Raw genomic sequence first — 576,716 nt, 5'->3', positions numbered from 1 at the left:
GGTTTGGGTAGTAAGTTTTTTACAACTCTCTTCCCATTTTTTAAGGGATACTGTATGTCTAGTTTTGCCTCAGAGTAAATGATTATGAGTGAATGATGAAATCCTTGAAAATCTAACTTTTTAATGGAAACTGTGAGACAGTATGAGCAATCATAGCATCTCCATATACGTAACATTTTGTGATGTGTGTGTATGTGGGTATTTCCTTAGTGTCCAGAATGACTAGCTATTATGCCCAAAATAGCCTTTGTACTTTACTCATTTTTTTTTCTCGACAATCACACTGAGTCTTTGCAGTCAAAATTTCCTAGCCAGTCATGCAGTCAAGAACAGACCAACTGTGTTCAAACTGCCAAAGACATCTGTACCACAAAGGCTCTTCAGCTTAGCTACGTCTCACAACTTCCTAAGAAGAACTTTGTAAAGGAGGCTTTAGGTAGATGTTTTGGCCATTATCAAGCCCACACTTTTTCAGTAATCAGACCTGACCTTCCCTGGAATGCTGACCAAGGAGGGGTTATCCTTTTGCCTTTAAGGGTGAAGGGGAAGATTTCCAGAAGCTGAGATTTCTCATCACCCATCATTACTTTCCCAGGTGGGCTGCACAAACCCCTCTCTCCATCCAAAACAAGCAACCTACCAAACACCAACGCGACAACTCCTTCTTCTCCATGATGCTCTGGCCAAAAGTGATGCTTTGCCCCTGCTTTTTTTCCACTGCTGGGGCTTGCTTCCCCCATCTGCAAGCCTGGGAAGGCAGCTAGTGAGGCTTTGGCAGAGACGCGGGGCATGGCTTCAGCTCTTGAAAGCTGTTGATTTCCTTTGGGGAGCCAGGGAGGAAACCAGCATGTGCCCTGTGAGCGCCCGGGGGGGTAGCCGGGAGCCAGGCAGGCAGCGCTGTGCCCACCCGCATCGAGGAGGTGCCTCCGGGCAGAGTGAAGGGGGACCAGAGCTGCTGACAAAACCAACTTTGTTTCTCTATGCCTTTCTTTTGGTGATAGTAGATGCATAGGAATTCGCCAGCCGGCCAGCGAAAGGCCAGCTCTGCTTGGCTTTACTGGAGGGAGCTTGCACCCCAATCAATACAGCCCCCTGAACAAGAAAAGAGCGGTTTGCTAATTATTAGACTTTCCACAAACATTATTTATTTGCCTTGAAACAAAACACATTCCATTCAAAATCCCAAATGGCTTAGATGTTTTTGTAAAGAAAATAATAATAATAAACCCTCAAATGAATATTATACCTATTTGGAAATGACTGGTTCTAGAAGTCACCTTTCAAACAAAGGAAACACTGACTTGTTATACAGAATTAACTGGAAAAAGTTACTGATAGTCCAGGCGGCCATTCAGGGGTGTGGGTGAGTGAGGGGGATGTTTAAATATAGAAATATCATGACTTCTAAAATTAAAAAGAAAAATGAGCACAAACAAAAATTTACAGTGTCAGAGAAATTAATTCACTGGAAAGTGAGGATAATCCATGCTCATAAAAAGCAGAAAATAACTTCATGCAGTTGACAGTTTTATTATAGGAACATAGGAAAATGGTGACAGAAAATGATATTTTGATGCCGATTGTTTTATTTGTGCCTCTTTCTCCATGTTTTCTTTTCACAGGTCTGAGCTTTTAATACACCCTGACTGTCAAGTAATAAGCAAATGGAATGGTGTGAATTAATTATCTCTTTCATTTAAATGTACATTTTAATTAAGTTTATTGGTGGGAGAATTGACATCTTGAAAAGTTCTTTACATTTAAGAGATGTTAAAATAACAAAATCACTGAAGCTTAAAGAACATCAAGTAGGAATGGCATTTGTTTTCCTTAACTGACTGGGAGACATAAAAGACATATCCCGTTAGCTTTTAAAAGACCTAAAAAATAAAAGAAATTAAAATAATTAGAGAACTCAACTAATTTAAATTATAATTTTGTTAAGCACTGAATCTATAATTAAAAACAAAAAACAAAGTGGTAGCTATAATTAAAAGTATATTCCCCAGGGGAAAATGCAGTTTTCTATACCTAAGAGAAGAGAACTTTTAAAGAAGAGTTAAATGAAGGCCTGCTTTGTTATTTTTGAGGGTGGAAGGAGACTTGGTCACTGATTTTTATTTTATTTTTATTTAGTTTTAAATAGAACCCTGTAAATATTTTTCACACCTATAGCTAAACTGGTAACATGGAGGTATTTGTTGGCTTTACAAAAGATCAAAAAAATTGACTTTTCCTCTGGCAGAGCTTCGTTGTTAGTAAAAACAAAACAAAACCAGAAAAAAAAAGCTGTTATTTCACCAGCTTGGGTTTGGTAAGTGCCTGTTGTGTATCACAGCAGAGAGAGGGAAAAGGTCAAAGTTTAAATTGAGCTGGCTGTTTTGTGGGGTCTCTGAGTTCTGCACACAGGGCTTGATCTGTCCTTTCCTTGTGTGCCCCTTGTCCCCGCTGCCTTGCTTCCTGCTCCCGTTCTCCTCAGCCCTGCAGGGAGAGGGAGGGGGAGAGGGGGAGGGAGAGGAGAGGAGAGGAGAGGAGAGGAGAGGAGAGGAGAGGAGAGGAGAGGAGAGGAGAGGAGAGGAGAGGAGAGGAGAGGAGAGGAGAGGAGAGGAGAGGAGAGGAGAGGAGAGGAGAGGAGAGGAGAGGAGAGGAGAGGAGAGGAGAGGAGAGGAGAGGAGAGGAGAGGAGAGGAGAGGAGAGGGGAGGGGAGGGGAGGGGAGGGGAGGGGAGGAGAGGAGAGGGGAGGGGAGGGGAGGGGAGGGGAGGGGAGGGGAGGAGAACTGAGCCAGTTTGGGCCCAGGATAAGCAGCACTCCTTGCCTCAGTGGGAATTTGCCAGAGGAGAAAATGTGATGCTGGGGGATGGCGTGGGTGAAGGCAGTTTAGAAGGGAAACAAAATTGAAGGGAAATGAGTTCTTGCAAATTGAAAGTTGAGTTTCTTAAGCTATAATAAATAAAATACATGTTCTCTAGTGATAGAGAAAAAACACACCAACTCAGTGGATAGCAGAGAAGTGATGGAAACAAGGATGAAACCTTTAAAAGAAGAGAAGAAAGAAAGAAGGGAATATAACAAAGCCTCCAAAGATTTGCTCTTTTCAAAAGGAGAGCAAAAGACAGTGGTAGACACGAGCACAACATCTTTCCTCCATGTGCTTTGTATTCCACTCCCAGGATCTGGCTTTCCTGAGTTTCTCATTTTCAGCCATTGAGGTCCGAAGAGGGGGCAGGGGGAAGGGAAGGCAGCAGGGCTGCTGCTGGAGGCTACCCAGCCAGTGCCTGGTCCAGGCTGTGGTGACATCCCTCTGTGCTGACATCTGTGGAGGCATGCAGGGTCCCAACCACACAGCCAAAAGGTAAAATAAAGCAGCTGTTCCTCAGGATCGGTCTGCCTGGTCAGCACACACCTACTGTGTGACTGCTGGACCAGGCTTCTCGCAAAAGCCATTTGCAGCCACAGCAGAGGAAGGGGAAGGTATAAAAGTCTCATGGGCTTGAGACAGAAGAGCACCATATTCTGGTCCCCATCTCTAGAAGCATTTACTTATTTTCAATTGACTGGTGAGTGGATAACATATAGACAGAGCTGGTCGCATTTGGTAACCAGGACTGTGCCCACCCTGCAGGGAGGAAGACAAAGTCTTTCCCTGGTGGCTCCTGATCTTGACTAGACTGGAGATGAGGGGCAGCAGGTGGGCGTAAGCCCCATCACGGTAAGGAAGGGAATAAACCTAACTCTCCCAGCCTGGGTAAATGATCTAACCTCCACTATGTTAACCATAACAGGGCAGCATATTGGCACTGCAGCTTTCTAACCAGCCTCCTGGAGAGAAGCTGAGGCCTCCAGGTGAAGGGAAGCTCTCCTTGTGTTTCTGGAGAATGCATGAAGGGAAAGCAGCCTCCCCACGGTTATGGAGCTCTGTGCTGGCCTCAGGCAGCTCCCTGGTGACCAGGGCTGATGGCCTGCGTTGATCCCTGGGGAGGCACCTGCATCCTTTGGAGTAGAGACAGCAGCAAGCATCATAGTTGAGATGTGTATGGCATTGCACTCTGAAGTCAGGGACTTAAAAATGAAATACTGCATCACGCAACTCTCAGGTGACTTTTTTTCTTTGACCTGGACCCACCTATGCAATTTTGAAAAGGCTTTTGAAGTGGGTTCACTCCTGTTTTAATCAGCATGTTTTTAAACAAACCTTTGTACTTTGTAACCATGGTGAAAAATGATTAAAATCATGCTAGTTAGATGTGGTTATGCATAGGACTGACCACAACTACTGAAACTGAACATGACCTAAGGCTGCTAGAAGTTGCCCCTGCAACTAAAACTTTAGCTTCTCATTTAATCACTTGCTGTTTATTTTGCTGATAGTGATGTCTTGGTATCAGCAGAAAGAGTGCAACTCTTGTTTCTATTTTTGTAAGACAAATACCTGCTTCAGCTGAGCAACAGAGCAGCAAAATAGCTGGTTTGTAACCCCCTTGATGGCAGAGACAATGTCTTCTGTGTCCAGCATTCTTTAAGCACAAAAATTAAACTGGTTAACTTAGTAAATAGGGTGTGTGGGAGGGTTTTAGTCATTTCTCTTTGTGGTAAGGTGCAGTTAGAGACTCGGTGCCTTAGATGTAGGGTGGAGTCAAGCAGAGACTAAGGCCCAGGTTCTTCCCTCCTCTCCTGAGCTTTGTGGTCTTGAACCGCTGCCTAACTAGGCTTGGGACCTCAGGCCTGTTTTTTTGTCCCTGAAACCAATTCCGCCAGTGTAGACATCTTTAGATCGCATTGGAAGTTAGGTTTTCATTACTTGTCATGTAGCTGTTGTGTACATACAGATAAGCAGCGGACTTACACTTGTCACCTTTAACAGTGTCATGGATTCAGAATTGTAATAGCTCAAATTGCTCCTCTTTTAGTAAAAGCAGTGGCAGCTGTAACATTTTTAGCTTGAGGGGACCCCCAAATAAAATTCTGTTGCAGATTAGCTTGTGCATATGCACATGCACAAGTATGAAGCAATGTAGAGCAATGTCTAGTCACTCGCATCAGCAGGACCTGCTCTTCACAGGGGAAACTGAACAGCCACTTTTGAATTGCAGTCATTCCGTTTGCTAGAGATAGAAAGAGAGAAGGAGATGTGGGCTCTTGTAGGGCTCCATTAGAAACCTGAAAAAATTTTATGTTGGACATCTGTGAACTGGAGTCTCATACATCTTTCTTTTATGATTTTTAAATCCAATTCAGTGAGCTTAATCTAGACATGAAATTAAATCAAATGAATCCATAAAGTTTCAGTACTGTGTCTAAGGAGTTAAGAGCTCTTGCTTTTCCTTATTTTCAAATGCTTTATATAGATCTGTGTCATAGTCCCCCCTTTGGATAGGTAACTAGCTGATGTGCAGGGAGAGGCTGTGTTGAACATGAAGACACTCTGCAAAGCAGTGGCAGCACCTGAGAGCGGGATCTGAGACCTCCTGAAGCCTGATCTGGAGCATGTGTGTATAGCTAATGAACCATCCAGTCCTCAGCTTCTGGCACCCAGTGCTGCACTGAAGCATTTTTACCCCTCAGGTTTGACAGTACAGCCGTACAACAGCCCCAGGTTGTCTGTCTTTATTGAGACTATCTTTTATTTTTAACTCTTTTGCAGTCTTCTTGCATGACATATGGCAAATTGTTTAACCTTTTCCTGCTCCATTTTCCTTATCTACCAAGCGAGGATAACACTCACTTCCAAGGACTCTAGGAGACTAAATTCATTAGCAATGGCAGGGTGCTCTGAGATGTGTGTGTGGCAAGTCCTGTGTAAGTCCAAAGCATATTTAAAATTGAAGAAATGTTTGATTCCATCTCCAGCTGTTTGCCGTGGCTTCTCTGACTAATAAAAAATGTTGCCACGGAGGCTTTAAAAGCTGCTGCCTGTGGCCCTTCCTTTTTTTCACTGCTCTCCTTTCTTCATTGCATAGCTCACAGTTATGCCTCTTCCTTAAGCAGCTTTCCTCTAGCAAAACACAGCTTTCTCTTCCACTTCTCTACACAGCAAGAAAGAGTGCCTTTCATTTTCTGGTATGAGTTTTCTGCGTTTTGTTTTTAGCTTTAATGTAACACTTTTAAATTGAATAGATGCCTTTTGTTAAGCCATTGTTCAATTTTTGTATCTTCCCACAAACCTGAAGTGGTTACAAAAGACATTTCGAGTATAACAAAAATCCATAAGGATTCAACAGTCTCATTCACCTTCCTAAAAAATTCTGACGTATGACATTCATGTTATTTTCCACAATGTTTGTTAATTAAAAAAAAAAAATTAAGAAGATAAAGTAAAAAAATCACATTTATAGGGCATGAGCTTTCCTTTTATTTTTGTAAACACACTTTCCAACAGAGCTCAATCTATTTGTAATTACTCAACACTACAGAATCTCTCCTTGGGCAGAAGATTAGATAATAAAATGTCTACGAGAAGCACCAATCTTTAAAAGGGCGAGAAAACAGCACCTGAGATATCAGTAAGAGAAAAATTCTGCTTGAAAGATACACTGGTGTTTCTATTTACTAACTTATCAGCTTTGCTTAAATTAACTATGACTGAAGTATGCTCTACCCTTTTCCTCAATTAACTTTTCATTCATTCACAAATTCGTTGGGCCTCACCCTGGAACCAGACCCTTCATTCTTCAAAGAGCCAGAGTGACCTGCTACAGTTTCCAACTAATCAGAGAAACAAAAAAAGGCTGAGATTAAACCCCAAGGAAGCCAGGCTATCTTGGAATTCACTGGCAAGAATAAACATTGTCACTTACAACAAGAAGATCTGCAGATATTTAACAAACCCCAGGGTACTCTATACAGTGAAGATTTCCACATTTGATTGCCATCTTCTCCACCAGATTTTCCTTAGGCCTTTATCTAATCAAGAAGTTAGCTGGTCTGTTAGACAAAAGAAACTTTCAGAACACTTAAAGGGTTTAGACAACCCTCTACATCCCTATCCATTGCAGTCAGCTCTGATATTGTGATCCATAAAAATCACTGTAAAATCATAATTCAAACAAAATTGAGAATCATAATCTATATGTGCGATGGGTCAACTTTTGTGTGACCTTTATTTTTTGTAAAAAAAAAGAAACGCACTTAAAATGTAGTGTGGTTAATGCTACCATTTCTGAACAAGTCTTGTAATAACTTAGCATTAATTATCTTTTTACAGAAAATGTTGTTTCAGATGTCTTTTCCCTAGCCAGAGTGGGGTTTGTGCGCTGACTGAGTGCTTGGAGCTAAATTGATACCAGCGTTACTGATATTCTTAGAAAATAAAAATCTGACTCTGGAGTCAGAAAGTTAGTAAGAGTTAAGAAAAAAATTCTTTGATCTGCTGGGCTGCTGGGATGTCCCAGTGCTGTTGATTGTGGTTTTCATTTTATGCAGCAGAATGTTCAGTTCAGTTTAGATGCTGTAGAGCTGTCTGGAAGGTGCCTGTCAAAAACAGTCTGTCAAAGAAAGATCCCAAAAGAGTAAAACTATCAACAAACAATTTTGAGTAAAGTAAACTTTCTAATATAGTGTTTCATGTTGTATGCCTTTGAAAGCTGTTCCTGATGTATTCTCCTTGGAGGTGCAAGGTATGGATGATAAGTATCTTCTCATAACTACGGTATTCATACAAGGAAGGAGATAAAACAAGGGAGCAGGAAACTTGAAACAAGATGTGCTAACCATGCACAACATATGCCATGAAGAATAAAAACAGGACAAAAGGAGTGATCAGATCAATGAGTTTCACGCCAGAATCATCACAACACACCTAAACTGTGTGCATTTCCAGTGATTACTTTCACCCTTTTTAATGGTAAGACATTTCTTCCTATTGCCTTTGTTGTATTCTGGAGAAGCAATGGAAGATGAATTCTTCAATAAATTGAACAACAGAGATGGAAAAAATGGACAAGCTTCCTTACACAGAAAGGTTTGTGTGCCCCAGTCTGTTCTGGGATGTTTGGATACAAATTAAGAGAAAAATCCACAGAGTGAGGAAATGTGACGGCTTGTGTAAGTGCGCAGTAGCTTTTGTTTTAAGACTGTGCCTTTACAGGACAAAAACCCCCTCTATCTATCTATCTATCTATCTATCTATCTATCTATCTATCTACCTACCTACCTACGTACCTATCTTTCTGCCTACCTGCCCACTTACCCACCTACCTGTGTATAATATTGTTGTAGCAGTGGATAAGAATGTAAGCAACGTTTTTCAAGTTCGGTAGGGTGAGGTGGTGCCTTTTTTTTTAAAGACCAACAAATATGGCTAAAAAAAAAGAGATAAGCCGTGGTATACAAAGAGTTCCCTTCAAGTCAGATGGCTGCTGGAAGTGGATTGAGCCCTCCCAGCAGCCCTTGTCTGCAGTGGGTTGCCTAAACTCTCCTGCAAGTCCTTCCGCTGGCAGAACTGGGGAGTGCTAAACAGATGGTGGGAAGTGTGAAGCAGCCAGAGATGGTGGATTCTCTGGTCAGCACAATTGGATCTGAAAGCGGATGTCTGCCTACCACCTTCGCTGCGCTGAGAAAAAGAAAAATACAGCAACACTGGGACAGAGACAGATTACTTACTTTCCATTTTAGCACAGCTTGGGTAGATACAATATAATTTTAAATGGTGGTTTGACAGTGAGCTTTGCTCCTTAGACACAACACAAACAGCCTATGAAGGGAAAGTAAAAGAGCTTCTTGTACCCTCTTGCTCCCCAGAACAACAGCGTAGGGCCTGATCTTGTGTACAAGTCTAACACTGCTCCTGCTAATCTAATAGTACAGACTGTAGTAGCAGTAAAAAGCCCCAGGGGAATAAATAAGGACTACTGTGCTGAGTAAGAGTTTGCACAGGCTCCACGCTTTTTACAGTATATGTCTACATTTGGGATGAAGATTAGCAGGCTGGTTGCCTCAGTGCAAGCAGAAAACATGTTTCAGACTGCACATTTTCACGGCTGACTTGCAAACTGGTTTCAAGAGTGCAGTAGCACAGACATATTAAAACCACTATTGTTTGAGCCCTTTATCCTTTCTCGCTTAAAATTTTATGAAAGACTTAAAATTGCTTTCTTCATTTCAGTTAACCTAGTTACTCTATTTCTCCATACAGGTTGCAGAAAACAGGATTTTATGAGCAATTCAAACTACGCATGAAGAGTCTGTTAACAAATACGTAGTGCCAAATTCTTAGATACACAGGACCACTGCAGTAAAAACAAGGGGACTGTATGGGAGGGAATAGGAATAGATTTTGCAAGGAATGTGGATTCCCAAAGGAAGTGGTAACTTTCATAAACTCTTGCAAACCCATTTTCCATACCCGCCACTCTCACCACCTTCTTCTTATAAACTGGGCCGCTCAGTAAAACTTGTAGTTTTCCGGCCCACTGTGCCGTGCTATTATGGCTGAACAAGTGGGGTGAAAAACAGGCCTGTGAAATTTTCACAGCGCAGCACACACCAACACAAAGCCTTGCCTTGGTTTCAAATTTCTTTACCAATCCAAAACCCAGACAAGTTTCATTGAAAGGTTTGTTAAGGTTCATGAACCGCAGGATGAGTTTGGGGGTGTGCCAAAAAAAAGAAAGGTCTGGAAGAGTAAGCAGGAACTGGGAGCAGATCTACTTTGGGCTCTGCCATGGACTGGCTGTGGGTCTTGAGCAGATCATCCTCCTTGTCCCCTGTTTCTCAAATGGCATTGCACGAGTAATGCTGCTGAACTCCGTGTGTCTCAGGAGTGTTGGGAGAATGAATGGCTGAGAAGCACTTTGAATAAGTGGAGTGTTATACTAGGACTAGAGTGGGCTATAGGGACTTCCCAGTAGAGCCATAGTAGCAAAGCCTCAGAAGAGACCCAGATGGAGAATCCTTTTCCTGGTTTGCAGAAGTCATCCTGAGGACAATACATGATTATTTTCCTGAAGATAACTGCTTTTACTTCTAATGTACACCTTCTCATGGATTTTGCCAGGATAGCTGTGGGTGCTATTCTACTTCCTCTAAGGCAAAGGAAATAATTGTAAAATTCAGTTTACTGGGTGGGGCACTGGAAGGACAGAGCTTTGGGCTCGCCAGGAAGAAGTAAGCAGAGGCGGCAGCTCTGCTCCCATGTTCACGGGCAGACTGGTGTGTGTATATGTACATGGAGTGAGGTTCTTACCAGTTGTGCTACAGCTCCTTACAAATTACCATGAAGTCACAAACTGGAATTAGTCTATTAGGAAATTTCTGAATCTGGGTTTAGTTTTATTAGGGTCATTTAATGTTTTAGCAATTGCTTTACCAAGGATGTAAGAAAAGATGCTGAGAAAGAAAGAAAAACAAAAGGGCAAACATGAAAACCACAGTTAATACTTTCTGAAAAAAATGGTCAAAATACTGATGTTTTCTTTCAGGTAAAATTATGCTGCTCTGGATCACAGCTCTACAATTTCATGAAAAACAGGGTGGCTAGAAAGCACAGTCACCACTCCACTGATTTCAGAGAACAGCTTTGTTTTAAAGCTGAGTAAACACGCTAATCTGTTTGCTAATCTATGCTGTTGTTTGGAGAAATGCAACTGTTTAAAGTAATGAGATTCCGTGTTAAAAATATTCAGGTGTGCTACAAGTAATTATATATAATAAGGTATCCCCCTATCCATATTTAATCCAGCACCTTATTTTGCTATTTAAATTCCATGATTGCCTTTAAGAGGAGCCATGTGGTTTTTGACCATGTTATTAGAAGTGCTTAACATATCTTGTTGTTTTGTCTATAAGCTTCATTTAAATATTGCAGGTCTGCAAAGCCCTACCCACAAATTCCTCAATACCAGGGGGAAGAGAGCTTTTTCATGTCTGTAAAATAATTTTATTGGGTATTAAGATTACTTGCTGCAACCACATTCATTGTGGGGTGATGAAATCAGAGGCTTTGTGACAATCCCATAACACACAGTGGAGTGTCAAGATATTGATTACACTGAGCAATCTGGGGCAAATTTCATTTTGTAGCAGCCACACCAAGTGGTGTCCAATACATTCAAAAAGGGGTTTTCTGCTGTGTATGTCTAGACATATTGTCTAGAGAGGGTAGAGAAATACTGGATACAGTATTTGCAGCCACGCAGTAGGAAACAGGGAGGTCTCTGTTTACTTTATACGGGATGAAGTGAGTCTGTTGCAAATTACGATTGTTCAGTTACAGTAGATATTGTTCTGATATAGGGCTACATAACATAAAAAATTATATTTTAAAAAAAGGGTGCCAAAATCAAGACCATCAGCTGCATATAGGGCCACAAAAATTATTGTAGGGCTGGAACACCTCTCCTGTGAATAAACACTGAGAGAATTGGAGTTGTTCAGCCTGGAGAAGAGAAGGCTCCAAGGAGACCTTATAGCGGCCTTTCAAAACTTAAAGGGTAGTTATAAGAAAGATGGGGACAAACTTTTTAGTAGGGCCTGTTGCGGTACGACAAGGGGTAATGGTTTTAAACTAAAAGAGGGTAGATTTAGACTAGATAGAAGGAAGACATTTTTTACAATGAGGGTGGTGAGACACTGGAACAGGTTGCCCACAGAGGTGGTAGATGCCCCTTCCCTGGAAACATTCAAGGTCAGGTTGGACATGGCTCTAAGCAATCTGATTGAGTGGAAGATGTCCCTGCTCATTGCAGGGGGGTTGGACTAGATGACCTTTAAAGGTCCCTTCCAACCCTAACTATTCTGTGATTCAATATTGTTCCAAATGAGGGGTACCTCCAGCTTTTTGTTACAGTTGTGTGATTCTCAGCATTTCGTAGGGGAAGAATTCATTCTAAAATGTGTGAGCGGAAGCCAGAAGGTGTACATGAAAGGACTAATTTTCAAGGGAACTAGACATGGCCTAGGCCAATGAATTCCTTCTGCCTAAGATAAGAAAGATCAGAGGCCATGTGACAATCATAGCAAAATGTAAAGCTCCTCTATTTAACTTGTCCTCCTCACTAGAAGCTTCAGACACCACCTCGATGTTACTGGCTCACATACATGTGCACATGTGCGCGCCTGCACACACACATTCAAACGTACCCCCATTTATCCTGCAGAAAAAAAAAGAACATAAGACACTGTTACTGTAATTTTCAGGTTTAAATACCTGGACACAAATAATCATTAAGGCTATAATGTATACACAGGATACTTTCCAAAAATGAAAGGTTTGCTATGAATAGCTCCATCAGACACTTTATAGCTTTACCCTGCAACTTTATAATTTTTGTTCTTATCACCACTAAATGCTTTGTAAAGCCAATGAAATCTAAATGTATTATTACTTCCAATATCTGTATGATACCAGTTAGGAATAAGTTGCTGTTTATGCCACTTTACATTTCAGAATAGTTGATATACGCTGATTAAATATGACAACCTATGCAAAACTTGTCAGCTCAAATTAGGTACATCAAGTATATTGTTTTACAGAAGATTTTTTGGAATACATTGCATCATACTTCTTTATCACTTTCTGAAAATACAAATGCATTTTCCAAATTCATACATTTTGTCTTGCAATACATCTGTTAGGAAGATGAGTATTGCAGATTTATTCCCTATGTATCAATAAGGGAAATGAGACACAGGCCTAGATCTTTGCTGTTGTAATTCCTCTTGCAGTCTAAGCAAGTCCTATGTGTAGAACAATAAATGCCATCCCTTTATTTGCTTCACTGTTTTAAACAATGTATTTAATTAATTAACTGATCTATCATTATGACAAATAGTCACCATATGTTACTGGAAGGATGGGGCATGAGATTCCTATCTTGTATCCAATGTCCTAAATGTTGTAGTGTCATCTAGGAATGTACTGGTTCTGGAGGGTGCTTGAAGTGTCTCCTAAGGTTCCCATGAAAAAGATATACATGAAAGAATGGTATTAATAGCTGATTAGTTATAAACTTAATACTTATGAACCGAGTGTGGCTTCTTGAGAGCTGTAGAAATCTGTGAACCCTTGAAGCCATAAAACCCCATCCTCTGTCTTGTGTCATGGGTTCTGGGGGTGTGATAATCACATGTTAAATACGCACTTAACCTCCTAACAGTGTACATGGCAAAGCCACCAGCGTGTGCCTGCCTCCCTAGCATTGCTCCTAGGGAAGAGAGGAGCAGAGAGGCAGGATTGCCTGACTGCCACTGCTAGTGATTGCTCTCCAAATAAGCCTGTGGTCATTGACTGGGCAAGGCTGGAAAACTTCCAGCACAGTTGTTTAGACTACTTGACTGGGTGATATATAGGGACTTCTTTTTACAGTGCTGTTAGTGTCCTCATACTAACGTGGAAGAGGATTCAATAAAAATACTTTTCCTGGGGGAGGGGGGCTGAGGGGGAGCTAGTATTTTATTTTAGCTGGGAGAAACATTAAAGCGTTTCAATCTGACTTGGTGGTGACTGAAACTCGCCATCGGCGGGGGGCTGAGCTCGGCTCGACCCCCGGGGGCGGAGGGAGGCTCCGGCGGGCGGTGCCCCCCCTCGCCGGCCGACGCGGGGGGGGGGGGGCGGGGGGGGCTGCTGCGGTCAGCGCTCACCTTCCCAGGCTCCTGTTTATGTCTCCAGCAGCCTCCCCACCATTAGCCGGGACCTCCCACCGCAGCCCCCCGCGGCCTGGAGGCGGAGTTCACGCAGCGGCAGCGGGGGGTCACTGCGGGCACAAGGTGCGAGCGCGGCGCTGGTGGGGCCGGCGCAGCGCCCCGGGGCCAGCCCCGCCGGGAGGGCGGGCAGCTCCCCAGCGGCAGCAAAGCCGGGAGCCGACGGGGCCGGGGCGCCGGGGAGGGCTCTGCCTGGCACGGCAGGGTTTGGCGGGCGTGCCCCCCGCGGCCTGCCTCCCCCCTCGGCCCCCTCCGCCCTGCCTCCCCCCGGCCCCCCCGCGCCCCCCGCCCCACCTCCGCGCCGAAGCCGGGGCCCGGTCCCCCCCTAGCGGCCCGCCGCGGGGCAGCGGCGCTGCCGGGGCCGGGGCTGCCCGGGGCTGCCAGGGGGCCTCCCAGCGGGCAGGGGCTGGGGCATGTGCAAGGACAGAGGGTGAGCTGGGCGTCTGGAGCCGCCGGCCTCGCTTGGTAGGACCCCACCGGACCGAAACAGCTGAAAGCGCGCTTGCCCGCTCCGCCATCTCTGTGAACTGAGCGGGGCTCAGCCCGGCTCTCGGTGGAGACAGACCGACCCCGTGGAAATAGCAGGACGTGTTAGTGGAAACCGAAGAACCTAATTTAAAAACCGCGTTTCAGATTCACCCTCCATCACAGCTTTGAACCTGCAGGTCCTACCCACTTAGGTTCAGGTTTTGTTTAAGGAAGGCTGCAATGAGGCAGAAACGGCTTGAGAGAAAACGTCTGCTTTGGAGTGTGGGAGTACATACGTACCGGGAGAAGGAGACGTTACATTTGATCCTACATATGTTTATATGTGCACAAATAAGGCGTGCTCCTGACATAGGGGTTTCCTATATTTTCCCCATATAAACATAAATGCACACAAATACACAAAAAAGGATGTATGAAGAGAACCCGCTATGCTGGGCAGCTGAGGTTCTTGTCTTTTAACTACGCCACAAATATTAAAAAGCAACCATAACCTTCTCTTTGCTTTACTAAACACAACAGAGTTAAACAAATACATGAACTGAGCAGCCTGTCAACTACAAGATAAAATTCTGGGGAAAAAACATTTGTGAAAGCTGTCAAATTCCCTGCACATACTGAAAGGTTTGCAAGACCTTGAACATAGTAAAGTTGCCCCATTTCCTAATTTGCTTGGTTTTATTTTCGTCACAAAAATGCCGTCTTAAAGCTGTTCTCCAAAGACTGTCATAACTTGTGTCGACAATTTTTTTTTTTTACTTGTAGACACCAAACATGATTTCTGGAGAAGCCCACCATGCTTTGCAAACAAGCAAATATAGTAACAGCAAACTTATATATGTTCCACTAGAAAGAATGCTTCCTCTCCATCAAATCTTTGCTGGAGGAGTTGAGTTCACTGTATCAAGAGACTTGTAGAATTTGTAAAATTCTGGATTAATCTTATCTGGAGAGTACACCCGGTCTCCCCCTTCTTTCTTTGTGCTCACAACTGTCTTCTCAACTCCTTTGCCTCACAGCTGCAGTGCTAATAATTTATTGACCCAGTCACCTCCCTTATACTAGTTGAGCTGAGTCTTCTTCAAAGCCAAAGGAGTGAGCTGTTGGACAGCATGCAGTACAGGCGGCATGCTAAAAAGGGGGGGGTTGCAAGTGAGCTTCAACTTCTCTTTGGTCATGACTTCCCGAGCCTTATAAAGCTGCTGGGCAGGGTAGCCAGATAAAGCGGAGATTAAAAAAAATAATCTTTGAGATGAGGCCAGATCGTCTTTGATCTCAGGCAAATTCGCACTGCTCTGTTACTCTAAGCTTGCACTAAAACAGACCTAGCTGGCAGCAGGAGAATGGAGGAGTTGCCTGAGCGGTGTTGGGAGGCAGAGCGATGTTGCTTGCTGCCATCTCAGTGCAAGTGTCGTGATAAAAGGGATGACGCTGAAGGTATTTTGGCTTCTCCGTGATCCAGGTGCGGTAGCAGCCCCTTGGAAATACCAAGCCTTGGCACAAATGACAGCAGCCTCTAAGCTGCTCCAACGTGTACCAGAAGACTGTTCAGCAGTGCGTGGGTCAGCAGTTGGGGCAACAGAAAGGTGGTTGGGTTGTAGTCTGGGCTGGTAAGTGAGAGCAAAGATTGGGGCCAAACTGTGTTATCAGACAAATATACAAACTGGATTCACTCACATCTGGAAGTAGCAGTCAGCCAAATATATTCAGTATCAAACATTTGGAATGGGATAGTTTCCTCTGAGTCTCCATGACCCAGGCTACTAGTGATAAAAGGAAATTCAGTCTATGTGAGCTAAAAGTTATTTCAGTGCCAAATTCCACCATCACCCCCCACCCCCCTCCATTATCCCTCCCCTCCTGTGTTCTTGCCTGGCTTCACCAAAGGGCATTCAGTGCTTAGCCAAGCTACCTTGTTTCCATTTGTTTTGCTGTTCACCTTACCATTTTCCTTTCTCTTTGGGTGACTCTCAAAGGCTGAACAATGTCATGTATGCAAATGCACTCAATCTCCCAGCCACTGGTGAGAAGACCTCCACACATTTCCACCTTGCTCTTTAGCCAGGCAAGACTCCAAGACAGCAAACTCACCATAGGGGAGCAAGTGGCTGTTGGCATACACATGATGTCTGGTGCCCTCTTAGACCCACATGGTATCCACACATCAGCACTGGCCTGGCAGCTATGGCAGAGGATTTAAAACAGACCTGAGTCTTTCCAGAATCACAGCTAGAGAGCAGACACCTTACATATCTAAAGCAGCACCAGATGCTGTAGGTAGGCGAGCTCTCAGCTCCTCTGTTTACCCCTGTGCTGGTGTAAATTGGAGTAACTGTACTGCCTTCACAGAAGATTTGGGCCTCTCTTAGTTTTGCTCTTTTTAAAAAATGATTTTCCCAAGTTAAACAAGACCCAAGCTCAGTTCCACATCAGCTGAGCCCATCATACATCTTCAGCTGAAGCTGACCAGTTATGTAAAGGTTGCATTACAATCACAGCTGCCAATTAGACGATAGCCATTCTTGAGAGCATTTTCACATTTTTCAATAGAAATTTAGAAATATCAGCAATATAAAAAAACATGGCCATCTCAAACCCAGGGCTTCTCTTTGAATAGAAATCTTAAAACATGGGGTTTCAATTTGATCTGAAGAGTTGCCTTTTCTCTTTTGCTATTTCCAAACCAAAACATTGGTTGAAATTCACCCTGTGTGTAAAAATCTCCCATATTATGAGGTTTTGTTTGCTTTTTAAGAAAAAAAAAAAGTTCTGTAGCAGTGTGCCCACTCAAATGCAGTGGCTTACCAGGGACGTCCTTGCATCATGGTTCCCTGGTGATGTGCAAGCCGCTTTGGACCAAGGTCTGCAGACAGCTTCCAGCCGTGTAGGTGGAGTTAATTTTATAAGTTCTGGCATGAGTGTATTCACACTCTGATTGTCATGAATCCAGCAGCAGATCAGCCATACCTTATTGCCTTAGTGGCTTCTGTAAAAACCCCACCAGTGCCAGCACCTGCACCTTCTGGTGGTAGGACATAAAAGCAGGGCAGGGCAATAAGAGATGAAGTGCAAGGTGGAAGGCAATGGAAAGATGCAGAATGAGATGTCTGTCTGGGTGAACAGCAAGGGTACAAGATTGTTGTTCCCATAAGTTGGAGGGAGAACAGAGGATATGAGGACCTAGGTACATTTCCAGTCATGGTTTGATGAGGCAGCGAAGAACAGTGTTGGATCCTAGACTGAGTCTAGTGATGGAGTAGAGAAGAAGCCCTGCCTCCTTGACCCCGTATGGATGAGCTGCCACAGGACCAAGAGCTGCTACTGCCATGAATGCCCTGTAGCTGCTTGTTTGTTGACAAACTACATTTGAAAACATGGATTTGACAATCCCTAAGTCTTTTTAACTCATCCTCTTAATAGAAGAGAAACAAACTACACTTCATTTCTCAGGGAGCAAAGGAGATTATTTATTTGTTTATCTGCTTGTATCTACCAAATAGCATGTGTTGGTAAAGACTACATATTTATGCCATGATTATAATTTCCTTAATAAGCAATTTCTGCCAGAGGACCTCAAGATCTTTATAAACCTTGTCCCTGTATTAATGTGGGCAAACTGAGATGCAGAACGGTTGGGACATGAGGTTTTCTAAGAGATGTAAAGGAGTCAGGCACCCATCTCTGCCTGGCTTTCTCTGGGAGCTGTGCATCTCAGCCCCCTTGGAAATTCCAGCCTAAGCGATTTGCCCCAGGGTCACACAGTGAGTCAGTGTGTGAAGTGGGAACAGAGCCAGGCTATCCTGACTCTCTGTTTCCTCTCCTAACCACTGGACTACTCACAGGATATTTGGTCATGCAAATCTCATTGCACAATATCTTGTCAGCAATGTTTTGCCATGAAAAAATTGTCATCCCTAACAGCACATGGGATCCCTTGAAGACAGAAATAGTAAACCCAAGCCATTCTATATATTCAGTACTACAGATGACACATCCCACAGTCAGATCTTATTACAATCAAATATTTGTGATGAAAGGAACAAGATGAAGAGATCCAGTCCTGATAAAATGGCCATTAAAGACCAGATGTATGCACCTGGAAAATGAGACATACTGCTTTAAGTATCAGGCCACAAATATTCCATTTCCTATTTGGGGTCAGATCTAAAGTCAAATGAGACCACTTCTCATGCTGAGAAGACACTTCTCAGTCTTAAAAAGTCATGTAAAAAAATGAAATATTGCAAGTCAGTTATTCATATAGGTTCACCTAACCCAAAGAAAAATATGTTCCTTTTGTATATATAAACTCAGTTAGCCAGTGAAATAAATACAAATATATTAGTGCAGCCAGAAGGAGAATTTGGCACTATAGACGAAACTGTTCCTAGTACACTGAAATGAGTGAGTTAGAGTCAGCTATCTGTTCAGCTATATATATATATATGTAAAGTTCAACAAGGCCAAGTGCAAGATCCTGCACATGGGTTGGGGCAATCCCAAGCACAAATACAGGCTGGACGATGAGTGGATTGAGAGCAGCCCTGCTGTGAGAAGGACCTGGGGGTATTAGTGAATGGAAGACTGACTATGAGCCAGCAATGTGCGCTCACAGCCCAGAAAGCCAACTGTGTCCTGGGCTGCATCAAAGAAGTGTGGCCAGCAGGTCGAAGGAGGTGATTCTCCCTCTTTAGTCCACTCTCATGAGACCCCACCTGCAGTGCTGTGTCCAGCTCTGGGCCCCCAACGCAAGAAGGACATGGACCTGCTTGAGCGGGTCCAGAGGAGGCCATGAAGATGATCAGGGGGCTGGAGCACCTCCCTTATGAGGACAGGCTGAGAGAGTTGGGGTTGTTCAGCCCAGAGAAGAGAAGGCTCCAGGGAGACCTTATAGCAGCCTTCCAGTACTTAAAGAGGGCCGCCAGGAAAGATGGGGAGGGACTCCATATCAGGGAGTGTAGTGATAGGACAAGGGGTAACAGTTTTAAACTGAAAGAGGGTAGATTTAGATTAGATATAAGGAAGAAATTCTTTACTGTGGGAGTGGTGAGACACTGGCACAGGTTGCCCAGAGAAGCTGTGGATGCCCCCTCCCTGGAAGTGTTCAAGGCCAGGTTGGATGGGCCTTTGAGCAACCTGATCTAGTGGAAGGTGTCCCTGCCCATGGCAGGGAGGTTGGGACTAGATGATCTTTAAGGTCCCTTCCAACTCAAACATTCGATGATTCTCTGATATAAAAAGTATTCTTTTAGAGCTTGCCCACTCAAATATTGCACTGAAACGAGGAACTGTTATGGGTACCCTAAAAGGGCAGGTTCAGCTTCATAAATTATTTTAAATTTAAAATAAGCATAAAATAAATATAAATTAAACATGTCATTTTCATTCCGTGGGAAAATAAGAATCCAGAGAACTAGTTAACAATACAATACAGTTCTCTTCTTGATCCAGCAGTAAATAAATACAACTGGAGTTTAGAAAACATTTCCCTTGGTATTCTACACAAAGACTGAACTTGAGGGAAGCTTTGCAGAGGGATGTCCATTAACTGAGTATATAATCTATCACCTTTCCATTACAGTGTCTTTAGCTGGAACACAAGACCAAGAAAAACACCATTTTGTCCTAAAAATAGCCACAGTCTCCCTTGGAAGCAGATTACACTGAGCTACAACAGGCTGTCTGGATGAGGAAAACGTTTCTCATTTCCACGTGTGCATAGCCTGTTAGCATTATTTACACTATGGGACTTCCTAGATACATGGATGAGTGGACCTCATTCTGCTAAGTGCTATGGAAACACGTAATGAAAAAGTAGTACCTGCCTGCAGACACAAGCTTTACGCTTACACTGCACTCCTCTGTACTGCTTTGACAGTGCAAATCTGTTGCAGCTGCCATTTTCCAATACATATGCAATGCCATAGTTTGCTCCAGGATACATGAAAAGCTATAACATGCCTTTTAATCATCATGTACCACCAAAGATGGGAAAGTGGAGCAGCCAGCCAGCCTTGTCTTTGCATCCAAGTGGGTAGAGGACACTGCTAGATCATAGCCTTGCATGCATTTGTGTCTACTGGAGTGTTTAACAGCTTCATTACTGGGTGAGTTGAACTGCAAGAGCCATCTTTCCATTCAGCAAATTCTGTTCACAATGAAAGATAAACCCCTGCTAGTGTAGCTGAAGCCCCATCATAGAGAAGGACAAGGAGCCACTGAACATGCTGGGAAAATAAGCAGCCAGCTCTCAGGAAACAGGTTTAAGGTAAGCACTGATGTCTCAGTGTTGATTTCTTTGTTACTAAAATTAAAACTCAGGAAATGAGCATATTTGGACACTAATGTGGATGAAAAATGCTTCTAGGCAATTCACCATTTCTCGTTGAGCTTGCCCCTTTACCAGGCTGTCAGGTCCATTTTGAACACATACTGCTTCTTGTCTCCTGCCTTCTCACCTCCCTGGGAGTAAAGTTCCAGCCAGCAGCGGCACAAACCTAAGCAAAAGCAGGCTGTTAGAAGAAAACAGTCAGGCATTCAGGTGCAAATACCCTTGAGCAGTACCACAGAGCATGTCCATACCCTCTTTCTGTGGCATCAGTGAGCTTTATATTCAGCCACTCCCCAGAACTTCCTTCTCATTCCCATTGCATTTGGATTTGAATTGTCAAAACCATTTGAAAACCTCTCTACCGAGGCAATAACCTAGCTCTTACTGAGGAGGCAGGCTAAGCTGGCAATGAGATCGCATGTTAGACATCTGTGGTCACTGGACAGGACAGACCAGAGAGTCTGCTGAGGGTTATGCAGTGAAAAGAACTGACCATCAACCATCTCCAGAGTTGAGGATGTGAAGGCTGTAACTGCTTTTCCTTCCACAAGCACCCTGAACAGGGGACCTGCACTGCAATTGCACCTCCCTGTCTTCTGGCTTTGACAGAAGACCTGAAGGTCAGAGATGCTCACAGGATCTGCCAACTGCTATCCAGAGTAAATGCTGGTCCAGACCTATGGCAGGGGAACCTCACTTGGGAGACCTCAGTTCCTCTTAAATGGGAGCTGACAAAAACTCATAAGCAAGACCAAAACCTTAAGCTGGGTGAGACTGTGGGTACTTGGATGTTTATGTCCATCCTGTCCAGGCTGGGTTATTGTAGTTACTATCTGTGTTTGGATCCAGATGCAAATAAATCTGTTCTCAGTGGAACAGGTTAGCATGAACCCTCATTTTTCTGCTTTCTACTCCTGCATTGGTTTTTTGTGCCTTTCATTCTCTGCTTCCAGCTTTTACTTCTGATTTTCAAAAGACTCTAAGGTTGACTTAGGACCCACTTGAGTCATATCACACCATGATATCACCACCCTGACTCACTCAGTTCAGCTGTATTCTATGAAGATAACACAGCTTACAAAGCCTCAGATGAATCAAGTAAACAGAAAGCATTTTATGAAAGGGGATTCAAATGAGATTTTAAAGATAGATTTAACGCTGTATGACTAGTGCTTGGGCATGTGACAACATCTTCCTCTTTACAAAGCATTTTTTTCTCAGAAATAGCATGATGATGATACAGGTGATTAAAATGTTTCCCACTGCCTTGACCAGAGACGGAAAATATCTCCTGGTAGTTCTCATGAAATATATAGATCTCATTTACCTCAGTAGAATTTCAACACCCTAGAAAGAAATTCTATAAAACCCCTAAGAAAGCCTTTGTCTACAGTAGGAAATAGAATAATTTCATTTAAACTCAGCCAGTACTGGCTCTGGGTTTGCTGAAGGTGTGGACAAAAATAAATACACCAAACACTTCCAATACACATGGCTAAAACCCAGTTGAAGGCAAGTAGGTAAAAAAAAAGTTGGCCTGCTTTCATCTGACAGGTTGGGGCAAATCTCACCTCTGTATGCACATTTGGTCTGTAATCCAGTCCTTAGTTTGGCTCCTTCATTGAGAATGACCTGTTTTGTCTTACTTTTATCCCTCCCTGAAACCAGGGGTTTGTGTAACATCTACACAGAACAGCTGCTTGGACTATGCATAGGCCAGTTTACATTAGCCTGGTTTTTCTTGAGAAAGTCATAGTTTAAACAAATGGTTATGTCTATTTTAATCATTTTTGTCTTCTTTTGAAGTGTTTTTTCAAACATTAGCTTTTTTTTCCTTTAAAATCAAGTTTAGCTTTACAAATTAGTCTGCTCTGTCATGTCCCCTTTAAACACAGCTGTTACTACAATGTAAACATACATTTAAAAATGTAGATAAACAGTTACAAGAAAGAGGGCTTCAAGTGTTTTTAACACATGGCCAGTTCTTACTTACTTGATTTCCTTGATTTAAAATTAGATTTCAAAATACATGCTGTATTTCACAGATGTCAGCCCTTCACTAATAACACTTACATAGTGCTTTACATTTGCAAAGTGATGAACAGAGATACACCAACTAATAATCCTCCAAATGCCTCCGTGAAAGAAGAGAGCATTATTTTATAGGTGGCGAAATGGAGTTATGTTGGTTAGAGTAGGAAACATTTGCAACATTTTCCTACCCTTGCAAACAGCTCCAGTCCTGTCAGCGATAAGAGCTGTTGGAATCCCGCTAGTGGTGCAATTACTATATAGTATGTCTTTATGTAGCAGCAGCCTATTGGAACACAAAGTAGGGACCAGGGCTTACTCAGTAGAACTAAACAGTTGGTGCCCGTTCCAAAAACCACGGAAATTCAAAATTAGTGGTGAAAATACTCAATGTCATTATATTGGCAGACCCTGTGCTACCACAAGAGACTGGTCAAAAATAACCAACAACATTTCAGAAATGAAATTACAGGGCCAAGGTCATCACCAAGGGACACAGTGGCTGGAGTTCAGACTGAGATTTATAACCTTCTCCACTGAGACCATAGGCACTCGTCCTTTCTCGGCAACATCACCTCTCTTTAACAGAGCTATTCTCCTGCCTTTTCTGAAATTTTTGCCATTATGTTCAGCAGCTGGCCTCGCTAGGACATTACCACCCTGTTAAAAGAATGTCAGTCATGTAACGACAGAGTGCGCATGATTTTACTGTGAATACTTCTGTGAATGAGAGAAAGGCCATGGGGATCATAAATCTGAAGCGAATGTTTTCTTTTTAATGAATTGAGAATGACTTCAAACTTAGGAAGTACTAAAATAAAGTGAAATTATGAATGAGCTCTGCCTTCATGGTTATCTCTAACAACCAAAGGTAAAGTGTATGGTATTTGTGCTGCATTTATATCAGACAAGTGGGAATGCCTACAGAGCCATTAAAAGTCTGGCATAAAATATTATACCGTTTGTTTTTTCTACAAGACTGCATACTGGTTCCCCCAGATGAAGTTACACATGTGCTTTCATCCCAAAAGCTCATTTTCAGATACTTAGAACTATGTTAAAACATCACCTTTTTGGAATGCATGTTTCCAGTGTTGGACTGAAGTGCTTCAAGCAAAATTGGATAGGCCTTTTGAGAAAATGGAGAGTAAAATAGTATGGTTGGGGCACTATAAGAACTACTTGTTTTGATTTTTTAAAAATTGAGAACAGTTGCTTCTTAGGAAACAGAACTTCTAATTTGGCCTGAATGGTGGGACTCAGTGTCAGATGTCCTCCTCTGTTGGAATTAGGTACCCAAATTCCTTTTGAGGCTGTGGTCCTCAAGTTGCAGCATAGGCCTTCTGAGAAGATCAGTTTTGGGCTGGCAGAGTTCAGTCCAATATGTTTGTGGGTGCACAGTGTATGTTGTCACATAGTGGACTATTGATGTAGGAAGAAGGATTTTTTTATGGTTTAGGCACTGAAACTGGGAAAGAAACAGAGGATTAAGACTCATTTCAGTTTAGCCATCAAAAAAAATTAGGTACCCAAGTTCAGATCATCTGCAGTCAATGGCAAGAGACAAGGCACCACTAAAGAAAGGTCTATCACAAAACAGTGTCTCTAAGGTAGAGGAGATGAATCTTAGAGGTACCCAGATGAAATACAGAGCTGAAATAGTTAAAAAATAAACCTGATTTCTTTACATACCCTGCAGTCCCTGCTGCACATCTTTTGTTATGAGTATCTACAGTAGGTAATATGAAAGGAGGGAAAAGGAGGTCACTCTTTTACATAATACAAAGCATAAATAATACCAGTTTTCTGGTATTCCATGCCAGCATGTGAACTGAAGGGAAATTTCAATCCAGTAGTTGCTCTGCTGTTAGTTTGTTTATAGTCAAATGCCAGAGTAAGCAGAAGAAAATGGACTTTCAGTTTTAATTAGTGAATGTTTTTAAAATAACCCTGCACCTCCCCCCCTTCTGTATGATATGCAAAGAACATGGCTTCGTGAAAGACTGTATCAAAGGAGAGAGTGCAAAAAGCAGACTTTCTTCTGCCTGGTACATTGTTTCCAGTAATTTTTTAGAGCAGTCTTGTCTTACTGAGCATGAAAATTGTGCAGACTGGATCATTGAACTGTTATCTAGCAAAGGAATCGCTTGCTTGAATTATTTTCTTATATACATCTAAGAAAATCTATACCATCCGCGAGAGAAAGAGAAAGAGAGAAAGAGAGAAAGGTAGGAAGGGGGGAGAGGGGTGAGAGGGGTGAGAGGGGAGAGGGAGAGAGGAGAGAAGGGGAAGGGGGAGGGGAAGGGGGAGGGGAAGGGGGAGGGGAAGGGGGAGGGGGAGGGGAAGGGGAAGGGGAAGGGGAAGGGGAAGGGGAAGGGGAAGGGAAGGGAAGGGAAGGGAAGGGAAGGGAAGGGAAGGGAAGGGAAGGGAAGGGAAGGGAAGGGAAGGGAAGGGAAGGGAAGGGAAGGGAAGGGAAGGGAAGGGAAGGGAAGGGAAGGGAAGGGAAGGGAAGGGAAGGGAAGGGAAGGGAAGGGAAGGGAAGGGAAGGGAAGGGAAGGGAAGGGAAAAAGAAAAGGAGAAAAGAAAAGAGAAAAGAAAATAATAAAAGAGAATGAACAACTGGATATTGAGCCACCTGCCTATCAGGAAATATCAAAAGCAAGCTGTCCATCCATCCATCCATCCATCCATCCATCCATCCATCCATCCATCCATCCATCCATCCATATCTTTCCCCTAGCACAACAAAGGCTTTTATTGCAAGGCCATGTGTTTTCCAACCCTCAACCACAACATACTTGCCTTTTCTTTCCATGTGATATATGGTTCATGGTTGGGGATGAACAAGATTGAGATTTTTATGGTGTTTTCCCTTTTTCCTAGGAAACTGAATATGAGATGGAGAGAGGGAAGAACTTTGTGAAGAAAAGATGATGAGTTGCCAGTTAATTTCTCAATACCCTGGTTTTAAGGCTAAATTTTGTTAGCTCTTTCAGAGAAGGGTCCTGTTTAAAGGAGACTAGGGAAACTTGGCACCTTTGTTAGTGGGGCCACAGAGCCAACCAACCCTGAAGACACTCTTGCCGCTTTGGACTAATGGACACACGTCATACAGATGTTTTGCTGGTTCACAGCGCTACTATGGCCGTGATCTGACCCAGGGTCATTCTTTCCATTTGTAATAGAAACACATGTCACACATCTTCTGCACTGTCATGAAAACATCTACTCCATGCATCAGACTACACAGAATAAGGCAAGAAATTTCATGTGTTAAGTTATACACCAGAGGGAGTTCCATGAATGTAGTACAAACATCCTGATATTACCAAAGAAAAGTCAATTTAAAAATGACAGAACCTAAATACTGTGGTCCATAGTTCACACTGTAGCTCCTCCTGCCTGCAAAACTTTACAGCCATCCAGCTTCATTTACACTTCACTTTCCATAAGCAGCCAAATTCAGGGGGCTGTTGAAAGTGAAATTGCTCCTTACATTTTTTTCCACGATGGATCCTCATCTATTGCTCACTGAGAAAACCATGTTAAACTGATTTCATGTAGGTAATATTAGATAGTAGGATCCATCTAGGCTTAACATCAGTCTGTTTGCTGAAAGGATTTAATTTAATAATTAATATCCTGTTTTCATCCATTATAATTCCTTCCCGTCTGCCCCTGAAATGTTACAAATTTCATTACAGAAGATCAGCCAGTCCCTGCCTTTTCACCTGTACTTGAGTCAGCAGTGTTCAACTTCTCCCTACAGACATGACATCCAGAAACTGCCATATACTTGCTTAATGACTTCAAGAGTTTACTTCAAATCTAGGTGTTGAACCATGGAGGAGATGCAACAGGTCAAACGCAGTTCCTGATGTCTTGGCAGGTCTTCTTTCCTACTTTGGTATTGGGTTTTTTTGGGTTTAGTTTTGGTTTTTAAGCAACTAAATGAATTTTGTTTTGTCTTTTGCATTTCATCAGGCTATTTATAGATTAGGTCCCATCATGCAGCTGAGTGTTTTTTCTTCCAGTAACATAATGCAAAAAAAGGTAGTGCCCTCATTGAAGGCAACTCTGTTAATTAGAGGAAAGGCTTGTATTGTGTGAACATTTGATAACTCTGACTGTGGGCTGAGTTGCTGCTGCTCTTTGTCTGAGAAATTCAGAATCCATTAGGCTGATAGCCACTGTTCTTCTGAGGAAACTACAGCCCTTGTGGCCCTTCCTGTTTCCTTTCAACATTCTTAATGTGATAGTGGAAGAGGATATCCTAAGGTCAGACATTAAAATGTAAAGTTGTGAGGTGATGATTAAATGGGAACACAGTGAAAACTTCACTCTTCATTATTTTAATATAGTCCAGCCTGTGCTGATATAATCATTTCCAGCAGATATTTAAGGTAGTTATAGAAATGATGAAAAGAAAGGCTTTTCATTTATTATCTTAATTATATTTTGTGTCTTGCTTTTTCTTTTCTTTTTTCCTTTTCTCTTCTTTTCTTTTCTTTTCTTTTCTTTTCTTTTCTTTTCTTTTCTTTTCTTTTCTTTTCTTTTCTTTTCTTTTCTTTTCTTTTCTTTTCTTTTCTTTTCTTTTCTTTTCTTTTCTTTTCTTTTCTTTTCTTTTCTTTTCTTTTCTTTTCTTTTCTTTTCTTTTCTTTTCTTTTCTTTTCCCAGAGACCAACACTAAATGTTCAGGTTTAAATCCTACAAGCCTATTTTAAAAGACAGTAATATAATTTCAGCTTTGTATTGCTCTTTGATCTTTTGAAGTATAATGCCTCACAAACTGTTATAGCAGTGGCCACTTCATTTGAGATTCCTAAACATTTTCCATCATAACTCCATTGTTCCACAGTCTTGTAACCTTCTGAAAAATCCCTTTTGGGCTGAAATTGTCCTTATTCTCAGACACCACAATTAGATTTATAATTGCGGAATGATCTGTTCAGCTTTTTTTACTTATGGGAACAGTAGAGAAAAAGAAGCACCACTTTTCCCATGGTAAGTGGCTTTTTGAACACTGCTACAGCAAAACCTGCTGAAATATTAATCTTGAACTTCTTTCCATTGGGCTGACTGCAGTTAGTTTCATTACAGAGCATTATTCTTCTATATCAACCATACAGGTGGAAAAAGTGACAGCCTCCAGGTGCATGGTGCTTGCAGGAAAGTTAGGATTCAGCAACAGGAAAGCAGGACTGCTCATGGGCTTGAAGGGAGACACACACTTATGTACCTTCTGAAAATGGGTTGTAGTTAAAGGGAAAACCCAAAGTAACCAAGGCAAGCTCCCACATAAAAACAACAGAGAAAAATAAAGTGTTATCCCTACATGGTGAACAGGGCACTAGAACTGTGGCAGTCTGTGCTTCTCAGCTGTGAGGGAGGGGAAGGCAGGAGAGATGTGCAGATGGCATTGGCAAAGGTCATACGCACCCTGCACTGGCTTTACACTTGCAAGGAGAATATTAACTCAGCCCCACAGGGACATCTTTCAGTTCCTGTTTTCATTATTTAAATGCCTGAAGTATTAATTATTTACATTTTTTTTAAACAGAGACTCCAAAATACAGAGGATGAGCAGCTAAATTACAGTTTGCTGTTAGAATCTTACTTTTGCATTTCCCAACATTTTGTGACTTTAACTGTTCATCTGTAGCAAAGCATCAGCCTAGGCTTTTTCCCTCCATTTAATTTTAGACTGAATACAGAGTGAATACAATAACCTTGGTAATTTAAAATGTCACATGATTTCCTTTCTGCAAGCTGAGCGGATGTGTCTGCAGAGCTCTAATGAACGAAGGTTAGTACAAGAAAGGAGACCTTGCACTCCAAACACATTAAAGGCCTTCAGTGTTTGTAGAGTTCATGTGCAAAACATGAAAATTCTGTGTGAAATTCCAATTTGAATGATGTATTTGGATGAGTTGTGGTCCTCTGCTATCTGCTATTAGGTCTTCATCTGGGAAGTACAATGAAGAGGATGGAAAAAGCTTGGACAGTAAAGATGTGCTAAGATTAGGCACATCAGTAAAAGCTTTGTGATTGGTCTCTAAGTTGTTACACCTGGCTGGGATTGCAGTCCTTTGGCAATTCATGTCCAGCACTTACTTGGAGCATGACCTAACTGTGGGCTTGTGCAAGAGGTCATGAATTCATTCAGTTTTAACTTCAGGTCTGGTATTTTTGCTTTTCCTTTTCCTTTAGAATCATTAGGGCTGTTGCTACAGCACCTCGAGGAAAGGGAACAGACTCATGGTGTTTTGAAGAGACGTAAGGGACAGTTGTTGGCCAGGGCTGACCTCTTTCAAGTCCCATTACATAGAGTCAAAAGCTCTCAGCACTTCCCAGGAAGCATTCAGCAATTTGCAGGAATGGGTTCTCAGGATCTAGGTCACCTAATGAATTTTAACAGAGCGGAATCACATTATGAATGGAAAGCACCAAATAACAGATACTTTTCTTTATTTAAATTGGCTGCCTGTAATTTCTGAAGTACAATTGACTTCTTTCAGTCCCAGCCCTGTTGCAGAATTGTGTGGGGATGACAGAAGGATTTGGATAGTTGAATGTGCAATTCTACTCTGAAAACTGGCTTCAAAATGGCATTATGTATTAATGATTCCCAGAACAAATTTGCTCAGCTCACAAGTGAAAAGCTGAGGGGTTTTACATCTGCCAGCTCTGCAAATACCCCCTGGGACGTGAAGGTCAAGTTTGCGCTATTTCCTTCTCACACATCATCATCACCGTCATCATCAGTAATAAAGATTATGAGGACCAAATTGTGCCTCAGTTACGCCTATGTATGCTCCGATGTGTTTCACAGGGTTACACAGATGTAAGGAATTGTCCTCCCATGGTTGCAGAGCCCTGCTGCATGGCCAGCATCACCCAGGGACCTGCATGTGAGATGAGCTCCAGCCCCCTCTCCCGTGCCTTGCAGCACAGCGGGGCCCTGCCTGCATGTGACAGGTCTGACCCTGCAGCATTATCTCCTGGTCACCTGAGCTGCTGCCCCAGATAAGCCCTGCAGGGATTTGTGGATGGAGTTAGGCACCATGCAGGCAACCTTGCTTACGCAAAAGGTGAAAGTCTGCTTGAAAATGCCATGGCCAGAGCCAGCACAGCAGCCAGGCCCTGGTGTGGGTGCTCAGGACCCAGGCATCAGCTATGGAGAGGCTTTAGACCTCATGTTTGCTGTTCCGATGCCTGAGGACGCCTTCTGGACCACAGGGCTCAGACCACGGTCTGTCTTTGAGCCTGGACTCATGCCGGTGTTGCAGAGCAGCTCTTATAGCTTCAGTCAGCTGAACATGTAAAGGAGCTAAATGACTTCCCCCAAGTTTCTGAAAAGAAAGGCAATATTGCAATGAGATTTAACCCGATTCATAAAATAGTGCCTATTAGGGAGCAGAGTTCCTGGAGAAAGAAGTGTTATTTTTCCTGAGAAATGTTATTTTTGCTACTCCTCAGAAGAGGGCTGCGTTTCAAACTCATCTCAGTGTGACAGGAGTGACTGAAACTAAAAGCTGGCTTGAGACACATTGTCCCTTTTCCGTCGCAAGAACCAGAGCATGCTCCAACATTTTGAAAGAGGCTCCCAGATGACACTTCTCTGTGGAGATGCAGCATTGGACAGGGCTGAGCAGCTAAGCTTCCTGTATAGGATTTCAGGATCAGACTCTACATGGGCTCAAAGTCTTTCCATAACACGAGTGCAATGATGCAAGTAAGAAAGCAGGTGGCTTTGTGCACTCACAGAGTAAGTTCAGGGGCATTTTCAGCTATGTAATGGCTTTGTCTTTTATGTTGCTTTGTATTTTCTGTCTACCTGATGCAGACTGTGCTTGGGAGTAAATCCAAGACCCTCACTGCAGCCACACAGGAAGCGGTAAAAGAGGAGAACTAAACTGTATATTTGTTAAAACCTAAGCTTCTGGGGGATATTGATTATTGCAGGTGCTTGGATAGTAAGACCCATCTTCTAAACAGCACAACATACAGCTGACAAAAGCTTTTTTGACACACTGGTTCTGTACTCTTTCACTGCTGGGCTGCTCTGGGGACAGCAGAGTTAAGCTGGCATAATTTACATGGCACCAGGTGTGTTCCTAAAGAGCAGCAGCTTTCCCAATGATGTAAGGGGTCGAGAGGCTGCTGAAATCCTCACAGCTGTAACCCCTTTCTCTTTACACTCCTCCTCTGTCTCTAAAGTGCCTTTGGCACTGATGCTCCCATGGGGTTGCCTCTGTGTTTCCTGACCCAGAATGACTCTTTCCCAAACCAGTCAGATCCCCTTTGCTCTAAGTGCAACCCTTTTGTATGAAGGGATTGGAGCAGAGGTGAGAATTTCATTTTTGTCCTAAGAAATAATCTCATCCTGAACTTTTCTTTCATGCATCAAGCCTCTACCTATGTGAACTACACAGTTTGTGAACAGACACCCTGCTGAGCTACTCTGGGTCAAATTACTCTGTTTGTATCACGAATGCCAACAAGATCACCATGAATTGTACAATATGGTGGGAGCACAGAGCCTCTGCTGGGAAAAGCTTGTGTTTTACAGACAAGTCAAAGGCTGTGGGAGAAAACAGGCACAAAAAGGTGAGGGGACTTACTGTGCAGCTTACCCAAGGCTGCACAGTAAACTACTGTGAAAGCTGAGAGTAGAGTCCAGTTTTGCTTCTGTACTGCTATCCCACTTCCTGAAGAATCAGGAACCTCTTAACAGATGACAGCATTTTTCTGTATAGATCTCCTTTTTGCTTTGGAATGAATTAAAAATGTAAACATATACTAAGGTTTAGGGTTGATCATGACCATCTCATACACTCCCTGGTCTCAAAGAAGTGTGCTAGATTTACATGTACCATCCATACATTGTTATCATTATTTGTGTGTATACGCACAGCACATGTGTGAGCTATAACTCATGGAAGCCCATATCTTCCTCATAATTTGCACACCGCAGACAACAAGCCCATGGAAGGGTAATAAAAGCTTTTGTGTAGCTTCTGGTTCCCTGCAGTCTGCAGCTGGGGACAGAGGGGATGTTGTCCAACTTCTTCGACCACATTTTTTCATTTCACACATCCTTGGTGGCTATGAAATAACCAGCCAGGCTTCCCAGGTAGCCAGGGCCAGGGGCAGAGTGACTTAGTTACACATGGATGACAGGAGTTACCACACTGAAGAGAAAGGAAAGTGTGCAGGAGCATAAGGTGGTCTCATTTACATGCCACAGGGACCAAAGAGCAAGTTTTCAGATGGGAAGTCAAGCAGCAGAGTAAAGAATGTAAAGATACCTGCCCCATACTCCTCACAACCTCTTGTTAGTAGCTTTCCGTGCAACAAACTTGCCCCTTGCTCTTCACCGATATTCCCCTTACAGCAGTTTACATCCAAGTGACTTCTAGCAACATGTTTCAATCTGATGTGTAATCTTGCACAAGGTGATATGATAAGCAGGCACTTCATAATATCATAGAAATCCCCTACAGAGTAAACTAAATGACTCTAGTCCAACCACTTGCTCCTGATGTGACAACAGCCTTTTCTTTAACAACATTTAAAAGAAAATAAGGCAAAAAAATCCTTTACTAAGTGTCTGTGTTAGTCTCATTTCCTTGTTTAAATCTCCATGGAAGCCTCTATTTTTAGTTGTAGCCTTTAGTGTTATGCCCAGGTAAGACGTCTGTAATTATTTACTTCTACAGTAGATTTCACTCTTACGTTGTCTGATCAAAGCATCTAGTAATTGTTAACATCGAGCATCTAATAACTGTTAGGAAACAATTCTGGGTTAAGACTTGTTTTACTCTATGAAGTGCTTTAGCAGATAAGATTTTGTGATTGCTGCTGTTATTAGAAGTGAAAATGAAATCATGGAAGTCCTGAATTCCCTAGTGTGCTTTAAAACATCACCTACCCTTGCACTGTTTCTGAGACTCTGTTACCATGGGTACCTGTGGTGTAAGCATTAATGTACTGAGACAGATATTTCTACTCCCTTATTGTCTCCACTTCCTTTGAGAAATGCTAGATGATGGTAACAAGGTTTGTGTCATCTTCACACCCTTGCACCTGTCTACAGCAATCCCCCCCCAGCAACATTATGCTAGATCTAACTCGTGTTTACAGAAAATTAAGAGAATTATAGGGCTTTCATGGACCTCAAGGGATCCTGTACCCCAGAGATGGCCAAAGTGGGACCCACAGGCCAGATCCAGCCCACCAGAACAGCCAGATCATATCATTACTCACTCCCACCCATAATCCATCCTCCTTTGGGAGGGCCTCCAAAGATAAGCAAGGGCTAGGGGGCTGGATGAGGTCTCACACCAACCCACACTCACTGCCTCTGGATTCCTCACTATGTGACCACACACGCATCCCTCAGCTCACCTTTCAAAAAAAAGTCCACATATCATCTTATATCCTCCACAGATTTTCACCTAGAGTGACTGACTGGACTACCTCTTGAATGACCATGTTCTACTGTTTCTTTTCTGCATTTCATTCATTCCATTACTGGTGAAAAGGAACACAAATTTCTCTGGGGTTTCTGTCAGTTGTTTCATAGACCATGTGCTGCTGCCTTCTGCAACTCTTGTGATCTACAACCAAACTGGTCTCTAGGAATATTCAGTCTAGAAGTGCATGCAGATATAGCCTTACTCACTTACTGTATTAATCTAAGACTGTAATTGGAATCCTTTTCAGTGTAGAATAAAGTCTCTAACTCAAACAGAAGACCCAACCATCTTTTACTCAGTCTATTTTGTGGTTTTCACATTTCTATTGTTACAGTTGCTATGGAGGTAAGCATTTACTTCTTTTCTTTGCTGATTTTGAGGAAGAGACTGTAATTAACCAATGCACACACTTTATATTTATATTTATATTTATATTTATATTTATATTTAGATTTAGATTTAGATTTAGATTTAGATTTAGATTTAGATTTCTATGTATAATGATGTGTATATTTTTTATACCGAGTATTACAGAGGGAACAGTTCCCTGAGAGTTCACTGTTTGTTCTCTTCAGCGTTAGATGAACATACCCTTCCAGTGATTCTGGCTGTCTGGTCACTACCTAGTTTTTCTTATGAAAGGTTGCATTCAGCATCTCTTCATAATACGAGTACTGACGCTTTTATTCCCTGGGAAAGAAATGCCTCTGCAAGCAGGAACTCCCTTAGTGTGAAAGCAAACTCTGTGTGCCAACTTGAGGCTAAGTTCCTGCTGCTCCTCCAGCAGCCCAGCTGGCTGCTTCTCACCATTTGTCCCAAAAGATATCAGTCACCTTTCTCGCCTGCTGCTCAAGGACTCCTCATCCCTTCTGTCTGTGTTTGTGGGTATAGTGCCTGTGGAGAGATTCTCTGAGCTCCCGTGGGGAGGGAGGGTGGGCAGAGATGGACAAAGGACTAATCTGGTCTTGTCAGCTCTGGGTCTGCAGACCTCTGCTCCCTCCTGGGCACATGGTGTGGCTGATGTCAGGCAGAGCAGAGGGCCCTGGCTTCTCCCTAGCATGGTCTCAGCATTGCTGGGCAAAGGGGGCTGCTGTTTGGAGGAGCTTGGGCTGCTCCATGTCTTGTGGACAAATTCCTGCATGTGGCAGAGGAGCAACGTGGTCTCACTGGACACCTGGGATGAGTGCAGATCCCAGCTGCCATGCATTGGGATGGTTTCCAGAGCTTTGTCCATGATTCCGCTCCTCTCCCTGTCCTGTGGGTTTTCCATGAGCTCCTTGCACAAAAGGAGGGGAGAGGCCAGACATCATGGAGTCTCTGACCCCAGCACAATTAGCCCTGAGGGTCAAGGGGCCGCCAGCTGGCATCTTATTTGTCTTGTTGTCCTTGTCAGGATCCCTGGCTGAGGCAGGAAAGCAGGGGTTATATAAGCAAAGCATAAAAGCAATTGTTTTCTGGGCAATGAACAGATCAGGTGAAGGCTGTTTCCTTTCTCCCACTGCCACACTGTAGACCCTTTTAGACAGAACAAGTGACTACACAAAAGCCAGGGGCCAGCTACATGTTTCAGTATTGTGTGGGTCTAATTCTTTAATCCTGTGACATTCTTACTAAGTGATCAGTGACTGACTAAAATGGAAAATCCCGAAGTATAGATTTTAAAAGTGCAAAAATGGAATCACTTGAACCATGGCTGATTAAAAAGGAGGAGACTAGACCTTCAACAACAAGTAGATCAAATTTAGCTGGTTGTAGGACTGACATGTCTCCAGTGTTGTCTGCAACAAGAACCAAATGCTGGTTGCTTGACGCTATTAAACACCTCATCAACTGTGACTTAGGGTTGTCCCTGTGCATGACTTCAGAAAAACAAGCCTGCCTTTATGCTTATCCCAGTTCCGTGATTTTCAGTGGACCTATTTTTCTGATGCTAATGGGGGTAATGTACTTTGTTGCTACCGTTTTGCAAAATACTTTTGATGAAGCGCACAGAGGAAGCTTTCACACAGTCTGGATTCACTAATTGGAAAAAGACTTGAGACAAATCTGAATGACACCATGTTTCCCCATGTCATCACGGAGCCGTTGATACTCTTCAAAAGACCACAAGGAATGGTGGTGACATACTTCATTTTCAGAACTCTCAGAAGAAGGAAGAAAACAGGAAGATTCTAATAAAGATGCTAAGTACAATATATTATCTTGCTAACAAGAACTTGTCCTATGAAGCCATTATTCAGAACAAGATGAAAATATGAAGAATTTGACCGCAGCTTTTTTCAACTCTTTTTTCTGAAGTCAAAATATGATCCCAGGACTTGAGAAAGAGTCAAGTCAAATTCACAGATTCTGCTGTGCTGCTTGAGTAGTGAAGGGTATTTCTAGGAAGTTTCTAGGAAAGTGGCATGCTGTTGTGGTAAATAAAAATCTGACTTATGCAATAAAGAGCAATTATATTTATATCTGCAATATGTAGGTGACACAAATGCTTGTGAAGGGTTTGTTGGAAGATAGCCTGTACACTGGCAGAGATAATTATATCTGCAATTAGAGTCATCTCCAAATCTGAATATTGACAACTATTGTGGATCATGCTATGCTGGTTTTGTTTGGCAATCTGAAATCATAGAATCATAGAATACCAGGTTGGAAGGATCCTCAAGGATCATCTGGTCCAACCTTTCTTGGCAAAAGCACAGTCTAGACAAGATGGCCCAGCACCCTGTCCGTCTGAATCTTACAAGTGTCCAGTGTTGGGGAATCCATCACTTCCCTGGGAAATTATTCCGATGGCTGATTGCTCTCATTGTGAAAAATTTTCCTCTTGTGTCCAGCTGGAATCTCTCCAGGAGTAACTTGTACTCATTACCTCTCGTGTTTTCCGTATGACTCCTTGTAAAAAGGGAGTTTCCATCTTCTCTGTAGCCACTCTTTAAATACTGGAACATGGTGATAAGGTCTCCCCTAAGCCTTCTCTTCTCAAGACTGAACAAACCTCATGTGGCAGGCTTCCCAGTCCTTTGATCACCTTTGTGGTCCTTCTCTGGACCCTCTCCAGCTTGTCCACATCTTTTCTGTATAGCAGGGACCAAAACTGAACACAGCATTCCAGGTGTGGCCTGACAAGTGCTGAGTAGAGCGGGATAATGACTTCTTTATCTCTGCTGGTGATGCCCTTGTTGATGCCACCCAGCATCCTGTTGGCTTTCTTTGCCGCTGCAGCACACTCTTCACTCATATTGAGTTTGTTGTCCACCAGGACCCCCAGGTCCCTTTCCACAGAGCTGCTCCCCAGCCAGGTATATCCCAGCCTGTGCTGCCCTCCTGGATTATGTTTTCCCAGTGCAAGGCCTTACGCTTGTTCTTGTTGAACTTCATAAGGTTCTTGTTAGCCCACTCTTCCAGCGTATTCAGGTCTTCCTGCCTGGTGGCTTTTCCTTCCAAAGTGTCCACTTCCCTGCTCAGTTTGGTATCATCAGCAAACTTCACCAGGGTACACCTGATTTCATCATCCAGATCACTTATGAAGATACTGAGCAGTGTTGGGCCCAATATCTATCCCTGATGGACCCCACTTGTGACAGGTTGGCAGTATAAAAAAGAGCTATTTACCACCACCCTCTGGGTGTGGCTTGTCAGCCAGTTCCCCACCCACCATACAGACCGCTTGTCTAGACCGTAATGTATCAGCTTCTCTAGGAGGAGTCTTGGGGAACTGTATCAAAAGCCTTGCAGAAATCCAGGCAGACAGTGTCCACCGCTCACCCCACATCACCTGAGAATGTTACTTTGTCGTAGAAGGCGATCAGGTTTGTCAAGCACAATTTGCCCTTGGTGAATCCATGCTGGCTTTTCCCAGTCACGTGCTTCATTTGACTTGTGATAGCCCCTGGGAGGATTTGTTCCATAACTTTCCCAAGGACTGAAGTAAGGCAGGTGGGCCTGTAATTTCCTGGATCCTCCTTTAAGCCCTTCTTGTAGATGGGGGTGACATTCACCTTCTTCCAGTCTTCTGGGACATCCCCTGACCTCCATGACATCTCAAATATTATAGAGCGGCCTCGCAACGACGTCAGCCAGCTCTCTTAACACCCTTGGGTGGATAACATGAGGGCCTATGGATTTATAGGGGTGAAGCTCCTGTAATAGTTCGCATACCAACTCTTCCTTTACTGATGGTGGGTCTGTGTTTGTGCTGACCTGGATTTTTGTTCCCAAGGCCTGGGGCGCAACAGTACAGAGGTGAAGAAAGTGATGAGAGTGTCTGCCTTTTCAGTGTTGTTGGTGACTAATTCACCTCTCTTGTTAAACAGCAGGCCAATGTTTTCTTTCTGTTTCTGCTTGTTGTTTACATACCTGAAGAACCCTACTTCTTGTAGTTTTTGACATCTCTGGCCAATTTCAATATGAGCTGTTTCTAACTGCATCTCTGCACACATTGGCAATGCCCCTGTAGTTCTCAATGGATATTTGCCTTTCCATCTCTGGTACACTTCTCTTGGTTTTGAACAGACTCAGAAGCTCGCGGTTAACTCAAGGAGGTCTCCTGCCCTGCCTACTTCCCTTACCTTTAAAGGTGATGAACTGGTTTTGTGCTTCCAGGAGAGTGTTCCTGAAAAACTCCCAGTGAGAACCATAACTTACAAATACATGTTATCATGGGCAAGCTATGACCTTGTCAATCGTAAAGTACGCAGTGCAATGCTGCAAAACTAGAGCTCAAGGAGGATTGATATGGCAACTCAGATGGGAAAATGCAAAGGAACTGATACTGATAGAATTTAGAAAGTCTTAAATATTGAGTAGAAAATGCATGGCTCATATACTACTGTCACAGAAGTTCTATAGCCTGGAGAATAACTTTTTATGTCTGTCCATGCACCAGACCAGCCAAAAATTATTCTAGGAGCAAATCCATGAGAAAGTTGGGGGTGAAATGACTGGTTGAATTTTAAAGGTGAATAAAGTTTCCAGGAAGATATCAAGAGTGAAAGAACCCAAGCACCCACATTGAGAAAAGAAACTTCACGGACTCATCAACTCAGAAATAATTAATTGTAATCAATATGCAACCAAGATGTGGCCATAAAGTTTATATCATTATTTAAAATGTTGAGATTCTTAAAATAACTCAAACTGTAAAAGAAATAAGTGTTCAATGAGCTATGTTTCTTATTTCAATAAAATGAATTAATTTGTTTGCTTTCCCTCTTGCAAAATGACTAGAAACTTTCCAGAAGACAAATGAAGATATTACAGATACGGTTCAGCATTTGTGCCCTTGAGACACTAAGTTCTAGGGAGACTGAATGTGGATGAAATAAAGATAAAAAGTTAAAACTTAATTAATAGATTACATAAGATCCCTGCTTCAACATCATTATTTAGAAGAGACTCTACCTCTAATTAATGCAATTTTAATATTTTTCCATACCGATTTTAATTTTGGCTTATATAGATATGTTCTACATTTAGTCAAAATGCATACCATCTATTTTCTGAATTGTTAGTTGGTAAAAATTATTTTGCTGGGACCCATGCTGAAAAAGACAATTCTAGTGCTCAGCATGAAAGGAAAAGGTGATTTCAGTTTGGAGTAGGACAGTCATGGCTCAACTACTGCATGATTTTATAAGTCTACCAGGACAAAACTGGTGACCTACAGCTTACAGCTGCTCTAAGAGAACTGTTTTCAAGAAAAGACACAATCAATCATGTGCTACAACTTTTTGATTATATTTATAGTACATGGGTTTTGTTAATACTGAAAAGAGTAGTGTTTCAAATGGTAGTTTTTTAACATGAATAAATGGTCCACTTTTGACAAAGTGAGATCTAGTTCTGTCCCATACTCCATTTCTCCTTTATAAATGGAATCCCTAAATATTGAGGAAGAGACTAAATATATTATCCTAGTCCCAGTATCCTGTGTCCAACAATTGTGTGTGGAAATGCAACATGAAACTAAAGAAAAGGAAAAGGTTTCCTCATCTGTATGACTCTCATTCAGATCTTCTTAGTCAAGATTGTTGGGACATACTGTTTAATGTGTATTTTATGATAAATGATGTTTTAAACTTTTAAAATCAACTATTTCTTGGTTTTACAGGTGAATCGAAAATAAATATCTGGAAACAAATGGGTGTGATCTTGTGAGCCCCAAGCACTAAGACCTCTTGGAAGGCTGTTTGCAAAAAGTGAGACTGATTTGTTTTTCACAATCCAGAATAAAATAAATGTGGGGGGAGAAAAATAAATATCAAAAGCAAGCCACAATAGATAATGGCACGCACACTGGAATTCTAAAGTGCTTTCTTTTTCCAGGATGTTATTTGTGATGTGAGTAAAGAGTTGTGAGTACAAACTTTACTTTTATGTGCAATACATCAATTGATTTGTACCATTTCTTCAGCTTGCACAATTGTTCTACATCAGAGAAAATACATCCCTCTCCAGTTGGGCAGTAACTGCAGCCAGCACCTCTCTCATTCCAATCACATACCTTTTTTTAGGCAATATATTACATACAAAGAAACCATTGTACTTTTATTCCTGCCAAATGTGATACAGCTTACAGGAGACAAAAGAGCAGAATGGTTCCTTTTAATAGATCTTGAACCTCCAAGTAAATATATAGAAGTTGCTCAAGCGCTAACCTCTGAAAACTGAACCCTGCAGCTTTAATAGTAGTAGCTCAAACAAACCAAACTCTGCAGGGCTTGCCCAGCCGTAATTGCAATAAACAACATACAAGAGCTCCCAAATATTACTCAACTGAGCGGAGTGTTGGCGACCTGCCAAATGTCTGATGGCCACTTCTGATCTGCATACAACAGCACGGCACGCAGCCACCCTGTGGCCGGTGGGGAGGGATGGTGGCAGCCCAAGGGACCAGGGTGGCTTTCCTCAGCCAGCTCCGTGGGTCGTCACCGGAGCAGAGGGGAGGCACTGGGGGAATCGTGGACATCTGTGGATCGCATTTGGCCTCTGCACCTCCCCTGGTGCTTACACGTAATGAGTCAAGGAATAATACATACACAAGTCGTGGAGAGCAGTAATACAATGGAGCGCAACTGTTGTAGCCAAAATAAACAAGACTAACAGCACTTTCCATTCAGAGTGGTGCTACTCATAGCAACAGGGAGTCTTTTATTATATTTAGAGCAAAATTGTATAGGGAGAATATGGCACTTGGAGAAGAAAACCATTTCTGTAGAGAAAGGCCAGCTCCCATTCTCATTGAAGTCACTGACAAAACTCCTGCTTCTCCTTCCCAGGAGGCTGGTTTGGCCCAATGTCAGCAGCGTCTTTTGCAGGTTGTAAGCCTGTGTGTTATCACAGCAGAGCCCTAGTGAAACACTGGGTGGTGAAGCGGGTAATTTTCAGCAGAGGAATCTATGTGCAACTTCCCAAGTACCTGGAAGCAATTCCCCCGCTGCCTCCACTCCATGCTGTGCTCTACTGCCTTCCCCATAAAATGTGTTTGAACACATAAAGCTGACCTCCACATGTGGAGAAGGGTTCCAAGGAAAAACAAAAGCCAAGTTTTCTTTCAGGATTGCCAATATGGGCAATATCACTTATTTGTAGTTATTACTCTGGTTGACAGGAGGCTAGGGGGAAATAATACTGGCAGAAAAACTGTACCTGATGAGAGAACCCTGGCTAGAAGGCAGTAACGAAGAGACCAGGCAGTGACGGTATATAAATTAATCATGAGTGCACGACAGGATGCTTTGTGCAAAAAAGCAAATTGCTATTTTTGGACACGTTCCGAGGGAACCTGGGTAAATCAGTGACATAAAGCATTCCCCTTTTCACAGCTCAGGACTCAGGCATGAGACCCTGGCTCATGTTGGTGAGCACTTAGTCACACCAGCAGTCCCACTGACTCCAAGAGCATAACTCATGTTTTGTTCTGGGTCCCGTGGTTCAGAAGAGCTAGTGATAAACCTGGACAGCCTAAAATCCAGCAACACAATTGATAAAAAGGTCAGGGGCCATGACCTACTGGGAAAAAGCAGGTAGACCTTGTTCAGGCTGGAGAAGAGGTGACAATGGGCATATGCCTTTTGTCAGGAGATGACGCAGGTGTTAGTGAATGATTTAAAAAAAAAACACTCTAGGAAAAAAGTTCCATGAAAAGGAGAAAAGAAGGTGCAATAATACCATTATAGTAAAACTCATGAGTGAAACTGTATGAAAAGGTCTTTAAAGATGTGTTCAGTCAGGCAAGAATAAGTATAGCCTGAGAAATCACCAAAGTATATAGAACCTCCCCTGAATAGGTGCAAGACAAAGCCAGACTTAATACCTAGGAGTGAATGTTAAACACATACAGCATTGAAGTAACAGTATTAAAAAAGTGCTGCAAACTTATCCTCTCCAAAACCCAGGAGGGCACTCAGTAACAGTTCCCACACCAATTTTGTCATAATTAAAGGACATTCCAATCTCAAAAAAATGCCGAAGCAGATGTATAAATAAAAACAATATAAATAAATGATTGAATAACAACAGTGTTCATAACAGATTCATCACTGGGAAAGAAAAAACCCCCGCATTTTAAGCCTTTCTTGATGTGAGGGTGTGAAAAAACAAGCTAGATTTCAGAAAGAGGAAATCACATGCTCCTGGATGATTACTGATATGTCAAAGGGCTCGTGACTGCAAAACCTACTAAATAGTGGACAAATTGATTCACAAGCCTGAATATAACCAGGCTACTTTTAGACCGGAGATTTACACAGCCTTAAGGCTCACATAAGCTTCACTGTGTCTTAAAAGGTACCCAATATAAAGAGACACTATTAGACTGAATATTCTCATAAGACAGGACCACAAGTACTATAAATAAGTTATAAGACAGCTTCTGCAGTCATGCTTCTCCAGGCTGTTGTGAGATAAATGGGGGAATTACTTATGCAAAGCACATAGCTGGAAATCACGTTTTAACTCTATAGCCAACTTAAGGCTTTCCAAGTGCAAGGAGATATTAAAAATGATGCCAGTATTGTTAACCTGATCCACAGTCTCCAGATAAGTCCCTTCTAGCCAAGAAGACAGTATATCCAGCAACAATATTTCTGTCTTTCCAAAGATGAGGACAAGACACCCCTAATGCGGCCAAAAATTAGTAACATTCAGACATTCCTCCATAGCTTAGACTGAACTTGCAGTGTCCACATGAAATACAAGACAGGTATTATCAATATACTCTACTTTATATTTTATAATGATCTCCCCAGCTGGTTATACTTTAAAGAACACAGACAGCAAAGCTGACCCATACTTCAGAGTCCTCAGTGAAGAGTCCAAGCAGCCATCACCAGGAGTGTATTCCAGTACCCTGAAAGGGCAGGAACCACCGGAGAGCAGCTTCAATTAAAACAGTAATATCCCTGGCTGCTGATCAGATATATCACTAGCTGCCAAGAGGTCCAACACAAACAAAGTATCTTGGAGATTTTGATCATGCATTAGCAGGAAACAATTCACAGCTTCCCATGCATGATATTAACTCCAAAGAAAGAACAAATGACAGAACAGCATCTGAACCAACATCCCTTGAGGTGGAAGAATCACTACCTTTCTCCAAAAAAGGAGATTTAAGGTGGGCTTCAGCTGACAAGTACTCCACAAAAAGAGGTGATTTCCTGAGGACTGGATGAATGTTCATGTGTTTTAAAATAGCCAGTGTTTTACCTTCAGTAAATTACATGTTAATAGGGACCGCACCTTTGCACTTGCCTTAAGTAACTGTGATGGAGAGGAGACAATTACAAATGGTTGTTCTCCGCGTATAAGAATGTCAAAGGTGGCCCCACCAGAAGCTGACCTGAACTCAAACACATAGCAGCAGCCCATGGAAGGCCAAGCTCCTAGCAAAAGAACAGGGAAAACTTGCTAAAAGCCAATTGACCTTTTCCAAAACTACCATTAACAAAGTATTCATAGCACTTTATGGAAGGTAGTATAGAAGGTGATACACCACATAATGCTATGGCCACTTTTATGTCCCAGCTTCAGTCTTGTCCCCTGCTTCTCCTCACCAGATACCTGCAAAGTCTAACAAATTAACAAATTCCAAGAGGATCTTCAGCCATTTTCTCTCCAGGCTGTAATCCAAATACTCCACATCCCCCTTAAATGCCAATGGCTTTCCAGAAACTGAGACGTGACAGGGTATGGTATAGAGTTCACAAGTCAAAACTTTCCCTTATGAATGGATCACTGTTATTGATGAGCCACTTTCCTGGCTAGATGAATGAGTTGCATCCATTCGTCAGTAGAGTCAAGCACTGGAAAAGGTTGTCCAGAGAAGCTGCAAAATGTCTGTAGTTGGAGGTTTTCAAGACTGAATGGGACAAAGCCCTGAGTGACCAGGTCTAAATTCAGTGTTGACCCAGACTTGAGCAGGAGGTTGGACTAGGTGACCTGCTGAGGGGCCTTCCAGTCTGAATTTTTCAGTTCCGTGACTTGCACTAGTATAAAAGTTACTAAAATAAGATGGATCTGTTATGCTATAAGGCCATAGTGAAAGACCTTGGCCACAGCATTAAGAGCAAGGAAGAATATCTGCCTTGTCTTGAGTGAAGTGGCATTTCAGGGAAGATCTCAGAATCAATGGGCTCCATACCATGGGTCAAAGCCTGATGGGCAGCCCCACAAATGCTCTCAAATAACATCGGTAAAAAGCTTGCATGGAATCCAAAGGACTCCAGTTGCCACATAGAGAATCTAAGTTATGCTGAAATCCCCTAAGGACTGCTACTCCAACACCAACACCACCAGCTCCCTGGGATCATCTGAAGATTTGTCCAGTGAATCTTGAAGTTGTTTCAACAGTAAAACTGTCAGTTTTGGTCTATCCTCCATCATAAAAAAAAAGGCCTTCAAAGCCAGCAACCTCTGATGCTGTGAGTCTACTTGTCTCTACCATCCTGCTATGATGTTGTGAAGTGAGAAGTGAGTCATGCACATCCAAAAATATGTGAGTAAGCTGCAATACTATTTGTACTATACCATTAAAACTTTTGTGACTTCAACAAGCTTACAGACTTGATAAGAGAATTTGATAAGTCAATTGAAACAACAAGAAAATAATTTAATATTTTTGCCAATTTCAAGATACCTTGCTAAAAGTTTGAGAAAGAATCCTGAACATTTCTCAGTTTGTAAAACAGATTTTTCTTTAATTTTTTTGGCTTATAGACAAAATTCTAATTTCAAAATATTTAACCATAAGCATGAAAAGCAGAAACATTTTTAAACAAATGCATTTTCCATTAAAAATAATATGAAACAGGTGAAAACTCTGAGCAAAACAAAGACTTAATTTTGACAAAAAATATTTTTTCATACCAACATCTCAACACTTCCTTGGTGAGAATTCTTTGTGTCTGGAAGTTACTTCTGATATACACAGTGTAGGAGAAGGAAGAATGAAGCTCTGGTGTGTATAGCACTGTCAGACGTATTGGAATAACCTCAAAGGTCTATGAATGAAAATCCCAGTCAGACTGTCTCTACAGGAAACAGTGCATTCAAGGTCTGGATTCCTTTCAGAGAGTTTGCTAGCAATATATATTAGCATTTATCAGTAAGCATTAAACAAATCTTACAGGTATGTTACTGGCTGTTTGTTAATGACCAGTAGGAGATTTTTTCCAGGGTCACTGGCTCCTTGTTTGACTTTCATGAGAGCAGAGCTAGTTGATCTCTGGGACGTGATAATGCTTCATCTCCTGCAAAAGATACAGATTTATAACTCAGCTCTCAAAGGGAGTTGCATCATGTTTGGATTGTGATGGTTACTTTCTGACATCTAGAATCTAATGTGTGATAAGTTACTCTTTGCATGTATGACTGGAGATTACTTTTTTGTTTTTTTTACCTGAGTTCATCTTTGATTTGTCACCTGAGGGCTGGTTTATTTTCCAGGACCATTTGGAAATATGTGGAGTCCAAAAATATTAAAGAATTCCTAAGTCTGGGTTCATTCCTCTAGGAATAAACACTTCTAAATGAAAGCAAGTAAGCAGGAGACTAGAAGGCCATCCTGTCCTGCATGCAGGACTAAGGACCAGGAATCCCTCAGCTCCGGCTCTCATATGTAGGTACTTTTGTGGTCTTGGACAAGCCACATCCGTACAAACAAGTTTTGCCCTCATATGCACACAGGAGAGTAAGTGGGTAATCTGACTCCTGATTACAGTGGGCAGCAATCTGTTTCCTTTTCTTGCTCTTCAGGGTGAACAGGTTCTATCTTTACACTGATCCATTCTCATCTTCCCTTCAGTCTCCCTAAATAAACACATTTCAGATTTTTTTTTTTGGTATAATGATAATGCCAGCAGGTTTCTTCAGTACACACTTCTCTCAGTGTCCTCAGCTGCAGCCAAGAGCTGTGATTAATCAGAGAAAATACTTTGGCAATGTCCAAAAGTTCACAGGATTTACTAGACCTTATTTTGGTATCTATGTGGAAGAATAGTTAGGGTTTTCCATGATTTGAAAGTAATTCTTTATTGAATTATGAAGATTTCAGGGTCTGACTGGTATTACACTGCTGCTATAATCTAAAGAAAAGTCACAATATTCAGCCATGACAATTCTTCCACCCCTGCCCTGAATTTGTTGCTTAAGAGTAGGAGAACTTCTGCAGTGAGTGCATCACACTGCTGAACATCTTACCTGGTAATGGCCAGCAGAGTATTTCATGGCATCATAAGAAACAAAACCTCTGCAGTTCCAGGCAGTGGCTGAGGGGCATCTTTATCTGCAGGTTTCATAGAATCATAGAATAGTTTGTGTTGGAAGTGACATTTAAGGTCATCTAGTCCTATCCCCTTGTAATGGGCAACATCTTCAGCTAGATCAGGTTGCTCAGGGTCCAGTCCAACCTGATCCTGAATGTCCATCTGGCCAGTCATTGTGGAATAGCCATCAATAGACTTCCATGGATTTGTTCTGATCCTATTTTTAACCTATGTATATGTTCAGTCATCACAACATCCTTAGGGCAGCAAACTGCACAACTGTGTGAAGAGATTTATTTGGTTTAAATCTTGTTCTGCCCAGTCAGTTCATTGAAGGCCTCCTGGTTTTTATTGTGGGCAGAAGAAAACAATCATTTCCCATACCCCCATTTTTCCCCCTTTTTTTTTGGGCCTGTCATATCTTCCTTCAGCTGCATCTTTTTCTAGTTGAAGAGTCTCAGTCTGTTTAGTCTTTCTTGGTATGTTTGCTGTTCCATGGCTGCTTATGTGATGCTGCATTTGTTTGTAACATTTCTCTTTCTCATATACTGCTGTTGAGATGGGTGTGCTATCCTGCAAGTGCATTCAGCATGGATTTATCCAGCGGCACAGTTCTCTGGCACTTCCTCTCAAGCAATTCTCACCAGTCTGCTTGTTTTCCTGACCACCCATCAGCGAGGCTGATTCCTTGTTTCCTTTGCAGATCAAGAAAAACTTAATATTTAGTGGTCTAGAGGTGCATTTAATTTCAGCCCAGAATACAACTGCTTTTTCTCCACTCACTAAAACCACCCAACAGGAAACTTTGTGTCTGTCAGAAAGGAAGACAAGCACGCAGAGCACACTTTATTAAACACATCAGAGTTGATTTGTAGGCTTTTATTTTACAGTTCCTACAACATTAACAAAATCAGCCAAAGGAGCAGAATCGAACAGCCTGTGCAGGATGAATCATCTGACGGCAAGTGGCATTTGACTGTATTTACCACAGTGTGAGCAAAGCACACTTGCTGTGAAGCTTCAGAGAAGTCTGAGTTTGCATGCGGTCACCTCTGGGCCAAACCTGGCCTCTGCAGCGCTTGCTACTGTATCTCATTCATCTCTTGTCTTTGGAAATTCTATTAATCCTTGAAGCACCACAGAAAGTACAAAAGGTTTTCATTACTTATTGGTGAGTGTATTTCCTTAAGAAGGTTCTTGGCATCCTGTGGAAGTAAATGAATCACTGGCTTCTCTGGCTGCTGCATAACTACTTATTGTTTTATTGAACAAGAGAGTAAAAAGTCACATAAAACCTTGCATACTATAAATGGCCAGGGTATAATTCAGACCTGCCCATGTGCACATTAATTTACGCATTGGTCTTTTTGGAAAAAATGTCAACTGAATAAATATAGCTTAGGCTGAGCACTTGAACCACGAATGACTTTCATTATTTTTTTGGTTAAATTCCACTCACCTTTTTTTCCCCCTTTTTTGGCATGTGAGTTTTTCAAGTATAGAATGAAACCATTTGCTAACAAGGAGAAAGAGAGCTAGGACTACAGAAAAAGCGTATGCCTTTTCCAAAGTCATTAAGAGCAACTTTTGACACTTTCCATATATGGAACATAAAGCTTTATGAACTTAATCCTTAATCTCTAGGTTCTCTAACTGATTTATATGTTTACTTATCACATTGTGTGTTTTCTCCTTCTGAAGAGCACAGTCAGGTCTCTTAAAATTCGTACGCAGGAGACCTTCTTTACATCAACAGAATGGTGTGAATTTCAAGAAAGTACTACAAGCTCCTTAATACTTCAACATCCCTGGAGCCTCAGTTGCATATGTATTTTTTGGAAAAGCCCAATTTTAGTTTCTTTCACAGAAGTACATGTGTCCTACAGCTTGTCATGGACTTTCCCAAAGCCTCTCCCAGGGCATGATCCCCTACGCACCAGCTGTGAGGCACTAAGTGCCCATAGCGCCCATGGATGCCCATGAGTCACCGCTGAGAGGTGTTGAGTACCTGCAACTCCCTCTGAAGTTAATGGAAACAGCAGGTGCTCAACATTTCTCCAGAGGGCGACCAAGAGAGACGGGGAGTACCCTGACACTGGAAAAAACTGCAAGCATAGGGAGGCCCTGAAGGAAAGAAAATTTGCTGAGGTCCCCCCACATCCCATTTCTTCACAAGTCCTCCTCCTGTCAAAGCAACAGGGAGCCTTTGTGCTCTGGGAGGCTGCACTCCTGAAAAACCTCCTGTGCTGCTGAAAACCAGGCTACCTTCAGGACTGGCATGTAAAGGAAGAGAGATTTAGAAGTCAGAGAGGTGCCTGCTGGGAGTCACTTCAGCAGGCAGGAGCATAGCCTGCACTGCATCCCTGCACAGCCTGCACCTGAGGCTGTCTTGGGACTCCCTGATGAACAGCTTCCTGCAAAATATTTGGGGGGGTCTTGAAGATACTGCAGGTTAGAGGTATATCTACCCACTTCTAGTTGGCCAGAAAGTAAAGGAGAAGCTGACTGTATTCTTTAAATGGCTAATTCTCTTATGAGAGTGCAGCTGTGGTTCAAGCAGCCGAGAGAGCCTCTGAAGCACAAGTTCTCTCAGTATGATCTCCACAGACCTCTTTCATGAAGATATCTGTCATTGCTTGGGTGGTGTGAGAGACTAAAATGTCCTATGACTGTCTCAAAGCTTGCTTGTGTCTGTGCAAACCTCCAAGAGAAGCTGCTCCGGCCTGTGAATTGGTCTGGGGGATGTCGCCAAGAGAAGCGGGAGTGTATTGAAGGATGCACCCCCCCACTTCTTTGCAGTTGCATTGTCAGACTCCATAGATAAGCCTCAAAGGGGCAGAGGTGTGCTGAGCTGGCCCCATCCTGTAGCCATTTGTGGCTCTATTGTGTAGGCCAGACTCCATGCCTGCATTGCTAATGAACTGACAAGAGGCAAAGGTTCCTGCCCTGAAGCCAGATGCAACAAAACCTGTTGGACCAGAGAAAAAAAAACTAAAGGCGAGCAGATATGTTAATCAGCCGATATGATGAACTTAAAAAAGACAGCAGAAAATTTTCTCTGTGTGCATCTACCATTGAAGCTTGATTCGTGTGCACCCACCACCGAAGAACTGAAGACTGAGGACCAACGGGACGTCGCTGGATCCATGGTGGTGTAAGGGAAAGAATGTTGTTTTCGCATAATAAGCCTGATGGGAAGGGCAGGAGCGATTCACCAAAGCAATCAACAAGAGCAATTCACAACCATTGAAATCCCTGGCCTAGGGCTAGAAGGCAAGTGGTCTTTTTGTCAACTGTGATGACCCAGTACTTGGAACTGGCTTTAGATGGATGCAGATACCAAAAGACTTGGGGAACCTGAATTTTGAACTTTTCCATCTTAGTACGCTTGCGTGATGAGCTCATGCATATTAACTTCTCCGCCCTGGAGAAAGCCAAGGTTCATTTCCATGAACATGCGACGTATGAACACATACATGAAGGGGCGTATCGGTAGGCGGTTCGGGAAGTCTGTACACCCTGTAGTACTCAGCCAATGAGGAATCAGGGGAGGGAACTCGCGGTTGGGAGAAAGGGATATAAACCATTGCATGATGGCTGGTAGGCGCGTCCACTTGATGGGGGCGCCCGGTCTTGCAAGAACGTAATAAAGAGTGCTTCACACCGTGTCCTGTCTGAGCCGCTGATAATTGCCAACTGAGCGTTTCTCAGAGTGGTGACTATTCTTGCAGCCCTATCCCGCATCCTTGCTTTATTTCTGCCTTTTCCTTCCACCTGTCCTATCGCTACCTCTCTTCACTTCTTTAATAATAAAAAAACCTGTTTTGGGTATACGGCATTTGACCTCGTTTGTGTCTTAATCTCGCGCTTGGGATCGTATCGAAACCTCCCCCGGCCTTGGATTGGGACAGGTGGTGACCCACTGGTACTCTATGCAAAAGATACAGGCACATTGCCTCTGTACAAAAAAGTGCTGACTCCTGAGAAATAACAGGGAAAGAGCCAGGAGAAACATCGCATATATTAAGTGTACTTACTAGCTGGTTAGAAAAGAGGGAGAAATGGCAGCAGCCAAAACCAAACCGGTCACTTTAGGACCACAGCTGCACATCTGTGTCAAATTTTAAGGGCCAGCTTTGCCACAGCATGAGCAAAGCATAGTGGGAAGAGATCTTTATAGAAAGGCTTCCTATAAAGATGCAGTAAGAACCAGACAGTAATTGTGTGCCAGGCTATTGCTGGGTGGTGAGGTGATGGTATATTCCATACATGCATATATAGCATAGGCAATATATAATGGCATGAACAGCCTATATAGCTTACTTGCAGCTCATGTCCCTTTAAAGTGAAAAAAGCACAGCCGTCTGTGCATTGTGCTGTTCCACACGTATGCCATAGGCAGTTCTGCAAGTGTTAAATTGGAGATGTAAATATATGGAGAATGGATACAAGTACTCAACATAAAAGGAGCCATACATCTCAAAATTTACATAGGAACTGAACTGATCCTATGAACCGCTGAGGCGGCGTGGGCTGAAGGCGGAGCCAAGTGCCAGTGGCGCCTGTTCTGAACGAGCTGTAACCACACCAACGGTCACTCGCCGAGGAGACCAGCTCACACCCCACCCTCGGTAACGAGCGGGGTGGGCTGCCGAGTTAGCGTGGGTGGAACCAGCACCACCCACCCTTGGTCAGGTGATAAGAACCCTGTGGGAGGGCAGCGACTAGTCACAGGACTAGCAACAGAGCTCAGGGTGGTCAGACAGTACTTGACTGGGAGTGCGCTGAGGCAGCTTGTAGGGCAGGGCTGAGCCTCTGCCACTGGACAAGGTACGTTCGATCCCTGCAAGCAATTGCCCAGTGCCGGAGAGAGGGGAGGGAAGGAACAGCACTGCAGGGACGTGAGAGCACAGCGTGTGGGAAACAGCACCCAGGGATTGGTTCCTTCCCGTCCAGAGAGAAGATCATGGTCACAACACGGCCAAGAGGCAGAGTGATGAGGAATGTGGGAACCCAGACAGAGGTCCTGCACGAACAGGCGGCTGTGCAGGTCTCTGTCTGCCGAGAGTGCCTGAGCCTGGCACTTGAACTGGAGGGAGTCAGAGACACTGTTTGTGTGCGGTGTGATCAAGTAAACGATCTGCTCAGGCAGGTGGTTGAACTGAGGGAGGAGGTAAAAAGGTTGAGAACAATCAAAGAGTGTGAAAATGAGATTGACTGGTGGAGCCACGCTCTGAGACAAAGGCAGCAGGTAGAGGCTCTACAAGAAATACATGACTCCCTTCCCTCCTCTCACCAGGCAGAAGGAGGGCATGTGGGGGACAGGGGGGAATGGAGTCAGGTCCTTCCTTGGAAAGGCAAGTGAAAACCTTCTCGACCCCCCCTCACCTTCCCAGTTGTCATTATACAACAGGTGTGAGGCTTTGGGACTAGACGGCCAGCCGAATGGAAATGAGGACCCATCTAGTGAGTCATCCACAGCTTGTCCCTCAGCCCCAAGACTTGCGACTTCTTCAAGTAAGAAGAAAAGGAGGGTAATTGTAGTGGGTGACTCTGTTCTGAGGGGTACGGAGGGGCCCATATGTCGACCAGACCCACACCATAGGGAGGTCTGCTGCATCCCTGGAGCTTGGGTTAGAGACATTAAAAGGAAGGTCACTGCTCTGGTGCAGCCCTCTGATTACTACCCCTTGTTGGTTATCCAGGCAGGTAACGATGAGGTGGTAGAGAGAAGTCTTAAGTCACTCAAAAAGGACTTCAAGGCACTGGGGTGCCTAATTGAAGGCTCAGGAGCTCAGGTCGTGTTTTCATCAATCCCTCAAGTGGAAGGGAAAACCACTGAGAGAGGGTGGAAAACACATCTGATTAACATGTGGCTCAGACTGGTGCCACTGTCGGAATTTTGGGTTCTTTGACCATGGCGAGGTTTATAAGGCACGTGGTCTGCTGGTGACAAATGAGACAGGTGGGATGCAGCTGTCCCAGAGGGGGAAAAGGAATCTGGGGCAGGAGTTAGCAGGGCTTATTGACAGGGCTTTAAACTAGATGTGAGGGGGAAGGGGGAGATAACTGGGCCTGTTAGGAATAAGCTCAAGGCAAGTGTGCCAAAGCTTGAAAGATGGTAGACTGGTGAGGGCTCTCCCTCTGTCGCTTCATTTGGGAGAAGGGAAAGATGTTTAGGGACTGTGGAAGCACCTGAGAAGGGTCTAGTAGGGAATGGGGCCCACACTCACAAAAAGGTGTTGGATTCATTAGCTCATCTCAAGTGCATCTATACCAATGCACCCAGTATGAACAACAAACAGGGGGAGCTTGAGGCCATGATGCAGCACGAGAACTATGACATAGTAGCAATAACAGAAGCATGGTGGGATGCCTCACACGACTGGAGTGCTGCAATCGATGGCTACAAGCTCTTCAGGAGGGATAGGGAAGGAGAGGTGGTGGAGTGGCCCTATATGTAAGAGAACGTTATGAGAGCTCAGAAATCAAGTAGAGTGCTAACGGGGTTGAGAGTGTTTGGATTAGGTTAAGGGCCAATAAAGCCGATCTTGCTATGGGAGTCTGCTATAGACCTCCCAACCAAAGCAGTGAGGTGGACGAAGCTTTCTATAAACAGTTGGGAGAAATCTCGCGGTCACTTGCCATTGTTCTTGTGGGGGACTTTAACCTCCCGGGTATCTGCTGGGATCACAGCACAGCAGAGAGGGAACAATCCAGGAGGTTCCTGGAATGTGTGGAGGATAACTTCCTCACACAGCTGGTGAGTGAGGCGACCAGGGAAGGTGCCCTCCTGGACCTGCTTCTTGTGAACAGGGAAGAGCTGGTGGGGGAATCACAGAATCATCTAGGTTGGAATGGACCTTGAAGATCATCTAGTCCAACCGTCAACCTAACATTGACAGTTCCCAACTACACCATATCCCTCAGCGCTATGTCAACCCGGCTCTTAAATACCTCCAGGGATGGGGACTCCACCACCTCCCTGGGCAGCCCATTCCAACACCCAACAACCCGTTCTGTAAAAAAATGCTTCCTAATATCTAGTCTAAACCCTCCCTGGCGCAACTTGAGGCCATTACCTCTTGTCCTATCACTTATTACTTGGTTAAAGAGACTCATCCCCAGTTTTCTGCAACCTCCTTTCAGGTAGTTGTAGAGGGCGATGAGGTCTCCCCTCAGCCTCCTCTTCTCCAGACTAAACAACCCCAGTTCCCTCAGCTACTCCTCGTATGACATGTGCTCCAGACCCTTCACGAGCTTCCTTGCCCTTCTCTGGACACGCTCGAGTCATTCAATGTCCTTTTTGTAGTGAGGGGCCCAAAACTGAACACAGTAATCGAGGTGCGGCCTCACCAGTGCCGAGTACAGGGGTAAGATCACTTCCCTGTCCCTGCTGGCCACGCTATTTCTGACACGAACCAGGATGCCATTGGCCTTCTTGGCCACCTGGGCACACTGCTGGCTCCTGTTCAGCCAGCTGTCAATCAACACCCCCAGGTCCCTCTCTGACTGGCAGCTCTCCAGCCACTCCTCCCCAAGCCTGTAGCGCTGCTGGGGGTTGTTGTGGCACAAGTGCAGCACCCGGCATTTGGCCTTATTGAAACTCCTACAGTTGCCCTGAGCCCATCGCTCCAGCCTGTCCAGATCTCTCTGCAGAGCCTCCCTACCCTCGAGCAGATCAACACTCCCACCCAACTTGGTGTCATCTGCAAAGAGGCTGTCTAGGGTGCAGTGATCATGAGATGATCAAATTTTCGATCCTTCGAGAAACAAAGAGAGCGGTTAGTAAAACTGCCACCTTAGACTTCTGGAGGGCTACCTTTGACCTGTTCAAAAGACTGATTAACAAAATCCCTTGGGAGGCTGCCCTGAAGGATATGGGAGTCCAGGAAAGCTGGACATACTTCAAGAGAGAAGTCTTAAAGGCACAGGAGCAGGCTGTTCCCGTGTGCCGAAAAATAAGCAGGCGGGGAAGGAGACCGGCCTGGCTAAACAGGGACCTTTGGCTGGATCTCAAGAACAAAAGGAGAATCTATTGCCTTTGGAAGAGGGGGTAGGTCTCTCATGAAGACTATAAAGATGTAGTGAAGTTATGCAGGGAGAGCATTAGGAGAGCCAAAGCACAGCTAGAGCTCAACTTGGCTACAGCTGTTAAGGATAAGAAAAAATGTTTCTATAAACTCGTTAACAGCAAAAGGAGGATTAGAGAAAATCTCCCTCCTTTACTGGATGCAGAGGGAAACATGGTAACTAAGGATGAGGTGAGGTGCTCAAGGCCTACTTTGCCTCAGTCTTTAGCAGTGGAACTGGCTGTTCCCTGGACACCCAGCCTCATGAGCTGGGAGATGGGGAGGGGAAGCAGATTGAGGTCAGCACAGTTGAAGAGGAGGTCATCAGAGACCTGCTACACCGCTTGGATGCACACAAGTCTGTGGGACCGGATGGGTTACACCCAAGGGTGCTGAAAGAGTTGGCAGATGTGCTCGCCAAGCCACTTTCCATGATTTACCTGAAGTCATGGCTAACTGGGGAGGTCCCATTGGACTGGAGGGTGGCAAATGTGACACCCATCTACAAGAGAGGCAGAAAGGAGGATCCAGGAAACTATAGCCCTGTCAGTCTGACCTCGGTGCCAGGGAAGCTCATGGAGCAGGTCATCTCAAGTGCCATTAAAAGTCATATAATGGACAACCAGGGGATCAGGCCCAGTCAGCATGGGTTTATGAAAGGCAGGTCCTGCCTGACAAACCTGATCTTCTACGACAGGGCGACCTGCTTATTGGATGAGGGAATGGCTGTGGATGTTGTTTACCTTGACTTTAGTAAGGCCTTTGACACAGTTTCCCACAGCATTCTCCTGGCGAAACTGGCTGCTTGTGGCTTGGATGGGCACATGCTTTGCTGGGTAAAAAACTGGCTGGATGGCCGGGCCCAAAGAGTTGTGGTGAACGGAGTTAAATCTGGTTGGGCTCAGTTTTGGGGCCACTCCTGTTTAACATCTTTATTGATGATCTAGACGAGGGGTTCGAGTGCACCCTCAGTAAATTTGCAGATGACACCAAGTTGGGTGGGAGTGTTGATCTGCTCGAGGGTAGGGAGGCTCTGCAGAGAGATCTGGACAGGCTGGAGCGATGGGCTCAGGGCAACTGGATGAGCTTCAGTAAGGCCAAATGCCGGGTGCTGCACTTGGGCTACAACAACCCCCAGCAGCGCTACAGGCTTGGGGAGGAGTGGCTGGAGAGCTGCCAGTCAGAGAGGGACCTGGGGGTGTTGATTGACAGCTGGCTGAACAGGAGCCAGCAGTGTGCCCAGGTGGCCAAGAAGGCCAATGGCATCCTGGTTCGTGTCAGAAATAGCGTGGCCAGCAGGGACAGGGAAGTGATCTTACCCCTGTACTCGGCACTGGTGAGGCTGCACCTCGATTACTGTGTTCAGTTTTGGGCCCCTCACTACAAAAAGGACATTGAATGACTCGAGCGTGTCCAGAGAAGGGCAACGAAGCTGGTGAAGGGTCTGGAGCACATGTCATACGAGGAGCGGCTGAGGGAACTGGGGTTGTTTAGTGTGGAGAAGAGGAGGCTGAGGGGAGACCTCATCGCCCTCTACAACTACCTGAAAGGTTGCAGAGAGCTGGGGATGAGCCTCTGTAACCAAGTAACAAATGATAGGACAAGAGGGAATGGCCTCAAGTTGCACCAGGGAAGGTTTAGACTGGATATTAGGAAGCATTTTTTTACAGAACGGGTTGTTAGGCGTTGGAATGGGCTGCCCAGAGAGGTGGTGGAGTCCCCATCCCTGGAGGTATTTAAGAGTCAGGTTGACATAGCACTTAGGGATATGGTGTAGTTGGGAACTGTTAATGTTGGGTTGATGGTTGGACTAGATGATCTTCAAGGTCTTTTCCAACCTAGATGATTCTGTGATTCTGTGATTCTGTAAATGGACTTTCTTTCCTCTGTGTGTAGCGTTAGCCTTGCTGATATATCAGAACATGCATGCCTAGTTGGGAAATCCTTTTTTTTTTGCTTTCAGATCCTTTGAGCCCACCAGATAAGTAAGCTTCATGTATGTGCAGTAGTGCAAATTGCCTTTGAGAATCTGAGCTTTAGGTCATAGATGTGGAAGATATATTTACTGATCTTTACAAAGGCACACATTGCTACTATTCCCTTTTGCATTGCTGGGATCAGGTTGTTCAGGCTGATTGCATGTTAATCTATATGAAGCGAAGGGGAGATGGTGATGCAAAGCTCTGGAGAAGGTCCTGTTTTCTTCATGACTCTCTCCCTCCAAAACAAAATATTGCAGGGGCACCACCTTTCAGAGTTCTGCTCACCACCTCTCAGGTTCTGCTTTTCAGAAAAACTACAGGAGAGGTTCTTGGTCCTGGAGATGCAATAGATACAGGGAGACTGGTTTGCTGGTTGACCACTGTTTTCTATGAAGAGGCTATTGAGATATTTTATATGTATTGGAGACAAGTAGGATGAAACTCATGTCACCTAATTGTAAATGTCTGCTTTGCTGACTGCTGGGCTAATTAGTAAGTACTTGAGGGTGCAGCTATGTCAGTGTTTCAAGCTGGATCTGGACAGTACTTCTGTAGTGAATCTCCTCATTGCCACCATTTTTCACACTTTGTTTGTGTTGTGGAGTCCTCTCAGAGTGTGCACACTGGATCCCTTTTGGATGAAAGCTAAGCCAGGAGATGATCTCCAGAGGACCATGAAATGTGTTCCACCTGCTAAATGGGCATTCAAGCCACAGGAGCAGACTAGAGCTAATCCAAAATAAAAGCCTCAAATGTGGATTTCAGGTCCTTTGCATGAGCTGCTTTGCACTAAGCTGCTCATACTGCTCCATGTGATATTTGATGTAGACATAACTTCAGATCCACTTTACCGTCAGTGGAAAGAATGGGTAGAGTATGAGTTATATGACCTATGTTACATATGTGCTTTACAATGAAATAAATTATACTGTGGAAGTGTCTCTTTCACTTCGTTGACCATAAAGGGAATCCAGTTGACAAGCTCAATCGTGGATTGGTAAAGTATAAAAGTCAACAGAAGTTCAACTGAATACTAACCCTGGAGGGTTTGGGTAGGTGTCTTTTGCCACTTTTGTATTTTAAAGATTTAAAGAGTAAACAAATGCATTACATTACAGCCTCTGAAATTTAGGGATGCTGTTTTGTAATTTTGGAAGATGCATGCAGGTTCTTTTGAAAAAAACCCAACACAGCAGATTTTTATAGCTGTAAAATCATGTTTACTGGCATTACGGTCATTTCTATAGATGAATTGTCTCAGATGTAGAATTTATAATAAACATTTCATCTGCCTTTTATATTACCTACAATTTATCTTCCCTTTTCTGTATGTGACTACTGGAAAGGAAGTAACAAAGCAGGAATGACCAAGGCTATGCTGACATGAAGTTAATACTCAGCTTATGTCACAAGCATAAAGACACACTCTCAATTTTATAACGTATCTTTGCAAATAGTATTTCTTGCATTTCACTGCAACTGGTTTCCAATAAGCAGGAGAAACTGATTTCCAGTAACTAGCCAGGAGGACAATTTGATTCACATTGTGCCAATTTGAGCTAAAGAAATCACCTTCCCAGAGCAATCTTGTGCTGAGGATGGAGGAAAGCCTCCCTACCATTTGATAGTTACCAGACATGATGAATAAAGTGCCTCAGTGGTGTCTCCGCATTCCAGTTGTGGGCTCTGGAGGGGATCTCCATGAAGCTGGTAAAAGAGGTACCAATACCACGTGCATAGGTCCATTGCAGACCTCAAGCTAATTAAGATGTTGATTTACAGTATCTTTCCTTCAGGGCTCTTTGACAAATGTGTAACTTGGTGTGTGAAAACTAAGGGCATGGCATCCACTACAAACTACATAAAAGAAGAAAGATGTGATAATGTATGTACTAAAGTGTGATACAGATCACCTTCCACAAAGCCAGCAGAGACAGAAAATTATTTCTTCACCATCCCCATTGCCCATGCATTACCTGAACCACTAGCAGCATGTCTCCTCTAATTGCAGCCATTTTCAGATATTGCAGGTAATGTTAGGATTATTTGATTCTACCGAAATAAATTCTTCAATGGAAGGTTTGCCTTTCCTCATAAAGGTTTGCATCAGCTTTTTAGTTTGCAGTTTTTCTATATTCTCTATATCTCTGTCTTTACTTCTGAGGTATTGGATCTCCCGAGATATTTTAAGTTTTATGTCTTTTAAGTCAGTGAAGGTACTTTTAGCTCCATCAAGTGGCATTGGCAATATTCCCCATACCCTGCTCATGATGCATACACAAAGCATTGGGGAATCAGGCCCTTTCTGCCTTTGATCCACATCTGAGCCAGGAAACCCTTCTACCTGTTAAGAAATACATATTCAATTTTTCTAGGGCAACACCTGAAATGCTACCACTTCCATGATGACACTGCAGCATCATAAGCAATGGCAGTATTTGTGAAGAGGGCAGCATTCCCTATGGGCATTTGAATTTCTCTCTCTAGTGTTATTTCAGTAAAAAGAATTTTCACTCTGTGTATCTCCAAAGCAACTAATCAGTTAGGTTTTGCCCATGTTTAATTATATAAATGTTGTCCCCATTTGATCTAACCTTTTCCTTGCCTCCTGTGAGTGTCAGCTAGAGTCCTGAACAACTTAGAGCTCTCCTGGGTATCATGGGTGCTCTGGTCACTCAGCACTGAAGGTGACAGCTCAGCTTGGCTTTAGACAGCTACAAGCACAAAGGGAAAAGAAAGGAAAGGTTATGTTTATTCTGAGCAACATTTGGCTAAATCAGGCATGCACAGAGGATGGAACTGGGAGAGCTGCTGGAGAGATTCCTTATTTTTGTTAAAGAATGGAAACATGTACAGGTTAAGCCCAGAGAAATGCATCTGCAGGTAGGGCATGATTGGAAGGAGTGACTATAGTTTATATTGATAATATAAATGCTATTGTTTCCCTTCCCATAGAACAGAAAGAATGCCTCATCTTCAGGAATAATCCACTCCCCTTGCTGAGATAAATGACTCAGACTTCTTCCTCAGACTTCTTCCCTTGCAAGCCCAATTACTGCCTTGAAAAACAGAGTACCTCCTCCCATTATCCCTTTAGTGACAGAATAACGATCACTACAAGTGCAGAAAACTCATCTTAGTCCAGCTGAGTTCAGTTGGAGAACAGCTAGCTTAGATCTGCTCTTACTATTAAGGAAGGAATGCTTTTATTTGCATTACATATGATGATTAGTTCCGATTATCTCTGCAGAGCTTTAAGGAAATAGGGACTTAAGTGTCTATTTAAAGAAATAATGAGCTCTGAGTTATTTGTTTCATGTGAGTGGAATTTAGGGAAATTCCAGATATGAACCAAACCCCAAGAAGACAGGATTCTGCCCCTTTAGAAAGCGTGTATGCAGTTTCTCTGGGATCTACCTGGTCTTTCTTGGGTGGTGTAAACCAATGCAGCTTTGGTAACATCGGTGGACCAATGCCAGATTCCACCAAATGAAGCCCTGGCTCTGTTTTTCCTGCCTGCCTGTAAGAGTTCTGTTTGCAAATGGGCTTTTGCCATGACTGTGCTTCCCAAAAAGGACACAGCAATGCACCCACATGCATTTTGCTGCCACCTTGAGAAGTATTTTGCCCTTCTGAGGAAAAGTCTCTATACTGAAGCTTCGCTGTTCTGTGATACTGAAGAGTTTTTCCCATACCCTTCCTGTTTTTTACCATCAGCTGGTTTTCCCTGCAGTAAGCAGGAGACATGCATACACAGGCGTTCAAGGCCAAGCTTCAACCCCATAAAGAATCAGCAGCAGCCTTTTTATGCACTTCCAAGAGCTTTGGATGAACAGAAGCAGTTAGAGATTTCCTCTACTGCTGACAGCCTACAGCAGAAAGGAGATATTTGGGGAAGTTTTGAAAGACACTGGCACAGCACAGGAGTAACAGCACTATGTTTGCCATCTAGATGGACTCAACAGCAAGGCTAAGGTTGTGGTATTGACCGCCAGAGAGACTAAACCAACTCAACACCACAAGGGACTGAAAAAGTATGATAGGTATTTCCCCAAAGATTAGCTACCCATGTTGCCATTGTAAGGGAGGGAAGGAAGCTTCGGGGTCTCTGACAAAGCCAGAAATAGATCATTAGAAGCAAGAAAACCTCAGAAACCATGACCTGCCTGAGACACCAAGAATTTCCATGTGGAAGAGAAGAATGTGTTAAGGGAATTCACCAGTATTACCTCAAATTTCCTCAGAAATTCCTCAGGAAAGGGGAGCCTCAGTGCATAACTAAAAAGAGATAGTAAATCTCGCATAAAATATCCACTGGGGAGAAAGGTGGAAGGAAGTTAATATGTTAGTGCATGGCCAAGAGCTAGGGGGAGAGAGAGACAAAACCCAGCCCCTCAGTTTGTCTGTGCAGAGGTGGTCCACGTCAACATAACATTCTGTAGTTGAAAGAGGATCTTTACCCTGTTTTGGAGGTTCCCGGAATCATAAAGGAGCTGAGAAAGGGGAGAAGGAGAAGCTCTCCAGAGTCTTCTTTCTTGAGCTATATCTTATAGCTGCTCTGCGGGAGGTTGCAATTTGCCCAGCAGAGCCAGCAGTTGAAACACACAAGTGCTGCTCTGGTTACTGAGGAGAGGGTCTGGCTCAACGTGCCATCACTGAGGTATGAGGATAGGAGGTATGCATAAGAACAGCTGAACCCTAAGTCTTAGTCTCAAGGATGTTCAAATCTCTGAGTCGAGTCTCACTGGAAATCAGAGGAACTCAGCTCGTAAGTTGCTTCAGAAAACTGGAGTTCAACTTTTTCCTCATGTACACACTTTCCAAATTTTTACCCACCTTTTGATCTTTAAAGGGCATACAAATCTCATGTGTTTGCTATGTCTTTTGGATATTAGGGAAATTATGGTAACAGTTGGGGAATTTAATGTCTGTTTTTGTCTTTTTGGTGGAGTGTGCATTTGGTGAGTGGAGCTAAGGAGATGTAGCTGGTAAAATCTATTCCAATATTATTGTGAAAAAGACCTAGGAAAGGTTTTAGTTAGTATATAATTTAAAATTTTGAATTGATCTTTCCTCTCCAAGGATCCCAGTGTTGACAGACTGCAGAGAGAAACTTCTCAGAAGTGCAAATATACTTACATTTTGACATCCTGAAGAGCAGGTCTGACCAGGGCAGGTCCCTTTCTACTATGGCAAGAGAAGGAGAAGGTGGGGGCATACATGGGGTGGTGAAGCACCCTGGATGGCTTGGATTATTGCTGCTATGGTAGATAAGAAAGTTTTGGCAAATTTGGGGGATTTTTTTCACTGAATAAAGTCAGGCCTAGATAGGTCGTGGCCATTTTTACCTCCTCTCTGCTTTATTGCTACAAGCAGCTTCCTCATTTGTGCTGGGCCAGGACAGAGAAGCAGCACTCAAACCAGGGCACAGTAGGTTAGGACAGAACACAATCAAAGACGATGTTCTTCTCATTTCCAATGAGAAGAAGAGGAAGAATGGTTATCAAAGATGAGGTGCATGGGACAGCCCTTGCAACATTCACTTTGCTTTCTGATTTCCTTAACATAGGAGCAATGGGCCAGCAGGGCAAGTGAGATCAGTGAAAGTTCTTGCAGGACCTGAAGTGAAAAACTGTGTCACATCAGCTTCCATGGAAAATCACCCTATGCTGTGCAGTGAATTATCTCCATGTGCTCCTGACTTTAGTCTAGAAAGAACCCCATGACATTCCCCTGCATTTAGTCCACAAAATTAAACTTCACACACCTGGTAGCCCTTTAAGGGAGATTAAAATCCTTCCACCCTTCATGCAGTGGCCCCTTTTCATGAATCATACTCAGTATAAGTAATTTGCTCTCCCACTAATGCTGTAGTTCTTGTCAAAGATTACAGACCTGCATCTCAACACCACCTTTACCCACTGTTGATGAAAGCCAATGGCAATCTGTTAGTTCTGCCTATTATATGATGGAATGAAAGAATGCACTTATCATTTGTATAGCAGCATAACTCTCCCTCTTCTGAAATACACTGTGGTTACACATGGATAACTTGCGTACTGCTCACATGAGCTGGAGCCCAGAAATCTAATAGGTCTTCTTCTGGACTGGGGCACAGGTCCTTCTCATTTTTCTGTGGATCACAATGGTTTGGCATACAGAATGTGGACTTTGAAAGACAAATGAAAAGCCACAGTTTAGCAGCTCCCAGGAGTAAAGATATTTGCCGCAGTCAGCACCACTGTACTGAGTGGTGACTCCACCCCCTACCCTGTAGCCAAAGTTTGGCAGTCCTACTGCTCACAGGTTTGGAGAAAACCTATGGTATGCGGTTGGAAGGACTGTCACAGTTGTGGTACAGTGGAGGCTGCCCAAGGAACAGCTCAGTGCAGGAGCCAGGACATCTTTTTCCCTATGTCTCCCTCCTTCCCTGAGAAGGAAGCATGAGGCTGGAGCAGGGGCGAGAGGCTGAAGCGATGACAGGCAGACGGGGAGGGGGAGATCAGGGGAAAGGGGGCCTGGCAGAAGGAGTGGGGTGAAGACCAGACAGAAACCAGAGAAAGCAAGGATTTCCATGTCTCCCTCTGACACATCAGCACAGTTCATGAGAAAGGCAAGCTTTTGATAAGGAAAATATTTTATATTTTCATTGTTAACTTAAACATTTGCAGACCCCTGAGATCAGAGGAACGCTCTGGGATGCAATCACATGTGCAGACAGCCATCACATTAAAGGCAGGAATAAGCACAGCAATATTACTCCAGTATTATTTTAGCCATGAGCGAACAGAGCAGTTGCCGTACTGAGGGTTGGGGGATTACAGATGGGATCAAGAGGTGGCTCATAAGACAATTTTGTCCTTAAGAGCGGTTTCGCACCCTGCAAGGGCTTGAGCACATCTGCTGGAGAGCAGCCCTCACAGACCTCGCCGCTATACCTCCTCCAGATGTGAGGAGCCACGGGCAGCATCTGGCACTGCACAACTCCAAAACTGAGCACACCAACGTTATATGAAAATCCACATCACACGCTGCACACAGTAAGTGAAAGCAGAGTGCCTCAGGGGAGGTGCAACATCAAAAAGTAGGCTGCCAAAAACTGTAATCTTCCTTCAGGAAATTTATTGCCTGGAGGCCTCTGTGCTATTCCCACATGAAGATGTTTGCTGCTGCTGGAGCCACGGGCCTGCCTTAGCCACCCCCAGGTGCAGCGGGCAGGATAAGGGTGCCAGGGCACCCCACAAGTGGGCAGGGTAAAGACAGAGGCATCTACATCTCCTGCCCCAGGGAGCACAAGTGACTGCACACCTGCACATGGGGACACCCCACTGACTGGTGACTGTGGCACCACCCCCACCACCCTGGTAGTCCTTTTCTTGTTTTGGCTTCTCTTTAAGGACTCTGTGAGTACATCTCCACAGTAGTCCATCCGTGTGAAGTAGGACATGAGTTTGTGCTTCATACCCATGGAGAGAAGAGGGGTACAACTGGGGGGTTTGTGGGACAAACCCTCTGCTCTCTGTCCCTGATCTGGTCCCATCAAACAAAGGGTGTTTGTCCAAAGAAAAGGAAAGGCAACCCCCCCACCCAGCTGGGGACCAGCTCCAGGTGGCTGAGAAATGCTAACAGCATATACCCTCACTTCTGTCTTTCTCATTTCTGTTTTTACTAACTTCACACACACACACACAAATGCTATTTTTAACCTCTGAAAATAAGTTAGTGGGGAATTTTTTCCTATTGGCTAAAAGCTGTGGTGAAATGACTTCATATATTGACTAGAGTTTGGCTCCAAACATGTTGAAATATTTGTGTGAGGTTTGTGTATTGGGACCTAGCAGAGTGCCGTACAGGTTCATGCAAGTGATACAGTGGTTGCCATGATACTGCAAATGTTGGGATCTGTCAACTGGCCCAAGCACGCCTCAATGCACAAAGCACTTCTTATACCCAGTCCCGAGCAGCCCAGCCTCACGCTAACGAAGGCTGAGAGTTCATTTAGCTCATTTCAATCCACAGATCCCTAAACATTTCCCAGCAGATGTGCAAACCCCTTTAGAAATATCACATGCATAGGTGGCTGCATAGCACGTATGAACTTGCTTTGCTTTATCACTTTTTACGCACTTCTTAAAAACCCTTGGCTCCCAGGCTGAAAAAACACAGATTCAGTTGCATGCAGCATTTCAGCTTTTAAATGACTGCTCTTTGCTTCACTGACCATGCTCAACCTGAGGAAATGTGGCTTGTACTTAAACTCAGAAAGAGGAGAGTTTCTTTGGTTCTCCTTCCAATTTTAGATGACAGAGGACATGCCCACTGTGTCACAAGGCCTGCTGTGGGGTTTTTAAGCTGGAATTACCCCCAGACAGTTGGTGCTGCCAGAGCCAGCTTGGGCGTGAGAGATGGGCGGCGAGTACAGCCGAGACCATCCAACCTGTGGGGCTCGGGGCTGCCCCATGTGACTGGACCGCATCTGTCCTCAGCAGCCGTGAGGTGACATGGGCCATCCTGTGCCAGCCTGGCTGTTTGAAGGCTGGGTCATGTATGCAGTGCCATGAGTCTGGGGAAGGTGGCTGCCGCCAGAGCCACCCCCTTTGCATGGTGATGGGGCGGATTGGTGCCAAACGGATAGACCTTGGCACCAAGTGTTTGTCCATCCTCTTGGCCAAACCACCCAGGTTGCTGGCCTCAGGGCAGTCTGCGGGTCTGTGCTTGCAGTGACGTGGTGGCTGCTGGCTGGACTGGTCCTTGTACCGCCAGGAGTGTGGGACCAGGGCTGGGAGTAACCATGAATGATCCTTTTGTCCCCTGTTCCCCCTCCCCTTCCTCACACTAGCACATATATATCCTCAGGTGGCCAAGGACCAGGGTATAAATTTGCTTCCTCAGTCAAAACTTCCACTAATTTGATCATGGTTTTGCCAAGGAAGGAGTAAATATGGAGCAGGGACTTTGGGGATTTGAGCTATAAAAGTGAGAGCTAGAGAAGCCGAGACTGAAGCAAATTTTTGAAGCAAGCGGTCAGATCCAGGCATCCTGGCTCCCTCCTATATGTACTTCTGGCCAAGCCTCCACTCGCCGCTTCAACACACCCCCCCCTGCACAGAGCACAAATTATCAAGTGCCGGTGGGGGGACCACGGGGCCGGGATGCTCACAACATCCTGAGTTTCATGAGGGCCAAGTCAGCTCTAGGTCAGGCCAAGCCGCAGGGTTTGAGAGCCAACTTTCTACTTATGACCCTGTATACCGTGCTGTGCACAGCTCTTGGTCCCAAACCTCTGCAATACACTTACAGAGCATACTCTTATTGAGGCAAGATGGAAATTTCACACTTCTGAATGTGAAATAGGTCACTCCATACAATTGCCCCATTTGTGCAGGCATATTTAGTGTTGGTGCCAGCATACACATATTTCCAGGTACAACCTATATCCCTATCTTGTGAAAATTCAGACGCTTCTTGTCTACTGCCTGAAAACCTGAGATTTGTCTTTTCCATATAAGGTTTAATGTCCAGTCTAGGAGCAGTTTAAATACCCAAAGGACTGGGGTTTAAACCAGCTGAATGATCTCCAATGGAGTCTTAAAAATGAATTTCCTGTTCCCTCAGGTGGGGGGAGTCCTTTCCCTGCAGCTGGGCCAATGAATTGGGCACCTTATTTCTCTCTCTCTCCTCGTTTTCCCATTAGCCGGCATGTAATAAGGCACCACAGGCATCAAGCGTGATTTAAATCACCACTTCTACCCTCGCTTGATGTGCATGTCTGTGTAAGGTATAGGATTTTTTTTCTTTGCTCTCTTTTCTGTTTCAATTTATCTCCCTCACTCAGGAGTTTGCTGGTGAATACAATGGCTTCAGACTGGAGAGAGCTGAAGCTAATTTTCTTATTCTGTTTGAATAAATGGCTGTTGGCTCTTACAGGAGTAGGTTAGCCTTCTCATGTGGTTGTAATCTCCTTCACTCCCAGCCACAGACCTCCTAATGCCTGTTGTATAAATAATCAGCCTTTCATACATGGCTGTGTTTGTCCTTGTTTAATTCTTTTTCTGCATATCTATCTCTAGAAATGCTGACCCTGGAAGGGTCCCATTGTAAATGTGTTTTTCTGAGCATTCTAGTTTTCCAGTGGCTTTTACTGCTCCCCCTGTGTTCTACCACCAAAGAGGAAGGGAAGCCTCCAACACCATGGGAAAAGAATAAATCTCTTGCTGTAGGAAGCAGGGTCCCTGTGGCCATGAGTGTGCCTCGCCACATGCCCTGCACTGGCCAAGGGAGCAACTAGAGAATGAGATCCCATTTTGATGCTAGCCTCCTCTGCAGCTCAGGAGTTGGCATCTGCCATGGCCTTGCTCCTCCTACTGTCCTTAGGATTCTTAGGATAACACTCAATGAGTGCTGCTGAAATCTTCCCAGTATCCCCAAGGACCCATGGCTACCAGGGAAGCTAAACATGTAGAGATCCAACAAAATTTACAGCCTGTCATGGTGTCTTTCCACTCCAGTAAGCTATTCACTGTGGTTATTCACAATAAACCTTGTGGCACCCAAAACATTTTTGGCCTCTCTCATGGTCAGTCTCCATTAAGACTCAGGAATTAATCAAGTCTGTTTGTCCATTTCATACATTTCCATAAGGTGGGGTGGCCAATTTCTCTCTCTGTCTGGATACAGTTTCTGGCAAGTAAAGTGTTGAGTCCTAAGGATGGAGATTCACAGTCCCCTTAAATCAGCATAAAGCGATGCTGCTGTCAGAGGGGGAGTTGCACCCTGGCTCCCTGCTCCCGGGACCGCCCCTCTGCCAGCACCTGCCGTCACTGGCCGGGCAGCTCAGCAGCTTAGGCTGGCGCAAAATGACGATGAAACCACACACCAGGGTTTAAGCACTGCTCTGATGGTCTCTCCTTAGGCAATCCCCACAGTCTGTCAGGGTTTCTTGTACGAGAAGTAGATGATTTGTTTATAGCCAAATACTGCCTGTGGATGTGAGCCAGCCAGTGGGTTTTGCATTCACATTCAATAAGGCATTTTCAAGTGAGGCATCAGCATTTCTCAGTGTAAATCCCTGTACTTGGTACACAACTAGAGCAATCTAAGTGTCTTCCCAAATGCCTAATACAATTGCCTCTGTAGAAAAACCAATCTATTTGGAGAAGAACAGATGATACCCTGAAGTGCAAAACGAAGCTGCTCCTATATTTCTTATCAGTCGTGGATACTAAGAAAACAGGATCTGCAAATATTCTGCCTCTGAAACATCATAGGAGATTGCTGCCTCTCAGCTATGTTATCTTTTGATTCACAGAGTGACAGTCACCTAAGTTCATCTGCATGGTACCAGTACTGCTGAGGTGATTGTGCCTCCAGGTTTTACAGCCTAGGGCTGGACTAGTGGGGTGAGCTCTGCAAGGACAGCTCACTGTGGCCAGGATATGGCCTCCCACATCTTGGGAAAAAGGTTGCAGGGAGACATCCCCTCTTTTGGTTACGTGCGTCAGAGGCATCTGCTGAGAACAGCAGGAGAAATGTGAAGGGCAGAGTTTCAGTGGTCCTGTCATCTTTAGGTATAGGTGAGAGCTGAGAAATAAGCTTTGGGAATGATGGCTTGAGATTTAAATGCCTAGCGAAGTTAGGGTAAAAATTTCATATTTAAGTGCTTTTGTGGATCCAACATCTAGAGCTCTGAAAGTGTAAATGCAGCATACTTGATAACCATACTTGGCAATTAGTTCTAGTGTTGAGAACTAGCTATGTACAATGAAATATCTATCATATTCTATGGATGCTAGGGATTTTACATATTGTTTATATATCCTATGGATAACATATTAGCATCTGGGATCAAAAACCATGAGCACGAGGAAAACCAATGGCTATCCACCACGTCCTTTTCACTATACCATTCTGTCAAACATAAATTGGTGAGACATTTCAATTTACTTACTGTAATTTCTCAACTGTAAACATTCTGAATGGCTTCAAACACTCAAACATTGCCACAGCATTGCAAATCTAAGCCACAATAATGAAAAGTACAAATATTTTGCAAGCTGAACAGAATTTGTGTTGTTCAACAGGTAAAAGATACATAGCAGAAATTAAAACTTGGTAGAGTAATCTTTGAAGGTCAACATACTACTCCTTTTAATATTTATTGTTAACTCAAAGGCCTCAGGTTAATTTAATTTTCTTCCAGCATATGAATCAACAGTTTGACTTTGCTAGATGCACAGTTCTATTCCTCTGAATCCTAAAAGCATATTGTTTACACGACATAATCAGCAAACGAAAATGATCTTGTTCATGGAGGGTCCAGTTCCCACAAAATATCCACACCCTTCCTTGCTCATGAATTATGGATGTCTGGGGTCTGCGCTTTACCAGAAACTTGGCTGGGCTATGTAAAACCATTTTCTGGAGAGTGTGTTTTATTTTGAATGAAGCAAGTAGGCAAGAGGCCAGTGGGATTAAAATGCATTCTTTATTTAAAAAACTCACAAAACACAGCAGCTCCTACCACTTTGTTAGTCTCCCCTATTTCTCTCCAGATCCCTTTTCCAGGCTTTGGCTGGTGCTCTCAAGTACACTCTGCATCTCTCCGGGCGCATCAGAGGGTGGCTGCTACCCAGGACCAGTCACCACCCGAGAGTCAGAGGACACGAGAACAAGGAGACTCTTGTGGGAGCCCCAGCCGCCAAGTCACTGGATCCATTATCCCAACCCTAGCATGAGGAAGGGACATCCATCTTTCTGCTCCCTCAGCTTATGGGAAATAATTCCTCCAGGTATAATTCAGAAATACTGTGACGCTTTAATTCTCTGAAATCATAACAAAGAGCTCTCAGATTCCCCGATGAAAAAGGGAATGCTCTGTATCTATCTAATATTATGTTGCATCCAAAACTCCCTGAATTTATTTGGACAGTATTAACAGAAGTTTATTGAATACAGGCAAAATAATGAATGGGCCACATCCGTAAGAGCTGGGCTACCTTGAGGTACTCTGGCAGTGCTGAGAACTGTCGTGCTTGACCAAGCACAATGCAGTCGCCTTCTCTGTTCCCAGCAAAATCTATGTCTACTCCTTTAAGTCACTGCAATGTTTTTGTCCTGGTTGAGTTTCTCTGATGCACAATAAAGAAAATACCCAAACCTTTGCCAAAGAAAAGGTAACCTGACACCAACAAACAAACAAAAAAATTCAAGTGTTATGAAAGATATTTAATTGAGTATTGTACAAGATGCTTCTCAGTGCTATGAAATCAAAAGCTGCCAAATCATTTAGCAATGGCCTCTGACAGGAGAAATGAAGTCTGTGCCTCAGAGTCCCACTCCAATTACTGTTTAAATGTCAACTGTCCATCTGCTGCCAGACCTGATGAGCGCTGGATCCTGCCCTATGCACGTGTCAGCAGAGCTGAAGTGTTGCTGAGCTCAACCAACAGCCTCTCTAAATGTACATGAAGGGCTGCTCTTACTCACTGCCCATTGGGTTCTCACCGTACAGGACTGCTTCCAAGGCTGCTGCCTTGAAAGAGACTGTCCTTTTGCTATCTGCCCTCTAGAGGGCCAAGAAATTACCTCTCCCAGACCAAAACTTCCCTTCCTTATGACCCCCTCAATACAAAAGCAGCCTTTCCACCTCTTTAATCACTACTCCTTCTTTCTTATTTTGTCTTGCCATGTTCACTGCTTAACAGTCTGCTCAGCTCAAGGACTTAGAGTTTTATGGGTTGTCAAGACCATAGGCGCTAACTCTCACAGAGCGCCCTGAGCCGTGGGAACGATATTTGCTGCCACCCCACACCAGCCTCCGTCCTGCAACCGCCTCTTCCCCACGCCACATCCCACAGCTGGGGCTGCACGGGCAGAGGCAAGCCGTTCTGAGCTTAAGACGAGGGGGGTAAAAAGGGGGGAAAAAGAGCAAGAGCCTTGTTAACTGCAATTGACAGCCACTGTGTAGTTAGGAGGACCTAGAGAGCTCCAGAAAGAAAGCATATCTCTGCACTTTCCAAGATTTGTTTTGAAAAGATGCCAGGCAGAGCTCTGCAGAGCTAAGTGGAAGTAGCAAGCATGATGGTGATCCCTTTAACCTGGCTGGCTACCAATGGGCTTTTACAGTGCCAGAGCGATAAGGCTGGTAGAAGATTATTTTCTTTGTTGTCGTGAAATCATGTAGTCCTTGTTCTTGATAGCTGTGTAGGTATTTATCCAAGAATACATGTTAAAGAAATACCTATGTCACTGAGACAAGAGCAGCCACCACAATTTATATGAAAAGACTGACATTCCACCATTAAGTTAAAAAAATCATTACATTTGCCATTTTTAAATCACCTCTGGGCAGGATATCCAGTCAGACATTACCACAGCCCAATTAACCTGATAAGAGGAGGGACAACACTTAATGTTCAAAAATACACGACCCTTTCCCCTCCCCTTGTGCAAAAAAAAAAAAAAAAAAAAAAATTAGAGTGGGATTATAAATTTGTTATCGTGTCTATTGATAATAAGCCCAAAGGCATGGAGAAGAGACCTTTTGACACAGCAGAAATTAATAAGGAATAGTTTAGGGACATCTGCTTAGAGTAGATTAGAATTGTCTTTGAGAAGGTTTCCCCCCTCCCCATAAGATGCTTGGAGTTGCAGTGTCATCTGAGGGGAACATACCACAAAGGCTGCCAAAAAAGCATCGGAAGAAAATTAATATAGAGAGGAAAGGCTGAGACGAGATGGTGTTCCAAAGGTTACAGGCTTTATGTTCAGAACTTCTCTAGTCCAGCCTTTGTCCTAGCAGCAAAAGGTGCTGAGTGAAAACAAAATATCATAGAATACCAAGTTGGAAGGGACTTCAAGGATCATCTGGTCCAACCTTTCTTGGCAAAAGCACAGTCTAGACAAGATGGCCCAGCACCCTGTCCATCTGTAACTTAAAAGCGTCCAATGTTGGGGAATCCACCGCTTCCCTGGGGAGATTATTCCAATGGTTGATTGTTCTCATTGTGAAAAAATTTCCTCTTGAAAGGAATTTTCTATTTCTACTTGCAGATATTACTGAATTGTATATAGTAATTTGTTTCCTACATCAGGTACTTTTTTGGTTTATAAGGGAACTAACATTGAGAGATCCACTGTATTGCAAAAAAAAGTTGTATTTTAGTGTCCCGAAGGGTCACATCTCCAATTTCTGCCATTTCTGCTCTGAGTGACAAAGAAAACTCTTTTGGTGTGCAGGACAGAAGGGCCAGCTTGAAGCTTGTGGAAATTTATGATGCTTCAAATCAGAGGCAAGAAGGGAAGGAATATTTCTAAAAATGAGTAAATGCAAAAAATACAAATGTACTAGATGTTACCACCAACCGCTAGAGTAAGAACTGGGTGTCAAGGGTGTTCAGTGCTTCAAACAAGTGAGAAATGGAGCCAAGGAGAGAGGGGAAGAGCAGGGAAATACTTCTTTTGGTGGCACATGCCATCCTGGAGGTATATAAATATCCCCAGATAGACAGAGTCAAGAAAAACCAGCAGACAAGAGGAAGAAGAAGACCTACCCAAGAAGACAAGCTGTATGACATGCTGATGAAATAATGCATTTTCCTGGTGTAATGCCACTGCTGCATATCCTGTTTCCTTCTGGTCAGTTAGGAATGCAAAAAACAAACAGAACAAAGCAAAATTCACTAGTGCCTTTTGTATTTCAAAGTGGAAGGACAGGAGAATGAGGTGCTGGTTCCGAGGGCACACACTAAATCAATTTGTGTAGAAAAATGGAGGCTTTTAAGGCTCTATTACTGAAATAAATTCTCCGTGCATGACAAAGCTTCCTAGCTTAAAGCTCTCACTGATAGAAGAAGGTACCTTCTCTCATGTACATTAAAGTCCATCAGAAGCATTCTTGTAATCACATTACTTAAGTTATTGCTTCCTCTCCAAGCATGTAATCAGGAGAGTGACGTGCTCCTGTCCATAATATTTGAGCAGCAAAGTTGGCATTACACAAAAGAATGGCTTTCAAATGGCCTGTGGAAACCATGTTCAAGGGACCATACCTGACAGCTAAACACACATATCAGCTTGCTTTTTTTTCAGGTAGAGCATCAGATGGGGTGAGCCATGCTAGAAAGGTGGGAATAGAGAGTTTAAGGAACCAGTCAGGCATTCCCTGGTGAATTGCACAGTAGCTTAAGACACAGGAGGCCTTGTGCTGCTGCCTTCCCTCTCCCCTGGAGAAAACCATACCTGCAGCTGGGACTGTGTGCCCACTTTAGAGTAAACTCCTAGTGAAGGAGGCTGCTCTGCAAGCCTTAGTGCCTGTGGTTCACTGTGCACAGAGCCAAGGGCAGGGCTGCTAGCTGTGGGCCAGGGCTGAATTGCACCGAGCAGAGCTACCCCTTTCTGGTAGTCTCTTGCAGCAGTGTCAAGGCTGCAGGACTCTCCTGAGACCTTGCTGGCTGCAAGGCCAAATGGGATGTATGTAGGCAGCCTGAGCTCGACGGGCGTGGATGCCCGCAGCCGGTGGATGCTGATGGCCCAGAGGCAGCTACATGAACACACCAGGCTGAAGCCTGCTCCCTGGTCCGGTACCTCAAGGTCAGACTAGACATGGACTCTAATTCAGGAACGACAGCAGTTTTTTATGATTTAGCTTACACCGTATGGGACAGGGTTATCACGTCTACTGGTTAAAATGTGTTTGAACACATGCTTCAGCATACACGATTATAGACAAGCCCTTAGTGTGAAGAGCAGCAGGTTTGGTTATTTTCCAAAGCAAAGACTCAAAAGCAGAGCTATTTTTCCTGTGCTATTTAATAAGACTAACCTGAAGTGAAATAGTTGCCCTACAAGAAGACCCTCAGTAATAAGATTTGTGTGCAATTGTATGTGATAAGATCATTCTTAAAAAAAGAAGGCTTAAGTGCATGGGAGTAATCATTAACATGAAGAAGGGAAAGGTGGGCCACCTTTAGTTTCTGCAGTGTGAAATTTTGTGTCTTTTCCTGTGTGTGTGTAATTTAACACCTAGTATCACTCAAACTGTGACAGATCTGTTTTAGCAGAGCAGTCAAGAAAGTCTTCCCCATTCTATCTGCTCTTCAAGATACTGTGGTAACACAAACCATTCCTTTCTGCATCTGTCTGTCCGCACAGCTCCTCATTATTAATTGTATTTCCCAAGGTTCAGGAGTGTCTTCAGTAACCTTGGGAAATCTTGTTTTCAAACTCAAAATGTGGTTTCTTCCCTGATCCTTCTTACATCCCCCTCTTTAAAATGAAAGGCTCCCATTCATAGTTACCCTTTCTTTCCTCCTCTTTCGCCAGTTTTCAGTCCAATATGCTCATTGTCCTTCTATTCCATGACTTCAGCCCTTAGACATTTTAACCAACAGTGGAGAATGTTGTCAAATGCTTTCTGAAAAACGGAGTCTATAATATCCTTTCCCCTTCCTTACCAGGGCAGTAATTTCCTCAAAGAATTCCAACAAATTAGTTAGGCATGATCTCCTTTCCCTGAATTGATGTTAGCTGTCTTTAATCAAGCTCTGCTTTTCCAAGTGTTCCCTATTTGATTCCTTAAAGGATTTTTGGAGTCTTTCCCCTTCAGTGAAGTCAAACTGACAAGTCTGATTTTTCTCAGTGTCTGGGGAAGCCGTCTTCTTTTTTCCCTTAAGAAAAAAATTATCAGAAATAAATTTCAAGTAATTTCAGCAGCCTCCCACCTAGAGACACTTATTCCCTTGGATTTTTAAGCACAGCTTTTGCTGTCAAGAGAGGGGATGCATACTAAGAAGACGAGTGCGAGAATGGAGAGACACAACATTACAGATGAGAAATTTGTGTAATTGGATTATATATTTTGAAAGCTGGGAACCAAATTATAACAAGCATTTCTGATGAAGCCTGAGATTTGCATGGATTAAACTCATGTCCAGTTCCTCCTGCAGGCAAGAAACGCCGGGACCCGTACCAGTCTACAGCGCTTCCCCATGGACCTTGCTGGGGAACATCTGTTGGGATGTGACGTGTATTTATCACATCCATGTATTTATGTACTTATGAGGCTTTGCAGGCTGGCCCCCAAGCTAGTCTTTCACTTCAGGCATGAGTAAACTGGGGAGGGGGGATATGGGAGATTAGCCCCTCTGCTGGTATCAGCATGGCAAGCCTGCGTGTGCCTCTGCACACACCTATGATGTGGTGCATGATCTTGTTTCATGATGGCACAAGCCTCTCCCCACACACTGTTGAGAGCAACTGCGTCTGTGTCGACATCATTTATTTGCCACACAGTGCCATAGCCTGTTTCTTGCTCTTGGTGGATATTTGCTGGCCATAGCCAGTAACCTCCGACTGCACCTGGGACCAGCCGTGAAGGTCAGCCAGACCACAGCGAGGTGGGAGGGAGCACCCCCTCCTTGGGACCTCCTCTGCCCAGCCTCGCCTGCAGTGCCCCAGGGCAGGGCAGCCCGGGGAGCCTGGCCCAGTGTGCTTACCATACCCTGCTGCTCCCAGGTCTGGGTTTGGCTTTTTTGGTGGGTGGGTTTCACAGTAATGTCTCCATAAATTGCCCCTTTCTTCAGAGGCAAGCTTCATTCCCACTGTCCTCCAGGGACAGAGGTGGCCCCAATGCCCTGGGGAAAGGGATGAAGGCATGACCATGCAGGATGGCCTTGCACCTGGCCATTGCATCTGATCTCATGAAGCAGTGACATACCCACCACGTGTAACTGTATCTGAGAAAAAAAAGGAGTTTCCACTACTGTCATTGGTAGGAAAAATGAAATAAAAGAACATCAAAGAAAAGGAGGAGGTTCTTCCTCTTGTGAAGTACGAGATCTGCTCAAAATCATGGCAATAAGCACATCCCATGGTGCTTTACATTTTGATACAAATTTGGATTTTATGCCCTACGCATTTCTTGGATTCCCATCTCTGCAAGTGATACTGTATTGATCTAAGATTAGCAATAAGAAAACCCTGTATTGGTAGGTTTTTGTCCAGAGTGAAGACAACTGCCGAATCCCCTTCATTTCTAAAACAGGTTGTTAACACAGGCTATTCTTGGACACATCATTTACTGCCCAAAAGGAAAAATTATTCTGGTGGATGCACCTTTCATAGGTAAAGAATATACATTTGAAAAGATAACAGAAATCAATCATTAACAGTTTTAGTCATTGTATTTGAAACACAAGATCACTAATCTAGTCTCCCAGTATCACAGGCAATTGCACTAAGTAATCCCTTTCATAAATGCCCTCTTAAAACACTCTCCCTCTTAAAAAACAACTCCCTCTTACAAAAAAAAAAAAAAAAAAAAAAAGAAAAAGAGATAGGTTATTTGCTCCTGTTATTCCTACAAAAGACTATTCAGAACCTCACCTCTTTGCCGTTCTGATTTTCCTTCATCCTATTTCCAGACTACATTTTTCATGACCCATTAATAGTCATTTGTCCTTGTGCTAAAATTTTCCTTTGACTTAAATATATCTTCTTGTTTCCTGAAAGGTCTCCTTTCCTTCTTACAGCATCTTTCTCTTTTACCATTCTCCTTCCTGTTTTGTTTCTGCTCTCTCCTTTGCAAAGTCTTATCTCACTCATGACAGATTGTCTAGAAAAAACGTTGATGGATCAGGCACTGAATTTGTTCCACTGGGCTGAAAGACTCTATAATTAAGAGTTTCAATACATCAGGAGGGACGTGACTCAGATACATCAGCTGAACCACAGGTAACTGACCTTAGGCACATGTCAGGTAAATCATATAACTTTAAAACTCAGCAGAAAGGATTGACTAATATTTGAGACATGTTAGAAACATAAGCATGGTCATTCAGTTGTGTTGCTTAGACCGGTTCTGGAACAAAATACAGCAGATATCCCAGCTTCTGTAAATCTTACTCCATTTTTGGAGTTTCTTCATTGCAGAACTAATCAGAATTAATGAACTAAAAAAGGCAGCACACACTCCTACCTTATAACACAGCTCCTGGGGCCAGTACAGGGCCTGGCATAACAAGAAGGGTGAGGATGTCAGCCCAGCACTGGACACTTGCTCTCACAGGCAGAGGAGAGGGAAAGCAGGGAAGTGGGAACTGCAGCTGGCAGCCTGTGGGTCACAGCACAGTACCCTTCCCAGCCCTGGCTGGAGAGCTGAGCACACAAGGATGAGCAGGAGCGAGGGAGCAGCGGAAAGTGAGTTTCATAGCATTACTTTGGAGGCCAAATCATATTAATCTTACTATTAATTCCTGCAATGCTAATGAAAGACAGCCCCACAAGACTAGTGATGGGGTGGGACAGGGGCACTTCTTGTTTATATTTACAAACTACTTGGAAAGTGTATCATGCATGGTCCTGGTTTCATGCAACAATCAGATAACCTTCTTCTTTTATAACCAGCAGCTTTTCACCGCAGTGGCTGCATTGTGCTCCAAGGACGCCCAGTGCAGCATAGGGAACGCAACAGAGGAGCAGAAGGAGCAGACCCACTTAATCTCTGATATTTCAGCCTCGTGGCAGCCCAAACATGCAGCATTAATTCCATTACTAAATCTCAGCCCAACTCAGAGAGTGCTTCGAGATCTTCTCCAGAAACAACAAAAAATTGCTTTTAGAAAGCCAGGAATGCTGGTGTTTTGATGGGCCGTTAAAAGACACATTCTACTGCTACAATTTTATCATTTGCCTATGTTACCAAGACCTACAGCAGCTTCTTCCTTTGATCAGGTTTGACATTTTTTCATAGATTTCTGATTGACCTTATGTTACTGCACCTAGAAAATGCTACATATCTGGTGTCTTACTAAGATCCACATTAGCTCTCTGTTAAATACTGTGATTCAGTTGATTTAAAACTGTTTGGGTTTGTCTTGAAAACAGGCCTTCAGTTAAAGATGTGCCTCCTTTTCCAATTCCTTTTCACAGCCTGTTTTTTTTGGCTAGCTTTGAATGCTGACTGCTAGGCTGGCCCTCAGTAGGCCACCCCACACCACCCACCCTTAGCCCTTACTGGGGCTCCACATGAATCACAGATTCACAGAATCATCTAGGTTGGAAAAGACCTTGAAGATCATCCAGTCCAACCATTAACCTAACATTGACAGTTCTGAACTACACCATATCCCTAAGTGCTATGTCAACCCGACTCTTAAACACCTCCAGGGATGGGGACTCCACCACTGCCCTGGGCAGCCCATTCCAATGCCTAACAACCCCTTCTGGAAAGAAATACTTCCTAATATCCAGTCTAAACCTTCCCTGGCGCAACCTGAGGCCATTCCCTCTTGTCCTATTGCTTGTTACTTAGAATCATAGAATCATTCAGGTTGGAAAAGACCCTTTGGATCATCGAGTCCAACCATCAGCCCTACTCTACAAAGTTCTCCCCTACACCATATCCCCCAGCATCTCATCTAAACGACCCTTAAACACATCCAGGGATGGTGACTCCACCACCTCCCTGGGCAGCCTATTCCACTGTCTGACCACTCTTTCTGTGAAATTTTTTTTCCTAATGTCCAGTCTAAACCTCCCCTGTTGGCGTTTAAAGCTGTTCTCCCTTGTTCTGTCACTAATCACCTGTGAGAAGAGACCAGCACCAACCTCTCTACAATGTCCTTTCAGGTAGGTGCAGAGAGTGATGAGGTCTCCCCTCAGCCTTCTCTTCCTCAAACTGAGCAGTCCCAGCTCTTTCAATTGCTCCTTGTAGGATTTGTTCTCCAGGCCCTTCACCGGCTTCATTGCCCTCCTCTGCACTCGCTCCAGCACCTTGATATCCCTCTCGTATTGAGGTGCCCAAAACTGGACACAATACTCAAGGTGTGGCCTCACCAGTGCAGAGTACAGGGAGACTATCACCTCCCTACTTCTGCTGGTCACACTATTTCTACTTGGTTAAAGAGGCTCATCCCCAGCTCTCTGCAACCTCCTTTCAGGTAGTTGTAAAGGGCGATGAGGTCTCCCCTCAGCCTCCTCTTCTCCAGACTAAACAACCCCAGTTCCCTCAGCCGCTCCTCGTACGACATGTGCTCCAGACCCTTCACCAGCTTCCTTGCCCTTCTCTGGACACGCTTGAGTAATTCAATGTCCTTTTTGTAGTGAGGGGCCCAAAACTGAACACAGTAATCGAGGTGTGGCCTCACCAGTGCCGAGTACAGGGGTAAGATCACTTCCCTGTCCCTGCTGGCCACGCTATTTCTGATACAGGCCAGGATGCCATTGGCCTTCTTGGCCACCTGGGCACACTGCTGGCTCATGTTCAGCCAGCTGTCAATCAACACCCCCAGGTCCTCTCTGACTGGCAGCTCTCCAGCCACTCCTCCCCAAGCCTGTAGCGCTGCTGGGGGTTGTTGTGGCACAAGTGCAGCACCCGGCATTTGGCCTTATTGAAACTCCTACAGTTGCCCTGAGCCCATCGCTCCAGCCTGTCCAGATCTCTCTGCAGAGCCTCCCTACCCTCGAGCAGATCATCACTCCCACCCAACTTGGTGTCATCTGCAAACTTACTGAGGGTGCACTCGGTCCCCTCGTCTAGATCATCAATAAAGATGTTAAACAGGAGGGACCCCAAAACCGAGCCCTGGGGGACACCACTCATGACCAGCCGCCAACTGGATTTAACTCCATTCACCACAACTCTTTGGGCCCGGCCATCCAGCCAGTTTTTTACCCAGTGAAGCGTGTGCCCATCCAAGCCGCAAGCAGCCAGTTTCACCAGGAGAATGCTGTGGGAAACGGTGTCAAAGGCCTTACTAAAGTCAAGATAAACAGCCTTTCCCTCATCCAATAAGCAGGTCACCCTGTCGTAGAAGGAGATCAGGTTTGTCAAGCAGGACCTGCCTTTCATAAACCCATGCTGACTGGGCCTGATCATCTGGTTGTCCCGCATGTGTTGTATGATGGTACTCAGGATGAGCTGCTCCATCAGCTTCCTGGGCACCGACGTCAAGCTGACAGGCCTGTAATTTCCCGGATCATCCTTCCGACCCATCTTATATATGGGCATCACGTTGGCCGATTTCCAATCTGTCAGGACCTCCCTGGTCAGCCAGGACTGCTGGTAAATGATGGAAAGCAGCTTGGCGAGCACCCCAGCCAGCTCCTTCAGCACCCTCGGGTGTATCCCATCTGGTCCCATAGACTTGTGTGTGTCTATGTGATGCAGTAGGTCACTGACTATCTCCTCCTGGAATGCGGGGTGGTCATTCTCCCAGTCTCTGTCTTCTGGCTGAGGAGGCTGCATTCCCTCAGTACAACTAGTCTTGTTATTAAAGACTGAGGCAAAGGCGGCATTAAGCACCTCAGCCTTTTCCTCATCACTTGTTGCCATGTTTCCTCCTGTGTCTAGCAGGGGATGGAGGCTCTCCCTGGTCTTTCTTTTGCTGTTGAAGTACTTATAGAAACATTTCTTGTTATCCTTGACTGCTGAAGCCAGATTAATTTCTAGCTGGGCTTAGACCTCCTGATTTCCGCCCTGCATAGCCTCACAGTGTCTTTTGTGGTGGTTTAGCCCCTGCCGGGGTCTAAGACCACGCGACCGCTACCCCTCCCCTACAAAGGGAGTGAAATGCAAAGCCCCAAGACTGAAATAAGGAAAGGTTTAATACAACAGTGCAATAGCAACACAACAAACAACAGCAATAACAATAACAGTAATAGTGCTAGCAACGAACAGAGCAAAATAGCTACCAAATACAGCGGTGAGAAGCACGATGTACAAAACCACGAGTGCACCGCGCTCCCGCGCCAGGAAAATGTGACCTGCCAGGATGTGACTTCCGCATGGTATCTGAATAACCCGGCTAGAGCTCCCCCCCTCTGCTGGGGAAACTTAACCCTATCCTGGTTAAACCAGGACACTTTGTAATCATTGTGAGTGGCTAGTCCCTTCTTCCAAAGGCTGTAAACTCTCCTCTTCTCCCTGAGTTGCAGCCAGAGCTCCCTGTTTAGCCAGGGTGGTCTTCTCTGCCGCTGGCTTCTCTTACAGCACCTGGGGACAGCCTGCTCCTGTGCCACATCCTTCTTAAAGAGTGCGCAGCCTTCCTGGACCCCTATACCCTTCAGGACCGTCTCCCAAGGGATCCTGTCAAGCAGATGCCTAAACAAGACAGTCAGCCCTTTGGAAGTCCAGGATGTCAGTTCTGCTACCCCCTCTCCTGGCCTCTCTAAGAACAGAGAACTCTATTATTTCATGATTGCTGTGCCCTAGTCAGCCTCCAACCGCCACATCATCCACCAGTCCTTCTCTGTTCACAAAGAGGAGGTCCAGCAGGGCACCTTCTCTGGTCGGGAAGTTATCTGCCACATATTCCAGGAATCTCTGGGACTGGTCCCGCTCTGCTGTGTTGTATTTCCAGCAGATGTCTGGGAAGTTAAAGTCTCCCACAAGAACAAGGGCAAGCGATCATGAGATTTCTTCTAAATGCCTATAGAATATTTCATTCACCTCTCTGTCCTGGGTGGGTGGCCTATAGTAGACTCCTACCACAACATCTGCCCTGTTGACCTTCCCCCTGATTCTAATGCAAAGACACTCCACCCTGTCTTCACTATACTTGTGCTCAAAGCAATCAAAACAGTCCCTAACATACAGCGCCACCCCACCACCTCTCCTTCCTTGTCTATCCCTCCTAAAGAGCTTGTAGACATCAGCTGGTGCACTCCAGCCATGGGAGACATCCCACCATGTTTCTGTAATAGCCACTACATCATAATTTTCCTGCTGCATCATGGCTTTAAGCTCTTCCTGTTTGTTACCCATGCTGTGTGCATTAGTATACATGCACTTCAGATGGGCTGATGTTTTGCCCCTTCCCCCTTCAAATCTAGTTTAAAGCTCTCTCAATGAGCCCAGCTAACTCCTGCCCCAAGATCCCTTTCCCGCTCTGGGACAGGTGCATCCCATCTGATGCCAAAAGGTCTGGCATCCTGTATACTAAACCCATGATTGAAAAATCCGAAGCCCTGACAGTAACACCAGTCTTGGAACCACAAGTTCATCTGTTGAGTTCTCCTGTATTCTTCTTCATCCACCCCCCAACTGAAAGGATGGAGGAGAACACAGTTTGTGCCCCTGACCCCTTAAGCAGTTTCCCCAAGGCCCTGAAATCTCTCTTCATTGATATAGGACTTCTCCTGGTAATATCATCGCTACCTACCTGGAAAACCAAAAGAGGGTAGTAGTCCTTGGGTCTCACTAGAGTGGGGAGTTTAGCCGTGAGGTCCTTCACCCGGACCCCAGGGAGGCAGCAGACTTCCCTATGAAGCGGGTCTGGTCTGCATATTGGGCCTTTGACACCCCTCAGAATGGAGTCACCCACTACAATGACCCTTCTGGGGTTCTTTTTAGAACTGGTTTTAATACCTGGTCTAGAGCAACCTGGCCTTGGTGGACCTTGGTCTTCCTCCTTGTTTGACTCATTTTCTTCATCCTTCTCTACTTCATTCAAAGTTCCAGGGCCCCCAGGAATGTGCATGTGAGGACAGGGACTTGGTTATGACTTTTTGATTCCTGCTGTGCCTCTTGTCCTGACTCAGCATCTTGGTGAGAGCAACATGATGACTGCTATCTCTGTCACTCACCCAGCTGGTGAGATTCCCCCTTGACATGGTTATTTGCCTTTGGTAGCTTCAAAGAGCATCAACATTACCTCCCTGGGGTCTACCAGATGCAGGTTAGTGGTTGCCTGCTTTGTACTATATGCCCATTGCAAAAGAACTTTTGGAAGAAAACCACGGAGAAATGAACTGTAAGTGCATCCCGTCATCCTCCTATAGTAGGCTCAGAAGTCACAGTGTTGTGAGCCTGCCTCAACAAATAGTGATTTCTTATCTGACATTTGGGCATGTGGAAGCCTAGCAAGTGCTCACACTGCTTTTCAGTCAGTTGATAGAAATCAGTTGTGGTTTATATCTAGCCTTTACCTCCATATGCACTGAAGAAAAAGTCACTGGTTCTGTCCACTGAAGTAATCTGCATTTTTTCCATGTCCAGTCAACTCTCAATGTTATTCTCAATAGATTAATACAGAACATATGTAAATTGGACTGCAAGAGCATATTTAGTATATTTCACTTTGAAAAATGAAGTTATGATGAAGAATGAACATCAAGGTAGAGGCTGGGGTTAGATGGTTGGGAATATTTTTATCAGGTAACAGCTAATCTGCAATGTGGATGCGCTGCTCCCAGGTGATCAAGAGCTGCTTTAAACCAAAGAGAGCTTGAATTCTCTGAGCTAATCTACATCTTTTTCTCATTGCAGAACTTGGCACTATTCAGTACTTGCTTGAGGAACTGCAAGAGTAATGAAGGCCACGGCTTTTTGAATCATGCCTGAGATGCATTAGCAAAGCTGTGGGGCACTTCCCACAGCACCTGCCTGGGCTGTTCCTGGCAGCACTGGGAGCTGTTGGGCTTTCCCTTTCCTGATTGAAGATGAAAACAGCTTTTAAAGAAGCGGTTCCCATTGCATGCTTGAATTTGGCAAGTAATGGCTGATGCTTTGGTGGGAAGAGAAATCTTTCTTTCCTTTTCATCATGACCTCTTTACCTTAGCTTCACTCCACATCTGGTCCTCCTAACCCATTCCTCCACCTCTGATACACCTTTTCTTCTCTTCGTTTTTCTCTCTTTATAACTTATCCCACTCTTATGTTACCACCTTTCAAAACCGTAATAGCATAACATGATGTTTCCTGCTATCATTCCCTCCTCACCTCCTCACCTGTGGTCCTGGTTGCAGCCATAAGCTCTTTGGGAAATGGACTTCCCACCCCCTTCCTTTTGCATTTGCTGGAGGGGGGCCCCAGTCCTGGTTGCTCTGTAGGCTAATAAACATGACTAAATGTAGTGATAACAAGTAGCAACTTTGCTCCTCAGCTAATTAGTTCCTACATATGTCAAGTGTTTTGCTCCTTTAGAAATTGCATATCCAATAGCAGGAAATGGGAATTAATCTAAAATTTTATGTGTCGTCAATTCAAGGGACAGAAATCATTTCACCTGACTTGTGCTGCTTACCTAACGTAAAATTAATTTTGAATTTAAGTAATGGGAATTTTTCATTAATCATTTGAAGATGGAACTGATGAAATTTGTGAAAAATTTTGTGTAACAATCAATAGCAAGGAACCGCTCCTGAAGAGTTCCCAAGTCAAAAAAGTGCTGAACTTCATCCAATAAATTATTCATTGTGAATTGTTCGCACAGCTGTGCTCTACTTACAAGGGAAGTTCAGGGGGTCTAATAATCCCTCTTCATGCACAATATTTTGTTATACGGGGAAAACAGTAATTCAGAGGTTGCTAAATTTTTATGCTCTTGTAATAAAGTAAGAAACTGTTTGATTCTGGCATTTGCAAGGAAAATATTTTTTTTCTTCACTGCCGTGAACCATCTCAGAATAGTTTTTAAATACAAATTATTAGCATGGCTGCCATTAAAAAATCAGCACTGGTCCAGCAATTACCACACAATTCCAAATGATGTGGTACAGGAAAATATATTTATCCCAGAAACAGTGTGTGATAACTTATGGTAAAAGTTGCTTCTTTAGGAGTAGCCACCACAATTCCATCTGTTTTAGCTAAAATAACTGTCCAAGTGACCCCAATTTCAACTTTATGAGGCTCATATTAATAGGGAATCTGAAGAAAATGAGCCAGAGCTTAGCTTCATGTCACTACTCACATTTTCAAGCTCTTTATCAAGTATCTCTTAAAAGTGTCCTGTATGCTACAGCTCCGAATGCCTGTCTGTAAGTGATGGACTCGTCTTTAAAAGAATAGATCCACTTTATGTGTCCAGCTACAAACATGAGCCTATTGGTGCATATGAACTAACATGTCACCCTGTGATTGATGTTTCCCTATTACTCTGCCAAACTACATTAAGTTAAGCTCCTTTTCATCTCCACAAATAGTAGGGACTACAGATGGCCCTCATTTGTAATCCTCAGGAACTAGCACAACCAAGCAATGCGAGAGGACGCTGGTACCCATTGCCCACCTGAAACAGATTAAGGAGATTTCTGTATGGAGAAGCGTTACAAGAATAAAGTAACATAGCAAGTAATAACAGAAAAGAAAGGGTGCTGATAGTGGCTGCAAGCATTAGCAAACTGTGCACACGACAATACTTTCTGAGCAGGCACTCGTATTTGGTGGTGAGTATTTTAGCAGTGTACATGACTCAAATCTGCGTATTCTTTGCTGCTTGTCACCTTTGTGCCATGAGCAATGTGCACCATGAGAAGTCACATCCACTGCTTTGGTGGCATCCTGGTCCTGCTGAAGCCCATGGCTAACCTCTTGACTTCAGTTGCAGTCAGGATTTCATTATGGCCTGGAGCTTGTTGAAGGGTGAGAGGCAGCAAAAGGAGTCTAAGGATTGCTGGGCACCTCTCAAAATGGTTTTTTTCTCAGCAGTGTTTGTAAAGGGAGCTTGGGCGACTTAAAGCTGGACAGACACCTACTTTTTAAAGTTATACAAGAGCTTTGCGCTCAGGCTGCTTGCTGGAGGCTCCTGGTGTAGGTGTCATGGCTGCAGTTGGTCAAGGGACACACACTCGGGCAGTCCTGGGAAGATAAACTCTGGCTGCCCGCATCCCACCCGCAGCTGGGACAGCCTTGCAGCCTGCCTCAGGCAATGCAAAAAGGCCAGGAAACCAAATACTGGTGAAACTAAGTGCTGAAAATACTTCCCTCAGGTGAAGTTAATATCAGCCCTTGCAAGACACCTCCAAGGCATATTTTCTTAAAAGGCTTTACTGTGTCAGCAAAGAGAGAGGAGAAAAGTCCTGTACCACCTTCACCGGGAGGGATGGCCAGAGGCAGGCAGGGCCTGGGCTTCTGGACTCTTTGCTTAGCGTTGCACACACCACACCGATTGAAGCCGTTTTTGGATATGACATATGTGTTCCTGCTCATCAATAAACATGCCCTCTAGCTGTCCTCAGAGCACAAGTATTCAGGGTCCACATGGGCCAGCCCTTGGCTCCAGAATCTGCCAGTGCTTCTGTGGGAAGAGCAGGGGCTGGGAGGGGGACATGGATTTCCCTCTCCCATTTTACCTCATGTCAAAGCTATTTGCATCTCTCATGTAAAGGGAGTGAGTTGTAATGCAGATGGTCTTCACTTGACGCATATTATGAGAGTGAATTTATGTCACTTCACTTTTTAAAAGAAGAGAAAAAAGTGAAGAAAGCAAACATGATGGTAGGTTTGAGTGAGGGATTTGTGAGGAGGGAGATGAGCTCCTGACCTGCCAGTGGCGGCCGTGGCTATGAGCAGACAGTGTCAAGCATGGTTTGGAGGACGGGCAGGAAGGGAGCCTCGGCTTCCAGACAGCATGAGAGATAATAACGATCTTTCCAGACACCGTTATCTGCTCCAGCGAAGTGCTGGGACAGGCTGACGGCCGTTCTCCAGGGAAAGCTGCACAAAACTCCTTGGCTTAGCTAGGGGAATGAGGCTGGTGAGGGTCTGGGCTCTGAAACAGCAGAGACAGGGATATCTGCATCTTCTGCAGGGCTGCTGCCTCACTGGCCTGCTGCTTGCAGCCACACAGAAGTCTGGCTGAGCTGGATCCTGGCCGTGTAACACATGAACAGATACCATTCTTCCACATTTTCACACAGTGTAGTTAGTCCTGACTGACTGAGGGTGAGAACAGAAAGGTCCTTCTGGAGCTGGCGCTGATCTCTGGTGCTGCCTCAGTTTCCCTTCTCCACCACTCACTGCACAGTGTGATGTGCTGCAGCCGTCTCCTAACATCCAACATTTCTGCCATAAAAGTCACCATCTGGTACGAACTCCCAGTGTAGCTGCTCATTCCGGGTGCTGCCACAGTAGCACGCCTCCCAACATCCCTCCTTTCATCACACTGATGGTCATCACCTTGCATGTTCCTCACTCCTTTCCTGCCTCTCTGTGCAGGAACACATGCACCAATGCATGGGATATCCCAGGAACATCCCAGTCTTCCTCTCCCCATGTCTCACCCAAGGAGGCCCACACAGCCTCTCTGTGTGTCCTCAAGGACAAGGAGCAGCTTCACATCATCTTGCAGCCCTGAGTGCACTTCTCCTCATCCTGCACCACCCTGAGATGCCCAAGGCCCTCAGCATCACGGTCATGGTTGACAGCTTGCCACTACCCTTCACCACGCATGTTTCTCCCTCTCATTCCCCTATCACAAAGAGCCTCAAGACCAACTTTCAGGGGAGACAGGAGAGTTAGGAAGCTGCATCTGGCCCCCAGGTGGAGAGACAGTGGGGGAAGAAGAAAAGGTGTGCAGGGGAGTGGAAGGAGATGAAGACTCTGGAGGCTGGGAGCACGGTCTGGGCAGAGGGTGACTCTGAGGTAAAGGGCTCTTCCCCCTTCGTGCTAAATTGTGGATAGCTTTTCCTTTCCATTAAATAACAAACTTCATAAAATTGTATACACTTTCTTGTCAGACATCCAGTCTTGGATGTTACATTCAATTTACTGACATATCTTTATCTTAATCCAGTTGAATTTAGACAAGACTTTTTTCATTAACTCTGGAGAACCGAGTGTCTCATTCCAAAGCCAACTGCATTTTCCTCTAGAATACAGCAGTTTGTTTAATAAAATAAATTTTTTAACAATCATATTTATAGGATTCTAATTAGGATGAGCTTGAAAATAATGATACAGTGCAAAGATAAATGCACATGGGTGGTAACTAAGTATTGAATATCCAACATCAAAATACACCAGTGATGACACAGGCATGTATTTATGCACGCAAAGTATCCATATGCAAATTATTGACAGAATGTTATATTTGTGTGCATAAAAGCATGCTTCTTTCTCTTACCTGGGAAGGCTATAGGTTGAACTTCTGCATCTGCTTTTGCAAACAAGAATGGAACTCATTAGTGCAGGATGGTCTATATTTCCAGGACAGCTGAAAAGGTAGTAAAAACAGAATTATTCACTTCTCTTAAAATTTAAGTTGTGCTAATACTTGGATGTTTCATATCTACAGAAAGAATGTTCCCTTTTGGATACAAATAACTTGATCCTGCAGCCACTCCATAACCATATGGAATGAAATTGAAAACAAGAGCCATTTTCATATAGGCTGTCAGTCTTCATTTAAAAGGTGGAGCTGAGTGAACCTTCCTGTTCACTTTGTCATTAACATTCCTGTGAATAAGATTTTGTTTGCAATGGAGTCAAACAACTGTGGGCTTTCACGTGGGGCACAATTGGTACTGATGTGGCCATGTTCACTCTCTGGGTTTTAAAGGCTTGGATGGAGAATCAAGTGTTTTAAGCTCTCTATCAACAAAGACAGATGTAGGTACCTTATTGAAGAGGACAGGAGGCTTGGAGAGAAACTACATAATATATTCCCAATAAGAAAACAAAACCTGTTGTCTGTGTTGATATTAATGTGCAGTACTGAAGAAACTTGAAGGAATGACATGGGATAACTTTTATGAATATTTTTTAATCTTATTAACTAATTTCATTTATTGTATCTGCTAGGAGAAGAAATGTGGAAATTTCCCCCAGTATTTCTTCGTCTTACACAGGAGATGCAATCCTGCTTTTCTAAATGGAAAGAATATCACAAAAAAGGATCTGCTTTCTAGTTAGTCTCCTCAGAGGGGTTACTTCCTGTGGTGCGGCACAGCTGTTCATTGCCACAAGATCCAAGTGCATCCTGAAAGGTGGCTGGGCCAAGGAGTCCAACCATGATTAATTTTGGAGACCAAGGGACAAAAACTCTTGCAAAGCGTCAGGGGTATGCAGAGACTAATGTTATTGGGCTAGTAAGTGATTTGCCATAAATGGAGTCAAACTTTCCTCATCACAATTTTTGTTCTCCTAAAAAAAACTTAAAAAAGGAAATAAAAATATGTCATTAACAATGGCACAAAACTTCCACTTTTAATCAGTCAGTAGGTAACCTTTGGAATATTGTATGTTCACTGTGTGTCACTGTAGGAAAACAAACTTACCTTTGCAAATAGTGTTTTTTTAAAAAGTGGAGATGAGCAGTTCACTACAAAGTTATTGTAGCTCTATTAAAGAGTTCAACTTTTCCTCTTATTCTTTCTCTCTCTCTCCAGAAATCTGTTCTAGTTCAATGCGTTTAAGTGGAGTCTGAATTTTTCTCTCTCAAATCTCTGTTTATAAATCTCAAATGCTGACATAAGCCTACAGTTTCTTCTCTTAACAAACATGCCCTTTCCGTAGGACGCAGGGGGTCTTTCCAGGGGCTAGCACAGGATTTCACACAAATGAACCAGCCTTCTGCATCCCAGTGCCTTATTCAATTTCTGGATCATCTGCTCAGCAGCAGCATTTCAGCTGTTGGGAGTTTTCTAGCATCCCACAACCTCCATTGGGTGCGCTAAGACTTTTATTTCATTGTTGGTTACCCCTCTATGCTGCCAATGACTGATGGCACACATATTCCCCCCGAGAGCGTGATGGACTGTGTATAGTTCACCAGGGACATCCTGGCGGTTTGTGAACCAATGAAGGAAATATTGTCAGCTATGTGTTAGTGATATATCCCAGCTCTTCTCATGACTCATATCTTTAAAGGTTTTTTTTTCTATTCTATTTTTTCTCTTTTTTCTATTCTATTTTTTATTCTCATTGGTGATGATTGGAGCAAACCAAATCTGGTTATTTACCAATAAGGATTTGTTTTAAAATATCCTAAATTGACTAATTTACTTTCAGAAGACTGACTGAGAAGTCATTTATTTAGTCTCTATGATCATATCCTAACAGGGTGCTTAATTTACAGCTGATTCATCATTGTGCATCTTTAAAAAGGTGACTCCCAGGAGTCCAGCTGCACAATCCGAGATGAAAATCAGCCGCGAGGAGCTGCGGGAGGTGGAGGAGGGGGCAGGAGCAGCAGCGCTGACTTGGGAAGGGGCTTCTCCTGCACCAAGGGGCAGCTCGGCCACCCTGTGCCCCCGAACCCAGCCCTGCACCCGGACCCCAGCTGCGGCCACCTGCCCCACTGCCGCCCCCACCACTGCCATGCACTCATGCTTACATGCGGCTTGCGGGAAAATGCATTCAACATGCCTGCATGTACATGCCTCGTACCCTCGCACACACATCTTGCACACTCACATCTCACACACACATATCTTGCACATCTGTTCCCAGCCTCCTTCCTGGCATGGTATCAGGCCTTTCTTCAACACCATCAAGAGAAAAACCTAACAGTGGAACAAACGACCATTGTCTCCTAGAAATCTTCTCTTTGGCATGTCAGGAGACAGTGCAGTGGGACAAAGAAAACTAATTCATTTCTTCTAATCAATAAACCTTTGCTAATGAAGCGTGAGAGGCTTTCTTTCTCCATGCCACTAAGATAAAATCTGACTTAACTGTAGCTGATTGTTGCTTTACCAGTCACAACAAAACAAATCAGGAAAATAGATGTGACTGTTGAGCAGTTGCCCATCGCCAGTGGGTGGGGAAACAAAAGCAGAAGCAGAACCTGTGGGCCCAGCCTGGGGCAGTGCCACCTTTGCCAACAACCCTTTGGACCCATGGGTGCAGCAGGGCACTACCTGGTACCATTTTTATGATATGTTTTGCTTTCCTGATCCCAAATGTCTATCTGCAGCAGGGGAGAGAGACTGCCTACACAGCCCAGCCATCTCTGGGCAGAAGAATGAAGCTACTTCCAAAGGATCCCAGATCCTCAAGTCCAGATTGCCAAAGGCGTTTTTGTTGTATTTTAATTGACACTGGTTTCAGTGCAGTCCAGCATCCAACTATCAGGAGGAATTTGGTTCATCCCATCCTGGCTATAAGATATCCTCCCACTTTTCCACTAGTCCGTGCCTGGGTTGCAGCACTGTGGGGCAGGACCACCTCTGCCTGTGTGGGCAGTGCAGATCCTCGCTCTTGGCTGGGGACTCCGGGTGTACCCTACAGCCCAGAAAGAGAAGGGTGTATCACCATTACAAATACACTGCTTTCAAAACAGCCAGCTGCTCGCTCATACCTGCAGACAGCTCTTCACTGTCAATTTTATGTATTTCTAATGGCTTAAATTAGTGAATCAGAAGGAACAGTACATGAAAAGATATCCCATAAACTTGGTGGCAGGCTAAAGAGAGAAAACTCCAATATTTAGGTGACTGACCACTTCTCTCTCTCTTTCTAGCTTCTGAATAAGTCCTATTATCTGGACAAAGAGAGTGGATTTGGGCTTTTGACTGATATTATGCCCTATTTTGTGAAAACATATATTCTGTAAAAGGAGTCATTTACCAGGTCATCATAAATCTGGCACAACTTCTTTGTTGGAATTCAAACTGACAGGTACTGTAACTAGTTGCAACTTCCCAGCTACTCACACAGTATCCTAGATCAGAGGAAAATCCACAAACCGTGAAGAAGTGGTTAAAGCTATGATAATTGCTACAGTTCTGTATTTTCTACCAGCAATGAAATCAGCCCGTAACTCCTGTATGGAAAGAATTATTCCATACCACTGTCCACTGTTCTGCATCATTACCAGGAAACAGGGTTATTACAAGATTCAGTCTCTTACGTTAACCTTGGAAAAGAAAAGAAATATATTTTGGTTTTAAAATATATTCAAGAAAGAAGAAAGTAAATCCTTTCTGATCTGGTAAATTGCTACTGTACACATTCACTGAAAAAGAAAAAGACTTTTTAAAAAACATCACAGGCATAGCACGAACCAAGACAAATCAAGAAGAATCAAAGTTAAGGCAGGCACTGTGTGTTCAGCTAAACCAGGGATAGCATATTAAATCTTTCAAGAACACCAGAGCTGAGCTGCTATGTGTAGCTCTGCTGAGGAGCAGCCATATCCATCATGAGCTGATAGCAACCACCAAGGATAACCTCATTCATGGCTCAGAGAGCTCCTATTCTGCCACTGCTGCAGGTGTCCCCTCGCTATATCACCCACTCCAGCTTTAGTGGTGGCTCCTAACCTGCAGCAGTTTTGTGCTGTGAAGATGCCAGCTCAGCACCTGCACCAAAACACAGTAGCTCAGGAACCAGAGTCCCCTCCTGCAGGACAAACCTGCAGCCAGAGCTGGGGTCTATGCGACTTTCCCAGCACGGGGTCAGGATCGCTGAAACGTGCCACTTCTGATACACTAAAATTTGGGGAGTTTGAACAATTTTTTAACTTTTAGATAAGTTATACCAGTAAATACCAGTAAACATATACTGTAGATTTTGCTATAGTATGCACTGATATTTATACATGATTTGTTGTATCGTAAAAATAAAACAAGTCAGTTGATGTGACAGTCATTACACATGCTTTATTTTATAGAAGTGAAAGGATGACACTGAAAGAACACAGTAAACAGGTCATTTTCAGCATCATTACCTCCCCATGTGACATTCTGGCTGGGGCAGGGGAGGAGATGGAGCTGTTTCCAGACTGTTCCATGTAACACTTTGTTGATCCGCTCCGGTCATCATTTTCAGGTGCTTTTTCTGTTGTTGTTTACTGCACGGGAAACAGATTTTCCCTCTCCTGCTACAAAGCCATAAAGAGAAAAGACTGCAAGATGAGTAGACAAAAGCTTCCATTCTCTCTCACCTAAGCGGCTGCTTGCTCACATGCCTTGGGTCTTCCTGGCTTTTGTCAAACCTTTCTCATTTCCTGGAGAAGAACCATGGAGCAAGAAGGAGAGGTGATTTCCCACCAGAAGACCAAACTATGCTCCTCTTTCACTGCCTAGGCCCAAACCAGTCCCCAGGGAGGGCAGGAATGGGAAGCCAGGTCTTCATCACATGGACAAAACTGTCCTCACTTGTGTTGGCGCAGGAGGAGGTGCAGCAGGTGCAGGGGCTGTCCGCCCTGCCTGCATGCATGAGTGCTGTGGCTGGACTTTGGAGATGGTGTGCTCTATTGTCTATCTCCCGGGAGCCCTGCTGCTCCCCAGCCAGATGGCATGGGCTCTCCTGCATGCAGCACGGGGCATCCTGCCTAGGTGTGTGGCTCAGCCCCAGGGCACCTAGCAGGAAGAGGGGGTTAGCCTCGGCAGTGGGAACACCCTCTGGGCACAGTACCTGAAAAGCATGTGTCCCACCCAGCAGGCTCTCACACTCAGCCAAATTTGCCCATGTACACCTGGCAAACACGCTCTTTTAACAACTCTTTTCTTCTTGCCAACTCCCCTGCCACCCCCATTGCCTGTGACTGTCTGTAGTTACTTGGATGTTGAATTAGAAGCATTTAAATATATTCTTTGATCCTCCACTAGAAATGGTAGCCCAACACATTTGGCTGTTGGCAGATTGTGGGGACTGTATGTACAGGCCTGTAAAGCAAATATCTTTGGTTTTGTATAGAAACCCAGCTGCGCTCACGCACGTGCCATGGCACATGCTGCATTGAAGTGTGATGACAATCACAACTGAAAACACAAGACGCTTTGAAGGCTCTGTAATTGAAGCAAAAGAAGAAAAGCCTGGGCTTAGAGCCCATAGTGATCAGTACCAGGCCATGCACTCAGCAGAAAACTGCCTTGTAACCGGCGGCATTTTACAGACTTTCTAATTGGCTTCCAGGGCTGGTGGCTGTTGCCTGTGCAGAATTGGAAATCAGAGCCATGTGGGGCCAACCGAGCTGAGGTCTGTGCTGCCTGAGTTTGCCTGCAGCCGAGTGGCAGCAGAGGCAGGCGTTCCCCGAGGGAGGTTAAGCAAGGGAAGGAGGGGTGGAAAGGGCAGGTCATCATCTGCGGCTACTTGAAGAGGTGCCTTGCCACATCAGTGCCCTGCATTCCGGGCAAGGGAAGGGTATTTTCTGCTGGTAGCAATGATTTCATTACATGCCTGTGCATTTTGGGAGGGTGAGTTTTAAAGGGAAGTCAACAGTCTGGTCCTGCTGCTGAAGCTGCCTGCAAGGCCCCAGCAGCCTCAGCTGGGATGTAATTGCTGTGCCACTGGCCAGCACAAGCCTGTGCAATGGGGCTTTTGCGTTTCTTATCTTGCCTTATTTGGCTTTCCACAGATGAGTTTACTCTTGCCCTCTCCCTGCCTCTCTCTCTCTCTAAATACATGCTTATACATACCCTATAAGTATATGTAGACCAAAACATACTCATTTCTGTAGTGTACTTGTGGCAGTGTTGGCTTACTTCCCTAGATTAAAGGACTACATGCTAAAGATGCCCATATATGCATGAATACTCATGCAATCCTTTGGCAATTACTTACTGGCAGTCTGATGGGCTGGGTTTGATATCCTGCTGGCAAAATTCAGTGTCACCAACTCAAACCTGTTGTCCAGAGACCCAGGAAACTAAATGCCCCCTGTCAAGGAGCAGGAAGGATTAACCTCTCTACTTATCAGAATTTAGCAGGGCTTAAAAAAAGACCTTTACAAGAAGAGCTGAAACAGAGAAGGGAAATACAATAAAGCATCAGCTTGGAAAATCTGGTGAATCTGCCCAGACTCAGAGAAAACTATGGAGAAAGTTGCTCTCCTGCACCTGAAATTTGTGTGGATTCAGGGAAGATTACAGCATATTCCAAGCAAAGTAATCACACCCTTATGGCTTGGCAGAAAGGCCTGAGATATCTATGCTGCTATTTTTATTAGATTCATCCTAATATTATCTTGCCAGATACTTGCTGCCATCAGTCTTCTTCTTCACCACTTCTTCTCTACCACTCCCTCACTGTCCAAAAAAGCCCCAAAGTACTTCAGCTCTTTTAAATAAGGAGGAGAAACATGACAGTGTCTCTTAGAGACATATCTGGGTGGTCAGACATTCCTTCCCAGAAACTCTCCCCCTTTCCTCATGCTCACTAAGCCCAAATCTTGCTTTTCTTCCTAACTCTGCTGGCTCCTGTGGCTTCTAGGACACAAGCACTCCATTTCTCTCAACCTTTAAGTGGAAAGATTTTAAAAAAATAAAAATCCCAAATTTGTTTGTAACTGGCAAAGAAATCCCAGCTGGTGCAGTTGGCTCCTTGCACTTCTCTGCTGCTGGCAGGGGTCTGTCTGGAGATCTCCCGGCTCATCTGTTCTTCTCCCTGTCCTGTCAACAGCCACCAGCACTGAGTTCTTGCCCTTTTAAGGCTACCAGCCCCCAGTTTGTGCATATGCATGTGAATATATATACACATATATAGATAGATATATATGTGCACACACACACATATGCATACAGGGAGCCTGTGGAAGAAGGGAAGGAAACAGCAAATCCTCCCACTCCCCTCCACCTCATGGGTGCACTGAATTCAGGAAACAGAATCATCATGTGAAGGGCCGCAATAATAATTTTAAAAGACTAAATGAGGGACACTGCACACAGCCTGTGTGATCATCTAAGCTCACTTGCATTGTAAACTAAAGGCTCCCATGCCACGGAGGGTCTCTTGGGAATCTCCACAGTGGGATGAGTCTCGTTTTGAAGGTATGGCCAAGCTGTGCCAACTCTGAGATTCAAGGCATGTCCACAGAAACACTGGCCCCAAGTTTGAAGGCAACTCTGCTAACTGGAGGTCTACTAAGCTGTGTCTTTGTTAGCTGGTCCATAGCAGAAATCACTAGGCTATGACAATTCTGACTGTTCAGTCACTGGAAAATAATACAGGACCAATTTTTTCCTAGTATGTTTTCTACTCCATTTTCAGAATAGTTTGAGGTCATGTGCCCAGTTTCATTGTTTCCCTTAGAAATACTAGTTCTATAAGACAATATCAGTCTTAACTTGTCTCCATTTTCATAGAGCTTTTTTTTTTTTATAATTAACAAGAACATTAAATCAAGAGAGCACTTGTTTAACATTTCAACACATTTTTGTCTGAAGTGATTCACTCAGCTCATTTTCTTGGAAAAGGTGTTTTCTGGGCCTGTAATCCCCTAGGTATGTGTTTCATCTTCCAATATTGAGCTGGTATAGACACATGGAAAGAAAATCTTATCTTGTTGAATAATACCTAATACCCTTTCCAGAAAAAACAATAATGATTTGGCACCTCTCCAGCTATTAATGCTTTATGAGTAACTAACTCCTCAATACACAGAGTTTTCATCCTTCTTCTTCAGTACAGGAACAAAAAGTCCCAGGCACACAAGGCAGGAGCAAAAAGTTCCAGGCACACCAACCCATTTGCCAAGTTTCTCAAGCACCACATCATCATGACTTCCATAGGTGCTCACTGTAATAACAAAAATCATGACATATTCTTTGGTATTTATGTGGATATCTCATGTAATTTCATGAGCTTCCTTGCTCTTTCCGTCTCTCTTTGGATTTTTACTTCAATGATAGGTATGAACTCTACACCCAATACAGGGAACGTATTTAATACACCACACTTGTTCTCTCACAAGTGGTTTCTATAAAGAAAGCATCCATCACTGCTATATAATAAGCCACATCTTTTTCTGAATAGTCTGTCCTTGTGAACTGACATATGTGGGGATAAATAATATCCACTCTAAAACAGGGAATGTGCGAATACTGAAGTTACTCCTGGAAGAGTTATTAATTTGAGAAAAAACTATTAAAATTGCCCAGATAGCTTATGAGTTCAAATCCCATTTTCAAAAGGAGATGAAATCTAGACCAGTGAAAATATGTAGATGCCTAACCAACATAAGTAACCTCAACACTAAAGTGGCTGCCCCAGACTATGTTTTAGATCTTCAGCCCTTCTCCTGTTCCATACAAGCTGCACACTCATACTTTCATCAGCAACATTCCCTGGGCTCTTATATATCCATAGGACCGCCTCAGAGCTTTTGAAGCTCATTCTTACTTCCTGCACAGGTTAGACTCTTCAATATATCTCCCTTCTCCCACTTGGTGACTGGTATGAGAACCACGATGAGTGTCCAAGACCCATAATGTGCTTCACTTCCCACCAAACCAACATGATTCCCAACTAGTCAGGAATTGTTAATTCATCAGTGGTGATATGTCAAAACCAATGTTTCATGAAAATGTTTTTGATTCTGGAAACTCTTGCCATCCCCAGACTGAAACCTTCCTGGCAGTCTTGTAGGCTCAGTGTCCCCTGGCAGCACCTGACAGGCAGCAGAGCTCTGGGTCAGGAGCCAGAACTCCCAGGTTCTAATGCACAGCAGGGCACATGGCAGGTCTGGAGGCCCAAAAAGACTGGGACTGAGGAGTTTCTATGCACCACACACCAGGGGAGCAGTCCAGGGGATGCTGCGGAGTTGCCTCTGACACCATTGCTCTTCAGACTTGGCAGCCATCTGAGAAGACAACCCCCCCGCCCCGATGAGCATATGTCTGCTGCATTTGGTTTCTCAAAAACTGAAAAACAATGTTTTGAGCTTCTCAGAACAAAATATTTTCAGAATTTCATTTCCACAGGAAAGATAAAACTTTTTAGGCTTTGTTCCAATCCAGAATGAAAACTGTCTGGAAATGTCAGGATTTCCCACAGAAAGAAAATGCCGAGTTCTGACCTACACTAGCCTAAAGTCACTTTTTAAAAAAACCTTTTTTCATTTAATAATTCAGTACCAGGGCATGGATTGCTAAATATTCTGTGGAAACTGTAGTTTCAAAGCCCTTGTTCCTTATGAGGATATTTCAACTTTCTTCACTCACATCCTTTACCTGGAAGTCATCTCATCCATGTGTCCCCTAGCATGATTGTGTGTTACACTACTGTGTTGTGGGGTATTTCTGTCCAAATGTGGAACTATGACAGGAAAGAGAATGTCAGCCTAACTGTTTAAACTAGAATTAAATTAAATTGTAATGAGCAATGTGTGACAAAAACATGACAATGTGCAAAGAGAAGGGATCTAACTGTGTTTCTCCTGACACCAGAGGAAACTGGCTACGCTTTTCCCGATAACATAGAAGGACAGTGTACGATCAGGTCCTTTTGTATGCATGCGTTTCTTAATTTCTCCAAGCATGGAGTGTGGTTCCCTAGCTATTGGTGTGGGACCCGATCCTCTCCTGCCTGTTCAGGGACTCTCACTTACTACTGTGTAAAGCAGCCACACGATGCTACTGAGGCTGCACAGGGACATTTTATATCTACTTGCTACCTCCATGCACAAGTGAGCTGGCCTGCTCAGAGAAAGGTGGCCAATGGGAAGTTAGGGAGTGAGCATAAAACTGGAATTATTAATTTTTAATGCTCTGAAAAAACACCAATTTTCAAAATCACAGAAGGCCAGTAATAAGCAAGATATTACAAGCAAGCAAAATTCTCAAACATTTCGCCTGAAGTTTTGCACATTGTGCTTCAAGGTGGCAAAAATCCCTGGTTTCACTTGCTTCCTTGCCTAGGAGAGGAAGAAGTCCAGCTCTGTAGAAGACAACCTCATCCACTGGGATCCAGCACTCTGCTCTGAGCAGTCACAGTGAGCTGCCATTCCCACTGGCCGGCACAGACTCCAAACATTTCCTTTCCACCTCAGCTATATTCTCCATACTCCTTGTTCTGAATGCCTGTGTCGTGGTCTGCAAGATAGAACTTGGAGATATAAATGCAGAATAACTTCATCCCAGCTGAAGCTACAAAATTTTTCTTTCTCCTTCATTCAGGAAACTGGGTATTCCAGTGGAGGACACGAGCCTCAACTATTTATCATTGTTGTCTGGACATAATCACACGCTTTCACCAAAGAAGATCCAGATTCTTTTGTGAACCTTCCTAGCAGGCCTTAAGTCCCAGCTTCTTGATACCTGCAAGAGAGCAATTCTGCTTGCAATAAAAAATAATGCCCCAAGAGGACCTCCGATCTTAAAACAAATGCTGTTTAATTCACCACTCATTAGGAGCGTACCTGGATTGATTTATTGAGCACTTCTGACCCCAATCTTTTGAACAGCATTCCTTCACGATTAAATAGGGAATGGATTTGGGCAACACTTCTGGCAGGCAGACTGGAAGAACACAAGTGATTCTTAAAAACTTTCATATCATGTAACTTAATGAAAATATACTACATGTTGGCATGCACTTGGCCCAGACCAGAATGGATGTGTTTTCCAGCCAAGGCTCAGGGAACTTCTGTAGTAAATATGGCCAGAACAATTCATTAATTATATGTTTGTGGTTGTCCCACCTTTGTGTATTTTGGAAATATGCAGTCACATTCAATCAATCAGAAAAATGGCAATATATTTGAGTCCAAAGGAAATCAATGTTTTTCGTAAGTACACGAAAGTCTGTGGCAGCAGAAAGCACTATATTCTCTAGGGAATCAGTTTCTACTTGCTGCTTAATATTCAAAGAAGAAATGGAAAAAACTATCCCAAAAGTCTTTTATAAGTGACTGGCTACAGACAAATGCTTTCTAGATGAGAAAAACAAACTTTCTTGCTAGTTGTACCCAAGTAATTACGAGCATGAAGAGACTTGGCCTCTGTTCTTTGAGCACGTAAACAAAAAACTTTGAACGTTGTAACAGGGATCAAGAGTGCAAAATATAACCTCCTGCCATATGCCTCACCATTCTCATCTGGCTGAAAAAGCAAGATGAAGCCATGGTTGCTGCATGGAATAGGCTGTTGGCTGCCTGCCTTGTTTGGCCAACAAAGGTATATGCAGTAAATCTGGTATGTGCCTTCCCTTCTCTTCTGGCTTCTGGTTAACGGCTTGTCTCTCCCTCCAGAGATTCCAAGAAATAGAGAATTTGCCAGAATATTTGCATCTACATAAATCATTAAGAATGTTGCTTTAGGTGGCACTTGAATGTTAAGCAATGTCATCAGCTCTCACGAATTTATCAGAAGATTCCCCCCCCCCCCCCCCAAGCTATTATTTTGAATCAGATCTCACATTTGCAGGAGATTAGAACTTAGGGAAAGGCTTGACTAGTGATTTTTGAGGATGTAGACTGAGTTTATTCCAACTGACTTCAGGCACCTACTGTCCAATTAGATGCCTACTTCTGGTGGGCTCCCTCTGTGCTTAGTGGAGAGCAAGGGCTCCTTCAGACAATGAATTAGATGATAGAAGGAGCTTACATTGATTAAGGTTCTGAATTAGGTGTCTGTTGCCTAAAGTTAATAAGAATTGGGCAGAAAAGACCTATAGTGTTGAACATGTGGTAATGGTAAGTATCTGACAGCACAAACAGAGGATTTTGCTGTGCAGTGTAGGCAGGTTCCTTTGAGCCTGCTCCATCTGGGATATGCAGAATCAAAGTTTTCCCAAAAAGGGGCACCGCTGGGCTGGTTCATCCGGCTGTTGCATTGGGTGTCAGAAGGGTCAGAGAACACCATTCCTCACTCCATGAGCACCCATATGGCTGGGAAGGGTGAGCTTGTGGGAAAGGTATGCACATCTCCCCAGGCTTCCCTGCATGCAGGCTCCTGAAATGGGGTTGTGTTGTCCTCATCAAAACATTGCTCCCAGGAGAGCTGACTGCTCCACAGGCAGCTCCCCAGAGCATCACCCATGTGACGAAGTTGGACATGGTCCCAGCTGCTTGCAGAGAGGTGGGCACCATGGGGAGAAGCCCACATTTCTGCAGTGGCTGGGGGGGGCAGCTGTGAAGCTGGACATGCTTCCTGTCCCACCATGGCATGCCCTGCTCCAGTACAATTGGCAGGGTCTGTCCTGAGACACGAGCAGAAGCCTTGGCGGAGAGGAATGGAAACTGCCCATCTCCACGCACTGTCTCACCCAGAGAACAGGACTTCTCTGTAGTGCAGATGGGGGAAGAATCCTTCACTCAGTAGAACCTACACACCCCAGAGCAACACAAAGCTATTAATTACCTTGCATTGCTAACAACAGGTGACAGAAAAAGCTTTATATCTTACACCTGCTCACTGAAAGCACACAGAAAGTTTGTTCACTCTTCTGAGACTTTTCCAAGGGGCCACACAAGTGGTGAGCCAAATAAAGCCAGTTTCAGCCAGATCTGTCTTTCGCTTGGCCTTCTGGATAAAAAAAATATGTGGTACATGAAAGAGCTCTTTGAAGTGACTGATGCTGATGCTGCAGTGCATTTGGGCAAGCACAGAGGATACCATGGCTGACAGTGTCAGGAGTCAGGGGGGCTTTTCCTTCTCACATAGGGAGAAGCTGGGGATATCTGAGAGCTCTTTCCAATATACTATGTACCTATATTTAAAGGACTGGGTAAGTTTAGATTCTGCTGAAAAAAGAGAAGGGTTCATGACACAGGGGTGAGGGAACAACAGCATCTGCTGCTTTGCAGTGGCGCTGTGCCTTGTCTCGCAGCATGGCTGCGGCATCAAGCCCACCTTTCCCCGGGTGGCTGCTACAAATTATTCTGACGGTGGGGTAGTTTTCTGACATTGGAAAATGTTCTCTGTAGATGCCAGTGAGTGGATTTATTTTTAACTTAAGGAAAATTTGTGATCTAGGGTCTCTGGAATAAAACATACAAACACCTATGGTAGGTGGTAATTTTAACAGCAATTGAAATTGCTGCCAAATGACCTTTCTTCTCTTGGTGGTGAAACAATTCAGTGTGCCAGAGATGGAGTCTTCCATGTAGATTTGTCGTAAGGTAATTAGAAAGAATGGGAAAGAGCATAATGAAAAACTAATAAAGATAAAAACATCAGCTTTGTGACATGTCCAGAGCCACTGACAGACTGAGAGTTTGTGTAGTTGGTGCAACTTTCCTCATATTAGGTTATTTTAAGCATTATTTAGCAAACAAATGTTTAGTATCTTGGGCCAAAGGTGTGATAAAGAACAAAATCCACTCTGCCTCCTCCCTTCAGACCAACAGGCAATCATATCACCACCCTACCCCAGCTGAACCCCTCCAGGTGCTGCTCTGCTCACTTTAGAACAGGCAGGTAGAGGAGACCAGTAGCACTTTCTTCTGGGAGACCAATGACGTAGAGGATGGGAGCTGGGGTGACCTGGCAAGGTATCAGCAAGGAGCAGGATGGTGCTTGTATGGGAAGATGAAGCAGGAAGCTGAAGAGTAAAGGAAGTTCATGAGGTCATCTTCGAGCCCCTTACCCCTGTCACCTTCCTATCTTTAAAAGGGAAAACTCTGGGGCACAAAGCAACCCAAAGATGAGTACAATCTGTTCAGCTGGAAGCATTTCCCCATTCATAAAGTCACAAATGCTTCTCAGATATTCCCGTGTGATTAAAAAGAGGAAATGCAAATACTTTAAAAGCTTTGGGTTATGGGATTAGGCTTGTAATAGTTTTACTTGGCTTTATGGGCCCGATCTTGTCCCAGTGAACATGATGGGAGGTCAGTTATCAAGCCACAGGGGGCAAGATAAAGCTCTATATGAGTTGCTATTTTTTACTCTTAAAGTTAGTCTTATTGGGCCCAGCCCAACTTCAGCTGAAGTCAATGAAAAGACTCCTGCTGACTTTAATGGGAGTTGGAGTGGCCCCATTGTCCTTTGTTGAGTAAAGTAATTTTAAAAGGTCAGGAGGTGAATTAAAAGAAAAAGAAACAACTACATTGATAAGCTTTATTCAATGTGCTCACCTTATACAGAAGAAGTGTTGTCTTAGCTGGTGAGAGTAGTTCAAACTAGTCCTTGTAGACTCTAGCAAGGATAACAAAGTATGGTTTTACTCAAAAAACCAAGTGGAAATGAAAATTGCTGAGTTCCGATTTAATGATCTCCCAGTGGCTTCTATCTGCTCAATTTACAAATAAAACAGACACTGAAGTTAGAGCCTAATCTCAATGAAACCAACTTTGTGCTGGTGTGATTCCACTGTTTTTAATGGATTTCTTCTTGATTGACACTGATGTGAGAGCTAAAATAAGATGCTGTGTTTCTAATTGCTATGACTACAGTTCAACTATGGACATCTTGCTCTGCTTTCAGTACAGTTGCGACTCCACCTGCAGCTGAAGCAACTTGGTAACCAAAGTAGCAGAGGAAAAATGAGTAGGAGAAGGAGGATTAGTTAATGAATCTGTTGATGGTGTGAAAATGAGCACAGGCGCAGCTGATTTTCCAAATGCTGCCTTGGCTCTGGAGGACTAAGAAGATAAAAAGGAGAGAAACCTACAGCATGTTTTCTAGTTGTGTTGTGTGAACCTTCTGAGTTTTGACTTGCACACTGGGTCTTTTCCAGCTCTAAAAAATCAGACCACAGATTTTATCACCATATTTAGCAGATAAAACTATCAAAAGTTGCTAATTTTACACAGTACCTTTTCAGAGTCCAGTAGCATCATAAATTATAGACCTGCCTCCATCAGAATAGCTCTTGCGCAATAAGCTGTGAGAAGATGCTGTTGGCAATCAACTTCACAAAATTTTTATTTTCCAGATTATCCCGCTTCCAGAATGTGGTTTAGGGTCCAATGAGCTTAAAATACACTGCATTTCTTGGGAAATGGCTGGAGGAGTTTGGTTTTGATTTTCTTGCATTGTCCTTGCTAAATGTTTCATGCTGTGAAATTCAGTCTTCTCTGATACTGGCAGTAGCAATAGGAAAATTAAAATGTATCCCTCCCCTCCCCCAATTTATTGCCATTTAATATATTTTTAAAAAATCTCTACCAAGATGAGATGAATCAGAACCATCTTTCCAGCAGATGGTTAAAACTAAAGGGAGAGAAGCATGGCTTCATTGGGCTAATACAAGAAAGGGAAAAGCCTTCTGAGTGGTTCCCTTTCCAGGCTGGTTAACAGCCCTTCGCTCAGCAGGTTCTGACCATCAATGAACTAACCCTTTCCTCCAACCTCGCCTCCCGCTGGGCAGGAATTCAATGCATGAGCAGAGGTCAGTGTTAATGCCATCTTGCTAAAGGCATCCAGCTTTCATTCACAAAACAAACCACTTTACTGGCTTCAGAGGGAAAAGGAAGTGACCCAGGAGAAAAAATGCGCAAAGCTTTTCTCTTAAGGGAGAAACAGTTTATGGTATAATACCAGTCGCAAAAGGGTTGAATCAAACATTGATATAATATATCTTTAAAGCAGCTCCTTAAGTGAGAATCAAGGAAAGATTATTTTGCCCATGTCTAAGCTTAATGGCACACTTACACAAATGAGGAACTACAGCTGCAGCGAGCACTTGTGCTGCCTGCTGCAGTTTACAGAACAAACATTTGGGATCTATCTGGCTAATCATGATATATTTTTCATGTGATCATCTGTTTATGCTTCTTCGGTTTATATTTCTTGGGACTGGGCTGCATGCCAAGGGGCTGGGGGCTGGAGTCGGCAAACACCCCCCCAGGCCCCATGGGACCCTCGGCAGGACCCTTGGCCACAGCTGCTCCAGCTCCACATGGGAACAGCCCCCCCCTCCCCCCCCTTCTCCTGCCCATCCCTGAGGATGCAGTGTAGTTGGAGCTACACGGCTTAACCCCTCCTTTTCTTCCCACAGCCCCTCTTGCACTGGAGCCATGGACTGGGCATGCATGTGTAAGGACATCTGCATATGCTGTTCAGTGCACATTTTAACCAAAAAAATTGCATGGTGCCCTGGCATAGCTCAATTAGGAGGCACTCAATTAGGAGTGATGGAGGCACATGTTTCTGCACTTGTTTCCAAAAAATCCTTTTTTTCCCATGTGGTTTGTGTCCACCAGCCCCCCCTGGCCAGCAGCAGCACGAGGGACTTGCCATGGCTGCCCACTGAGCTGGAGACCCTGGGGTGGCCACTGCCACCATGTCCCCAGAGGGTCTGCACTGTAGTCACCACACCAGACCGCCCTCTCTTTCCACGTGTGACTCCCACGGCTGTTTCACCAGGCAGAAGCCTTCATCTTTCAGCCATGGGCACCGGCAGAGGCTGTGCTTTCCACCTCGGCTATCTGCCTTGTGCCTCCCCACCCACAGCCCCACAGCATGCTTGTGCCCCAGGGCAGAAATCAGCCCTCCCGGACCACAGCCAGCAGGACCAGGCTGCCCCAGTCAGGGACTGGCCCAGGTCAAGTCACTGGTCGTGCTGCTCATGCCCATTGCAGCCCCCATGGCCTCCATATACTAGACTCAGCGGGCGCTCCTCTCCAAAGCACAGGCACAGCAGCATCCTACTGCTACTTTGACAATCAGATCGCCAAAGCTGAAGAAACAAAATCAAGGCAAAATTTTGATTAAGCAGCTTTAAGATGCTGGAAAGAGGCCAGCTGCATGCAAGATCTCCTGTTTCTCTCCCATAGAGGGAGCACAGCTTGTCCAGAAAACACTGAAGCAGATGCACTTCTGTAGCCATTGCAAATTTAAGAGGTTAAAGGAACTGGAAAATAGCCAAATGATGGCCTATGCCTCCAGCTCAAAGCAAAGATGATTTTTAGAAGTGTTGCTGCTGCTTGTCTGACCTTCAACTGGGATGCAGCAAAAATGGGGTCTTCTCAACATTGCAGAACTCCTGACAGGTGTTGCTGGCAGGCAGGAGGGTTTGGTGCAACACCTTTAGGACAGTTCTAGTTTTGGCAAACGAGTAAGCAGCTTTGAGCCCCCACCAAGAGCAGCTGGGATTGTTCTGTACCCTTGCAGGCTATGGCATTTCCCTGCAAGCATAACTCTGCAAGGAAACTACACCAACAAGAAGGAAAGGCAGAATGAACCTGGGCAAGGCCACGGACATGTAGACCTGTAACAGTGAACCACACTACCTGGTTACTCTGCTAATGGTCACTGAAGCTACCCACTTTCCTGATTAACAGGCAAATAAATAATACCATGTTGCTTCTTTCTTCTCCATCAGCTGTCACACAGCAACCGTGCAGCCCCAGGCCCCATGGCAGATCTGGGTCCAGCCCCAGGAGAAGCAGAGCCAGCTTTACCCTTCAGGCACTTCAGCACTGAGCCACCTTTGGCCCCTCACAGCTCTTTCACATTTGGACAGCCAGGGTCCCATCCAACCTAGAAAGCAGTCAGGCCGTGTGTCTGGTTGGCAATGAGGAACCCTGTGGTTTTTTTACTGTTCAGCTCCATTTCCTGGCTACAGCTGCGTTTGTGCAACAGTCCTGAAAGATTCCTGTTGCCTGGAGTGGGTGGATGGGGTGAGAGGAAGCCAGGAGGACCTTGAAGGCACACACTAGGTACCCCTGCCCTCTTAACATTTCCAGCCTGCAACCACATCCTCTCAAGCTGTGACCTCAGCGGCTCTGCCAGCAGAAGCGGAGGACCGCAGGCTCACTGCACGAGCAGGCCTCCCCAGGCAAGACACTGGGGCAGGGGCATGAGGGCTCCAGCATGATTGTGCCATGTGTTCCCCGAAGGTGCTCACCCCATCTGGGGGTTTGTGGGGTTGCTGGCTCTCCCACATGAAACTTCAGTGGGGACCTTGCCCTTCACTGCAACAGCAGCCAGAGACCCCATGGGTCCTTCTGCACACACAGACACCATGACTCTGGTGGTCTGGCTTATAACAACGAGGGCTGTTATGCCCTGCCCGCTCTCCCAGCACTTCAGGATTTTGTGGGATGGACATCACCTTGGCACTCAGAGGGCCGTAAGCAGAAGCTGTCTCATCTACTCTCACTTCTGGCAGGATCCAAGCCATTGCACGCAGAAAACAGCTCCTACTAACATCCCGTCACTAGGGGAAAGAGCCAAAGTCTCTATACGTATCAGCCTGCTCATCTGGAGAGAAATGTGTCTATACTTATCAAATGCCTCAGAGCTAAAAGCAGGTCCCACATGGCCAGGTATGATGAAGGACGAGTGCCTGGGAGCCTGACTCACAGGGCTCTGCAACCTGGCTCCCAGCAAAGCCTGAAAGAGCAGTGCTGCATGCGGGACTGTCACGCAAAGCAGAAGGACGTTAAATTCCTGGTTCAAAAGGGTGAATGAGCATTTCTTTGTGCAGTCTCTACCTCCCTAAAGATATCTACTTTGCTCCTTGTGCTTCCACTATATTTCCTTCCTCTCCATTTCACACCACTAATACATTACATATAGGCATGAAACTGAAGAAATGAAAATGCAGTCTCGGCAGCAATAGCTCTCAAACTATTCTAGAAGAAGGGTAAGGTAAGATGGGAAGGGAGCAGTGCATTTGTCTGGTTGGTGGGGAAGCCCAAATGCAAGAGGCATAGCACTTAAGTCTGTAAGAATAACTTGCAGATGCAGTGGATCAAAGCCATGCCATCAATCCTTCGTAATCAACTGCCACCAAGATTACTGGTACATGTCCTCACTACTATGCAGTATGGCCAAGAAACAGAACAAGGAGGGGCAGTAAGGGGCACGCTGGCTGTCAGGAGAAAGTCCCCCTCTCAGGCTAGGATGGCTCAGCTCATACACTTTTGTAGAGGAATTATTTTTCATCATGCTCAAAGTTGGTTACACAGTGTAAATCCTCTAGCAGTTCACTAGCATCCCTGAGTCTTTCAGACAGAGCCTGGAGGCCTTTTCCCCATGTTGAACATGTTAAGTCCCATGAAGGCAGGGGGGATGGCTGAATGAGAATACAGTTGGCTGCCAGAGAGGCTGGTGGTTGCTGCGTTGGCAATTCTTCCTTTCACCAGTCATTTTTAGGCAAGCCAGGATGTTCCCTTCTCTCAAATCTTGATCTAAAAGTACAAGCCCCAGATTGCTTAATATTCTGGGTGTTGAGGGAATTTCAGATCCCTGCAGTGGGACATATGTCTACAGAAGCTCTTTGTAGTATTTGAGACTTCAGTGGATTCACATTTTCTCTCTTTTTACAATAGCAACACGAGAAAGCACAAAGTCTCACATATCTGATGATTGCACAAGGGGGATTTTGGAGGGGGGGAATTATTTCAGTCTGGTATTTCTCCTTTATTTTTTATTTAATTCTATATTCCGCAGTTCAGCTACTTAAACAAAAAGTCGAAACAACGAAGTGTGAGGAACAGCATGTGGAAGAGACAGTCCCTGGGAGACTGCAGGTGCTGGTGGCCTCATTTTATAGGACAGAAGCTGATACCCACCAGTCTGGAAATGCCAAGTCTACTAATACAAAAAATAAATCTCATGAGAAATATGGGCTTTCATGGATCATCTAGTAAAGGTGAACATGTTTTATATCATATTGCACACTAGGAAATAGAAAGCAAACGGCACTGACAGTATGCATTGACAGTGCCCTTTCTATGGCAGATTTTTATGTGTTTTCCAGAGTCTTTAATTCTCTTACTTCAGAGTCCCTCTCACTGTGGATTTATGACATGTTTCCTGCCTTCCTCCTCCTCATCTGTTCCCCCATCTCTCTTACTTGAACTACTTTAAAGTGACATGTTGACACATATCCATGTGATGAAAGTAAGCACATAGCTCCGGACCCAACAGAGCATGTTTCTTTGCAGCTTGGTGACCCCAGGTCAGCCAACACACCCTGCCAACATCTGAACACAAATGCAGCAGACAGACAGAGGGATGCCCACCTGGCAGGGAAAGGCCACGAACCAGGAGGTGGAAAGGCTTGGTCTGCATGGAGCAGTCAAGATACTGCTCTTTTTCAATCCCTTGGGTGCCTACTTGGTGCTGCTGGGTGAGAAGTAAAACTCTTACTGCTATTAAGTCACAGTCCATGATGGCAGCAGTTTGATGGTCCCCTCTGGAATAGTTACCCTCCAGTAACTTCTACTACTCACCATAGATGTACTCACCTTAAAAACACAAACTATGCCGCCAGCACTGTCATCAGTGACACACATCCCACTCAGCAAACTCTCTCCTCGCCCTTCCTCCAAGTTCAGGTGTCACCCCCTCACTCAACCTCGAGTAGTGGGGGAGCAAGCCAGCACCCAGAGCAAGGAGCAGAGGGTCTCCCCTGCATGGTCATGCGTGTCTGGGGACTAAAGCAAGGACAGCAAGTTAAAGGTTCCCCGCCCTCAGCATTGCTGCCTGACTGACCTCAAAAGGTTCATAACTGCTTTTGTGCCTTAGTTTCCTCCTACCTGTTCCCATGGTTTTTAATTTTTTTCCTTTCTCCCTGTGTTCCTCCCCCATTCTTACAGATTCAGCTCAATGCCCAAGAGCATTTGCTAATGTTTTGAGATTAAGTCATTTGAAACATGTTTCGAAGTCCTTCTGTTTCTCTATGCACTGCATCACATAGAGGTGTGAGATCCTAGCACCAGGTCCAGACCCACAAGTTAAGTATACCAAATGCTGTAGATCACTGCCCTCTCCCCACCAGTGCTCATCCCTGTTCCCTGTCTAACCCAGGGAATCCCCTTCCTTCCCTCATCACTAAGAAATGCTTATGCTTAGGGCAGCCTCCCAACTCTCTGCAAAAAGTGAAATGCCAAACACCTTTACAAATACAGTGCTTGGTGGTACCCCTTCCCAAGATGTCTGTTCCTGGGCAGCCTTTCCAAAGGATGTTTTGAGTGATCACTTGTCCCACGGAAACAGCAGCACATGGCAACTTGCTGCCTTTGCCTCCTGCTGGTCTGAGGCTTTCTGAGGATTTGCAATTTTACGGGATGTGTTCATCTACCTTTGAAACAATGTGGCTGCTTCCTGCAGCTTTAAAGAGGCTGCACATAGCCTGGCTACATCATCCTAGGGAAATTTCTTGATCCTGGTCAGTACAACCGTAAGTTAAACCTCATGTGTTCTCTGTGTAAATGTGGAGTGGCACCCAGAAAAGCTTTATGGTGCCAGAGTCTGGAGTTTCTCTGTCGTGTGATCACCACATTCAGGATGCCAACGCTATGTAATTTTACAGTTATTAAGGCCCTTTTTGTTACCACTAGAGTAAAAAAAGAGTATTTTCACCATAATGCTTTTCAAATACTTATGTGAAAATATATAGATTTGCTCTTTGGTCTACTTATAAAAGCCCCTGCAAGGTGTCTCTAAGGGTATTAACTTTTTTCTAGTGTTAGCATGACTCTTAGAGCTCACTATCTATTGAGATTAGCAAGGGGTCTGGAAAATCATTACAAGAATTCAGAGCTGTGGGCTCATGCCCTTTCACACCTTTGCAAAGCAGCGCATATTTGGATTCATTCAGACATCTGCCACCTGGAATAAAAATATTCGATAAAAACAAGCCAGGCATGCACAGAGCTCACCAGCACTTGCCTTGACCCAACAGTGCTCAGCATCCTGCAGAATCACATTCCTCTCCTGGGGCAAAAGACAGCGCAAAGGACAAGGCAAGCATGTTCTCACCCTGGCTTTTTGCAAACATGCATGAGATTGAGGGTCTAGGATGGGCAGAGTCACTGCAGGGCAAGCAAGGGTGAGCTTGTATGTGTACACATATGTACACACACATGGGATGCCTGGGTGAGCTGCATGCGTTCACACTTGACGAGCAGCTACCCAGGGCCATCTCACTTAGCATCCTCTCTCCCATCAATGCTAGTGGTGGCCTCTTAAAGATCATCTGTAAGAAAGTTATCATTCTACTTCCACTATAGACTCCCAGCTTCCAGCAATAAATGGATTAGGATATCCCTGAGCTCATGTTTGTGCCTGTATCACAGGTTTCTGTATTTCCATAATTTTGTCTAATCCCTTGGAATCACGTGTGCTTGTGCATCCCATAACATCCTGCAGCACTGAGTCCCACAGAGTAACTCTGTGTGGTACAGAAAGGTTCTGTCTCTTGCTTCCACTAAACCTCCTGCCTGGAAATTTCACTGGGTCCCTTCTAGTTCTTGTGCCATAAGAAACAGTGAGCTGCTGTTCCCTATCCATCTTCTCAACATCACGTTACAGGAACGTGGTTTACACACAGACAAACTTTACACACAGACAAAGAAGCAAGGTTTGAGATGGAAACAGTTAAAACCTCACTTTGACAGCTCCATACACAGGAAGCAGCCTGTGAGAACAAAGCCCACTATACAGAGAGGTGGGCATTTGTGTGATTTATCATTTTAGACCTGATCCCCCCGACAAGGGCATTGTTTGCCAGCATTGCACCAGGTCTAAGGGGCTCTGGAGTAGCTTTTTGGGAAGGTTCCTTTACTCAAGTTAACCCACTGACCTAGAAGACACCAGCCCAATACTATAGCTTTGGTCTCAGCTCAGATCTACATGAATCATGCTTGGGGCTCAGCATTAGAAAACCAAAGAAATGGGAGTGAGCCAATCTCCAATTCCAGGGAAGTGTCACAGGAGTCCTGACACCACCTGAAGTCATCTGCCTTCCAGGCCTCGCCTCTACGTTCACAGGCATGCTGCACATAAAGCCTCTGCTCTCCCAACCCAGGACGTGTCTGTGAGCACTGTGCTGCTGAGCTTTGGTCTTTGTCTTCTCTTGTCTTTTTCCATAGCATATGTATGCTACCAAAAGACCAAGAATAAACCTACTTTCAAAGGGACCCTAAAATCTCAGAGATGGACAGTCTGCCTGAAATCTCATAAGTGCATCAAGGTGGTTGTCACAGTTTCATGGGGCAAAGGCCTCTTCCATGCTTCTTGGCCAACTAAAGCTGGATACACATCTATTAACTTAGAGGGACAAATTTCTGAAGTTTCTCATGTAGAGAGCAGACTTAGACTTTCTTGTGAGCACAGGATGAAGGCAAATGCTCACAAGGTGGATGCTGACACCCACCCAGGTTCATAAGTAACTATGGGCTACACAAGGGGTGGGCTGGACCATAGGGAGTTTATAGTGCAAATCTTTGCCCAGCTATGGCTTTTGGGAGTCCTTTTGTGACATGGCCCCCTCGAGGCGGCACCATCTGGAGATGAATGAAGCCAGAAGAATATTGAAGAGTTTTCACACCATGTTGACCTAATACTACAGAGCTGGGATAAGTCTTGAGTGCATGTGTCTTGCCTCAACTCATGGAAGGGACAGGCAGCTTTGCAGTCAGTATCAGCTTTTCATTCACTGGAGGTTTTCAAGATATCTTCAAAGATATTTTGAAAGCATTAGAAAGGGTTTGTTAGCTATTTATATAGATGGGGAAAGAGCAGCAGAGGGTTGAAGTTACATGCTACAGCATAGCAACTTCACTCCCATTAGGGGGTGACATGTTGTCCCCACCATCTCCACCTCCAGTCCTCCCAGTCCCTGATCCTCCTTCCCTCTGCACCTGGCTACCAGATCAGGTGCTCATCTCACTCCACTGTCAGTTCACCTCAGCAGTCCAAATTACCCACTTCTTTTTTGCTGGGTTAGTCTTCTGTGGTTTCAGAAAGCTAAACCAGCTCAATGCCGGTATAAAACTACCAGCATGAGAGAGTGGCAGGAGTGGGGGGACGGGGGCAGAAGGAGGGGTGCAGGACTAGCACCACCTAGCAACAGCCACCCAGTGATGGGCCAGAGCCACACTCTTGTTTCACCCACCGCCATTCCCATTGCCATTCTCCTCTCTCCTCTCCTCTCCTCTCCTCTCCTCTCCTCTCCTCTCCTCTCCTCTCCTCTCCTCTCCTCTCCTCTCCTCTCCTCTCCTCTCCTCTCCTCTCCTCTCCTCTCCTCCCCTCCCCTCCCCTCCCCTCCCCTCCCCTCCCCTCCCCTCCCCTCCCCTCCCCTCCCCTCCCCTCTCCTCTCCTCTCCTCTCCTCTCCTCTCCTCTCCTCTCCTCTCCTCTCCTCTCCTCTCCTCTCCTCTCCTCTCCTCTCCTCTCCTCTCCTCTCCTCTCCTCTCCTCTCCCCTCCCCATCCCTGGTTCACCATCCACCTCACCCCCAGGACAGCAAGGAGAGCAAAGCATAGGGTCATAGAGCACACAACGCTGCAAAGGGGTTTGCAGGATACAGCCCTCAGGTGTGAGAAGTGATCTTTTTGCCACATGCAGCTGAGCAGTCTCAAACAAACGTGCTCTGCAATATTGTCTATACAAGTGGCACAGGGCAATACACTTTCTGCAACACACTGTCAGCTGGTGAGAAACTCTGCAGGAAAGAAAGTGCACAGCCTCTCCCAGCTGCCCTGGGCTACAGGCATCAAACCTACACACAGCCTTGCTGACACTATATAATTGTCCACAAGCAGGGTAGTCTGAATGGCACCCTTTGAATCACAGACTTTCATGTCTCTGGCAAATGGAAAAGCAGACATCGATAGATGATGAATATAGTGAGAATTGTATTCTAATCGGAAATAAGACATATATTAGCTTGTACTGGATCAAATAACACGAAGGATTAAAATGGCTGTGCTGAATAATTGAGATCCCAGTTGTATAATTTTTCCTATCATTTTAAAGTTATGCCACGGAACCAGCAATATTCCACTAATAAAAAAAAGATTGCTCATAAAAAGGAAAAATATCAAAGAGCCATCAGTGAATAGGAACATTAGAGAGAAGCAGAATTTTCCCACTCCTCACCCTGTAGTGTGTGCAGGTACTACTTTATAGGCTTTGATTCTTTTATAAAATTATAAACACAAATTCATGACAAGCAGCTAGTATACTTATGCACAAGCCACATACATGTACATCAGATGTATGGTGATGCTGCAAATTTTCTCTTTACCCTTCTACCTGCATGACACTGTGTGCACTTGTGGTGCTGTGCAATTAGAAAGAATTGGCAAGACTTGACTTGATAACCAGAGTAACAGCCACATCCAATTGTAAACTAGGGGTTCAAAATATAAGTATTTATGGGGTTTGAGCCAACTCAATCTGAAGGGATCACTTTCTAAATCTAGACATGAGTAAACAGATTCCTTCCTGCTGTTTGTCCCCAGCACCACACAAAGCAAGGAGCTGTAACCATAGGCACATTCAAAGCCTCTGCATCGTATTACTAGTAGCTTGAAATGCAGACTACAGCCCCTTTTAAAGATAGTATTTTTCCAGAAATGTTTATTTTAAGTTTAGAGCTGTTATTGTTATTTCTTCTCAGTGGAATAAAAGTCCAGTTGGAAGAGTTTTCTTTCCTCTGCATTGAGGTTGAAAATTCCTGGAAAGCCATGACAATATTCAGCATTCATGATTACACAGACAGACATATTTCATGAAAATTGCATAGGCTTTTAATACAGGATTATGAATGAGCTCTAATGTTGAAATTGTATTAGATTGAATTTCAGAACGTATTTAACATATTTCCATACAGCAACCTTGGGATGTCTTTTCAATAACAGTGATTATTACGGGCAGGCTGTTTTTTATGAAAACATTTGTTCAGGGTGGACAAGGCTTCCTGAAAAATGTTGTACATCTTTATGGCTGACGTTTTAGTTGTTTTGAATTAACTTTTTTCACAGCCAGAATGAAACGTTTCACCATATAATTCTTCATGCATGTCTTCAAACAAACCTGGAAACTTTGCCATGGATTTTCTAAACTGTAATACAATCTCAGGCATGAAAACACTTTGTGAGCTGGAGGTGAGCATTTTGTCCCAAGTTATCCTGTTACTCTCAAAATATAAATATTCTTAGCTAACGTCTGTCTTTTAAAAGGAATGGTTGCTCAGCTGATTTGAAGGCATCTCTAAGTATCATCCTGTAAATAATCCCATGTTTACTCTTTTACAGGCCTCCTACAGCTGACTGACTAGCCCACAGATCTTGATAAGGAGAAGCTGTTTGACTGAGTGGAATAGAGTTCAGATTTTTCTCTGCATAACGGCAAACACACTGAGATTACTCATCACCCAGGACAGCATATGCATTTGGAAAGCAGAAGTCGGCGACTCACCTTTGGGATCTGCCAGCATGAGCAGTTTCCCTGCCTGTCCTCATGGCACGGCTCATGGATGGTCCCCTGGACCAGTGGCTCAGCTCTGACATTTTGCCCTTTTTTTCTCCCTTATAGAAAGCAGCAGAGTTCATAACCCTTTTTGTGGAATATCAGTGGTTTAAAATGGTCAATTTGGAAATGTATCTACTAAGTAAGGTTCAAGGTAATGGAGCATGCCTTTGGCAGTTTATGTGGTTCTCTCCTGGGGTTGCTGGACTTACTTCTCCATATTCACTTGCTGCCATTAAGAGCACCCAGACTACTGCATGACATTGATGCTGCATCCTAGTTGCCTCTCGTTCACACTGGTGTCAACTGAAAGTAACGCTACAGAAAACACTTAGGTTTTACCTATGTGAGGCACTGAAAGGCTTTCCCTCAGTCATTAGCAAGTTTGATAGCTCTCATTAGTCTAGTTTAGTCATTGGAGAAAAGAGATGTGTGTTTCCTACACTGATGGCATAAACACTCCCCTCACTTTTACACTGTTGGAAGAAATGTGTATTTTCAGGACTAAAACAGTAATCCATTCACAGCATGCTTCTAAAACCAACTCTATTTTATTCACCTCTCTTAAATGGTCAAAACTGTGTAATTGGATGCCACAGGCTCTATACTCCTAACACCTAATAGAGATTCTTTGAAGGGATGTTTTGAAGACATGTGAAATAGGAAGCTCTGTGCCCTATCCTCACTGTTGTTGTGAAACTCTAGGTGAGTCCACATAGATGTGGATTTTTATTGCAGTTTAACATTTCTAAACACCATTTTGCTGGTTAAGAATGGGCTGAATCATCCAAAATTTACTTTTGTTTTTGCCCTCTAACTTGACCCACAGAATATATCTACTAATTAAATGTCAACAGGAAACAAATGTCTTCACAGAGGGAAAGTAATTATCTATGGCAATTTTGGTTTGTGGTGAAAAAGCAAGGATGAAAAAAAATCCACATACAGAAAGTCACATACATTTTTAAACAGTGTTATAAACTCATGCATGGCCACCCAGCTAGGAAAGGAAATGGCTGGAGACACATGGTTTCTCCAGAACAGATTCAATAATGTCTAGGAAACCATGCCTTTCCAGCTGAGCTGTCCTCAGGTATGACAAGTCCCATACTCTCAGAAAGAGTCGGCTTGGCCAGTTAGCAAGGAGAAGCAAAGTTGTACATCCTGTTCGATCAGCTTCAGCCCTGCGATGCAGTTAAGCAGGGAAGCAAAACTGTAGGTAAAAGTGCCTCCGTATGTACTAATAGTAGGAACCTTTCACACTGTTCTTTTTTTCTTGCCACTCTGTATCAACTTCTCAAAGATTCATTCTTCTGTTTTTCCACTACTGACCTAGAAAGAAACCTGGCTTGTAGAAATCTCCATAGCCTGAATAGTTGACCCAACTGAAAGATGAAATAAAATACCCAAAGGGAAGAGGAAAACCTACCATCCCACTTGGCATCTAGGTGTAGGAAAAGTGTTGCTCTGCTATGACCAAAAGGCTTTTAGATGCAACCCACTACTGGGCACTGCCTCAGCCTTTCAAGAAATCACTTTCCACAGTAAACATTGACTGCAGTCAGTGCAAAATATTTATTCCTCTCATCTGAGGATCTCCCACATGCTTTGAGGTATTTGAGTTCATAAGTGAGAATACCAAATATTATTCCTGTTGCATGTACGTCAGTCAGTTCTTGGACGCTCTCCCTCTATGTCATGGTGTCAGTAAGGATGAGTGAAGCTGCCCTTTGGCCAGACTGCTGTTTGGTTTAAAACACTAGATTTGGGTGTTGCTAAAACTACCTCCCACCACTGCTGTCCTTGTTTTCCAAAGTAAACAGCCTCTGGCGTCTTGTGACCTGAGCAGCCCCAAGTGTCTGACCTTGAAAAACAAAATATATTTTATTTGAAAAGAAAAATCTGCAGTCTAAATGATTTGGGGCACTGCTTTCCTTCCTCAGCAGGATTCTGGAATGCCCAGGCTTTGGTAGGAGCTGCCTACATGCCACAGATATACATGAGAACACATTTGCCCTCTAATGATATATTAGGCAATGGTTTTGAGTTGGCAAGCTACTAAAAGCCCTAGCCAAACAAAGATAAAATTGTAATTTATCAACAGAGAATACTGAATTCACGGTCACTGGTGACTGCTAGGACTGGTGGTAGCCCACAAAGCTGATGCTGACAACATGGAGACAACAAGTTCTAGAGATTGCTTAGAATTTTCTCAGTTTTGGAAAACAAACTGTTCAGATTTTTTTTTTCCCTAGATATTGTTCAAATGAGGAACAGATAAAACGGTCACTTTTCTGCACAAAATCCTGCACAACAGGGCTGAAGCAGCAAGGGTGTATGAACATACCGTGATTGCAAGTTATCTTCTGCAGCATGTAAAGGAAGGTGTCAAAATGGAGCAGTGACGATGCAGGCAGAGAGGCAGCTGGAGGACTGTCTCACTGAGGGATCAGCAGTGCTGTGCTTTAGCTGGTACAGACCTTTCTTTTGATAATTTGGTCCACAGTTTTTAGGATTCCTGTTCTTTGTACTAGTTATTTAGAGCAGTAGGATTTTTCCAAAGGCATCCTCTTCCTGCAGAAGGTTTTTAATGAATCTTGAAAATACTTTATCTCGGGTATGTTGAGGAATCTTTCTCAGTAGACCTTAGTCTCTTCAATCGTCTCAGATTTATAGTAGCTTTGTTTCACTAAAGTCAGTGGTGTCAGGCAGATACCAGAACAAAGTTAAGAACCAGGACCTAATTTTACAGGGTTTCAGAAGCCTCTGTTATTTTAATTGTCCTGAGTTAAGTGTGCTCTCACAGTGCCATGGTGGAAATCCATCCAAGATGAACAGAAGGGTCAAACAGCAAGGGGCAAAATGCAAATTTCTCTTTCCCCTTCCCCACTCTCCACCTACCCTTCCATCTCCTGACTGCTCTCTGGATAGATAGAAACCCAACTGCTCTTACAGAAAGGAATTCAATCTCCTCACCATTTGCAGCATCGCCAAGGCTCAGGGATACTGCCACAATGATTTCTGTGAACTGATACCAGCACCAACTCAATTCCACAAAAAAAGCAGCGAACAGCTAAGAAATCACCAGGGAAGCCAAATGTGAAGTGGTGTTCTGGAGGTGAAAGGATCTCTATGCCATTACAGACCTTCTAAGTTTCCCAGTCCCACGGGTGTGCTTTCATGGGAAGAAAAACCTGTTTCAGATCATGCCAGGTATTTTCTGCACTGCCCAGCAGTTATACCTGAGGATGTTCTCCAGATGTTCGTGTTTGTATGAAACATACAATAATAAAGTTGTAAACTGGAGGAGACAATACATGGACAGGAAGAAGAAGGGCTTAAGGGCAGCCTGGAAAAACACGAAAACTAACTAGCCCACACACAAAATCAACTAGTCCACTTTAATAGGACAATAAAGACATATTTTATTTGCCTTTCCAAAGAACTGCTACTTTTCTCAGTAAGTGGGCACACACGGTTTGCCACGGTTCTTATATTGCCAGTAGCTAATTGCTTGTATTTTGGGGAACAGATATTCCTTCCACTTGGGCAGACAAGAAGTGAGAAGTATGGGGCCTAAGACAAAGTGAAGCCGTAGTTCAGATAGTTTTTGGACTACAGTGAAAAGAAAATAATAATATACCATTGTCTGGAAGGCCAGCGATTGAAAAACGGAAGAGAAGAAAATCCTTGCAGCAACTGAAAATGGAGTGGATGGAAACAGACCTGTTGCATTAAGGGCAGTAAAATTTCCTGGCCAAAAGAAGTTAGACCGCAGGTATCATCTGTACTGAGACTATAAAGAGCATGAAACAAGAATGCACTGGCTAAGACATCTGCAGAGTGAAATGTCTTCAGTGTTTGCAAGCTAACAAGAGGTGAATAAAACAGGAGTTTGAAACTGGAAGCCTTTTTTCTTTCCTGGAACCGCTTCTCTTTTTCTGCTGGCCTATGCTGGCTAAGCGAAAGGTCTGAGGAGGCTGGCTACAAGTCCTGGGAGGTCTCTGGGGAAGGTTTCTGCCTGTATTATTCCTGCTTAATTTGGGCTGCTCAGGCGGGTCCTGATCCCAAAAACATGTGGACATAACAGAGACCTTCTTGCTTAGTGCATTTAATATTACACCAGTGGCCTGTATAAGGATTTCAGAATGTCACATGCCTACACTGCTTGGAGTTTGGCTATTTCAGTGATTTCACTGATTTGGGTGCATTTGGAAATATTATCTTGCATTTTTTTAAAAAGTGACTGTAAAAAGCAGTTGCTGACTGTTGTCATGCCTTTGATCTGAAAAGCATAGTCAGACACTGTGGTGTATGCCTTCCATTTATAACAAAGCGGGAGCAAGCCAGACTGGAATGCAGCTCTTCACATGTGAAGGATTAAACATTTCTGCACGTTTATTGTGGGACCTGTAGGTGGCCTCATTTTAATAGTCAATAAAACAAGAACTATTAGTTCAGTTTGCCAGTGAGCTAAGCAACATTTTGTCTTATTCTACTGAATTTGGAAGCTGATGCATTTGCTTCTAGTGCCATTGAATACTCTGCCATTTGTTCTGTAAACAAGTGGGTATAGAGCACACTGTAATTTGGAAAGTGCAAACATCTGTTTTGCTTTCATCCTTAAATTCCTTCAAGGATGGGAAGAGAGAGGGCATGATTTTGAAACTTAGGTAGGACCAGAAAAGTAGCCTGTATCATGTATTTCACATTGCCTTGCAGACCACAGGTGAAGAAGCAGAGGACTGCTAGCCATGCAGTGACATTAATCACAGAGATTTTGTAACATACTGAACAATAGGAAAAATTAATACACATCACATATTCTGTTAAAAAAGGCCTAACCTCATGTCTTACGAAATTCAGCTAGGTAAGGGACTGCAAAAGAAAGCTAAATGACTTAAGACTGAGATCTTTCAGTACCATCAATAGAGTACGAACATCCACATCCACACTTGGCACCATGTGTGTCACAATATATTCTTCACTGTCACCCCAACAAAAATGCTGACTTATGATGTGGTCTTATTTAACTGAGCCATTTTGGGGTTGAGGAAGAAGAGGAAATACCCTGGAGCTTAGCTAGTGTCAGCCTCACCTTTGTCAGCTGTTGAGTGGGCAATAAGGTCTCATGACTCATGCTGGGCAGGTCCTATCCTGTCGGTCATTATTATCACTATCTAGCATTGGACCACTGGAGGCAAGTTGTGTGCTTCAGTTTTATATTGCCTTTTATCCTGAGAGGTAACAGAGCCTGCAAATACTACTTACCTGCAAGTACAAATATGAGGCAAATGCATTACTTCACAACAAATTCCCTCTCCTTTCTTGAAGCAATGTCTTTGCTGCATCAATCTGGATGTCAGCCTACCACCATCCATATGGGAATACATGTTATATAATACATGCTATAGCCACTTGGTAAGGCCCCAGTTTTAACTAGTTCACATACAGACACTGTGTTTTTTTAGTGTATGAAAGCTAATAGAGCTTGTGAAAAAGGCTTATGGTTAAGATGCCTTTAATATACGGAAGCCATATAGCTACAATGATAAGAGAATCACAAAGTGGTTCATTAACTGGCCTCATGTTGCTGATCCTGCCACCACTGCTTCTCCTACCCCGTGGCCAGGGCACACTGAGGAACAGCAGGAGCAGCAGGGAGAGCATCTCTTGCTAGAAATTTCCCTGTTTTTGAAGTGGTGGGGTCTACACGTGTCTTAGGCACAACTGCATGCCATGCACTGCAAAACACAGCCAGCCTTGAGCTGGACTGGAGCACAGATCCATCCCTTGTGTCTGCTGCCAGGTCAGCAGCTGCAAGAGGACCGCACACCTCCAAAGATCTGCCTTAGCACAGCACCTCTGGATGCTGACAGACTGGCTGGGTTATGCTGGGAGTGCAAGGCAAAGCCACCACCGGGTGTCCAGCCCTGCATCCCATTTTAGTGGGTACTGGTTAGTCCCTCGTTTCAGAAATATCAAACTATTACAGTTCTGAGAGTGAACTACAGTGGACAGGTGGGAGGCAGAGGGCTACAAGGGATTAATTTTTGGACTAACAGGGATTATACTAAATTTGTAAAACAAGTCTTCAGTGTGCCATCTGTCCTAGGACACTCTGCAATGATTGAGAACAATCAGCAAGTGAATTAATTTTGATGTAACTCTCCGGTTCCCATGAACACAAGCATGGAAACTGGTTTGAAAACAGCCTGCAACTTCTTAACCCTCCCTCACACCTATCTTTTAAAACACACTGCAGAGCTGATCTACCAAGCAGCATTAACCTGCTGCCCGTGGGGCATTTCAAACCTGCATCCTTGGAGATGAAACCTTGACAGAAACCAACTTTCCAGCCAAATTCCTCCACCGCAGACAGAGCCCAGGCACCACGGGGCTCCTACGGCACGCCCATGACTCACCACATCCCACAACACATCTTTTGGAAGCAACCAAAACTTCTGCTAAGTAAAAGTTGCGCCTTTCTCTAAACATTTCCCCTCTCTATTGGGCCTGGGTGCTTGCAATATTCTCTTGAAAGCAGGTTAAGTGCGAGGACACCTGGTACCGGGCAGTGCTACACTCCTGCCAGAAACCTGCTAGAGATAAAGTGCTGGATATATAATTTTCACAGTAAATTAAGGGAAAGCAAAGTAAAACCAGTTCCCTAATACATGCTGCAGCTAGGGGAACAAAAACCTGACATAAAACCAGACAAATAAGGAAGGAGAACAGAATTATCTATAAAGAAATTTATTTTATATTTGTGTACAACAAATATATGAAAACAAATTTAATTTGAAAAATGTATATTCGATTTCTTAAAAGTATTGAACCCTCTTAAGGAAAGGTTTTAGTTATTAAAAAGATACTGAAGGCTAAAATTATACTTGGATAATATATGTGTGTGTACGTATATATATATATAAAACATGTGCAATTTTAAATATATATATAGTATATATAAATAACACGTGTGACTTACATGATATTTTAAGGTATGCTATTTAAACATCTGAGTAACAATAGAGATATTATAAAATATAGTTTGCCATTTCTACGCAGTTTGCGTTCAGTTTTTGTAAGCATCTAGACAGTGCAAAATTTAAACATACAGAAATATTCTCCTATTATTCTATACATTGTGCTCAGCTCCCAAGTTTCCTCTGCCATGATCATAACCAGACTCAACCAAATTTGGAGGGTTCAATACTAGCCCTTACTAGCATCTTCTAAGAGCAATAAAAGGAAATCTGTCTTACCTTGCACTGCGCTGCGATATAGTTTGCGCACAAGAGAGAACAATGCATTTCCTATGTTAAATGGTCTAACTCCCAGAGATCACATACACCTCACCATATTGACTCATTTCATTGCACTCCATATCCTGCAAAAATAAATCTCCTGTAGGACAGCACACATTACTGCATAGTGAAGTTTAAGTAACATATTTCTTTAACATAAGACAGGAATATACTGAAATTTGATAACACTTAAATCCAACAGCAATCTGGAATTAAACCACATTTATGTACCACATTTTTATAGATGCTGCTGTTTTTTATCTTTATGCCAGAAAATGTGGTAGAGAAAACCTACATTTCTTGAAATAAAAGCAAGGGATAAAAACAGTCCTTCTAGAAGAAATTGCTAAAAATCAACGGGACCAGGAGAAACTTGACTGCCTTGAAATACCAAGGTCTGCACAACCTTTCCTGCAGCTGATGAGCAATTCCTTGCATGACATCTGGGGGAATACTCACTCAGATGTGAGTAGGTGCTTGCTACAGCAAAGCCTGAGTGTTTTAGCTCTAAATATCTATCATCCTTATTTGCATCTATTTGATGTTAAGGTATTGTATGCTTTTTTCATGTCTTATGTTGCTAAAAAAAGGCAATTCTGACCATTCCATATGCTTTTACAGTAGTTGTATTTTAACTGAAGGATGTTTGTATTTTAGATATGTTTATTATCACTGACATAAAAACCTCAATTCTGCTTTCATAAAAATCAGTGGCTGCTTTGCTTTGCTCCTGCTAGAAATAACATTGGATCCAAATATGTTAGTCAGAAAGTTTGCTAATAGAAGTAAATACTATATTCATTAAGTCTCTCAATGCTTAAAGGCAAAGTGGTGTTAGCAAATACTGTATGGTATAGCTTAAAGAACAGTATTATGCACAATTCTAGACAAACTATTATTCAACAAAATCTAGAAGCAGCTGTGAAAAACACGAGACAGCAAATTCTGCTACATGAAAATTTCTGGAGCTCTCACAGGCTTTTTTCAAATTCATTTCTTAAAACAACCCCATCACTCATGTCCTACACCACAATTGCACAAATTAAAGGCTGTGGCCTTGTAGGCAGTATGCATCCAGACCAGCTAATCTTTAAAACTGGATACTTCAGGAGTGTCTCTTTCTTTCTGTTGCATTCATTCCTAAACTCCCTTTTAGCAGAAACTGTCATGTTTTTGAATCCTTGTAGCAACTGACAAGATAAAGAGCCTAGTGTCATCCCTCATCTACTTCACTTCTCAAGTTTATCTCTGCACTTGTCCATATAATTACCCCCTGCAGATTTCAACTTTAATTCAGATTTGAGTTACACTTGCTGAGCAGGCCTCACGAAAAGACAAAACCTCATTAGTAGCCCACAAAAGTGAGCCTTACTAGTTAAAACCTTGATTTAAATACCAAACAAAGGGGAAAAATAGATGCTGAGACAATGTTTACATCCTTTCAACCACACCCTTGAAATTTTGGCAGTAAATTAGCCAAAGGATGGGCTTTACATCTCATCCATCTCTCTCAGTTGGGAAGGAACAGCCATAACTACAAGTTTTTGCAGGGTGTGGCTGATGCTGGGAGATGGCTGAATACATATGACCAAAGGCTGCATGCCTCGCAAGTCAGAACAAAGCAGAGATGTGCTAGGAATTCAGGATTTTCTTATGCCCAGAAGTTTCCTATAGACTGGAGATAAACACAAGTCCCATCTCCCACACAAAAAGGAATAGTGTTCAAACCCAGAGTAACACAGCACCAAGAAAAAACTAATAACTAATTATGCCAAAGCCTCTTGATTTTAAGACCTCCCCAGAGCAATCTCAAAGAAAGGAAAAGAAAACCTGTGGAGTCAGTCAACACATTTTTCAATCCAATTATATAGTAAATGCACAGGCAGGCAAGGCCTCAGTTCTGAAATGGTGAGGAAGAAGGATGGTGCAAAATGCTTTCATACGTTTAAACATTCTTAGGATATAAGAGAGCAGGCAACTTAGAAAACATTCCTTGTAAGCTGTGTGGGATCAGCGCAGTTTTCTGCAGGCTTTGCTTTATCCTACAGCTCAGCTTTGCCTGTTTGGGCAGGACTGGTGTTACCACTGCTTTCTCCAGAGTTGTTCTTGTCTGCTGGCTTGAAAGATAACGAAGCAGAGTTTGTGCAGTATCGTTTGCCAGTTGGGCGAGGTCCATCGTCAAAAATATGCCCCAGGTGAGCACCACACTGAAACAAAACACAATAGAGTATCACTGTGTCTCTGTGCAGCTTGATGGCATCACCGTGGTGTTAAGCAATAACTAGCAGCTGCTTCCAAGGAAGCACATCTTGGAAGCACATCGGTGCTTACATTGCCCTTTCAAGTGGGATTTGCAAACTACATTTATTTGTAAGAGTGATCCAGGAAGATGAACTTCTGAGATATCACGGGCGCCTAAGACTTCAAGCCCAAACTTCCTGGATGTTTCCCATCGTGCCATTGTGTATGTTTGGTTGGGCCACTATTTCTGAGAAGCCGCCTGTCTCTGTAATGATCTCATGGCAGGAGCTCAGTTAAAAACACGGTGGTGAGGGCAGCACTGCCCACGTTTCACTTACTGCTGTAAGGGTATCTGTGCAAGAAAGAGGCAGCCTGAGCTCTGGGCTCTCCTCAGCCTGCAGCCATCTGCTATGCCCCTCAGTAAGAAGACACTAAACCCCTCGGTGATCCTGGCAAGGACCTAAAGCACTGAAGATATTCTTTGAAGTATGCCCTCATATTCTTTTTTTTTTTTTTTCTTTTTTCTTTTCATAGCCTAGTACTCTTCTGGGCATCAGGGCCCTTCTGGGTACACCTCTGCTCCTCACCCCTCGAGGGGATGGAGCTCATCCACTACTCATCTCACACTGTTTTCTGTAGTACACAGGAGACAGGGACAGATAACTGAAAAAGACCTGTAGTGAAGATATGTAAAGTATTTCTGAATGAATAATCTTTAGCTGGGAGTAATTATAAATAGGAATGATGCTGGATTTGCTTTTTGTAAGGAATATGAAACTACAGATGGTCTGCTGACACTTTTATGTATCAGCCTCAGATACTCGCAGTGGTACTCAGGGTGAACACTACTGCTGCTGTCTGTAAGAAAGGTAACAGTCCCTTGTTTTACAGAAGACTACAATATTTTGAAGAAGCTGATCCAGTTGATCCTTATTCAAAAATTAGGATTACTATCACTGCATATTATGGCTGACAACTTATCTGGATAATAAGAACTTCTTGTAATTAGTTACTTAAATTCCACAAGTTCATTTTTATAGCCTGCCATGAGAAATAAAAAAATAAAACCTTGCACTGGAGAAATATTTATCTTGAACAGGAAAGTCATGCTGCTTTAGCAAAGAGCCTTGTCCTTTCAAGTCCATAGCTGATCTCAGTGAGAGCCCAAATGATGTAATTGAGATCACAGAGCTGCTCGCGGGCTCACAGTCAGACAGCAAAAATTAAAGACTGCAAATTATTCTTAACATTTAATTAATTCATAGTATCCCAAATACTTAGAGGCAATACTGACTATTACAAACTGTGAATGAGTTAGTGGTGGCAAATCTCTACCCTGCAGTTAATGTGTTGCTAATGTTCCCCTGCTGTTATGGCCTTTAATTCACCAAAGCAGTGGGAAGGGTGTCTGTAGAAGCAGGTAAAGTCTTGGCTTCAGGTTAAACTCTGTCAACAGACTGAAAGGCTGGGCGAGGCTCTCACACCAGCTAGGAGGGACAGAAACTCTTTTCATTTAATGACAGCTGAAACAATAATCCTCACTGACTCTGGGAGCAGGGCAGGTAGGCATGTGAAGCCTCAGTGCTCCCACACATCGCTCCCACCTGTGCAGCCACATCCCAGGGCAGGCTCCCCACTCCTGGAGAAGTGTCACTGAAACAGCCACGGCAGTCCAGCAAGAACCCCAGTAACAAATGAGGGCACTTCCAGCCCATGGTATCAGTAGGATGAGCTCCCAGAGGCAATGGGAAAAGGCTTGGATGACTTTGGGTTAAGCAGCAGCTGCTCGGCTTTGTAAGGAAGACAAAACATGGCAAATAAGGAAAAGGCAAAGGAAAGTTGCATGAGAACCAGAGAATATGACGCTTCAAGTCTTGTTCCTGAAAGGTTGCTGTCTTGCCACCCTTTCCTCCATTCTCCACTGCCTATTTTATTTCATTTTCCTTTAGATTGAAAGCCTTTTTTAGGCAGTTTGCACAGAAAACCTTAGCTGTTTCTCAGAGTGGGGTCTCTCACAATGAGGCATTTAACCTGATTATAAAGCTTTTCCATAACTTATGAAAAAAAAATCTAAAAAAACTTAAGTGTCCCAGAGAGAGTATTTTTCTAAATGCTCAGCATCCTAATTAAATCATCTCATCTCAACTAAGAATGCTTCAAAACCTCCTGGCTAGAAGTGTTAAACAGATCTTTTCCAGATTAACATTTAACCAAAGATAAATCTTTCCTCTCCACTGGACAGAAATAGAACAAAAGAAACCGTAGAGAGAAACAGTCTGCAGGAGTAATATACTAACATACAGACTACAAAGACAATCTATCAAAAAAGGTTTTCCTCACAAAACCTGAGAAGCTGTGTGAGAGTCCAAGGAAGTCTCATTACACCTTCTTGTGATGGCAGAATCACACCAGGATTGGATTACTGAAAAATTTGTTACCTTTTGAGATTACCCCTCACCAAAAATTTATGTGGCGATTCTCTCTGTAGAGGACTCTATAACTCATCTGCCCTGAAAAGAAACGTAATTCAATCCTTTGTATCACAGTATAAGAAACCTGGCCCTCAGCTGAGAGTACAAAGGATGAATTGATTTTACTGTTCTTCCCACACATAATAGGTGGCGACCGTTTTTCTAGGATGTATATACATGTCTGCAAAGCCTCCCCAAAAGAAACAATCATTTGTTGCAGCCTTGCACATAAATATACTGGGCAGAATGCACTGGGACGGTGAAACGGTTAGAGTAAAGCACTTGAAGTATGTGTTTGGGAGCAGGAAAGGGGGAGTCACTGCTAACTGTCAGTATGCTTGGATCTCCCATGCCTCCTGGTTCTAATATGCTGCTGGGAGACACGGAAAGCAGCTTGCAGTCAGCTGCTGCAGTCAAGTCCAGACAATCAATGTGCAAACAGTATTTCTGTGACTACAGAATTTTACTGATTTGTACAGGTACAAATAATAGCTAGGGAGACCTCAAGGGAAGGGACTCTCGAGCAGGAAAGACGAAAAAAAAAAAGAGATGCAACCAGTTTTACAATATTCCTCAAATCCATTTGTAGTTAACTTCTACCTGCCTCTAATCATTGATCTTTTAAATACATCCAGGGTGACATGTTTCCAAAAAAACTGCAGAAGTTATTTCTAGGATAATGCCATGGATGTCTTTGATTAATATTACAGTAATTCTCCCCCAGTGTTTGCTTTCTATAAGGGAGAACATTAAAAGAGTTTTTTATTCTCTCAGACAGGTGGAAGGACTTTTAAAGAAAAATCTGCAAAAGATTAATAAGGCTTTGGGTGTGGGAGAGGTTATTTCCCTCCAGTTCTACCAAGGCCTGACATATCAATCCCACTGCTTTCCAGGCTGCAGTAGAACTGCGTTTTTTTGCAGCTGCATGTGTGACTCACATTCCTAGGGCTCTGAGGAGGGGAGGAAATGGTTTTGTTACAGATACACAATGCTGAGTGGTGGCTGCAAAGATGCTCACCACTCCTCAAGCTATTTTCCTGTGTGACTTGATCATCCGTGGGGTTATTGACCCAGAAATTGGAGTAGCTGGTAGGAAGTTGCCATTGGGTTATATAGCAACCTTGGTTGTATTTTTTTCTTAATGTTTTAAATTCAGCTTTTGGGTTTACTTTAATTTCATGGTGTCTGCATGTGACTGCTGCTAATACTGCTGGTCTCAGGTCTGCTAATGTTATTTTGTTTGGCAACAGGTAAATGACATTTCCAGATTCCTTGGCCTGACCACAGGCTGCCTTGGGCTTCTCTCAGGTGAAACCAGGAGCTCTGGCCATCTCTTGAAGTGTGTCAGCAGATACAGGCTCAGAAGGTTGGCAGCACACTGATTTTAGCACTATTCAGGCCTACTAAGCAGAGCTGAAGAGAGCAGGTTGCATTTTGATTATGCCAGTAATCACTGGTGAAGCACGAGATTCTGAGTTTGCAGTCCCATTGCTACCTCACTAGGGAATTTAGGGAAATGGATATTCCCCAAAAGTGTTAAATGGATCTTCTAAAGCATATAATCAATGTAAAAACTACAGAATTACATAGTACACATGACATACTAGCAGACACGCTGATCTGGCCATTAACACGTTGGGCCAAACCCTCTACCCAGACTGAAGTTAATAGACTCTCCATAAAGACAATCTTGGCTCTTTTTGAGAAGCTTCTTAACTCTGAGCATTTATATAGGAGGACTGACTGGATAGTAATGATGCATACCGTTGGGGATAAAATCAGTTATCCCTCCACCAATACTGTCTGGAAAGTGAACAGTAAATTATCACTGCCCAAATAAAGCTGTTGCTTCTCTCAGGAGAAGTTTGAGCATGTGGAGCTAGAGGACTGCATGCTGCTGGGTACGTCGGCTGAACGCTGATGAAGTAGCTTCTCCCTTTGCTAAGTAATGATTAGGCCATTCCTTTCACAGAGAGGAGGGCAGCACAAAAGATGAGAGAAAGTAGAACAAGACAGATAACGGAAAATTCGGGCATGTTTTGAAAGACTACTGACTTCATTATTACGGCAGATGGGATTGTTTGAGGCAGCCATTAGGACTGCGCTAGGAATGAGTTTTTGGAATGCGTTAGCACAGCTGCACAGTAATGCACTGTGATGGAATCAGCACACAGACAGTCGCTCCACTGCTTTCGACTTCCCTCTCAACTGCTCACATGTGGAGTCAGTCGGCCAGGCTCAGGAGCTCCTTTGAAGGGACCCTCTTCAGGAAGACAATCTTTGTAGACTCAGCACCAAGTCCAACCATTTACATCTGCTCTGTTAAATCTCACATGAGACAACAACGTGCATTCCAACAAGCCCTTTGTGCCTTCAGCTCGTTCCACCCAGCTGTTATACCCACGACCCATTGTGCTCTTTCACAATGATTACTATTTAATGGAACTGAAAGGTTTGCAAATCTTAGGGAAAGTACAGCATGCTGTAATGTTTTTTGCAGCCTTTGCCATCAGAATGGTCTGTGTGTGCTATAAACTAACCTGACTGCAGGATATTTCAATCCGATGCATCCCATAGGAGAAATCATCGTTGAAAGTAATTGCATCGGGACTGATCACGTCATAGAAGGAAGGCCAACCTGGAAAAGAGGAACAAGATAAGAAAAGAGGGCATCTTCGTGGCAGATGGCATTGTAAAAAGCAAGACAGAATCACACTTTGAAAAATGTTTATCTCACTCCAGAGCCTGGAAATAACTGAAATGGAGATTTTGGATCCTAAATCACTTAGGTACTTTGGAAAATTTCCCCCTAAATACAAAGTTGTTTACAGGCAAGGACTAAGCTGCTCATCTTCCATCTCAACAGATTTCTGCACCCCACCACAATCAGCAGTAGCTGCTCAGGTACGAAGCTGGTTGCTCAGGTAAGCCAGATTCAGCTTCACCATCAGTTTAAAAAAACAGAAATTCCACCCTGAAGAAAAGAGGAAGACTTTATGGAACACAAGTGGTTTTGCTTTTGCAGCGTAAAGGTCCTTTAAAAAAGAGTTAGGAAGTTGCAACTTAGAGCCCCAAAACCTGCCTTAACCTTTGCCTTCACCAAGACGTGGTCACACCCAGAAGGATGTGCTCAGACACTGACCCATCACACATTACGAGGCAGTAAGATAACTACTATTGTGTCTAATTTCAAAACAGTAATGAGTGCATCAGGTCAGCCATGGACAGGTGGAATTATAACTATGCCTGTATTAGACACTAGTAGATGGTCTGCATCCAGGACAAAACAATTGCACTCATTAACGTGTATGTTCAACACAGCTACTAGCTGAGCACCTAGCAGCATGACCTGACACCAGACGATGATGAGGTGTATACCTGATCTACCAGTAATGGCCACTTATCATCTGAATAAGGACCTTCCATTCTTTAACTATTTCATGCCAAGTCTCCTCCTCTCCACAACACAGGTAAAAAACAATGCAGGTCTATTCAGTGTCCCAGTAGATACCTGTTACCCACCTGTAATTTTTCAGCCACCCCTCAAAAACCTGTCATCATATGCTCCATTTCCTGAAGCTGGGTTCCCACACAAGAACCTGACAGGCTTTAAGGTCATGTCAACATCTACCAGTGTCCATCTGAAATCCCACCGGCTACCTGTCCTTCTCATTCAGTCTCTTGCCAAATATAACATGCACAGGCGGCCCTTGCTCTCTGTGTATTACACATATTCCCATGTATACAGAACTTCCTTGTTTCTTCTTCTAATATCTGTTAAGCATTTGCTACTGATGATTTCATAAATTGACTTGCAATAAGCTATTAAGAAACACAGCAGCAGCTGTGAATCACTGCATGCAGATGAATAAAGGATGTATACAGCTTCCCATAAGTAAAGTGAGTAAAATTTCCTTTACAGTAAAAGGAGGTGTGGAAGCTATCAAGTTTTCTGAATGGGGGTAAAGGAAGCGTGTAAACTGGAAAAAACCCCATGTGCCTTCAGTTGTATGTTAAACCATTAAATATGGAAGAACACTAAGGATGCAAGCATAACAGGCATAAATTTTTAAGAAATGCTCAGAAATGCATTTCACTTCCTTTTGGGAACACCCATACAGTAACATTCCTAAGCCTGCAACCTGAAGGCATTGCAAGCCCCAAGTCCTATGCTCCCAAGGTGCCTTCTACCATCACAAGTATTTCCACTCCAGAACTCACTGAAGAAGTAAATACAGTCATTTTTTTTCCCAAAAAGTATTGCAAATGGAAGAGTTGTAGACAGCAGACAGACTGAGGAGCAAGAACTCTGAACAGGGACAATATCCCACAAGACGGGAACTCAAAACAGTGCAGCAATGACAACCATAAAAAAACAATTCATGAAAAACCAATTCATAAATTCTTCCCCTCATGCAAAATATGCCAACCAAATACCTTCACAAACAGAAAAGGAATAAACCTAGGACAAGTTTTGTAAAAGGGATTATCCTGTTGACAGAAAAACTTATGTCTCCTAATTGGTGGCTCCTTTCCAACACCATTTGTCATCTTCTTAGCTGGGCCTCTAACAACAATTGAGGCCTTACACAGAGCTGGTCAAAATATTTTTAATGAAGCCTTTTTAGGTTTTTTTAATTTAATAATTTTGCAAAACAGACATATCAGTTTGCCCTTGTGTGATAGCAGAGAAGTTCCAAAGAGGGAGCTGTTTGGAGCAATCAACTATCTGATCATGTGAAAGCCTTTGGAGGAGGAACACTGCAGTGCTGCAGAAATTCTCAAAGACAACCCTGCCACCTCCATAACAGCAATAAGGAGGAAGCTTCAAAGACTGCTACACAGAGATTGAAGCAATCTGTGTCTGGCTGAGAAAATTATCTTGTGAGAAGGGTTTGGAGGAGACGTGTTTGTCAGCTTTGACATTAAAGTAAGACCATCCATTCTCCTTTCTCCAGACTTTTCCTTTTGGTCTTCCCATTCACCACAGAAAAATTATTTGCTTTGGATGCAGTCCATGCACTTTTAAAAAATGAAGTAATCTGAAACCTATATAAACAGACAAGCTCTTCCTAAAGTAGCCTCTGGACCCAACTAGAGTGACTTCAGTTTAGGCTGTCAGTTCATGCTACACATGACACATGTTCCAAAGGCTCCACCACTGCCACATATGGTCTCCAAGACAGGGACTAGGAAACAGACTGTGCGTCCACAACGTGGGCTTTTAACTCTCAATCAAGCCATGTCTTCTTGAGTGACATGGCTGGCTAGGCACTAGCATTGCCATGACAAACCAGTAGCTCCATGAGGGTTGACTGAAAACTGAGCAAACCCTGCAACAGAAAAGGTCCTGAAGGGCACAGTGAAACACACTGTCACTCTGTTGACTTTGAGAGGAAGACAAGTGAACTGCTCATTGAGTTGATGAACCAAACTCACCAGGAAAATCAATCCCCCTCTGCTGTCTCATTTCCTCTCTCCTAGGCTAAAGTGGAAAACCCATTTGATAGTTTGCTAAGCCTTCTCTGGCCATTTTCTCTACTTCAAAAGCTGCCAGGAACAAGCTGTAGAAGGAGTCTGCTTGCCTGCACATCAGGCAACTCCCAGTGATGTAGAAAGCCAACCAAACCCCTGTGGAGTCTTCATACCATCTTTCTGCTTTGTAAGTGGTGAATGACCCAGCAGTGGCCTCCACTTTGCAAGTTTCAGGCTACATCTCCTGCTGTCTCACTGGCTGCTGCTCCTCGACTCCTGTCCTTCTGAGTGCCTGCCGCCTTCCTGCTGTAAGGCTGCAAAATGGCTGCCTCGCTCTACATTTTAGACTGCTGTCAACCATGCATTAAAGCTTCAGCCTGTCTTTGACAGCGGCCTGGCTATTTGGAAAGGGCATGCTTCTGCAGGAATGGGGCGGGGGGGGGGGAGGGGAGGGAAGAAGAGCATTTTGGATCTCTTCTGCTTCTGCTTCGCTGAGAAACAGTAACACTAAGCACTGCAGAGACTGAGCACTGGAGGAGAACCCTTTGCAAACCCTGGTGCCGAGACTCAACCCTCCCCAGGCGATGGCCTTCTGTCAGGTCTAGTCACCACATCTGATGGGCAGCAGGAGCGGGGCCACTGTCTTCTGAAGGATGGTAAAACATAACAGCTAGGAAGAAATAGCTGCCAGAGGAAAGGGGCAAAGGGTAATTGCAGGAGACAAGATCGGGGTGGGGGAAGTCTCCCAGCTGAGTGAACAACTTCAAATGACATTTACACCTTTTTTTGTTTGTGTGAACAGCAGCTAAGATTTGTGAATACATTTATCCTTGAATGTAAAGTTTAGTTTGAGGGAGAGTATGACACAGTAATGGTCAGCAATTTTTATCACGTTATAGACATTTAAAATGGGCTTATTCTTATTTTCAGAATCACTTTGCATCACACTGGCAATATAAAAGGGCTTTAAAATAAGAGTCTGTTATGTTTGTGCTCATTCTGATGACCCTTTACACGGGAATCAGGTCGCTATGTCCTAAGGGCCAGTTTCTGATACATTAATAAGCAGACATGGAGATGAATAGTTTTTCAGATATATAGCAAGTATCCTTTCTTGGATCTAAAATACACCAAATAAAGCAATGAAACTTTCTTCTGTCAAGTACTTAAGTGAAAACCATGTGTAAACTGAACATTACTGACAGATCTTTTCCGTTCCATCCTGCATGAGTAATAGAAAGGATCTTATGCTGCTGGGTGTCACACATACTGAGTCATGTCCCGTTCTTCCTCATTTTGGGACATCCCCCAAATATTTTCTAAAAGCTGCACAACATTTCTAAAACTCACCCCACACCCCCTCACCAAAACTGAATCCTTGTTTTTCTTAATGGTCCCTATTCTGGCAAAGACAAGACAGCAGTTCATGCCTCTTCGTCAAAGAATGCTTTCTTCAGAGCAGAGATGGCCTGGTACTGCCCTGGGCAGCAACAGTGAGAACAGGGAAGAAGAGAAATGTTGGCTTTGGTAACCTATACTGGATGCTGCTTTTGCAGCCCTGGGCACAGGCTTTCAAATCATTCAAAAGAGGCATCTTCTTTCTCGCTTTCAGACCTTGTATTCTAGATACCTGATTCTGTATTACTAACGAGCCACCTAAGGCAGGCACCTACAGAGGCAGCTGGCACAAGGTGGTTATCACGACCACACAGGCAGCCAGCCAGCACACAGCAGTCCCAGACAGCTGACAAACTGAACAGTTTGTCTTCTTCTGAAACTGAGATGCCAAAGTGGTTGTAATGCCTGAGTAACGCAGTGGCAGCAAACAGTGTGCCTACAGTCAGTCCAGCCCCCTTTGTGCATTCCTGGTAGAGATATGAAACCCCAGCAGGAGTAGATTGTTTCTTTCACAGAAAGTTCCAAAGCACCTTATCTTGTGGGCTACTCCAGGACGCTTTCTTGGAGCAATGCTGACCTCATGCAAAAAAGAAAGACATTCTGTTCCCATAAACTTTTGGAAAGCAGTCCAGCTGTTGATTGATTGATCAATTTTAGAAGCATCTCAAACCTCCTTCCAGTTTTGCAAGTTTGCACACATTTTCTTGTAGTTAGATCTCCAACTTCCTAATAAATGGATGCAAGCACTTAGACATCTAACCATTAAAATATGAGCCTATAATTATTTGCAGAAGCAAAACGGCAGGCTGCTTTTGAACATCAGCCCTGCTAGGCTATTTTTTCCCCTCTCCTGAACTAATACTCCTTTTGACATTTTTTTGAACAGCACAACTGCAATCCCAAACCATCTAATGCTCCAACATTATTCCCATTTCATCCACCTGCTGACTGGAGACCTCCACAGTTTTTCAATAACTGTGATGTCTATAGTCATGTTTTTCATTTTAGGTCCCAAAGAGATCAAGTTCAACCTGCATTTTATCATTCTTTGCTGTAATTATTCCAAGCATTTACTTCAGTGAGTTATTTACAGATGGAGAAGTAGGGGGAGATGGAAGATGTTAGAACTACCAAATGGCACCAGATGGAAAAGAGGACCTTGACCTGAAAAATACCTTTTTTCTCTGATGTGCTGTATTTTTAGAATTCTGATTCCCTTTTAACCTAATGCGGATTAATGAAAACCCAAAGGCTTTTTAAGGTAGAGTCTCATCATTTATCTTCACTGAGAAGCTACGTCTGTGTAAAAACATAAAGCATATAGGATTAAAAAAAAGGTAATAAAGCTTCTACTTTGAAACTGCTGTAAAGCTGAAGGGCCTTCACTTTTTTCTTTCTCACAGGTTTATTGAAACTGAATCTGAAAGACACAGTCATCCACAGCTGTAACTTCTCACATGCAAGTTTAACGTAGAACTAGAAAGTGACATAGCGCCATTATGTAGAATGCCTGTGCAAACCCAGACCTTTTTATGGCTAACATTCTGGGTTATTTTTCATAATATCTCGATGATGATGAATGCACAATAAATATACTTACTTACAAATATATTACCATTAGGTAACACTACTTTCAGTAGAGGTTCATCTAATTTACCCAAATGTAGCTAGAAACAGAATCAGGCACAGAAGCATTCTTGTTCACCAGCAAACAACTTTACATCAGATATGTATTCCACTAGAAAAAAAGCAGTCGGTCCTTTTCAGCTCCATCCAGAGGTAAAAAGGATGACATGGTGCTGTTTTTCAGCAGAAGGTACAGAGCATCAGAGTGGTAGCTAGGTTGCCGGGGGAGGGGATGGGAGGAGACAAATACAAAACAAAGCTTAATTTTGGAAGGAAAAGTAAAGAGAGGGCTTATCTCTAACATGCTTCTTTGAACAGAACTTCAAAGTTGGGCTACTGCAGCAGGCAAACACCACTCTGACAGAACAGTGTGGGAAGGGAATTTTACAAAACAATTCAACTTCTAATACCAGCTTTTATGAGACAATCATCATCTGTTTTTTTATGTTTCTCACTTGAGAAATAAAAAAGTGAAAGCCATAAATAAAGGTGGTATTTGTTTTCTTCCACTACAGCACTCTGAGCATCAAAACTACTTACTATGAAACAGCATATGCAATCCAGATTTATTTCTTTGTTAGTAGAAGGACGTTATATTTGTTTAAAAGGATTGTTAAGGGAGATCTGAAACTTCACATTTAGAATTTCATTTGACACCTGAATTTTTCAGAACAAGAGTGCTCCTGATGTCTCTTGAGCAATGAAAGCATGGGGCCTGCTCTCTTTTAGCAATTAATAACCATATCACAATACTGCTATTGCCTTAGCTGCTTCCTTAGTCCTTTCACTGTGCTCTAAAATACTGCTAAATACAAGCCGGCTGTTTTACATCCTTCCTCTATAACACTCCTGGCATCTCCAACGTCTGGGCTGCTGCTAAAATCAACAGGTAGGCAGGGCTGGGATCTTCCTCAAGTCTTCTTACAAAGATTGAGTTACTAATGGTTTCTTTCTTGGTTCAGGTTCAACAAAACTACTGAACCTAACTCACTTCCTCCCAAAGGATGGGTTTCTCCCCTCATCTGAACAGTGTCTCTTGTTACTTTAAATCATGGCTAATGTTTTTAAAAATATATCTTACACATAAGTCAGCTGTAGATCTTCAGCATCAAAGGAACCAAACAGAATTGTGTGAAGCAGTGTAACCTTAAGCTGTAATTTTAAAATGCCATCAAGAAATGTCTCAAATAGTTTTTAAAATTTACTGTCGACCTAGTAACCTCAGTCTAAAGCATTCAACTTCGAATAAATGTTTTTGTTTTCATTCCAAAAGCAGTATTAGTAAAACAAATGTATATCTTGCAAAATATCTTGCAATCAGTATACCTATGAGTTATCTGTGCAATTCACTAAAATAACTGAAGCTTTCACATAGGATGAGTAAATCGGGATAGCAGTAGAGCTGGCAGGCCTTACAATGGAAGTGATTTGACTAAATTGGAATCCTAATGCAGTGTGTTCACAGTGAAAGTTAAAAAAACCCAGCAAATGCAACCTTGTAATAATCAACATCTGGCAATGAAATGAACAGCAGTCACAGATGAAGTACATATTTGAAAAATTTGTCATGGGGTGTTTCAAGCAATGAACATCCACAATTTGTTTGTTGAAATACTTTCCTGTAGTATTGTTATGCATGTCTGAGAAATAAAGTTTGTAAAGAACAGCCAGAACTCAGTTACACACTAAAACTGAAACTACAGAGGTGGAATTCTGACAGAATTATTTTTAACTCAAAAAAAAGAGCAGCCTGTACTGTCTTCCTTTCGCAGTTATATTCCTTCTACTGAGCCTCCTTCTACAGTGCCTCCAGCACTGAGTGCTCTAGCAGACAAGCACCCTCCTCATTACAGCTGGACAAACAGGCTCTCATTGCAGTTGTAAAGTTCTGAAACAAGGGAAAGAGTTATTACACTGATTAAAACAAAAAAAAAAAGACAAAGGCCCCCTTTCTTCTGTTTACTTTAGATAGTGAATGAGATGTCTTGGTGAGGGAACTTGGTCAAAAATAACTAAGAAGGGACATAATTTTCTTGGCCATCAAGGAAAGCTTTTGTCAGGTTTTGGGCCAAGACTAGGGCAGTTAGCAGATGGCAGCGTCTGCCAAAGGTTGACAGAATAGAGTACTGAACAGCAGGGTGAAGACAGAGCCACAAACCACCAGGTCTGCTGTAAGGGTCATACGGCCACAGGACAAGACTCTGCAGGAAGGTGGGGTATGACTCCTTCTGATGCCACCATGAAGCAGTGGAGAGCAAAACCCTCCTCTTTGCCTAATATTACAGCTTATCCACTAAGTTAGTCCTTAAAATAAACACACTTCCAGAGCAGGATTTTCAACCCAGTGCAGGAATATCTCGTCATGAGCTACAGGCTCGTCAAGGCCTGCAAGGAACCTTGCCATGAAGCCCTCCTTCACCTGGGAAGTGCAGAAGCTACTCAATGCAGCTTCATGCAAAGACTTCTGAGGTACTTCTGACACTCTGGACCGGGTACCCAGGGTAACTCTACATTGCCTTCTGCCTAAGACTTTGTCTCTACAACACGATTGAACACTGTACTGTCATGCACAAAAGGATGCAACAGCTATAGGCACTGCAGAAAGTCTTAAAAGAAGAAAAAAGGAATGATTTGTGGGGTTAGATTGTTTGGAGTCAAGTGTTGGTTTGGGGGGGAGGTTTAAATCCTTCTAACAACCTCTTATGCAAACAAAAGGAGGTAGGTAATAATGCTGACTAGAAAATAAAGACCTTCCTTCACAGAAAAGCCTGACAAAAACAATATACATGTGCACACACACTCCCACACACACCTTTTTCTTTAAGTTTTCTGTGGAAAACTTCAGCTGTATTTTGAAAACTTCTGAAAACTGAAACTATTGAAATGGAAAAAGTTCACATTTCAGATTATAATGTTCACCTTCTGTTTTGCTTTCTGTTATGGTTTCTAAAGCAAAGCATGTCCTTTCTGCTAAACCCCATATTTTCTTTCAAGAAAGATTTCAAAGGAAAACTTTTCACAGCAATACTATGTAGCCTGTGACAGCCCAATGAAAGAAACAGCAAACTACTTAAAAATGATCTCATGAGGAGCTGTTCTCCTTTCATGCTCTGCTGGCGGAAGCCCAGCTTGCTTCTGGAATCTCCCAAAGACTGAACAAGTGCTAACATGGCTGCTGCGCACATCAGCTCAGTACAGATCTCCTACTTGCTCCAGTGCCTGTGCTATTCCTTACATGACCGTGTCTTTGATTTCTTCTTTTTCTTCTGGATTAGCCTTCTGTTATATTTTTACTTGAATAAATAATTTAAATGAAACAAATGTGCTCAAGACACGGAAGTAATTTTCAACCTAAGCTAAGAGAATTTGTAATTAGGAACAGTATGAATGGTCACAGTGGAAGTCAATTATACTCACTACATGTTTTTGCAGACAAATAATATTGGTTTATAAACATCCAACTCACTTCAGGGTCTTGTTTTACGCTATTCTAGGTACAGAAATATGTAAAAAGGAGTAATTGGCTTGGAAAAGAGCCCTGATGCAATAAGCAAGAGGAGAAATAAGAGAAGATTTAGAGAGAATCAGCAAAAGGAAATGGGCCAACAGGCAGGAGAAAACTGGGGAGAGGCAAGATGCTAGGAGTGGGCATGCAGTCCTCTAATAGATGCATTCAAGTATCTCAAGGAAAACTCTCCACATTCATGGGGATTTGTCTCCATTACACAGTGCCTCCCACAGCACCTGGCCAGCCCTAGCTGGCAGTGGACCCTCTTTGGATAGTCTCTTCTGTAACACCAAGGGCTGCTTCGTATTAGTGTTTCCCTGGGCCTTCTCCTCTGGGCCACTGAGATGTCCCACCGCCCAGGTGGAGCAGCCGGCCCGGCCCCGCCGCTGGGCCCTGGCCCTCGCGCGGTGCCCGCGCTCGGGATGCCCCGTAGGGCCTGGGCGCCCCAGGCAGCTGCCCTCGCACTGCAAGGCCGGCGTGCAGGCCTGCTGCCGGGCATGGCGGCTGCTCGCGCCCTCTGAACATCGGGAGCGGGTCTCTCCCGGGTGAAAAGCCTGGAAGGGGGAGGGAGAGGAAGAAGAGGAAGGCTGCGCCCGCAGGCCATGGCGTTTGCGGGAGAAGATGCTGCGACCCGTGCCTGCCGTTCCCCCCCTGCCGCTGCCTCCGGAAGGGCTGTTTGTGCCGAGGGTGAGGGAAGGCACCAGAGGGGAAGGAGCTCAAGCCGCCGGGAGCGGCCCGGCCCGGCCCGCAGGGCGAGCCTGGCCCGGGCGGGCGGGGGCCGCGGGGAGACGGGGGCCGCGGGGAGGCGGAGGCTGCGGGGAGGCGGCCGCCCCAGGCCCGCTCGGGTGTTCGGTTCCTCAGCGGCGGCTGCCGCCTCAGGGTGGGGGGAGCCCGGGGGAGCCCGGGAGAGCCCGGCAGCGCGGCCGGGAGCGGCGGCAGCGCATTGCCTTGTTCTTGTCTCCACCTGCTGATTTCATAAGCAAATATACTCGGGGAGAGTAACCTTACAAATAAATACACGTGCCGGTTGTTGTAAAGCTGTGTTTGGGGGCACCCATCTAGGAGCTCTAGCCGCAGTCAAACGCCGTGAACCGGCAGAGGAGAAAAGACACACCGGAACGGGTGACCAGTTTCTTTTCTGCTTTTTCACCCAGACTTTTGAAGAACAAGGACGGTGCCATTCTGTTCTCGGTTTCCTCCTGTTCAAAGACATTCAAAGGTACCACCGAGTTCCGATGACCGAGTGCAGCCAAGCGCTGTCATTTCACACACAGAGGGAGACGAAGGCAGACGAAGCTCTTGTATAAGCAGGCTAGTTGGCACTACAATCACTCGATACATTTCTGGAGCTCACATGTCAAAAAGCATCACCTTCAATTCACTGAACCCTTCAAAGAAGCACACACCAGGGCTCCAGCCTAACCTGGCTCTCACCCTCCTCAGACTAAAACAGACAAGGAAGGGATATACAAAGGCATTTCTCATCAACTGCTAAATGGTCCAATATACTCGTAACCTTAGCTTCTCCGCTTTATAGCAAGTGACTGATGAAAACCTGATGGGACAGGCTTGCAGACTGCACTCTGAGCCACTGGGGTGCATTTTCGGAATTGGACAAAAATATTCTGAAGTGGACACCTGGAAAGGGCATGAGCAGCAAGGGGAAATACTGACAGGAAAGGAAGAGTTTAAAAAGATTAAGAAAAATTTCTGATTAAAATTTTAAGAGGTGAAACGCTGGCAGATCAGTTTTCCTGAAAAGCAGGAATCAGGCTCTGACTTAGCTCCTCGGACGCTATTTGGAGACCTCAAAAGCAGAGTCATTTAGAAAGCAACTTCTTCAAGGAGTCCAGCTAAAACTACAAAGACATAAAATTCCTGTCAGACACAGGAAATTCTTAGGGGAATACAAGAATTTTATGAGTCAGAAGATAAAAATCCCTCTGAATACCTAACTAAACTAATCTAAAGAAGTAATCACCAGGAAAGGAGTGTGATGAATCTGCATGTCAGGAAAGACAAATTTAAACAAACAGGAAATTGAACAACCTGAATCTGTTTTCATTTTTACTCCCTGTGCCCTGCTCCTTTATTTCTTTAAAGGTGCAAACTGAGTTGACAGCTGCAGAAGCTGCTATGTGGGTCTGAGGGGACTATTTCATTTCAGATGCAGTCTCAATTTAAAAGAAATTAATTGCCTGGCTTCCTTTCACAAAATTGGGAAGTTGTTTATTTATGATTCATTATTTGCACTACTGTAGATTCTACAGAGCCCAGTGCAATCACATCACTAACCACTGCAAAGGAGTACAGGGAAAATCATTGATGTAAAGTTTCTATCCTAAAATTTAGGTTCTTCCCTGGCAAGCAGGAGTGAGGCTAAACACTTCCTATTAGATATTTTACCCATGCTAGTAGCTAGAGGGTTCAATTCTAAATGATAGCTAGCCCTGGTCCAGCTTCACATTGAGGTGCATGCTTAGCTTTTGACATGGAAAAGTCGTCAGAGATGTTTCCAGGGAGATCCTCACGCCCACAAGGTAGGTAAGAGTATTTCAAGACCACATATGTGAGGCAATATTTTACAGAATGTTATACCTCCTCTCCGTTATGGAGCCATGCATGGTCCAGACTCGAAGAAGAAGGGTTTTACATATGTATGGTATTGCGTCCTGGATGCCTTTTGTAAGGAATGAGGAGCTTTTTCAGTTTATAACCTTTTTATTAAAAATTCTCTCATTTAGGAAATAAATTTTAGCAAATTGCACTTTGCAGAGATCATGTTAGAATTTCTAAAACTTCAAAGATTGCTACTATTCTCACAATGTTGCTTCTATACTAAAATTAAGTTTGCATTAAAGCCCTTCTGTTATTTCAGGTTTACTTCAGCTTGAAGGAAGTAAACCTATAAAGAAGACAGTTCGGGTTTTTTGTTGTTTCAGTGAGTTTTGTGATTTCAAATGTCTTTATTCCAGAGGGGAAAAAAAGAAAACGGAAAATTCTCTTTAAACAAGCTTTCCTCCAAAACTGGTCTTGGGTTAACTAAAATGTTTCATTATACAAAAATTTCATTATATGAAAACAAAAATAATTTTGATTTTTCCCCCTTCATTTTATATTTCATACTAAAAATTTCAGATAAAAAGTTGTGCTAAAATAATTTGGAGATGAAAAATGAATCCTTCATCCCCAAAAGACAAGCCACTGATCTCTCAGCTTCCATAGCCTAATGTGCTGTGGTAGTCACTATGTTAGGCATAGGCTGAACTGACTGCAAACTGCTTTTATATAAATTTAGGACACTGCTTAGTTTCCTGTCTGAACTGCCTGTCTAGATCCTCCTATTTGGGGTTGATTCTGGACTCCACTTAAAATACTAATTGTTTATATTAAACAGACAAGAGAATGTGTGATGTATTTTACCTGTCAAAAGTGTTGTGAACAGCAGCAGCTGGAAGAGGAATGTTTAATTCACTCTGTTACCCTCAAGCCTTTTAGAATCCTGTATCAGCAGCTAAATCTATTCTTGCAGGGAAGAAAAACGGGGTATGAAGGGGTAGCACTGCAAAGCTTCTTTTGTAGGAAAAAAAAAAAAGAAGGGGGATTCAAAAGCCCTATGGTTTTATTGTCATTATTAGGTCAAAATAGAGCATCGCTAACCCTACGACAGTATTGATGCATCTATGAAAGCTGTGCACATTTTTGTGTGCAACAGCTCACATTTCATGGCTCCTATCTTGTGCTGGTCTACTCAGCTGATGCCAAAGACATGACACAGGTAGTAATAGGAGATATCACTGGAACCATTCGCAATATGATACTCCTAAAAAAAGGAATCTTGATATTATCAGTTATTGTAATACTCTTAAATCTTCTGGACAAGGGGTCAGAGGCTTGTGTGGAGCTGTGAGTAAGGATAAGTTTCCCCCACACACAGTTTATTCTCACAAGGCACCTCAGACACATGCTCAGGACAGTTCTCCCATGATAACTGTGGCAGTATAAGCTTGTGCTGGGACCAGCAAGGCCCAAAACAAGTGTTAAGAGTTGTTATTTGAGAGAGATTAATAAAGGCCTTGCTAGGTAACAGAATCAGGTTGTTTTCAACATTTATAAAAACTTACCTTTTCAAAAGCAGAAAAAAATGCAACCACGATTATACTATTTTGCATATTTCCCTGAGGAAATCTAAGTAAACCAGCAAATAAGCTGCACACAGACAAATGATCCTTCTAGTGTCAAGGGAAAGGAAGGTCTGAAACATTAAACAATGAGATGCACGAGCTTGTGCAAACTGCTGTAGTGCAGGTTTTCCTTGGGAGGCCTGACTTCTGCCATGTGGTTTGGGGTATTTTTTTTTTTAATGCCACATTTACAGTACAGATTTGGCACACTCAGGAAAGGAACACCACTTTTGTGCATCCCATCAGTCTTTTACATGCCCAATTGCCACTGCTGTATTAGTAGGAAAAATAGACCGAACGAGGTGTAAAATAATGGTCTGTATTCAAAGACAGCGCTGTACCTCATTTCACTTTAATATTTACTTCAAAAGTAAACTCTGCTGAAGCCTTGCATAAATAGCGCCGAAGGAGTTTGCAAGGTATTCCTAACTTACTGAAGCAAAGTTAATTCACACCTCACACACACAATTGCTTATTCGATTCCTTACTGCCAAATCTTCTGCCAAGAGAGCCCTGGGATGAAGCAGAGGGGGAGACACAGGTAGGTCAGGCTTGACTGGAATAAGAATTGTTAACAAAACAGAAGTTAGCCAGCAGAAACATAGCCCACACCAACTGACAGAAAGAAGAGCTAAATTGAAAATTAGCTGTCGGTAGAGATTTTAATTAGATTTAATGTTTTTTACACCCTATGTGTCCGACTTCTCATTTTCAGCCTTTCCACTTTCTTCTTTTCATCAGTTTTTCCTTACACTACAGGAAATAATTCCTTCTTTTTCACTCAAAAAGGCAGCAAACTGGGTGTCTGAGCTTCCTCTCAGGCAGTGTGTGCTTGGGAGTGTGAAGTCAAGGAACTGTAGCCTTTATTAGACTAGATTTTGGAAGGAGCTGTAGAGATTTTGTTTAGGTTTGAAAGACAAGTTTGTTGTTCATTCTAAAAGGAAAGTCTTACAGAGACTTTCACCAGAGAAGGCAAAATACAAAATCTTGACAAGGGCTCAGTCAGAAATCTTCCATAAAACCAGGTTTTTAAACAAAAGAAACAGGAAATGCCTACTTGCTGGAAGCAGATGTTTTCATAGGGATGCATGGGAGGCTTCAGTTCCAATCAACTTCTAATATTTTGTATGCAAAGTGGAGAAGCTTTAGCAAGGCAGACTTAGGGGAAGGTGTCATAAGACGGCTGAAGCAATTCATCAGCTTCCTGCCCTTTTCTTGCCCCTGATCCCAGTTGTCTTGGTCTTCCTGCTTCTTCACCATTCAACGGCTGTGGTGCTTATCCATTTGTGGAGAGAAAGTTCAATTCACTAAACCAGCAGAAAATTAGTCAGCTTTTTTTCTGGGCTAGCAAGCTGAATCAGTTAACTGAGAAGTTAAACAACCACTGGAAGCAATGCAAGGCAGAAGGTGAGAATACAGGGCAAGGGGTGTAAAGATGACTTACTGTGATACCCCTGATTGATAGAAACTCTACTGTGAGAATGAGGTAGACCCCTGAACTCAACATTGGCACTACATCTTTGCACTAGTATCACAGAAACACGACTATAAACTGACCACATGAACAAGAGATTTGACTAAAAGGCTGCTTGAGGTCAGTGCCTTTATAATTCAAATAAGCCTGTAATCCCTCTGTTCCAAAGATCTCCTCTATCTCAGCATGACAAAAGGCAAAGTATGCGAATTTAGAACTTAAAATAAATTACCTGGGTTATTATTTGGGCTAAATCTTTTCTCAGAGAGCAGGTAGTAGAGGATGTACTTTCCAGGAAAGGGACTGAAACACCATGTACTTTTCATTCCCTAAGCATGTGTGAGCACTTAAAAAAACAGATAAAAGCTACAGTATGTCAGTTCCCAACCCTATCTTGCATATAAAAAAATCTAACCTTTGACACCAAGCTACCCCAGTACTGATCCAACTCTATTCAACAAACTCAGACCTTTTTTTAAATGCTGCATAACTCCCCACAAGTACAATGTCTGTTTACTTAAGTTCTGAGTGGGCAAAGCGGATTTAGCAGCATTAGAACAATGGAAGTTGCAGGGACAGGGAAGGACTGGAATGAATGCCAGAGGTTGCTAGGTTTTCCCTCTCTACCCTTCACATGTTCATCAGATTGCAGTCAAAATAACACACATTCTGGCTGTGGATTGCTCTAAGCCTTAGCAGAAAAGGTCTACTTTCAGTTGCTGAAAAGGGACCGTTCTAAGCTCAAACCTCCACTGAAATTTAAAAGGTATCTAGTACACTGAACAGTTTACAGTCAGCACAAAAAATTTTCGTGCACTCCCTGACTTCTTCCCAACTCCCCAGGAAGCTGAGGCATACCCATGGTTTTAAATGCTCATGCTGTAATGGTATCAGTCCAGGTGTTCTCAATAGGATTCCTTCCCATAAAACAACTAAAGAGGTAAAATACGGTCCAAATCTCCGCAGGAAAAGAACAGAGCCAACAACACCATCAGTTTCTGAAAGATGACTTGGTTCCCATGCCACAAGCAACAGTCCATAAAGCATCTCACAGAAAAACAAAAAAAGCCTTGCAGCTTCTGGCTTTAGAGCAAGAACTAGAGGACCTGAAAACCTCTGACCCACATTCCAAAATGGACCTTAAAAACGTACTTCCCTCCCTGCAGTTTAATGACCTGCAGATTTTCAGTACGGGCCCTATTTGACGTCAACTTCAGAGCCTCACCTTCAACCAGATTAAAATGGTTGTACATTTTGATGTGAAACATGATGGTGTTTCATTTGCATGAGTCACCATCCCATTAATTTGGTGTATTTTTGTGGGGGGAGGTGGAGTGGGGAGGAGGAAGAATTCCTACTCTGTTGTATTCAAAGCAACCTCAGGAGCAAAACTTTCAATGCTCAACCTCTATACATGCGTGTCCAGCACGGCTATCACTGGGTGTAATATTTGTTTCATGCTGTTACTCCAATTAACACATTTTTTAATCTACACCCTAAGAAATGTTAAGCCTAAAATACTTGAAAAACTATGAATCGTTTTAAAGAAGACCTGAAACAAAGTGATCACCCTTTGGAGAGCTGTGTGTGCAATGACTGATCATCTCTATTGTTGGCATTCCCAGGGGTCACAGAGGGGTTCAGCTGCATTGTACCAGGGCAGCACCGAAAAGAAAGGCCGTCACAGCTGGCTGATTGTGCAATCTAGGAAACCAACCTGTGGGTGCCAGTAATTAAACATCCAATTAAATGGGGCCTGAGTTTTGAGTTGATGGCAGGTTTGGGAATTCGTTTTTAGTTTCTTTCTAAACAGTAAAATTGCATTAAACCGCAGTCTCTAGAAGTCTAGAAAACTTTCTGAAAATTTCTCAAATTTTGTAAAAATTGGAGAATTTGGATAAAATTCAAACAGCTCAACTGTTTTCCACTCTTCATTCTGAAAGCATATAGTTTAAGCTTTTGTTTGAAATGTTTCCTTTCCAGTATCAATTTACGTTAAAAAATCTGTGGGGTACAGATATATCTGTGTATAAACCCTGCCCCACTTCAAGGCATTGAAAAAACCAAAATCTTTTCCTTCTACTTGCCAACTTAAAGCAAACTTTCCTGGACACACAAGTCCCCAACCTTGTTTCCATATACAGGTTTGGTCCCCAAATAAAAAATCCTATTGTTCTCACAGCTCTAGCTGTGGCTACCCCAGCCTCCGGGACTTACTTTAGCTTCCTCTATTTGAACATTTTACCTCTTTCTACAGTAAGAATGTATAGCAAAGGCTATACATCTATCCAAATATGTAAACTGGGTGAGCAGGGCAAACAGCGATTTTATTTGTTTTGTACTAGCATATCTTTCTGCTATCCCTGTGTTTCACAATCTACTTCCCTATGCCCATCCCACGAGACCATTTTTCTTATTTTTTTCTTCACTAATCTTTATTAGATCATTTAAATATTTGCATGGGCTTCAGTAAGTATCAGTTTGTTCCCTGAGAGTGTAGTATTTTTCACTCTTGCTTTGAATGTTTTTTAAATACCTGCTATCACTGTTGTAACTCTCTAATTCCCTATCGTTCATTAGTTTTAAAACAGGCTTGCACAAATAAACCATAACGTTGAACTAATGAGATATGGGTGAGAAGTTTCTGTAAATACAGCCTAAATTAAAGGTAGAATGTCTGCATAACTTAGATAATTTTATTCTTTACATTGCACTGAAGATGATGCTGAATGCCCTTCGTTTATTAATCTTTATGAATTTAAAGAACATTCTGCCTTACTCTGTCAGCTGCTTTAACAGAGCACCTGTATGTTTTTAAATATGAAGTAACACACTCCTATCCAAATGCTAAAACAGAACTGCAGGCTGTAATAGATTTGATTACTTAGGCATTTTAATGTTATTGTCCACCTCCATCTGTGCAAGGTTTAAGCCTGGCACTGGCCAATACAGTTTATGAAAATTTCAAAAAATATGCAAGAACTATTGGCAGAGGAACAAAAGAAATATACTGTTACTGCTTGTACAAATTATGAGAAACTCATTAAAGCTCAATCATTTGTGGATAAGTAAAAACATTCTCAGAGGCAAAGTGCCAGTGGAAATCTCATGAGTTTTAGCTTCTGAAGTTCCCAATGACCCCCTTTGCTGTGGAAAGGAGGGTAGCAGGGGGAGGGATGGACAGAGTCTCTGTATGGTCCACCCCTTTCTTGATCTGATGAAGGAAGATCAGATTTGGGCCTTAAGGCCAAGGGCATTTAGATGAAGGTCTGTGTCCTCACTCCCACCCAGATACAGTCAAGTTGCTTTGCCATTCAGGGTGCCATACTAGCAGGCACCCTAAGTGAGTGCTGACATGGGTCTCAAACTTGGACTTGGGCATAGTCTTCACAGGAGGTGGGGAGGTGGTCAGGTACTCTCTCCCTCCTCCACAGAAACAGGAGCCCAGCGGGGGGCATGTCCCAATGGGGAGTCTCACTGGTATGTTACACGTCCTGGCCAGGAGTAGGTCCTTTGGGCACAGACCTTCCTTGTGTGAGAAAGCAAAGGGGAACATGAAAACTTATATTAATGTATCATTAAAGAAATTACTTTTACAGAGACTAGAGGAAGGGAGCTAAGATTACAGTTGTACATTGCTATGTACATTTCTCTGGTTTTTTAGGAGTGGGACTTACTTCTTATGTAGTCTATACTGTGATGCCTGAAACCAAAGGAGTGAAAGCAGCTGCTGGCATAGGTTTCAACATCATGCTATTCTTCGACATTAAAATGCAACCCTGTTTAATCATACTGCCACAATGACACAGATCCAGGTACACCCAAGATATGCCATCATTGTGGGGCAAGGGAAGAGTCTCAGACAGGCAGCTAGTAAAGAAAATAGAATGATTTAAAAGGAGAGCTCCTATAATTCTCTTCTCCAGCAAAGGCAGTTAACTGAGTAAGCGATAGCCACTGTAACTTCAGTTTGCCACAGTCTAACACTAACTCATGACCTGAAGTCCAGCTCTGACAGTACTTCTTCAATCAGGGATTTCTTACTATCCTTGAAAGCAGGGAGGGATGAAATTTAGTGAAAAGCTATATTTTTCCCTCTTGCCTTTTGAACTTGTTTCCAGAGATCTAATGTCCTCAACACAGTATTTTATGCAGCAGATTTGTTATTCACAAGCACATTTTTTCCACCACTCTTCAACCTAAATATATCTTAATCAGTTTCCAGATATTCTAGCAGCGCTGACAATTGACATTCCAAATCCCACCCCACTGCAAATCCATATTCCTGGGACTCTGTTTAAATCCCTTAAATATAGAGTGTGTGACAGGGAAAAAAAATCACTGACTAAAGGGGACATAATACTATGGAAGTGAGTATATGAGCACTTTCAAAAAACATAAATCTTATGGGTAAACACTTTTTTAACAAGAATATAAACAGGGGAATTCTGTTCTTATGACCACCTCCTTGAAAAGCAAGAGGCAGAAACAGAATGGTTCTGTTTCTAAATTTTAATGTTTTAAAAATACACCTTTCAGGTTTTGCATCTGCATTTATTGTGTCAGGTGTTCTTAACTAGAATGGTTAACACAGGCTAAAAGACTTTGACTTTCTAAAAGCTCAAGAATAGCGACATAAAATTGGCAAAATCTCTGCTTACTAAGCTTTTGGAAAATTTCACATGCTTTCTGAAACATGCCAACGATCAGCTTAATATTTGGGCCCTGACTCAAGCTAAATTTAATACATTTACAACATTTTTGATTCACTCTTGTTACCCTTAGGCCACCTCTCTTTCAGTTACATATTTCTCTTCCTGCCTATGAATGGATGAACAGTGGTGAATGATTTATTTACAAAACACATTTTGTCAGCTTTTTCACATCTGACAATTCTTACTCATAATTCAAGAGAAAGAGAAGGAAATTGCTGCAATTCTCTGAGGTAACAATAACAAGACACACATAAGCAGATTTTTTGAAGAAGATTAAAAAAAGGGAAATGAAAATGCTTACAAGGAGAAACAGAACTAAAATAATCACAGGTAAACTCGTGCTTTCCATAAATACCTCTTAAATTTATGATCATTTTCCACTACACCTCCACAGTGGTAGCTGTGGAAAGTGACTTGGGGATTACACCCACTCATCCCCAGCTCTCTGTGCATCCATTCCAGACAATCTCTCCTAACTTTAACCACTAAAGATACATGCCTAACTCTAAAGTTGATGGGCACTCAAAAGGGTGATTCAGTGCACCCCCCGACTTCTCCAGCAGAAGGGATGAACCCCTCTGAGGATGTTTACCTGTTCCAACTGACTCTGGATGAAGCTCAGAGGGCTATTTTAAGGTAGATCATTACAGTTAGATAAGATGATCCCACTCCCCCTGATATGGTAATAGCTTGTACAAAATATCCCTTCAAATGAAATGCTACTGTTTCTCCACAGACACACGGGGATTGTGTGAAAGCTAGACACATAGATAACCTGAAAAAGATATTATGCAAATAATCAAAGCACCTCTGTTGTTACAGCTAGTAAGGAAGACCAAAGACTAGTGCTAAATTAGATGCTCCAGGGTTTATTTAGAACAACCAAACACTGAGAATATGAATTTTGTGATCTTGATAGGCATGGTGTTTGGAGAAGGGCATACAGATCTAAGATTGTTCGGACACCTGGATCTTGGCTGATGAAAAGCCTGGGACCACTTACTCTGTAAAGAACAACAGGCAGGCATGACAATGGTATACTAAAAAATAAGAATGGTAACTCAGTCCCCGATGGAAAACAAGGTTGCTAAGACTCCTGAACAGATCACACAGGGATGCAATTCTTTCCTTGCACCCTTGCATCTTTCAGCCCTTGTGACTTAATTCACTGTCATCTGGCTTAAGACCTGATCATGCTGTCCTTACTCACATAAAACTCAGTGCAAATTGTGTCTGACCTAAACTGGCAGCATTAGACCTCATTGGTGTTTTGATTCAGGACTTAATCCTAAACAGACGGGTGTTCACATGTACAGAGGCAGTTGCAATGGTATGACACAAACTTCTCTACCATTACATCTTAAAGGCTGTGGCTGCCACTAAATTAAGTCAACAAAAGACAAATTAATGTTCTTTGCTTCATACTCAGATCAACGCTGTAAAGATTTTGATGGTGATCACTGAACATTCCAGTTTGATTAAAAGCATCTTGCATTCTTCCCTTTACTTTTAGTACTACAAAACCTGAAACTGGTTTTGATAAGACACTAAAACGGGAAATAGTAAAAGCTGACAGCTCTTTTGTATGGTTTCTTACTGGTCATAAATTTACAGCACTACATCAATGAAAGAAAAACATGAAATATTTTAATCTTTATTGAATCTTCTGTCATTCATAATTATCACTTGGCTAGTTTGTCCAGTCTAATAACATGAAACAGGTAATTTTTTTCAAGTAGCAGACTTCCTCCAGTTTCAACTAATACTATATGATATCATTCTCATCATCTTGTACAGAAAAGACGTTAAGGGTTTTTTTCTCACTGACAAATCCAGAGGGAAGAAACAAAACCAGCTTGTGCCTCTTTCTTATTCAAATTCATAACCCCATAAACCATGCTGATCAAAACAGAAGATAAGCAATTTTGAACAACGTGCACTCAGCCACCAAAGATACTGTGCTTAATGAGACATTGCCTAAAACCAAATCAGGAAAGTGCACTTTCTAGTAGTGAGAAAATAATGAGAAAAAGAGTGGACACGTTGCCCGTAACCATCCTGTCCTGTTAAATTCATCAAGGAATACAGGCAAAAAACACCTCAGGACTCCTCTTTGCCTGGTGTTTGGCTGCAGACTGTCCCATAGATAAGCTTCTGAAGTCAAAGGGGTCATCGGACACTTAACAGACAGAGTGGGACAGTAAGAAGTGTTACCACATCTTGCAAACACCTCCTCCCACCCCTCCCTTCTTCCCGGACTCAGTTTTTGTTCCCGGTATCTCCACCTCCTCTCCCCAGCAGCATGGGGACAGGGAATGGAATATTTCCAGTCAGTCCACCACTCTTTCCTCCTGTGGTGGGCAGAAGCGCTCCTCTGCATTTTCTTTCCCTGCTCCACATGGCTCCCCTCTCACGGGAGACAGTCCTCCCTGAATCTTCTCAAGTGTAAGTTCTTACCACAGGCCGCAGCCGTTCCCATGCTGCTCTGGTGTGGGTCATCACTGCATGCTGCAGTCCTCCCAGCACTGAACTACAACAGCAGAGGCTTCTTCTTCCTTCAGAGTCCCAACCTCCCTTAAGTGCAGCCGCCTGCTCCGGCATGGGATCCTCCACAGGCTGCAGGTGCACATCTGCTCCTCCGGTGACCTCCATGGGTGGCGGGGGGTCAGCCCTGACATCTCATCATGGGATACAGGCGTGTCTCTGCTCCTGTGCACCTCCCCCCCTTCTCCTCCTTCCTTCCACTGACCTCAGTGTTCTCACAGGTGTCCTTCTTGTAACTCCTCCTCACAAGTCCCAGACCCTCCCAGGTTCCTTTTCTTAAATACATAATCACAGAGGCACAGCCACCATTTCTAATTGGCTTGGCCTTGGCCAGAGATGGGTCTGACTTGGAGCTGGGGGAGCTTTGAGAAGCTTCTCACAGGGGCCAGTGTTGTAGCCCCCTCCCTCATTGACAAAAACCCTGCCACACAAACCCAGCACATTTTTTTTCAGAAATTAATGCATGGGTGAATGATCCCATAATAAACAGGTAAAAACCTGCTTTCTTAGACCCGTATCACTGATAGAAATATTAGTCTTCAAGAGCTTTTGGACATTTTATATTCTGTTAAGTATTTTCTGTCCTATATGCCTAAGCCCTCAGATCATATTTACATGTCATTTGAACTCCACTATTATTACATATTGGACTTTAACAAACAAATTCAGGCCTTTATCTATAGCCACAGTCATTCATTCTGCTGCAAAAACCACACAGTTCAATTACATGAGATATTCTGGACCTGGGAAGACCATTTACATGAATTGTATTTCTTCTGCACAGAACTGAGATCCCCTTGACACAAATTTTGTGGTACAGGTGACTGTGTAAGCAGAGTGAAAAACTCTAATTCAGTTGAATACATTTACCATGCTGCCTTTTATATTGCTTTCCAGAGACTCTTTCTAACAGAACTTCATTTGCTCAGTGTAAAAGGAGACACTTTGTAAAGGCCACCCATGATTTGATTTATGGGGTCCTAAGAGATGATCTCAACCGAGAAAGTGTTTCCACTGCGCTAGGTCTTGGACATACTGAACAGCAAGAGGCAGCTCCTTTCCTGAAAAGCCTTGAGATGTAAACAAACTAGACAGACAATGGGCAGGAGAAAAAAGGCATATGGAAAAAGTACTTTGCCCAAGGTCACGGAGCTGTCAGACATGCTGGAACGGGGCACGGAATCAGCAGATGCCCATACAACATTAAGAATATGAAGCAGCCATCCAAACTATGCCCAAACCTGCACATCCCAGCTACCTATATACACCCAGATGGATGATGATAGTTTCTGCACCAGAAGATAGTAGAGATGTGAATTATTCTTGTATCCTACAGAATTCTCGCTTCCTGGCACCATGCAGTGAGCTAAACAGTATCCCATGTTGCCATTCTTCAAAACTTCTGCAGAAGTATGTACATGATGCACAATGCCATAACACTCCACTTACAAATTAATTATAGTTCAGCTTCCAAATTACAAAGCAGACAGGCAATTTTTCCCCCCATTTCATGGTTTAAATGAATAGAGTACTAATAAAGCAATGAAACAATACAACTGACTTGAGCTGTACATGGTGTGGGTATGTTGCATTTGAGCTATATAACCATCTCAATGAGCCACAGCTGTGACCAGAAACCTCCCTGCTTGTCCATTCTTGTGGGTTCTCTTGCACATACTCCATTTTTGGCTAATTAAATGGGACTATGGCAAAGTTAATTATCACAGTTAGTCTGTAATAGGGTTAATGTGACTGAATGAATTTTCACTTAAAAGGAACAGAAAAACTCTTCATGAAGTTTGTAAGTGTAGACTAATTCAAGGGTATCACCAAAAATCTTCTACTTTGTCCACTGCACAAGACTGCAGTGCAAGTAGCTCTTGAAAACTAATTAGGTAGTCTTGCTCAGTAAAAAACTGCACAATGACTAGGAGGTCTAAGCAAGAATCACAACATTTTTGTATTTAAGAAATCCAGCCCTCCATAACAGTAAAGATGTTATGCTGCTGAATGTTGCTAACTTGAAAGAGCAGTTTGCTGACTAACAATAGACCAAACCTATCTGAAGCAGCTATACTTATGACAAATAAAAAATCCTCAGCCAATCTACTTTATAGTTTATAATTTAACTGAGTACCAGTTTCCAATTCCATGCAATAAAACCATGATTTATATATTATTCATGTCTTCTCAGACTACTTTTGCCAAATTGTTTCTTAAAGACAGCCTTTTTTAGCTATTTACAATGAAGTAAAAAATAGAAAAGATTGTCTTTAGTACTTAGAAAGAAGGGTAAAAAAATTCTCCTAAATAAATCTGATTAATTTGCTTACATTAATGATAATAATGAAAAACCTAAATCTAAATATTTTCATTACAGGACCAATTTAAACACACTGCAAAATCTTTTCAGCAAGATCCTCAGAGCAAGGCAAGAAAGAAGCAGCAATGATTATTAAAGTATATGTAAGACAAAAATACAAAATTGTATTGTCTTTGTTGATATTATATTCCTGGGTCCACGAGCAAGGCCCTTTAATGTACAGTTCTTACCACATGCTGACAAACAGTGCTTCATGCAAGAGTGGCACAGTGAGCATGTGTGCTAGCTCACAAGGGCAGAGCATCTTTAAGTAGCTGCCCTATTAACAAGAGGGAGGGAGGAATATATTATCCAAAAACCCCCACAAAATAGAAATTACACAAATTATTCACACAGAAGGCTGTTGTGAGTCTGATAAGGCTACTGGCCTCCACTAGCCTCATGGATCTAGCTTATGGAAGTGAGCAGGCTTCCTATTGAAAAACTTTGATAACTGAGAAGAATCACTCCAATGATAGCAGGGAATAGCCCAGCTCACATACAAATAAGATGAACAGAGAAAGTGGGAGGAAAAGACATCTGCAACCACAGAGCCAGTATTAGAATTCGCTAAGTTACACATTTGGCGTCCTCTGGCAGCTGCCTGCCTTCTTTAAAAATCCTGGATGAGTGAGCTGCCTGCATGCTTACAACATTTTTAATCAGCCCTCCACAAATTAAAATATTGTTCTATATGTTGAAATAATTTGACCAACTTTTGCTGTCCTTTACAAGAGATGTAAGAGCAGGGTGATGATCAGTTACTGCAGATCAGTGCTGTTACAAGCACATAGTTCACTGGGATGTACCAGTGAGATGTCCCAGACATCTATACACTAAGTCACATTGCAGTATGGCCCTGAAAACATTCAACAGATGGTTCAGGTTGCATCTGAATCTAAACGCTCATCTCGCTGCTGAACAAATATAACAGACCATGCTCTCCAACCACTGCATCCCTAACAATCTGCTTGTAGAGTTGTTAATGTCAAAAACAAAATAGCACTGACAAGTAACAAGTAAGATAATCTGAGCTGTTGCTCTGTTTATGTAGTTGCTGTCTCCCATCTTCTCTCTGTGCCAGCTCACTCACCTTTTGAAGAATCTGTGCGCTGGTGGTGGCCAGAGAGAAGGAAATAATTCCTCATAGTTGAAAGAGACTCTGGAGAGGTCATTTGCCACATCCAAAAAGCTCTGGAGAATCCCTATTATTCAGGATCTCAGTTAATTTAGTCACTTCTCCCTGTTACAGACTCTGCAAGTAACCTTTTTATGTTTTTTAAGCAAATACGCTGGTTGTAGGGTGATTGATGAACTTGTCAATATGGTTTTGTTACAAACACCAAATGTCTCTTCTGCTCCCTGTTCCTGAAACTACTCAGTTTTGCTAAGAAGAAATTAAGAACAGCTTTATCACAACCTGGGCAAAGAAGCTGACATCAATCAAATTTAGGAATTGATTTGTTAATCTGTATTTAGATCTATGATCTAATTGATCAATGGATGATATTACTAAGTACGCTGCTGTTTCACGGACCTAAGGCTTCAGTCAAGTTGTTTCTTTTGGGTTTCCCTAGCAGCAAGAGATGCTCATTTTGAAGATGCCTTTTGGTCTTCACTTCTCTCTTAGACAGGCAAAGAGTTCTTTATGCTCTTAATAGTTGCACCAATGACTTTCATACAGTGGGACTGATGACAGGCTAGGGGAAATCAGGGCTGATAGCAAGAGTTTGGAAAGTCCATTGCTGAACATCTGGAAGTGGAGGTAAGAGGAATTTATGAGAGGAAAACATCTGACCACCCCCAACCTTATAATTTTCTTTGACTGTTCTCTAGCACCTGTGCTGAATCATGTAGCCTAGCAAGTTAGTACATCATAGGGGCCACATTAAGGGAATGATACCAGTAAATACAAGAGGTGAGAAAGGAAAGGATGGGAACTTTGATGGGGATAGAGGGGTGGCAGCATTGTGCAGTGCTGAAGACATGGGGATACACTCATTGTGGGTGAAAAAGCAATGTGCAGAGAGGAAAAATGACTGGCTGACACTGTGAGTCCAGACAAGGCAGGCGAAGGAAATTCCAGGAACTGTTGGGGGCTCCTTGACTTGCTTTGTATTTGACTGCTAGGGCAGCAGGGATCCAACAAAAGCTCATGTGTAGCTGTCCCTCAGGACTGCCTCTAGCTGCATGGGCAGCTATTACAGCTTAATTCCTGATACTAATTGGAATGCTTCCAAAGTATTGACACAAACAGTGATATAAAATCACATATGTAATCTCTATATTTCATTTGATCTGTATAGAAGCAGGGAGACAGAAGAATGGGTTTTGGAGATGCACCTCTTTTTTTGAAAGAAGTAGGAAGCTGGCACACAAATGATGAAGAACACAGCTGAAGGCCCTGTGTGTCCTTGGGCACTCCTCTCTCTTCTGCTAGTGCACAGATGCATTTCTACAGCACGGTGCTTCCCCAACTGTCACTTTATTGCACCCTGCGCTCTCTGACTTCCTCCGTTCCACCATCTGAGTGATACATGTATAAAACAGACTCCACTGGAGGTCACGTGTATTGTCCAGGGATTCGTCCTTTCTTTTTAACACAGAACAAAACTCAGATTTCTTCCCCTTCATGACTTCACTACCAATACTATCACTTGAATATCACATGGCTCACCTCCACAGTGACATTGCAGGATACATCAAATACTACAGGAGATGCCCCAAGAAAACTCCAGCCCTCCGATAGGCAGTAGAAAATTCATCATTGCCATTCCCTGGTGACCAGTGGGCCTGCTGAGGCAGTTGTTTGAATTTTCTATGCTTATTTTTTTATTACTAAGGTGGGATTAATAGTGTTCAGCAACAGCTTTTGAGACCTACAAATTCTTCCTGTTATGGAACAACATCCTGAAGACCTTTTTTTCTCTAAATTAAAAAAAATCTTTAACTAATTCATTATTTCAGTATGATTCTTACATTCTTAAATTCTAAAATTTGCAAACCAAGCACATAGCACAATAAGCATTTTAGACACTACCAAAATACTAATAATTAGAACAAAAATGTTTCAGCTGTAGTTTTTGTGGTTTGCTTCGTTCCCTAATAAATTTTGAGGGAAAAAAATATTTTTCCTACAACCTTTTTCACTTTCAAGTACTTTTTTATTAAAAAAATCTATTTTCAGTACCAGTGAAATTAATCATATTATGACAGGAAAGCAAAATTGTTTCATTTCATAAGATCTTCTAACAGCATGAAGCTAACCCCATGGTCTCTGAGACAGAAATTCTGCCAGCTCTAGACTTACAAAGAATCAGCAGAGAAAAAGACATTTCTCAGATGGAACTGTTAGTCATGATATGAAGAATGTGTGTTCCCTACAGATGTTATAGCTATTTGTATGATAAATCCCGATCATCACTATAGGAATTTTATAGCCTTCTTTTAAGTTAATGCTCAAGTTGAAATTAATCTTCTTTTGACAATGTTTGCCTAATATTTCAGTGTTGAACAACATTTCCAAGCTTACATTTACAGTGAGCCTACTGGGCACTTTTAAAGCTGTATTCCAGACTTTGTACTTGCTTCAGAAAGACTTCTTTTAATTCTTCAACACTTCACAAATATTTCTAGGAAAGACAAGTATAATAAGCATTGATAAATGCTTAACACGGGCACATCTAGACTTGCAAGTTAACTGGAATTAACATTAGGGTTAATTTAGAGCACATGACAGGTTGTAGAACAGCTCCCTGGAAGAAAATATCGTTCTAGAATAAAGTTACCTCATTCCCATGTTCAACGCTTGAACTGTTTTGAGTAACATGAGATAAACGAGAACAAAGCATGTTTGTTCCAGTTTGCAAGATCATTGCTTTACTCAGGAATCACAGTCTGGGGAATTCAAAACGAAATGAGGGATATGAAAATACCTTAAGGTGTCTCCAAGGAACTGAAGGTTGCATAAATATCATTGGTGTCAAATGGCAGCAGCCCTTTTAAAATCAACGCTACATTTACACACTTCAAAGGCCTGCATTACGCAGAACATGGTGCTACATAGGACACTGCATGCCCCATACCAGATAAAGATTTTTTAATGAGGGTGCCTCTCTGCCATCACCAATGCACCCTTCCACTCCCTGCCTACACCCTCTTGTTCACTCACAGGCAGCAGGAGGTCTAGGCTTATTGTCTGGTTTTGGAAAGAGATGGCAAAATCTTTGGTGGGGAAACAAAAACCAGTGATGTTTTATTTGGGTGATACATGTTGACTTGATCTCAGTATCTCTTCTGCTCTCACATATAGGGATCAAAAGATAAACTCTAAGTGCTCACACTATCTGACTATCAAGAAGAATTTCTTGGTGGAAGAACTGAGTACTGTCCCTATAAAGGGAAGGCTGCTGTACTTTTCACAAAGATAAGGGTTTTTTTCAGCCTTGGTTTGCTGGCCATAAAATGTGCTTTGAGTTTATGGAGCTTCTGTGAATTCTTTTTTTCTTAAAATGCTGTTTTAATTATGCGCTTAATCTTTTAACATCTACCCTTGGTTGTTTCCTGAAACCTGTGCTGAAAGAGGCAGTATTGATGAGACCAAGGCGTTAAACCTCAGTAATTACCAGTTTCAAGTACAGCATTTGGGGCAAAGAATAAAATGAGACCAGGAGCCCAGGCTGGCCTGACCAGCTGCATGCATTGGCAATCCACAATGGATCACCAAGTGAGGAACCTTAAAACACCTTGGGGGTGACCAGGGTCCCATGACAGGAAAGCCTGAAACTATTCCAACCAAACCAGAAGATGAAAGTGAGGCTCTTCAGAAAAAGGAGGAATAAACCTAACAAATTCCTCAGCTCCAGACCTTCCCATACTGTATCCCTGATGGTATACAAAGTACTTTGATGTTCATGCTACCTGATGATGTTGACAGCAAAAAAAGTTAATCACCTGATGCAGATAATTCTGGTGCGCATCCAGAGAATATTTAGGTGCAGCAAAAAAAGTGGAGACAGAGAAGATCTTGGGTCTTTTACTGCTCATTTACATTTATATATTTTTTGTGTGGTCTCCTGTGAATGGTCTTTACTTTCAAATCTTTTTGCAACCTCTGTGTGCTCTGTGTTCTTGAGGAGGCAAAACTGCATCGGGTATTCACAAGGCCAGAGCTCTGGCCGTGTAAGAATAGTGCCTAAGGAGTGCCTTCAGAAGAGCAGGGCAGGGAGAGCAACACTAGTCCTCTGGTCTTTGGGCAACCAGGCTTTCCAGCATCACTTTGTGCTGGAAGATAAGAGAAACTGCCCAAAACACAGACCCAAGCTCAAGGAAAGCAAGCCTGTGGAGCCCACACAGATGAAGAGGAGACATTTAAAAGCTCATGCTCACCCTACAGAGTCCAATCACAGAGGCCTGGTGACACTTCCCGAGCAGGTGTTCACCATAGCTGCGGTAGTGCCAAACTTTTACCACTACTCTGTGGTCCCTAGGAAATACCACAGCCCCGCCTCCACTGCCAAGGGGAAAGGCACATAGAATGGTGCACCTAACAGGACAGCTGCTTCAAAAGGGAAGGTCAGAAAACTGTCTGTAGCTTAATCCACCAAGCAAATCAAAGTTCTGTAGAGAGCATTTTCCCCTCAACAGAAAAGTGAGACATTTGACATTCTGCTCCACAACCTAGTTTTGGTGACTTTACTGAAAGAAAGGGGGTAATTGCAGACAATGTATGAAGCTGTTCCCCCATGTAAAACTGTTTTGTCAAGATCCGAGAAGCAGTCTTAGCACAGAGTTCATTCAAGCAATATTTAAAGCAAGCAACCTCAAACTCATAGACTAAAATCATAATAGAAGCAAGATGACTCAAGTATACAAGATGTAGGAATTGGCTTATATAAATGCTTCCTGCTGTAGATTTCACTCCCATACAGTTCCAAAGATAAAATCTAATGTTGAAAGAAAAAGCAACGTAATACCTCACATTTCAAACCCAAATCATGTTGTAACTGGGATAAAAGGAAACATGCTATTTCATAAATACTCTGATTAAAATATATTGTAAAATTTGTATCATTATAAGCAATTATAATCACTTCATTAAGCAAACCATATAGAAGATAACATTGGCCTAAATACAAAATTGCCATAATAATACCAGGTTTTCTGCTTAAAACATCTTTTTCATCTTAACAAAAAATGTTATTTTGAATTACCTTTTCAGGCAATGGACGTTTCAGCTAGTTTCAGGACAACAGTCTATTCTTAATTTACTATTGTTTAAGGAAGACACAGGAATAGTTAACTGAATAAATAACAGTCTGGTATTAGGATCTCTGTTTTTTCCCCAGCTGTTCCCCTGTTTGCTGTCCTGTGTTTTTTGTCTTGTTAGATACACATTAACCTGTTAGACTGACCTTCACTTCCCTCCCAATCCCTACAACACATTAAAATTCTTTAAAAAGACAACTTGAGAGACTGCCTTTTGGTAAACCTCCTAAAGCGAGCTCTACAGACCAGTCTGGCATGCGTTGTGTACATGCATCTGTCATGAAAATTTGATGACAAATCATGTGTTTCCTGACAGATAGGCTGCACTGACTTCAAATTCCCATGAAATGTCTTTGTCCACCAGGAAGAAAAACATTCTCCTTTAAAGCAGTGATCATTCTCAAACTTCACTTCAATCCTCCATTTGCTTTAGTCTGTATTATCATTTATTTGTACTACAATTTTTCTGGATCAGTTAAAGCCTGTCGCAAGATACATCTTCCTGATCATCTTTTGGGAAAATGTAAAGAGACAGGAACTAATGAAAGGAATGAAAGCAAATGTTTCACAGTAATAATGCTGTTTTCAGACGGTGAGAAATGAAGATCCTTTTTAAGACTGACCTACCCCAGTTTGTTTAAAATTAAACTGAACTTGAACTGATAAACTACTCTTTTGAGATTAACCTGAATAGTGTACATTCAGCAAAACACAGTAAATCTAAACATACCTGAATTGGAGTCAAACTTTGTTTCTGACCTGCAAAAGAAAATAAAAAGATCATAATTTACAAGAACTGCTTTATGCCATAAAAGCCATTTGTCAGACTGATCCCCTCCAGCAAATATCATCTTTAACAAGACTATCTACCTCCGTACATTAATATTTAATGCATTCAAGGACATTTGAACCCAAATAATAACTATTATCTTCAATATTTGGGGTTTTTTTACAATGTAGAGTTACAAAGAAGATATTTTAAAAGACAAATCACAAAATGAATGCAGAAAATAGAATATAAATTTAAACCAGGATTAAAGTATATGCTGTGAATCATGGCACACAGTTGTTCCTATGAAATAAATATTGTTTTCATTCATTTTCATTTTTGAAAAGTCATTAAGAGGATTTAATTTATTCATGAATGTTTCCAATCTATTTTTGAAGCAGATACCGTTTCATTAATGTCATATGTATTGTATCCAATGATCTGTACTTAATTGTACAACATCCTAGGAGGGTTTTGTTTGTGTGTGTCTTCAATTTACTTACTCTGCACATAGGAATAAGTGGTTTGATTTTCTTGAAAGTGGAAAGCGGGGGGTGGGAGAGAGGGAGAGAGGAAGGGAGCCAGACCTAAATTTTAACTTGTTTTTAAAGTCTTTGCAAAAAGACAATGATGTGTGCATTATGCACCATTAGCTTTGGTCGTGCACTGCAGATTTTTCTCTCTCTAACAAGTAGTGTTTTCTTCTAAGGGCTTAGCACTTAGCAAATGAACCCTATAACCTGTATATTTAATAAAAGGAAGAAAAAATTAGCCCTTGTGGGAACATCATGTTTCAGATATAGGTTAATAATACTTGTAAATGTAGAAGCCTTTGAAGATCTCAATTCAACTGTGGGAAAACTTAAGTTGGGTAATTACTCTCAAGATGCTGCTGATGTGCTGTCAAGCAGAATTAACCCTATGACTAGGCCTATCTACACAATCTGCTATAAGACAGCATTGTCTATATCGAGCTCTCAAACCAATTAACGGGCATGTTCCAATCAGATTTATATTGCCCACTAACAATCAGTTGTACACATGGTCATGGCTGTCACAGCAGGACACAAGGTCTGACCAGCAGGAGACCTGTTAAAGGATGTTACGTTGGCAGCAAAATGCATTTCCCCAGAAATTCTAAGGAGGAAGTACAATGTTGGATCCTTTCACATTGCATCAAGGAGGGGATGTATTTTGGGAAGTTACAGTCCTTCTGTTTTCAAAAATAAATGTCCAAAGCTCAAGAACTAATTGCAGATTTATTTTCTTATTTTATAAGCTTCTATGTGCAGGTGTGTGTAGATCTATTTTAGACATACTCTATATATTTTATATAATTAGCACTGTAATCCCATACCAACGATCTATGCTACAGCAAACAAATATCAAATCAATCATGATTTTACAAATTAACACGTTCACACTATTAGTTACAGTTAAAGCCATCAGAAAGGAAACAACTCCCTTCTCCCTTTCTGATCATTCTTCACCTTCCCCCAGTTCTTACAGTCTTTTATGTCTTAAATATAACCCTCGGGTGGTGAAAAGATGGAAGGGAAAAAACATAACTTCTTTTCCTAATTGGTACTTACAAAGTACCACCAAAAGCACTGAACAAAGAAAGTATGTTGCTGATGTGCCTTCATGAATACCACCACTACGGACTGCCCAGGGTACCAGCCCATGCTTCTGTTTGGCAGTGCATTTCCATTGGTATTTACGCTCAGCAGGATAAAGTCTCCACCTTGTGAAAAGTGCGTGCTGGTAACTGGGGGGAATTCCACTGAGTTCCAGGTAAAGCCACTTAGCATCTTCTTTACAATATTCTCCTCAAGCTGCAGTGTATATCTAGACTGTTCTCTCTTGCTCACACCTCACTACCTACACAGTCAGAGGCAACAGACAAATCTTACTCTCAGTGTCTGTTTATCTGCAAATCAACTTCTCGCTGCCCAAATTCTAGATACTTGGTATTAGTTGGTCAAACAAAGACCCTGGTTCTCAGCCTGCACGGCTTGGCATAGACATATGCACTGCAACTTGCGGCATCAACAAACTGGCCCAGGGGCCAAGATGGCAGAGACTACATGGGGAGGACGGTCACAAGGGTCACTGGGCACTGTTAATGAGTATCAAAGCTCCGAACAGTCATAAATTACTGGATCAGAAAACTGATATGGGGTGATAAATGAATAGAACTTTGGTAACAGCAGAATAGCTATGAAAGAAAACACAACATGGGAGGTAGCACTAGGAGCCGTTGAGAGGAGGAGGGTCACCTACGTTATGGTCACCATGTCAGAAGACAATGCAAAATTTAGGACACAGTATTACAGAAATTGTTAGAGATCTTAGAATGGCACAGAAAAAAAGAGGAAAATAATGAAGCGTCTTTGGTGTTGCAAATAAGTCACAAGTAGCAGATGTGAGAGACGTGCTCTGCAAGAACACAGTCATCATGACTACTTGAAGGAATGACAAAGCTTCCGGCAACTTCAATGGAACCAGCACTTTTCCCCTAGATCTTCCAATACGTACATCTTTTTCTTGAAAGCATGCTAAACAAAGGTATCAGACACCAGTTGCACATAGGTGTTAAAAATATGCAACTAGAAATGGCCAATAAATACAGTAAAATTAAATGATGAAAGTACCTTCCAAAGGGATGTTCTGCTACATACAAAAATATTCACTCTGACTCCTTTATACTTTTAAAACTACATTAACTAGGAGGAAAAACTTTTCTGTACATTGTTTGTTATCATTGTACACACTCTGATATCCAACCTAAGCATCCTGCGTTACAACTGCCTTTATCTTTCACCCTTCTTGATGAAGTCTTTAACAGGTTTATTCAGGTTTTGCTGAAGCCCAACATTGGGAACAGCCTTTGAAAGCCCCACAGCTCTCTCAGAAAGCATCCGATGAAACCTCTGCAGTTCTAATCCCTTTAACACTGAAGGAGTCATTGACTCCTCTTGGCTTTCTTATGCCTTTGCATTAGCAGTTTATACCAGGTTGTTCCTTTGCAAGATTTTGCTTCAAGGATGCTAAACACTCTTGCTGAAGAGACAACAATCTAGCAGGCTCCTGATGCAATCCAAGACAACTGATGTCCTGGCCCACATGACTGAGCAGAATAAAATCATTCCTCTCTCTTTCCCATTTGCCCCCAGTTGTACAGAAAATACCAAGTTAGAATATCAGCTTTCTTGGCTACAGCATTGCTAGCAAGCTAAAGAAGGCCAGGACAGAAATGCTCAGTCATGAACATGTCCCTGGACACTGTGCTGGCCCATATCATGCTCATGAGAACTAGCACTTTTCTAGCTAGGACCTAGACAAGCTGCAGGGGAGGCTCAGGCCAGGGACCATTCCCCATAAGCAGGATTAACCAGGCCACTCTGTTTCAGAGGAGAGGAATTTAGGCTAACAAACATAAGCCATGTCTTGTCACTTGCCCTTCAGGCCAGAGAAGAGGCTTTTGTTCATTTTATTTACAAGTATGGACACAACCCTTCTGAAAAAGCAAACCACTTGGAAGTGGTCACTGATCTTACTCACTCATGAGCCCAAGCTCCAAATAACAAGGCAAGCTTCCAGAAAGAAAAACACAGTAGTATTCTGACAATTAATACCTGATGTAACTATCTGCGAATTTATGAGACCTGCATCATCAAGGAATTTGAGAAGCCCCTGAGCGTTAAGAACCAAGTAGTTCCTTCGGCAGCAGAAGGAGCAAAGCTCGGCTTGCTGCTGCATTGTGGCCAGGGAACAGATCCTGTGGTGTCTAAGGAAGTAAAACTACTCACAGGTACTTCCCAGAGCTGGACGTTCATAATGCCTCTCTCTCTTCCACCCTCATGTGGATTCTCTGCTATAATACAATAATATATATATTATTTACAATAATATTATCTGGTATAATCTAATAATATAGTTGAACTCTTGTTCCAGTCTCCCCTCAGAGAGGGTTTGAATGTGATCTCTCTCCCGATTTCATGAAAGTTTTAAGAACTTAATATCTTTGAGGTTTAAGAGCTACTCCCCTGCCAAATTTGGCTGAAATTGTCAAGTAGATTAAATGATACAGTTTTATTATTAGGAAAGGACTGACACACAGACAGCACAATGCTGTAAGCCTTACTTCCTTAGGAAGCCTGGTTAAAGATATATTTTTAATCTCCCTTTCCTAGACTACAGAAAAAAGATTGATTCACTGTTGATGGATGCTGTGACAATTTCAGTTCTCCATATTGATGAAAAGCCAAATTCAAAAAGAGCATTTTAACATCATCTTAGTCAATGAATAGTCCCTGCGTGAGTTCTCTACAGAGTTTATTTTAATGTGAGAGTTATAAACAGATAAATATAGAAATCTACAGCTTCTGCAGTCATAATCCATAACAATCCGCCCTACCTGATTTTTACTTCAGGTACATACCTACACATAGTAAAGTATAAGGTAGGTTAAGACGAGCTGAAAATTATTTCTTCCAAGCAGGGTGACTGACAAACAGTCAATACAAAGCAGTGTGAATTTCAAACAGGGGAAATTACGTATCAGACTTAAAAGTTTCCAAAGAATCCACTGAAATTTTAACAGTGAAAATATCAATAAAATTCATAGTAAAATCAGTGGAAGTTATCTATACATATCTCTAAGATTATGTAAATCTTTAAATTTATTTCGTCTTATTTCTAAGTACCTTCAACAAGGATTTGCAATTCAGCTGTGCTCAGCAATAAGTAAATTAAAACAATTTCACAGGCTTGTCTCAATGAGACATTGAAATATTTAAAATATTACATTTCAAGTCCCCTTTTCCTTCTTTTCTGAATCCTAACGCATTTCTCCTAGGAAGTCTACACCAATATTTGCTTTTTGTAAAGGATACTTGTTGAATGCCCTCTGCCTAGCAAAGCCCTCATATTCCTGCACTTGTTTTCACTGCTGGAGACAGTATTCCCCGGAGAACACAAGCAAAAGGAAATCTCAGGTTCGCTGTTGTACTGGCTTGTAGCTGGCAGTCTCATCTGACTTGCTCCTTGCACAGCCAGTGATCTTAGCTTGCAGTAAATCAGACAGTGCCTTACTACATTTGTGGGCAGCAACCAGCTCACTACAATAGAGCTGATCTATTGAAAAAAACAAGACCAGGTGGCTTGTGGATCAAGGAAAAAAATGAAATGAAGTGGTTTTTGTTTTCCAAACTTGCTCTTGCTTTCCTAATCCTTAACATAAAAAATATTTCCAGATTTCATTGTTTATATGAGGGTAGTGAAATGAACATTCAGCACCAGCCAAGAAGCTGCCAGTTAGAGGATATTAAAAACTACCCGTAAGTCGGCTAGGAGTGCAGAATCCTTTGCGATGACCGCAGCTCCTCTATGCCACCCTTGCCAAGCATCCAGTGAAAAGAGCCTTTCCCCAAGAGCTGCCCAGCAGCTGCACCAAGGGCAGAATTGTACTGTTCTTGCTTCAAGGGGCTCCTGAGGACCAGGAGCACAAAGTCCTGCCCCAGACCACCACAGAAATTAGTTATTGCCAGGCCAAGCTCCAGCAATGGCCCCATGCTACAGCTGTGATAAACTGAACACAGATTAGCACATTTCGAGCATTCAGGTAGGATTAGATGTGGATTCAGCATTCAGGTACGTTCAGATGTGGAAGATGCCATGGGCTGTATTTACAAAGCAATTTTACTGCAGGGACTGCAGTAAATACAGCATTCATATTGATGGTCATCCTCACAGGTGGATTAAACCTCCGGATTCTAGGTGCCTCTGAGGAAGACAAGCACTCTGCTATCTTGATTTTTGGTGAGATCATTAGGAGTGCATAACAATTTGTCATCCAGCAGTGATATGGCAGACTCAAAACAATGGTTGATTTCAACCAAAAAATGATGAAGCAAGAAGAAACCAATGCTTGATGATAACTACTTAGTTTTAACTCCATCAGCCTTTTCTAGGGGACACTCACAAAAAGTTGCAGAAACTCTTGCAAAAGTTTTAAGATCCTCAAGCTTCTCAGAGCTACACAAGACCTAGTAAATATCTGGATTTGGATGAGAACTGTTTGGTAATACTGCCTGCTGACCGACTGAGCCAGCAGTGTGCCCAGGTGGCCAAGAATGCAAACAGCATCCTGGCTTGCATCAGGAATCATGTGGCCAGCAGGACCAGGGAAGTGATCATCCCCCTCTACTCGGCACTGGTGAGGCCACACCTCAAACACGGTGTTTTAGGACTCTACAAGAAAGATATTGAGATGCTGGAGCTTGTCCAAAGAAGGGCAATGAAGCTGGTGAAGTCTTATGAGGAGCATCTGAGGGGACTGGGGTTGTTTAGCCTGGAGAAAAGGAGGCTGAGGGGAGACCTTATCGCTCTCTACAACTACTTGAATGGAGGTTGTAGTAAAGTGGGTGTCAGTCTCTTCTCCCAAGTAACAAGCGATAGGGACAAGAGGAAATGGCCTCAAGTTGCAGCAGAGGAGGTTTAGGTTGGATATTAGGAAAAATTTATTCACCAAAAGGGTTGTCAAGCACTGGAAGAGGCTGCCTAGGGAAGTAGTTGAGTCATCATTCCTGGAAGTATTTAAAAGACATGTAGATGTGGCGCTTAGGGACGTGGTTTAGTGGTGGACTTGGCAGTGCTAGCTTAACAGTTGAACTCAGTGGTCTTAAAGGTCTTTTCCAACCTAATGATTCTATGATTCCCACACTGGCAAGAGCCAACTTACTCCAAACAAATGTTATTAAACAGAAGCTGCTGGTTTTGACAAAGTTTTGTGAGGAAACTAAGTCAGTTAGGGTCGATGAAGTTGCTCAAGTAGTTCTATTAGATCTTATCAGAGACGCTACAGCAGTTACTTCATATGGCCTCTCCTAGCAAGACAGCCAGTGCTAATTTGTCATTTGGCCAGCTCAAAGGATATAAAGATTATTAAGAAAGCTTAAAGACCATTAATTAAGCACTCAGCACTGAGGCAAGGAAATTCCTTGTATAGATCTAGCCTGGTGACTGAAATCCTCCCTTGTGTTGGGAAGACAAGAGTGGTACAATGCTAATGGCACTGCAGTATTGCCCAGCCATGCTTTGCTTTCCTCACAATTTGTTTTTGGATGTCTGAGAGATGTTGAGAAGACCTGACACAGTTCAACAAAAATCAAATGAAAACATGACATGAATAAGGGTGTTGCTATTTCTCCTAGTGCATGTTCAGAAGAGCCAACACCATTACCAAGAATTCCTTCCAGGAAGCAATAAAGGCAGCAGTGGGTGATTTATGAAGACTTGGCAATTCATTCCTTGGCCCTAAAAACTGGAAACTGACACAACAATAATATTTCTTTTTTTAAAAGGAAATCATTCTCCCAGGCTTCCCAGTTCCCATCTATACCACATCTTTTTCACACAGTCCTGCATATGGTAAAGGACATGACCGTGGTTTATTAAATATGGAATAGCTTCTCTCCTATGGTAATAGCGAGAGCCGTGGATTTCACTCAGGTCCATTGTAACCTTCTCTTGCCATGTGTACAAGAAAATGCCTTGAAAACTTAAAGTAGGTGCAATCTTGCAAATACATCTGGCCCTTCGAAAACGCTGAGCATTTGAGTGGCGTAGGTGGCTCTGTGAACCGATACAGAAACACACAACTTTGCCGCAAAGGCTGTCCAGCCATGATAAACATGGCTTACAAAAAATTAACACAAGCAGGTATAGTTGATAAACATGAGGGTTTTTTCTTTGGCTGATTAGTTTTCTATCATCAGATCAATGTGCTGCATCAGGACACACTCCAGCTACATCAGGTGAGGTCCAGTGAAGGGAAAGCCATGAAAAAATGCCCTAGAGAAGGGTGGGGGGAGCAGGGCTGCTTCTTTTAGCATAAGCCTGCAGCTAGATTGGAGTAAGTGTAACACAAAACCACATAAGGGCTGGCTTGCAGAAAAGTAGGTCCTTGAGATTACTTTATTGTCTCTCTCATTTATTGCTTTCTTTAGGCAGCTGTACTGGGATGTAGGAGACTGTCTGGCGTGAAAGTTCAGAGATGGAATAATTAGATTCAACGGCATGATTACGGATTTTGTGTGGGGCGCCTTTGATTGCAGAAAAAGTTAAAGCATGTTCTCCATAAAGCTTGGGAGGTTTCTCATAACAGTAGTACAAATAGGTAGATGAAGAGATGTTAAATTCCTAATTGTTTCTTTTATCTTTCCTGTGACAGAGACAGAGTTCTGTTTTAAAGACATACCAAAAAGCAGGTCTTTCATCTGGAGTGTAAAATTCATGTGTTCCCTGACCTCGTGTGTCACATGGTAATGAAACAGCGTAAATCAGAAATGTTAAAAGTTGAAGTTTGTTAATATTACTGCTGAAGCTCCAGTCTCTTTCCTGGTTAAACTGACAAGTCCATAGTCCAAATATATATATTTACAGATTACAATGACACAAAGAAAAAAAATTAATGGACACCCAATGAGAGGCAAATGGAAATGCAAGTTTCAGATGACTATCTGGAAATTAATAAAGCCCACAGAAAACGCCACCACAAAAACAACTTTCATTTTAAATGGGGCAATAGACTTCCTTTGTATCATACTACTGCCTTACTTCCAAGAAAATATTTTGGTGATTTACACTCTGTGGGGAAAATTCAGTAATTAGCATACATTTTGCATTCTCTTAACTACGTTTCCTTACTTTTTTAGCTGTCTGGGCTGAAGCAGTCACCAAGATACAGGAATATATCTTCCCTAGTTGAGGAAGACATTATATACTGATATTGTGGTGTCAGTAAACAAAAGAAGATGGACCCCTATCAGCCTCTTCATTTGTTCCCACCCTTGCCAGCCACCTCAGAACAACTGGCTGAATTGGATGTAGACCAGAGGTGGTAAGAGCTCACAAAGCAACACAAAGACTTTGGGGAGATTGGGCTAAGGCCAGTCCAGCCCTGGGACATAATCAGCAGGGTGTTTTTTCAGATACCCACTGGCCTGGGATTTATTAAAAATAAAAACCAACCTCTCTCTTTCCCTCTCTCTCCTCCCATAAAATCCATGGGGAGTCTCAAAGAGAATCTGAAAACAGGGACATTTCCATATAGCTCATTTCACATAGAGAAATCCAACTCATTAACTCAAAAAAGTCAAGACTACGCCAAAGCATACTGTGCACTTGAGATAATCACAGGTAAGTCTCATATTGCAGTTTTTTCCCATATTAAATGGATTGTGAAAGCAACTGGAAACTAGTTCACATTCATTTATGTGAACTACTGCTGTCCAAATCTCACCCCGCAAAAACCCTACTCTTTCTCCAGCAGACGACAGAAAGGAAGCCAGTCTTGAAGGTAGAAGGTGAAATCCTGGCTCCATTGTATTCATTTGCCAAATCTGAATTGACTTCAACAGAGCCAGGATTTCCTCCATAAAGATTTAGCTATAGTAAGCAGGGGAATGTCTAAATGGCAGAGTAGAAAACCAGGTTATGGAGACTTTAGATCCCCAGTTTGTACCCCCAAGCCAAGCACCACAGTAACACATGACATGAGAATATTGCCTTGGCTGAGTTCATAACGATCAGTTTTCCAACTCAAAAGATTCACATTATTACTGAAGTTTCTGCAGGTAATCCTCCTACCAGAGGAATCAAACTTAACAGAGATGAAGTGCTTCTTTCATCTTTACAGACAGCCTCTTGAGAATAACTATCACTGCCACATCTGGTGATTCTGGATCTACGTCAATTTTATTTTCCTTTGTAACCTATTACTGACCCAATTTTCTCTATTATTAGCGCTATCCTGACCATCCTGCTTCATGCTGCTGTAAAGGTACCTCTTCAAGTGACAGGGACTGAGTCAGTGTGAACTGAGGGAAAAAACAAGCAAAACCATGAAATTCTTCATCAGAATGAACACAGACAGCCAAAAATAAGAAAAAACACACAAACAACAACTGTACACGTGCAGAACAATGCAGTGATTGAGAGAATTCAATCAGCACTGCCTCTAGCACCAAATTTAGGGCCATAATTTCCACAGTACTTCTAAAGAATATTATTCATGCAAGACACAAAAGTTATCGATTCTTTTTTAATCTTTGCTTCAGTTCCTAAAGCAGTTTTCCATGTGTGCTAACTGAGATGGATGAAAATTCAGCAAGTAATGCAATTTTCCTGGGTTTTGTTTTCTTAACTGCTTGAATACTAAAAAAGCATCTACTTTTTTCTCCATTATCAGATACAATGCTGTAGCATGGATGCAGCATTGACACCCAGGATCCAGATCATAAATCTACCTGTGAGTAATGCTAACGGCCAAAACTCAGTATCTATCACCGCAGTGAAAGACTGTGTTACGATTACTCGGCATGGCTGCATATGAAAAAAAAAATTACTACATTTTTTTCTGTCAAATAACCTATTTTATGTGAATATCTTACTATCTTATTTAATAATTTTTTTACCTTTACCGTAAGAGTAATTTTATTATAGCATTATTCTTTACATTGCTTCTCTCGTATCCCTTATCAATTTGAATGACTTAAATGATCTTATAAAATTATGTAAGTACTGGAATATACACAAGATTACACGGGAACACAGCAAATAAACTAAGAGACAGAAATCTCAAAACTGTATTTAGCATACTCACTTGAATAAAGGAGTCCCACAAACAACACATTTGTATATTCCTTGAGCTTTATGATGTGTGTACTCCCCCTCAAAGGCACTGGGAAAACAACAACACTACATTTTAAAAATAAATAAAGGAATTTGGGGTGCTTTTAATTATTAAATTAGCTAAGACTTTAGAAAAATTTTACAGAAAAAAACCCACGATTTAAAAGTTGGCAGTTGTTTTTTATTAAAGGCAGCAAATAAAGCAGGCACAGGAAAAGGGGAATGTCCTCATTAGTGTGCCTCAGGTGTTACGTATCATGCAAGAGGAAGCAAATTGTCCCACAGTTCAAAGGACAGAACAACAACAAAAAGGGAAAAACTGGAATCTTCCCCTATTTGGCAAGCAAAACGTAATTTTTTGCAAACACAGATTGTTTGACATGTAGCTCAACCTGACGCACTTCTCTACGTCTGTCTTTGGGAAATGTGTCAGTGGTGGGCTCAGCTGCTGAGGCAGAGGTGTGAAGCGCTTGGGTGCCTGCCACCTGGGAGCTGTGAAGCCATGCTGCTGGGTCAGGCCGCGATGGGCTGCCGGGGCGACAGAGGCATTGTAGCTGAAAATGAAATAATTGGTCCACGATTTCAAGCTGTGTGTGCCTTATATTTTTAGCTGAAAAGCAATATTACAGCTTTAAGGGAATATTTTTCTAAGTTAACAATCTAAAAGGCTACGAGGTCATTCATCTAATACGAATCAGCTGCGCTAGCCCAACAAAAAGCCTATGTGCTCAGCAGCTTGTTTTTATTATCCTTTCACCCTTTTTATGAGGTCCAATTTTTTTTTATAAACAGGATTTTTAAGAATGACCTAATCTCCGATTGTTTGTGTGCATTAAATCATGTTGTTGGTCCCATACACAAGAGCAAGGAGGGCCAGGGGGAGGCAGGCCTCCCAGCAGAGGCCAACATCCACCATGGACGAAGGGGGCTGGGGCAGAGAGGGGGACCGTCCCCACAGCCACTCCTCAGCAAATTCAGCCACCGGTCTGCGCTGTCAGGAAGAGTGCTGCCGATTAACCGGGACCCCATGTGCGGTGGAGAGCCCTTTCAGGTCATGAATGAAAACAAGCAGTTACATCATTAGTACGTTTGGAGCAGAGGTAAAGCCAGGGCCTTATGCCAAACTCAGTGGTATAAATTAGACAACAAAAAGTGGCTAGGCCTTGGCAAGTTACCTTCATGCTGGAATCAGCTGAGAGAGAGACTTTATTCACTAAAAACAATCTTGGAAGCAAGTCCTTTTTTTTTTTCCTCCAGGACTCAGAGCTGGCTTCCAGTGACTAAAGCCATGTGAGGGCAGTTATTGAAAATTTTTGACATTCCAACCACAAATGAGCCAATAAATACCTTCTCCACATGTGCTTCAAAAAGAAATTGGAGTGGGGTGGAAAAGAACTAAATTATGCTACCTTCTTTCTGCAGCCAAAACGTCTATACTTACAATGGCCACCTTCAAAACTCCAGCCTCCTGGCACAGGGCCATTTCCCTCGTGGTTCTGCTTACTGCGATGTCTTCCAAAAAAAGTGTACCTAAACTGCTATTACTTCCACACATTTTGTAGTAAACTAAAAACAGACTCTAAACATGAGCCCCGTGACTTTATAAGACATGCAGCGTTCATTAAAAGGAAAAAGTCACACAAGACCCCTGGCTTTGGCCCCCATGCTAGAGATGGTTGTCTTTGCAGTGGTGTTAATTTGTAGGGGTTAGTAAACAAGTGCAGAAATCCTGGGGGAAAAAAAAAAACCAACTTGGTGGTGAAGGCGGGGAAGCACCAGTAAGAAGAGGGGGAGAAAAGAAAGATGCCTGCATTTTGAGGACTGCATTTCCTTCATCCTGCCTTACCTTTCAGTCCCCTTCTCCTGAGTGACATGATACTGCAAGGGTGTCAGCCGCTTCCTCAGCTCCTCCTGGGAAAAGACCACCTTACAGTCCTTTTTATCCCTACATGACCCTGCAAAGGGAGAGGATATGGGAGAAGGAGCCTTTTTAGCTTAAATCCTGAATAATTGCTTTGGCAGACGGCCACAGCATAGCTTCTGCATTCACTTGTCAATGACCAGACCGGTCCCTAATGCACGAAGAATGGCTCAGCTGAACTGCAGCTGATTATTTCTTCAAATCCAAGTTTAAAAAAGAATTTTGCTTGAGAGCCAGGTGATTCCACTGGAGCAGTGACAATGTGCTACAGCCAAAGCCCTTGGGTGTTTTATACACTAGACTGTTGCACAATCATTCACAAGAAATAACAGTTTTCCCACCGTTAAAAAAAAAAAATTGCAAAAAAACCAACTACAGCTGAAACATTCTTTACAAGACATCTATATTGGAGACTCACGGTAATGGGCATATGATGTTCAGCCACAACATCCAACAATTTCACTACCCTTTAAAGTAGCTGAAAAACAATTCTAAATCTTCAGAATTCCAGAAAGGTTGATTTAACTTCTAGTTGCATCCTCATCCTTTTACTTTATAACATCAACTGTTGTATTTTTTCACTGTTGAAGCAGTAGAATAGAAGCCCTGAGGAGCAAGTAATTTTTTTATGCACAAAGCTGTACAAGGTTCAACAATAAACTTGTCATAAAAATCAGGGTTGCTATTGAAAGTACCTTCCTTTGCAAATCTTGTCTTATGCTTTGCTTAGTTCACACAGAAAATCCAAGGAGTACATAAGGATTAATGTAAAAAAGCATTTGTGTAGTGCAAAAATTCACATCACATCAGGAAAGAAAAAATAACAATAAGGTTGCTTTTGAGAATGAAAACTCCCAAAGTAGTAACAGAAATTGCCAAATATTCAAATAACTTTGATAATTACTTGCAAAAATTACCTGACTAAATACAGCAGGGAAAAAGCACTCTAATTAAAATATGGTACAATTAGAAATAAACAATCCCGACAAAAATATTTTTTGCTAGTAATGTATATGCACTCATAAAAAGACCAATTGTGTTCCCAAAGTAGAGGGAACAGAGCTACCCATCTGTATGTCATTTAGTACAGGAGAGGCAATGGCAGGTTTAAATTACATGGTATTGGATTGCAATTTCCTAACATTGGATGCTTTTCTGCTTTTTTACCTTGAGTCATTACTAAGGAGTGTTCATAAAAAGTAGCTTAAAGCACAGATGCTTGCAAATCATTTAAGAAAAGATGTTTCTTTCTTCCTCCCCCTCTTCTTTTCTCATTTTTTTAATGTGTGGGGGTGGGTGAATAGGGGAGAGAGAAAAAGAATAATGCTGTTGGTCACTACCGAGTAACCCTAGGAAGTATTTTCAGGAAAAAAAAAAAGTAAAATTGAAAACATGTGATTGAAGTAAATAGTGCAAACATAAAAAGCTTTACTAGTGAAAGAAAGGTATTGAAAAGCGACTTTATTTCATAGATTAGAAATTACTTTTGATCTAAACATTCTTAAAAACAGATTGTTTTCCACTCTGAGCCATCTCATTAGCTGTCCTGCAGAGCCTTCGTTTTAATGGCAAGCTTTGAAAGAGCACTGCTGTATGCCTTTGTTAGCTTCAATCTTATTTGGGAGAGGGATAAAGATTTCATTCCAGGTCTCTTTGTTTGTGTTTCAAGAACCACTAAAGCAGTATTCACACAAATTTTGCAGGAATGTGCCCTGTGCCATAGCTTACAAATTATTTGGTTTTGGTGCACTTAAAGGTCACCTTCCAAATTAGCAAAATTTTCCTACATCCTGGCTTTTCAACCTTAAATGTAAATATTGTTTCCTAACTGTAAGTGAGGTTTGTTCTTTACAACGTTTGGTTGCTTATTTAAAGATGTCAAATGTTGGAGGTTTTTATTCTCTGAACATGCAGAGCTCTAGGACTAATAAGTCTTTCAAAGTACAGCTAACAGGGAAAGGAAGCATATGCATTATATAAATAGCTATTGTTATGTTGCATTACACAGCTCAGAAAGAAACTGTTTGAGAGACAGTCTTTCATCTATAATTTCAGTACTTAAAAAGTTGTCTAGAGAGCAGCAAAGAATCTTACAAAACAACACCTCTTCACTTTTAAAAGTATCTACCAATTATTTTTTAAAAGAATTCTATTTGCTCTTTAGATGTTGCAAAAAAGCAAACTAAGCGTAACTTCATTTTGGAAAAGTCAGAGCTAATACTGAATGTTTTAAAGAATGGTCAGTATGCCCTCTTTTCTCTCCTTGAATAATTTTTCATCTATTTTAGAAATTTAGTGTTCTTCAGTCAATGGGCTAACTATATGCACAAGAAAATTTCTATATGCCACTTGATCCATGACATAGATCAGAAGTAGGAAGCGTGTTATAAAAGATTTTTTTCCCCATTGCTTTTAATAATCAACTGTGTTTTACAATACAGACAAATATTTATGTCTACAGGGGAATTTTGTCAAACTGGACTGGGGTAAACTGCACCCTACCCCAACAAAGGACTCTCCAGGTTTGTAATTTAATGGAGTATACATCAGCAAAAAGCTATAGTTGCACTACAAAACATAAAGGAAATCTTTTGATCCAGCCCTCTGCATTTGAGAACAGCCCTATTCAATTAATCGCACTTATTATTTAACTGCTATCAACAACAACAAAAAAAAGCTCAGTAAATTGACTGTACTATTTCCATATTGCCAAAGAGCCAAGGAGGTAAAGCAAGACTCACCCCTGACTGCAAAGGATGTAAGGATATGTTACCTGAAACAGGGCTAGCCTACAAGCCTCAATAAAATGCAATGAATCCTAAAAATTACTGGATGAGATTCTAGGAATGCAGTCCTTTGGTTAGGAAAAAAAATTACAGGCAAGAGGGACAAAAGTGCTCAACTTGCAGTACAATAGTGGCTACTTCCATTTTTTTCAGCTGTTCCTTTACAGCATATAGATGTCTGCTACGTTCAAGCCAACTGTCTGTGGGAGGGGACAACATAAAGCTACACAAATATATGCCCAATATGACAGAAACTGCCGCTAGCAGTGCAGCTGTTATCAAATTCGTTGTTAAAGGAGGGAATAAAGGTGCAGGCTGACCATCTTCCTCGGTCTGGTTCCCCAAAGAAGGGACCAGGTACAGGCTGTGGAAAGGGTTCCCATACAGGCAACAAACTTCTTCAGCAACTCAGGCATAAAGAAAGGCAGGCTCACAGTTCATTTGCAAATTATACAGTTCAAGGCAGAGGAGAAAAAAGGTCATCCGTTTTACAAATAGCATGGCATCAGTGTGATTACATTAAAGGTGAGACTAAATTAGATACACTGTGGGAATAACAGAGTCTGGATTCATTGGATCTGTAATAGGTCTCTGGACTGGATCTCACTTGCTCTTTGGAGGTGATGCTCTCAGCAATGACTTTTAGAAGAGCCCAGTACAGCTACGTTCCTAACTCCAGTTAGATCCCGCTGTTAGGAGAAGTGAACACCAGCCTAGAAGGGCAGACAAAATTCCCTTTACATTCCACTTCAGGATCGGAGGCCAGATTAAATCCTCTAATCAGTGCTCCTCGGTGCCTTCACTGAGGTTGACGATCATTAGAAGAGCAGTGTGCAGGCAACTGTTCCACAAACAGGCACCAGCGTTTCTACTTGAGGCCATCATCCTTCTGCCTTTTGCCAAGAGTTACAGCAGTGCTAAAAGCTGTTAAGATCCTGGAGCAGGATGGAAGGCTTTGTGAAGAAAAGGCCAGGCTCACAAATCTTAATTCATAAACATTAAAAAAAAAGCTGAGGAAGGTGAAACAAACACCAACAGAAACCCTTTTGGAGCCTTTGTGGCATTTCTGTGCTTAGGAATGGGTTTTCTGAAAAGCAATGCAATGCACACTACCATTTACTATTCACCTGCAAACTACAGGCATTTCAGAATTCAGCTCTGGAGTCCTCCTCTGTACGAATAAGTGAACAGAAAGTATTTTCTGGGTGTTGACTTGATAATGAAGACATTAAGCATCTCACCTCAGACAAAAATTCCAATTTTAATTGACCTTTTCAAATCTGTGGTTCATAACGCAGGCATGTGCTATTTCCTTCCATATAAGCAATCACAAGAAAACTAGCAACAAGGTATGTCCAGACAGACGGACACAACTTAGCAGACCATTACTCCTCACCACTCAGCCCTTCACCTGCTCCCAGTGTGCTGGAGAGTGGCGATTAATGTCTGTCATGCCCTGAAATATGGTGGCATTTTGCCTGATGGCTTTCCTTCTTCAAATAGTCTTTTGAACTGTTCTAACGATTTTCTCTTACGTTTGTTGCTTTCTATCACTGAAATTAACTCAACATTTCAACTGAGTGGAAGACACAGCACACATTTTCCCCCTTCTACGTATGCTTATGTTCCACTAGCATTAATGGACATTACAGTCATGCACTGAGCACATACCATTAAGACTTCCTGAATTAAATATGGCAAGATCAAATGTTCCAGCAGAGCACAGCCATACAATAAATCGGGCTTCTAGTTTTCAGTACTACTTTTAATATAACCAAGCAGTTTTTTAGGGGCCTTCTAGCACATTTTGTTATTCATATACCACCCCAGCCCCAATCCTGCAATGTGACCTGTGTGGGCAGACCCTTGGGAATATGCATAGCTCCAACAACTACATAAGGGTCTATGAATGTACATCAGATTACAGGATTTGGCTCTAAGTATACATCTCTGCTTCCCAAATCCTGTCCCCTCATGGGTGGGTCACACCTTAGTCATCAGTGGTAAATTATCTCAAACTGACATTAAGAGGAATCCTGCAAAGTTAAAAAATATTTGTGTACCTATCTTTTAATAAATAGCCTTACATACGCTATTGCTAACACTCAGTATTATTAAAAGTGGAATTCTCATTTTTATTATTTCAAGTCTAAATTACACAGTTTATGCTTCTTGTTTACAGTTTTGCCTCTCTCTCTGCTTAGGAAAAGGAAAACGCACAACTCTCTCTTTCACTTCTGTTTAGTCTGTTCTCTGCAGACTCCAGTCCACAGCCTTGGGAGAATGCCACAGAGTCCTTTCACTACAAACAAGCCAGGAACTGCTCATCTAGTTTAAAAAAGAACAACTCTTGAAAATGCAAATCGATGCAAACAGTTCTATTGGTTTGTAAGTTGAAAAACACTGTTTTACAAAATCTGTATTTGACATGATAGATTTTTTATAATCCCATCACAAGCCATTTTAAATTATCTAAGCATGCTGCTGACTAGGATAGATGCTGCAGAAGAACTCTGAAAAGTTGGGAGGTCACGTTTAAGTAAAATCCAAACTTCATCATTAAAAAAACCCTGTAAATGTTTTACACGTTGAAAAACAGATCTGTGTTTCTTCTCTGAGGGATGGCTCCTTTGCTTTCTTGCTGTAGGTAGCTAACTCCCACCTGCTGTTGAAATACCATTTGCAGTTTCATGCAAGCATTAGGAGTAATGGGGCGAAGACCATTTCCACTACATTGTGCGTTGAAAATCCAAAAGTTGGGTACCAGGACAACAGTTACAATTTTGGGTCAAATGCCAGGTTGTATCTGAAAAGAACACCACCCAAAAATTAACTGTCTTTAAAAAAAATTATTTACTTAACACCCAGGAGGGTCACATGGCCACAAGGGAAGGGCAAGCCCCTTCTGTGCAAATTTGCAAGCTTCCCATGCAACCAAGTAACAGAGCTACCATATTTATTTTTTCCACCTGGTCATCAGCATGGCTCCCATTTTATATAAATGCATATATTTTGAGTCACCGTCAGAGATCTCCCATGTAAGACAGCAAATTTCTCAAGCACTAAAAATAAATCCCAAACTCCCAACTAACGCATCGCCTCTGCACACTTGTTTTCTTTCCAAAGAAAGTGGTACTGGAACCCCAGTGTTCCCCGTACAGGCAGCATCTATGGGACCAGAAGCTGACTGGTTGTTTCCACAGGTCTGCAAGCCTCTTTGTGGCTGGTTACATGGCCAAGGTAGCCGCACAAGCCAAAGAGACATTCCCTGGAGAAGAAATCTGAAGCTGCCTCTCCTCCCCGCAAATGCAAAATACATTTAACAAAAGACTGAAATGTTTTGTGCAGTGGGGAAAAGGGAAGGAAAAGCAGCTCGTCTGTCCTCTCCAGGGATGTCTACTTTACTTCCTTATCTCACGTTAATGAAATAAATGTCACTACCAGCCACAATCTTAGTCTCACAACCTTTCCAAATTATAACCACTGAGGACTCCACCATCACCCTGCGCCAGCTGGTGGAGGGGTAGGCAGCTTCCCCCAGGGCTTTTTGAGCTGTCACCTTCACCTGTACCATAGCGACGGCAGCATGTGGCTGCTCAGCAGAGATTGGTGAATAGAAGCACCTTCACTTAAGTGGAGCAAAAGCTCATTACGTTATGAACTGCCACTTTTGTTACCCTTTCTGCTGAGATGGCCAAAGAGTGCACGGGGCAGCTGATGTATTTGCCTTACTCTTGAATGCAAACCAGGCAAGACAAAATCGAGATCTACTGGTACAGCAGTGGAGGAGGGAACATTTATAATGATGGATTTATCTTCCTCTCTCTCTTAACAGATAAAGAGACTTTTGTTTTGCTGATATGATCCTAGCACCTTTCATAGGCACTACATTTGCTTAAATTAAAACCAAGAAAGGCACTCTGTATCTGGTCAGTAGATTTCTGTCAGAATCAATAAAAGGGTGCACAACATATGGAAAGGCATTTTATTAACAGCAGAATTAAGCTGAATTTAGTAAGAGCGCTTTATGCTACCTTTTGCATTTAAAATATTTCAGTAAGCCATCAAAATAAGTTTATTCACACGGCTTTAATAAAGGTTTAACCCTGGCAGCAGAAACAATTAAAAAGTCAGCATTTGCCAGCGGTTACCACAGTGGTGTGTAGCTTATTGTGGCATTTAGGCTGTTGCTAAATCCTCCTGCTGCTTCCTCCACAATAGTGATGTGTGGCCTGTGAAATGAGCACTGCGTTTCAAGAATCAAGGTGCCACAATCTATACTTGGGATGGGGGTGGAGGAAAGGAGCAGGGTGGAGGGAGGTCTTTCTTCTCCAGTTCCCCCCAACAGCCCAGATCTAACTCCCTGCAAAACTCAGTCTGTCTCCAACTGTGCAGGAACCCTTTTAGCAAAAATGCAAGCAGGCACAGCCTGCTTCATGGCCTTTCATCCCACATCTCCAAGCACTGAGGGACACACCCAGCATGAGGACAGGAACAGCTGGAACACGCTGTGCTCCAGCTGTTGCTCTGCTGTGGCCACCACGGAAAACACTGTAGCCCCCTCCCCTCTCAACCTGCTTCAGAACTAAAGGTAGAGAAACAGCCAAAAAAGGTTAGTGACTGCCAACTTCTTTCCCTGGTGGGCTTTCTGGACTTCCCTATGTTTCTGTAAAATTCAGCCATGCTTTATGGGTCAGGAAGATGGGGTCAAGCCCTATAAAAGGGCTTTAAGAGGACTCAGTCGAGCCCTTCCCTGCTGTGCTTTCCTCGGGAGTCCTTGACTGGGCCAGAGCATTGAGCAGGGAGGTGTTACCTGCAGCACACAAAGCTGCCAGAGCCGAACCTGGGCTGCCAGCAGCTACCGTCCCACAAGAACCTCTCCTCCAGCTGAAGTAGGGGGCACCTTCGTACCTCAGCCACATGCTCCTTCCCAACATAGTCTCTTTTGAAGGCAATCATGAGATGAGACACATGTTTAGCTTGTAACTAAGAACAAACCTTTTCTGCTTCTTAGCCATCTCTGGGACACAATTCCTCTCTACTCATCTCCCCCCAGATCACGATCTGTGGTGTAGTAACCTGTGGTTAACCTAACAGCTAAGTTATAGCAGTGTTTGTGTCTCTGGTGCCTGATTCTCAATCCATGCTCTAGACCCATTCAATGTACCATCAAACTCCAAGCTCACACATCCCCTAAGTGACCTCCTGGGTCATCTCCTCCATTGCTTCCCAACATACTCTCACTGACTTCAGGGTTCGCATTCCCATCTTGCACCTTTTCTTTCTTGCCCTCCCTCAGCTTAACAAGATATAAAATCTCCTTCCATTTTGTGTGCTGTTGTCTCTCCTTTATAGAATCACAAAGTCATCTAGGTTGGAAAAGACCTTGAAGATCACCTAGTCCAACCATTAACCTAACATTGACAGTTCTGAACTACACCATATCCCTAAGCGCTTATGTCAATCACATTCATCACATCACAAATGTTACATCACATTCTTCTCTGCAACCTTTATCATGCACTCTTCAGAGAAAGGACAAAGCCAGGAGCTGCTTTTAATTGAAGAGAAAAAAGTGAAAGCAGCCCTTAAAGGACTTCTCAGACCTCCTGTTATAAACAGACAGTCCCAGTAACTAAAAAAGTGGCTTTTCATGGGAAACTAAAACACAGAAACACCATTAGTGCTGAAACCTCATATTTTCCATACCCAACTAAGCAGAAAGCGCAGTAAGCCTGAGCTGTAGAAGACACAGGAATGGAACGCAGAAAATTTATGAGCTCCCAGAATTAAAACATTCCTGCAAGAAGGGTAGAAATGGCTTGTGGTGGGTCCTTTATAGGAGCAGGAAGGGAAGGCAAATGACCTTAAGAGATCTGTCAGGAAACACATTAAGGAACTGGCTCTGTGCATGGTCTGGGAGCACAAGAAACGTTTCACCATCCTTGTGCTACTTCTTGCCAGAGTCACTGAGGAGCCTCCACCCAGGCGAGGCAGGGACGACGAGCACCTTCTGTCTATCCAGCAGATGAGGGAGAGTGCAAAACTCCGCCAGGACAAGGACTTAAGGAGGGGGAAAAAAACAGGGTACGAACCCTAGGGTGCAAACAAAAAGGGGACATTAACAAAGGGTTTCTGGTCTTCTTTATGATCCCAAGTTTTGCAAGCATCAGGCACAATAACAGTATTACTCCCAATGAGATATCTACAAATAAATTTCATTCTAAACTGTACTAAAGTAGACATTCTAGACTGAATACTATTGTACAAAAGAAACATTTGTAAATACAGAATAGCATTGAATATACTCCCATTAAGACACCTCTATATAAAGGTAATTTTAAAAACATATTTTCAAGCCATTCCAAAAATATGATAATTTTATGCTCTGTTATGATACTACAGTGTTCAACTTCATATGACTACGAAGTAGACATACACACAAACATTTATATAACAATGACACATGAACAGCTATTGTGCTCACACAGTGCTTGTTTTCAAGACTTTTCGAGCATTTACTAAATTCCTCAAAACTGCTGGGAGGTAGTAAACTACATAATTTTTAAGACTGTATTTTAAGTTTAAAAATCTATGCGTGTTCCAAATCGTTATTTTCTTTTTTTTTTTCTTTTTAATTTAGCATCATAGAAATTAGTTTTGATTTTTGCCCCCCAACCAATTCTGAGGAACAAGTACATCCAGCTGAGACCTTGTATGACATATTTAAACCCAGAGCAAATTTTTACATTCAAGATATAAACCCCAGAAAACATTTATGTTTATAGGGATTTATCATTAAAACATTGACAGGCATTTAACCACAGCGATACAGGTGGGTTTTGCTATACAACATATCAGTCTTACTCTTCTTTCAGATCACGTGAACAGACATCTTTAATAGTACATCTCTGGTGATACACATTACAGAAAGCTACAAGAAAGTTATACATTACGGAAATTATATCTCTGAACATAGAAACATACAATATGAAACATTTCGACATACTTAAGTCACACAAAGTTTGATAGCAACTACCGTACTTTGAACACATGAGACTAAGGTCTTTTCTAGACTTTTTGTTGTTAAATTCAGATCTGGCAAACACTACACACACACACACAATTTCACTGACATGAGCATTCTGAGAGTTCAGAGGGACAAATGTATATGAATAACTCATGTATGTAACTGTCTGCAAGATCTGCTCCTAAAAGTAATCCTTTATGTTAGCAGATTACTACCAAAAATCCAGTTCTGAGACCCAGTAATTTTCTGTTCACTAACTATTCAATTGTATGAGAAGACATTATACTGAAACTTGGAATTAACAAAGGTTTAATAAAACAAGTTATGAGAAATTATACTATCGATATTTACTTAATAAAGACTTACACCATATGCCCAGCACCATCTTCATACAGATGTATTGTAGTTTAATCTAATCCTAGAAAAGTATGGTTTACTACTAGTAGTTATTTTAGTAATTAAACACTTCACAACAATTTAATATTATCTAGGACTTTATTATTTCATACAGAAAAAAACCCCCCTAAGTCTACCCCTGTAATTTCTTCATGATTACTTTTACTTAATTTTACAAGCACCATAATTTTCTTTGATCTACAGGAAAGGAAAAGCCAAATTATCTCATGCAAAAAATGTGATGTAAGCAGCACAACATTCAAAGTGTTAAAGAAATAAAGGATTTTTTTAAGAAATGAGAACCCATAATAATTAAAATACACAGCAAAACAAAATAAGCTCTTTTTACTTCATAGCCTGGTGGTCTGCTACAGAAAACATATGTACATGGAATCTGCATAATCATTATTTGTACCAGTTACTTGTTGGTACGCACTAACGCAGCTGAAGTAGTTTTTACATTAAAAGTTTGGGGGTGTTTTGTTCTGGTTTTGTTTCAAGGTTTTTTTTTAAGATTTAATTTCTGTGAACTAAATCCTAGCAGGTGCTGAGGGCATCCTACATTTCCAAAGAAATTTAGAGCATTCAACCCTAATAAAGTGGGCTCAAGGAGCGACACTTCTACATCACAGGACTGACACAACCAAGCTGTAATTATTACTGGCAATGAAGAAACATTGAACCAATGTGAAGGTAGTTTGCGTACCAGCACAGATTGATGTGATTTTTCCCAGTGCTCATGCTTTTCTTAAAATACTTGTAAATGTTCATAAGGTCTCCGGGTGTACTTTATGTATGAATGACTCCTAAATGGGAAGCTTTTCATATAGTGCTAAGTGTGCAAAACAGCATATCCTTAGTGCCATCTACTGGGAATGCCTCCTCATACCCTGACTTTACCATGTTGGCTATAAAAAATGTAATGGGCAAACTGTACACTAGGTTTGCACACGTTGAAACGTTTAGTCCACACTTCAGACAAAAAAAAACCCTTTAAACTTGGAAGAATAAATCCACACTCCAGGTGCTAATATACAAATAGAAAAAAAAGAGTAAAAACACTTCACTAGCACAACTGATCCAGTGTAACTCGCACATGCTTACAAAACAGTGTTTCATAGAAGAGACACAAAGGTCATCCCTATTGTAAGATACTTCCTAGCATTATTTCATTCATTTAACTTATGGAGAAAAAAAATCACTTATTTCTGATCTACAACTATAACTTTCTATTAAACTAAATATTGCATTGTATTACTTTGCTCCTTACAGAAAGGACAGGGGTACCATTCCAAGCATAGAAATTGAAATGATATTTTCATTTAAGTCCATGTCCTGCAAATATTTAACTGCATGGAGTTTAAAACTGTGCTTGAAAGCCCAATTTACAACTCTTCTGGCACTTTGCTCCCTTACGCTGAGGAGGCAGGGGTTCCAGAAGGTTAGAAAGTCTCCTTCCTTATGGAATTTGCCACTGAATTAGAAGACAACCAAACTCCATACCATTTCAGACTCCATGGGCACATAGCATGACAGTACGGCTGCACGGCTGCAATTCGCACAGAACTGGGCGGTGGGAAAAGTACTAACTCAAAGTGTTATGTTATAAAAAACTCATGAGAACTCGTGGTGTTTTCTGCATACTCAAAAGTTAAAGTCACAGTGCATTGTGGCATTTAAGCAGATGTTGGCTCTAGATCTCGTTCCCATGTTTAATTTGATACATGCTATACCATTTACTTGCAACCCCCTCAATATACCACACACAAAAAAACAAACCAAAGGCAAAGCAAGCCTACATTAGTTTATAAGCATCTGGGGAATTTAGATTACTCTTAAAATATGTGAGATATGTGATTGTATATTATTTCACTGTTAGCAGATGAATTTGGGTTTATTATACATAAATACATATATATATAAAGTAGACAGTCAGTGGAACTCAATCTATTAATGTCTGCACAGTTATGGATCAAAGGGACAGGAATAAACAGTAGTATTATGAGCTTTTTATTCCAAAATGTGACTACCGGATCATGCCAGAAAAATTACTTGACAAAATAGCTAATGTCATGCTTTCCAAACAGGTACGCAATAGCAAAACCTCCCATGGGCTGTGTTTCTAGCTGACCAACTTTGAGATCTCCTTTTCAGAGCAGAAACAAAATGGCCAGAAGACTGTGTGCCCCCATCTTAAGGTAGACACCGGCAATATAAGCACACATCAAAAGGTGCATAATGAGGGCTAAGGAAATTTGCTTACCCTATATTTTTAGGATTTTAAATCTGGCTCAGCAGCAAATATAACAGGAAACGAAGGTCAGGCTGACACAATGTGGGCTATTGTCTCTCTTCCTCAATATGTGTTTGCAGCTCCTATCTAGGTTAATGGGTTTTGTGCACATGTGGGGGGAAACAGAACACAAATGCTGCAAAAATTGGACTCAGATTTAGTTCAAATAAAGTGTAATCAGCTTCAGAAAAATCCATCAGCTTGAAAACTGATGTCTTATCACTGAAAAAATCTTTAAAACATCAACTCCATATGCTTTAAGTCCAGCATTTTGCACCCTTATGAACCGGTTGTGAGTGTAGTACAAACACCCAAGCTGTTTCTTTTTTGATGCTTCAAATACGGATCAGCCAGGACTATATATTTTTTATTTGGGTGTCAAGAAAATTCCTAGTAATGTTCAAAATTAGCTCAGTGCAGCTTTTATTTTCTCCCACCTAACCACGTACACTGACATTATTATGCAGACATTACAGATACTGTTGCTGTTAAACACAAAATACTCAGGTTCAAGGTTTTCATGATACAACAAACCCATGGAGATGGGGTTTTACCGAAACCTTCACAGACCTAATAGCTGAACCTGGACCTTACAATAAAAGTGCAGCTGCATCTGGGCATTAAATTGCATGTTTCCATTTATTTATTTAGAGAAGTGTCATGTAACTAAAGAATATGCTGTCAGAGGAATTAAAGAATTAAGTTTTAAGTTCTGCACACTTTTTGTACATAGTTTTCAGTGCAACATATTTGATTCATAATAAAAATGTAAAAAGAGACACATGGAGTGTAACTATAGTATACTGCTAAAGATTTTGGAAAATATTTTTAAGTCCTATGATTTAACAGAAAACAATACGCTAAATTCTTTTCTGCATCTCTTTCAAAAAATTATAAATGGCATTTAATACATTATTTTCAGTTTCATTCCACTGGTTTTGCCAATGACGAAAATAATATAAAATTTACGAGAGAATATGTTGGACAAGGAAGTCAGCATTTCCAAGCATGCTAAAATACTTCAGATATGAAAACCCTCACTCAAGCCAGTGACTTTTACAAAAAAACCCAAACTTCTGGTTCAAAGGAAAATTTAAACAAACCAGAGCAACCCATAGCACATAGTTTCCTGCAGCAGAGACACTCATTCCTAAAGGGCCTTCATTACGCATGACACAACAAGCAGCACCCATTCAACCTGAGGGAAGCCCACAGGCTCGCAGGGCCACTGGCTGGCTCTTTGTCACCAAATGCAGCAGGTTGAATGCAGACATCACTGTGATATCCTCACCAACAAAACCAGAGGCAAAGAACAGGGGCAAGAGCTGAGTAGGGAAGAAAAAGAAAAAAAAAAAAAAAGAAAAAAAAAGATGAGAACAAATTAAAACATCAAAGATGTTAAGATACATTCACAGAAAAAACAATGCTTACAATTTTATGAGACCACCACACAGGAGCACAATTCTAAATGTGCTTTTCTTAGTACGTTTAGCCCATTTGTGATACACCCCCCCCTAAAATCAAAATTGATATATCAAAATATATATTACAAAGTATTCAGAGAAGCAACTTTCTATGCTACCAAGTGAGAGGGAGTGGGCATTTTTATAGGGGGCATTCACAATGGCTGCTTTAGATACCCAACTGAGAGCAACTCAGGGTAGCAACCTATGTGCTCACAAGTGCAGAGGTACCAAGAGAGAAACCTCAGGACCTCAGCTTGATAGCAGGAATCCTGCTTTGAACACCCAGGAATGCCGAGCAGATCAAACGTACAGGCTTTTTCTATTTATTTTATTTAAAACAAAATCACACTCCGCAACATTTCTGAATGGTGAATGCTGGACACCAGTCATTGCTAAAAATTGTTCTTTTGATGACTTGTTTGAGGAACGTGACATTTCATTGTAATAAACTTGCCAGATATCTTAAAACCACAACTTTTTTTTTTAAAGGCAGGAAATAATTTGCATTGTAAACTGCCCATGAGATATATTTAACCAGTCTTCCGGCCAGTTTAAAGATAGCAAACAGAAAAATGGCAGTTGCAAGATTTAATTTTAGAAGGATTTAATGTATGAATACTAGTCGTTTCATTTGCCCTGCGATGGGAAAGAGAAAACGCAGCTCCCTTATAGCCCTGCCATTCATAGCCACAGCTCGCTTCGGAAGATGATGTGACATCGGGGACCGGAGCCAACTCCCACCAAAGTCACTAATGAAGCTCCCATGGGCTCTGGTGGAAGCAGGATTAGGCGCCCGGTGCCTAATGACAGCAGGGCACGACTCCTCGTCCCCTCCCAGGTGCCCTCTTCCTTTCTGGCCTGTGGCAGCACAGGAGCTGCGGGACGCAAGGTCCGGCCGTGGCCCGGGGCAGGGCTCGGCCGAGACAAGCCGAGCACGGGCTCACCCCGAAGAGCAGGCACATAGTGCCCAGCCATACGTATCACCCAGCCACTCCGGAGTGTATCTGACGGAAACCTGCTTGCATGAACATGCCTGAGCTCTGACTTATCCAAACTAAACTCGCGGCAAAGCCCAAACACCTCCGTGCTGCCGAACGGCGGCAAAGCGGGGGGAAGCTGGGCGCTGCTCGGCGGGCGGACAGCCCGAGAGCCATTACACAGAAATAATCATGGCGTTGTCACGAGTGACTGCAGAGCCGATTAAAAAAAAAAAAAAAAAGAGTAACCCCCCTCCCCAGCAGACTGCCGGCTAATAAAAGCCGGGAGACCCGCGCGCAGCCACGCTACACGCCGCCGCTCTCCCGGCCCCGCCCCGCAGCGGCCTGCGGGCGGGCAGCGCGTGCCCCGCCTGCCGGGCCCACAACAGGGCGGCGCTCCCCCCCCGCCCGGGACGGCGCCGCCTGGCGGCCGAGGCCCGGCACCGCTCGCCCCCCTGGCTGGCGGGTGTCCCGGCCGCCATTATACCTGGGCCACGGCCCGCCCGTGGCTTCCGCGGGGACGCCGCCGGCCGCGGGGCTTCGTGAGCGCCTGGCTCCGCCACAGCTCTCAGCAGCGTGACTTTCTGGGGCGGTGCCCGGGGTACCGACAGCCCTTGCAGAGGTCAGCATGCCGAAGGGCAGACGGACAGACCGAGCCCTACCCAGCAAGGTCTTAACTGACCCTGTGTCAATGACCTCTTACAGGTCTTCACGAAGCCCCCCTGCGCAGCCAGGCACGGGCACCCGAGGAGCAGAGCGTAGGGTGAGGGGACGCACCGTGTCACCTGCCCCTTGCGCAGTCCCTCGGCCCAACAGACACCCTCATCCCTGGTCCTGGACTGACCTCCCGCACCAACACCACTTCCCTGCTCTCCCCTGTCAGGATTGTAACTCCCTCGAATGTAAGCAGTTTAAAGGAAATTATTTTAAATTCCCGAGGATTATAAAATAGATCCTGACCTCTTGCAAATGTCAAGTATTTCAGTGTTCACCAAAATGTATTCATAAAGACTCGGAGGATATATAAGTCCTGAAAGTCCAATAAAACGTAACTGAGCATTCATGAAAACTTTATTGCAGTTAACATATTTTATTCTTTTATTGCTGACATTTTGATCACTATTTTTATTTACTCTGTACATTACAGCAATGCCCAGTAGTTTGAAGCAGGAGTGGACCTCCTGGTGCTAGGTACTGTATGCACACACACAAAACCCCTGCTGTGGGCAGCTTACAGACTACTGTAAGAACTACTTGTAAAGAATCAGTAAAGAGAAGAGCAAAGTCAAACTCATTACAATTAACACATTTGGTTTGGAGGTGCTTCACCTGTCTGCCAATTCCATGGGTACAGAGAACAGACTGGGGGAGATAACAGTAATGTTCTTGTGACAGGTTAAGATCTTTGCTCTTTCTGCAGCAGATGCAAGCTTGGCCACAGCTCAGGAACAGGTTCAGGAACTGGGTTTGCGTCTCAAATTTATTAAACAGGAACAGCCAGAGCACAACAAGAAACATGGGAAGAAAACACCATCCTGGAAATTGCAGGTGGTTTAAACTCCTGTGCTGTGCACAGCCAGACCTTTCCAGGTTAAGTGAAGACCCCATGCTGGTGCTGGAGGGAAGGCAGCTGTGCCGGCACAGCACCCCACTTCACCAGTGCGGAGTGGCCTGGGGACAGCACCATGCTAACGCAACTGTTGTACGCCTGAGCCAGGGCAAGTACTTCAGCATTGCACTCCCACCACACAGACTTGTCACCCCCTGCACCTTTAATACAGCACTGCAACGTGCCACTTTTCTGGTGGGACAGATGCTCCATGAAGAAGAGGTCAGAACAAAACTCACAATCCAGGGAAAGGAATGATGCTTTTATATGTCACTTGGTTTTGTTGTTTGGTGAGTTGGTGGGTTTTTTTTTAAGCACGTGCTGCTTGCTGCACTGCCTGCAACCCCCAGGACACCACTGGCTCCTCCCCACTTGTCCCCCAGTGTCACTAGACCTCTTGGAGCCCCTTCACTTTAACCGAGAACAACATGGGCCAGCATTGATCTTTCCTCTGGCTCTTGTAAGATAAAACACTATGCTCAGAGATAGCTTGTAAATCTTATAAATATAGATCATACAAATATAGGAGTAACTATGTCATCAGGTGGGCTGCAGAAGCCTTTTGGCTAGGAAGATACACATTGTAACTCCAGGAAAGCCTTCCTTTCAGGACCCTGACACCCTAATGTTGACATATGTTAAAGTACACCAAGCTTTCAAGAGCTTCTATATCGTCTATTGCAAACATTCAGAAATCACAAGTTTGGCCCCAAAATAAACATGATTTGTTAAGAAGTAACATTATGGGGTCTGTCAAATTTGTCCTTTGGAAACTGAGAACTTTGTATGTACTCAGGTTATGTTTTCTCAACCTCTGTCTGCAACTAGAGAAATTTCTTTGGGGGATGGACAACTTGAGAGATTGAAATCTGATATTATCACATTTTGCTTTCAAGAGCTGCAAAGGAAACATCAATGGTGTTGGGAGCTGATAACACTACTGGTTTAAGTTTTTCCATATTCAGTGTTTTTCCTGACAACTCAGGTCCAGAATTCCTAAAATTACATGAGAATCCCAGCTCTCAAGAAAAATTGTGAAGTTTTAAATTTACTTGTAAAGGGCTTAAAGTAACCCAAATTCCTAAGGGAACAATCATTTCTTTTCTTGTCCCAATAATGAGACCTTAATAGTGAGAGGCTTCTACTTTTTTTCCAATTCTCCCCCCCCAAGTCTCTGGCCCCATTTGGAAGGCAGGAAACATTTAGAGATAGGTACACGCTAGCCAGAGAGCCAGGCTCTTGTCAGAAATTTCTATGTCACTGGAAAAAGCAGAGTAAAAATATTGCCACACTGGAGAAACCCAAACAACCTGAAGTTAGAAGACAGTAAAGGCCTGTGAGTCTGCTATACTCAAGTGTGACATTAACAGTTTAAATTTAATCAATATTTGCTTTGTTAAGTTTCTCCAGTTCAGCAGTAAGTTCAAACAGTTGTTTGGCAAAGGGTTTATTTATTTATTTTGACATAAATCAAACCATAACCAAATTTTCACTGATAAATTCTAGTGGAATATTTAATACATATATTTATTCCAACCTTAGCATTTGAAATTTTTTTTATGTGGCTTTTGTTCACTTTATACTGCTGCCAGTTCAGCATACAGAACAGAGCAACCACCAGGCATTGCAAGAACAAGAAGTGCAGCTTAGAGAGAACCACATGAGCAAGTATTTCAGGATATCATGGGTTTCTGTGTCTAAACAGTTATTTACTCACTAGTCATTCTCCCTTAACATTTCCTCTGCTAAGGCCAAAGCCCTTAGTCTCTCCTGCTCCCTGCATTGCACTTGGTAGTTTTTAGGGACTTTACTGTTTGCGGTAAACATCTTCGGTTTGTCATCATGTGTGCTAAGGTGGAGGTAAAGGCAATGTTTAACAGCTTATAAGGAGATGTTTAATCGGGTCTGACCCAATAACCATCACTAGGCTGCCAGCTGTGGCAGGAGACTGGAGCACAGAAAAACTTTTCAGCAGGGGAATGAGGACTGCCAGTTATTTATCAGAGAAAAGGGAAGAGTTCCAGCTCCCTCTTCCAATCCAGAAGATCTCTGATCATGAAGCTATCACCCTTTGCAGTGCACAAAGTATTCTCCTCACACACATTCACCTCACAAAGTATTCACCCCACTACCTGGGCTAACCATCCCTTCTGTCCTGGCCTCCCAACAGCTGGCCAGAACAATGAGGAGGCAGCCTTCAGCCCTCAAAAACCACACATCCTGTGAATACGCCTTTGTGTTTTATATTTTTAGACAACTGCATACTTCAATGCATTGTACTGTGTATTTGAAGCATTCAGCACGAAATTGTAAAGGTAATTGACAAAACCTTTGGAAATTCACCTTTAAAGAGAGATTTTAGGCTCTGGATTTTCCTGTGCTTGTACATCCATTGATAATGCAAACCAGGTGTCTCCACAAGTTTGTGATTTGCTATTAAAATACCTTGAAAAAGCTCGGTGTCTGATGAGAGTAAAATACTTTAATCATTAACAGCTAACAACATGCAGCAAAACATCATAATTATAAGCTTCTCAAAGGCTTACTGAAGAGGCATAAAGCGTTCTAAAAGAAACTAGTTGTCTTAGCCTTCCAGGTCTGTGAAAGTATTGTAGCATTTAACTTGTATGCTTGCCTGCATATACTTTTTTCCCCCCTCATACAATACTAGCTTCTCAGTTACAGCCACAGAAATCAGAAGTATTAAACCTGAATTCCCACTTCACTTTTAACACTCTCAACTAAAGCATGCTCTCCATAGCTGTTTGTGCTGGAATGTGCAAGCTGAATAGCAATCCAGTCTACTTTTAGGAAGTTTACATTGTGCCCTGACAAAAGAGGTAATTACTGCCATACCTCATAATATTTGAGTGGAAAACCAGGAACCGTCAAGCTTTAAACTTGAATTTAGTACTACCATTAGAAAGGAGCTTAAACAGTAGAGTTCAAAACTTTTTGCTTTCTTGAATTTTACCTATTCTCTTATGCTAGATTTTGTTCTTAAACCTTTCCAATAGCAACTGAGTGTATTTATCACAGAAACTCAAACTAAAGATATACACCTTTCTGCAATACAGAACACACATTCTAACACATAAAGAGATTTTCAAATATCAGTTTGGCTAACATATGCTTTCAGATACTGTCAGATCCAGCTACAGACCTTTTAATGGTCCTTGCTTACAGGAATTATCATTTGCAGAGGAAACAGAAAAGTGCTTAACTGAGGAGTATATTCAATGTTTCCTAACACAAAGTATAGTGGTTCCCTCTGCACCTGCAGAGCAAGCAGGGCTGGAGGTGGGTGCACACTGCCTGGGCACACCAGGCATGGCACACACCATGGCTGCTCAAGCTGGAGGGGCACAGGAGGCCCCCCTGGTCCGCAGCTTCCTCATGGTGCCCACAGGCCAGCCCTCTTTCTCCTGTGAAATGGGGTAATACAGCCCAGCCTATTAATGTTACTGATGTACCTTTTTCACATTCTAGCTGGGAAGCTTCAGTAGCAGTACCTTCTATATTCATCATGTTAACAGCTGGAGCAGGGGAGGAAGAAGAAAAGTCTAAAGGTTGAGATCAGACAAAGAAATAAAGCAGGAAAAGTCGATGAGGATCAGACAGCATGAAAGCACTGCTCTCCCTACAGCCGGAATGTATATTTCCACCTGCTCATCCCGAGTCACACTCTGTGATACACAGTGACAAGCAAAGCCTTAGGGACTAACCACCCTTCATATTCCATCCTTAGGCTGCATACAAGTTTCCCACTGAGGTGAATCAGAGACCTTTTCAGGAGCGCAGCCTTTAGTCCAAGCTTTATTATCCAGACTCTGCTCCTCCATCTAAGAGAGATGAGATTCCCACAATAGATTTTAGATTATTGCGCAGGCTAAAACGATTATCTTTCCAATAAAATAACCATTAAAATCTTGGAAAATAAACCAGATTCTGAAACCTTTGCACGCAATTCAAGATAGTTTCATTGATTTCAATTGTTGAGAAAAAAAAATATGCTAAGTAAGGAGGTAGGACTCTGTATGTCTACAAGTTTGCATTTATATTAGAACGGTTATCCAGAATAGAAATGATTTGTACTTATAAAAGAAAAACACGACATCTGAGCAGAGAACAAAGAGCTATATTTAATTTTCATTTAATTACCGAATTGAGCTAACATTCTCTCTAGCATCAGCCAAAGATGGGAAGCTCACAAATCCCTTACAGGAATACCCCTTTTTGTATGCTGAACTGGCCACTGCATTGCTCCCCTCTCCAGCTAGTGGAAAACTAGTTTGGCAACAAAGAGGCTGCTGTAACTAAAGCCCAGAGTGTGTCCAAGGGCCAAGTTAAAAAAGCCTGAGACCTGAGAGGATAATCAAAACAAAGGGTTTTTTGAAGGTTGTACCCTCCCGAAACACGAGAAGGGGAAAAGCGCATTAATGCCTCTCTGTTCTGCAACTGCTCCCATGAAGGAGAGAACAGCGAGGCTGAATTCTCCTTATTTTACTACTTAACATTTGCACACAACAAGGCAGAGGTACTGGTCCCCTCTGAATAGCCAAAGGACATGTCCTTGTACAGTGGGGATGAAGAGGACATCCGTGCTACACTGAGTACAAGGGGAAGAGGGAGTTAATTAATTTCCTTTAAGTGATACAAAAGTTCAGAGAGTTCTTGCTCAAGTGACTCTGGCTTGGTCTTTAGGGAGGAGTGTAAAATGGAAGGAGATTTCATTAGTGTAGAGACAAGACACTGCAAGCCTTGTGGGCAATGGATGAAACGTGAACAGAAAAGTGGAATTGCAAAGAGACAAGAAAAAGCAGAGAGACCCCAAGGAAAGGAAGAGACTAGACAAGTAAGGAGTCCCAAAGCCTGCGATGAAAGAGGATCCTTGGCTAAGGGCAGAAACTAGTGAGTCTCTGAGCCTTCCAAGCGCTCACACATCCATCATTTGCAGATTGTTTCCCAATAGCTATGACTGGCAGTAATTCCCAAAGGGGAGTAAATATAGGTCAACTGGGATTTTCCCCCTGTCCATTCCTGCTCCTCCCAGACCTCATGCACTAAAATAGCGCTGAGCTGCACTTTCATTTTCCCTGACTTGGTAGCCTGCCAACATACAGCACGTTCCTTCTAGGGCAGTGAGTTTTTAAGTACAACGGTCATAAACTATTTTTAAATGGGTCTTTTCTGAGAATCACAATCCTTTCAACATTGTGAAAAATATCTAATCTTTTCCATTCCAGGCAGTCCTCTCCAGCACAGTGGCAAAGATTTAATTGCTTCTGGTGCTCAGATGATGAGATACAAGTGTTCTGGAAATAACCTTTTAATTTAATAATTCCTACTGGCAAGCCCGAAAGCTTTTTGCATTGCTCGCCAATAAAGAATTCATTTTCAGTACTAAAAGAAAAAACAAAGTTTAAAAAACTTCTGGGTTACTGCTGTGGATAGAGCTATCAAAGAGGCACCTTAGCACTGAAGACATGATACCTATTTTTACTATCAGGTCAACTGGAGTAGGTATGCTCTCCCTCTCCACCAATATTTGCCTTGTCAAGCCTACCAACAAAGAGAGAATAGAAAGCCTGTTAGCTCTGCTATTTTTAATTCGAGACAAATCCCATGCATCATTTACCAGCAGGTGAAATACAACTTTCTTTTTTAGCAGTGAACAGAAGACCTCCAACAGGAATTTCTATTCTGTTTTTCTGAAACAACTTTGTACTAGTTTTTACTTTTCAAAGAAAAAAATTACTAATTTTGAAGATTAAACAAATACTTAATTTGGAATTGGAGTTCTTTTAAATTGTGTTACACAGTGTTCCGTAACTCAGTGGACTTCTTCCTCAGCTTACAAGGCTTATTTGCCTGGGTAACAATACACAATAGATATGTGATATGAGCCATTTCTCCTTGGTAGAATATCTCATAAAAATGAAGCAAAGAGAAAGCTGAGAACTGGTATGACTTAACAGGACCTTCCAACCTTAAACACAAAAAAGTCTCTTGAAAAAAGCATTGTCTCACTTGTTCCTAAAGCGAGATGAGTGAAAACCAGCTCTGCAGTAGTTTGCTGAGCGTGCGCTCCTATCCCGCGCAGCACAGATGGGCTGCGGTGCAGGAGGTGTGAAGGAAGCTGCCACTTTTGCTGCACAGAGAAGCTGAATTCTGAAATATCACAGATGAGTTAAATTTGATGACTCTGTTTTATGAGGCATTGTAAGGAAATATTGAAATGACACTTAACTAGTCCACTGAAGGAGACAAAGGTCCCTGAACACATCAGAGCTAAAAACAGTTGTCATTTCAGCTGTGGTTTTGGCCTCCGATTTAATAAGCTCTCAGAGTAAAATCTGTATCAGGGAATAAAAAACCCCAAAGAAACAGCACTCCCTGCCACAGCAGCAGACTAAAGCATCCTCAATGCAGGATCAAATGCCAAGGGGTTATTACAGTATATATAGGAAATCACCAACAAATAACCAGTAAATCTATGGCCAGCTGATTTTCAAGATATTTACAACTCTTTTAACGGAAACACTGGTTGGTGCTAATATCTACCTACATGTGTAGGCACATAATGTGCCTATACATGCCATGCATCCTACTAGAAAAATAAATTTCTAGTGCAAAAGACACACATAGACCCATATCCTACCCAGACATCAGCCTGTGTCATTTCATTCAGCATTCAATTCTTCAGCACAAACTATCTGAAAGCTGAATTATCTCCCTGTATTTTTGTAATTTACTACATGAGTAAATACAATTTTTAAATCAGACTGTGAACCAAACTTAAGTCTCATATTTTGTTAAAAAGCTTATAAGCATGAGGCTTATAAAATTTAATTATGATCTCTCCATTAGCTAGCATAACTGCATTTCCAACGAATTCAGGCTGGTTGGTTCTTTTTTTATCATCCCAGCTACTAGAAAAGCATTTCGAGTTAAAGACATCATAGCTGCCAATCTCTCCCCAACAGTCTCCCTTACATGGAAATTTTCTACGTGGCTTTCTCCAAAAACCAATACCGCTCATCACCACAGAGAGGAGCCATCTCCCTTTCAGAAAATTAGATATTCGACAGTCTCATGAGTTATCCTTCAAATAACATCTTCAGCACACATACGTCTATGCATATGTCAACAGAATAAAAGCACTCTTTAAAAATGTACCTTTGATCACACAGATTGTGCCATGATGGTATGCGGAGCAGCCTTATGAATATACAAGAAAATGTCAACCTTTTATCCAAAAATAGCTTAAAAAAATTATAGCATGAAGAAATTCTGATACTGCACAAAAAAACATAAAAGAATGGCTCACACGGTATTAGTAACATTAACCACCCTAAAACCAAAGAACTTTATGCAATTGAAAACAAAATTTTAAAAATCTAATCCATACCGAAATAAAATTCCATAGTAAAACAGAAACTCGTAAGTCTTCCCTAGTCAGACATGTACTTTTACTTTTATGAATAGCAGCAAGAAGACACTACAGCAAGGACACAGTATTTATCCTTATACTTTAAATCTTCTTTGAACTTACAGTACAATCAGATAATACTGAATGTCAATGACTGAAAAGTGAGAGAGCAAAGAAAACTATTTCTGTCCAAACAGCAATAAATTTGATTCAAATATAAAGATTATTTGATTTTAAACCACTGCCCACGGTGGATTAATTTAACAAATACTTTTATTTAAATTTCTGTAACACCATTTTCTTAAAACAAATCTTCACTTCATTAGGTTATCATTAGTTGATTAGCAAAAAATAAATAACTTTACGCAAAATTTTCTGCCACTATTTAATAACCGGGATTATATGTACATCTACCTGTATTTAGGTAACTCCAGGGATAAACACATTTGTTCAGGACTCTTTTTCCTTCTTACAAGAGAAAATGTCCAAAGGCAAACTTTTTTCAATGAAAAACATTACTTGGAATCTGTGTGAGGTGAATTCTTTTTTTGATTCCAGTGCAGTTTAAAAATGAACAAATGTGGCATTTTATTTTTTTAATTAGCCAAATATATTTACATTGGATGTGCGGCACAAGCATCTATCTCTAGGCATCCTAAAGCTGTTTTTCAATTTGTGAGCAAAAGAAGTATTCATTCTGGCTAAATATATTACTTTAAAACCTGCTTCGATTATTTCCCTTCTCTTTAATTCTCTCTCAAGTGTCCAGAATGCAAAGGTGTCTCTTCCACCTCTATTAATTGTCTAAAAATATTTATTAAACCTTACATTTTTTTCAATCCAATTTCCCAGCCCTAAATGCATTCAAAAGATGAAAATATTCATCCTATTCCCACCAGCTGGACTTGCAGCCAACAGTAACCATGCAAAACCTTTCTGCACAGTGAGAAGTACTTACCTTTGGAAAAAACCATAAATACTTTCTCCTGCTCTGTTACAGTGAGCATACAACAGGGCTAATATTGGAGTTTTCTCCAGGGTCAGCTTCCATGGCCTCAGCCATGAGCCACCTGCGGGCAGGGGCGATGCCGCCGGCCTGCTGATGCCAGGGCTGGCAGCAGCCCCGCAGTCAGTCCTGCACAGAGGCCCCCCAAACACACGCCGGGGCTGGCAGCAGCCCCGCAGTCCTGCACAGAGCTCCCCCTGACGCACAGGCCCTGCACTCCTGCACGAAGTCCCCCATACACAGACGCCAGGGCTGGCAGCAGCCCTGCAGACCTGCGCAGAGCCCCCCAGACGTACAGGCTCTGCAGTCCCGTACAGAGCCCCCCAGACGTACAGGCTCCGCAGTCCCGTACAGAGCCCCCCAGACGTACAGGCTCCGCAGTCCCGTACAGAGCCCCCCCGACGTACAGGCTCCGCAGTCCCGTACAGAGCCCCCCCAGACGTACAGGCTCCGCAGTCCCGTACAGAGCCCCCCCAGACGTACAGGCTCCGCAGTCCCGTACAGAGCCCCCCCAGACGTACAGGCTCCGCAGTCCCGTACAGAGCCCCCCCGACGTACAGGCTCCGCAGTCCCGTACAGAGCCCCCCCAGACGTACAGGCTCCGCAGTCCCGTACAGAGCCCCCCCGACGTACAGGCTCCGCAGTCCCGTACAGAGCCCCCCCGACGTACAGGCTCCGCAGTCCCGTACAGAGCCCCCCCGACGTACAGGCTCCGCAGTCCCGTACAGAGCCCCCCAGACGTACAGGCTCTGCAGTCCCGTACAGAGCCCCCCCGACGTACAGGCTCCGCAGTCCCGTACAGAGCCCCCCCAGACGTACAGGCTCCGCAGTCCCGTACAGAGCCCCCCCGACGCAGAGGCCAGGGCTGCCCGTGCCCGCGGCGCTGGCTCACAGGGTGGGCCCACGGCTCAGTTCAGCTCGTCTTGTTTGGAGAGTCAAAGGGGGAACCAATGCAGCCACCAAGTTCGTTCTACTCTTCCCTCAGCCTTTTGCTAGTTTCAAGGCTTTGTAGTTCAGCTTCCCGTCTGGATCAATATTTTAAGATAAATTTGGATGTTTTCTTTGCATAATCTGTTCTTAAAAGCGACATCTGTTCCACTCCCTTCAGCAGAGGCAGCAGCGGCACCCACAGGCAGCCCCCTCCTGCCGAAGCCTGCTGTCAGAAACCTCATTAAGCCTTGCCCCAAAATGCAGTTTGTTTCTGTCCTACTTGGACTCACACTCCAAAAAAGGAAATCCTACACTTAAAACATCGGGAGTGCCTCTTCCCCCTCTTGGTCCTTTACATTTCACACCACTCTGACACATTAGAAATTCCTTGGCAACGGAGCCATGCCCCCACAGCATCCTCAGTCCCCCTCAGGACCATTCTCCTCCCACAGTTTACTTCAGCACATCTCAGTGCTGAGCATGCAAGCCTTCAGCACGCCTTATCAAAATAAAACAATAAAGGATGTACCCACTCTATGTCTACTTTAAGGTTTTTTTGAAACAATAATTACTGTTTAGAATTCTGATATATTTGTTCAGTGTGTTATTTTCATAGCATTGATATGAATGTGCAGAAAGACTCTCATTCTCTTACATTTATATGTGTACTTAAATAGATATTCACAGAAATAATTTATCTAGATGTTTGGAAATGTTATGTAGTTGCTAGGCAAAACAAATAAGAAAATTAATAAACCATAAGCTATGATCAGTTAAGTCCATCAGCAAATTTCTCTATTCGTAACACAACTCAAAGAAAACGCACATAACAGATTATCAGGTTGGAAATCAGTTGACTGCCCAGATGACATTCCATGGCAGTATATTTCAGGGATTTTTTTTAAGAAACAACAGAGGTAATCATCTGAAGTAGCAGTGACTAATTTCAAAATGCTGAAATCTGTTGCACACACCTTCTTCTGCACACAGACTGTCAGTGGAGCATGACAGCCACCTGAATTTGTAATGAACTATCTTGTCAATGAAGTTGCTGAAGCTGCATTTTTTTTGAGCACACACACTTTATCAACATCTATCAAGCTTTCCTTCTCACTCTTAGGAACTCACTTCAGGTGCTTTAGCTGGATAAATATGAGGCTGACCACCAGAAATTAGGAACAGTAATGCTGAATCATTATATTCCCGGATGATAGAGCTATCTTGTGTGTCTGCAACCTTTGTCTGAGGTTGCTCTTCCTCCTCTGACAGGTTATGAAATTTATCCTTACAGAAATTTATCCTAAAGGAGACTTTTAACTTCCCAGACATCTGCTGGGAACACAACACAGCAGAGCGGGACCAGTCCCAGACATTCTTGGAATGTGTGGCAGATAACTTCCTGACGCAGCTGGTGAGTGAACCGGCCAGAGAAGGTGTCCTGCTGGATCTCCTCTTTGTGAACAGAGAAGGACTGGTGGATGATGTGGCGGTTGGAGGCTGACTAGGGCACAGCGATCATGAAATAATAGAGTTCTCTATTCTTAGAGAGGCCAGGAGAGGGGGCAGCAGAACTGACATCCTGGACTTCCAAAGGGCTGACTGACTTGTTTGACAGAATCCCTTGGGAGATGATCCTGAAGGATATAGGGTCCAGGAAGGCTGGGCACTCTTTAAGAACAAAGTCTTAATGGCACAGGAGCAGGCTGTCCCCAGGTGCTGTAAGAGAAGCCGGTGCCAGAGAAGGCCACCCTGGCTGAACTGCGAGCTTTGGCTGCAACTCAGGGAGAACAGGAGAGTTTACAGCCTTTGGAAGAAGGGGCTGGCCACTCACAATGATTACAAAGACACTGTGAGGCTATGCAGGGCAGAAATCAGGAGGTCTAAGCCCAGCTAGAAATTAATCTGGCTTCAGCAATCAAGGACAACAAGAAATGTTTCTATAAGCATGTGAGTAGCAAAAGAAAGACCAGGGAGAGCCTCCATCCCCTGCTAGACACAGGAGGAAACATGGTAACAAGTGATGAGGAAAAGGCTGAGGTCCTTAATGCCTTCTTTGCCTCAGTCTTTAACAACAAGACTAGTTGTATTGAGGGAATCCAGCCTCCTCAGCCAGAAGACAGAGACTGGGAGAATGACCCCCCTGCAATCCAGGAGGAGATAGTCAGTGACCTACTGCATCACATAGACATACACAAGTCTATGGGACCAGACGGGATACACCCGAGGGTGCTGAAGGAGCTGGCTGGGGTGCTCGCCAAGCTGCTTTCCATCATTTACCAGCAGTGCTGGCTGACCAGGGAGGTCCCGACAGATTGGAAATTGGCCAATGTGACGCCCATCTATAAGAAAGGTTGGAGGGATGATCCAGGAAATTACAGGCCTGTCAGATTGACTTTGGTGCCCAGGAAGCTGATGGAGCAGCTCATCCTGAGTACCATCATACAACACATGCGGGACAACCAGATGATCAGGCCCAGTCAGCATGGGTTTATGAAAGGCAGGTCCTGCTTGGCAAACCTGATCTCCTTCTACGACAGGGCGACCCGCTTATTGGATGAGGGAAAGGCTGTGGATGTTGCCTACCTTGACTTTAGGAAGGCCTTCGACACCGTTTCCCACAGCATTCTCCTGGCGAAACTGGCTGCTCGCGGCTTGGATGGGCACACGCTTCACTGGGTAAAAAACTGGCTGGGTGGCCGGGCCCAAAGAGTTGTGGTGAATGGAGTTAAATCCGGTTGGCAGCCAGTCACGAGTGGTGTCCCCCAGGGCTTGGTTTTGGGGCCACTCCTGTTTAACATCTTTATTGATGATCTAGACGAGGGCATCGAGTGCACCCTCAGTAAATTTGCAGATGACACCAAGTTGGGTGGGAGTGTTGATCTGCTCGAGGGTAGGGAGGCTCTGCAGAGAGATCTGGACAGGCTGGAGCGATGGGCTCAGGCCAACTGGATGAGCTTCAATAAGGCCAAATGCCGGGTGCTGCACTTGGGCCACAACAACCCCCAGCAGCGCTACAGGCTTGGGGAGGAGTGGCTGGAGAGCTGCCAGTCAGAGAGGGACCTGGGGGTGTTGACTGACAGCCGGCTGAACATGAGCCAGCAGTGTGCCCAGGTGGCCAAGAAGGCCAATGGCATCCTGGCTTGCATCAGAAATAGCGTGGCCAACAGGGACAGGGAAGGGATCTTACCCCTGTACTCGGCACTGGTGAGGCTGCACCTCGATTACTGTGTTCAGTTTTGGGCCCCTCACTACAAAAAGGACATTGAATTACTCGAGCGTGTCCAGAGAAGGGCAACGAAGCTGGTGAAGGGTCTGGAGCACATGTCATACGAGGAGCAGCTGAGGGAACTGGGGTTGTTTAGTGTGGAGAAGAGGAGGCTGAGGGGAGACCTCATCGCCCTCTACAACTACCTGAAAGGAGGTTGCAGAGAACTGGGGATGAGTCTCTTTAACCAAGTAACAAGCAATAGGACAAGAGGGAATGGCCTCAAGTTGCACCAGGGAAGGTTTAGACTGGGTATTAGGAAGCATGTTTTTACAGAACGGGTTGTTAGGCGTTGGAATGGGCTTCCCAGGGAGGTGGTGGAGTCCCCATCCCTGGAGGTGTTTAAGAGTCGGGTCGAATTAGCGCTGAGGGATATGGTGTAGTTAGGAACTGTTAATGTTGGGTTGATGGTTGGACTGGATGATCTTCAAGGTCTTTTCCAACCTAGACAATTCTGTGATTCTGTGTTTCGGAAACAAGCTGGGGCAATCATTCAGAAAAGAGCAATCACCTTGGAGGATTTCTGAAATGCTTTTGCCTTTCCAAAAGCTCAGGAATAAGCTCACAATGTCCATTTTTAAAACGGAAGAAAAGAGCGATTGGTGAACTAAATGGCCATTAGCCTACCTTCAACACCCAGAAAGCTTTTGAAACAAATTATTAATTAGGCAACTGAAAATTAGAAAGCAATAAGCCACCAAGATGGACTTGCCAAAATCTAACCCCATCAACCAATGTACTTTTCCTTCTTTCCTTCTATTCTACAGGCAGAAAGAAAGCAGTAAATCCAACAGACTCAAATATAAAATACTTTTTGACAGAGCAAACAGGAGAAGCACGTTCCTTCTGGGCCAAGGTCCTGTAACACAGGTGCAGGGCTGCTTGAAAAATCACACTCATTCAGTGTTTCTCCCACTGACTAGGGTCAAAACCCAGCAAGTAGTCTTACTAAAACTGCAGAGACACCAACCTGCAAGGAGCGTAAAGCACTCTAAAGACCTGAGCCGAACTCAAGATGGTCTTAATAAATTGGAGAAATGGTAAAAAAACCAGCCAGATTAAATTCAATACAGCCAAGTACAAAGAACCACATTTGGACTTTAAAAGAAATCCTCAAATGCAATCCTCAAATGCACAAAACCAAAAGGATGAATACCAGGCCAGCAGCAGCACTGCAGAAAAGGATGTCAAGGTTACAGTGACAATAAATTGAGCCAACGGTGTGAAACTATTAAAAAAAAAGCAAATGATAATCTGGAGTTTATTAGAAACAGAAGCATAATACATAATAGCAGGGCTGGGGAGGAAATCTGCTCTCAGCAGCAGCAGTGAGGTATCAGCTGGAATGCCCTGCTGGCTTGGGACATAGGACAGAGACTATTGAGGAAAGTCCACAGGAGAAATAAAAAAAAGAGTGGTTCAGAAAGCCAAATCCCCACAAAAATATTTTAAGAACTTGGTTTGTTTAGTCTACAAGAGTGACGGTGGAGATGGGATAATGCTCTGAAAACCTGCATCTTTTCTTAAATAGCATTACATCACTCAGCTATTACATGTCTATATTACTGTCATAGTTATTACTGGACTGTCATTAGATAAAAATGTGCTACTCTGCAATTCATATGTAACAGAGCAACAAAAAAAGCTTGTTTTGCCCCAGACAGCTACTGTATTTCACATTTTAAAGGACTTCACAGGCAGAGTGCAGTCCTTTAAATACTTCAAAGTATCTGTTGTAATCCTTCCCAGCATGGTTCAACAACCGCTAAAATAGTTTGGTGCAATCCTGCACCTCTCTCAAGCTCAGAGGCACATAGCAAAGCAGCCTTGTGGTTTTGAATGAGGGATGACAGGTTCTGCAGAAGATTAGAAACCAGCAGCGTCTGGTGGGTCCCTTCCAGAGTGAGCCACTAATTAGCTACACAAGTCAGTGAAGATCTTGTCCCTTACATGTGCTTGCTTTTAAGTAAAAGCAAGAGCACACAGAACAAGTATGTACACAGACAATTTGGTTTCTCATGAAAAGAGATGTTAAAAGGTGTGCTGTCAGCACAGTGTATTTTTCTACTGTATATGCATACGATCTGATGAAATACTAATTTTAATCCTGAAAAAAAAAAATAGAAAAAAATGAGGATACAGTCTAAAAGTACAGTTCTGACAACAAGCGGTTAAATACTAAGGCTTTGACCAACAGGGCTTATTTTCTTTTTCTGCAGCCATTCGAAAGCAGAGATGATAAAGCTATAGAAAACCCAAATCACTTTATTTGTGGAGTTTCTGAATTTCCACCTCAGGTCTTTAACTTCACACAGTTGGCCAATCCACCTGAACTTTTCCGCCTGTCCCGGAACTGGCAGCCTATGCATCTGTTCCTTACTCCCTTTTCTGTTCCTGTCTTACTCTCTTCTCTCCCTCATACTTGTGCTATGGCTACTGACAGTGCCGTTGGTGTGAAGGAGTAGAAGCCTAACCAATCTGATCCGCAAGCCTTGGTTTCAGCATACTTAAGACCAAATCAGTGCACTGCTGGATCACTCACTAGTACAAATTCAACTTGAACTGGGTGTAAGCTGTGACTGCTCGTCATCAGGACACATAAGGAGGGATCTGCATTGGTATTATGTTTAATATCAAGCTTCCTCCCAGCGGCAGCATGGTGACAATCTGTCCCAGGTGGCAAAGCCTGCTTGTATAAAGTTAACCATTTTTCTTAGCCGATTTGAGCAAGTACAGCTACCTTTACATCAAACCAATGCTTGCTCTTGCACCAGCTGCAGGAAACCCAAGGCCAGACTCGCTATGCTGCCGAACAACTGCTGCATGAGCTGAAAGGGACATCCACGGGGTTCTCACCTCAGCCAACCCACCGCACAGGTCCTCAAAGTGGTTAAAATCACCTACGCTCTCTGTGCATGCGTACACCTGGAGGCACAGCCTCACCTGCGGATTTCCCCCGAGAACCACACACTGGGGAACAGAGAAGGACAAGAACAAGCCAATCCTGCAGCCAGACTGAACACTTTCTGGGCTCTTTTCTTTTGGCGATGACTGGCACAGATCACTTCCCCAGGAAGCTGCTAAGGTTCCTTGTGCCGATTTCCCCCGCCCTCCCCCCCCCCCCCCCATTTTCATTGTGTGGTCGGAGTGAAAGCGGTAGCATTTGGCAGCTACTTTCCATCAGCACTATTGTTACCCCCTGGTAACAGGGATTTGTTTTCCATCAGGTGAAACACAAAGGCATTGTCCCTGCTTGGAGGAACACAAGATTTAAAGGGATCCCTGGGGAAACACTTCCAAATACCATGCACAACGTTACTCTTAAGATTTCTTGGATGTGGTAACACTTTCCAACAAAACAATGCATGAGCACACTACGTACATCTTGCTAAACTGCTGCCCACGTTTCAAAGAAATCATTAATCCCAATGTTCAGATGCTACCGAAAGGAAAGAGCGAACTGGGGAGCTCTGCAGAAGTCCTGTCCATAGACTTTGTCTGTGCAACACTCAAAAGCTGAATGATGTTTAAACACAAAAGTTACTGGAAAGATCATTTTCACTGCTCTGTTGAAATGAAGAAGCATTTATGCTATTAATCATATTACAAAACATGCTAAACTATAACTTAAGTCTGTGAAGACAGCGAAACTGTGGTAGCACCTTATAAGTTTAAGCGTTGTTCTTGCCTGGTTTGGGCTAGTACTGTTCAATTCCTCTTAAAGTCCTTACTGAGAACAGTCTCTTTATTCCCAGTACCAGTTGCTAGATTGTGTGGCTTTCAGATAATGCTATTGGAACTGATGTTCCTAAATGAGAACCAGAAGGCTGGAGCTAAGCAGATAAATTATAATTTCTAGTTATCTCACCATCAGTGGGGTTCCCAAAGAATTCTTCTACCCTATTTTCAGACAAAGCATAAGGATCACCATCTTCACAGATTAAGGACACAAAAATCCCCATTAAAACCCAAAATGACATTCTTCATTTTCTAGTAGAAGTTACTGTGTGCTCCCTTCCTTTTCTTAAGTGGTTGGTTGGAAATTACTTTTAAGACACTGCTAGTTGGTTATATATTCACAAATTTCCATGGAGGAGGACTTAAATCTTTAGTTTTGTGCTTTTTGGTTTTTTAGCTAGTACATACCAATAGTTTACTGGGAACCTAAGATCCTTCTGAGGCAAATGAAGCATACAAAAAGATAATAATACAATCCTACAGAAGCGACAAAAGTGAGGGAAGGGAAAGTTAACCTGTAGCCACTTCTTACCCTATGAGACACTAGAAAAAAAAAAAAGCCCCAAACGCTGGCATGTTTTTTGTTGTTGTTTTGAAGACCTCTGACCTGTATAGAGAAGTAGCCTCTAAATAACTCCATGTATGGACACAATTATTCCAGAGCAAGAAACACCCTATTTCCATCTAGCCTTGCAGTCTGTTCCAAAATAAGCATACCAACTTCAGAGTTACTCATTTCTTACTCAGTAAGAAATTCATACCTCACTTTATTCTACAATAATTCCTAAACACAGTCTTAAATACACCAGGAATTTGAGGGTCCATTTTTCTGGGGGTCTTTTGGCTAAAGGAACCCTTTAACAAATCAGGGCTAGACCAAGCTATAATTAGGCTGATAGTTCATCCTACTTTTCCATCAGCTAAAGCCTCAACAGCTTAAGTTCATAGCCTGGGTGCTGCCAAAACTGCAGTTTTTAATGAAAGAAGAGAGAGAATAGAAAGGGGAAAAGAAGATCATATTCCCTATCTACAACTAATAAAATGTTGTGTGTAGCTTAAGAATTGTTCTGTAATGAGGGCACACTCACTTGAATTATGCAACTCAACAGAGCTATCTCAAAATTGGATGGCTTCACTGCATCGCTGGCTTCTAGTGATGCCAGTCAGACGTAGACAAGCAGACTTCTTAACCTGGCTGAGAAGATTAAATCCTTAACAGAGCAATCTCTTCTCTCCCTCTTCTCCCTCCTATTCTCCCATCTTTTAAAATAAACAACAAAGGAACCTTTAACAATCCACCTAAAAGGGAATTTTCATTTTCTAGCATTTCTCATGTAATAAACAGGCTGGACCTCCAACGATACAGAAACAAGTATCATCTTACAAAGCTGACAAAACGTTAGAGTAGGTAAACAAAATCCTCCCATACCTTCATAAATATCAGGGCAAAGGACCAAATACCTTCCTCACATGCAAGTTCCCCTTATCGAACAGCTGTAAGGAATTCTTATGGTATGTACAAACATAAAAGTCTGGTTTAGCCAAATAAATCTCTGTGGGAGTGTTCAACCACCACCACTTGGAAAAATAAGCAAGGTCTTTCAGTCGAAAGATTTTCTTTTTGCCTAGGATCAATTCCTTTATATGGCTTTACTACTGAATATAGAAACATTACCCCATATACAAAGGCACTATTTTTAAATATTGTCCTTTTGGGGGAAAAATAGAATTCTTTTTTCCTCCTAAAAGATCTTTTCAAATGTGTATTATAAAGATCCAAGGAATTTCAGACAGGAAAAGGACCCACCAACCACTTTTTGGACTAAACTATATATGGCTTAACTCCACTAACTTTAGTGGTTTTGAGAAATCAATACAGAACTTTATTTAAAAAAACCCCAAAACTTCCATCTCTGAATTCTAGGATTATTTAGTAACTCTGGTTAAGCTATTCACCATATTTAATTTCCTACAAAAATTTTAACAGACAATTAAGAAATACTGTTCTAAAATAAGCCATGTCTACAGCAAGGCTGGCAATTCTTTTAGAAACTACAAGCAACTGTCTAAGATGACAAGCCACATGGAAACTAATGGAAACTACTTCCAGAATCAGACTTAAAGGGCACTGTTACCAACCAAATTTGGCAGACAAGGAATCATGACAAACTGCAAAGGCACGCAGCAACACAATAAAAAGTTGGGAATCATCAGCAAATAAGACGGCAAGCACTTGTGTCAATTCAGTGAGGGCAAGAACATAAACAGGACAAATTCTAAACATTAAAGGCTGTACTTGGATGAATGGCACTGTGCCATAGTGGGAGTGGAGCTGACTCTTCCATTTACAGATCGCTTGCTATAAACAAGCTGTATCGGTAAGGCAAAGTATCTGCCTATTGCAGATACCTCATTCTGACATCTATCTTTCAAAAGAACAGTTTCAGAACCATGTTAAGAGTAACAACGGGAAGCTTAAAAGAGAAAGAACTAAAAGCATGACATATATAATGTAACTAAAAAACTGCGTTTAAGGTCAGAACTCTTACAGCGATCTGACGTTTATTGCTAGGTAACAGAAGGCATCTAGACTTACCTGTAGGTATCTATCGTTAGATTTAGTATTTTTAATACACGGTTCTCCCTATTTAAGGTCACTGCACCTTCAGACAGTCTTTATGCCAAGGAGAGGATGACTAGACTTTCAGCTCAAGCAGGAAAGCCAGCATTTATAGCGAATTTGTCAAATATTAAAGGAAGCTTAATTGAGTCTCATTTCTATTTCCAGGAATATTAGAGATGCACCAAGTACTGCTACACTGACTTGGAAAGGGGTCAGTAAGAAATAAAATTATTTTTTGCGTCAACTACGTTTGTCAGTAGCGGAACACAAAAGAAACGCAGCGAGCGAGCGCACTGAGCTCCCTTAGAAAAACACGACGGAATTCCGAAAGCCTACGTGAAGTTTAAGCTCGCTTTCTGACCGACGAAGCCCAATTTACCGAGAAGGCGACCGCAGCAGAACTGAACTAATTCATCCCTCGGCCAAGCGCTGCCTTCCCAAGCCGAGTGCCCCCCGCGCACCCCAGGAACTATTTACCTCGCCTCCGCGTCCCAAGCGGCGGCCGCAGCACAGGACGCCCGGGCCGGGGCTCTGCGCGCCGCACCCCGGAGCTCGGGCGCTGCGGCGGCCACGGCGGCGCGGCCGGGACGGTGGGAGGGCAAACCCCCTCGGGGACTCGCTCCGTGAAACGGGGCTCAACCCGAGCACCGACCGCAGCCCCCCGCCGCCGGCAGGGCGCGGGGGGGTCCCCCTCAGCGGGGACCCGCTCCTCGCTCCCCTCCCCCGCTCCCCGCCGCCCCAGCCGCGGCAGGTGCGGCCCGGCCCCCCGCGCCGCCGGGGCCGCTCCTCCCCTCGCCCCCGCCGCAGCCCCCGGCCCGTCCCCCCGGCGGCGGGGGACCAGCGGAGGGCCGGCTGCCCGCCGGCGCGGCTCCTACCTGCGGCTCCTGCGGCGGCCGCCAGCGCCAGACAGAGCGCGGAGAGGAGCGGCGGCGGCGGCGGCGCAGCGCGCATGAGGAGAGGCCCGAGGGAGCGAGCGAGCGGCCCCGGCCCCCCCCCGCCCCCCGGGATCGCGGTGACGGGGCCGCCGCCCGGGGAGCATGACGGGAAATTCCTGGGCACCGGCGGCCAACGCCAAATATGAACATAGAGCCGGGAGACACCCGCCGCCCGCCCGGCACGGCGGGGCGCGGCGCGGCGCGGGGGGGCGGCCTGCGCGCAGGGAGCCGGCGGGGGGGAACGGCGCTGGGACCCCGAACCGTCCCGCCGCTGCAGCACGCTCGGAGCTCGCTGTCCTTTGGCTTAAAGGGTGCTTCGGCTTAAAGGGTGCTTCGGCAAGGCCAACCCAGCCGCTCGCGGCCTTTCTAAAAATATTCCCCCCGCTGTTCCAAAGGGGGGGGGGGAGCGCGGCGCCGGGCCCCGGTCTCCGCTTGGCGAGCGGAGGCAGCCCCGCCGCGGCCCTGACCCACCTGACCCGCCCCCAGGGGTGGGGGTGCAGCCGGGGGGCATCAGCCTGGCGGCAGCCGCCGCCGTTCCGCGGGGCGTGACGGCTCCGGCCCGCGGCTCCCACTTGCGGCCAGAAGCCGAGTGACTGATCCAACTTGATCACAGGCAGCGAAATTAAGACAGGTCTTAACGCCCACCTTGCATATCTTTAAAAAAAAGGGGATAAACAATTATAGTAAAATTCTCCCTCCTCCCGCTCCCCTTCCACAAGGAAGAGCTAAAATTGAGCTGGACAAATGCATGCAAATAATGGACTCGACATGCCGGAGGGCAGGGATGCCATCCACAGGGACCCTGACAGGCTCCAGAGGTGCGACCGTGCAAATCTCATGAAATTCAGCAAGGCCAAGTGCAAGGTCCTGCACATGGGTTGGGGCAGTCCCAAGCACAAATACAGGCTGGGCGATGAGTGGATTGAGAGCAGCCCTGTGGAGAAGGACTTGGGGGTATTAGTGGATGGAAAACTGACTATGAGCCAGCAATGTGCACTCGCAGCCCAGAAAGCCAACTGTGTCCTGGGCTGCATCAAGAGAAGTGTGGCCAGCAGGTTGAGGAAGGTGATTCTCTCCTTCTGCTCTGCTCTTGTGAGACACACACCCCCCCCCACCCCCACCCCCACCCCCCCCCCCGAGTACTGTGTTCAGCTCTGGGGCCCCCCAAGTGCAAGAAGGGTGCAGACCTGTTGGAGCATAGTCCAGAGGAGGCCATGAAGATGATCAGGGGGCTGGAGCACCTCCCCTATGAGAACAGGCTGAGAGAGTTGGGGTTGTTCAGCCCAGAGAAGAGAAGGCTCCCAGGAGACCTTATAGCAGCCTTCCAGTACTTAAAGGGGCCAACAGGAAACATGGGGAGGGACTCTTTATCAGGGAGTGTAATGATAGGACAAGGGGTAACAGTTTTAAACTGAAAGAGGGTGGATTTAGATTAGATATAAGGAAGAAATTCATTGCTGTGAGGGTGGTAAGACACTGGAACAGGTTGCCCACAGAAGTTGAGGATTCCCCCCTCCCTGGAAATGTTCAAGGTCAGGTTCGATGGGGCTTTGAAGAACCTGGTCTAATGGAAAACCTGCCCATGGCAGGGGGGTTGGAACTAAATGGTCTTTAAGGTCCCTTCCAACCCACACCATTCTATGATCATTCTATGACTTGCACACCATTCTTTGGTTCTCCTACCACACAACCCTTCAAATACCAATCATCAACAGCACAGTATAAATATAATGACAAAAAAAAGGCTATGTTTTCTGTTAGTCTATCAAAAGCCCTTTGAGGACTTTTTCTATCTCAAAATACAAGAAATAAGCTGACAACATAAGGCTGAGACTCTTCACCTGTCCTTTAACAGGTCAGACACGGCCTCCCCTGGACTGAGAAACCAAGGTAATGCCTCTGCACTCCCTGGGTACAGAATCTGGACAAGTAACAGACTTTAAGTGAAGCTTGGTTGTGCATTTCAGCTCACAGTAGCACCTGTTCAGCTTCAAACCCCAACAAACACTGAAAGTTAGGTGGCTATGATGAATGAATCTCCGCCCCCCTCCCAGATGAAAAAAGTATTAGAGTCAAAGAGACATCCAAATATCTAGAAGGTGAGACACATATAAAAACCCCTAATAAACCTTTAATTCGAGTTTGTTTTGGTTTTTGGTTTTTTTACAGGACAGGGTGACAAATTACAACAAACATCTGATTTTTTTCAAATGTTCAGGTATTGTACACATTCCCATCTGTCTTGCAGGAAGGGATATTGGTCAACTTAACAGTTTAAGGTAAAATAAGCTGCATAATAGTACATATTACAATAATAAAATGTACAGTGTTTACAAGAAATATATTTTAGAAGCAAGATAGATGCATTTGCATCGAGGCGACCTTTTAAAATGCCACAACTATTTTTACATTCACTCTTGCAACAGGTCACAAGATGGGGTCACTAAGGTCAGGTTAACAAATCACTATGATGCACATCAAATACAACAAAATTAGTTTATATACATATATATAATACATATACATGTATATTATACATATACATATATGTATATAGTAAAACTCATCAAAATCTACCAGACCTGGCACAATCTACTTACCCATCAAAAATATGTACTTGTCCTTGGTAAGTAGAATTCTGCATGGCTGATTATATATTATATATACTCATTCATTAGCATCTGAGACATAAAACTGAGGATTTAAAACTTTTCGGTTAACAAACTCTCCAATAATAAACATGGTGCCCACAAAAGCACAAAGGTAAGGCACAATAGGATTTTCTGTTGCAGAATAGTGTGCATCATGTTTACTTAACCATAAGAAAAACGTGCATTATTTGTGCAAGTTCATGCTGCAAATCCATCATATCTACAAAGTAAAGTGAGTTTCAGTAAAATTAGTGGGACTGGTGTGCTTCCAGTCTCACCTCCTACAGGATATTCAGCTGGATAATTAGATAAAATTGTTGTAGGAATGGCAATTAGTAAAGCCCATAATCTTAGATTTGCAACTAAGCTTCTCAGCAACAATCTTGTACTTCAGGTAAATGTTAGTAAATTTACAAGCTTGGAATCACAAGATTTACTGTCAGCTGTAGTTCTAGTTTGCATCAGCCAAAATTGTTGCAAGGAAGTATGTACCTTTTAAAATTTTAACAGGTAACTGGTTCATTAAAACAAGTTAACAATGTACTGGGAAAGTCACTTCATCCCAATGGTATTTTGTCACAGCCCTGGCAATTGTAATAATAAATACAGCTTTTCACAAAATATTTTTCCAGTATCTGCCAATTGCTTCTTTATTGCTCACAAATTTGAATTCATTACAATTGGTATCAGACCTTTTACACAAAATCAGTCAGGTATTTTAATATAAAACCTATAAAAGATATGTAACCTGTATCTAACACTTTAAGGTATTTGACTTCTTGTCATGGTAAAGCCAAAACCATATAAAACATTAGGTTTTGAATAAAATAGGAAGCTTATTCACTGCTTCAATGCAGACATCCTCACAGAACACAACCATTTTTGCCGCCACCAGCATTTACATTTATATACAAACCGTAGCACATCCGCATTCAGTTCGTTTTCCCTCACACTTATATGCAACCACTAATGCCAGATTAACTTTCCCCATACCCTAGCTGCAGAAAAAGATTCTTATACAGCAACAAAAAACTAATATTGACTGAAAAAGAAATTTCTTTAACTTATTCACCATCAGGAACTGTAGGTTGTTTATTACAAAATACCCACAAGATTATTTCACAGGAAACTATGGAAATACAGGAAGTCGTCTCTTCTCCATGCTTTTGTATTATTAAAAACACTTCTTGGTGCAAAAATACAGTCACCACATCTGCAAATGTATAATGAATTCTGTATTCCTCATGCAAAACTTAAATGCATTGGTTTACTATAGCCCCGGAAAACTTCCTGAAGCAATTTCTTTTCTTTTTTGTCAGCTCAGTATTACTGCCTCATTGCTAAGTCCCTTTGGAAACAAGATTTCTGGAACGTTCAAACTTTTATTTAATTCATTAAAGTATTACATACAAAAAGCACTAAAAAAGGAAGACGGCAGCCAAACAGGAAAATTCCTGTTGCAAGTAACAGTCCTAGCAGTTGTAGAAAGTCTTCTCAGGAACTTCCCTGAGAATTAGTTGTGCCTGTCCGAAGACGCAGATGTGACATAGAGTTCATGTGTTTGTTTGATGGCTTCAGCGGAGTGTTACAAGTAAGAGCCTGGGGAAAACGATGATGATATCGATCTAGTCGCAGGTATTTTACTGTTACCAGCTTTCCTGAGGCAAAGAAATAGGAAAAGAGAAACCTTCTAGTTCAGTATTACTACGTTTTGTTTCAGGACATAATACACACAAACACGTCATTATACTGTAATTAACTTACCAGGTGATGACTACTGAAGAGATACAGTTTTTGTTACAGCTCAGTAATTTAGATATAAAACCTTTCACCATTTAAAAGAACTCCAACTGCACCCATCTTCTGTCATTTCTACCCATGCTTTTTTATAAACCCCCATTCCTTACCATCAAACCAAGAGCCATGTAATGCCTTGAAAGCCTTTCCAGCATACTCTGGAGAGAGACACTTGACATATACACAACCCTGCATTAAGAAAGAGAGGTTTGGGGTTTTTTTAAAGTCCAACAGACAAGGATAAACAAAGCATTAAGATGTTACTGGAAAGACACTCACCTCACGTGAATTTTTGTCAACAGCAATATGAACAATTCCATCATTATCACTGCACTTCTCCAAGATTGCTTCTTGAATTGCTAGATGCCAGTGATCACCTATTTCCCTATGCAAACAATTGAAGATTTCATTAAGCACATACTTCTTTAAACATTCAGGACAATCTCATTCCTCCCCGCTGAGTTTGGTTACTCTGTAAGTTGACATCATTTTCTGTTAAATGCCTTTGGGACAGATTTAGTACTTTACCTACTGAATATTCAGTAAATTGGGTTCTATGGTTCACTTCAGAAAATTCAACTCTAACAATCAAAAGGAATAATCTGTATTCGGGGGAGTTTGTCCTCCCCTTCCAGCAGGCTGCCATCACCTTCCTGTCTGAAACTGCAAGAAGTCATAAACTCGCCTTCCCACACCTGCTCAGATGGGATGGCCGTTGTTCCAAGGAGAAGGCCACTCCTAGGCTGTTCCTACTGCAGTGGAAGAGCAGCAAGGGAAGACAACAGCTTAAAGGCCTCTGCCCCTTTACTGTATCACCTCTACCAGCAGTTGCAGAAGCAACATTACATGTCAGGCTTCAGCAAGGCGGAGGAGCAAGTTGGAGGAGCTTTTTAGCTAACAGCAGACACTGTTCATCACTGAAATAGCTGTTCACTATCCCAAACAAAGCATCAAATTACATTTGTCCCATAGGGTACTGATAGAACATGCTAAACTAGGTCCAGAAATAGAAGTTATTAAAATCAGATTCTAATTTTGGGAGCTTTTCACAAAAAATATTTTATTGTCAAGACTAATCAATTTTTCCGTACTTCTCCGTAGAGAAGACAAAAGTCTATGTAATTCTGTGAAGGTACTGCAGGAACTATCTGGTTCTAGTAAAATAAATCTAAGCAGAAGGAAAACAATTTCAAAAGCCTTAATATACCTTTAAGCCTGCTTGAATAGTCTTTACACAAAAAACAATGAACTTACTCTTTCAATAATACTATCAAGAGCTTTGGGTAGTTTTAAGGAGTTTCTTCTACATAAAGCCAAAATTCTTGAAATATTTAATCTACCTTCCTCCTTATTAATGAAAAAAAAAAACCAAGGTGGGGTGATGGAATGTACATAGGGAAGTTAATTGGTCAGAGATGTTACTTAAATCTCTCGAGCAGGGCACTAACACAATACTTGAGGGACTCTGGCAACATGGAATGTCAGGTTTGTTTCTGTTATTTGACCTAGACTGGTCAGAGGATCACTTTCCAGTTGATGCCCCTTAGACAGGCAGATTATATATAAACAAGCAAACAAAAGTGGGGAAGGGACACAAGGGTGCAAAGAAGATCCAAATTAAGGTCCTATTAGGAGAGAGACTGGCCAGCAGAAAACACCTACAATTTAAAACCTAAATTTAAGAGAAGGTGCTGCTCAGGCTGGAAGAAGTGTTTTCTTTTTATTAGATAACTCAAAATGAAGGGAATATAATCTCCTTCCCCTTCTCTAACAGTGTAAACAACCATATTTTGTAACATGCTGTGTTCAGGATATTAGGGAAATAAAGTAATTCCAAGTTGCAAAAGCCAGGACATTTAAAGGTCCCCCCCAACACAAACTATTCTATGATTCTATGAAATCTTGATTTCAGTGCATTCCCTCTCAAACCAGGACTTGTGTCCAGATTTTCTTGAGAAGCATGCTGTCATCAGCAGAAAGGCAGCTACCATAAGAAGAGAACATATTGTTAAGAGTAGGCAATCATCTTTTCTGCTGTGTATTACTCGTGAATACTGAAGTCACTGCGTTATTCCCAAGTGCTCATTTCCTGTTTAAACATCAAGCAGAAGTGCATTCTCATCCTAGTCTGCTTTTTTGTGTTTTGCAGACCTGGGACACGAAACATCATGAGTTATCAATTAACTTGGATTTCCCATAATGAAACAGGCCCCCAACAGGAATGACTTCCTGTTCCCTGATCATGCATGTGTATGTGCTATCAATACAAGTCTTGCAGTAGTACTACCTATGCTTTACAAACCATTCTTTTCACCTAGTGGTAGATGTAGAAACGCTAAAACAGGCTTATCCAAATGATGCTTAGACTGGTATTTTAAAAAACAGGTTTGTGTCTGGTATAGTAAATGCCTAGAACATACACCCAACTTTAAATTGGTTGCTGTGGTCTGAGGGTTCACAATGTCCAGGTAAGTCTTCTGACTTTTGGCAGCAGAAAGATGATTATTCACTCTGTTAGCATTGATAAATACAAATTAACTGATATATTCCCCAGATGATTCTCAGGTCAAGAGAAAAGACCTGTTATGGATGGCTGCTTTTATCAGCTACTGGCACATTGTTGAAAAATACTTAGTCATTTATTGTTAGTGTACAATAGGTTGACTTAAAAAGCACCTAAAAACTAATTTTGTTAAACATACCTTGCACCCATGCCTATGGATGTCTAAACCAGTACTTGCCAATGTAATCACATACACTGGTACATTCTGTGTTTCAGGTGGTCAGTGAAGGCATTCATCCCTTTCAGATCTGGGACAAGAACATAAACCTCCCTCCTCTTTCGACACAAGCAGTTGAATAAAGTAGTTTGTCTTGCACTGCAGGTTTTGGGTTTTTGGTTTTTTTGTTTGTTTTTTTTAAGATTGCTCCCAGCGTATGCCAAAAAGGACTTCCTTTAGCAGAAGTCCTCTGCAAGACAGCTCACAGAAGAGGAATGGGCTGGGGTATGCAATATGGAATTGATGAAGTATCCCACTATGACTATAATCCAGTACTCCAGTAACAGAGCTAGGTAAACTTCCAAAAGAAAAGGTCTACAAAAAAGTGAATGTATTAGAAGTTACACTGTTCAAAATAGCTGAGCGGACACAGACACTAAGAGAAGTGTCAAAAGAGAACAACTTCTAGTCTATAAGTTTTTTGTTTCTTTTTTTTAATGCCCTTGCTGGGCATAGATTGTGTCAGTACTAAAAACCACTGAAGTTTACAGCAAAGATATAGCCTATAAAGGGAGGTTGTTTTGACAAAAATAACATCTCAGTTACTAGTTCCATTAACGGCGGACAATTTGAACACCTAACATTTTGAAACAAGAAAGTAACCAACACAGCATACCAATAAATATTAGAGTGAAGCTTCAGGAACGGATTCATTTCAGTACTGCTCTGATTAATATAGCTCATTAAGTCTCCTTTGTAGCAAAGACAATAAGGATGTTGATCTCACCCAAAATTCTCAGCAAATCTCATCTTTTATTTCATCCTCCTACAGGAGGATCAACTTGACTCAAGAACAATGCCTAAAACTTCAGTGTTGCTCACCCTACTGAAAGTTGTGAAACAAGTCATGGTTGGAGTCTCTGCCCACAATGGCCATTAAGTCTTAAAGGCACTGAGAAAAATGGTTTTTAGAGTACTTCCCTGTGCTAGGGATAACATTGTCCTCAGTTAAATTAGCTAACAGATTTCCAAATAATAAGGCAAGGAACTAAAGTAATTAAGTGTGGCTAGAAACAGAAGTGAAACAGAGCTGAAGAAATATATCCAAACTTTGCAATCACTTGTGTCCATACTCCAGTGTCCCCTCCTACTTCCTGTTATGCCCTATTCTAATCAATAGCTTTTATTTTCCACTCAACTTCTCATTCTTCAGTTCCAGTAAGCATCTCACTTTTATTCTGTAAAACAGTATAACATCTTTATTTTTCCCCTATATAATCATACCAGGGAATAAATTACTTCAGAGGAGTTACTGGAGTCCATGATCTTTACACTGGACAAACCAGGCCTCAAAGATTGTAAGGGATTAGCTGGCATAACCTTTGTGTTAAGTCCCCAACTCCTAACATGATCTAGTCCACAGCCAATGGGATATAACAGGATAGTGGAGTGGATGAAGCTTTAAAAGACTACAAAAAAATGAATTATACTTCCTTAACTCTTCCTATGTGAAACAAGGCTTGTTGCTTACTCATACACAGTACATACTTTAGAATTATATCTGAGCCTTAGAAGCCAGTACTCTGCACTAATTTGTTTAAAACCTTCCAACTATAAAAATCCATCTGCTTCAAAACTAGGCAGTCACACTGCCATAAAGTAATAAATTATTTAAATTCAGCCTTTTAAGTGGAAACTGTGCAAACTCTATAACAGTCTAAATAATCCAGAATACTTAACAATACCTCAGAAACTTAACAGTCTGTTGTTAGGCCACATGAGTCTCCCCTGGCAGGTGATATAATTGAACGTTTACAAAATTAATTAATGGTGAAAGATCAGTCATTGCTCCAAGCAGTTTGACTAAATGCCACACTCTTCAAGAAGTGACCCGAAGACAAAGCAAGACAATGCAGGACAGACGACAGACAGTAAGATTACTTATGTCTTCTCACAGATGTTAAGAGGAAGATTTTTTTGTACAACCCATGTGTTTCTTTCACAGTATTCATGTTTACTCACTTCTTCCAAACCCCTCTCAGAAGAAAGGAATGGACCCTTCCAAATGAATACAGAAATACAGATAGATAACTGGTTTTACTTACATAACTGGGTCAAACATATTGCGAATCTTTAGACATGGTGTCAAGCTGTTTGGTGGTGAATTTCTTCTATCTAGATGAAATGCTACAAAGAAAAATAAATTTAATAATAATTACTGACAGGCATAATACCATCTAGTTAACAAGTGTCAGCCTTATACATCAATACTTTTGTAGTTTTACTCAAAAGAATACTTTCCTTCATCTATGAAAAAGCTTCAAGCAAATTAAGTTCCCCATGGTCTTCTACTGCATTGAAGAAAATGTACCATACTTAACTGAATTTTTTAGATTTACAACTTCTACCTTTAAAAAGATAATGTACTCTCTTATATCCAGGCCACAGTACATGGAAAGAATTCAGGATATTTAAGAAAATACCATATAGCCGAACAGAAAGTATTTGCATTACATCTCCATGAAAAGACAGATATTCTTAAAATCTGGATCAAACTTGTGGAGCTGCAGGTTAACTATTCAGTTTTAACTGCCTGATGAATTTTTGTTTTTTTTCCACTTTCGGGGCAATTTACTGCCCATCTGACTAAGAAATAGGGAGATGCTCAGATGGATGTTGTATTGCATCTGTATTGCAGTAACAACTGCCAAGGAGCACTCTACAAGGATGGAGGTTTTGTAACTCTAAATGCTCTACACATGATCAGAAGCTTGCAAAAATCTGTAATGAAACACACCAGAGGATAGAACAGATGTAAGAAGAAAAATGAAAACTAAAAATAAAAGAGTAACTCTTTCAAAGCTGAACAATCCCATGAAATAGATTATGAAGTTCTAAAATATTAACTTCTCCAAAGTTCACAAGTTCTACTTGTAGGAGTCACAACAGTAGACTGCACCATGAGAAAAGGAATAAAGGAGCCCTTCAGACTCATAAGGTAGTTCCATGCTTGGGAAGGGCCAACAAAGCAGCAACAGAAATGGAAGGGGATAACCTGGCTTGAAGGAAGTTTTACTTTGAAGACTTGAGATTCAAGAGTTTAAACATAAGACTAAAAATCTCAACAAGACAAAAAGATGTTCCAAACTGATGGTAATGCTTCTCCTTTGCAATCCCTACTTTGGAAAAGTTTGACAGATTCAAGAGGTTACGTTCCAAGCGTTAGAAGTTTCAGTTTTGCATAGATGACACTACTGTTGACCTTTTAAGATAAAATATTGCAAGTAAACCCAAAATACACAAACACTGCTGCTCTTCTGTATGTCACCAAACAAAAACCGTGTCACATAGAAGAAATTCAGTCATGTGGAAGACACTGCATGTGCATGATGAGCACTAACCAAGAGAAAATTCACTGCCTGCAGATATGGCATAGAGAAACTTGCTCCTTATGTAAATTTCTAAGGCAAAGAAATACATAATTACCAAACAGAAATTAGAAAAGGTGGCCTCCAAATCTAATATGGAACCTAATGTAAGTTCCCCAAATAACTAAAAATGTTCTTATTAGAGTATACACACATACACAATCCAAGTCACCAACACCTCTAACAACTCCGTTTTTTCTTGGTACCAGATTTCTAAATATGCTGGTGTGGTGACACTGCATCTATCTCTGAGCTGCCTATAGTTTAAGGCCATGTCCTTTTTCAATAGCACATGGTTTTGTCGAGTTTTTTGCCCTTGAGTAGAAATTATACATAGGGTATACAATAAAAACTTTACAGAACTAAGCTACTCATGTAGGTTGGCTCCAGCAGATGGGGGCGGGGGGGGGGGGGGGGGGGGGGGGGGGGGCGCACGGAGAGGGGGAAGTGAAATGTCACCAGCATATTGTACACTGGGGCACCACACCATACTGGAGAAGGTGGTTTGGGGTTGCCTAGTTATGGACCTGGACCTGAAAAGGCGTGGGGTTGAGGAAATTATGTGCTGATTGTTAATAGCTAGGTTTATTTCAGCACATGGTTTTAACCCAAGGATAAAGAATGGCGAGGTTATTTGCAGAGACCCTAGGCCCAGAGGATCAACATTTCTGCAAGCTGTTTATGAACTCCAAGAACACCATACTTTTAAGGCAGCAGCTACACTTAAGCTATGCAAAAGTAACTAAATTCATGCTTTAGTGTAGATACCTATAAAAACCAAGCTTTGCCTGCTCCAATTTCTATTAATCTTGATGTCCTTTTGGAAGATCTCAGGTGCTTGCAGAGATGACTTCATACAGAGCACACCACCAGCACAAAACTAATCTGCTACCAACTTAATGTAACATCATACTAGTAGAGTGAGTGTGCCCTGGGCAGTGCAGCACATAAAGATGAATTCTGCTTTTTCTCAAAAATGTTTCAAAGTCACAGTAAATTAAAACAAAGTTTTGCGACTTAGGTGGAGCTTTTTATGTATAAGGAAAAAAAATGGCCACAGACATCAATGAGGTACAAAATTAATGCTAGCACAGTAATAAGCATTAAAATGTATACCAGACATGGCACCAAGAAGGGGGGGCTTGGGAGGACACAGGCAAGTTAAAAATAATGCTGTACCTACACAGCAAAATTCAAAATAGAGTAGTTAACAGATGTCTCTAGAATGTCATTACACATCTGTAACAATTAATTCTCCCCCTTCCCTCAAAAGAGCAACTTTAAGTGACACACCTATTCCGATTACAGTTCTGATTTTTTAAAAATTTACACTGGTGTGGAGCATACAAAAATACTCCCCACAATAAGGGCATAAGCAGACATTCTTGCAGGACAACAGTCTAAGCTACACTGTAATTAACCAGGCACCTCACATGCCATTTCTTTTCCTAAAGAGATCTTAACAGTAAGACTTACAAGATGAGGGTAAAAAAGTTGGAGATGAAGTAGGAAAGCAGAAGCACAACTTTGTGCAATAAGTCACTGACAAGAAAATTTTTAGAACTTCCATAAATTCCCCTTAGGGACTAGTGAGTACCTTCAAGAAAAGGAATCCACTTTATATTTCAATCATAATGTACTTTATTTTAGTACCTTAAACTGAATATGACTATCATTCCAGATTCAAAGAACAGCAGCAGCTAAAAGCATGTACTTCAACAACCTCTTTATCACTGTGACTGGAGTAGGTGTATGATGGAACAAGTGGCTCTTGCACAGATTTCAAAATGAACATCTAAGAAACTGCAGTACAGCTTTCTATACCTCTTGAATTACTACTGTATTATTGCTAAAGGGGTTCCCCAGTATCACCATCACAGGTTACAAGACAGCCCAACAGATCTTCGTATGTGGATTTGATGCACCTGATAAGGTTGAAGACTTGCATCAAATATAGGTAACCACATTTCTGAAGAACAGATTTATTCATGTTAAGCCACAGATCACTGTAATTTATTAAGTACTAAACCTTCTTATCAAAGGCAAGAACAAAAAGATAAAACATTTAGTTGAAAATGTTGAAGTCACACACTTTCACACGACACTAGGTTCTTCAGTAAACAGGAAAGATACTGAAATCAAAATACTACTAGATGTTATTAAGAGAGGAGAGTGTGGTTGACTTGGGGTTTAATACAGTTAAGTTCAGCTATAGAAAATCAGCATGGGATGGGTACAGAACTTTACAAGTATAAAATCCAGAGTTTTCTTTCAACAGTTAAGAATGGAACTTTTTTTTTTTTTTTTGGTAACATGGAGAAAGGATTATATTCTCACAAGCCAGGGAGGAGAGGTGTCATTCACACAAGGTAACAGGTTATCTTCCATGCTGCAGGATGAAATATCACCCTAGATGTGGTACTTCAGAGAACCTCTTTATCTCATTTCCAGAGCTGTCAAGGAACTTTAGCTATAGCTCTTAGCTTAGCTACACTGGAGCTCTGCCTACCTATTTTTCTTTAGAGCTCTAGTTATCAAAGGCATGATAGGACAATAGCATCTGTTCTTTCAAAAGCAAACTGAACACACTAGAAATGTATTTTTTTTCCCCCATTGATTTAATTAAATTACGCTTTGGCATGCTCAAGATTGTTTTTCAACTGACAGTTCTCGTCAGCTGCTTTCAAAACATCACTCATATTTGTCCGTCATCTTACAATGACTTTAACTACCTTTTTTTTTTTTGACAGATACATCTACTGTATCCAGTAGATAATATTTCAAAGGAAGTACACTGGACTGTATTCTGACCCAGTGAAGAAAAAGATCCCAAGCTGTCTGTCAAAACACAGGTTGCATCCTGAAGGACAGGACAAAATGCCACAGTGATGCTTGAACTCTAGCTGCTAACAGACAGTAGAGCCTAGATCTTCATGAATGCTACAGGTCCCATATTTACAATGCAGGCTATCATCTACCAATATCCTAGTACACACTATACTGACAGGTCAAGAGGCTTTCTTCTTCAATTGCACATACTCTTGGTACTGTGCTCTGCTACAGAGCACTACCTGATCTCAGAAGGTTAAAAAAAATTGTGACCTTGCAATTTATTTACACGATTCAAACCCAAGAATTCATTCTGATTTTATATGTACTGAGTTTGTTCAGGACCTAGCAGTCTTGAAGAGTATTTAGATTTATGAACTTCTATATTAAAACATCAAAACAGGAGGACAAACTTAATTCCAGTTGATCTATCCTTCCAAATATGTAAGAAGGAACACATACATATAGAATTCCTAATATCAGGAAAGAAACAGCTGTGCAAAAAGTATGAGAGTTATGTTTTCCAGCTATTTCCAACAGTCTTATGAAAACAAGGAAAGCAAAATAGAAAGTCTTTGCATGTGAAAATTGCCTGCTGACTAGCAAGATGTACAGAGCCCAAATGACCCATGTCATTTCAGCCACCCTTATTTCCATGCCCTTCTGTTAGAGCCAAAGTATGCAATTTCAATTCTTCAAAGATCTTTGCTGAACTACAAATGTAACAACTAAGAAAACTACTCTTAAAAGAACTGAAACAGTATAAATCTTAACATATCCTATTCAATAAAAAGCATAGAGTCTTAAGTACATACTCTAGGCAATATAACAGATAAAAACCACTGCTGATAGTTACTCTGTCCACATTCACAGTATACTAAAGTAGGTATCAGATGCTCAAATTCAGATGGTACATAACAGTAGCTACTACAGTAGCTGTTCTTCTAGGAAGTTTTGGAAAGTACTGTTCTGTTGAGAGTCTTGAATATATATTCAATGTAGCAAAGCAGCACCTGAGCTATCTCACACTGAGAAGTCTTCTGGGTGAAGGAAAACAAAGTCCAATTTCTAATACAGGACAGAATGTTATGGAGCTATTTATACTGCAACCAAACAGGACAAGAAAAACTCTGAGCAAATAAGCAGTAAATGAGAACTTCCAGAACTGGAGTGTCATGTTTCACAGTCTGTTACTGAACAATAAACTACGTAGAAGATTCATCTTTATAATACACATAGCTTGCAGAAGCTACATTCGAGTGTTTGAAAATCGATGATGACAGCGTTACAGAAATGAACAGAGACAGCTGTTGACGAAACCCACCATCTCTGCACTGCACCTAAGGCACTTCCACATCCCTAATGGATAATGTCCTAGAAAGAAAAGGCTCTGCCACTCCCTCAATAAAGTTACTATTCACATCTTACTAACTAAAATTGAGAAACAGAAATCATGTAACACAGTTGTCACCACAGAAGAACGTTGTGTTACTACTACTGCAAGACAATGCCTGCAGAACCTCAAGTCTGCAGAGGTATTCAAAATGTATTTAAAAAAAAGCAGCCCTCCTTTCCAATGAATGATTTAAAATGAGAAACATAATGCTAAAACCAGTAGCATAACTTTAAGGAGTATATAATGATATTCCAACATAGCATTTTGCATAAACAAGCAAGAAATGGGTCCCAAGACTAAGACCCTGATCAGATAACATGCCAAGTATCTGCAAACATCTCAAAATATTTGACTTTTCAAGTTGACAGAGAGAATTGTTTGGTTTTGCTTTGAAGCAAAATTTAAGACCTGAGGGCTGAAAGCATACATAGAACTTATGAAAACATGCAAATGGCCTGGGACAAAAGCAAAATGTTAGCAGTACTTTTACTTGGGCAATCAAGCTTGCTACAGCATAAATGTTCCAGGCCACAAAGAAGCTCTTTCTGCCTGTCTTTGGAAAGGAAATAATCACATTGGAAGGAGCTACTTTAAACTGTACCCTCTTTTATAGGAAACAATAAAAACATTGTTTCTTACAAATAAAAATGTATACCAGTAAAAAGTAAAAGAAGGAAGACTATTACTACTTGCATTAATTAAACTAGGACCAAAATCAGCATATTCCAGAAGAACATATGTGAGAGTGCAGTTGCTTGCCAGCGGGAAGTTATATTTTAAGTGGGACTAGGAAGGGCAAAAAGTTTGTTTTTTTACTAGGCTTTTTTTCAGCATCTAGTTCAATGCCATAAAAGTAATGCACAATACAACCTCGATAACATCTGATTTAAAAAGTTGAACTAAAAACTGGAGAAGCAACCACTCCCTCCTCCCTCACTATCAATTAAGCTGATGAGTTTATAAACTAGGATTCTCACAGCATTCATTTCAGTTCTGCTGGAGAGATAATACAGCATTACAGAAGAATGTAAGGCAAGACAGACTCTTTAAAAAAAGCCACAATATTTAAACAACTGGCAATTAAGATTTCACTTTAAACATTTACCTTCACACTCAGACACTAATAGAAGTGACTATTCTTTTTCATTGCAATCCAGAATTCACAGAATCACAGAATTGTCTAGGTTGGAAAAGACCTTGAAGGTCATCCAGTCCAACCATCAACCCAACATTAACAGTTCCCAACTACACCATATCCCTCAGCGCTAAGTTGACCCTACTTTTAAACACCTCCAGGGATGGGGACTCCACCACCTCCCTGGGCAGCCCATTCCAATGCCCAACAACCCCTTCTGGAAAGAAATACTTCCTAATATCTAGTCTAAACCTTCCCTGGCGCAACTTGAGGCCATTCCCTCTTGTCCTATCGCTTGTTACTTAGTTAAAGAGACTCATCCCCAGCTCTCTGCAACCTCCTTTCAGGTAGTTGTAGAGGGCGATGAGGTCTCCCCTCAGCCTCCTCTTCTCCAGACTAAACAACCCCAGTTCCCTCAGCCGCTCCTCGTACGACATGTGCTCCAGACCCTTCACCAGCTTCGTTGCCCTTCTCTGGACACGCTCGAGTCATTCAATGTCCTTTTTGTAGTGAGGGGCCCAAAACTGAACACAGTAATCGAGGTGCGGCCTCACCAGTGCCGAGTACAGGGGTAAGATCACTTCCCTGTCCCTGCTGGCCACGCTATTTCTGACACAAGCCAGGATGCCATTGGCCTTCTTGGCCACCTGGGCACACTGCTGGCTCATGTTCAGCCGGCTGTCAGTCAACATCCCCAGGTCCCTCTCTGACTGGCAGCTCTCCAGCCACTCCTCCCCAAGCCTGTAGCGCTGCTGGGGGTTGTTGTGGCCCAAGTGCAGCACCAGGCATTTGGCCTTATTGAAGCTCATCCAGTTGGCCTGAGCCCATCGCTCCAGCCTGTCCAGATCTCTCTGCAGAGTCTCCCTACCCTCGAGCCGATCAACACTCCCACCCAACTTGGTGTCATCTGCAAACTTACTGAGGGTGCACTCGATCCCCTCGTCTAGATCATCAATAAAGATGTTAAACAGGAGTGGCCCCAAAACCGAGCCCTGGGGGACACCACTCGTGACCGGCCGCCAACTGGATTTAACTCCGTTCACCACAACTCTTTGGGCCCGGCCATCCAGCCAGTTTTTTAGCCAGCAAAGCGTGTGCCCATCCAAGCATCGAGCAGCCAGTTTCACCAGGAGAATGCTGTTGGAAACTTTGAATTCAAGTCTTATAGCTTCAAATTTTCATTGACCAAAAAAACCACCACAAAATCTGAAGCTTCACATGAAGAAAGGCAGAAAGAAAAGGAACTAGGAAAAAGACCACTGCAGACAGACAACTGCAAACCCACTGTATTCTTGCCACTTGGCTCCATGATAAAGCTGAAAAGTGACAGACCACTGCAAAATCCATGTATAACAGCCTCCTCTATTAAACCAAATGCTTTGCTGCTCCAGAGCTTGAAACACAAACACACAGTGTAGAAAAACATTTATGACAGAAAGGAAACACTACTAGGAAATGCTCAAAATCCATGTTCTGGCTATTGAGGAGTCTTTTGTCCCAGCAGTTTCCCTTTCAAAATAAACGAAGATCTCTCCCTCCAAACTCTGCCTTTAGGTACCTGACTGATAACAGCAGGAAACTCAAGTCTACAAGCTCTGATTTACCTGCTGTCAGACACAACCAATTACATTACTTCCAGTAAGTATAAGGCATGTCAGAATTTGACCAACTAAAGAGTTTTGTTTTGTTTTGTTTTTTTTTTTTTTTGTTTTGGTTTTGGTGGTTTTTTTTGTTTTTTTTGGTTTTTTTTTTTTAAATTCATGAAAAGGAAAAAGCAAGTCATTTTGGCTACATGACCTCTGCTGTATTTCCACAGTAGCTATAACAGAAAAGCCCATTTTGCTTGAAAACAAGGCAGACCCTGAATACACAGAAAGTCTATTGAACAACAAGATAAATAGCACTGACAGTTCATAACACTTAAAAGTCGTGAGAGAAAACAAGTCTTTCATGTTCAAGCAACCAATTACCATTTAGAAGTTAGATGCAGAAATTAAAACAATTATATTTGCAAAATATAACTAAACTTCAATACCTTGGCCTTGCCACACTTTCGATGGTATTACTAAAATTTTGTCACTTGCTGCAGAAGGCTGCATCCATTTCCAAACCAAGAACTCGGCACCACCTATTCTTCGTGTCTCTGTGCGAACTCTAGATTCATTTGCTGCAAGAAAGTCAACTGCTCTATTCCAGACTTTCCTCATTTTCCTCCTTAAAAATTGAAGCAAGAATTACAAAGTTAGCATTGTAGCAACCTGCATAGCTGGCATCCAGCATGTTAAGAGAAATCCAATGGGTTTTTCCCCCCACCTGTGTCAACAAGAACCTCCAAAATATTATACTATGCAACGTACAGAAATTAACTTAGTTAATTGATGAATTTTACTATTTTTCCTTATTTACACATAAGGAAATTCAGTACTAGAGAGAACATACCTGTCCTGAGGTGGTATTAGAGAATCACGCACGTGTAAAATAGGCATGTAAGGCTGCAAGTCTTTATTTTCAGAACATGCCTCGCTGTGACTTCTTAGAAGATCTGAGGACACCATAAGAAAAAGTGGTAACTATGTAGTTCATGCAAACATTAAGAAAAATACCAATTCTGGCAATGAACAGCTACTCTGAAGGCCCCTCCTAGTTTTTTTGGCATTTTGAAGCATTTTTCCTCCTAACCACGCTGAAGGCAAATCAAGAAAACTAACCACACACAGTGACTCTAAGCACCCCAAATAACTTTGGAATAAAGAAAAAGAGTTCTTGCAGTTACTCTTGCTTGGTACTTTTAACTGTTAGGAAAGACAGCCACCTTCAAAAGTAAAGTGCTTTCCCCCCACCCCAACAAAACTTGATTTGCAAACAAAAAAGGTAGGAAAATGGTAAACACAGGAAAACAGCTTCAATTTTTCTACCATCTCTGTATTTACAATGACTGTCATAGGAGAAAGTAGTAAGACAATTTAAGTAAAAATGCGGCCCAAAACAGAGCTTAAAAGCTACAAACACAAACTACTGAAAACATTGTGGCTTCAACGAGAAGGCAGAATTTCAGAACTTAATTATGTATTCTATTTTAGTTACATAATTTCTGCTCAAAGTTACTAATTAAAAAGCTGCTTTTTCTATGAAAAGCCATTAGGAATGCAATTGAGAGCTAACACACATTTTAGGAGTGGATATTTTAGCTAAAGATAGCTGAAACACCAGATACGGAAAGCAACATGTCACCATACTTCTCCTTAACAAACACTGCATTTATATTTGTTCTCAACAGTAAGACAAAATACCACCAAGTCAATGGACATTTATTATAGCCATGTTGATGTTATTCACAAATTACAATCTTTATACCAAAAGCTTTGATTAGGTTTAAAGGATGATTTTTTAAAAAAAATTTAAAAAAAATAAAAAAAAAGAAAGGGAAAACACATGAACTAACAGCATGATGACTGACAACTAAATGAGCAGAAAACATAACTGAACTAATGCCAGTATTTCAAAAGCTTATACAGATACATCAGATGTGACTCAAGAAGCCATACCTATGATTTTTACCACCATATCATACATCTGCCTCGTTTCTTCTTCTTCTTTTGCCCAACGGTATTTCATGTAGTGTAAGACTCCCCAAACCACTGCTATACCTGCATTAAGATGTATAATAGTCTTTATACAGCAGTAGAACATTGGTTATTTAAAAAAATTTTACAGCACATATTTGGTTGAAGTAGCTAACATTTTGAAGTACTTCAAATTTCAAAGCTACTCACTGTCAATATTTTATATTTTACTAACACAGCAACACAAACTCTTAAACTTTGAAGAGCATTACCTTTCGAAAAACATTTCATTGTTTTAACAATAGCCTGGTATCCCATGACTGTGGTTTGAAATTTTACCCATTTGTTAAGAAAAATAGTAAAATATTGGAAAAATTCAGTCATATCAAAAGTCACATAAACTGACAATTCAGAACATGTTAAGATTTGAAAATGCACAGTATTCACTAATTCATAGACAAGTCACATGCTTTCGATATACCTAATTAACCTGGACTGCTTCAGTTCAGCTACAGATTTGTATTTCTTGCAAAGTACTGCATGCTCATCTTCTAGTACTTCAAAATTTATTCCCAAAAGGGATAATCTAGTTAGGAAGGCCAGCAGCATAAACTGAAAATAAAAATCTTATTCCTTCTTCTATCTTGGTCTGAGGGTACCACTACACCTGTGATCTCTTAACAGTCTAAGAAAAAAAAAAAAAACCACCACAAAAACCCCTCACCACAAAACCACACATACACAAATTATAGTTACAATAGTTACACAGCTTGTTTTGAGTACCTGTGATTGCAAGGCAATGGTAACTGATACATCTAAGAGACTGAGGGGACACCATTTTATGCCAAAATGGGTGTTAGTTAATTATAGTACTTATTCATACAGTGGTTTATTTTTGAAAAGGTGTTTCATATTAACCTTAATTACTGATGAGAAAGTTGAGACAGGGAGCAATTTGCTCAGCGTGACTGATGAGACCAGTGGTTGACTTGGATACTGAGTTTCACCTCCACATCCTAATTCAACCCTCATGTCAACTATTATCAGAAAGACAGCAACCTGGGACAGTTTGCCTTTGATTCTTTTGGTTCATCAAAAGACTAGTGAAGAAGGTCTCAAGTCTTCTGCTCATAAGAATGAGATTGTTAAGATACTGGGATAAACAATTTATTAAATATTCTATATGTGCATGAGAGGAGCTCTGCATCTTCAATATTTCTAACCATCCACATGGAAAGGAATCAAGTGTCTTCACTCAGCTGTACCATATTTTTATGCTGCATAGTTTTCAGTATGGTTAAAAATTAAATAAACTTGAAAGAACATGAAACTTAACTAGAGAAATATCAAAGACTAAATGAATTATGCCTACTGAAGGATTAGATAAATTTTTACAACATAGTCTTAAAGGTAAGAATTTTTGGTGACAATCACATTGGGTATCCAACTTTTCCTAATAGGAAAATCATGTTTTCTGTAGTTTTGCTTCCAAAGTTCCTGGAACAACAGTGAAATATCCTCAAAATTAAGGTTAGCATGTCTTTTTGCTGAGCATTTCACTTTTTCAAATCAGTTCAACCTGGAATTTTTGAAAGAAACAAGGTATTGCTTTGGCAGAGAAAAAGACAAGACTTCCCAAAAACCGAATATATTCAGCTGACTGCAGCGCAACCAAAGTGAATATACAGTAGTGCAAGAGAAGTGCAAAGCCAACTGCACTGTAATCAAGATACTGATAGGAACTCCAAGTTTTACAGCTGAATAAAAACTTCCTGTAAACAGCATGCTTACTTTTCCCCATGCACTTACAGAAACTAAGTTATAACAAAGAGGTTTGGTTTTTTTATTAACTTACCCAAAAGCAATATTGATAATCTGTGAGTTACATTAACAAATGCACAGCGAAAACGACACCTGAAAGACATCTTTGGACTAGTGGATTCCAGATACTTCACATCTGTCACATTAGTGACATCCATCTCATTAGGGTCGTTGCTGAGACACCTATTCAAAAATATACAGTATTTATGAAAATTATACATTCTGTTAGAAGAAATTAAGTTAAGAAATAAAGACAACTTACTTTATGCCAACATCTTCCCCACTATTCAAGATCCATTGCAATGCTGTGTTAAGTACACTTTCATATTCTGGATCTAAATTCTGTCAAAATACAAATATTAATAAGTAGTTTTAGAAATAACCAGGAAGTTATCATGCCACAATAAAATTTAGATACTGCACAGATTAGTAGCCAAAACTATGTGGCTTTATTCTTGATTCTTCAGATTTTGCATAAGGGTTCACTACACACAAAGTGAATCTATACCTGCTATGAGCAGCTATCAGACTTACTAGCATTTCCAAAATTAAGGACTGTTTGAAAAGCCAAGTCACATTCACTGTTATTAACAATTCTAACCTATAGCAAGAAAAAATTATTCAGCCACTAGGCGGTGCTCACTGAAAATCTACTTCAAGATTAAAACAAAGTAGATATAAACTCAGCTGCAAATGGGTCCTATAAAAGCAGTTCAGGTATTTTTTAAAGAAGCTTAAGGAAAACCAATTTTAACTGATATTTTGCAAATAGTCCAGTGTTTGCAGTTCAAGAACTGCTATTACTATATAGAAATTGACTTTTTAATTAGCTGGTATCAACTATCATAGAACATTCACTGCTATCTGAGCTAAGGCTGTCTCCACAGTTTACCTTGCACATTCTTTTGCAGAAAAAGCAAAAATGAAAGTTACTATTCTATTTGAAATTACACATTCCAGAAAGATTTATGTCCATCTTTCCTTTGAACCTCACTTAATGTAACTGGCTGAGAATTAAAGGATAAGCACTTAAGAAAAAACAGTAACTTTTATTTTCACTTTGAGAGTAAAACATGAAAGTTCTATCACTGAACACTGAAATTCTACAAAGGAGTTATATTTATACTCCCAAAATGAGGAACTGCAGGGTTAAATGAGACTTCATACAAAGTGACAAATTTTCATATGGAATTTGAGCTTCTTATCAGAGCTAAAACAGTTGTGATAACAACTGTCATTTTTTCAGTACAATAGATAAGACCATCAGTTATCTGGCATCAACTTAATTTTTTCCAATGTATTCCCTCAATGCACTGGTTTTAACAGATATAGAATACCATTGGCAAACCATAAACCAGTATTAGCGGCTTCTTCAGGGTGCTCTTAACATTGCCCCCTTTTGTTTATTATGTAAACATTTGCCAAAATGTAAAATTTCTATACGTTTATATATTAAAAGTCACATCAGCTTAACTCCCCCCACCCAATCAAAGAAATCTTATACTCTCAGCCCTTTAAAGGCTTCAAGTAGTTTTCTATTGAAGGGTACACCAATGTGGGCTAAAATAAACCCTACACCTGTCAAGACAAGGCAAGAGTCATCTTTTATTTGGGGAGTGAGGCAGAGGAATGACAGCAGAGAGTGGGATTTTGTAATACTGCACACCTATCAAATTAACAAAAAGGCCTTTTTTGACCATTTCTATTTAAAGCATCAACGAATGGTGCCTCCATACAGCTGCTGCCTGTCAGGCCCACTGCACAGATCCACGTGTCAGCCTCTTCTCCTAAAGAAAGGAAGACAGTACCCTTTTCTACTAAGTCTCAAAACATAGCGTATTGATTTCTGGAGAAGCTTCTAGAGGTTTGAATTTCATAAACTTATGATTTTCGTGTTGGTCATCTATCTCCATCAATTCAAATTATGCCCTGGTGTTTTAACTAAAGGGAAAAAACCTGCATGACACTGAAGCACCACTATCTGCACTTTCATTGCAATGAAGCCAGTTTCTTTAACCTGCCCTCTCTCTCAAAACCTCGCTACATCCCCAAATAAAAATCATAAGTAGCATGTGTTAAAGACATCAATTCCAAACATTTCCAAATAACATTCAATACTAAGTCAAATTTTAGTCAATACACTAGATACGAAACCAGGCCTTAAAAATTGTAACTTATACAAATCTTACATACAACCAATGAAAAATACCTCATTTGCTTACTTTTAAATACGCAGCTGCCTCCTGGACGGTAAGATTTCTTTGAATAGAGCTGCCGCATTCGTGTTCCCCTGGTAAAATTAAACTTTTGTTTATTCTGATCTACTTATTACTGCATTATATAAAACAAAACCACTTAGATACAAACTCATGGTTAACACAATCTACACAAGCAGGAGTACCTCAATAATTTCCACTAATATGGAAAAATCTCTGGACAAACTTCTCCTTCAAGAAAGTTGAAAAACCTTGAGATTGTTGCTGCGAATAATATGTACAAATCACATCAACACAACTTCATGTACTGCTCAGAAAATATATTTCAGTACGTACACTGAAAGTAGAACAAAAGTATGAAGAACTATCGAAGGATGTTACCATAAAACAGTTGCTGTACCCTGACTCAGCTTCTTCCAAATAATTTCCATTTACTCTGAAACATGGATTATTTTTTTTATAGAAACCAGGTTAGTTCCAGTTGCAACACAGCCATAATAGTATTTCAGGAACTATTTTAGATTTGGCCAACCTATCACAATAACTCCCCACCTTCCTGAATACGCACAAAATCCCAATATGGCCTGAAACTGGTGGTTTTACCATCCTCTTAATTCTTTTGGAAAGTACGCAGAAGTAGTCAGGAAATAAGGATTATATGCACAGTCAGGCCTCACAGCCACTTGCCATGATCTTCCTGATTTTCTTTAATAAACTGAAGATACATGCAAAAAAACCCCCAATGTAGTAACAATCATACCAACACAAAGTCACACAGAAAAAAGGTCTAACACCAGTTTTATCTATCACTAGGCCATCAACTCTGAAGAACTGTCAGGGAGTGGCAAATCAGTTTCTTCCTGATCTTTCTAAAATAAAAATATCTTGGCATCTGTAACTATGATTTTACTGTGCCAAAACAATGAAATAGGAAACAAATCCAGTCTTTCACTGGCTCAGGGTTATACCTACCTTACCTTCCTGAATCTATACCAAGCTGTGTTATTCCCAAAGCCATAGCAAGGCTAGGAAAGTTTAAGATGCTCATGCATATACAAAATATAAAGCTTTGCTTATACTCTTACAAAGTATTTAAAGTTGGAATTACTCCACACTGGAATACTCTTTAAACGGAGCAACTTCAAGTATGAATTCCCTACACAAACAAGAACATTCGAGGCAATCTGAGCAAAAACTAGGAAATGCTACCAAGTTATGGAGAAGCATCTTCATGTCTCATTCACAGTAGGGGGTTTCAAAGAAGTAGGTGTTTCTATGACATGAAAGTCCTTCTCAGACTGCTAAAGCAAAGTTTTGTTCAATATGCTTCAACAGATTTAAGTGAAATTGACCTTTCAAGCACATCAGCATAACAGGGATTCTCTTCTCTTACTGTTGGGTTATAAAGAATAGAAACACTGTTTTTAACAGTGCTCATATGTTATCTGGCCTAGAAGCGCTGCTGGAACTAAGCCTGTGTGCATGTGCATATTTTCAAGGAAGCAGTGAGCAGAAAAGACACTACTTTAAGTTGTTTCACTTGGTAATTAACATGTAACATCTTAGACTTTCAAAGTGCCTGAGTCACTGGAACAGCAAAACTACAGAGATCACCAGTGAAAATTGACCCCACCTTTGTCAAAAAACACTCTGAATTTAGAAGTCAGCACCATAATTGGAGTTATGGGCTACTCTTGTATGTAATTTAGGCAGCCATTCTTTCTGTGCAGTATAAACTCCACCACCTGTAAATTTACATGCACAATCATCAGTGATTTCACGCTTCAGGATTAGCAGACTTGGGATAAGTATGTGTCACACTCATATAGTCTCTGGTATAAATGTATGGTTTTAAATCTAGAACTTAAATGCCTCTACACAAATGCATGTAGCATGGAGAACAAACAAGAGGAGCTAGGCTTGTGCACACATCTGCAGGGCTACAATTTTATTGGCATCACTGAGACATGGTGGGATGACTCCTATGAGTGGAGTGTTGGAATGGAAGGATAGGCAGGGGAGACAAGGTGGGGGTGTCGCACTATGTCAGTGACCAGCTGGAGCGCACAGAGCTCCTCCTGGGGATGGATGAGGAGCCGACTGAGAGCTTATGGGTCAGGATTAAAGGGAAGGCAGGGACAGGAGTCATTATAGTGTGGGTCTGCTACAGGCCACCTGACCAGGAAGACCAAGTGGATGAGGCCCTCTATAGACAGATAGGAGCAGCCTCACATTCACAAGCCCTGGTCTTCATGGGGGACTTCAACCACCCTGGTATCTGTTGGAAGGACAACACAGCAGGGCATAAGCAATCCAGGAGGTTCCTGGAATGTGTTGATGATAACTTCCTTTTCCAAGTGATAGAGGAGCCAACGAGGAGAGGTGCTATGCTGGACCTTGTTCTCACCAACAAGGAGGGGCTGGTGGGGAGTGTGAAGCTCAAGGACAGCCTTGGCTGCAGTGACCATGAAATGGTGGAGTTCAAGATCCTTAGGGCAGTGAGGAGGGTGCACAGCAAGGTCACCACACTGAACTTCAGGAGAGCAGGCTCTGACCTCTTCAGGGATCTGCTTGGCAGAGTAGCACAAGATGAAGTCCTGGAGGGAAGAGGAGCCCAAGAAAGCTGGTTCATATTCAAAGATCACCTCCTCCAAGCTCAGGAGTGATGCATCATGACAAAGAGGAAGTCAGGTAAGAATGCCAGAAGGCCTGCATGGATTAACAAGGAGCTCCTGGACAAGCTCAAACACAAAAAGGAAGCCTACAGAGGATAGAAGCAAAGACAGGTGGATGGGAGGAAGACAGAGAAACTGTCTAAGCAACCAGGGATCAGTTTAGGAAGGCCAAAGCCCTGACAGATTTAAATCTGGCCAGGAACATCAAAGGCAACAAGAAAAGCTTCTATAGGTACACTGATGATAAAAGGGAGACTAAGGAAATTGCGGACCCTCTCTGGAAGGAAATGGGAGACTTTGTTACCTGGGATATGGAGAAGGCTTGAGGTACTCAATGACTTTTTTGCCTCAGTCTTCACCACCAAGGGGTCCAGCCACATGGCCCAAGAGGCAGAAGGCAAAGGCAGGAACTGGGAGAAGGAATAACGACCCACTGTAGGAGAAGATCAGGTTCAAGACCATCTAAGGAATCTGAAGGTGCACAAGTCCATGGGACCCGATGAGATGCACCCACAGATCCTGAGGGAAATGGTGGATGAAGTGGCTAAGCCTATCCATCATATCTGAGAAGCTGTTACAGTCTGGTGAAGTTCCCACTGACTGGAAAAGGGGAACATAACCCCCATTTTTAAAAAGGGAAAAAAGGGAACTAATAGGCCAGTCAGTCTTACCTCTGTGCCTGGCAAGATCATGGAGCAGATCCTCCTGGAAACTCTGCTAGGGCACATGTGAAATGACGTGATTGGTGACAGCCAACATGGCTTCACCAAGGGCAAATCATGTCTGACAAGTTTGGTGGCCTTCTGCAACAGGGTCACAGTACTGGTGAATAAGGGAAGAGCAACTGACATCATCTACCTGGACGTGTGCAAAGCCCCTGACACTGTCCCACACAACATCCTTGTCTCTAAATTGGAGAGACATGGATTTGATGGATGGACCACTCAGTGGATAAGGAACTGGCTGGGTGGTTGCACTCAAAGAGCTGCAGTCAACAGCTCAATGTCCAAGTGGAGAGCAGGGACAAGTGGTGTTCCTCAGGGGTTGGTGTTGGGACCAGCACTATTTAACATCTTTGTTGGAGACATGGGACAGTGGGATTGGGTGCACCCTCAGCAAGTTTGCCAACAACACCAAGCTGTGTGGTGTGGTCAACACACTGGAGGGCAGGGATGCCATCCACAGGGACCCTGACAGGCTTGAGAGGTGGGACTGTGCAAACCTCATGAAGTTCAGCAAGGCCAAGTGCAAGGTCCTGCACATGGGTTGGGGCAATCCCAAGCACAAATACAGGCTGGGCGATGAGTGGATTGAGAGCAGCCCTGTGGAGAAGGACTTGGGGGTATTAGTGGATGGAAAACTGACTTATGAGCCAGCAATGTGCACTCGCAGCCCAGAAAGCCAACTGTGTCCTGGGCTGCATCAAGTGTGGCCAGCAGGTTGAGGAAGGTGATTCTCCCCTTCTACTCTGCTCTTGTGAGACTCCACCTGCAGTACTGTGTGCAGCTCTGGGACCCCCAGAGCATAAGGAGGACACAGACCTGCTCAAGTGGGTCCAGAGGAGGTCACAAAGATGATCAGGGGGCTGGAGCACCTCCCTTATGAGAACAGGTGGAGAGAGTTGGGGTGGTTCAGCCTGGAGAAAAGAAGGCTCCAGGGAGACCTTACAGCAGCCTTCCAGTACTTAAAGGGGGCCGACATGAAATATGGGGAGGGACTCTTTACCAGGGAGTATAGTGATAGGACAAGGGGCAATGGCTTTAAACTGAAGGAGGGTAAATGTAGACTGGATATAAGGAAGAAATTCTTTACTGTGAGGGTGGTGAGACACTGGAACAGGTTGCGCAGAGAAGCTGTGGATGCCCCCTCCCTGGAAGTGTTCAAGGCCAGGTTAGACGGGGCTTTGAGCAACTGGTCTAGTGGAAGGTGTCCCTGCTCATGGCAGGGGGATTAGAGCTAGATCATCTTTAAGGTCCCTTCCAACCCAAACCATTCTATGATTCTATGACATACAACAAAACCAAAAATTTATCTCTGTAAAAGCCACACCTACAATATTGATCAGGTATTAAGTTGTATGACATGAGCAAGTCTGATAGATAAATCTATTTATGCTTTTTTTTTTTTTGTTCAGTAAGATCCAAAGTCTTCCTAGGGTCTTTCTAATAAAGAAAAAGCATGTGAATCAATCTGACTGAACAAACCAGCTTGTTTTTTGATTATCTAGATAAGCAGGAAAGCCCATTTATGAAATAAATAAGAAAGAATAAAGGGGTGAGGTTAATACACAGAAAATAAATAAAACACAGAAGCAGGAGACCAGATTGTGAAAAATTCATTTTTAAAAACAAGTTTCAGGATTCATTTGGGATTTTCAATCTCACAAGAACACAGTATCACCTCTTACAAGAAGACAAAATCTATCTTTGATGGGGGACTATTGCATTACTTTAGTAGCTTTAAATTCTAATCTTATTTGCCTTCTTCCAGGAATTATGTTTATGAGGTATACAGCCAACACACTGACTTCACAGCTTCAGGTCTCATCTTCAAAAACCAACAGACAACTTCCTCGAAGTCCTGCTTCTGCAATTTTCTTCAGACTATATTCCCTCTGAACAAGTTTAACAGTTAAAAGCACCTCTGCTGCCTAGACTCTGACAATGTCTAAGGCCCATCAGTTCAAATTACCCTCATGCAATGCTGGGGAAAAAAAAATTAAAATCACTTTAATCTTGCCTCCCACTCTTGAACGGAGTAAGCTAATTAGAGTTACGGAGTTTCAGTCCGGTACAAAAAACTGTTGGAGCTGCAGTTTCTCATTCCAATCCATCTATTGCTGAGAACCATTTAGCAGCTTTCTTCTGAGAAACTCATGAATTTGAAAGCCTGCAGAAAGTTAAGCAATTCACAAGTCAGACAACCTTCTGTTTTACTGCAAACAGCAGGATATTCCTATATGCCATTTCAGTCACCGCTTTAGCTAATAGTTCTGCAAATGAAGGCTTACTTTGAATAACTTTGGTGCAATCATTAACCACTTGGCTTGGAAACCCACTTTCCATAGTCTGAGCCAAAAATGTTTCCCAACTGTTCCATTTGAGGCCCTATATCCAGAAATAAAACTGAAGCAGAGGCAAAAAAACTTTACACAGGTCTGCTGCAAGATACATCTGAGCTCTTTGTAAAAACTGCCCCTCTGTTAAAATGTCTATTGCACTCTTTGTGCTCAACTTTTCTCCGGCACAGATCACTTCAATTTCAATTGCCATTAAAGAACCCATTCTACTTGCCATTGTAGGGAGGCGAGATGTAACACACCCCAGCAAAGATCACAAAATTACCTTTTATCTTATGTTAGTGTACTTGGGCAAGCCACATGAGTTCTCCTAGAAATACCAACAAAAAGCAACTAAAGCCTAGTTCTAAAGAAACATTTAAGTCTGCTCTCACAACTGCTTTCAATACAGAAAATAAGTCAGATCTGCTTTTCCATATGGGCTAGAATATTTGAAACTGACTTTCATTTGGGCATTTAGCTTAATTTATGAGCTGCAGCATATACAGTTAACAGAAATATTCAGAGTTTCAAAATATTTGCTTTACAATGTAAATCATTCTCTTTAAGTACCAGAACCAAAACCCGGTGGAAATCTAATACACCAAGGAACACGTGAATTTAGCACAGATCTCTAGCTTATAGCTTGATGTGACAGTCAACCAATACAAAAAGGAAATAGTGTATAAAACATTTGTTTAGCAGGTCTAACGCTTAGAGGTTACTTGCAGCGGGACACTAAAGTGGGTAGCTGAAGAAAAGCAGGAGCAGAACAAGTGTTGTGAGATCAAGTAAGAATGCCTGATCTCCCAAAGGCAAATTCAACAGTTTAACAACACTGTGGAAAACCAGAACTTGCTAAATAGTCTTTAAATCACTGCTTGGAAACAGCACAATATCAATTACCTGAAGAACTAAAGATTAAGGAAAGTGACAGAACAGAGAGCCTGTGACAGCAATCAGACACAGTAGCTGACACTTGAAATTAACAGTAAGTAATATCTAGGGTTTTGTCAGGATTTTCTTCTAGCCATGGATTTATCAGTAAGCCTTATTACATATGGAAGTCTAATTCATCCTTGCATCTCAAGGACTTGTGCTGTCCATTAGCTCTGAAGGAAACCATCTAAATCTGATAGATCATTACTCCGTGGAGAATGCCAAGCAAAAAGAAACATCTAACTAAATAAAAATTCTTTATGTACAAGAAAGTAAGGTCATACCCATGGGTAGCTGGCTGCTTCTTGTGGATATAGTGGTTAGGTTTATTCATCTGGCAAGCCTGACTGAAAATGGATGTGATCTATTGAAGTCTCTCCATGAAAGACCAAGACATCCAGTAATTAGCATACGCCTGAGGAAATCTAATTTAAATAAAGCACATTTTGGTTTAGGAGAAACTGTTAGGCACTGAAATATATACTGTCTATAAAAAGTTGCTGCTTTGAAGAAAGGCTAAACCATTAGAAAAGAGCACAGGAACACAAACTTCAACTCAACTGGATGAGTAGAGTTCTCCCTCTAGTTTCTTGTGAGTTAGGCATTACTCACCATAGGTTTGGCAGACTAGTAATTCTGAGAATAGTAATGCATTAAAGGCAATCTATTTTTATATAGGATAATTAAATCATTTCACATCATAGAGCACCACCATACAGAATAGGCATCTACAGTCAGAACACAGTATACTAAGTCAAATAAAATGAACAAACTGTTATCCTGAGTTTTTCTTCCTTCAAACAGCTTTCAGTGTTTTACCTTCTAAAATAAAAGCCCCATCACTTGCTCTCCAGCTGAAGTTGACAAGGCAAGAAACTAGCTCAGTAAAAATATAAGTTGTCTTACAAAACAAAGAGAGCTAGAAAACAAATTCTGAAGCGACCATCTTCATGGTAGTCAAGATGTTGAATAAACCTTAACAGACCAGACTACTGTAAGTTTCCAGCCTGCCTTTTTAATATTAATAGTTATAACATGAACAAATGATTCATAGCCAAGTATGAAATGAGAGAAACTTTTCCAAGTATGTGACAGAGAGACCTGAAAAGCACCACTTTTAGTAAAACTACATTCCTTTACTTCTCTCTCTTTTGAAGTGGTGCACTGTGTACAAGATCAACACTTTTAAATCCTGCATCTCTCTAGCAGCTTTCTCTGTTCTATGACTTTTAAACAGCTTCCAGATATTATGCCAGGTCTACATCAATACAGTATTCAAGAATGGATGGCGGACTTCTTCCTCTCATACCTTATGAAACTTGGCATTGAGGACAACTTCTGTTTAAGTACAGATGAATTAGGTCATTCTTCAGACTTATGAAAGCTACTCTGCAACCAGGTATTCTTGCAATATGGCTTCAGTTTGGGGAATCATCTAACAAGAAAGTATAGCTTTATTTTTTAAAAGTAAGTACTGAAGATTCTCCTGGCCAAGAATAGACTAATAGAGATTAACACACCTGGGGAAGAACACGATCATCTTGAAGCATACAAATTCCTCTCATAAGGCAGACAGGTAAACATTTTTATAAGTGTACATGCATGTAAGTAAGCCCCAGCTAATAAATAAAACTACCTTTCTTTCACAGATGTAGAAATGAGGTGCTAAACCTTTTTATCCAGGCAAATACACTGTTTACTGTACAGCCACTGGAGGGCTAGACAACACACTGAGGGAACAGCAAGCTGTTACATTTGCTTTTCAAAAGGAAGAGAGGAAGCATAACCTGTTACTTCTTCACACAAGTCAAAGCTCTACTGCACACAGCTGTGGGTCTCATAAGACATTCCTATACACCACAGGTTGGCTACTCCGCATGGAAAAAATACCTTTTGGCCCCAATGACTTATAGCACAGAATTATCTACTACCATCTGTTAAGCATGAAATAGTTTGAAACAGATAAAAATGCATCAAGATGTAATTCCCTGTGAAAGATCAACAGTGCAAGGCATTCACAGACAGAAAGCAACAAAATTAAGACTAAAGCAATTATTATTTTGCATGCACTCAGGTTAAACATAATTCTTTCTCTATTTTGGGTTAAAGTATAATGTAAACAAGAAGAAATTTTGAGTTTTGTCCAAACATCTATTTTATTCACCATGGATATGGTAAATGCTCTGGAAACAAAAAGCTTCTGCAGGAAGATTACTCTTGCAATTTAAAGGTATTACAGAACTGCTCAAATTTCTCAGAGATTTCCTCTATAGCCCTGACATATTAAATCATCAGCCTCATATCTGACACAGTTGTTTCCACATTTTTTAATGTTTGAGAAATGTCTGTAGCACCTGAAAATAGTGGAAAAGCCTTCTTGGTGGAAGTTACTGTTGCAAAACAAATAGTTGGCACAAAGAACAGAAAGGCTTAAAAAAGACCCCCAAAAAATTAACCACTGGCTCCTAAACACATCATGGATTAAATAAGCAAAGATGATAATTAAATGGCTTAATAATCATGAAATCAGATTTTGCTGTAACTCACATTCACCAAATGCCAGAGTTATAAAAACAGTCTTTACCATTTCCTGATTGTGATGTGTAAGTACCTATGCAGTTTAAAGCTGTGTTAATCATGAACCTAGGCAAAAGCACCATATTTTTTACTTTGAATATTCAGTAATTAATACTAATTCTAAACACCATCTCTGACACATTACTATCTACAGCACTTTTCATTACTATATAATTAGTATGGTTAAGTTAGACTATTTTGTCTAACAAGCAATCTTGTGCAACCACCACTGTTCATTGTATTAGTAACCTTCTTCTGATTGCTGCAAAATACTGTTTTTCAGACATATTTTCACCACAGTGAAACAGCTACCTTTAAAAGAAATGCATATTCTCTCCACATATAGCATATTTAAATCTTTTAATGAAATCAGATTAATAAAGCATTAATATCAAGAACCATACAGGATCACAACATTCAACAGCCTATCCTGTTAACTAAAAAACATTGCAACAAAAGGTGCTACACTGGTGAAAAAGGCAGTGTAAGTGAACAAGAAATGGGATTCCTAATTTCCCAAAATGGAACTATCAGGGTCGCACCATATACCAGTGGTTACAAATCACTATCTGAGCATAGACTTCTTTGTAGCTGTTGCCATAACACTCTTAGTCACAATATTTTTGAAGTGTTACCTGCTACTTGTGCCAGTTTATCATGAAGTGCATATAAGCTGTTCATCATGAGAACATTCATCTTTTCATCTTCCTAGAATTAGAAAAACATATTAATGTTAAAACAAACATTAGTAGAGATGCATTTTCTTATATTTACCCCAAAAATCTTTATATACCATGAGGAAAAAAGAAAGGTCTTACATATACAGGTGCAAGGCGGCTGTAGTGTTTCACAAATCAACAATGATGCAAGCAATTGATTTTGAATCTAAGTATTCACAATATTGATTTTTCAGATCTTGACTGAAACTAAACTAGATTGCCAGTTAAAACTGACAGATCAAAAGGTTATTTTAATACTATTGAGAGAACAATGCAATGACCCAAAGGAAGTCTGGTGGTTGTTTGGGTTTTTTTGATAGCTACTACATAAAAACAAAGCAGTTTTGTTAAGAATAAACGTGCAGTGACACATCATACAAACCACACTAAAGTACCATCTGGTCATATTCCTGCATAAAATTCATAGCTAAGTAAAGATTTTTGCTGTCTACCTTCAAACTACAGTAACTTAATTAAAAAACAAGAAAAGAAACAAAACCCCAGGAAGCCATGGAGTATAGAATCTTGTTGTTAATTCCTGCATATGCCACTAGTATAAAAAGGCCTAATTCCCAAAACAAGCAGGAATATGAGACGTCATATAATTGTTACTTACAGGGGAGTTAAACTTATCAAGCTATTGAGCAATTTAATTAAAATATATCCAGAAACATTTTATATTAGAAGAAATTATTCAAAATATGAAGATGAGGAACATGCAGTTATATACACTAAGTACTAATGGCCATTCTAAAACATTGGGGGTTCTTTTTAAATTGGCTCTGACTCCTGGGGAAGTCAAATGGCTGAGATAAGACTAGAGCCTTTATTCAGAAAATATGCAAAGAAAGTAATTTTCCAGTTTGTGCATCTGCTGAATTATACTCAAAGAAAAAAAAAACAAATATATTTTAATTCCCTGATACATCTGCACTGTCTGACATTATTTTAAAATTTGAATACTCCAATTTTTTTCCATAAGAAAGCTGCTACCAAAAAGCAGAATACTACTTTCGTTGAGCAAACATTTGACAAATTAATTTCCATAGACAATATCAACAATTACCTGCATCACCTCTTCTCATTCTGGTCCTACAAAACCATCACTGAGATTAAATTGATATAGTTAGTACTCCCCAGGAAACTAACCAACCGTAATTCACTTCCTGGCTGGAAAATACTGGGCACATCAGAAGATACATATACCCATGACTTTACTAATAGCTACACTGAGACAGGTACATGAAACAATTGTGACCAAATTCTTTTTATGTAAATTAACAGTCAGACCAAAGGAAGGAACTGAACAGTATAACTTTCAAAGCTAGTGAACAAATCAAGCTGGAGTAGGATTACTATGGAATAGTGCACAAGAAACACAATTATCTTGCAATACTTGCTTATGTATGCCTAGCAAAAGCAGATCACTATGTTTACATAGTGATTACAGTCCAGGCAGAAAGACTGAAGGCCAGAAGAGAACCACCAAAATGCATGCTGCAGAACTAAGAATAATACAGATACCTTCAATGGTGACATCTCAGAAATGGTTATCCTGATATTCCAGTGGAAAGAGTGAATATAGGAACAAGTAACAGAATAGAATGAGAGTGAAAAAGACAAACTTTTTAATCCATTTTCTGAAGGAGGCTAACCCTTGCTCTTCTATGGCACTAAATAAGATCCTGGAGTTTCAAAGTCAATCATCTCTTACCAGCTGTCCTTTCAAGGTTGAGAAGCCAAATGGTAACAGTAAGAGACAGATTGATAAATTTAGTCTCAAAACTTAAAACATTTTCCTCATAGCTTTACAACACAAATTATGTAACATTTTCTTAGTATATAAAGCAACCAGCATGCCACAGCCAAAACTTGTAATCCTAGTTATATTGCCCAAGATGAAAAACAAAAAATTAAAACATTAGAGTTGCAAGAATTGTGTTCAGCTCGTGCAAAATATCCTGAAACTAAAAACAATACAGATTTGTTCAGAAGGATGTATACAGTCATTTGACAGACTAAAATCTCAATATGAAGTGGGTTTACTTACTTCTATTTTTTGTCGTTCTTCACTGAAGGGATTCTTGACTGTCAGAAAGAGAAAAAAATTAATTCATTCTAGAGTCTGAAAATACTAAAAAGGTATACTAACACTGTAGCCTTATGACAACACTGTCATCTGTAGATAAAAACAAACATATATGTCCATAATATGACAAATAACAATAAGACAGCTATTAACCTTTGACTTTCATTACTATATAATTAGTATGGTTAAGTTAGACTATTTTGTCTAACAAGGCAATCTTGTGCAACCACCACTGTTCATTGTATTAGTAACCTTTTTCTGATTGCTGCAAAATACTGTTTTTCAGACATATTTCCACCACAGTGAAAAACAGCTACCTTTAAAAGAAATGCTAAATTTGATAATGCAATACACTAGTATTCAGGTTAAACGAGAATCTTGTGTATCTGCAAATTTCACAGCTACTTCCATGCAGACAAAACCATGCCTATCATTTGCTAAACTCTTGCATTAATGACTCAACTGCATTGAAATAATAATGACAGTTTTACATTCTTCAGTGTCTAGTTTAAAAAAGTAAAACTACTTTTTTTACTAAGCAATAATTCATACAACAAAGCTGTACAACTCATCAGCATTTTCTGTTTTGACAAGAGTAGGAGATGACACACTGAGATCTCAGGTGAAAAGTGCAGTGTGACTAAATGACCATTCCTTCCTTTCTAAATAAAAGAGTTTCCACAGCTCCTGAAAGCACAAGTTTATCTATTATATTCCTCTTGGCTACAAAAATATATTAAAGGAAGAGAAGTTGAAAAAAGACAAGTAATTTGTGCTACGCTTCCACTTAAGACTGACCAGCTGCTAACTAAAAAGTTACCAAGGCAGGAAGCAATCACCATTAAAGCATAGTCTTGCCTTTCTAAGCCACAAACTCTTGTTTCACCCAGTCTGAGTTTACAGAAATTAGCAGTTCTACATGCTAGTCAAACACAAAATGAAGCTTCTACTGACCATAGTTCACCAAGCACAAAAACAAACAAAAAAAAAAGAGTATCCCAAGAAACCCGACACAAAATTGAAGGTCTGGTTGTGTATGTCATCATACGGATGTTGAAAGCACACCAAGAACAGGTAGCACTTGAAGGAGCACACTGCTCCACGTACAGTTCTACAAAAAGTAGAGTTCTTCCAAAAGAAAAAAAAAAGAGAGTACTTTCCACTACTTCCAGATCTGATGAATTTGCATAGAAAAACTGGAATGAATCTCTGGAACAGAGATTGCAAATAGGTTTGTGCATTTTGAAATCCTGCAGTTCAACTTTCTATACCAAGACATAGTAAAAGACAAGTACCATCTTAAATGGTGTCCAAAATACATAATTCCATTTACATGGTGTAATTACACTCACCCTCCCACACCAGATATTGCAGCTGTTTACACAGCATTTCTGCTTGCATCTGAAGGTAACTGAGCAACAGCCTCTGATAGTGCTAACCAATTTGACTTCTTAAAAGACACTCACACATGTAAAGATATTCACAAAACATCAAGAGTTGCCTCCCCAACAGTCAGCTGATTGACAGTATCTTGACTCCTGAACCAACCATGATTATTAAGCTGATCAGTTAATTTAGTTATAAATGGGCCAAATAAGAGAAATAAAGGTGGACACACTAAATCAAAATCATGGCAAGATTTCCTATTTAGGAGAAACAGAGGATACAAAAGAGACTAAGGACCAACTTACAAACCAGGGGTCCCCTAATCTTTGCCAAGCCTAACTGCATCTGGATAAGTAACTGAAAATATATACATTGGATAACAAAAAAAAAAAATATTGTTTTACAAATAATTCATATTACCTGCACAAGTTTCCGTAGCACTGTTGGCAGCAGCCAGACACTGAGCCACTTCACCTTATTTTTGAAAGGCAAGTTTGAAGTGGGAGTGATTACCATTTCATTGCTTCTAAATGTAGCAATGGCAAGAAACACATCTCCACAATTACAACCAACAAATGATGTATAAAACATCAGGGCAATGAAAAAAAATGCTTTGAGTGAAGAAGAAAGCTTGCCTCTGAAACTTGGCAAACAATGGTTTGTCCATGTGTCTGAGCTCAGAAGAAAATTAAGCATGCTACCTACCCAACAGCAATAAACACTTCAGCTTCCTCTGACACCACAAATGGGAAGAAAAAACCAAAACCAAACACACCCAAACACAGGGACTGATTTTCGAACATCTGAATACTTGATTCAGATATCAGATTAATTAAGACTGGTGGAAGCAGAAGATGTTAAGCACTCTTGTAAACCAAGTCCTATACCACTTCATGATTTCATTCTATAGATGCAAATTCTCAGACATTGCCTACTAGATTATCAAGCTACCAACTTGACAAAGCTTCTATGTATTTCATTCATTAACTGAGCAGAATGTTGCCAGTACACTAAACTTTTAATCTAAATAGCCTAAAATAGGATTAGAGAAACACAGCCAAGGCTCTAGATGACTGCCAGCCTCCCAGTTTGATTGTTAGTTATCCAGACAGGGTAATTATGCAATTATGGTCTCTTCACAAGGTCAATCTTACTGAGTATACATGAAACCTTGATTATATGGTTTTAGATTGGGGGGGGAAGAGGGCATGAGACACAACGGTGTGTAGATTTCAGTATACCTAACAAACATATTTTAGCACTGATGAAAGCCATGGAACAAACACAAATGCAATACTTCCACGGCTGCAAAAATGCAAACTGAACTGTCAACTGCAATTGTACATACATTAGGACAGTACAGCAATTAAGTGAAGGCAATGGTGGTGTTACACCCAGACTTTCCCAGCCTCACAATCCCAGTGTAAAAATCAATCTCACATGTATTTGGATACATTAGAACACTGAATTTATGAAGCAATCCAGATGAGATGTCAATGTTTGCCTCTCCTTCACAAATACAGAGCGGTTAAACTGATTAAAAAAGGACTCTCCTCCAAAATTATCTATCACAAAAATTTAACAATTCTTGTAATTCATTATTTTAACTCACACTACACAATTTCCATTAAATCCCTCTGAAGTTAGGGGTTTTATGGCAAGTTAACCAATAAGTGAGACATTTTACTTAAGTTGTTAATATAGTTTAGGATGCCTGATGCCTTAAGAGGCAAGGATGCCAAACGTAACTGCAGCAATTTATCAGCTGCATATGCAATTAACAACTGTTAATCAATCTGCATCTACTTACCACATATCTTGATTAACTTGAGTTAATAAGGCCACTCCTTAACTACTTCAGTAATTCCTCTGTTCTGAATCCACCCTTCTTTCTTTTGTTCAGGATCTAAACTCTTACCAAATCCTCCCACTTGCTTCAGCCACAGCTGTAGTTTCATCTACTCCAACACGTCTGAGGTATTTTGACATATTACATCAACATTATTGGTTCAAAAGGTTTCTTGACACTTCCTAAAATATGTAAGTATTGTTTTAAGAGTAACAAGTTATTGTTCTACCAAACTAAGCATTGATTTAATAACCAATTACTAATAGAAGAGTTTCTTATGTGAACATATCCTACTTCCACGGTTCCCCCCCTCAAAAAGGGTTCAAGCTCCATACAGCAACAATTACCAGTCTTGAAAGTAGTCTACCTAGCAAGCTCATGTTTTTATGGGCTTCAAAGAACAAATTCTCATCTACTTATACTACAAAACTGAAAACAAGAGAGATAATGTTCTAAAGCAGGAATCTCCTGACTGTTGTCCCAGGCGGTCTTCTGTCCAGGTTAGCCAACAAATCAACCACATCCACTGCCCTCAAAGAAGGAAGGATGCAACAAACTACCTGGACATGGCAATCTCACTGTCCACTAGAACTCTCCACACAGCAGCCAAAGTGTGAGAAGCATGGCAGTTTTACCTGGCCACATGTGGGATAAAAAAAGCAAGAGTATTTTCTTGGAAGAAAAATCTCAAAAACTTGAGAAAGGGAACCATACCAGCTCCCCCAAAACACTGTAACAGCTAAACATTTTGCTTGAAAGTTTGATACATTGAGAGATTCCTGGCAAGGTGTAATGAGAATAGGATACTTCAGCCAGACATGGAAGGAAACAAAAAGCACGCTAAGGGACATCATCTTCACATGCAACTTGATTTCAAAACAGGAAGGGATATGCTATTTAAATTCAATTTTTAAGAAATAATCTTATTTAAATGTTAGTTTATCTAGAACAAGACAATAAGATTACCAAAAAGCTTGCAAAATAAATCAAAGCAGCTTACAAATATTGCTCTACTTAACTGAAAAGACTACTAATGACCCTTAGAAGCAACCAATTTACACATATTACTGTTGGGACAAGCTGTAAATGATGATTTACAGACTACCAGAATTCCTTAGAATGGCAGAACTGGTCAGTCTCAAGTAACAAAGAGTCACCAACACAAAGCTAAGGGTCACAGCACAGCTCCAAAGCATTCCAGCCAAAGCTGTCAACACAAAGAAGCCATCTCACAGAGATGCTCAATTTTAGGAATACAAATACAGTCAGTGTCAACATACAAGGTTAATTTTCACTAGAATACAGAAGCTTTCATCTTTAAAGTAACAATAAAACCACTCACCACCACCATCCCCATTTTCCTCCCTAATACATTGGTAACAATTGCAGACAGACACAGTATTCACAAGGGTTTAGTTTCCTTCAGCAAGACAGAGCACAAAGTGGGATTTCTCCTCTTCTTCAAACCATGATTTGACAGATGTGAAGTTGCAGCCTAATTGCAAATATTCATGAACACACAAGTCAGTTTTATAGAGTCTTAATGGTAGACGTTCCAAAGATTAACATAGCTTCACAGGCAGTCATACCTAGAAGACACGCACAAATAAAAATACCTTTGCTTAGGACATAATGTAGAACCACATCACTAACGTGGTACCAAAATAAGGGATTCAGTTACCTCCTGGTCAGCAAGTTCAGATACCAAGAAGTAGCTAATTCTTCCACTACAGCAATCTCCTAGATGCTGTGGTATCCTGCCCTGAACAGTGTTAGCATTCTTGCAGTTTCAGTATGCAATACACTTCAACAGGTAACATTAAAACTGAAGTATGAAGGAACAGTCACACCAAGACAAACCAAGGATTCAACTAGCCCAGAATCCCACCTCCAGCAGTAGCAAGAAGTTTAACTCTTTTCAAAGACACCTGTTCCTAACTGGAGGGGGGAAATCAAAAGAACAGTGGCAAAAATGAGTCAGAGCATAAGAATATAAAGTATATGCTGATACTTCAAGAGAATATTCTCCCTGTCATAAAAAAAATTTGCACCTCAGTGACTTCCTGAGACAGACAGAAGTGGTTGGCTATTTTTTTCTTCTCAATTACCAACTCCAATGATTTTTTCCCTACCAATTTATCTAGTCCCACATTAACCCCAAGCAAGCTTCTAGCTTCAGCAACATATGGTCACAGAGTTCCACAACTTAAAAACGCACGTGTGAAAAAAACAGCTTCTCTGTTTACTCTGAACTTGTCACTTGTTAACTTGAGAAACTCCTCCTTGTATTAGAGGAGACAGTGATTAATCAGACCCTATTCACCCTCTCCAAAATACTCATGCCTTTACTTCATTCCTCAGTCTCTCCCTTGGTCCTCACACTTGCTATGAAAGCCATACTATGCTTTTGATCATATCACTACTCTCTGAACCTTTCTGCAGCTCTGCTACGTGCTTTTTGAGGTTGGGGACCAGAGTTGGACATTATTCAAAATAAAGGAGCACCATGGATTATTAGTGTCATACTGATATTCTCAAATCCTCAAATATACTTTGTTCTCAGTTCCCTTCCTAAAAATCAGAAAATCCTACCATTGTGTTTCCTTCTTGACCACTACTGAATATTAACCTAGATTATGGCATAACCTATTTCTGAATGTACAGATAATTTCATTTCATAAATGAAAAAGCAACTTTCCAATGCAACTTTAAGGAGCTATAAAGCCACAGCTGCAGAAACAAGAATGATCCCAATTAACCTGTAAGCACTTAATTTCTCAATGTGATGATACCAAAAGTGCCAAATACCATCTACACAAGGATTCAGAGACTGTACACTGCAACACACACTTCCAAGCTAGCAACTTCTGCAGAAGCAAGAATGTTCCTCCCTGCAAGCAGAAAAATACTTTTCCCCACCCACCATGTCACAAGCAGACTAATCCCAAAACAGAAGTAATACTTTTTCCAAAATCTGTCCTGTAAAGGTATGTTCAGTAAGTGGATAACCTAATGCTTTCCGTTAGAATTTTTTCTTCAAAAATACACGTTAGCTGGATAATGTATTGTTAACAGAGGAAACAACAATACCGGAAGCACTGCTATCTGAAATAGGCCTTTAGCCCAGCCTTTTTCTACATGACCTCAAAAACAAGTTCTTAATAATGTTACAATCCAAGTACTTTCAGTATCAACTAACAAATCTGTAACTTTTTTTGGTAAGTTTGGGGTCAAGTACTGATTCTACCCAGTGACATACTGTGTATGTGTCAAGGACAATTCTAAAACATCGTCTCTTAAAGCTCCTAAACCTTAAAATGACAGAAAAAACATACAAGTTATTACAGAAACTAAGTTATTCCAGAGCTCCATCTTTCAAACAGCTTGAACAAAATAATCCTGCCTTTATTTTCCTCTCTGCAATTACTCAGTGCTCAAAACAAATGAGCAGTTTTGCATGAGCACCATCTCCAGACTGTGCTAATTCAGGTAGAAACCACTTTGAATCAGTAGGCTAAATCTCTGTGCTTTGATATTAAAACAAAGTTATACGTCACACTGAGCAATTCCTTCACTACAGATCATGTTTGTGTGCTTTGGAAAACGTTTTTATGTTTCTAAATCAGTACATCTTTACATTTTGGAATAGTCCTTGGCCATGTCAGTTTTGAACAGCCACACAATCTGCAATAAGGATTAGCAAATTCTAAAAACAGCTGAATGTTTCCTTAATATCAAGTCAGTTTTTCAACTGCCTCAGTTTAGAGAGCTTTTATTGATAATTTTTCCCCAATATCATTTGAATGCATTCTGTTTGTGAATAGGTGACATAAGGGTTGATGATATAATCAAACTACTTCATAATGGTTTTGTTTTTGTTTTTTGTTTTTTTTTTTTTTTACAAAACCCTCCTCTAAAATAATTAAAACCATCATATTTGTGATTGACATTTCAGTTCAGGCACATTTTCTATAAGCCCTAAAAACAGCAGTCTTCGTTACTTTAGGTAAAAGGGTGGGAAATACCAGAATTTCTCTTTGGAGTTCTTCAATGCTTCTTAGAAAAACCTCTCCATATTTTAGGTGTATCACCCTTTCTAGAAATGCTCAAATCTACTCCTGCCTATTTAAATACTGGTTAGAATAGACCTGAATGTTGAAAGATGCTCTTGAGAGTCATGTCAATTCGGTCCATATTTAAGGACGCTAGTGTTTTAGGAGCGCTTCTCAGATTATTCACTTTCACTAGAATAAAAATATTAAGGTTCATTCTAGTACTTGTATTAATGATTTAAAACCTAGAAATCATAAGTTTTGTGCTTAAAGGATTGAAGTCAGATATTTTACTCTGTATACTGACTGTAGATATTCTTGTACTGTGAAACTGAAACAGAATATAAGTCAGTTTTTAAGAACATCACCTTTTTTAAGCAAAAAGCCTTATAAAATAAATCCAAAACTGAAACAGTTGCCAAGACATTACAGCTGACTTTAGAGTAAGTTTTCACTATATTATTAGTACATTAACTCCATGAATACTGCTGTCCGCTAGAATCTACTGTACTGAACTGCCCATTTCAAAGAGAGATGATACCTCAGTCTAACACCTCCAAATATTAACAAAGAAACTGTCTTTCCCTCTTTCTGGTCTTTTGTTTCCTAAATATCACCATCAACCATAGCAAGACTCAGGGAGGAAAAAAACCACAGGTACAGAGCTATAGTATATACACCACTTGTTTCAAAAGGAAGAATGTGCAACCTGCCTGTGTGTATGAAAAAAGCATGAAAGTTCACTTTTCTTCTAGAAGACGGTGTGAAAACAACTGTATGCAACAGATGAAGGAAGAAGCAAACGAGCTCAAAGAACCACCCGTGCAGCCACACCAAGAAACAGAACAAGCTTTAGAACACCCCTATCAGCAAGAAAACAATACTGCATTTTAATTCCCCAATTCCATAGACAGATGAGAAATTTGGGCAGTGTTTCATACCCCTAACTTGGGGGGCAGGGGAGGCATCATCACTAGAGGCAAGTATCAGTCACCAAATACTTCAGACAATGCTTCCAGCTGCTACACCCACCCAGAAACTGGTCTGCACCCCAAACTCTATCTCCTCTATGAAGCATACTCAGCACAATAGCAGGCTTAAGCAAGCGCACATTAAACTGCTAGGTTATTTGCAAAATCATTTCTCATGATATGTATTTGTGGAAAGCCAAAACTATTCTTACAATAAAGTAGCCCCTCTTTTCCAATTTTAGCAGCGTAAGGAAATGTTTTATAGCAACAGAATTTGCACATGCACTCTTTATATTACAAAGCACACTACATTTCAATGAAGAAACAGCTGTTTGTGTTCTATTAGGAAAAATGGCTCAGAAGTGCATTTGCCATGTATTGTAAAAATTAGGTAATACTACATTCCTTGCACACACATACGCACAGTCTCCATTATAGGCTAGCGTTTATATGTAGAAAAAAGAAAGGAAAAAACCCCAACACACTAAGGCTGCTTTTTATCAATGGTTGCTAAACATCACCAGGAGAACTTCAGAAACCTACCAGCATTTTATAACGGGTAGAGAATACCTTCACTGTCAAGAGATCCAGAACAGGCTTCTGTAATACCTCTCCTCTCTTCTTCTGTGCTCCCTCCAAATATTTTAGCTCCTTATACTTCACAAGATCAAAACACACCCACAACTTCAATAAATGAAAATGAAAAAAACCCCAAAGATATTCGGAATCAGTGGAAACTCCACCTTGAAAACACGGCAGCACAAGCAGATCAATGTTAAATTAGGAAGTGGTCTGCTTTCCTCAAACTCCAAAGTTCAAGATGGAAAGCAAACCCATAAAGCAAGTGTTATTAAAACACAGACGGTTTAAGAATCAGTAGGAATCTGCAATTAAATATTAAATCTATTGTCACTCTGCCAAGGTGCCAAGTCTGGATAGAAACACTCCTGCGATCTTGTAACACGCAGGAAGGATTCTTGTCTTGAAGAGTTTCCAATATAAAAATACCTAGTTATAACCTGTTCTTCCAGATAGATTTCAGTTACAGAGTATTAGCAATATCCTATAATGGTATTAACAGTTTACAGCATCCAAAGAAAACATTCAAATGGAGACCGCTGACAGAACTCTTAAGAGACCATCAATCACAAGAGCAAAGACATTAACAAAGTCAAGATAAAGATCACCTAGAGGCTTTTCATATTTAAAACTGGGGTTTTGTTGTGCCTCTGTCGTTTTAACCATTCAGCACACATTGGTCTATCACTGCTAGCTGCACTAAGTGCAGCAGAACTGCTGAACAATGAGCTATACAAAGCCTGAACACTGCAGTAAAACTCTGAAAATAGGTGCTCTAGCGTATCCTAGGGAGAAAAAAGAGCTTATTCTATGCAGGACATACAGAGGTAGCTGCTAGCAGGTCACTTGTCATGACAAAGATGAGCTTTCACAGAGGAAGCATCAGCCATCTTACCAGATGTATCCATATTAGCTAAATAGAAGGAAGAAAACTGCCCACCACATATAGCTGAAGTTTGCAGAGCTCAAAACCAGGGTGAGCTCAGCAGTAATTCAAGACATAACACCACTTGACTGGAAATTAATAAAAATAGTCAATATTCAGTAACTTCCATTTTTATTCAGTTGGTCTAAGACTCTAAAGAGTTGGCTAACCTTCTACACTGTCTCCCATACCAGCTGCGTTTTGATAGCATAAACTGGCTGGTTCAAATAAAAACTGTTATCTGAAGGGAACAACTGGACTACCACACAGCCATACGCCACCCCTATATATATATGCCTTGCCATTGGCTCCTATACTCAGTTGAAGACTCTGCTTGAAATAATACTTCCAATATTGTTATCACAATTGTTTGTTAATTAAACAGGTCACGCCTACTAGTTAAAGGATTACATCCTCAGCTCATGGATTAAGCTGATGAATCTTCTAGCAGTACTGTGTGCAGTTCTCCTGAGCCAGGCAGATCTAGAGGAGAAAGAATCTATCTTGGCAAGAAACCCATCTGCCATACAGCAGAAAAAGAGGATGGAAAGGAAGAACAAGTGACTCAGATCTCAAACACTGGGGACAATAAAACCTTACCACACCACTGGCTATTTGTAGATACATGAGAACTCTTGTAGTATGTAAGTCACTACATACAAAAGTATGTAGCACCTAGTACAAACCTAGGAGCTTAAACTATAAAACAAAGTTTACAAAACAAGATCTTAACTCTCCTTACTCAAACCACTTATCTTGTGCTTAAGGAAGCACAGCTGGCCATACAGCTAGTAGTCTGACAGCAAAGGTTGTGTAAGAAGCTCAGTATATTCCCATCTCCTGAGTGGCAAAGAACATCACATGCTAATTCACTCCCTTACAGAAGGGATAGGCAGACCCTATTTGGCCTTCGGTCCTCAAATCACTGGAACAGATCCTTCCCAGGCTGCTACTTCCATGTGATTTCCCTCCACATTTGTCCTCCCTCCAAAGCAATGACTTTAATAGCACACATCCTATGCAGCAGGATAAAACAAGTCTGGATTTAACACCCCATTGTTTCCCCCCCACACACACATTTCATGCGCATTTGTACTCAATCAGCACATTTTTGTTGTTAGTTCATAAGCAGCACCTTTAGCTGAAGGTCAAGAGAAAAACACAGTATTTGAAGTTATTAATCAAAAAAATGCATTAACCATTGCACTGTCCAATTCCAAAGTACACAGACACAGTAGTGCTCTATGTAAACAAGCTAAGAAAAAAGTGTCTACAACATTTCTGCAGGGAGTACCACCTTTGATGGAAGTCAAACTTAACAGACACTACACCTAGGATCACCAAGTCAGACTGTGCATATACACCTGCCCACTCCAAATGAATGAGCTCTCAGGAGTTCTTAGAAGGCTGGTATTTCTGGTTTCCAACTAGAAATCAAAAACTACTAGCTCAAAGGACACTGTACAGACAGTACAAGAGTATGGCTCTTCTAGATGTTCTCAACACTCAGTTTTATTTTTTTCCAAGTTTATATCAAAATGAACATGTGTTTGCTATTATATACAAAAGACAAAGTACCCAAACAAGAATATAATCCTTTAGATACAGCTCAGATTCCCCGTTTCCCACAGTGATTTAGGAACACCTTTATCCAAAGTTGGTTTTGCATAAGCAGTACTTCACATGCTTACAGATAAGAGAAACAAAACCCAAAAATAAGTAGACTAGTTCATTCTCAAGGAAATCTGCATCTCTAACCTTTTCTCAGCTCGGCAAAGTCTCCCCAGGACAGCATAAAGTTCCTTGGACACACACACACAAAAAGCACACACCTTTGCAGCTTTTTTCTTGAAATATACTATGTCTCTCACCTCCAGAAGCCTCCTTGGATCATATATCAGGTGCAAACCAATACAGAAACAGACCAGGATGAACCTGACATCATATTCTCCTCTTCTTTTCAAGATCCCACCAATGAATTTCATAAATCATTTTCTCTTATTTACAAAGTAGCAGTAAACTATTTCCAAGGAATTTGCAAGAATGAGAAACAGCACAAGCAAGACTGCCAGTCTGGCCCTTCCCCAGTAGTTCGGCTTGACTGTGGGTCTCCATAGCCTGAAAGAGGCCTCTCAGGTTTGTCACACATGCACCACCCATTCTGTCACTCAACAAAATTAACAAATACCCTCTTTGGTTGTCCGAAGCATGACACCTGAAAAAGAACAAACCGCCCACTAAACTTTTAGATACAGGTCAAACAACAGAGATGAGCAGGAAATTTCATGATGAATGTTTTACCATTTCCCAGAAATTATCCTGGGAATTAAAAAAAAACCCAAACAAACCACAAAACCACACAACCAAGAGCTGTTTCAGACTCTTGAAAAAAAAAATCCCAAACAAAAACCAAACACACATTTACCTTTCGATATGTGAAACCCCTCATTCACAGTAAATGCTCAGTATCTGTTGACAGGTTTCTGATTAGGTCTAGCTAGACTTCTAAGAGATATGGGAATACTACACGAGGGGCTTCTGCTGTGCAGCTTGATGATACTGAACAGACACTGGGATAAGTATTACTGAATGAGTGTGCTGTGGAATGTTTCACTGTATAAAATCATCTCACATAGTGAGATGACAACTGAGGGGTCAGATGGTTAAGGTAAGCAGCTTTGATAGGCAGCCTGTTGAAAATATCCCAAAGCTAACATGAGCAGTTACAAAGTCAATGGACAGTCTGAGGCTTCTCCAATAAGCAATTCAGAGATTTAATTGACCTTCAAAGAAACACTTTTCTGTGGAGAAAAGGAAAATTAAGATCTAGATGTGGCCTTAAAATGTAGTGTGGAATAACACTACATTTATCCAACTCACCCCAGAAGAACTCTCGTGACAAAGTTTTGCTCAGTCGACTCCTTAGCAAGAACAGGCTGAAGCTGCATTAACCTAAGATGCCATGAGTCCAAGTATAAAAGTTTCATAGAATCATAGAAAGGTTTGCGTTGGAAGGGACCTTAAAGATCATCTAGTTCCAACCCCCCTGCCATGAGCAGGGACACCTTCCACTAGATCAGGTTGCTCAAAGCCCCGTCCAACCTGGCCTTGAACACTTCCAGGGAGGGGGCATCCACAGCTTCTCTGCGCAACCTGTGCCAGTGTCTCACCATCCTCACAGCAATGAATTTTTTCCTTATATCTAATCTAAATCCACCCTCTTTCAGTTTAAAACTGTGACCTCTCACCCTATCACTACAGTCCCTGGTAAAGAGTCCTTTCTCGTCTTTCCTGTTGGCCCCCTTTTTAGGTACTGGAAAGCCGCTACAAGGTCTCCCCGGAACCCTCTCTTCTCCAGGCTGAACAACCCAACTCTCAGCCTGTCCTCATAAGGGAGGTGCTTCAGCCCCCTGATCATCTTCATGGCCTCCTCTGGACCCACTTGAGCAGGTCTATGTCCTCCTTACGCTCTGGGGGTCTCAGAGCTGGACACAGTACTGCAGGTGGGGTCTCACAAGAGCAGAGGGGCAGAATCACTTTCCTCGACCTGCTGGCCACACTTCTCTTGATGCAGCCCAGGACACAGTTGGCTTTCTGGGCTGCGAGCGCACATTGCTGGCTCATAAGTCAGTTTTCCATTCACTAATACCCCCAAGTCCTCCTCCATAGGGCTGCTCTCAATCCGCTCATCACCCAGCCTGTATTTGTGCTTATGCTTTCTTGTACTTTTTCAACAAAGAAAAAGTTAAGGGGATGTGACCTGTATGTAAAACCTGTATTAAGAATTAAGTGAATAAAGGCAGTATGAAGAAAGTCTTGGTCTGTATATGAAACAATGATTTTCTAACGAGTCATCTTCCAATTTTTCATTAAGTAACTGGCCTTCTCCAAGAGAAAAACTGACCTAGGAATTGGTCTACAATCCTTCATTTATGAGCAGACCTCTTTCTTACTCATCTAGTACAGCAGCACTAGAATTCAATGGATTTTGTAGACTACTTAGTAAGTTTTAATGCCACTTAATTCAGTGTGAGACCTCTCTTAAGCCTCTACCTCTTCTCCTCCCCTTCTATATGAATTCAGTCTGTCACTCAAGAGTTCATTTAAAGCAGCTAAAGGAATTTAAGACTCTAAAGAGGCAGCTTTATTCAAGATACCTGTGTTACAATATGACCCTCAGTATGCAGAAAATTTGATCCTTTCCTCTGCAAAAAGACTTCATCTCTACAAAACACCTGACATAACAGCACATCTCCTACACAAACTATGCCCAACAGGCACACCACGATTGCCTGTTTGACATTGTGCATGCATCCACACTCACATGCTCCTTACTCTCTCACCCTCCACATAAGATTCCAAATACACAGCAGAACAGAGAAACAGCACTAAACAATGTTGTGGGAAATACAGCACAGTAGGACTCAACATCATACATTATAAACTGGAGCAAGCCTTCTACAAAGAGCCTACATGAGATCAGCTTTAAGTTGTGCAATGGTTCTTCAATCTATCCTTGCATCCATCAGTATGCTTCTTTCCATCAGTAACACTGCCCCTTTTCCAAGGTTTTCTAAATCAGAATTCCTCAGTGGACAGAAGGTATCAAGGTTACTTTGATCAGTGGCAGAGTTACACCATGCCCTTGTTTATTACAATCACAGCAAAGGTGTTGCCATCTTCCCCCACAACTCTAGACCTACCAGCAGCAACAGTAGGAACCAAGAAAGGAAAAGTAAGGACAAAGATACTACTACTGAAGCTCTTAGCAAACATGCAAGTCCCCCAAAAAATCCCTTTTTTTTTCCTTAATGTACCTTGATTTCACAATCCCTTAACCAGTCAGCTTACTCCCCTCAGCCTACCACAAATCACAACAGACAACTAATTCTACCAGAGAATACAAATACCCACAAGAACTTTAAAGGTATAAGGAATATATGCTTCATGATTACAATGGCCTCAGTGCTTCTCCACAGTATTGGAACAGCACTTTTATCAACAAAAACTGATGTACTTGCTTAATTAACTTGCCTAAGCTTTTTTGTTAAGCGGCCAAGTAACTTTCTCAAACAGCAGCTCTGGCCTGTTCACATGTTCTTAACTATCGCTGAAGCACAAGTCTAGAAGCATGAAAGGAATCAGTTCACTACAACTCTAGCACTCCTGCCAGCTTAGCCAAAGTTTTGTGACCTACTACTCCCAGATGAAACACAGATGTCAACAGGAGTTAAAATGTACATGAATGTTTAGAAACACAGTTGATCCCCAGGAATAGAAAGACTGTAGGCCTGATTCTCCTCTTGTACTGGGATACTTAAAGATTATGAAACAGTGCAAAGTGGGGCTCCTACAATGCTAAATTTAAGTCCTTGGTTATCACAGAAATTTCCTTAAAATATTTCCACCACATCCGTTACTGCTGTATGCATCTGTCCTAAGCAGAAAAAAAGTCTGCATTGCACTTGAAGAAAACTATTCGTTGGCAGATGTTCTTAACAAAAGAAACACAAGTTTGCTTTTTGCTTTCCCACTCCTTTCTAGTCTGCAGTGCTTTATAAACATAGAAAAGTTGCAACCAGATCTGCTTTCAGATTAGATCACCCTTAATTTTCATCACATCACAAACCAAATTTTCTTTTGAGAAAACTACTATGCACCATGGAATGGAGCGCAAGCTTTCAATTAGTTTTTGATACCTAGTGAACACAGATCCTGCCAAGTTCTTCTGCATCCCTGCTCCCCAGGCAAGTAATTCTAGTTCCAATTTCCCATGACTGACTTCACAAAAAAGCAGAACCTACAACAGTAACATTGAAAAAACACCATTATATCTAAAGTCATAGCATAAGGAAAGTTTTGTGCATGCCTGCAAATAGTGGCACATTTCAGGTATGAATGCCAAGTTAGTTCTAAATATTCTGAACAAAGTATCAGACACCACACTGGCTCCTTAAAAACAGGAATTCTGAAGTTGCATCATTTTTGTTTCAAATACTTATAAGCAATTTTCATATTTATACTTTATAAAAGTAAACAGGCTGTTTATTATCCATTAGGAATAATTTGAAGTTGTCAGCTAAGATGAACTACTTTGCACTATGTAACAATTATTTGGACTTTCCTGGGTACAAGTCTTGGCCAAATTTGTTCCTCATTTTTAAGAGTTATTTCTGATATACCATAAGGAAGACTGAAGTTTAAAAATGTCAAGAATCCTAAGGAAATTTAACTATTCTGCCTGGCTTTACCTTATGAAGGCAGCCTAGGGCTTTTTTGATCTATTGATCAAAAGGGTCTTTTCCAACCTGAATGATTCTGTGATCTTGATCCAAAACTCACCAAACCATGTAAGTGAGATCAGCTACAAGACAGATTAGTCTTTAAGATGCAGATCAGTTTTCTTTTGTATCACCTAGAAAAGAAATACTTGCTAGAGTTTACAGCAATACAAGGAAAGTGAAACTGAGCTATATGCCAATACGTTGATAGAAGAAGTTGTTATACTGTCAACTACAAGTCAGGGTATTATTGCTTGTGCTTTGCAAGTGATAATAGTGACACAACACAGGAACTCTCCAAATCTCTTAATTTTGCTTTCTCCCTTTACTATCTTCTCTTCTATAAATATTTCTTATCCAAAATTAATTTTCTTCCATTGAAGCCAACACCGTCAAGATGATTTCTGAGAAGCTGATCTTAGAAAACAAGTAGATTTGTAACAGTTATCTGTGAAATACCACAGCACTTTAATAGTAATTTGCAGGCCTGTGAGTGCAACAGTCATCTTCTTGTCTTTTATACAGCAAGTCTAACTTCTTAACAATCAAGTTCCCTGCATAAAATTCCACAGAAGCTTTAACACCTGAGAGATTTATAAGTTGAGAACAAAGGAATGTCAATGGAATAGAATTAAACTCTTAGAATTGTGATTTGCATAAACTTCCACTTGGAATATAGGCAACTGCTAAATCTCCCTGAATTAACATTTCAAAACCACAAGTTGTAGCAAATACAGTATTATCCTCCTAGCAGTTGTTTTGTAACAAGTATCATAGAAAGACCAAAAGCAAGAGATGTCACTTTCAAATGCCTCTCCTAATAAGAAGGTAAGATTTTAAACAAGACCTACCTGAAAGTTTCAAGATCACTTTTTTTTTGTTGGTTTTTTGCCACATCAACTACTCCCCAGGTAAAGTACTGGAGCAGAAACAGCAGGAGTAACTTCAATGCAACCTATTTCAGATTGCAACCTTAGCAGCACCTATACTAGCACCCTCATCTTTCAGAACATAACACAGACCCGAAATCAACATCTACTGATCTGATAGTTATCAACTTTCCATGAAAAATAACTTTAGAACTAACTCCCAGGAGCAGCCACTTGAGATGCTCAGAGTAACATAACAAAACAAAACCAAAGAAGTTGGAAGAGATACCCAACTCTTCAAGGTTTGAAGAACCCTAGGAAGTAGACAAAAGCCAAATCTACCATTTTCCTGACAAAATACTATGCTGGCTTGGCAAGTTGTTGATAGAATTCCACAGTATTTTGAAGGCAGGTGCAAGCAAAACATGCTTTACTGCAAGAGCCACATGAATGAGGTTACCAGCAACCAAGCCCAAACTGATCTTTCTTTACACATACAACACTGTCAGAGATAGCAAGCACAATATGTGCTTATGCATTAATTGGTCTTCTATGTACGCTTGAAGAGTAGTTTAATTTCAATAGTTTAAGATGCTCTAGTAAAAGCCCCATAGATAATTTTCTACACTTTAGACAACTAAATGCGTAAGTTTACCTCAAGTGACCATATGTAGGTTAGAAACAGAAGAAATAGCCTGATTCTGATTTGTCTTTGAACATTTTATGCTGCATGTGTGGCAAAACTAACTCACTTCATAGCTGTTTCAGAGCTCTGAACAAGAAATCATTTGAACATTATGCGTGATATAAGTGACAACCCTCTCCTGAAGTTTTCTGCTTACTGCTTCTCATCTATATTATCTTACCTGGCCTAAATTCAACCCCTAGTTTTAAGCCTCCTCCCCTACACACACCTTCTCTGTTCTCAGATTACAGCCTGACAAATACTGTAAGTGCTGATATTGGGTGTACTTGGTGATAAATATTTTTCAGTGTCGCAGACATAATATCACTCTGTTTTGATTGAATTTAATTTTAGGTAATGAACAACTAAGACAACCAACATTAAGCTCATTGTGCATCATTCCCTGCAAAGTTAAAATAAGAAGTCACCCAAATATACAAATAACGGCCTTTTTTTGTTTTCTCACAGTAACTACGATAATTATGGAGATGGGTATAGTGCAACTCCACTGAATCCTAAAACCTTTTATGAAATAGTTATGAATAGAATAACTGAGTTTTTCACAATCAAATCACTCTCAGCCAACAGAATCTTACCTACAACAATCTGAAAGACAGAAGAAGCTCAGTATCCAATCACTTAACCAAAAGGTCATTTATTGAGATACACTATTATTTTTTAATAAAAATGTATGAATCAGTTCTGCTTCTATAAAGAAAACAGGCAATACACCCACACAAGAGTAAGAGCCAAAGAACTCACTCAGATGATGTTTAAGCTTAGGGAAGCATGTAATAGTAGACAGGGCTCTTTCCCTTCCCAGTAGCAATCAGTCTTTATTGGCCTGTCTTGCCTGTTCTTGCATGTTCTACAGACCTACCATATTTTCGTTACGTACACCCATTTCAGAAGTGAGAATTTAGTGAGCACGTGCTGAGCATATGGACAAGGTAATTCCCTGCTCATTCCCACATTACTTAGAAGCAGCAGCCTGCTCCTCTTCCTATGAAAGGAGTTAGCCACAGAACCTGTTGTTTGCTTCTTCCAGTGGCCCCTGTTTCCCCTGTTCCCATTTGTTATGTTGCAAAGCCCGGGGCTGTGAGGAAGGACGACAGATGAAATGTGAGTGCCAGAACAATTCTTCAGGAAATCCACTTTCAGGAGTTCTACTGAAAAGAGAACAACTAGGAACAGGCCAAGAACTGGCTTAACTGAACTACCAAGCAACACTGGGCTACCAGACCCTTGGCGGGGCAGTCTAACCTAAGCAAAAGCACAGAAGAGAACAATTTTCCCTGTATATCAGTTCCAGCTACGTTAACTTTTTAAGAGCAATATATTCAACAGTGATCCCACATGCTCTATAGGAAAGTTCACACATTCAGAACAAAGTTTTCTCCCAAGACAAAAACTTCAGAGTGGGTTTCCTTTCACAGTATTATTGCTATCTGCATAGCTGAGACATTCAGCTTTATCAATCATCATGGCAGGCAAGTTTTAACTCAACCACTGAATTTGACAGTCAGAAAGTTCACCCCTGTAGGTTGACAGACCTTCTCCCCTATTAAAATTATCATATTTCAAGACTAGAAAAAAAAATCTAATACATGTTAGTAGAATTACACAGCTTATCAGTACATAAAAAAATTTATCTCTGTCTCGAGCAGTTATGGCCAGAAGTTAACCACAGAATATGAGCAGTCCCACCAGTCACACTACACTGTATCTAATTTTAGCCCACCTGCGTATGTTCACTGCCTTCCCAAAAAAACAAGACTGTAGTTAAGAGCCACGTGGACAGCAATGAAATCATTGCAAATGCTTTTAGTCCTTGCTGCTACTGTCTTTCCTAAACACTAAATCCTTTATTCTCTCCTGCAAAGAGTACAAAACAGAGTTAAGAACTATTCTGCTACAATGTAATAAATAACGTTGGGGGGGGGGGGGGGGGGGGGGGGAAGAAAAAAAACAGCCCACGCTGCTATTCCTGCCCTGTAACATCTAGCAGATCCCAATCTAACAGTGGGATCACTCCTTACAAGGCACTGTATATATATACATGTCCACACATGAGTATATAAATCCTCTACTGTCTATACAAAGAAAGATAGGCACGTCTGTACACCCCATATACCTTCCTCAATCAAGAAAAATTCAAGTCCCCAAGGACCTTCTAATGCTCTCACGTCCCAAAACAGGCTTTTTGCATAATTTTTCATTGCTCCTGATAAGAAATTAAGACAGCAATGGCATGATTTTTCTTTCTGATGTTAGAATCTCCACTGTCCATTTCAGAGCAGCCAAGAACTGAATTAGCATGAATCACCACCCTTAGGTGGTACATTTCCATTTTCGTATGCTTTGTGAACAGAAAATGGTAGTTTCTAAATCCATTCCCAGAAGTTACTTTCACATATTAAAGAAACTCCCAAGTAATTCAGGATTAAAGAAAGAATGCTCTGAAATTCAAACTAAACCACAAGTGTTTCATGTATATAACCATACTCTCCACTAAATTTAGAAAAAAGGACTTACTAGAAAACAATACACAATAGGTCCAGCAATCACTGCACGAAGTTTGTTGTAGTGTGTAACATCATCTCAACCCAGCATCCTTTTCAAGCCTCAGTACACATAAATGAAAACAACCTGCTTTATTACCAAACAACTACAGTCAAATCTTAGCCCTGCAGGAATCCCAGGTATCTAAATGTGCATGATTACTTCTGTGAGATTAGCATAAAGCCTTACCTCGTCAAATCTCTATTAACCATACATCTGCTATATTGAACAAAACACATAAAATTGCTTTGTGAAGAAAACTTGCTAGAAAACAAGGTATCAACAGATTACAGCAGACAATGCCAGGATTTGAGTTTATCCTCAAATGTCTTGCAAGCTTATTACACCAGCTTGCAAGGTATATAAGGAAAGACAATTTCTTTGTGCTCCATCCTATATAGAAAGATTATACCAAGGTGGAACCCAGAACTGCTCAGTAATGGATGTCTGGGAACGCAAAAGTGAATTAACAGTTGTATATCCAGTTGCAGAAAGAAACTGCTCTTACCCTTCACCTAATACTTACTGTTGGCTCCCACATCCTCAGCTACTCCAGAACCTCTCATTCTCAGGTATGTGAATCCCAGTATCAGAAAGAACAAGCATGCAGCAGTTAAGAGGAACATGGACAGGTAATGTGCACTGAAGCCTCCAGTGGTGGATACCTCCTCTCTTTTGAATTGTTGGAGAAGCTCCTCCTCGGGCTCTGAGAGATTCTTCTTGTAGGTGTTTTTCAAGTAGGTATGATTTGAACCCGTATGATTGGAGTGGTTGAGTCTAAGGGAGGAGGTGGTTCCACCCGGGGGAAGGCTATTACTAGCTGAATAGATCCTGGATTCAACATTATAGCTACCAGCAGCACCGCTGAGAACATGATTATTGGTCGCTTTCCTAATGGTGCCTGGAGGGTCAGTGATTTTACTGCTGTCCACGTCTGTGAGCGGTGGTGGCAGCAACAATACTGTAGGGGATTTCTTAGACAGGCCAATGCGGTATCTGGGGCTGGGAGGACTGGAGTCCAGATTTTCGCATCCTCCTCCCCCCGCCGCCGCCGCCTCCTCCTGATTTCTGCCCGTGTCTAGACTCCCAGCAGCAGCCGCCTCCGCCGCCGCCGCCCTGTCATTCGTTACGACTACACCAGCACCACAGCCTCCGCCAGCCCTTTCTTGGCCCGTCTCCATCACGCCAGCGCCGGCTGCAGCGCATTTGCTTGTTATGAATGGAGCAGGAGACTTGCTGAGGCTCCGTCTGGGCCGGCGAACTGCAGACTCCTCCTTCGGTACCTGCTGCTTGGCCCTCGCCCCCGCCACCTCCTCCTCCTCCGAGTCCGAGTACTTGTCCCTGCTGCCGCCGTAGGAGAGGAGCCGATTACCGTTCACGGCCCGGTTCTTCCACCGCTGCTGCTCGCTCTCCTCTTCCTCGTCCTCCTCTTCCTCGTCGTCCTCCTCCCCTCCTTCCTCGTCGCCGTCCCCGGGCTCCCTCACACCCTGAGCCGCTGCCGCCGGTCTCCTGGCCGCCGCCCCCCACCAGGCGTTGGGCTTCCGCCTGGCCGCCTCCGCCGGGGGGGAGCTGCTACTCACGCCGCAGGCGCCGTCGGGGGCGGCGGGCCGCAGCCCGCGGAAGAGGGGTGAAGCCCGCTCCCTCCTGCTGCCGCCGCCGGCGCCGGCCTGGCTCCGGGGACTGGTTTCCACATCCGACTCGTCCGAGCTGAAGCCCAGCAGCACTTTGCCGCCCCCGGCAGAGGGTGCTGCGCGGCTCCGGCCGCTCCCGGCGGCAGCCCCGGGGAGGTAGGGGTGCTCGGCGCCGACCAGCCGCGCGCCCGCGACCGGGGCCGCCCGCCCGGGGCCGCCGCCGCCGCCTCCGCCCGGCGCCGCTCCGGCCGCCGTGTTATTGTTGTTGCTGTTCCGGGTCTTGCTGGCGCCGCTGCGGGCCCCAGCCCGCTCATCCTCGCGCAGCTTCTTCAGCTTCTTCAGGTAGACGGGTCGGGTGCTCTCGGTGACCGGCCCCGGGGAGAAGCCGAAGCGCCTCAGCTCCGAGAAGAGCTCCTCGTCCGTGAGCTGCGCGGCCGTCGCCATTTTCCGCTCCCCCGCCGCCGCGGCGTTTCCTACCCACGCGCCGCGCCGCGCCGCGCTCCCCGCCGGAACTGACGCGTGCGCACTCGGCGGTGGCCTAGACCTGCCTGTCACCCCGCGGCGCCGCCCGCCGCGGCCAGACGGGGGAAGGGGGGGCGGGGCGGGGCCGCGCGGCGCCGGCGGCCCCTCCCCCACCCCGCCGCTCAGTAACGGCTGGCGCGCGGCGGCGGGGGGGCGGGGGGGGGTTGGCTGGCGCCGGCGCGCGCGGCGCCGCGAGCCGCCCCTGCGAGAGACGTCGGCTCGCCCGCCCGCCCCCCGCGCGGGGCCTGGTGCGGCGGAGACACCCCCCCGCCACCCCCCCTTCCGCTTCGCTGCCGGGTTTGGGGCGGGGGTGTCGGGGCGGCGGTTAGAGGCGAGGAGGGCGCCCCCGAGCGGGCGGCAGCCTGCAGCCGCCTTTCTGCCGATGGTCGGGAGGTCGCGACACGGGTACCCCCGGCGGGCCTGGGGGCGCCGAGCACGGGGGGCGGGGGCGAGAGGCGGCCGGGGCGGTCGGCGGTCGCCCTGGGAGCTGGGAGGGCAGATCCGGTCAGAAACGCGCTGTTGTGTGCGCGACCGTAAACAGCCGTTAAAACGTGATGGCTGGCTGAACGCCCCATTATTGGGGATACACTGCAGTGAGAATGTCAGACCGAACATCGAACATCGAGGGTAGGGAGGCTCTGCAGAGAGACCTGGACAGGCTGGAGCGATGGGCTCAGGCCAACTGGATGAGTTTCAATAAGGCCAAATGCCGGGTGCTGCACTTGGGCCACAACAACCCCCAGCAGCGCTACAGGCTTGGGGAGGAGTGGCTGGAGAGCTGCCAGTCAGAGAGGGACCTGGGGGTGTTGATTGACAGCCGGCTGAACATGAGCCAGCAGTGTGCCCAGGTGGCCAAGAAGGCCTATGGTATCGTGACTTGTATCAGAAATAGCGTGGCCAGCAGGGACAGGGAAGTGATCTTACCCCTGTACTCGGCACCGGTGAGGCCGCACCTCGATTACTGTGTTCAGTTTTGGGCCCCTCACTACAAAAAGGACATTGAATGACTCGAGCGTGTCCAGAGAAGGGCAAGGAAGCTCGTGAAGGGTCTGGAGCACATGTCGTATGAGGAGCAGCTGAGGGAACTGGGGTTGTTTAGTCTGGAGAAGAGGAGGCTGAGGGGAGACCTCATCGCCCTCTACAACTACCTGAAAGGAGGTTGCAGAGAGCTGGGGATGAGTCTCTTTAACCAAGTAACAAGCGATAGGACAAGAGGGAATGGCCTCAAGTTGCGCCAGGGAAGGTTTAGACTGGATAATAGGAAGCATTTCTTTCCAGAACAGGTTGTTAGGCATTGGAATGGGCTGCCCAGGGCAGTGGTGGAGTCCCCATCCCTGGAGGTGTTTAAGAGCCGGGTTGACATAGCGCTGAGGGATATGGTGTAGTTGGGAACTGTCAGTTTTAGGTTAATGGTTGGACTGGATGATCTTCAAGGTCTTTTCCAACCTAGATGGTTCTGTGAACATCTCTGAACTCCGTTTCCAGGTTACGAAGTTAGCCTGGCAATGGCTGAAGAAATGCAGAGAGCCCACACGCGCACCTGTGGTGGGCTCTTCCCAGGGCCTGTGCTCGCTTCCCCCAACACACTGGGTGAACTTTTCCCTTTCAGATGTCCAGCATTGGGACATCACAGCTGTGAGGAGATGCGTGAAGTGTAACGGCGTGAATGCTCTGGGAGGCTGCATCCTCACTGTCAGTGACTGAGCACCACCCTCATTAAGTTTGCAATTGCCTGGATGTATTTTGCTCTTTTCTTTGGGAAAATACAGTCTTTCACATATATTACAGTTGAAACTATCTGTCTAACTATATAGGGAAATATGTACTTGTCAAAATGGTTGTGCCAATCTAAAGAGATGTCGTGCTGGCATTTCTCAAAGCCTGAGGCATGTGCTGGCCCTTCTGGATTGGCCCTTTGGCCACAGAACCTCATGTGGAGGCTTCAAAATCTCCTTCTGACCCATGTGTCTGTCTGTCCACCCCGAATGACAAAACCCTGGCCTTACCTGCTGCTTATCCCATCATAAATACAGGAGGCTGAGCTTCCATTTTGACCTAACTCTGACTGGCCTTATAACGCCATGTGCAGAAGTGGTCCAGAAACAAGATCCAACTGCAGGAACAGTTGTACGTTCCCCCTCACAGTCTGCTGCAGTGAGGATATTGTGGATGTGCCCTGCTAATGTCAAAACTGAAGTTGCTAAACTTGTTATTGAGGAACATTTGCAGAGCAGGAATTAAGGTAGCTGTGAGGCAGCTATGTGCTGAAGATCAAGCCAAGTCTACAGAGCCAGAAGAGTGGCTTGAAGCAATCTTTCATGATGATGATGATGATGAATGGTGATGATTAACTCCTGTACAGCACCCTCCATTTCTAACCAACCACACCTGGAAATGCAGAACCCGTCCTATTGTTCATCTAAGTCTCATTTAACACAACTTTTCTGAGGCTGAGCAGCAATAGACAAGGGTCTGTACTGTGGGTGCTCTCTACATGGCACCACTGCGCACAGCCTCCTTGTTTCCCTGGCAGGGAGCCATTTCACATACAGCAGGATTGTGCATTGGAGCAATGCACACAGCTCCAGCTGTAAGGAAGATTATACTCAACACTAACTCAATTGCACATTAAACCGCTAACATAAATGTACCTGCTCTGACCTATCTCCCAGTCTGTAGTAGCTAATTGATAACCCAAGTGCCACGAGAAATGCTTCCAACATTCCATTCCTCCTCCTCCTCGGTGAGAAGCAACGCACACCTTCCACCAGCTATCTATCTGGGACACGTGTTTGAATATCCCCCTAGCCCCACCCCCGTGCAGCATTTAGCCCAGCTGCCTATGACACTGGCCAAACCAGCAGCAGTCAGTCCCAGAGCAGATACCGTTCTGGCAAGCGCACTTCTGGCTAGCGCCCGCTTGGGCACCTTCCTTCTCTTAGAAAAATGTATGCTGTCCTGCAAGAGGTGAAGATCCTGTCATCTCACCAATGCAACTCATATGTTCTGTCTGTTACAGCAGCAGCAGGAGGGCAGTAAATACTATAAATTGTTAACAATTGAATCATCTCCTGCAAAACTGAAGCATGTCGATACGCAGAACAACTGACTGAAAAGTCTGCATACTCCAAGTCATGCTTTAAAATCTGTGTGCCAAAATATTTTGAAATGTTTCAAAAATATCTCTTCTGGTTGATACTGAAGTAAGGATACTTCCACTATCAATTCAAAACCTCCACATTTCTTTAATAGTATACATTAGTATCAATAATATCAATGCCTCATTAGTATCAATACCTCCATGTAGTAACTTTTTAAGTAGATATTGAAAGTAGATACTTTTTTACAGGTAAATGTTGACTGCGGGAAGTCTGAAGACTGTTCTTAATCAGGAAAAAAAATGGTGGTGGTTTTCTGAATAAGACATTTTGGGTTATATTTTCCCTCTCATCCTTAAAGGACTGGTGTTCTCAGGAAACTGCCAGTTCTACCACTGGATGAAAAAGTGATCTTTTAGAAGTTAGCAACATAATTCTGTCAACCTCATTGGACCGGGATTCAAATTTGTATCTTAATACCTCTTTTACCTTTCTTTCCTGATTCCAAGTTTATGTGATGTTTATGCATTTTTGAAAGTTCTTAGAATCTATGAATGACAGTTGCCTTTCTAGGGTTAGCATGTCTCTTACTGCAGCTTCCTCTAGCAACTAATGCAACCCAGTCTCTATACAACTCACTGTTGCATACCTGAAGCATTGAGAAATCATGAATCACCTCTAAAACAAATATGATACTCTTGTAAAACTTGCAATATTGTAAATGCTGGTGTCTTTCTACTTACCTTTTGATTTTTTGAGCCTTAAGATATGCTCAAATCACATTCACATTCTGTTAGTAATGTGATGATAATGAATATGAAAGTTAGTGAAGAGTAGGAATGTGCTTTTCCTTTTTTAGTAAAAGTGGTGATTGTCACACAATCACAGAACTCCAGAAACTAGTACATTTACTCTTAAGACAGTATGCATAGGAAGAAATCACTCTTTACTATGAAAACAAACTGTATTAATGTATTTTTGAACTTATTTACCCTGGTTTATCCAGTTGTTTCAAATACTACATGATGAACATGAAATAACTTTCTGCTTATAAAACTTAAAAGGCTTTTTACTAAGAAAACTAATTTTTAAAATTACAATTGCTGCCACCATGACAGTTCTGTGTGAACAGACTCACTTGCACATCCCTCTTTTCTTATTTCTCCTCCTTACAACTTCCATGTGAGTTTTTGTAATGAGAATGAATCCATCTTTATTAAAGTTAACTGCGGTGTAACGGTACTAATATGTACCATTTGTTTATATATTGGCCGTGCCATTCTGCAAGTGAGCCTGTGTGTTTTGCTGATACATCTTTTGCTGATACGCTTTTCTTTCCTGAGGGCATCCTATTAACGTTCAAAAGGCTTATGCTGTCTCTTGCCTTTGCATTGCTGCTTATTTGTGGCTAAGATGTGGGCACCCGCAAGGTATCTAATGCTCATGCTTCCCATGTGGTGCTGAACTGCTTGCATATTGCAACAGCGCGAGCACAGCGTGCTAGATAGCCTACGTCCCACAAAGAGGCCATGTGTTTCCAGATTGCAGTTCTTGCCTAAACGTTCCCCAGTAGTTCCACTCCCACAAAATGTGTGACGACCTGCTATGACTGTGCAGATCTTGTCACTAAAAGTGAACCATCTTAGTTCATAAGTCTGAGTCTTCATAAGGCAACAGAATTCACTCCTGCAGTTAATACTTTGCCTTTTGTATAACCTATACTGATCCATAGCATAGCTTGTTCTCAATTGGGTGTTCTCCCTGATCACATTATATAATGCCTGGCTCACTTGATTATGTCCGTATTCCTGGGCACTGGCCATATATAATCAGAGGCATTACTGCTGACTCTGTATGTTGAAAAAAAATCCACCAAGCAGAACTCCAAATCCTTAAGACTGGCTTAAAAAAATTATTTATTTTAAAAAGACAGTTTATTTACATATGAGCCTTTCACTAAAATTTGCTTTATGTGTTCAGTTCTTTCTCAGGAACCAGAATGGTTAGGTATATTTCTTTTAAAACCTGAACCCCAGCTATCCAGCTCCCCTGGAACTTTGATGTTTATTATAGTAGTCAATTTTTACCTTCCAGCCTTTTTTTTCAGGAAACTAGTGGAAACATTGTAGTTACAGAGAGGCAGGCGTATGAAATTGTGAATGCAGATAAGTGGTTGAGAGGCCCATCCTGAAGTTATTCAGAGAGAATGGGTAAATCTCATAAGTAGGAGAGTATCAAAATGTCACTGGGCTGTTGGTCCCTAAAACCTTCTTGCCCCTTTATCTTATGTCTCAGAGTAATTGTTGCTAGAAGACTAGTGCATGCTGTAATAGACAGTTCTAAGTGGGTGACAAATCAGTTGTGTTATTCATTCTCTGAAGCATTGCAGTAGATTACATCCATACGTTTTTGTCTGAATCTGAAAAGGAAAAAGTGAAGCTGAACTTGGTAGTCAGGCAGAGTGTTTTTCATCTTGGTTCACTACTCCTAATATACAGAAACTCTGACTAGATAAAACACATATTTGCTCCCCAGAACCGGCGGAGGTACTTCTACATATGTATAATACCCTAACCGGCATATTGTGTCCAAAAGTCAGGGGAATACACTAGTCTGGCTTTTGAGCACCAACTTTCCTATTATTAGGTATCCCTTGCAAATATTTTCAAAGTCTAAGGAATGATAAAAAATAGAGATGCATCCTTAATCACAGGAAAATACTGGGAAGGGATCCCATCTGGCCGAAATCCACAGAACCCTGAAAATATGGAGATGCCTCATTTCCTGCATTCCTGTACCTTTCTTACTTAAGGAAATACCTGTGAGTGCCATGCGGGATGCAGACATGTTGAATATACTTGATGAGATTTTTTGGTGATGTCCTAAACAACCTTTAATATGGGTGTGGATGTGGCACTCTAGCCTGGGACCTTGGTAGTGTTTGGCAGGAATGTGAAGAGCAGTGTAGACATAGCCACAAAGAATACAGTTTACAAGTACATCCCTGACTTTGATCCAAGGCTAATGTCTTGAAAACTTAGGTTTATTTCATTCATCTAATAATGTTTAAAAGAAGAGCCATCATTCATGGAAGAGAAAAAATGAAGTTTATATTTTACATTTGAAAGGCATCTAAGATGTCTGTCCTCTGCTCAGGAAAAGGTGGCTATAACCCCAATACTCATCCTCCCCCTACTACTCCTCTTAGGTTGACCCAAATGTAACCAAAGTGTTCTTCAGAGCCAGTCTCCTTTGTCAACACCGCTGAGCATCTTGGTTGGAGAATAGAGCTAGGGATGCCAAGAAACTCATGCCCTGGCCCCACATAATGTCCTTCAGTTATGGGGCCTTTTCTTCTTAACTCTGCAAGCTCATTACAGACAAGAGATCTGCCTCTCCTCTTCTATGTCAGACTTCACATGAAGGCTGGATCCTTCAAGTCCAGGGTGTACCATGTAGCATCCTGTCCAAAGATGTTATTTAATTTCTCAGACCAGAGACACATCTGACAAGCCACTCTTGGTTATTGTACCTGACCTGAAAAAAGATGGCCTTCACCTTGCTGAACTTGCATTAGAACTGCAGTCCTTTTACTGTAAATTGTTGGACCAGCTCCAATATTACTTCTGGGAAATCCTCACAGCAGCAAAGCCCTTGTCCTCTCCCTGCATAGCCAGACAAGAGCAATGCTTTCTGCCAGCTCTCCAGCTCATGTCTCCATGCCTCTATGGCTGAGGTTGGGCTAGCGTGGAACACTTCCCTTTTCTTGTGGAAAAGAGGCACAAAAAGTTAAATAAACACAGCAGGAAAAAAAAAAAATTACTTCATATAACAGTGTGCTGAACAAAAAATTCTGCCCTGCAAAGAACCTGTGAGAAAGAATGACCCATCTATATATGTGGCCAATGTACTACTGGAGGATTTTCATCCAGTTGTGATCTTAAAAAAAAGCGTAAATGAACATACACTTCAATGTTTGCAGAATAAAGGACCCAAATGACTCACCTAAGGCCATAAAGAAGACTGTGGCAGAGCCGTAAACTGAGTTAATGTCATGAGGGCACCAGGCAGGAAATGAAGAGCCTTGTTCTTTGCTCTTGGCTCTACCACTGACTTGCTGTATGGCAAATCACTTCCTCTTCAGGTGACTCAGTTTCTCCCATAGGCAAATGGAGACAATGATTCATCTTTGTAAAAGTCCTTTAAGAATGATGATGGAAAATGTTATAGAAGTGCAAAGCAGGAATTCTATGCCAGTGCTCTCCCCGGCCCATCCTTTGTCCTCTTCTTGCTGGATTTTTTTCAGAATGGTGTCTTTGTTACTGTGAATGGTATTTTGTTAGAGATAATAAAGCTGCAAATTATATAGCAAAAGCATGTTAATGAATTAAATGCCAGATGACTTCTATTATATACTATAAACAAACAGAAGATGTGCTAAAAGAGAATTATCTGTGTTGCAGAGCCAGTCAGGCAAATAATTAAATGCCACTTTGCTACTCATTCTGGAGAAAAAAGCAGTATGTGACTATGTAATTTAACAAGTTGTCATAATATAAGCAGAAACAGGTGAGCATATATACAGGTGAGCACACCTTAGAGGTGTGCTGTAACAGGCACAGAGAGAAGAACTGAATGAGAGCATGTTAGGTAATAAAAGGAAGATTATAATTTTAAAGTCAGCAACCTCATTTACAGCAGAAATAAGAAAACACAGCAGTTGAGGTAAGGCACTATAAGAGATCAAAAAGGAGTATAGGCCTTACTTTGTGTGTTGGTACCCAGGGAAACAGAATTAACTTTACTACAAGCTTTAAGAAGTAAAATGGGGAAGATAGGCAAGCCAAAGTTTTCAAATGAGCCTTTCGTAATGTGTTCCTTATCTTCAAAGTGTCCAAGTTCAGATGAACGTAAGACCAGTTTTTAGAAATGCTAATCATTCACAAATCTAAAATTATTTGGAAAACCATCTAGACAAATATAGGGGTGAAACTTTTCCAGCTAAGATCTACAATAGCTATTAATAATTACTCAAATGAAGTTTTCAATATCATACATACACATTTGCAACCTAGTGTACACCTGTTATTTGTTATAACCATATGAAAATCTACAAACAGCCATTTAGTCAGCTGTATATTATATTGACTAAGATGGTACCTTCAAATTAATGCTTAAATCTACATTTTACATATGCAACTAACAATACATAATTTAGAAATTATGTTTCAATTTTATTTATAAAATGTGTTAAACCTTCTGACATTGAGAATATTGTGCAATCGCAGTAAAAACAATATCCAACAGGTTTTAAACATAATTTTGGTTTTGCTCTTATGCAGGCAAGTTTTCCATGCTCCTTTATCCTAAGTTCAAGAACAACTCCATGCCCATTCTTAGATACATCTGGACCTATTATGATCATCTGAAAGAATATAAATATATGTATGAGGCTGAACTGTTGCATGAAAACAGTAGTTGCTTCAATTGCTTCCATATATTTTGCATTTATTTTATATCACTGCCTTGTAATTTGGTTTTAGCTTTCTTTTATAACATATCTTTGCTTTCCATGGCTTTTTTACTGACTCTCTGGAGCATTTCCTATTTAAATTATCATTTACTGAAGCCATGGTTTAGGACCTATTACTCCTTACTCCCTCCCCTAGGAAACATTTTACCATGCACAGTTCAGCATTTTTTACATCATTTTACATCATTCATATTGACATTGTGTTGGCTGTACAAGTTCCCTCGTTCATTCTGTCAACTGTGGAAATCTGGGCCCTTTTAAATCTATCTGCAGTTGTCATTAGGATTTTCTGAAGAACTCATGCCAGACAAAAGTCTCTAAATACATGTAGATAATATATTCATTTTAATGCTCTCATTATCCATCCATTGCTCTCAGAATCCACGTTTTACTTCCAACTTTTCCATAATCTCACATTATTTCTTCTCCTTTTGACATCTGGTACTGTAACTTTGTAATGAATGGATTGCTGAGGATACATACAACTTCCAGATACTCTATCACTCCCTTCACTGAATCTTCCTGTTTGTCTCAGCATATCCACTCTCCTTCACCTGTTTGGTACTCACTGTGGGGTACTCAGTACTACATGAACTATGTGATTCAAGAACATACTGTGTGAAACTAACCTATTAACAAACATGCTGCGAGGTTGCTGTTCTCACTCTGCTTCAGGTGCTGCCTGTGTAGTTTGGAACCAAAAAGGCTCTTGCTTTTTGTCTAAAATCTACCACTTGTGTAAAAATATTTCCAGGTCCTGGCAAACTTCCATCTGCAGGAATTAGTATGACAAAGAGAAATCCTGGTGTTGAGGTCTCTAAGCAGTATAGTCCTTTTATATGTCACTCGGGCACCCACTGTCACTACCTGCCATAGACAGGAATCCAGAAGTCCTCTGCAATGCCTACTGCTTTCAGTAAACAAGCAGCACCAGCCTTCTGCAGAGATTCAGAAGTCTCTTATTTTCTCAGAATACCCTATTTTAATTAGATAATTTTCAGATGTGTCATTAAGTAAATATGTAAGAACTTTAATGCATTTAAAAAGGTTTGCAATTATTGTGTTTAATGCCAGGCATGTCATATTCTCTTCTGATCAGATCTTTTAATAGTTTTTGAATTTGCCAACACCCCGTCCTTCTACATCTGTTACTGCATTTCTTCTCTCAGCTTTCTTCCCTATATGTAGAGGATTACAACCCTTGGCATTCAGTTCCTCAATTCCTTTACCCATCATTACCAGAGGGACTGAAAAGCCTTTGCAGTCAGTCCGGATGTTTTGATTCTCTGTACTCACTCCCACATGAAACCCACCTCTTAGTCTGCCCCATACCAAGGCAGCTGAACGTCAGCGAAGACTTTATTTCTTCACGTGTGAGAAATTAGACTTAGCCAATGTAATAAACATCATCAGTTAGAAAACAAAAAGTGCAACACGAATGCCCAGGGAACAGAGAAATGAAAATGTCTGTGGTAGAAAATAATTTGCTGGGGAAGGAATATTCCACAAGTAGAGCATGTAAGAGGCCCTAATTATAAGTTCTTTATTTTCATGGTATAGTCTTCTGTTGTTTCAGATCACCTCAGTGTGTTAATTTTTTCCTCTATCTAGCCTTATAGCTCAATGCACTTCCATTATTTCTAAATGATGTTATGTTACACAGCTTCCCTCATACTGGGACGTGTTGTTATACCTTTGCCTTCTTCCTGTGTAAGCAGAACTGTCACATGTCCTATCTTCCGCTAACACATGGATTTTGAATGGAGCTCCTACAAAGCACTCCTTCCAGGTTTCCCAGGTATATGCTCCCATCTCTGCAGCTGCATGGTAAGGAAAGCAGCAAAACTAAGGAATTCAAGGGGTTTTGCTCCAAGGAGAAAAGTAACTGTACTCCCTTTTCTGTAAAAACATGGCCAATAGAGTGTGGGTTTTTTTAAAAAAAATGTGACAGGAAAGGAAGAGCTGACAAATGAGCAGCTCCCCACAGTGTCATACTCCTGACACCACCTAAAGTCCACCAGCATTAAATGCAGGGTACACGTGGTCCCGCTCCGAACAAGAATCACTCAATGTCCTGTTGTATCTCCAGATGCTGTCAGGAGAGCTGTGCGGTACAGCGGCACTGGGAGCCCAGGGCGATGCCTCAGCAGCAGCTGCACAGTCATTCCAGGAAGATGGGGGCGTCAAAGATATATAATGAGACAGAAATTCTGGCCCTGTTAGGTCAATGGCAGTTTTACCACTGCCTTTATTTAGGCTAGGATGGCATCCCGTGTGCCTGACTCATGCTCTACCAAAACTCTGAACCGAGTATCGGGATCCCTGCCCTGCCCACCCTTGCTCTTCTGTTTCCTTGCCAGTTCCAGCGTGGGGAAGTTTTGAACAGGGAGATGAGTGGGGCCGTGCTTCCCTTTCTTCAGCACTGTTCAAAGTGTTGTGCAACTTCTCATACAGCACGTCTGAATCCCGGTCTGCATGGTGTACAAAAGGCAGCAAGAGAATGCAGTTGAATGGCTACGTTTCAAAAATCACATGATTTTTGGATTATTTTGTTCTCCCATGCAGTTTAATGCCAGAGGGGAACATATGGCCCAAAGTGATTTTTTCCCACTTTACAATTCACATATTCTTTACCATATGCAAGGCATTATTTCATGCTATGACATCTATAATCCCTCCCATGTCTATTCTTTCCTACCACAGATGGACAATATACATCTTGTCTTTCTGCTCCTAAGGCACTGTCACTGTGATGGTCTCTTCAGACATTTGCTATAGTTTTCCAAGAATGTTCCTAAAAGATTTTTATGTGCTTTTTTTATTATTTCTGTGAGAAATTGTAATGATATCTTTAGTTTTAACTTTCTTGCTAGTTTAAAGCTTTCTTGCTAGGCAAGTCACAGACCATTTGATCAGTTATCAAAGAAGCTTGCATGATCCCATAGTCACAGAATCTGTACTTTTAATCTCCAGTGTATGACATACTCATCAAAAGCTTTGTGGGTAGCCACATTCAGCTACAAATCATACAGCTCTCATGCATTTCATTCCTTTTCAGTGAGCAATATTTATCAAATCTGCCCATTATGTCCTCCGATAGATGTAGATGTTAAACCCTCTGAAGTTGATGTTGCAGGTAAGTAACTTTCATAAAAGAGATTGCTTCCTTTGCTACAGTACAAGAATAATATTGTAAAAGATGAATTTCTGTTAGGTCCTCTTCATGTTCTTTGTAATTTCTAAGGTAAAAACTTAATTGCATCCACTCTTCTTCCCTTTTATTTTTTACTTTGCTAAGATCTTCTATCTTTCTCTCTAAAACCCCACTAAATTCAGTGTTGCTTAGCATAAAACAATGTCCACTAGAGTGGAAAAAGTAAATCCCAGTACCTCTTCATAAGATCTAGGAAGATTTGTCCCAGACTGACGTAAGTAACTGAGACTGTTGAAAAAGAGCTAAAAGAGAGTTTGTTTATGCAGAAGTGGGATAATGAACAATACTGGCAATCTTAGAGGGTCCTGAATCCAACATAGACTGGATTACTACAGTTTGAATCTTGTGACTGGTTGATTTTCTCTCTGAGAAGGTGTAATCTTCAACTGAAGTTTCCCCTGCATTTGGGGACATCTGGGGAAAAGGTCTCTTTTCCATGTCATTTTCTTTCATGTAATAATGCATAAAGACAGACTGTCACAGACAGGACATTTAGAGAATGTCTCTTTTTTTCTACTCTACTACTAACTACTTGCAGTAAAATATTAAATATGCTTTGAATCCTATATTTACCTGTTAAAATTTGTAGAAATCAACTAATAAATTCACAGACATCATAATTGCATGGATGTTGTTTCCATAGGAAACCAAGCTAAAAAAACGAAACAATGCCCTCAAGAAAAATGTGTGGCCTCAGTTGGAACCCTGCCAACAGCACTTGCCAACGTATCTCTAAAAAGAGTATTGCAAAGGTAGTAGGTATCCAGCAAAGGGGAAAAAGAATGACCAAGAACATGGAAAAGATCTGATATAAAGAGAAAGCAAGGGTGTGCTCTGTAGGGAAGAGACAAGCAGCCCGAGTCATGATAATGTTTAGAGTCCTAAGTAGAGAGCAGAAGGGTAAGGGTTTCCTTAGTCTGAAAACCAAGGGAATGCTCGTGGAAAATAAAACAAGGAAATTCAAAACCGGGAGATTTCCCCTTCGCCCCTGGAATGGCCAGTTAGTCTGGAATTCACTGTGTCCGAGAACAGCTAAAACCAGCGCCCCAAACAGCCTGGCAGCCTCCAGCGCTGCCCAAAGCGAGGCCCTGCGGTGGCCCAGGTCCGTTCTGCGGTGGCCCGGGCCCGTTCTGCAGTGGCCCGAGTCCGTTCTGCGGTGGCCCGGGTCCTGGCGCTCCCCCTAGTGCTGCCTGGCTGCAGCAAGCGCTGAGCTCAAGCCCTGCGCCGGAGCATCCTTGGGCGAGCTTTGTTCCCCTGAAAGCAGGGCAAACTGCCCTTCGCATCACCCCAGAAACCCATCCTGGTAAACAGAATGACGCGATTAAATAGGTTTTTTGCTTCTTCTGCAGAACCGGTGTGGGCCACCAGCCCCTTGGACCACCCGCCTAAGCTGAGGCTGCCATTTCTAGGGAATGTTCCATCCCCTCTCGAACAGCACAGGACCAAATACCTTGGTGAGGAGGTAATGTTCTCCTCATTCGCTAGTAAGTACTACAGAAGTTTCATAAATGCAAGCAATAAAAGGAAACTTGTAGAAATAATTTTCTATATATGTATTTCAATATAAAGTTTTCCTTTTAATTATTTCTGATAATATTTCACAAATAAATACTTCAATGCAACATGGGTAAATTAATTTAAATTTTAAATCCAATTGCTAATCTTATAAATAGGAAAGTGCAATGAATTATGTTAATACTAAACTAATATAACTAGTTTAATATGTTTTTCAGTTGTTTTAAGGATATATAGTTTTCATGACATATTTTTCATTGAAAAATTTGATAATCAAGAAAACTGAAACAATTAAAAATACACTTGCATGGAAATTATTTATTAAAATGTAATAAAACAAACAAACAGGTCTACTTTTCTTTGTTTAAAATTACTTTGCTCTGACAGTTTTGAAATAAATGTACACATCTCTCAATCAAACACAAAATAAGTGACAGAAATGGAACTTGCAACTTGAAGCAAAGTTAGAAGTCATGTCACCAAGAGAAAGAGCTGGGAACTGATGCCTTCAGGCTAATAGCAATGATCAATTTTGGGATTAATTGATAAAATAGTGTATACTTTTCCTTTTAAAAATGAGATAATTAAAGTCTAAATTTATTACAGTCTATTCAAATAATGAAAATTACAGTACCAATTAATTAAAACAGTGTGGTTTGCTACTGCAGTTTAAAAGAAGGTTAAATCTGCTTTTTTTAAAAAGCTGAGAAATGGCACACAAGTTATAAAAAAACCCCTAGCATTTAAAACATTGCAAATTCAATGATTCAAAAACTTTTAAAGCTCCCAGAATGAAGAGTGTGTGTAACACATGTTCATGAATTGTAAGGTGGTAGCTAATAATACAGTTGCAGAAAACAAATACTGCCTACTTGAATACTTTGTTTTCTCCAAACTCTTCATCACTTGGCCTTGATCTTCTCTGCTATACTATCCTTTTGAAAGACAGAAGTATACATATTTGCACCACCTCTGGGATAAGCTACCTGGATTTTGGGATTCTGCAGACAAGACTGAAGACCTGCTGTCAGGCACCCTGAAATGAAGAACAAAAATTGGTGACCACTTGGCAAAAAAAATGAAGTAACTTGGCTATTGCCACATAGGCACGTGACAGAAACAAGGACAAGGACATCTTTCTCTAACTTCTTTATGTTTGCTTCTGCAAACTCCTGTCTCATTTGCTATACATTTTTCAACTTCAGCAACAAATGAGGCAACGGCTCTAAAAATAATTTTCTTCCTCACTACCTAGCCTGGTTCAAAGCCAGACTAATTCTATGCTCTCCAATGGATGAGCCAGGAATATTGTAGGAAAAGAAACAGAACAGATAAAAAAGTGTATCATAAGTGATATAAAAGAGGAGACCTCTCCTGCCCCTAGAGTGTGTGATGTTACAACCTTCAGAGTGTTGCTTTAACATAGTTTTTAATGCTACTATACAGACGATGTTCTAAAATAACTAATTGGAATGTTATATTCAGAATAATTAAAGGTGGAGTCTTTGATTTCCCATTTGAAGTTTTGGAATCTTCAACGTATTCCAATTCCAGCAAAACTGATTTTTCTAATAAAAATAGTTCTATGATTTTTTTTTTCCCCTGCCAGATCTTAATGCCAGTTTTTTTGGCCTAACCAGCAAGAATTTGAGGGGATCTAATTTGCAATGAATAAACTTTATTTCTGCTGAAACTGGCAGGAATTTTGTGATTCACTTCAGTGAATAAACCCAGAGAAGGCTGAGCACTTCTGAAAATCCTGCTTCAATTTGGCATCTTCTTCCTTATTTAAATTGTGCAGGTGTTAGTTATTATCTACCAATGTTCACCACAAAGAAACAAATAAATAAAATATGTATTTACTATTTCTGTAGACCTGAGGTGAAACAGCATGTATAACCTTTGGGATGAAAATTATCACCTCAGGGCCGCATTTATACCCATTACTGTTATTTATGCCTTTTTCTCTCTCGTTTTACATTACTCATAACTGACGATCAAAGGGCATCAGGCACTGACTTCCATATCCCTCCCTAGATAGATGATCATTCAAACCATCTATTCATTAATTCATGCCAAGGCTGTCATCAGGGGGATGCTGTCAGTTGCAATGAATGTCAGAGCAGGCCACAAATGAGCTATATATGCATTCCTATGAAAGTCAGTGGATCTTGAAGCCACATTCACGACGTAGTTCTGTTTTCATGTGTGTTTTCCATTTCACTGAACAAAGAACCATGAAACACTCGCTTTTCCAAGTATATTCCAACCCACCCTCCACAGCGCGCTCAACTCACTTAAAAAGTGAGTATTATTCCCTGAAATATGTCATGTAAGTTAGGAGGAAGAGATGTTTAAGAGATCAAAAAGAAATATAACAAGCTTTTACCTAGATCTTCCCATTGAATGCAAGCAGGCAGTATGAACACAAGCTTTGCAAACCATGTCCTCAATGAATCTCATGGTGGTACAATGGTACAATAGAGAGGAGCTTGGGAGAACAGGCACTGCAGTACAACAGGCCAGTCTCAGCACTACACAGGGCTCACCTAAGCCTTGGTAGATGTTGGAGGAGAGACACCGGCGTGCAAACACATACATAGGTGTATATGGACGAGGATAGCCTGCAGATACAAATACATACCCACTGAACAGTATGTCAGTCACTATTTACTACTTATTTCTGCAGAAAGTAAGCTGATTGCTACTGCATTTTTTACTCAGAGTATTTCTATTGTACCATCACAGCTTCAGAAAAGATGTTCCAGGTTTATTACTTGGCAATTAAATACTCTTCCTTTGATAGATCTTAAGAAAGCCCTTTTAAGTGATAAATAACAATGTAAATCATTGTATTAGAATATAAAAAAATCATACCTATATTAGGGTCCCATTTTAACCTCTTTCTAAAAGATATTATTCAGATGTTATTTTTCCCCACTACGTTTCTCTTTAGTCACAAACTGAAAATTGCTCATACCTTTTGAAGCTAAGAAAAACGAATCATATTTAATTCTCAAACCCGAAATATTTTTCTGTCTTCTAAAATCAAACCCACCAGCAGTAAATTTCCAAAATAATTCACAGCTGTTCTCTTACAGGCATCTCCCATCTCCACGGGACGTGGCTTTGTTTGGCACGGGGCTTGGCTGCACACCTGCTGCAAGTCGAGCCCTCGACCCGTGGGTACCGGGTTATGGACGGACAGCCCAGCCGGAGGGGAGCACCCCCCGCGCTGCCGGGGCAGGGGTGCGGGGGGTGCAGGGGGTGCGGCGGGAGCCGCTGCGCCGAGCCCCCCCCCGCCCCCTCCCGGGTCTTGCAGGGGCGGCCGCGGCCGGCAGAGGGCGGGCTCGCACAGGCGGCCTCCCGGGGTCCCCCCAGTCCCGCCCCCCCCCCCCCCCTTCCGCGGGAAGCGTGAACCCGAGAGCAACCTCAGGCAGTTATCCTTCTGACCGTAGGTCTAGTCGGTTAGGGGCAAGCACAGGGGAGCCAGTGTGAGAAACCGCATTTTACACCCAGTAAGTAGTCATAAATAATTTTTAGAAAGTAAATAATCACCCTTATCTAATAAGCACCTAGAGTTGGGGCTTTTCTATTAGGGTGCACACTCTGACCCCAGTTTTCCGGCGGGGACGGTTACTAAGGAACCAGCTGAGGATTTGGGAGAACTGTATTGCAGCCTACATCTGTGCCTTGGGTAAACTTGAGCATGTCATTCCCTCTCTGTGTCCCAACTGCCCACCCATACAGTGCATGGAACTGGGAGAAAAAAAGTGTTTGAAAGTGTTGGGAGGTGCACAGGTGCCTTACAGGTATTTATGTATGGAAAATGCAGAGATGTCATTGTAATGTCGCGCTTCACAATTACAAGGTATTTATGAATGTATACCTATATATACACACATGCACACGCTGTGTAAATGCGTGTGTTTCTTTCTGGTACGCATGTGTGCTGTTCTGGGAAATGTGACAACAAAATCCTGAGCAGACAGAACAACAGAAACAAGGGAGGGGTACCTACTCGAGGACAGAAACAGCGATACGGGATTAGTGAAGTGATCCTTTGACAGCAGCAGCAGATTCCTCAGAAGGAGATACAGGAAAACTCACCATACAGCATGTCAGTGGGAGGGCGAGCTTATTTTATGTGTTGAACCATATAACTTTTTCTTGAAAAAATCACCATTACCAGTCTGTCTATGCTCTTCTGACACGAAAAATAATGACAGAGCTCAGTGCCTTTTCCCCATGTGTAACCTGACACGGCAAACTCCACTCAAATCGATCTGTCTGGAAAAGTGAGACCAAGTTCATGTTGTTCGCCATGACCTGAAGAATTCCGTGCCAGGCAGTTAATCCTGAGGTAACGTTTGCAGTCACACTAACAGGATGGGATAGAGCACAGCAGCATCCAAGGCAGCATTCACAGGCAGAAAATACCTTCCAGCTCCTTCCAGACATTACAGACAGAAACTTGGGGGTTTTACTCAAACTTTACCTATCCTGGTTAGTTTTAGCTTTTAAAAAAAGAATCCAGAAAATTTAGAAACAATAGTTTTTACTCCTTCAAAAGGCATGATTCTGTTTAAATAACTTTTTGAATAGAAAATTCTTTCAGCTTTACTAAGTTTCTATATTGAGCCAGTTCCAGTTTCTGTGTAAACGGCAAACATTTCAGCTTTTTTCAGTCTCCACTGTCACGAAATCGGGAATAAACCTCTTAACACCAATGTAGCATTAAGAAACAGGCATTCCTTTATTCGGTGCCAGGTGCATGTGGGATCATTCCTTCTAACACGTGCACCTAAAACAAAAGTTCATCCTTTATATAGCTTAAAGACATGAATATTCACACATTTTCCAAGAAGTCTCCACCTTTCCGCCTATCTACTACATTTCTACGGTGCTGGTGTTGCAAAACTACACTATGCATGCGCGGGGGTCTTGGGTGGTCGTCGGTGGTCGTTTGGGGAGTCAGCCCCCTACTCCTTTTTCCCTTTTATGGTCATGAGTCTTTTGAGGACAGTTTCTTCTCCTTGGATGTTTCCCAACTTTGTTGTCCGGCCAAGATGTTCTTTCTTACCAGCCTTGTTTGAGCAACTCTGCCAGGATGTATCTGTTCTCAAGGTTAGGGTACCTTCTCTGTCCGGTTTAATCGCTCATTGGCCTCGTTAAATACAGAGTTAAACATTGTTTGGTAAAAGAATTTCTCACCACCACTGTTCTCGACACCCTCGGACAAGCGCAAGGCGAAAGCCTCTTCCCTCTTGAGCCACCGCGCCGCTCCGAGCGCCGGGGAGCGCCGAGCTGCCGCACCGCCCGCCGACGGCTGGCTCTGCGGCCCGGCCCGCGGGCGCGGCTGGGCGCCTTGCCCAGCTTTGCCGGGAGCCCCCACCCGCCGTCGGGGTGACGCTTCCCCAACCCCGCACCCAGACCCCGCGCGTACGGTGACCGCTCCGCACACGCCGGGTTCCTTCAGGCGGACGCCAGTTCCCCCCGCGATGCGCTGGTGCCTGTGGCGGGGCCATCCCGGCTGCCAGGGCGCCGGCGGAGCCCCTGCGGGGACACATCGCGCGGGGGGACGGACGGACGGACGGACACAGGCGGCACCTCGTGCGCAGCATGTGGCGGTCACGGGGACCCCGTGTCACGCCCCCCGTGCCGGAGCAGCCGTGGGTCACTCGCCGGCGCCGAGGCGGATTGCTGACGGCCGGACGGCGGGGGAAGGAGCCGCCCGCAGGCAGGGACGGGGCTGTAGCACCCCGCGGCCCGCCGCCCTCCCCCGTGCCCGCCCCGCCCCGCGCCCCCCTCCCGCCGCCGCCGGGGCCGCCCCGCGGCAGAGGGCAGGCTCGGCAGCGGCAGCGGCAGCCGGCGAGCGGTGCGCGGAGCATGGCCCCGGTCCCGGCGGGGCGGCTGCGCGCCGCGCTGCTCTGCGCCGCCCTCAGCCTCTGCAGCCTGCGGGCCGCGCCGCGGCAGCCCGACACGCTCTACATGTGGATCGGCGCCCAGCAGGCGCGGGTGCTCATCGGTAAGCGGGGCCGCTCCCCCGGGCCGGCGGCGGCGGGCGGCAGCGCGGAGCCGAGCGGGGCCCGGCCTGGCGGGGCTGCCGCCCATCGCGCCCCTTTGCCTTTCGCAGGCTTCGAGGAGGACATTCTGATCGTGTCCGAGGGGAAGATGGCCCCGTTCACCCACGACTTCAGGAAAGCCCAGCAGCGGATGCCCGCCATCCCCGTCGGTATCCACGCCATGAACTTCACCTGGCAGGCAACGGGACGGGTAGGTGCGGGGACGCGAGGGGCGGCTCTTCGGACCCGGGCAGGTGGCTTGGCTTTGGAACGGTCGAGGAAGCCTCTTCCAGGCGTGCCGGAGCGGCCCGCGCGTGGGTCGCCTGCCGTCGCGGGTCAGCGCCCCGCGGGGTGCCGGGTCCCGGGGCGCGGGCGGGCGGCGGGGGAAGCAAAGGGCGCTGGGGGGGGGCTCGGGGGGCAGCGAGGAACGCGGCCAGATCGCCGGGAAAGTGTGCTTGAAGGTGGGATTGCGAAGTGCGTGAGAGCCGGGTGTCGCGGGCAGCGGAGGAGCCGGGAGGCTGGTGAGGCGCCAGCAGCCAGCCAGAGCTCACCGGGAAGACACCCCTTGCCTTTGCTTTTGATTACATTTTACCTGACAGTAGTTATGTGAAGGCAATTTTCTTTCAACTTTCCTTAGCTTATGGACATGTACTACAGGTTGTTCATTGATCTCTATTTACTAAAAGTGCACGCTTAATTTGTACTTCTGGTAAATAATAGTTCTCTCCTGTAGACTTAATTTTACCAAGCTTAATTGCAAAACCACGTAAATCTGCAGTGTATTGAATCCTTTGGATTCTTTTGCTGAAAAGATAAGAATGTATGACATTTTCATGAAGAAACATATGCATGAGTTGACACACTGACAGCATATCTTGAATTTGTATAAAGCTGACACATGATAGCATACATTATCATGGATACAGGAAAAAATAATTTTAACATAAAACTGATGGATAACATGAATTCATTTTTACAAGGCTGAACATTGACTTTATACAATAAAGAGCTTGGTGAAGATGAAACAATATTTACCTTGAAATATTCAGTGAAAATTGGTTGTATAATTCAGCTAATTGCAGCTTCACAAATTTGTTTGTGGTTTTAGTTGTTTTAAAATACTCTAACTACAGGACTTGTTTGGCTTTGAGGTGTTGTCTGGGGCCCTTGTAATTTTTTGCTGCCCTCACAAAGCCTTTGAGTTTAGGAAATGCTTCACCTCCTCTTTTAGAGAGGGAGGGGAATGTGGAGAGACAAAACTTACTCACAAAGTGACTTGCTCGAGGTCTTTGGCGTTCCAGTCCAGTTTTACAGAGAAAACAACTTTGTACGCCAAGGGTTGGCATTCAAATACCTAGAAATAATTAGGGTGTTTGGGGACTATATTTCTTGCTCCATTTCTCTGCCAGCTTCATTCAGTTGCTATCCATGATAACGTTACCTCTTTCTGGAAAGGAGGATTGAGATGTTAGACTGAATCCTCTCCTTCTTTTCTTGCCCTTCTTTCTTGTGCTCTCTTCTTCTTCCTTTGCTGCCTACAGGTGGCTCATTAGAAAAAGATGATTGTAACACAGATTTCAGTGAGAAGAGCCTCAGGCTTAAGGCAGCATAGACAAGTATTCCCCTTGATGCAACTTGCAGGGTGAAATCCCTTCTCAGCAGCAGTAAAGCTGTTTAACCCATTATTCCTCCTCCTCTTTTCTGAATTACTGAATTCCTGTTAGACAAAACGTAATTAGTAAGTGAAATACCTAAATGGCTAAAGTAACATCATTGCACTACTCTGTTCCTAGAACAGTGTGTTAGCTTTCAGATATTTATGGGTCAAACAAGTGTTTGACTGAGAGACAACTGAGACACTCTGCATTTTCAGATTTTGTAATCTCATCTAGCTACTCCTTACAAGTTCATCTGTGTGTCCAGTCAATATAAACATTGGCACCCCAGTCTTCTGGTTGTGGATATTTAGATACTTATGCAGCTCTGCAGATGAGGAGCAGGATTTCAACCAGTAGCCTAAGCTAAGGAAGGAGTTTCAACCTCATAGTGTTTTAGGAGTTGGGGAAAACCAAACATACTTAGCATCCTAGATAAAATGTCTACTTTTTGGTATCACAAACAGTCGTGCTGGGTTTTACATCCCTTAGAGGTGTCTGAGTACAGCTGCCCGTTACTCACAGTTCTTGTTATCCTCTGTGGAAACCAGGGCACTTACTGCCCCTATGCCACCCAGCCCTTTACATGATGAGAAGGGACAGGAAAAAACATGAGTATTTCTTCTGTAGCCTGTAGGGCAACAACATCATTGCCCACAGTAGTTTTGCAAAGAGGAGTAGGATAAAAGTTATTTGTAGCAAAAGAACACAGTTTCTCCAGAACTTCCAGTATTTTATGAGGGGAAGAAATGAGTAAATTTTAACAGGTTTTTTCAGTGTTCTGTTTTGTTTTTAAGTATATGCGTTCTTAGAAGTTTCCATTGACATGTCCAGGAAAGTACTAAATACTTGCTACCTTTATTCTGGCAGAATACTTCTTTCTGGGAGTTTCCTAAGTCAGGGAAGGGAAAGTGGGAAGGGGAAGGGACGGAAGGGGAGGGGAGGAGAGAAGAGGAGGAAAGGGGAGAAGAGAGCAAGAAAAAAAGGAAAAGAAATGGAAACTAGTACTCAAGATATCGAAGTACTAGACTTCTTTCTGTAAAACAACTGTTAACTAGCATACAGTTGACTCCTGTTTGGTAAAACTGAAATAATTTCTTCTGGGAGTCTTGTATCTTGTGCCTTATAGACCTCTGAACCTCGTACCCCACTTGGGATTTGAAGATGTTTCTCTAGGGCTCCAAGGTTTTGGCGCCTGTCCGTAATATATGCCACAGCCTCTAGCAGTAGCAAGACCTTTTTTGGGTCTGCAGATATCAGACTTCTGAGTAGGTACAGGAGATCCTGTCTATGTCATTACATGGTTCCTAGCCCTCATATCAACAAGATGGGGGAGTGCGCTTGCAGCTGGGTGGGTGTCTGGCAGGCAGCCAAGGTCAACCCACCACACCTGGGATCTCCAACAGAGTAGGGCTAAGTCTCTCTTTGACATGCACCTTGCATCCCTGTTTACACCTGTGGAAAGTGGGTAAAAATATCCTGTGGGTAGATTCCATCTACCTGCTCCTGGGATAAATAATGATCCAAGTTGTAGATGAGTAAATAATCGAGCCCAGGGAGTGGCAATACTTCTCAGTCCTGCACTGCTGCATATGTCCATATTCTATGCAAAAATGTCTGTTGAAAGCAACATTTTAAGGACTAGACTATATCTGTATTCTGTGTAAACTGAAGTGGTAAAAATCTGCTACATTTAGATGTTACATTTCTAATACAGTGGCCTTTGTGCCCTGGATACATTTTCTGTGGAAAAGATTTTGTATGGTAAACAATTAAAGCCATTTTCACTAGAAAACATTAACCAAAGAAAAGCCCTAGTTGCTTTTAGTCCTTAATCCATCACTTCTAATTAATTAATTAGGATATATTAGGGGAAGCCCAAAATGTAAGGGTCTGAAGGTGCTGAATATGTGCTTTTTCTGTTGAAGTCAGGATGAGCCAGCAGTTACGAGAAGGCTAGAGTACTGCAGAAGGGGATTGTTATATTTTTATGCACTTTATGTTTTTACCTATGAATTTAAACGTAAGATTACAGATGTTATGCTCTCTTGAGAAAAAATGTAATCTGGATGAATCGGTAATTACAAAGATTGCTCCTTGATTTGAAAGGTTTAAAAAAGCAAAAATTGGTGTTAATGTATAGCATATGGTAGGCATCTGTGTAACCACTAGAGCTCACTGGTGTGCTTCTTGCTCTTACTCTGTATGGTTTTTACAAAAGAGTAACAACTTTGGGAGTCTCATCCTCTGGGGAAGACTGCACTTAAAGACTTCTCAATGAGAGGGGAATAGACCCTATTATATTAACTAATGCTGCGGCATGTTTCACTATGTCCACCAGTGGAAGGTGCCAAAGATTGTAGTGATAACATCATCTCTACAGTGTTTAGGAATTTATGATAGGTATTTAAGCTCCAAATCCACAAAAAACAATATGTTTGCCTAACTTTCAGTGGGACTTCTGACAGCAATAAAATTAAATTCACATGTGAGTGAGTATTGGTGGGAGAGAACCATATTAAAAAAAAAAAGCACAGGAAGCAAGTGGTCAGTGACAGAGCAGCATCCAGGTTGATTTAATAGATGGGAGATGAAAAAAGAAACCAAAGAGCAACTTGGAATTTTTGTTCTGTAGCAGTCTCTGGTCTGATCCACAGAAACAATCAGTCTGGGCCACAACCCGCCCAGGCTACTTTCTTTCCTTCAGATATGGGAGAGGTATTTGGGGTCAGATGAATTATTGTAGCAGCTTACTTCCTACTCCCAACTGTCATGAGTACCCCACGGCTCCTCTCCTGTTGCACAGTTACATGCATGCCCATGATGTGACTCAGTCTGAATCTGAATACTCAGTCCTGTGCTGGTGCATGAATGGAATGTGGCCCATGGTACTGGAGGATGCATGTAGAGCACAAGGGGATCTCATGGTGCATGGATATCTCATGTATATTGAGTGCTAAAGATATATCCAGCCTTGTGCTGCTGGCTGCATGCCGTTTTGCGATATGGCAGTGGTGGTTCTGCTCTGTGACAGGAGATATGCATGTGTGTACCAGGGGATCAAGTGCTGAGGAAAGGTCTTTGGTCTGGGAGTACTTCTGGCCACAAGAGCACAAGTGTCAGGAGATAAGGGGGCATCCCAGCATGTAGTCCTCAGGGCCCCTGAAAGAGGCAATTGGACCTGTCCCTACTGGAAGGACTGGGTTACTCCTGATCAGAGTTATTGGTAACCTTCAGTAAAGCAAAAAGATGCCCACCTCTTAAGAAGAGGGAATATATGTAATCAGTGCATTTTATAGCATCATTTCTATATTGTAATGTGGAGCTTAGGAGTGGTACATAATTACAACTCCTGGAGGCTAGTTCTGATCTCAGCAATGTGACCATCAGCCCCGAATAGCTCAACTGATTTCTGTAGAATTACCTTATATTGCTGAGACATAGCCCGACCGTGAAGATGAAATGGAATATCCAGCTATGCCAGGAGAAGTTTTGTTTCCTTGCCCAAAGGAAAGCTAAGAGACTACCAATTTTAAGGCATTATCGGTGCAATAGGGTGCTGCATTCAAACATCACTGTTTCCCTGATAAACTGAAAGGAAACAAAAACCAGTGAATTTCAAAACATGTAATTCTTCAAAGGAAACTTTTCTTCAAAGAGACTGCTGAACTTTTTGTAAATATCTTATTCATACCCAGTTGTTACAGTGATGCTTTTCAGATTAAAAAATGTGTCATATGCACAATTTAGGGGTTTTTTTTCCAATAAAAGTATGGCTGTTCTGGAAGTTTGGTCAAGGCAATCATGTAAACTCACACTCTCGGGATTTACAGTAGTACCTTCACTGCGGTTTCATGTCACCAAACAGAGGAAAAACTTTGTTTTCTGACCTCTGTACCAAAATTTCCATGTGGAATGTGAAGATGTTTACATACTGTGAGCATGATTTTTAGACAGGGGCTTCTCATATCGAGAGCACAGCTCCAAACCTTTAATATTTAGATTCTGCTCAGCTGTGGTATTTTGCATCTCAGTGTTGTAGACATGCCACCAGGGATCAAAGTAATGCTGTAGAGATCCCACTTTCTTAGTAAAGCAGGCATGTGCCAGCCATCTGTTGTATCTGCTGATAGAAAACAGCAGTAAAGTTTCTCAAAGTTTTGCCAAGAAGAAAAGGGGGGGATTTATTGCTTAGCAGAGATGAGTTACAAGGCACCTTGTAGTGTAAGCTACATCTGGTTTCCATAGTAATTTACATGGTATATGTGTAAACTACACAATTACTCTTTTTACACAGCAGTGTAAAGCTGCACTAAATAAACCATTCTTCAAGATTTTCATTGTTTATCCTTTCTGTAAATATTCTAATGCATTTTTAACAAAAAAATCTTAATAAAATATTTTTCACTACTTTTACAGTAGTAGCTGCATTGTACAACATAACTGTTGAAAACCACTGAAACTAACAGGACACTCCAAGCTTCAAGACTATATTTTGTGAAAACATACAGATTTCTCTCCCCATGTTACTAACAGTTTTTCTGAAAGCTGTGTTGCTTTCCTCTTCTTTGTGGAAGTGAAAATGTTTTCTGTCAGCATCACCTCTTTTTTACAGACAGTTCTCCCAAGTATGTTCTTAGTGGTCTGAAGTTAATGCTGTTACAAGTAATGTCATGGAGTAAAAAATAAGAACTAACCATAATGAGAACTAACTGGAAGAATTTCAGATTTATTTAGCTTCTTCTGTTGGTATCATGCTTTCCAAAGAGGTTTTTCTGGGTAGCTACGAGTATGAATTACTTGCTTCTAGCCAAAATAAGTGTAAGAAAACACACTCTTCCTAGGGCATGCACATATGTAAAGAATACATTATGACCCAGAGTTTTCAAAGCAGCGATATGTAGTAGCTGCTTGCATCATGTTGAACAGAATTTTAAGTATTGTATACCTTATCTCAGAGCAATGAGTTCCTGATTAGTATTTTTAAAGCTTTCAAGAAAATGCATCTCAAAACCTTTTTTGTTTCGCCTTCCTGTGGCTTTACACTTGGCTTGACAGGGTTTGTTCTTCGTTTAGTTTCCTTTTTGTGCACAAATTCTACCTTTTGAAAGACGTTACTTTACTTCCATTTGTCGCTTTTATTCTGCTGTTCAACCATGTTGATTTTTTTTGTTTTGCTGGCGTTTTTTTTTTTTGTTTGCTTGTTTGCTTTTTAGCAGTTTATTTGTTCACCAGACTGTAGCCCAGACATGTTGGAAAGATGTTGCAGTCACCCAAAATGCACAGCAAAGAACGGACAGTTGCATTGCAATACTTAGTCTTTCCATAACAAAACACATAGTGTTCTCAGCAGTGAATTATATAAAATGTAGTAGATGTCTGTTGCTGCAGGGGTATATTTCAGTAAAGGTAGAAGATAGCTTTATTGGTATTTTCTGTTACATAAATGGCTTTTTTTTAAATTGTAAATGGAAGAAACACAAAATCAATCACATTTTGAATAGGTTGTTGAATGCACAGTTAACTTTCCATTTTTTCCCTTCTGTTTGGTTTGTGGAGACTGACATTTTGAAATCTTAATTGTAATAAACTGTGATTGTAATAAAATATATGTAATAATGTAATGAAAGACTGGCTCTTCTTATACAAAATAAAGTTGAGATCCATGTACTAAAAGCGCCTGGGCTATCTGTGACAGTTTGAGCTGAGCTAATCGTACAAAGAAACAGAAGTCCTGCTCAATGAGTAGGTATGCATTGAGATCAGATGTGTTTTCCCCTTGGGTAGCACCCTGGCAGATGATGTGTGTGCACTGACAGTCCTACAGGGCCTCTGTCTGCATCACTGGTCCTCCCAGGCTCTAATGAGACCTGTCAGCCTGTAGAAGAACCTGCAGAAGATTCGCCTCTTTCCTTACACATACTTCGTAGAAGAAAGAGCTAAATGGGGAAAAACATGACATATCCTCAGACCTCTATGAGGCATGTTCCCATCTCATCATGGCCCTTTCCCTGGACTGACTCCGGTATGTCCATGTCTCTCTTGCACTGGGGAGCCCAGGACTGGACCCAGCACTCCAGGTGTGTCTCACCAGTGCTGAGCAGAGGGGAAGGATCACCTCCCTCAACCTGCTGGCAACGTTCTGCCTGATGCAGCCCAAGAGGTTGTTGGCCGCCTTTGCCACAAGGGCACATTGCTCACGGTCAACTTGGTGTCCATCAGGACCCTCATGTACTTTTCTGTCAAGCTGTTTTGCAGCTGCTTGGCCCCCAGCATGTATTGGTGCATGGGGTTGTTCCTCCCCAGGTGCAGGACTTTGCACTTACCCTTGTTGAACTTCATGAGGTTCCTGTCAGCCCATTCCTCCAGCCTGTCAAGGTCCTTCTGGATGGCAGCACAACCTTCTGGTGTATCAGCCACTCCTCCCAGTCTTGTGTCATCTGCAGACTTGCTGAGGGTGCACCCTGTCACAACGTCCAGGTCATTAATGAAGATGTTAAACAGTATGAGACCTAGTATCAACCCCTGAAGTACACTACTAGTGACCGGCCTCCAGCTGGACTTCGTGGTGCTGCTACTAACCCACTGAGCCTGGCAGTGCAGCAGTCCATCTCACTTACATAAATTCCACTTCCTCACTACTTCTGTGGGGATGTTGAGGGAGACAGTGCTGAAAGACTTACTAAAGTCAAGGTAAACAAAATCCACTGCTCTCCTGTCATCCCCTAAGCCAGCCATTAACACAAAATGGGCCAGGCAGGAACCCAAAACTGAGACTGGATTGTACAATGAAGCAGCAAACCAAAATCTGCCTCAGAAAAAGTAATATAAATAAAGCAAAGACAGTGATACTGTTGTACAGAGGCAATGAGAAGACTTTATCCAGCTATACTGAAATCCACCATAGTATGTGGATTCATAGTCCTTTCAGAAAGACCACTTAGCTGCACAAAAATGCTGAGGAGGAGTTACTCGACAAGTCTGTCTGACTTGGAGAAAGGCACATGCGGAATAGAAACGCCTTAGTAAAGGCTCACAAAGATTTGGGGTGGATTTTTTTCAGCCAAACAACAACAAAACCCCTGGCTGTTTTGCATCTAATATGAAAGTTTGCTTTGTTTTGCAACCAACTGGTGGAATCCAGCATGTTTGGCCATACAAGGAAAAAGTGGGCAATTACCTTCCAGCTGCTTCAGCACTTGCTGCCATCACTGCCAAATACTTCAATAAATAACTTAGAGACCAAACACTGCTTTCAGAGCTGGTTCCACAAATCCTCTGAAGTTGCCCCTTAGCCTGGATAAACAGCTAGCTAAACCCAACCGATCCTAAAGGAAATAAATATGCCTGACATCAAAGCTGGCGATCACCCAGCCTCAGGTTTTGGCCCATCACCAGGGAAAACAAACTCCCCAAACAGCAGCCCACTAATGAGAAGACCTGTCACCACCTCTGAGCACTGAAGCACAGAAACCAGTAGCAAGAGCAGTGGAGCCAGCCTTCACAATGATGGCTGGCCAGAGAAGGAGAGGGCAGGCTCTTGGACCATCCTGATCATCACAGAATGAGTTCAGAGCTTTCAGTACTGCGATTATGAACCTATTTTTTTTTGAGAACACGAGGAAGACATGGAGAGATCACAACTTGTTGATGAGCAGGAGAAGATAGGCTCTCCCTGCAATGTTTTCTACTTGCTCTCAATTTGCAAATCTGTGAATATTGATATAGTCAATGGGAATCTGAGACTAAAAGCCACATAAGCAAATAATCAAGTCCACTGAACACCTTCAGTAAGGAGTACAAGTACCAACTTCAGCCTGTTCCTTTTAAACTGTAATAAACACTGCTTTCATTTTTCCAAGTTTGAGCCTTAGCCAGTTCTCTTTCTTGCAGAGGTTCTGGGAAATAAATTGAACTGTTGAAACAGAGTCCATTTGAGTGACCAGGTTGAAACAATTTTTTCCTTGTGAAGCCACAGATACATCAAATAGCTGCAAGCAGCTATGTGCCTGGAGTCTTCCACACAGGGACCTTCAGGGAGAACAGGCAGGTTGCACAGCAGAACACACCGGCATCTACCAGAGAGGAAGGAGAGGCAAAATACAGTTACCTGGGTCTGTAATCACAAGCAACAGATGAAATGCATAGCCATATTAAGAGTTGGGAAATAATTTACTAGCAGGGCATGTTGACCATTACCTTGGTTGAGTTATTTTTTTGGTTTGGGCTGAGGTTTTTTTATCTCCTTCCTTTCAGTTTTGCACAGGAACATCTATTCAGATTGCCCAGGGATGATGAGATTTCTGTATTGTCAAAGAAGCGTAGCTGAAAGCTTATGACCCAACATGTTGCTCCTCTCCAGTCAGACCTGTGACCTGTTGGTATTAGCTACACGGTGGAGAAGCCTATACTGTCCCTTACAGACAGAAATTAGAGGCCTTCATCACATGAAGAACCACTTGGGTTTCACATTTTTACTTGACATAACAGTAGTTTTCCTTTGATGGGACAAAGTCTGCACCTTGTCCTGCCCACTAAAGGAGTTCACATTTGAATTGTGTCAGTGTGAATACCCTGTTTAGTAAATGAACCCTTTTTAATTGTCCTGCCAAACATTTGCAGTCAAATAAACTTGATAATTTATATAGTTGCTGCCATGGTGCCATTGTTACTATGATTTGTTTAGACAGCAATTAATTGAAACCTAACAGTATAATTACAAGATTTACAATATTCCTGAGTATTTAACTTATATAGATAAGACCTTTATCCATCCAAAAGTAAGGTTTTCTCATCCTGTAAAATACAACCAAGCAGTGTAAGTTCATTCAATTAAATTAATGGGGAAATATTTAAAAGGAAATCTGAAAATTTGCTGGCAGGAGGAATGGTTACCTGGAGGTATAGAGCTCGCAGCCTCTGCAAGTTCTCATGAAATCTTTATTTCTCCACCTCTCCCCAACCCCACTAACTGCAACAGAAATTTCTGTTTCGAGGTTTGTATGTTTCTTGTCCCTGTCTGCAAAGATTGAGATAACTGCAGTAAGGTCTTTCCCCCCATGTTGATTTAGAGCAGGTGATGGAGCGTACCCAGGTTCTTCAGGATTTCTTCCCTTCCCCAGGCCAGAGGCCTCATGAAGAGTGGGAAGCAGAAAGCCAGTTTTGTGAGAGATGGAAAGAAAGGATGGCCATTGCCCTTTGGTGAAAGTGATATTATGAAATTCTTCCCTCTCTGATTCCGTTGTAACCACTCCCCACCAAAACAGAAGAGGACTGCCAAACTAACCCTCTCTGCTCTGAGGAGAGACTTGTGCCAGTCTCCTGCTTGTGCTGTGACTGGTTATTTCACCCAGGAGAGGGGAAGATGGAGGAAGCAGCCAGTCCGCAGGGGCTTCCCTAAGTGTGGTGAGACATAGAAAGGAGGGCTGGAGCTTTTCTTATAACCTGAGCAGAATTTCTTGAACTGATATTCGATTATGAGAGTTTGCAATACTGTTTCACACATCATATTTTGCCTTGGCAACAAATACAGTTTTGCTGCCCCAGCCACATTCACAGGACAGTTTAAATGCGTAAGTATCTACTCTGACAATTTATCAAGCAGCAGAGAAGTTTAGGTGAAGCTTGCTTTTTATCTCTGATAAACCAGATTTAGTAGTGGTATACTTAAATTAGTTCCTGTGGTAAAGTCTAAGTTATATTTCTGGCAAGCACAAGGTGAGCTACTGACCACTCTCAATAGAAAATATTTGAAGACATTTCTTTGAAAAAGCAAAAAGCCTTGGATTAAAATTTGTACAAACTGCATGTTGAAAACTCAACCATTAAACATACCATAAACAAACCAGAAACATACCTTTCAGTATATCATGGAAAATGGACCTTCTAACTGAGGTGCGTTGTTCACCTGTTCTTCAGAAGTATGGTAATAGCCTACAGATAAATGGTAATTTTTCTGAAAAGAGATTTCTTCTACTTTAAAAATCTGCATTTGAAAACTTTTGTGGATATTTGCATATGAACAGCATGGCTTGGGCTTGAGAGTTTTTTCCATGCACGTTACCCCCCCAAAAATTTCTAATGAGCCTTGTGATCAGCAAGTTGTAGCATTCCAGTTCCTGCCACCCCTAATTCATACGCATCTCAGTTTGTTAAATACAGTTGAAAGGTTACAGCAACAAACTATTGCATTAAGGTAGTTGGCCTTCATGTGCAAGCATTTTTTCCCTAGACCTCTGCGTGTCTTGTACTGCACAGCTTGCAACTGTGTGGTTTACTGTGTATCTGCATATTAACGTGTCCAGTTGACTTAATGGGCCAGATTTTCAAAGACTACTCAGTGTTTGCAACAGCCATTCACTCTGAGGAAACCTGCAGGACTTCAGCACCAGTTCTCTGGTTGTGTAAGAGTCACACTTACAGAAGAAGCTGCATGATGTTATGTCTCATACATGAGAATTAGTATGGGCTCATGTGCTTAATGATGTTTTAATGTCCTGTAAAACCAGAGATCATGTACTTAATGAGGTTTTAATGTCCTGTAAAAACAGAGACAGAGTTAAGTCTGTACATACAGCATTATTCACTGGTATTTCCTGATTTTTGACTGTTTAACTGGATACCTTAAGACTTCTTGAAACTTTTTTTTTAATTAACACAAGTGGATTTTGTAAAGCATTTCCTCAGATTCCTGAAAAAAAAAAAAGATTGAAAGGTAGAAAGGATTAGGAAAGAACTCCAATTTGTTCCTCAGAGATTTAAAAGTTTGAAAATAGTTTGCATATTGCTTAAACTTAATTCCATTGTCTAGACAGCAATGTGTCTCTTCTCTCTGAGCGAGGCAGAGACGGGATCTCCTTCCCTGCACCCTGGGGAGGGTGTGGGAGTTCCTCCTCCCAGCAGAGCTGCTCCTGAGCTGTACTTGCACGGTCCTTCCCTGGTGCCTCTTAGGAGATCCACATGAGGGAGCCCATATGCTATGTGCACCACCGGAACGGCAAAGGCTGTTGGAGGAGAGTCGAGATTCTCTTGATTCAGGAGTGCACAGTCTGGTTTGCCTGAGCACCTCATGTGAAAAAGCATTGGAGCGTGGGCCTCACCTTTGCACCAAAGCAGCATCATCCTCAGCTGAGACAGGTCATACCCTGACTGGTGATTTCCTCACTGGCAAATTATATGTATGGCTGGTATGATCACAAAAGCCTCCTGGTGCAACATCCTTGTTCAGTTTCTTCTGTAAGACTCTGTACAACATTTTCCTAAGACGTGCCAAGACAGCCACTTGAAAACAGATGTGTAACCTATCCTCTATTCAGCTGCACAGCACACCTAAGCATGGCACAGTCAGAAAAGTGGCACTTGGCTTGTCTCACTTTCCCGAGAGGTATGTTATATTCCATTTAAAGAGTACAGCTCCCTGGCCACGTTTCAGAAACGTGTTTGTAATCTAGTGTTGCTCCAAAGAAACCTGTCAACATGAACTGCCTCAAGCTGAAAAACATGACAAACTGGAGTCAACCGGAATTATTCCCTATGTATAACCTTAATGAACTATAGCAAGATATTTCTGAGGCTGGGATCATGTGTTTGGCTTTTTCATTTTTCTCAGAGATAAAAAGCCTTGTGGCCACTTGATGGCTCTGGTAGTGCCATCAGGAATGCGCATGTTCTATCCAGGTGCAGGTTCTGTTGGTTTCAGCAGAGCATTGAGGAACCATCTTCTCACTGATGATTCTCAGCTTAGCTACTTCCCCACACCAGGATAATGAAATTTGATGTCTGCCAATGGCACAGGAACAATTTGCCTCACTTCCAGTGCCTTTCCCCAACAGCTTCAGCCAGGCTAGCAGCTGACACCATGCCCTCCTCTTTCCTATGCCTGATCACACATTTCTATTCTCTTTCTTGTGCCAGTGCTGATGGGGCCACTCAGGGAGCTGCTCTGGCTGAAAACTAGTCCTGCAGAAAGAAGTGATTGATTTTTAACTCAATCTGCTGTTTTGGTTAGTTCATCACATGGCCACGTCCGAAGAGGATAGGACTGCGACAGCACAGTCTTAGGCTGCCTTGAGCTGTCCTGGTGCAGTCCCAGTACTGTGAGCTACAGAAAATGTGGCAAATCAAATCAAAGTAAACAACTCCCAAACACCAAGCATCTTCTAACCGGCAGAAATTCAAACAGAACCAAACACAATTGACTCAGCTGACTGGTATCACAGAGAGTCCCGCTGCAGATGACAGGGAGGGTTTGATCCACAGGCTGCTGTGCCGAGCACTGCATTTCTGTGCCCTGTAGTGACGCAGAGAGCAGATCTGAAAGCTCAGCAAGGTCTTTCTGCCCCAGTTTCTTTCTTCCTGAAAGTACCATGGACTCCACTCAGCCAGAGCTACTCAGTTCATTTAGTCAATAAAGGCTGGTTTGGGGGATTTGGAGAACCTCCAGCAGCCTTTGACTCCAGCAGAAGTTAGGATTGTCAGTACATCTGGGATGTATTGAGAGACAGAAAGGACAATTGGACCTTGGTCTGCAAGAGCAGACCAGATTTACCGTAGCTGTGTGTCAAGGAATAAATTACATCTCGGATCTTAACAAAACTCTTTAAATCCAAATGGGGCAGTTATCTCAAAGCAGAGTATAGACTTCTGCTGTCAGAAGTCCATATGGTTTTTCATCAGAGGTAAATTTGGACTTGGGAAGGTCCACACATTCGTGTCTGAAGCTGAACTGTCCCAGTGGCATTTTCTCTAATAAGAATGAGGTTAGGGTCTCTGCAAAACATTATTCTGGGGAACTGTGAACTGCTGGCCCTCCTTGTCAGTATTTATACTGATGGATGATAGGTCACATTATCCAGAGTGAAAAAAAAACAACAGAAGGATGTAGCTTTCCAAAAATAAACTTCATACCTTCATTCCTGCAAAGGGTTCATCTGGAAGCTCAGCTTGACCCTGACTGTCATAACTCTTCCTAATTTCTTTCATCTTCCTTGAATGGAGAATTGCCCTTGTCATGCCAGTACTCCTGTATCAGAACACTGCTTTTGTCTTTCACCAAGTTCATCTGCACAAAATTTTTAACCTAGAAAGTGCCAGGACCATTTCTTAATCCCATTGAAGAAAGGGACCATAGCAGAAGGAGAAGAAAGGAAAATCAAAATGGCTCTTTGCCATGTTCATCATCTGAATCCCCTCTAAAGAAAGATTGGGACAAGAAGAAAGGGAAGGCAAGAAGGACAGACCTTGAAGAATAGGAAGGGATTGGTACAGTAGCAGTGGCTAGGGGCAGAAAAAAGACATTTTTGATGAGAGAGTTTCTCCAAATAACTGTTCCTAAAACTCAGTGAAACAATACCAATTGCAGAGAAGCGTCTGTGTTCAGCAGTGCAGCCCATGTGCCACAGTGAAATTCAGGACTCGACGCCTTTCTGGAGTGTGACTTTGCTAGCAAACCAACGCAGAGAAAGTCAGCAGAGTCCAGGCCACGTGAAGATGCCTGCACTGCGAATAGACTCCATCTGCACCCAGGGAGAGAGGGAAAGGCAGTTCAAGACAACAGGTAAATCAGACTCTGGCTGGGCTGAATTTTCTTCTGCAAGTGCTGATCTCTCTCCTCTGAGTGTACAGGAAGTCGAGGATGAGCTGGCTTTAAAGAAGATGCTTCATTTAAATGGTGGGAAATACACTGGGCTGTTCTGGACCTTAACTCGAAAGACTAAACCCTGTAAGACTGGTACTGTAACCCAGGGATGAAGCTGTGTGGACCCTGCCTATGGAAACAATCTGAAAGACAGAAAAGTTATTTGTAGAAACCGTTCAGTTTCTTATCAGAAACTGGGAATAAGGTAATACTTCCCTGCTTTACTATGAAGATCAGTCCATCTAGCTTTGAAAAATTCAAAGTATAGTTATGGAGGACATAACTATGTGGAGGCCTGCGTGTCAGTCATGTATGTCCACATACTGGGGTCTTGTCTCAGTAGACAAATCAGTGATTTCAAGTAGAACAGTACAACAATAAACACCAAAGTTCATTTTCAGACACACTGATCAAACATTCTATTTAAATATCAAATTTAGTTATTCTTTCACGGTAGTGTCTAGAATTTGCTTTGGTCAATGACAGCCTGTAAAACAAGAACAAAATTATTCTGTATATTCACAAAAAAAGGCATTTGAAAAATCCATGCAGCGGATGTTAAAAGAGAGCAGTGTTAAAGAAGTTTTTCTAACAACTAGTCAGGAAAGAGTTGAATTTTTTTCAAAACCTTTTCACCATAACTTTTAAGCACTCATTTGCTTGGAATACAAGGCTAAAGACCATTATCTATTGAGCAGTAGATAAAGAAACTCAGAGGTGCTGCAAACTTTCTGTCACTTGGGTGTACAAAAATGGAAGCGTCCCCACTTGAGACCCTAGAAGGGCTCCAGTATGACAGAAGCTGCTGTGAGATTTCATAATTTTTGACAAAGTTAATTGCTTACATTTTGGGGAGAGATATTTATTATGCAGGAGTGCCAGTTAAAGCCAAGAGTGAAACACATGGACTCAATAAAGGCCCAATTATGTGACCTTTGCTGTTTGCCATGCTTTTAACTTGTGTAAGTTATTGATTACACTTTCATGAGATCATAATCAGAAGGTTGTTCTTTGGTAATGGCGTGCTAGAGGAGCTTTAACCTCAACTTCAAAGCTGTCCTGTGAGTCTTAAGAACAAAGAGTTGGAAGTTTGAAGAATGGCCAAAATGAATCTCTGTGCATTATCCATGTTTACCACCATGCAAGAGGTGGATTACGTTATTCTTCAGCTGTGAAATTTCTCTTCTCACGTCAGATGAGCCACCATCTCTAAGGTTTACATTTGTGCTTTTTAAAGTATTCTGTTGAATTAAATGTAGTGTCTGCTCAGATCTCTGTCATAACTAGTCTAAATGCTTGTTAGTGCAATCATTTCCCTAATTATAGAAGTTTTATTGAAATTATTTGACATTCTCTGAAAATAATTTTCAGGCTAATTTATTAATTATAAATAAATCTATCCAGATCCTGAAACTGCAAACAGTCTATAATCTATGTAAAGATGCACTCCCAGGACCAGCCAGCCAAGGTTTTCACTTATTTTTCAAGCTGTGAGGGGAAGAAAATAACCTCTCAGTTTATTCTCAGTGTAGATAGAGCCACAGGTTGCAGGTGCCAGTAGCAGACCTGTACAGCATTGTTTTGTTAGGAACTAATCTGATGAGACAGTATTTTTTTTTTCCTCTAAGGAGCAGTAATAATTTCCCCTTTTTTATTAGCCTTAGGAAATTGGCATTTTGAACATCCCTGATCATGAAATCTCCACTGAAGAGAGCACTGATCTTTTGTTGAGTGACAAAAGAATGAATTAGCCCTTGCTGTGCCAGAACAAGAAATAACTTCTCAGGAGAATAACTTTTAGCAAATCTCAGGATACCAGAAAAATATGCTTCATTAAATATTTGAAGATAATGAAGGCTTGTGTATCTTTTATTTTTTTTATCTGAACTCTTAGTGCTATTTCTCTTTTTGGTGTATTGCTTGCTTCTCCTTCCCTTCCCAAAGCAGAGTTATCTAATTTTCATCTGTCAGGCATAGGAGAAAACAAACTAAAGGAAACTGGTGTACCACGTGTACATTCCAGCCTGGTTCATGCTGAGAAATATTATTCCTTGCTAGAGATTTTCAGAGTGTAACTAACTGTGCATATTTATCAAAACCCTAATGATTTTGTCTCCTTTTAGCTTAATTTTCTCAAAAGTAACTCTAGTGAAGCAGTAATAAAATATGTTACAGCAAATCTGTTAAACACGAAAATGTCTAAATATGTGCTCTCTTGCTTTCTCTTTTGTTTCTGAATAAAGCAAGGTAGAAGAGGAGTGAGAAACTCCAAGACTTTCCTCAACAAGGAGCTGTAAATTTGTTGTGACTGTTTTCTAAGAAATCCTGCATGCCACACGGCTTTGCATCAGTGTACTTGTACTTACCTGGAAATTGCTGTGGATCTCTTTGCCTGTACGCTGCTTTCCGAGGCATTAGCCTTGTGGAATGGCCCCACTGTCCCCATTGCAGCTACCTACTGCATCAAAGGATTGACTCAGATCTAAACCAAAATCATATTTTCATTAGTGAGCTAATGATGGACAGGGATATGCAATAGGCATGTGTTTGGCCCTCTGTTTCAGGTAGCCTGCTTTTCCTGCACATGAGGATGAGTTTCAGAGTTAACACTCTGCTGGTGTACTTGGATTTGTCCTTTTCACTGGTGTCCCTCTTGAACCCCACTCTTTCTGCCAAGCCCTTCAGCTTCCACTCTTGGGTTGGTTTCAAATGACCTCTTCAAATGCTAGAGGGCTTCCAGAGCTCAAGGCCTAGTGAGAGAAAATAGCAGCTCAAAATGACCAGGTAGCCACCCTGTTTCCCATGTCTCCCAAAGAGCAGACAACTGTCAGAAACTCAATTGCTAAACGTAATCTAAATCTATTACTTTGGGGCCTCACCAAACTTCTTGACAGTGATTTCTTCATATTACTTATCTTTACAGAAATTCTTTTCTCGTTACTTGGAGGAAAGGCTAATGTATTTTGCAAAGATTTCTATCCATCTCTCCTGTGCAAGGCATTCTTGGAAGCCTGCAGTGTCACCTTTCAAAATCTAGGGCTCCTTTTGATAGTAACCAAGAAATTTCTCTATTCAGCTTTCTGAATCACTCTGTTGGGGGATCTGATCTGCCATCCACAGTCTCATGCCACAGGAGATATTAAGCACCAGTTAGTCATCTTCCATTGACAAAATCAGAGAGTTTTTGTACCATTCTTCTTTTAAAAGCAATAAACCACAAGTGGTTATTGTTGAAAGTTGCATGCAGGGATTCACTCCATTGTTACAATAGTCTTCCTCCTCATGCATGGATTTTCTTCAGTCTTCCACAGTTTTCTTAACGTGAAGAAAGCAGGCCTAAAACAGGCTCTGCAGAGTTGTGTGCATTTCACCACAGCATTGTGTAATTAACACTGTCACATAATGTATTTTTTTTTGAGGTTGCCCATTTTGCTGAATTCTAGTTTGGGTCCTATTTTAGAAACACCAAAATATCTCTATTTTGCCTTTTGTGTGCATCTCTGCTTTCGTTAATCCTTCTGCTTCAGTTCATTCCAGTACACTTAGCAGCTGGTACTGGAAAATGGGCGGGTTATCCTGTCTTCTATGTAAATTGGTTTTCTCAGTGTGTTTCTGTATCACTTCATATTGTTAAGCATGTGTGCCAGTTTGGGACTACTTAGTGAGGTTGATGGCAAGTCTCTTTGGGTGTCACACTGAAGTGCAAAAAATGGTTTACACACTCTGTGAAAGGACCAATTAACAGGTAAGGCAAAGCTGCCTTCCCTAGCAGAAAAATAAAACCTTGTAGGCAGACAGTTTATTATCTGCTTGTCTAAGGAGGCATTATGTGTCATTATGTTGTTCATTACAGCAGTGTCTAGACTGCACTGCAGTAACAAAATGTGTTGCTGACATACATACTCATACCCTGGCCGGACTCCTTCAATAGCCTGGTACGCACAGTACGGCTACGGCCTCTCCTCTTTGTTGAAATTAATCTCATTTTGCTTCATGCTTCATCTTGGAAAATAGACGGACCAACTTCTCTGACCTAATGCAGTTAATATCTTGGAGAAGCAATGGTGCATGCTGTAAACACCTAACAAAAACATACATTGCCTCACTTTGTGATTTTATTTATGGCATATGCAGCTGTGAGCATCTGCTATGGATAATGCATGCTAGAATCTTCTAGTGTGTGCGTAGCCAGAAATATCCATGGATCTGGGATAAAAAGGAACTTTTTTGATGAATTTCTTTATTTAAATGTAGAAAATTTGCATTAGTGTATATTTGTCATTTAATTTATAACATAATAGAACATTTAGCATTGATCTCTTTAAAATAATGAGAAGAAAATATAGTTAATTTCTTACATCCACTTGCAAAGCTAACACACATTCTCTTTTCTTTGTTAGAAAGGCTGAAGATTTCATTAGGTTATTGATCTGTGACATACAACAGTTTAAGCTATTCTGCTTTACTTCTTACTTCCAATCCTACATCATCTTTCATGTAAAATGAAGAAAACATAAAGCATATTCCTGTGAATGCTTTGATTAAATATGAAACAAAAACAAGGTATGCACAACATGGCACCTGAGTGATAAGAAAACTCTAATGCAGTAGATCTTGTACTGAGGAGTGGAGTTCTGTAGGAATTTTAAGTGTATATCATTTAAAACCAAACTGCCGACAGATGTTTGCTACAATACTTGTTAGAGGGCTTCATTATTTTTATAACCTCTTAAATTCCTCTGATTTATAGAAAACAGCCATTTAAACTCCATAAAAGTTAATCCCAACCATGGAATTATTTGCCTAAAACGAAATTTCCTCCCTTTGCTGAGGGCTTTGCCCACATGGGGAACTGTTAAAGGGCAGCTGTGCGGGGCTACCGGCTGCCTGAAGGCACCGAGTCCGCAGACTGTTCACACAAGGTCTGCAGGGGCCCTTGTCTCAGTTTCTGAGGTTCTCAAAAAAAGTCTTTACACAAGTAAAGCATATTCTTCCTTGGGTGCTTCCTGAAGTCAAGCCAAAACCAAAAAGTCTTCTGTGCATGCAGAGTGTGCAGTTGTCAAAGATCAACAATTTATCTCAAACCCCGTTTCCTTCATCGCCTCTGATAACACTGTTCCTCTGAGAGTTAGCTTCCGTACCAAATTTTGCCCCTCATGTACGAGACAGTTCATAGGCTGGCTTAAAAAAAAAAAAAAGTCACAACAATGTTTTTGTAATGGAAAAGGGATTATAGATTATGGGGTTTTCCCCTTTATCTCTCAACAATATCCAAGGAAATTTTGTTCTCACTACCAGATCACTCACAATGACCACTTACAGCACAAATTATGGTAGTCCCTAGACAATATTTTAATTGCACAGAGCTATCTCTTCAATTAACCATCATGACTAAATTTCATGCTAGGCTGGAGCATGGTAAATATTTGCTGAGAGCATGTTGTTTGCTTTTCAGTCATGGTGATTAATGCAAGTTAATTGACAACTCAAATTACAGCAGGTCAGTACTGGAGACTGGATATAGGGATTGTGTCAAGACAGATTTTCTTCCAAATAGATAGGATTTATGGCAGCCAAGTCTTCTTTCAGATTAACGGATTTGAGGAGTTAAACTACTCTGCTCCACTGTACAGCCTCTCTAGACTGTGGTTTTTGTATATAATTTTTATATCAAAATTTAACCAACTCAGTCCATCACACATGATTTGCAAACATACTCTGCAGCACATGGCTTCATAACTTTGAAGTCATGCTAGCTGGATCTACCTGAGGTCTTTCATGTCTTCTTAGATACTATCATTTCAAGAAGTTCAGTTTTTGTCAACTCAGCAGATGTACAAACCTTTGTACAGAAATGGTGAGAGCACGTATCTCCCCCCAGTGCAATGCATGGCTTTCCTCCTGAGCAGCCTTTTGCTTGTGCAGTGTGTCTTCCGTCTTTTTAACGTGTGAGCAGAACGTACTCCTGCCTCAGGCACTAATCACTGGTACACCTCTACTCTGTTTTTTCCCACAGCATTCTCCTGGCAAAACTGGCTGCTCGCGGCTTGGATGGGCACACACTTTGCTGGGTAAAAAACTGGCTGGGTGGCCGGGCCCAAAGAGTTGTGGTGAATGGAGTTAAATCCAGTTGGCGGCCGGTCACGAGTGGTGTCCCCCAGGGCTCGGTTTTGGGGCCACTCCTGTTTAACATCTTTATTGATGATCTAGACGAGGGGATCGAGTGCACCCTCAGTAAATTTGCAGATGACACCAAGTTGGGTGGGAGTGTTGATCTGCTCGAGGGTAGGGAGGCTCTGCAGAGAGATCTGGACAGGCTGGAGCGATGGGCTCAGGCCAACTGGATGAGCTTCAATAAGGCCAAATGCCGGGTGCTGCACTTGGGCCACAACAACCCCCAGCAGCGCTACAGGCTTGGGGAGGAGTGGCTGGAGAGCTGCCAGTCAGAGAGGGACCTGGGGGTGTTGATTGACAGCCGGCTGAACATGAGCCAGCAGTGTGCCCAGGTGGCCAAGAAGGCTAATGGTATCCTGTCCTGTATCAGAAATAGCGTGGCCAGCAGGGACAGGGAAGTGATCTTACCCCTGTACTCGGCACTGGTGAGGCCACACCTCGATTACTGTGTTCAGTTTTGGGCCCCTCACTACAAAAAGGACATTGAATTACTTGAGCGTGTCCAGAGAAGGGCAACAAAGCTGGTGAAGGGTCTGGAGCACATGTCGTACGAGGAGCGGCTGAGGGAACTGGGGTTGTTTAGTCTGGAGAAGAGGACGTTGAGGGGAGACCTCATCGCCCTCTACAACTACCTGAAGGGAAGTTGCAGAGAGCTGGGGATGAGTCTCTTTAACTAAGTAATAAGCAATAGGACAAGAGGGAATGGCCTCAAGTTGCGCCAGGGAAGGTTTAGACTGGATATTAGGAAGCATTTATTTCCAGAACAGGTTGTTAGGCATTGGAATGGGCTTCCCAGGGCAGTGGTGGAGTCCCCATCCCTGGAGGTGTTTAAGAGTCGGGTTGACATAGCGCTGAGGGATATGGTGTAGTTGAGAATGGTCAATGTTAGGTTAATGGTTGGACTGGATGATCTTCAAGGTCTTTTCCAACCTAGATGATTCTGTGATTCTGTGATTCTGTGGTTAGAGGAATTCCTTCTTTGAAAAGTGGTGAGTATTGTGGCTCATGCAGCAATTGGTCCCCTTTCCCACAGCAAACGTTCTTTTTGTCTCTGTCCTTAGGCATCATTTCAACTCTAGAAAATGGGATTCCAGTTCCTTTCCTACAAGTCAGGGCTCTGGCTCACAAGTGGACCTGCTACAACAGCCTGGCTGGAATGGAAATATGGGAGTGGACCTATTTGGTCTAGTTACCAGTTGTTGTTTACTAGAATAGTAAGAACATAATGTTTTAATATCCCAGCCCATTATGACCTGGTTTAGATATAACCAAACATCAAAGCTAACCAATGAGAAACAGACAGTACAGCATTGACTCATTCACTGTACTATTCTATAGATGTGTGGAGACATATAATTATTTTTCTGAACCAAAGTTTTACTTGAAAACAAAAATGTTCACAATCTGACTTTATGGCTTGTTTTCATATTTTGGCATGGTATATCGTATTGGAAAAAATATCTTTAATTAAAAGCAGCCTTTTGAACATTACCACAGACTTCAATTTTCATCCCCTGTTTTACTGCTTCTCTCCATGTCCCCTCTCCCTCCCACATATACTCCGTGTGTTTAACCCACGCTTAAAAACTTTCATCGCTTCCTTCCTTCTTGTTTTAAGAGTCCTCTCCATGCCTACACAACACCCTCTGAAGACTGTCTGTGCAGAATGTAGCCCCTGCATGCTGTTTGGGGTCTCCTTGCTGTCCCCACAGAGCGAGAGGATGTGCAGCCAGGGCTGATCAGGAATTTCATAATGACCTTTCTACCCAGCTCATGAATGCTTTGCTAGTGTCACCAGGAGCTAAAGGGAGATGGTCTCTCACATGCTGCCGGGACTTCTGCTCAAGTTAGCAGGGCACAGCATCACAGAAGGGCTGAGGCCGATCTGAGACCAGACAGTCTGATCTTGACATGATCTAGTCCACCTTTCTGCTCAAGCAGGGTCACCTAGAGCCACTTGCCACTTGTGTTGGGTTTTTAATATCTTCACAGATGGAAGCTCCATAACCTCTCTGGGCAGCCTGTGCCAGTGCTCAGTCACCCACTCAGTAAAAAAAGTGTTTTCTCAGATTCAGATGGAGTTTTCTGTATTGTGCCTGTTGCCTCCTGACCTGTCACTGGGCGTCACCAAGCAGAGCCTGGCTTCATCTTCTTTATACCCCCTATCAGCTATTTTTACAAATTGATTAGATCACCCCTCAGCCTTCTTCAGGCTGAATGGTCCCAGCTCTCTCAGCCTCTCCCTGTATGTCAGATGCTCCAGTCCCTTGATCATCTTTGTGGCCCTTCACTGGCCTTGCTCCAGTAAGTCCACACCTTCCTTGCACTAGGGAACCAGGATATTACAGGAGAAAAAGGACAGTCTTCTGGCTAAGGACATTGACTGCCATCTTGTAGACATAAATTAAGTACCATTTATCAGCCCAAAGTTCTCATAAAATTTTGGCTTTAGTCTCTCTTTGTTTCACTATTTTAGCTAAAAATCAGACATAACAATACTGTCTACTATCAATGAGTTGTTGGATGAAAACACATTTTTTCCAGTACCCATGCTAAAGTCTCAAGTGCTTTTCTGCGAGCAGCAAGTACAATTAATTAGCTGTGATCCCTTGTATGCTTCAGGGTAAATGATAAGCCAGACTTTAGGGCAAAAGGCTCATTTTGGCTTGCTCTGCACACCTGCAGCTGTGCCACTGACAGCAGTGGAAGCCTCCAGTGACTTGCTAAGATGCGTACATCTCAGGTGTACATGGTATTTACAGCTATGCTGCAGACGCATGGCGTTACTTTGCATCAAATATGAACAAATATCAAACAGATGACTCAACAGAGGCCAGGGTTCCATGGAAGAAAGTACCAAAGCCTACAGTCTGTGCCACAATGCAGGTGCATATAGGGAGTAGGATGAAGGTAGTGGAAAGTAGTTTTTAAATTATGCCAACACCTTTTGGAAATGACCAAAACAAATAATTTATGTTGCAGTAAATAATGACTGACATGAAGCCAACTCTGTAGGAGACCTCTCAACTCCACTCTTAGAACAGTTTAATGAACTGAATTTGAACAAGGCAGTGTTGGAGCTGTAAGCCAGCTATGTGTCCTAGCATGGTGCTCCAGCAATGTGGCTATTCATTGTCTGGCACTGTTTCCCCAAGGCAATGTGCCGTGCTGTGCAGATCAACCAAGAGCAAGCTCAGATACTCTCATGCCACAGTTGCATCTTGCACGTGCATATGTCCTTTAAACTCATGGTGCAGGCATGTCATCCAGGCTCACCAGTCAGTTCCAGGAGGATTCTTCCCAAAAAACATCTTTAAGGATTAGCCTAGTGTTCATACGTTTTTTATGGTCTGCCAGATAAAAGGTGTGGGTTGTAAAAAAATGTCTTCTCTGTGTAACATTTGTTCACTGTATGCATGCCATTTTCCTTGCTGTTATGCTGTGTCCTTGCAATACCTGGTCACTTGCAATCTCTGAAATAAGAGAAAATTATCTGAAAATTACGCTTAGGTGAAGAAGCAATCAGAGAAATAATAGAAACTAATCCAGTGAATGGCATAATGAAAAGTGTAGTATTTTTCTAGTTTATATGCTAAATAGTTTGCTTTCATGAATGCAATTAAAATACCTATTGATTTTTCATTTATTTGTCATAGGCTGAGTACTTCTACGAGTTCCTGTCTTTGCACTCTTTGGATAAAGGCATAATGGCTGATCCAACTGTAAATATCCCTCTGCTTGGAACAGTTCCTCATAAAGCATCAGGTTTGTGCTGTTGATATTATAAATTGTGTTCCTGTAAAAAATATTCCACAGCCAGTAAAGTCTAAATATTTTATTATGAATTGCAGTTCTGAAGTTTATTGCTAAAGAAATACTTGCCACAGTGCTTGACACTGAACAGTTTGTGAGTGACTTGCCCAGCTACAGCAGCATATTTTGTCTGACCTAAGTCACGTGAAGCTTTTATGCATAGATAAATCAGCAGAAACTTGTGCAAAATTGTTGCATAAAATTCATGTACATGAGTATTATTAGTTAAGTTGTGCAAGTTTTGGAAAACAAAATCTTTGATCACTATAAGGACTAGTGTTTTGCTGATTAAGGATACCAATTAAACTCAGACACCAGAGTGAAAAGAGTAGGCGTATTTTACTGGTGATAACCAAATAATGTAACAGAGTAATACAGAAAACATGCAGTAAGGAAAGGCAGAATAGTGCACTTAAAGCAACAAATAAGGAAATACAGGGTAATGCATCAAATCATTACTACATGAGAGAGAGAATAGTGATTAAGATACATCACCACTTGCATATATTATCATCATCATCCAGATCCGCAGCCGCTGGGGAGCCCCGGTTACAGCGAGGATTTGGAGAGCCTGTCCCGGCAAGTGGGAAATCCTACGTGATGCGTCCATCCGTAGGTGAGGCATCCAAAGTCGCTGTGAGCGGGTCCAGCCTTATATACCAGAGATCGACAAGCCAGAATAGCTGGCACCTTTGTTTTGACTGGAAAATTTCTGGTTTCATGCTCCTGTTGGATTCCACCCAAAGCCTGGCCAGGGCCCAGGGAGGGAAACCAAGGGAGTTTCTAACAAGGCCAAATACGTGGGTTCTCAGCCTTGAACAAGGCTAAACAAGGGAAGTCGGATACATTCTCTCAGCATCTCATCCTCACTACTGATTATATTCTGTCTAAGCTGCATCTTTCACTAGTGAGCTTACATACTTTGTTAATGATTACATACTAAGTTAGCAGCTTCGGCTTGGGGCCTGTTGTTCAGGCTGCAGTATTTCAATGCTTTAGCACTTTTTACACCAGCATAAGTGGGTTGTTATAACTTTGTACAATACCTACTAGCACAATGGTTATCAGTTATAAAATATACAGGATTAATCTATAAGTCAACTCTGGCTTGGGCCTGTTGTCCAAGCCTTAGCACTTCAACTAGTTGTCAAATTATTCTGTTTCTCAGAGGTTGCAGTTTGTGGACATTTTACTTTCAGTTTGGATCAGCTGTTGTCATCAGGCATTCAGCTCAAAGACACGAGTTCTAGTTTAGGATATTGTCATTTACGACTTTTCCCTTACTTGTGCATTCTTAGTCCTTCTCTGGAGCTTATAGGTCCACAGCAGAGACTGAGCCCAAGCCAATGTGAGTGCTCCAGAAGCACCACGGTGCACAGTGAGCCAGGTGGAGTTAAAGCTTTCTGTGAGAGGTTATCAAGTCCACTTTGCTCTGAAGTGGATAAATAACAGTTTACATGATCTGTTCCAGGGCTAATATGTGGTAATCTCTGGCAGAAAGGCAGAAATGTACATTTGGGTGACAGTAGTGTCTTAGACATCATGGTTTCATGATCAGCCTTAGCCAACCTAAGACCATGTGGGATAAAATGGGAAAGAGATGAGAAATGGAACAGGAGGATGGGGCTGCAAGTGGAGCACTGATATACAGGTTTAAATCTGACCAGTGTTTCTTTCTCTTCTCTTTTCAGTGTATACATTTTGAAAGTTTGTGCTTGATAGCCTCCATTTTTGACTTGTAGTAGAATGATGTTGAAGCAATGTTGCAGCACAGTTTTTTGCTGTGGCACCTGGAATTTAACACTGATGATTGGTCTTTCCATTCAGTGTGGATTGATTGAGTGGTCTTGAAAATGGATTTGGGTACAAATATTTGTACCATAAATTCTGCAATTTAATTGTTTGCAAGCCCGATAAATTGGCAGGTAAAGACATTTAAAAGTAACTAAAAAGTCACAAAGGCAAAGTTCTTGTTAAGCATTATTTCCATCTCTGTATAAAGCAGGTGAGATATGTGGGAAGCTCTGCACTCAGCATCCTCTAATACAAGCTAGTTTCTCCTTTAATTTTTAACTATCTAGAAAGGCTAAGCCAAAATTACCCCCTTCTGACTGTGTTTAGGAAAACATAATCTACAACTGCAGGGAGGCCGGAGATGAGATCTCATAGTTCCAGCAAAAGATCTGCTAACCATCATAATGCGAGGTCTGATTAAAGCCAAAAAGGACTTACCCTGTTTGCAGCACTGGTACCTCAGTTCCAGGACTAATACGGGCATGTCCATGGTTTCCCTATGTGGATCATTTGCAGTGCACCACTGCACTTAGCATATATAAGCTATATTTAAGTCCTGTTTGGCATTATAGTGAGTCTGGTGTTTAACAGTGATTGATGATCAGTACATGTACAGTATTTGAAGCATGTACACTATTTAACAGTGAGCCACTAGTATGATGGTGGGTTTTTTACACTGCCTACTAGCTGGCCAAAATTAACTAAGTAGCCTTAAATAAATACATGCTATAAAAGTAGTGAATGTTTGTGCTTTGTAGTCATTTCAATAATTTATATGTTCACAAAACAGTTCTGACAAATCTCGTCTAGTTTGCCTGGATCTATCACATTACCAAATCATTTTTCTACACATATGCATGTTAGAAGAAATTCAGTCACAAGCTTATATTTAGTAACAAATCAACAATAGCAAGTTATTTCTTGAAAAAGCATTTTAGCTCAAAAGATTACACTAAAGGCAATTAAGGAGGAATAAAAGAGGAATGGCGGCTGTATTAAGCATGAGAGTGAGAAACAAGAATGAGGATTAACAGTTAGGTATCTTACTCAGAGGCAGCTGAACCCAGTGGTCTTGTCAAAATCAGTGGACTTTTAAAACTTCTTTGAGGATATTTGCCTACCACCAAAAAAGCATAAGGATGGCTTTAGTGCTTTAGGGCCTGCCTAGACTCTATTTTGCTTACAGCCAATGGTGGCCATAAGAAGACCTGTGGAAGAGCAGAAGGAGAGCAAGCATATGTGATACTTCCATTTACTGTCTCAGCTCTGACTAGCTTCAGCTTGGAGGATTTCCCGAGTCTTAAGTGATTTGTCTTTTTTATAACCCTATATGGGTTACTGATCTCTCTTTCCAGTACTTGTCCAGGCTCTCCTTGAGTCCATATTATCTTCTGGCATCTCCAGTTGCTTTGGCAAGGAGTTCACTGCATTCCACTGCATGAAGATCCTCCTCCTGTTGTTTTGAGTCTGGCTGTGGCAGCTTCATCTGATGGTCCTTGTACTGGTAGAGACAGCAGTCAATCCATACTGTTGATCCTACCCATACCAGTCTTGATTTTGTAGATGTCTATTATGCTCCACCTAATTTTTCTCTTTGCCAGACAGAAGAGTTGCAACCTAGTCAATTGCTCCTCATTGGATGCAGCCTTGTTGTCCTTCCTTCAGCTTTCTCCAATTCAATATATTCTTAATGAGATATCAAATTCTCCTCAAATTTAAATGAGGTTTAAATCACTTAAGTTCCTTAGACTCATTTGAAAATCCCGTCCCCAAATCACAGGATTGCTATTGGATTCAGCGCTCACAACATGGGTATTGTTAAAGCTAGACACATGGTAAGATGTTAAGAAGTCTGGAGAAGATGCCTTTCAGTGAAAGCTTAAAGAGCTAAGACTACTCAGCTTGTCCAAAAGAAGATGTTTGAGAGGAGTGTGGATACCTGTACAATGAGAAGCTGGCTGCTCGTTTCACAGGGGAAAGCCTACGAAGATCCGATGGTTCAAATTGAGGTCAGCAAGTTCAAAACGAAGTCAGGCGTTGTTGGTGGTCACAGTGATTAATGTCTTGAACACCACACTCAGGAAAGTAAAACCACTTACTGGTCTGTGCCCAGAAGAAATGTAGTGGCCTGTGACTGAGAAGCAGCTGGCCCCCTAAGCGACCTGAGCCAGCCCCTCCTGTCCCTGTGTGCACCAGACAGTGCAGTGCCGTGCCAGTGCTGCCGGTGCAAGCTGATGTGCCTGGGATGGTGGCACAGTGCTGCTTCATGCATTTCATGCAGCTCCCCCCAGCCCACGGGCCAGGCTCAGGACACCTTCTCTTCCTGCCCGCTGCTGGTGTTGACACATTAAAACATATGTGCTGAGCAACCAAAGGTGCTGAAACTCTCTCTGGCTCAGTGGGAGAAACTGGTGCCTTCTCTGGGTGCAGCAGCATCTCTGCTCACTCTGCCATGCTAGTAGAGAGGGACAGTGGGTTGCAGGGCTGGGCGTGGACTCCCGCTCTTCTCCAGACCCCACATGCTACTGGGATTGGTAATTCAGATGTCCTTTAAGCAATCCCACCCCTGAGACTGTAGGTGGTTTTTGGTGGTGGCTTTTGCATATTAACTAAGTGGCCTGCAGACTTGAAGAGCTGTGCAGACATGCAGGAGTTACTCTCAATCTGCCTCTACTGGAGACAATTTAGGGAACCTTGGTTTTCTGAACAGAAGGAAAAGGCATGTGGTTCCAGACAAAAAGGATTAAACCTGCATCCTCCACATCCCAGGAGAGCATTCTAATTACTAGCTAAAATTAAATTAGATATAAATCACTAGGTTTCCTTAGGTACCTGTTCAAATTAGTTAATTTTTCCTCACTCTTGCTAGAAACATCTGCTCTGCAGCTCTGGGTGCAAGTGCTCCAGAGGATGCAGAAATATAAATGTGCAGGAGAGGCAATTCTGTGGCCTGGTGGTGGGATGATGGCTAGCAGAGAGAAGTCTTGAGCTGTGATTCCCTCTCCTTGATTTTAGCCAGTGATTGACAAATGTAAACTGCACCCTGAATTTGGGAAGCAGGGACCAGACCTGAGGTTTGCCCTGCCACAGCCCTGCTCAGCGCTTTGGTAGCCCATGGGAGCTCACAGCTATGGTTCTGGATGCAAGGGACTTTTTCTCTGTGCTTTGTTTTGACTCTAGTGCTGTTGGTGCGTGCTTAGTATTATTCAAACAGGCATAAAAAGGCAGAGATTCATGCAGAGTTTAGGGACTTTATTTTAGCTCTGAACCACCACAGAGCTCAGCCAGGATCCAGGTGCTTACTGTGCACATGAGGGTCCTCTACTACATTTCTCTGTGCCTAGGAGTTTGGACATATGGGAAGTCCGAAAATACGGCTGCTTCCAGGGTGCAGAGTGCTGCAATAAGGAGTTTCTGACCTGTCCCCTTGGACTTTAGCCCTTAGAAATGCATTCCTGGTCTTTGCCCTAGGCATTTAAACCCACACCCAAATCTCAGGGGAGTTCAGGGGTTTGCTACTGATTCAGTGAAATTTAGATATGACTATAGTGCCATCATTAAACGTCTGCCCGTATCTTCCTCGCCATTGCAATTTGGTCAGCTAGGTCACACATATCACAATAGAAGCACTGATTTCCTGCACTTGCGCTGTGAGAAGATTACTACAGTTTAAGAAGTTCACTGCATTTAAACTGTATTTAATCCACTGTAAGAGTTTCCTTCTTACCAGACGGTTACATGCTTTTTGCAACTGTCTTTTAAAAGATTGTTGTAAAAGTGCCTCAACAATGAAATTACTTTGTAATGAAAACTGGAACAGACCTTTCAGTCCTTAGGACTTGCCAGAAGCAGAATGTGTTTCAGCAATAAATTATTCTGTATTATATCAAGGCAACAAATAACAAAAATGGCCCAAATATGACTTGCAAAATTTTTCATAATAAGCAATTTAAAACAAACCAAATGTAGGACTATTAGCTCAACGTTTGGTTCTGAAATTTCAGGCCAGCTTAGGAAGAAATGAATAAACAATTTCTATTAGCTGGATCTAGCTTACAAAGCAGCTAGGAAAAACCAATTTAGAAGAAAAGAGATAAAATAATTTCATCTGAAGATTATTTAATATTACTTGTGACAATCACAGTAGAGCATTTCATAGCTTTGAGGTATTGGGCTTGCTTCCTCATTAAAATACTCCAGATTTACTGGCCTTAATTATTTACTTAAACTCTTGGTAGTTCATAGTGTTTGAATACTTTTCCTGGAAAGGCAATCTCCAAATGTCACTACACTTAACAAGTTCTGTCAGAGTGGTGTGTCTGTGTCTTCTTTTGAAATATTCGCACCCATGATCTTATTTATCAAGTGTTCCACCTTGCCAGCACTTTATGGAGTAAGTTTTGATTAAATCAGTATCTTATTTAATTATTAATTGCAATATCCAAACCAGAAAAACATTATCTAAAGTAACTTTTTTTTCCAAAATGTGTAAGATGTTTTTGCAGAAGTCATATGAGAGCCTGCAAAATTTACACTCAGAAGTGATCAACTCATCTTAGAAAATTAAATGTAGTCTTCCAGCTTGTTTTGGTGTATCCTTAGATACCTCCACATGAGTAATTGCCTCATCTGCAAGCAAAAGTATGTTTGTGTTAAGATTGCTGTCTGTGCTGTAGACTGTTGAGGCTATGTCAGTAAATGAGCACACTCATCTCCTGTGCTGCTGTACTTCCAGTCCTAGAGCCGCCTATGAATAAGATGATCTGTGTATCTCTGTTACCGGTTTTCATCAATGGCATTACTCTAAAGCTTAAATATAAATATTATCTATATTTTTTAGTATTTCAATGTATGCTTTTATATGTATATAGATACATATGCATGTAAATATAAATATTATTATTCTCCTTTAAGTCGTTCAGGTTGGATTTCCTTGCCTTGGAAAACAAGATGGGGTAGCTGCATTTGAAGTGAACGTGATCATAATGAATTCAGAAGGCAACATTATTCTCCAGACCCCTCAGAATGCCATCTTCTTTAAAACCTGTCAGCAAGGTAACGCTAAAGAGAACGTGCCAGAATACTGTTAGACCCAACTCTCTTATGTTTCATTCAGGATAAGGGTTAGAGAAGATGGAAATAAAGTGGTCACACAATGTATAGTAATGGTGGTGAATGCCAGGCTGTTCTGGCTCTGTCTGTGGGTTTACTGTTCATTTACTATGTGTTTACTAACCCTTTTCTTACTGTCAGCTACATTTCCCTTAGCAGGCTGGGTTGGAGGCATTTCTCCTTCTGTTCACTGCTTATCACATCAAGGATATTGGTAGAAATGTATCATATGAAAAGCACCTGTTAGCAAATGATTTGAGGTGCTTGGAGGAGAGCTAGTCCTGTGAAAACAAGTCGAGGCTAACATTTCCAGAAAAGGCACGTAATTTGGAGAACTGAACTTCTGGGATCTGTAGTGGGGACACTGACTTCAATTAATACTGTTTGGTGCCTTAGTTCAGCAGTTCCTTAAATCTTAACTTGCACATCCAAACCAAATGCAAAAATCCTAAATCAGAAAATTTCTGCAGAAGTTGGCTTTACCTTCTCTGGAGCTCAGACGGCAACCTCTTGGTTTTGTATACAGGTAAGGTGGTGGAAGTTGGTCTTCAATACTTGCATTCATCAAGCAGTAAACGCACAAGGATGTGCAAGTAGAAGGTCACCATGAAGTTATTACAGTGTTTACTTGGAAAGGAGGGAACCTGTTTAATCAACCAATCTATGAACCATAAACACTATGTAATAAGACTTTCTGGATTAATTTGATACACTACAAACAACTATAATTATCACTTTAAACTGAGGCTGTGGAAATTGAAAAATCAATTATCTAAGATAAGGCAGTTATCCCATGTCATGTGCAATTGTATCAAATTAACCCATGACAGGGCTGATGTACAAAGAGTGAGATTTTTATTCTTCTCCTATTAAATCTTCATTCCCAGTCTCACACTTTCTTCTCTGCTCTTTTCTCTGAGCTAATTCACTGTAGCATGGCTTCAAAGAGCGAGCAGCAGGAGCAGGAGCTGTTTATTCTTTGAAACCTCACTACACCTAAGTAGCAAAGCTGCTTGTCTCTTTTGAAGCCTTGCTGCTGCCAATTAGCCCAGGGAAAGTGGAGAAGGGGGGAGAAGTGGGCAGAGAAACAGGAAGGAAAATGGGGTCTTAATGGAAGCAAACTCAATCAGATGTCATATATGAAGTTGTGTGTCTGATGTAAATGCAACACAAAACATTTGCTATCTTTTTATTTTCAGTTCAGTTCAAAGATACTGAATTTAATAAACTTTGGAAACAGTGTCCCAACACTAATCTAATCTAATCCCCCCAATCTAATAGGGACAGCATAGTTACAGGTCTGTATTGTGGAAAAATTAAAGAGAGAGGGCTCCAAACTCAGTTTAGTAGTAGCATTCATCCAAGTTATCATTTCTGTGCTATTAGTTGTTGTTGCTGTTACCATTTTGATATGAGATGTAATATTTAACAATTTAACAGTATTACATCATATGGCCTATCAGGATAGCTGGGAGTGATTGTTGTCCCGGTCATTTGTTTCCAGACCCAGCTGAGAGACACAAGGATGATTTTCCAAACTTTAGAGTACGTGCTCTATCCCAGCACGTACTGGGATAACTCCCATTCCTGCCCTCTGTCTGGTAAGGTGGACACTGCAGTGTTTTGGGACAGGTGCTGAGAGGGATGAGAATGTCCTTACTTGTTGGTGTTAGAGCAGGGGTGAGTTTCCTTACTCTGAAAGATGTCGTTCACAGTGAGGATCTCCGATTCCTCCTGCTGGGGCCCTGGTCACTGTTTCCACTCATTCTTGGCCATCCAGAAGGGCACCTGCCAAAGCAAGTGAGTGGAACAAGGGAGCAATTTTGCAGGAGAGGAGAGGATTTGTTGTGGCTAAGAGGCGGCCACACAAAAAATTATGTTTTTCCATTTTTCTGTTTGAAATAGTATGTATTTATGTATGCATTTTCTGTAATGAATAGCAGCTCTGCATTCAGGTACAAAGAGAGAAGCATTTCCAGAAGGAGTCCTAGAGTATGGTGTTGGAACACAATAAGACCGAAAAGCCTTTACCACTATTACTGCTGCTGTGAACAACTTTACTTTTAAAGCAACATTTTTTGCTTCATGTATCTATGGCCTTGGATAGCAGACCAATTTAAAATTATATGAGTGCAGCAGAATACTGTGCGTAGTCATAGCAGGCATCGTTTCCTGTGGCTCTAATAATCTATTAGATAAATTTTCAAAACCAGAGGTTCACTTGTGTATGAGTCTAAATAACAGCTATGTCGCCTGACTCAAATATTAGAAGGGATAATCATCAGGATTATGTTTTTCTTTGTATTAGTAGGAGTTACAGTTTAAAGAATCTCTGTGGGCTGCAAAAATGTCTCAGGCAACCTGACCCTCCTGAATTTATAGAAATCCTGCTACTCCTTGCTACTTTAAACAAGTGCATCTTAAAGGCTGTAACTGCTTCAGTTTGAACTCAGGTATTATTCAGTTGGGAATCATTGTGAATCAATGGTACATCTTTACAGCCTAGGGATGGTAGGTGCCAGCACTTCCTGATGAGGCAATGGAAAGAGAGGTAAGGGTGCTTGTTGACAGGTGTTGTCAGTCACGAATGTTTACAGCGCTGTTACACTAAAGGAAGAGAAAAAAGTTGTGATGCCAACATTACAGCAAATTGCTGTCTGATAGATGACCTTTGAGTTTGGGTTGAGACATGCCGGTCTACCTTGGAGTTTTTGAACCTTGTCACTCGAAGCGTCATGTGGCATACTATCAAGATGAGAAGGTCATGACTACTCTACTAAAGCTGCCCTGTGGTTTACCCAGGTACCACTGATCACTAGTGTTGTTAAGTTTTCTAATGGGAGTAGGCAGCATCTCCTGCCTGCCACTTTCTCTGTGAGAGATCTGGGAAGGTATTTTTGAGTAATTGTTTTTCTACCCAGCAGTCATGTTTTCATGGTGTTCCATATGAAACAAAGAGATTCAATTTAGTTTGCGTCTTGTTTGATAGATTCTGGTGTTTTGAGGATGGTGCTGGTACCCAGAGGTATTTCTCATCCTTGTATAATCCAGCCAGTGTTGCCAAATGCTCTTACCAGTGTTTGATCAATAGCTGAGATATGAAATAAAAGTTGGATGATGATATAGGACCATTGTGCAGGAATGCTTTCATCTTCCTTTCTGGCCTTCTTTCATTTAGCCTTGAAGCTGACTCTTTCATTTGAATACAGGTTTCATGACTTTGTCACCTCAGTTGTTACAGATGTAGTAATTAATGCAATGCAAGTTGCAGTGCAGTCTACTTAAGGCTGCAGAAATTGAAACTGGTCCTGTATACTGAGGGCAGGTCTAACGAGCAATGCAAGTCCTGCACTGAGCTGCCTGCTCATTTCCACACACAGGAGAAAGTGCTGGATTGAGCAGAGCATCCACATTGCTCATGCACCTACAGAACAGCAGAGCAGTGGAAATGCACAATCTGTCAACAAGCACATTGTGCATTTGTCTGAACACATGATGAAACCTCTAACAAAAAAGAAATTCATTTATCCTTGAGGAGGTCTTAGCTGAACTTCCATTTCTGTCAGCATTTGCCTGTCTGTCAGCAAATATTTTTACTGTTGTATCAAAGGAATATATTGATCCTACTGAGAGCTGGCTAACAGCTGTAGTATATAATATTCAATTAAGACTGTCATTATATTTTATGAAGCGGAGTGTCCAGGAGGATGCAGAAATGGAGGGTTTTGCAATGAAAGACATGTCTGTGAATGTCCAGATGGATTTTACGGGCCTCACTGTGAGAAAGGTAATTTTTAAAAAATCTTCTCAACTGTCTTGTTTACCATAATGTCAGCAAAACTGTAGCTACTGCACTGTAGCCTCTCCTAAAAATAATAATGTTGTATTCTGAAGATTTCATGTATTTTGAGTTCACACATGTAAGAGAATTACTATTATTGTCCATGGGCTAATGGAAACATTAATTGCTTACAAGAAAAATGTTTTCTCTCTAAGAGATTACTTTTAACAAAAACTGACACAATAGTTAAGTGATCCTTAATCACAGGGAATCCATCTGGCAAAAAGATTAAATAAAATTCTTCTGCTAATGAGGACTAGCTGGGAAACAAAGCACAGGACTTTAGTTGTTCTGTGTTTGTTTATTTGGAGATAAGATCTAATTTGGAGACAGGCTGACAACGAAGATAGGAGGATTAAAGAGGCGCCTTTTTCCTTCCATTAGTGACTAATAGCCCCAAATGACATTTCCAGGAGTGAAGGACCAGGAAATTGGTGTGACTTGTTGAGGAAACCATCTCTTCTTCCTATCTTTTCCTTCCTCCTCCCCCAGTGGCAGAACCTCCCTGGGGCGACTTGAGATGGAGCAAACCATCCCCCTGGGCATCCTATTCCATTGCCATCCTTTACTCTCAGACACTCTGGCTACATCCAAAATATTAAGTATGAAGGATCAGAGATTGTTTTCTGGCCTGGAGGCCAGGTGGCATGGCACAGCTTACATTTGTGTGTTTAATAAACTCTCTTACCCTCCAAAAGAAAACCCTCCAAACTGCCTGCTGGGAGGAGCCCGTGGCTGCTGCTCTCCTCAGGGCCATGCCTGGGAGGGTTTGCTGGTTGGCTGGGGCCAAAGCTGTGCCAGGAACGGCACCAACAATTTCACAAGATGGATGATCCTGTGCCCCCACTTGGTCCCATGCCTGGGTGCTGTTTAACTCACTAGTATGGACTCAACCTCTCTGCATGTACTAATTGTGGGCAACCACAAAATGAAGCATTGCCCCTGACATGCCTCCCTGGAACAGCATTATGTGGTGGCCACAACTGCAGAGAAGTCTTGGGAGAGCACAGGGACTCTGAAGAAGGTTCACAGGGAGCATGCAGGACAGTTTGGCCACCAAACCAGGCCATGCGACAGGCTTCCCTAACCTAAATTAGGTAGCTGTACTTATGATCAGGTATGCAGAGGGAGAAGGGAGGGTTCATTGTAAAGCCTGCCTGGGAACCCCACTGAATTACTGGCACCTCTGAGTGCAGCCCCTAAAGAGACAGTCCTGTCTGCAGAGCTGAGGCACCAACTGCAGCACCAAAGTCCAGTTACAGAGAAGACTGGTCTGGGGGGGCTTCAAATATCCAGTGGGGGTAGGTGGGCAATTTGCTCTCCCCTGTTTGAAGTTAAACTGTACAAGAGGCAATTTCTGCTTAGATATGAAACCAGACTTGAACTTAATTTAGTCTTCACTTTTTCAGTCACACTATATACAAATTGCCTGATACAAACCAGAGATGTAATTGATTTAATTGACTAACAAAGATGCTTTGCAAAGGTGACTTATTACATTCAGCAGCAGGAAAAGTAACTTAAGGAGTCAGTGTGTTGTGTATTTAAATAGTCAGTTGCTATCCCAGCACAGTGATGCTTTTTTGGTTCTTCCTGCTCCTCAGCCCTGTGTGTTCCTCGCTGCATGAATGGTGGGCTCTGCATTACCCCAGGCCTCTGCATCTGCCCCCCAGGGTTCTATGGCATCAACTGTGACAAAGGTAACTGCCAGCTAAAAGCCCCCAGACTCCATATCCAGCAGCCTCTCTTTATTCACCTGTGTTAGTTTCCCTCTAGGAGTGGATTTTGGAAAGTCAGGCAAGTGATGAAGTAAGTAAATTTTAAAACTTCTTCAAATACTTCAAATAGATGCTCTAGCACAACCTGGAAGCTGCTGGAAGAATGTAGGGATTTTCAGTGCTTTCTCAGCTGGATGTGCAGGCATCCGTATATGCCAGCTCTGTGAAGAGTAATTTAGATAATCGCTTTAGTTCATCCACTGAAAGCTGTGGGACCTCCCACAAAATTCACTTGTATTTCTGGCCTAGGAAAAAAAAATTATCTCTATTTGAATTCTAATTCCCTGGAGTAAAATTAGTTTTACTAATTATTTAGTACATTAATTTGCTGCTTCTGGACACTTGAAAAAAATAAGCAGGCTATTCATTTTTTGTTGATGCTTTGTGGCTCAGGAAGGATAAAAAGGAACAATCAGTTGTTCAGAACAGTAATTTGGAACAGTCCAAACTACCATGTAGAAAAAAAAAGAAGTAGTTTTCTGCAGAAATATAACTGATCTTCTCATGGCAGAGCAGATTACAAATCATCATGTTGCATTAATTGCATAGAACTATATGAAGTAAAGACTAAATGCAAGAGGTCCTAGCAGACTTTTCAGCAAAATAATGGGAACCCTCCTAGGCCTTTAGGTATGTTTGCACAAACTGTTGTTGTCAATGTCCTTCTGACTTGTATCTAGTCCTCGATGAGACTTTTACTGCATTTAAAAAATGTTTCAAAAATGCACTGTAAAGAAATGCTCCCAGTGTCTTGAAGGGTTAATGTGAATCCCAGCTGCTTGGTGAAAAGTCACATCTACCACAATGTAAGTAAGTTGGCAGGTGAGAGACATAGCATTTACATCTGTGTCACTACACAGCAAAAACTGATAAAGGTCTCTTTCTATCAAGGCAGTAATTAAGAACTGTAGTGAAGTATCCTCTTGTAGAAGTAACTTCCAGTCCTAAGTTGTGCTCCTTTTATCAGACACTGGCAGTTTCAATAGCAATAGTGACTTGATCCTTCAGTGAGCTTTACATGTGAGGATTGATAAAGGTGTAACACTATTTGTCCTTGGGGATCTCCCTGCTGTATTGTTCACTTGTCTTTATATTAACTTGTGTGTGTGTGCCCATGTAAAGCATTACGTACGAAAAAAAGCATTTCAGTCTTCCTTTGTAAACCAGATGAATAGATTTTAATGTGACTTTTTTAAACCTACTCAATATTTATTTATAATGAGCAGCAGAAAACATTATGGTCAAGTCAGACTGAGTTCATGTTAGTGACTTAGTTCATTCCTGTTTTATTTGTTTCAGCAAACTGTACAACAACCTGTTACAATGGAGGAACGTGTTTCTATCTGGGAAAATGCATTTGTCCTTCGGGCTATGAAGGAGACCAATGTGAAATTAGTGAGTAGCATCTCCATGTGTTTGCTTTCACTTATGTCAGCTTCTTCTAGTGTCAGTGTCTGAATCATGACATGAAACCTGCCTCTGCCAGGCTCACAGTGAGGGTCTCACACAGCAGGTTGGGACCCTCACAGAGTCAGATGCCACATGCCTCCAAATGAGTTTCTTACTTATCGTTTGACTCATTGCGAGACCATCTCACCCCCTACCTTGTTTTGGTTTTACTACTAATTGGGCTTGGTAACAACCCTCAAACCATAAGTATGCAAGCAGTGCTCTATGGCAGACAGATGTGCTGCTGTGCCAAGCCTCTGTGAAGCAGCTATTTTCAAATGTTATGGCAATTTGCACTTGGGCACAGCAGATTAGGTTTGAACCTGCACCTTTGAAAGGGCTGCTATAAGTTGGGAATAGGGTTTGGGGCAAAGGGAGGACTGAACCGTAAGAGCTGAGAGCTTTCATGTAACATATTAAGTTGCATTCACATGGCAACTTGAAAATCTGTGTCACAAACATCAAAAGACTTGCTATTTTCAGAAGTTTAGCATCAAAGCAGTTCAAAATATTTTAGCTCATGGTTGATCTAAGTGTGCTGTGTAAAGCTGGGGGTGGAGATATGGCTAGTCTGAAATAGACCTGGGAGGTCAGCTGTCAAGTATTTGATCTCACTAAAAGAAGGGTTTTCTCACAGCTCTGTTAAATTGGATTAAGCCTATAGTTCCCCACGCTTGAATAGAGTATGAACATTTTGGTTCTGAGAACATACACCCGGGTCGTTCTTTCTGGGCTTAAAGCTTCTAACAGGACACTGTGCGAGGAGCTTCCCCTGCTGGAAATAATCCCTCTGATGTTCCCCAGCACCTTCACAGGCACACAGAGAGCAGTATTTGTCCTGGGATATGTAAAAGATGATTTCTTAATATGCATCAGTAGAGACAGACTCTTCTCACAGTTACAAAATTTGTATCATCAAATATTTTAGAAACACGTGGAAATAAACTCTAACATGCTGTCAGCCCATACAGGGCAATAAATAAATTACTGTGCAAAGAATGAACACAGATACAGTAAGACCTATGTTTTGCTCAGTGTTTATGTGTAGATAAACAGTAGATGTATGTAAATGTTTCACCATATGTCTACACATTACAAGTCATTTTACAACTCCTTTTTCTCATCAAAACTTGAGCCAAATTGAAGCAGCAAAGCTTTATTGTTATTAAATTAATAAAGATTGCCCTTTGATATAAATTCAGATCAGATGTCAGCAAGAACAACAGTGTGAGTTTCCATTGAATTTACCTTTGCTTACATCAAGTTCAAATTTGACACTCTGACAGAACCCCATTTCTTTCTTTGGTCCCCAAGAAGTCAACTTTGTTGATACTTTTCAGATGATGAATGAGTTTTGGTTTGAAGTTTGAGAAGCATGTATTTTATGTCAGTAGTGTTTTTTGAGAGAATTGTTAGAACTGATATTACAGCATATATAATTAAGGGTAATCCATTTAATTGATCTGTCTGAGGGGCTCAAGCTCATTGTTGTGTACTGCTGCTTGGGATAGGTGCAACTGACTGGCTTCTTGCAAAGGCTTACTTGTGCAACTTAAATTAAATTAACTAAATACAGGCAGTAAAATAGTTCCTGTACAAAAGAAAGAAAAAAATTTTCAGAATCACAGTATGCTAAGAGCTAAACAGAGATCATGTTGAGGAGAGCAAGTAAAGCTATGTGCTTGCCTTGGCTTTTGTAAAGCTGGCACAGCAGTTGTCAGACCATGATTGATCGCTGCTACCACCTCTGGGCACAGCACCAGTGCCAGCACAACAGTGGAAGACTGCAAGAAATGCTAGATGAGACTTAGAAACAGCCTACAGAGGAGAAACACAACTCAGTCTCTTTTCTTAGATCCAGGGCCAGCTACATTCAGTCATGGGGGTCTTGAAATAACAAGGGGAAAACTTTCAACAGGCAGAAAGCCATCTTCTGGAAACGGCAAAGTTGTTTGGTTTTTTTTTTAAATATTGTTTAAAGATTTTGAGTGCTTGTCTAATAGTTGAATCACTCTGTGAGACTCCTGGGAAATGTACTGGACCTAGTCTACAATACTAACAAGCATTCACAGTCTTCCAGATTTTTTCTAGCTATAGTTATGCATTGTCTCTAATTAGTGTTTCAGTTTGAGTCCAGAGAGTTTTGTTTTGTTTTGGATTCCTCCCCCATTTGTCACCAACTGTTTTGTTGCTTTTTCCATTTCTCAGTCAATAACGGAGAGAGTAATTACTCTTTCCTTCATTCTGTGAAAATAGTACAAAGTTAATTGAGCTCTGCTAAGCCAAATGCAACTCTGTGGAAGTTGGTATCACATCGCTTGACCCATATTCTTTAGATTTACTTCAAGAACTAGGAAAATTCGTGGATTTCTTTAGCATTGCTCCTTTTGGTCATTAATTACTTGGGATCCAAATGCTTGCAAATTAGAATACCTGAAGGTTCCCTCTCCAGAGGCTCCTGCGGGGAAATTGTGCTTTTGCAGAAACTCTCCTTAGCATGGTTTGTTCTGTCAGCTTGTTATGAAGCTTGTTTCAGGGCTATTAAAATAATTATGCACATTAGGAACAAATGTTTCTTTTATATTGACGATACACACATGCATCACAGAAGTCTGCTGGCTTGAGAGCTGATCAGGCGCTGTCTGGGGTATTGAGCTCCCAAGGGGGCAGTCTGTGATCATGAGATGAGCGCATTTACTGAGGTTTTCAGCAGAGCAAGCCAATGTTGATGCTTAAATTATCATGTGCAGGTCTCAGTTAACATCCTTTTTAAAAAAAAGGAAAGGAAAGGAAGCAGTTTGCTGCCCCAGGTTCCAGTTTTTGTTTGCTCACAGATTCTGGTAAATATTAGTGCTAAATCTAGGAAGGGCTTTTTTTTCCTCTTTTCTGAAGAATCTAGAAAATGTTGTGGGATTAAAAAAGATGACAGTGAGAAAATCTGCACTGGTACATATGGCCGCTGAGGGGGTGAGGGACTGAGGGTGTAGTTCCTGGTGGCCCAGGAGTACCCAGGGATGTGGCAGTGAGCCTCCCTTGGCCTGAGGGTGACCTAGCTTATGGTTGCTGTGCTTTAATTAGTTCAATAATGCATACAAATTCTAACAAGTGTTTGACAGTCTGGTGATAGGAGACTTGCCATTAAGTTTGAGGAAGGCCCTTGGTGTGATTCAGGCCCAGCAGGAATTTGAATGTGGATCTCCTCCATCAACGTGGACCTCCTCCATCCCAGGCGAGTCAGGGCCAAACATACCTTCCTGCAACAGCGCTGTCAGACACAGCCTCTTCCTTGGCAAAGTGTGAATGTGAGGGAAAGTGATTTCCAGACCAAAAGCCTTGAAAAATGTCTGCCAGTTCTAATTACTGTTACCAAAGATGCTCTGTTCTTCGCGAATAGGAAAGAAGGGCATGCTTTTTTAATGCGTCTTTAGTTTCTGAGCTGTGGTGTGGAATAGCCCTCATTGCACCATCCACAGCATTGTGATGCTCCACAGTCTCTTGTTGCAAGCTGACAGGCACAGCCAATCTATTTATTGTCTGCAAGGAACAGCCATACCTGTCAGTTTCTGAGCATTCTGTTGCTTAAAATCTCTCTCAGACACCACCACATTTTCTTCTGCTTGTGTCCCCTGGGTATGGATCCCCCTCTTTGCAAACACAATGTCTGGACAGTGCTGCCTCCCTCACGAAGAGTGAGGAGAGCAGGAGGCAATACTGACTGGTCGCACAGGGGACTCGAGTCTGAGTGGCACAGATTTGGGCAAAAGCAGCATGGACACATGGGCTTTGGCTGTGACAAATTATTGTCATATTTTCAAAGCAGAAGAATGCATATAAATTGGAAGCACAGACTTACAGCAGAGTCCTCCTGATGGATCTGTGGTGCACACTCTTACACCAGCATCCAATGAGTTTTTCGGATACAGGGCAGGCTTCTCAGACACCTCTCTCCAGTAGGTGCAGGGACTCAGACCATTGTTTTCGTGTTTTCAATTTCTAGGTAAATGCCATCAGCCCTGTCGAAATGGAGGCAAATGTACTGGTAAGAATAAATGCAAGTGCTCCAAAGGCTACCAGGGAGACCTGTGTTCAAAGCGTAAGTACTAAAGCTACTCCATCAGTCCTTGTTGTAGGAGCATCAGGCTGGTTGTACAGTATCTTTTTATATAATATCAGCACGAATTTTTTGTTGTCAAAGTATTTCAGGTGAATTTACTTTTACTTTCTGGATGTATAGCATACACCAGACTTAACGGAATTATGAAACCAGAAATGTTTTTTTACAAAAGGCTCCCCACAGTCTCTTCTGTACTCTGAGTTTCTATAAAACAGCAATGTGTCATTCAGTAACAGAGAAATGCTTAATAAAATGTCAATACATTGCAACATTAAAATCCAACGGGAGCACTTTGTGAGAGGGATGCTGGGGGCTATCCTCCTTCTCCAGCTGGTTCTGGTGGACATTCAGCTCTGCTGTTTGATCTGCTTCTCTCTGCCTGAGACTGAGCCAGACCTTGCAGGTGAAGGGGGGATGAACTCTTTTGGGGCTCTGCACATGCTCAGTGCAAAGGCACAGATTTACTGTGAGAGCCCCAGCCCATGCCAGGACCATCATGAGGAACAGCAGGGAAAGCAAATATGCAACTCTGCCCCTGGATGAAATGTCAGGAGGTCAGGTGTATGTGCTCGCTTTCTTACAGCTGTCTGCGAACCTGGCTGTGGCCCGTACGGGACCTGTGCTGAGCCCAACAAATGCCAGTGTAAAGAAGGCTGGCACGGGAGACACTGCAATAAAAGTAAGTGAGAAACAAACCCTGAGAGCCCATGTCAGGGATTTTACACATCCGATGCTATACAGAAATGACCATGTCAAGAGCCTTTCCACATCATTAATAATACCGCACCCCATTTCTTCTAATCTTTGGTCCAAACAATAAAACAAGGATTTTCAGTACTTCATCATTTTTACTACTTAAAAAACCCTTGGAATCGTTTGAAAGTGTTTTACCAAGATCACCCTTATATTAGAAATTCCAGAGTTTGGTATCAACCAGATTTCTCGGTGATCTTGCTTGTCTTCCACCCATAGTATGAAAGGGATCTAAAGTCCTTCTGTACTCCTCAGTAATGTCAGCTAGCTTTAAAATGTTGGGTAGGCGTTTTTAGAAATAAAACTCTGTCAGACTTTAAAGCTGATTAAAACTTAGAAAAAATGAAATGTCCCCTAGAAACTTTGGGGAAAACTTGAAGAGTTATGCAAGATCTATGCTTACTGACCTCAGAGTTTTCTCCTCCTCTTCCCACCCATGCTCCACAGACTACAAAATATATTGTCCCAAAGCAAAGTTGAAGTCCTCAGAATGAATTTCTGTTGTGCTTATTGGTCCATCTGACACCTATTGAAGCAACTGATCATTTTACTGGCTTTAAAATAGCCCTATAAAATTATTTGAAATACAATTGGATATATCCAGTAAGAACTTCAGGTTTAATTTTGTATTTCATGTGCAACAGCACTGTAATAGCAGATCTTCAAGAGACATACTGTACATACATCCTCCCATAAGGTATTAATGTTTATCACTGTTAGCTAACGATTCACATTTAGTGTTTTAAGTGTCAGTAATAAAAAAGTTGAAAAATTTTGCAGCTATAAAACCCACCAATTAGCCATAACAAATGTGAACCTTACATTGCAGCATCAACTGAATGTTCATTTCTATTAAATGCTGCTGATGCCTGTGATTTGTATCACATTAAAATGTATTAGAATAAATATAGTTGTTTCATTAAAAAGTAAGTATTGTCTAACTAAAATGGATTTTGCTGTGAAAATGAGGTTTGGGGAGTCCACTTTTCTGCTGTTAGGTAGTGGACATGTATTTAAGTACTCGTGCTATTCTCTGAAGGAGAAATACCATTACTATAAGCTATGGTTAGAAAAAAGGTACATGGAAATGAACAAGTATGAACTTCATAAGATCAATATGAACTTTTTCTTCCTGTCATATTCTTCTTATAAAGAACTCAGCAAGTGAAAAAAAATATGTACTATGGGTGACCATCCCCAAAGAAGTAATTACCTGTACAACAAAACCAAAACTCGTAACTGCCTTGTTATGAGTCACATGTTATTGTCAGCTCCAGGGTTTTCCAGTCTTCATTACTTGGAGTTTGGGTACAGTCCTGCTGTGTTTAGGACTGCAAAGCTCTCTTTGTATTCAGCAAAGAAACTGAGAATAGGCCATTTGGGTAAAATTCACCCGCATTATAAGTGCCTATGTAGGGCTTAAATTGCACATGCAAGTGCATGCACTTCATTTCACTCTTTTCAACTAAAACCAAACATCAGATCTTGAGAGGAGATTTATAGTTAATTTGAGAGACTTGCTTCATACTCCCTCAAATGAATGGCTCTTTGGTAAAGCTGTTTTCTTAAAAAGAAGTGGTTAAAGAAATTGAATGGAGGACTCAGTTTTTCAAAGTCATTTCCATGAGATTTAAGTAATGAGATGGGTAAATGAAACTATAAACAATTACAACATAATACTTTGAATTCCATTTTTGTTGTTTGTTTTAATTTTCTACAACAAAGCAGCTCTGCTAAGCCTGTTTCAGACTGCTTTTTTTTCCCCCAGGTGTTCATTGTTGCTGCTGTTCTTTCTCTTTGCATTCAGCCATAAACCAAAGCCAAGCTTGGGTAGCTGGCGCAGATTCTCCCTGGGGGGATGCTTACGTCCCTCTTTAGACCCTGTGGCTGGGAGATCGGCATGCCTTTCACCCACCCGACGTGGACTGTGCACGCGTGCACTCAGGGCTGAGTGATAGCCTGGGTGTGCTGATGGTCCCCTGGGCTCCCTGGCGAGGCGAGAGCATCTTTCTGTCTGGCAGCACCTCGTCCATCCTGGGGGGCACAGAGAGGGGCACGCACTTGCATAAAGCATAACAAAATCCTTTGTTCAAAATGGGGAAACTGTTTCCACTTGAAATATTAGACGTGGATCGTGAGCCCGCTTCTGTGGTTTCTTTTCTCTTGAACTGGATAATTTTCCAGGGTACGGAGCCAGCGGTCTGAGCGCCCTGAGGCCAGCAGGCAGCAAGCACAGGCAGCACACGCCTTCGCCAAAAAGGGCCGAGGAGAGGCATGTTCCACCCGAATCCAATTATATCTGGTGAACTGCAACATCTGAAATGGTTTGTGTTACACAAAGTTCATAGCCTTCATTAACCTCTCATGGATTGAATGTTAAAACGCTGTTCATTACAATTAAGATTACTGGCTGGAATTTTATTAGCTTCATTCTAAACCACTGAGCTGATATTTACTATTCCTTTTAAGTTTTATAAATAATTCCATAGCATGATTATATAGGCTGCTTCTTTCAGTGCTTTGGATGGTGTTTTGTACTATACTTCAGTTATGTTTAAACTTCCTTTTTTGATCGTGTAGCTGCAAATATTTTCCAAAAATTAAGTAACAATATTCAAGCAGAAAACCTTGTAGATGTTAACCTGAATAATTTCAATGACTACAGATTTAATTTGCCTAAGACAAAAGTGCATTTTACATTTTTACTATTCTGTATTTAGACTTTTCCCTAAGAAAAATAAATAAGTTGCCTAATTTAAAAACTGAATAACTCAATTCAATGTTATTTTTGGCCTTACAGTTTTGCAAAGTGCTGTGTATTAAAAATACACTGCAGTGGTGCCATTTAACCAACGTAATATATTGTAAACAAAGTAGAACTATAATGTATGAACTTTCTGCATCAGCTTGAAGCAATATAATATATATTGTAAACAAACCAGCTCTTATGTAATAAACTTTTTATACTGACGGTTATGTATAAAATAAAGATGCTGCTTTAGTTTTTCGAATACTGCTATGTGTGGCCTGCTGTGGTCTCATCAGCACTGGGTTGGGGTGATGGCTTTTCTAGAGCATCCTCATAAAACGGTGGCACAGTGGGGTTGGTTTCCCTGTCTCTGCTTTTAGCTCCACAGCTCTTAAAAATATTTCAAAAGAGCAACTTCTTGTGCCTTTGCAAAGGAGGGGATAGCACTGAAAGCCAGGTCTTTCTCACCCAGTATTTGCCCTCCACCATGTCCTCCTTTCCCCCACCTGCACTGCCAGCTGGCCATGCCAAGCTGGTGTGCCCTGTTCGTGGTGTGTCCAGTACCTGGGATATTCTTCTCAGAGCCTCTGTCCAAGAAGGTAATAATCCAGCCCTCGTGATGTTTCCCGTTCAAGGGTGATGCTCCTGTGTCGTGTTGTGTTTGGACTGCAGAAGGTTTGGTTGCTGCCTCTTGTGAGAGTCAAGGACCACAGAGTTTGAAATGTGCTGTGGCTAGGAAGCAATGAAAATGGATCCTGTCTGCGCTGAAGAACAATATCCACTTCAAGAAATTATTACTGACCCTTGCTATATTGCAGTTCTGGGAACCTTATTATCTGGGAGATAAATAAAAAAATTAATAAATAACACATAATTTGGGGCATAAAATTAATCTTAATGAGTGAGGAATTTTGAGTTACAAAGGAAAAAGTCTAGTTAATTAACCTGATCTTGCTGGTCTTACTTAGTCAATGGACCCTCAGGCCAAGTAAAAAGACTTGCTTAGGCCAGAGAGAGGGAGGATAGCTCTCTAAGGATCCATTTTTACGTCATCTTTCATGTGGTGGGACTGTAGTTGCTGCCCAGCAAGCCTGATCCAACAGGAGACCAAGTCCCCTATCACCACGCATGGCTGCAGACCTCTATGTCTGGTGCAGGGAGAAACAAGGCTGGGAAAGGGGGGGCAGGGCCAGGCCAGCCCCCCCCCCCCCCCCTTACACCTGGGGCAATAACCAGAAACAGCCTGAACAAGGTAGTTTGGCCACTTGCCTGATATTCTTCTCCGGGATGGCAGTAAAACAGCTCAGGTTTGCTGTAGAAGGAGCTTTCTTAGCATGGATGTGTAACAGCTCTGGCTAGTAGGCTCCAAAGCGGTGGTCCCCTGGCCCTCAGGGTCATGCCTCCTGTGGGGCCCCTGGCACCTCTCTGACCTGCTGGGGGACTGGGGGGAGCCTGGGCTATGGAGGTCTCTGGTGGCAAAATACCAGCTGCTGGTGTAAGCTGGGCTTTTCCCTTTGCTGGGGCCAGAAAAGGGGTCTGTTGGGGCAGGATGGGAGCTCAGCCCCCACCCGCAGTTGGTGCTCTCCCAAAAGCACCCTCTTCAGATTGAGAGAGTATGGAAAACAGGGAGCCTGAGGCACAGGAGGAGACACCTGGGTGATGAAAACCTGGAGGAGGTGTTGAGGAAGAAACATTTTTTTAAATTTTCCTTAAAAGTGAGGAATGAAGGAGATATTAGACCGAGATTAAATGTGTAGCTGCTCTGTATCTCCAGGGGTGCCCCAGGAGCTGTTTATAAACATAGATGTCACATTTGCTAGCTTTTTGCTTTTTCTGTAACAAAGATTGGCTTAAGTGATTGGTCACACACTACAGTAAAAAGTACAGAAATTTCTTACTTAAAATTCCTCAGATATTTTGGCTGAACTTTTTCTGCTCCTGTCAATTTCTTAGAAAGTGCTTCCTTAAAAATAGCAAGTGTATTCTTTTATGCAGAGTAATTTATTTTGCTACTTGTTCCAAAGACACTAAATACTGCTGCTTTGTTTTCAGAGTTTCACCACTGATTTTTGGAAAGATCATTAATCATGAGAAGAATATGGTTGGAAAGGTTAGAAAAAGAAAAATTATTCCTCAAAGTGCATACTGTAACACCACTTTTTCTTAAATAACATCAACTTTTTACACACAAATTTTCCACCACTTTGCCTTTACTGCCAGCATGAGCACAAAGTTTCCTGGGTAGAGGTAGTCCCCCATGTCAGAGAAGTTTTAAGTCAAAGTCCATGATATCTGACAATGCTAAAAGAAGACATTAATTCCTCAGAAAAAGTCCAGTAGAAAGTTGGAAGCAATTTTGCCATTAGAAAATAAACTACAGAATTTATCACACCCTCTCACGGGACAGAACATATGTATGGGAAAAACAAATGTATGTGCCATAGATGAAGATCACTTAAAGAAAAATAACAAGAAAAGTCAAAATACCAATCTGCTACAATAGGTCAGGTAGAAGCTGCCTTTTCAACATTTGGAAAGTCTGTAGTTAGGCAGAGTGAGATGCCAAACGTTGGGCTTGCAAGCAGCAGCTATGAGATGGTCAAAACTGGTAAAAGAACATAAAATGTTAAATCACTATAGCTGTATCCCAGAAATCCCAATTTAAGCAACTGACAAAATTATAACTTTACAAAGTGCTTCTAATAGTGCTTGATAATTTGGATATCTAATATTGGCATCCTGCTATGTCCAGGTGTGCAAACAGTTCAAAGGACAAATACATAAGGCACAGAAAGAAAGCAGAGGCAGACACCCTAAGGGCAAACTGCCTTTTTTGTAGCGATGCCATTAGCAAACCAACGCACATGCACTTTTTTTGGTAATTTACAGTTTAGGTTAGCATCTCCTTAGCTCTGGCTATGCCATTTGATTTCAAATATATCGCTTCTAATGCCTCTTCACTCGACTCTTTGGGAGCTGGAGAGAATTTGAGCCCTTTCTTGTTTGTGCTATGTATGAATTAACAGCATAACTTCATTACCACCTGCAGAGCACGCTGTGTTGCCTTGCTGCTGCTGTAGCAGGGGACCGGCAGGGCCGTGCTCACTGGGCGATGCTCACGGGGTGTCTGACCGGGAGGCAGCGCTGGCTGCCAGGACCTGGAACGCTTTCCCCACGTGGTGTGAATGCATGGTCCAGTTGTTCTTCCAGCTTCAGCTGCATTTCAAGGAATATTAAGGAAAAAAATGATAAAGAAAAAAATTCAAAGCTGTTCCAGATGACTTGCTGCCTGTAAGATTCAAACTCCAAAAGCCAGGCTCAAAGCTTTGGCCAGACCTAGTGCTATTAGTTCAAACACTGCAGCTTTGTTTCTGCTGGACAGATTTGTTACCTTTCCTTCCCTCTCACTTCTCTACATCACCTGTTCTACTGAGTTTGTATGGAAAAAATTCATACTTGCAGATACTAAGGGGAGATCTGTCAGCAGCAGAGCAGGAGCTGCCTGAAATGGCCTGAAGTTATGCCAGAATTTCTCCTGTGCCTGCCCTGCCCATGGCACTGCATCAGGGGTGTCAAGGCATCGCTCGGAACCACAGCTTCATGGCAGCTCCAGGTCTTGCAGTCATTTCAGCTCAAGTCTAAACAAACTGCATCAGCCGAAATTGCTCTCATCCATAACAGGGACTAAATCCTGCTAAATCCCACAGGTCTTGCAGTGTGAATATGACTTTGTGTTCAGTGAGGTGACAAGATGCAATGATTAGCCAGGCTGTAGCCAAACCTTAAGATCACAATTAAACCAGTGACACCCTCTCCATTTGTAAAATGTGACAGCAAGATTTGCTCACGATTCTTTAAACAAAAAAAGCATCTAGTTAAAAAAAATCTCAAGTGAAATGAGTCCCAGTTGTTTATTTTTTCTTGTAGCTCTCTGATGGGGTGGCTGCTGAGGTACAGGCCAGTCATTTGTGTGCGGCTCCCAGCACCCAGCTCCTGCTGGGGCACAGCTAATTGCACACTCCCGGGTGCCTGGCTGGCTGCAGCTGCCCAGCCCAGCCATGCAAGTTCACCAACACTCAACAGCAATGCAAAGGTGAACTGGGCACAGAACAACCAGGTTAGGAGAACATCAGGGTTTGGAAAATGCATGCATGCAGATCTGGGCAGATTTATTGCTTACCTCTGTGGCCGTCTAAAGTTCACAACATTCAGATGATATTAATTTAAATGAGCCATCATAATTCAAAGCTAAAAAAAGCCACTCTATTTTGGCTTAGACCAACATATTCTATTATTTATACTAGATACAGAAATTGCATTTTAATCCCTTTCCACATAGCCCATCAGAAGACAGCAACAGCCTTGTTGCACAAATCTTTCCATGGAAATGTGAATTTTTCAGAGGGTTCAGCACACATACCCTGTCTGGCCAAGCCACAGCTCATAAGCAGTTCAGATGATTATGAGGGACATCCTCACAAGTTCTTTCTAATACTTTCTTTCCTGGTGTATTCTTGAAGGATCTTATGGCTGGGAAGGGAGGAGAGGCAAGTCTGTGCTTTAAGCACATACTTTGCAGAAGGCACCTCTCTCCTCCAACCTGGTCTACAGGGATAAGCTCAAATGTCAGGCACACTTGGTGACCAGCTGCTTCTGGGCACATGTGCCCCAAAATGACAGAGAAGCTGTGAAATGTGATACTGGCATCAGTATCTGGCCTTGCTGGTGCTACTTGGGGACAACCTGGTCAGAGGAGGAGGTGGACTTTTATTGGAACTGCTGATAGGAGGATGTCGTGGTTTAACCCCAGACAGCAAATAAGCACCACACAGCCACAGTTTCAGCAGTTCCAATAAAAGTCCAAAACTAGCTCACCACATACAAAGTGCTTGGTGCACTGTTCCTAAGCCAGTCACATGTCAATATCACATCCCCTAATCAGCGTGCTCCAGTTGTGCTGCTTGCTGCCTGCCCAGCAACCCCAGCAAGCCTCACATGTAGGCAAGGACCTGCGGGACTCCATTAATTCTCCAGCAGGCAGTATTTGGAAAGGTCACCCCACACTGTTAATACCTCATGCATCACGTTTCATCATCCTCTGTGTTATCCATCATGCCTAGCTTGCAGGAGCCTTGCCCAAACAGAGCCCGTCATGACCCTGGGCTGGCATTTCCCCAGTCATCATACTACTGATCACCAGACTTTGTTGGACAAACTTGTCTACTATGTGAACGCCTTGTGTGCTGGACTCTGGCTTGCTTCAAATTAGGCTAATCCATCTGAAAGAGTGCTCAATTGCAGCCCTGGCTGTTTTCAGCATGCACAATTCCACCCTTCAGCATGAGGGTGGTCGCTGTGGGTACCACCTCTCCCCTGGTCTATCTGGAGAGTGACTGCCACACCTATATATCTCCCAGATGGTGCCACTATTAAAAAAGTTAAGTGAATGCTCAGCACAATTCAAGTCAACTTTTTAAACCACTTTATTATGTAAAGGAGTAACTATTTCTCCCCTTTTACAGTTACAGACAGAATAAAGAGGGTATTTTCTGAACCAGAAACTTGGCATTGACTGTACTGCTTCACTTTATTTATCATGTTTAAGACAGTGATTCAGTAGCAATAGTTCTACCTCCAAGGTTTGTTCTTAAAAGGAATGAACTGTGTTTGAAAAGCAGCTGAATGTTTGAAGCTTGATACTTTCTCCTACCCCCAAAATTACCAGAGCTCCTAAGCTTCAGATGTCACAAGTTACACTGATCCACTTAACAATGAGGTGTGATGGTTTTCCAGGGAGAGGTAGGTTTTGGGTTTTTAATCATTTGTGTGTACCTTTGAGATCTGTGGGAATAGGAACTTCCCCAAGCCCAGAGGAGCCCAGCCAGTTGGTGTTAGCGTAAGGGCAGCAACCCCAGGTGAGGAGAGGTGCACTGACCCTCTGGAAGCAAATGCATCTTTGTTGCCACCAAGGAGCTGAAACTGGGATCACCATAAGCCCTGTGGGTCTCTGCAGCTGTTCCTGGTCAGCTTTACAATGTATGATTTAGTAATATAGAATCATAGAATGGTTTGAGTTGGAAGGGACCTTAAAGATCATCTAGTTCCAACCCCCCTGCCATGGGCAGGGACACTTTCCACTAGACCAGGTTACTCAAAACCCCATCCAACCTGGCCTTGAACACTGTCAGGGAGGGGACATCCACAACTTCTCTGGGCAACCTGCTCCAGTGTCTCACCATCCTCAGTAAAGAACTTCCTTCTTATATCTAATCTAAATCTACCCTCTTTCAATTTAAAACCACTGCTCCTTGTCCTGTTGGTACAGGACCTGGTAAAAAGTTTCTCTCTGTCTTTCTTATAAGCCCCCTTTATATATTGAAAGGCCACAGTTGGAGGTCTCGTTGGAGTCTTCTCTTCTCCAGATCGAACAACCCCAGCTCTCCCAGCCTTTCATCAAATACTTGATTTAGGTTTTTCCCCTCTACTACTACTTCCTTTCTTTGATTTGAATTAAAAGTCAGTAACTTCAAACAATCAAACAAAGAAACAAACAAAAAGTCAAATAGACCCCAACTAACCAAAAATCCGCAAGATTTGCATTTGTTCAGAGTTCCCCACTTCTGGCCTATTTGGAGGAGCCATTCCATACTGCAGTAACTCTGTGTTTAATTCTGCACTTGTCCCTGGCAGTACAATAGTACTACAACATTTTTGAACACCTTGTGGACCACCCACAAGCAAGAGAAGCAGCAACCATGTGGCCAGCAGAATGCCTTGGATGTGACGTTTCCTTGGGGATTTAGAGGACAATAAGAAAATAGTTTGTTGGTTAGTATTTTGACTAAGATAGATTTTGATCACTCAGACAAGTCTGTTCTGCTTGAGAGAGCAGTCTTCTCTGAAGCAAATGAGTAACACAAACACCTCAGTAAAATGGGTGAGTTGTTAAGTACAGAAAGTACCTGAAAAGAGCCATGAAGGTAGTTAAGTATTTAGATTCCTGTTCACTTTTTAAGTGGATTTGACATAGCCTCATACAACAGCTCCGACTATGCTGCGGTACTCTAATATCCATTGCAAAGGTTGTTCTGGAAAAGTTTAAGATAAAAGAAAAAGATCTGCTGAACACAACATCTTGATGAAAAGAGGAATGCAAAATCCCACATTTCTTTTTAACTCTGCTTTCTCTCCTAGCAAAACCCACTCCTTTTGTATGTGTCCCCTTCAGCATCCCAGATAATAGAGTCGGAATAATTACAAGGAAAAAAGTGGCTAATTGGGAGGTATGTTTTGTCCATCGTACCCAGCACAACAAGGTCCCTAAAAGACAAGCCAATGAATGTCCCTTTGAAATGAAGGGAGGGAAAATCTTTTAAAAACTTTGCAAGCAATTTACAGTAATTATAACCTCACCTGTTATTAAGGCCAGCTTCCTATGCATTGTGTAACTCTCCTCTCAGGCTTCCTCCTCTTACAAACAGACAGTGATACAACAGTGTTATTTCATATCTCTGAAGTTGTTATTGGAAGCAAATAATTTTGCCGTGAAACCAGAGTGCAGCTATAAAGCTGCTGCCTCACTGCTCTGAAAACACAGCTACATGGCATGAACTTAACTTGGCTCTTTTATGGGATGTATTTGGAGCCTAGAAGTAACTTCTGCTGAATGCGTGGAGGTTGGTTTGACTTTCAGGCCATTCTGGGTCAGCTGTGTTAGCCAAGCCCTGGAGATTGTCCCAGACTCACGGGCATCCTGAGCTTTTTGATCCTGTCTGCTTTCCCAGTTTAGCAGAGCTCTCCCAGCTGAGTTACCCATCAAAGTACAGAGGGAAGCAGCAATGAGGAGCTTACAGTGGCTCTCTTCCCTTTCAGACAGTACTGAATCATCGCTCATATGAAAGGGCAAGACAGGACCTCGCAGTGATGTTGATGTAATTTTCTGCGACAGACAGAATTGAAGATCTTAACCAGATGTTGTTATTAAATAGGTGTAGCACTAGTTCCAGAAAAAAATGAGTGTGCTTCCAGTATCTGTATTTCAAAAGAGATCTTGGAATATTTTTGAGAATTGAGGAGAAAGTGGCAAGGGCTATTCAGAATCGTGGAAAAGTGTGTAACAGAGTGAGAGACTTTGAACACAATTCAGGAGGACTGGCTGAGCTGCCCGAATCACTCCCTGCTGCTAGAAGAGATGTCTTTCTTTCACCCCACACACCATCCTCACCAGAAAAAAAGCAGTTTTCTGCTGGATAAGTGAGCTCAACCAGCTCTCCAGCAGACCAGCAGAAGGGAGGAGAACTTTAAAAAGTATCCCAGCCACAGTCTTCAGCTACTTGCAGAACCAATGGCCTTTTACAAAAATGCCCACTGGGGCTGAAAAATTGAATAAAAAGAAATTTCAGACTGGATCCAGGGTACACATTATTAACAGCACATTAAATAATTTAGGTTTTACCTGGGACTGCAGCAGATTCTTCATCACCTGAGTCTTAAAAGCAGGACCTTCTAAAAAATACACTTTTAGCTAAAAATGAAGTTACAGGCTTCATGTAGAAATGGCAAGACAAGGTTCTTGTTCTTTCCACACTATGATCACCTAGTCTAAGCTTTTGTCTAATGGATTACTCTGGTCTTAAATATATAAAATGGTGAATAACTCCAGAACTGAGGTCAAATTCTAATGCAGGTATTGCATTCCTGGGTGCCTCTCTACAGTTTCACTCCAGAGGAGGATGAAGCTTATCAGTGACTGAAGTCACAGCTCAGTGCTGTTCACACATCAATACTGGGTTCGTAAGAGGCACTTTACAACTTTAGCTAGTGAGAAAGTAAAGAACTCAAGGCCTTGTCAGTCCCTAAAAGGTATAATTTCAGAAGAGCTGTGGCTTTTTTATGTCCTTCCTTGCTCCTGAAGTACATTTTTCACTGTCCCATGGCAACTGTTTCTCCTCACCCTGTTGTTATGTGAGAACTGGGATTTTTAAAATCTATTGTGAAGGAGTTGTGAGAAAAGCTTCAAAAATTCATGCCATTTAAAGATCAGAAACAGAGAAAAGTTTATAAGAAGGACAAAGAATAGCAGCATGCCTGTGATACAAGCCTTTGTAGAGGCAGCTACCCGCATCAGAATCAATGTCTCAGTAAATTTCAAATGAAGTGTTTTTACAGACACTATCACAGACGTGTGGCCTTCACTTTCCTGGGTACCAAGTGTGCGTCAGAGTGGATTTTGTGATTGCTCCTGCGTATCTTGGCACGTTGGGTTTTCTAGTCCTGGCCAAACTCCACCCTGGACAAGTGTTGCCTTCATTTCCTGGCAGATTGTTCAAGGGATCTTTTTGTGCAAGTGACAGCTGAAAGGCATTAAATTGTACAGTAAATCATTTAACTGGAGCCTAGAATGTGTGAACACCAAACCACAAGCTCTGACAGAAGAAAATCAGAATTTATTTTGTGTTTTGAACAGTTTTAACATTAATGGCCCAGTTTAACCACATATAACAAGCATAATCTGTTCAGTTTTCAGCAAGGTCTTCAACTGGATATTGTATACCTCTGTGGTGGTTTCCTCTAATTATTTGAGGTTTCTTACTTGGGAATTTTGTTGTTAAAATGGATTTTATTGTCTTGAAAGGTGACAGAATGCTAGCTGGGGAAGACAAAGTCTGTCCACACCACAGTTCAGCAGGGGCAGTAGCAAACCTCGCACACTTCCACCAATTCCACCGTTCAGGAACGAAGGATGAAGAAAGACAATCCAAGATGAACAGCAAAAACCAATGACACTCTTCATATTCATCCTTGATTTCTCCACATCTTGGGGAGGGTCTGCCTTTTTTCTTCTGGGTTTCAGGAAATGATTCCTTTTGACAGTTTTATTTAAATAAAAATACATTCTTATGGGGAAAAAAAGTTGGTTTTGACATATCAGCATTTTCTACAAAAGCCTTTTTATAGAAAACTCCAAAGTCACTCTGTTCAGAAAGTATCCTCATCCAGCATCCAGTCAGTTTGACTTAGTACAAACTCAAAACTGTAAGCCGTATTCTGAAGTCAAAGGGGACCAAGCCAAGGAGAAAGCCAAAGGCTGAAGAAAAATGAGCTCTGGACAGGCAGAAGACACCTGTTAAAGGGAGACCTGCTGGGGCTGTCCTGGGAGCTGCAAGCAGACACCGCTGTTGGCAGGAGGGAAAGCAGGCACTTACTGATTTACCCTGGCACTGAAACACCAATTACTTATTGTAGCCACTAACAGCTTTGTACCCCAATTCAGTCCAGCTTTTCATTTGCACAGCCATCAGAGAGAAATCCCTGGTTTGTGGGGGAATTGGTGTACTGTAACCAGCCTAGGGCTTGGAAAGAGGTGATGGCATTGATGTTGGAGCATCTGGCCACCCGCTCGCCTGTCAAGTAGGAGTCCCCAGGACCTCCTGCTGCAGGAGGAGATACCGCACTCACAAATGGCCAATGTTGTGCAAAAGTATCATTTTCTGTCCAGGAAAGGTGTTCATGGCCACCAGGCTGCCTGTCTCCTCTGCTGGCCTTGACCTCTCCATCCATCCATCCATCCATCCATCCATCCATCCATCCATCCACCTACCCATCCATTTATTTCTTGGCTGAAGCTTCTGAGTAGACAGAGCCCGTTCACAGTCACCGGAGTACCAAACCACTGGGCTTGGTGACATTACGAACCAACTCCCAAACTACAACAAAACCCACAGAAATGACAAGACACCACCTGAGGAGAGAGTCTCATGGGTACAACAGTGCCAACGTGACCCTGTTCCGGGGGCCACGAGTCTCTGCTGTCACCTTCACCTTCTCCAGCTCCTTCTTGCAGCTGGACCCATTAGTACAGCCCAGTAAGCAGAGGCCTTGGTTCCACATTACCAATGGTTTCACCAGAGCCATGGCACACGTATGGCTGTCATTCCTTCCAGCAGCTGCCCTCCAATGGACAGACAGTTGGTCTCACTGTGCTTCCAGTGCTCACTGGGTGATGGCTGCAGCAGCACTGCCCGCAGCACCCTACCACCACCCTGCTGGGCTCTCCAGCAGTCCCAACCCCTAGGGAAGAGACTCTGAGTGCTGCTACATTGCAGAGCAGGACTGCAGAAGGACTCGGTGTATGTGCATCTTTGGTCCTGCAAGGCACTGCCAGGCCACCCTGCTGCCATACAGGGCTCCTGCGATGGTGGAGTTTCAGCCTTTTCAAATTCCAGCAGTTTGGATGCCTCCTGTGTTTGAAGCTTCTGGAACCACATCAAACGGCTGCGAGCAAAGAATGCTGTTGAAGGATTTATTCAGCCTGGATGTGAGTGTTGCTGATGAGAGAGGAGGGAACACCAAAGATTTCTCAGCCACCATTGTGATCTACACATTTAAATATATATATATATATATATAAAAGAATGGTTCCTTTTACTATCAAAAGCATTTGGCTGAGCATTTTACTGCAGACCCTCAGCAAGTTCCAAATTGCCTGGCTTACATAATTCCTTTATCACCAGTGGACCTTTGCAGAGGGAAAATGTTTATATTTGAGTAGTAAACGTAACTAAGTGACAATCATGAGATACAATACATTTTTAAAAAGCCAAGTGTCAGACTTTTGAATTGAAAACATACAACTGAAAATATAAACTCCAAAACAAAAAGTAGATTAAAACATTACCGTAATTAAATGAGTTTCACATTGGTACAGTAATGTATCTTTGTATAAAAGGTAATAAATTGTAACTTTTTCTACTTAGGGAAGGTGATTTTTAATAACAATCATCTCTCTTAGTTCCTTTTCTTTTTTCCATACTTTATTCCAGATTCAGGAAAGAACATCAGTCCAATATATTTTCATCTTTATGTTATGTTTGGTCCATTCAATAGAGAGCAAAAGCCCAGTCCACAAGCACATTTGCACTAGCTAAATATACCCATTTTTAAAACTGATTTGTGCATTAAACCAGTGCAACTTCCCCTTTCCTCTTCCTACCTAATCCCAGTTACATTTCTTTAAACTGGGCATTTCCACTGCCTCCTCATGCTGGTCTTTTACAAGAACAGGAGCCATCCAGGGTGATCTGGATCCCTCTGTAGTGTTTTACACAGTCATTGGTACTGGCCCTGCTTTAGAGATGTACTCCATTATCAGGTTTAAGCAACACTCAGCTTTTTCCCTTCCTTGCTTTATTCTTTCTTCTTTGCTGCCATTACAATGGGTGCACTTAAAGGGAATGTATAGAGAAGATGGAACCAGAGTCTTCCAGGAGGTGCAGAGCAACACAGAAAGACGCAGCAGACATAAGCTGTGACACAGGATATTCCAATTCAGTAAAAGGGGAAAAAAAGGATTCACCATGGAGATGGTCAAACACTGGACCAGATGTTCAGGGAAGGTATGGAGTCTCCATCCTTGGGGGTGTTCACACTTGTCCAGACACAGCCCTGTGCAGCCTGATGCAGCTCCCAGCTGGCCCTCCTCTGAGCAGGGGTTTGGACCAGGTGATCTTCTGATTTGTCTCCCAACCTGAGTTATGATTCTGTAATGGCCTTTAATGAAGGGACACAGATAGGTGTGTCTGGGATCTGTAATAAGATCACAGACAGGTATGCACTGTACTTACTGTCTGTGTGCCACTTCCACATATCATGTAGAGATAGGTATGAGCCAACAGATAAAACAATCCATGTCAGACAAGTCTGACAGGAGCAATTCCCTCAGCCCTGTTTTGTTTTTTAAAGATACATCACAGTTCAGTTCAATTCTTGGGATGCACAACCATGACCCATAGCACTCAAACCAAAACTTTTTTTCCATATTCGTATCTGAAGACATCTGAAATTTGAAACAATTTAGTCCCTCAGATGTGAATGTCCTAAAGACATCCTTTACTGGATATCTTTGCATTTATAAACAGCATTGTGAGTTTAAGGCACAATTTGACCATGATTTGCCATGCTCTGCAATAGTCAGAATCTCACCTGTGTCATTAATGACCAGCTTCAAACACAGCCATACTTTTAAAGGCTGTAATCCTTGGGACTGCAGTTTCCTCAGGGTCTGTTATCATCTTCCCTGCTGAACACTGGGTCAGATCAGGAAAAGGATGGAAGTGGATGGAGACAAGACCAAGATGAGATAGTAGAGCAAAACCATTGCCTACCAAAATGTGTAACTCTTAAATTTTGTTTAAAAAAGGGACAAGGGCAATTAATGGCTTGGCATTTTTTTCCCCACAGCACCAAAATAAATGTGCAAGCAGGAATGTCTTTGGAAGGGGAAGAGCAACAACAAATTAATGAGAAGACAGACAGGAACCTGAAATACCACCCCAAACACTCCTGCCTTTCCCTCTGACTGCTGGCCACTTACCTCTCATTTCCCCACAGAGCACATGAAGCAAATATCCTTTCCCTGCAGTGCTTTCTTTCCACCTGGTGAGAGCCACAGTACTAAAATATCTAAGTTTCAGCTAGTATTTCATGCTAGTTTGGAAATGCATCAGGAGGTTTTGTGTGTATAATATAAATACCTCCCACTGCAACTGGTCTCTGCTACTGGGAGAGGAACAGGCTGCATCAACATTGCTTTTCTGCTAAAGTGCTGCTGTAGTTCCAGTTCATCCTACAAATGTGGCATTGTCTCCTAAAATTACATTACTAATTACAGCTAATACACCCAAGCCCAGATGAATGCAACTTTCATCTGAGTAGCACCCCTACGCAATCCCTCTGGCATGCAAATGGCAATTACACAACAGGCCTCAAATACAGCTTGAAAGCAAAGATGTAAGGCCAATTTTTTTAGTGCCCCTAGACAAAACAAGGTGCTTATTCCAGTGCCAGATTATGATTGACGGTGATTTACTCACAAAACATTTCCCACTGAGAATGTGTGACAAACTGCAATTATTACTAGTCCAGTTGGTTTAAAAGAAAAAAAGGCCATCTTTAGCTGCAATTTTGGCTGGGCTGCCTGACAGAAATTGGCTGCCAACTGCAGCAGAGCAGGCTGGAGGGAGTAGGTGTAGGGGTACAAAAAACAGAACAAGACAGGTTTGGGGGATGGCAAGGAACAACAGGAAGGAGAGAGAAAGAGGAAAGAGAGAGAGATAATATAGTTGAAAGGGACAAGGAAAAAAGAGAAAATAAGAGAGGTTAAAGGAATATAAGGACACAGAAAGCAAGCATAGAAAAGAGAAAAACAGATGTGAGAAAATGAAGGAAATTGAGAAAGAAAACAGAGTAGACAGGTCAAAAAATAAAATAGAAGGTCTAGCCAAAGATAGCTCCCTTGAACACTTGCCACCAACTATCTCACTAGAGCAAGAGCTGGACCACATGCTTTCAGCTTTTGGAAGGAGCCAATTTAGGCTTCTGCTGCTGCAATCAAGCACGTGAAATTCCTATTTCTCATATTAAACAGCTACAGGCATGAGTTCAAGAGCAGAGCTCTCCTCAGCACAGCTAGAAGAGAAAGCACTTGCCACGTGGCACCTAGTCCTAGACACTCTGTGTGCAAGCTCTGCCACAAAAACCTGACAGAAAAAAAGACTTTGTTTATGAAAAAAGAAATATGGGGTCAGTAATTCAGCAGTACACTATGACAGCACTAGAGAGCTGAAAAATAAGCATACTCATTTGATTAACAGGTATGTAGCAGTTGTAGTCTGGAGGAAAAAATATCAAAGGAACAGAACCTTTTCACTGCACAAAACTAGATATAAGCTTTTCTGCACACTTCAGTTATAAGAGGAGGTCACAAGCCAAAACAAAAAGTTCCTTCTTATTGTGAGCGAGGGAAGTAAGACATCCCAGACCTTTGGCTGATATATCAGAATAAAGCTGAGGTAGATAAGAAAAACTGACATTTAATTACAAAAAAAGAGCAAAGTAATCTGAAACCATTTACAAGTGCTTACTCATTTGGAGAGATGTCAGAAAATGAATTTAGAAGATATGAATGTGGTCTTGAATCTTTTTAAGGACAAAACAAAAAACCCAACAAAATAAAGAAAGAGCAATTATGTCAGAAAGACTGAAGTGAACAAAACAGACAGATAAATTCTGTTTGCCTTAACATGGAGAGTGATGCAAAGCCAGCACCTTATTTTTTATCTCTGATTTGCTTTCTTTTAATTCAAATCTTATATCTATGATTTAGCATCCACATTTAAACACATCTAGATAAAGTCTCTGGCTCTCAAACAAAAGATAGCCTTAACCTGTGCAAATAGAAGAGTTATTCAAACATTGAATGAAATGCACATAAAACTCTCATTTGCAGTAAGAAAAATGATGCAGGTAGCACAAAAATCTTAATGACATTCAAGCTGAGCAGAAGCCATTTCAGTAGCAACTAAATGATGTTTTAAAGCAGAAGTTAGGGACTAAACTTTGTAGGAATATAAAATCCTTCTGATGACTCACCCTAAGCTTATCTACTGAAATCCTGCATAAATATTCAGGGTAATTCTACATAATCACTAAGTCATGCTGGCATGTGGGCCTAATTTGTTTTAAAGAGAGATGAAAAATGTGAATTGTCTCTTCAAGCAAGAGATCAGGGCAGGAAACCCTAGGGGAAGGAGTTCAGGGTCTTATTTGTGGGCATTATTGTTTTCAAGTTAAATCAGTCAAGTCAAGCTCACAGAGCAGGTCTGACTGCGCAAATAACCTGTCTTCTCTCAGTTCTTTGGAGCAGTAAATAGGGTTTCTATCTATTTCAATCCTTACTCAGAACATCCTTTTCTTACAATTGTTTAAAAAAAACAACACAAACAAACCAAAACAACAAACAGGAAATAATTTGAATACCTTAATAACAGAATTCCTGAAATCAAAGGTTTCCTTCCATAAACTTATGTAGAATTTACAAGATCAAAGAAACCATATACCTTTAAGCCATAATCTTATAAGGCACCCTTTACAACTGTGGGTCCAGGCTCAGCAGGGCTGTGCTTGTATTAACTAGTTTTAAGGCATCCATCACAGACAGAAGGTAAGTGTGTACATTGAACTTTGCCAGATGGGTCTCACCTATATGATTTAAACCCTCTTCCCCTTCCCTTGCTGTTCAAAAAAAACTTGATAAAAAAAGCAGCTTTCAGCTCACTTTTTCCCCTGAATGAAAAGCCACCATAGTAGTTAATGTACTAAACTGAGTGCATTATATTAAAATCAAGCCATGTTGTGCTGCATATGTTGACTTTGCCACACACTGAAATTTTAATAAGAACAGGATGACTGCAATGATGGCACTAAACTGAAGAGCACTGGGTTCTGCTCTCATGCAAACTGGATAGTGAGCTTGGGCAAGGAAATTAGTAAATCTCCATCTGCAAAATGAGGGTAACAATTGACTTAGATTTGTCCATTCAGGTCTTGAACAAGCAAATCCTCAAAGCCTGTGGTATCCTGTGTGTGGGCAGTCATGAAGACACTAGGTAGCTGGAAGGTCAGAGTTTGAAAACTGTTTTGAGAAGCATCTCTCTTCTGAAGCAAGGCACCCAGGACAACAGGACTGCAACATCAACAACAAACACTGCATTCTGTGGTCTTTTCCTGAGCCAAAAGCAAACGTTCCTGCAAAATATGCAATTAACAAGATGCTAAAATTGTTCTGTGGCTATGAAAGTGCTCAGAAACATTCATTTTTAGCTCTCAAATTATTTGGGTAGACTTTGCAAGGGACTGCATAAACACAGTCATTGTCAGTTTCAGATTAGTGTACCACCTTATTCCTACAGCTGTAAATCTCCTGAAACATTTAGATTCCTCTCATTAGCAATGGCAAAGTAGTCAAGATATTGTCATCAGATACAGCTTCACAGCAGCACAGATCTAGCTAAAGCCCAGAAAGTCTAAAGGGGGCAGGGGAGTGCTGGTGGGTGCCAGGCTGTGCAGGGGTGCCACAGCATGTGGGACAGGTGCTCGTGGCCGCTCAGTGCCATACAAACAGCTGTAGGACCATAGGTTACAGGATGAGACACCATTTCAACTGCTGAGGTCTTAACTGAGCACCTAAATTTGGAGTTAAAGGCTAGCTGTATAACAGATTTAGGATGGGATCTGTGAAGTGAATGTAGTGCTTGACACCCAAGAGTCAAGCACCTTCCTAACTGAGGAGAATCCACAGAACTTTATGTATTCCTTCCTGAGTCTAGAACTGAGTACCTCAGGATATTAGAAAGATGAGGAGAGATGCTTTACTGATCGCCGGGTAAATTGTAAGTGCTTGAAAAAGCACTTGGATTGCTTTTATGGATTTCACCTGTATACGTCCAATTCTGAGGCTTACAGCCACCCAAGCCTCAGAGTTCAGCAGGCTGTACTAGGTGTTCATGACTTCTGCGGGGCATCTGGTTTCCAGCTCTGTGGCTAACACAGATGCCTGCAGATGCCTTTTCCAGTATGTTTTCTAAAGACTCCTATCCAATTAATGTTTCGCATCAAATACAGGACCAGGGTTAGGAAAGGCAAGCAAGTCCTGGGACTGCCTCCTCCCAGTGAAGGCCCAGGTCACCAGCCCACACACACTTCTCCTACATGGTTTCTTGAATTATTTGTTGTATCATGACCTGACTTCACAGATCTCTAACCTCTCAGGTGAGCACTCTAACCATCACATTTTGTAATAATGAGGAAAGACTGCAGCAAGCATTTTTTGAAACCATTGGTTTAAGCAGCTCCGGCACCTCAACTGAAAGAAATGGCTTTTTACCCTATATGAATGAAACTATTTCTCAAAACCCCAAGTGATGAGATTTATGTTTGCTGCATTTAGCTTCCTGGCCAGAATGCTAGCTACTGTAGCTCATCGGAGGGTCCTGGACATCTTCTTAGATGTTTAGATCAAAGCTTAGCTTTGTTCATGGATGTAGTTATATATCCAGAACTGCCTGGAAGTCCTAGCAAGTTCTTAGGGAATGATCCAGTGCAAAGTCCTGCTGAGCCACACATAAACTCCTTTTAAAACCCAGCTATTGTTTCAGCACATAATTCATCTTTTGCCACTCCTTTTTGTGTCTATCTGGGGACTCCTGAGAATAGTGCTTCTAGAAGAGAAAGAGCAGAAGCTCCAAATTTTCTCCAGGTCCCTGGAAATTTCTCCTGTAATTTAGTTCTTCCTCTAGGGTGAGAAGTCCCTTTCTGCTCATATGTGCATATGATAAACACATGGATGGCTAGGGAAAAGGGCTTAGCTTTCCCTCCTCTTAAATCACTTTTTCAGTGATCTTTTCACAGAACATAATGGAGTTTATTTTTATCTCCTCTTTAAAACTCAAATCCAGTGTGACATCATGCAAGATGCAGCTTTGCTAAAACATTGGTGAAAAGAGCTTCTCTATGGAGAAGAAAGCTTTGCACATACTGGTTTTCTTCCATCTGTCCCCCACCCCTTCTAATTTATACCAATTATTCAGCCTGGGAAAATACCAAGATTTTCACTTAGTTGTTCTTACTTCCCACTTGATCCGGGTCCTGTTGGCTATTTCCTGACAAAGGGCCACCTGGCCCAGCTGTGGCCAATTGACAACTAAAAACTAACCAAAAAAGTTACAGCAGCTTGATGAGAATCATTCATGACTGCTATGCTCTACAACAGACCCAGCTGCACCCGGGGTTTACTGTAGTCCACTCTCCTATGATGAGAGTGTTTTAGCATAAGGCTGTTGTTAAAAAATAAATGAGTAGTCCCTTAAGCACAAAAGCTGTAGGGTAGATTCTGCTCTCCACTGCCTACCTGGGTTTTGAATTGGAAAGAGACTTAGTGTTGGCTCCCTGTGAACATTTTCAGTCAGTGACATCAGCTGAGGTGGGATACACATCTGAACTGGGAAAGGGCAGAAGAAATCAAAGGTCTCCAGGTGGCCATGCCTGGAAAGAGAGGAAGAGGGTTTTCCTGAAGTACTGACAGCAGGTTACATGTAGGCAAGATACTTTTTTTTCTCTGGTCAACTACCTATGTCCAAACTACTCCCATTCTCAGTGGACGGCATAGCAATAGATACTAGAGTTTTTCATTATTTTTTTTTCCTTATGAGGGTTAGCGATTCTATAAAAATCTTTCAGACTTCAAAGCCAATGCAACAAATTCTGCTTTAGCTTTATGATTAAGACATGGGAGAAACAGGATAATGGCTAAGAGGCAGAGTGTTTGCAAGGGGAGCAAAGTGATGCTATGCGGATGGCCATGCAGTGGGAATTAGGAAAGTGGCTGTTCGTGAAAGGTTCAAACCTGCTTCAGGACTAGGCAGGAAACACTGTGAGAAACCAGCAATTGTAGATCCTTGGTTCATGTTGAAATCATCCCTGATTTTTAAAATTAATTTTATAACCAGGGAAAAGAAAAGAAAACGTGTTATATGCAGCAGTGGCTTTTGCTGATAGCATGCAGCAGAGAGAAGACATGTTCCTTGCCTAGGGCTATACTGAGGTTGAAACATCTAACAGTGGCAGCAGTGTTTCTTTTGTAAGTAATGATCAAATTTTGAAGGTGTGGCAGCTCTACCTTTCTGTCAGCGATTGTGACAGGATTTTTTTCCACCTTTGTAAACCTAGCATTACTTTTATAGTCACAGTGGCTGACTGGCACAGTAGCTAAGCATTAGTGTCTGGCACAGAGGCTCTGGGAACAAGGAAATGCACCCATTTGGTCTGTTTATTTTGAAAGCTTCCTCATTATTGTTGTTTTTGTGGGTTCAAGTACTGTAGGCCTGTCAGGAGATAAAGAGGCCTTTCCTGGCTGCTGAAGCCAGTCTCCAACATCTGCTCTGTCCAGAGGGAAGGAAAGCTATGTTAAAGGAAAAAAAAAGCCACCACAATTGTTAGCTATTTGCTAGTATGTTTAGGCAATGAGATCAGAGTGGTCAAGCTGAAGAAAAGTTTGCTCAGTTCTGATTAAGAGAACCAAAAAACTTCTGGCACATAGGTTTTCATGTTACAGTAAATCAAAGGAGCCTCTCATGAACAAAGCCCTTTTCATATTTTACAAACTATAAAATACTCCAGTGGGTGTTTACTTGTAAATGACAAAAGGAACGACATGCAGATTTCATAGTACATTGGAAAACACTGGTCAGAAGTTAGTTTATATTTAAAAGCAGTTATTGTAAACTCAATTGTATAACATGCTGATCTTTAACAGCAAACATCTGCTTATTCTGCTCAGACATTTATTTTCCCACTTTTCTTCTAACAGAATGTTTTGAATACTGGGTAACAAAAGCATCTCCATGCCATGTTCAATCTGCATGCACATAAAGTCAATGTGTGAGCATTTTCCAGGGACATCACATGGAAGGTCATGTGGTTTTACTACCAGCAGTCTGCCCCAGAGCTGAGAGATATGTCTCCCACACAGCATAGGTAAACAGAGCTTCATTTTCATGTCTGTGCTTCAAAACGCTCTTCTTTAAGGCACTCCAAGTTGTCTGTAACCTTTGGAATATTGTGTATGATGGAAAAATTATGAGAAACATTGACTTCCAGACCTGACTCTCTAAGGCTGGAAATCAACAGCACACACTGATTGCAGGCAAAAGTCACCAGCCAGGACATGCATAGAAGGACATTGTCACTGGGTTGCATATCTGAAGACCAAAAGTTTAAATGTCCATATTAGCAAATGCCCTTGTCACCTACTATGATGGTGATGGTAGGTTCAAAACTCTAATCTGACAAGCCCCATTGAAACCTGGAAAATAAAGCAAAGCCCAAACAGGTCTTTTCCTTCCAATAATTAGGTCAAGAACTTGAAGCTATCTATCTGGTGGGTGTAATTGTGATGTCTTTAAATTAAAAACAAACAAACAAATAAAACACAAACAAACTGTAGGGAAATTGCCCTTTGCAAATATTACTCGGCTTCTTTACTGACCATTTCTGATTTCAGTGGGATGTATTCAGGCTGCATTAGGATTAACATACTGTGCTGTTCAGAAGAAAAACCTGCAGCAGCTCTTCAGCAGCTGTGGAAGCTGGGAACATAGGAAAAGCAACATGTTTAGTCCTCGAGGGAAGAGGAGGAAGAGGTCCCTCATGTTACTCAACAGCAATGTGAATGGATGAGTAGATGCCATGGCCAGGGGAGGCCCTTCCAGCTGCTAGCCAGAGGAATGGCTGCAGGCAGGGCTCTCCACAGCTCAGTGCCCCATGTCAGGTTGGTGTGGGCACCACACTGAATATAAGAAAATAGTGGCATCCCTACTGACTTATCCCTGGGGGGAGGCCAAGGAACAAGTGTGACTGCCATCAATAGATGGTAGGTCTCATGTTGCTTGATGATAGGCAGTGAGTTAAATTTATGCTGGCTGCCACATGTTCCCTCTCTCGTCAGTGGACCCTGTTGCTGGAATGACTGCTCTGTTTGTTTGCTTATTTGTTTGTTTGTTTGTTTGTCTTGAATGGGGAGAATCATGCTGTGGAAGTGCCTGTTTCTCTCCTTCAGTTAGAGATAGCATCAAGTAGTCTCCCTCAGCTATAGATGTCTACAATGGGCAGATGAGATCCTTCCAAAGCAAACAGTCAGAAAGGGTGGGCTAAGAGCATTTGGGTGACCTAACTAGGAACCTAACCATATCTCTCTAGCAGTTATGAATCACATGGCTGGGGAGGGCTCAAATATTTCTGGGAAACAACATGATTTGGGTTTTACTTGAAAACAAGTAGCAAAAGAGTCATTAAGCAATGCTTGTTCTCTGGTCTGCATCATCAGTGGTGTGTATCATGTCATTCACCCCAGAAGTCCCATTGTCTAATGGAGTGTGGTAGGTTGACCCTGGCTGGATGCCAGGTGCCCACCAAAACTGCTCTATCACTCCCCCTCCTCAGCTGGACAGGGGAGAGAAAATATAACAAAAGGCTCATGGGTCAAGATAATGACAAGGAGAGATCATTCACCAATTACCGTCATGGGCAAAACAGACTCAACTTGGGGAAATTAATTTAATTTATTACCAGTCAAAACCAGAGTAGGGTAATGAGAAATAAAACCAAATCTTAGAACACCTTCCCCTCACCCCTCCCTTCATTCTGGGCTCAACTTTACTCCTGATTTCTCTGCCTCCTCCCACTGAGTGGCACAGGGGTATGGGGAATGGGGTTGTGGTCAGTTCATCACATGTTGTCTCTGCTGTTCCTTCCTCCTCAGGGGGAGGACTCCTCACACTCTTTCCTGCTCCGGTGTGGGGTCCCTCCCACAGGAGACAGTCCTCCTCAAACTTTTCCAGTGTGAGTCCTTCCCATGGGCTGCAGTTCTTCACAAACTGCTCCAGCGTGAGTCCCTCCCACAGGGTGCAGTCCTTCAGGCACAGACTGCTCCAGCGTGGGTTCCTCACAGGGTCACAAGTCCTCCCAGGAGCCTGCTACAGTGCAGACTTCCCATGGGGTCACAGTCTCCTTCAGGCATCCATCTGCTCCGGCATGGGGTCCTCCACAGGCTGCAGGTGGATCTCTGCTCCACCGTGGACCTCCGTGGGCTGCAGGGGCACAGCCTGCCTCACCAGGGTCTGCACCATGGGCTGCAGGGGAATCTCTGTTCCGGCACCTGGAGCACTTCCTCCCCCTCCTTCTTCACTGACATTGGTGTCTGCAGAGTTGTTTTTCTCACATCTTCTCACTTTTCTCTCCACTTCTGTTGTTCCCCCAGCAGTTTTTTTTCCCCCTTCTTAAATATGTTATCACAGAGGCACTACCACCATTGCTGATGGGCTTGGCCTTCACCAGTGGTGGGTCCGTCTTGGAGCTGGCCAGCATTGGCTCTATCGGACATAGGGGAAATAGCAACTTCTCACAGAAGTCACCCCTGTAGCCTCACCACTACCAAAACCTTGGTACATGGAGACACTGAATGGTACAAGTAGTGGAGGAGGTAGAAAATTAAGGCAAAGGGATTGATGGAAGGTCAGGCCTGGGAGCTGCTGGTATGTGTGCTAGCTGAAGAGGCAGAGTACTCTTGGATAGGGCCCTGGAGCAGGGGGCTTCCATTTGTTCCCAGCAACTGCCTAAACTACATTTCTATGCAGCACGTTTCACTTAAAAACAGCTAAGTGAGAGGGAAGGTGGAGATAAAGCATCCTGCTTGATGGTGTTTACCTGGAACACTGCACTGTGGAGGGGAGGAAAGAAGAGCTACATGACAATGGGACTAAGATCAAATAAGGAGGGAGAGGACTTTCTTCTTCTCCTCCCAGCCCTATAGCTGGGGGAGTTTCTTCTCTCATCTTTGAGACAAGGATCACACAAGGACTGCATCCTGCAGGTGCTCTGTTATGCTTTCACCTGCTCAGACAACAAAAGCTCTGTTTTTTCAGAGGTGTGGGTTCCTCAGGATGCAGGAAGGCACATTTTGCAAATCCACCTAGGCATTTATTTTCCACTGCCTGCCTGCATGCTTAGCTTCATAACATCTTTAAAAACCTGATTACACAGGAATTAAATCTTTTTTTCAGGGCTGAATATCTTACCAGGCTGCTAGATGGAATCATTTGATACTAACTCATGTGCCCAGAGCTGTGACAATATTGGAGTCAAGAAGTTAAGTGCTGAGTTAAGGAAATAATTTTTTTTCAATGGAGTTGTGGCACTGAAATCTATCTGTCATCCAAAGCTGGAACTCAGGAAAAGTCCAGAATGGCAGAAAAAGTTCTGTACTTCTGTAGAACACCCTCTGCTCTTTCAGGCATAATTTTTCAATCAGAGATCCTCTTGATCAAAAAACATGGCAGGTTTCCAGTAGGATAAACACACCTGATCCTTGTTATTTATAGATAGCCACACAACAGCAGCTCAATTATTGAGGGCTGATGAAACCCTCACAGTCCCCTCTGAAGTTCATGCCAGATGAAGGTAATCAACCTTTCTGAAAATCTGGACATATTTATCCTCTAAATGTCAGAGGTAGCTACCTGGAACCCAGTTAATATGGAGTCACAGTAAATTAAAATCAAGAGGCAGCATTCGTGGGTGTTATGACAAGACTTGGCCTCGTAGTCTGGGAGGACAGTTTTTTACCCCTTAATAGATATAGCCAAGGTCTAGAGACAACTGGGCATTTAATTTCCTGTAGAAATCAGTGAAGTTAAACATCTAAACACATATGTGGACCTGGCACAGAGATATATGAAGAATTTCCTTATCTGGGTAAAAATCCAGAGGGTCTCCAGTAGATTATGAGGCAGCCTCAGGCTTCCAAGCTAATGCTGTGCACTGCACTGACCTTTATCAACCCCACCCCAGGAAACTTTAAGGCAAGGGTGTTGCCACCTCTTCCTAAACAGAGAGGGCAAGTGTCCTTTTGAGTGGCAAGGCATGACAAGCAAAGTCTGAAGATATTACAAGCCGTAAAAGAAAACCTGAGGTACCTAAGTTAGATACCTCCACTGGAGCAACCTCTGTATGCCATCTAAGATGTTTATTCTTACAACAGCCCTTCTGAAGTTGAAAAAAACCTGATTATTTCCATTTATGCAGGCAAGGCAAGGCAAAGGGATTTCCTTAAATACTGACTCTTGAGACAGCATGTGAAGAGCCTAGTCCCCCTTGGCACCCTCACTTGTCAGTGAGCAGCAGAGCACCTGAACTAATCTTGTCTTGGTGTTTGGAACTACCCGTCTCTCTTCATCAGCAATGCTGGGGGTGGACAAGGAACCACTTGAATTAGCACTGGAAATTTAACAGGTTCGGCTTCCCCTCTGCTGAATTTCATTGAGGCCAGTTTCTGTGGCGAATCGCTCAGTCAATGTGTTCACCAGCACTAGGCAGCACCTTAACTGCTGAGAGATTGGTGCTTTCTAGAGAGAACTTCACTCAGAGCAATATGAATGTAGAGCGACAGGGTTCACTAGAGCTGCACTTTTTTAGGAGGCAAAACCAGGACATATCCAGAGTTGTTTCTCAGGGAATTCAATTTCTTTTAGCTCTAATGTTGCATCACAGAGAAATCTACCATGGCGTGGGGCACAGGAGATGCAAACCTCATCTGTACAGGTTTTTCAGATCTATTTTCTATGAGTAATGTCAGCTGTTGTACTTCTTTCTAGTGGCTTTTGATGACATTTTGAGATTTTTCCTATTCCCAGTAGAAAAATTCCAACTCTTATCTTCTCAGTTGCAAGTATTTTTTTAAGACCAGTTTATAACCAAATGTACATAAACCTGAGCCCTGACTGGATATTCTTAATCTAATGACAATCCCACTATATAAATGAAAGTCTGTGTCTATCAGCAAGACAGGACACTGCTAAGCAGATGATGAGTTAGCCTGAAATGTAACTCTGATCCTGCCATTCACATTAGCATACTTGTACCCATATCTTGTGCAGTCTTGGCAGACAGGTATCTGAGTCCATCCAAGGGCATCATTGTAGGTTTTAGACTAAAATATCTATTTTAGCTGTAGTGCCCCAGCTGAGACTGAGCCTATGTTAAGTGATGTACAAACACATAGTCAAAGAATTGATGTCTGAAGTCCATGGCAGCACTCTGTGAACCTGGAAAAAAATGTGAAACGTCTTTCTTCTAGCTCATGCACTGCACGGAAACCACACTATGGAGAAAATTTTACACCCGGGTCTCATGTTGACACAACTGACATGCAGATGGGGTACCTACCTAACCTAACTTAACCTAACCTAACCTAACCTAAACACACCACCTAAAATTTAAATGGAGCAAGAAAATCCCTTCCCAGATGAAGGTACACACTAACACAACCAACAAAGGTCTTTGTCTCTACAGACTGACCTGCTTCATATCCTTCTCCATTAGGACCCAGCTCATCAGTCTTATTTTTTCTGCTGCATTCTGATGTCTTCTTGCATCTGCACCGTACTGGTACACGATCCTGACTGCTCTCCCTCCTTCCACAACATGCAGGGTTCAGCTACAATGTTAATGTAACAAGACTACTGTTGTTAACACAAGTTAGTTGTTGTAACTTGTTATGGAAAAAGTCCGATAGCTAAACATAGCTTGAAAGTTTGAAGAACTACTTCTTTGTGAATAGAGGGAACTGTAAATATGTAAACAAAGAACAGGGTAACATATGTGATCACAGAATTTAATTCTAAAAAAGTTTCTTGCTCTTGCTTGACTTTCTAGGTGACCACCAGATTGAAGAGTACATGTTGTAACATTTAGAAAACACACACTGGGGATGGAGAAGGTTTTCCATTTGTTTGTTCTGTCTGTTAAAATTATACTGTGGTTTCTGAATCATAAATCATGTAGTGGAGATGGAGTTGTATTAGCTGTGCTACACAACCTCCCTCCTGCACATAAATTCCCTTTAATCCTTTTGTACCCTATGCTGGAGTTAATACATCCACGTGCATATTCTCCAGTCGGTAAACACAGAGCAGGTGAAATCAGGAGGAAATTTAAATGAGATCAAAAGATATGTTCAAAAGAAGGGCTTAAGCCATCTGGAATCCCTCAGAGCTGCCAGCGACACGAATGAGACCCGCTGGCATCTTAAGTGGAATTTCTTGCTTCCCTTTCTTCTGGAGCTGGAGGAAGTTCAAATGAACACTGGGCTAACAGTTGGCACTCTCTTTGTGAGAAGGCGCATTGTTTGGAGAGGTGAGGTCAGGCGCAGATTTCAAGAACGCCCAGATTCAGACCCTGAAAGGTTACTGCTTTTGTTTAGGAAGCTCTTCAACGCAGAAAAAGTGGATTACTCTCTTTTTTTTCCATTGTTCCTTAATATACTTTGACTTGTCCTACATCTTTCTTTAACTGAAGCAGAACAAATCTAGGAAGGCCACAGGAAAATTTGATTGGCTTTTTGTTTGGAAAGTCTCTTTATTTAAAGGAAGCAAAATAAACAAAATAAGCCCCAAGCCTTTGATTTCAGAAAAACTGGTCTGGCTACACAGTCAGTAAAGAAGCTATGGACTGCCCTGCTATGATTGGAATAATGTGTGCAATTCCATGACAGAGTGAACAGGATTGGAGATCTAAAGTAAACAAATACACATCTTTAGTCCTAAAGTCAAAACTGCAATTACAGGGAGCCACGTACTTCAAACAAACATCCAACGACTTTTACATACCGGGAAGGAACACTGTGCTCCTCTCCTCCTCGCCCTAGGCTTTGAAAACAGGGTTGGCAAAGGGATGCTTAATGCAACATATTTAACACATTCAAAAATGGCTTCAGCTCTATCTTTTAGGTGAACTGAGTATCTCAAACTTTGTCTCGAACACTGCATTCAGAAAGATGCACTCTTGGGAAACTGGGACACTTCATTACAGAAGCTATTGTGAATGTACTCTGTGGGAGTGGTTTTTTTTTGGGTAAGGAACAGGAGAGTTCACAGAAGTCTTAGGTAGAAGGGGAGCAGGCTGTTCCTGATGGACTGCCAAAGGATGGCAAGGGGATTTTCAAGCGTGTCTTTTTATCTAGGTGCTGAGACACCCCAAATCTAATATAGATCTTAGGTACTTCTATGCTGAATTTCAAATATATCTGAATGGGCCTGGATTTGCCCTAAATTTTACCCCTCTTTTAGGCTGCCTGGAAGTGAGACACACCCCCTGACCCTCCATGTGCATCTCTTAGAGATAACCCAAGCCGGTATATCCCTAGACTACAGCCAGAAGAGGCACAGCTGGGTCTGTATCTGTTCAGCCAGTGCCTACAGGACCTACCACAGTGCTTGGTGATGGTGGTACAGCTAACGCTGAATCCAGCACTGTGCCCCAAAATGCAACATGGAACACAGAAGCATCATGATGGTGTGGGCGTGCAGATCAGGGTCCCAGAATACACGCCTCCAGCCTGCTCCTGAGGAGAGTGTAGATGCAGTCTTTAGTCTGTATTTATTTTGGCCTCAGCATATAAAAGCTGATATTTGCATGAGATATTAGAAAATATTTCATTATAACAGTGTCTCTGAAGTGGAGACCACATTTTGGAAGAGCTCATAAAGCAAAGCAAAATAAAAAAATCCTTTCATGTCTCCAGGAGAGACTTAAGTACACATATTTCTATCATAACTGAAGCCCACAATAACCTGTGTGTGCTGAGCAGTGTTTCATAACCTAGGAAGTAATAATTTCAGTTTTAGAAACCCAGGAATACTGCATCAACTACACACATTCCTCGAAAACAGATACCTTCCTCTTCAGAATGCATGTTGTAAATCCAGATAGACTTTCACTAGAACACACAAACATATCCTTCAGTAGCAGACTGAATTTTAAAAAAACCTTGCTGTTTTAAAATGTCTCCTATTCTACAGGACTCTTTTTTGGTTTTAAATAGAAGAGCTATATGCACTAGTGGCATTCAACTGGCAGCCAGAAATTGTCTTGCTGAAAACAAAGAACTTGCTAGAAAAGCAAGTCCTTCAGCAAGTTCTCTAGTTCATACTACTAAAAACATGGATATGTACAAGTAATTGTAAAAAGAATGGACTACATCCTCTGATGTTCTGTAAAAGCTAAAGTAGTAAAAATTCAGAATTAAGGGAATAAACAATGTTTGGGTTAATAAGAAAGGAGCCTGTGAAGAAGGGGAGTGCTTGCAGCAGGAGAAATCAACCATAGCTGGGTAGAAACTGTAACAGGTAAAATGCATTTGAGCAAGGCCAAGACCAGATGCTGTAGGTGGAACCCAAACACTGATATCAATTGTGCACCAATTCTTTAGTGCTCTCTTGCTCACTGAGACATAACAGTCCTCTCTTTTCCAGGACTTTAATATTTTTAAGTTCAGTGTTTAATGTGAAGAAGGCTATAAATTTTTTCTTCTCTACTTTTTACCATGAGAAGAGGAAGCCCATCTGTTGCAGCTCAGATTTCACTGCCACGTGAGAAACTCACCCTTCATCCAGTCTGAGGTGGGCAGGAAGGGAACAAAAGAATGAGTTCGGGGAAGTAGAGGAGATATAAGCCTGAGAAGCACCAGGTAGTCTTAAGATCCTACCTGAGTGAAAGGTGCTCTTAGGATCTTTAGGGGGCATGGACTCTATGGAAAACACCCTACAGAAAAGCCAAAGAGTGGGATGCCAGCTCAAGGGAGACAGTAGGTTGTTTTGTGATTGTTTTGACACCTTGGACAGGGCAGGATTCACTCTGGATGTGCAACTACTCCCCATCCTTTTCTGAAGTGGATATATAGAAAACTTGGTTTCTGAAAAACCAAGAGAGAACATTAACCCAGACACTCTGCTAAAGATCACTTAGACTGTCTGTCTCCACCCCATGGGCCCACAGCCAAACAGCTCAGTGTTTCAAAAAAGCAGCAGCTCTTCCCCATTTTATCCCCACTCTTCTGCTGTGCCCAGACAGATGCTGCACTTCCAGATTCTCACTGTGTTTGGTGTTTGTTGCAGTAACCTGTGATCTTAGTTAACTTACTAATGCAGCTAAAAACCAGTGTGTTTGCTGGGTTAGTCAGTTGTTGCAATTCACAGATGTGTCTGTCATATTCCAGGGTAGGTGTTAAAGTGAGGTAAGCAGATGGACATGAAAAGAATGAGACAGACTCACTGAATTACAGAAGGGCTGAGGTTGGAAGGGACCTCTGGAGGTCATCTGGTCCAACCCTGCTGCCCAACCAGGGCCACCTACAGCTGGTTGCCCAGGACCATGTCCAAATGGCTTCTGATTATCTCTAAGGATGGAGACTCCACAGGCTCCCTGGGCAACCTGTGCTAGTGCTCAGTTTCACTCACAGTAAAAAAGTGTTTCCTGGTGTTCAGATGGAGCCTCCTGTGTTTCAGTTTCTGCCCATTACCTCTTGTCCTGTTACTGGGCACTACTGAAAAGAGCCTGGCTCTGTCCTTTATGCACCCTCCCTTCAGGTATTTATATACATTGCTGTGATCCCCTGTGAGCCTTCTCTTCTCTAGGCTAATGTGTTGGCTTGACCCCAGCCAGCAGCCAAGCACCCACACAGCCACTTATTCACTCCCCTCTCCCAAGGGATGGAGAGAAAATAGAAGGAAGGCAAAAAGACTCGTGGATTGAGATAAAGAGGGTTTAATAAGTGAAGCACAAGCTGCATGCCCAAACAAAGCAAAATAAGAACTTTATTCACTATGTCCCATCAGCCTCCTCCTGGTATGCAGGGCCTCAGCATGCATGATGGTTTCTTGGGAAGACAAACACCATAACCAGAATGTCCCTACTTGCTCCTCCTTTCCTTGACCTCTTATTTCTGAGCATAACATTGCATGGTAGAGAATATCCCTGTGGACAGTTTGGGATCTGCCTCTGCTGTCCTGTCCCAGGTGTGTCCCCTCCCAATGTCTTGCCCACCTCCAGCCTGGGGGGCAGGGTGGGAAAAAAAGAAAGCCTTGACACTGACCAAGCACTGCTTAGCATTAGCCAAAACATCACAGTGTTATCAACGCTAAATTTAGTCACAGATTTAAAACACAGCACCATATGGACTGCTATGAAGAAAATTAACTCCATCCCAGCCAGACCCAGTACAGCTAGACAGTCTCAGCTCTCTCAGCCTTTCCTCATAGGAGAGATGTTCCAAACGTCTTTGTGGCCCTTAGCTGAACTGACTCCAGTATGTCCATGTCTCTCTTGCACTGGGGAGCCCAGGACTGGACCCAGGACCCCAGGTGTGTCTCACCAGTGCTGAGCAGAGGGGAAGGATCACCTCCCTCGACCTGCTGGCAACGCTCTGCCTGATGCAGCCCAAGAGGCTGTTGGTTGCCTTTACCACAAGGGCACATTGCTGGCTCACGGTCAACTTGGTGTCCACCAGGACCACCAGCTCCTTCTCTGCAAATACGCTTTCCAGCTGGTCAGACCCCAGCACATACTGGTGCCTGGGGTCTGTAAAACTGCCACACAAGATGGCCTAACAAGAGACATGGTACTGCAGTTATTTCTCTAGTGGGAGTGGGAGGGCTCATAGTTTTCAAACAGAAGGAAAAAAAATAGCTGTCCCAGATACCTTGCTGGATACTTTTTGCATATGAGGAGATTGTGACTGTGTGTAAAAATGGAAACTTATTCACAGTTTCTGTTAAGGATGTAGAGAGTAGACTTACAGTTCCTGGCTAGACACTGTATCTACAGAAGATTCAACCTACCAGTAGCACTAAGTTTCTCTCTCTCTCAGTAACTTCAGACGATTTCTGCCAATTAGATATCCTGAAAGTCAATCTCTTGTATCTAGCATGTTTTACTTTGTACAAGCCAATCAAGAGACCTACAAAAGTATATCAAACTTTTCTGTCTATTGAAAATCTCTATGTCTGATTTTCTTGATGTGTGGATGGTTAGAAAATGTTTTATATTGTGCCTAATTGATACTATGTCCATGGCAAAAGAACTCAAGTTTTGGTGAGGCAAGAGGTTTGGATGATGATTGACTCCTACAGGACCTATCTGCAACATTCAGGAAGGAGAAAATAAGGGTTTAGAGGATCTCGTGCTACAAATATGAGTTTTTCCTTCATTTCTGAGAATCATAGGCAACATCTGAGTTCAAGTATTACATCCAACATGGGAAGGATTTATATTTACCCCTCCTGTTGACACAGAGGCCATTCACAGAAGCAGGAGGTAGTGGTAGTTTAGGAGCCAGTGATCATGATTTCATTACCTTTGTTCTGTGTAACTAGAACAGAGTCCAAACCAGTAAACTATATACATTCTTGGGGCCTGAAAAGGGCCAACTTTCTACCAAGCTGAAAACAATTGACTGAAGTCAGTTGGGAGATGACTCTATAAAGAAAAATGTTAATTAGAAGATATTTAAGAATATTTCACTAGAAGTTAAGAAAGCCACAATACCACAATTGGAAAAGAAGGCTGTGGTGGTTACAAAATAATCTGATTTAGAAGGAGAGCAAAATAAGCTAAAAACATTTTTTTTTTAAAAAAAAGAAGAAATTAATTAAAGGATGAATTGATAACAAGGAATAGAAATTAGGAACTATGAACTGTAAAAATCTAATAAGAGAAACAAAGATACACAAGTAGAATTTTATGGCTGGTGTGTCTAAGAACAAAAAAGGACTTTCCTTAGTAGACAAAAACAGAGAAGAAGCCTAACCATGGTGCTGGTTTATTACTGAAGAGAAGTGGTGGTGTTGCTGCTGTAGAGGGCAGTGATTTATTCTGTATTTGGGAAGAGAGCCCACGGAGAGCAACTGTTTCCCAATCCCTTCACAAACACATTTGACCTTGAAGATTTAAATCCTCCCATGTCTAGACTTTAATCCTCCTATATCTTTTCTTGTCTCTGTTTTCCCTTTCTACACTCAACCAGTCATGCTCAGTTCTTTTCCACTTTCTACCTCAGTCTCATGTCATAGGCTGACAGGAAAGCAAAACCCAAGGCTAACTCCTTGCCTTACTCATGCAGCCTTCATATAACTTTCCTGTCTTCAGAAGACTCGGCTGAGTTTAGCGAGCATCCTTTTGAAAACAAGCTAAGCCCTCAGCAAGTGTCTGCTGACACCATTTCTTGTCCAGCTTCAAGTGATGCCGGGAGAGCCACTAGAGCTCCCCAGATCCATTTGTCCTCTCCCTGACCATGTGTGATGTATATACCCCTTTGGAGAAGGCCATGTAAGTAATATTGATCCAGACAGGCTAGCAGAAAACAGATCCTGCTGCAATTTTTTTAACCTTAAGGCTGTAAGGCCACTTTTTTGCCTTATATTACTAATGACTGGTTAAGGTGTCATACCAGTGCCAAGGGAACATGGCAGTGCATATGCGAATTAGAAACTGGGTAAATTAGGTGTAAATGAAAGTGGAAGGATCACTCTCAAATGACTCCCCAGTACTGCAAGGTCCTGTACTCAACCCTGCTCTAGTTAACGTTTTTTCAGCAATGACTAAAAGAAAGAAAATGGGAGATGGAGAGTCTCAGAAACCACACAGACACCAAGAGGCATTATCTGAGTCCTGCGGGCAGTAGCTAGATCTTATCTCCTCTGCCAGCTGGTGTTGTGGGTACCGTTCCTTCCCACAAAATCCTGTAGGAATCTGGGTTTCCAAATCTCCTAACCCCCCAGTTCCTCATTTCTGTGGCAGAGCATAATTCAGAGGGCAGATGAGGGAGAAAAAGCCTGTTTGGCTGACGGGACAGGGCCTCCCCAGGACACATCTATAGGGATGGACCTCACACAGAGCCCAGCCACAGGGCTTCTCATGCTCCCTCAGCAGAGAGCACAGGTTTGAACCCAGTTTCTTGCACCTTATAAGATGGCACTCTACAGCTGGGACACAGTCTGCTCTGAAGTGGGCTTCTCTCAACCTCTCCTGTTGAAAGAGTTTCTATTTGCTTAAATTAATTACATATTTGTTTGGACAGAACTAAAAGCATGGAGAGTCAGAGATGAGCTGTGAGAACAACTAAAGGCTATCTGCAGTTAGATTAAGGCAGAGAAAGCTGAAATTGTATGTTCATACCTACATAGGTATATCTGTGATTGGAAGGTGCTTCTCCTCTGAGATGATGTTAGGGATTTACATTTAAATAAATTCAGAAAATAAGGCCCACCATCATATTAGCATGACTGCCATCATCTGAAGGGATTGCCCATCCCTGGAAATGAGGCTTTGCAGAAGAACAGGGCTGGTTGGATTTCCCCCTGTGGTCTGCTGTAGTTCAAAGGGGGAGGTCTTATGACTATGTTAGACAAAGAATCAGACAAGATTATCACAGTGGTCTGTTGTAGTCTAATCACATCTGGTGGAAGATAACAATTCACCTAGCGTTACCTCTCACTGAAGTAACTCCCCACATTTTTGGTTTTAACATTTTGTAGACTTGTAGATTTGCAGGCTCCTACATAGTTTACACTCAGAAATATTCACAACTATTCTCAGCTTCCCCAGACAACCTCCCTTCCCTTCTCTCTCTGGCTTCCCCATTTGTTCTTCCAAGGAAAATGTCTTTCATCCACTTTTTTGTTAAAGCTTTGAAATTTGAAAAGAACAGATAAAAGAAAAATATCCTTGAGTTTGGACTAAACCAACCAGAAAACTGAGCAGAGCTTTGCCAGGAACACTGGACAATTTAAATAGATGACCTAGCTGGAGGCTCAGGGTGCCAAGGAAGGTAAATAACATGGCTGTCTCTTTTTCAGTTCTCTAAGGTGGATTTGTAAACCACCAAATGATAAAAAAACCCTTTCTGATATTTTGGAGGGAAGAAGGGAAGAACTGTCAAGACAAGCTAATTATTTACACTTTCACAACAGCAAAGGGGTTCAAAGCAGTTAATGTGGATTAAACACACAAAACAATCATTGCTTTAAACTCACAAAACCACATCTCACAGACAAAATCCAAATCAGCCATGCTATGACCAGAAGGGCAAAATCTCAGAGACTGGTAAGCACCATCTCAGAAATACATGGACCGTATAAACTCTGCTGACATGTAACAGGGACCCAGTAAAGACCCTTCTTTGGGCTGACAGTGACTATAATTTTTTTTGGTGGGGGACAAAGATTTTTAATGGCATCCTACACTTCTGGCACCTTCACAACTGTTGTTTGCTACAATGGAAGTTCTCTCTCCTCTAGAATGAAAAATTTGACTGATGTTTAAAACCTTAGGGATGGAGTGTAACAGAAGTTGGTCAATAAGCTGCATGACTAAGCCTGACTTCTCCCTTTTCAGTTATAGATGGACTTACAGATGTGGAAATGTCATGACTACATAACAGCCACAATGCTCATTAACATTTAACAAAGAGTAAAAAATACTTCGTTTATGCCATTGGCATCATTTCCGTAGTCTCAAGGACATTGAAAGCATGAAGCAAAATTCTCTTATTAATTTCATATGATGATCTCTGCTCAAGTACTTTCCTTTTCTACTGTGTCTGAAACTCCTCTTGAAATCAGCAAGGAGTATCTGCCTCATAAGAGACATAGTCAAAATCTCAAGCCAAAATCTGCATCCTCTGGTGAATAATTCACCAGAGACAATTGTGCTGTTAAATCCTCAAATATCTTGGTCTTCCTATGACTACAACAGTTTTATGACAAGGAAGGATCTTCATTTGTTCCAATGAAGAACTTTCAATTGAATTTTGAAGAAAAAGTAGAAATGTTACCAAAAAAAATGCACTATGAGGATGAGAAACTGTCTAAACTGAGGCAAATAAGTTAAAGCTAGAAAAGAAATAAACTTGAGACATTCAATTTTAAGATAATTACACACAATGTACATGTCAAAGGGCAGGGATTAGAACAACAGATTTGTGTTGAGACATGCTCAGGAGAAGGAAGTTTATTCACATATGATACAGGACGATCCATATACTGTGAAATGATGAAAGATTACAACTAACATGCCAGAAGCGTGACTGAATGCAGAACTTTCAGAGATAGGGCACATCTTACCATAAACTAAATTATGTGTTTTTCAAAAGTAAATAAACATATATAAAATTGATAGTTCCAGCTTTAGTACACAAGTAACAAAATATATAATTAATCAGACACTAGAAGGAACAAAATCCCACAGTTATTACAAAATTGTAAAATCCTCTAAAACAGTGCCACTTATGGACATAGGAGATTACCAGCTTGTACCCAAGAGGAATCTTTTTTGGTTTGAATTGGTTGTTTTTGAAGTAAACAATTTTTATGACTGTGTGTGAGCATGGAGATGATGGTGTCTGGGTTCAGCTTCTTGTTGGCTTTGGCTTACTGTGCTGTACTGAGCAAGTCAGTTAACCTCACTGTGCCTGTGTGTCTCAAATGACAAAACATCAGTAACATCTATCTGTGCAACCTTGAGACTGTACTGCAAATTCTTTGGTTGTCATTTCCTATCAATATCAGGCTTGCCGTAATGAAATGCCAATTTTTTTGATCCTTCTTGATGTCATAGTATACTATAGCTAGAGCAGTAACAGTAAGGATAGCAATCATGGCATGCAGAGATCTATACGCTCTCCAGCTGTGCAATTCATTCCTTAACAAAACAAACAGAAAAATGCCTGTTCAATGTTACTATTATTTTTTTACCTTTAGAGTAGCTGAGGTAAAACTAATAACCATGAATAACCCACTCTGTGATGACTGCTGGTGATTAAAAAGACACTAAACCAACCTTTCTAGCAGATAACTCTCAAGGAATATCTGTCTCTACAAGAGGCATGGACTGAAATACAACAGCCCATAATACATTCTGGTAAAGAATAGTTAAAGCAGCTGGTTAATGAGATGACTGCTAAGCAATAGTGTTAACAGGGTGAGTGACCTTCCTCCATCTGTCAGGAGCTATTTCCTTCAGTGTTTTTATCCTATCTATTGTTCGGTTATACACTTGCTGTGCAATATGTAATTACAGGTTTCTACCCACAACTACCATTAATGATAATGTCAAGGAATGATGCAAGGTCGTGGAGGAGCTGAGATGAACATGGAAGAGAAGGGCTAGAAACAGAGAACTGGGGGAAAACCTCGTGGGAGAGCTCCAGAGAAAGTGGAGTTTGCTGCAAACACAGTGGAAACCTTTAGGGTTTCAACCAAGAACAAGAGCTCCACCCCTGCCAGGAGGCAACAGGAGAATCAGGAAGAGAAAGGAGTGGAAAATAGCTATTTTTTTTAATGATTCAGGGTCAAAGGGAAGAGATTTAATGACAGAACATAAATTCATTAGAATACCCCTGATGGGTTAACCCAGGGCTTCCCCTGGCCCAGGCTATGACACTGGCCAGAGATGCTGAGGTTTAAGAACAGGGTAAACACAGTGATATTTTCCCGGTGTATTCTCCAAGTGACCAGCAGCCCTGGAGACAAAGGTGACGTCTTACATCTAAGTTAACTAGAGAAAGTGACCCTGCCTACAGGCTCTGCTATAGATATTTTAATAGCATTGTACTCCTAGAAAGAATAAAAGTTTCAGAAAATACCTGTTTTGTAAGGGATAGAAACATTAAGTTTTTACCTGAATCTGAGCTTTTGAATCAAATATGCATAATGGGAATTACAATGGGAATCAAAGAACAACACCCCACCTCCCCAGAAAAGTATTTACTTGCGGAGTCTGACTTAACCTTGGCAAAAGCCATTTGCAATTGCTGTGCTTGGAGGTTAAGACCAGCTTGAAAGTTTTGGAGAGGAAACTAGAGACTGCTGCAGTGCACTGAACCAGTAAACCACAGATTCATAGAAACATGCAGAGGCAAAATAAAACTTAAAAAAAATGCCAGGATTAGTTTGCAAGAAACAAAGGGACAGATTGCACAGGGTAAGGGAGTAAACATGCTCCTAAACAATATCCAGCCTTTGGATATTGCCATTTTTCCAAGAAACAAAACCGATTTTCATATATACATATACCTTAAAAGTGCAAAATTATTCTCTGCACAGTGCGTTACCTGTAGAAATGGTTCAGGAGACAATTGCTTCCAGTAAGTAGACAGCCTTCTGGAATATCAGTGAGGCCTGATCTGGGGAAAAATGTCACTTTAGCCTTAGAAGCAGGAGGAGGGAAGTCATTCACCCCATGCCCCTTGTCATCACAACATGCCTCAGTTATTTTTGAGGGTGGACAGGCAATCCCATGAACCCAGCAGTAGGTAAGCCACTCTCTGGCTCTGCGTGTCCAAGGCAGGTTGGAAGAGGATCAAAGCTTCTTTATGTCTGAGATAAGGATCTAGATATCCACGGATGGGAGCAGTAAGCAAGCAAAGGTATCTGAAATATGAAATGAAGTAAGCCCAGTCTTCTTCAACAGAGAAAGCCTATAGGAGTGATCAAATCTATGAGGAGGCAGGTGTGAATACGTATCGGTTGGGTACATTATACAGAGTGGAGAGAGTCTTTGTATCTAATTCAAGAAGTAATCAGATATGCATGGTTTTCTCTTAATTTTCCTCTGTCTTTGCTGTTTATATTTAGTACTTCTGTTTCTTCTACACTTCCCTTATTCTGGCTGGTGCCAGCATGACTTTGGAGTATGGTAGACACCAAGACGACTCTATCTATAGACATGAGGGTGGCAAGGCACTTCCACAGTGCCCACCACAACCACTTATTCTTTACAGAACCACACAGGAAACAAAATATTCCTCTACTTCTCCATATGAATATTTGTGCCTTAGTAACTCTGAGGAAGCAACTGGTAGAGGTGTCTTTCAGGGACAAATATTATAGAGGTAAGCATCCTGGAAAAGTGATAGCAAAGAGAGGACCTGAGTTCAGGAGGTGCTACGAGAACATGCAACACTGAAATTCAGTAGGAAAGTTTCCAGACAGAACAGTATTTTCCCACCCTTGTAACTGGATCAAATGTCTTTAAAGCTGATCCCCAAAGGATGCTCCTTGAGCTTACAAGCCTGTTGAACCTGTCTACCCATCGTGGCTCCCATGTGCAGCAGCAGCAGCATATGAATGATGCAGAACACATCAGGAACTCCTTTCCTGCACACCAAGAAAAAATCAACTGCTAAGTCCATTGCTCTGTATCAGTTTCTTCACTGTATGAACTATGAGCCCCTTTGATGTAAAGTTAAAGTAGCCTTTGGTGTCTTAGAAGATTATCTAACAGAAAGCATGAATATTATGCTCATTGGTTAGAGTGTTGATCTTTCTCTCCTGAGAGATGTAGAAATCCTTCCTGATACTCAGAAGTGAAGTGCAAATCCCACACTGATCAGAAAAGTCCTAAGGAAATGTAGTTAACAAGAATGCACCTCTACAGTCTTTCTGCTCATAGTTATGGCACAGTTTTATGTGAACTTCAAAATGCCTTTCTAGGAAATAGGACACCATCTATAAACCCCTCCAAAATGCCCTTCACTTTTACTCCTGTGTGACCAGGTCACGGTAGTAGAAGTTACTTAAAGAAAATCCAAGAACTTTCAAACTTATGTGGACTAGTGCTCAGAAAGAAAAGAATGGAGGGTGTTGATGGATAGACGGCTGAACATGAGCCAGCAGTGTGCCCAGGTGGCCAAGAAGGCCAATGGTATCCTGGCTTGTGTCAGAAATAGCGTGGCCAGCAGGGACAGGGAAGTGATCTTGCCCCTGTACTCGGCACCGGTGAGGCCGCACCTCGATTACTGTGTTCAGTTTTGGGCCCCTCACTACAAAAATGACATTGAATTACTCGAGCGTGTCCAAAGAAGGGCAACGAAGCTGGTGAAGGGTCTGGAGCACATGTCGTATGAGGAGCGGCTGAGGGAACTGGGGTTGTTTAGTGTGGAGAAGATGAGGCTGAGGGGAGACCTCATCACCCTCTACAACTACCTGAAGGGAGGTTGCAGAGAGCTGGGGATGAGTCACTTCAACCAAGTGATAAGCAATAGGACAAGAGGGAATGGCCTCAAGTTGCACCAGAGAAGGTTTAGACTGGATATTAGGAAGCATTTCTTTCCAGAAGGGGTTGTTAGGCGTTGGAATGGGCTGCCCAGGGCAGTGGTGGAGTCCCCATCCCTGGAGGTGTTTAAGAGTCGGGTTGACATAGCGCTGAGGGATATGGTGTAGTTGGGAATGGTCAGTGTTAGGATAATGGCTGGACTAGATCTTCAAGGTCTTTTCCAACCTAGATGATTCTGTGATTCTGTGGAAAGGAGAGCTGTACTGGTTTCTCTTTCAGCTGTGGCTTGACACCTGAAGATATATGTGATGTGATGCAATGCAAAGGCTCTTTTGGAGGCAGCTCAAAGCGGCATAAGATAAGCCTTGCTGCTCACTGTGTGATCTGCCAGCTTTTCTTGGACCACAGGGTGGGAACTTCTGGTCTAGCTCCTTACAGAGGCTCCTTGCAGTTCATTTCCCAGAACATAATATCTGAAACAAGTGGGGATCTGAGTCTGCTTTCTGGAGCAGGTTACATCATTTGTTGTTTTGGGATGCTTAGGAGCAAGGCACCCATTCTAGAGAGGAGAGAGAGAGAAGCTTTGCAGAGGGTCCAAGCCTCCATCCATCAGGGAGCGACAACTGCCCTGAAAATCGTAATGGAGGTATTTGTCCTCGGAGCATCCTCAGATACGTGTCCCTGCCAAAGAACCCCAAGCAAAATAAAGGAAGACGTGTTTAGATAATAAAGACAAAGAGGTTTAGCCACCTCAGAGTTGAGGTTGACAGGGGTCAGCAGGCAAGCAAAACAAAGGAATGTGTAGAAAAATTGAACAATTTGGTTTTGTTTTTGCTTTTTTCTATTATTCTTCAGATTTATATTCTTTCCTTTTTCATTTGTTCTACTGCCATGTTGCAGGACACCTCTTCCCCTACTCAAATTCCAGCCATGCCTTGGATGGCCTTTTTTCCTCTCCTGTCCCAGGGGCATTCCTGGCAGCTTGTTAATTAAGTAGAATCCCTGTGCTGATAAATTTCCTGTCGGTGCCATTGTGAAATACTGAATAACATCAGAAACTTCCTCTAAACTGAGCAAATAGTTGGATCCAAGTCAGAAAGCTTTCTGTTGAACCCGAGACGTCTGTGAGCAACAAAAAAAAAAAAAAAAAAAAATAGGGAGAGATTGTTTTCTGCTGAAGTCACAGCAAACAATTGACTGACTTTCAGCTTATTGCGGAAAGGAAGGGTAAAATTTAATGGAGAATGAGAGCTTATATACCTATTCTTCTTCAAACTAAAAGCCAGTCTATCTCTTAATGGCTTCCTTATTTACTTAATCTGGTATTGTCTCGCCAGTCATCTCATCTTTCACTTCTCTGAGCATCCTAACTTGGGAGATCGGTTAAATTCTGTCTTTGTTAGAAACAACAACAAACACCAGAAAACACTGGTATTTTCTAAGAAGGACCAAAATCTACCTGAGATTTCAGGTGAATCCAAGTATCTATTCTGTGGGCAACTCAAGTTTTTGTTGTGCTGAGCCCGCAGCCTCGTTAGCAAAAGCCAGAAGCCCACCCGCTCTGTGGATAGCTTAGCTCTCAGACAAACCTGCTCATTACAGAAAGGCACTTGTATATTGTGTGCCAAACGGGGGAAGGACAAACTCCTACTCCCTTCTCTAACAGTCAAGTTTGGGGAGCAAAACAACCCCACACTTCTCCCAAAAGTAAAATGCCAGAGGATTGGGGTGTTCCAAGTCAGTTGAGGATGGGGTTTTTTTTTACAATACAGAACATGTTATTTGAGTTAGATCACATAATGTAAACATTGTAAAAACAGAAGCTGAAAATAGCAATATTTCATTAAAAATGTGAGCGTGAGGTGTTGTCAATGCTTCTAGGTTGTTTTTTTTTTTTTTCTCTGTTTCATTTTCACTAAATCTAGCAAAATCCATCCAGAACATTTCAACCCCCTTCCTTACAAAATATTAGTCCACTTTTCCTGTCAGCTCTATACTCCACTCTTCAGGACCAAATTGGCTTTGTTTCATTCAGTGCTATACTTTTATACAGGTATAATCTCTTAGTGATTAATGTACCAGTAGGCAGTGCTCAAAATCATACTGTCAGCTTCCCCTTTTTTTACAAGTATTAGAGATCTGTGCAGCTCTACAGAGACCTTGCCCTGTGTGGCTCTTCAGCTTTCCTACACAGAGCTCTGTGACTGCCAGATAAAGAGATTTTGCTCGTCAGCTTGGTGATGTTTTTCAGCAGCAAACGGTAGTCCAATTTCTTCTAAACTTTCTGCTGTTTAGCAGTCTGGTCACAGACTTAAACCTGATGTGGTAAATCAGGGTGGCCCAACAGCAGCTGCCACTGGGGCCAGATGCCAGTTTTGGGACACCCACTCCCCACAGGCTATGTTATTGACGGTGGTGGTTCCTGGCTGGATGGATGCTGATGGGATGGTCCATCCCCACAAATCCTCTTCCTTTCTTTGTTGTCCTGTTCAGCCTCCCGCGGCCACTGCTGTGCTGTCTAGGTCACGGGTCTAAGCCACTACAGGGTGTTGTGAGGATAAAGCCAGGGAGGCAGATTTCCTATACTTCAGCCTTAAAATCATACTCTCTGGTGAAAACATACAGAAAATGCAGGAAAAGGAGGCGCTTGCCTGCTAGGGCAGTATTCCCAGGCTCAAGAGCAGCTCCCCATCTCTTCCAAAGACAAGAGCAATGGAATAGATGGAGGCATCCCACTGACCAGCTGTCATAGCTGAAGAGCTGGACAGAATCCACAGCTCGAGCTGGAAACTTGGCCTGATATAGAGGTACGATGTGCCCAGGGAGGACGGCCAAGAGGCATCTTGATCTCACGTCTCAGCTCCCTTCAGTAGGCACAAGGATCTTCCAAATACTAAGAAGGAATCCATCCTTCCTCAGCTGAGATCACCGTTTGAACGCAGTTAAGGACCTAAGCTGACATCTTCTTCCCATACTGACGTGGCCTCAACTTAAAACAAGAGCCTGTGGTGCAAACAAACTAAAAATCTGCATCGTGGCAACATTGCATAGGATTTCAAAAGCCAAAGAGAGCCTGGCAATACATCCCAGACAACATACTCATATTGCAACACTTACTCTGAGAGTAATAACTTCAGGGTTAGAGCATACGAGGCATTCTCCACCCCAGTCCATTCTCTGCATGGGAGTAGTGAGCAAAACAACATGAAGAATACATTTCATCTGTAACAAACTACATATGTGAATTGTAGAGCTTGCAAATCATGTGGGCACATGTTCTGCCTGACAGAAAAGCAAGCAGGACTTAGTCTCTGTTCTGTGATCCTGGATGGAGTTTAAAAGCCGGTGAATAATCAAGATGAGACTTAGCAATCCTATTTCCAATTAGTCAGTCCACTGTGTGAGAAAACAAGAAGATAAAAGAAGGAATTCCTTTTTAGTTCTACACATATGTGATGGCTCTTTTCATCATCATCAAAGTATCTTCATCAAAGCTTTCCATACTCTCCAACAGGACCTCAGAGCAGAACACACCTCTGAAAGAAAAATAACTGTATTTCACTCACTCACTATTCACATAGTCAGTTTTGACTGCAGCAAAGTCGCAGTGCCTCCATCTTCTCTGAGCAGCGGTGAAATAGTAGCAGTGAAATACACTGACAGAGTGATTTTAACCTGCAACTAGTTCTGCAGCAGTGTTAGCTGTGTAGTAATTCCCTCCTATGACTTGTATTTTACTGGAGTGATTTCAGCAAGTGCCAAAATATAGTCTCAGATATGTACTTTACCCATTTTCTAAGAAAGGGAGGCAGAGCACAGGGCACTGTACACGAAGGGTAAAGAAAAGCCATGCCCACTCCAAGTGTCCCCAAGCCGGACCCTTGCCAGAGTCTTCAAGCTTCTGCAGTTTCTGGCTTATTTTACTCTGAGAAAAGTTGCCTTCATGAGGTGGGTCATTTATTTGCTGCTCTGAATTTGAATAACCACTAGTCTCTCTGATTTGAAGGAGAGCACCATTTTTCATGTCACATCGAACCTCCAAAAGTATCCAGATTCAAAATACAGATTACAACTTTGGGAGAACTTTTTCCCTTCTGATGTCCAAACTTTTGCAAAAACTTCCTCAAGCCTAAGAGAGCTAGAAACACAGTGTTCTCCTTTTAGTTTTGTAAAGAAAACTGAGGGAGCGGTTTGGGTTTTTTTGGGGTATAGCCTGATATTAGCAGCTAAGCCTCCAAAAAAAAAAAAAAAGACCAGAGAAATCCCCCACTGACTCAATATCTAACTTGGAGACCTTGTAACACAGGAGAAAGACCAAAAAAAATTTTGATGAGGAGAAAAATAGACATGAAGGAAAAAAGCAAAGTTGTGGCTGGTTCATAACAGGAGTGTAGGTGTCGAAAATGGCCTTGTTCATGACCAGACGGTGCACTCAGGTGACTGCAGCGTACTGGAATAGAGATAAATCACTCAGCTCTTTCCATAAGTTCCCCTGGAAGCCTGGAGACACATCACAGGTCTTGTGCAAGAGTAAGAAGAAATAAATATGAAATGGAAAGCTGGATAAATTAAACATCACATCCAGGTCATGTACCACTGTGTGTTTTTTTTTTTTTTTTAGCAGCTCTAGAAAATATTCTTGATCTATTTGGGGATGAAAGAAGGATGGAAAAAGACAAGCAGGCAGGCAGGGAGAAAAGATGAGGCAGACAGGCAGACAGGAAGGAAGGAAGGAAGGAAGGAAGGAAGGAAGGAAGGAAGGAAGGAAGGAAGGAAGGAAGGAAGGAAGGAAGGAAGGAAGGAAGGAAGGAAGGAAGGAAGGAAGGAAGGAAGGAAGGAAGGAAGGGAGGGAGGGAGGAATAGAAAACTTTCAGTCTGCCAGCTTCAACAGTGGTGGCACCAACTTGTTTGGCATGAAGACAGAGCAGCAGAGCATAAGTCAAACCCAGAACACTTGTTTATGAGGTAACTCCTTTCCTGGAGACCAACAACAGCTTATGGGATCAACAGTCAGTATTAGCACCATCAACACTGCATGGTAACCTGCTAGCGGGTGAGCATGGTAAAAAAAACTCACTTGTCCATACAAACTGTGGAGTTACAGCTTCATTATGGTAAGGATGCTTCCCATTCCCTTTTTTCCTAATACTGAACTTCAGCATATACCAACTTGGCATGTGTTTTTAGTGCTCTGGTCCCTCTAATGTGTCATCAAGGGCTGCACGTGGCTTCAGAGAACGGAGACCATCACCTTCTCTGCAGGCTGCTGCTTGAGGTGTTGTCACTTCATACAGAGAGAGGGGAATGGTTAGAGCAAGCTTATTATTACTTTAATTCAAATAGCAGTCAATGCTCACTATACAGATTGGTAATACTTGTAAGGTAACAAATATACAGTTAAGTGCCTGATGCACTCTGTGTCCTTGAAGGAAAAAGGTACACAAAAATCTGAATATTCAAAATACACACTAGAAAAAAAGAATCTCTTCTTGTACTCCCTCTCTTATCTATGCATGCTGTCCTTGCCCAGTCCCACCTCAGAATCAGTACCCACTTCCGCTCAATGTACAGTCAGTCTTTCCCTTAGCCAAAGGTGCCCAGGTCTTATTTCTGTACTCACTGGCAAATAGAAATGGAGAAGCAAGTTGGGAAATGACACGGGAGATTTACTATAGGTATCCTTAATATAGAATGCATATTTAAATTATGTCATTGGTATCTTTGAACCTTTTTTCATTAATCTAAAGAAATAAGCCCCAGGTTGAGATTATTCCCTGCACAGGGCTCCATCCTCTTTTTACATAATTACTGCATAATGTAAAATCTAACCACAGGCAAGTGCTGGAGTCCAGGTCTCACTCATCCATATAAGTGGCCAGATCTCTAGGACAGAGTTTTTACACTCTTCATGATTTGCAGCCTTTCCAGTGGATGCAAAGACCCATCTATAGCTATTTTTTAAACAAGACTCTCACCTGTAACTTTAGAAGAGGCCAATGCCTTCCTCCCCTTTCACCCTCATGAAGCCACAGCCCATGGGATGAAACGCATCCATCCTGTATAGATGACACAGAACCATGTCCCTGCATCCTGGAACTTGACTTTGTGTCTGAGGTGTTGCCACCTCAACAGGAGGCACACAAAATGTTCCCATGCACCCTAAAATAGACAACACTCAACAGTGAAGATGTGTGTTCATCAGGAGGGGAACTGTTGGTTGGAACTGTTCAGGCTCAAGGACTCTGGTCATGGACATCACTAGCTGTACAAAGGAAAAACAAATTCTGAGGATAAAAGTAATGCCTTTCTTTAAAGCATATCTCGAAATGGAGATTAAAAGCAAACAATTGCTGAATTTCTCCAGACATTTTTGGACTAATCACACTTGGTCAGAGCTAGAAATGACCACACTCTCTTTAGGCACATCTTGATTTAATAACCAACATCAGCCCATTTCTGGCTCTGCCCAGGCACATCAAGATTTCTCCTGTGCTGAGATTCATTGTCGAATGGCAAGTAGCAGCTCTAGGTGTGCCAGCCAAATCTCAGTATAAACTAGAGTCAGTCTTTCAGCTTGATTTGACTACATTTTTGCTCACATGTGGATTAATCAAGGGACCCTGAGATGACATAGACAAAGGCAGAGCTCTAGGTGCTCTGGGAGTGCTGAAGCCCAAACAGGGAAATTTTACAGCGCATCAAGGGCCTCTGTTGCTGTGCAATAGCTGAGCTGTTTCTTTTTAAGCATCTTAATAACATCTTGGTCCTGTTTTAAGAGCCTAAGTCCTTAAATGGATCTAGGATGTTTGTTTTTCAAGTGACCTGCATTCAACTGGTGCTTTTTTTCCTGGCAGTAAACCGTCTGGTGCACATTCAGTCAGGCTCTGTCAAGCCTTTGTGTCACTGGATGTATCTGGTCATGAAGATTTGCAGAGCACTCTCCTGAAAAATTAAACTGTAAATATAAGGTTCATCTCACTTTGCTAGGATGCTGGCTGTAAAAGGAACTAGCTTTAGAAAACTCTTTTCTCTTAGGATATTATTATTAGCAGGAATAATTACTAAATAGATACTGGTTTATAGCTTTAATTAATAGAGCACAGGTGCTCTAGGAACAATACTGACAGTTTAAGCAACTTAGAAAAGCTAGGTAATGAAAAGCTAGACATAGATTAAGTATATGTTAAATAGAACATTTTGAGTCTTTTCTCAGAAGTCTAAAAGTGAATTATGATGAAGATTGTTCAGAAGATAAGTAACCATGATGACTGAAGACTGCATCAATGAGCAGTGGTGTCCGAAGAGGAATTGGAATGGAATGATAAGAACTAGCTGAAACTGTGGAATACAATGGACTTTTGAAATTGCTGATGAATTGAGAGCTGAAAGTTCCTGGAAAATCACCAAAGACTCTGTATTGTACGTTATATCATATATATATAGAGGGCACTTTTTGTTAGCTGTGGCTACTCACTGAGGTGATGGCCCAACTCTGAGTTGTTAATAAAACAAGCCTAGAGATACCCACAGTCTGGTGAAATCCTTTAACACTGGCAATGGCTGTGTCTGGGGCATACTTGGACCTGACAAATCAGTACTGATTGCTGTGGACAGGGGTGGACTGCAAATTCCAGTTCTTGGTGGAGGCAAGTAAGTCTTCAAGGCCCAGGATCCACATATGAGAGACGCAAACATGATTTTTCTTCAAACTCCAGAAGTTTGAAACACTCATGGGTTCAATAGTAAGGTCTCCAGGGCAGGGCAGCAAGCTGGCAAGTACCTAAGAGGCGGTACTGATTATTTTAGCTATGTTTTGTTTTTACATAAGTTTGACAAAAATATTTTTTTTTTCTTTCAACCTTCAGCATGGAACAGCTCAGCTCTAGTATTTATGATAGAAATATCTCATCTGATTCATGACTGCCAGTATCTGGTTGTCATTGCTGACCCAGTCTTAAGACAAAACAAATCTCTACAAGGTACCCAGCTTGTATCTAGCAAGCTTCCTTCACTTGCCTGCCACCTGAATTGTGTTTGTCAGCTCGTTCTCCAGAGAGACAATCTATTATACCACTAAGAGAGAGCCTTTAGAGTGTTTTAGTGTACTGCTGTGGGCACTGTTTCTAAAGAGACACCGTTAGGCTGTCTCTGTACTTTGGGATCACTGCTCAAGGTTAGCAAGCTTACTAAGAGGAGTCAAATAGAGCAGAGAGACCGCAATGTGGAATCAAAGGTGAACGGCCTGGAAACTGCTCCAGATCTGATCGAAAATGAAAAAAAAAAAAAAAAAAAAAAAAAATCGGAAACACTAAACTACGCCTCCATTTCCTTTCACAGGAATTGCAGCATAGCTGTGTTTGCATGGAGCACCAGTGGCACCTAGTGACCGCACCTAGAAGATCACCACGAATTGAGATGAACACAGAAAGACACGGTGCGGACTGAGGCCGGGGGACACATCACTGACCTGCTGGTGGCGATGGCTGCAAACCTGATCTAACCTCCAGTGGTTAGCAATATTGCATCTTCGTGGTCAGATATTTTAGCACGTTTACAGAAGATACTATCATGTCCTGCAAACTGCCCTCTGTCCATCACACCGGCCTGGAGGTTCAGCAGCGGTGTGGGACAACTTGCCTCTCACACAATGGCAGAAGAAGCATCTCTTTGGCATGAGTGGAACAAAGACTTTTCAGTCTGGATGGAAACCAGTGACTCAGTGCAGGCTAGCGGGGATGGAGAACATGTCAGGCCACACCAAGTCATCTTGTCGCTCTGCCAAGCGGACAATAGTCCTTCTGTTCCCTCTGGAGAAAGGCCTCTTCTCTAAGAGCACTGGGGGCCAGACAGTGAGCAGTATTGTTGCAGCTGGGTGAAAAGTTTACTAGTGCAGGGGAAACAGTATAAAAAATTATCATACACAGAAATCTGGAGTTCAAAAGGGCGTGATGTCTAATACAACTGTCTGGTAGTGCGAGAACAAGCAGAAGATCAGGTTCACAGCTGTATTTTGATGCAGATAAAATAGACCATTGGTGCAGAGCAATAGACCTACATTTGTTAGGAAAAAAAAAAATAATCCAGTTTCATGAAAACATGACTTTAGGAGAGTAAGGAAAGCTGCAATTGTAAGTCTCAGTTGTGAAACAATTGTAAGATTTCTGACACCACATTTGGTGCCAGGAACTAGAAGTTCACACCTTGTAAGTCTTCGCTCAGCTCTCCTCTCCCTGAGCACACACGACTAATTGCAGGTGAGCTGTAAAGCACTGGCCTTTCAAAGTGTTACCATTGGACTCCTATACCAATGCTGGATGGTCGCTAGAGACCTCACCTACTTTTCCTAAGAATAAACTTGCTTCTTTCTTGCTGGCCAAACCCTTTCCCTCCACAAGTGTCCTTGTGGTGTATCTGCATTGAGTGGCTCCTGCCCTGGACTCTCGGCCGGTGTTCATACCTGTGTGTCATCTGGAGAAGCCAGCAGAGCTGTTAGGAAGGGAAAGCAAGGTACATGCACACATGCAGTGGAGGAGCCATTATGGGCAGTGAGCAGTGGGAGCAGAGCAATACCACTGGGTGTGTCTGAATAGGGCCGAGAAACTGGTCAGTAACTACTGCCTGAGCATCCGTCATCACTGCATGAGCTGTGTGAAGTGCTAGACCCAATTTTTCAGCCGTGTCTGACTCTCTGAGGACCTGTGAGGTCTTCCAGCCTGTTCCCACCTCCTGCCCCTTCAGAGGATCCCTCCAGGCCAGTCCTGTGGCTTCCCCCTGGCAAGGGGAGGCCGGTGAGCTGGGAGGGCAGGAACCGCTGTGTGGCTCAAAGTGCAAGCAGAGCCTGCAGAGGCAAACTGGCACACAGCAGGAATCACAGCAACAGCTACTGTTTCAGGCTTACATTTTCTGGTGTTTATTATTCTTTCCATTCCTGGTCATGTCTCCATTATTATTATTCTTTTCATGTGAAGGAGAAAACTTTGCTACTAAACTACTGTTTGTGGTCCCTGCTGTGCATGCAGCTGCCCAGATCAGCACACTGCTGGTTTGCTGTGGATGAGCCACTGGCCTGGCTATCTACCTCACCTCTGTGTGATGTGCACAACCCAGACAAAACTGGATGACTGCCCCAAGGGAAGGCTGTCTCTGGATGCACCGTGTTCCTACAGGACTCCTTTCTTAGGCATTTCCAACCATTAGTGATCAGAGAAAAGATGCTGGGCTAAGTCAACCAGCATGGCTATCCTTAACTTCCTGAAAACTCTCATCAAACACACAGTCAATGAACACAAGCAAGGTTTGGGAGTTCAGAAAAGGAAAGCCCAAGCCAAACATTGAGTGCTGTAATGCAGAAAGCACCCCTGTCTCCCCTGCTCCAGTATTCAAAAAATGAGGCACTCCTCAAAAAAATTCTCTGTCATGAACAACTATAAAATATAAAAAGACCAACACGTGATGATGAAAAACTGTACACACCCTTGAGAGAAGGACAGTGCAAGCAATGTATCATGTAGCAGCCCTTTCTACCAGACCGGTAGGGCCGCTGCTGACAAATCAGATGCAGAGGATTAAATCCCAAGCACTACTGTGGGTTGAGTGGTGCGTATATCCACCAGATCCCCTGCCAGCTGGTGCAAGCCGTGCTCTGAGCACAGACAGGCTTGCAAAGCCTTTTGCCTGAGCAGCAAGCTGACTCTGCATTGCGGAGCTCCAGATAGCACACCGAGATTGGCTGGGGTTGCATGGCTGCATCCATCCAGCAATGGCCTGGCACACCTGCCAGTTACCATCACTTACTAGCCTAGTTTTGGGGCAGTGTCATCACAGCTACGCCCTCCTTGCAGAGCTGGCTCAGAGCACAGGCCAAGAGAAGTCAGGTGTGCCCACAATGACAGCACATGTTTTACCCCGGCTGGGATTCCAGCGTTCACTCCCTTTCCAATGGCTCACTGTAAGAACCAAGCTGCAATAAATTGCATCTGAAGGCTCTTTGCTGGCATCTCCCTCCTGCTGGGGCAGGCTGGGAGCAAGTGCTGGGCTACCAAGTGGGTGGGCAACAACAGCACAGGGTGTGGCTTCCTGCTGGCATCAGGCAAGTCCATGATCACTTTGAACACATGAAGGATGGGCAGGGAGTAGCACATCATGGATCCAATCCTTTGATTTGTTGCTTATAAACAAACAACCTCAAAAGAAGCACAGGCACTGAGGCGTTTGCTTTCCCTCAAGACTTCTTGCACCTTTTGCCTGGATGTGTTGCTCCTTCTCTCCTCCCAACCTCTCCATCCACATGCATCGCCTCCTACGCCACCACTACTCCTGCCTGCTCATTTGTGGTAAGCCAGTGTGGTTTGATAGAGTTTTATCAGAAAAAGACTTGGAAACATTTGTGGTTCTTTTTAAAACTGTGGTGAGCCAGTAAGTGCTGTATGCTGCTTGTAGGATGAAGCACAGCTGAAACGGCATCCTGCAGGCTGGGGGAGGCTGGGCCTGAGCATCGGCTAGCCTGGCATGGTCTTACACTGCAAGCCACTTCTGTGTCCTAAATCTTGTTAAATATTTCATGGCAATCAAAGTCAGCCGGTACAAGTCACGAAGGCTCTTCAGTGGGGAAGGGTGTGCAGAAGATATAAGTACCTTTACATACATCTTCCCTGCAATGTGCTGGATCCACCCTTCCCACACACGACCCTCCCAGAGGACTACACCTTCCCAAGGCTGCTGTCACCAACACAGAGGTGTCCAAGCACAGCAGTTTCTGGCTGCTTGAGAAAGCAGTCACCCGGCCGGTCCCTGCTGGCTGATGGCACATGTGGAGGTGCTCATCTGGGACAACTGCACATCTCAAATCACTTGCAGGGCTCCATGGCAACCCCCTGCCTTGACTGACTCTTCCACCAACAAACAGTGAGTAAAACTGGAGCAAACAAAGCATTGACAAGGACAGGGATCCATCAGGATGAAGTTTTGTCTCTCTGTGCTTCAGTGGAGCCAGTGTCAGATGATGACACTGGCTCCCGGCCACTCAGATATCTGGCACCAGATAACTCATTGCAAGAAGTCAAGGAAAGCTACAGAACGGTGAAACCAGCCACCTTATTTCTATATGAACAATTTCACATGGTTTAAAATACATCTTGTGGAGGTTTGAAACATTTAAAGTCCTCTTGGATTTTGACCATGAACTTGTACCTGAATTAGACATATCAGTGTAAAGGGCTGAATTTTATTTTTGCTTGAAATAACGTTTTGTGGCCTTTCTAGCAACCACTTATGTTCTTTTGAATGGATTCTGCAGGATTTTTGTTAAATATATAAAATTATATTTTCCCTAGCTGCAGTTGAAATCAACTGTGCTGCCTGCAATTCTGAAAAACTGATTTCTACCATCTACCAATTTCACCCCCAAAGTGTAGGCAATTTTGAATAATTTCAGAATATCTTTGGACCTGTTTCCACTTGCAGTACTGTAAGTGTCTTCAAAACATAATCAAATGCCCATCCCTTGACAGCTTCCATTTGATGATGGTGAAATACATTCTCAGAAATAAGTCAATCTGACCCGAGTTTCTCAAAAAACCCAAACCTTGAGTAGTTTAAAAAAACCCCAACAAACAGAATGGTCATTTAACCGCATGGAAGAGAGCATTAGTACAAGGAGCCTCAAGGAGAACAAAATGCAAAGGTTTATGGACCAGAGACTCCTACCATCACACTTCCCAACGTCCTCAGTGCTGCAACACCACTCTTCCAAGCACAGATGCATCACAAGACCTTGTTTGCTGAGGAGATTCTTTAGTAAAAAATGATTGAAAACTTCTCCTGGTTCTCTGGACCTTGTCTTAATGTTCCACCTCAGTACCAAGTGATGAAGTTGCTTTTGCTGTACATTCAACAGGTAGAACACCCTTTGAGGTACTGAACAGCTAAAATGACATTCAATTTTCTCATCTAGCAGTACTTAAAGAAAATTTCCTGCAGCAAACATCGTCAGACTAACGCACTGAGTTGCCGTGGTTCCTTTGCCTCAATCCTAACTGTCCAAGTAGAGTACAATACCCTCAGAGCACACTTGCCAGTTACTGATTAGGTCTGAAATTGCTAGAATTAGTATTCTACTGGCATTTCTCTCCCCAGACCAATATCCACGCAAAGCTTGCTAATTTTACATTGCTTAATCACATCTTAACATGTTGAAAACTCACGCACGTACTTGCAACGTTTTAGCTGTTTTTGCGGAATGACAGTCCTTTTATTTTTACTGGTTCAGTATACAGCCACGTGATACACTGAAGCTAAGAAGAACTGGGGAGAATGATTCACAATAAAATTTTGAGAAGTCCATTTCTTCCAAATCAAGGCAGAAACAATTCTCATACAGTCCATGATCAGTGACTAAATTCTACATTATTTTAAATTTACTTAGTGCTATAAATAATCATTAATGACACTACTACTATAATCTGAAAATAAGGCAGGGGCAGGACCTGATCTACATCCGTTTTATATCTATAGTGTTCATACTTGTGTATTATTTTATATGCATACACTTGTATAAAACAACAACAAAATAAAACTGTCCCCACAACAATCAACAGGGTATACTGTACAGCTTATAAGTTATGGTATACAGTAAAACTGGTATCACATCCTACAGGTTACGGGATACATTAATAAATAGACAATGATATATTAATTTGCAAATTTAACAAAGAATTTTAAAAGAGGAAGAAAAATATTCCATACAATGGGGCTGATTCATCATTAATACTTTTACTGCAGTTTAAAAATAATGACACTTTCAGGTCATGGGAAACCTGGAAGCAATAAGGTCATGAATCACAGTCAATACATACATTTCAGCAGAGGTGTAACATTTTAAGAGCAACCTGAATTTCTTGGAGTTTGCTTGATTTTGCAACCCTGAAGTTGAATTATCCACATTTAGTTTCTCTGCCTGCCTGTTTAATATATATAGAAGAAAAATGTACTTGTCTTATGGTATTCACCAGCTTTGCTTTTTGATTTGGAAGTAAATACTCAACTTAGCGCTTTGCCATTGTTCTTTCACACCAAACCAGAACCAAGCCATGGAAGCCCATGGTAGTCCCATAGGTCCATCCCACTTACATAGTGGACAATGTGTTGGCTTTTAATGGTAAGTGGCACCCTAAGTATCTAAACACTCTATAAATAGAATTTAAAACCCTAAACTACTTTGGAATGTATATATTTTACCTACTGCTAAGATGGTAAATATGATTTAATTACAAGTCTATAATTTAGATAATAGCTTTTAAATCCACTGAAGCCAAGATGTGCCATAATATTCATACAACTACACACACAGCTGTACCCAATTCCTAATTTTGAAGTGCTGCAACTCTTCAGCAGTAACAGAAAGGTATGTATGTACATATCTAACAGAAAAGGAGCAAAACAGTGTTGTGGATGGACTTATGTCTGCTATTCTCATGCTCACTGACTACATTTATATTAAACACTATCAGCAGAGGACTGCTGTGGGAAAAGAAACACAAAATGCTGCTCAAGAATGTCTGAAGCCAGACGGCCCAGGAGGTAAGTGGTAATAATGTCAGGCCCAAAGTGATACTTCCGCTTGCTGGCGCTGCTTGTGCTTCTGTTAGTCATGGCTTCTCCAGCTACTCACAGAGCATGACAAGGTCTAATGGGAAAGCTGCATAGCAGTCATAAACTGTTATACGTGTCTGCTGCACCAGATAATTTGCCCTTCAAGCTTTGAAAGGGACGGGAGGCAGCCATGGGGGGCTGAGGGGTTAAAGGCAGCCAGTGATTTTATGTCCAAGTTAGGTTTAAAGAAACTACATGCTTCACGCTGCAAATCAATGTTTATTTTACCACAGAACCATCAGAATTGGCAAGAGGGTGCCAGAGAGCATTTTCACTAATCTATCCCATAACAACACGGGAGCACAATTTTCAAAGACACATATTTATACATCTGGTAACCACTTCTGTCCCCATTAGTTAAAGATTAGAAACATTTTGGGACACACATACACACACACATTTTTTTAAAAAAAAAAAAGCAATACAAATTTTTTGTTGCTGTCAGAAATAGAAAGTGCCAGGTAGTGTACATCATCGTTTCCTGGTCCCACTGTTGCCACTGGCAGACTTACTGAAACTTCTGCTCATTTGTGGGAAGTGTACAGTTGGTGTTCTTTCAGTGGGGCCATACAGCCCCAAATTCCTGGCTGTAGCAGACTTTCGAAGAGGCTTGACACTGGGAAAAGGATTGAAGACTTGCGGCTTTGGGTTCCCAGGCTGGGGAGATTTAGCCTGGTTTCCACCGTCGCTGGATGAACTGGAGGACTCTGATAAACGTGGCTGGCCGGACTGACAGGATGCTGACTCAGCATCAGTTTTGTTATCTGAGGTGAGTTCCAGTGCTTCCAGTTTTAGCTGAACCACTGCCATGTTTGTACTGCTGTCTGTAGGGACTGGTTCAGATGACTGCTGGTCAGCTTTCCGAGTAGTCCTGTCATCCAAACCACCTCCTTCTCTTTCTCCAAATGCAGAATGTTTGGACGTCTCCTCCTTTGCACCAGGACTATTTGTTTTACAGCTCTCACTCTGCTCATCTATTAGTCCTATAGTATCCCCATAGCCCAGCTGGCCTTTGGCCCTAGCAATATTCTTTCGATGAACTCGTATGTGAGTGCGCCATGGAGAGTTCAGTTTTGTTTTAAGATCTTCTTGGGGAATGGGAGACATCTTCCCTGTAGCATGACTTGGGATGTGAATAACAGCATTTTTGAGAGACCTGTTATTCAATTTCATCTTCTTTCCTAAAAGGAGGTGGTTTATCACTGGGGAATGGTTTACCTGAGAAGGGAGGAGGCTGGTAACTGGCCCTTTGTCTGAAAGAAAGTGTTTAAAAGAAACACAGGATTGTTAAAGAACAAAACAAATCAATGTTCTAAGGATCCATCACCAAATTTGATGCCTTTCTTGAAGTATAGCAAAGGTTTGTAGGACTGACTGCTATTTTAAAAAAAAAAAAAAAAAAAAAAAAGAAAAAAATCACTGAATTTCTTACATCTTGGGGTCAAACACAAAGCTGTAACTTCTATAATAAAGATTTCCTGTCCTCCCTCCTTGCTTCTTACTTATGGGTAAGTCCTGAGCCAGGAATACCATGAAAATATATCATAACAAAAATAGCTTCTCAATTTTTGGAACGGCACTATAACTGATAGTTTAACATTAATATTGGCTTCTGATCTTTCCCCTCTCCTTCATTTTTCTTCCAACTGTGAGAGACAATTCAGTCCCTATACGAGGTCAGTCAAGTAAGCCTCTCCATGGGGCCTGTGTGACTGGAGAATGAACCAATGTATTTTTAATGGATAAACCACACCAGCTCTTCTCTATTAGGTCACCTCATTAAACCAGAGCAGTAGACTCGGAATTAGGTAATTAGATGACATATGATTAAACCATAAACCCATAAACCATAAACCCAGCCCTGCACCATGATTAGTAAGACTAGAAGGGTTTGTTTTGGAGGGTGGGGGTTGGCAATCCTTGGGAATCAACATTCTACTGTTTGCACTCTCTGCTGGCTCCAGCCTTCATTCAAAGCAAACACTTTGCCAATATTAAAAAAAAAATCCTTATAAATTATGTTAATGTTAATGAAAAATTGCAGCTCTATGTATTTAAGTGCTCCTGCTAGGACAAGTTTAGACAATCTAGAAGAGGACTAAGAATTCACCACAGTGACCCATCTGCATGGTTGAATGCCGACTTAGAAAGATGACACCTAAGTGGGGAGGAATGAGTGGGGTGGGCTGTGTTCAGCTGTGCTGTACATGCTAACCCCCACGTTGTTGAGTTTGCCCACTGGGGAAACAGACTCCATAACATGGATTGCTAAATAACGGATCGGTGTCCAGCTCAATCCTCAGAGCAGGATCATTACGGCTAGGTAAACTGTCAGCCACATGGAACATCTAAGCCAGTTCTTCAGCTGCATAATTTGCCATGTCCAGATGAACTCAGAAGAGTTAGGATAATATGGACCAGCTAGGAATCTACCTGACACTTGGTCTGAAGTGTACTCATCTCATTTCACTTCTTATAGTGCATCAGTATGTCAACTCCAAGAATGCCAGTGATGTAAAGTTTTAATCAGAGATTAACACAATGCACCCAGACAGCAAAGACATTTTTAAATACCATTGTTCTGCTGGTCCCTGGGACCTAAAAAAATCCCAGAGTCGTCATCTTCAGATCCTGACAAAAGAAGAAGAAACATCACCTTCTCATTTACAATCTGTCTGTATGAAGTGGTACCCACTTTTATTAATGTGTTATATATTCCATCAGTCTCCCTTGTTTTGTCTATTTAGTTAAAAGTAAAAGAATGTTATTTGCCTTGTCTCCCATGATGAAGTTAGCCTGTAACAGATCAATAAATGAAGCATGTTTCGATATGTTACCTGTTCTGATATACACGTGGTGAACCTGCTGTTGCTGCTTCTTCTTTATCCTGGAATATTGCTTTTTCAGTGCATTAATATCAGTGGTCATACGCTCCATCATCATGCTGTTAAAAGCAGCATGATACTCACTTCGGCAAGAGTCTATTGCTCCTGGACTTAATTCTGCAATGTTACTGGAACCCAGACTTTGTTCTTCATTCTGATCTGCAGAGTGGGAATACAGTGGAGATGAGGAGTAAATTGGCATACTCAAGAGTTCTGCAGATTGTCTACAAGGGAAGTCTATGTCTGATTCCTATAATCTTATTTAACTGTAGTCTTTAATTAAAAATGTATTATAATATGCATATTTAACAAAGCTGCACTATTTATAATAAGTAGCATCACATCTCTAGAACTACTCCTTAAGAATAGCAAGGGTTTGAGGGGAGTTTAAAGAGTACAAAAGCCAATTAACATAGCAATGAAAAGTTATAAGCACAGTTCTTCAATTACCCAAAAGTACATCAAGCCATCACTGAAGTAATTCAGAAAGTGATTATTAAAGACACTCAGTTGGACAAAGAAGGGGCTAACAATGCAAGTTATAAAATACATTACAGTCAAGCAGGCATGAGATTAAACAACCAAGCTAGTGATACCAGCAAGCAGCATCAAGAAACAGTTATAGCACCACAGGGAGAAAGCTGCTCATAGCAACAAAAGGAATAGGCACAGAGCAGCTGAGGATCAGGCAACTTGAGAGGGTCTCTGATCAACAGCTGCAGAGCAACAGCAGCAGTGCAATTTATTTTCACAGCTGTTTCTGATGCACCGCCAAACTGGCACTCCAGGGTCAAGGGGATAACTCTTTTTCAAGGGATGTTTATTTGTCTTTGGCTTAGTTTGCAACAGCAGTTTGATGTTCTGACTAAGTGCTAGCTTGAAACAGCAGGTAGGGACTTACAGTCCCTCAGGAAGGGAAAAACAAAACACCACAGCAATCAAGAGGAAAATTGCAGCTTATAGGTCTCAGTAAAACCAAGTCACAAGAATGATGATGTGTAATCAGATAACAGCAACTGCAACATCAGTCTGGGGTGTTTTGGGGGGAAGGTGGGGATGGGTTGGAGATAAATAACTATAGCCTCTCCCAGGATATCATAAAATCACTGTTGATCCAGTACCATTTCGTAAAGGTAGCTGCAAGTTAAATGATCTGCTTTTCCTGTATGGATCAGGATTTTGTTCTGCTTGTAGAGCTTGCACAGGTGAACATATAATTCTATCAGAAATTTTATTTCAACGTGGAGGGACTTGGAAAATAGTGACATTTTGTCAGAACACCCTAACTCATGCCCAATTTTTTTAAAAATGTGAGTATACCCAAAACATACAACAGTCTGAAGGTTTGGCCAAAAGGGTGGTGAAATGACCTGCAGAATTCACTCACCACTGATAGGCTCCAATACTAGCCATGCATATGCTAATAAAGGTCAAGATTATTTATTACATGTACACTCTTCAGAAAATGCTGACTACCTAACAGCCGTCTTAGAAGTGTGGATTTAAGGTGGACTTTTTTCCACACATGTGCTTCTTTTATTGTGCGTGGGCAACACTATGGAGTTGGTTTTTTTAACTGTAGCCAAATCCTTAACCCACACTATCATTTATTGTATACACACAGCCTTCCTGCACGGACCGCAGAGCAAGTCATTTGGTACCTGCTGTAATGTCTACATGAATATAAAATACAACTTTCGTTGCTGCTTTCACAGAGGAAGCTACAGATGATTTCTGCAAGGTCATGCAGATTTAGTTGCGTTTTCCAAAATGAACAAAAGCCCTTTTACCTTTCACCTGTTTTTGGTATTTTTGGAGCTCTGGTGCCAAAAACCCACTTAGTGGTCCAAGACAGCCAATTGCATTGGCAATTGAGTCTTCATCATCCAGGTCATTCTCCTCATCACTGTCTCTAGTTCTGCCCAGCCTTCTGTCAAATGAGAACATAAGAGAAAGAAGAAGGACACATTCTTAAATACGATCATCACCAAACATCGTTATCTTCTTTAAGAGCATACGAGGGAGGATGCCACCTGCCTTTTCACTGGCTGTGTAGGGTAAACAATAACCCAATATGCCATAAGCAGCTCATTTCAAACTTACCCTGAAAGTGAAGTTGATTTTACTGCTGCAGGGAAAGGAGTAATGTTGTATGTGTATTTCTCTCTTAATTCTGCCAGTTGTGGGAAGGGAAACTGAGCCATGGTATAAACAGTCTAGGGAGGGGAAAAAGAAAAAAATGCAGCTTTTAAAATTTTCACTTTAACTAAGTCTCACAAAAGATTTCTCCATTAACAGACTTTCACAGTCTTGCAGGATTAAAGGCTGCATATTCTCATGTGCTGTAAGAAAATGGAAATGGTCTAGTTTTATGATTCAGTCAGTATTTCCTGTAAGAAAAATAAAGACTGACTCATTAGAAAAATACATGGTTCAGAGAAAAAGAAAACCAAAACTGGAACTGATAACATGAGATGTAGGGTCCTTTTCAACTCCTATACTTATTTAATAATCATTGTTAATCCTCTCCTTGCCAGCACACTCGAAATTCTCCTCCTCCAATTATGATTTCACTTACATGAATGCATGATCCAGAAGATCTATGTTTCTGCTCAAGTATTCAACAAGGTATTGACACTAGCATAGATAGGAAGGAGCAGATCCTCACTTGATGTGGACTGTTAACAGATCCATTACTTCATCTGAGCAGTCCCAAGGGCTTGTGTGAAGGAAATCACTTCAACACAAAAGTTATGGCCAAAAAGGAAGGACCTAACATTATCCAGCTAACTTCTCTCCTCTCAGTTTCTGGTTTTGATTGTTGTTTTGTGGGAGTTTTTTGTGGTTTTTTCTGGGGAGGGTAGCGGTGGTGTTTTTTTTAAAAAAAAAATTTGTTCTGTGGTGAACAAAGAAACCTCTCTGCAACTCTGAACTCAACATGTAGTCCCTAGAACTTAAAACAAGGCCGTAAGAAACCCTAATACATTTTATTTACTTCAATACTCAGAGTTAAAGAAGATAAATAGTTGCAAATGCATTTGCTTTCAGCATTATTTTTGCTTTAAGTCGTTTTGTAGTAACAGGATGTGTGTCACCAGCCAACCTGGCATAAAGACACATCATATTCATTGCAGTATCACTGCTGATTTGTTCCCACCTATTTTAGTTGCCTTTCTTTTTTTTCCCCGCTTTTATACACTTACAGCCATTCAGGACTTCAAATACCTGATACACAACTCATTGGGACTCTCAATGTCAGAAGTAAAAAGAAAAAAATAGCCAAAATATAATTTTTCATAGTTTCTCTGAAATATTATAACTTTTCCCTATCTTGAAAATTAACTATCTTCTGAAAGACAGCAACATAAAAATTTCTCATTAGCTATGACAGGAAATCTTCACTTTTTTTTTTTCCCTGTGCTATTAAGTCAGTGACCTTTTCATCTGAAGGCAAATGGCCTCAATTAAGGAGAAAGGAAATTCTGAACAATTTCTACATAATCCATTCTTGACCCATGCCTTGTCCGTGCTAAATACACGAAGGAAAATTGCAAACGTTAATTCAGTAGTAGACCTTTCCTGACAGAAGAAGAAAAAAAAAAAACCAAACATTTCACTAACAGCAATGATGTAAGCAATGAGGAGCAGGAAGGACACTCCTGTCTGTACTGGGCACAGGGCAATAGTGCAGCTCAACAGGCTTCTGAGTGAAAATGCTTTTACAGTTTGAGCCATGCACAGACACTAAGGCAAGGAGGATACCTACAAAACCCCAGAGCATAAACTGAAGCTTTGCCATGCCATGAAACTACAATGCTACCATGAAAGACAAATATTCTCTAGGACCTGAACAGCAATATTCCGACAGTCTACCAGACGAAGGAATTTTATGATCTGGAAAAAGATCTACCTCCGGCCCAATGTGTCTGCCTGTTTGTTTGATCTCCACCACACTTTCCTGTTTTTTTACCCCATATGTCTCAACTCTCTCCCTTCACAGAGAAGGAGGTGTGTCTGGAATTTATTTCTACTCTTTATGTCAACAGCCTTTTCAGGTAACTTGTTCCATATGCTAGTTACCCTTTAAGTGAAAGAGTCGACTGAGTCCTCCATTTACTCCTTGCACCTACTGTTTTAGATTATGCTCTTAGCTTTTGCTTGTCTCCTATCTGTGTCTCTTAACAGATCCTGTGCAATATTTTTCTTTTAGCATACACATTTTTAACTTAATTACTTGTTATCAGATTATAACTGGAGATCTCACTTGCCACCTGGCTAAGAGATCCACAAACAAATTTTATGCTGATGCAAGTTCCATTGAAAATTAAAAAAATATTGTCAATCAACACCTGTGATCTCCTCACAGCAATGCTTCAGAGTCAAAGCATCCTGTTCTTAGTTTGTACACAGCCTTGGATGCCATTTGGTTAATTCTGGTGAAACTGTGCCAGAGGGAAACAGCCTACACATACAAAGCATGATGCAGCCAAACTTATTATTTATGGCCATAAGGGACAGATTCTGGGAACAAGAGAAGAGACAAAGAAAACCTCTCTTCTCACCTTAAATCAGTAGCATTTGTCACTCCTTTGGCTTACCCTAAAAATGCAAAGCCATCTACACCCTTAGGAGGACACTATACAGAAGGTGATGGGCTGTGGCTTCCAAAAGAGGGCAAGCAGTTTTGCCTTTGCAGACAGCTCAAACACACTTATCTCAAGAGCCACCTCACACTCGTTTAAAGTTCTTCTCTCTTTTCATTTTCACTCAGAAAACAAAACAAAAAGCAAAAGCAAAAAACAAACCCAAAAGAAAACAGACAAATTACTACTCAAGCAGAAAGTTAATAGTGAATACCATCAAATCAGGGTAACTGTCTCTGGGAGATAGTCTAAAATGCTAGGGTACTACAGAGGGATTAATCCCTCTTCCCCTTCACCACAGTAAACACACAGGGATGCCTCTCCTTCTCCTGTTTGTTTCTTATCTCCTCTATGTTGCAATGTTTCTAAGTGTACAAACTGAATTAGTTTAGCTGCTTATAAAAATGCTCACTTTCTGAGAAGGCATGGAAACGTACTCAATCTAATACATGCTGTTTAGACTATCTGCAGACACTTGGCATACAGCCTTCTGTCTCCATGTTAGAACCCAAGTTTATTAATAGACCAATAAAATTACAATGCTGAATACTGTATTTGTTTAACTTCTAGTCCTGAATACATATGCAGTCTACCATCTGATGTGTACAGCACTTACCCTTTATTTACCTAAACTGTTCAATCTCAAAAAGGAGGAAGCTGTAGGCTCGCTTGCTCCTCCAATCCCTCCGTGCTCTCCTCTGCACCACATTGTAAGAACTCTTGCCATGCAAGGGCCAAATCTGCAAAAGCTTTAAGCCCTCAATCCTAGGTATGTGTACTGTCTGCATAGGAGGGAGGGAAGCAGGCTTTTTAATGATAAACTTGCACCAACTACACATGCTGGTGGACAGAATGAGGACAAGAGTCCTCTGATCTACTTCAGACACCTGCTCTGTCAACACTTGCCCCTGAAGGATCAGCCACACCTCCCTCCTGAACTCCCGGAAGGAAACAGGTCTTTTAGAGCACAAGTTTTCTAGTGGTGGAAAAGTGTCTGTTACTCTTCACTGGCTTAAGTGAGCCTAGACAGGTAGTTCAGGTGCAAGTGTGAGTGTCATGCAAGTCTAAAGAACAGTGAGATGATTGCCACCAGCAACCTTTACTGAAATGTGTAGAGAAGGCAGAGTAGGGTATTAATCCTTTCCCCTAGTAAGATACTAATCCTTGAGCCACCTTGTAAAAAGTATCAGATGTAAATTCACTATTCCGATTTTGATTAGGGGAAAAAAGAAAAAACAAGAAAAAAAGAACATTTCGAAAACAAAGCAGTCATCTCTGGCTGACTCCTCTGAAAAAGCCTAAGGCAATTTAAAAAAAATGGGGTCTTAAAGCAGCCTGGACCCTTTCATTAATGCAGTGGTTCATATTTATTTATTTTCTTCTCCAACACAGAGAAAATTGTTCAAATGCATCAGCCAGACACATGGTGGCATTCGTATTCCCTAATGGTAAACTCTTGTAGTGTCTAGTTCTCTCCACTAGGTAAAGACAGCCTAGAGTGAACAGCTCAGATGGAGACGGCTACACTGCCAGTACCTGCCTCTGACTTGAAGAATGCTATCTAAACTATAGTTGGTTTCTTCAACTGAGAAGACACACATAAACCAGACACACTGCTTCTCTACATAGAAAACTTAAGCCTGACACATTCTCCGTATCAATGGCAATGCTATCCTACCTTAACACTCCTGTCGGTGTCACAAAATACACGTGTACACTATGAACACACATATACTTCGCATCAAGTGCTTATTTTTTGCTGAAGCACAAAAAGACTAACTTAATATACTTGTAATTGCAACAGTTAAAAAACCAAAAAGATCCTTCCATCCCTCCAACCAGTAAGTCACCTATGCCTTATCTTCTATTACACACAAAGGCGAAGAAAGAAATCCACAGAGTCACTACAGCCCACTTCAGCTTTCCCAACATTATTCTTTGTCACAAATGCCACTTCTTGATTTTGTACTACACTTGAGACCAGGAACTGAAACACAATGAATATGAGAACACATCAGCTTGTGTCACCTTCCTCACGCATCCTCAATATCCGAACTGCCTTGTGAGAAATCTTAATGCTTATTTAAGAAGTGTGAGTACCTCTGACCAGCTGCATTTCCATTTTTGAAGAAAAACAAAGCCACAGCGCTCACCTCTCCCATTCCCAGAGCTCCCTCATCAGACAAAACAACAAAAATAACAAAAATAAAAAATCTGAAAGTAATCCTTTACTTCAGGGCAGTACGTTAGCAGACTAGGTAAGTGTATTATCCCAGACAGTCAATAAGTTTTGCTTCTAATAATGGGTGACAGAAGTCACCTGCTAACTACTGTTAATAAACTCATGCAGCTTCATAGAGAGACTGACTTTTTTCCTTCCCTTTAAACAGGTGAATTATTGCAGGTGAATTATGTGCTCTGTATTTGCACCCATTTAAACACCATGCTGTAACTCATCAAAAGCAAAGCTCCAGAACTGTAGCATGAGGTCTTTATAAAACATCTAAGCAGACAACACCTCAAGGATGTCACAAAAAGAAGTGTAAGTGTGAATCAATAAAATTGTATCTGCAATACTAAACGCCCTTTCCTTTCCCAGAACAGTGAGGGTCTTTGTTCTCACACAATGACGTATGCTTTGAGAATTCAGGGACTGCAATTATCTACAAATGTCTTTGTTTATAGTTCACTGATGACTGTTCATGTTTGGTTTTTTTTTTTAAATCATGAAGGATGGTTTTTTTTCCCCTTCTCACATAATAAACTCGTCTCCCACAGTGTCTGCAGAATGAAAAGGACACAATGTAATAATAACTGACCAAAACATAAAAATAAAACAAAAGAACACCCTCAAAATTATGACTACTAGAAGATTCTACATCTTACTTGTGTAAAACCAACTGGGCATTGTATCACAACAAACTTTCAGCTGTCAATATACAACCAATTTTTATCACATAGAGCCTAGTGATTCTCTATACTTAATGTAAAAGATAAGAATTTTAGCTTTAACTGCAGGTCACCTATTTGTTTCACTGGCATGCTAGTTCAACTCAGTTATCTTAAACTTTTATTCTTGGAAGAGTTTAGGTTTCTGCAGTATTTGAACTGTAATTTGTTAGAAATCAGCACCTGAAGGATGCACACAAAACATAAACAATAATTATATCACAATTACTCACCTGCATGAGTTCATTGCTGTCAATCAGACTGTCTTCCAGCATCTCCTGGGTCAGCTTCCCCATGGTACTGTAAAACTCATCTGCAGTTTCACAACACTCTATTTGCCTACATCAAAATACATATTGGTTTTTCATTTTACTTTTACATATGATTATACACCTCCAAACCAGAACTGAACTTTCTGTCATCATAAAATATGCCGTTTCTTTTAGTCACTTTAATTCTTAAGTTTATTGCAATCCTCTCTACGCTTCCAAATAATAAAACTGTGCACATCACACTGGAAAGGCTGGTGCAGTAAAGGAATGTACTGAGCACGGTTTAATGTCCTGACTCCTCATGATAAAGGATTCATGCATGTCCAGATAGGTTATTCCCTCTGCCCCTTTCACTTCTACATGAGAATCAATAAATCCTGCCTCCTACTAGCACAAGGGAGCTTTCCATCAGCTCAAAAAGGGAGCATAAAGATTTCTTGACTGCCTCATCACCCATTCTTCACTATGCACCAAATGGATGAATTCGGTGGTTGAACTTTTTGTCAGATGGGAACATACTCGCTGGCCAGAAAACATTCCAGTGGAGTAAATTAAGTATAGCTATATTTGTATTCAGAAGAGCTGAGTTCACATAAAGTAGAATGAAGGAAAATTCACTGATATCCTGAATATTTGTGAATTAGAGATGCAGACATTTTTGTTTGTCTTTGGGGTTCTGTTTTGATGATGTGGGGGTTTTTTTGTTTGGGGGTTGGGGGGGGGGAAATCGGTTGAGTTTTTTGGTGTTTTTTTCCACACTTTAAATTTCTAAAACCACAGAATCACCCACAGAGTGTCAGCTACAGGAAGAGAAATGTGAGTAATCTGCTTTTCTGAGTTGCTGTTCTACATACATTAGGGCTAGCCACTAGACATCCTCTCCCCTCGGGTGAAAAATCTGTTTTACTTCCATCCCAAACAAGTGCATTCCTGGCTACTTATTGTATCCTCCCCTGTAAAATACAGCTGCTGGAATGATCAGAAAAGTACACTGCCTTTTTTCTTAAGGATGAGAAGAGGAAGCTCCCCTTGATCTTCAGTGTCTATAGGGAACAACTACTGAACTATGAAATTCCTACTGAAATCTTAACATAGTTTAACTAAAAGAATGATTAAGTAGTTAAAAAAAAAAAGGAGAAACAATGGGTGTGTAGCCTATTATCACAAACTTACCACTTACCTTCCTTGACACCTTCAGTCTCTCATGACATCCATACACTGCTTTCTCTACTGCACCATTTTTAACCCTCTCACTCCTTCAGTCTCCCTCAAAATGGAAGTATAATTGAACCACCCACATTTTAGCATAAGCACTTCTCACCCCACCTTCATGACTAGAAAGATAGTCTTGAGAAGTATGAAGATCATGAGACTATGATCAGTGTTTCAGACCCCACTTCTTTAAATCCCTCCTGTTCTATTTCTAGCAGAGAAGAAAGAGGAACAAAATCACAATCTTCTCCCAGCAAAAACATTGTGCCCAATCTTTTACTTCCTCATCTCATTTGACATCATTAATCACAAACTTACTGCATATCAATTCTTGTTCAGTTTTAGCGACTCACTGTCTTCTGGATCTCTGGTCATCCCACCAGTGTCTCTTTCTATTAATTGCCCTCAGATCTGCCAGACATCCTCCTATTCCCCACAAACAACAGTTACAAGGTGTGCAGCATGATCAGCTTATTCTTTTGGACATATTCTTATAGATGTCTTTATTCTGTTCCTTCCAATTTTTATAAAACATGCTTCCTTTTTGCTTTAAGTTTTATGGTAAAATCTTCAAAGCAATGACTTACTTTTAATCATGTTATGAGTTGGAACATTCATAATTACAGCTTTTAAGTGCACAGAGATTGACTGCAACAGGACCTTATCTAAAGGTATGGTAACAAAGTAATAAAGCACGATGGGACTACATATAGCTTAATCCTAATGCAAATGATTCATGCAAGTTTCATTCATGAACTGAACAAATAAAGCTCTTGGGAAATTATTATTCTAATTATTATTCTTCAGATTAAAAATTAAATATGCTAAACAAAGTCTCTTATAACGCTACTGGCCTTCAGTGCTAATTTATTCAGACAGAAAAAAGAAATTAAACCTCCAAGGAGAGAGCTGAACATAAATCCCAGTGGTTCAATCTCAGAGAAAAAAGGAAGGTGAGTGTTGATAGGCACCACAAAAAAAATTTGATGCAGCTGCTGACGCTGGCTGAAAAAAGGTTCCAGCTGAACTAACATCTGCTTGACCTGTCAGAGCTCACACCTCCCACTGAAGTCAGTGACAAAACTCATTTCTCCACCAGCACTGTACAATCTTTGGAATGCAAATATTTGCTATGACAACAGAGGAGTTTAGAAGAACTAACCACCTCTTGTCTTTTGTCCTATGTGGTGAGTTTCCAAGGCCATAAAGGACTATAATAGAAACTTGGCTAGAACATGCTTAAATTTTCCTGAAATTCTCTGCTTTTGTTTGCAGGCCTTAACAGAAAAGAACCATGTAGCACTAAATCATTCTCTTAGTAGCACTGAATTCTTTTCATAGGTATAGCCAATGGGCTCAAATCCTTAAGTCCTCTTAAGTGAAGATAGGGGAATTAACATCCACCCAGCTTCAGATACCCAACTAAATTAGCTAGTCACCCTCAAGTCTCTCTGCATGTCTTTCCACAGAGTATTACCAGCTCCCTCAGAGCTGTAACAATCTAGAAAAGTCCAACCAACCTTTTAGCATAGCATGAAGACACTATACACAGACAACACAAACAAATGGAGACATTTCCTGCAGCAAGGGTCAATTAACTGTCATGCCCATTCTGACACAATGTTAGAAGCACATGTTTTTGGGGAAGCCATAGAGGCACTTCATGCAGCTTTTTCAAAGCAGAATCATTCTCCTGAAAGATCACATCTTGTTTAGAATTGAGAACACACTCTTCAGAACAATATAAGTTACACATATTGCTCATACTGAAAAGAAAAATCAGATAAAAATAACCACTTACTCTCCTAACTTTGCCCAGATAGCCAAAGCTACTCTCAGTATAATTTCAGAGCCTTCAAAGAATACTGAATCCCAAATCTTCAAAACTGTATGGTTAGGCAGGCAAGTAGCAAAGAGGGTCAGAAACCACTGCATTGTGAAGACATTTGTAAGTGGGGGTTCATAGCCTCCTGAAATAAAAAAAAAATAAAAATCCTTAAAGTAATTGTAATTTCCTATTATTTTAGAAGGAGTATTAATAGCATACTGAAATCCAACAGACACTCTAGTACCTCTGTTATTGCTCAAAACTTACTTAGCCAGCAGCTGTCCAAAGATAAGCTGAGAAAAAGAGCGATGGAGAAATGACATACTTAATCACCTTTCATTCTGCTGCACTGCAAAAAGCTCTAAGCAGCAGCATTGGTTTGGGACTGTAAACCCTGGAAAACACCACCAGTTTTTTCTTCCTTAAATCAGAAAGATCCTTCCCCAAAGCCATGAGCTAAAAGCTTTTATTAAAAAACATCAAAAAAAACCCCAAAATGCTGTGTTTCTTTAGAAACTAATGGTGTAAGAAGTCTTTATCTACATGAAGGTGAAGGTGACTGTCTCTGTAAAGTCTCATCTATTGTTTAATATTCTGATGCACTGCCAGCTTAGAAGAAGCGACTAACACATTCAGTTTTCCTTTCAGCTTATTAAGTTTCAAACAAGATTAGTACTTCAGCCTGAAACTCTGAAGTTTTACTTTCTTGTTATGCTCAGAGAACACTTTGTGCATCCTAGTATCAACTGATGCACTAAAGGCCATGACCAAAGAGGCTGCTGCCTGTGAAAACACTTTCAAACAGCAAATACTTTCTTGATAACCCTTCTTTGTTTTCATACAGTTTGGGAAGAGTCACAGTTAATTTACATGGAACAAGGTAGCAGGTAGCAGGTCTTTTCTAAGATGGAACTCAGGGTGCACTTAGCTTCCAGACTTAGAAAAAATCCACCCTCCCCAAAACACTCCCAAATAAAAGATCTGTATCTCATTAAAAAAAAAAACAAAACAAAACAGTAAGTCTGGAAGGAATGCTATACCAGAAAAAAAATTCAAGTGCAAAGCCAGTTTTCAGGTAATAACCCAAGAAGTACTTCTGAGTTTTGCACATGTGTATTGCTAAGCATGCAGGTGAAGAAATACTGACCAGCCACCACTGGCTTTCACATTTTAACTCTTCCCAGAACAGCTATGTAAGCTAGCAACTACAAGGAGCAATGGCAGCACAGGTATCTTCAGCTACGGGAAGAAACAACCTTTTCAAGGTAGCCCTTGTACTAAGCTGTGTGTTACAGTGGTTGTCACCCCATATATTTTATATCCTTCTCAACACGATTCCATTTGCAGTTAGTGGTGGGACCACATTATTTCCCCTTTATTTTTTCCCCCGAGAGCACCACCTATTTATGTTAAGGTTATCAGTAACGGAAACTGTCATCTTTCACCTTAAAAATTTAAAATACATATTTGAAGCAATAAACTCATGTAAACACTTAAAAGACTGTATTTTTAGACCAGTGCTCAGGTGAAACAATAGCAAAAAGGAATTTAATAGCATTTTCTGTTGAACCTACCTCCACTTTCCCTGTTAGCAGCTCTTTGCAGGGTGTCTAAGTGCTGGGACAGTTCAGGAAGCTTCATTCGTAAGAGATCTCGGAAAACAGCCATATCCACTGAGAGAGCACGGAGATTATTGACAAAATAGCTATCAGGAAGCACCTTATCAATTAGATAAATCATGATCTGTGGGAAAAATGAAATATTACCATGTAGAATTTACAGAGCCAGTTATTTTCTAGGAATAACAGGAAAAAAAAAAAAAAGAATCTTAAAGTTCTCTGTTCACTAAAGAGTGGCTTGGAGCAAGTGGCAACACACGCCTCTGGTATCTCCATCTACACGGGGAGAACACCTTCTCATTTTAAGCATCCACAGGTACTCTAGGTATCCATAAGCAATCAAGGTGCAAAGGTTTCTTGAAGCTGTCCAGAATTTATGAACCATTAATGACCGAAAAAATCAATGTCACAGTAAGCTATGTCCAAATTGGAAGCATTACTCAAACTGACGGCAACTTTTGGCACTTCTGATGCTGTACATGTTTATGAGATTCTCCACTGTTGGAAAGTTCCACTGTCCCCTCTCTGGTTGTTAACTGTCACAACTAGAAGACTAATCTTCCAAATCATCTTTTTTCCCTTCTCCAAAATGCAAGATACTGTTCCTTAAAAAACATTCTCTGCATATTTTACTGTGATGTGTTACCGTGTGCTGCACTTCTTCTCGTCACTGTAAAAGGCGCTAAATTAAGCAGCATGAGACATTTTTAACAGACATCTGTTTCAAGTGAGATAGCTCAACTACATGGGTGGTAATGTATTAACTGGATACTGTCCAGTGACATACTGAACAAATGCATCAAAGAAATATGCAGAAGTTGATGTATATCATCAGCCCAACAGAAGATACTGACCTTCACTTCATGATCTTTTACAATCTCTATGGCCACTCTACAAACCGTACCCAGAGAGCCTGCACACGGTCATCCCATCTGCTTCATCTCTCCATTACTCCTTTGTTAAAATTTCAAACAAGTATCCTTATCACGTTTCATACAACTTCTAATGCTTGAGGAGCATGGCACCTTCAAACACAGGAGACAATCCTCCTTCCAATCCCCCTCTTTTCATAAGATGCCCTCAAAAATAGCTTGGCAGACACTGGACTTCTAAGAGCACCACCTTACACCATCTCACAGCTTCCTTTTCTCTCCCAGCAGCTTGTGACCGCATACTACCACTTGTCCTTGCAAGATTTTTTCAGGCAATAACAGTCTTCTCCATGTTTTAAAGCATGTAGATCAGTAGTCAATACACTCAAATCAATAGCTTTTACACATTTTTGGCGGTGGGTTTTTTGGTTTTGTTAAGTTTTAAGGATTGAAAGGAAATAAGTGATCAACAAATAAGCTGGAATTTCATATCTTATCAATACATTCCCTAACTGCTGAATACTGGGACAACTCATTGTCTTTTAAAAATATGCTTTATTTTCTTCAGATATATTTCAACCAATGGAAGAATAATTTAATATAGCAACATCAACTTACAACTATGTTGTGTTTTCATTAATTTCTTATGTCATAAGCCATTTTATAAATGCTTTTGCTCCCTTCCCACTGAGTAGTATTAGTTTAGAAATCTCAGATATATGAGAGCATAGGAAAGAATAGAAATCTTTTTGCAACACTGAAGTCCATTCTATTTCACTGACATGTGAATTGTTTTGAAATGCTTTTTTTAAAAAAAAGCAGCTTCATGTATTTACCAGTTTGCAATAGATACTTTCTTCATGACACATCTCTATATATTTATTTTTATTATTTGACTTTGTAGTATTTCCCCACAATAATGTGCAGGAAAAAATTGGTTTTTAAGTTTCGGTATCTATGAGACTTTTATGCATACTCTGATAGCTTCTACATATGCAAGCTGTGATTTTCTTCCTTACCATAACTTCAGTAGGCTAACTTGGAGGTGTCATCAGAGATTAACTTAAACATGCTTATCTTAACTAGTGAAGACTGCAGCATCCCTGGCTGGGCATTCACTGAAGCTACCATATTGGATCCTGTGCTGTTAAAGCCCCTTGGTGTCAGTAGTACCAGTTGTTTCCGAGCCCCTGGGAGACACTTCCCAGTTTTTGTTTATAACTTCCTTCCCAGAAAGGGGACCTGACTGGTGAGCCCCAAGAATCCCCTTGCTCCCTTAAGTCCTAGACTCTGCAATAATCCGAACATGTTTTCCCCATAGCTCAAATCCTGAGGGCAGGTTTTACAGGCGACAGCCTCTGCAGCTGTTCCGAAGTCACTCGTCACTTGCTTTAGATGGCACAGTGACTACAACAAGGAAAGAGCCACATGCTAACCTCCAATTCCTTTCCCCCACGCCCTGCCTCATTCCTTCTTTTTTTCCCTTTCCCTTTTCCCCTCTCTCTTCTGGGGAAATTCCAACCCTGCAAAGCCCACACACTAAGCTCAGAAAAGAAACTACTTCATTTTCCGTGCTTATTTTTGCCTGATAAAGCCCATTTTGGTGCTAACAGCCTTCAGTGCTTTACCTCCCCAGGCAGTCTGGTGCCATTCCATCGTCTCCTTAGCACAAGGAGCCTGACACCACTCACAGTAGAAGACAATCCAATAATATAAGGATGCATACAGTTCTTATAACCAATTTGGACTTCATAAACCTTGGGCAACCGTATTTCCTATATTAACATAGTGTGTTTCAGAAGCTTCTGGACAGTGTAAGATATATATCTTATATATAACACATAAAATGTGACAAATTATAGTTAAAAATACTGAGGAAATTTTTAGCAAGAATTATTGAAAGGAAATTTTACTTTCTGATATAAAGTAGATATATGATGGGATTTTCTTCCTACTACAGGCAGCTCTCTAGAATGAAGTATTAAATACCAGCTAGCTGGTCTCTACTAGCACAAGCTTTATATTTTAGGAGCTCTGAGTGGATCTAAATACTTACCATATTTCAATAATTGTCTAAGGCAAAACAAACAGCTCAATATCTCAAGAGTCACAGTCATGTTTGCTAATTTGACCGCGACTCATACATATGAGCGAGTTTGCTTAAGGGAATATGCACGAGATCTCGGCAAACTTTAAACAACATCCTGTAATAAACTGTGTTTCCGTTTTCTGACATACTATAAATTTCATGAAGCTTTCTTTTTAATTAGAAAAGGTCTAAAAAAATAAAACACTGTACAACTAATGTAGCCCAGGAAGTAGCTTCAAAGTGATTTACTTTCATTTTAAATATTTATTTTGTGTTTTCCTAGAATTTGCTTTAAAATGCAGAAGATTTATTAACTGCCTCGCCTGCTACTGCCACACAGGAGGTTGATAATGGAATCTGAAGGTTTCAGCTACCTATGGTGTTTGGAAGCAGATCTGAGATCATAGGATAAGCTATTCTAGTCAGTAGCAGTGTTCCCATTTATTTTTATTACGGCCAAACCCTCATTTGTTTCTGTTAGAAAAAAAAAATTAACAGTGGTAACATTCAAACTGTTCATTTGAGCTCAGACAGGATAACAAACAATCCATAGATATAAATTGGTTAACTCCTTTCAGTCCTGCTCGTTTTGGCTGTCTACAAAATTCACACACTGGTTTATTCTAAAGTTCACTAACTAAAAGCAATCATCAGCACTGAAAAAATATTTTACTCACTTTCAGGGCATCCCCTTCGTTGCCCTCCATTACTTCCAGAATAAGTGCAGCTAGTATGTTAAATCCTTGACAATAGCCAACAGATTTGTTCCACCTGGCATAAGCCAGCAAAACCCGTTTTAATACCACTCGATCTTGCTCTGCCTCCTGGCCGCAGTAAGAACTGCAACCAGTTCGGTGAAGGTCCTTTACAAGGGAAAAAAAAAATTATTTAAAAAAAAAAAGAGACAAGAACAGACAGAAAAGATGTGTATTTTCCTTCCCCCTTTAGTTTTCCCGCCTGTCCCAGTTTTCCTTCCACCTCCATCCTCCCAATACATATTCCCAAAATTGATGACAATGTTTCTTTTTTAATCTGTAAACCTTTAGCTTACTGAAGAGAAATAGGTTTAGCAAGCTCTTAAGTAAACAAGTCACCTAAAAGATGTTCATATGAAGCTGTCACAGAAGATATTAACAGATATCTAGGTTTCAAAGAGGCAAGACATAACAGCTGCTTAATTGAACAAAAACCAGCAAGTGTTTTTATTGATGTATAAACAAACTACTAAGCAACTAAGTTTTCAAAACATAAAAAACCAGAAAGTGTCCTTGAGATTTAAACAATTTGTAAGTGAAAGGTAAAATGTGCCACAAATTAATATCTATAAACTTAAACTACCAAGTGCAGATGACAACTGTAATAATCAGGAACACAAAGCATTTTGCTCCCCATACTCTAGTTAAGGTGACTATTGAACACAATCCTTCCTAAATAGAGTAATACCTCCTAAATAGGTAAACAGACTAATATTAAAGTCACCACAACAATACAAATCTATTAAGCTCTTCCCTAAAACTGCCCACTGTTTAAATACTAAATGTTAATTAGCTGAAAAATATACATAGACAAAGGTGTTTTACTACTGTAAAATAACTGAAAAATGCTCAATTGGTGTATTATAAAACATACTTTCTTAATCCCAGCAAACATTTGTGTTTATTTATAGATAAGAGGGAAAAAAACCTCACGTTCTTCTCCATTAAACTCCAGTATTTCTTTTCAAATAAAAAAGTAGAAATTGAGAAAAAAAAATCAGTAGTAGCAATTTTTTTCCCAGCTAATACTAACCATACCAGTGCACGAGGACCAGAGATGCTAAAGAAACAATTTCAGTGAGCTAAAGAGAATTAAGATGTAATTTTTGCCAAAGCAGTTTCAGAGAACAAAATAAATCCAAATTCCATCTATTGAAAAAAATTTTCAACTTTTCATTCAAAAATTAAAATAAAGTAACAAATTAACTGTCTACCTTTACTATCTGGATGCCCATAGAGTCATCATCAGGATTACTTCTTTCATTGAATGTGAAACGCATGGTTTTATCCCAGTCAATGGCTATACTGTGTAAGTACTGATCAGCCAGCGTCAGCCAAACCTGGAAATACACAAAGGAGCTCAACGAAATGAATTATTTCTCAGATAAAACATGAACAATTTTGATATATAGTTAGATGAACCTCATCAGCTTCACCCATATGCGATCTACTGCTAGACTTGAAATAGGACTGTATCTAAAACTATTTTTGCACGATTAAAGTAACACCTTGCTCCCCAAAACAGAAAGGAAGGAAACAGTTAGCATTAAGTGTCCAGATCTGTGAACTGCTTAGAAAGATGCAAGTTCGTTGTCAGAAACTGAATCTACAGGCGTCCTTCAAGATGGAAGCACATTCTCCTACAAGGACCCTCTTCTAACTCAGCTCTTCTAACTTCATAACCAGCAAGGCGTTTTATAAAAAGGTAACACTGCTGCAGGCTTTCCTCAAATTCAACCATGGATCCATCTCCTGGAAACCCCACAAAAGAAATCTAGTGGTGCTTCTCTTTACCAGAAGTCTCTTCTGATCAACTTTGCAGAAAAAAAGAGCATCTAACATTACCTATTTGGGATTGATCTGAAAGTATCATCTGGATCAGAGTAACTTACCCTTTACAAGAGGGCTTCCTAAACTGTTGGTGCTACAGGGAGTTCTGAAAACAAATATTTTGACTATTTTTAAAGCCTAATAATTACCACTCCAGATTTACGCATGTGTACCTAAGACAAAGGCTGGACCTTTATTAAACATTTGAAGAATTCCTGAACCATGAAAGACACATGACAGATCATACAAAGACAACAAGTAACAATAAAGGATCTTTCTCTTCAGGAAACTGAAAGAAGTCATGAAAGCAAATTGGTCGAGTTTTATGTCAGTCGTTAACTCACTCAAGTGAGAAAAGCAGTTCAGACACTTCCCCCAGATTTAAACACTTAAGATAGTTGCATGATGATGAATTTATAGACAGCTCCCAGAATCTCATGTTTTCTGCATTTGAATGTCCCTTCCTACACTTCTGCAAAGCCACCCATGCAGAGGAATGCCGCAGTTCTGCCTCCCAGCAGTCCTTGGCACTGCTGTCATCCTACTGGTGTTGTTTGACTAGATTCTTTTCCTCTGCCAGCCCCAGAAAACAAATGTCACATGCCACAGCAATAATGCAGATGTCACCCTGCTCCTTCTTCTGCCAGCAAAGGAGGCAATCAGCATGCTGCCAACACAAAATGCTTCCTTTATTTTGGTATCAATCTTAAAATCATTGTGAAACCAGGGAATGGCAGTGAAAAAAAACACATCCCTTCTTTGGTTCGCATCATGTGGTCACATGTGAGGAAACAGAAATGGGCAGAATGAAAAGGGAAAGACAGAGATCAGAGTTGGATGATGTGGCAGAGCGTACCCTCAGCAAGTCTTCTGATGACACAAAACTGGGAGGAGTGGCTGATAAGCCCAAGGGCACCTTGACAGGCTGGAGAAATGGGCTCACAAGAACCTCATGAAGTTCAACAAGAAGAAATGCAAATCCCGCACCTGGGAAGGAACAACCCCAGGCACCAGCATATGCTGGGGACCGTCGAGTTAGAAAGAAGCTTTTCAGAGGAGCTGGGGGCCTGGTGGACACTAAGTTGACCGTGAGCCAGCAATGTGCCCTTGTGGCAAAGGCGGTCAACAGCCTCTTGGGCTGCATCAAGCAGAGCACCGCCAGCAGGTCGAGGGAGGTGATCCTTTCCCTCTGCTCAGCACCGGTGAGACACATCTGGAGTGCTGGGTCCAGTCCTGGGCTCCCCAGTACAAGAGAGATACAGACCTATTGAAGAGAGTCCAGCAAGGGGACACTAAGAGGATTAAGGGACTGGAGTATCTCTCCTATGAGGAAAGACTGGGAGAGCTAGGACTGTTCAGCCTGAAGAAGAGAAGGCTCGTGGGGATCTTATCAATTTATATAAATACCTGAAGGGAGGGTAAAAAGAGAATGGAGCCAGTCTCTTTTCAATGGTGCCGAGTGACAGGACCAGAGACAATGGGCACCACCTGAAACACAGGAGTTTCTATCCAAACATCAGGAAACATTTTTTTTACTGTGAGGGTTACTGAGCACTGACACAGGTTGTTCAGAGAGGTTGAGGAGTCTCTCTCCTTGGAGATATCCAAAAGTCACCTGTACACAGTCCTGGGCAACCAGCTGTAGGTGGCCCTGCTTGGGCAGGGGTGTTGGACCAGATGACCTCCAGAGGTCCCTTCCAATCTCAGCCATTCTGTGATTCTATGACCTCTGCCACTCATGTACTACAGAAAATTCTCTGAGAGACTTACTGCAGTGTGGGAAAAGAACGTTTCAGGAAAGAAAAAAGGCTGTTAGATGGATATAATGATTCACTGGAGTTGTAGATTAAAAATAAAATCATAGCAGTGCTAGAAAAACAATGCCACTGTAAGTCTTCTATTTCCTTACCCCTGATCTGTAAAAAGGAATAGTTTGGTTTGGAAAGACAGCAAAAAGAAAACAGGAAAAGGAAATTAATCTGATGCATCAAAAATATATGTATCTACATATATTTTATAAAGCTTTAAAAATACTCTTTATATTAAAATTACATTTCTAAAGCTGAACTTGTGTGACAGTTTTATAGAAAAGATGAATACAGATGCCTTTTTTTTAGGCTAGGGAACTTCAAATGTTGTTGAAGAAAACAATAAAGTTTAGCAAAATCCCACTGAACTCTTTCCTACAACACCAACTCAGTGCAATTTCCCATTAATGGCGCACTCTACCACTCTACATCACTCTTGACTCTGGACTTCCCTGATTTAGGCAATTTGTCTTTCCCCCATCAAATGTTTCTATGAGCATTCTTGTCAGCACTAGCATCTATCAACTTCACCCTCACAAGTATGACAGCCTACACTGGAGATGTGTTCTCCTTTCAGCTGATCGTCAGCTGCAGAGGCAGCTTCACCAATGCAATTCCTTGAGTCTGACAGAATGAAGCAATAACATCTGCACCAGAATAAGTTACCTAAGCCTCAAGGATAAAGAGCCTGACTATTGAAAATACCATCTCTACCTGTCTCCAGCTGCCCTATGAGGTCATCACTGAAGAATGTAAACTAGGAAAAATCCCCAGTGCAACTTAAACTTAAAACTTCCAAACGTTTGCTAGAAACCACTGATAATATTGATGTCATTCACCTCTCCTGAAAAACTCACAGGCAATATGTCCCACAAAACGTACAGGTCTACTTACTTTTCTCCGCCATTCTTTCGGTATGCCTGTCGGCAATCTGGCCACTGCTTTGAGTGCATCATGCCACTAAAAGCAAAAGCATCCAAAAAGGTATAAAATCCACCATTAGTTTAATGCAACAGTATAGCAACATTTACAACACTGCAGACACGCACATTCGTTTCATTTTACTGCATACATCTGAGAGTTTAACTGCTTAACCCACTCACAGGGAAAAGATAGATTATTTACTTAAAGATATAACAAAAATATAATATTCTAGAACATAAAGACTTATAGATATCCGAGTAAAAAATGAAAGCCTATTGCATTTTTCAAATACTAATGGAACAGCTTTTGATGCAATATTTCAAATAATATGATGACATTAGGATGACAGATGCACTTTTGAACTGGAGCAAGTATCCGAATTGAAGAGAACACAGTCCTTCATAAACTCAAGAGAAAAATGAATCAAATTACCTGCTGAAAACCATTTTGACCTAAAGATGGTTCAAGAGTGAATTTCAATTTTGTATCAACCCCTAGAAACAAAAAGGAAAAAAAAAAAATCATGGCCATTATTTTCATTTAGCTCAGAAGGAAAAACAAACCAAAACACAATTGAAATAAAACCACAAGATTTCAGCTACATGTTTTAACAACTACATTTCAATCTGTTTCTGTGAATTCCTGTCTTCACAGTGGATTCAAGGCACATGTTAAGAAGTACACGGACAAAAGGTTTTTAAAATGCAGTAATACCCTCTTTAATGATGTAGTTCAGCACAACTGACTTCACTAAAAATCATGTAGTACACTATTCTACAAACTGTATTTGTACACTGCAAACTATGATATGCATCCACAGAAAAAAATACAGTTTCCTTCCACCTATTTCAGCTTCTGGACATTTAATCACTCAAAACTCATTTCTAAGTTTGGGATGCTAAAATTATTTTATTGCTCAGAATATCAAATTTTTTATAACTTCTCAGCACATAAAGCACATTTGGTCAGTATTCTCACTTAGGCTTAGATTTTATTTTGGCTATTATGAGCAAATTCTTTTATTTGTTATAAAACACACCTGCTAATAGTCTATGAAATACAGTATTACATAAAATACTAGGATCTCAAGTTTGGCCTACACTAGATCGTGATTGTGGCGCTGGAGTATTCCATAGCACAAAGAACACTAACACCTTTCATTGGCTTTATATCCCACAGGTTCAATGTGCAGCTCTTTGGTCCTTCAAACGCCGCTGTCCGGAGCTCAAGTGCTGAACACGGCGTCCCACCACATCCCCCCCTCAAGTCTTCTGGCATAAAGCCTTTCTTTGTTTTTCCTCAGTAATTTAATACAATGGATATTTAAAATTATGTCAGGCATAGCTTCTTGTCTTTCTAGAATATCAAGCCAAACATTTTTAATATATATTTTGATAGCTGTATAAAAAAAAAAAAACAAAACCAAACCAGACTTTAATGCTGCAAGGTTTTAAGTATGTAAAATCCATGCTAATCAACTCACCAGTAATACTCAGTGCTTTGGAGGACTAAGCCTGCAAGTCTGACAGAAACCCAGACTGTAGTGGCATTTGCTAGTTATGGAATGTAAAATGCCTTTCAGCATTTGCATACTGACATGGTGATAAGTAATTTAAAGCCTTATTGCCTGATCAATATGTATTTAGACACAAAGCCTTCCCCTTCAAGGTGTGGGTTTTTTTCCTCTGGTGGGGGAGAGGGAAGAGAAGGAAAGAAAATTCACACAAAATCCAGTTTTGTTCAGAATTTTAGCACTTTAGAATTGTATTACTGTGACCTGGGGATTGGTGCTTTCATTTCCCTGCTTCAGATTTAGAAAGACATGCTTGTCAGATCTAGAAAAATAAAAGCTTCAAACCATAATAGGTCTTGGAAAAACATTAAAGGATTAACAGTTATTCCTGGAAGTAACTGTTTATTAGTATTCTTCCCCATAACACCACTGGCACTCAGCAGGGACTCCTAATAGGTAAAACTCTTCATAATAATTCAAAGCAACGTAACAATACCAGTAACCTACTAAGATAATTGTATCACGCTTGCTGTAAATGTGAAAAAGTGAGTCTCATTCCCAAGCAACCTAGTGCTAAGTACTGGAAAACCCTCATACATACAAGAAAATAGCATGACCAAGAATTCCTTTTGTTATGGCAACAGATGTTGACATGTTATCTAACACTGCCTTGTAGCAAACAAGCAATAGTGTGCCAAAATAATCGTGAATTCATTTCCAGCTCGGCAGCCAAATATTAATCACTTCACAGTTTTCTAAGGCTTAAAGATCCCAGTAACAACTTCTCTCTTTGTCTTATAAGCTTCCTAAGAAAGACGCAGAGACAGCCAAGTCTGCAAAAGATCAAGCACAGTAAGATACAACCAAAAAGTAAAGCAAAATGTATCTATCAGCTACATGAACATCATGACCAGGGAGCTCACACAGGGGCCCAGATAGCTGTCTCTCTTGATTAAATGAGACTGAAATGAGACCCTTGAACCTCCATCTACAAAAGTTTACTAAATCATGGCAGACAATTAAGACAGGTGTGAAAATTACTAGAAGTGAGAATAATGTGGTAACACTGGACTACACGGCACACTGTCTTCAGTATGGCGAGGAACCTCTCGGTCAGGCCATACACTGTAACCTCTTGTGGAAGGCATGGAGTCTCGGTCCCCTTATTTGTTCCCAGTTAGAAATATTACGAAAATCAAACTACGTGATGGTTTTGTGACAGGGGAGGGGAAGAGCCGTGGGGAGTGATCTACAGACCATACAGGCATGGTTCCTCACTTCTATCCATTTTAAAGAATTTACATTTCCTAAAACCAAAAAAAACTATTACAATCTTGTTCAATAAAAATACAGCAAGTAAGCAAGTAAAAAAAAGCTGTAACACAATTAGTACAGAGAGTGCAAAGAAAGGCTATACCCACCCAGGAACTTCCCAGGGCATCTGCAGGAAGGCAACCAGCAAGCTGGGAGCAGCATCTCATTGCCTGTTACTTATTTCTGGCACAAGAACCATCCTGCTATGTGCAGTTTCTGCACTCTTCACTGAATTTGCCCTTGGACTTTAGAGCTTTAAAGAAATTAATGCCTATCCCGATTCCAACCTCTCTTGGTTTCCCAAACCTTCCTACCTCCATTGTTCCACTTTCCCTAACAAATCTCCCACCCCACATACTAATTTTTTTCTGCGCTCAGTCCTGTCATTTTCATCCTGTCCACTTTTGCCTGCATCATTACCAGCCTTTCCCCAGGGCCTTCTTCCACATACAGTCTTTTCTCCCTTACGCTTCCATCATCTGCTACATCTTACCAGCAACTCTTTTCAACTCTGCATTCAGTTGCCTTCTCCCCACAAACTAACTTAGATTCCCCAACAGCTTCTTCCCCCCTCAGCACCCCACACCCATCCAACCCTACCGCAGACCTTCTGCACTGGTTTTCACAGGATTTTTCCCCTTTTTGTCAATCCTCCATCTCTGGGCCACATTCCTCTCCATTATGTAAACTCTTTGCAGAAAAGACGCATTGGGACCTTATGGGAACTCCTCTTCCCTGCTCCTCTGCATGGACAACCTGGCAGAAATGTACCATATACGCAGCAATAGTTCCTACTCGCAGGGACTGTAAGCACTGTCAGTACAACTCAGCCCTTTTACATCAAGCCAGGCAGGCTATAGCACCATTTGACATAATTAAGTATCATCTCCAGTTCATATACTTTCAACTGATGCTTCATTCCTAAAAAGGGTATTAACTCATGTAAGCAGGAATGTGTTGGGAACACATATGAATTATTAACTTCACAAATAGAAGCACACACAAAGGTACATATGTTCAGCACCAGTCAAATTTCTGAAGGGTAGGGGAATGTCATAATAGGGCCTCGTTCAATCCTCTTGCAACCAGCTCACCAGAAACCACTGCAGAAAAGATATTTTAAAAAGAAAATGAAAACAAAAGAAAAAGAAAGATAAAGACCCACAAAACCCAGTCCCATTAGCTCTTCCATGTAAAATACACAATGACTCCTGACAATGAAAGGCTGTAAGAGGGAAGATTATACCCCTAGGATTTCCAAACCCTAGCAGTCTTACACTGCATGACCAAAATGTAGCACAAGACCACATAAAGAACCACAAGAGGGGAGAAAAATGTTGTGGTCAGCCAAGTACCTGGGTGAAGGAATCAAATCCCCACTCTTCAGCAACATTAAACAAAAGGATGGGGCAAAGTCTAGGATTTTTTCAGAAATACTAAACCAGAAAAAGCACGGGAAGATGATCTGTTCTGATGCATGTATGTAAGCTATAAAGCCATAGCTTCAAACTTACAAAGCACATCACTGTAGGTTCTTGGCTGTACTTAAAAGCAGCTGCTGAAACTTCTCCCATGGAAGGCAAATAAATATTTTACCAAAAACAAACGAGAAAAAAGGCCTAAAGGAGCTTTCTGTGCAATGTGAGTCCAAGCTTGGGGAAAAAAGTGGCAATGTAAACTACCACCTTATTGCTGCTTATTGATTCAGGAAGATTCTTAGCCTTGCCTTGTAATTTATCTCTAAATGTAGATTTTCATCTGCAAAATGAGAGATAAAAGTAACATTCTGAGTAACTCTGCATGAAATCGCTTTTATCAGGAGCCAGAGCTCACTGGGATCTATCAAAGCACATCTAAAACCTGCAGTCTGCAGAAACTTCTCAATACAAACAGACAGCTGATACAGACACTAAGAAAATTTGAAGGAAATTTCATTCAGCTTATTTTTTAAGGGCTCATTAGGTGCCCCGTCTCTATCACTCTGTGAAAGCATGCATCCTGAATGACGCTGATGTATTTACTTACATATGAACAATATGGAAACCCCAACCCTGTGGGATTTCCTAGCTTTAAGATTATGGCATTTGTGGTTATGCTTCCAATCACCTCCCCTGGTCTTTGTGGGAGTGCAAGTAAAAGAATGTCATTATCCAGATAACATCATTATCTGGGATATTAGAAGACTAGTGTAGTAACTCCTACAGACCTCTGTTCCAAGTCAGGAAATCTCCTTGATAACAGCAACCCCATAAACCTATACCAGAATATATCTGAGACCTTATGAATACCAGTATCCAAAACTCATCTCAAACACAGCAGCAGTCTGCATTGTGTGCACACACAGCTAGTACAATGGGAAACTAAACCTTACATATCTCTGTGCACTGCTCTACATTTCAGCAGACCTCAGGCTTGCATGTTTTGTAAACACCTAGGATTAGGCAACTGATCAACAACATTTTAGCTACAAGTGACAGCTCTAACATTGTAAATTGAATTTAAATTTCTAATACTTCATAAAGAAACAAATGATCCAAAATTTTGATGGCAGGCAACTAGAATCTAGCATTCAGTAATGATCACCCATCGGTACTTCTGCGAAGAGGGCACCTCCCTGGAGCAAACGCACGCTGTCGGCTGACCACCTGGTCCTTAAAAGATCTTGGTGCCGAAGCAGGATCCAGAAAAAAACAGCCGCAAAGCCGATGCCCTCCTCCTTAGGAAAGGCATGGTTGAGAATTTAGACAACACCCTACCGCAGACAAAGGCTGGGCGGGAGGAGGGGTCTCCAGCAAGTCCAGACTTAGCAGGTTTAGCGGGAGAGGTCTGGTGAGGCTGAGGGGAGAGCGCAGGGCCCGGCGGTTGGGCCATGCCGGGGAGAGACGGGGAGCGACTGGTGGAAAGCAGCGGCACCGCGGCCCGGGGGGGAGAGGGGAGGGGAGGGGGCAGCGCGGACCGGGCACAGCCACACCAGACAAAAGCGCTGCGAGGCGGCGACGCCGGGCGGGAGGAGCGGGGAAAGGCGACGGGAGAGTTGAAGGGCAGAGCCGGGATCCGCCGGGTGAGGAGAGCGGGAGCCGCGCCCCGGGGAAGGGGGCAACGCGCTGCCTCCCCTCAGGGCCCGCGGACACCTCCGGCCTCCCTCCCGCCCGGGGCCGGCCCGGCTCCCCCGCCGTGCCGCCTCGCACCCGCTGCAGTGCCGCCTCCGCCCGCTCCCCAGCCCGGGGCTACCTCGCAGGCCCCGCTCCCCGCCCAGCCCGGGCGGGCCCCCCGCCGCCTCGGCCGCCACGCCTCAGGCCGCGACCACGGCGCCTCAGGCAGGCCGGGCCCCGCCGAGGCGCGGCCATTTGCCGGGGACCGGGGCCGGCCGCCGCCCCCGGGGCGCAGACCCCTACCCGCGGCCCTCATCGCCCTCCGGCTGCGTCCTCCGAGCCGAGTCGCCCCCGCGAGGGAGGCGGCAGCCCGGGCCCCGCCGCTCCCCCCTCCCCGCTAAACCGCTTAGGGGATTGCGGCCGCCGCCTCGCCGCCCAGCCGCGGAAGGGGAGGCTGTTACCTGGCTCCAAGGTGCAGAGCAGGCGCGGCGCCGTCCGGGAGATGCAGCTGCGCTTCTTGAGGACGTTGCTGAGGATGGTGCCCACGCCGCCGCCCGAGCTCTGCCGCTTCAGGCATCGCCCCCCGCGCCGCAGCGAGCCCGTCAGCCTGTCCTGCCGCATGGCAGCCCCGGCCCGCCGGCCGCCCCCGAAGGCTCGCCCTAGGGCGGCGGGGCGGGGGGCATGGCGGGGCGGGGGGGGGGGCCCGGCCGGGCTGCGCGGCAGCGGCTTTGCTGGCTGGCGGGGATCTGCAGTGCAGAGACAGCGAAGTCGAAGTGCGGGAGAGAAGAGAGAGGACGAGGAGAGAAGAAAGAGAGAAAAAAAAGAGGGGGGGGGGAGAGAAAAGGAAAAAAAAAAAAAAAGGAGTTGCTCCCGCCCACAATCCTAGCATCACTGCCTGAATAAACCAGCAGCCTCTCCTCCTCCAGCACCACCTGGGATGCAGCAGGCAAAGGGGAGCAGCAGCTCCACTTAGAAATAAAGGGATCACAGGCGGCTGTGGCAGGGCTCAGCAGTGGCCAAGGGCTCCAGGACTGCTGCACGGAGATCACCCAACACAGACAGTACTGACACCGCTCACCTGACACCTGTTAACGGGGGGCAATATTGACATTTCTGCTGAGAATGAAATGAGCTAAACATCCAGCAAAGAGACTTCTCACGTGGGATTCTGGCCTACAGCTGGACATGTATAGCTAGTCCTGCTGCCCCTTTCAAAAAGCTGTCCTGGGAAGGAGTCCCACAGGCACTACCAGACCACGGAACAAGGGGAGAGCGACCGATGTAACAACAGCATCTCAATGCCAGGGCAGGCTGGGGTCAGGTCCTGTGGCCAGGGCTGCTCAGGGATGGTCCCAGCAGCAGCAAGAGCAAGCGGGCTGCACTGTTTCTGTGTTTCTGACCCTCCAGCACAGAGACTTTGAACATCCTCAACTAAAATAACAGCCTTTTCTGTGAATCTAAACTGCCACTGCACTTATTACTAATGACGTGCCATGCACTAAGCAGTTAAGAAGCTATTCATCAGCATTTTATTAAATGCATTTTCCAGTGCTATTTGACCCAACAGCATCTTAAAAGGGTTTGACAAAGAATTTCAAACTAGTGGTTTGATTGACAAGAAGGAAAAGTATTTGAAATAGTTATAGCTTTTATGATCTAAACCACTCAGCGTTTCGGAGGAAGGAGAGCAGATTTATCACACCACGTTAGCTGGGCTCAGAGACCAGAAGTCAGTCTACCTGCCAACATCTGTAGCTTTGAAACAACAATTTGCTCCTTTATTAAAAAGATGTTTTTCTCAGCCACATTACAAAGATAGGAGAAAACTGGCAACAGGTAAGCAGCAAGGCCAATTATATAAAAGATACACAATATAAAACACAGAAGCAAGCCTTTTTTTAAGATCAGTTCTAGCTATCTTTAGAAGTTACTGTTAAGTTTTCAGAGAAGCATGATTTTGATCATGCCTCTCTAAATATCTGGTTTGGTTTTGGAGAAAAGTCACTACATTTGAGCTGCTAGCTTGCAGTCTGAATAGATAATTAAGTCTGCGTGTCGGTGGTTCTTTTTTTAACAAAGGTGACACTTCCCTGCTGATATAGATGATGCAAATCACTTTATTTCAGTGCCAGCTGGAGATGATGATTTAGTGGTTAAAACATCAAATTGGAAATGAATTAATCTCTCTAGGTGTACAGATTGTACCAACAGGACTGTAACAGAAACATTTAAATACCGGAAGAACCATGTAATCTCTCTAATGTTATTCTCCTCTTCCTTGAGTACTGTACACAAATAGCACCACACTGTTCTTGGATCACTTCAAGACCGGCTAACCCAACACCACATGCCATTGCCCAAAGCGTCAGGAGCCAAAGTGTGAGGAACCTCTCATTATCCATACAGTGAGACTCAGTCATCCCACTAAACTGAACATAATCATATGTTACCTTCAATTTTTAAACAATTACAAATCAGGGCTAAGACAGACATCAATATTTAACTGATGAGGATAACCAGCTCTCAAAGTGAGAATCTGGTGTCCTCATTACTGCTATTTCTCCTACTTGTCATCTTGTCACTCTATAAGAAAACTGGAAACAATCAGGACAATCATTCTGTGACTTGGAACATGGCTACTTCCAAGGACCAGCATACCATTAAGAGGCTTTCCCGCATGCCAGCCAATTAATGCAACATTACTTTTAAGAAAAAAAAAAAAGCAGGAGACAAAATGAAGAAGCCTAGCCATACTATTGGGTTTGATGACTCACTGGATCATTAGCACAAATGGATTTTAGAGACACGGATAAGCATCCCATTAAGCAGACATATACATATCTTAAGGGCAAGAGACTAGCTTCTAGAAAAGTGGATGGCATTGGGTTTTAACCACTGATCAGGCAAAGCCTCTAATGTGCCTGTGGCAAGACGTGTTCTGCACCACGCCCTGGATGTGCAGACATCTAAGCATGACACTGCATGTCAGCAGGTTGTATAAATTTGCCATATTCACCACTGTTAAGCTGTAAATAGTCTTCAACAACAGGGAAATTTCAGACAAATCAACCTAGTTCCAAGCTGGTGAAAACGCAACAAATTTTAACTCAAAGATGTCACCAGCCATCATGAATCTAGTTTGATCTACCAATGCAGAGAGGTCTGGCCATGTCCACAAGTCCTCACCTGCAATTACTGATAAGACAGATGACACTTTGAAACTATCTGGGGAGGGGGAGGAAATAAAAGCATTTTGCCTAGCCCAGATATTTAAGCTCCAATGTCAAACTTTGCTTTTTCCCCCCTGTAGTTCATTTATTTCCTCCCACACAACAAACTCACTTCCTGAAAAGCCTTACCTCCTTGTTTGGTATCTCTGCAGTCTTACCACCACCTGCTAACCATTCCTTTTTAAGGCCAGATCATACTTCATAAGAAATACTAGTTCACACATATAACTTGCTCAATTGTTACCATCGGCCTTATGGTGATTGGTCAGTCCCATGATCACTACCAGGTTTTGACACAGAGAAACCAACTCCATTTACCTTAAACCTCCCCATTCATCAGCCTACTTCTCTTCTGTCGGCACTGAGATAATGAGGTAAAAGGCAGCTAGAAAGCAAGAATGAGCACAAGCAGATGGGGCAGTGACAGAAACAGCAGCAGAAACAGGGTCACAGACCAATCTCGCTTTTAAAGAAAAGGACAAGTTTGTTTGCATGGAGCTTTAACTACCCAAACCCAGGATTACTGGAAGGCACATGTCACTGGTTCTCTTCTGATATGTGCAAAGAAGACTGAATGTAATCAAAAGACTAAAAATGGTAAGACATCTTCAGCTGGGTCGCTGTATTTCATGAACTCCAGATCCTCCCCTTTATTTCACAGAAAAACGTGTGGACCTCCTGTAATTCTGATTTGCATCACAACATCCCAGTAAAACAGTGAAAGTTTGGGGAGAAAGCTTGTTTGCCATGCTTCTGGACACCTGTGTTAGCAAAAATACTTAAAGCAACATGTACCCATGAAAAAAATACATTGTAATAAATATACTGTATGATAATATTGCAATATGTTTCATCCCAAAGCATTTTAGAAATTATGTTTAGGCAGCATCACTACACCAGCTGCTGATACAGCAAATATCAGAAAGAAATATATATTGATAGGGTGAGGGGAAAAAATGTCTTGCAACCACAAGGGAAAACCTATTGTATTGACCACATCACAGGGCCATTGTCTGCTATGTCCCAGAGTTCCATATGCTACCTTTAAGAGCCCAAAAATGTAACCAGAAAATGTAATCCCATTACCACCTGGCTTCAAACAGCTCTACAGAAGTTAGCAAATCAAGAAATTTTAAATCTGTACCAATACATGTTCTGATGTGCATTCTAGTTCATCATGAGCTTCAAAAGAGAAAAGACTTCACTTTCAAACTGTAGTGTATAAGAGAAAACGCATGGAATGAAATATGTCCACTTTGGAAGGAAGAAAGGATAAGGCAGTTTGAGATTCTCCCAGGAGGAAAAACTATTTTGAACACATTTAGCCCATTAAACGATCTTCACCACTGGAGCACAGAATTCCTATCCTACCTGGTTCTATATGTGTTCTATTATTAAACGTCCCCTCTGCCAAAACCAGCCCCACTTCCTTCTGCTTGATCTTAAAAGTCTAAAAACAAGCATGACCCACCTGGAGTTTCACACGCCTCCAATGCACCAGATGGTGCCACCTCCGACAGCTTGAAAAGAGGCCTCTGGCTTGTTGGGTCTTTGACACTGAAGGGCCACAGGTGCTACATCGATGCTACAGTGTGTGTCCTTGAACATGAAAGCTGGCAAAGTTGCACAGCCCAGCGCTCCTCCCACCTCAGCCTGCAGGTAGAGAGCATTGCACTGCAGGCGAGCGGATGCTCTGATCTACCAGCTAGCTCTTAACTATTGTCTGGACCACCAAGTGCAGAGTCTCTAGCACTGTTTCACATATCCACAGTTGCATGAGCACATGAGGAGGGAGTCTACAGGCAAAAGTGGACAGATCTTTGTTATCCAGAAGGAGAAACATGATTTTGAACTAACAGATTCAGTTCTGCCACCAAGCTGGTCTCTGCACTGTGAGAAGTAATCCAGGATTGTCTTTACTGGACAAGGGATAGTTCCAGAACCAATACAAAAATGAAGTTTTTCTACTCTGTTTGTGCCTAGAGAAGGTTAATTTTATGCACTTTCAACAAGTAGAGCTCAGGAAAATGGTGCAGTGTGTTGACACACCACAGTCTCATCAACACACCATTAATATTTAAAACTTTTCCATTGCATTAATCATCATTTGTCTCACTTTATACATGTCACAAAGGAGGTCAGGACCTCGCTGTGTCCTATAATAGATATCACAGACAAAAAGAGCAGAGCCAATCCTTGCCTATAAAGATATTCAGCACAAATATAAACTGCACAATGGACAGGAAATAACATCTATGATTTTCAGAAACAGAGAAACGAGATTTAAATGATTAGTCTCAGGAAGTGTGCGGCAGAGCTGAGAAACAAATCCAAACAAGCTCAATTCTAGTCCAATGCTTCCTCCTCCTTTAGACTTCAGGCACATAGCCTTCTTACGTATTTCCCCCTTCAAAAACTGACAACACAGTAAGTACGCTTTAACAGAACCTTCTCTTGAAGCCCTAAAACAGCCCACTTGTTTTTGGAGGGTTTAAGACAAACAGGATCTGGGGAATTCTCTTACTAGAGAGCATTCTCTGGCTATGGGGCTTTGTTTACAGCTAAGATGCCTGAAGGAGAATATTGCCTGCATATTGTTTAGCCATATCTATCAAGGACTGATGTAGAGAACATCATTAAAATACCACTGCTTAGTGTAGTGTTTATCTTTCATCAGGAAATTCATCTACAAGACTATTGCTCCTGTAAAATGCTCACAACTGTATACACACTACATGATCCCTCAGTTTATCACAATCAGGATTCAGCCAAGAGAGAACTTCAGACTCAAGATTCTTTGTTATCTTTTTCATTCTCCCCCTTCCCTCCCACACACACTATCCACTCCTGTCTTCTGTGCTACACATGTACATACACTGGGACAGGATCGATGAGAAAAGAGAAGGTCCCTTCAATATAGCCAGGTCTCCTTGACCTCAACATCACCTGCCCACAAACGTGTGTTGTAATTTACCTTTCAGGAGTGATGGACAGTTATACCTAGTAAGTGTATTTACAAGTCGAATAATGTTCATAACCACATTGCTTCTTGAAGTTTTTGGCAGATACGATACACCCTGAGAAGTATGCTGAATGTTTCAAGCATCAGTGAAAACACTTGAAATATCATATATCTGTAACAAAGGCATCTGTAAATCTGTTGTGAAAGCAGTTTGTACCAGTTTACAGCACAATGGGGTGGAGCTCCAATGACCAGTTTCCCACCAAAGGAGGCACCACATCTGTCGGCAGTGAATCAGCACAGGTAAGGTTGACTGCAGTCCCTCAATTTGTAGGTTGTTCTTAAGAGTGGCACAAGATGCTTATGCAATTGGATCACGTAGGTGAGAATATGAAAGCCCTCAAAAGCATCACAGGTTGCTAAAACATAAGTACAGACATGCCTGTAACCCCCTTGAACCTGCCTATCACCTCCCTCCATTTGTAAGCACATAGCTATTTCCATGAATGAAGGAGGTGCAGAAAGTACAGTACCAGGGCTAAAGCAATAGCAGAACAGCACGTATCTCTCTCCCAGACCTATGCGCACTCCAGTAGAGTGTGAAGCCCCTGTCTTCCTGGGTTCTTTAAGAAATCGCACAGTAGTAAGCTACGAGCTTTTCTTAAACCTGTCTCTACAACACAATCACATTGAAAGAATATGTTAATATTCAAATGCTTTACATCACAAATTAATAACTCTATGTCACCAACTCTCACCATCACACCATTAAAAAGCTAATATTCTGCAGCATCGAGAGTTTCTAGGTCAAACTGTTTTGAGGATAGAAGAATTAAATTTGCTGATAATTCAGCAACCCTGAGCACGTAAGTGACAACAATCAGTGGCAATGGGCTGGGTACAAAGAGTGGTCTATTTCACTCCAGGCCCACCACTAGGAATTGATTCTTCCCAGAGCTTAACAGTAGAGAATTGAAAGAATTCCTGAAACGTAGAAACCGACTCATGTATTTTAAACATCATGCACCACAGATCAGAGGCACTTCAAATATTTCAGAAGAAAAAAAAAATTACTCTGACATTACAAAATAAATGTGATGTGGAAACCTTTATCTTAACACAGAGTTCGCTGGCTGCACTGAAAGCACAAGGCAGATATTCAACTCGGAACTATCCATGAAGGAACCAAAAAGGGGTTTAAATATAATATTGCTTGATCACAAGACAGAAGTAAGTTAGTTCCCCTTATTATGTCAGTAATAGAGGACAACAAACTTGCACAACTGAGTATGCCTGATATTCTATTAAAGCTATTTATATTCACTGCAGTTCCCATAAATCCTAATTCTGGGCTGCAGCATTATTGCAGTAGGTGTTGTACAAGCACAGCAAAAACCAGACTGCGTGCTTTAAATAAGAGAATAGAAAACACATTAGCATATGAAGAAGCACAAGGAGTCAGTGAGATGATATTGGAAGGCATGGTTGACAGCAGTCTTAATATAAGAGCTGCTGTTGAGTTTTTGTAGGCTTCATGGCAAAGATGAGTACCAAGCGACACATACAAAGGCATAAGGTCAGTAAAAGGGCTGAGAGATTAGGTTTTAATCATCAACTCAAGTTCAACATGGCTAAACATCTACAAGTAAATACCAACATGGGGGAGAATTGAGAAGGTGCTTGTCTTAAAATAAGCGTGGGATGGAGGTAGGAGGCACGAGCTAACCTTGAATACTGAGTAAGAAATTACAAGGATGTGACAACAGAGAAGAGTAGGTTGTGAAGAGCTTTGGATATTAAAGCAATGAGAACAAGACATTGACTAGATCTACAATGATCCTAAGGGAAGCATTGGCACCCAGCTCTCATGTGAAGACCTATGTACAAACACCAAAACGTAGGTGTGTTAATAGCAAGCTGAAGTCCACTGATACTTTTAATTCTTTGTACATATATATGTTGTCTTCTAAAAGGACAAAAGCACACCCAGCAAAAAAAGAGTTTGCGGAAGTTTTCTATGTCCCAAATGCTTCCAACAAGCTCTTAATCAGAGAAAAATGATAGATAAGTAAGCAGATGGATCTCTTCATATTGTGAAGTTGCAGGAGGAGTGGAATTCAACAACAGTATCCAGGTTCAACTGTATAAACAAACTCTAAAGTTATAATTGTCATTTGAGGAGCGTAGTGATCTGTGTGGTCCTGATGAAGAAAAAAAGGAAGGGGGGGGGCAGGGAGTAAATTTATTTATTTATTTTACTTACCACTTTCATGTGCTGACTGCAACAGTAAAGCAGATCACATGCAGTTACATTAAGCAGATAGTTGGATCTCATGAGCAAGGTAAAAGACATGTCTTACAAGGACTGCTAAAGTAACAATATATTTTAACTGCTGTAGTAGCCAGTAGCATAAAGTCTACAGTTAACAACTAGAATAAAAGTCATAGCAGTGCTTACATGCTCGATAAAACATATAGAGGACCTTTTAAATGAAATACAAAGTAATGAATTGAAAGGAGGTCTCAGAGCAAATGCCCTTTTTTTTTGGTCAGGGAAGTTAACTGTCTCTACTGAAGCACAGAATTAAAAGATATAATTTTGGTAAGGAACATATTAAGAAGAAAAATCACTGAAGAGGCCTACATCAAAATATTGCTGAAAAGCATGATTGTTAAAATGAAGAAATGTTCCCTTAACCTTGCTAAACAATATGAGGTAAATGAATATCTTGGCCAGTATTCACACCCCAGAATCCAGCTTAAATGCTATATGGTCATTTTAAAAAACAAATCACCAGGTCAGCAGAAAAACTAATGCAATATATGAAAAAATAATTCTGACAGATATGATTTGTAGGCATGCTTAAGACAGTATTTGCAGAAGAATGGAGGTCATAACAGATTGCAGGCTCCCAGCTCTAAAACTGAGCTGCTTGTCCTTTATTAGAATCTGATTATTTGCTTAGCACCTAGCATAGAAATTGAATTTTATGGTGTGGGTCGCCAGCTTCATTGGTCTGAACTGCTATGTCAGAAACAGCAAGATTTTAATCCCCCCAACATGATTAAAGAAAACAAAACCACCCTATGTCCCCAAAGCAAGATTTATCCACAGACAGAATACTTTCAAACATCTCAGATTAAAAAGCAATTGCCAAAATTGGAAAAATTACTAACCACAAAACACCTTTGCTTTGGGCCAGGAAGCACTATGGGAACAGGACCATGTTTATACATAAAAGTTTTTGTATGTTGTTTAGTACTTATTTGCAGTAATGCTAAGGACATCCATCAAAGACTAAGCTCAGGCTGTGCAAGGCTTTTGCTAGATACGTAGCAAAGAGACGGGTTGTTCCTGCACTGCCCAAGGATAAGAGTCCCGCTTCCAGCACAGATCCTCCCTCTCCCAGTACACGTGGCCTCCACGGACAGAGCTCTGTTACATGGGAACAGAAACAAAACCCTTTCTGGGGTTGTGGAAGGGAACGGGGTTCATTCCAAGAGAAGTTCATATAAGCCCCATAGAGCTCCTGGAACCACAGATCTTGATCAACCAATATAGAAGTCCTCCACCATCACTCCAGTTCTTTGATCACAAATACATTGGTTCCCATTTGCAGATGCCAATAGTTCTGTAAAGAAATGAAAACTTTCCCATGAAGTTTTGCATGTACGTGAAGCTATTGCAGCCCCAAGTACTCCATAGCATGCAATTCCCTTCATCTCCCATGTGAGCCATAGCTTCACAGAGCACATTCTGCAAGTGTTGGAAAAGGAAGCAGCTAACAAAGCAAATGCACCTCAAACTACCACCTCCCCTTCCTGAAAAAAAAGTACGTACATTAGTCTTTTAAGCAAGTTTGACACAGTGTTTTCGCTGAAGTTCGTAAGATGAAAAGGAGTAAATAGTTATCAGTCACGTTACTACTCCAAGCTTTTTACTCAACAGTTAAATGACAAAATTTCCGTTCATAACCCACTCTTACAGGAGCCACTCTTACAGGACATGTGGATCATAATCCTAATCAATAGGATTAATCAACGGCTCATTTAGTACTCAAGCCTTGAGCCACTAAAATCGATTTTGAACATGTACAATACCATGCACGCATGAGTTTTGGTAACAGCAGAGTTCTGATTGTTTATTTACTACTGCGTATCTTGGGGCAACTCACTTCACTCCACTGAACATGTGCTGCTTCTACCAGCCTTCAAGTAGTCTTGTCTCATTAAAAGTTTGTTTTTCAGAGCACGTTGTACCGTGTGTTCGTCCAGTAACCAGCTCATTAGGTTCACAACTTTACTGGACCTCTCTAGGCATTACTATAAATATTAGTAATATTTAATTCCTCAGATTAGTATTCTTTTTTAAAAAAAGATCAGCTATGTACATTGATTACCTCCCCATTCTGACTTCCTTTAGTCTCACTGGATAATTATTTTTCCTTCAGGATCTAAGACCCAATAGCTATTGCTGCCAATGACCACTGGATGAGATAAGAAATTAGCAGTAACATATTCTAAAAAGCCCCCCGAAAAACCCCACACTAAATTGTTAGCTCTCAATGATGCATAATCCAACCAAAGAACCACAAACTGTTCATGCTCTGTTATTTTGGTCATATGCATTGTATGGATGGCAGGGAAAACATACTGATCAGTACCAGGTTGCTGTGATTATAGGGGGGAGAACTATAATTTATAGGGAACTAAATTTAGAAGCTGTTTCACTGCTGGCAAAACATAGCAAAAGGTTTTCCAATTTTTACTAAGAAAGAGATATAAATGACAGGTTTGTGTCACTTTCTTTTTAGAAAGTATTCTGGTAAGATGATTGAATGTGGAGATGGAACATGGACTTGACTTCCTTGGCAAATTTCAAGGGTATGTGAGGAGCACTCATTTACTGCTCAGTAAGTCAAATTCAGGTTATTAACAGATTCAAGAAGAAAAGCATTTTAAAATCTGAGGTTCTTATTTAATTCTTCCTCCAGAGCTGCTCCAGCATAGAATTATAAGAAGGGCTATTAATCCAAACTGACTAAATTCACAGCCCACTTTCCTAGCATCTTGTTTTTAAATGTCAAGCTTATCTCACAAAGCTGCAGAAACATAGCTGCTAGCTCTGCCTGATGCTCCATAAATCAGTCTATTCCTAGCACTAATTATCCCAAGCAGCTGTTATCCTCCATTTGATCTTCAGTATCCAGGAAATCTTTTCTTCAAAGACTAACTCAACCAAACAATGTTTAGTGTGTGCACCATATTCAGAGATAAAATGCATCTGTGTTACTTAAAGGCCATGTACCCTGGTGGGCATTTTCAGTGAAGCCCCATTAAGCCTCCTACAAGTTCACAATGGTAAAAAAAAAAAAAAAAAATCAAATCAAATAAATAAAGCACTTCATTAGGAAAAAGAACAGCACAGTTACTTGTACTGAAGTGTAATACCCAGAAGAATAAAAGAGGAGGTAGTGCTAAGCTAGACAAGTGTGAAAGACTATGCAATCTATACAATCTAATTGCACAACTCTTTCTCTCAGGCTGTTTCCACATCCAAAAGCTTGTCAGAGAAAGATTAAAGATTGCAATGACATAGTATTATAGTTACGCAGCTCACACAGCTGTGATCTTACACACACAAATAAACCCTTATATCTTGATTGTCCAACACTTGCCATAGACACCATGGCTTTTCACTACCTGCAGGAATCGGAGCAGGATCTGCCATCGGTTCAGAAGTGCCTAAAAGATTTGTGAAATACGAATGCACTCAGGTGCATCATTCCTTCACACGTGGCCTTTGGCAGCACCACCTGTACAGTCAGCTTCCTCACAAATTCCCAGTTAAGGCAATGAGCTCCTAGGTTATACCCTGGATGCTGAAAACGCCTTGCAGCAAAGCACATAACTACTTTTGCACACAGACCTGCGGGCTGAGCCCTTTGCTGAGCACCCCACTCCTCCCTCCCTGGCCAACACTTGCCCTGCCCCAGGCAGACGCTGGGCTGAAGCTGGATGAGCTCAGTTTCACACTCTTCCTGAACCTATGTGGAAATCAGCACCTCACCTCATTTCACCACAATAATCCCAGGGTGACTAAATAAAAGCATTGCTTTTCCAGTTTTTCAGGGAACTGTTAGACTAATCAAACTTTACCACTTATCAGGTATCCATCTGAATAGCTGCAAATGAGCAGAGGGAACAGTGGTGTCTGACAGTTAATTCTGATGACTTGACTGACGGGGACTGTAGTTGGAGAACAGGCTGTTCTGACTGTTGTCAGCAAACAGCAGCATCCTTCCTTCAGCTGACTGCATGCCTCCTCACTTCAAGCTCATCAAATCCCACCTTCCAAAGTTACTGCAGTACTAGAGAAATAAGATACCACTGGTTTAAGAAACACTCTGCTCAGGCAAATTAGTATGTAAGTACTACAAGTGTTACTTGATAAATAATCAAAGAAACTCTATCCCAGCTGAACCAGGATACCCACACACAATAATCCATCATATTAATCCCCATTTCTAACACTCATGAAGTATTTTACATAATGAGTACTATCCAGTACATCAACTTTTCACGGCACAGCTGTTGTGAAAAGTGTAATTCAGTGCACTCAAAACTCTACATGCATCACAAAACTAATCCTGGACGGTCATTTACCACTTTGCAACAGCAACAGGACTACAGGTAAACAAGAATATGGAAAAGAAGCCAAGCAGTCAACCTCAGAGTTGCATGCATACCCAAAATAAACGCAATCTCAGGTGTAGGACTAACTCAACCATTTCACTGTTGTCACAGCTGCTAGCACACTGACAAAGAATATTTACAACATCCTATACAAAATGTCGCAGGACAAGAATTTTGTAGCAATTCTGCAATCTATACATTCCTATACTGCACAATCTGCATTTTATGTTGCAAACTGGGCCTAGACTGAGCAGCCAGCTTATTGCTTACAGAAGGATTTACTGAATTTTCTGTTCAATTCCCTGATAATCAATGAAGTAATTATTCTGCAAGAATAATTTTTTATATTGGAACCACATTCAGCAGTTACTATCACATCAAGTTTCTACGTAATAAAAAAAAAAATACTGTAGAAATAGTTATTTGGGAGGGAGGGAAAGAAAGAAATCTATCTGTAGTTAAGCAGTGGCTGGTGCTCTCACTGCCACAGGTGACCACTATATGGGGGTGCCCCTTTTGCCTTAGCAGCTGAGGCTACCTACAGAACATGCTTACATGACACTTTCTTTAGACAGGTGAATTTAGCCCTGCTTCACCCTCACCCCAGATGTCTGCTATTTCCCAGGATAAGCATTCAAAGTGGGGGGAGAAGGAAGGACACAGGCGTATGGCTTTGAAGTTCACAGTTTATACAGAAGTCGGACACCACAGCTGATTGACCAGGGTCTCACCACACTCCTGTGGGTGAAGACCTGGCATCTCCCAAACGGTAAGTCACTGTACTCAGCAGCCACTTGCTTCTGCATGAGGCACATTTGAGGTTAAGTTTGAGGCTGAACAGGCAGAAGAGAACAGGGCACTCTTCTCTCAGAAGCAAGTGCCTGAGGTCAGCTGCTCCATTTGGTCTGCTTCCACCTAGCCCTGAACCCCTGGCACCTCCCTTTCCTGGAAAATCCCACCCCTCCAAGAGACAGCAGCTCACTGAACTGGGAAATGAGCAGCAGCAGCAGTGAGCCAGGAGTAGCACCCCCCTCAAGGAGGTAACGGTCTCTTAGTCAGCAGGCTCCACGCCGTCCCCAACAATTTACCAGCAGCAGTGACCCCAACTCTGAATGCAGCCAATTTCCTGTTAAAAGTAGCAGTGGAATGATACTCAAAAAAGTGTTCATCAGGTATATTCTTATACCTGCTGCTGATACTGAGCACTGTCCAGCATTGCTTGAAACTGTAAGTACCTAAATCCTGAACAGACTCCCAGGGTTTGTCACAAAAGCAATCCTACCTCTGGATCCCACCACCAGACAAAGCAGCCACCAAGACAGTTTGCTTAGTGAAATCCTGAAGAATGTAGCTGAAGGAGCCCATGATAAAAGCCATCTTTGAGAACTGCGCAAGTTTCAGCCAATGATGGAATATGAGATGGCATTTATTCAGAGGGGCTGAGAGGTATTTTTGATGGAGGTAAGACACTTCAGCGGTGAGAGTTAGGGACAAAGAAGCATAGTATGAAGTATGTGACACAGAAAAGTAAGGATTCATATAATCCCTAAAGCGCACAGAAGGAAAATACATGGTTTAGGAATGCATGTTGGTTCCTCAGCTCCCTAAAGCAGGCTGGCAATCCCAGTGTTGAGCATCCAGGGAGTGAGCTGCAGAGATGGCTCACTGCATGTTCCCAGGAAGATCTCAGTAACAAAGTTGGTTGGAACCACTTTAATGGAAAGCTCTGCCATAAAATAGCAGCTTGTGGAGAACAAAGTCCTTCACAGCAGAATGTTACCTTTGATGAAAACATATTTCCAAACACTAAAAGCATAATTTTGACTCTTTTTAGGATTAAACATTTTAACATCTTGCTTGAAAATGGCTTCGTTATATAACATGAAATAAAAAAGGGTGAGGTGTCGAAAGCTCAACAAAACATTTCAGTTCAAAATGTAACTTTCAGAATTTTGCTTCATAAGCAACTGACTTCTGTGAGTGGGTGTTTTATTTCATGCTGGAACAAGATATTTTAGTTGCTGCATTCTTAAAGCAGAATTTCCCTCAAAGTGAGGATTCCAGGTTCTGTACTGCTCTAAGCACCAGTTTTTTCCATCTTTTGAATCCGGTATTCTGCAGTGGCACAGACCTCAAGAACTTTTCAGTCGAGGCATGACTAAATCAGACAGCAAATGCAGCCTCTTTCTTTTTATTCCTAAAAAGCATTATCTTCTTTTTAACACCAGAAAAGGAAAGAAAATTTACTTCATCTGGGGAGATAAGAAACTGAGATAGCCCCAAAGTGGTCTCTGAGGGATACCAAATCTGAATAATCACACAATCTGCCAAGTTTGTAAGGAAACTGATGGGACAGTTTGCAAATTCAGAATTTATATTACGGCTTTGTTTTTACAGGGGAGAATATCAGCAAGAGAAGGTGGTAGTCAGCTGAAGTCTTTTGAATTAGCCAGCTAAGGGCTTCCACGAACTCATACACCAGTCAGCTTTCTGGGGCTAGCACAGATCATCCTGAAGAGCTGGCTGGAGACAACGAACTGGGGTGGTGTCTCCCCATAGGGCTTACCAATACTACTGCTCCTCAAGCGATCAAAGATGTCAAAGTTCATTACCTACAAGATCCACGCTCTGTGTGCACATCCCATAGCAGAACAATTACACTTTAAGTCTAGGAACTTAGGTGATAGTTCCCTAGAAGAATACCCCATGAGATTCAATGGAGCAGCACAGTGCTGTACCAGAATTTTACTGACTTGCTGCTCTGTTAGACTACTTCCTCTCACGCTGCCTCCCCGAGTCTCAGGATCCTCGCTGCGCCGCTCAAAGATCAGTTCCAAGATTATATTCTCATCAAAAGAAAGTAACCATGGAATTCACTACCTAAAATCTCCCCAGAATTACTCAGTGATTAGTTGTCAGTCTTTAACACAGAGATGGCACTTTTCATGTGGGTAACTTCCAAAACTGCATAAAATACTATAATATTAAACTCCCAATGGCATTTAAAAACAAAAATCGTTGCCTTGCAAAGCATCAGCATCTTGCTCAGTGTTCCACACTGCTGGTATTATGTTTGATAACACTCACTTTTCTCTTCTTTCTCCCAGACTCACTAACAGATAACCAGAATACACAATCTAATTTACATTAGCAAATACTAAACATGACACACACCTTCTCATTGAAGTATTTCTTCATAACCTGGTGCACAGCAATGAATGATGCTGTTTGCAGTCCTTCTCTTCCAAGCCTAGTGTTAAAAGGAAAGTAATCCTTCTCAGTCCAGCTTCCATTGCAATGGAATAAGCTTTGAGATTTCCCAGAATTTTGGCTAAATGGCATTTGATTTTATATTCCCATGGGTGGCTCTTTTGAAGGGTTCTCCAGTAACACTTTTAAGCATCACACTGTTAATAATGTTGGATAACAATGAACAAGTCAGTTAAGATCACACTTACATTTACAGTCACTTTCCCTCACGCACAGCCCATACCCAAGGAACTGGCAGGTGAACTTCACCATCCAGATCAAAAGAACTGCTGCCCAGTGGCCCAACACAGCTTACGGACCGAGTGCACAGATACCATCCCCACTGAGCCAAGCTCCGGCATCCCTAAATACAGGTTCGCTCCCTTTCTAACTGTCCCATTACTTCACTCCTTGCAAACAAGCACAGGACATAGAATGGATTACAAAATCCTTGCTAAACAATCCTCAGCCCACCTCTACATCTTGAGTCATAAGTAACAGAGAAAGCCTTCACTCTCTATGCAGCATAACTGCTTGATGAAAATAGCAATAATTAAAAATCAATAGCAATATTCTATTTATTTACATATATATTGCTACAAGTAGGCAACTGACTGCAGAGAAAATTCAGCCAGTTTCAAGCTCATGATTCTGTTTTGTTCCATTTCCCTTTCCCCACCAAAAGGCTTCAAAAGACAAGAGATCAGGTAGAACTAAATTAAGAACAATTCTTTAGGAAAGACAAGAAGTAGCCACAGCAACATTTCTTAAGTATGCATTTCAAAAAGCCACAGCATCAATTTAAAGGATCAAATTCATTAGCACCCAAGAAGTGTAGAGACTAGTAATGTAACCAGGCACACAAATACCGATGAGGTAATAGGAAAGCTACTGAACTGAAACATGCAGCCAATTGAGTCATTTGAGGATGACTCACATGAAATCAGACTCCATAAGAAGCAAACCTCCTATTTTAACCCCGTCAAAGGATAAATGCACTTTTGATAGATCAATTAAATAGTTATTGCTATAAAAAGTTACCAAAGCAGATTCATCTGGCTTCAAACATCAGAGCTACTGAGTTAAATTTAAACCAACACCTTGAAAATTAGACATTGTTTTCTAAATGAATGACCTGTTTCACATCCACTTGTAAATCTAATTTAGAGTTGGAGGTGAACACAGCCAGTACACAATAGCCTCTTTTAATTGCAAATGCAAACCTGGAAATTGCAGACATATTTTTAATTTTTAATACAGAACATCATCCTCTTCAATATATATTTTAGACATTAGTGAGGAACATGAAAAGCAAATACAAGCTTAAAATTTGGCCCCTAATTTGTAACAATGGAGATTGGGGGGGGGGGGTGGTGGTGTAGGGCAAAATTGCTACAGTAGCAGCATGCACCAAGTAACTCAATTCTTCATAAAGAAAGAAAAAAATAACACAGAGATATTATTCCAATGGAAAGATTATTCCAAAGGCTGATTGTTCTCACCGTGAAAAATTCTCCTCTCCTCTAAGAACCTTATGAAATTCAAGTTCAATCAAATCAATATTAGCTGTGTTAACAGTCCACAGTATTAAAGCTGTTCTTACACTTTTAATCACATTTCATCCTATGAACTAAAATTTGTGGATATCTGGTTTTATAGCAAATATTGAGGGAATAGGAGGGATGGAGAAAACAGTTGAGCACATAATTAGTGCATGCAGGAAAAAGACAAGGACGAACATATGAAAGAGACCAAGGAAGAAAAACTCAACAGATGTGAAGAAACCTCAAAGAGGGGGAGTAGTCTGACTGCGAGGCAGTGGTAGACAAGATGTAGGGAGGGGTGAAAATGGAACAAGGCTGAGAAGTCCAATATTTAAAGACTGGGATCAAGTGAGAAAAGCTAATAGAGAGTTAGGTGGAAGATGGGACAGGACACACAGATGCAGCAGGACTGAAGCTAAGAGAAACTTTGGAGGGAGGGAGCGAGGAGAGAGAAAACAAAAGTTTAATCTAGATGTGCAAGTACTTTTGCATATCAAAGTTGCACTTATCCAGAGACACCTGGTGATGGTGATCTTGCTCAGTCCTCTCCTAACCAACTCATACAACCACAACATCAGGCAAGGCTTTCCCAGTTTCCTCTGGGTGAGTTCCATACCCTCTGAGGAGAGTTGATGCTACAGAGTCAGTAACACATTCTCAGAAGTTGAGGAGACTTCACAGCCCAGTCTTCTACCAGGAAACTCTGTCCATCCCCTGGGAACACAGACGGTACCAACCTGTGCCTAGATGATGCCAGTTGGTGCTGTCTTTCTATCCAGTTAAGACGCACTCAAAGAGATCACAAGTATTACTAATAAGTATATACATAAACCTCTGAACTTCTGTAGCTGGACTCCAAAACATTCAGCTCACTCAATCAGGAGCTTCTGAATAACCTCCACAACCATGTGGGAATTAATGATCTCACTTATAATTAAGAAGCCATTTGTAACCATTTTTTAACTACTTCACATATGGAACCTAACACTTCCTTTGTGAACAACACTTATTTGACAGCCTAACTTTAAATCTTTTCATCCAATTATTGCCTGACCACATTTGTAAAGCACTTCCCTTCATGTTTAAGGAAAGGATATGAAAGCCGCCAGCCTATGAAAACCAGAGATATACCTCTATCCCTGCACAAAATAAAATATTCTGTCTCCCTCTACTGGCCCTGCATTAAATCAAACCAGGAGAAGAAAACCTAGAAAGCTAATGCTTATTGTTATCTTAGAGAATTCTATACCGGAGTCAATGCTGAAACAGCAGAAGTATTATTCTTCTGCTATTGTACTTTCTAAACCAGTATTACAACAGAGAATACTGAGTCTTTCTGAACACAGTATGAGATCCCATTTAAAAGTTATTACAGGTATATAGCACCATAAATACGTACCACCAAATTAATTCTCCATTAAAAATATAGAAGAATATTAATGAACTTTCCATTAATGTAATTTCAGCTTATTTTACACTGAATCAGATTTAAGCATTCCTGCTCTCTTCCAGCCAGCCAGAGTTACAATTGAGCTGGATGATTTTACTTATAATTCATAGATAATACATGCATTTTTAAAAAAAAATAAAATGACAGACAATCAGAATTTGTGATTCAAGGAACTTCTGGTTTGCAATTTGATCAGTCAAAATATATTTAATAATATAAGCAAACTGTCACTACATAAAACAGGAAGAGGAAAAAAGAATGAGATGTCTTTTGCATACTCTTTAGAAGATGGCTGCAAAACCTTGATTTGTTTCTTACCAAGTTCTGTTTTTTTCAAACGATATAATTAAGCGCATAAAGCACTCTGCTTTCTAAAATGGATTTGAAATAATTCACAAGGCTACAGTACAAACTTATATCTTGTTACTCCAAGTAAGTCAAAATCACAAGAGTAAGAGAAACGTGTGCCTAGAGCCATGTTTTCCATCAGGCCGTCACTGATTTCTCTCTTACTGCTGTTCCTCACTGGAGTATTTAATTTAAATTTGGGTTTAAAAAGTGTTATTAAAATGAAACTGGTCCATCACATATCTTACAAACTAGAAGTACAGCACAGTGTACCGCTTTTAGCATGTATCCAACAGAACAATTTATCCTCCCTCAACAGAGCCATATTCCCATATTCCCCTCCCTCAACAGAGCCAATTTCCAGATTACCAGGAAATTAAAAGTTGCACATCCTACAGCAAAAGCTTATTCCTGCATTCTCCGTTCACGCTTCTGACCAAAATGCATTTCACTCTGCAGTGAATTTTGTTTTCTACGGTAATACCTATTTGTATGCAAAGCATACATTACCTGCCAGGGATGAGGGTCAACACATTAATGAGAATCACAGTAAGTTATGAAGTCGCCCCCGGCAACTGTTTGTTCCTCCACATTTACTCTCTCCACTCAGGAGTCCAAATGCTGCAGGAGCTGTGCTGGGTATTGGTGGTCCTGAAGCACAAGCAAGGCAGGCACAGGCTTCCAAAACTGCCAGAGGGCCACGTCTCGTCTCTGCATTGAGCAGAGACCAAGAGCCAGCACAGGTCAAACACTGATCAGTGGATGGCTCCCAGTGTGGTCTGCAAAACTTGCACACGCTGAACTTTCAGATACTGAACATACACAGTTTTAAGCATACTGTTTCTTAAATGGTACCTGTTTTTTCCTCTGCAGAAGCAGACTAAAGCATGATAGACATTTCATCAGAAAACAAGGAATCAAACTTACCAGCCCTGTAACTTGCTAACTAACTGAAGTTACCACTGGGAGTGAATTTGTCAGGCAGTATTCAAAAAGGGTCTGAGAAAGACAGAATTAAGCATCAAGACAGAATTTCCATCTTTTCCTGAAAGAGCATTTGTTTGCAACTGGTCTGTACAGATTGCTTAAAGGTAGCATTCAAACATCTGAATGTGAACTTAAGGTTAATTTAAAACTAGAGTCGAGATTTCACTATACGTGGGGGAAAAAAAAAATCCCAATGCGACAATAGTATAAACATACTATGAAACTCTATATAAAACAGTTGAAGAATCACTTATATTTTGAAATATTAGAATTAATGATAATGCAACTCCAAGAAATTTTAATTTGCCACGAAAAAACGTATTTTAAAAGGAAAAATATTTTAACAACTTTTCCATAATTACTTGTTAAAGATTTTAGTACTACAGGATATCATAAAGTTAATGCTGTACATGAAAGAACATTATAAAGCTTTATGGCACACAACATTATATTCATCAGAAAAACCTGGAACAACGAAAACATCTACAAATTAATAATAATGTTCTGAATATTTAAAAATGAGAGGGTAGTCTACAGAAAATCTAGTTTCCAAGAGCTTTAGTGAGCAGAAAAACTCTCCTTTTGGGGCGGAGGGGGACGTGTGCATTTTTTTAATGTCCCATCACATTAACTGTTCTTTTTTTAAAGTTAAAAAAGGAGAAAATAGATCTTTCTAGTGTTAGCAGAACAGTTTTGCTGAGACTTTAGGACTTAACTACATACTCAGCAGTTGCACTTCTCAAGCTACTCTAAGCAATCACCTTCTCCTGGGCACCCATTTCTACCACCTTCTGCAGAAACTGGAAACAGGGTACTGTTACAGAAAAGAAAAAAGGAATTATCTTACCGGATCACCTTTCCAATCTGATTCATTATAACCCACACAGGGGTTCCTACTACTACACGGGAAATGGTACAAAGGCAAAAATAAATGGTTGTAGGGAAGACGGCCAGTTGTGCCTGCCTTTGGACAGCTGTTGATCAAATATTGCCTCAAAGGCATGATTACCAGGAAATTAAAAGTTGCACATCCTACAGCAAAAGCTTATTCCTGCATTCTCTGTATAGTGCTAGTACACTTATACTGAGCAATAAAAACACGGTCTCAGTCTATTCCAAAGCAACTGAAGTTTTCAGGAGTCACTCAACAAACCCCAGTGGCCTTGGATTAGATCTTAAAGCAAGAAATAAGTTTTTGGCACCCTGCAATACAGACATCTGGATTTCAGAAATATAAGCTGAAAATTAACACTAGGTAAATACGCTATACTAATGATAAAAATACCTCAAAGGGATGTAATATACAAACCTACACATAATCTTCAAAAACCTGCATGCACATGCATGGATATTAGGCAATAAACTGCATTACTTTAAAACTTCACCTATCTCAGTTGTTACTAGCACATTTTAAACATAATGCCCCATTAATTTAAATGCAAAATGGTACCTGAAATTTGTAAAAACACATTCGTATTCAGGATGAAATACCATATCCCTTTCAGTCAATAGGATTTTACCTAACAAATTGAGATCAGGATGCTAAGACCTTCAGAATTTATAGTCAAATCCTTTAAATACATGAACACATGCAAAATTCAGGTATCTCATTTAAAAGGAGACTACGGTATATGCTTAAGTGTTAATGGCACTGAGGACTCAATTATCAAGCTGATGTTGAGAGAGAAGAGATAAGTAGAAGAAATATGCCTACACAGTACATAACAGACAAGGACTTTCATGCTAGTTTTAAGTAAAACGAACATTTTTAAATTTTTAAAAATTAAGTTTCACAGTAATAGACAAACCCTTAACTAAACTACATTAGCACATGCCACTACAGTAAGATTCTTTTAATAAAATTTTTACATGCACTTCAAAGCTCCTATAGGCATTTTTGTGAAAAGACCATGCTTTAGTTACCGTACCTGAACATTTCTGTACCTGTCACGCTGCATGTTAATGAAAAAATAAGACAGGGAACATTAGGTTATTTTCACATGTCCTTTCTAAAGGAGTAATTTCTGTTTATTTTTACATGTGGCATTATATGTAGTTTCACTTTAGCAGAACTAACAAAAGCACTTCAGCCTATCTTTAAATGACAACTTTGCCAAGTCAAATAAAAAGGTTTCACTGTGCTGGCAGAAAAGGCTAAATAATTAAAAAGCAACATTTTTCCTCTTTCCCATGCACGCTCTCTGAAACCACAGGTGCTGATAAAGAGGTTTGAGGGAACTAGGTTTATTTTTACTAATACTCCTTATCTTGAATCAACTCCACAGAAAGGAGTTACGCACTGCTAACGATGCTCTGGAAGGACAATTGCATATGCTGTCTACAGTTTCCAGTGAGAAGAATTTCCACTTATAGCATCTCCCTTGTAACCATATCAAAGCACACAGGTAAACACAGCATGCACACCAAAAAATTCAACTCGATCTTTCTGCGAATTAAAGCTGAGAAAGCCTGGCATACAACCTACAGTAAGGGTGCCACACCAATTCACAAAGCTGAGGCTACGGCAGCATCCCTAGTTGAGATAGTTGAACTTTGCCTGTTCCCAGGTGTCACTGACATCACTGGAAGCTGGTCTATCTCCTATCTCCTATCTCCTATCCTCCTATCTAAGGAACAGCAGAGCCTGGCCTCTTGACTTTAAATCGGGTGCAAGGCCTTAATTGAAATACTGCCCACATTAATGAAATAAACTACTTGCACTAGTACACACATACACAGAAAGTACTTACATCGTTTCTGGGAAACTGCCTGTAAACAAGCAGTGACAATATCGCAGTTCTTCTGGACTTTATGTACAAGCCGGTCTTTCTCCTTCAGAAGACGAAGCAACTTTGCTGATTGAACAGAAATTCTGTAATTCAGTTCTTGTTTTATAGTTGTTAATTCATCGACATCTGCCAATAAGCAGAGAAAATAACTTCAGTACAGGCCAAAAGATTCACAAACAGCTTATTGTAGTTGACATGCAAAGGGACTTGCCCTGTAGACATTTACATACAAAACTTTCTATAAATTACAAGTTCTATTGACTGGGATAATTCCCAGTTATAAACATTTTCAGGATCTGAGTCAAAGTCTTTAATTTTCTTTTAAACTGAAGTACTTCAACCTATTGCAATGCATGAATCTTCCTAACTATACTGTTATAAACTGGAAACATCGTGACAGATGTAGCCAGAATATACCTATAGCAGTGCAACCAGGGGGTAAACTTTTAACAGTAGCCTTCAGAAGCTGCCTGTGGAAAATGTGCATGGGGAATAAGCAAATGCTAACAGGCAAAGGAACATATTCAAGAAGCTGCCTGCAAAGCTAGAAATGCAACTCCAGAATGATCTCTAAGTGGGAAACTCTCTCCACTAAGATGCAAACTAGGTGGCTTCAGTCATGGCATCAACTATTTCCACCAGTCAGTCACAGTGCCACCAGACCCCCTTAGTTCATCGTCTCAGCTTACTCCTAACATTCCTGCTGTCCCCCATGTGGTGAGCTTCAGGTCCAGGAGAAAAGGGAGTTGTTGGGGTGATGTCTTAAGTCCATTAATTTTTCTGAGTCCTCTGTTCTGTTCTCAGAGGCACACCCCACCAGTGAAAGCTTAAGTCTTGCCTATCACATGCTGACCTTGTCAGCTCTTCCCTGTAATAGCCTGGTATGGCTGGCCACCAGCATCTAAACAGCTGTCTGTTCCTTGTGGCCAAGTTTTCAAATCCTATCCCTTTCAATCCAATCATGCCCCCCTGATGCTGGAAGAAAAATCAATCAAAAAAATCCATACTTTGGTAACCTGATCCAATGAGAAAAATATGTATCTATCCATGAAAAGCTATTAGTGGGATAGTAAACAGCTCAGCTCATATGGCAAAACTTTTTCTATAATTCTGGAGAGCTTAAAGAAAAGGACAAATTAGGCTGAAATGACAATCAATCATGGGATAGTGAAGAGCAAAGTATGGCTGCAAGGGAGGGGAGCCACTGGTAAAACAGTCCTGTATTTTATAGACACGACCCTATTTCAGCACCTGCTGCTCAGCGGGAACTCCCAATCACTTGTACCAGGCAAGGTGATTTAAAACCACCATCTATGGATTCTGAGAGGAAGGAAAAAAAAAAAAAAAAGTTGTATTCCTACTGACTTCTACAGTTACCACAGAAGTAGAGTGGGAAAGAATAAAATTCCACTCATGTCAGTTAGCCATCCCTGTAAAAACAACTTTGCAGCAAAATTAATGAGTTTAAATTCTACAAAATATATTCCCAAACAGGCAAATTTCTTGTTGAGTCCCAGATTGCCACAGGACACACAGCAGAGTTGAGCTACATCCTGTAACATCAGATGGCATATCATCTCATTAAGAAGCCAAACACGGAAGCAGAAAGCTGTTTGCACAGGTCTGAAAAACAGGCACATTTATTCACCTCTTGCCTTTTTTCCTTGTCAAAAACAAGAACAATTTAACATCAGGAGACAACAGGCCTTTGTACAGCCCTCCTCATCAGGTCAGCTTAGAGTTGCAAGTCTCGTTCTTTCACAAACATGCAGCGCTGCAGCTACTTAGCTTTCATAAGGATTCTTTGATGGTTTCATTTAGATTTTGGTTAGTTGACTATTGCATTTATTACACCTTTTCTTTTTTCTTCCTGGAAGACATGCTTACCTGCAAGTAAGCTTTACAACTACCTCTTATGACACAGTATGTGTAGCATCTCTTCTAGCTTAAGAAAAATGGGACTTAGCTTTAAAAAAGAAGAAAAAAAAAAGAAAACTAGTCATCGATTCATTACTGTAAGTGAAGAAAAGCACTGAACTTACAGAAGCACAAAAGCTTGTGCAATCTGTCCCAGAAACTTTAGCAGTAAGTGACTCCATTTTTGCTCCTACAGCACCTAAAACGAGGGAGGGAGGGAACAGCACACGAGGCCTTGGTTTGAAGGAGATACCAGCTGTGTAGGGAAAGCTTCTGGGAGAGATGGCCGTGCATAAAGGCTGCTGTAGCAAGTGAAGGAGAGCATATACATACAGATGCGCGTGGAGGTGCGCATAGGCACGGAGGCAGGAGAGAGGGGACTATAACCTTTAAGCAGGACTCTCTCTTGCAGGCACAGAGACAGAAAGCGAAGCGACAGGGGCAGCTCCCAGCCCAGACGGAGCGGTGGCAGCGGGGAGGCGCAGGCCCGCTGGCTGCAGCCCGGGGTGGCAGGCAGGGCAGGGCAGGGCGTACCTTTGAGCTGCAGGTACTTGACCTGGCTCGGCCGCTGGTGCAGCTCCCGGAGGACGCGGGAACGGGCACTGCCCGAGGGGACGGCCGCCTCGGCGGCGCTGTAGAGCTCGGTGAGCAGCCCGCTCACCAGCGACGAGGTGCGGCTGGACCGGCCGCTGCCAGGCCCCTCCTCATCCTCATCCTCCTCGGCTAGGCTGTCGGCGCTGCTGCCCGCCCTGCCGCCCAGGCCGGCCTCCCCCACCTCCATTTCCCGCAGCCGCCCGGCAGCGGCGCCGAGTTCCGGGCTCGGCCCGTTCCGCGGCGGGGGGCGGGCAGGGGAAGAGGGCGGGAGAGCGCCGGCCGGTGGGACGCTCCTCAGCAGCAGGAGGGCCGCGCCCGGCGCGACTCCCTCCGCACGCACCGCGCGGCGTGGTAGAGCCCGGCGGCGGGCGGGCGGTGCACCTGCTGAGGGGCGGGGCGGGGCGGGCGGCAGAGGTCACCCCCGTCCCGCCGGCTGTCCCGCTCCCGCTCCCTCGCCGGTGCGCGGGGCAGCGCCCAGCGGCCGCCTGGCTCTGTCAACGCCCTGCGCCTCCTCGCAGGAGGGCCGAGACGAGGGCGTAGGGAAATGTCGGGCGTAACTTCAGCGCTGTAACCGTGAGACTGTGATTACGCTGCTGTAACTCACCGTGAAACAACGTAAAAATCAGGGTTGATGACAGGGTTTGTGCGGCCGCCAGCGCTGGGCGCGCCTGGGCTTTGGCCGGGGGAGCCGTGTCGCTACCGCGTCGTGTGGCGCCCGCGGCCTGTGCGCTGCGCTGAGTAACGCCGCCGCCTCCTCCCCCAGACCGGCTTCAGCGCAGCCCCGGCCCGCAGCAAGCGCAGCCCCGCGCACCCACCGCCCACGGCCGCCGAGCCCGCTCCAGCTCCCGGCCTGCGGCTGTCGTGGGTGTCTGCAGTGCCCAGCGCTCCCCGTGCCGCCTCTGTTCCCGCCTTCTGTTTTTCCTCTGTGTCGATAAAATATTTTCCTTCAAGCCGAGAATTAATCGGCTGGGACACACGAAGGCGGTGGCACTGCAAGGAAGCCAGGCGTACGCTGCCGGACCGACCGGGCCAGCGTTGCAGCCTCGGCTAATTAACGTCAGGAATTTGGTGGCAAAACGCGGTATTTTACACCTAACAAGCACCCTCCTGGAACAGAACGCGGCGGCGGAGGGGCGCCGTGAGGGCGAGACCCCAGCCCGAGGGACCGCCCCCCGCTCCCGCCCCCATGGCAACGGCGGGGCGGGGGGCGGGGCCGCGCCGGTGGGGGCGGGGCCGCTCCCCGTCGCGGCGGCCGCCCGGGCCACGTGACGCCTCCCCCCCCGCCCCCCCCCCCGCCGCTTTCCCGGGTCATATGCCGGGGGCGGGGCGGGCCCGCGCGCTGCTCCTCGGGGCTCCGCTCTCGGCCGCGCCGTGTCTCCGTGTCGCGGGGTCGCGCGGCACCGAGTCCCTCCGTCCCGCTGCCCGGCGGCCCGCCCGTCCCCGCCGCCGCTGCGCCATGTCCCCCGCCGCGGTGGTCCGGGGGCTGGTGCTGGCCGCGCTGCTGGTGCTGAGCCCGGCGGGGGCCGCCCGGCAGGCGCGGAGGCCCAATGTGGTGCTCATCCTCACCGACGACCAGGACGTCTGCCTGGGCGGCATGGTAACCCTGCGGCTCCCCTGGCCTACGCCCTTCACCCCGGCCCTCGCCCTCCCCGCCGCCAGCCCGGCCGGCCGGGGGACGCCGCCGCGGGCCCGGCCGTGAGGGAAGCGGGGGGCGCGGGGTTGTGCGTGGGGGCCGGGGGAGCGTTGCGAGAGGCCTCGCCCTCGCCGAGGGGGTGCTCGCCGCCCGCCCGCCGAGGTCGCGTAGCCTGGCTGCGGGCCGGGGAGAGCGGGAGAGGGGGCACGGCGCGAGGCGAGGGTCGCTCCGGCCGCGGAGGAGTGGCGGCTTGGGCCTGGGACCACAAGCGGCGCAGCCAGGGCCCAGCCCGCAGCCGGGGACAGGGTCTCTCTCCGCGGCCTCAGACCGAGTTGCCCCGCTAAGGGAGCGTCACGGTGGGCTTCCTCGGGTGAGCGGAGCTGCTTTGGGGAGCCACCAAGGCTCAAGGGAGTCGAGGGCAGGGGCTTCTTCAGTGCAGCCGCAGGTGGCCCCTGAGAACTCCCCGTACTTCTGCTCTCTTGGGTGGGCTTGCCTAACCGCCGCGGTCACTGGAGGCCCAAGCACAAAGGCACTCTGAGTGGCTTGCCTGGGCACTGCCTAAAAACTGTGGTGGTGGCCTTTCTTCCAGGTAGTCATACGACTGCTTCAACTCCCATACTTTGCCTAGCATCCTTACGTTTTTAGCTGATTTCCTTTTGGTACCTTTCTTCCAGACCCCCCTAAAGAAGACTAATGCTCTCATTGCACAGAAGGGAATAACCTTCCTAAATGCAGTAAGTGCATTAACTCTTTGAACTTCTTAAGGTGTTGCATTTGTGTGGTTTGTATCTTAGATCATCTAAGGTCTCAAAACTGGTAGTAGTTTTATGAATCTGTACATATGTGTGTGGGTTTTTTAAATTCAATCACTAACTACTTTTAGATCTCAGAATGAATATAGCTCAAGGTTCAGTATCTGAGAGGGAAAGTTTCACTTCCTAAAAGTACTTGTGCTAACTTCCTTAAGTGATAAAGTAAAACTGAGTAGTTCAAATATTTTACTTAAACTGAGAAGCATTAGAAGCATCTCCTTAAAACTTTCAGCTTCATGCCTGCTGAAAACCCACTTCACTGTCTTCATATTCTAATATTGCCATGGCTAAAATAATGGAGTGAATCAACTGACAAACAGTATTTTAATGGATACTTGCCACTGTGTAAGAACCACATCTGCTCTTGTGGAGTTGAAGGGCATATGCCGCAGAAACCTGAAACTGGTTTCACATGCAGCTTTTCACTAGTGAAAATTCTTGGGATGTAATTCTGTGTCCAGAAAAAAGCATGCTTTAATGATCATTTTAATCAACCTATTAGCTGATATTTCAAAACTGTAAATTTTGAGGAAAAGTTGTTTTACAATGTCCGTCTTGTATCTCTTCATCCTGTCTTTCCAGTACGTTCCCAGTGCACTTTGCTGTCCCAGTCGAGCTAGCATTTTAACAGGAAAATATCCACATAATCATCATGTTGTCAATAACACTCTGGAAGGAAACTGTAGCAGCAAGTTGTGGCAGAAGATTCAAGAACCATACACCTTCCCAGCGCTGCTCAAAACTATGTGTGGTTATCAAACGTTCTTTGCTGGGAAGTATTTGAATGAGGTATTTTGTTCTTACTTTTTACTGTGACTCGGTTCATTTGCATTTGTCCATGTCTCTAAAACGTTCAGTGGTTTTTATGCTTGTAGCTGATGGTGGGTCCCCAAAATGTTTAAAATGGTGTTACTTGGATGAACAGTTCTCTTTGCTGAGGTGGGATAAATATGATGCAGAGTTCAAATCTTTAACTTAACTTGGTTAAAATCAGGTTCTGTAAGTGACTGGACATTTTTAAAAGGTAATTTTGAAAGGGTGATGGAATCCAAAGGCTTTTTTAGTATGTTCAGATGTGTTAATTGTTAAAGATTATGATTTTAATGACTGGGAGAAATGGATAGATGACTGGCATGTGGTATTGAGGAGCACTATCAAGCCAGTGCCAGACCACGCACGATGCTAGAGTAATGTTAAAGAAAAAAAAATCGGTTTGACTCAATATTCCTGACCGATATATCCCCTTGAATCAGAGGACTGTTTTCTTTTTAGCAGTTAATACAGTATTTTAAATATTAAATGCCCACTGAGGCAAATTCATTGGGAGAACAGATATTATCAGAGCTCTTTAGAGGTTACCCGACACTTTATTATTGAATCGCTTGTATGTGTGTGCTTCTGGGTTTTTCTGTTTTGAACTAAGCTGTGGTTTCTAGTAGTTTGTGGTAAGATGTAAAATTCAGTACTGAAAGCTCTAAGATCAGGTGTTTCTCTTGTGTGATGGAATTGTATTTGGAGCTAGATGGGTTACAGGGTTCTTAACAGCATTATTTTCCTTCCATCTCTTGGTGGAAAATGGTGGTATAATAAAATAATGGAACATGAATTTCCATAGCTAGGCAGAAATTTGTTTCTGCTGATGTTAGTGAGGCAGCTAGGGGAAGGAAGGGAAACCTACTTGGCTTCCTCTGAGCATCCCTTGACTCAGCAGTCTCCTGTCCCTGCAGTTAGGCAAGCCATGTAAATGGGAGAGGGCAGCTCTGAGAAAACTCATGTTGCTCTGAGGCACCCTCTGTTTTGAGTTTGGCACTGATTCAGCAGTTACTTTCCTTTTTTTGCTGTCTTAAAGGCTAGTTGTTGCAGATTATTTGGCACTGAGGTGACAAGAGGCTAGCGTTGCTTAAAGTTTGTACCCTGTTTTGGGGGAGGTTGGTGGAAGCTGTTGGTCTCTGCGAAATTTGGTATCTTGTGAACTGTTATCACAAAGCCTAAGAGTGTCTTGTTGCATGCGTGTTTTGATCACCTCTTTTTACCTGATGATGTACCTACCGCATGTTCTCCAGGATCTCTGCATGTTTTCATGTGCAAAGTAGAACAGGGAATAAAATTTAAATTTTATTGGTGAATGCCAAGCTTTCAGTTACTGTCTTCCTAGTTATTTAACCCTGGCTTCCTTAACAGGCTATACATATGTTTTAATATCTCTATATAGTTGGTTTTTTCCATTCTGGAATTGAATTTGGCTTAATGCGGTTTCTAACTAGTGTTGAATAAAGCACATGAATATGAAAAGTAACTTCTAGCTTTTATCCATCGTAATTGAAACTGTGAATCATGGTCTGTCTTTTTTCAGTATGGAGCAGAGGATGCAGGGGGAGTAGGTCATGTCCCTCCTGGATGGAGTTTTTGGTATGCTTTGGTATGTGACCATTCTTTTTTTAAAACTACTTAATTTCAGTTGCTTCGTAATCCAACTTGTGTTCTAACTTTGCCAGTCATGAAAGAGCAGGCAAAGAGCATCTAACAACTCAATGCAAATTTTCTTCCCTTTTTTCCTCTATTGCGTATCAGATCCTTGGCTTTCACAACGGCTACTCCTACTAAGGTGCCTGAGGAAAAACCCCGACTTGTAAAGCCAAAGCATTGTGAGATAGAACTTAAATAAGTTTTGTTCTTGGAGACCAGTTCTGAGAAGTCTTGTGGTGTCCTTATGACAAATGCTTATAACCTATTTGACAAGTGCTTGTTGGCAGCCCATTTTGGTTATTTCAAGTAATCAGTGTACATGTTGCTTTGTACAAATATGCACGTGACTCTTCTTTTTCATAGGAGAAGAATTCAAAGTACTACAACTATACTCTTTCAGTAAACGGCAAAGCACGAAGGCATGGTGAGAACTACAGTGTAGATTACCTGACAGATGTACTGGTAAGAAATTTTGCAACACCTGTGTTACAGAAGTTGCTTATGACCAGATAATGCCTCATGCTGGGGGGCTTGGAGAAGGGTGGGGATGATAATTTGTTAGGCTGTATTAGTTCATAAATACATAATTGTGCTGTCGTGATGGTGGGTGGGCATTAATCAGCAGAGCAAGATTCTGGGTATATTTAGAAATGACAAGTTTGTGTGTACAAGCTGTGGACAGGAAAGGGATACCAGCTGCCCATTTGCTAGCCAGTAGCCTCACTGAGAGGTTAATACTGACTGCTGTGGCGCATGAGGAGCATGATGCATGTAGGCAACCACTTAAATTACTTCATAGAAGATGTGTTTCATTACAATACACAACTTGTGTAACAGATTAAGTGGGCCAAGATTTCAGTGGCAAGTTAAGCATGCAAAAGTAACTTTTTGCCACGTTTTGCTTGTTAGATGTTATGATGTGTTAATACCTTGTAATCTCCAGTTACATCAAACTGGTAACTTGGAAATACCAAAGGCTGATCAATCCTCCATAGTGTGAGAGGGCAGTATATGAACTGTGCAAAATATGTGGCTGACTAGGGGAGTTTTTAGCCTTGTTACCCTCTTCAGGTAAAGAGAGGTAATAAAGATATCAAATACTTAAAGGGAAGTTGGAAGAGTTGTTTTAGCTCCCTTGAGGCCCTGTTTAGCAAGTAGTATCAGCATGGAGATTGGAGGGGGGCAGTGTTCCCCCCACCTGCCAAGCTGAAGTCTTAATTTGACATGCTGTTACAGTGTATGAGTTGGTAGTGCTGGGAGCTCACATGCAGCACTCGGGAAAATTTTTCTCTGAGAAGTCTTCTCATGCAGTTGACCCTAATAGTTTCATTCCAGTGGGTTCTTGAACACAAACAGCTGCTTACTAGAAACAGAACTGATTGATGTTCCTTAGGATACTGGACAGCTGTCTGATTAATTTTAGATTTACACCGACTAAAGCTACATTGGGATTGATAAGCCAGAAGTGAGACTAGCCTGTTACCAGCATTTTACTAGTCTTTTTTTTTTTTTGATCCTTCAGCAGCTCGTAAGCATTTTGACCAACAGGTCATTACTACATAAACCTCTTACTTGTGGTATGTTACCTATTGATACAGCAGTGTATTATGATTTTCAGTGTGTTGCATTCTGCCTCCTACCAAATACATATTCAGCATTACAGAGCTAGTGTTTGAGTGTAATTCACTCGATGGGCAGTGCACAGGAGTAAACTGCTTATGCAGAGTTGCTGTTTTGTTTGATGTGATGCACGAGCTTTCTTGTCCTGACTAAGGACATCTGGGTACTTAAGTCTGGTATTAAGAATCTGAACACCTAGATCTGTCTACTGCAGTCCTACATGTTGCAGTTCAAGCTTCTAACAAAATCTAAGTTGACTACCTCTGAGTTTACCTACCTCATACTGGTTTCTGAACCAGGTTTTCAAACTTCACACAGTTCTTATCCTCCCTTAACTCTGTCATATAACTGAAGTCCAGCCCTACTTGTTCAGATGTACAAGTTAGGAGGAGGAAATTCCTAGTGTATTGTTTCTCCTAAAGAAAGGAAAGGATATCCAAAATGGAGTATGCTAATAAGAAAGGAAAGGAAAATGTTGCAAGATCCAAATAGTGAAGAACTCATCTGTGAGTAATGTCTTTGAAGCTTTAATTTCAAAGGCTGAAGGAAGGCCAAAATGGAACTCGCAGTCTCTTCTAACTTTCTACTTGTAATAGTGTGTAGGCTGAAACAAAACCGAAAGTGCAGTGAAGTGGTGTGAGTGGCATTTGGTGCTGTCCTTCGCTAGAGCTTCAGGCTTCACCAGCAGAAGTGTGGCACCCTTTATAAACTAGGAGCTTGCAACAAGATGAACATATGGTATAAACAGTGGGGCTGAAAAACTTTTTCAAAACTATTAGTATTTCTGAAGACAATTGAAACTGCTAAACTGAAATCTGTCAGGCAGGATGTGGCACCTGAGAACCTCAGACTGTGTTAAAGAAAGCTCCAATTTTACTTGATGAAAACCGAGTTTAGGTGAATTTTGTTGATACTTGGAATAGGCACAAACTTTTGATGAGCTTTCCAGGTCTAAATAGCACAAAGGTCTGAAGTAGAAAGCTGTTTGGCTATGTGGGACAAATTATTTGTGTAACATGAACACTTTGGGATTTTTTTTTATCATGAGCTGCTGTTCTGGACATTTGTGGATGAGCAAGCAGTAAGTTTCTGGAATAGTTTAAGTGTTCCCAGTACTACCGAGCTCTAAAGTTATGAGTGTCTAGTTTGGATTTTTCAAATACTTGCTGTTTTCCTTTGGAGGTATGACTTTTCTTCTCAAACCAAACTGTTTACAGGCCAACATGTCATTGGACTTCTTGGAGTATAAATCTAATTTCGAACCTTTCTTTATGATGATCTCAACCCCAGCACCGCACTCCCCTTGGACAGCTGCTCCACAGTATACGAAGAGTTTTCAGAATGTCAGTGCACCAAGAAACAGCAACTTTAATATTCATGGAAAGGTAAGGTAACTAGCAAGAATCTGCATAGGTGGTTCTACTAGTTTGTGAGAGCAGTAGGCAATGACCCTGACCTGCATGTTAAGTTTAAACAGTGAGAAGAATATGGTAATACCATGACTACTGGTTGTTTGGTTATCGTACTCTGAAAGGCTGATTAACATATGTTTATTGTGGCTTTGAGTTATTTGCATACCAATATTTTGTAAATAAAAAGGTAGTGGCAGAAATAAGGTGGTTACAATGGAATTATGATTGAAAAATGGAAAGAAGTTAATTCCTTGTCCAATTTCCATACTGTTCTAAAGCTCTTAAAATGTTCTTCCATTGCGCTCAGAAGGTTCAGGAGAACACACAAGTAGTGTGCTACACAAAGGCTGAGGTGAAGAATGACGAGAGCCCTGTTTTGCTGCACACATCTGCTCGTGTGGATGGGTGGTCCCTTACTTGAGCTTGTGGCAAAGCTGCCCTTAGGTGACAAGCGTTATCAGGCTAACCAGAGGACTTTGTGAAATCATGAACTACAGGGCCCAGGATCACTAAGGACGTTGAGAACTTGCCTTTCATTTGTTGAAATAACCTGTAACCAGAATTGCTGAACCTAATGTTACAAACTCATGGACATCCTTGTGATAGGGCAGTACCATCCACTGCCAGTAAACCTGGCCAAATGTGGTCTAGCTCAGACTAATCCACTGCGATTTACTCTGCCAGTAAGTGAAAGTGAAAGTCACAAACAGTTAATCTGGTGAGATATTTAACTTACAGAAGTTTTGTATTTTTGATTAAATTAGTTTAAAGTAGAAAATTCACTACTGTTCAGTGTTCAAGTGATTCACCTCCCGATTTTCTCCTAATCTTAATAGTAAGAGATAACATTGCCTAAATGCCTGTCTGGAGCCCAGTTGATACCTCTTCTAAGGTCACTGTGACTCATGTAGTACAGGGTGAGACTTGTTTTTAGCTGAGGATTGTAGCTTGCAAAATGACCATCAGCTTATCAGCGTGATATAAAGACACGAATGAAAGGGGAGGAAAGGGCTGCAGGCAGTAACAAATACTTTAGCCCAACTTGTTAAGTTTTGAACTAGGGAGTGGGAATCAGACTGGGGTTTTTTCCTCCATAAAAGGATCCCTAACTTTGTCTTAGGCTCTATTACTGTAATAAATGAATGCTTTTGAAATAGTGAGCCCAAAATAACTTGACCAGCAAAGTCAGCAACTAGCCAAAAAATACAGTGTGGGAGTTGCCTTGTGTGGAGCAAAAGCTCTGCATATGCCTATATAACACAAAGCAAAATGACAAACTTAATGTTCGGTAGTTAATGTCTGTGAATACAGCAGTTTTACTAGATTTCACAATAGGAACAGACTAGCATTACTCTTCCTCCTAGACACAATAGCTGCAATCATTTACAGTGTGCCTTTCTGTAATTGGCAGTGTTGTGGTCTTGAAGCCTAACTCTTCTTTGAGCTTCACTGTTTTCTAGGGCAAGCACAATTCCTGCAACAGTAATAAACATGTACATAGGCTCAGACCCTCAAGTCATTGATGTTGTAATGCTTGCTAGACAGTCTTGTATTGCACAGTCTTGATTCCTAAATTAATGTTGCCTAGCTTCCTTATACAGTATGTGGGCAAGTGGTACTAAAAGGAGCCATCCAGGCAGAATCTCTGCATGAAAAATAGGAATTAGGCTGTTGTTAGACTGGCTAGTGAGGTGCACTTTAACTTCTGCTTAGGATCCTCAGCTATGAACTATATCAAATGATGGGTAGCTGTCTGGTTTCCCAAGCAGGACTATTGATAGCCCAGATGAGTGGTTGATCTAAGCTGTTCTGAGAGACATGTTGGGTATTTCTCTTGCATGCATTGTTCTTCCTGCAAAATTGGAGCACAGCTGTGTTCAGATTCTGCTGGCAAGATATGGTATGCTGTCTCAAGATGTCCTAAAATTTCTGTGGGAACGGGACATAGGGAGACAGCAGGATTGGTGGACAACTTTGTAACTGGTGAAAGAGACCTGACAGGGAAGCAGATTTGAGGACTCTGAGTCAGTGTGTAGTTTATTGAAATGCACAAAGGTGTTTAGGTGCTGTGTGAAGTTTTTGAAACTTCAGAGAAAGGTAGGAAGAACAAAACACTCCAGAAAATAGGAGGTTTCTACTGCACTAGGTGACTTATCTACCCGAGTTACCCAGCATGGTTGTGCCTTATGGAGGGCCTCTCCTAAGCCCACCTCTTGTGAAAGGTGGCTGGTGCACAGGTGACGTTGCCAGCTCCTTTGTTCTCTGAAGAACTTCTGGTGAGCTGGGAATGGGGTTTGTGATGTCTTTCCTTACTTTTTCCTCTCTCAACCAACACACATGTCCTAGATGTTTGGTCTTGATTATGCTGTGTTTCCTTACTGAGATAGATTTAGCATCTCTCCAGAGAATTGTTTTACAACTAGTATAAGAGAGATCTGAATATAGCTTAATTAAAATAAACTGGACATGGTATTAAGTCTCCATACCAAAAATCTTTCCTTCAGTTGGCAAGAACAGAAAACAGGGGAACTGAATAATTGCAGGAGATATGAGTCACTTTGCAAGTCCCTAAAGCCTGAGCCGGTTTAGAGTCATCCGCTTGTGACAGGAGGGAAATGGTGTAACAAGAGGCTCTATGGAGAGGAGTGACCAAGTAAATAAAGGCTCAAGCTGCAGGGAATGAGTGGGTCATCTCTGACCTACTAAATGAAAAAGTGTAAAGCTGCATTGACATGACTTTCTCCTTTATTCTACTCCTCACTTATACTAACCCTCAGGGTGTTCACAACAGACCTTCCCATGTATTTGTACAGCAGCTGACCCAGTTCAGAGTGGTGCTTCAGGATGTGGGAGTATCACTTTTCATATGAGTTAGATCATCTCCGTTACTTTGGGGGGGGTGGGTGAGGGTAGAAAGGGAGGTGTTGTTTCTGAAAGTTGGGGATGCAACTAGAAGAATCAATAACACTGCAGCTAAAGAAATGCTTTTGTACTGGAGTCAAAAAGTCCAAATAAAATGGTAATGTTTCTGCTCCCCTCAGTAGTCTCCAGCCCTGAATGCATAGGCTGCCAAGAATCTGGTAGTGGCACCATTACAGATCTTTGTCCTTACCTGTCCATGAATTAGGTAGTCCTAATTGCCTTTTATGCAGGAGCTTGTCCTCACCTCTCTGTTAGGATGCTCACCAATCTTAGTCCCAAAAGAACCTCACTTTGACAACCACGTCCAATCTTAGGGCTTCTCCATCCTTCAGATTTTTTTCATCAGACTTGTCTCAGGCTGTCAGACTTATCTCTGGGAAAGCCTTCCCTGGTCCTTCCATAAGTTTCTGCCCTGAACTGCTTTGAGAAGATCCGTAGCTATTTTCTTCTCACTAAGGGCTGAGCATGATTGAGCTGTAATATATTCTACTCTTGCAACTTAGATTTTACATGAACCAAGAGGGAAGATTGGAGTCAGGTCAGTTTGATGGCATTGCGTGGCTATTTCACAGAAATCATGTGCATGTTTTACCCTAAACAACATTTATGTTGTAATTGGTCTAAGAAAGGTTTAAAAGCTGGTACTTCTCTCCCACAGTAATCTTTTTGTCTTTTTTTTCTTTAGAACAAGCACTGGTTAATTCGACAAGCAAAGACTCCAATGACTAACTCTTCAGTACAGTTTCTTGATGATGCTTATAGAAAGCGGTAAGAATGTTTTTGTCGCTTAAGATTTCTACTCAGAACTTTTATTGTTTTTTTAAAAAAAGAAAAGGTATTTTTTTTAAAAGGGTTGTAATGAGTCTGACAGTAGATGTCAAATTACCTGTAATAGTTCTCTGGCATCTGTTTCAGCAGACCTGACTTTCTGTTTACTGTTTGCAAAGAAATTTGTCATTGACTTCAGAAATATCTTGTTCCCCAATGCTGCTATCATTTATCATAAAAAAGACCAATCATGCTTGGTGTCTCTACTGCTGCTCTTTCAGTGCACAACAGGTTATTATAAAAAACGGCCTTACCTTCTACTTCACTTGAATTCCAGTTTCTTATTAAATGATGTACATCAAATGTGACTGATTTATCTGTCAGCTCATCTGATTTATTAACCTTGACTCTCAGACTGTGGTCTTTTTACAAGGGAATACCTGACTGGCCAAGGTGGGTTGATTCCTTTTTATAAAAGGGGATGTGGGGAGTAATGTGAAGATACAGCTTGTTCCCTCTCTTGAAAAGAAAGGAAGCGTATTTGTTTACACTGCAGGTGTATTTTCTTTAAAAGCTCTGAAACAAACATTAGCTTAATGTTAAGTGTTAAACTCAATTTTGAGCAGTTATCAGGCATTAGGTTGTCACTCTGGAGACAGAAAACCAAGGTTTTTTTCAGGCTCTTTATAAAACATGAAGATAAAATTCTCAACAAAATCTTAAGCCTGAAGACAGCAGGGTCCAAGAATCAAATAACTAATTAATTCAGCATAATACTAGTCTGTGGAGGCTTGTTACTGACTTATCAGAAGCAGTCACTTATCATAGAGTCATAGAATGGTTTGGGTTGAAAGGGACCTTAAAGATCAGCTTGTCTCAATGGCAAACCCCATGACAAAGGAAAGAAGAACTTGTAGCTGTTCAAGGCTTTAGATATGCTGGAATAGTGGACTCTGATACTACATGAGAAATACAAAAATAGCTGGTGTAGTTTTCAAGCAGAAGGGATCCCATATAGACAAATTCATGGCAGTCTTGTATTTTAATAATAAAAACTACATATAAAGAACTAATAACAAGTGACTAACAAGTGACCTTGCAGGAGATAACTCTGATTCTTTGCCACTGGGTTGCTTCAAAGTTGGTATTGACTGTCCCAGATAAGTAATCAGCACTTTGATGTCTTTCTCAGACACTACAGAATGAAAACAACAAGAAATGAAGACAAACAGTCTATTTCTATCTTAAATCGCAGCCTCAGAAAGTACAGTGTAGTAACCTATGAAGTTTGTTTTCAGAATTTGAAAGCAAAATAATCCACTTAGGGTGTATACACTGTTGACTTGAAGCAGAGTACGAATGCCCTACCTCCAGTCAGAATTATTCGAAATTTTTCATACTCTTAATATGAATTACTTTATTTCTATATAGGTGGCAAACTCTGCTATCAGTTGATGACCTGATAGAGAAGCTAGTGAAGAAACTGGAACTGAATGGAGAATTAGACAACACGTACATCTTTTACACATCAGACAATGGCTTCCACACTGGTAAAACTTTCACTGCTTACTGAACGTTTATAGAAGATCCAGGAATTGTATAACATTTCACCCTCATGACCATTCCAGAAAATGGGAGAAGCAGCTGTGGAAAGCTGTAGACATGAGAAGTACTGATTTGAGTTGCAGAACAGTCTGGAGTTGCAGTGTGGGGGTGTTTGGGCATTTTATTGTTTGGTTGTTTTTGGTTTGGTTGTGATTTTTAGCATTAAACTCTACCACTGTATCCTGGTATACGTAAATTTAGGACAGAAATGGAGGAAGGGTCTCTTGTGTTCTGTAGGAAGAGTTGCCATGAAAGAGTTAACCAGTAAAAATCTGTCAAAGACCTGTCTGCATCATGTTACTGCATTTTCAGTTGTGCATCTAAGCTGTTAAACTGTAAGATACAGCTTATACTTTGAAGTTGTCTGTTCCTATCCTCCACTGTGTTAATGTAGTTCAGGTTAAGAACCTCTTTTGACTACTTAAAAAATGGGCTGCTGGAAATTATGTAACACAAGACTCTTAAAATGTAAAACAAGAAGCTACTTAACGTTTTCCATTTTCTGTTGTATAGGCCAGTTTTCTTTGCCAATAGACAAACGGCAGCTGTATGAATTTGATATCAAAGTTCCATTGCTAGTTCGAGGACCAGGGATAAAACCAAATCAGACAAACAAGGTAAGAAAGAAGTATGGATTTACTTTGAATATTGCTTCACAGTTACCAACTTTAGGTAATAATTTATCCCCCTGCATATACATGTATCAGTGAAACGAAACACTTGGAGTGGTAGAAAGTGCGAAGACATTCTAAAATGCTGTGTGCTCTTGCTTGAATCAAATTTAAGTAATTTCAAGCTACAAAAGCAAATGAAGCGTGAAGCTCACTTTCCAAAGACACCACGATTGCTTTTGAATGTCACAAGGTCCATTAGCCTATAAAGATGAAATTAGGTGGTGTTTAGGTGTACCTAAAATTAAAATACAGAAGTCTCGTTATTACATCTGTAAGGTTCCGGTCTTCTGAAATAAGTTTTCCTCACCTTGCAGATGCTTGTTGCAAATATTGATTTGGGTCCTACTATTCTGGATATCGCAGGATACGACTTGAATAAAACCCAGATGGATGGGATGTCACTATTGCCGCTGTTGGTAAGTAGATGGACAGGGATAGTAACCGCTAATTCTTGCAGGGGTTATTCTTCAAAGTGAATACTACTTCCTTTGATAGACTAGGTTGACTCACATCCCACATTCTTCCCTTGATGTCACTTTCATGTCGGATGTTCATAGCTTAGTAAAAAAGTAGGTATCTATCTTGTTTAAATGCAGATGTATTTTCATAAGCCTTATAACTTCGTGGCCATTTTTAAATAGAAAGTTGTGCCATCCTTTGGCTAATCCTGCCATTTCTAATAATTCCTGTTTTGAAGGCTGTATGTTGTTTCCACCTTGCATCCACCCTCCTTTTTTCCTTAGGATTTCTCAGCATAGACATAGGAGAAAATCAGACTGTTCTTACTCAAATCTTTGATTTGCCTCGGTTTTCAGTAGAATTGGTGTTTCCCCCCTCTGGAAACTCTGGTAAACTGGAAAAATGCATGTGGTTTTATGAAGTATACCTGACCTTTCCATTAAGTGAGCAGAAGCCTATTTGAATAAAGCTGCTTGCAGTTGATCCTTTTAGTTTTAATTAAATTTAGTTTATAACTTGAAGGCAGCTTACTTGGAAATATAGGAGATCATCCAGATTTAAAACAGTGCTTTGCTGTTAAAACCTTGTATCCAAACCTTAAGCTGTTCTTGAGACGAAAGCAAGTAAAAGGCATCTAGTTTAAACTGATGGAATCAAACTCTGGCGCTCACCGTTTTGCTGTATATGCCTGTGATGGTGCTGTATACTAATTTTAAAATTCCCTCTCCCCCTGTCTTTTAAAATGCAGCTACAAATAGAGCAGCTGAAAACTTAGTTGCTTCTTAAAGCTGTTTATCTTTTCTTATGCCAAGGGTATCTTTTTCCATCTGTTGCAGTAGTCTGATACAAACCCAAGAGAAACAGCCATGTCACAGGGATCTTGTCTGTAATGTAGTAGTATCTGGCCATGTGGCTCCTATTTGGTGTGACTGCATGATTCTTTATAAATTGAAGATAGTACTTAGTACACCTTCTTGTGAGGTTTTAATATTTTTGGAGTTGGATCCTTGTCTTCTAGTTACACAAGACATTCTAACCTAAGGCTAAATGTTATTTTAAGACTGACTCCAACAAGGGACCACGACTCAAACTGCCTTGTAAACAGTGGGCAGCATTAGGGTTATACCAGGCATGGAGAATTTCTTCTGTTTCAATAGTGCGGTGGGCACTAAGTCATGTTAACCTCTTGTCCTAGAGAGGAGACAAAAATGTGACATGGAGATCAGACTTCTTGGTGGAGTACCAAGGAGAAGGATACAACGGGAGTGATCCTACCTGTCCTGGCCTAGGACCTGGAGTCACGGTAAGCATGACAAGATCTGTTACTTTTAGAAAATAGCTGCTGAATTAAACCTGTTTGCTGTATGGACTAACTTGGTTCTATAAGTAAGCTCCCAGTGTCTTGGTAAGTAGGAGCTAGCTCTGTAAGTCCTGTGCAGCATTTAAGAATTGGAGGGAGACATCCAGCCGTATGGAACTGATGTGTCCATATGTCTGTACAGAACATGTCACCCTTTCAGTGGGAACCCATAGAGCCTCAGGGCTGAGAAACATGCAGGAAGGTGTGGGCTTGGCATAGCGGGTGGCAGCAACATCGTGTTCTTTCTAAACTTTCAGTGATCTTGTCACAGAATTCTTATCTGTGACTATTATTTGAGCCACTAGCTACTTCTGAATCAAAGGTTTGCTTTAAGTAAAGCATCCCATTGGTGTTGTCTTTAATAGAATGTGTTGTGCTGTTCTCTTCAGTGTATGTACATTAGCTTTCCAGAAAAAGTCCACTTGATCATGGTGAGTTTAATAACAACACTTCCTCAAATTTAGAAAAGCTGAATTTTTGCTTAAAATCCCCTGTGGAGACTTGCATGTGTTAGACTAAGGTCCTGGTGTTCATCCATTAACTGCAGTTGGATTGAGCTGGTTTAGGCTCTAGGAAAAGGATTGCTAGTTCATCTTTTCCTCCTCTGAAGTTTTTGTTCACTGCTCACTTCACAGCACTGCTTCCCAGACTGTGTCTGTGAAGATTCCTATAACAACACATACGCTTGTGTAAGGACACTGTCAACGTCCTGGGATCTGCAGTACTGTGAATTTGATGACCGGGAGGTAAGTCTCTGTCTGACTAGCAGATGTCAGCTGTGTGAGTGACTGTCTGCACTCTTATCTCCTCTCAATGTTTCCTTAAAGTACTCTGAAAAGCAGACTAGCATTGCTTGCAGGATAAACAGCGAAGTATTTATCTACTGGTGAGAATGTTTTACTAAAACTCTGATTGGGTTCTGGGACAAAGTAAAAAAAAGGCTGGGAGTGGAGTGAGGAAGGGACAATAGCCTAAACTATGATTATCATTTTCTGGTATCACCTAAGAGCCTCATGGGGAGCTGCACTGGGGCTATCGCTCACTTGTTTGCCTGGCAAAACAAGTATTTAAGTTACAACTGTGAGAGAGGTTTCTAACCTTATCGTAAATTGTTTGAGTGTAAAGGACATAATGTCCCCCCTTAAGAAATTCAGATCTTGCTAGTGGAGCACCCGCTGAAGCACAAAACTTGGTGTGTTACAAAGCTGATAGTTCCTTGTGCCTATTTGCACACAGCTGCTCCAGAGAGCATGTTGGGTTTGAGGCAATGGGCTCACAAAGCTAATAAACTGCATTGGCAGCAGATGTGCAGTAAATGCCTAAACAGCAGGTATCCCCAGGTATCATGCCACCACACAAAGCATTTTCTGGTAGTCTACAATGAACAACTTAAACCAGGGGAGCAAATCCCACAAGATGGTTTTTGCAGTAAGATAGCAAGAGAGACTGTATAGGAGACCAAGATGCTGATTAGCAAACTCTGCCCTTCATTTTTCCACTTTCTGACAATTTATGATGAAGTTAAATGAGTGTTGTAGCTTTCTTTGTAAAAGTAGACTCTAAAGTTGATCTGACACTTCATGTCACTTTTATTTCCAGTAAGAAGGTATGACTGTGGCATTTTTGGGTCACTCAGCTTACCTGGGTCAGCTAAATTAAGACTAACAGTATTGGGAAGATGCAGCAATGTGGATTTTAAAACCCTGCAGAGAACCTTACAAGAAAGCTTGCAACCAAAGTCTGCTCAGATGCATCTTTATCTGTTAGACACAACCCAGTGAGTTTTAATCAACATCATCTGCAATCAGCCCTCCTACTCTAGTGCAGACAAAACCTCAGCTGAATTCTTGAGATAGATTTGACTAGTATTTGTCCCACAGAAGGGTTTAGAGATTTAATGTACCAAAAACCAAATCTGCCCTAAAATCCTCCAAACCTTCTCAAAGCAGAGTCCACAAAAAACCTTCCTTGTATTCAGTGTATTTTGTACATGTAGTGAAGACACCTGTCTGAGTGACATCTGGAAGTACTTGATGAGCCTGTTATGGTCATGAAATTGTGTATTTTAAGATCTATTAATGAAAAGACAGCCAGCTTAGCCATGGCCTCTTGCTGTGGTCATAAGACTGGTTCCATCTATGTGTTAGAAAACAAATCTGCAGCACAGCAGGTGAGTACTTCAGGTGGAAGTAAAAGCTTTTCCAACAATACTGTACTGTCATGAAACTTTAGCTTTACCTACACTGTCCTGCCTCTGACCGCTTAGCTGCCTGGCTAAATAGAGCTTATGTGTGGGGATGCTGCAGTGTAGTTGAAAATAACATTTGAGACTATATGCTGCCATAAAGTGTTCTTCCTAAATAATATGGTTAAATGTTAATTAGCATTTAGGACTTAATATAGTGCAGGAACTTTCTTCTACAGGTGTTTGTGGAAGTGTATAACTTGACTGCAGATCCACACCAGATCAATAACATTGCTAAAACAATTGATCAAGAAATTTTAGAAAAGATGAACTATCGATTAATGATGCTGCAGTCCTGTTCAGGAGCAACTTGCCGTACACCAGGTGTCTTCGATCCCGGGTAAACACTGATTCAATTAATTATTCTAATATTTTAAAATATAACTATATATTTTAAAACTAAGCTTTTAGAGGGTATTTATGATGGAATGTCATATTACTGACATACTTCCTGTTGTTTAATAGAGATGCTTTCTTGATACCTCTATTTTTTTAATGTTTAATCTCTATTTTAATTTAACCTACCAAATATACCTTGATGGTATTAATACTACTACTTCAGTCTTGTCAGCCACTGTTGATTTGGAATAGCTGAAGCTTACAGCTGTGCTGAGTACTTGAGCCTGCAAACAAGGAAAAGCTCTGCAGGTTTCTGTAGGCAGGCATTTTCCAAATACTTGCTCTGATTGTTCCTAGAGACACTGTTAGCAAAGAACATTTCCTGTGGGACCTAAGCTGTATGTATTAGTCAGCTGTTGTAAGTAAATAGCACTTCTTACTTCAAAATTCAGTTTGTAATAATTTGGACTGAAGCTTTTTTTAAGCACTAGCTAAAATGTCCTTAGAGTTGTACTACATTAGTCTGTAATTTGAGGCAGTAAAGCTTTCTGTTAGAATGCATCTCCTGAATGCTTAATGTTATACATGTCAATGTGCCATTGGTATGTTGCAGCTAGCATTTATTTCTTTGGAGACTGTCAACTCCTTAATTGTGCATTGTTACAAATTAATCTGTTGTGATATGTAGAGAGATTGTCCCTACTGCATACTGTTAAGAAAGCAACTATTCCTGTAGCCTTGTGCCAGAGCTGTTCTAGAAATAAGCTGTTTCTAGGAGTGTTGGTCACTATGGGCTAACTCTAGCTCACGTAGACTCTGTTCCTTTCTGTAGGTACAGGTTTGACCCACGGCTCATGTTCAGTAATCACGGTGTTCGGGCTCGGAGGTTTTCTGCACAGTCCTTATAAGGCACTTAAGAGCCTCTTGCAATCAGCTCCCACTGACCCGTTTCTCCAGTGGCTGCAGCAGGTCTGTCTCTGTAACTCTCATTGATTGCAGCTGGAAGACTTCTAATGGGCTATTCAAACCCTGTTTGGAAGAAAACCCCTTGTCTTTAGCTGGTTGCCTTGTGCAATATGTATGTTTTACAGCTGAACTGTAACTAAATCATTAGACACAGCTAATCTGTCTTGCTCAGATAGTTGATTACCACCTTTGTCTTTCAAGTACCTTTTCATATCACAGGCACAGAGGTGAACCTATGCCTATGAATCTGAACAGTTTATTTTGTTCTAAAAATCAATAAATGCATATTTGAGTTGGGTTAGATAGGCAGGTGCTATTGCACAGTAATGCTCACCCATATTCAGTCTCAGACTTTCTTAAAGCTATGTTTAATTATAGGTTTCCTGTATGCTGTTAATGACAATAGCAAACTAGCCCAAAATAGCGTAGGAAGGCATTAGTCAAAACTGTAGGATCTGACTAGCAAGTGTCTTGTGCAGAATTAAAATTTGTATGCTAAATATTCTCTTTCAGTGAGACCACTTCAAATGAGACCAATGAATTTTGTAGGACAGCTTTGGTAGCTTGCAAACAAGAATGTAATTTCAGCCTCCTTCTAGTTTGAAATGCTGGAATGGATTACTATGTACTACTGAAAAAACTCTTAGGGTTTAATATAGGCTTCCTAGGGAGTTAAGAGTGTTGAGACTAACAAGTATTCAAATAAGTGTGCCTGTGTTTTGAGCTAACTCTTAAGTCTGTTTTAATTCATGAATGGAAGTAATACTTAAAAAAAAAAAAATCCACCAAAAAAAACCCCACCAACCAGGGCATGACAGTAGAGTTGATTTGTCTCTAACCTCCAAATGTCTTGAATTGTCTAACATCTTATGTTGATTAGACTCTTGAAGATAAATTATTTTGAAAGCAAACTAGCTAAAAATAAATCATTGCTCACTAGAAGTTAGGCTAAGAGGGCTATTTTAGGCAGTTTAAGTGCTTCATAGTGTGTTGCTTTTTGGTTAAGACATAACTACTTGGAACCTGCAGTAAGTGGCCTTCACACCAAAGGACGGCATGTCAGCTGTCTGACCGCAGTATGTTACCCCTTGGTTTCCCTTTGGAAGGGTGATACTGTCTTTCCAACCTGCTGATCAGGCTTGTCTGAAATGGAGCCATCACTTGCACCCAAACTTGAGTATCTTTCTAAATCTTGAAAAACACAGAAGCTTGTGTTAGCGTATAACTTCTGTAGAGATTCATTGGCAAAACACCTTCTAGAAACACTGAACTGTGTATCTTTTGCAAGATAAGTTCATGTTGCTTGTGAGCAAATCAACTGTGTTATCAGGCAAGATAATCATTCCCTTGTCAAACTGTGGCACAACTGTTTAGTTTTCAGTTAGTTATTTCAGATCTTTTACCCAAATAGAGAGCATGATGATTTCAACTTGTCACCTAAACCCTTCTACTAAGTAATCATTAAGTAGGCGACAAAGTACAACTCTTTCAAAACTGTGAAGGTGCATACCCCAGTGCACCGATCCACAAACTGGATACGAGCAATGCTACAATAAGATAAGTTGAACTTTCTTGGTTTTTAACTCTGGAGCACAGAAGTTGTCCTTCACGTAGCTTAGAGTTGCAAGCTTCTGGTGGTCTACAGGTTAGATTTTATACAGCTTTTGTCTCAAATCTAACTCATTGTTTCCAATCTCTAGAGTGACCAAATATTTGGAGAAAAAAAAGAATCACTTGAAAGATAACTTCTCAGCTGGAGCATCTGTATAAATGCAGAGGTTTTTGGATATTCAGACTACTTAGATGCTTTCAAATACTCAGGACTTTTTTTTTCCTCCACTGCAACAGTAGCTTTATCCTGTTCTTTGTTTCTCAAGCCCATCAATAGCCTTCAGAATCTGTTTCATCTTCAAAAACAAAACCAAAGCTGTTTTCATGCTCTCAAGCGTTTTCTTGCACACTGAGCTAAACCTAAAGTTCATTTATGTAGTGTTTTGCTCAGATAATTCTAGCAACTTAGACTTGTTCTTTGTTTAAACTTTATTTTGGTAGATGTGTGGAGGCTAGTGTGAAATACATTGCTGCACATTAAACTCTCAACAGTTCTATCAAATCTAGGTCATATGTCAAGTTTCTACTTGAGTTAAGTTTCAGTGCAAGTAATGTGCATTATGTTGCTGCTTAATAGAAAAAAAACTTTAGGGTACAGGTGTGTAACTCCAACACTATCTTTTCTTAAAGTGATCTTAAGCCATAACACGGAAATCTTTTGAATTATTTACTTTTTGCCTAATAACTAATAAGAAAGTTGACAGAACTGATACAGATTATTCAGTATGTGTGACCAGATGTTTTACCCAAATTAACACTCCTGCTGCCTGCACACACCTGTAAAGTGTTTTGTAACTAGGCTCAATAACTCAATGTCAGAGAACCACCCTATACCTGAAATCTGTCATAGGTAGTAAATGTTGTATTAAATTGAAATTCAGAATGAAATTAGTCCTTACTTAACCAGAACAGTGGTTCAGGAAAATACCTGCTTCGCTCTCACTTTTGATAAAGACTTAAGAACTGTTCAGCAAAAGGACGTAGTTGAAGGAAGAATAGGAACCACCAGCTACCTGCCTTCCAGTGCTTTTAGAGGAGTTTGTTACTTGTCTGCTGTCTCTTTCCATGAAGCAGTTAATTCTGAGTATTTTTACAGCCTTAAATGAACAGTGTTAATTCTTTCCTCGATGATTCAAAAACCACTATGAAGGAACTTTGATTCTTACCCAGATTTACTTCCCAACTAAGTGATATTTAAAACTAAATGGTCTTCCTGGATATTCCATTTCATATGCTATTTGACCATGGCTGTATCTGTACCTTGTTACTGAAGGCATTCATGTTAAATGAAAGGGTCTTACCAGGACAGATTTTTAAATGCAAGGGCCTTACTGGTACAGAGTTGGGTTTAGGTAAAATGTGATTTTTTTTTTTAATTTCTTTTAAAATCATTATTATCAAAAGCAGAGCTGTGAATTTTAATGATCTAATCTGGTAAAGTAGATACTACTATACAGGGAGAAATACAGTTAATAACTTTATTACAATTCTAAACCAAAACCCATTCAGTGCTGTCACTTGAGTTTAAGTGAATACCCCTAGGATGTGCTTACCCAGCATAGGCCCAGTAAATTGAGCTTCTTCATTTTGAAGAATAAAGCTGTAACAGGGACACGTACATGCAAACACACAGCCAGAGCAGGTGTAATACCTTCTCAATCAAGTTAAATTTCAGACTGATTCTACAAGTCATAGAATATTTCATCGTAATAAACCAGCTGTCATTTATTGTGATTCAATTAAAATTAATTTCTTTTGTATTACACTCTCTGTACGTGAGCATACTTTGCTGTAGCATGTTGTGAGCATACTTAACTTCTGCTGTTTTGAACGTTTGTTTAGAGAAGTGCCCTTCCAGAGGACCCTGTTCACTGCTGCACTTTTGGGGAATGAAAAAATAAACTGCCTATCAAACTTCCTATCTGTGTCACTGAATTCCAGTTAAACCTTTCTACAGGATCAAGCTGTGTCACACGTCTAAAGCCTGAATTCCTTATTTATAAGCCTGTTCTCTGCTTACTGCCCTGCTACCTAACAGTGGATGCTAGTGAGCTTTTATATGGTCCCAGGGAACCTTATGTACAGCATCTAGCAAGACAACATGTGACTACTTTGCACCAGGAAGAAACACAGAGGTGAGAGAATGAATTTAAATGCAAGCTGTACTTGCTCATATTTCCTTGGAAACTGATGTAGTTGAATAGATGGAAAACTTAACAAAAGAGACAATGGAGAAACTGCTGTTCATAATGAAAAGCAGTATGTTCTGCCTCTGGGAAAGAGGAAGAGTAAAATCCTACATAAGGCTTTTTCTAACTTACCTCAACCCCTGTTACAGAGTTGAATTCCTTGAATGATTCTGTGCAGCTGTTCAAAAATATATACATAACTATTTTCTGAACTACAGAGCAAGGTGATTTGGTACCTTTAACCTACTTAAGACTGAGGCTTTCACAAGCTTCTAAAACAAGTATTTCTGCATTGTATTTTCATTTTTGCTTAATCATGTGGTATCAGTTTCATTTCTCCCTCAGTGCTGTAGCAGTCTTCCTTTAAGTAGAGAAAAATAGTTAATGGCCACTTGAAACAATGCTGCTATCTTTCTTTTGATGCTTCAGCTTATGAAAACTATGAAGTTTATTGTAGCACCACAAGAAAAGGCAGCTCTGTATTACCTAGATACCCCTTCCCATTGTGCTCAAAGACATCACTGATGGCCCAAGTGCTGCTATCATCAGGGTCATGGAAGCTTGCCACAGTGTCTCCTTTGTTGTTAATTTCTAAGAACAAACCCTGTTTGTGAAGAAAAATGCTGTAGAATGATAGAGGAGTCACCTGTTTTAGAAAAAGAAATACACAGTGTTAACGCTTCAGTCAAGGGGCAGGGGGGAAATTGCATGACTAGAAAGAAATGGCAATGCTAATATTGCCTTCCAGAGGTTGCTCTAGTCAGATTCAGCTGTCAATCTTTTGATAACATCCACTCAACTGTGTCTAAAGCTGGCAGTCCAGTAATTGCTCACTAATCTTAAAGTACAGTCAGTGCCTGCTTGCTCAAGAAGGTGGGGAGGTTGTTTGAACTTACTCCAGCTGCCAAAAGCCATCCATTTTCTAAAAACAGGACTAAGAGTGACTTGATGGAACACAACTGAATCACCCACTTCAGTGTTTTTCCTGTGCAAGTTCTAGGGAAAAGGCAGCAAGGTGCCTAGAAAAAGTAGCATAGTTAATCATAACCAGCTCTGTGACTTTTGCAGAATTTGTTTCCTATAGCAAAATCCTCCTATTCTCTGTAAAGTGTTCTTCACCTGCCCTGAGAACATCATGTTGCTATAATCAACGGGCTGAGAACTTGCAACTATGGGCTACTTTTGTCAATACTGTGTTTTCTACTTTATAAATGGGTTCTCAGTATTACCACAACAGTAAAACTGCCTAAATGTTCCAGAAAAATCAAAGTTAGTATGTGGTCAGTGTGCTGGCTGGTAAAGTTGAAGCAGTCTCTTGTGTTTCCTAATGAAGAATAACAAGTTATTTGACACTTAAAACCCAGCATTTTTGTGACACTGATAGTTAATACTAGACAGTGCCAAAGTTACCATTGTAATAAATCTCTTCAGGAATGGATACAGTCCTAAAGCATCCAGAAAAGGAGAAAAGAAACTAGGAGAGAAAGTAGTAGATATTCCAACTCTGTATAAGCCTGTGTTTGATAACCTGATGTTGTCTGGATACCCAGGCAAGTTGTCCCCAAAAGCCTTTTTTTTCTTCCTGCATTAACTCCAGTCCCTCAATAGCTGTAAAAAGGGAATTTTGTATATGAGTTACAGTGGCTCCTGCAAAATACAGCAAGCTTAATGGCCATCATTTTGATTCATGCAGGGAATTTTTCAAAACACAGAAAAGGACTGTGCAGGAAGTAGTAAATGCAAAGAGGGACTAAACTTGAATAATGATGATTGGTCGAAAACCTCATCTTTCTACATGTAACATAAACAGTACCCCACCCCCTGGTTCTATTCAAAAAATCTGTTTGTAGAAAATGTGCCTGTTAAATGAAAGCTAAAATTAAATTTGGCTTTAAGACTTCCATGAAATAGAAAACTGTTAAAAAACACTGACTCCCTTTAAAACGGGAAAAATGGGGCGTTATGCTAATCATAATGATACAGTGACACTTGTCCTCTGAGGTCTGTTGTAACTGTAATAATGGAGTCATCAGGATAATTGTAATTGAGTCTGAGGGAATTAGGGCCCAATATATCATTAAATCAGTACAAATACCATTTGGCAGTGGGAATAGCAACTGTTAATCTCTACCTAGAATTAACTAAAACCTGTGACTTGCACTAGAAAAAAGTCATTTAGACTGTTTCTAATAACAACCCTGTTAACTGCACATCTTCAGTTAATATTTTCAGAAAAGGAAAAACAGAAAAGTAAGAATGTGAAAATCACGTCTACAAATTGATTAAACACATGTAATATAAACTAACATAATATTTTCTATCTAGGATGGGAACGATGTTTAACATAGCATATGATTCTACATGTGCTGGTTTCTGCTATTATTACATGATTTCATAGGGAGACAGCGCAATCCCACTTGCCACGTACAAGCCCCTGAGCACTGTTCTTCCTGTTACATGGTCATAGGCCAAGAGGCGACCAAGATGGTTTGTTTCGATTACCTTAATCAGTACATCTAATGAAAAACTAGCTATCAAAATACCTGGTTTCAATTAGACCAGAAAATATTCAGAAGTTGTATTAACATAAATTAGATAAAACTAGATTTTACAGAATGGCAGATGGCATCTTTATAAAAACAATAAGCTCGTACCGCTAAAGGAGCAAAGGATTCTGTTCATGTCATTTCCCAGGCTGATCACAGCATTCTTACAAAAACAGAGGAACATGGGGGTTACAAAGCCCAGAGTTCAAAATATGTTATTCTGCAGTTCCTGCTTTAGTAAAGTACTGAGGTCTGTCAGGCTTCTGTGAGCAATTAAAACTTCTTCAAATCAAAGCAGAAAGCATTCACAAGTGTTTTGCTAAAGCAAGTAAACAGCTGACATTTTACTTCTGATATGAAATAAGTTTCTTCTGCCAAGAATATGCAAAGCAGCTTTGAATTATATGCACATAAGCCCTGTGAAGAGGAAACTGCCTTTATGTTTGTCATTTGTACTGGCAACCCCTTGTCAAGTCTGAAATACTAAATGGCAAACATGATGTACTGCCAAACAATAATTCTGATAGCTTTAAGAAATAGCAAACATCACATAAGAGACTTCAACTATTCTTTTTTTTTTTTCTGTTTAATAACTTGGATCTCAATTCCCACCCCTTAAATTAAATATATTTCCCTTCATGTGATTTTTCTCCTTGCTTAATTTTATCCACAGTTCTGGTAGTAAAGATGACACTTGTTGTAAACTTTTATGTCTGTGACCTCACTGAATTTCAGCTTTACAGTCTGTTCCACATAAAGCTTTACTCGAAGGCTACGACTACACAGAAAAGATACCTCAAGTGCACCAGCAATTTGCTGCCTTGCATGTACTGCAGTGTAAGAGCATGCTTGTAAACAGATACTAGAGAGAATCTAACATGCTGTAAAAATCCAGGCTGTGGTGTATCATATGACAATTTCTTTGGGTACTCATACCCGGAGGTTGGGGTTTTTTTTCAGAAAAGCAGCTACAGCATAGCACAGCCCATCCTCTGCCTCAGGGCTCCAACATGCAGCATTCTTAGCCAGGCATGCTATAACACACAAACACAATGGAAAAAAGCTTGTCTCTTCTGCAGCCTGGTACAGGGTGCTGCCAGCACAAAAATTAACACTTAAGCTGCCTGAACAAACGGCTACAAAGATTACCTCATCTCACCTCATATTTGTGATGATGTCTTTCCCACTTGAATCCATAAAATAAATTTTTCTTTGCTATTTCTAATCCATTTTGGAATTTGAAAGGCAGCCCATCTGCACCTAGTTAATAAAAATAACTATGGATTAAAATAAGTACAAAACCACATGTTCAAAATTATTCAGATCCACACAAGCTTAAGATTTCAGACATTGAAATTCCAAATCTCATAGTTAATGCTATCCTTAATTTGTCCCAAGCTGAAGTCCAAGCTCCAAATCACTTTCATTTGCAGGGAAATATGTTCAGATTGCAGCTCCATAACACACACCAAACTAAAAGTCTCTGACAAATATCATTGCTTTTGTTTTCTTCTGTTTTGTAAACAATCTTAAAAATATAAAACAAATGGGCTTTCAACAGTCCCTGTCCCCACACTCACTAGTACTCATCTCAACTGATTAAAATGCCTTGATCTTCCGATTTATACATAAGCATGAGGACCAAACCCAAGATCAATTAACTTCCCACTAACTGTAGCATCACCTTTTTCACTTGATAGCAGGAGGGTTTTCCCTCCTGTCCTTGGATTGACTTTGTACAGGCTAAATAAGAGTCTACCGCAGTCACATCACCATCTTGATCCATTCAGACTCAATGGGGCTGGCTGCATATTGGTTCATAGTCTGGAGTTCCTGAAATACAAATAGGAGGATGTTTAAGACCAGGAGGTTGACAAAATGGAAATCCCAAAATGCAAAGGCTGAAAAGCACTAAACTATCATCCTTGAATAAACCAGGTCCCTAAAAGCTTCCTTAAACTGTCTCTAAAAGGAACTTGCAAAGGAAGTGACAGTATAATGTTGATCTAGTCATCTCTGTTCCTTATTAGTTAAGAAAAAATTTGCTCTCAACCTTCAAATAAATTCAGCTCTACTCTGTTTTCCCAGATAACTTCACAGATTACTGAAGAACTGGTAGGATTACTAAATCAGTAAACCAAAATGGATTAGCTGTTGTTTATTTTACATCCCCAAGAAAATGATAGGAGAAAACTGCTTTTAGGAAAGATTTAACTAACTACTTCCCTTCAGCTCAGTTCCACAGGTCACACAAGATTCCTGTAAGTAATCCTCAGGTAAAACTGCAAAAAACAGATCTACCATGTTTATTATTTTTATAGTGAGTAATCTTCCTGAGAGCAGTGAAATTAGTAAAGGTTGACACCCTACAGTTTTGTGACCTAATGCCCTCTACTCCGAAACACATATTTTCCCCCAGTACTCCAGTAAACAAGGGCCAACATCTATTACAGCTCACTAGAGCTATAACACATCAGTAACTCAAGCTGACTGACAGCTGCCAAAACACGAACAGCCGAGTTCTGGTCTCACTCCAAATGCATCAGTCATTTTGGTCTCATTTTTGGTTTCTTAATGTCCACATAGTCAATTATTTACATAAAACTCAAAAAAGTTCAGTACTCTTTGAGAATTCTGTCAAAGTCGAGACTTTGTTGAGACTAGCCCATAGCACAGGGACTTTGGGGATAGGGAAGGCACCTACACAACTGTCCCGTGTTTAGGAGACCAGGCTAAAGCCAATCAACTCTTCTAATGGCCTGCCAGGCCTGCTTGATTCATCAAAAGAACAGGATAAAAATGTAAATATTTCAGTGTTTGTCTTCCTCATTTACAAGTAATGAAAGAAAATGCAACCTTGCAGTCCAGTTACTGGTGATGGTACCAGGACACACTATTCTGAGTCTCTGATTCCTTTGTAAGATTTGAACTGTCTCTAAAATACATTTTGATCTTGAGGGAGAAAAATAATTGGATAAATCATGTCTTTAGACCACCCTCAGAAAGCATTGTATAGGACTTCTATAAAATGTTGTTCTTTATTTAAATGGCAATCCATGGCAAGTCAGTGCCAAGGGCTAGAGAAGTGTGCCATTATGCCTTAATCCTGCCTATGTTAGGAAAAACTACAGGACTGCAATAGGCATCTCCTTAAAATTTGCATAAAAGAATCAGCAAATGTTAAGGGTAGCTAAAACAGCACTTCAGTTTCTCATTCAGTGACATTTATATGAACAAGTTTGTTGTCATTTTCACATGAAAAGCATCGCTCACCACATTCAGGCATATGCTGCCCCATTTGAGTAATGAACTGCAGCTAGTCACCACTGATCATCCAGTTTCCCATCCACAGTACCAGTGTAGATATTACCTTTAAATATATTAGAAGACTGTTTTAAAGGGGACCAAGGCAAATAAAACTTACCATAAAAGGCCATTCCTCATTATTGTGAGCCCTGCCTTCTTGCTCCTAATTTATATATTCTATGCACACACAAAGCAACAAAATAGGAAACGATACAGCTTACTTTATTTTTATAAAGCAGAAAGAGCAATAATAAATTGCAGATTAGAAAAAATATGAATTGGTCATGTTTATTTTAAATAAACATAATACATTAAAAGCTATCTTAAGACTCCTCAGGGTAAGCAGCAAACACGGGCATCAAGGATGGGACTGAAGATTGACAGGGATACTCTCATGCTGTCAATGAAAATCACTGGAAGCATCAGCAGAGCTCACATGATCTACCTTTCCATCCTGAGGATTCTGCTGTGTTACCAGCTAGCTAAAATGTACAGTAGAGGAAAGAAAAACATTACAATGACTCATCCAAAAGAAGGTGGTAACCCTTCTCCTAGGACATTAAAATCCTAAGCGAAAGAAACAAGTGTGGGTTTTTTTTTTTAAAAGCTGTGCTTTGGTTTTGAACCACCAGAATAATACCAAAAATGTGTAAGTTTGCATTAAAGGACTAAGCACTTCTTTTATTAGATACCTGCTTAGCAGTTGCTTTCTCTTTTTAAACACTTTTAAAGTGTTTAAATTAACAAGGCAAAAACCTCACAGGAAGTCTTCACATCTTTTTGATAACGTCGTATTGTAACTCCAAAAACTTCTGTGTAAAGTATCAAAAGAAAAACACTAGCCGTGATTAAGCCCCACCTTTGAAAAATAGCATCCTCCTACCTTTTGACTAGTCCAGGCTCTGAAATAGTACAATGTACATGACCAATCCTTGACTTACTGTTCAACAAAATACACTTTTAGTGTAAAGTCTGTTAACTGTCTGGAAACATTCCTCTGATTTGTCTTTTATTTACCTAGATTGAACTAAAGTAGACATTATTTTCTTTACATGTGACCTGCATTTTCACCCTAGCCTTGTTTACATTTAAAAATGTGCACTGTCACTTGGCAACAGATGTTAAAAGATACTCCATAAAAGTTATGCTACCTTTCTGTGCCAGTATTACTTAAAAAACACAGATTCTGACTTTGCCTAATGAGCACTTACACCAGAGCAGATAAACATATAAAAATGTCTAGCGTCTGTTCACTTACATCTATGGAAAAATGTTATGAGCAAATAGGACAGATTCTCAAAGTATCAGCTGTCAGATCTAGATTAAAAGAATTGCCTAGGATTACTGGCATACAGAAAGCACCTGTTTATCCGAAGGGAGAACTTCAGAGCCACTGTTCAATACAACAACTTTGCCTGGGAAAAAACAGAGGCTGAACTTTGCTGTCACAAAATACACTGGCATTCTAATGCCTTCTGAGGCATGCTGGAAACAGCTGAAATTTCTGATCACATACCAGATTCTGTATTTGAAGAGAGAAATCTTAGACTTCTAATGCTATTTTCTGTCATGCTATGCACTAGGCTATAATGTTATATTTAGATTTATATAGCTGGTGCAAGTGGGTTTTGCACTAGACTTCTCTCATAGGTATTTGTAGTAAAGTGAAGGCAAACGAGAACGACTCTAATTACCTGTAATACCCTGTGTTATTCATATGGAAAATAGCATTTACCTAAATCAGGCATCATCACCACAACAATTCTACAACATTGGTCATATTGTATGATTTCAACTGACTGAATTCAGTCTCCTAAAACACCTTAAATTTGGGGAAGATCCATGGTAGAATTAACACACTCAAGAAAAATTGAACCAAAACATTACTTTATACAGCGTCAGGAAAGAGGTTAGATTTGGCAACACAGAGCATTTGCAGGATTAGTCCTCATATTTAAAATACACTCTGCAGAACTCCAGTGGTGAACACTACCATTTCTACAAGTTGTAGAGGAAGAGGTAGAGAACAGAAAGTGCAATAAAAAGACAATTTAGAATGGCACCTCTGAGGAAAGCAGGAAGGAAACAGCTTTGAGAAGACATTTGCTAGGAATGGGTGCCTCAATGCAAGGTGTTGAGCTAGGTCGCTTCCAGGCCTATGCTGCTACGACTGAAAATGCTTCTAATTTCAGCTTGCACAATAGCAAACGAGAACGTTCCAGATGATTACCTCTCACCTCTGTAGCGCACAAGACAGTATCTTTCAGAAAAACATGTCTTGGGCTGTTCAGCATTTCCTTGAAAAATACCATAAAACTAGCACCAACAGTAAGGGAGGGTGTCTGAACTGCCTGGCTCAAGCTGCTTTGGATTGGAAGTTGCCTACTTCTCGGTACTGGCTACTGCAGGAATCTATTTTATCCACTTACACATCAAAAGGAAAATAATTCCTCCAGAACAGGTAAGTCCCAAGTCCACAGCACTAAACCGGTGTTCTAAACAAGATCACAGTGTCTCTCTCCCACTTGGCTTGAACTTTCATCGCAGTCCTTACTTTCGTCACACTCTGGGTCAGAGAGTTGTTGGAAAGATGCAAAATGTGCCGCTCTACACCCTTCTGCTTCCCACCATCTGCAAGGTTCCTACCATTCTGCCACCTCACAGCTGCCAGACAACCAAGATGAATAATTATGTGGATAGGTAAGAGGAGGTTTTATATTACAGTGAAAAGTTCTTTCATATCCCAAGCTGCTCTAAAAATATGCTTTTGAGAACTATGCAAATTTTTAAACAACTCCATTTGCCTTCCCTCTTTAGGTCTGTGTTCAATAACAGCTTTTGAAATAAGAGCATGCTGAACTCAGTGACCGAGCTCAAGCAGCAAATTAACACTGCTTTTGGAGACCTGAAACAGAAAAAAAACCCAAACAAAACAAGGCAAGCTTATCACTACGTCAAAGGCCCAAGCTTAGACTCACGTTTGGAAGAATTCTCACAAAAATCTTTAGCTGGTTTTGCATGTTAAAGAATATGCCATTTTACACCTTTTAAAAATTATATTTAATAAGACTTCTATATGTTGCCAATTTGTGGGTCTATGTTTTTTTTAATATAGCAGTAGGACATTTGCTGTGTCCTTGGGAACAGCAGATAACATGTTCTGGAATATTTACAGGGAAATATTTACAAATGTGAAGATTGGATTTAACTTCTTAAGTCTTCTCTTTTAGTAACTTGACCAAGCAGATGCATCAGGTGCATAACATGTGGCAGATGTATATCTTTACCCATTTGGAAGTTACCTACTTGCCTTCATCATCAATGGTAAAAGACTCGGGACCTTTCAGTCATCCTGTGAAAATTCTTTGTCCACTCTGAAGCTTTTTATTCACTTGCAATGATCCAACTAAGGCAGGAAGTGGCTTTTCAAAACTGTACCAGATGAATTATAAATAAGATGCAAGAAACAAGATAACATTAGACTATAAAATTATTTGAAGGGGAAGTATCCAAAGATACTAGTAACAAGGTATTCTCTTTTTGTAAAGATTTTGTTAAAACTATTAATATTTGTTAAAACTATTACTTCAAACTAAATTAACAATTATGTGGAGCTTGCAGGACTAGACTAAAAAGAACACAGACTTTTTCTGAAATTGATACAAACACAAGATAGCCATCATCCTACAGACTTTTATTCCCTGCCATTAGTCTGAGATCTACTAGCAATCTCTCTACATTTATGTATGAATATTGCACTAGTCAGCATTGTTTTGCTTGAAATTTTCTTGTTTAAAAAGTGTTTCTATTTTCCAGTTTTGTATGACAAACACAATCTCTCCTGCATATGAACTTAAGTACCATGCTTTATATGCTCCTGCAGGATGAGAAGTATAGGAGAAGTTTTGAAAGCACAGGTATTTCCTGGCAAACACAAGTATGCTATCAAACTTTAAGCAGGGGAATGTCCATGAACTGTCCTGGATCAATGGGAGATGGTAAAAAGTAAATGCTAGCAAAAGTTGCAAGGACTGCAGCTGGAAACCACCATGCTGGGAACCTGAGAGGAAAACAACTGTATACTCATGCACATACGGGAGGATGGCAGGAGGAGAGTACGAAGAGTCTTTTTTTTTTTTTTTTCTCCAAAGGTTAAAAAATTTCAGTGCTAAAAATTAAGACTGAAGGAAGACAAAGCAGACTGCAACACCTGGCTATTCCTGCCATGGAGAGGAGTGGCCTGGCTGCTCCATGGGCAGTAGTACTGTTCTCCTGCTCTGTCTCTGCACTAGAGCTCCTCTGTTCTCTGGACAGGTGATCCAGCCCCTGAACCAGCCAAAAACCATAAGGTTTCTTTTGCCAAGTTGTATTTCTAGTTGTACATAACTGCTGTAGGCAGAGATGCAAAGCCCAATTACTTGTGTGGTGAGCAACGTCGCTGACTCTAGTATCTTTAAAGCCTTTTACCAACCTTACCCTGGCCGAGTATTGGAGTATTTGCTATTAACAGGTTTTGCCAAGGGCACACATAGTCATAACGTGGTTGTTGCACCAATGAAGCTATGAGGTCGCACATGAATCAACCTTCAAGGAACTGGTCAAACCATTATCATCTCTTCTGCAGGGCCACAATGCCCAGGGAAGTGCAACAGAGATGTCAAAGCAAACAGCAAACTAGCTCCGTTCTACCAATTCAATTAGGATTAAACTGTTTTTAACACAAAGTAAGTAACTAGAAAAAGTAAACACGCATGTTTGCAGAGAAAACCACTAAAAAGCATTTAAAGATAAAAGGGGCAAAAGGCATTTCCTGAGGACAGAGCACCTGGGTATCACCTCCAGCCCAGGACACTTCCTCAGTGCATTTGCCTCGTGTTTCTGCAAGAGGTTTTATTTTTATAGGAAGAAACCACTCGCCCGTGGGCTTTCCCACCCAACTAAGGTGGGACATCACCCACTGTGAGCCTGCGGCTGTGCTCCCTCTATGGCGGAGTCGGTTCCGTGAGGGGAAAGCCCCGCTCCGGCCTTGCCCGCCGTCTTCGGGAGGGCAAAACACGGCGGGCCCCTGTCCTCGGCTCTCTCCGCCTCCCCCACCGCTGCCCGCCCGGGGGAGACCTCTCCCCCCGCACCGCCGCCGGCCCTCACGGGGGCGGGAGGACACCACCGCCCTTCCTCCCTCCTTCCCAGCCCAGCGCTCACATGGCGTCCGGGCAGGAAGGAAGTATGTGTACAGATTTGTATGTGGTTGGTTTTTTTCCTTGTTGTATTTGAAAGCATGGATTGGTTTAGTTTTTCTGTGTTATTCTTTACCAAAATCAGGAGGCAAAACTAGAATAGGTATGCAAGAATGACTGGAACATATACACTGAAATGTATCTGTTGTTCCAAGCAAATCTTAATTTATGCTTCAGGCAAGCGGCATCTCCCCACACGATTTATTGCTACAAGGAAGTCTCATCTGGCATCAAAGTGATCAAAACACAAGCTTCAGGTAACAGAAAAAAATAAACACACATCACAGAACTAAGTATTGCCAACTTCAGCTTTAATAATGGAACCATCACTTTTTTTGCCATTTAGGTAATAACTTTAAGGGGAATAAAAACTTCCCTACAAAAATAAAATTAAACTTGTCAAAATTATAAATAGTTTAAATGTTTGTTTTTAAAGACATACATTTTAACGTTTCCCTGCATTCCCCCTCCTCCCCCCCCCCATATCATTTAATCATTCTGGTACCATCATATAATGAAATGAAAAAACAGTTTTGCAACAAAAGCTCTGACAGTTCAATTTGATGCTAAAATTAGAAAAGAAAAACTGACTAGGCATGACCATCTCTTTTAAATTAAAGCAGTTGTAATTGCCAGTGTGTAAAAAAAAAAAAAAAAAAAAAAGAAGAAGAAATTAACCCCACACACATCTTACAATAATTAACCGTGGACTAAGACAAAATTAAAATATGTTTATTTTGGTCCCCCACCCCCACCCTCTTCACCCCAAATCAAGACTCATAGTGCATACAACACTGAGGTTTTTGGCTAAAGTAAATGCAGATGCGCCTACTTAAAAGACTGATAGTTTAGTTCAAGTAAAAACAAATTCACATATTTTTATACTCCACTTTTAAACTCAAACAGTGTTTAAATCCGAGCAACAAATGGTTCAATATTGACAGCGATTATGTAATGATTACATAGTTATGGGCAGATACATAAATCAAGTAGATGTTAACAGAATACCCACCGACATGCTGTTGCATTCATAGAAAAACAAACTGTAACAAAACATAAAAGCATTCCCTGAACCATTATAAAGTGTCTCACTTGAGGATAATGTTACTAACTCACACATGCACTACAATGTTACATGTGAAATTAAAAACCAAACAAGATATGCCTTATATATACTTTATAGTTAGTCCTACTCTTAAGTTCTCTTAACACTTTAAAACATTATGATTGTCTCATTAAGCTTGCAAATTTTTTACCAAAAAAACCTGTGAAGAGTTTAAGAAAAAAGTCTTACTAAGGAAAGGAAACAAAGGCACAATTACATCAAATTAAGGGGAACAGAAGCATCTTGGAGTTTCACACAGTATCCATTAGATGTCACCAAAGTTTTAGCAATTCCTTTGGAATTTAAAACGAATACCCTAAGAGTGGAGGGAAGAAAACCTCAACTTCTGCTCTTAAGTCTTTAGCACTCCTCCACCTCCCCCCAATATATAACTCATTTCCTCTCTGGCAAGATAATGACTGAAGGATCAGTTACTCAAATCTGCCTCATGCTTCTATTGCACACCCACTTCTTTGGTTTCTTTTGAACATGCTTTTTAGATAAATAACTCTGAAAGAACAACAATTATATTTACAGTAAAGTAAAAAGTTTTCTTGCTACATTTTTCCTTTTTCCTCAAAGGAATTTTACTTGATTCCTTAAATCAAGTAAATCAGCAGTCTGCAGAATTTGGTAATCAGTTTTTCAATTCAGAATTTAAAAATGATAAGGAAAAAAACCTTCTGAATTACTAAGAGCAAGAGTTACTAAGCTCAGTCACCAGCGCAGCAAATAAATGTTAATTTTCTGCTAAGCTGGAAACATGAATAAGAAATTCTACTTTCTTTGCCTGACTGAGCCTTTAACAAAGAAGCAGAGGAAGCTATTTTTGCCTTTCAGATATGATAATTCAAAATTATCCAGCCTAAAAATGGTTCGCTGAGCCAGAGGAAGGATCTGACTTACAATAAAGACCAAATGCATCTGTAGTTATAGCTTATGTCAAAACACTTGCTAGATGGGTATTTCTCACAGATTTATCTAAGACACTGACCACTTTCCAGAATTCAAGTAAGCAGCTTTTTAGCTTTGCTGCACTTCTCAAACCTCCACTACACATTTATGGAACCAGCTTCTCCAATAATGACTTGTATGTGCAGCTCCATTTCCATTCTTCTTTAGCTTTTGCCTCTCATTCCTTCCCATTATTTCTATTATCTTTATTTCTTTTCCAGTGTGGATTTATGCAGTTAAAAAAACCTTAAAACTTACTCACAATATTATAACATCCTAAAACTTTAATCTTGTAGAATTAGTATTTTAACTCTCCTCTGTATAAATACTATTTCCATTTAAAACCAGTCGTCCTGTCAGCTGATAGACTTCTCCTCCCTCAACTCTTACCTTCTTTTCAACTTTCTCTTTACCTTCTCCAGAAAGACCACTTCAAAGCCTTCCACAAATTTCACAGAACAAACCACAAGATCTCATATGCTTTCCATCTATAACAGTTCTCCCACAAATTATACAGTAACTATTTGAACACAGAAAGGTAGTGCAAATCAATTTCATCTCAAAGATAGTGCTCCAACTAATTCTTGTCCAGACAGTTTTAGTCATCTTTTTTTTAACTCATCAATTTGCACACCCTTACTTGTAAAGCTACCATTAAAGCAAAGAAGAAAAAAATAAAATCTTATTTCATAGCATCCTAGAAAATTGATTACAGTTTCACAGCTTGCACCAAGATAACTTGGAAAACTCTCTAGGCAGACAGAGGGTTGCAAACTGTTGTACAAACATGCAGAATCCCTCACTTGCGGGTGCAAGATGCTAAGTGACCTGGCTTATGGAACTAAGTCTATAGCAAAATTCAGGTACCCTGGCATCACAAAACAGTCTTCTGAATAAAGAAAACTACTCTCTGCTGCTCTTTGTACGTTGGGTTTGGCATGCTATATAGACATTTGGTAGTGTGCATTTTTCCTGAGTGTCCTTTGGCCCCCTTTTAACCAGGTTTCCACACCCCACCAAGGGCTTCTTCAAGTTTGTCTCTGTAAGCTGCATAGCGCTTCTTTAAGATTTGCAGTTGCTCGTTTTCCTCTTTGTCCAGTATACGCAAGAAGTTTTGCAGTTCAGGAATACTAAAAGCTTCCCACTGGAAAGAGGAAAAGAGAAAAGGATGGATGAGATGATCAGAAAATACACAAATAATTTATACATACATCAGACACTCAAAACAATTTCAAATAGCAACAGTACCAGGCACCCTCCTTGCAAATCTTAGGGATCTGAAAACGTTTTACTCTCTTAAATTGTTTTTTGTTCTGCAAATAACAATGGGTCAGTCTAACCACAAATTAAATGTTTAGAAAAGGAACAAGATAAATATAACAAGAAAAAAAAAAATCTACTTCCAAAAAATGAATCGTCTTGTCAGCACAGATCAAACAGGAGCCCACTCATTCATGAAGTTAAACAAACACACAAAACCAGCATGAGTGTAGCATACCATGACTTCTCCAGTTTCATGCTCACGTAGAACAAAACTGAGCATTTCTGTTCTGGGGCCTGCCACCAGACGCAGGTAGAGGGGATGTTCTCTGTCTGAGAGCTTGCATGTATAAACTGCAGGAGAAGAAAATCACAGTAATTACCATCCTTACTAATGATGTTTCAAACGTTTTGGATGATTAACACTAGCTTATGTTAGAAAATTTCAGAGATACACATCTGTAGCCACAAAATTCACATATTCTATATGCTGTCTATGTACAGGTTTTGAGCAAATGAGTTTTAGGGAGAATGTAAGCAGATGACTGTTGGTAACACTACAACTCACACAGGAATGAAATGGCTTCTAGTCAACACAGTGTGTCATCTGAATACATGCAGGGGGAAAAGCACAAGAAAAAAATACAATAGCATTTAAGACATCACAGCTGTGGTATCACCATTCTGATACCTTTTCCACTTAAAATCTCATACACAAAGTCTAAAAGACAACTCCACCTGCCTAACATGGTTGGTGTGCCTGACAGCCAGAAACATCTGAACTCCTGAAACTGCTCTCAGTGCCCACAGAAGAAGGCGGATTCTACGTGCAAGAACACAACGTTGGCAAAACACACTTTTCACTAAAATACCTTTTGGATCTTCTGGTATTTCCACACGCAATAAACAACAAAGTTCTCGCAGCAGTCAGTGCACTGGGGGACCCATGTGCACTAATTAACATACATGCCCATAATGCTCGTCACCTCAAGAGCTGCCTGCCAATACAAGGACTTCAGGTATCACAGATGCTGGTTTCTTGTTTTAAAAATCTGTCCTGTAATTTAATCTCTGCAGCATATCAGGCTATCTGAAATTTAGAGCCTGATAAAGGGCCATATTAAATAAAATGGAAGTGTGTCCTGGATTCAGCCGGGATAGAGTTAATTTTCTTCCTAGTAGCTGGTGCAGTGCTGTGTTTTGGATTTAGTGCAGGATAATGTTGATAACACACTGATGTTTTAGTTGTTGCTAAGTAGCGCTTATCCCAAGTCAAGGACTTCTCAGTTTCCCATGCTCTGCCAGCGAGCAGGTGCACAAGAAGCTGGGAGGGAGCACGGCCAGGACAGCTGACCCCAACTGGCCAAAGGGCTGTTCATACCATAGGGCATCATGCTCGGTGTATCAACTGGGGGGAGCTGGCGGGAGGGAGCTGGGGGGGGCCATCACTGCTCAGGCATCAATCAGTGGGTGGTGAGCAACTGCATTGTGCATTCCTTGTCTTTTCTGGGGTTTTATTTCTCTCTCCTTTATTATATTCCTTTCCATTACTATTATTATATTTTTTATTATTATTATAATCTTTTATTCTATTTAGTTATTAAATCGTTCTTATCTCAACCCATGAGTTCCACTTTTCTTCTGATTCTCCTCCCCATCCCACTGGGAGAGGGGAGGAGTGATCAAGCAGCTGCATGGTGCTTATTTGCTGTCTGGAGTTAAACCATGACAAATGCACTGCAAGGCACAGATCTGTGTAGTGGGTTTAGCAGGTTACCTTGTGAATTATCCTGAAATATCCCCGAATCATTTACTCTCTCACACATGCTATTTTTCATAAGGAAAAAAGACAAGAAAGGGCAAGACTGTCATCTCCATTTATCAGAGTTCTTTTCCCCTGTTTATTTCAAGTATTCCTACAGCACAACTCCCCCCACCCCCACCCCTCAAACCCCTTCACTACAAAAATGCCAAAAGCCTAACTTATACCTTGGTCTTCCTTGTGACAGCGTTTATAAAGTGCAAACTTCGCAGGGTTGTCAGCCACGAAAAACTTCTTGAGCAAGGCCTCAATAACTTCACGAACAGTATTGGTGCTGCTGATGTGAAGGGTATTCACGCAGCCGTCCGGCAAGTAAAAAGCAGTTTCATTATTGCTGTGAGCACACCTCCCCTGGCTCTGGGAAGACTGCACAGTGATCGGTCTGCATAGTTCCATCTGAACTTTGATGAAGCCAGTGTAAATCCCATTTGTGTTCTGCAACAGGAGGAAAGTATCTAACTGTTAAAATTAGTAATGACCAGTTGTGACGTACTAGTGGAGCAGGCAGATTAAAATGGTCATAGCAAACACAATTTAAATGCCACTGTAATACATGATGTCTCGTAGGAACGATATTGTTTCAATACTTCAGACATTTATTCTTTCTGGTATATCCACTGAACATTAATTTTTTTCTTAATAATAACTACTGAATTCTAAGAGTATTACGATCTCATCAAGCAAAAGGCACTACAAACTAGTGGTTAAGTTCTCACATTAGGAGAGAACTATGAAGTGAAAAAGACCACTAACGTATCTTTAGCAACTGATTTTATGCAGAAACACAGAAATTATCTCCCACACTTTATCTGCACTTGTCAAATTAGTCTAAGGCATTTAGATGCTCAAACCCTGTTGCAATTAAAAAAAGAACCAGAATAAAGGCCAATCTAATCAACATTTCAAATTATTTATTCCAGTTGCTTCTGAAAGACAAAATGGCAAAACTGATCAAACCTTACTGAGCTAGAAAACTTCAGACAATCTGGTTTTAGGCATAGTAAGTCCTGACCCACAGGCAAACACATAACAAAAATCTTTTTAGTACACAGTCGTACTTACATGGTTCGGGACATAATGCAATTTCAAAATTTCCATACACTATACAGCTACAGGAATACATAATGTATCAGAAAATCTGGACAACGCAATGACTGAGTAACAGCTTGCTAGGCAGATAGATGTGAATCTTCTTAGTATGGTCTGCAGTAGGCTGGACTGAGTCTTAGACCTGGTCTACAGTCCTTGGAAATTAAAAGTCTACATGCATTCCATTGCCCTCTGAGTTATGGTGGCAGGGGGAAGGAAGTCTCCTCATGCTGAAAACCTGTATGACTACCCTGACAATTAGGTCCCCTATAATAAATATGGCATGTTTTAACTCTTCTCATTGGTTGAGCATCTTTACCAGAGAGATACCTGATAAAAATTTATCTACACAAACAAGATAAATGTATCTTCATGTTTACCAGCTGAGGGTTTTCATCTGCCAAATTTACGTCTTCGTGTCAACTGAGAGTTTATCTTAAACACGTTTCAAATGACACATACATTTGTTTCTACTGCAGTTTATTTCAATCCATATAAAAGAACTATGTGGATAAAAACATTTCAGACATGAGATTTAACTTCCAGATTTAAGAGCGAGCCTCTTACAAAGCCATTAAAACAGAGACAGTTTCATATGTAAGATGCTGAGGATAAAATGATTCACAGTGCACTGCAAAGTTACAGTTCAATTGGTCATATTAAAAATTACAGGAATACTAACAAAACTTACCAAGGTCATCTTTAATTTATCAGTGACAGATGAATTATAGCTTTCTATCTTCTCTTTAACTTCTTCTTTACTGAGATAAACATGAGGTTCTCTCTCCTTCTGAACATCCTTCAACAACAGAGACAGCAGTTTTAGAAAACAAAATAAAAAACAATTCTTTTATGGCTCTGGATATGAGCATTCTGAGTCCAAATGGTAATTATTCTATAGAGGCTCAACATAGAGTAATTAGCTGTAGAGCAATAGAAGGGATTAACGTGTTAGGCAAATGAAATGGAACACTTGGACTGAACGCAGACAGTTAAATCAACACACCCAAAGACACTTGTGTCCTCCTTTTGCCAACTGTTTTCATTCAAATATTTATCAGCAATATGTAAAACAGCTCAGCTCATTTTATGGCTTGATTTGCTCATGGCAATGCTATGCAATATTAAGAATACAGTTGCAATTTTCATGAAATATTACTTAGGGCAGAAATGGGTATTTCTAAACAAATGAAGAATATATATGAAAACAGCAGCACATACTAACAAGCAACACCAACAATCCCTGTGTGTGCCAACAACGTAAGAGCATCCCTGCATTCCAACGTGACAGACAGTGCGTTACGCAGAGTCACCAACTACAGCATGAACCATCACAAGTTAACTCTCTAGCTATATAATGTTACACCAAATTCATGTTTTTTCCATGGGGAAGGCCCTATTAGATTTTTCAACTGCTGCTTTTATGAGCTTGCTACGGATTTTACATGCAGCAGTAAAACCAATCCCTGGAGTTGGATTTTATCCACACAAACATTTGTTCCCAATCCGTATTCCTGCAGCAAACTAACGTTATAAATACACTCCAGTTTCCACCACTAGCACAAATGCCATATATAGTATGAAAGAGTTTCAGCTCTCAGCTTTAGTGATTTAAGACCTCACTTAGAAAGGGAGAAGCTTTGAAGAAGCTTGAAGCTTTCAGGGTACATCTGAATACACAGGAATATACATTCACTGTACAGACAAACCATCAAGTCACAGCGTTCCAATCTGTCCTCACAAGCACATCCCAGCGGAGTTTATCCTAAGAAAAGATTTCCCTGACTTCAGTAGCCAGGCCCGCATCACAGTCTGTTGGACACCACTCAGCACACACACCTTTGCAGGCATTTCAGTTTGCCAGAGGTGACCCCAAAGCTGAGCACTTTTGGTGTGGAACTGTAAATTTCCATTCACCAGACAGAATCTGCAAAACTTTTTCTGTCTCCTAATTTAAAACTAGCTAGTTTTAGCTCTTTGGGGCTTAGTTTTGCTTTTCCGATATGGTATTTTACTAAATGACATGCTGGAGCGGACTTTTTTCCCATAGCTATAAAAAGAAAGGTGTGGTCTGAATGGAGAACTGAAAGCAGAAACCTTGAATTCTGATCTGGGCTCAGATACTGATTTCCTGCATAACACAGAGAACGTACCTTTATTTCAGAGGTCAGGAAACCAAGGCAAAAAGGAACAACAGTAAAATACAAGTCTCCTGTTAGTTCCCTAAGCACAACTCTTAAGATTGTGTAGCATCTTGCACAGTTGCCAAGCCCCACCTAGTCTATTACAAAATACCAAATTACTAAACATTTTCAGAATTCCAAGTCTATTCTCACTAGCGAAGTTAAGCTTTCTTGCCCTTCTATTTTTCATCTTTCCCCTCCTCCAAACTGCCCTAATAATGACAGATACAGCTTCATCTCCCCAGAGGCTCTTACAGCTTTGTAGTGTTCTGTTCAGGGGCAAATTAATGGTTATAAAACAAACCAGGCACAGGAAAAAAAAAAAAAAAATCCAAGTAGTAATTTTTTTCTTTGAAATCAAAGTAGATGTTATTTATTTTAAGCATGAAAACATCAATATCAAAAGCAACAATCCACAGTCAGAGTCTGGAAATACGGGCACTCTAAACGTTGACTTCAAATAATGTTGGAGGAGTGGGCCGAGACAACCTCAGCAGCAGATACTGAAGGGACAGGGAAACAGTCTGCAGGCCTCTGGCCATAAAGGTCTGACAGAGCATTTGCCATCTATATGGCTGATTTCAAGAACCCAAGCTTTAACTTGGAATGTTCCTCATCTGTGTAGCTGCAGACAAGCCCCTTCACATAGATACCAGCTGGACTTCATACCTCTCCAATCTGCTAACACTATTGATACTGAACTTCCAATAATGGACACCTCAATTTTAACATTATTCCATTGCTGACTGTTCAAGCAGGTACCTCTCACCTACCCTGTTGGAGCAGATTGCCACAATTACTGAAGTCATCCACAGCATCCATCATCATCATCAAAAAAACACTAACCAGAAAAGGAAAACACTCACCACCTTTCCTATGGTCAAACCTCAACCTTTGTTAAAACACAAACCAAACAAATAAACCCCACTTCATGTTATTTTCTGTGCATCTCAAAAGGTTTAATTTCACAAAAAGGACTTTTAGTAACTGTAGACAAAAAGAACCTACTACCTTTAATGGCATAGGGTAAGTTCACAAGACTGACAACTAGAAAACAACCTGTATGCATTGTTAAAAAAAAAAAAAAAAAGAGAAAAAACTTGGTAAACAAGTAAGTAAGTATGAACAGAGAGCAAGTAACCTTCTCCTATTTTTCATATAGGAGAGTTTTCATATACATTTCTGTTCTCCAAAGACAACAGTTTTTCTAGCAAAGTGCTAGAAATTTGGTCAGGTTAGAAAGGACACAACCCCATACAATCACTCTAGTCCTGTGGACTGCCGTGGAACCAGGAATGACAAGCGAAACCCAAGCACAGCACCTAAGCAAGCTGATTTCTGACAGACTCGCTCTGTGATGCCCTGGAGTCAGGTCTGTAATGTGTATTTGGAGAATACAGCACCAAATGCTAAAAAGGCTCTTGATAGAGCCAAATGCATTTGCAAGAATGGGCTTGAGAGTGCCGGAACGATGGAAACAGTGGGAGGAAAAGGGGTGGCTGCGTATGCTGGTGATGAGCTAGAGGCAGCAGCTCCATCAGGCTGGTGGTGAGGAGGACAGAGAAACAACTGTTGTTCAGAGTAATGTCAGTCTCCTCAGGTGTGGCTCTGCTGCAGAGCTGTGGGTCACTTGGGCATCACTGGGGGAGCTGTCATTTCCTCAACCAAGTTAGACATGATTCCCTACTTGAACATACCACTGGAATTTGCACCTTCCTGAATTGGTGCTAGAGGCCAGGCAGTTCTGGCAAAGTTCAATTAAACACACAGAAAACAGAGCCCTGTTTACACAAAAGAGATATCCTCCTTCTGTATTGTCAACAAACGTAGCTATAACTCATGCTCTAAACAACCAAAGCCTGCACCTCAACTATTTCTTACCGCATGCAGATTATGCAAAACTATGAACTGAATACAAAAAAAAGGACTACTAGGATTAAAACATTAAAGAATAGACCCAAATTAATTCAAGAAAAACGCTATACACAATAGACAGAAACGCTATTTACTTCAATGATCATTTTCACTCCAGTCCACCATCCCTGACCCTCAAGACCACAGACAGAGAACAGTGGAGTTGTCTGTCACAGGAAAGGAAACATTATCTATCCCATTGGAAACCTAAACCCAAGATCTTCATGAATTAATCTGGAGATTACCCTCCTGATCCCAAACAAAAGCTCAAAACACTCCTAACTGTACACACACCAGGGCACATTACTACAACCAAGCAAACAAAAACTCCTCGATAGCTAGACACCAGCACGTATAGAAAACCACACGGCTGCCACACAGACTGCAGAGACAGTAAATCCCACATGACTCAGGAGAAAGCCAGTGAAGGAATACCTCACTGAGTTTATTACGAAAAAGCCTTGGCCCACTATGAATCACTGGGTCAGCTGCTCTCAGTGAGTATCAGTAAGTAGCACACAAACATTTGAGGCACCTGTGTATTTTAATTTTCCTAATTATATTTAACCAACATGCAAAGAGAAGCTGAGAAGTTTTTTCCCCAACCTTCCTGGAGCTGAATTGCTCTCAGTATACAGTGGCACTTAACTTTTGCCATACAGCTTTGTCCAGCCATGCCTTGAGTTGAAATAAGTAAGTCTTTTTTAACCAGCTTACTTAGGTTGGTGGAGGAAGACTTGGCAAGCTCATTTCCCACAGTTCTCTTATTTCCTTCTGTACTTGCCACCTCATAACAGGACCCACTAAAAGAAACTCTGTTAACTCTGCTTAGGTCCAGCAGATCAAATTCCACTTTGTTATCTCAGCAGGTAAATTTATTACCTGTACAAGATCTTGAGTCAGCCAATACAACAGCAGAGTAACAGCAGTGATTACCTCACCTCTACCCTGCTTTACAATATGCTTGTATCACCTTGCTCTGAAATGGCCACCAAGTGGCTGAAGCCACACCTGCTCAGGGTGGGACTCCCGGGAAAGCAATTACTCCAACCTCAGCTCTTTTAAACAAAGGAGCAAGGGCATTTCAGAGGTGAAATTTAGATGTTACAGCCAAGTATGTCTATCATTGGTTCTGGTGACAGTTCTGCCTAGTGTGGTGAGAGAAGCCACTCTCTGTCACCTGGTGGCTCACTCAACCCAGGACAAAAGGTGCTTTTTCCACTGTGGCCCTCCTGTGCCCCCCAGTCGCGCTCTGCAACTCCTGGCACAGCTCCTCAGAGCCAGCACATTGCTGAGGCGTGAGGGGTGGCCTGCTCCAGCCAGCCAATTCATCTCTAGGTCAATTCAGATGCAGCTGATTCATCTCCAGCTCCCTAGAAAACGCCCAGCACACACGCCTCACAAAATTTGTATGCTGGGAATTGTGAAACTGCCTTTCTTCAAAAGTTAGGCCTGATGATGAGTTTCCTAACCACAGATCCTTGCATATGTCACAGCAGCAGAGAAGTATAAGCACAGTCAGCAGAGCAGTTCACACTGTGTCTTCTTCTGTCAGCCAAGACCTAGATGTTGCTGGGCTTAACAATGGTACTTCTGGGTGCTAGTGTTTGAAAAGGAATTTTCTTTATAAAACAACGCACAAACATTTCAGTGTTATTTTCATTTAAAAAAAAAAAATCAAACCTAAGTTAGGTGTGACTCCTGCATCACTTAGCTAAATAATATTCTCAGTAAAGGCTGCCATGTCATCACCCCTTCCTCCTCCCAGCCCAATTAAGTGTGTTTTCCTCAGAGCTCCTGATCTCCTTTCATTCCCTGCTTTTCATGTTATCTGCTACTTCCTCAGCCCAGCACAAATGTGAAAGATAAAAACTAATCTCAAGGAGACAGTCGAATACATCAGAATCCATGTAGATGATATATCTGGGTCCAAAACGCCACTTCTAGTCTGAGCTATTAATTTCAATGAAAATCATGTTGCCCTTCACAACACTTACAGCACACACCATTGGCGGCCATTTGTATTAAAGCCATTTCTCAGGTCAACCAAACCAGCATTTCATTCTCAAATTAAATTCCTAAGCAACAGCTGCCAGTGAGAGGGAAACGAGGCAAGTGCTTTCATTTTCCCACGGGGAATAGCTGGTCTTTCATTAGAACTCATGATGCAATGCCTCTTCACAGTTGAGCTTCCTCTCAACAAAAAGGGCAGAAAATGTTTTTTTCTTTATCACCTCCACCCCCCATGCACATCTCATTTATTGTATCGCAGATGTTTAGAGAAACAGCACTCTTCTTGTATAACATTTATGCTCAGTATAAAGCTCCCCAGAGACTAGCTCAGAATGAATCCTCAAGGAACACAACTAAAACTGCACAGATTACTATTAAAATGAACTGCAAATCAAGTTATGGTCCCCAAAAAAGAAGAATCACATCACATCTGGGACTTCCATAAAGTCCAAGTCTCACGGTTACTGCCAAAACCTAGTCCAACATGCAGTAAGAGCGTGCTAAACTCAACAGCTAGCAAGCTGCTATGGGATGAGGCTGAGAAAAAAAAAATCCACAAAGAAAACCCCAAAACCATGAAGAAGCCCATTTCCTCAGGGTCCTTACCTTGAGACAGATGCATGGCTTCCCCAAACTGCTACTACAGGCTTCTATTTATGGAGGAATATAAGAAAGTCTCTCTCTTCTATCTAATCTCCTATTCTCACAAAACTTCTAGAAATTAGCATCTCTTGAGCAATGGGGAAGGAAGCTCCTCTTAACATTTCAGCTTGACAGACAAAGGAAAATAAAATGGACGAAAGGTTAACCTATCCCAGGACTATATTAAAGTATTTTCATGAGAAATCTAAAGAATCAAAGACCTGTGGGAGCTCAAGCCAACTATTTAAGCCATGTTAGTCCCTATCCCCTGCCCCTCACATTTCATACTAATCCCACACATATAGTGACCCTTGATTCAGTCTGATGAGTGAAGATACCCTGATCTTGCTGTGAACTGTGGCCAGGAATAATTCTTGACGTAAAAGCACCGAGGCTTTGACAAATGAGAAATGCAGCCTAATTCTACATTAGAGAGAAAAAAAAAAAAAAAAAAATGTTTTCGTCAAAAATTGCAGCTAATGCACCTTACTTACATCATGTTTGCATTAAAAAAAGGATTTAACCAAAAGTGCTATCATACAGCAAAAAAGCTCAACAGAGAATACAGGAAAGAAAAATGGAGAAAGGGACTTCTGATCTCAGTTGTTGCTACTTCTACAACAAAGAACACCCTCCTTCCTACAGCCTGCCAGCACTTGCACAGGAAAGAAATAAATTGAAACCTTGCAATTAAATTATTTTGAAACAAACATCTTGCTTCTTCCTCACCCTAACTCTCCTGAGAGCAGGGCAGCTTTGCCAGCAACAGCAATTTCTCCTTCCATCCCAGGGCAAGCCCACACTCAGAAGATGTGCTCTTCTTTCATTTGAAAGCCTGAGAACCACCAGGTAGAGCTACTGGTCATGTCCATCCATGAACAGTCAGATACACCAGTAGCCAGAAAAGGTACAGAGAAGACCAACTGGGGGCAGGGTGGCCAGGGAGAAGTATCAGCATCCAAGCAGCTCCAAGCATTACACCCTCTCACATAGCTGTGCCTCGAAAAGTTTGTGTCCTCCTGAATAGGGTGAGGTTGCTCTCTGGGTCAGGGAAAGGGGAATTTTCTGACAGGAGGGATGTGGGTAGAATAATCTCTGTATCCTCTTTAGTACCTTTTGTTTCCTGCAGTCAGTGTGATCCAGTTCCCACCCCTATCAGTGGCACACAAGGCAAGGAAGCAATCTCTTTTTTTAGAAAGAGATTTTGTTGTTCTAAGCAAGTTTGGCTGACCTGAGTCTTAAATAATTATCCTGAGCGTCAGAGTGAGTTCAAGAACCTCCTGAGGTATCAAGAGAAGCGACGCTCTCCCAAGTCAGGTGTATGGTGCATTCAGTCTGGTATTCTGCCTCTGACAGCAGCAAAAATAAAGGCTATTTTGAGCGAGCGAGCACGTGAGCCTTTTCTGCAACCTCTCTGCTGGCATCCACAAGTGTTGTAGTAGGAATTCAGAGGGCACCTCCCTTCTGAGTCTGTTTAGCGTCCATTTATGGACCTGGTGTCTATGCAAGCACATAAACCCTTTCTGAACCTGCCGATACTGCCCATCTCTACACCTCCTTTGGCAGTGAGTTCCAGAAATTCACGACTGTAGTGTCAAGAAGTACTGCCATCTGCTTTAAATTGATCTTCCATTAAGACAGAAGACAACCGCTGTTAAATAGTGTCCCTTATTCCTAATACGGCAGGACCTGGTGAACCTGAGTTTCACGCTCAGCTTATACATCACCTTTGTGATTCTGTAAACCATGACCACTCACCTCCTTTTTTCTTCTTCGAAGTGAGGAGCCCTGGACTTAGTAGTCTTCAAGATAGCTGCTCCATCCTCTCAATCATTTTAGAGTAGAGTAACTAACTGCAGTAAGCCCTTCCTGAGATGTGGCAACCAGAGCTGCATGCAGAACTCACGACACAGGGGCACCAAAGCTTAAGTGCTTTTTGTTTATTAATTTGTACACCACAGGTCTATGAAAAATCTTTACCCAAGATACCTGTGATGCAATGTGGTCTCTCTTCCAGGGCACTTCCACAGTCATTAAAGAAATCCCCATTTCTTTAATTTTAGCATAATTTTACAAGGTACAGGCATTCTTAATAAGTAAATACTTCTTACTTTCAGACTATTTTCAGTTTTTCCCAAGTACCACCACACCGTGTGGCTTGGCGTGCTAACGAAAGCGCTGAATGACAAAGGGTAAAGTAAAAGCATTATGGCTCCTGTCTGACCTCTCTGATATAAACACTCAGATGTTTACATGGTGAATATTTTGAAGCAGCAGAGAAACAAAACAAGAACTCTAATTTCCCTTTATTCCTCTTAATAAATTACTTTCCTTCAAACAGAGGCAATATAAACACAGTCAATGTTCAGGCACTGTGAAAGGAAGGCTGGAAAAAGGAATCTATTTGTTGGTGACATTAACATTGCTGCTTAAGTTTCATTTAAGTTTATCATGACCTCACCTCTGAAAACCCCTAGTTACAAACACTGTCATACCCTATATGGCTGTACTTTAACTACTGGCATGCAACCCAGTTTTAAAAAGCTAGTCATCTGTTTAAAGTGAAAACCAACTGTATGAAGAACAGTATCTGAGGCTTGGCATTAGATTTTGTCCACAGAGACACAGCAGGTTTTACGCAGATTTGTACTTCCCCCTCCCCCCATGTTATGACATATTTTTAAAGCAACACATTACATGATTTAATTAACATTTCACAGCTGTTTCTATTTTGCAAATTTCAGCAAAACTAAATGTAAGAAACATCACAAACAGTAAATAACCTCCTTCAGGTCTCCTCTCCAGGTGTGTGAGTTTTGACTGCTAGCTATTTAAGCAGATAAGGGGTTTAATGAAGTAAAATGGATTACCAGCCTCTGTGACCTGTCTGCTTTTAGCAGTTAGGAAGCAAGCTCATAAGATGACGTATAGAATACTAATTAGTATATCTTGAAAAGAAGGTTAAGTATGGTCTGGATCCTGAGCTATTAATATAGTTAGCAATCAGACAATTAAGTAATATTAGGATCCTGGGTCATTACACCACAGTATTTGCACGTGACCCTGCAATGCAAGAATCCAACACGCCCCACCTAACAGAAGGCAGGAAGAGGTTGTCTGCAACAACCCCTCAGGCCTTCAAATGCAGCTATCTACATTTTACATTAAAATTGGAATCAGAAACAAACCAGCTGTTCCTGGGGAAGCAGAGTGTGGGAAGAACAAGCCCTGTACCAGGCCAAGGCGTGCACTCTTCTCCCCATGGGTACTGCCGGCACTTCTCAAGTCTGAGGCAAGCTCAGCCGCAGGATTTCTCTCAGCAGAAGCTGGCTGATGTGCTGGCTTTCACCACGTGCATCGAACACCATTTCATCTTTAGAGCAACACTGCCTTCCTGGGTTTGGCTGGGTAGTTCAAGGACTGTGTCATCAAATTATTTTTTAAGTCTTTCAACAAAACCTGCCTCTATCGAGAAAAGGCAAATTCGCAACCAGGCCCAGCTTCAGGGCTGGTGTTAGAAATGGTGAGCCTGCACATGGTCACACTCCCACCAAGTGATTTTTGTTTGGATTTCTTCTACTTTAAAGAAAAGGAAAAAAAAACCAAACCTCTTGAAAACTGCACAGTAACAATTCTCATCTAGGAAACATCATGTAACACATTGGCTCTTCAGACAGAACACAACCCTGACAGTGTTTCCCTTATCATGGACACATACAATGAAAACAATGTCCTTCAAAAAGATGCATGGTCTTCTTAAGCAAATACTCGTCATGGGGGGAAGTTTGTTGTTTGAGGAACATACAGTTCCCTAAAAAATTCAAGAAGTTACTGTCTCAGTCAACTTGGTACTTATGTCATAGTTGAAACTTTTCTGATAGGAAAAAGCCCTCCTCTACCACACATGTATCTCAAAATCCCACAAAATTTAGGAAGTACAACTATTTTTCAAATAAAATTCTGCATTTTAAAGGCCTCAAAAGCCCCTAACAATACCCTTGGGGGTGATGTTAAAAGTTGTAAGCAATCCCTGCTACCTTTAGTAAAGTATACATCCTCCAAGTCAAAGAAGCCAAAGTATCTTTGTATGTTGAATATGATCACAATAAAACCATCATATGCATTTACAGTCAACTGATGTAACTGCTGCTTTATATACATACACATCAAATGGTAAGAACTAAAAACTAACTCCGTCTAAAACCTCTGCAGCTCTCTTTCAAGAGGACAAGCTAGGTTTTAATGAAATAGGCCCATTGGAAACATTTTTTACACCAACACTACCTCTCTCACTGCACTTTGTGGAATTAGCACTCTACACAGCTTCCACAGAAATATTAAAAAAGGAATCAGTCTCTTCAGAGAGGCATCCAAATTAGGTATTTCACAGTGTAGACAAAAGGAGGCATACCTGCAGTCCAGCCTGCATGAAGGATTTCCTTCTTCTTTTACACTCCAGAAAATTTATATCACCTGGTACATTTCATTAACAGCTAATATTGTAATGACTGCACCCTGCTGTACAGCCTCTTTATATTAGCATGTTTTATTAAAAATAGGGAAGTATCCAAAAGGCATTTCTGAAGCAGCACACTATAATCATTAGCTTTACCTACTACTGCCAGATCTGATCTGGCAAAAATTCAGTTCAGTATTTCAGGAAAGAAAAAAGGAGTGGGGGGCAAACTAGGCGACCGTCTCGGCACCGTCATCACGTACTACCATCGTGTAAACTTACATTGACCCTAATGGTAGGATTTTACCTTTCTCTTATATCCCCAGCCTTAAGAGGTCAAATGCTGAAAAATAAATACCAGAACCCTTTAGTCAATTATCTATCTCAAGGCTGTAGCAAACAGGAATTTTTTAGTTTTCCCCCACCTTTGTTCAATTTTACTGGAGTTCCAGTCTGAACTTTCTAAAGCTTCAGAGCTCAGATTTGATTGCTGTTCTAGTAAGAAGGAAAATGGAGAGAGAAAAGGCTTGAACCAGTCTTGGATCCAACTTTGCTGCAACTCCCTGGTTTAAGTTATTCTTCTCATCTTGCAGATGATGAATGCAGCTGAGTAGCTTAGATGAGAAGAAACTGGCAAAGGCAGTGGGCCGCTGAACCTTAGCCACCCAGCCCCATGCCACCACCCACTAAAGTCCACATCCTAGTGACCCCAAGCTCACACTGGTAAGGTGGTACTCAATCCTCAGATCTCTGCATTGTCAGGAAACCAGTCAATTGATTCAGCAAGATTATGCCCCGAGTAAACTCATCAGCATGGTGATGAATACCTGCTTTCTGAGGGGTTTTAATCCTTTGATTTTCTACACCCTGTTTTTATTACTCACACATACGTTTAAACAGGCTACCAAGCACTTCAGCTGTGAGCTGAGTGGGACTGACAAATGGACAAGTTTATTCAAAACTCCTATGCTCTCTAAAGACAAAACACACTACTACCATTATGAAAATGGAAAACTGCCACCAACTTACTTGACTCAATCCTCTTTGCAAAAATACACTTGCTGCCTAGTTTCAGTATGGATTTGTTTTCCAGAACACACACACACACATTTATTTCTCACAAAGGAATATAGATGCCTCAAGTTGTAGACATCCATGCTGGGACAATTTGAAAGATTACTGCTTTTAGCTGTATGCCTGTTTCTCTCTCCTAGATGCTACTGCTGCCTCAGAAACCAGCATCAGCTGTCACAGTTCTCATCCAGTAAGAGACCCACTACCAGGCTGCAGATGACAAATCCAGGAGGCTCCTTTCTTAATTAGGATGAATATAGTATTTTTTCTTTTTACAGGTGAAAAAGAACATGATAAACAAGTTGAAAAGAACTAGCAAAGGAAATTGGACGTTTTGGTTTATTTTTGTACCAGTAAAAAAGGCCACAGACTATATAAACAACCATTAAACAAGTCTGCAGCATAAGAGAACTACGGTGCAATAAACACTTTACCACACAAGTCCCAAGTTACCCAAACACTGTGCTAGACTGGTGCCATGTATCAGCAGACAGTTTACACCATTAACATCTCCAGTGGTGACACGAGCACGCCGCTCCCTCCTGATCAACTCACAATTTCTGTCTCAGGGTAGACAATTCTGTAGTAGTGAGTCACTTCATAATCACAGGGCAATTGTTACAATCAAACTTTTTTTTTTTACTGACATCAATAAAAGAGTGGGGTGATACCAGTGCTATTTAGATCAACACTAGCAGGACACAGTGGAGAGAGGAGAACGGAGTAGGAGGTCACAACAGGTAGGCTTTCAAGAGAGGTGTGAACAGAAGACTTTAAAACAGGTTAATGAATATCCCACTGGAAAAGCTGGATAAACAAACTTTTCTTCTGAGGAAAGGTCAGGAGAACAGCAATTAGGCTGCACTGGAGAACAGGGCTCGCTTGCTTACAACCTGGTGCTATGGCCTGACTCCAAACACAAGCTATTTTGCCATGCTGGAGAATGGCCACCAGGAAACCAGAGAAGGGGGAAAAAGATTACATGCTTTGTTCTTAAGCACCAAATGGGAGAATGTGTTGATTTTACAACAAAAAGTTCAAAAGTTGTTCTTTTTTTCTTTCCAAACAGCTATTTCCCTGCTTTTATGGGCAGGATGTTGCAGGCACAAGGAAACACTGCTGCTACTCCACCTTTCCTTACGCCCAACGTCTGCTTCAGGAAATGTAATTATGAAGCTCATGAAGGCATGAGATCTATTAGAGCTGATACGCATTTCAGGTGGAAGAAGGAGAGAGCCTACTAGAATTTTTCATAAAAAAACCCACTCTTGTTAATGTGAAAGAGAATAGGGAGAATTGGTACCCACCATGCCCTCTGAAAAAACACTCTCGTAAGACAGGACACATTAAAAAGGACAGGTCACCTTATGGACAAGCGTGGGATAAGCTGAAAACAATAGAATCGAAGTCTCCTCAAATAATCAACAAATTCTGCAAAGCAAAACCACAAATTACTTGCCTTTTATTAAAAGTCCTTGAAATACCTTCATTAATGTTTCCTATACTTTAACAGAAAATACTAAGAACCTTGATGTTTAATTCATGTTTTTAGGCGGCAAAATAAAGCAAGCAACCCAGTATCAACTCCATTTTGACAGGGGATCAAAATGAAAGTTATTTAAAAAAAAACCTAACAAAACTAAGCCATCACCAAACTGGAAACACACCATTTACTTACACTTACAAACTTAACTTACCAATTTATACCTTATTATACTTATCTTATTGGAAGTTTACCAATCTCTGAAGCCATTCTTCGCTTACAAATATAGACATGCACACTTGACACTATATAGTCAAGGGGAATCTCTTCCAGAAAAAATAAGAACATATCTGGAACTTCTGACAAACACAAAAGCATTAGTCCTGTAAACAGACCAGTCAGTTCACATCCACTCTTCCACTGAGCATATATAACACAGGTCCACTAACAAGATGTCTCTAACTGCAGACTTGCCATGTGTGAAGGACTGCAGCTTTACACACTTCAACCAAACATGTAATGAATTAAAATTTTTTTTATCTTCTGTTCCAAACCTGTACAGGCAATTTAGTCTGAACACTGAAATTCAACCGAATTTCTATCAGTAGATCCTTTGTGTAACCTGATTACCAAAGCTCCTCAAATTAACAAACGTCATAGGTTCATGTAAAAAACTCTTCTGTAATGCCTAGTTGCGTGGGGTAGGGAAGGGGGACAGAAACATGCTGTTGTTTCCTATGCAGCGTCCTGGCCAGGCAGTACCCTATTACAATGCAAGGCACAAGGAACAGACCGGCAAACTGCAGACAACAGAACAGTGCAGAGAAGGTATTCAGATTTCTGGTTTTTAAAAGGCTTTCATTTAGCATCCAAACAACCATTTCCGTCTCACTGACTGGTACTGCAAATGCCAAAAGTTACAGTAACATAGTAAAATGTGTCACCTTTGTGCATAAATTACAAGGCATCCCTGAGCATAAGAGAGTTCTCTTTAAGATGGCAGAATCTGATCCTTGATTATTAGGACTACTCATTAGTAAGTCCTGATGAAACCAGTTATTCATGCAGTCATTTATTAGAGTAAATAATTAGTAAATCTTTACGAAAATCAGTGTAGTTACTTGCGTAGTGTCTATAAACATATCAAGGTGACACACACCGATGTCCATGTGTGCATACACACAGGAAAGATACATTTTTAGAAAAAGTAACATGGCAACATCAAAATGTGGAAACACAGGGACTTAAAGGGAGCTTGCTACATGTTTTTAATTAAATGGGTTTTATGATGCAAAGTGGGAAGAAGCAAGCCACAGCTGACTGTAGTATTATAAAATCAGCGTTTCAGAAAAAGAGCAGAGGCAACATAAACAAGCAAACTACAAAGAATATAAGCAATCCTAAGAAGAGATAATGTTGTGGGGTATACAGCTTGAGAAGCCACCACACCTCTCAGTTTTGCTTCAGTAAGCTGCATTTTGTTTGTGATTTCTCAATCTAGTACATCTTACTAATTTACATTATTGGAAAATTAATAAGAGCCCCAAATAGCTTACAGGCTTAACAAGACTAGGAAATACCACATTTCTGGTAAGTCATAAGAAGCTTAGTCCTATCCTAAGGAAAGACACTGATCAAAACTAGCAACAACTTGACATTACCAGTAACATAAGGAGAGCATGTTCTCCCCTCTTTGTACTCCTAAGCACTTCTACATGGCCACATAATTACACTAGAAATGAAGCACACCTGCTTCCAGCTACCCTCCCACACGGACATGCCATGTTTTGAGTTGTACAGCCAAGGAGCCTGCTCTGGGACATAGCTTCTCAAAACACCCTGTGCACCCGACAGAGGGTCAGGCATTGTGCAGACCCTGCACCGCAGTCCCCTCCTACCACCAGAGTCCCAGTTCCATGCCCCAAGCCACAAAGGATGAAGCTAGGCAAGACACATTTACATTTTCCAACAGAATTAACCCTACTGAGTGTCAGTTACGGAGCTGCCCTCCTCTCCTGCTCGGCACATCTCAGGAGTCCATCAGCCACCACTATTTGTTTTTCCTGCCCACACAGGGCACCTGCACCCAACCTGATTTCAAAACACTTCAAAGGGAATTTGTGTGTGTGTAAACAGGCAGGTGTAATGCTCTTGTTAATTCAGATGTTGCCAATAAAACAGGTAACAGAATAATTTTCACCATAGAAGTAGATACTTTTATGTATTGATACATGATAGGTAGGTGACCAACTGACTGCTATAACTGGTGAAACACTCGGAGCTGGTGGGTGGAGACTCCCTGCTGGCAAGCACTGAAGTACCAGCCCCTTGCAGTGTCTTCCCCACGAACTGGGGGCATCAAATGCACTCCTGTGTATTAGGACTGCTCACAACCTGCACTCCTACTCCCTCTGGGATCTCTTTGCAAACTACTACTGCTTAAAAGAATAATTTGCCAGCACAACTAGAGATTCCTGGGAATATTTTGCAAGTCAATTGTAAACAGTAGGCTCAGCAAACCCTTTCTAACCATTACACGTAACAAGGAAACAGTATCTCTGCACCCATAACCTCAGCATTCTTGCGTTTCAGTTTACAGTAGGTCCCATATATCTCTTTAATAGGACATTTTGAAATATCAAGTTATCAGGAATGCTGGCAATAAGATACTAGATCTTCACATTAACTTTTCTAACATTACAAGATCTTCCAGATCTGACTGCTTTGGTTCAGAAAGAGTACTCCCACTGAAGGGGCTACCGCTGCCTTCTACAGCTGTTTGCAAAACGTGATCTCTCTGCATTCAAAAACTCACTGATAGTTGCTGTCTTGATTCAAGCCGTTTAAGTGACTGCATGTTGCTAGTAGCTCTGAAATAGAAAAAGCACCGGACAAACCCAGTATAGTAAGATTAAAAAAAACCTACGAATTGACGTAAGAAAGCAAGCCAAAAGAGCACAGCAATCTTTGTTTAGATTTATAAATAACAGAATGCAACTCTCCCCACACCCATACAGACTTAGAAAGTCCCAATATCCAGCTTGCTTATTAGAAACAAGAGCCATCAAAATGCTGCCAAGGGACACCTGGCCCCTTAAGAGGCCTCTCATCTACTTTCTCTGCAGCTGGATAATGGGGAAAAGTCAGTATTTTTCACTCCTGCACTCAAACCAGGAATGAAAGCGAGTTCAGATTTTGCCATGAATACACACATAGTTTTGAGAAGATGAGGTTTAATCTAGGAGTCTTTAATTGTGTACCTTGGAATTGAAGTGCTGAGCAAGCATAGGTTATAAACTTTACTATGAACTTGAACACGACCACTAAATAATGGGTTTAAGTACACTTCATTGGAAATAAGGCTGTGGAAAGGTATTAAAAAGGCTTTCAGAAGACTAATACACCACACATGCAAGCGTCAAATTTGCAACTGTAATCTGCAAACAGATTATTTAAAAAGAACACAAACAATTACCTCTGTGGCACACAAGTATGTATTGACTGAAATTGTAGCAGACACCAATAGCCATTTTTTAGTTGATCACAAGTTTGACAAACGTTAAAAAGCCTGAGTCAAGGCTCACAATATTACGTATCAAGAAGACATTTTTCCCCTCTTAAAACTCCAGCCAAAACTGCTCCATTGCAGAAGAGGGCGAAGCTGCAGGGAAACAGTAGGTTTGTCTGTGATAGAAATTCATCGAAGCGTCTCTGGAGCAGCTGTGACTGCTAAAGGAGAGCTGTGGAGTCCAGGAGGATGACGGAACCAGTGGGGAAAGGTAACACAGGCACAGCATGTCAGGACCATGTGCTGAAGGAGATGCGTTTAGCTGTGTTTCAGAATTGTTGCTCAATTCAAGGACCACCTACTGTTTAAATGCATCTATCCTTTTGAGCAGCAGTTATACTTGTTCTCAGCAGCAACCAAATAAAACCTTAGAACAAACCAATTCATTTATAGTTTATCATCAGTATATTTTTCTCCGCACAGCACTATTTTCCTCACACACTTGCAAACATGAGCATTTCTAGGTGTTCTGTGGCAATATTTTCATCAAGCAGCTGTAACCATGAAGTTGTGTCTGCAAGATCCCTTGCTGCAGAAACAGGTTTCACCCCTGCCCTGAAAAGCAGTCTTAAGTACAAAAATATCCACAGATGATTGCTAATGGTAGGTTCTCCCCTTTTAGAGGAGCTGACTTGAGATGTGATAGTAATTAGGATTTGCTGGGTCACGAACATTCACATCTGCAAGCGAAGCAACTATGCACAGGATCTGTGCCTTCTCTGCAATGTGAGGTACACACAGAAGTCTGTCACAGCTGTAGACCTAACCAGATCAGAAGTAGAAGAAAGGAGCAAAGAGGGGGACAGGATGGGACACAAGACACTAATCAGGATCAAAACACCTGAACAGTTTCATTCCCATGCCAGGTGATACAGCAAGACTGGAAGAGCCAATTCCACCAGATAAACCCAAGTGCCATATCTGAGAAATCCTAGCACATACAAGATGCCTGCACAGCACTGGCAGGTATGTCAGAGGTTTAGCGGGATGCCTGCAACCCATCAAGTGGCAATGGGAGACCAGGCAGGATACACATCCCACAGTACCCAAAATTACACCAGATACCACTGGTTTAAGCAACTGAGTCCCAACCTATATACATCGACTCGGTGGTGAGCTGAACTGCTCTCAGCTCCACTGCCAGCATTGCCAATGAGATACCTGCATTCACACACCTGCACATAGGTGTTTTAGTCCAGAGGTGAAACCTACCCCAGTGACACCAGCAAGAGGCAGATTCAAAAAACACAGAAAGACAGGTATAGGTTTTGCAAGAAACAGTTAATCTGTGGAATTTCAGGTCACAGGACTCTGGGAATGTTACAAGTTTACCTAAGTGCAAAAGCAACTAGGTAACTCTCAGAAGAAAATAACCTAGCCTGCAAATGAAAGAGGCTAGAAAAATGTTCTAGCAAAACACCACTGTGTATTTGCCCTGTTTCTCTACTCCTCCCCTGGCATGTATCATTAGCAACTGCCAGACTGCATACTGGTTTAGATAGATCATGCTTTTGACTTCATATGGGGGTATTCACACATTCTTTGTGTTTCAGCATCCACTATGGAATGGGAATACTGCCACTGTGAGAGAGAGAAACAAACAGCGGGTCCCAAACCGAGGCCCAGCTAACCAAGGTGAGTGCCAGACAAGACCTGCACAGAGCCCGAGGTGAACAGCTAGGGATCACCCAATTCAATGCTAACATAAAACAGACTTCTTAAAGCCAGAAACATGAGTAGTGGTGCACTTGCAGATGGGAAGAAGCTGTTGTTAATATGTTATTATTGGAAGGCATGTTCACAAACATTTGTGAAATATCATAGGGGGGAAAAAAAATCCACGCTGAAATGATTAATTCTTCTTTTAAAGCAAGCTTTGCATACCGTGCAGGAAATTTATGGACTTATGCCACACATTCCACAATAAGGAGAAGGGGGAAGACTCATCAAGTTTAGCACCACACATTCTGTGTGCTGGATAAGGCAAAAAGTCTGTGGGAGGGATGCTGGCAAGCAGTAACATCATTAAAAATTGTAACTAATCCAGAGAGACAAGGAGGAGAAATAATGCTGGCTTTCCCAAACTAGAGACAACTTGACTTAGTTATCCAGTGTTTTTAAAAATAAACAAACACACACTTTAATGTGGTCATTTATAAAATAATTATTCTATTACCTAGAAAGCACAGTCCACAATTAGACTACCATGGAGCTAGGATTCATCAAAAAACTATGAAGACTATGATGAGACTTTGCACTTAAAGACAATGAGATGTTTTCAGATGAGAACAGTTACACTTAACATAACTAAGCCTTGTCATGCGCATATATATGTATTTTTTCCCCCTCATACCTCAACAAGAATTCTGCTAAACAACTATTTATTTTTAAAAGATTTATGATAAACTAAAAGACATGGGAGTTGGGCTTGAATGAAAATATAACCACAAGAACAGGTGAAATGCTGCAAAAAGTGATCAGGTTTTCTCATTTCCCTCCTTATTAGACTGCAGTATACGTAACTCTTCTAAACAGACTTTTTTCAAGAGCTCCTCTCTTTGTGCTTTTTGCATAAATTGTCTTTAAAACATTTTCTTGCTTTACAACAGATGTTTTATTTAGTTATTACATTGTTGCTTCTGATGAAACACTGTTATACTAATTACTTTCTTTTTGTTACTAATGCTCTCCTTTGTTCCTTCTCAGCACTGCATTAGTGTGTTGTCCAGCCCCCAAACAAGATGGAAGCTACCTCAAGTTTAGCAAGACTGTAACTCTCTTTCCTCTCAAGTTGCATAAACAGTTTTCAAGCAAAAAATCTTGAATCTGAAGTTGGTGTACTACTATTAAAAAGACCCTTGGTTTACTTCAGAGCTCTATTTGAAGCCCACACGGAAAGCAGTAGTACAAGTTTTCCACTGCCCTGGAGAAAGTGTGGTCAACCCACCACATGTACAGAAGACATTTTAGAGAGTAGTTGTTCAGAGGTCTCTGTTGAAGGAAAAAAAAATTAATCTGCCAAAGAGACCTCCACTCTCCCAACAAAAGCCTGGCACTCCAAATAACAGGACAAGCCTCAGAGAAGCTAGCTCTTGTTTAAACCCAAAAGGCAGATACAAACTTGTTACAGCTGGCTTTCATTTTGACAGGTCAAGAGAGATCTGCAAATCCTACACACTTACGGCACATAAGAATTAATCTACCCAGCCAGGGCAAAATGAAAAGCAAGAATTACCCCCATCTACAACCTTCAAGGAAGGCAGAGACTCGTATTTCCTAAGATCTGCCTTTTCAATTGCAGCATTAACAGCCTTCTATAAAGGAAAAAAAAAGAAAAAAGAAAAAAGGCACCATGTCTGCCTGAATACAGGCAGAGAAAGAAACAAGGAGAAATGTGGGAAGTTAAGACCATAACATATATGACCTTACCTAAGTAGGGATACCAAATAGCAACCTAAAAGAAAAATCAGTTGAACTACCATCCATCTTGCTGCAAAGGGTATTAAAAAAAAACCAAGAATACTTAAAAGGATAATAAAGAAAAGTATGAGCAGAGAGGGTATCTGGTCAAGAGTTCAAGACCGCGTTCACATTTCATGGGGTAATCCGATACTGCGTGGAAGCCAACATAACGGGATGCCCTTCCTGAGCAAACGAAAAATTATCGGCTGGAAACTAACAGTTGGACAGTTTCTGTGTTCCTGGGTATTGGGAGGACCAAAACCAGGTTTGCAAGGTAACCCTCAGCCAATTCCTCAAACACAGCCTGCAGCTAATCAGCAGAGTTAATCCCCTTCTTGAAAGACAGACCTTTTCCTAACTGAAAGGAACACTAAGGAATGCAGATCCTACAACATACATTGTACACGTTAAAACTACACAGAGACTCTGTAAAAACCCACTTGTACACTTGTTTACATTTCCCTAATCTGGGTAATACAGCAGAGTGGTACTGGTAGAGGTGAGAGAGCTAGTCTAGCACCATAGAAAAAGGAAACTGAAGGTCCTATGGCCTTTCCCTCGAAGCTGCAAAAGAATGTCAACCTTCCTTTGTTCATTTTCACACTTTTTCCAGAAACTTGCACTGATGAGGAAGCTGGGCAGGGGGGAAGGAGTTGTTTGAAAGTACTGTTTGAATAAAAGTCCACCTCAAAGAATCCCACCACCATCTGTTGCGATTTATAGCAGAGATGTATTTTAAACCATACAATCCCCTGAGGCATGCTGCTCCTCTCACTGGCCCCTCTTGTACGATTCAGAGAATTCTGCCTTGAGTAGCACCAACACACAGCCACATCCCAGGGAATTAGAATATATAAAACAACAAATATCTTCCATTTTATCTAAAGTCAGTGAGTGTGTTCCAGTGTTTTGTAAATTCTGCTACTGCCCCAATATTGCGACTTTCCCACAGAAAACCCTTGGGCTGAGGCATGCATGGAGAGATGATGGAACATTAACTTTTCCTGAAGTAAACAGCTGGCTACACATCAGGATAACGCTGCTGCCAGCAGCTGCCAGCAGGTCAGAAGGGCAATATACAGTACCTGGAGACAGGGTAAACTGAAAAACCACCCCATTGATGACAGCTACAGGAAGACATGCATGGGGAATGCCTAACACCTCTCCTCTCCCACAGCAGGAAGGGGAGTGGACGTGTCTTTGACAGCCTCCCCACAGCAGTCTTCTGCCGCATCTTGTTTTTACTAACAGAACTCTGAAGGACATCTCAGCCACCCACAGAGCAATTGGTTCTGCGCCCACCTCCTCGCAGCAGATCTGGAGCAGTCAGGAAGCCCAAGCGGAGGTCTCTCGACCTATGATGTGGCTGCACCAACACAGTAAGGGAGTGGAGGTTCCTGCAAATTCATCTCATTGAAAAAAACACAGCGGTCTCCTATGCAGAGCTTCTGAAAGACACAGACTCCATGAACGTAAGTTAGCTGGTTGTCCCAAAAGAGGGTGGGTTAGAAAGAAAGTGCAGATCATTGTCTGACCTATCCCACAGGGATTAAGAAAGAAACATTGGTATTTGTGAAAAGGAAGCAGCTACAGAAAGTAAATACTCAGGGCAGCAAGTACCTGCACGGAGAGGAGGTAAGTAGCTGTTATCTGACAAAGGAAAGGAGTGGCTGTAGGAGGTACCAGAGATCAAAGATACAGTAAGTAGAGCAGGAAGGAGATTAAAGGGCTGAGCTGCAGACACCCACCCAACCCAGGCTGAGTCAGTACAACAGCATGGAAAAGAGCAAGGAGAGCTCAAGCCCTGGTGGAAAAGGCAGTCCTGCTGCATCCAAGAGACGTGTGAACAGAAGTCATCACAGGAAGCAAAAAGACAGCCATGGTAGGGCTGGGAAAGAGGAATCAAGGAAAGATACAACCCACTGGCGCAAGTGGAAGGCAAACACAGTCACTGTTCCTACATCACAAGCACTTCCCAGCACTGCAAATGCCTCAGCATCAAGCTGCTCTTTGGAAATGGCAATAGTTCACCATGTCAAACAAAACTGTCTTCTAGCAAAGTCACACCACCACAACCTCCATGCCCAGGGGAGGAAACACGTTAAAGAAGCAGCCAGGAAGACATTTATATTGTATCCAGGAATAAATGCTCAGTGGTCCAGGACACAGAGATACTTCTCCCCAGTTCAGGTTAAGGATTTGCTATAGAAGGCCAGGAAACTGCATGCCACACTTTGACTTCCAGCTCTCCAGAAGCCAACCCCATCTCTGCCTTAGCTTGCAGCTTATCCTGCTCTCAGGTTTAGCATACAAAAATGTGGTTTGATCTCCCTGCAGCAGCTGCTGTCTTCCTGCCCTTCCTGGGCCATTTTCAGAGGGCAAAGGAGGAGGTAAGCTATAGCAGCCTGGCCTGCAAAAACATCCCTTCAATGTTCCTTTCTTTGAAGATACTATTCACACTGCATAACAAGCAAAAAAAGAAATAAAGAAGAGCTGACTACAACTAGTCAACAGACTGGCAAGTCAAGTAGTATAGTTTGCTTGGTCATACAATAGAGTAAGTAAAAGGAAAACCGGAGGCAGTACAGCTTGGTGACTGGCAGAACACAGTTGGTTGCCACTAAGAACGATGGAGATGAGCCTGTCTCTCCTCACTGTGAAAGTCAAGGAAAAAAGCAGCACTTTTTGACAGTTAAAAAGCTAAAGGGATTTAAAGTGCATGTTAAAAAGGAAATGGAAAGCCAATTCTTTTCCTACGGAGGTGCACTTTAATTCACCCTATGTCCTCAAATACCTGGAGGCAGCCACGACTTCTAGCATGCACATACTGCATCTATTAAGTATCTTGGAGGAAGCTGCTGGGTGTCACTTAACTTCAAACTAAAGCACGACAAGTCGAAAAGCAAGGTTCTTCCTATTGATACATGTAAAGCAAGCTTCTAAGAAAGCACTGATGTTGAGATCATTTTTTTTAAAAAGTACTAGTCATAGCAGCTAAGCCATTTTAGGAAGTGTTTTAAAAAAAGAATAAGCTAAATGCAGTGCTAAATTTGAGGCTTACAGACCTCAAGTGCTTTTTCCAAATTACCTTTCATTTCAATATCACAGTAAACAGGTCAGAATATGAAAAGGCTTTTCCAAACTTCACGAGTTTGAAGCCTGATTTTCTCAGGTGTCAAATGCTTGCAGTTATCATCAGCTTTTCTGAAGGCATAGGATAAAGAGCTGTCAGTTGCACTGAAGAAAAAAAAAATCCTTTAATCCTTTCCATAGAATACAAACCAGTAACAACAAAACTTATTTGCACAGTAAAGTCCAAAAGGACTATGAATTTAAAAATTAATGCTTAGTCTTGTCTTTACATTTAATACCATGGTATGTCTGCAATAACACTGAATACAAAACACCCCTCATCACTTGCTGCAAGCTTGATATTAGTGCTTATGTCATATTTCTCAAAACGTATTTAAGCTAGCTTTGGCAGACTGACTCAGTATGTTTACAAATGACTTCTGCATAATGTAGATTACCTGCTGATAGGTATTTCCTAAGTACTAAGCAATGAATGGTTAGACTTCAACAATGAAATACAGTTTCTTTCTGATTAGCTGCTATTTGCAATAGCAAAAGTGAAATATGAATATATGGAAAAAGACTACATGGTAGCTTTGCCTCGGTTTTTTGTACTTTAAAAAAGATCAAATTCCTGCCATTCGAAACATGTTATCCATAGCCAGTTTAATTTTGCTAAAAGAAGATTCCTCTTCAGTCTGTCACTTTGACTAGCCAAGAGAGATAGAGAGCACTGATAAGAGTTGTTTATGAGACGACAAATGCTTCAAAGGACCTATTAGGTACATATTAGAATATCAATTCAGACTAGCTGTGGAAATTACTTCTGGAGAAGAGACATTCTCCATTAGAATTCTCCAGAAGATAGATAACACCTTCAGTCTTGAAACTGGGCATCCAATTTAAGATTTCCCAACAGCAAGTAATTCAAAATTGAAGCTACCATTTATTTTCTTAATGCTCAAGACTTACAAGCAGCAGGTAGCACTACATGGTATAGTACATCACTTTAAACCACCATTAAGAAAGAAATTAGACTTTTTTTTTTCTTTCTTTCTTTTAAACATTGTATAGTCAATCCTCTACTGTGGGATGCTGGGAGGAGAATGCAGGGAGTGGCAAAGCACAGTCAGTGAACAGTATGATGCAAAAAAAAAAAACCCACCATGTAAGTTGCCTCCATGTTTTGACATGGCTGGTAGGGAGCTACTGTCAGTAAGTCCTGCTGAACCTAAGTCAGGTCCTCCACAGACACCAAGGCATCCCTGCAACACACATCACTGCAAAGAGCTACAGTGTAGGATCTAGTTCATGCATTGCAAAACTTTCCACACCCCAACCAGCCCTCTCACTTCCCAGGCATCCTGACTGGCAAGGCTAAAGCTCCAAACAGAGATATACTCACTTCCTCAAGCAGCCCCACTCCCTCTTTTTTCCTAGATGAGTCATCTTACTGGAGTTTCCTGATCTTATATACCATAGCTCCACCAAAAGCTGTATTGGCATAAGCAAGAGATAGAAGGAACTAGTGTCACACTGGGCAACACAGTCGCTAATTCATGCCACACCATACTCTCAATGGCTTTTATTTGCTCTAGGGAGCAAACACTAAAGCATTATCACCCAGACTTGGTCAAACATGAGTATTAAGTTTTCCTAGGTGGACACAACCCAACAACTTGCTGCTCTCAAGGACAAATGGGGTATTTCACTCCCTTTCCCTATAGCTGTGCAGTCTCACCTCCTCCCTGGCTCTTGACATTTATTCAAACCCTTGGTGAGGGAAACTCAGCTCAATAACCTGTCAAGAAGTTAACTCTGGAAGAAAAGCTAAGCTAGCAAAACAAGGTCCAAGCAGTACAGGAGGCAGTACACAGAGTGTGTAAGATTTTAGTTCAGCAGCTTCAAGCTGCTCCACCCAGTCAATGATTTCCTGACCCACTTGCACCATGTGAGCCAAATGTCCTATAACAACGTTTCTAGGATTTGGGTTGGTCACTTCTTAAAAGCAGGAAATTAAAGGCATTTCCATGCAGAACTGGAGATAACACGCCCCAGTCTTTGCTGGAATCCTTTACATTACTCTTTGAAGAGTCTATTCCCCCCCAGAGAAGAGTCTGAAATGCTATCTGAGCAAATCAGTAAGTAAGGCAAAAACTAAGTCTAAATCTAAGTATCTGGACCCATCAAATCCAGAAAGGAATTCAGACTTCAGGCATACTAATGTGGGTTTTGAGAGCGCATTTGTTCACCACCAGTGAAGTCATCTGGGAAAGTGCATCATGTTGACTACACATGCAGAATTTTTTCCTTCCTAGTTTTATTTTATTCTTCTCAGCTTCAGAGAGGGTCTCAAAGAGTAGCTTTAGTAGGAAAGTACAAGACACCAGGGCTGGAGCTGCTTGTCTCATCAACAGGAGACAACCCAAGAGCCCAAACAATAGCGGAAGACAACATCAAGTGCAACATCCCCTGTACATGGATAATCCTTGTCCAGATTTGTAAAACGAGAACAGCAGGAGAACTTTTAACTACTGAGGCCAGAGCTATTAGGCATGCATAAGCAGGTAACCGACAGCCTTAGAAATTCAGCATGCACCTTCAAGCTTGGGAAACCCCCCAACCCAGTTGAATTTTTCCTCACTGGGAGCTAATGGTAACCTCACAGGTTTGCTCTGGTGCAGAGCAGAGTCAAGCCTATGTGGTTTTTACCCACTGTAGTCCATAATACTTCTTCAGTCAGATGATACATTTCCTCTGCAACCAGAATGAACTGTCAGCTCTCCAGCAAGGGACAGCTGTGATGGCTATTAGATAAGCACCATTCAAATTCTGACTTGGGGCCTGCAGTGAAGAGAATTAGTATGGAAAAACGCTACTTGAAATGACGCAAATCACCACGTGCCCTTTATGATATTACAGGGTCACTGAGATAAGCTTCATGCATTCCAAAACTTTCACACACTCACTTAGAAAGGTATATACTTAATGGATTTAAATGCAAATCTTGCATGTCCAGTATTTGACTAGTAACCTTAAAAACAACTGCTACTGGACATAAATAATAGGAAATCCTTATCCAAAAAGTATTTTAAAATAGAGAACTGAAAATGTCATACTTCTGAATGCAGAAGGACAGTATTTCCTTTATTAATCCTTCTAATCAGAATTAATGTTTAAAATATTTCCTACTGTGCTTCATGATTTGCCTATAAATCATTTGTTTATAATTCACCCTGCAGAATGAACTGTCTGTCTTTAAAGCATCACAGTCATCTTATACAGCTGATCAGATGTGACAATGAAGCAACACATGCTCAGTGGGAAAGGAAGCATGGCTATAAAAGGCAGGCATGCAGAAGATACTGAAATTTAGCTAGATGACAAACTTTAACATTCTGTTATTTTATTCAAAACTACTTTCCTGCTTTAAGGTATTTTTACTGAAACTACAAATATTCCAGCTTTCCTCAACCAACTCTCAGTTTACTGATACCCCAGAGTACAATTAAAAACAAGGTAAAAATATAACAAGCTTCCCATCAACTTGCTGCTAAGGACAAACATAGTCATTTAGTTATTTGCATGATCCAGCTAAGACATGTAATCAGCCACTTACAATAACAAAGAACTCAAAAGGAATCCTGTATTCCAAAGATGGAAGTGGTAAAAGCGGCAAAGAGGAGAAAAAAATAGCATCCTTTGCTCTGACACATAGTGTCTATCACATATGACTAAATCCTAGGTCATACATAAACTTAAAAATAAAACTTTTTTCCCCTCCTTTTAAAATACAAAAGATTGCATCAAATGGAAGGACATTTTGCATATTTTCTTATAAACCACAAAGTTCTCAACTTTGTCCCTCTTACATAAATTGTTGGGTTTAAAAAAAAAAAAAGGATAAAGCTTATTTATTCTAGAAAAGACTAATGTGATTAGGATGAAGACAGATTTGATCTGTTCTTCCTAAGAAAGGATCTTCCATGGTTTGCTTCATCTGGAGGTAACTAATCTGGTGAAGAGCCCTTCAGTCTCTGTCATACACAACGAAATGGACTTACCTGCAGATTTTTCACAACAATATTGTGGCTTATTTAGAATACTGATGACTAACAGATTAAGCTGTTCCAGAAAATTAGTTCTTAGAAACAAATCACCTCGCTTCTAAAAATCATTCCTAAATCCCACTCCTCATTGGAAATCATCTCCAATACCATGCAAAAGGTTTGTGCTGTGAGAGTTGGGGGAAGCCAAAGAACGGGATGGAAAGCCAGATGCCTGCTTTAAAAGAAAGCTGAATCCTTTGAGGTTTATAAATTAATTAAATATGTATCATTTTTATCTGTGTCTTGTGATAGGAATGGTTAGTGAAAAGCAGGCATTCATAATCCTGCCAGAATCCAGAACAGGCTTGCTGCTGAGGACAGCTAGCCCAGGAGCTTCCCTGCCAAAAAAGCCCTTTGAAAGAAAAACTGCAGCACTTCATCCCAGAAGAGCAAGCACTGAGAGGCACAACTGGGGGCTGGGAAGGAAGCTCGGGTATCTGCCACTCCAAAGGGGGTGAAGGGGTAACCTCTGTATTGCAATAAATAAACAAAAGTCCGTGGAAAAGGTAATGCCAAGTCTCCTTCACTGGGAGCATTCACAGCTCTCCACTGTTTTGCGTTAAAAGCAGATTGCCTTCTCTAGGCAGACCCTGGGCTGTCTAGGGCAAGAACCGAACTATGCCAAACAATTGTGTAAGAGAGTAAACACGCATAGGATGCTTACTCTTCTCTAGATAAACACACACAACCGACAACGGCACAGCCTCAGTCTGCAGCAATGGACACAACCCGTTTCCCTTCCCCACGCAGAGTGCTTGCAGGGTGCCACCAAAGGCAGAAGGAAAGCAGAGGAAGCAGCCTGGAGGTGCAAGCCAGAACAGAAATGTAAAACAATGCTCCTGCTATAGTCCTTGCCATAGAGTCCAAGCTGCTGCAGGCCATACAAACAGAGTCTTATTTACACAACTTTTCAAAACTTCCAGGTCCTCCTTTGTTCTAAAAAACCAAGGCTGTTCTAAAAACATTTTCTGACTCAAATAATCAAGGTCAGGGTCAGCATCAGCTCCATTTAATACTGTAAATTCTTAACATAGCCTCTGCGAGGGCAACAAAAAAAAGCCAAGTGGCTTGCATGCAAAGGAACTAATGAAGCCGGTTTGCTATGATCTTGCATACAAACTACTTGTAAACTAAACTGTACAAGACTTTCACATGGATGGCTACAAAGGGGCAAGTTGTGACTGAAGTTCTTTTCCCTTGTATGGATTATACAGCTTCTCTTTTAAGTGGATATCCTGATGCCTCAAATTGCGTCTGCTCCCACTGCTGCCTGTCTTTTGGCTGGAGCACCAGCAGGGTCTCTCTGCAAAACCTGCTTACAGCTTAACTACAGATCTGTAGAAATTTCAGTACGTGCATGGCTCCATCCCTTTGTGAGATCTAGTCAACATGTTATCTAAGCTTAGGAGAGGGAATAGAAAGACTGTAAGAAGTCTCACTTCTGCAGGAAACAGGCTAAAAATGGGCATCCAGGACAGTTTTGAGATCACACCACCACCAGCAAGTCAGGATAGGTTTTGTGTTGTTATACCTCCAACAGAGCAACGACTGATTCTGAAATAGCTACACACTACGTTGAGAGACAGCTCAAACCCACTCATATTTCTGCCACCCATGTTTCTACTTGTGCCATGTACGAACAGCTTTTGGCCTCCCCTGGCACCAGCTGATGGCTCTGCGCAAACACTACAGATCTGTTATGCCATGACTCCCCTACAGCAATGAAAAGCGAGTTTAAGAGTTTCAAAAACACCACTCTTGTAGCAGCTTCTTGCAAGAGGCTACTGATACACTGGTAACAATGGACACAAAAGCACACAGCAAAAACTCCTCATGCAGTTTTGTAAATGGTGCAAGTATTAGAATAAAAACAGAAGACAACTTATTTTGCTCAGAGAATTAATTTCTCCTCCAGAGACGAATGTAAGATGACAGGTCACCTTGAAAATAAGTCACATCATTAACACAGAACATTTTCAAATTAAGAGAAACAGAGACACCATCAAGGTTCAAGGCAAAAGAACAAACTGGAACTGAAGAACAAGACCTTCTTGGAAGGATAGCTTTAACTGCATAGCCTTTGTAGCAGGGAGAGGGGGCTGAATTTGAAATGGGACACAGCGCTATAATTGCATGGGCATTTGCTAAGTAGGTCTGCATTTGCTAAGTAGGTCTGTGTATTCTGTTGTGCAAAATAATAAAAAAAAACCTTCCAAGAGATAAGCACTTCAGCCTGCACTGGGCTTGGACACCTTCCCAGAATTCAGGTCATAAGCAAAGACTCACATAAGCAATGAGGGGTGCCAGAGCAAACACTTCCATGCAACTGGTCTGCATTTGCCTGTCTAGCCAAAAATTAAATGATGTACTTTTTTTCTTTTTATTGGCAAACACACAACACAAAAGTGCAATTAGTAGACAGCAGCTTTATAAATTTCAGTCTCTCACCCACTTTCACACAGTATCACTGTATATCAACACCCAAATTTTAAATACTGTTTAAACTTAGTAATTTCATGTACTTCATGTAACTGTTGTATTAACTCAGGGGAAAAAAGAAAAAAAAAAAAGAAAAAAAAGAGTCCTGCTTTCTACATTTACTTTCAAACAAGTTCTCTGGAGAACAGCCAAAGCATCCTGAAGCCTGCTGGAGAAAGTCAGCTGGATTTCCAGCACAGTCACACTCTGATAGCAGAAGCTTCAAATTCAGTCTCAAACTACATCTAAACTCTAAAAGTTTATCTGCTTCATCCTGTAAATGAAGTCAAGTGACCAGTGCTAGACTTCAGCTTGGACAAGCTATTTTAACCACCTGTCCATTATCAGCAACCATCTTCAAATCTCCAAGAGAACAGCAGCCAAAAAGGAGGGATTTACAGTTAATATTATCCAACATACCAGTGTTTACAAACAGGCTTGCTTAACAGATGTCTGGTAAGTGGTATTGATAAACATCATCTGAAAAGCATTTGCATGCAGCTAGGTATTGTTTTGTGACCTCTTCAGGCATCACAACCATGAAGGAAGAGGTTTAAAAGAACACACAAAAAACTGAAGGTTGAATTGATGGTATCAGCTCAAAGCCAGTCCAGCCAGTCCTGACAGACAAAGGAAACAACAGACAGTGGAAGAAAAGATGACAAAAAACCCCACACACCTTTACCCATACATAAGCTGCTCTCATAAGCATCACTGTTTGTATAGCAGACTCACAGTTCCTTCCAGATCAGGTCACCGTTCATCTTCAAAGCCTGCACGAAACCATCCCCTCTGGACTGCTGCAACATACACTACCACCTCCACCCAGCCACCAGCCCTGTTGAGGTTAACTACCCAGAGCACACAGTTTCCGTGCAAACCTCTGCTCCAGTTCCCAGCAGGAGCTCCCAGAGCCATCCTTCTCCTTCCTGTTCAGCTCTCTGGACTCCTCTCACCCAGAAGATGGGGTCTGCCACACTGCTTGCCCAGCTCCTCACACCACTAACTAGAACACACTGAACACCCAAACTACTGGGCTCATGATGTCCTCCCAGCTCCAGCCTGCCCTCGCCCACACCCAGGGCTTGCCCCTTCTTTCCAGGCTGCTTGGTTGCACAGAAGCCTCATCCCCCACCTAGCTCACAGTGGAGCTCTCTAGAGAACAGGGAGAGTGCCCTTTTCCCCAAGACCCTGGCAGCAACCCCTGTCCCAGCCTCTCCCCCTGTTAATGCTGGCACACTGCACTGGCGTGGGGGAAGAGACCCTCGGGAGCAGAGGCTCTGCCACAACAGCACGTGTGGGATGGAGCATGAAAGGAGGCTCTTACCTCTGCTCACTTCATCCCCCTTGCTCAGGGTAGCTGTTTTAACTCTTCACATAAATGCTGCACAGAGAGAAGCTTTGAGCCAGGGAAGAAGGAAGAGACAGAGGCTACGCAGGTCTCCCTGCCCCAACCAGGACATGCCATGTCCCTGGAGGACCAGATGTACACATGCTCTTCCAGTCTGGTGGCTACTGACATCATTGCTCCCTTTTTCATCTCACAATAAAACACAAGGGACTTTGCAATTAATTCCCAAGAGATATTACTAATTGGCAGAACCAAAATTCACTGTACATAAATCTAAATATTTATACCCAGTTCTCAGCACCTCACTGCACTGCATTCATCCAAGGGCTGAGTTCAGATACTATTGCTAAAAGAGATTGCCTTCAAACTGCCAAACGCCTTCAGGTCTCGGTAATGTCAGTCACGCTTTGGTCCTTCTGCTCCTGCTGGTGCTACCCAGTCTGCTGGTAGCCACCCATACTTGTTCCTTGTTTGTTTTAACAAAGTACCCAAAGCAGATTCACACATCTGCAAGAGAATGATCTAAGAGAACAAGGAAAGGAGGGAATGTCTCACATCTCGTACAATAAAAACAACCAAGGTAAAAAACTAGATCTAATCTGGCAAATGAGGTATCATTTTATGGCTGTTTTAAGCTTGGTACTTTTCTTACATTATTAGCATACACAGCTCTGCTATTTACCATGATCCGGACTATACTAGTGCCTTACTCATCTGAGTCCTGTCCTATTTTTCATCTTCAGTCTTGTGGGGAGAAGAAAAAAAAAGAAAAAAAAACAAGAAAAAAACCAGGAGGTGACATTGCCTTCCAGTCTGTCCAGAAGCTTATCAGGTAATGCTCTCCCCCTCTGAAGTGAATAAAATAAATTACTAAATAGTCAGTCAGGAGTCAAGATGATCAAATGTTCTCATTTAGGGATTAGAGCCCAGTCTCCTCTCCTTCCAGTGGTTCAACAGCAGAGCAAGACCTCCTGCCAAGAGGAGCTGCCTCTTCTCTTGTGTAGTTTCTTTTTCACCTGGATTTTTCTATGTCTTCCATCCAGTAAAAGACACTTTCTTCCTCTCAAGCAGTCATGGTGTCTGAAAGGCAGCATATATTTACACTTGTGAAAGCAGCAGTAACTGTCATGCCATAACCAATAAAGCCCAAAACAACAAAGTAAAATCACAGCACAAGGTTGATTAGTGCAATAATTACCACAGGCAGATAGTTTCAGCTGCAAAACTTTTTATGAAGTGGCATGAAGATAGATACTGATGATACATTTGTCAAACAGATTAATAGATCCCTTCCAACCTTCTCAGAAAACTGGCAAGCAAGGGAATTTATCGGCAGTTTTGAAAAGCAAGCAAAGGACTACGACTCGATTTCCATTAACAGGCTCACACTTGCAGTGGAAAATTCTTATAACTGCTTGAGACTAAAGTTAGTCAAGACACAGAAAAGAGTGCAGTGTGGCATAACATTTCAAATGCATTTCAATATGTTTAAAATAGGGCCCTCCACTTGTTTCTCTAAATGGATGAGCTGGCCTATTAAACCTGTTACAGGGAACAATTAAGGGAGGATTCTAAAGCCACAGAAAATACAAAGACCTAGAAATACACAGATGCATATACTTAAATCAGGAATCTGCAAGTGAACCCAAGGTTTACACTGTAATCCTATTTGCTGCACTACTTTCTGTCAGATACTAAAGCACAAACCATTTTTTTCCATTCAGCAAGTTCTACTGCTTATCCCTTTTCAGAAGCATTATTTGTTTTAAAGAGAGACAAACCAAGACTGCACAAAACCAAAAAGCCCCGACTTTTCCACCTTCTGCTTACCTGTAGCATCTCTATCCAGTTAAGAAATCTGTCCAAATACTCTAAGGCACGTCTTCACTGCACCATCTACTGAGGCTCTTCCTCCCAAAGCACAGCTCCCCAAGGTAAGCCAAGCCCACACAGGGCTTCTTGAGGTCCCACCCTCCCTGTCAGCCTCCCCACCTGCACATTCCTCCATGCACTCTAGCACCAGAACTGCTCCTCTCGCAACCACACAGAGATCTGGTTCAAGGAAGGCATCTGGCAAAAAACTAACTTAATTAGTTTGAACTGAAGCTGCAGTGGAACCACACCCTCTACTCAAACTCCAGCAGTCACACTCTAAAACAGCCTTAGACCTGCAGCATCCACTTTGTAGGTGTCTGGCTGAGATGTTACAGGGCATGACCAACAAAGTAGGATGAACTGCTCCATGACAATTCCTTCGTGTTCTACCTTGCGAGACATTGCTTGTTCCTGTTGGTTCATATGACAAACCCAGGAGACTGGAAACCTGGCTGTGCTCAGCACCCTCTACAAAATGTCCAAACAAAGAGTACTGTGAGTCATACCAGGCTTGTGTTCTGACAGAAGTTACAGAACCAACTTGTGTTTAATATTGTTTACCATGTTTTCACCAAAATGTTTCATATACATATGCTTCAACAAAAGCAGAGTGTGGTGAAGTTATGAACCTGAAAGAAAATACTACCTACGTATTTAGAGATAATCTGTGCGGAGTAGCAATCCAATAACTAACATAACAACTTACACCAGAGTTAGACGACTTCTGTGAGCGTGCAGTCATGAAAGCACACAGAGACCGTGAAAAAAACAAAGAGGGAACAGAGCAAGTGCTGCCCAGGGAAGTATGTTCTGGTACACATCTGAGACAATGGGATGCAATTCCAGCTCACCATTTCAGTAGGGCATCCCCACCATATTTCAGACTTTTTTGCTTGCCTTTGTTGGGAACAGCCAGATCAAAGTTTGGATTTCTCTGGGAGGGCAGTATCAAGGTTCATTTGGCAGCATATAGTGAGGGGACAGGGAACAATGAGAAAGGATCTCTGAAGTACCTGAAAAAAGCAGTTCCCTCCCACATCCAGGGAATAGCACCACATTTCTAATGACTGCTCTCAGCACACTTGTAACGCTCATACCTCCAAGATAATGAAATACCAATGCTAGTACTAACAATGCTGCTTCTATAATCCTTATAAATACTCTTCTGCTGCCTTTTGTTTCTGACACAGTCACTACCAAATGTGAAATGCTTTCTGACTTTTTTTCCCTGTATCTTCCAGATCTATCTCTGAAGATGAAAACATATAGGTTACTACTTGTAGAAGAGATTAAATCCAGACACACAGGATGGAGTTCCCATGTCGAATTCTCCACGTATGTTTTCACAACTAGATAGCACAGTAAAAGCTGTATTACATATTATGAGGTTTTTCCAGCACTGGCCATAAAGGCCTAGCTAAAACCAAAGTCATTTTAACGTAGGAAACTTGATTTAAATGGGGGAGGGGAGAAAAAAAAATAAAAAAGCAAGGGTGGCATACAAGCATCCTTACCATGTGCTTCACCAAGCTGCTTCAGGAACTCTAAATCACTAAAAAAGAAGTCTGCCTTCAACTTTGGCTGTTATAGGAAGTATCATTAGGTTTATGCCTTTTTTTTGCAATTCCAGGCTATTTTCACAGAACATGTCATTTTATCATCTTACAAGGTGAACACCTATTTCACTAATGGTCTATCATAATCACAACTCAAAACTACATCTTCATATTCCAGTGGTAACTTAAAAAATGCTGCGGGGAGAAAATCACCAGATCGCTAAAATCAAATATGCTTTGAAGAATATCTGGGGTCTGTATTTAGGGGTGGAGAAAGATGTGCCTTTTAATTATTTTTTAATTAAATCAGCTGTGAGTTTTAAAGTTCAGAGCAGTAGAAACTGCTTTGATGTTTCACTTCCCATATCAACCTTTTAGCACAGTATAAACAATCACGTTCCCCCATCTTGAGATAAGCTTCACGTCATGCAAACATGTAACAATCAAAAGCAGCTGTCGACTTCGACAAACCCATCAACTCCATCCATAAAACAAAATAACCTGTGATATAACTCTATTAATAATTTTGTCCATGATTGGGCAAATGCGTACTATAAGCAGAAGACATTTAGAAAGATACCAAAGGCGTCTTGTAACTTCTTGTTCTATTGGAATAATCTGTAACTTATTTAAATCCTTTGACATTCATATTAAGGCACATCTTATCACCTCTCAGTCATAGGAGAAGCAATGGAACAACAGTTTAGATATCCAACACCAAAAGCCTTCTTACAACCATCATGTCAAAGGTCTTTGCTAGAAAAGTCCCCGAAGCCCCCGCAAGTGGAACAACCCCTTCCAGGGTAGTGTATTAAGGGAAGAACATTAATTCTTTCCTAAGATTCAGCTCAGCAGGTGCAACACTCCTCCCAAAAGCTTCCATGCCCACTACTGCCATTGGGGGATGTAGTAACAGTAACTGGAGAACCAAGGACACCCAATAGGAGTGAGTCAAAACAAGACAGTACTGCCAATAACTTCACTGACTGAAAACACACTTCACAAGTTCGTCTCAGGCACAGGTGAACACAAATCAGATTTTTTGTCACAAAATGCAGGATTAACCTCCCAGGAACCTCACTGCAATTTGGTGACCAAAGAGAAGTCAAACCCATTTGCATGACACCACCTGCTGTGTTTCAAGCCAACTTACTTGATTTTCTGACAGCTGGGCACTTCTGTAATGTTATTGTTTTACAGACAGTTCCATTCTTATTCAGAACTCAAGAAAGGTGTATAGCAGGGATTACTTCTGTATTTCATAACAAACATGCCATCACAATATCAAGGCAACCACAAATGCCCTATGGTTTAAGAAGCCAAAGAGGAAATACTGATGGAATATACTCCACTAGCAACAGAGCCACTTTGATTTGACATCCATTGACTTAAGAAGCATCACTGGTTCTCCTCCTCACCTAAATACTTGACATTTATTTGGGATAGTGTTATATATGCTGTGATCAGGTCTATGATGTAGGAACAGTCTACGCTGTGTGCTGGCTAACTGGCACCCAGCCTAATTCAGAATATAAAAATCTCACCATACTAAGCACATAAACTGTCTACTTCATTTTACAGAAGATCAAGAATTCCGACCAGGTGACAAAAAGCCCGAAATTCCACAGCCAAATCCACCTCATGAAGTCCCCTTACACACAGGATTGAGCTAGCAACAAGGGCATTCTCCTGATTCTTCTACTCTTTGATGACAGTCTACTGAGTATTTTCTCAAGAATAAAGTTGCAATTTACAGCACAGAATTAAAAATCTTGAGGAAGGCATTTTCTTTAGTATACTTCAATTAAAACACAGTAAGTTTAGGTAAGTTAAATTTTATTTTGCCAACATTACACTTTTTAAAGAGCAGTAAAAATACCTCCTGGGCAAGCAAGGGACCAACAAAAGTTCAGAGAAATGGATCACATGGTCAGCTGAACACTAATACCGTTTTTCAAATTCTGTGAAAACAAACTTGTTCCCATGAAGGCCAAAACAGACCCCAAAGCAATACTTTGCAGATGATATAGAGAATGTTGAAAGAAGGTATTTAGATTTGTCAGCTATTCTGTTATAAACTACAGCAGTGCAAGTCAGTCTCAGGCTAAAAGGAGAAGAGAAACTAATTTGTACTCAAAGAATAAAGGAGGTTCTCACTTGGCCAGGACCTTGAAGAAAAAAGGAGGGAAGGTGAGGAAATCATTCTGTTCAGGAGTAATTCTTAACATACTGCCAGTCATGGAGCCCAAAGAAACAAACTGAAGAAAGGCAACCCTCTATGTAAATTAATTCAACTCTAGATTCAATGAGAATAGAAAAATGCAGTTGAAAATAATGGGGTGATACAATTCAGAGGTTTATCTGACTGATGTTCAGAAGCCCTTGCTGTGTCCTCAGAGAGCCATATGTACATGCAGTAGTCTCTTATCACTACAGTGAATTAAACAGCAAGTAAACCAATTCAATGATATTTTCAGAGTCACCTCCCCAGGGAAAAAACTAAGTGATATTAGCAAATAGAAAAAGATAGTCCAGTCTGAACTCTACAATGGTCCCAATCCATGAGAATATCTTACCTAGCTACTTTGAATCCACCCACTTGGATCCTGAGATCCATTTACTGGGCTAAGAGCAGCTAGATGGTTTTCATTACAGAAAGAGTTAAGACTCCTGTCACTAGCCATCACCCCACATTGCATATTCTTTGAAGGGGAAAAAGGTGTTCCCTTAACTCAACAACTAAAGGGCCCCTAAATATCAAGTTAAATACTCCCAGGATTTGGCTTATTTTAACCTGACCTGCTAACTCATGCAAAAACTGCAAACTGTCCTTAATATTAGATTTTACATCTAAATACAGAAAACAAGATTTTAGAGTTACAAGGCTACAGTTTATATAGATGCTGCATAAGAAAAGTAATGTTGTGCTGTTAGGCTCCATTAAAGCTGGGAGTATCATAACCAGAGGAAGATTTGTTTAATGAGAGATCAAGTTCTCCTTAATAAAGCAGACTTCTCTTGTGCAGATTACATGGGAGTCTGGTTACTGCTCACATCAAGTTGCTTGCACAAGTGATGTTCCCCTGACTCTGTGTCTCGTGTTCTTCCACTGCCAGTGTTTGTATATGGGCACCTGATGCAGCAGCTGCTCCAAGTATGAACTTTTGATTAAACTGTCCATTTTTGTACAGGACACAAGACATCATTCCCTGGTGCAGAAATATGAACAGGCCATTTTTCAGCCTACACTTACAGCAGAACAGATGTAGTAATTTTTCTTCCTCTTTCAGTCAGAGCTCCTGAAAGACAACCAAATCACAAATCAACTCGCCATCTCAAATGAGACTTTTTTTCTGTCCCTCACATGCAACCAGGATAATTTGCTCCAATTTGCTCTCAAAAGCAGATAAGTGTTCCTACAACAGATGGAGCAGTCTTCTACACGAAGATTCCTTCTTTCTCCTCCTCCTCTCCTTAACTATCGAATATGAAAGGAACACCTACTTTCAAGCCTTCATCTGCCAGGTCCATGCCTCATGGAGAGTTAAGGATTTCAGCAGTTTTCAGGAGCACCCCCTATTGAGGCATTTACCACTGTACTGTATCAGGAAATAAGAAGCCATCACAGGTCTAATTTTTGGATCACAGGTACTCCTGCTGCTAGAAACGGGGAGCCTACATGTTTGACAGGATTAAAATGAACTCTTCTCTTGTTCATATTTCTGTTCCTTGATCTTCACCACTTAGGTTAAACAGTCTAGCCTGACAGATCCAGAAACACTTCCGCAGAATCCTGTTCTCCCCGCTGCTTTTCAAACACAGATGCACAGTCACAAAAAAAAAAAAAAAAAAAAAAAAAGGGGCTGAGCAGTCTAAGTCACCAGTCTGGACAGCTGGGGGATCAGCTCCTGCATCTAGCTACAGCACACATCTGCTGTGCACTTTAGGTACAGCCTAGGTCACTTGCCACATGTCAATTTTCTACTACTAGCAGGCTAACCAAAGATGCAAAAACACACATTTTTTTTTTACCCTTTACTTCATAAAGGGTAACACAAGATGCCTGTCTATGCCTACACTACATAGTCTTTGCACACATCAACAACAACAAATAAAAAATGGTAATATAGTAATTCAAATTACAGCTATTGCGGAAAAAATTGCACCGATTCTTATGCTCATCTCACAACAGCGTTGAACCTTGAACTTACTTATTTCAGACATTAGGACAAACAATACAGGTCAATTCTTCCATTATGCAACACACAACCACCATATTCTTCATCTTTTAAGTAGTGCCAAAGAATATGCCAGTTTCTGTACACATAAGCACTATGGGTCATGATGAAATCCCCAGTGCAGTTGCTTGAGTTTATACAGCTTTACCAGATGCTTCCCAGATGAACCATGAAGATACTTTGCAATGAAATGAGTAGCCCTGAACAAAGAGAATTCCATAATCTTAGCTTATGTATCTATAAGCGAACACACCAAATCAAGATGCTGGTGGACCAAACAACAAGATGAGCAGGTTTTGTTCCTGAGAAGCAGAATTCTTCAGAAGAGAGCAACCCAGTAAAATAAAAGTAATGCTCTAAATAAAACGTCTGAACTAAACTCTTCCAAGTTTACAGGCTGGTGTGATCCTAGGCACAACTATGTGTAAGAAGTCAGTGAGAGGAAGTCTTCTACAACAGAGGTTATCAGCCATCAATAAAGATGTTAGGCTACCTTTGCAGTATTAACAAATTTCACCTAGTCCAAACTTTTCTTTATGGGAGACAAGCCAAATCATGGGATCCCTGCTTCAGTGGAAATAAGATTAAGCACTTAATTATTTAGCAAACTATCACCTTCAGTCAGAGCAGAACTTGACCTTCAGTTTTTATTATTACAAATAGAAAAACCATTAGAAAGACCATATAGATTGGGTACTGCAAACACAAGATACGAGGACTGTGCGCTACGAGGAAGAGTACAGCACGGTTAGACTCTGCATTCCTGCACTTGATCACACCTCAGATCAGTTAGGAGACAGAACACAAGACAAGCAGTCCTAATTATGGACAAGAGGGATAACTATAAAAGATTACTGACAACTTTGTAATTTACCCCTACTGTATTATTGTATATAATTTCTAAAAGAAACACATTTGCAAACAGCATTTTCCACAATTACTTAGTGGGTAAAGAGTGAGACAGAGAAGCTGACAATCAGCACACCGAGTACTCCTACATACCCAACACTAACACTTGATGTTTCCTCTGAGGCAGATGAACCACTGCTGCTTTTACTATTATTTTCAGCACAGCACAGATTCCTCTGTATACAGGAACACAAATTCCTCTCCAGCACACACACAGATGAGTAACTAGAAAGTGATCTTAATTGCTACATAAATCACATGTGGCTACTTAGCATAACCAAATACATGTCTGCATAGGAAGCACTCTCCTCAAAACTGTCTGCAGTATTTCATCAACCTCGCAAAAGAGCAAGCACGCCAAAACACCAGAAGAAAAGCAGCAATTATTCCTCCCAAGTCAATTCATACCTGCCTACAGAAACATGCGGGCTTTGTTACAGGCACCTAAACACATATAAAAGCTTGACAATATTGTAGTCAGGCAAGCACTGCACGCCCCAAAAGCCTGTGGACTGTGGTGGGTTGACACTGGCTGGATGCCACATGCACACCAAAGCTGCTCTATCACTCCCCTTACTAAGGGGGACAGGGGAGAGAAAATAAAACAAAAAGCTCATGGGTCAAGATAAGGACAGGAAGATCCACAGTGATGCAGATATCCACCTGCAGCCTGTGGAGGACCCCATGTTAGAGCTGGTTTTAAGACTTTTCCTTAATGTTGGTCTCAAAAGGTAAAAATCTGTCTGTGTGTTATTTTATATATGCATATAAAAACTTTTTTTTTTTAAATGTGAGTGTATATATGCATACATACATAAAATACCTACTATTTCTACCTGCAAGGAAAGTGCAGTACGTATTGAACAGCCTGGTCCAGCACGCTGCCTGCAGAAGCCCCCAGGGCTGTAGCTGCCTGTCCGTGAGGAAAGTTGAATGATTGAGACCTGTCACTCTCACTTCTCTCTTCCTGACACTTAAGTAAACTGCCACAGGCAAACACTGCATTACAGATCTAGCGCTTCATCTAAAATCCTCTGTTAATTGGTTTATTTGCAACTGTTAATCCAACACTGGTGCTACTGGCTTTTTACAGAAGGGACAAACTGCAGCATCAGTTTTTACTTCATTTTTTCCTCAATAATTCTGCTCTTGCAGTGGCTAAATGTTAGCAAGCAAGAAGCTCTTCCAAAAATGGGTATTCCGATATTGTTCTTACACACATGTCTACTGCTGAAATAAGAGATCATGAAAACAGGGTACCAAATCCTCTCCTTACTTAAGTAACTGTTTATGGGGTTTTTAAAGTCTCTTTAGTGTATTCAGATGATCCCAAATTCAGTTGATCTGCAGAGCACTTCCCTGAACTCACTAGACTCTTCAGTTAAAATAAAACCCCTTGTGTCTGCCTGTCTCTTCACACATGTCTAAAGAAGCCCAAGTCTATAAACATTCTGGACCATAAGGCTACAGGTGCCCAGTATTTTCTGACTTCAGTGAAAGTCCAAAGCTCCAGCAGTTCTACCCTTCTGCCTTTGCACATAGATAAACCACAGGATTATCCTAACACAGTCACATCACGCAAATCACAAAACATCCATACATATCAGGTACTACTGATCTTACCAGTGAGAAGCCTAGCTACTGACTGTACTCCAACACTCAGGTGAATCAAATTCTTTTTCTCCAAATAAAAGGGGAAAAACAAAATCCAGTGTTTATCTGATTTTTATCTGGTGATATTCAAACAAGTGTCAATAACAAAGCTAGTAACACGTTGCTGGTGCTCCAAAATTTATGCTAACAGAGAAGCAACTGCCTGAGATGCACCTAATATAGTACTACTACAATAGACTACAGAAGAGTGGTAAGATAAGAGTTAGTCACCTAGTCTGAATACTACCTGCCACTGTTGCTGCACTCATGACACTTAAAATAAATTGCTTAATGTAACAGCACTCATTAGATGTTTTACCAACTTGAACTCCTATTGGGAGAGTATGTTAATCCATTTCTCCTAAACTGGTTTCCTAAATTTTTGTGTGCTAGTAGTTACCATTTCATATAGTTAAGTCCCCAAAATTTAAACTGATGATTCTAAGAACCAAGTGCAATGATAAACCAGTGTACAGCAATCAGCATCCTCTGCACAGAGCATAAATCTCATCTCAACTTCTGAGGCTGTCAGACACTAGAAGGGGACTTGGAGTTCACCCCAAAACGGCCACCACGCTCCTCCAAGCTACTGATGCACACTCACCACATCAAGCGCTCCGAGAAAAGAGCAAGGCAGAAACAGAAAATAAGGACCGCTAGTTTACTCCAACAGTGATGTGGGCTTAAAATAGACACAATCTCTACCCCACTCATTCCTTCAACTCTAACTTTCCAGTATTTTAGTTGTCACAATGTTTATCCCATAATATTCACTGACTGCCAAATGGATTTTTTTAAAAAAAAAAAAAAAGAAGAATGAAACATTACTGGATATTTTTAGTTGTTTTTTTAAAAATAAGGTTCATGACTACACGTCAAACACAAACCTAAACTTTTTGGCTCCAAAGCAAGCCTATAATTAGAAACCTCATTTGTTCTGGTAGTCAGGAGAACCATTTTCCCTAGGGAATGTTACTGAAAGGAAACCCAGGAAGAGCTGTAATGGCCAAACAACATGAAACTTATTAATAACAGACACTGGTAACACAAAGCCATCCTAACTAGACTCGAGCAGCTACAAATTGCATTTTACCCTTAGAAACGGTTTTCTTCCCAAATAAAATGCTTTTTCTGTCTCTCTTCCTCTCAATTAAATGCCTCGACCCACTGTGCAAATTCATGTGGAACAGACCTAAAAAAGGGCTTCTTCACCCAGAAGTTTGTCTACTTTTTCACACTTGCACCAGCAAGCCCATTTAAAAAAAAAAAAAAAGAAAAATGCCACACCTCTCCCTGCAAACCTCCTCTTCCAACAGTGGAATGAGAGATGGCTGGTTACCTTGCCAGGACTAGTTAGGGATGAGACTTTCACCCTCTGCCTTTTGCCTCTCCCCTTCATACCTCCTCTGCTCTCCTATATCCGCTTTCCATTTCCAGCTTTTTTATTAATTTCCTTTCCCACCCCCATTACCACACCTGCAAATTCCACTGACGCAGAGAAATGACGGCCACAAAAACAATGTCATGGCAGGGGGCACTGGGTGCGGGTGCAGGGGAAGGAACTAAGACAGCAGGTCTGGAAGCCATGAAGACCAAGATCAGTAAGGGGAAGAGAGAGGGAGAAGTCAGACTTAAGATGAGGAAGGACCGGTGTTGACAACAAGGCAATGAGTACGTTCTCGGGTGCAGGAGAAAAGCGTGCATTTCTGGAAACTGCCAACAGAAGCAATTGCATTTTTCTTGCAAACACTTTTACAGAGCACTGTATGAAATGGTGAAAAACGGAGCATAAATACAGGGTTGCTTTTTTTCTTTACAGAAAAGAGCAGCATCCTTGTCAAACTTCCTATCTCCAAGCTATTTTGCATCAGACATCAAGCAGAGTTCTCACATTCTGCTTGCAAACTATTCACGATTCAGATGCTGAATACAAGCTGCAGGATTTGCCCTCTTCTAACAGCTGTGATCCATGATCTTCACAGCACCGCCAGCTTTTGAAGCAGTGTTTCCCAAAGCACAGTGGTGTCCTCTCTCAGATCCCTCACGCATAGAGGGGGGAGAGAGAGAGGGATCTTGCCCATAGCCTCTTCTCATGTTTCTAACCCTTACAGTTACAGTGGAAGGGGAACGGCAAAACCAGAGCAGGCAGAACCAAGCACAGGGATGTCCCCTGGTGTTTGCAGTGATTCACAGAAGACACGAGCTTAGCAAGGCTGGGAACTAACAGAGACGCCAACCACAACACCTAAAAATCCACTGTCCATCAGGCTGCCCAAGAAAGAAGTATTGCGAGGATTTACATCAACCCTGCTCGAAGTGGGAGAATACAGGAACTGGCATGTGGAAGGGAAGCACAGAAAACATACGCGGAAGATGCGTATCCCTCCAACATATGGTAGGGCTTGCAGGAGCAGGCATGACTGTTTTCACTTTTCTTGAAAGGATGGGGGTGGGCGGGAGGAAAGACGGAGAGCAAGGGGTCATCTTTCAAAAGTTTGCAAAACATCTTATTTTGGTATTTTCTCTACAGGGAATGGATAATTTGCAAAGGCTTGATCATACAGAAACATGGGTCTGATCTTGCAAAAGCCTATGCACATGGATAACTTTACCTCACATGAGTAGTCACACTGGCAAGACAAAAATATTTACAGTTCCTCGTTTTTAATTTATTAAATGAATCACTGCAGACATGAAACAGGGACATGCTGAGCTTAATCTAGCCTCCAATACTGAAATTTTACGACAGCCACAGAAGATAAGAAACCTTAAATAAAGCTGAACTTTTCATGAACAGCACTACAGCATAAAGCAGCCTGCATTTTATGCACGTTGCCCTCAGATTAAAGTACTCCTCACCTAAGAAATGGCTTTGGGGCCACAGCTTGGCCCCAAAACACCACACTGCCTGTCATATGCTGTAATGGTTTTTATGCTTCGATTTTTTAGAAGTGGTAGAATGAGAGGAAGAGACAAACCTTTAACCATCCTACAGAAGATGAGCCATCTTAGGCAAAGCCCAAATGTACCATCACAAGATTTTTACACCAAAATTGGTATCAAACCATTAATCCTGTCTAGCTGCTGAAACTGAGGTATGTAAGCCCATCACCATCCCATTAAATGGAAGACAAAAATTCACCCAGCTACTTAATTTCCTTTTTTCCTTCTTTTCTTTGGAAATCCAACAAAACAAGTCCAAACTCTACTACTGAGTTTTTCTGCAGGCAAAGCTGCAAGTCAAATGCTCTAACCCATTTCTTCTCCGCAAGAAAGAGAGCAGAGGGAGCTAAGACAGAGGGAGAAAAGTAACTGCCAGCACTTAAGTCTTCTACAAGCAAAAAAAAACCCACCAAAACACCCACACTGCAAAACTTAATATCTGTATAGTTGAGAAAGACACAGAAACAATAACTAACAGCTCCTCTCTTCTCTCTTCGCTCAAGGGGACATAGTATGCATTTTTTGACTAAACCTCAAATACAAACCAAAAGTAACATCCTCATCCGTACAAAGAGACTTATTATGATTGTTATTGCTGGAAGGGGAAACTCACTCTTACTGGCCACATGACTGTTGAAATCTACATTCAGCATTGTTTGGGGGATTTTTTGTTTTCTTCTTTCCTCTATAACTCAGCAGCTCAGAGCAACTGGTACTAACTTTATGACTAGAAACATTTAGCTGAGCATTTCTGATGCTGCAGAGTCAGCAATACAGATGAATTTGTTCCACGCTACTCAATACATACTTAAACATGTACCCTGCAGCACCTCACTGCAGTATTCTTTTGGGAAACATTACTAGAGCACAATATCAAATTTTAGGGGTTTTTTCCATCCCTCCCTTGCTTGGAAATGTTAACATCACATACAGTGATTTACATGTTTGCACAATTTACTACTTATACAACTAGTATGTAGTAACACAACTCATACAAGAGTGTTATAAAGACACATGTATGTTTTTAGGATCTGAATCAAGACCTGGGCCTTCTCACATCTCACAACACAGCAGCTACACACAGCCTGACAGCAGCCAGCTATCTGTTCACACAGTACCATCACGCCACAGTCCTCCTCTGTAATGGCCAATGCCGGCCAAATAGGTTAGCAGATGAAGTTCAAGGACACTCAGTAGGACTTGCCAACTTCCACAGAGTCCCTCAGGTTTGTGGGAGGCTGAAACTCAAGATGGATGAGAAAAAGACGACCCCTAAGGAGGGGTGCAGCGAGAAGCACCCTGGGGAAGCAGCCATGACCTGATAAAAAGCTGGTCCCAGACTATTTGCACAATGTGCTCGGGCTCAGGTGTAGGGAGAAGGTGTGCCCAGACTCCCTGCCAAACTTTGCAAAGGAAGCTCAAGCTCAAGAAAGCTCTGTGCACTTCCTCGAACGAACGGGAGCAGGAATTTCCTGAGGGGTAGTTAGAGGGACTACATTTTAAGCAAATCACAAGTGGGGCACAGCAGATGGAGAACCTCGGAGAAACAGAAACCAAGGTTGGCTTTCTGCAGCACAACATAGCCTCGAGGAACGGCTGTGGGCAACGAACAGTGGGTCTTGACAAGCCCCACGGGTGGGCCAGAGGGCACCCAAGGTATCCAGGCTTTGACAAGCAAGTTTATAACTAGGTTTCCATAGCAGCAGTAATATCAACATCAAAGTCCAGTGGAGAAAAAACACCAAAAGTTTGTACAAAGAAACAGGCACTGGTGGGAACAGGGGAAGAAGAGCTAGCACAAACAAAACAGGCTCACTAGCTTATAGCTTCCAAAGATACAAACCACCTCTAGAAAGAAATCCTGCACTTTGGGAAGAGAAAAATGAGAGGGGCTGGACTGCTTAGCTAAGGAAGTGTGACGTTTACCCTATATGGTTTAATGACTGCTCTGAATCGGACAGGGACTGTCCCGTTTTGCATCCCTGGAGTTTTGCTCCCAGGAGAGAAGGGCTGGTTTTGTTAAGGTAAGGCTTCCCCACCACACCAACACTTCACACCCTGCCTGCTGCCCTGTAGGTCCTCCACTGAAATTTTTAACGCTGACCACAAAAGGGGTTGGGTTTTGAGTTTTTGCTTTGTTTTGAGTCAGTTCTTCACTTCAAAGCCCACTTGCAGTTGATTTCCCGAGTCTGAATACTTAAACCAAGACAGTTAAACACTTCTGAGGACCTTTTTCTGCCAACAAAACAGCTGAAGAGGCTGCCCTTCATCTCAAAATGAGCTCCAAGAGGAGTGAAGAGGCAGACCCTGCCGTACCCCGGCGGAGAGCTGCCAGCAGAGCCGACAGCAGGGCTGATAACACGGTTACTCACCACAGAAACATGTGATTTTTGATCACATCTCCGGCACGTCGGACCGTGGGGGGTCAGACCTGCAGCCGGGCTCCCTCAGGTCGGCTTCCGAGCGGGCCCTCGGCGCTGGCGGGCGCCCCTCCAGGGGGACCCTCGCCCCCCCCCCCAAGAAGCCCCGCTGGAAGCCCGGGGAGGGAAGCCCTTCCCCGCCACCTCCTCACCGCTCCGTCCCGGGGACCGGGCGGCTCCAGCGGGTCCTTCCCCGTGGGGGAGGGGGCGGCGGACACGTGGAGGCCGAGGCCGGAGGGAGGCGGCGCGGCCCGGCCCGGCCCGGCGGGCGCTGCCCCGCGGGGCGAGGCCGCCCCTCAGCCCGGCGCACACTTACTTGCGGGGCGGCGCGGGTCTTGCCCGGCGGCCTCCTGAAGAAGGAGGTGCGGGCAGTGAAGAAGAACTCCTCGGACTCCTCCTCCTCCAAGCTGCTGTATCCGCTGCTCATGCTGCTGGTCCAGGTCATCGGCGGCGGCTTCTGGTGCTGCTGGGGCCGGGCGGCGGAGAGCGCCGTCCCGGCCGCCGCATGGGGCCCCGCCGCGGCCGCTCCTCTCCCAGTGCCGCCGGGCCCGGGGCGCAGGAGGAGGAGGAGGAGGAGGAGGAGGAGGAGGAGGAGCTGCTGCTGCTGCTGCTGCTCTGGTGGCTCCGCTCCCTTCCTGCCACACAAGTTTCCGCGGGCCGCGCCGCTCCGAGCCCCGCCCGCCCCGGGCAGCAGGTGAGGAGGCGGGGGCCGCCCGCTTCCCGCCCCCCGGGCCCCGAAACACCGGCACGGCACGGGGCGGGGGTCCCGCCGGCACGGCGAGCCCAGCAGCCGGGTGCCGGGGCCCGACTGCCGCGGGGCGGTGGACGATCAAAGCAGGGGCGTGGGCCGGAGCTGCTGACACTCCTCCCGGCCTTGTGCCGATACCTCAGCGCCCCCCCATTAATTACAAGCAACGAGGCAGTTGAGGGGGCCCTTGCTAAAGAACGACGTTTCCAAACTTTTCCCTAATAATTACCCGATTTCTCTCTCCTATGCGCCTGTAAGAACAAAGTTATTAAAAAAAAAAATGGCAAAATAATTGCCTTTCCTGTATTGTACTTCTAGTAATCTTTGAACTTAAGCTTTGCAACTGGTAGCAGACCCAATTGTACTGAGCAATAACAACCTTGAATTCTCGCAGCTGCTGTGGGTGGCTGGCCCTGGCCTCTCCTCGCAGGATCAGGCCCACGGACTATTGAGTCAATGGAATTCATCGCCCCAGGATGTGGCAAGGAACTAGGCTTGTTAAGACTCAGCAGAGATTAGATATGTGTACAGATAGCAAGAATATCCAGAGCTGCAACTGAGAAATGTATTTAAAAGCACAAAAGTTCTGATAAGACGCAGGGTATACATCAAACTCATCATTAATGGGGGAAATGACAGACAATGTCTGAAGGCCAAGCCCCTCTGTAATTACCTGCTTCAGAGTTTCGCATGTCTTCCCTTAATTTATCTAGGGCTGGTCACTGTCACAGACAGGATACTGGGTTCCTAAGGATACGCAGCTGCCCGAAAAGCAGACTTGCCTTTCCTGCAAGCCCTCAGCATGGTGTTCCTGCCGTCCCCCTGTGCCATGGCAGTGGTCCCACAGGGGGAAGCGAGTCACATCAGCCACTCACCACTGCAGCAAACCCCTGGAGACGGGGCTGTGGGGATCAGGAAGGAGGGCAGGCTACACCCTTCAGCAACAGGACAGCCTTAGATTAAACAGATTGAAGTTGTGCATTTACCAAGCCATGGTCTAAGCCAATACATCAGTTCCCGTGGTCCGAGTACTCAGCCACAGACGTATCTGGGACACCCTTAGCTGGCATCTCCTTTCCCTCTTTCCCATCCCCATCTTGCTGGCCAGTCACAAACTCCTCATCTGCTATGTGCAGCTGTTCCTATCCCCCCACCCAAGTGGGTCTGTTTCTGATAGCTAGGTGCTCTTCCCGTACCAGTATGCCATACATACGGATAAAGTCACCTCAGCACCAGCAAAACAACTCACACTGAGAACTAAAACCAGTTAATCAGTTTGGGAGGTGTTAAATCCTTACTTTCCCATCAACTCTGATTCTCCCAGATTTTTATATGGAGTTTGCCATCTGGCAGATTAGAAGGTTGCATAGCTTTTAAAAACAAATAATTGAGTCTAACAGCGTAGATGCAAATGTGTCAGATCTTAAGCCTACTTGTTGGCACTGTAAAGCCCCATGGTATTCAAGATAACTTTAAGGTGAATGCCAAGTTACTTGAATGCAACTAAAATGTATTAAAATGCTTGCTTTAGACAAATGAGCTTTGTGTTACCTGGCTTGCCAAGACCAGCCCCATGCCAAAAGGAAGTCCCACCAGAGATCTGATGGGCTTGCCTCTGAACCTGTCCAAGACCCAGTAACCTCAGTTTACGAAGCTTTTGAATAAAATGCCCCTGACCATGATCACGATTAAGGTGAAGGATTTTAAGTGACTCTGGTGTGCTACAAAATGGGATTTGTGTTTTCAAACTACAAAAGTGTTTTTAAACGTTATCTGCTGGCACACTTGGTGGACTCTCCAGCAACAAAAGGCACTGTCTGTACAGCTTGTTTGCTTGGCTGCAGCGTTGAACTTGATAGTGCGTGGGGGGACCATCGAGCAGGCAAAGAGGATCATTGAGACAATAAGCTGCTGCAAGGGAGCTCGAGTCCATATGTGCAAGATCAGTTGCAAGTCCTGGGCTCGAGTTTGTATGTTCTCTGGCAGCAAGGCACAGCACTCACCTTGTCTGTGAATCATCAGTTATACTGATAACACTGAAAGATTTACACCATCATTTTCTCCTGCTGCAGCAAAGAACGATGGAGAAAATAATTCTAAGCTCTTTGTGATGAATCTTCCAGTATGAGTTTACTCCTCAGCTATAGCTCTGGTTTTAAGCCTACTAATTTTGACAGTATTTTTTTTCTTTGATTTTTAATTTTTAATTTGACAGTGATTTTTTTTTTTTACTTTATTTTTTTTCAGGCGTGACATTGAATCAAACAATTCACATGAAGGTACAAACAGATGTGATGCCTTTCAATTTTGATTTGCTTGGTGCTTGCAAGTAACATCTCCAAATCTTACCAAGTATTTTGCAAGGCTGATACTTAAAGATTAATTGGTACCCCTGTGGATTGCACTGTTCCCGGGCTACTCTCTGTTCTTGTCTTTAAGGTCTCTTACCCCAGACAAGTACTTTTCCACCTTCTCAAATTGACTTCTTGATCTTATCTAGGTAAGATTCATCCAAGACTCTTTGTTAGGTGCTGCATTGAAACCTCTACACTACCAGCCTTGCATTATTTTTGGTTCACTCTGACAGGCCTCTTAAATTGCCAACCAAAAAGAAAGTAACACTCCATAATGAAAACAAAGACAGCCATGTCTCGAGGTACACTTATTAATAAGCTTTCTGAAAGCATACTTGTTCTTAAGGAGAGTTATTGAAGCATTAGGTAAAAATAATGAAGTTAAAATCCAAGGAATGTGGCACAGGAGAGAGATTTAAAACATAGACAAACACTATGAGGCTTTCAATCAGTCCTTCCAGAAATAATTCAATCCAGGGAGAAATTAAGCTGATGATCAGCTATCACAGGATCACACAGGCAACTAGGAAGAAGAGGGAGATGCTTTTTTTTTAATGAATAATTATGTTCGAGTAGCAAGTAGTGTTACAAATGCACCTGTGAAGAAAAGAGTAAACTTTTCTGACTTTTATTAAAGCTTGATGACACAGATAGAATTTCAGAATATTTTTAAAGTATAGCCCATTCAAGCCAGTTAAAAGTGGTGACTCAGATAAGACAACCAAAACCAGTAGTGGGTACTCTGTGTTCCAAAGCAAGAGTCTCATGAATAAAATATTAATAAAAGCAATCACAGGCAAAGATAACCTGAGTGATGTTTGTTGTGTAGGGGGAAAAACAATATTTAAAATCACTGTTACATTCAAGGATAAAATTCAGCTTTAAATCATTTTGTGGTCTTGGAGAGTCAGTTCAGAGAAATGAAACATTAAGCATAGCTTCCAAAAAAGTAGAAATGAAAGCTAAACTTCCTAAATGGCAAAACAGGTGTGAATAATTTCATGAATTTGGCAAGGATTCGGGCTTTCAACTTCCATAAGTGAAATAACCCTTAGAACCAGACATCAAATTGCATAAAGATGGACTTCTTCACAAGGTCCTGCAGCTTCATTTGTTTAACTGTATTAAAATATCATTTTATTGAAGCGATCACAACACCACAACCACGAAAGTATGGTTGAACAGACTTACAAGGAGTAGTTCAGTGAATTCGTCCCCCACTCTGAAGAAGAACCAAGGACTTCACACCATCCCTAACAGGCCTTTAGCTAACCCATTCTTGAAACACAGTATGGTAGCACAGCGTCTCCCCCATAGGTCATCCCTTCCAGTGTTTAAGCTATTTATTGAGTTAGAAAGTTTTCCTTAACATCCCATTTTAAATCCTTAACCTTGCCCATTTGCTTCTAAACAAAAGAAAGAGAGAGATAACAGTCCATCGCTGGTTTTTATAGCAACCTTTTGGGTATTTGAGGACTCTTTTTGTTCCCCCCATTCTTCTGCTTCCCAGACTAAATGAAAGGACAACTGATAAAACATCCTATAGAGTTTACATTAACTCCATCAGCAACTGCATGATGTTTACATGTTTCTAAAACATCCCCTCAGCCCTCTGACACAGAAACTGGGAGGACTCATTAAAACAGGAAAGCTTCTAAACATTCATTTGGCTGGTAATGCTGCTTTGAGCCCCGGGACCAAGATGCTCAGCTCTGCACACAAGCCTTGGTCTTTTCTCCAGATTTTTGCCAGAATACATCAAAAGGCACTGGGTCAAAGCATCAGAAAAGCTAAAAGCAAGATGAAGCATGGGCCTGGAGAGTCCTGTAGCATTTAAGACTACATTTCTTTTAAAATAAAAAGAGTAATATGGAGATCTCAAGAGAAGAGTCTACAGATTCCTCCTTTCCTACTTCCCCTGACTTCAGTTTTCCCTGGGTGAAACCCTGCAAGGGTGCTTACACGCCTCAGCAAGCAGGACCTCTGGTGGCCCCACAGCAGCCACAGGCAGCAGTGAAGGGAAGCAGGACATGGGCTGTGGGAGGGAAAGGGTCAGCGCAGGGACTAAACTTTCTTACCCCCCTCTAAACATGCATTGGTATTCCCTCGGTTTCACCAGTGTTTTGCAGGAAGTTTCATTAATGACCCTAGCAGTATTTATAACTGTTATGAATTTGTAAGATGCCTCCAGCCCCTGGCTACTTCACAAACCCTTTTGGTCACTTCTGGAGTCCTGTGCATTTCTCTCTCCCTCTCCTCTTCTGCCTTCACGTGTCTTTGCAAGCTCTGACCCTGATCCTATAAAGGCTTGACCATGGACACAGTTTATTAATGATTAGTCCTTATGGGACATACAGAATGTTACGATATGCTTAGGACTGAAAGCCAAAAGGGCTCCTACCTAATAGCACATGGGATCTGGCTTCTTTGTAATGTATTTAGAGGGAAATATAATAATTCCATGAAAGTTTGTTATGTAAATTATGGCAGTATAGCAAAGACTACCCAAAAACAAGTTGCAGAGAAAGACAATTCATAACAGACTGTCCCTTTAAAGTCAGAATAAATAATTCAGAAATCATGTGGGCTTAGTTTTTTGTACATTCTAGCTGAAAAGAGTGGTAAGTTACAATGATCAAAGCAAAGCAATAAAGTTGAAATACAACCAACATAGAACATCCACTCAGGCTGTAGTTTCCTTACACCAGTAAACTTTCTGTTTACTCATTTCTTCCATTTGTTTTGAATTAATAGCTCAGGTCTGTTTAGTGCCATTGCCAGCAATGACAATTACCCTTTGATTCATACTCAGCAACTTGTTAATTCAAACAAGGTCATACCAGCCACACAGGCACATGAGTGCAGACTGAAAACAAACAGGAGCCAGCTAAACAGCCTCTCTCCATCTCCTGGTGGAGAAATGCCATGGGGACATGTACTTGCTATGGCAGATAAAACCTTAGACTGCATTGTCAGGAATCTTTTTCTGGCTCCCAAAATTCTTAATTCTGCCCAACCCTTAAGCCCCCTTGGTGCAACTTTTTTGTCCCAAATCCTCAAAACTAAAGGGATACCTGGAAAATAAAAGTAACCCATGTAAACACTTTCTTCATTGACATGGACAGTGGGATTGAGTGCACCCTCAGCAAGTTTGCCAGCGGCACCAAGCTGTGTGGTGCAGTTGACACGGCAGAGGGCAGGGATGCCATCCAGAAGGACCTTGACAGGCTTGAGAGGTGGGCCTGTGCAAACCTCATGAAGTTCAACAAGGCCAAGTGCAACAGCCTGCACATGGGTTGGGACAATCCCAAGCACCAATACAGGCTGGGTGATGAGTGGACTGAGAGCAGCCCTGCGGAGAAGGACTTGGAGGTATTAGTGGATGGAAAACTATGAGCCAGCAATGTGCACTCGCAGCCCAGAAAGCCAACTGTGTCCTGGGCTGCATCAAGAGAAGTGTGGCCAGCAGGTTGAGGAAGGTGATTCTCCCCCTCTACTCCATTCTTGTGAGACCCCACCTGGAGTACTGTGTTCAGCTCTGGGGCCTCCAACATAAAAAGGACACAGACCTGCTCAAGCGGGTCCAGAGGAGGCCATGAAGATGATCAAGGGGCTGGAGCACCTCCCTTATGAGGACAGGCTGAGAGAGTTGGGGTTGTTCAGCCTAGAGAAGAGAAGGCTCCCAGGAGACCTTATAGCAGCCTTCCAGTACTTAAAGAGGGCCGACAGGAAAGATGGGGAGGGACTCTTTATCAGGGAGTGTAGTGATAGGACAAGGGGTAATGGTTTTAAACTGAAAGAGGGTAGATTTAGATTAGATATAAGGAAGAAATCCTTTACTGTGGGGGTGGTGAGACACTGGAACAGGTTGCCCACAGAAGCTGTGGATGCCCCCTCCCTGGAAGTGTTTGAGGCCAGGTTGGACGGGGCTTTGAGCAACCTGGTCTAGTGGAAGGTGTCCCTGCCCATGGCAGGGGGGTTGGAACTAGATGATCTTTAAGGTGCCTTCCAACCCAAACCATTCTATGATTCTTGCTCACATGTTCACACACTTGCAGTCACGCACCAAATCTGTGGTCTTCATCTACCATACTTGGACTGGTCAGAGGATAATAGAACTCAGAGCAAGTTCACCTCCCCCATCCCATCTAGGAGTTGCGCTCGGAGCAGTCAGACCTGCATTATTTTGAATGGGGATAGAAATGGGATGAAACGAGGAGATTGTACTTGTCTCCTTTTTTATGATGCTGCATACATGTGGCCACCTACCCACACGCACAGTCTTGCTGAAATCAATAGAACTACTTGTAATTTTAAACATGCACATAGACTGGAGGACTGGGGACTTTATCTTAGTTGCTACCTAAAGCTATAAAGATAAAACTGTACCTTCCTGACAGTTTTAGAATAACCATCATCCTCGGGTTAGAGTTTGACAGTTTCCCAGTATATTCAGGAAATACCCCTCTTTATTTCAAAAATATGTGAGTGTCATCGATTCAGGAAATACCCCTTTTTATTTCAAAAATACGTGAGTGTCATCGATCCAGCTTAGCAAGATGACTCAAGATTGGTCACTGTAAGTCTACAAGTACAACATTCACCAGGGATCTATTTCTGCAGTTTGAAGACACTGCCATGGAGTCTGGCCTTGTCATGTGGTGCAAGTACCACCCTTCCCACATCCTGCCCTGCCCTAAAACCCACCAGGACCAACAGAAAGACTCCCATTGCCTTTGAAAGGATTTTGATAAAGCTCATAAAGCAATCCTCTGCTGTACTCGTGTGTATTTTTCTTTCAGGTTATTTGGATCCCAGTTAGGCAGAACTGCTCTCCAAAACAGACATATTTGCTACTAATTTCCTTTTCTTCCTCTCCTGTTGACTATAAACTGCATTATTAAACAGTTGCTTCCTTGTCACAGATATGAAAAGGTAGATTTTATAATACAAACGATGAACAAATATTTCGTATGTCTGTCATATGTTTAATCAGAGGGTTTCAGAGAGTTCTGCAAATGTACCAAACTGAGTCTTGCCCTGCCCCTCACGCTCATTTCAAAGGCTGGATTTCTGTGGCATAGACAGATCAGTGGACGTGCCAGTAGCAGTAAGAGTTCAGAGCTGAGAGCCATGCTACATCTGGCAATCTGTCCCCTGCAGCAATGGCTTTTTTAGCTTATGCTGTAGCCAGTCCTAACTGTCAGATCACAAGTCTGTTAGCACCCAGCCATAGCCCGGAAGTCCCAACTCAATAAACAGGTGAAGAATTCATCCTTACTCACACAGTCCCAATGATATGATAGTCAGACATAAGTATAAGCTAAGGTTGGCGTAAGGGAAGCTCAGAGGCCTGGGAGTGCTGTCATGTAATTCTCTGTAAGCACCCACACCATGCCAGGGCAAGCAGTAGAGCTACTATACCAGAAAATACAATCTTGAGGAAATATTTTATAATAAAGTGTACAGAAAACAGACATTCTCCTACTTTTGATTCTGTTCCTAATTGCTAACAGTATGTAAAAATACTTGGGGTAGTAAAATTAACTAGGACCTTCTGTTTTAAGTATAGAAACCACAACTGTGGAAGCTCAGCATGCTTTGTGGATACCACGAAAATGTGAGCCCTAATGCGCTGTAGCTGCAATCTGATTCCCAGCATCTGTCCTCAAACTGGTGAATTGGTGGGGGAAGGGGCCTTCTGGTCAGGGAATCACATCCACGTTGTCATTTCCTAGACAAAGAACAAGAAATTGATTGTCCTGTCATACTGTGTACGAGATGACATTTTTCTCTGTTTAATAAGCCTGATTGTGATAGATAATAGAAACTCCTTAGAAACTGTCCACACAAGTTTAGGGCTTTCTAGTAAATCATTCTGGCAATAGTCTGTGAAGTCAAGCATTGGAGAAAGACAGTGTTGTTTGACAGGACAACAGATCTGACAACTGGTTGCTGAAATGCCTGTCTAATCCATCCAGTCCATCCTTAACTGAAAAAATCTGAAAAAATTAGCCTTGAAGTGCAGTGCCCTATGCCTGCTGAGCCAGCCTTGCCAGCTGAAATGCTGGGAGTTGCAGCAGGGCAGCCCCGCTTGCGTGTCCGTGCCTGCCCACTTGCTCCCCAGCTTGCAATCCCAGCAGGCAGCAGAGAAGCTGCCAGCTCCTAATGCAAGGTAATTATTTTTTTTCCCCTGTACTTCTGCAGTGCTGCACAAGATGAACATTTTCCACACTTTCAGTAGGATGTGACCACCTTTGAAAATTTTGCCCTGAATCAGGCTTTCTTTTAGCTAAATCTCACTAACTCCTTTCACATTTGGCCTGTGTCCTATTCACTGGCCCAAGAGTTTCCTGATTCCCACCTTTGCTGTCATGCTTTTCCCACACCACTGTGAGAGCACTGGTGCGGGGGTGGGGGTGGGGGGGGGGGTGGGGGGGAGTAGGACAGTTTAAAGAAGAGACAGGAGTGCAGGGAGTAAAGAAAAAACAGGAGCGAAAAATAGGCACATTGGCAAAGTAAAAAGCAAAGAAAAAAGGTAATATTTTGAAATAAGAATCAGATTTTTCTCTCCAGAATTCTTGAAAATCCCCAAACAAATGACCAGGGAGATTTCTGGGTGGAAAAAGAGCACATGTGTAGGAAAACTGAGATATATGCTTCTAATTTTGAAGGAAGATTTAAAGAAAAAATATACTGAAAAATTAGAAAGGTAAATGATGAAAAAAGTACTCTACGTGAAAGGCCAGCTAAAGAAAGCATATGTATCAATCCTGAGAAGATACTGGAGAACTAGAAGAGAGAAAACAAAAAAAAGGAGAATATGTTGCTTCTTTTTTTCTTTCAAAATTGTGGAATGATGTACACACAGCATCTCAAATCCTCATTTAGGAGATTTAAAGTTGGCCTTCTGGCTTCACATGTGGAGGGAAGAGGAAGGGAGGGGGTGGACACCTTACATCAATGAGAAGTCCAGCAGAGCTGCAGACTGCACGGGGCTGTAGCCTTGTCAGAGGCGTCCTGCGTCCTTACGTCCTTACGGCTCTTGCTCTCCTCTGCCTACATTTTAACAATCAGATGTAGTGACAGCACTTTGGGGAAAAAAAGAGATGACCAGAGGGAAAAAAAGCAACATTTGCACTTAGATGCAGTAGGAGCACCATCCCACCCCGAGGGAAAGAATCTATTTATGCCTTAGCCTGCTGCCATGGCTGGTGCTGCGATGGGTGAAGAGGTCAGAGCCTGAGCCCTGGGCTGATGCAAGGAAGTCGGTGTTACTTATTTTTATCTGTTTCATTAATGAAAAAACATGATGTTATAAAAAATAAAACACAAAGGGGATGCATTTGGGTCTCAAAGACATGTACTTGTAAGCTGGGAAATGCCTCTTTCATGACTGACTGCCTTGAGCTCAACATGTCCCCCATGCCCTACATGCAGGGCATGATCAAGACCCTCGTTACTTCTCTAGCCTGCAGCACAGGTCAGACATGGGTCAGTATTCAGATCATAAAGGAACCTGTAAATCTAGCATTTGATATACTTTTGTCTATTTGTTATAGACAGCCTTTTATATATAACATGTATATAACCCAGAATTTATAGGACTTGGACCTACACTGCCAAATAATTCAGCTTCCCAGCTCAGTCCCAGGGTCTGGTGCTGTGATAGTCTTATTTTACATGGTAGTTCATTTGTGGGCTCTCTTTTACAGCAAATCAGTGCATTCCCTTCAAAATGAATCCCAGAGGTGTTTCCAGGGGTAGTTAGCACCAGAAATGACACCATCCTGGCAGCACGGACCCTCCAGCCTTCCTTTGCTCTTAACCATCCTCTTACACTATCCCAGCCAGTGTTGCTTCCTCAGCCTCCCCTCACATTTTCCAGGCACTCTGAACTGATAAAACATGCACGACAGATCTTGAGTCCATGGGTATGGGGGTGTAGGACACAGCCTTCCCTGAGAAATGTGGACCTGAGCTGCTTTGCACTACCTGGCCTGAGGCCAGGGGTCACTCACTACCTGGGATGGAAGGCCACAGAGACAAATAGTCACAGCTGGCTCAGAAGCAGTGCTGCATCTACTCATGATTTTTCAGTCTTAACTTTAAAAGCAAAATATTTAATTAATTTAATTTTACAGTTATTGCTTATGTTTACATTGTTTATAATGCTCAGCTTGTTTTCTAAAAACAAGTTTCTAAAAATTGTTTCTGAACTTGTTTTCAAAAATCAGAAAAAAACCCTATTCTTGTAAAATAAAATTCTTCTCTTATTTTGCTAAGCTTGCGTGATTACTCTTCCCTGTGATTTGAAAAGGGAGGATCTGAGATTTTAATGCTCCTATCATCTGGATGGACAGAAATAGTGGAAGAACATTTAAAAAGAGGTTTTACACTGCAGAGCTTTTCATATGAAATTTTGCCAATTGCGGGACATAGCAAATTATGCAGAGATCCTACAGAAGCAACATCTCTGGTATTTTCCCACCGCAGCAATGTCCAAAGTCTGATGCCATGGCTGTAGATTGATTTTTTAAGCCTTTAAGGAGGTGTAAACTCCGAGCCTCTGGAAACCGAACTAGTCATAAAGTAATCAAGATTTTTATAAAATTGCTTGTAATTGCTATCCAATCCTTTTTCTTCAGACATGGCCACAGACTCACTACACAGAAGTGCTATTTACATACCACTGTTTGAGAAGGCAGGCGGGTTTAAGTTAAGCACGTGCACAGGGACGTTATACAAGAGCTGTCTGTATTTGAGCACTGCCTCTCCAGCATGACCTGTACTTTACGGAAACTTGGTTAAAAATCATAGAAAATGGTACATCTGAAGGAAAAGCTGGAGGAAGGGAAGCAGAGGAGGCAAAGCAGATGTGTCTAACTCAGGCTGTTTTACAAGCTATGACTCCAGCATTCAGTACCAAGCAGATGCTATATTTTCTACTTGAAAGCCGACTGCCACTTCAAATGAAAATGGTTTTGTATGTGCTGCACCATAAAATTACAGACACAGAGGTCCATACTAACTAGCTGTTTACCTCTATGCTTCTACCACAGCACATAAGTTATAATCGGAGGAAGGAAACTCCTAGGAGATCTGAAGGCTTTAATTGTTTCAGTGTGCAGATGGTTTGCATTACAGCAAATCGACACAGCTCAAGGTCAACTCATAGTTCAGCAATAGCTGCTTCGGCAAGTGAATGTAGTTTGTTTATGCCTCTTCTGGGGAAGGTTTAACTGCTTTGTTATTTATTTCATAGATATTTCTAGGCTTAAGAAACACCGCAACAGGTGAAACTGGAGGAGTGTAGGTTGCCACAGCCATTTCCTTCATGTCTGGTACTAAGCAATTTTTAGAACAACTAAATATAGCTTTTTTCCTACAACATTTGAACACTTTGTTTCAACATGTTCTCTTTTCTGTCACTGACATAAAAACGCTCGCTATACAGACTCACAAAGGCATCTCTCACAACTCTGACTTTCTTTGCTACGGTCAGATGTGCCACACAACTGCTGTACCTAGAAACTGAGGTCTGACACAAGTAGTTACTCTTGCCCTTGGCTATCAATCTGAGCTGCCCCTCTCCCAGAGGTTCCCAGTCCTTCTGCACAGGCAGCTCAGCTGTTTGTGAAGCAGCTGCTGAACTGCCTCAATTTAGGGCTTAGATGGTTAGGATAAACTGGAACCAATTTCGATTATTTTTTTTTTTAATAGCACCAGGCTGAAATCTGCCACAGTCCAACAGCTGCTTCATCAGCTGAGCCATCCCTCCAGGCGAAATGGAGCTCCCCAAGAGGAAAACAGGCTGGGCACCAGGGCAAGGGGGAACTAACAGTACCAAGGTAAGATGTCACTGGTCAGAGGTTGGAAGGCTCCATGTAGGAGAGAAGCACAAAGTACTCTGGGGCACAAAGCACCAGACTGCATGAGCCACAAGCACTTTCTTTTGTGCCATACACCAACTGGATCTCAGATCTGTCTGGGTAGCTGCCATTACAAAGGCAAACCCACCAACACCAGCTGTTAAAAAACCGCATCCGGCAAAAACAGTGCATGTTTTTTGTTTTAAAACAGATGTCTTTGTTCCTCACACCTTGTCTTCCAGTTCTGCTCATCAGTGCTTATTCTCATCAGTTGTACGCTGTCTCCATCATTTACCCTCTACCTCTTGTCCCACAGGGGCAGTACCAGACCCCCACATAATCGTGGGGCAGTACTGTGCATTCCTGCCTGCACTCGGTGTCTGGAGTGCCAGACCTGCAGAGAAACCACAGCAATGCATTGCCAAAGAGAGGTTATGTTTCTGTGTCTCAACAGATGCACAGATGTATCCATACATCCATATGTGCAGGTAATTTAACACTGTGGGTGCTCCTCCCCTCCTCTGACATGCGACCAAATTAGCAGAGTCACAGGATAACTGAAGGATGGGTTGTACCTCAAGGTCAGAAAGTAACCAGTGAACTTGCAGTCTACTTGGAGAACTCAGAATGTGTCAGAAACGTCACTGAATATAACATCACAGCAGAATAATACTAAAAAGCTCACACTCTGCTGTAGCATTAGGGCATCTACCTTCATTTCATTTGGGTCTGAACGTCTTTTTAAAAATGTGTTTCACACCTTAGTAAAACTCTGCAAAACTTTTAAAAACAGGCTTGTGGCAGGGCCATGAGGATTTGAAACAGAGAGGCACACGAACGCTGTGAGCCATACCTAAGAATTTCACATCCACGTCCTGGAAGCAATCTCCTACCACAATCCCCCCACACTGCGCTCAGCGGTCCTCAGTGTGGCCTTAACATCTGCTTCAGCATCTGCTCTTTTGGGAGGATCTGCCTCAGTGTGCTTTACTGCTTTCAAAGGCCTGCCTGCTATTGCTCAGGCTGGCTGGCAGTGTTCACCACCGCTCTGTGGTCAGGCAGATACCCTTACAAGGAAACAATGATTCCATCCCCTCCTTGATGGGAGTCTGCAGGCACATCCACCACTGTAAATCTGTAATCCAGCTTTACTGGGTCCATTTAAAATAACTTTGGGAAGCAAAAGGCAGCCTCAGCTTTAGGTCTAATTCTTCACACAGATAATAAGCTGCGGTGCATTTACAGGACAGCACGTAAAATTTGTCTAGCTCCTAACTTGGATAAGAGGCTGCAGGCATCTGGGCCAGAAGGCGTGCGGCTGCCAAAATGAAGCAGGCGGCTGGAAGCAGAGCAAACTGCCTCCATCAGCCCTGCCAAGAGATTCTGCAGGTCATCTATTGAAATTATTTGCACATCAGCATATTTCAGATTTCAAATGCAGCCTTTCCCGAAAGACCACAGCAAGAGCATTTGTAAAGAAGGCTATTTCCTAAAGAATCCATTTCCTTACTCAAACACCAGAATGGTGGAAGGTTTTCCTAAAACTGGCACAGAGGGCATATCTGTGACATGGAGATAATTACTGGAAGTAACCGGTGAAACTGCCAAATTCGACTTACAGCAGAACTGCCAGAAATTTTTTCCTTCTTAATTGAAGCCAAAAACCACAGGTGACTTAAAAGAAATGAAAGTGTGGGGAAGAATGTGGAATGACCAGGAAAGACTGCTCTTATGCACAGTACTTTAGCACAGTCTAGAGGACTTGTCTATGAAATAATGCCAACCATTGGACCATGGCCAACTCATCTTAAAATTCGGGTAGCCTGGGGGTGGGTGGGATGGAGGCACGCATACTTCCCTCACATCAGAGGGCCCATGTCTCCTAACCTCTCTTTCTGGCTCAGGATGCAGAGCAGTTCCTGTCCCCAGCTCTGGGACATGCTGTGCTGACTCCCCCGCAGGCAATCTCAGTCCAAAGAAGGGTCAAAACTGTGAGTTGAGGACACTTTAAAGAAAAAAGAAGATGGTTAATAGATGTTTACAAACTGTTAGTGAAACTAGATCTGTTGCGGAAAAACTCCTCTGCTCTCACTGACTCTGCTGGACCCTACATCTCCTTTTTCAGTGTCTAACCTAATGCAATGATTCTCAAACCCAAGAGTGGGGCTGCCCTGGGGCTGCCCTGGGAGGTCCAGACTGTGTGATGGGAGACAGAGGCAGACAAGAACAAAAAATCCAGATGGCTCGTCTCAGCCCCTCTTGACCCTTTTCTCTTTCTGTTTTCCTCTTTCTCTACCAGTGAAGGTCTCTCCTCTCTCCAGCCCCACCATGGGGGATATGCAAATGGAACGAGCTACTCCAGAGTAGTGTGGAAGGACCTGGCAGCAAGGGGGTGAAGCCCAGTGGGTCAGGGGGTGCAGGTTGATTTGAGGGAAGCTGTGGGAGCTGTGCAGCTCAGCACAGCTTGGGAGGTTCCTGCTGGGGGACGGAGTGCAGGATCTCAGAAAGATGGTTCAGCCAAAGGAGACGACCCTTGACCTACACCCAAAGAGTAATGTTATGGACACTTCTCAGACAGCAGTTGCTTAATTACAACTGGAAATATGGATCCTAGGTATTTCCAAAACACTTATTTCTTGTATTTGTTCAATAAATAGTTCCTCTCTCTAGGTATTATGGTTAATTGTGGGGAAAGGAATATAAAGAACTCAGTAAAATCATAGTTCACAAATGCAGCTGTCAGAGATTTTACTCCTTCCATGCTCTCATACTGACTTACCTCTGAATTTACCCTATCTGTGATCCTCAATTTTAATAATTCACCCTTGCTTTCCTTCCCCACATTATGGATTCTTTAACAAATTCAGGAATATTCATAGAAGTTATGAGTATAGCATAAAGAAGAAACAATCAGATTCTCAGAATGTAACTCTGTGACACGTGGTGCATTTATTCACCCGTAACACTTTGCAAGAAAGAGCTCATCCTCAGCGCAGCTATGAGCAGCAGATAGGCAAGAAGCATTATTCACATTGTCACCATTTTCAAAAACACTTCTGACTCCCCAGACTGGGACATATTTGAGGTAAAATGAAATAGCAGGTTTGCATACTGTGGGCACCTCCCTCCCCCTAAAAGAAGGAAGAAAAAAAAAGCTGGAGGCAAAAGAATAAAAATTAAATCAGCACATCTGAAAACCAAGGCCAAATTGACTTGCTGAAGGCCATATCTAATCAGTCATTAGTAGAGCAAGGACTGCAAATCTGGCTTCCTCAGTCCCAGTTTCATGCTCTAATTCCTAACTCCAACAAATTACTTTATAATAATCATAACCTTACTAATTAGTCATATATGCAGATAAGGAAATCTCTCCTCAAGGTTACTGTAAATGAAAATATTAGTCAGAATGGCAAAAGGAAGGTCGAGGACAGAGGACAGTGCAAATGGAAAACTCAGAGTGGAGCATGGACTGAGCAGTGTTCCTCTAAACACAAGTTTAGGAGTATTGGGAAATGTAAAAGTAGTGTTTAGTCTTGCTATACACTGGTCTTCCTTCCCCAGACAATAATGTTGCAGAATTGTCTGATAAGGTCGTTGCAATGGAAAAGCTTAGGGAAATCAAGAAAATGTAATTTTATCCTGGTCAGCTAGGTGAGGTCAGCCCCAAGCAGGATGCATGGTGCTGACCTCATCCTGCTGCCCCATGGCAACTATCACCACAGCTTTGTTCTCATTTAGGATTGTAAAGCGAAAAAATCAATGATGGTGTTTATCTCGCTATAAACAAACACTGTGTCAGAAAAGACAAAGCCTTAAAGGGGTACTGACCATGGCTACATATACACTTGCAAATACTGGCAGAAAAGGAGATGGAGAAGCACAGGATATGATTTAGACAAAGCAAATAATTTTACTCAGTTATCCAGCTGACTGCAGCACATCAGTAGGCAAAATACCTGAAATGGGCATCTGCAGCTTTCCCTTGGTCCACAGGACTAGTTGCAATGTATGTGCTTGAAGACCTCTTGGGGTCCCATGATGAAAGTTTTCTTTCCAAACATAAAGGGGAGATGATTTTTTCCATTTTCTCTAGGGATTACCCACAAAGGGCAGGCATGCAAAGACCTATTGGGTTTATCTTCTCAGAGCACTGTCCAGCATTCAAGCAGCATGGCTCCTTGAACATCTGGGCCAGGAGCTGACCCAAAACTCATCCTTAGGAGAGGCCTCTTGATTAAGAACTGGGTCACAGAAAAGAAAAGTGGCTGGAGGATTCAGGATGTTGTATATATTTTATAGGAAAAACAATACGCCGTTTCACCTTGCAGCCTCCTCACTTTATAACCAGGATCCTGACTTTGCAGTCAAGATGGGAAGTGAAGTGGAAGTGGCCACATCCTTGTACACGCATGTCTGTACGCACACAGATGAAACAGTCATGTAGGCTTCTCTGTTAATCCAGTTGAAACATTACTGCAGATTACATGCAACATGTTTGTTGAGAAAATATACAGAAGATATGCTTAATAAAAGAGGTTTCAGTGAACAACTACTTTACTTGCTAAGTATGTCAAACCTGTCAAACATATTTTCTTCCTTTTTTCTTCCATGTAATATGTGAATTTTTTTCTTGGCAAGCCAAAACAGATGTACATACAAAATTACCAGAGTCATAAGAAATCTAAAGGTCGCAGGTGAAAGGGGATCAAGATGCAAAACTAGCTCTGGAAAAAAAATGTCATCTGGAATATCACAACCATAACGTAAGGTGTACGTCTTGAATGAAGTGATGAAGGGACTTACCTCATTTTTGAAAGGGTTCACTTGTGAAATAAACATTCATGGAAATAAAAAAAATAATAACTGATCACCAGCACAATCTTTGTAGAACAAACCAGATCTAAAAAGCTTGTAGGAGTCTACATTTTGTGGCTCTGTCTCTGTGTTCAGAAGAAACAACACAGCAGCCTTTTGTCTCGGGACAGCTTCTTTTGCTTGGCAGTAAAGGATCAGAAGGTCAGAGGAACCAGAGGTGCAAGGTCCCCACTGGGACCTATGCTGCAGGAATGGAGGCTTACAGTAGCTTAAATAAAAAGGAAGAAGGAAACACGACAAAGTGACTATTGCTCAAGATTTCCCACAAGTGCTATGAAAACCCAGTATGTTTTGATCATGGAAAGCCAGGTACTTCTTTACATTTTGGGTAGGAACAAGAGGACTACTCCCCAGAAGTATAACTAGTATGACTTCATTGTCATTGCTTTTAAATGACATATGACTGGTGACAGTTTCCTCCTTCCCAGTAAGTATATTGAAACATTAACACTTACTACATCACTGAATTTTTACATGCTTATACACACTATTTGCAGAGTAAACAGGGAACATGTAAGTTCTTATCCACACTTTCTGTGGAGCAGTCTGACATGAGACAACACATACAAGAATGGAGCTTCACTGTAAAACGAGATCCCTGGGAGAAAGGGAACCACCATGGAGCTGAGGAGAAACCGAGCTCATGCAAACAGGCAGGCTCCGCTGCACCGAGGAAGAGTTGGGATGGTAGCTTTTAGGCAGCATCCCCAGTTAGAGGAAGCCATGAATCACTAAGGAAAAATGCTACCTCCTGTTGTTTGATTCCAACTCTCTGGGAAACAAGCCTTTACATTCCTGTAAGATACACAGGACAGGATCAGAACAACATAGGGGTCTGTTCTCTACCTGTTTTCCTAACAGCTGTCTGTGGGGCTGCTGGTTGGCAAGTTACTTGGATCAAAGACTGGCAACAAATATATTCATATCTTCACCCAGCAATGTTATCATTAAAAATAATCAAAAGCCACTCCCCACCTTCCTTCCCCACCAGGGAAGGTTTTGCATCATGCCCTTCCTGCACTGAGTCAAAAGGCAGCAGCAATCTCTTCTCTGTACATTTCCAACAGCTGTTAATGCCATAAGTCAACAAAAGAAGCCTGATACTGTACAAAAAAAAAAAAAAAAAGAAAAAAGAAAGAGATAGTGTGAAGCTCTGAAGAATATTTTAGGCAATCTGGATGAGAAAATGGGATGCAAGTTTCACAACAGTTCTGACTTTCTCTTCTAATCAACTCTTGCTGCTGTCTTGTTATTTGCTTAGGGCAGGTCTACGTGGGGTGAATTAAGTAGTCTGTAGTTACCAGCCCAGCTACCTTCCTGAACATTCAAATGCAAAATAAAATCAGCCTCATGAATAAGCGCACTAGAAAGTGCCTGATATTAAATAATTCTTTGGACCCTCATCCTGCTTGGAAACCAGTTCACCCCTGTGGTTTAATAGATTAGGTCAGACCTGACACAGCTGCTGGTAATTCCATTTAGGTCAAAGTGTTTTATAGTTATAAAGTAAATAATCAGGCAGCCTGTGAAGGGAAGAATGAAAGACACTGTCACCCTGTTTACCAGTCTATCTCTAACAGAGAGGTGAGGTTTAATTGTCCATCTGTCATCTACAGCACATGGACTTTTGACAAAAGTCAGTGTCAGGACTGCACCAGGACAAACTCGCAGGGGCCAGTGTTCACCCCCCACTTACCAGTTTCCCAGCCAGTGCTCATTTTCTTTGTATGTTTTGAGGGTTGAGTAAGGCACTCAAGACACTATCATAATTAGTGATTTATCACCCAGCAACTGGGCAACTTCCATGTACAATCATAATCTACAACATATAACAGCAAAATACCCCTCTTCAAGCATGCATGTTTTGATGCAGGCAGCCAACATCTGTTTGCCTACACATGCCCCATCAAAACCAATTGTCCTAGTGATCACTGTCCTGATCTGCATGTTGAAAATCTACCCTAAAGATCAGAAAGACATTGTGTCCTAATATCTTCGCTGCAAATTATCACAAACCCAACCCTCAGGATTCTGGCTTGTTGCCAGCCCCCCCTCTGCTTGCTCAGGCAGAGCCTGGCTACCCCTCACATCAGTGTGCAGCTATATCACACTATATAACCTACATAACACATAAAACTTCACATTTTAGAGGATCAGTTCTCCTTGAACTTTCTCTCCAACATGATTAGGCAATGCTGTTTGAATATCAGAGACCCACCTGGAACGCATGGGACATGCAAGCCTACGTTACTTGTATTCAATTTGTAATGTGATCATCTGTGCACTGCTGAGCCTGCTGAGATACTGGGAAGATATTAATAACTTTGAATTAGGAAGAAAACTGCCACAGTAAAAAAAGCACTTGGTATTTTACATCCTACACCTGGCACAACACTGACAGCAGAAACTGGAAAGGATTGTGGAAAAATGTGTGTAGTAAGAATAGTGTGTATTAGAAATAAAAGGTGGAAGAAGACATTGATCTTATAATGACGGCTGACAAAATGGCAGGTTGAAGCTGCCCACATTACTAGGAAAACATGTCATTTTCTAGGGAGACTACACAAACCTCTTGAATATGAAAAATGTAACTGTGCAAAAATCAGAAGTGCATTTTAAATGTTCCCCTCGCCTAATAGCAGTATTTTCCTGTAATTTGAAGCCTCATCTATGTAACTAGAAAATCAGAGCTGTTTGACTGGAGTTGATCTGGTTGCTAAACAACTGATAATTGATCTCTGTGTTTCAACAGTGTTCTTTAAGCAGGGATCTTGCTACCTTTCTGTTTGAAAGGTCAGGCCTGTACATTATCCAAGTATTCTAAATGGAAAAAACCCCCAACAACCCCAATTTAAGAAAAAAAGTTTAAGGATATATTTACTGATCAAAATGTGTGATTTTTAAATAACGCTTAAAAAACATAGTGCTGTAACAACATGACTCTGCTTCTGTGGGCTGAAAATTCCTGCCAGGTGCCAACAAGCTGAAGTCCACTCTGTTAAAAATATTAATTCTAGTATTACATTATTTGGTGGTATGATGATACAGTCCCCTCACCAGATGCCTCATCCAGTCTTTATTTATTGGACTTTAAGATCCACTTTCAATTTTAAAAAGCCCTCCTTGTTTAAATGCATCTTTTGGATTCATCCTACCTGCAATATCCAACTACTGCCTTAGTCACCATCGGCCGAAGTGTTGATTTTGTCTGCCCTAGCAAACCTGACAGACTATTCCACAATGCCAGAGAATACTAAAGAAGTCCAAATATCTGTTATAGTAAATTAAGACTTCTTTAAAATGTTGCAATTAATTTATAATTTAAAGATCTTAAGTCAGGATTATGCAAAGCCCATTTTAATAATACCCTTGTGAAGGAAGGCTGCAGATGGCAGTGCCCCAAGAACTATTGTGGATACTCTCAAATTATTTTTTGAAAGCTTGGGACTAATTTCTAGTTTATATAATCTATCAAGGCTTTTATTTTTGCCAAATGGATTTCCCTAAAAGTAGCCTGAGCAATATACACAATTAGAACTGAAATCAGCTTCAGGTTTGGTTTAAAAGTTTTTCCAGTCACTGGCAAAAATGAAATCATGCTCCACTTGCCAAAACAAACATAATTCAGTTTTCCTCTTTTCCTTTCAACTACTACCAAGCATAACCGAGTTTAACAGAGATTTGAAATACACAAGCCCTAAAAACCATGCCCACTGTACAGGGTACACGTCACTACCAAGAGTTAGTGGAGAAGAGCAATCAATAGCTCAACAGTAGCCTTCATTATTAATCAAGAGCTGTACACATCTCCATCATGATATTTTGGTTTGCATTGTCAATTTTTTCCCAGAGGGGTTATTTTTGAAAAGAGATATCAAACTACCTCACCTCTGAGTGGGAAGAACTGAAACTACTTTCAGTTCCATTTAGATGAAAACCTCAGTGCCTATCCAGGTCCAGAAGTTTCTGTGTTTGCACTGTGAGATACTCTCAGTCTTCTCCACAGCAGATTCATGCATTTTGAAGCAATCTGGGAGGTGTTATTATCCAAGCTATTTGGGACAGCCTATATCCCTTTTTACCAAGTGTCTCAGGCCTTGCACAAATCTCATCTCTGACCACCCTTTGGGAAAATTTGAGTGTAGTGAGACCTCTTTGGGAAGGCATGCCATCTTGAAGGAGAAAAGAAATTGTATCTGTGGCTCGTGCATAGGAAATTTTAACATTTTGATCCATCTGGGATGAAAAAAAAAAAACAGGAAAAAATGAAAGTCCACATAATGGCTTTGATACTTCTTAGACTTTGAGAAGCCCTTGGCAGTGTCAGTCAGAGGTGTTGCTCCTGTAATGGGCAACGTGGCAGCACAGGAGAGGACTGCTGGAAAGGGGTTCTATTCATCCTGCTCTGCTTGTTCCTGGAGGAAACTGGCAGCTCTTTCCGCAGCTCTTTCTGAGTGCTCTGTTGCAAGATCACAGAGAATATCCATCATTTCCTCTTTAATCTCTGTAGGAAGCCTTTTCAGGAAGGAAACATTTAAGGCTACACAATTAGCAAAACAACATCCCCCTTTCACCTGAGCCATATATTTCTGCCATCAAGTACCTGCAGTATGTTTGAAATCGTGAGTTTCATTTACAAGTATTTAACCCCACAGCCTCAGTGATCTCAGCTACATAATGGAATTTCCTAGACCTTTTTATAATGAAACATATATGTGTGTATATATGTATGCACATACACAGAAAGGAGCTCAAAGTTCAGGCTTTGTTAGCCCAAATGACTTGTTAACGAAGTCAAGTAGCGTGTCCATATTCCAGATTCTGAGATTATCTGACCACTCGTGGGTGCACCAAAGTCATTGGTGTAATTGCACAGGATGGAAATCCCTCAGAAATCTGTTGACTCCTTTTGCAAAATTAGCAGTTAAGAGCCTGTAAGAAATTCCTCTTTCCCATAAGGAAACCCTAAGCCTGGATTCTCAAACTGTGGTTCAACAAGACGTTTGTTCAGGGTTATTTGGAGTTTAAGGTGTTCCAGCCACACCACAACACCCAGCCCCTGTTGTGCTGACATCACTGTTCACAAGCTGTGTTGCAAACTAAAGAGCTGATCGGGCTTTGCATGAGCAAACATTAGAAGCCACAACATCTCCCTGACCCATATTAAAACAGCATTGTCCAAAAGCAGCAGTACTGGCACCACTGGGAATGGAAGGGCAGGGAGGAACATACAACAGTGTACAGGCACAAACAAATATCCAGGACCAGGAACTACAGCCAAGCCAAAAGCTCTGCTGCACTCAGGGTGCCACAAGGTCATTGCAGCAGGACAAAGTGCAGTTTATATCACACAGTTCAAGTAGGAATACATTCACATTGCCTGACCAGTCTAAAATGGTTTTAGGCCATGCAGAATTAGGTCTCAAAGCATTTGTCTACCATCATACTCAGAGCAATCATGTCCCTGTGTGGAGGAAGTTATGCAAGTATAAAGATGCCATGTCCCTTTACAAGAAAAGATCTAAGCTGTACCAGCATAAGAATGTGAGTATAACAACTTCAAACTAGTGCTCTGCCCACATAAAATTATTTTGTTTAAAAAAAGAAAATTACACTTCCAAACAAAATGGTTATCCCAGTAGGAAGAAAATGGACAAAGCCCAGGACTAAGGCTTGTTAGCGAGTCATTCCTCTCCATAAATACTACAAAGTTCAAGCAGTTCTGCAAAACCCCTCCACATTTTACTCAATGCTCACTGTATGGGTCAGACATCCCCAAATACATGAGTGATCTTTGCAACTATACATTTTACTAGCATAGCTTATGCAAAATTAACTGGTGTTGATTTTCAGAGTGTGATTTTCAAAGTCACGATGTAGATAAAGCAAAAGCAGGCGTCACTGGAACACTTATCCATTTGCTTCTCACTGGGGACTGTTCTGTGCCAAGTATCTGGTGCCTACGTTAGCAAATACTGTGGTGCAACACTAGCAGCTCTGTAAAGCAAAGCAAGTGGTGCTGAGAACCCAAAATCCTCAATATAAATACTTCACAGGTTTTACTGAAGACAATCTCTGTTTTGATCCTGTGGACTGAATGCCCATTAGTGGTCAGAGCACCCTAGATAGGCTCTTGGAGTGCCTCTTCTCAGAGGTTTCAGGAAACAGCTTAATTTTCATCTGAAAGGGAATTAAGTTTATGTGCTCTAAGACTGCTCACTGATATCAGCCAAAACAAGGGAAGTGAGGACAATTGGACGATTTGCTTCAAAAGCACACTCCTGTGTCTAACTAAAACCCTGAAGACTAGACACCATCCACAGAATAAGAATGCAAGAATAATTTCATAAAGGAAATAGATTCAGCCTCTTTCCCATCCTCTGACTCCTTCACTATCTTATACTAAACACTTACTCAGTTGTATAGGTGAGATGGAGATTCAGACTTTAAACAGAGAGAAAATATCACCTTAAGGCTGAGACTAAGTCCAGAAAATTTTAGCATGGAAGGGAAAAGTAATTTTGAAAAGACAGTTGAGCTGGGAGTTGTATTTCATTAAATAGTAACCTATAAATGCCAATGTTTCCATTCAGAGATCTTAAAATTATTTTCAAAAATTCTAATTCCTTTTTACATACAAGACAAGTAGGTAAGTCCTAGAAAGACAAAGCAGTATGAGCAGGTAAGTAGCAGAGGAAGTAGTGAACTCAAACCTTGTGGTCTCCAACAGTAGCTGTTTCTATGCAGGACAGCCATGCACAAAGAAAATGACCTCACACAGTAGGAAGCATTCCAGGTTTTGTGCACGAAAATGATTGTTGCTTCAAAATCAATGGATGACGGATGCTGAAAATAGCATTTGAATCCTCATCTTATGTGTATCAGTTGTCACGCACACACACTGACCCAGACAGCTAGTGAGGAAAATGGATATTTGCAACAACCGTCATCCACAGCAACCAGCCAAATTATCATTTCTTCCAAGAGGAAGGAATCAGCAGGAAAAAACCCAGTACTTCTTTGATGCAATCTTGCTCCACTTAAACAAATGCACATGAAATTCAGCTTCCCTGAGTACTGTAAGGCTCAAACAGCGAGAAAGAGTTTCCTTGCTCAGCGTTCATAGCCACTTTATCCAGGACGGCACTAGTTCTTTCTTAGATTCCTCATGGCCAAGCTACACATGCCTTTTTGAGTATAAATGGCTTTTAATGGTCGCCTCTTTCTGCTCCTGTGGTATTTTCCTGCTGACAGTCACCCACACTTCCAAAACCTGTGTTGCCATGTCCTTCTTCCTCCCCACCCCTGCTACTTCTCCTTTCAGTATCTGAGTTATTCCTCTTTGCTCTTCCCAACAGCAAGTCATGAGGAGCTCATGAGAGACACTGTGTCCCCAGTCACAGTTTGGGTGGCTGGAGCATGCATCGCCCCTACCAAATAAATTTTACACTTGCAGAGAAAATTCAGTGCTGTCCTGGAGCACACACTGCAAGCTCAGCAAAGGGCACTGAGCAATCTTCGTGCCCTCTCAGAAGTTTCTACAAGTTGGGAGTAAATATTCAAGGGCTAAACATCCGATTTTTTGGGTGGACTTTTGTGGAGGACAAAAGGTAAATGTATATGAAAATACAAAGAGGCATGAGCTAATTAGCACAGTACAACCTTTATCACAGCACTAAATGTCTATGGGGGCTCATTATCACTGTATGAACCTTCTTCTCAGAAGACCCTTGCTCTGTCTGCAGAAATGTGCTGCTTTGATGTGTTCCCTGAACAAAGGGAAAGGTCCTGATGTCAAGAGTGAAACGCAAGGAGTGACACTTTGTGGTGTTTTAAGGAAGGAAATGAGGAGGCACACTGTGACCCATTGAAGCTGCTGGGGAACCAAGGCAAGGAAATTTGAAATTACCCTAAGAGGGATTTGATGAGAACTGAGGGAATAACAACAAATCCAGAAAAAACTAGTAGGATCTTTAATGATCACAAATAGCCAAGCTCTTAGTTTTATTTCCCACCTCATGGCACTACATTCAGCAGCACAGGGCACTTGGGTCATCAAGCTCACTTTGTGAGCTGCTTCACGGTATGGCCGAGGCTACCTGAAGGGGAACTCCATCCCCATATTCTCATTCCCTGCCGTACATGCCTGCTCTAACCACACAGTGACCCAAAGCAACAGGAAAAATACCTTTCTTGTGGTATTTTTCAACCTTTCAGTCAGTTTAGCTGAAAAGTAATTGGAGCAGGAGTGACCCAGCTGGCAGTAGCCAGGTGTGGGTTGACCCAGCCATACTGTAAAATCACAGCACTGGGTGGGAAATTCAGCTTTGCTGGCCATGCCTAAGTGTGACATTCTTCCTGAGCAGCCAGGTGAGGCGAGCAGACCACACTTCATTACAGAGCTGACAAGAGAAAGCAGTAATTACAGGAACACAAGATCTATTACCTGACCATTGTTGTAAGATGGATCTAAGGTGTCATGTGGAGCGAGGCAGTCCATTAATCTTCCATTCCGCCGGCTGCCCAAGTGCACCAGATCATGGCGGTGAGCATGGCAGGTGTATTTGCAATCTGAAACATGCACACAGACATACACAATTTTACAAAAAGAGAAATAGAGGAAGTGTTTAGAAATGAAGTTGCTGCAGGCAGAACCTAGGAGCGAGACACATCCTCATTTGCTACGTGACCTCAGAAAAACTACCACCTCTTGACTGAATCTCCCCATCCGTACGTAAAGATAATAATAGTTACATATTATTGGAGATGTAAATCCACTGGAGTGAAGGTGACAGTGCAGCACAACTCAGTGTCACACTGACACAGCTGCAGTGATGCAGTACGCTAGTCAGATTGGGGCTGACTTGGAGCAATGTTTTTGCAAAAAGTCTATGCCACATACTATGTATTAGCTACTGTAATGTAAGCTTGAAAGGGGCTGTTCTCAGAAAAGACACAACAGTTATGATTTTCAGATAAACATTTCTGTGCAAGTACAATAACTATTACATGGTTTTACGTGTTTTAAGCTTAGGTTCTCTTAAGAATATGCACATGAATATTGAAAACGGAATGAGCTGTAATTAACCTGCTAAATCACAAAGTTGCCTTCAGGAACAATTCAGAAATTTCACTTGCTGGCTAGCAAAATCAACTAAGATGGCTATTAGAAAGGTAAATTCATGATAACAGAGGCAGATGGCCCTATCTCTAGTAAGAAATCAGACGATTCATATGGCCTCTAATCTCAGAGAGAATCGCTCTAACAGTATTTGCAAAAACAATCTGTATTTGATCTGAAGCCTTGTTGCATTTGCTGTTTTCCTATGTAAACTGGGAAGAGTTCATGATACCACCCTTGCCTGGCACTGAAAGTCACTTTCTATTTTTAGGTTTTACATTGTTTATAATTTTGCCAAAGAGCAACCACTGTACTTCAAGTTTCCACGCTGGGGAACATCATGGTGTTTGTTTTAGAACATTTTGGCTAAAACAATTCAGCCATTTCCAAGAATGACTTTTGGAGGAAATGCTTTCATATACCCTAACTAAACTACTCTTTAAAATATTTTTTTTGCTACTAAGCTTTATCATTCCCTCATTTACAGCAAAAGCTGAATTCTGGATGGGTTTTTTTTTGTTCCCTTATCAGCCTCTCAAAAATCTCAGTTTCCCTTATGTTTGATTAGATTCTCATTACAGTTCCTGAAGAATATATTCTTCAAGGTTCCCATTTCTGATCCATACTCATCAGCAGTGTTATGGGGCAAGGCAGCAGAGTGTTCCCTGAAATGCTGCTCCTCTTAGCTAGGGACTGGATCTTTAATGTAAGATCCCTGCACTGGCAGATCATCCAAAAGTAAAAATTTTAATGTGGATCAGGTGTAAACATACAATCACATTTTTGTGCCTGATATAGCATTTATGATATACTTGCATTAAGGCAAAATTAAATATATTTTATTTGGCACAAAGTCTGACAATACAAAGTCAACCAGTCAAAACTTTCCTAATATCAGTGACCCATCAGAGTGACTCCATGCTGGATCAGCACTCTGGATCAGATAACTAGGATGTTTCTGATCTTAAACCAGACTAACTATATCACTATAATATCTCTCAAGTCACACTCCTCTTGGGACATCAGCAAATTGCCTCCAGCTAATTATGTGGCAAGAAGGACCCTGTTGCAGTATAAATCAAAACACTGAAAGAAGGCTCAGAATCTCTAAAACCGCCACTGTGTTTAATGCAGAATTTGGAAAACATGAAAATAGCAGGACTACAGGGGGAAAAAGGGATGGTTAAAAGGCAGCTGGATGGTGTCCAGGAGGAATGATAGTTCTCCCTGCACCCTTGTGTGATGCTGGCAAGCCATGCCAGACTCTCCCCAGGTGCTCCCCAATTTCTCCTGGGTGCCACGTTTGAGCTACTTCATCCGATTTGCAGGAAACATGGAGCATTTAGAAACGCAACCTCTGTTTTATGCTTATGCAGCTGGGATTATTTTTCAGATGACTCACACACCTCACGGAGCAGTTCTGGAGAAGAAAGGACACTCATGTTTGTGGAGTCTTAGAGAAGAGAATAATTTTGTATTTGGGAAGGGACCCCATGAGACGCCCCACCCATACCTGACAGGATTAAATAAAATTCGGAGTTATTGTTCATCAGGTAAGGGAGTAGGGCAGCTCCATGGGAAAATCCAGATGGGAGAACTTAATTAAAAATGACATTGTAATGCATATGCAAAAGCAGGTCAAATGAAAGTAATACTTGAATTTCTTATTTTTCTTAATTTCTGTGTTCTTTACTTTGCAAGTTGAATTATCTTCTTCTTAAGAACTGTATGTCTACCTTTCTATTCTCCCCCTGTAATTCCAAGAAAGCTGACCAATTTCAACAACAAACAGTCTAAAAGCTAATTAAGTTCATATGAGTTTTTTATGAAAATTATCTCCTGTCCAAAGGAGGAAGACCCAAACTAATACCCATGCTCAGCACAGGGCAGGCAAAAATTAGCCGTTACGCCATTGTCTGGCAATGTCTGGACAAGCAGTTACTTAAACACATCACCTCCTTGGTGAGGAGGTTATGGGGAACGGGGCACTAATCTGTAGGAAACCAGGCTTCACTAATTCCCCAACTTTCTATGATTACACAAACAGATATACCAAGCATGCACCAATTCTAAAGATATATTTTCACAAATAATATTAGGAAAAAATCTGTTAGCTAAACAGTGTTCAAAACCAGGATTACTAATTAAGTTAGGAAACATTATCTCTCAATGCTATTTTGTTTGTCATTTGTATTCATTTTAATTTGCGAGTCTGTAACGTCATTTGTAAGACAAGCCCATAATTTCTGCCTGGCTATTATAGGTATAATTGCAAAAAATGTAAAAGCTTCATCTCTGAAACTCTTTCAGTCATAAACTAGATTTTAATATACTGATTATAAGTTTAATGAGCAAGACAAGAAAAGAGGATGAATTTTTTCTACAACAGTAATACTTAAACCTTTTTTTCTATGTGTTTTAGCTTTAAATACATTATTTTATTCCATTCATGGCATACAATGTTTCACAAAGTTTCAGGTAGCATCAAATTAAAAATAATATCTTTTCTGGGGATCCTTTACTGAAGCGCTCCAAAAATTGCCATGAGTTCAAAAATTAGCTATTATTCTGGAAAGACTGTTTTGGTCATCAGATTGTGGCTTGACATATGATTTCTGCTTGGAAAGCAGTCAGAACCAGGTGCTCTTTCTTGATGTGGTCTGAAATGAATGCTGTCCTTTGAATTCAAAGATCTGGGGGCTTTAACTGGGCACAGTTGATAAAAGCATCCACTGACATCTAGAAAATCTAACAGGTTTGTTTCACTACTGCTCAGACTGTCCTCTGAAGTTATTTATGAAAGTGATGTATCAATGCGCATTGAATATGCATAATTGTCCTGCATCATTAGGAAATGCAAAGTAAGTATGTATTTATTAAACATACAAATATTATCCTTTAAAAGTTTCATTGTCAGCTACTGAGACATAATGTAACACCTTATTAATTATTCTATTGCAACAATGGCTTGACTAGAGTCACAGAAAAAAATAACGTTGCAAATTTTACAATTACATGAAATCAAGATTACTCCAATCCTCCCTTCACAAGGGTGAACTGTAAGACTTCAACACGTTCATTTTATGTGAATAGTCCCTACCTGATTGGTTTTTTTTTACATGAAACCTGATTTTTCGTGATAGTTTGTACATAGCTGTTCCCATAAATGATTTGCTCCAGGGCGGCACAGCAGAAAGCAAGCAAGTGAACAGGCAGACAACCCAACAGAGTAATTGAGCATTACTGAATCAGGCAGAGGCAGGCTCAACAGCAAAGTCTCTCTGTCCTCCTGTGGTCTTCTCTGCCTAGGAAATATGTGTGTTCATTTCTGTGATGGCCCAGACAAATTTAACTTCCAAATGGGTACGCAAAATGTATGTTGGGCTTGAGTGACTGAAGCTCACAGAAAGTTCAAAGCCAAATTTGTGTTATGTTTGCATTATTTATCAACCACACTAAGATGGAAGAAGTCTTTATTAGAAAGCATGAGGAGGGTATACAACTTGGTTCTGCCACTGTGTGTATTAGCAAATTAGCAAGTAAAATCATCTTTACTTGAGTGCCTGTGGCTTGGTTCCCAGCAATCAGAAGAGAGATTACTGCTGTGCTTGCTCTATGGAAAGTATGGCTGCAAAGCTTCTTGGAAAAATATTCAAACTACATAAGGTGCTTAATGCTTTAATTCTTAATCCATTTTCAGCCAGCAGGTCACAAAAGGAAGGAGAATGAAGTTCAGCAATTTTTCTCCTGCAAGGCAGAACTGCATTGTATTTCTACAGTACACTGATATCCACATCTCACATTTCAGTTTGTACTTAATATATGTTGTGCTGTTCTCCTTTTTGCTGATGCTCAAATGTCTGCAGTCTAGTCAGATGCTAAAGTTGCTACCAAGATCTTTTTCAGCAGTTTCACTAGAAGCTGTAATGGAACGAGAAACCCATTTGGATTAACTGCCTTCAGAAAGCATTAAGCACAGCTGCTAGCGGGTAGAGATCTGCTGTAACATTGGTTTTATCTCTATGCAGTTCCATTTATTTCTGATTATTTGTTTATTTATTAGTCTCACTTAACATCAGTTTGAGATTAAAATAAAGTTCGTTGTAACCATATTTCCCAATTAGTGAGTCACGGGTGTTTTTTAATGGATCACAACCATTACAGATGAGACAGACTTTCCAATCTTCTCATGGTCATCCTTTTCCCCAAGGGATCTCTGTGCACATTTTGTGCTCTTTCCCTGTTGTGGAGCTACACAAGGCTTAGATCAGATTGTAGCAAAGCCCACATCTTTCAAACCCCTGTGAAGATGTGCCTATCCACAAGTACCACTTTGCCACTTAGGGTCTCCTAATCTGCTGTTTCTCTGTAGACTCTGCTTTCAACAGGTACACTGGCCATTGCCATGGCCACTGGCCATGAAGCCCTAGATGGGATACACACTTCCCATAGAGAGGATCCTCTACCATTTTCCCAAGCACAGAAAGACCATAGAATTGGCTTAACTTGCTTCCTAGGGAAATGCTCCAAGAAGCCTGTTACAAGTACCTTGAAAAAGACAGTGAAACTGTCTTGTTTCTGGAGTAGCACTGGGGGGACTAAATTAGACCAGAAGATGTAACCAGATGTGCCTTCTCCTTCAAGCTGATGAGCACTGCCTGCTGGAAAGCAGGTGGTCTCTCTCACTCAATTCCTGCTTCCTACAGTTGTCCTAACCCACTTGAAAATATTAGCAGATGAGCATGGATAGAAACAGCAAAGGATAAAGACTTTCGAACTGCTGGTGCTAAAACTAGTCTTCAAGATTTGTAATTTAAACACCCACACAGAATTGGAGTAATCATCAGAGGCAGTGACACTCACTGCTTACAGAGCACTCAAAAGAAATTTTGGGTGCTCAATATCCTGGAAAAATGAAGTCATTGTTATGCAAGTGCCATGGTTGGAACGTTGCAGCCATCATGTCAAATTTTCCGTTGCTTGTTCCCCTCTTGCACTGCAGAGCATGGGAAGCAACAAAATCAACCTCAGTTTCCTTCCTTACACAAACACACGAACTGCCATGGATATGCCACAATAGGTGAAGTATCCCTATTCATCCTTTCCTTGCCAAATAATAACAAAGAACAGAATATCTGATATACTGCTTTTCAGAAACATAAGTGATGTTCACTCTTAGAGAAGTACTACACTAAACTTCAAAGATTATTAACATTCGTAACACCTTAGTATTGAAAGGATGGTAGACTTGTAATGCAGAAGAAAGAGCACAGAAATCCATGATGCTTTGAACAGGAATGCAAAAGAAGCAAATGAAAGTGGAAGGAGGTCAGCTGATAGAATAGCCTTCATTGTATAAATGCATTTTTTCTTCAGTTTTGCTAAAATCCTCATCTTCTGGTTTCCCATAGCTGGCAAATATAATTTGGATTACAATCTTCAATTAGTAAAAACCAAACAAAAGCCTCTCAAATGCTTGTCTATCACTATGTCTAATATACTCACACATTTACCGGTTAAATAATAGTCTATAAAATGTTATTCATGACAAAACCCTAAAAATCAAAGGAATATAATTACAGATAGGTGGTCTATGAAGAACAGTTAAACCATGATCTACTAGTGACTTTAAAGAACTCCAGTTTTGTTAATACTAGTCCATGAAACGTCATCAAATTATACACTACTCTTTATGTTTAATACTGATTCAGTGAAAAGAATAATTTTGAACAGGTAAAGACATACGGAAAAACTAAAATGAGACCAGTTATTGACTGTAGCAATATTGTCCTTGATGTACCAGGATGTACAGGATGTACTGGGTACAGGAGCAGGTTTTACATTACAATATAAATCAAATGCAGACATGGCACTTTAAAACATTCTCAGTTCAGTTGGTTTCTATGAGGAGAAAAAGTTACATGTCTACATATGCCACAAAAGTTACATCCAAGTTTAAATGACTATTTGGAAATAATGCTATTTCTGCAAATTTGTAGCTGAGACTGCTGTTTGACTTATATCTTTCTGACTTCAGATCAACAGAAAAAAGAATTACTCTGGAACCTGACTAGAGAATCAGAATTTCAAGGCTCCTCTTCAGAAGAGCAGGAAATTGTTAAGGAGACACCCAAAGTTTGGTTCCCATCCTGCAGTCCCACCAAGCCAAAAAAGGCACCTCTGGAAGTTTTTGTGCTTTTGAATCACAAGAAAAGATTGATACAGATTTACGCTGATTTTTCAAAGATCTCTATACTAGTACCTGTCATTTCTTCCTGGCTGCTAATTTTTCTCAACCCTGCATCCTACCATTGTGCAACCCCAAACATTTACATACACACCAGATAAAACTGATTGTCTGCCAGGCTTGCAACCCCATTTGTAACTGCCACAGCACACTCAGGGTCAGGAACCCTCGTCTGGGAACAGGATAAACTCCTGTAACAGGCTCTATTAGGAGCTACTTATGATGACTGAGATAAAATTAACCAGAATGTCTATGGCACAGACCTGCAAAATCATGTATTTGCATATATTTGGACCTCAGGAGAAGGCAGGTGCTTTAACTCTAATAGAACAGTCCAGGACCCAACCCAAAAGCTCACTGGGTTTTCGTCTGCAAAGCATCATACCAAGCTAGAGTTTGGATACCGCACCAAAAAAAAAAAAAAAATCTGTATTACTCACCAGTTTAAGATTCACAGTTTTTAGATAACAGTTTATCTATCATCTAGGCAGGCAACCACCTGACTTTGCCACATCCAGAGGACATTATATTTCAAAAGCAGGAGGGAGTGATCAGTCTTTTGGTAAGAAGATGAGAAAACTCTTTCTTGAGTGAATCACTGACTGAGAACTCCAGGGAGGCCCGAAGGAGGAGATGAGGTATAAGAATCAGCAGCCTCCATGAGCCTGGGACTGTCTAATGTCCCTGCTGCCTGGGAACACTGGGACCACATCTCTGATCACGTACACCAATAATTGGTTAATAAATAAATTCAGCTTCCCAACTGCAAAACCGGATAGAATGACAGGCATTTTAGATTAAACAGTCTAAACCAGATTTTTTTTTCAGTTTCTGCTGCTGGTACCTTTATAAACTTCTACAATCCTGTCATCTATTTTGAAGCCTTTAAGTACTTATTTTTGTATGAGCTTATCTTAACCTGGTTTGTGCCAGAGGGCTTGCTAGATAACTGGCAAACACCAAGACACATGAGTTCTGTGGACATGGTCATCCTTAGCCCCAGGGGTAGTGAGACTGGCTCACCAGGACTGACATGCCAGGGCAGCTCATCAGCCTGCCCAAGAGTGGAAGGAGACATTGCCATCTAGCTGCACGATGAAGAACTGGGATGTAGAAACTCGCATGGATGAAGCATCTTCGAGACCACTGCTAGCCAGGTAAGCTTGCTGGCAGCTGCCACAGAGAAGGTCCCTGACTACTGAGGGAGGATTGTCCACTCTTCATGTCAGCAACTGTAAAAACCATGCATGAGGAAAGGTTAATGCCTATCTTCAGCTACTAACATCTACCCTGGTTCTCAGATGCTTAAATGTCTCTGAGCACCTGGCCCTAAATGACGTAGGAACATAAATCTCATTGATTTACTCTGGAGCTATTAAAGAATTAAAGTCAATTTAATCTGTTTGTGAAGCTCGTTTGCATTTTTATCAACATGATAACAGTCTCAGGTCTTCTCCCTCCTTCTAGTGCTTGCCAACAGGCTCCAGCTAAGACTTGTCACAGGAGACTGACACAAACCTAGGATCCTATAAAACCAGCCTATAAACAGGCCAATGCTCCTGAAAACTACTACACCTCTTTTGGGCAGGTAATGCTCTGTGTGCAGTCCTGTTTACAGTCACCGTTCCTGCAGAAACAGAACACCCAGTGTTTGCCAGACCACCCTGAAACAATCACAAAACCTGTTTGTAAGCAAGGTTGAAAACATTTACTTCATTCAATCGATGTAAGGGTTAAAACACAAATTTACACAAAAACACAAAAGTGGAAACACTTTAAAAAGAAAAGCACAAGACATGAAAATACAAGTTCAGATTATATTTACTTCTCACAATCTCCTTTATCTGTTTCAGTATCACAGCTAGCTGCAGAGCCAGGCCACATCCCCTCCTGAGGCTACCCCAGGGCTATTGTGTTTTTGGGAGGTCTTAGATCTGCCTATTTCTGGGAGGCAGACTGAGGGGTACAGGACTGAGCCCTCCTTCCCCAGCCTGAAACGTCTCCTCCCTGTAAGGGCTCCCCTGGAGTTAACTAGGCACGGGAACACCACACGGTAATGCCAGCATGTGGAGGAGATACCTCATTTCTCCTTCTTCCTTAGGTCCTCTTGATGTACAGACATCTATGGCATTCTTTAGTTAAACTTCCAGGCTATACCTTTAAGCTGGCTCTGCTTCTACAGCCTTCCAAAAAAAAATGTCTGAATTGCAATGCACACCTTGAGAAACAAGCTCCTCAAGCTGGTAACATTCCTTCTGCCCTGAGCTTTGAGACCAAACATGAAACAATGAAACTGGGAAAGGGGGTTTCAAGCAAGCAAGCTTCTCCTCCCCATGTTCCTGGCTAATTTTCTGAGGTTCCCTTCTAGGTGCACACTCTGCCAAAAACCTTAAGATAACCTTAAGATTTAGCAGATTTTTTAAACACCCTGTAGCACTGCAATTCCTCCTGTCTTCCAAAGTTCCACACATGAAAACAGCAAGACCTGGTAAGACTCAAACTGTTAATAAATGCAAAGACTAGCAAATCATACCCATGCTTTGCAGCAAACGCGAAGGGAATGACTAAGCGCTCAGCTCCCGCTAGCACCTTTCCAGAGACGAGACCTCAGAGAGACAACTGCTCATTCCAGCCAGCAGACAGAGACTACAGCTCCTCCATGCCAGATAGGGGTGATGAGGCCAAATTCCTCTGAGCAGTAACTTCAAACAAGGGATTGAAATAAAACTTAGCAGATATCTTGATGTATCACCTTGTCTGTTCTTTCACAAAAGACTTCAGAAAGTGCTTTTTACTGCTGACACAGCAAGCCAGGCACCCATCACATACAGGCTCACAGGAGAAAACACCAGCAAAAATCTGATGGACCAGCAGAGACTTTACTGATCACCTGTGGCAGTGACAAAACCAAGGTATCACAAAGCAGCCATATTTCTTCTTCAGTTCAAGAGCAAAAGGATTTTGGAACAGAAAACAAGCCTTATTTTCTGTTTCTGACATTAACAAACTGCAGTGAGGTTATGCCACAAAAAGAAAAAAGGGCCCTGTAGATGAAATCCTAGATTTGACCTGGCCTGGAGAGCAACTTACAAGAATTTATTTACATTTGATTTCCCAAAAAACTAGTAATTCTTCCTTTTATGCTTACTTGTGTAAGGCTGCAGTAGTTGTTGGGTATCTCTACAAATCACTGAGCGGCATAGGGGAAGAGCACAAGGCCTGGTCCCTGGCTGGCAGCCAGCTCACAGCCCTGCACTGTGCCACAGGCAGCCCCCAGAGCCAGGCTGGAAGTGGGCAGAGGGATGGACACAAGTGGCTGCCCAGCCAATGCCAACTGCTTCTCTCTGTCTTCTCCCACCTGCTCCACAAGGCCAAGCATCCAGAGAGGAGCCGTGGTGTTGCACTGAGCTATGCTTGCAGCAGCGACGTGGCAGCTAAGTGGCTACAATGGTAAAACAGGAGCTACAGCCTCTTTCCTCTGACAAATCTGCCCACTGGCATTTGGACCCTAACTACCAGACTAATTCACCAGACCCAGTACATTCTGCCAGTTACTTAAAAGCAGCCCAGGTTGTCTTTAAAATAAATTATGTTTTCATATGGAGACCACAAAACGCAGCAGACCAGAACATGTGCTGAATTTCCAACCTCTGAGGGAACAGAGCCTGAACGAGGATGGGGACGTAGATGCACCAGCTCCTCACACCTGGCTTTCCTTCTGTCGCAGCTTCAGAAAATGCATTTAAAATCCACTTTTGACAGAATTAAAGGCATCAGATTTTATATTCATTAAACACCTGTCTTGGGAACACATGGCTGCATACACTTCTGCACTGCAAATGTGATGAAAAGTAACAGAAGAATTTCTGTTTAAAAAGTCAAAAATTGGTCCAAAGTATTTATGCAGTTCCACTATGTGTCCCGCTGGTATTTTGGGACTTCCATTTGCTCTGACTGTTAGCCTCTTTCCAACGTTAAAAACCTAAACAAACGGGGAGGAAAAAGCATTCCACGTTAAAAAAAAAAAAAAAAAAAAAAAAAAAAAAAAAAAAAGTAGTGAGCTCTCTTCTGTATGCAAAACCAATACTGCTTTTTGAAAGCGTTTGCTCTAGTGCCCTCTATTGCTGAGCCCCCCAAACATCCAGCTAAGGGTTAACTCACAAATCAGCACTTTCTTTTGGTTTCCCTTTAGAAGAAACCTGACCAAAAAGTAAGAACTGTAAAGAAAAGTATGGTTTAGGTCTAGCTGCCTGAGCTGCCAAGAAGCTGTGAGTTCCTGACCAGACCTGAGCGAATAAGCTCTCTCTACTTGCTGGAATTAACAGTGGACAAGAGGTACCACTTTGAGTTCATGGAGGAGATGGATTATAAAAAAGTGATCCTAAGAGCTCAAAAGAGACCTGATTTACCCGCTTTACCTGAATGCAACATTGGGAGTTCATTCTGAATTGCTGCTGAAGGATCAATGATCACTCTGTTAGGGGAGATAAAAACAGCAGTTATATCCTAGAAGGACAGAAGCCAGACCTTTAACTGACAGATCACATGAAATCTAAAAACTTGAACTTCCTGCTAGACCAAACCTGCAGTCTCTTATGTTTAAATGTGGGATGAGAAAAAAGTTGAATCAAATCCATTAAATTAAATGAAGCTTAATACAAAAATAGTTGTGCTCGTGCAGAGTATTCTGTACTGATCATGTCTAACGCTGAGTACAGCTCAATTCTGAGTATGCTTTTGCATGCTGCATCCAAGCTTGGTCTATGTTTACATATCAAGTTCTAATGTTACATTATCTCTTTAAAACAGGTAATTCCACACTACTAATTCATTAATGTTCCTCTTCATAAATGACCAATCCACAGCTTTTATTTCAGACATTATAGGTCATCATTCCCACCCTGATAGTGGACCTTGTCGCAGATATACTGGGGAGGTGGTCAGTTTAATGTACACTGTTGGTCAACCATTTTGTCTTCCTACAAGCTCCCAGGGCAGCAAAGAGATGCAGTGGAGAGAAACAGCATCTTCCAACAGCTATTTTATAATGTGGGTAAAGGAAAGAAAAAATGTGGCAGCAGAAAGTAAAATTAAATCTTCCAAAATACTTCAGAAGAACAAGTCCACAAGAGGCATAGTACTAGCAATTCCTGGTGATACTGACACTCTCACACGTTGTGGACATTCACTTCAGTAATCCTGATCCAAGCAGCCATTGTGCCTGTGAGATGAAGTTCAGTCTCTGAACAAATTTTTTTCTTACATTTATTACAGGCTTATGAAAATCTTAATAACTCTCTGGGTACAAATCAGGGTTTTCCTTTGGAAGGGAGGCAGAGCAGGCATAGAGATTCGTCTTGTCTCATTTAAAACTGGTAGAGCCAAGGAAAAAGGAATTCAGTGGGATGCCACATTTGTCTCATCTAATTATCTGAAAAATGGAATAAAACAACACATGATGCAATTTGCAAAAGCCACATGACTGGTAAGAGCTGTGAATGATAACCACCATAGAGAAAAACATACCATGGATTATCCAGACACTCACAGAATGCATCTCCCTTGGAAAAATACAGACTCACAAATGACAGAAAAAACTAAAAAGTTATTTAATGAGTAGAGAATTACACAGAAATGAACAATAATGAGAGATGCTTTCATATTGCCTAGCTTTTATCAGCATTGCACTTGAAAAACACAAGAACAAATGGACTGGGTTAGACCAAAGATCCATCTAGGCCAGTAGCCTGCCCTGGGAAGAGCCTGCCAGCAGATGCTTAGTGAACATGTATGAGGAAAAAAAAAGTTAATTTTGAGTGAAATTTCCCCCTTGTGCCTTTCTACTCTCTGGCAATCTGCAACTTAAAACAAATAAATGAGCCAGAGGCTGTATCTGCACCTTTTTATTTAATATCCCTTGATGGCTCTTTCCTCCATTAATTTATCTAATCCCTTCTTGAATACATTTATACTTCTAGTCTCCTAAACATCCTGTGTTAGTCAGTTCCACAACTGAATTATGTGCATGCATATGTATGTGAAAGAGCAGTTTGTTTTAAGCCCCTTGTCTGGCCATTTCATGGTGTGGCCCTGACTTTTACGCTATGAGAAATGGTAAAGAACTATGCTGTTTGCAATTCTCCACGCTGCTCTTATTATTATAGAAGCATACTCTCTTGCAGCTGCCTCTTACCAAGCAGAAAAACCCCAGTCTGTAGGAGTTTACTAATCTCTTTGATAATCAGAAGTCTTCTCTCGTATCTTCAAATACTACTATACCCTTTTTGAGAGTGCAGGGTGACCAAACTGCTTCATATGACATGTGGGCATGGCATGGTTTACTGGGATTTCACTTTATTTCTTTCCTAACACTTCCATATATTCAGTTCCCTTTTAGCTTGAACATTGAGAAGAGTCTCTTCAGAGAACCATCTACATGATTAATTCTGTTTTCCAAGTGGTAACACTAAATTAGAAGCCACTGCTCTGTATATGCAGTCAGCATTTTCCCCATATGGTTTTGTTCATATTTATCAACACTGAATTATGTTTTACTGCCCAGTCACTCAGTATGATGTGTTTCTTCTACAATTAACTTTAAACTACCTTAATGACCTGTTAACGCTGACATCTTGCACCCATCTTCTTTTTAATTTTGTTAATAAATGTTTTTTTTATTACAGATGCCAACACAGATTCCTCTAGAACTAGGTAAGTGCACTTTTAAGCAAATCAGACAAGAAATACTTAAAATGAAAAAAGATAGGAAAAGCACAGAGATGTTTTTGAAGAGGAGACTAGAAACTAAAATTATGCTTTCAGAACACAAAAGATCTTTAAATGGAACACTTCCATTAATAATCTATGTATTCTTAAATGAACATTGGACACAGGCCATTGAATGATGATTAAGAACATTCAGATCAAATGGTCTGAAATGTCCGAAGTAGATGAACAAATATGAACCGAAAGGACTGCACTCAGTCCTAATGCAGGCAGAAAACCTGTATGTATGGCCTGATAGTTAAAAGGCCATCATCTCCTACCTAGTTCCAATCTGCTGCAGTATCCTACCCATATCCAGCACTACATAACTCATAGCCATGAACGAGACGTTCAGGACATAAAGATGCAGCAGTCTGAAAAGGCTGGATCAGAAATCCTGGTTACCCACCACAGCAAGTCCCAGCGAGATGCGACCTTGGGTTGCTGGATCCATGCTCCGGAACAGCCACCTGCAGTCATAAGCTCACCTTGTCTGCTACCATGTTAGGTTTAAATATAACTGATTTATGTCCAAGCTGGCTTCCACTGAGACAGTGCCCTTCTCCTGCCTTTCCCAAAGACAGCTAATTAATCCTTCAAATGATATTCCCTTGGAGGCAACCATCTTGTCCACCCATGTGAGCTTGAATGCTCCAGAGCCACAGTTCCCAAATGTCCCTACACTCCATTTATCATCATCTGTGTTGGGCCAAAACTCTCTCCATCATTACCAGAGATGGATGCTCTCCTTCTGACTACCCCTCCACAAGATCTGCAAGCCCTCGCTTGGCCTGAGGTATCCATCACACCACAGAGCACTGCTCCTACACACAGCACAGCTGATCCTCAGAAGAGAACTGGGGCCTCAGTGAACTGTGGGGATGGCCAGGTGAACTTTTTTTACTAAAAATACAGGAGACATATAGGTACTCACTGGACAGTTGCAGGTATCCGCGCAGGAGACATGGACCTGACTACAGGGACTGTAGAGGTGTGATATGCAACCGCTCTGAGAGAGCAGGGGAGGCAGTGGCTTTCACCACCTGGGTTTTGACAGCACAGAAATACAGTGACATTATCTCTTCATTAATTACTCAGCTACACAGTCTCACAAATGCTAGGTATGCTACCTCTACATACCCAAACTATTCCCAGAATAACCTGATTGAAGAGGTCATGTAAGGACACAGGCACTTAAAGCATAACCAATCATATGTTACCTGGCCAAATACGAAAATAAGAAATTAAATCACAAAAATTTTAAATTAAGCTGCTCTAAATTGACATATGACACTAAAATTATGTTCTCCATTCCTATATGTGTTATAGATTTATTTTGTCAGCTGGATATATTTTGGAGAGAGAGTTCAAAGGCTGACTTTTCTCTTTGTCTGATCAGTTAAACTTTACATGTGAATTCTTTTAGGAGATAGTAAGTTTAAGGGGTATCATCAAACCTCTGTACAAGTTTCCATTTATTTTGCATAACACATATTCTTACATAAACATGATTTTATACTGGACACTTGACCATTCTAACCCAAAATCCTTCAAAGTCAGTAAAAATACTAACTTTAATATTAGAGAAGGTCTAAAGGAGTAACACGCTAGGGGAGGAAAATTGCAAAAAAACCCCAACCAACAGCGGAGGGTAAAAACCAACCTCAGGCTGTGTGAAATACAGTTAGTTTAAGATTTTGTCAATAAATTTTCACTTTCTGCCCTCTGAAAGAGCATTCCTACGTACCTGGTAGGGCAGCAGCTCAAACTGATGAGAATCGTCCCCAGCCGAGAGCTGAGAATAAAGCTCTTCATGAGCCAGTAGGATTTGGCAAGAAACACAACTACACAAAATCACCCACCTCAGATTGACTTAATTTGCTGTGTTTTTTTATTTATTATAACAGCTTCAGAGCAAGCAAGGTTTGCCACTGAGGCAGTTCTGTCAAAGTAAAAAAAATGACGGCAAGCATTGTGCTTTACATGTTTTCCACAGAATATTATGGGATGCTTTTCTGAACAGGTCTAAAATCTGTTTTTTTCCTGTATAAGCCTGAAAAATGTCATAAACATTTAAATCAATGCAGATCATAAGATCATCTCTGCCAGGGGTGAGCATTAGTTGCTTTGGAAGAAACTGCAAGAAACAATAACAGTTGTGGGATCTGGGCCACAAAATTATCTCTAACTAATCCCTAATTGTTAAAAATTAGCTTAAACCCTGAAGCAAGAAGATTTATGTCTCTTTCAAAGCTTTTCTTGTAGCTTCAATTGTCATAATATTGAATATTCTTATTCTTCCAGACCCTCTTTAAATCTTGTTACATTCCTGACCTCAGCAGCATCCTCTGGTAATGACTTCTACAATTTAATTACACGCTGAATAAAAATTTTTTTAAAAAATTCCTTTTATCTGCTTTACATTTGTCATCCCTCACCTTATTCCTCTGCTATAAAACAGAGAAAATAGGAGCTACTTGTCTATTTTGATTTTTTTGATCATTGCTTTCTTTAGTCTTATCATGGCCCTCTATGATATTTTTTTCCAATTCCATTGTGTTTCAATACCCCTCCCTGTATGTATGTACTTTATCATGATAAAACTTCTAGTGATATGATGTGTCAACACAAATTCTATGAAGATGTTGTGGAAAAAATTCAAACATATTTCAAAGAAATAAAGGCTCTAGAACTCTAAATACTACATCCCTCAGTTTAAGCCTCTTGGAAAATGTTATGTACCTTTGACTAAACTAAATGCACTTAAAACATTATCAGCTACATTCAGTATATTCTGAACCATGTCTAAGATATTTTTTAGTCCTTCAGTAAGTAATTTAATCAAAACAAGTTACTGAAGACCACCCTCGAATTTTCTTCCTTCTTTTAGAGCTTAGAAAGGAACATGTTAGCTGTAGGCAATAGTCTGTGGCCAACTATCCCAAAGTATCCATCCAAGGACAGGCTGGAAAACTAAGGATTTTTAGAAACAGCAACTTAACTATGCTTTGATAGCTCTTTCTAAAATTGCATCAAATGCAACTTTCTGAACGCAGGGACCTATAACAGTTCTGAATTCACTGTCATACTTAAAAACTAATTTTGTGCTTCGGCAGATTTTGTTTCTGGGTCAGGCAGAGAGGACAAGGCATCCCGAGACATGGAGTGACAGAAGCACAACAAAAGCAACAAGTCTGAGGGTACTATGCAAAGGCACAGTGCTCATCTCTTGGTTCAAATGATGTATGATATCACACAAGATCTATGATGACAGCCTATTAGAGAACGTAATCTCTGTTCTTCCTATTGCATCCAAATAATGGAAGTTTCTCTTTTGCTGTTGTTAAAACATCAATTTATTTGTTAAAGCATAAGTGGCTAAAAACTATCAGTAAGTATTATTGAAACTTTAATTATCAGCTGGGTTATTCATCTGTGAAACAAGCCTAGCGATGCAGAATTGGTCTGCCGGCTCATCCTTGCTGACCCAACCGAAAAATTCTGTTAGTGCCAACACTGGCGCAAAATCTGGCAGAAAGACAAAGGCAGAGATAAAGCTGAAAACTCTAGTATGTTGAAGGCGAGGCTAAATCTCTTTGTGTACCAAGGTAACTAGATGGTCAGTACTGCTCAGACTAGGCTTATGTGTTGGAGAACTCTCTCAGAAGGACAGAAGGGCATTTTGGTTAAGAGTTACCAAAACGTGGTGTTTTGGAGTTAAGGAAGCATGTGAATAATTTGGTAATTCCTCAAGAACCCAAGGAAAATTCTGGCCACTCAAGAAAAAGGCAGAAATGTTCACAGTCTTCAGTGTAGTTAAGGTTTCATGCCACTTGCTGTCTTTATAAAGACTAAACAGCAATCAGTGCAAACAGGAGCTGTATCCCCTCCCCTGTGAGAGGAGCACCAGGGCTTCAGATTCCAGTTTATTACAGACTTACTCAATGAGATTGGTTTCAAGTTTGAGCTGAATTTTCATACTGACATTTTTTCTGCTTGGGTGCAACCTTCTGCTAAAATGTCACATTTCCACCAAAACCATAATTTTGTGATAATCATCTCATTGCACAGGTAGGAAAGGACATCTGGGTCACTTCAGACACTATTCACAAATTCAGTTCAAAAGAGATGCTAATACATACATTGAAATGATAGTAGAAAGGCAAATCTTACTCAAACCACTAGATGTAGAGGGAGATGGGAGAAAAACCACAAAAAGTATTATTTTTAAAGCACTCAAAGGTCACATTGTTTCTTGTTACAAGTCATGGATGCACTTATTCTTTTGTAGAACTGAGGGAAAAGATAACTGGCATGTAAACATTTTCACCTGTGTGTAACTGAGCTAGCAATTAAAGCTCTCAATAGCATTTATCAGTAATTTTTAGCCACTTATGGTTTTACAGAAACAAAAGAGATGCAGGAATGATCTCATGTTACAAAGATTCATGATGATTTCATGTATTAGGAGGACTTGAGATTATCAATATTCAAACAGAGGTTAATCAAATCTCTAGTTTTAGTCAAGGGAAGTTTTGCCACAGACTTCAATGAGCTGGGATTTCTTTCTGGATATTTGAAATCCATGGACCTCTTCACATGGGAAAGAAGTCACATGTCATTTAGACATATGGCCCAACAATGTCTCTGTGACAGGTTTCAGGCAGTAGAAGTTGTCCTTCCCCTCTCAGAGTCACAAATCTGTTATTTGAAGTACAACACTAAATTGCTCAACTGCAGAACTGACCCAAATCCCATCCCAAACAAATAGAAATTTGGTATTAACGTTGTAATACTTGCAGAATTGACAAGTACATTATTTCGGTCAAGAGTCCTCATCAAAAGAAAACTGATCTTGCACAATTAGTCCTTTAAGAAGAGAAGAAAGAATTCATATTCCTAACCTATGGCAGTGCATGTTCCTCCAGACCCCTGAGAGTATGCCTCAGCAGCAGCTTTAACAGACCATACTAAAGGGACAAAACACTCTTTGGGCTTTAAGGGTGTTTATGAGAATGCTAATCTGAGAGATGCAAACGCTTCTCTGCCAGGACTGGACGAGGATCAGAGCACTGAGTTGTCATTAGGAGTAAAGCCTTTTACTAACTGGTGAGCTGAGTGGTACTGCATTTCAGCTGATAAAATGGAAGTGAAGGACAGTGCATCACTGCTGAACACAAGCCCTTTCTCTAAGCTGCTCATCGCTTTGTGTGAACACTGGTACAATGAGTTAAGCTCTTTAGTTGGTTTGATCTTCACACAGCCTTCTAGATCAATTAACAGGTTAAGGCAATTCCAAATAATTTTTTGGCAGGTATTTAAGTCATCTTAGAGCTCCTATTTTGATACCAAAAGGAGAAACAAGGTCTACAAAAACAAGACGCCAAATATCACTGACATGAATATTAATAAGAATAAATTATACGGATGCAAGGGAATTCTTCATCTGAGCAAGTCTAATGAATCTTCTATTGCGTTTCCAGAACATTTTTACTGTTTTGCCTACTGAGCCTCAGAGAATAGAAAAATGCAAACAATGCTGGCCTGCAAAAGTTAACCAACTGAATGGAAATAAATTATTTTTCCCTTTGAATTTCTTTTTAGGAGGAAAAAATGTCTTAAGAAACACAGCAGCAGGCTTACCAGCAGACTTCCAGAGAAGTTTTACTGTCCTCCTCCTTGAACTGCTCAATGATTTAGGAAACCAGTAGAAAAACCGTGCTATCCTCCTGATGGTTTTCCTCAAGTCATTTCTTATTGCCATAGCTGGAAGGGCTCCACAGCTACACCAGGAACAACAGACATACGTATCCAGACAGAGAGAGGAAAGCCCATGAACACCCACAGAGAGTGTGCTCGCTCTGAGCTCAGCGTCAGTCAGCACGTCTCAGGACCACCTGTTAGTCCTAAATCCCCTCCCTCTCCGTCACTCTGCTCCGAGCCCTCCAGACCTCCCTCTTCATTACAGGAAGCAGTTATATTAATAGATGCTTCGGCTAAAGAAAGACCAGTGCTTCTGAGTCTTAACCTGGTACTGTGTTTCCGATGATGTTAAAACAAGACATGTTTTCCACAGAAAGGTTTTGAAGGGTTCATTCGTTCAACTCTAGCTACCTTTTCTCAGCTGTAAACAAATAAACTCCAAAACTGATAGGGACAAGTCGCCTCTCAAAAGCCCTTCATTTAAATCCACAGGATTTTCTCTATGAAGAGTGTTTCTCAAAGACCTGCTTATGAAGGTTCTTAGCAGTAAATGTAACAGAGATTTCTACAGATACACAGGGTGTTAAAAATGTGACTTTTAATGTAGAGTCAAATCATTCACTGTCACAGTTTACTTAAGAATCAAGCATCTATGAAGATATCGCTATCCAAAGAAATTAACAGCATCTCAGTACTTAGACTACACATGCTTCAAGCATGATACATATTAAATGGTGAATCCAGAGATGCTATGAGCTAATATATGCCCTCCCCCAACATTTATCAAGAATTTTAGCATAGACTTTTTAGCAGCAAGACTATTTAAGCACTTCCCAAGCTTAGTATGATTTCCTCAACTATGTCACAAGCTTCTCTTCAGCTTCTCACATTTTATTTGATTTTTTTTCTTCTGCTAGATCTGGATGGTAGAAAACACTGAAAACCAAGACTAAT

The 576,716-nt window shown here is 41.9% G+C and overlaps 6 protein-coding genes across 15 annotated transcripts; 2 read left to right on the top strand and 4 right to left on the bottom strand.

The window, feature by feature from the left end:
• Window positions 1-120,061: 120,061 nt before the first annotated feature.
• MSRB3 (methionine sulfoxide reductase B3) lies at window positions 120,062-208,917 on the bottom strand. Of its 3 annotated transcripts, none has more exons than XM_074870510.1 (7): window positions 208,708-208,917; window positions 185,985-186,111; window positions 172,207-172,315; window positions 170,332-170,409; window positions 159,624-159,652; window positions 127,881-127,978; window positions 120,062-122,835 (listed from the first exon to the last, which is right to left on the bottom strand). In XM_074870510.1, the coding sequence occupies exons 1-7, from the start codon at window positions 208,915-208,917 to the stop codon at window positions 122,671-122,673; spliced, it is 816 nt and encodes a 271-aa protein (XP_074726611.1). In that variant the 3' UTR covers window positions 120,062-122,670. The 3 variants fall into 3 exon arrangements, with proteins under 3 accessions (XP_074726611.1, XP_074726610.1, XP_074726612.1); XM_074870509.1 differs by lacking the exon at window positions 120,062-122,835 and adding an exon at window positions 124,401-124,659; XM_074870511.1 differs by lacking the exon at window positions 120,062-122,835 and adding an exon at window positions 124,401-124,659 and having other exon boundaries at window positions 186,078-186,111.
• Window positions 208,918-210,878: 1,961 nt separating this feature from the next.
• LEMD3 (LEM domain containing 3) lies at window positions 210,879-266,679 on the bottom strand. The gene is made up of 13 exons (XM_074870506.1): window positions 265,066-266,679; window positions 244,342-244,379; window positions 242,208-242,280; window positions 232,330-232,397; window positions 230,370-230,449; window positions 230,142-230,290; window positions 228,269-228,370; window positions 227,163-227,265; window positions 226,759-226,937; window positions 218,041-218,122; window positions 213,495-213,600; window positions 213,326-213,404; window positions 210,879-213,076 (listed from the first exon to the last, which is right to left on the bottom strand). The coding sequence occupies exons 1-13, from the start codon at window positions 266,612-266,614 to the stop codon at window positions 212,913-212,915; spliced, it is 2,772 nt and encodes a 923-aa protein (XP_074726607.1). The 5' UTR covers window positions 266,615-266,679; the 3' UTR covers window positions 210,879-212,912.
• Window positions 266,680-285,889: 19,210 nt separating this feature from the next.
• On the top strand, window positions 285,890-333,247 carry WIF1 (WNT inhibitory factor 1). The gene is made up of 10 exons (XM_074869364.1): window positions 285,890-286,080; window positions 286,189-286,328; window positions 311,239-311,347; window positions 318,104-318,244; window positions 321,993-322,088; window positions 323,747-323,842; window positions 325,220-325,315; window positions 329,367-329,462; window positions 330,067-330,162; window positions 332,421-333,247. Exons 1-10 carry the CDS (start codon window positions 285,942-285,944, stop codon window positions 332,540-332,542), a joined length of 1,131 nt encoding a protein of 376 aa, XP_074725465.1. The 5' UTR covers window positions 285,890-285,941; the 3' UTR covers window positions 332,543-333,247.
• A 52,232-nt stretch (window positions 333,248-385,479) lies between these two features.
• On the bottom strand, window positions 385,480-443,048 carry TBC1D30 (TBC1 domain family member 30). 6 transcript variants are annotated; one of them, XM_074870501.1, is made up of 14 exons: window positions 442,886-443,048; window positions 439,732-439,896; window positions 411,029-411,090; window positions 410,567-410,632; window positions 407,249-407,374; window positions 405,957-406,142; window positions 402,274-402,442; window positions 400,673-400,841; window positions 397,621-397,726; window positions 391,899-392,011; window positions 391,586-391,725; window positions 389,748-389,954; window positions 389,485-389,541; window positions 385,480-388,163 (listed from the first exon to the last, which is right to left on the bottom strand). In XM_074870501.1, exons 5-14 carry the CDS (start codon window positions 407,312-407,314, stop codon window positions 387,382-387,384), a joined length of 1,995 nt encoding a protein of 664 aa, XP_074726602.1. In that variant the 5' UTR covers window positions 407,315-407,374; window positions 410,567-410,632; window positions 411,029-411,090; window positions 439,732-439,896; window positions 442,886-443,048; the 3' UTR covers window positions 385,480-387,381. The 6 variants fall into 6 exon arrangements, with proteins under 6 accessions (XP_074726602.1, XP_074726596.1, XP_074726597.1 ...); XM_074870495.1 differs by lacking the exon at window positions 442,886-443,048 and adding an exon at window positions 442,222-442,556; XM_074870496.1 differs by lacking the exon at window positions 442,886-443,048 and adding an exon at window positions 442,222-442,556 and having other exon boundaries at window positions 391,586-391,722.
• Window positions 443,049-443,608: 560 nt separating this feature from the next.
• GNS (glucosamine (N-acetyl)-6-sulfatase) lies at window positions 443,609-465,092 on the top strand. The gene is made up of 14 exons (XM_074870494.1): window positions 443,609-443,878; window positions 444,589-444,648; window positions 445,309-445,515; window positions 447,080-447,145; window positions 447,556-447,654; window positions 450,030-450,197; window positions 453,832-453,914; window positions 455,346-455,464; window positions 456,033-456,136; window positions 456,508-456,609; window positions 457,848-457,955; window positions 458,648-458,758; window positions 460,437-460,597; window positions 461,429-465,092. The coding sequence occupies exons 1-14, from the start codon at window positions 443,738-443,740 to the stop codon at window positions 461,502-461,504; spliced, it is 1,605 nt and encodes a 534-aa protein (XP_074726595.1). The 5' UTR covers window positions 443,609-443,737; the 3' UTR covers window positions 461,505-465,092.
• Window positions 465,093-476,742: 11,650 nt separating this feature from the next.
• Window positions 476,743-575,823, bottom strand: RASSF3 (Ras association domain family member 3). 3 transcript variants are annotated; one of them, XM_074870491.1, is made up of 6 exons: window positions 575,703-575,823; window positions 556,373-556,497; window positions 483,370-483,477; window positions 481,757-482,024; window positions 480,006-480,121; window positions 476,743-479,651 (listed from the first exon to the last, which is right to left on the bottom strand). In XM_074870491.1, exons 1-6 carry the CDS (start codon window positions 575,821-575,823, stop codon window positions 479,502-479,504), a joined length of 888 nt encoding a protein of 295 aa, XP_074726592.1. In that variant the 3' UTR covers window positions 476,743-479,501. The 3 variants fall into 3 exon arrangements, with proteins under 3 accessions (XP_074726592.1, XP_074726593.1, XP_074726594.1); XM_074870492.1 differs by lacking the exons at window positions 556,373-556,497; window positions 575,703-575,823 and adding an exon at window positions 530,394-530,763; XM_074870493.1 differs by lacking the exons at window positions 556,373-556,497; window positions 575,703-575,823 and adding an exon at window positions 530,030-530,142.
• Between the last annotated feature and the right edge of the window lie 893 nt (window positions 575,824-576,716).

The sequence above is a fragment of the Strix uralensis genome, chromosome 5 (assembly GCF_047716275.1).
Source record: "Strix uralensis isolate ZFMK-TIS-50842 chromosome 5, bStrUra1, whole genome shotgun sequence".
Taxonomy (NCBI): Eukaryota; Metazoa; Chordata; class Aves; order Strigiformes; family Strigidae; genus Strix; species Strix uralensis.
Note: the sequence above shows the minus strand (reverse complement) of the source record. Positions and strands in the feature narration are given on the sequence as shown.

Bases quoted from the DNA above. Each gene is read 5' to 3' on its own strand.
- MSRB3 (XM_074870509.1), bottom strand. From the start codon at position 208,917: ATGTTCATATTTGGCGTTGGCCGCCGGTGCCCAGGAATTTCCCGTCAT. The intron at 172,316-185,984 runs GTTGAATGGGTG...CTCCCTTTGCAG, and splicing joins AGCCTGTGGGCTTCCCTCAG to GGTCATGTAGGGATAAAAAG. The intron at 170,410-172,206 runs GTAAGGCAGGAT...TTGTTTTCCCAG, and splicing joins CAGGAGAAGGGGACTGAAAG to TGCCTTTGAGGGGGAGTACA.
- LEMD3 (XM_074870506.1), bottom strand. From the start codon at position 266,614: ATGGCGACGGCCGCGCAGCTCACGGACGAGGAGCTCTTCTCGGAGCTG. The intron at 232,398-242,207 runs GTAACACTTCAA...TAATTTTACCAG, and splicing joins TAAACTGGCACAAGTAGCAG to GGGAACACGAATGCGGCAGC. The intron at 213,405-213,494 runs GTGAGTGTCTTT...TTCTTAATGCAG, and splicing joins TTGACAAAAATTCACGTGAG to GGTTGTGTATATGTCAAGTG.
- WIF1 (XM_074869364.1), top strand. From the start codon at position 285,942: ATGGCCCCGGTCCCGGCGGGGCGGCTGCGCGCCGCGCTGCTCTGCGCC. The intron at 286,329-311,238 runs GTAGGTGCGGGG...TATTTGTCATAG, and splicing joins CCTGGCAGGCAACGGGACGG to GCTGAGTACTTCTACGAGTT. The intron at 323,843-325,219 runs GTAACTGCCAGC...TATTTGTTTCAG, and splicing joins TGGCATCAACTGTGACAAAG to CAAACTGTACAACAACCTGT.
- TBC1D30 (XM_074870495.1), bottom strand. From the start codon at position 442,468: ATGGAGGTGGGGGAGGCCGGCCTGGGCGGCAGGGCGGGCAGCAGCGCC. The intron at 410,633-411,028 runs GTAATTTGATTC...TTTTGCTTTTAG, and splicing joins GTCAAAATGGTTTTCAGCAG to TGGCATGATGCACTCAAAGC. The intron at 389,542-389,747 runs GTAACATATCGA...TTCTTTTGTCAG, and splicing joins CCACGTGTATATCAGAACAG to GATCTGAAGATGACGACTCT.
- GNS (XM_074870494.1), top strand. From the start codon at position 443,738: ATGTCCCCCGCCGCGGTGGTCCGGGGGCTGGTGCTGGCCGCGCTGCTG. The intron at 450,198-453,831 runs GTAAGGTAACTA...TTTTTTCTTTAG, and splicing joins ACTTTAATATTCATGGAAAG to AACAAGCACTGGTTAATTCG. The intron at 460,598-461,428 runs GTAAACACTGAT...TCCTTTCTGTAG, and splicing joins CCAGGTGTCTTCGATCCCGG to GTACAGGTTTGACCCACGGC.
- RASSF3 (XM_074870491.1), bottom strand. From the start codon at position 575,823: ATGGCAATAAGAAATGACTTGAGGAAAACCATCAGGAGGATAGCACGG. The intron at 483,478-556,372 runs GTAATAGATCTT...CTGTTGTTGAAG, and splicing joins CATCTTACAACAATGGTCAG to GATGTTCAGAAGGAGAGAGA. The intron at 482,025-483,369 runs GTAAGTTTTGTT...CTCCTGTTGCAG, and splicing joins ATAAATTAAAGATGACCTTG to AACACAAATGGGATTTACAC.